At 39.8% G+C, this 542,593-nt stretch overlaps 2 protein-coding genes, 1 long non-coding RNA gene and 1 pseudogene across 10 annotated transcripts; 1 reads left to right on the top strand and 3 right to left on the bottom strand.

Moving 5' to 3' along the window:
* Positions 1–8,493: 8,493 nt before the first annotated feature.
* Positions 8,494–10,072, bottom strand: LOC311581229. The gene is made up of 2 exons (XR_014773704.1): positions 9,916–10,072; positions 8,494–9,846 (listed from the first exon to the last, which is right to left on the bottom strand). It is a non-coding gene; the product is annotated as an uncharacterized lncRNA (long non-coding RNA).
* A 67,197-nt stretch (positions 10,073–77,269) lies between these two features.
* On the top strand, positions 77,270–401,793 carry COL19A1 (collagen type XIX alpha 1 chain). Of its 6 annotated transcripts, none has more exons than XM_084755181.1 (51): positions 77,270–77,405; positions 89,827–89,953; positions 103,808–103,873; positions 108,939–109,038; positions 134,762–134,885; positions 135,998–136,273; positions 139,076–139,156; positions 143,408–143,533; positions 144,450–144,512; positions 160,088–160,132; positions 162,841–162,885; positions 203,229–203,282; positions 216,138–216,191; positions 218,015–218,050; positions 257,123–257,176; positions 295,581–295,634; positions 317,978–318,031; positions 325,730–325,771; positions 332,069–332,131; positions 336,256–336,291; positions 336,992–337,027; positions 337,120–337,173; positions 337,841–337,894; positions 339,099–339,152; positions 339,850–339,939; positions 340,721–340,765; positions 340,873–340,950; positions 344,194–344,229; positions 344,338–344,391; positions 344,479–344,532; positions 345,894–345,935; positions 349,865–349,969; positions 350,057–350,110; positions 350,365–350,418; positions 355,780–355,833; positions 357,147–357,200; positions 359,985–360,029; positions 362,213–362,263; positions 362,349–362,393; positions 362,971–362,997; positions 366,801–366,854; positions 371,639–371,683; positions 375,319–375,363; positions 375,470–375,532; positions 378,903–378,938; positions 379,081–379,125; positions 381,872–382,042; positions 383,084–383,150; positions 393,627–393,755; positions 399,252–399,329; positions 399,497–401,793. In XM_084755181.1, the coding sequence occupies exons 2-51, from the start codon at positions 89,863–89,865 to the stop codon at positions 399,619–399,621; spliced, it is 3,408 nt and encodes a 1,135-aa protein (XP_084611307.1). In that variant the 5' UTR covers positions 77,270–77,405; positions 89,827–89,862; the 3' UTR covers positions 399,622–401,793. The 6 variants fall into 6 exon arrangements, with proteins under 6 accessions (XP_084611307.1, XP_084611309.1, XP_084611308.1 ...); XM_084755179.1 differs by having other exon boundaries at positions 77,271–77,405; positions 399,494–401,793; XM_084755180.1 differs by lacking the exon at positions 77,270–77,405 and adding an exon at positions 80,084–80,130 and having other exon boundaries at positions 399,494–401,793.
* On the bottom strand, positions 313,069–316,559 carry LOC311580727 (ADP-ribosylation factor-like protein 3; annotated as a pseudogene). The gene is made up of 3 exons: positions 316,555–316,559; positions 314,159–314,199; positions 313,069–313,616 (listed from the first exon to the last, which is right to left on the bottom strand). The product of its transcript is annotated as an ADP-ribosylation factor-like protein 3 (transcript).
* Positions 401,794–410,321: 8,528 nt separating the features above from the next.
* COL9A1 (collagen type IX alpha 1 chain) lies at positions 410,322–494,436 on the bottom strand. 2 transcript variants are annotated; one of them, XM_084752285.1, is made up of 37 exons: positions 494,209–494,436; positions 493,324–493,397; positions 492,252–492,329; positions 492,005–492,137; positions 485,228–485,624; positions 475,275–475,358; positions 472,994–473,068; positions 472,450–472,485; positions 472,256–472,318; positions 466,091–466,144; positions 465,890–465,925; positions 463,697–463,720; positions 463,270–463,323; positions 462,051–462,104; positions 461,381–461,413; positions 460,504–460,560; positions 459,078–459,131; positions 454,272–454,325; positions 452,638–452,691; positions 449,156–449,209; positions 446,627–446,680; positions 446,425–446,478; positions 446,247–446,300; positions 445,743–445,796; positions 444,701–444,745; positions 443,699–443,752; positions 443,552–443,605; positions 435,575–435,628; positions 434,840–434,911; positions 434,253–434,288; positions 433,613–433,657; positions 432,239–432,271; positions 427,858–428,004; positions 427,623–427,677; positions 425,629–425,817; positions 419,749–419,826; positions 410,322–411,253 (listed from the first exon to the last, which is right to left on the bottom strand). In XM_084752285.1, exons 1-37 carry the CDS (start codon positions 494,220–494,222, stop codon positions 411,069–411,071), a joined length of 2,745 nt encoding a protein of 914 aa, XP_084608411.1. In that variant the 5' UTR covers positions 494,223–494,436; the 3' UTR covers positions 410,322–411,068. The 2 variants fall into 2 exon arrangements, with proteins under 2 accessions (XP_084608411.1, XP_084608412.1); XM_084752286.1 differs by lacking the exons at positions 475,275–475,358; positions 485,228–485,624; positions 492,005–492,137; ... (1 more) ...; positions 493,324–493,397; positions 494,209–494,436 and adding an exon at positions 474,583–475,208.
* Between the last annotated feature and the right edge of the window lie 48,157 nt (positions 494,437–542,593).

The raw sequence follows: 542,593 nt of genomic DNA, 5'->3' as shown, positions 1-542,593 counted from the left end.
TACTAAGAAAAAACACTTGAGGTAATCAACTTATAAGGGGAAAGTCTTACTATGGTGCATTGTTTCAGAAGTTTCAATCCATGGTTCCCTGATCCTATTGCTTTCTATCACAGTGTCTTATATGCTATGTCTTATAAGAGTGCATGGTAGAGGAAAACTTTACTTCATGGTAACTGAGAAGAAAAAGAAGAAGGAGAAGGAGGAAAGAAGGAAGGAAGGAAGGAAGAAAAAGAAAGAAACAAAGAGAGGAAAAGAGGAGAAGACTGAATTCTCTTTTGGGGGATTGAGTAGGAATGGCCCCCATAGACTCATGTGTTTGAATGCTTGGCCCATAGGGAGTGGCATTATTTGGAGGTGTGGCCTTCTTGGAGTAGGTGTGGCCTCGTTGAAGGAAGTGTATCACTGTTGAGGTGGGCATTGACGTCTCCTATGCTCAAGCTACATCCAGTGTGGCACCCTGCCGCCTTCTGCCGCCTTTGGCTCCCCTATTACAATGTCTGCCTGCAGGATGCCATGCTTCTCACCTTGATGATAATGGACTGAACCTCTGAAACTGTAAGCTCGCCCAATTAAACGTTTTCTTTTATAGATTGGTGTGATCATGGTGTCTCTTCAGAGCAATGAAACCCTAACTAAGACACCTCCCAAAAAACATGCCCTCTGTGGCTTATTTTCATTAGGCCCCACATTCTAGGTCACCTCACTCAAGATGATCATTTCTAGTTCCATCCATTTGCCTACAAACTTCAAGATTTCCTTGTTTTTAATAGCTGAGTTGTATTCCATTGTGTAAATGTACCACAGTTGCTTTGTCCATTCTTTTGTTGAGGGACATCTAGGTTGTTTCCAGATTCTGGCTATTACGAATAAAGCTGCTATGAACATAGTTGAGCAAATGTCCTTGTTGTATGTTGGAGCATCTTTTGGGTATATGACCAGGAGTAGCTTGGTATATACTCGCTTATAAGTAGATGTTAGCTCAAATAGATGTCCTTTGAGAGACTCTACCCAGTAGGGGATCTGGACAGATGCTAAGAATCACTGCTGGACTCCAGGTGGAGCATTGAAAGTGGTATGGAAGAATTAGGGATGGACCAGAGGGTTCAGGATTCCCACAAGGAGACCATCAAGGCTGGCGGATCTGGACCCAGGGGGGCTGCATAAACTCTTGCACCAACCAGGTGCAATAAACCTAGCCCCCCTTTAGATCTAGCCAATGGACAGCTCATTCCGTAAGGTTGTGGGGAGAGTAAGGGCTGCATCTGACATGAACTCTGGTGCCTGTGATATGATCACTTCCCCTCGGTGGGGAGGTCCACTGGGCACACAGAGGAAGGGGAAGCAGGCTATCCAGATGAAGGGGACCTGATAAACTGTGATCATATGGTTGGGGGAGGTGGTCCCCTTCTGTCAGAGGTCTAGGGAAGGGGAATAGGGCTGAAGAGGGAGGGAGGGGATAACAATTGGGATATAATCTGAATAAAATATAATTAAAACATTTATTTATTTATTTATTTATTTTTAATTTTTTATTAATTTATTCTTGTTACATCTCAATGGTTATCCCATCCCTTGTATCCTCCCACTCTTCCCTCCCTCCAATTTTCCCCTTATTCTCCTCCCCTATGACTGTTCCTGAGGGGGATTACCTCCCCCTGTATATGTTCATAGGGTATCAAGTCTCTTCTTGGTAACCTGCTATCCTTCCTCTGAGTGCCACCAGGTTCCCCCCCCCCCAGGGGACATGGTCAAATATGAGGCACTAGAATACATGTGAAAGACATACCCCACTCTCCACTCAACTATGGAGAATGTTCTGCCCATTGGCTAGATCTGGGTAGAGGTTTAAAGTTTACTGCCTCTATTGTCCTTGGCTGGTGCCTTAGTTTGAGCAGGACCCCTGGGCAGAAAGACTCAAATGGTATATACTCATATCTGCATACTAGCCCAAGGGGCATGTCCCACGAAAGCCTTCACTTACCAGGAAACTGGGACAGAGGGGAGGACATCCTATTGGGACTCTAGATGAGAGAAGCATGGGAGAATGGCAAAGTAGAAGGATCCAGAGGGTCCTAGAAACCTACAAGTAGAACATTATGATGGGCAGATTTGGGCCCAGGGGTCCCACTCAAAATTAAAACATTTTTAAAGAAAAGAAAACCAAGAAGAAGAAAAAAAAGAACCCACATTCTATATGTTCGTCCACCTTTCAAAAGCACTGCAGGCCGGGGATTGTATTCCCCTTTAGCACTCATGCATTTAACTAATGTTCCAGATCCAAATCATGGGTATTTGTTGTATGAGTTGCTTTGAACCTGTTGGTTGTTTTCAGCAAATGATTACTACAGCACTCAAATACACATACATTGTTCTCGGTCAGCAGCATGGAAGAGTACAAAATTTAAAATTAAAGCCTTAGATTGTAAAGCTAACAGCATGGGAAATTCAAGACAAGTAAGGTTGGTTTGTACCTGTTCTCTTAAAGGCAGGTTAAGCTTAAATAGATTGGTTATACTAGAGGATATAGCAGGCTAGATCTTAAGGGATCTCAAGGTGGATAACTCGGTTGGCAGGGAGGTGGGTTCTCCAAAGTTCACTTTCTTAGAATGTAGGAGATGCTTTCATAGAAGTGTTATTGCCAAGGCTAGCCCAAATGGGAAGATCTTAACAGTGCAACCCAAGTGGGAGAGGGTGGCTAGAGAGAGGGAAAATGATGTAATTCTGTTTAAATTGTGTGTGTGTGTGTGTGTGTGTGTGTGTGTGTGTGTGTGTGTGTGTGTGTGTAGATGGTAGGTGGAGAAGTGCCTGTCGCCCACGTGACTGAAAATTTTTTTAGATTGACAAGCAAGGTTACCTAACACATGGTGTCACAGGAATGAAGCTTCTACAAAAGCAGGTCTTACTGAAAATTCTTGTGGCCTAAATAGGAAGACCTGAACAAAAGGCAATTATTTTTCACCCCAAAATACTCAAATTATGCTTTCTTCTTGAGCTGAGCATCTGAGGGGCCCAAGAGTTTTAAGTATGTGGCCACAATCCTTTTATAAAGAACTTTTGGAAAAACCAAAGTAAGGTTCTGATGAAATGACATAAACTAAAAGACAAAAATCTTAAAAAAAAAAAAAAAAAAAAGAACTACTATAAGAATTAGTAGAAAGAACAAAAGGCATTTAAATGTATTAATAAAGAGGAAAGGTGAACAGGTTAGGAGAAAAGGTGAACAGGTTAGCGTTATTAGGATACAAAGTAGAAAAAAGAAAAAAGCCCCGACTTGGTCTCTTCAAAAGCCAAGAAATGGGATCAACAGGTGCCTCTGGCTATTGCACCTGGCAAGCAGAAGGAGGCTACCTGAGCCTGCTGGGGAGGGGTCTGCAACCTAACGGCTCTCATAGAATTGAGCAGGAACTTAGCTGTGCACTGAGGCAAGCTAACTGAATGAAGGGAACTGAAATCTGGATATAGTTTGTAGCTGAAATTATATTTAAGCCAAAGTGAAGTTCGCTTATGTATCCAAATGAACTGTATATAGTTATATGCCCAAATTAACTATTAGCAATATATCTGGATGCTGGCAGTTTCATATTTTTAAATAACTGAGTATTGTTAAGTCAAAATTTTGAGAAACATTACTTTCTTGGAAACCAAAACAACTGGACTAAGTCGAAATAAGCTTTAAATTTTGCCTTTCTGGCTGTCACTTCGCCCCAGAGATAATCCTCCCTTTGAATGACAAATTCTTTCTTTAGCTGTTTTAATTCCTCCAGTCTGGTTACACTGAAGGTGGCTGTCTAGTGACTTTGCACATGTCTGTCTTGATTCATAATGTGTTTATATAGTATTTAGTTCTCTGTACTCCAGGTTTCCCTTATTCTTAATCTCCTGTCAAAGGGATTTAGGAGTGACCTGGGGTGAGGATTGGTGTGGGACTGAGGGAGTATAACTATGCCAGCTTTTCCCTCCAATACTATATTAGCTCTTTCCCCTCACAGCTATGCCACTATCATCCCATAAATTGCTCACACTGCCCTAGGAAGTATCCCTTTTTCCTGGAGAAAGGGGCTCAATGTGTTTATAGGGTCCTTAGCACATATGGTTGTGAGTCCCATTTGGTTCTAAGAGCACATTTGCTCATTTATATATAAACCAGTGGGGAGCCAGAGGATTTTTCACGAAAGCTGATTTATGAAAAATTGTACTTATGTCTACCTTTTCTTTTCAAAATTAAGATTTTTTTCCACACCAAATGTATTATGGTACATTTCAAACATAATACATCTGTTTCACTGAAGAGAAAGAAAAAAAGCATGCCAAGAAGAAAAATGCCACTAAAATGTTAATACCTGAGTGTTTTTTTACTTTTAAAATTCATAGGCAGCCCTCTGCCCTTCCCTCTGCTTCTCTTCCCTCTCTCTCTCTCTCTCTCTCTCTCTCTCTCTCTCTCTCTCTCTAACAATCTATCCATCTATCTACTTCTCCATCTCTCCTCCCGTTCTTCCCCCCTGTCTCTACATGTGCCTCTCTCTCACTCTCTCCATATCTCTTCAATATAGTACTTGAAGTCCTAGCTAGAGCAATAAGACAACTAAAGGAGATCAAGGGGATACAAATCAGAAAGGAAGAAGTCAAAGTATCAGTATCGGCAGATAATATGATAGTATACATAATTGACCCCAAAATTTCTATTAAAGAACTCCTACAGCTGATAAACACCTTCACAAAGTGCCTGGATACAAAATCAACTCAAAACTACAGCCTTCACAGTAGCCACAAATAACAAAAATTATCAGGGTGTAACTCTAACCAAACAAGGGAAAGACATATCAAAAAAGTCAAGTCTCTGAAGGAGGAAATTGAAGAAGATATAGAAGATGGAAAGATCTCCCATGCTCTTTGATGAGGAGAATCAGCATAGTAAAAATGGCCATTTTGCCAGAAGCAATCTACCAATTCAATGCAATCCCTATCAAAATACCTACCTAATTTTTTTTACAGAACTTTAAAGATCACTTCTCAACATCATATTTAAAAATTTTAAAAACCCAGAATACCTAAAACAATTTTATACAATAAGAGACCTTCTGGAGGAATCTTCATCCCTGATCTCAAGCTGTACTATAGAAATAGATCCATATATATCACCCTGCACAAAACTCAAGTCCAAGTGGATTGAAGACCTCAACATAAGACCAGTCACAGTAAATTTGTTAGAAGAAAAAGTGGGGAAGAGACTTGAACTCATTGAAACAGGAGACAATTTCCTGAACAGAACACCAATAGCTCAAGTTCTAGGGTCAACAATTAATAAATGGAACCTCATGAAACCGAAAATCTTCTGTAAGGAAAAGGACACTGTCACCAGAACAAAACAAAAGCCTAGAGACTGGGAAAAGATCTTCACCAACCCTACATCTCACAAAGGGCTAATATGCAAAATATATGAAGAACAAGAAATTAAGCACCCCCAAACCAAATAATCCAATTTTAAAAAGGAGTATAGAGCCAAACAAATATTTTAACAAAGGAATAATTAATGGCTGACAAGGACTTAACTTCCTTTGTCATCAGGGAAATGTAAATCAAAACAACTCCATCCTATACCTGGGGGAGACCTGGTGGCACTCAGAGGAAGGACAGCAGGTTACTAAGAAGAGACTTGATACCCTATGAGCACATACAGGGGGAGGTAATCCCCCTCAGGAACAGTCATAGGGGAGGGGAATAGGGGAAAATGGGAGGGAGGGAAGAATGGGAGGATACAAGGGATGGGATAACCATTGAGATGTAACAAGAATAAATTAATAAAAAAAAAGAAAAAAGAAAAAAAGCTCAACAGCACACGCTGGCAAGGATGTGGAGAAAGGGGAACACTCCTCCATTGCTGGTGAGAGTGCAAACTTATACAACCATTTTGAAAAACAATCTGTCACTTTCTCGGAAAATTGGGAATAGTTTTACCTCAAGGCCCAGCTATACCACTCCTGGACATATACCCAAAAGATGCTCCAATGTACAACAAGGACATTTGCTTAACTAGGTTCATAGCAGCTTTATTCATAATAGTCAGAATCTGGAAAACACCTAGTGGACCGTCAACAGAAGAATGGATAAAGAAACTGTGGTACATTTACACAATGGAATACTATTTGGCATTTAAAAACAAGGAAATCTTGAAATTTGCAAGCAAATGGAGGGAATTAGAAAAGATCATCCTGAGTGAGGAAATCCAGACCCAGAAAGACACACATAATATATACTCACTTATAAGTGGATATTAACCTAATATAGATATCCTCTGAAAGACTCCATCCAGTGGAACATTGGGATGCATACTAGGACTCAAAGCCAGACTCTGGGCGGAACACTGAGAGTTGTCTGGAAGATTGGTGGGATGGAAGGACCTGGAGGGGTCAGGAGCTCCACAGAGAAAGCATCAAGGCTGGAGCATCTGAACCCAAGGGTCCCTGCACAAACTGATGCACCAACCAAGTACAATGCATGAAGAGAACCTAGACACCTTGTTCAGATGTAGCTGATGGACAGCTAATTCTCCACGTGGTGTGTGTGTGTGGGGAGGTGCATGTACTGCCTCAGACATGAACTCTGGTGCCATCAATTTGATCACTTCCCCTTGTGGGTACACAGAAGTAGGAGATGCAGCTATCCTGATGAGACCTGATAGACTGTGGCCAGACAGTGGGGGAGGAGGGCCCCCATGTCACAGGTCTAGGGGAGAGGAATAGAGCAGAAGAGGGAGGGAGGGAAGGTGGGAAAGGGAAAATAAGAGGGAGGGGATGACAATCGGGATGTATATTAGCTTTAAAAATGCACAGGCGACTTCCCAATTTATCATGATAAAATCAGATTGTACACAGTGTGGTGATGTGAATTGTGCCATTCACATTTTCATATTTCTACAGTGATGAGCTCTTAATCGACACTGTTCATATACTTCTAATGGGACACATGTTTCCACATGGACTGGCAATGTGTGGTAGTCTCCCTAAGACTCTTCTTCTAGCTAAAAGTGAAGTGATTTATTCATAGTTTAGATATGTTAAAATCATTTAATGCCTCCAAGTGTTTTTCATTATCACATCTCAAACTTGGTGCCTGGGTGAATAAGATTATATATGTGTGTGTAATACACACACACACACACACACACACACACACACACACACACATATAACCTTATATGTACAGTTCAAAACATAATGTCAAATCACTTTATATCTATAAATCATGATTTTTAAGAGTCTGATTTAAACTCATGATATTTAAAATTATCCATGCATACTCAGTGATTTAACGAAAGATGCTTTTGATTTATTTATATATTTGGTGGCATATGTTACTTTTTTCCCTAACAATTGGATTCCACTCCTGATACAAACATCTGGTTTTTTTCATAATGTACTTTTGTTTGCTTCATTTTTGCAGAATTTGTTACATTAAATTTGAATTCAAAGTGTTACCATCTGTATTTAATTTCTGTATGTTAGTGATTTATAGATCTTACAGCTTTATAAAACTTTACCAAAAATTTATAGAGCTAAAGCAATGGCTCTCAACCTGTGGTTCTTGACCCCTTTGAGGGTAAAATGTCCCTTTCACAGGGCTCACCTAAGACCATGAGAAAACACAGATATTTACATTATGATTCATTAGAGTAACAAAATTACAGTGATGAAGTAGCAACAAAGATTATTTTATGGTTGAGGGTCACCACAACATGAGGAACTGTATTAAAGTGTCATACCACTAGGAGGGTTGAGAACCTCATATCTAATTGTATCTGCAGCTTATAAACTAATTTAAAAATTGATAGACATTGTCATTTTTATGTTTTTGACTAACAGGTTTTAAATTTTTTTCTAATTTCTAGTTATAGAATAAATTGTGGATTTCAACTTTTATTTTGAGTCTTGGCTTAAAATGTTTAAATTAAAAATATGAAGCATATGTGGAAGGGCTTTTAGGTGTGCATATCATTGAGAAATGTTTTAAAAGCTGAAAAACAGTTTAGTAGATAGATATACCAGAGAGTAAATAAACATTCCATCAAGGCAACCATATGTACAAGAACACAAACTCCTGAAATACCATATTTGGTATTGGGCAAAATCAGTATGACTCTAGTCAATTAGAATTTGCCAGTGCAAGACTAGATTGTAAGTGAATTTACATATACAGCTGAGAAACTCAACCTTCACATTGTAGGTAATGAGAAACACATGTTTTAACCAGGCAACCAATGTAATTAGCCTTGCATTTTAGAGATTTCTCTTTAGAGTAATGTGACTGCTTGGTTGCTAGTGGGAAGACTTGAATCACTGGTTAGTTTTGACTGCTGCTGCTGTGATAGTCAAAGCATAGGATGATGAAACTCATTGAGGTTATCGATATAGAAGGAGAAGATAAAGTTATGATGTAAGACCCCCAGCACGGTGGTCTTAACGTGGAGACCCCCACCAAGAACCAGCAAGACCAAGGTTTCGGTTGCAACACGCAAGAGGCTTTATTAATAAGGGGACGGGTACCCGGGCGTTTCAGTCTCTGGAGAGGCTGGCGCGCCGAGCGAGTCTTTAGGGGGTCCTTTATAGGGAGTTTGGCGGGAAGCGCGGTTACAGAAGCGAGAAGCATAGTTACAGGGCTCTGATTGGTAAATTTAAATGAGGCGAGGTTATAGCCCGGTCATTAGATGGGCTCTGGGAACAGGGGAGTTTATCTGTTCTCTGGGCCAGATGGCCGACCATAAATATCTTGTTTGACAAGGACAAGCACGCTTTTATCTTTCTCCTCTGAGCCCCAGGCCTTATCTTATCCCGGGAACCTATTATTCTACTCTTGCCTTGCAAGATAGCGTTACTGCTGCTATGCTTGCTATGTCGGGTGCACAGGGGAGGGGGTCTTACATTCCCCCCTCTTGTTGTAAACTGAATGAAATCTTTCATTCAATGACCTCTGGTTGTACCTGTTGGAGCTGTTGGTATTGTTGGGTTAGAACCAAGGCCTGTACAACCGATAGGTGGTCTCGGTTTCGGATGAATTGCATCAGTCTGTTAAGAACGCAGGGCCCAAAAAGTAGGAGCAGGACAATAATTAACAAAGGGCCCGTTATGGTAGATATTAAAGTGGTAAACCAAGGAGCCTTATTAAACCAGTTTTTATACCAAGTTCGTCCTGATTCAAATTGCAACTGTCGCTGTTTTAGTCTTTCTCGCAGCTTAGACATACTATCTCTGACTATTCCTGTATGGTCTGCATAAAAACAACATTCTTCCTTGAGGGCTGCACAGAGCCCACCCTCTTTCAGGAATAAAATATCTAACCCTCTACGATTTTGGAGCACTACCTCGGAAAGGGAGGTCAGGGACTGTTCTAATGCACTAATAGATTTTTTTTAATGTTTGAAGATCTGCGTTCATGGCCTGCTGTAACTGCTGAAAATGAGCAACCTGAGTGAGAGCAGTAGTCCCAGTTCCGATCCCTGCCACAAGCCCCCCCCCCCCGACTGTTAATCTTCTCAGTAGCAGTGCCAGAGTGATGGATATTGGCTCTCGGGGGTAGCGATTGATCCCCTTAAAGTGGTGGTATAGGTCGGAGGGGTCATGGGGCGAATTAGGTTCGGGAAAGTCTTATCTTTAAAGGGTTGTCGGTCTGATGTGCTCTCTGTGTGTTTCCGTCTGTGTCCTTGGCCGCCTTGACGTGAGCAGCGTGGATCTAGGTGGCAATTCCGTCAACCTTGAGAGCCGTTGGGGTGGTCAGGAGTACTGTGTAGGGTCCCTTTCAGCGGGGTTCAAGGTTCTTGGTCCGGTGACGTCGGACCCAGACGTAGTCTCTAACCTGGAATGGGTGAGGGGCCAGGGGCTTGTCAAGCTGGTCTTTATAAGCGTGGGCTAGGGGCTTCCATACCTCATTTTGCACCTCTTGGAGGGCTCTTAGGTGTGCCTGGAGGGAAGGCCTGGTGGCGTAGGAGCCGATATCTGGGTCAAGGAAGTGAACAATAGGAACATGTGAACCATAGACAATCTTAAAAGGAGTAAGCCCATGTGGGCCAGGGGTGTTTCTGACCCTGTATAGGGCCAGGGGTAGCAGGGCCACCCAGTCCTTAGTGTCAGCTGCAAGCGTCAATTTGGTCAAAGTCTCCTTAATAGACCTATTTATGCGCTCTACCTGTCCTGAACTCTGGGGTCTGTATGAACAATGCAATTTCCAATCAATCCCCAATAGTTTGGCCACCTGCTGACTTACCTGGGAGACGAAGGCTGGTCCGTTGTCGGACCCGATTACCTGTGGCATCCCGTAGCGAGGGAAAATATCATCTAAAAGCTTCTTGGAAACCACCTTGGCCGTCTCATGTTTGGTGGGGAAGGCTTCAGTCCATCCTGAAAAAGTATCTACGAAGACCAGCAGGTACCGGTATCCGTATATACCTGGTTTGATCTCCGTGAAGTCAATTTCTCAATGGGTCCCTGGCCGGTGCCCTCGGACCCTAGTTCCTGACAAATTTAAGGACTTGTTGGTATTGACCAGCGTGCAGGGCCGGCAATTGTCAATGGCTCTCTGGAGGGCCTCCTTTTTTTTTCAATAGGTAAAAGTCCGTTTCTTCTCTTTCGAGGAGGGTCTTTATTTTCTGGGTGCTTAAATGAGTGAGCTTGTGGAAGTAGTCAATCAAATAGTTAGTTTCTTTTGAGGGGACGACTACCTTGTCCTGGTATCGCCAATGGTTGGGGCCTTCAGGGAGAGCGCCCAACTTGTGAAGTCTTTGTATGTCGTCGTTGGTGAATTTTTAATTCCGATCCTGCTGCCCTGGCGCTCCGATGTCTTCTTGTAAGGGGAGCGCCTCGAGAGTGTCAAGGGGTCTTGTAGCGGCTTGGCGGGCTGTCTCGTCAGCCAGCCGATTACCTCGAGCCTCAGGGGAGTCCCCTTTCTGGTGGCCCGGGCAATGGATGATGCTGAGCTGCTGGGGTAAAAAGAGGGCCTTCAGGAGGGCCAGGATTTTAGTCTTATTTTTAATTTCTTTACCTTCTGAGGTGAGGAGTCCTCGGCGCCGATAAATTTTTCCATATACGTGGGCTGTGGCGAAGGCATACCGGCTGTCTGTATATACTGTTAGCCTCTTTTCTTTTGCCAGTTCCAGGGCCTTAGTCCAGGAGTCTCCGAATATGAGGCCGTATCCCCAGGTAGGCTTCCTGTGACATAGGGTACTGCCGAATAGAGACTGGGGTGGCAGAAGCCTTAAGGTGTACTAATATGGGGGGCTATTGGTGAGCTAGGCCCATTCTCCCAGTTTCGGCCCATGAAGATGGATACAGGGCGTGTCAGTCTGGGCTAAGGGTATCATTTCCAGGGGGGTCAGTCTCATATAATCTGTATTTATCTTTTAAATTTAATACTAAAGTCTGAATAGGCCGCCCTTGTGGTCCTGTCACACGAGTGTGCCCTTCTTCGAAGTGAATTTGGGCCTTGAGTTTGGTTAACAAGTCTCTTTTCAGGAGGGGATATGGGCAGTCCGGGACACGAAGGAAAGAATGTGAGACCTTACCGGTGGCAAGATGTACTTTTTTCTCGGTGGTCCAGCGGTAAGGCTTCCCGCCAGTCGCTCCTTGCACCCAGGCAGTCTTTGTGTCAGGGGCCCCGGTGCGGTGGTGAGGACGGAGTGCTGAGCTCCCGTATCCACCAAGAAGGTGACGGGTTGCCCCCCCCCACATTCAGAGTTAGCCGGGGTTCAGGGGGAGGCTCCTGACCCTGACTTTTTCAGTCTTCTAGGTTGAGGAGAGCCACGGAGGGGGGGGGTTCTACGGGGCCCTTTGGGACGCCTGGGACAGTCCCATACCCAGTGGCCTCTTTCCTTACAATAGGCACATTGGTCCTTATCCACAGGGGTTTTTCTCCGTTCTCCCTGGCCCTGACTATCCTGGCGCCCTGAAACTACGGTGGCCAACAGTCTACTCATTTTTCTATGTCTCTTTTTATCTCTAGCATTTTCCCTTTTTTTTCCCGCTTTCTTTCTCAATCTCTCTTATTATACACTTTTTCTGCCTCCTTTAAAAGATCCTGAACTGTACTTTCTTTGAGTTTTTTTTTTTTTTAATCTCTCTAATTTGCGTCTGATATCTGGGGCAGATTGTCAGACAGAGGACATGGCCAGGGTGGTGGCCTGGAGAGGGTCTTTAGGGTCATATGGAGTGTAAACCCTGTAAGCCTCTTTTAGACGCTCAAGAAAAGCTGACGGCGTCTTATCTGTTTTCTGAGTAACCATCTTAACCTGGGCCAAATTGGTGGGCCGCCTGGCGGCTTTTTGGAGACCCGCTATGAGCAGCTGGCGGTAAAGACATAGGTGGGCCCTACCTTTTTCAGTGTTGAAGTCCCAGTCCGGTCGTTTCAAGGGGAAAGCACAGTTAATTTTATTTGGCAGCTGGGTAGGCCGCCCATTAGCTCCGGGGACGCTCTTGCGTGCTTCCAGAAGGATGCGCTGCTTTTTTTCGGAGGTGAGGAGCGTCTGTAGGAGCTGAGAGGTCTGGGGTGGAACTTCGCGCCGGCTGCAGAGTCGGCCGGCCATTGGTGAGGCCTCGGTCGCTGCGGCGGGAGGGTCAGGGCGGGGCATGGGCCCGGAGCGCTCAGGTAGCGACGGCGCAATATCCTCAGGTGGCCCCGGCAAGGGAGGAGCCGAGGGAGCCTGGAGTCCGGCCGGTGAGGCTGGGCCTGGGGCCCGATAAGGGGGTGGTTCCTCGATTAGGAGGTCAAGGAGGGGCCCCTCGTCCGGCGGCAAGACCTTGGGGGGGGGGCGGACAACGGCGGGATAGAGACCGGCCCCAGGGGAAGCCGCTGCAGTCGGGGCCGGCGGCTGTTCTAAGGCGGGCATGGTAAGAGAGGTGGGGATAGGAGGGGGCTGAATGAGGAAAGGTCTGACCCATAGAGGGGGGTCACGAACGAGAGATTCCCAAGTCATTATGTAGGGGACCTGGTCCGGATGACCGTGTGGTCCAGGGTCCATAATTTGGACTTGACCTGTGGAATGAGAGAAAGGTTAAAGGCGCCATCTCATGGCCAACCGGTGTAAAACGTGGGCCATTCGGCGGAACAGAAAGTCTCCCATCTGCCCTTGCGGACTTCCGCTGACAGATTGCGTGTAATGACACGGACCTCCTTGAAATGCTGTAAAGTAAGGGTTAACGGGGTGACAAGAGTCTGACCCATGGAACCAAAAACACAAAACGAAAGACAACAGAGGAGAACTAGACACAAAAGACCAAAAACAGCTTGCGCGGGACGCTTGCGCCAAAACGGAGGTTGGAGACGCAGGGGGTCTGGACTTTCCCTGTCTCCCAGATGAGGCGAATAGCCTCTCAGATGGGCCGGGGGCCCCAGATTCGGATGGGACGGAGAGTCCCTATGGAATCCTGCCGGGACGTCTCCCGGGGGCACAAGGGAGAAGCCTGAGCCCGTCAGCTCCTCCTCTCCTTGCCAGATTCAGAGAGTCTGCGCAGATACCGAGACACGTAACGATTAACAAAGAGATGAAATGACAACAAGACAACAACGACAAAGCCGGCCGGCACAAAGACAAAGGCTTACCTCCCGAATTTAGGTCGATGGTCCCCGGGCGGGGGTCTCGATCTCGGTAGGACCTCCAAATGTAAGACCCCCAGCACGGTGGTCTTAACGTGGAGACCCCCACCAAGAACCAGCAAGACCAAGGTTTCGGTTGCAACACGCAAGAGGCTTTATTAATAAGGGGACGGGTACCCGGGCGTTTCAGTCTCTGGAGAGGCTGGCGCGCCGAGCGAGTCTTTAGGGGGTCCTTTATAGGGAGTTTGGCGGGAAGCGCGGTTACAGAAGCGAGAAGCATAGTTACAGGGCTCTGATTGGTAAATTTAAATGAGGCGAGGTTATAGCCCGGTCATTAGATGGGCTCTGGGAACAGGGGAGTTTATCTGTTCTCTGGGCCAGATGGCCGACCATAAATATCTTGTTTGACAAGGACAAGCACGCTTTTATCTTTCTCCTCTGAGCCCCAGGCCTTATCTTATCCCGGGAACCTATTATTCTACTCTTGCCTTGCAAGATAGCGTTACTGCTGCTATGCTTGCTATGTCGGGTGCACAGGGGAGGGGGTCTTACAATGAGATGGTACTAATAAACATTAAATTTCAAGGGTATGGTATCCACGTGTGAATGGTGAGTGAAGGAGAATAAAAAAGGATGCGGTGTTAGGATTCTAGCAAAGAAACTGTGCTAGTAGCATAAAGATTCAGAGGTAAGTGGGAAAGGATGAGAAGAGTATGAAGCAGATAGGCAACTGGATAAGGTAGATGGGTGGTAGGTACTGGAGGTGAAGGGGGGAAGCAGAATTACCTTAGCTTACGCATTTGCCAACAGCTGGGCTGGGTAAATCTGAAATCCATGGAGCAGGCTGTCAGCACACAGTGGAAGAATGGAGTCATGGGAGGAGAATTCTGAGTGCTTCTAAGAAAATAAAGACAGTTCTTGTGACCTGTTTCTTCATAACACAGAATTGCTCTCGGGATGTGTTTTCCTGCTCCTTCTAGGTGTAGCACTTAGAAATTAGTTTATTTAAGATTATTGCTTGCTGCTGTTATTCAATTAAATCTCTAAACTATCCTTTATATCCCTCTATGGAAAAACTTTTGCCATGTGTGGCCTGTCCTGGTGATTGTACACTTTACTTAGGTCTTTACTTAGGTAACTTGTCTTAACCCTCAGAGTATAGGCTTTGATCTTTTAAAAACCTACGTTATTTGAAGTTCCTTAATTACTCTATCTCCCTCCCAACTGACCATGGGTAGGAGAGAAAGAGGGTTATTAGGGTCAGGGGATGTAGACCTTTTTAGACTCAGTTCCTTGAGGGTGATTCCACTGTTGGTCACCAGGATTCCAGCAGTCCAGCCTCCTCAAAACGTTCTCCAGAGCATTTCTCTAGGCAGGAGTGTCTCAACACTCTCTGTCTCTGTCTGTCTGTCTGTCTGTCTGTCTGTCTGTCTGTCTGTCTGTCTCTATCTGTCTCTGTCTCTGTCTCTGTCTCTGTCTCTGTCTCTGTCTCTCTCTCTCTCTCTCTCTCTCTCTCTCTCTCTCTCTCTCTCTCCTCTCTTGGCTCCTATTTATACCCTATCAGAGTCCACACAAGGGTATTTTCCATCTGGCAAAGACCACACACCCTCTCATGAGGCTGTTATCAGCTGTGGATAAACTCAAGGAAGTTTCAGATCCCATATTTGGGATCAAAGCAAAAAACATATTTACATAATCAAAACTTCCACTACACCGAATATAAAAGTTGTCTGATGTTTTTAATAAAGCTGGCTATTGCATAAGGCCTTAGGCTGCCTCATTCTTCAACTCTGTTCTAGCAGATCTAACTGCCTCAAGAGTAGTAAACAAGCAGCATTGGAGCAGGGACCTGAAATTAGTAACAACATCACAGAGAAGGCACCCTCACAGAGGAGATGAGTGAGAAACATGGGTTAGAAACCAGAGAAGGCTTTGCCTTATGTCCTGTTTGCATCATTTTTTTTTTAAAAGAAAGGAGCAGCACGAGTAGCAAAATCACAACAATTAGATTGCTTGCAAATTGTTTACCATGATAATCCCTAGTACCAGAAGAAGGAACTTTAGCTGGAGAAGTGTGGGAACCCACGCCAAATTCTGCCATGTCAGAAATCCTGTGCTTAGGGTGCATGCTGTGACCTTCGGGTTGCTGACCTTTACCTCACCACGAGGTCTTGTGTTCTAGGCTATCCTTGGATTATTTACCTTTGAAAGAAATAGGGAAGTCCCAACTTGGAACCACCCAGAGGATCAAGGAAGTTATTACAGGGAACTACTCAGAGAACTAGGAAGTTCTTACAGGGAGCGATTTGGGCTATTGCATTCTTGCCTAGAGGCTAGGGTGAGTGAGATTAGAATAGACCCTATTGACCTTGCCCTATATATATTCTTACTAGTAGGACATTAAAGTGAATCTTGATCAGAAATTTCCTGACTTGATTTATTATTCCTCACGTCTCTGTATCCTACTTTCAATCCCCACTCCCTCTTTCAGGTGAACCCTGATTCGATTTTTCCAGCGGGCTGGGACCCAATAGAGAAAGAAGTATGAGGCAGAACTCAAAGAAATACTGAAAAGACAAACAAGGGAAAAAAGATCCCTATTCAGTTTGGGTCACTTGATTTGCACTGTGGTTAAAATACTTAAGGAAGACAAGGAGGCAAGGAGGATATTTTTTTTAGAAGGAAGGAAGGAAAGGAGGTCAAAGGTGGTGGCTTCTTAGAAGTGATTGGGGTTTGCACTTCTTTCTAAGATACATAGAAAGGTGTCTAAGCTTGGTTTTTATATCTTATCCACTTGAACTATGAAGGTTTGGTTAGTCAGGTAGGAGAGAGGAGACAAGTCCAACAGTTAGTATTCCAGCAGGCTCTAGAGGACATTGGAAAGGGTGATTTAAGAATTTAAAGACTCTTCACAAAGGTCTGAGCGGGACAGAGGAAAACTAACCTAAGTGGTAGTGGGGTAGGCAGGAATATACCACCATTCCTAAGATAATGTTCCCTCTTCCTAAATGGAAAATAGCTTTCATGTACAAAGTGCATAAGCTTGAAAAAAGAGCTACCTAGCAGCCACAGAGGGCGTCAATAAACACTCATTGTTGACTCTTATCTTGGGCCACTGCCTCCCTTTAAATGAACTTACCAGGAAGACAGAGGGCATGGGTGCAAAGCCTGATGTCCTGCCTCCTGGGATTCCAACAAAGCAATGTCTGGAAAGCATACCTGGGGGGAAAAGTAGAGGGTACTCAGAAAAAAGTAAAGACTTTTCCACGGAGGACGTGCAGAGTCCTATTGAAGACAAAGAGTGGATTTCTGACAGATTCTATGATGTGCAGTAGTGAGGGAAAAGTCATTGTATTTTTGGCATAGTTAATAAGAAACTGGTATTTCTAAACAAGAAAAGACCAAATAACCCTCTTTAATAAAAATCTATTGGTTTTTCTTTATTGGGTATAATGAGAACAGGCTATGATAACTACGGTTTAGGTATGGGTCTAATTTTCTTCAGCATAACTAATTTCTTATATAATGTCTCATCTTTATGTTAAAAACCAGATACATTAACTGCAGTACTCTTTATTTCAAAAAATACAAACAAGTTAATGTTGTTCAGGTTTTTAATAAAAAACAAAACAGAAAGAAACAATGTTAAAACTTTATTTTTATAGATTGACAGTTTTGTAATTTTATTAATATTTATTTTAATTTTAAAATGTGTGTGTGTGTGTGTGTGTGTGTGTGTGTGTGTGTGTGTGTGTCTTTGCCTGGGTCTGTGCACATGTGAGTGAAGGTGTCTAAGGGTCTCCAGAGAGTGTGTTGGATATCTTGGAATTAGAATTACAGGAGACAATAAGCAACAAGCAGACGCTGGGAACCAAACTCTGGCCCTGGACAAGAAGAGTATACATCGTCGAGTACTGAGCAATCGTCACCACCCCCATACCTTAATTTTGATGTTAAAGTTTTATTTAAATTATTACACTTTTTACTCTCTGATATAACTAACCAAGTCTCAATGGGTCAAATGACTTCAGCGAAGTTTTTCCATATTAATTTAATTTTAAGCTCAATTAATAACCTTTAGCTACAGAGAACTTATGGATTGTACCAAATAAAAAGTTAATATTATTTGTGTGAATGAGATCTTAATGGGGAAATGTCTATAACAAGCTGACTATCAAATATTAATTTTTAAAAATAATTTGATTAATATATAAATGTGTGTACCTGAGAGTGTCATTTTAGAGGCACATGTCCCCAATTGAAGTGCAAAGTAGCTTTGATTGTTAGATATAATAGAAAACTCTGAAGGAATTCCATTTTATACCTTTAAGTTCATTTTCTTTTGCTTTATTAAACCATTACACCAATTAATATTTTCCCAGTATAAGCATATACCAACTACTGAAAGAAAGATAGAACTTCACACAAGTTAGGAAATTATTCAACGTATGATCACAAGTCATTTTCCCCTTGGGATATATTTATTTTATGACAACTGTATGCGATTGAAGATTTTCAATGGATTTTGTGGGTTCTAGAATACCACTCAGTCTTTACCATCTACCCAGAACAGGCACATATTTACTAGGCTCTAATTGCCTTGTAACCTGTGTGACTCTGGGACTCCTCACTCAATCTAGTCTTGTGGACTGACATTTAAAGAAACACCAACTGGCCATAAACCTATAATTAGAAAGTGAAAACATCAGCCTCTTGAGAAGATGTGCTAGGGTAATTAGGTAATTAAGCTTATTAAGATCCCCTTTGGAGCCCACTTTCATTTGCTCTCACGTCTGCAGGAGTAAATTCACCATAATGTTAACGAAGCTTCCACTTATGGACCCCACATTTTTCCTGGTCTTGAAAGAGTCCCTACCATATTCTCCCAAGATCTTATTAAGGTCTTCCACTTGATATATATTTGTTTTAGTCTGTTGAGACCCCTGGCCCTTCCCAGAGAGCTATCCTTTCATCATACATCTTTTAGGCATGTCATTGAGTGGGCACAGACACTATGCATCAGACAGTATTATTTAGCATTAGGAAATGCTTTCTAGTTAGCACTAGTGGGATATATTCACATGGCTTACATATGCCCCATTATAGTGAAGCCATTGGTGGGCATCCAGGTATTTGATTGGCTTACAGGAATATTTTCTTCTCTATTCCTATCTAATTGGCACTATGACAAAAGGCGAGACCAGGGATGTATTGAGATGGAACTATGTTTCTATTGTCTGATACTAGAAGCTTATGAATATTGGGAAAGATCCAAGTTTTGAAAATATAAAACCAGAATCCAGACCATGCTATTTTTATGGATTTTATGATGTGTGCAGTATTTGTCAACTGTTAAAGTTGTCTACTTCCCCAGCTTGTTTTAAATGAAAATTTATGTTTGAGTCTCTCTCTCTCTCTCTCTCTCTCTCTCTCTCTCTCTCTCTCTCTCTCTCTCTCTCTCTCTCTCTCCCTCTCTCTCTCTCTCTCTCTCTCTGTGTGTGTGTGTGTGTGTGTGTGTGTGTGTGTGTGTGTGTTTACCTGAAGAGACCAGATGAGGTCATTGTATCCTTTCAAACTGGAGTTACAGGCTGTTGTGATCCATCTGATGATGTAGGTGCTGAGAACTGAAGTTGGAACCTCTGCCAGAAGAGTAATCACTCCTTACCACTGAGCCATCTCTTAATCCTTTGAGCCAAATTATACAACCACAATATTAAATTGCTGTATTAAAAAAAGACTTGATCACATACCAAGTTAAGTTTGGTCTCTATACAAATAAATTAATAATAATAATAATAATAATAATAATAATAATAATAATAATAATAATACCACTTTCCTCTCTCTGACTTCTTTCTAGAAACTTCTGGTCAGGCAGGCTTTTCACTCCACACAAGGCTCATGTGCATTCCTTACACCTCCTCCGTCTCCCTACAGAACTTTTCTATACGCTGCTCCCACTCAAAATCCTGCTAAGCATCTGGGTTTTCCTTTTCTCTTCTTCACTGCATTTATCTTGAGCACCAGTGCTCCAGTTTCAAGTTAAATGTAAAAAAAATCCTCCATCTTTTATATGATTATACATGGTTTCTCGAGCTTTTAAAATATCCTCATGCCTTCATTTAAAGAAAAATAATCTTCCTAGGAATCCAGTGTCAAGTTATTTTTTATATCATTTAAACATCTACAACCATGAATCTGTGTGCAAACACCAGGAGCTTATAAGCCTTATATGACAGTATAAAACTAAAATGTTCCAGCAAAAGTTATAGAGAAGATTGGTGTTAATGACACTACTGTAATGTGATATATGGTAGTGCCTTGCTGAAACAAAGTCATCCAGTCCTGGGCTTAGTTTTCATGTCTGGTTTTAGAATTAATCTGTTTGGGGACTTTGGTTTCAATAATACAACTGTAGAAAATGTCACTTCCCCTAAGTGTGTGGTACAAATGGTAATTTCCAGTCTTCGTTTGCTAATTAAGGATATCAGACTCTACACTGAAGCAAATCTAGGGAGTAATCCTTGAGAGCCAGTATTAAAGTGTAGTCTTGATAATTGTGCGAACTCTCATCGAGATAGTGAATGTTGGTCCCAGTGAGGCATGCATTAAGTTGATCCAATTACAACTGCAATTGAAAGTAGAACTATTTCTTATTACATATTTTGGTCATAAAGCATTAGAACGTGGGATATAAGATAGGAATATTAAAACCATTTGTTTACAATGTAGCTGTAACCCTAAATACCCAACAAGATTCTTGGAAGTTAATGAGTCCTCATGACTAATCATGGGAGCTACCCATTCTGTTCTCATAATTTTCTTTCCAATCACGGACTCACTTTAATAATTCAGTTTTATTATCATCTGATCTTTTCTCAGTGCAAACAGGACAGAAAGTACAAAGTTTAGAAGAGTGTTAAACTGCTACCTCAAGTGATTAAATATGTGCTTGTAACCTTGTGAGATTGGATATTCACCTGCCTCTGCCTCTCAAGACCTGGAATTAAAGGCATATGCCACCATGCCTGGCCTTACTTACAGTTTTTTAATTATTTTGACTCACTAAATAAGTCATTTATGAAAATGCTTCAGACAAATGTACTGATAAGTGATGAAATAATGACTACCATGATAGCATATCATAACAGTTATGCCAAAATCTCTTATAGGGTCCCCAAACAACTATTTAAATATTACTTTATTTGTGTGTGTGTTAATTATACACATAAAGCTAGAGTATAATTGAAAAAAATAAACATGTATGGAGTCCATAGAGAAATCACATGAAATGATACATTGTTGGCTTTACAATAAGAGCTTAGACTCTGCACAATAGATGCCTCATTGCTACTAGCCTCACCACATAAAGCACCCTGACACCCTGTGTACAACTATTGTGTTACAAAAATAGTCTTGCAATGGACAGTTTGGGGAATGCCTAAGTCTGGTATAAACTTTTATAAACACTGACCTTCATATTTGCCTTTGCCAGACCTAGTCTCCAACATCCTATGACCACAAGCCTCTAGAACCCAACCATAACTCTTTATTGAGAGGACACTCAAACACATTAGTAGACATGACATTTTTGATGACTCTGGGTCTTTGGAAAGACAGCTGGCCTGGGTAAAAAGAGAGCAGCTAGTCTGTATATGGAATCGTAGACCATGAGGTAAACCCCAGAGCTTTGTCCCATGATGAAAGTGGGGATAAAGAGAACTCTAGAAGCTTTAAGGGAGGCATAATGGGAGTCAGTCAGTAGGCAGCGTAGAAGAAAGATGCACAGGAAGAAGGTAGTTGCCAACATCTGGCAGCAGAAAGACGGAATCCCTGAGTAATCAAACACCAGGGGACAGAAGCAAGAGATACAAGTGGTGAGTGAGAAGGAAGCAAATGACATTTTAGTCAGCAAGAACAGGCAGCAGAACGGAAAAGACATTATGGGGAACACTGATGATAGAAAGAATGAAAGAATAGCTTTTCTTTCTTTCTTTCTTTCTTTCTTTCTTTCTTTCTTTCTTTCTTTTTTTTTACATTCCTGGAGTCAATGAAATAGTCCTACCAAAGAGGAGTCTAGCTCTTCTTGTGGGGCCTGGTTTGATGCCTTTCTTGAGTTAGGCAGGAAGCTAGGATGAATGAGCTCAGTGTCTGTTTTACTTACTCCCACATGGAGCCTTTTAATAAACTCCACATGACTTAAGGCATTCTCAGGGATCCTCTGTCTTTATAACTAAGGAAAAGGAGCTAATTAAAACAACCTTTTTGTAATTGCCCAGAACTGTACTCATTAGCCAGCATATTCACTTACAGTGACATATTAAAATGATCTATTTACTTATCAGCTCCCTTCATTTTTTTTTTTTACCTCTAGTCCTGAGGCTCTGTCTGTTTCTTGCCTCCTCAAGGCTGTCATAGAAATTATCCATAAGTTCTTGCCAAATGAATGTGTCAAACAGCCACTCTAAGAGACACTACAAAGCCAGACAGGAGGGACTTGCCTATAACCCCAGCACTGGGGAAGCACAACCAGAAGAGCCATGCATTCTGCTGGTCGGCCAGGGTAGCCAATCAGGAAGCTCCAGGCTTTGTGAGAGATCCTGTCTCAAATAATAAAGGTGGAGAGTAGTGGAGGAAGACACTCAACATTGAACTCTGGCCTCCACAGACACAACACACATGTGCATGTGCACCCACTAGACCATGCACATATAACCGAACACACATACATAAACAAGTACAGAAATGAATTCTAAGATTACAATATACATAATAATAAATCTATGTATAGTGACCTCTACAAAATGGGGATCCCTGGCATAGCAGATACATCAGTCCTACACATAAGCATTTCAAAAAGAGAAGTTGCTGCTGCTTTAGATAGTTTCAAAGAGAGAAAGCTGAGTCCATCCCAAGATGCTATCATTTCTGTGAAGGCTTTTAGAGGGTCCTCCCTAATTATATCACAACAGAAAGTAAACTTCATTAGAGATGGACACGGGACAATGGGCCTTTATCTTTAACTAGTGATCCCAATGGAGAGGACATGGGACCCATCAAGTGGGTTCTGGAGAGGAGAAACCATCTCCTTCAGAATTAACTATGCCTTAGAGCTCCAGGAGGAGCAGAAAACTTCTGAAACAAAATCACTTTGGGAAAACTAGATCCTTTAAATAACATCCCGAAGTTCAGCTTGATGCTTTCAGTAAGGATTTAACTCAACTTGTGCTGGAAGGTGACCCCTGACACTTCTATAGATGTTAGTCTTGGGCTATATGGACCAAACAAGGAAATGAGTAGATAGCCTACCACATCTCCCGAGGTGGACACCAGTATGACCTTCCTTGCACGATCTTAAAGAGGAACATCACTGTGGCAATAGACAAAAGCATGGAACTCCACTACACCAGCATCTAAAAACCACAGAGTAATGGGACAAGAGACAGGGTTGTACACTTTTCATGGCTGTTCATGGTTAGAGTTGAGGGGCGGGATGAATGCCATGTCTTAGTTTCTTTTCACTTGCTGTAATAAAACATTCTCTCAAAGGTGCCTTTCAGGGAGAAGAGATGTGCATTGTCTTGCAGTTCAAGGTGCAGGCCGTCGTGCCACAGACGCCAAGGCAGAAGGAGCTGGAAGTAGATGCTCACATTGCATCCACAGTAAAGAAGCAGAGAGCAAGGGTTGGATGCATGCTGCTGCTGCGTTTCCCTTCTCCACTTGTACAGTGCAGGATCCAAGCCAGGGAATGGCACCACCCATAATGGACAGACTTCCCACCTCAATTAAGACAATCAAGATAATCTCCTACAGGCTTACCAAGAAGCTCATCTCCCAGAGGATCCTAGATTCTGTCAAACTGATGACTCACCAACAGAGTATGCCCTTGGGGGTTATTAGAGAACTGGTGGGCGAGGAATGTCTCAGTAATGTGGTACTAGTCTTCCCAATAAATATCACATAACAGTCTTTAGCGATTCCTTGTACCTTTAAGAGCCACATTTATATTATCCTGATTTTAGGAATCTACTGTTTAGATGTACCTTGTCCATAATTTTTGCGTTTTTACTGATGTATTTTATCTCATCTTTCCCCTTTACTCGTTTGCTTTACTCATTTATTTTGGGAACACTAGCTTTTTTGCTGTGATATGCTATCCAGCTTGTTACTCCCACATGCCCTGGGCCCGAGCCAGCCAGCAGCTTTGTGGCCGTTTCCCAATGCATCCTCCTACTCTTGTTTTGCCCATCTGCTCTGTATGCCTTTTCGGATGGCATCCAATCACCAGGAACAAGCATTCTGAGGCGAGTCCTGTCTTCCACTCACACTTGCCTGACCCCTGGCCTGACCCCAGGCCTGACCCAGAGGCCATGGAGGACAGGTGGGGAATCCATAAATTCAAAGTTGTCATCTCCAAAGATGGCTCAGTCATTGTTTTTGTATAGAGTTCTTTCCATCCATCCCGTGATTTTACCACAGAGACCGGTGCAAAAAATGGAGCTCGAATATGAATAGCAAGGATTGGTCCTTCATATTGGTTTTCTCAGGTTAGAAATGTCTTTATGATATATAGTCATTAGTTACCTAATAGAGTATCGTGTTTTTGCTACATGAAAAGCACTCCGAGGGCTAACATGGTGCCTCAGTGATGAAGGCCACTGAGCTGGGTTGCAGGAGTTCACTCCCCAGAACCCACATACTGGAAGGAGAAAATTAACGCCCCCAGGAGTTGTCCTCTGACCTCCACAAATGGACCATAGTATAGGAACATCGCACCACACCCCTCCACACACAAATGAAAAAAAAATTAAAACTTTTTAAAGCACCCATTAATTCATAACGGAGATTAATTTTACAACTGAGGTAGATTTAACATATACTGCAAATACAAAATGTATCCACTTTATAACACTGACACTGTATTCAGCGGACTAACTTGGTCAAATAGAGAAAATTATTTTTAAAAGTCTGGAATGTCTCCTATGTATCTCCTATGTTCAAGCATAAGCTACATTTTGGTCAGATTTCAGTTACAGAAGTCAAAATTAAAAACAAACAAAAAAATCCGAAACATAATTCTTAAGAATTCCAAGATTGTTTTGCCTGAAGTTCCTGCTAAGCATGGGCCCCTCCTGAAGGCGAGGCCTCGTGAAGAGGGTGCTGTTTAAATTGCCTTGAGGTTGATCTTGATTTGGCACTTTTTCTGTCTATTCATTTATCTTCCTGGCAATATACCACAGCAAAGTAAAAATCACAGAAAAAAACAAATGTCATTTCTGTGAAGACTCTAGTTAGCCAAACACTAAGGAGCCCGTAGGCCTGGCAGTGCCTTCTCCGTGTCACCACTTCCGGGGTGTCATCCACTGCAACCTTCACCCTCACTCCTCAGCAGTCACTCCAATGACCAAGAAGAAAGGGCGCCCAGCTCCCCTGCTGTCGGGGAAGCAGGTAGCTCCCCGCCTTCTCCAACATCAAAACTCATTTGTTTACTGCATGTTTGTCTACAGAAGTGAACACAAACATAGCAGACCACAAATCTAGCATGTCTATAGGCCGTGTTGCTCTACCATTTAGATGAGGGTCTGCTCTTCCTATTTGTTACTGTAGTAGCAGCTACAATACAGTTTAAAAATTGGCACTTTACATTTCAACACTTGTTACTGAATCCACCTGATAGCCATCACTCAGGTCCAGCTACAGGATGCATAAAGCTTCAAGAATGTAAGGCCTCTAATAATAAAAACCTACCCATCCCCCTTACTACATAGTAATTGTTATGAACACTATCACCATGGCTTAATGTTGCCTTTTTAAGAAATTTAATATTGCCACACAAATCCATATAACATACATGGCAAGTATGAAAATTGCATTCAAACTCAGTTAATCAGCAAAATTCATGAAATGAATAAGTAAATGATTTATATCTACCTTATATAAATAAAAATTTAAGTCTGGTAATATTTCTAGCATTGGAAAAAATAGGAAGCCAAGAAACTGTTGGAGAGGCATTGTGGGAAATATGACCATACAAGAATAGACATGGTTATTATATTCTTATGTGAAATTGAACCTGGGCAAATACCATATACAGTTTAAAATCCAGTTTTAACCTCTAGATTTTCATCTGCATATGTTCACACCAGGCAAGTGCCTTAATGTTTTAGCAAAACGTAAAATGGCTATGAATGTCTAGGCAATATTTCTCTCTTTACTTGGAGACTTTGCATCACCCCTGTACAGTGAAACAATACAGGCAGCGTTAAACTGTTGTAAATATCTATGCAGAGACTTCAGAAATTTAAATAGATTTTGTTTTATAGGCCTTTTGTTCTGCAAAATGTGCCTAGCTGAAGTATATTCTTAGCTGTACTTCAGACCTTGCAGCTATAAAATTACTTGTTGGGTGCATGGATGTGCATGCCACAGGCACATGTGAAGGTCAGAAGACAATTTTGGGGAGTCAGTTCATTTCAGGGATCAGACTCAGGTCACCTGGTTTGGATAGCAAGTGACTTTACCCACTGAGCACACCTGTCAGCCCTTCCTATAAAATCCTTTTTAAACTATTTAGTATGAGTCAAAGCAGTGCCAGTATTATAAAAACAAAGCATACAAATAGTATTATCAGAATGTTAGAGGAGGATCTTGGCATTATTTTCAAGTAATGAAAATATTTATTGTTACCCTTTGAAAAGCAATGTTTATTGAAATATCTAAAATAATCTCAAATGTAAAAACATTGTATATACTTTTCAAACTACTACTAGAAAAGAATAAGCTGCTAAAAATAATCTAAATGGGAAGAGGAAAGAAACTTGGCATGGGGTTATAAATAAAAAAGTAGAAAATATATTAAAATTGAATTATACTGCAAATTGCATTCTGTATAAAGGGGCCAAATGTTTCTGTAAAAGACAAAATAGCTAGAGAGATAGATGGCTCTGTGGTTAAGAGCAGTTGTCACCCTTCCAAAAGACTTGGGTTCAGTTTCCAGCATTCATGTCTGAAGGGTCACAACTGCCTGTAATGCCAAACAACTCCAGGTTTAGGAGACCCTTTTCTTACCTTATGGGCACCTGCATGTGTGTGGCACACATTCACACTGATGCACAAACACAAGTAAGAAATACATAAAATATTTTAAAAGATTTTCAGATTGGCTTAAAAATCTAATTACATATATTTTACAACTGACATAAATACTAACAATAAGGATAAGTATAAAATGCAAACTGAAGAATAACATACATTAAATTCTAGGAGTCAGATAGCTGGCTATGCTTTACGTTTAGCATGGATAATGTATAACATATACTTACATACTGTGCACAGAATTTCAACCTTTCAGTCACCAAGGAACTGTATGAATGAATGGTAGTGTTCTTATAAAATTATGGTTCCTAGTCATGTTGTACCACTCCGGTTTCCATAACTACGCTCTAGGATGTTCAGACAACAACAAAATTTATGACAAATTTTTCAGACTATATACCCATAATCGTGTACTTTACTCCATGTGTGTGCAGGTGCCCGTGTTAGATGCCCTGGAACTGGAATACAAGTGGTTGTGGACTGACTGATGTGAGTTCTGGGGACCAAATCCTGTTCTCTGAAGGAGCAGGAAGTGCTGTTAACTACTGAGTCATCTCTGCAGCATTTTCATTATTATTTTTTATGAAATCTTGGATTCTGTTTAGGTTTTCTGTCATGCATGCATGTGTGTGTGCCTGTGTGTGTGTGTGTGTGTATGTGTGTGTGTGTGTGTGTGTGTGTGTGTGTGTGTATTTCCACTAATTTCTGGTTTGTTCATCTTTTGTGTGTTATGTTGATTTAATGCCACCAAAGTTTTTGCTTTACTATTTTTGTCTCCTCTTCACTTGAACTATTCTGGTTGAACAATCACGTTTTCCAGAGTCTCTGTTATGATTCTTTGGCTATGTCCGGTATTTTCAGATCACCAGTAAGCCTGATTAATTGTATGTTTGGTTTTATTCTTTTTGTAATTTATTTTATATTCTCTGGCTTATAGAGAATTCTGGGTCCTCCAACCAAAGTGTCTGATTCCTTTTAAATTACTAGTATCCTTCTGCCATTGGGAAAATCATTATGGCTCAGGTGACATTGTGGAAAAGCCTCAAGAAATCAACACAGAAAACCAAAAGAAAATTTCTACCCCATATTTTGGGTAAAATGAGAGCTCTTTTTTTCTATCTTCCCTGTAATACTCAAGGGTCATTTGTATATAGCACCACCACATGCATGTAACAGGCATGAGTTATAGTTGCCTGTTATATAGGCAACTATATATAGGAAGAATTGAAGTAAGAGAGCTCAGGCCATGGTGGGCATTATCATCCTTAGGCAGTTTGGCCTGGGCCTCATTAAGGAAAGAGCTGCTTACCATGAGCCATAAATCAAGCCAATAAACACCATTCCTCTGTGGTCTCTGCTATATTTTTTGCATCCCATTTCCTGTCTTGAGCTCCGGATGTGGCTTCCTTGATGATGGACCATGACCTATACCCTAAAATTAACCTTTTTCTTCCTGGGAGAACATGGAAAAGTATAAGAACCTGGAGTATAACCTGGAAAGGTTATATACTCATGGTATTTGTCACAGCAACAGATAAACAAACTGGAATAGAAATAGGTGCTAGGATTTATTCAGTATTGTTGTGACAGACCTGATGACATTGTTTTGGAGATAGATCATTGAAGCCTTGGGAACTTTGGGCTGGGAAAGATATGACTTACTATGCTATGCTGTAGGAACTTGGAAGATAAGAATGCTGAACTAGATACAGACAATGGAAGAATGGTTTATAAGTTTGAGAGTCCCTCCAATACTCGGTTTTAAAAAGATTTATTTATTTATTATGTGTAGTGTTTTGCCTGCATATACAGCCGCATGCCAGAAGAGGGCACCAAATCTCTTTATAGATGGTTGTGAGGCACCATGCAGTTGCTTGGACTTGAACTCAGGACCTTTGGAAAAGCAGTTAGTGCTCTTAAGCTCTGAGCTATCTCTCCAGCACCCCCTCCCTCCAATACTCTAATCAAGACTGTTTTATGATAGTATTAATAAGACTCTGTAGTTTCTGGTAAGTTGGTTGCTGAAGAATCCACTGTCATTAATAAGAGACCAGCACCACTGAAGTGAAACCTTTGCTTTACTGGACAATTGGTGCTGATTAGGTGTTTCTGAGGATTCAGTGGTAATAAGAATTCAGGGTATCACTGGACAAAATCTTCCCAAGGTCAGCACACAGAAGCTGCAGCCCATTCGGTAGTGAGGGGCAAGGCTGCTCATCAACTTGGTAAATAAAGTTTAAGTCTCTAGTAGAGTACTGGTTTTCAAGTCATGAACAGGTTACAGAGAACAATTGAGATTTGTCATGGTAGAACAAGGTCAGAAGAAAGCCAGTAGAAGTCAAAAGTGAAGCTATAGACTCAGTTGTAGTGCAACGTCCAAGACGTTGGAGATGACAGGACTGTAGGGCATATGCAGAGGACAAGGCAGGTGTGGAACAGAGTCAACACGAGCTTCATGTACTCTTCACGAGCTCTCAGGTAGCAGACCTGGAAAAGTGCAACTGCCAAACCTTTCAGAGCCCAGAAGACCTGCTTAGCAATTGGATATAAGCTGCTTTATTGACACATCAGGGGACAGTTGGGGAGCAATGTTTACACAACATTGAGACAGGAGATTCTCAGAACAAGGATTGTAACCACATATTTATGGCTAAAGAAATCAGAATTTGAATTACAGAATAACCTTATGCCTACCCTATAAGCTCAGAATTTGAGTTGATCATGATTTCAAAGCTACCCTGGGATAAACATCATGTAAAGACCTCAAAAACACAAAACGAAAAGTGAAACAAAATCCTAAGAGAAAGAGAACTTGGGGTGTGGGAAAAGGAGAGGGAGAAAGGGGAGAAAGGAAAAGCAAAGAAGGAAACGAGTCAGGAAAGCAGAAAACTCTTCTTCACAGTAAGTCATTCACGTTTTTTGGTTCTTCTCTAATGTGCCTGCTATTATAATTCTGAGTCCTCGGACAATGTTTTCAAATACTTTGCCAAAGTATCTGATTGTAATCCATGCTATGATTTAAATATAAAGTGTCTCACACATGGTCATGTATTTGAACAGCTTGTAGCGCTTTTAGGGGAGTTAGAGAACCTTTTGGACATGAGGTGTGATGGTGAAAGTAGGTCACTGGGAGTTATGGCATGGCCATGCTTAAAGCTCCAGCACTGGCTTCCTAATGGTCTAAGATGTGGGAAGCCACAACCACACACTTCGCCTAACACAGCCAGAGCTGTTCCACCATGCTTCCCTACCAAGATGGAGTGTGTGCACCTAACCACGGCCCTCCTTTAAGTTGGTTTCTTTTCTTAGCAGTTTTGGTATAGGGATCAGAAAACTAATATACTCAGTGGGAGAAATAAGTGTGGTGGACCACTTCATCTAGGCTGGCTCTAGAAGTCTCACCTAGAGTGTGAAATGATGCTTTGCTCTGAGAAAGTGCAGCATAACTGCCTTCTCCCCAAGACAATATGGAAGACATGCCCCTCTAGAGTCATTCGGAGTGGGGGAATATTTATGTTTAGTGCATCCCTGGGAACGGAGGGGCCTGACTGACAAGTGACAAAATGAAATGGTGTAGAAGGCTTATTTTCTTTTCCATCCAGGGCTTCTCAGAAAGCTGACTCTGTACGTCCATGTAGTGCAACTGAAGAACTGGCTGTCACCAGATACTGGTTTCCAAATATTATCCCCTTTTAGCAAGGCCACTCACTCTGGCCTTGTTGGTTTCTCCTATTACACAATTATGCAGATGTCTCCTGACCTTCTTCCTTGTAAGTCTATGGAGAGCTGATGACAGTCTCACCTGGACTGCCAGGCAGGTGCAAGTAACCTATTTCTGCCTGACCTAAGCCAATGTGTTCAGCCTAACCACCGTTCTTTTTACATATTTTTCCAATAAGATCTATTTATATCTGTACATCTAATATAAATAGTATGTGCCTGTGACTCATTTGCATAATTCAGACTGACAAGATAACATATTTTTCATTATCTATGAATAACAAGTATTCTTCTATCTAATAGTATTTCTATGACTTTATAGGTTTTACAAGATCAACTTCATTCTGATGTTTAACTATCCTGCAACAGAAAATTTATGCTCATTACCAGAGAATACATCTGCATAAATCCAGCAATAGTCAACCTCCCCCACAGCTTGTTAATTTGAAGATTGAATTCCAAACACATTTCATGACATACTTAAATAGAAAGCATAGTTTTTGACATCTTTGCATTTCAGATTTCAATGTAATTAATTTATATGTTTGACTTCTTGGATTCCATTGCAACGCAGTTGATCTCTTAGTCACAGTGAAGAACTACTGAAACATCAAACACTGAACTATCAAAACACTTCCCAAGAGACCGAGAATATCACTTCTAATGGAATTATGATTACTGTGTCTCCCACTTCAAAATCTTTTATGTTAATTCCACAATAAGTTCTGTTAATGTTGCTTTATTTAATTAATAAACATTAAGCCATTTAAGCTTCAGAAGGAATTTCAGATTCATTCTTTTATCAAGTTAGTCAGGGCAGGAAACTCCTGGATGTGAAATCATAATACATCTTTAAATACCTATTTGCATCTTTGACTAAGTTCAAAGAAACAATCACTTGTATGATACCAAATATACTTCAAAAGTCTTACAGACATTGATAGAGCACAGAGGCTCTGTATACTGTTGAGGTCTTTATGATTATAGGGATAAAAGAACAAATATGCAAATGTGAGATGTTAAATGGTTATTGTTACATTGGTGTGCAAGCAATTTAACTGGCCTGCCCTCAGGGGTCTTTAGGGTCCTGATAACATCCGATGTCACCACCTGTGTGTGTCCTATGTCATCACCTGCACCAGGTGCATGGGGGATAAGAACCCACCTGCCATCTCATACCCTTGCGCTCTCTCTCTCTCTCTCTCTCTCTCTCTCTCTCTCTCTCTCTCTCTCTCTCTCTCTCTCTCTCCCCCTCCCCCCCTCTCTCCCCTAAGATCTCTCCCAGTTTCTCTCCATCTCTTTCTCTCTCTCTTCCCTCATGGCTCAATCAAGCCCTAACTCCACTCACCTTTCTTTCTGTCAAATAAACCTCTTTGTACCATATATGTTGCATGATGGCCTTTATATACTTTAACATTAAGCACCAAAAGAGATGTAAAAATGGCAATTACAATATAGAATATGACCATTTTAACTCTAGCCACTATTTAGTTCATAGCGATACTTTTCTATGCTGAGGAAACTGTAAGTTTAAGAAGCTGAACTCTTCAAATTAAAAAAAGGGGGGGGGCATTTATTACTGGGAACCATGGCAATGAGACTGGCATGATCTTAACCAATGGGAAAGTTTGTAATAGGTAAAAGGGAAAGAGCATTTCAGAAACAGGGAAAAACATGGGTAAATTGAGGGAGGCAAAGACTATATAGGACAAACAAGGGTCGGCAGAGTCAACGCTGAGTGACTCTTGAGTAGGGACTCCCCACTTTAAAGTGTGTAAGAGCGTTTGTTTGTGTGCTGGCTCTTTTGTTAGCGGAGTATTGTTTCTTAGTTTGTTTTAAACAGTCTAACTAGGTAGCCAAGGCTGTCTCAGACTCACTATATAATTTTGTCTGATCTCAAATTCATGGTCTCCCTCCTCAGCCTCCCAAGTGCTGGGTATGGCCCACTGTGCCTTGTGTACAAGAAAGTTTTAAAACTGAAAGTTCTAAGACTTCGTTATTAGAGGTATTATATTTCAATGGAAAAGAAGTTTGTTGGAGGTTGGTCTGGTATATTTTGATGCTAATTACTGCTTGCTGTCTCTATGACCCACCTTGCCTAAGAGGCTAACCTCTTTGACCAATAAAAGGCCATCACACCTGGGCAGGGCAAATGGGATAGGTGTGGCTAAGGTTCCAGGGCTTGGAGAGAGAGAGAGAGAGAATCTTGGGAGGAAGAGAGACTGGAGGAGAGGAAAGGAAGAAGAAAAGCCACCATGGGTTAGGTGGAGGAGAAGCACATGGCTGGGGTGGATGGAGGATTTGGCCCAGATGAAGAAGAATAGCAAGTATATGGGATTGTGGATGGGAGGTAGCTTGATAGAAGTCATTAGAACCAGATGGCATGGGATTGGGGCAGGGATCCCATACCTGACCCACCATGGGAAGTAGTTTAGAGGATGAATACCTGCCCTGCCCCAGGTTAACTAAGGCTATTTTAAAATATAACAACTGTCTTGATTGATTGCTAGCGGGTTAGAAAATACTGTCCTAATAATAAGTATAGGCCAAATTATAAACATCATTAGGCCGTATTGGTAATTTAACAGCAACAGGGGTAGAACTGCAGAGTATGTAGGTCAACGTGCTGCACAGGAGCTTGGGAAATGTAGTGGCTTCAGGATATCCATTATCAAGCCCGAGCTTAGGACCCAAACAGAAAATGAGCTAAGTCCCCATTGTAACATGATATCGGCTCCAACTTCATTCCAATGTAGACTTCCATCTCACATTCCCGATGCACGACAGGTGGGCACTCATCAGAAAGACACATGGGAAACTTTTTGGAGTAGCACTCAATCTTTATGACTTCCGTTTGTCTCCACGAACTATCACTAGACTGGTAAACGTATCAAAATCTTCCAGGCACCAAAGATTCTGCATTCCAAACTCTAGCACCCTGCATGACTATCACACAGAAAAGGAAAGGAGCCACAAGGTTACAAAGGTTATTTGCAGAAATAGAGGATTATCATGAAGTTCATTCTTATCAGCAGCCTTAAAAAGAGAAAGCAGAATCTCCTCCATGTGTCCCTGTCCTCAGAAGACAAATGTCAAGATGCCAGAAAAACCGTTATCTATCGTAACACATCTATATAGAGACCTCATGGGGCCATGAAATGCAGGCTCGCGCAAAACGGAACAATCTCGCAGATGATTGTCCTCCATGAAATCCCGTTTAATAGAAATAATCAGGGCAAGGATGGGAACTTACAATAGAAAATAAGTTACATGGAGATTAGGAATACTTTCAAACTAAGTTTCTTCTACTTTAGATCACCTTATTCTTAAAAAGCTTAAATAACTAATGTCTGTAATACTTAAGACCATTCGTAATCAGTGATGAAATGCCTGGCAGAAACAACCTAAAAGAAGAATTTATATTTTTATCTCCCAGTATTAGGGATTTCAGTCCACTGTGCTGGTAAGAACAAGAAAAGGAACCCAGTCAGGACACAGGAAGGACCTCCTGCAAGACAGCAAGCTACCATGCCTAAAGACATGCCTCAGTGATCTACTTCCTCCAACCCCCTGACCTGCATTTCACTATCTGCCTATAAAACCATCATGCCATCAATTCATTAAAGAGTTAATTCATGGATTAGGCCAAGGCATTCATACAGAATCGTCTCAAGAAGTTCCATCTCAGACACTCCCAGAGTTGGGCTTTTTTCACCTCCTGGGCATTCCTTAACCCAAGCCAGTTAACAATAACGGTATGAGACATGGGACCTCCAAAGGTGCCTTTGAATGTGTTTCCTGTTGGCTCTCTACTGCTGGGCATGCAGCCTATTCTTAAAAGTAGTTTGTTTCCCTAATGAGACTCCGGTGGAGGAAATTAAATTTCCTTTTGCAAGTGCTTAGCAATTAGAGATTGCTTCCGGGTTAGGCATGAGGACATGTGTCCACTTCGCCTCTCAGTTCTAGGGCCTCAACTGGTACAGCCCTGTGCATGCCGCCTCAGTCTCTGAGAGTTTACATGTGCCAAACATTTGATGTGGAGGTGTTTGTTTGTATGATGTCCTCCATCCCCTCTGAGTTTCTACTTTCTCTTCTGTGAGGTTCTCTGAGCCCTAGATGAGGGATTGAGGGAAACATGCCATTAAGCTGAGTGTTCCAAAGTCTCTAGCTCTCCTCGTAATGTCTAGCTGTGAGTCTCTGTATTTGTTCCCATCTGCTGATCACTTTTATATATGTATATGTTTGGGGAAGCTTTTACTGTCTTACGTTTCCATACTACCCCTGACATGCCCTTTAATTTTAGCTGTCTCTCCCCTTATTTCCTCTCTCATCTTTCTGTCTCCCTCTTCTCTTTTCCTCCCCACTTGATTCTCTTGTTCCAACCCTCTATTCTATTTCCCTTGGCTAAGAATATGTATCTGCCCCTACTAATCCCTTATCCTATACCTAACCTCTTTAGTTCTCCAGATTTGTAGCTTGACTATCATTGACTTAACAGCTAATATCCACATATAAGCAAATGTATACCATATTTATCTTTCTGGGTCTGAGTCACCTCACTCAGGATAATTTTTTTAGTTCCATTTATTTACCTGTGAATTTTATGATTAAATTTCTTTTAATGGCTGAGTACTACTCCGTTGTGTAAATATACCACATTTTCATCATCCATTCTTCTGTTGAGGGGCATCTAAGTTGATTTCAATTTTTGGGTATTATGAATACAGCATCAATGAACACAACTGAGGAAATGTCCTTGTGGTAGGATAGTGTCCTTTGGACATATATCCAAGAGGAGTATACCTGGATTTTGAGGTAAACCAAGTCCCATCTTCATGGGGGAACCTCCATATTGATTTCCACAGTGGCTGTATAAGCGTAAGGCAAGATTACATTCTCTTCACAAGTGACAAGTTTTCTTCCTTATCTCTTTTGATTAGTTCTGGTTTCACATCTATTTTGTCAGATACTAAAACGCCTACACCAGCTTGCTTCTTAGGTCCACTTGCTTGAAATGTTTTTTCCTGTCCGTCATATCCCTGAGGTGATATCTATCCTCCATGTTAAGGTTTGTTTCTTGGATGCAACCTAAGGATGTGGCTGGTCTGTGCTATGCATTCAATTGTGAATTACTGCTCCCTCCTCTCGCCCCGAGATCTGGTTACAGCCCAGATGAGCACATTCTCACATACACCAAGTGATGTGTAAATTTTGCTCACCAATATTCTCTGACTGGTTAAAATAAAGTTGCTGATAACCTGTCGTTTGGGTAAAAGAGAAGTATGCGGAGCAAAAGAGAAGTAGGTGGAGCTTAAGTTCCTAGATCTCAGAGGAACCACTAAGAAAGAGGGAGATGGGGGAGCAGAAAATGGAGCAGCAGGAGAAGAAAGAATTTGCAGGCAATTTGGGACATGAGAGCTGGCCTGATGGAGCAGAAGCAGCACAAGCAGGAACAATTATTTCAAGTAATACTGGAGTACAAGGCTGAAAAACAACAAAATAGCTTAGAGGGTTGATATCTGCCCAAACTCCAGTGATTTAAGGCTTATTATAAACCTGAAAGGTCTCAGTATCTTCTATCTGGGAACTAAGGGGTCAGAGGTGAGAGGTAGAAACACTAAATAGTTATTGACAGGGAAAGGAAGGTGTAATTCTCTTTAGCCATTGCATTTCTATTGATTCTCAGAAACATGCTGTTCAGAGCATTTAATGTATTGTACTGGGTGATATAGTACAGTTTATACATTTTTGATTACCTTTTTAGATCAAAACATTAAAAAATAATTTGGTGGCAGTTATATAGCCAAAAGAAGTCACTAGGTTCTCACAATCAAAAAAAGGAAAAATGTCTTTATTTTGGAGAAAAACGTATCTGAATTAATTACTTTTTCAAAATAATATATTTAATGAATCTTTGTTAAGGCCTACATACATATTTTAATTTGTATAGCAAATAATTGTAGTTATTGACATTTAAAATATTTGCTGGGGGCTGGAGAGATGGCTCAGTGGTTAAGAGCACTGTCTGCTCTTCCAAAGGTCCTGAGTTCAATTCCCAGCAACCACATGGTGGCTCACAGCCATCTGTAACGAGATCTGGTGCTCTCTCCTGGCTGGCTGGCCCACTCACAGGCAGGATGTTGTATACACAATAACTAAATAAATCTTAAAAAAAAAAAATTAAAAAAAATTAAAAAAAAATAAAATATTTGCTGGAGCACTAAAAGCCAATTTGAAAAGAGAGGTGTATTTATACCTGCCACTTGCACTAAAATATCCTAAATGTTCTGTTTTAATTTTTACAGAACTATGTGGTTGTCTTATATGGAAAACCAATGACTGGAATTTTCTCCTTAGCTGCCACCTGGATTTTCTTCTTGCTATCTGATAGGTGCACTGTTTTTGTTTGTCTGTTTTCTTTTTAAGTAAAACTCACTCAATAGAATCAGAACCCTAAGCAGTAATTTGGAGAATATTGGAAATAGAGTTTCTATGGACACAAACAATAAGACATGCTCTTAAAGGCCTAGCGTTGAAACAAATGTGATAAAGAATAAAGGACAAATTCATTTACTCCCTTTCAGAGTGATACCTCATGGTAAGGGGCATCAGATAGGGGACAAATTCTACCTATAAGTGACTGGACAGAGGGTGGCTTTCTTTTTACCCTCCTTTGAGTACTGTTTTATCTAGTTATAAGTTAGCCCCTGAGAAGAGGAGTCAAAAGCAGTATGGCCTCCATACTGGGATCTCTTTCATCCACAGAACACCAACACCACTGTTCTTCTTTTGAATTTTTTCTTTTTTTAAAAACATATACATTCATATTATTACTCATATATACAATAAACTACCTATAGCAAAAAGAACCATGAAACAATTGGGAATTATATAAATGTTAATTCATACTTATCTGGAAGAACAAATGTATTTCTAACTACAACTGTAAAGAAAAACTGTTTTCTAGAAGTGTAATTAATTATAGACAGGACAATTGAAGAATAGGAAAGGAAATGATTGAAGTGGTTAAATAAATTGTTACATCAAGTTTACTATCAGATAGATGATTTATTCTCTTGTAATAAGTGGTTTAAATGTTTTGAAATATCACAATGCTATATAAAGTCAAAGTATTATGTTGTTGGATTACCAATAACATTTATTTTAGGCAAAGTTTTAAAAGGATTTTTTTTGTCAGATTAAAGGTGATAATGCTCAGTGTAACTAATAAGAAATTTAAAAGTTTATGTGAAAATTTAATGCCAGTTGGCAGTGCATGCCTTTAATCCCAGCAATGAGGAAACAGAGGCAGGCAGACCTCTGTGAGTCTGAGGTAAGCCTGGTATTCAGAATGAGTTCCAGGACAGCCAAGGCAACACAAAGAAACTCTTTCTTGAAAAACAAACAAAAAGTTGTTTCCTGCGCCTATGTGTCCCAGGCTCTTCCCCACTTTTTCCTCTGAGTTAATGTCTCTGGTTTTAAGTTGAGGTCTTTAATCCACTTGGACTTGAGTTTTGTGCATGGTGACAAATAAGGGTCTAATTGCATTTTTCTACATGTAGACATCCAGTTAGACCAGCACCATTTGTTGAAGATGCTATCATTTTTCCATTGAATAGATTTGGCTTCTTTGTCAAAAATCAAGTGAGCAAATGTGTGTGGGTTCATCTCCGGGTCTTCAATTCGATTCCATTGATCCACCAGCCTATTACTTTGCCAGTACCATGCTGTTTTAATTACTGTTGCTCTGTAGTACAGCTTGAGATCAGGTATGGAGATTCCTCCGGAGGATCTTTTATTGTATAGGATTGTTTTTGCTATTCTGGGTTTTTTATTTCTCCATATGAATTTGAGAATTAATCTTTCAATATCTTCAAAATATTTTGTAGGTATTTTGATAGGGATTGCACAGGCGCAGGAAACAACTTCCTGAACAGTACACCCACAGCCCAGGCCTTAATGTCAACAATTAATAAATGGGACCTTATGAGGCTGAGAAGCTTCTGTAAGGCAGCAGACACTGTCAAGAGAACAAAGCGACAGCCTACTGACTGGGAAAAGATCTTCACCAACCCTTCATCTGACAAAGGTTTAATATCCAAAATATATAAAGAACTCAAGAAATTAAACACCACAAAACCAAACAACCCAATCGCAAAATGGGGCTTAGAACTAAACAGAGAATTCTCAACAGAGGAATATCAAATGGCTGAGAAACACTTAAAGAAATGCTCATCCTCGTTAGGCATCAGAGAAATGCAAATCAAAACGACACTGAGATTCCATCTTACACCCATCAGAATGGCTAAGATCAAAAACTCAAATGACACCACATGTTGGCGAGGATGTGGAGAGAGAGGAACACTCCTTCACTGCTGGTGGGAATGCAAACTAGTACAACCACTTTGGAAAGCTATCTGGCGTTTTATCAGAAAAATGGGAATAGGGCTTCCTCAAGACCCAGCTATCCCACTCCTTGGAATATACCCAGAAAATGCTCGAACACACAACAGGGACATATGCTCAACCATGTTCATAGCTGCTTTATACACAATAGCCAGAACATGGAAACAGCCTAAGTGTCCCTCAGTAGAAGAATGGACTAAGAAACTATGGTACATTTACACTATGGAGTATTACTCAGCTATTAGAAACGAGGAATTCCCGAAATTTGTGGACAAATGGATTGACCTAGAAATTATCATAATGAGTGAGTTCACCCAGAAGCAAAAAGAGACAAACGGTATATACTCACTTATATCAAAACACTAGTCCAAGGGATACGTCCCATGAAAAGCCTTACTTACCAAGAAAGTGGGTCAGAGGAGAGGACATCCTATTGAGACTTTAGGCGAGAGTAGCATGGAAGAATGGGGAAATAACAGGACCCACAGGGTCCTGGAAACCTACAAGAAGAACTTTATGACAGGCAGATCTGGGTCCTGGGGTCCTCCTCAAACTAAGGCACCAGCCAAGGAGAAATAGGCAGTAAACTTCGAACCCCTACCAAGACCTAGCCGACGAACACGATATTCTCCACTGTTGAGTGGAGAGTGAGATCTGATTCTCACGTGAACTCTGGTGCCCCTTTTCTGACCATGTCCCCTGGATGGGGAGGCCTGGTGGCACTCAGAAGAAGGATAGCAAGTTACCAAGAAGAGACTCAATAATCTTAGAGCATACATAGGGGGAAGAAGTCTCCCTCAATCACAGACATAGGGGAGGGGAGAAGGGGGGAAGTGGGAGGGAGGGAGGAATGGGAGGAAACAGGGGAAGGGCTAACAATCAAGATGTAATATGAATAAATTAATTAAAAAAAAAAGAAAAAAAAAAGAAAAAAAAAAAAAAAAAAGAAAAACAAACAAAAAACCCAATCCAACCCAACCCAACCCAACCCAACCCAAAATTTAAAAATTTAACATGAATATTATGAAGAGCATCTTTTTTTTTTTTTTTTTTTAAGAAGATTAAGTTGGCCAAGTTAATTTGTGGACTCATTCTTTTTTTTCCTTTGTTTTGTTTTTGTTTTTGTTTTCAAGACAGTGTTTCTCTGTGTAATCTTGGCTATCCTGGACTCACTTCATAGATCAGGTTGGTATCAAACTCACAGTAATCCTCCTGCCTTTGCCTCCCTGAGTGCTGGGATTACAGGCTTGCCCCACTGCACCCGGCTATAGACTCATTTTTTTAAAGGTCTTCCTTGGAAAAATATTTATCACATGTAGTACCACAGGCCTGTAGTCTCTGCACTAGGGAAGTTAAGGCAGAAAGATCCAAGTTCCAGGTTAGTCTGACTATAAAGTTAGGCCCTCATCTCTGAGACAAACTGAAAATCTACAACAGGGCAGGCTCTTGGGAAGACATGGGGTGACTCTGAGACTTCTAGTAGCGAGGGTCATGGAGCCTGAAGAGGATGCCCTCTAGCCAGACAGGGCTCCAAGTAGAGGAAGGAGAACACTAAACTGCCCACAAAAACTTCTACCCAAAACTTACCCTTCCTACAAGATGAGCAGGGATAAAGATAAAGCAGGTATTAAGGGAATGTCCAATTCCTGGCCCAACCTGAGATCCAACCATGGGAGAGAGCCAATCCCTGACACTATTAACAATACTTGGCTATGCTTGCAGATGGGAGTTCAGCATAGCAGTCCTCTGAGAGGCTCCACCCAACAGCATATCAAAACAGATGCTGAGACCCACAGCCAAACATTGGGCAGAGTGCAGGGAGCCTGGTGGAAGAGTCGGCGTAGGGATAGAAGGACCCAAAGGGGGCAGGAGCTCCAGAGGAAGACTTAACAGAACTAACTGGGGCCCACAGGGCCTTGTGAAGACTGAAGCACCAACCAAGGGCCATGCATAGACTGGACCTAGGCCCCCTATATCTGTATATATGTAGCCAATGGGCAGATTAGTCTTCATGTGGGTCCCCTAGTAAGGGGAGCAGGGGGCTGTCTCTGACATGGACTCTGTGGCCTTCCTTTGATCATTTCCCCCATTGACAGGCCACCATGGAGGAGGAGGATATTGGTCTTGATTTGATGTGCTGGGGTGGGTTGGTGGTAGTGGCTCCTCCTCTTTTATGAGGGGGGGGATATAGGAAGAGGAGGGAGGGAGGGGCTACAATTGGGATGTAGGGTGACTAAGTAAGTAAGTAAGTAAAAATAATAACAAAGTCAAGCTCTATCTCAAAAATCCAACCAACCAACCAAACAACCAAACAAACAAACAAACAAATAATAAACTATGTTCTCTTTTAATTATTTCTAAGTATTTACATAGGCTTAGTAAACTCAACTTGAGTCTCCAAATTAATGAAAAGTGTACTGTATTGGCTAGATTTGTTTTGTTTTGTTTTGTTTTCTCGGTTTGACATAAGCTAGTATTGCTTGGGGAGAGGGAAACTCAATTGAGAAGTTCCTGCATTAGATTGGCCTATGGGCTAGCCTGTGGGGGCATTTTCTTAATGATTGATTTGGGAGGGTCCAGCCCAGTGTTGGTGGTGCCACCCTGGGGCAGGGGGTCGTGGGTATTCTTTTCCAAGTGCAAGCTGGGTAAAAGCCATGAAGAGCAAGCCAGGAAATGATGTTCCTCCTTCGTCTCTGCTTCAGTTTCTGCCTCCAGGTCCCTGCCTTGACTTCTCTCAGTGATGAGCTGTTACCTGGAAATGAAAGATGAAATGAACCTTTTTTTCCTTCGGCTGCTTTTGGTCCTGATGCTTATCACAGCACTAGGCACATAATTAGGACAGGTGCTATCGTAGTTGCAGCAGTTGCTTTAATAAAATACCCTGACACATCCAATATAGAGAAAGACTCATTTTGAGCTCCCAGGTCCAGGTCATAGTAGCAAGATCTTGAGGGAGCTGGTGGCATGGAAAATCAGGAGCAGAGAGACATGAGCGCATGCGTGCTTGCTCGGCTACTTTCCTGTTTGTTATTCAGTCTAGGACCCAAGTGCAAGGATGCTGCATTCCACATGAATCAATAAAACTAATATATATAATCACCTACTGAATGACCATAAACTAACCTAATCTATGTAACCCCTCAGTGGAGGTCCAGACTGTGAGTCACGACGTCAGCAGTTGGAACTAGCCACTGTAGTTCTGCATACAATTACCTGAGAGATGCAATGCGATTCCTAAGCCAAGGGTAAATGAAGATGACAAGAATATTGTGCATTTTGGCTTCTTTCCAGAAAATTCAAATTAATTCTTAGAATCAAGCTCAAATGGTACTTTTAAAATTAAAAATGTTGCTAGATGAAACCTTGTTATTTTTATAAAACACCAACTTCATTAAAAATTCTATATTTCTTTTCTAAAATACACGAGTTTATGCAGCAAAAGTAAATTAACTATAAAATTACACAGCTCTGAAAACGGATCACAATGAACACATTGTCACTGTCTTACACACACACACAAATTTAGAATGTTGTGGTCTGTTTCATAGCTCACATTTACCTACGGATCATTTATTTTTCATGAGACACTCTAGTTTGTGAACTGAACAGCACCTGTTTCAGAGACGGCTGTTTCTGCCCTTGTGGGAATAGGAAGGCAACACCTGGAATTTAGAACCTTAATAATTAAAGAATTCAAAACACAAAAGTAAGTTTCCACACCAGCTGGAGATTTACTCCCTGCTCCTTAGGCAGAAAGGGAGCTGCAGTTCTAGTAACCAATACTAGATGGCGCTCTGCCGTTGTCAGTACTCGACTTCCCAGCCTTCCAGAGCTCCTGAACTCAAGGGCTGGGTGAAGGACGTATTTAGTGAATTTCAGATTTGTCCTATCTCCCTTTCTAATATTTACTTTGTATTGGGACTTGGGAGTATACAGTCAGAGGGTTATTCTATGGAGTCTGGTTCTCTCATTCCACCTTTACGTGGGTTCCAATGGTCAAACCCGCTACTTACACTTGCAGAGCAAGTCCGATTACCAGCCTAGCTCGCACGCCATTCCCCTTTCATCTCTATTTCTGGTAGACATAGAGCATGTTCTCTGTTAATCGTCTTCATTATCCCTTAACTATTTCTAAAACCTACCTGTGATGTCATGTGTCGGATAAAGACATTAAGTGCCAGAGCAATCATAAAGAAAATAGTATTAGACAGCCAGGAAAATTATTGGCTAGATTTAGCCCATGTGGTCTTTGGCCTGCGAAGCTCACTCAGATGAAGTTCATTATGGAGAAAAGAAGAGTCGGGTTTAGATTCTGAAGCGACTGTTAGTAGCGTGAATGAATGGCCTCTGTTTTAATCTGTGAAGAACGTGGCGCTTGAAGGAAGACCGCCTCAAAGTCAGTATGTAACTGGTACGTTTGGCCAGATGTCTGCTAACTACAGGACCAGTGTGGGTTTTTATGTTTAAGTTTGACACACCCAAGAAAGTAACTCACCATAGGTGTAGTGAGCAATATGCATGACTTAGTGCCAGGTTTACACTATGCAATGCCCTGAGCTGCTTATTAACTTTGTCTGGTAGCAGCTCTGTTACACCATGAATGAAAAGCGACATTTGCAGCTTCAAGTTGGCAGTTGCTGCAAATGCCAAGCCTGAATGAAGCCTATGCTCCTTAATAATAAATTTCTGCTTTAAGGATGCAAAAAAAAAAATGGTCCATTCATCAATCTGTCTTCTTTTTTTTTTGGTTTTTCGAGACAGGGTCTCTCTGTGTAGCCTTGGCTGTCCTGGACTCACTTTGTAGACCAGGCTGGCCTCGAACTCACAGCGATCCGCCTGCCTCTGCCTCCAGAGTGCTGGGATTAAAGGCGTGCGCCACCACGCCTGGCCTCAATCTGTCTTCTTAAAGTTTTGTTGTTAGGAATATAAACTATTTTGGTTTGTAACATTCCTAGTCACCAAGTTATCACAAGTATATGTTGTGATCATAAGTAATGTCTCTAAAATGCAAACAAGCAGCATTCAATTAGCTTTTAAAATTAGTGTATATTTATCGCTGACAATTTCACATATATATATGTTATGCTCTTTGCCCCACGGCCCTTCCTCACTCTCCATCATCCTTCTGCTGCCTTCCCACACATTGTGTCTTTCCTCAGCTTGATTATTTTGAAAAGTTCTATACTAGTGAGCATACAGGAAGCTCTGCTTACGTCAGTGAGGATTTCTTTGAGTAGATACCCAAGAGTGGTATGGCTGGGTCACATTGTAAGCAGCCGTCTACACTTAAGGTCACTAAACTTTTTACACGGTAAAGAACATAAGCAAAGAGAAGGCTCAGTTTCTTCCTTTAAGCTCTTGATAGCTTATTGCACAAGGTGTGTATAAAGATTTCTTCACTGAACTTTCACCTAAGACTATTTACAAAACTTTCTTGGGAACTCCTGGAGCTAGAAGCATGACTAGATAAGGCTCTAACTGGAAGGACTGAGGAATGAGCACCACCTAGGTACTACCAAGGACATCGATGTGGTGGTTTGAGTAAGAGTGGGCCCAGAGGCTCATATATGTGACTGCTTACTCACCCGCCAGTGGCACTACTGGAAAATGTTAGAAGGGCTTAGGAAGTGTAGCTTTGTTTGAGAAGGTACATCACTGGGTATAGGCTTTGAGATTTTAAAGCCTTATGCCAGGCCCAGGCCCAGGCTCAGTCTCTTTCACTCTCTCTGTCTCTCTCTGTCTCTGTCTCTCCCTCTCTCTGTCTCTCTCTGTCTCTGTCTCTCCCTCTCTCTGTCTCTCTCTGTCTCTGTCTCTCCCTCTCTCTGTCTCTCTGTCTCTGTCTCTCCCTCTCTCTGTCTCTCTGTCTTTCTGTCTCTCTCTGTCTCTGTCTCTCCCTCTCTCTGTCTCTCTGTCTCTGTCTCTCCCTCTCTCTGTCTCTCTGTCTCTGTCTCTCCCTCTCTCTGTCTCTCTGTCTCTGTCTCTCCCTCTCTCTGTCTCTCTCTGTCTCTCTGTCTCTCTGTCTCTCTCTGTCTCTGTCTCTCCCTCTCTCTGTCTCTCTCTGTCTCTCTGTCTCTCTGTCTCTGTCTCTCTCTCTGTGTGTCTCTGTCCCTGTCTGTCTGTCTCTCTCTCCCTTTCTCTCTGTCTCTCTGTTTCTGTCTCTGTCTCTCTGTCTGTCTGTCTGTCTCTCTCTCCCTTCCCCCCCCCCCCAGCCTTCAGATTAGGATATAGCTCCTTGCTCTAGCTCCATACCTGCCTGCTTCCATGCTTCCTGCCATCATGGTAATGGACTAAGTTCTTGAAACTGTAAACAAGCCTCCAATGAAATGATTTCCTTCACAGGAGCTCCCTTGGTTATGGTTCTCTTCACAGCAATAGAACAGTGACTAAAACAATGGACATGGGGAAAAAAATCACTTGTCACTTGGGAGGAACTGCCACTGCCACCCTGTCTGGCATATGAAAGTCCCACTCATGCAGATGGGCTCTTCTAACTGTCCCCTTGCCAGATGGAAACTGCGCTTCCTCCTCAGTCTTTCACCTGCTTCTGTCTAGCTTATAGTATAGAGATTTGGAAAAGAGCATTTATTTTTAATCTGAAATTCATTCTTGATCATATTCCATCGCTAAAGTCTTCAGCTCCTTTTTCTGATTCAGAAACTTAAAACCTTAGCAGCCACCCTCTGTATAACTATGGTCACTCAATGAGATACTCTCTGATAGCTAATTATCCGGACAGCATTACTCCTGACCCATTTTTCTTTACTTCTTTGTGAACTTTTTCCGTTCTGATGAATTTTTACAGTTGATAATCTGTAATAACTCATTAGCTCTTCTCAGTATTTGATTAGAGTATTATCACATAGCTAGGAATAGTACACTGAACTGGAGAGCCACTGACACTGCACAACTTTGTCACAGGTGTAATTTTTAATATTGTCATTTTCTATGGTGGGTGCAAGTTAGCCTGGAGGCTTAAAGATCAATTTTGCTTCCTATTATTGCAGGACAATCTGAAACACACCTCTAGAGTCAGAAGGTGCATGAATACTGGTGTCAAGGTCAATTAGCACAAAATATGTTTATTTGATGCTTGATTCTTAAAGTTCTTAGCCATCATGGTCAAAATTTAATCTACACTGATTATGAATGTGATATACCTGATCACATTAAACCATGACATCCCTATCATATTTAGGAAACACCTCAACATCCACAGCCAATGGCATCCTTCTTTATGTCCTGCTGTCACTCGTTCTGGGCAGAAGTCAACAAGTAGGCGGTAGAGTGATGGGATGGAAGTTGTTTGTGCCCTATGAAGTGAAGTGGAACGGAAGATGTGAAGGCAGCTGCTATTCTTGCTCCTTAGGAAATGGTGAATTAAATTTTCTATCAATAGGGGCAGTGACCAACCGATTACTGTGTGAATCGCTGTGTGAATCCCAGAGCTGCCTGCTAGCACAGGGAGAAGAGCAGGACCTGCACAGTGGAGACCCACAACTGAGTCAACATGTCCTGCTGTGTTTGCTAATCTCTCTAGTGGTGGCAGTTCAACCATGAGATGGGATGACTCTGTTAAATTACAGTTTTTCTGGCTGTATTTATCTTTGGCCATGGACTTATTTCCTTCAGCATCTTTGGATTTGACAAACATTTAATCTTCCTACCTCACAAAAGATGTCATTGCTGGTGCAGCATGGGTGAGTGCCACTGCAGTGAGCAAAGATGTAATGAAGAGATGGGAGAGAAAGAGAAGTAGAATGGGTTGTGCAATGTGAGGAGGCAGAGACATGACATGATGGTGGTGGTGAGGAATAGCTTGATGTAAGTAACCTGAGCTGCCAACTAAGGCCATGGTGATGTCCTGGCCCTTTGCTGCCACCAAAGGTCATGTCTAGGTTCATGACCCTGTACCGGTAGTGGTCTGTGTCTATGTCTGTAGCCCATGTTACCACCAAAGGCCATGAGAATGTCCATGATCTGGCTTGATGCCTTGGGCTATATTGATGTCAGAGGGCTGAGCAAAGCTGGCCCCACCCATCACCTGGGCTTTGGCAGCATGGGAGAGCTTGGCTCAGAGAGTGGGAGATCTGGCCCCACCTCGTACAGGTGTTGGGTTAGGGGGCATGGGAAAGATGACCCCCATCTCTCACTGCCTGCATCAGGAAGGAGATCTGGCCCCATCCCTCACCTGGGCATCGTGAGAGAACAGACCTTGAAGGAGTGACAGCAGGAGAATTGGCCTTGCCTGTGCAAAGCAGAAGAGATGGTTGTGGGTGCAAGAAAGCTGCCTGGCAGAGCAACTGAGCTGCCTCCTGGCCCAGGTCTAAGACTTTGAATTGGTTCACCCCAATGTCTACCCTATCTATGAACTGCTAGAGCGTGTGATGGGGCCCCTTCCCGCAGAATCAAATCTGCAGGATCTTCATCACACAGGACAACAACAGACTATCCAAGACACGTTCTCATGAGGATCCAGTATTGAAAGTGTAGCAGAAGCCAGAGGCCATGATTCATACCAATGAACATTTGCAAGTAAAGCTGTTTTGGCAAAAGGGTATATACTCTGTGACACACAATGACACACCACAGCTTCCGTGCTGATATGTTTTGTTTGTTTTATTATTTTTCTTTTGTTGCAGTGGCAGAGGGTGGTTATAAAGGAATAGGGAGATGAGTGGGATTGGGGTGCATGATGTGAAATTCATAAAATAATGAAATAAAAAAGTTTTTAAAAAGCCCTTTCCAACATCATGCCCCAACTTATTGTATGTGATTATTTTTTACACTATATTTATTTACCCTTCCATTCTTAATCTAGAAACTACATAATAAAGAATTATACATGCTCTCTCTTATTTGTGGATTCTAGATCCAAATATTTAGATGTGATTATATAAATGTGGGGTAACCACAGAAATGAAGAAATTCAAAAGGAACCATATGGGGCAGGTTGGGGGGCAAGTTCTAAAAAGGGGACCAGTGGAACACAGACGCTATGGAGCATGGAAGTGGGAAAAACATGAAGGGAGGCTTCCTGGACAGGGGAGAGGGAAGGCAGTATACATAGAGAAAGGAATAAAAGAGGCATAAAGAACACTAAGGATATTTGAAGAAGCATTAGAGAATCATATTATTTGCATTTTTACCTAAAATTATATGTAATATATGTTTATTCAGTACATATTAATTTTTAATATTAATTTTATTGGGGGCATAGTGCTCCACCCAAAAGCCAAAAATTATCTAATAAAAAATCCCTGTTCCAGGTACAGAAAACTTTTTCAGTTGTTGGTAAAAGGAGTAAAGAGGACTCCCCAAGCAACATAGGCTATTACTATCCTACTTCGTCATCTCCTAGAAATGGAAGGTAAGACCTGATTGCTTAAGATATCATGACCTTTGGACCCAGGACTTATAGAAAGAGGGCTGTGTCTGACATTGGAGACTTCTTTCTATTTACCAGCTCTTATAGCACTGGAAGATACTGCACAATCTACAGAAGAAGAAAAGCAATCACCACGCCTAGCCAGCTGCAACGCCTGCAAACCACAACAATGATCAGAATGACAAGACATGCCTAAAGATGCAAGAGAGGCACTTCTGTGCTGGGGGTAACCAACAGCTGTTTAACTGACTTACAGCCAGACAAATAGGAACAGATTTATGCCTGGTACTGAAAACAGCACATTATCTGTGGCAGGTGAGGCATGGACCTTAGGGGAGAACCTACTACCGCCACTTTCCTAAACCAGTTAGTTTGCTTCTTTGTTTGCTTTCTGTTTCAGACAGGGTCTCTCTATATAACCATAGCTAGCCTGGAACTCACAGATATACCTGCCTCTTTCTCCCAGGTGCTGAGATTAAAGGCGTGTGTCACCACAGTCAGCACTGAACCAGTATAATTTCTAAATGAACTTTAAATACTAACCCTTATACCCACAGACAATTGTAGCTCTCATACTTCATCAAAGAAGTTTTTGTTTTTCAGTAGACAGAGACGATTACAGAAAGCCATGACTTTTCAAACTGCAAAGAACAACCTACCACGGGGTGCTGAGCAGCTCCAATTAATAATTTAAAATGCAGCTTCTACACCTAAGGCTCGGAGAACACAGGTGGAAGAGGTAGAATAACAGAATGGTAAAAGCCGGAGGATCGAGGCATTTCAGTGAGACACTGCCTTTTATTTATGGTAGAGAAGCTATAGCAATGAAATCTCAGGAATATTGCTGCCTCGCTGCAACCTGGAGAATGACCACACCAGTTGACATAACAATGTGAGTAATGTAACTCTCACAAAGCCACACCCCTAGATGAAGAGTTATAGGAGATTAATGATTGCTGAAAGATGGAGAATAAATGTTCTCCAGGGACAAGACCCTGACATCTTATCCACGTGGTTAGCCCTAAACACAGGAACATCACTAAAGGGACTCAGCAGGTTGCATTTATAATTGTGTGTGTGTGTGTGTGTGTGTGTGTGTGTGTGTGTGTGTGTGAGATTAACCATTCTGTTAATATTAATTAAAGTTGGTTATGAATACAGTGGCAGTTATTGCTTATCCTGCTACTTTATAAAAAAAGACACAGAAACTTGTTAGATTTATTATAAGCCTTAAAACGCTAGAGCAGGGCAGATAATAGAATAACCCACTAAGCTATCTTGTTTATTTCCCTCCCAAAAACCCTATAAATACTTGCACATGTTCCACTTGGGCTGTTCCTGCTCTGGTAGGCCAGTTCTCAAAGCGAACTGCTTTGGACCACATCATGCTGGTTCATACTAACCCATGGTGACCTGTTCCCTTCTTCCTCCTTCCTCTCGCTTCCTCCTGGTCCTTCAGCTACCCCCAAGCCCTGGAACCTTGGCTCTGCCTATCTCTCTTCTGTCCAGGACATGTGTAGGCAACTTTATTTAGCCAATCTGGGATAATTTGGGGGGCAAGGTTTACATCACGTCATTTTGGATATGTGAGAATTTGCTCATAAGGATCTTGGGGGGGGGGCAAGCTACTAACACTTGAATACATGGTAGCTCCAGATCAACTCCAACAGCCCTGGCTTGAGAAACCAACAAACAAACAAACAAACAAAACAAAACAAACCAACAACAAAACCAACACAAAGCAAATGCTATAAAATAAGAGAGTATATCTAATAAAAGGTTATATTTTGGTAGTTTACATCGGTTATTTTTTACACGTTGTATTTTCAGTGTAGACTATAACCTACAAATGCTTTGGTGAGGCTAGGGTAATTTGAAGTAAGGACTAAATAAGAAGAAAAAGCCATTGGAAGTCTCAGAACTAAAGGCGCAAAAATCACAAGCAGATTTATTCCCTAATACTAGCAGTATATGGGAAGGAGAAAGATTTGTGGTCCTTGTAATTTTGCCTTAGGTCTTGTGACTGCCAGTTCTATTCTTGGCCAGATATAGACATGTTATCAGTTTTCTCTTTTACAAAACTGATACTTTGGTGCCTTGTAGTCAGTGAATTCCAGTTGCTTTTTTTTTTTTTTTTTTTTAAGATTCAGGATGCAGAGATGTTTTTAAAGTTCGTTTCTTTTGCTGAATTTTATCTTTTTAAATATGGCATTTTAATGTTGACTTTTGTTTTATGTCTATTATTTACATTTTATTGTATACATTTGAGTCCTGGGGAATGCTTTGATTAAATTAAACTCTCTTCTCAGCTGTTTTCAATACATAATATGCCAGTGGTAGTCTTTACACTGTGCACCAGATCCCTAGATTACTTCATCCAACCTGTGCCCCGTGAGATACTCCCCACTTCCTCTCCCTCCTGGCTTCTGGTATTCACTCTCCTATGTGAAATTTAGTTAATTTTTTTCTTTTCATTCTTCTCTTCCTTGTTACCTTTTTAGACTCTGTGTATATGAAACTTAAATCTTGTAGTAATTTCCTTTCTGTGTCTGCCTGTGCTAAGTTGTTCTATGTCAACTTGATACAGCAAAAGTCATCTGTAAGGAGGAAACCTGAATTAAGAAGGGACCTCCCTAAGACTGGGTTGTCTGCAAGCTCATACGGCACTTTATCAATTGCTGTGAGAGGGGCCAGCCAATGGTGGTATCCCTGAGCTGGTGATTCTGGGTTCTATATGAACAGGAAGATAAGAGCAAGGGGATTACAATCAAGATGTGATGTAAATAAATTATTTTTTTTTAAAAAAGAATGATGTGACAATAAATAAATATATAAAGCTTGCTTCAATTTTGGCTAAAAGAAAAAAGAAGAAAAGAAAGCAGGCTGAGAAAGTCATGAAGAGCAAGCTGGTGAGCAGCACCCCTTGTGGCCCTATTTGCTTCTGTCATCAAGTTTCTGCTCAGTTTTAGTTCCTTCCTTGGCTTCTTTCAGGGGCATGGAGCTCTAGATATGTAAGTCAAGTAAACCCTTTCCTCCTCAAGTTGTTTTTGGTCATGGTGTCTCATGACAGCAGTAGTAACCCTATCCAATGTCTTCCAGTTTCATCCATGCTCTATAAGTGGCACCATCTCCATTGAGAAGGCTGAGCACTACTCCACTGACACTCTATGCCACAATGTAGCCATTGGCCTGCTAATGTGGACCAAGATTGGCTCTGTGTCTTGGGGATTGAAAACTGTTCTCCAGGGAATATAAACCTGTGGACATCTCTGTGCTGTGCTCATGTGTATTCCCTTCTGTGTCATACCCAACAGCTTTTTTATTGATGTAAGCTTATTGTGTACATTTTTCTTTGTGTTAGAGTTTTTGATGTACTAACAAAAAGCAGTTATCAAGGCCAGTATCAACAGGCTTTTCCTGTGCCTCTCTATCTAGGAAGAATATGGCCTAGTTTTTTGGATTATTTTTTCTTACAAGTTTTCTTACACTGGGTACAAATGCCATATTCTCTATGATACTAAAACACACTTGAGTATCTCATTTTAAATGTACATATATTTTCACAGTAAAAAAAATCCCTTTCTCTCTGTAACGGTGATATGTAAATATGTTTGACATAAGTGTGTCTCCTCCATGGGACACAAGGGGAAATCTCAAGTGGTTCTTAAATTTTAAAAATCACAGTCCTGATCTCTACGGAGTTAAATGACTCTTTGAAATAAAAAGGAATGTTTCTAAGTGCTCAAGATCCACTCCCCACAAGCTGGGGTAAAATGTTGACACTGATGCATACTTTCCCCAACATTAGCATCAGAATCAGCAGCAAGATTTACTGAATAAGATGATACCAGACCAAAGTCCAGGAGTCTAAGTCTGTGGTGGAGGAATACTCCTGGTGCCCTTGCTGAAGCTCAGGGAACTCCATTGTCCAAGCAAAAAGTTTATTTACCTATTTACCCCTTCTTGATTCAAATGTATATGCATATCCATATATGTAATATAGATGTATGTTTCTTTTCCTCCCTTATTGAGAAAATGGATTTAAAAGAAAGTCAAGATGCTAAGTGCAATGAAAGGCAGCCAGGCACAGTAGTTTGTGTTTGTAATCTACCTTGGCACTCAGAATGCCTAGACAGGAAGACTTTGGAGCCAGCTTCAATGAAAGAAAGAAAGAAAGAAAGAAAGAAAGAAAGAAAGAAAGAAAGAAAGAAATGAAATTAAAGACGAAAGAGAGAGGAATGGAAAGAGGAAGGGAGGGGAGCAATGCATGACTCTTTTATTTACACTGAATTTCATACTTCATCAAAAAAAATGTTGTAGTCATTACTTGGTCATTGCCCTTCCTACGCTAGAGCCTGCTCCAACAAAGCCCTCTGAATCTGTGCATGTACAAGACACTGCGTGGCACAGTGAGACTAAACAGCACGCAATAGGATTCCGGTCGTTAATAACTGGCAGACATGGAGTTGGAAGCCAGCACGAGGTTGTCGTCAACAGTGTTCTTCATTACCCTTCACGTTTCAAATGGCACAAGGCTTATTTAGATGACCTTTGAATGGCCAGAAATGTGATTTTTTTTTTTTACCTGTTGGAATGGTCAGTTGATGAGATTAGTGGTTAGATCATAAGGCAGCTCTAGGAAAACATTTTGTAGTGTGGTGTGTTGATAATATACTGCATGGGTCTTGTAAGGCCGCTAGCATATTTCCAGACTCACCTGTACCCTCCCTGACTTCACTTGACACCAGTCTATTGGAAGCCTCTGGAATGATTGGGAAATTTGTTGCCTCTGCGTCTCTGCTTATGCTGTATTTTTAACCCAAATTTTTTTATTTTTCCTCTTCTCCCTGAAGCGAGAATGGTTTTTCTCTTCTACGCACAGTATGTTGTTTGTAACTCTTATTTTCCTGTCCTATCCAGAAAGATTCTGTCACATCTGCCTATTCTCTCAGAATCAAGGTTCCCTAAAGATAGAGCCCTGCCTCACTTGTTGCACACTGTGTAAAGTTGTGTCTCTGTCCTCTCTCACATACCTAAATCGTTCTCTGATTGGCTTTAATAAAAATCTGACAGGCAACACCTGGATAGGAAGTGGAAGGCAGAACGTCCTGGTAGGAAGAAAGGAACTCTGGGAAGAAAAAGAGGAGGCCTTTTAGCCCGGAGACAGACGTGATTACATGCCTGGAAAGTATAGCTAGCCACGTGGCTGGATGGCACTAGGTGTCTGGTTAACTTGGATGAAGTAGTTGAGAGACTGCCCCAGCTAAAGCCTAACCTTTGACATTGTAAAAGGTCTTGGTGTCTTTATGTTTATGGCTGAAGGTCCTCGCAGGTCTTAAGGCACTCACTCATCTCTGATGCCCTCCTGCTGCTCTTTCCTGGAGGTGTTGGCTTAAATATTCATGCTTACCAGCTGCAAGGTACATCGCCAAATGGTTCTAGGACATAAACCACTAGGACAAATAGCTGATTACAGCTATTTGGTTTGAAGCTGAAACTCCCCTCTGAATTCATCTCAGATCTGAAGTTTTTCCAGTATTATTTTGATTATTCCTTAGACATTGAGCCTTGCTTGTTCTTAAATCTACACGTATGAAAATATTTCTTTCTAATTATTTTGTGTAAATCTGTTTAAATCACAAAAGCAGCCATCCACATGGAATTGAATGTTAATGTGTGGAGTCTCTATCTATCTATCTATCTATCTATCTATCTATCTATCTATCTATCTATCTATCCCCTGTCTCTCATCTCATTTCTCTCTTTCTGTGTCTCAGTCTGCATCTCTCAACTTGTCTATCACCAGTCAGCAGGCTGAATTGTTTACATTTCAACAAGCTATTCATAGCACGATCTCTTCTCTCATCTCAGTTTTCAATCTTGCCTGAAGCATTCTTACTCTTTTATACGTACCCTTGACTTTGATGAGATTCTGCGTTTTAACTTCTCCACATGCCATGAAAGTTCAGATTCCTTTGCCTTCTGGATTCCTTTTTATTGCTTAGTGTTTCTGCAAAGGAACATTCTGATTTTTTTCTCCCACTCAGACTATGCAGTTTAATGTTGGCATTACAAAAAAAAGTTGTCAGCTAGTAGGTCACAAACCTTCCTTTTACTGCTCACTTTTGACACGTTAAAATAAATATAGTAAAGAGTTCTTCATATTGAGACACCATGTCCAATAAAAACAACTGCCTAAGGTTAATAAATTGTGCCTGCGAAATTTTATTTTTGTATTTTTTTTCTCAAGGTGAATTTTCTGTGTAGTAATTGTCTGTTTTTAACACAAACAAGGCTTTTTCATAACATATTTTGTTTATTTATATATTTTATTTATTTATTTATTTATTTATTTATTTATTTATTATTTGGTTTTTCGAGACAGGGTTTCTCCATGTAGGCTTGACTGTTCTGGACTCACTTTGTAGACCAGGCTGACCTCGAACTCATAGCAATCCACCTGCCTCTGCCTCCCGAGTGCTGGGATTAAAGGTGTGCGCCACCACTGCCCGGCCCATTACATATTTTTTAATCTTAAAATTCTATTGTATTTTCCCGATTGACTATGGTTTAGATTGATTTTTCTTTATTTTGTTATTCCTATTTTTAATTCTTTTTCTGATTTCAATCTGTTAGTAGCATGTGATTGTAAGTTCAGTTATACTGAGGTAAACATTACATACCAAAATATGGTTATTCACCTTTTTCTGTTTTTAACATTTAATTTCCATTATGAACTTGATTGGATTGAGAAACACCTAGGGCATTAACAAGGCACACTGTGTGTGTATGTGTGTGTGTGTGTGTGTGTGTGTGTGTGTGTGTGTGTGTGTGTGTATACACACTCCCAATGAGGGTAACTAAAGGGGGAATAAGTGGGAATGTGGACAGCACTGGCTTTCCCTGTTAGCACTGCAGACCAAGCTGGTCACACCACCATGCCTTCCCAGCTATGATGGACTGGTACTCTTCCACACTGTGCGCTAGAAGAAACCCTTCTTCCCTTAAGTTGCCTTTGCTTCCGTATTTGGTCATGGCTACAGGAAAAATAATATACTGGTCAAGTTGCTTAAGAAAAATGCATAGGTGAATATTTCCAAGGATCATGACTCAACAATTACCTGCTTTTACATGTTAATACATAAATTCATCGTGTACACCCTTGTCTCAGTTACTATTGTTGTGATGAAACACTGTGAGCAAAAGCAATTTGGGGAGAAAAGGGTTTATTTTCACTCACACATTCATATTGTAGCTTACCATTGAAAGTAGGTAGGACAGGAAGTCAACCATAGAAAGAAACTGGAGGCAGGAGCTGAAGCAATGGCTGTGGAAGAGTCTGCATCTCAGGGCTTGCTCAGCTTTCTTTCTTCTAGAACTCAAGGGTGTCCCCACCCAAAATGGAATGGGTCTTCCCCCACCAATCCCTAATTAAGAAAATGCCCCACAGGCCTGACTACAGCCCATTCTTATGGAGGCATTTTCTCCACTGAGGGTCCCTCCACTCCGATGGCACTAGCTTGTATCCAGTTGACACAAAACTATCCAACACAACCCTTTTACTTTAAGATTAGCAGTGTCAATTTTGAAGAAGGAAAGAAAGAAAGAAAGAAAGAAAGAAAGAAAGAAAGAAAGTAAAAAGTAAAAGAAGCTAAAATTTTTATAAAATCAATTTAAAAATGCTTAAAGGGCTAGATGTGTGGCTCACTGGCTTAAGAACACACATTACTTTTGCAGAAGACCCATATTGGGAGGCTCCCAACAATCTGTAATTCCAGTTCTAAGAGGACACTCTGGTATCTTGTGCACGTACCATCACACAGACACATGCACACACACATAAATATAAAGACACGCTTAAAGTCCACTTCCTTGATAAGCAGATACTGAAGCCACATCACGGAGATCACTAAGGAGATAGTAAAGATATATTAAATGCAGAATCTGCCTTCTTGGAGTTCACAGTTATGTTGACTGTGTTTGCTCCTGGAACCATGGGATGTTCCCATGGGGGAAATACTGATGAAGGCTATTGGAGGACAACAAAGAGATGCTAAGTTCATGGGGTTGTATTGCCACATGATTATGAAGCATTAGACTCAAGCATATGTTTTAGGGGTGTTTCCCAAAGGGCACGTGATTGACTCAGCTCACTTCCAGATTCTGGAAATGTTCCTGTGTCATCCAGTTCAACGCCATCATTTCATATGTTTGGAAACTGAAAGCCCCAGAAGGTTTGCGATGATGTGTCCTAGCACAAGTGACAGGACTAGGAGTGCACACCTGGATTTCTGTCTCTGCCACCTTTGCATATACCTAAAGGCTCCTTTTTTAATAAATATCTGAAGAGACAACAGAGTATAAAATAGTGTGGATAAAAGCAAATTTTCATTTATTCTAAAGTCGTTGATGTGCATTTTTAAGTGAAAGCTGAAAGTCTAACATAATTGAGAGATTAAACTCAATGCAGATGAGGACCTAGGAGAAGGACCGGTTGTGTCGGCACGGGAAAGACTCCCACATCAGTGGTCTCCTGTGTGGAGGGCTTGAGTCACATCACAAAACAGCATACTGAGAGAAGAAAAAAAAAATCAATAGCATTTTAACAAGCAGGTAAAAAAAAATGTACATTTTATGTTACTACACTTGAAGTTTTACTTGACATTTTTTCAGTATTTTGGCTAGGATAAAATCTAGTCTGGTAGATTTATTTGTGGTAAAAGTTTCAGAACAGCGTTTCATAAATAAATAAGCAAAATTCTGACTTTTGCTATGTTACTTATTTTTTTTTCTTTTAGATAAAGCTGAAAATTGAGGTAACAACAATGCTGATGCTTCACATTTGAGCTGTGTTGTGAAGGCTTAGAATGTCAATTATTCATAAAAAGAAAGTCCCAAGCAATAGTTGGTCTTCATAAAGGAAGGCTTTTACGGAGTTTATTGCTATCGTACATCGGCATTGGAAATACATGGAGTAAAAAGGACAATACGCAGCTGAGCTAATGAATTCAGATGCTTGGGATTGGGCCCGAGTCTCTTTAAAATTAGCCTGAGAAAAAAAGAAGCCTTGAAATAACAGAAGGCCCAGTTTCAACCTTGTTTATTTTTATAATGTTAGCTCTTTCTCATATTAAAATTTTGGTGACAGCATACTCAGTCTCTGTTTTATTAAGGCTTGCATTTCTTTTGTCATTAAAAAATATAAATAGCAATAGGGGACTGTAAGAACTTTCTATTTTGTTTCCAATGAGACTAAAGAGAATTGTTATGCACTGCATGAGACAGACTTAGAAACAGGTCTAGCATATCTAATTTTTAAAACGTTGTCTGCGGCTTGATATTTAATGTGTGTGCTACAATAACTTGGTGAGTATGTTTAGCCTGTCACAGAAATCTGGCAATGAGACATAATTAGACTAAGCCTCCTTCCCTCAGCACCTCAACATTGCAACATATGGTATATCTTTTAAGGTAAATTATATTGGGGGCTGGCGAGAAGGCTCAGTGGGCAGTGTGGCCCTTGTTGCACAAGCCTGGGAACTGACAGCTATCCCCAGAAGTCACGTAAAGATGAAAGCAGAGGAGTGACTCCATAATCTCCCATCTCTGCATGCATGCCTTCACATGTGTTAATATTTTTGTTAAGATAAGATTTATTTCTGAGATATTATAACATCATACAGTTTTGTTGGCTGTGTTATTAATAAGCGGGATGTCCCATGTTTGTTGGGCAAATGCTCTTCCACTAAGCTATATCCTGATACACCTATTAGTTTTATATTTTTGAGATTATAACTTGATTACAGTAGTTCTTGCTTCCCTTTCCCTCCTCCAAATTCTCCCATATAGCCCTCCACTCTGCTTGTCATTCATGGCTTTTGTTTCCTAATTGGGATTTCATGTCTATATGTATATGCATATACATCCATCTGTATCTATCTATCTATCTATCTATCTATCTATCTATCTCTATCTATCTATCTATCTATCTTCCTAAATATAATCTGTTCACTCATACAGTACTGCAGATATTGTCACAGCCTACAGGCTCTGGAAAACCAATTAGTGTGGTCTTCCCTAGGGAAGACTTCTCCCACTCTCATCTTTTCTTAGTTGACTATAACTCTTTGTGTTGAGGCCTTATGCGCTTCCAATTGGCCATGTCCATTGGTGTCATCCTGGTTCAGGTCACATTTGGGCCATAAGTTGATGAGACTTTATGGGAGTAACTTCTGATATTAGTAAGGGACACAATCTCACAACAGATCCCTGGTCCTCTGGTTCTTGCAATCTTTCAGGCCCTTCTGGCATGTTCCCTGAGGCTTGGGTGCAGGAAGGTTTTGTAGATGTGTCCACTGAGACGCAGGTCTACAGCTCTGCATTTTCATTGGTTGAGGCTTTCTGAAGTGGTCTGTCTGTTGCACAAAGAAATTTTCTTGATAAGGGGTGAGAATTACATTTATCTGTGGGTATAAGGACAAATTGGTTTTCCAGCGTCAGCCATAAAAATATAGGTAACATTATACAGGCTGACTGGAGGAAGCAATGCTGAAACCTCTTTGAACAGTGCATGATTTATTTGGAAAGGTGAGGAGACATAGTCAGGAGAGGTGCCTGGAGCATCAGTCTAAGGATGATAAACTGTGGTGAAAGAAGGAAGTGAATCCTGAGTGATAAAATAGGCCAAAGAGTTCATTAACGTCAGACATGAGCAACAGATGCTCACTAGGCAATCCACACAGTATGAGTATACTAGTATCAACAATCAGTGTTTGTATTCTTAGATACACATGTTGTATTGGGCTTTAACTATTTCTGTTGCCACGAATAAAGGACAAACTTCCACGGGCTGGTTAGTCAATGCATTCCCAAGGACTAGTAGTATGAAGCTGGTATCTTCCCCTTCTTCCCAGGTGATAACACGAGTTACACTCTCATCCTGAACATCTGAAAACCACACATACACACACACACAAAGAAATAGAGAAAACATAATGAGGCATTTTCACTGGATTATTTTAAGGTTGTCGTAAGTAGTCTGATCACTTACTAAGTGACTGCCATTTGAAGACTGAACTCAGCATTTGTGTTGCACTTTCTAATGTATAAGTTAAGTAATAAAGATTTGATCGGTTGTAGAACAACAAGAAAGTCACATTGTATGTTGATATAAATTGGGGTATATGTAAATTTGCAGTCCCAACACACATGAATCAACTTTAAATGGTAATTATATGATTATTTGCCCATATATATTTTCCCAGAATCTCTGTATTATGTTAATATGTTTGTGGCAAACATGAAGCCTACAACTTTTATATTACACAGAGAGCAATTGTTTTCATAATGAAATGGATGCTCACTATGTTAGTTTTACTATTGCTGTGACCAAACACTTGACAAGAAGCAACTTAATACAAGTTTGCTTTGTTTTTATAGTTTAATACAGTCCATCATGGTGGGAAGGCATCATGACAGGGGTGTGAGGGGGGCTGGTCACAGTGTGTCCCCAGTCAGGAAGACGAGTCCAACCAGAAAGGGCTGAACTAATAAGCCTGTGTCTGAGTACATGAGTGTAGGTGCCTGCAGAGGGCAGGAGAGGGCGCTGAGTTCTGTGGAGCTGGAGTTTTAGTTGGCTGTGAGCCACTCAAACTGGGTTGTGGGGAAATATATCAGGTGTTCTGGAAGAGCAGCAAGTGCTCTTAACCACTAAGCCATCTCTCCAGCCTGACATAGTGTGTTTTATGTTGCTGGTTTCATTGTAATTTTAAAAAACTAGTGTGTATTAACAGTCATATGAAAGTGGAAATTTTGAGTAAAAAGACTTAGGGAAATGTTCTTAAATATGGCAAATTGTAGATTTACAAGTACACTGGACATAGTTTTACATAATGAAAAATAGAAGCAAACTGTAGGAGACAGATTTCATGTAGTTGTTGAGCTTTTATGCAAGCATGTTAAAAAGAGGTTTTAGGGCTAAGAGAGAATTATTTAATGCTTAACAAGGTGAAAAGCCAACTTAATATTTTTCATATGCTATTACTATATCCAATAACAACTTATATGCACGTATGTATATATATTTAAGATGATTTTATATCAGAATAGAAGGATGATAGCCACTATTTTTCTGGTTTCTAAATACAGTGTAGGCAGTATGTCCTTAAATGACTAAAGTGTATAAAGGAAAGAAAAAAGCACCATCTGGCCATGAAGAGCTGTAGGTCTCTGCTGGCTGTGACGTCATCCATCTCAGTGACTATGGGGAGAAAACTGAACATCTCTGAATCCCATTGTCTTCATGCTACTCTTCTTTCAGTGGAGTCTCTCCACTCAATTCTTCTGACTAAAAGACTTTATGCTCTAACATGACACGAAGTTTCAGTTTGTGTTTCTTAGATTCTGTGAAAACAGAGCACTACCATGAGGTAAAAGATTTATAAGCATGAAGATATGTAACATATAAGTAGTGCCTTTTAAAGCAGGTTACCAAGAAGAGACTTGATACTCTATGAACATATACAGGGGGAGGTAATCCCCCTCAGGAACAGTCATAGGGGAGGGGAGTAAGGGGAAAATGGGAGGGAGGGAAGAATGGGAGGATACAAGGGATGGGATAACCATTGAGATGTAACAAGAATAAATTAATAAAAAAAAACTAGACAAAAAAAAAAAGCAGAGGCCTCTAAGCAGTCCAATGACTCATTGCAATGAACATTTGCAAGTAAAGCTTTGTGGACAAAGGGTACACTGTGGGCCACACTGTAACACATCGCAGCTTGCCCAGCAAGATTTTTGTTTGTTTGTTTGCTTGTTTTGGGGTGTTGTTGTTGTTGATTTCATTTGGGGGTAGGTTTCGAGGGTGGAAGACAGATATAGAAAGATGGGGTGATGAGTGGGATGGGGGTGTATGCTGTGAAATTGACAAAGACTCAATAATTTTTTAAAAAGTTTATAACGTGTATATGCTTCAGAAATGACTTTATTTTAAAGCAAAAGGTTAAGTACTCAATATTGCATAGGATTTTTAGCTTTGGTTCTTGTTTTTGCCTACTTATGAATTGAAATTTATCATGGGTATTTATACATAGGTAAAATGCTATATGGCCAAGGTTCAGCATTACCTGCGATTTCAGGATTTCTCTGGGATGATCTGTTCCTATGCGGATATAGGGAAATTGCTGCATCCAAGATGCTATGAACAGTCTAACATTCAGTTACGTTACCTATAGAACTCTTCATTCCTTGCTTTCTAATTCGCCTATACATAACTACTTCTGCTCCTTCTATAAGTTACTCAGGCCCTTCTACATTTACTCCACCCCATCAACTATGCATTCTTCTGCTAACCTGTAAAGCAGATATTCTAGCATTGTCTGTCAAACCTGCTGCCTTTAGGTCACGTATAGCGAGAGATAAATGTGCTGTAACACAAAACTAGTCCTTAAGCCATTACTTCTTAAATGTAGTTTTGTAACTTGAGTATGTCATCCTTGAGCATAAATGTTAAAGAGATGACAGTGTCAAAGGGTTGAACACACTCATGGGACATAAAACACAAATAGCTTATTAGAGCTCTTTGTGATATGTAGGTGTTGTGCTGTTGCAAAGCCACCAAGTAAACTTTGGTAATTTCACTTGCCTTCTTTTGTGCTAGTAAACACATATACATAGCTGTGTTATTCTCTACTTTATAGATGTGTACTTTACGTACATATAATGATACATGTGTTTTAAATTACATTCGGGACTAGAAAAAAAATGGCTTAGCGGTTAAAAGCACTTGTTGCTTTTACAGAGGACCTGAGTAGGGTTCTGAGAACCCACATCAGGTGACCCCACAAGCACCTGCAGTTCTAACTCCGATCCCTCTGGCTTCTGTGCACCTGAACCCATGCTATGCATACACTGTTAACAACAATAAAAGTAAATCTTTAAAATATCTCATTACATTCATTTGTTTATTTGTACGTGTGTCGGGGGGTGGGGGTCGCACTGTGGCACAGCGAATATGTGGAGGTGACAAGATAACCTGAAGGAGTCACTTCTCACCTTCCACCAGGTGAGTCCTAGAGATAGAACCCAGGTTATGGGGTTTGACAGCAAGTACCGTTCCTAGCTGAGTCATTTCACAAGCCACTCACAAGTCATTTCGCATACATATTAAACTTAAAAAAAATCCCTTGCATTTTGATTTAGTCAGTAAAGGCTATGTAATTTTATTTACTTATATTTCTTTTTTCTAAAAAACGTCCTCCTTCTATTTCTGAACTTTGTCTTATCAACTAGGATCATTTTCATCATGTCTGTGAAACTCTCCTTAGATAGATTCTGTTAGTATACCCTGGCCTAGGAACAGCTTGCTTTTGTTTAGAGATGTTTTTTTATTTTTGTTATTGGTTGATTGGTTGGTTTTTAAAAAAAGATTATATATTTGTTTATTTGTATGTCTGCTCTCTCTCTCTCTCTCTCTCTCTCTCTCTCTCTCTCTCTCTCTCTGTGTGTGTGTGTGTGTGTGTATGTGTAAATGTAGCTGCGAAGGCTAGAAGAGGTATTAGATCCCTTGGAGCTGGCATTGCATGCAGCTGACAATGAGGGGAGACCCACACTAGGTCCTCTGGAAGAGCACCAAGCACTCTTTGAAGCTTCGTCATCTCTCCAGCCCTTGAGATGTTATTCTTTCGTCTTTGGCTTTACGAGCAATCTTGGTGGGGGTGATCTGCAGTTCTAGGGTACTTATTTATTTCAAATATTTCAATGGTTTTATAGCATTGCCATCTGGCCCACGTTATTTATCTTAGGATACACTAACAACACTAGTTGACCATTTGGAGTTAAGTCCTTCCCCTCCTCCATATGCCTCTGATTCTCACAGCGTTACTTCTGACCGCCTGCTGACGTATATTCTTGAGTTTTTATTTTTATATCTTCCATCACACTTGGAAAAACATGAGTCATATTGTCTTCACGCACATTATTGATCTATTTTCTCTTTTCTCTTCTTTGGAAACTAATGAACAAACAAGTGAGTCATTTCAGTTTGTCTCAGATAACTCTGTTTTATCTTAATCAGTCTTCACCAGTTTGACCAGTGTTTCCTTCATTTGTAGGTAATTTGCTATTAATTTTCACTTATCCATTCTGTTCCTGTCACTCAGTGTATATATGTGTCTGTGCACACTTCTAGAGCTTCCACCTGATCGTTGCTTTCATCACTCAATTTCTGCTAAAAACTACTTTTCTATTTCTTGGTTTTATGTCCGTAGTTATTTTAATTTTATGATTTTCAACTCCAGTGCCTTCCAGGACTCCCTCTAACCATAACTTTCTAAGATGGGACAATATAATCTTCCTACGTCAGCATTTCTTATCTAGAAGATAGAGTTCTGCTACTTGAAACATCATCTTAAAATGCTCATCTGTCTTAGGTTCCCTGGCTGTGAAGAGACACCATGACCACTGCAACTCTCAAAAAGAAAAAGAAAAAAACATTTACTTGGGGCTGGTTTACAGTTTTAGAAGTTTAGTCCATTATCATCATGGTGGGAAGAATGGCAACGTGCAGGCAGACATGGTGCTGGAGAAGGAGCTGAGAGTTCTACATCAGGCAGCAGGAGGTGAACTAGCTGGAGCATTTGAGATCTCAAAGCCACCCCCCAGTGATACACCTACTCCAACAAAGCCACACCCACTCCAACAAAGCCACACCTACTCCAACAAAGCCACACCCACTCCAACAAAGCCACTCCTATTCTAACAAGGCCACACCTTCTAATAATGCCACTCTCTATGGCCAAGCATTCAAACAGACAAGCCTATGGGGGCCATTCTTAGTCAAACTACTACATCATCTATACTTAAATTTTAATTGAAAGCAAAAACTTCACACAAAATTTCCTCCTTTTGTAGTACGACTTTTAGGCTGTTTTTGTAATATCCTGATATGAGGTTTTATGCTGGATGCTGTGTGGACATTTTATCTAAATTTAGTATCCAAGGCAGTGCAATTTGAAATAAAAGCTTAATGACACCTCTGTGTCTCTTTTGTGGGTCTCTTTGTGTTCAGTAAGCACTGCTTGAATGAATAAATGAGTTCTTTGGTTAATTGGTTTGGAAATTCAGACAAAGAAACCAAACTCACATCCCTTCTGGTGAAGGGCTAACAAGAAATGGCAATAGACTGAATTTAGGGATTAAGAAGCTTGAAGGAGATAAGGAAAAGGCAGTTATTATGCTCTGTGGAGCAATTAATATACATTTTATAGTTTCCGAATGTTCCATGTTATTTGATGAAGTATTTACAGATTCTCTGTAAGCAAGCATTTGGAGGAAGATTAAGTTATTTACTTGAAAGTGTCAACAGTTGACCTCAAACCCAGCTCTCTCTGACCTCACAGCTTATGACCTGCACCTATGATGCCCAGCATTATAGACAGAAGACTAGAAAAAAGTGGGGCTTGGTTGATAATTACAGTGCTGTACCCCTACCTATATTTTTTTGTCACACACGTATATGACAGAAAAATTTGTTACTGGGGGTCTAATTGTCCTTCTTTGATGTTTTCTCTCCCCTGGAAGAAAAACATCTACTCTTTGACCTGAACCCTAACTGCCAATGAGTACACAATATAAAAAGTTGTATGCAATTAAGGTTGAGACTATTTTCTTCATTAGTTAGGAATAAAAATTAAAATGTAAATATGCACATTGCTTGTACCTAATTATATATGTACATATTCAAGAAAGATTCTTTTTCCCTCCCGATAGAAGATAAGCCAGGCACTGTTTCATGTGTCTAGCATCTAAATATATCATGATATCCAGGACTGGAATAAATGTTCTTGTTTCTCTTTCGAATGACAACTCGGTGAGTGAATATTATTCTATCCTTAGCCAAAAAGAAAATTCTAAAAAAAAAAAAATACCAAGGAAATCTTATTGTATATATACAACCCCAAAATCCTAAGGATTAGAGTGGAAAGAGCCAGGAGGAATTTAGCAAGATAAACAGACTAAAGTGAGCATTTCTTTCATCACCAACTGGGTGTCTACAGTAGACTACTCTTTGGCGACTGGCCATCACACAGTCCTCTCCATTTCTTGAACCTTCTCTTAAGTTTGCCTTTGCCTGTTTCAGCAGTTACTGCCATTTGTGATGCTTCCCAACTGAGGACTTTCACACCAGCTTTCCCCTTTTGCCTCCAACACTCCCCTCTCTCCTATCTCAGCTATCTCTACACTTCAGTCCCTTTCTTCTCTCAGATTTCCTCTCAAATGTTGCTCTTAGTGTGGGGTGTCTTGGAAATCTTTCATAAAAGAGAAACTAGCTATGCCCTGGTCCACCCTTGGAAGCTCTATCCCAATCCTGCTTGTTTTCTTCCATTGCACATATCACTTTTTATCATAATAAATATTACTCTCTTATTTCTGTAATACTCTCCACCTTGTTTCTTGCTATATGAGCACTATAAGGGAAGAGCATTCATTTGTTCAGTTCTGTATCTCGAAGACTGCAACAGAACTTGGCACGTGGTAGTGCTCCACAAATATGTGTTGAAAATGTCCACGTTGGATGCACATTTAAAAAGCATCTTTGGAGGATTTCAGATCTTCTGAGCCATTAGGAGGCAATTGATCACAAAACTTAAATTTAAGCTTCCAATTAGAGCAGAGCATTGGCTGTGTAGAAAATCATCATGCTGCTTTGTAATTGATTGGTCCAAAGTATTGATAAAAGACTTGGGATTATCTTTCTCTAAAAGAACTTTTCCATCACTGTTTATACTTGGTACATGTAATCTTATACGTCCTAGTAATAGCTGTTTCCAAATAGCTAATTGTAAAATTAACATTTTTTGAATTGGGGTGTACTTCACATAGAGCAAATATACATATATTTGTATATATATATAAACATATATGTCTTTGAACCTTTTCAGTGATTATTTGATAGACAGAAGTTCTATTTTCTATTTTCTCCTGTGCCTCCAATTAAAACAGAAAGCCAAGTGCTTCAACCTTGTAAATTACTAAGGTATTAACCAAAGCCAGCTGCGAATTGTAAATGCCCCCCCCCCTTTTATAAGAAGCCAGCTTGGGCATGTGTTATCCTTGGTACTGCATAGTATTTGATCTCTCTTGTCCATGACATTCAACTTTTTTTTATAGTACATAAATCTTTCTTTATGAGGATTTCTTAAGCCCAGCAATGCATTCAACATTCTCTGAGAAAAGCACACACCAACTTTCATTCTAAAAAGCCATTATTTTTACACAGAGTGTAGTAACACAGTCTAGGGTTGAGGCAACTGGCTTCATTATAAAAAGTACCTGTAATAATAATTAAATCATTTACATGGGTGGACAATGTAATACCATGAAGAAACTGGACAACAGTGTTAAAGACTACAGTATTACCTTAAATATGCACCAAGCAGATGCTAGAACAGGAGCTTCAACTTGGCTTAGAGGACAGTCATGCTCTCAAACATCCAGGGACTTATTTTAGAACTGTAAGACACACAACCCAGTAGCACAGACGTGAAGGAGTGATAATGCCTGGAGAGAAGTGGGCAGACTGACAATATTTTCACACACACTCACAGTCCCAGGACAACCCTCAGGGCTCTGGCTGACTCATAGTTACATCTATCACAAGTCTGGTTCTTGGAAATAAGTTCTCTATCTAAAGGTAAGTAAAGCAGGCCTTTTGACATTTTCTTGGTTGGTTGTAAGCTTTATCTCGGGCCGTTAGTTTGGCATCTTTGTCTATTGTCCTATTATAATGTTCATAAAACTTTCTTTCATTCTTGAAAGTGTTCCTGTTTGAGAAAAAATAATTATCTGGCTGCTCTCGTTAAACCCTTCTGTATGCAATCAAGTGAAAAGCCTCTTTGTCACAGAACCAGAATCATCTCAGAATGTTTTCCCTGAGGACCACACCCTTGGAAGGACACAATGAGAGGAGAGACACATAAAGCCCCGCAGTTGACTGACTTTTGATCATTTGAAGACCATATCCTGCTACTCACAAATAATCTCAAAATCATATTTCCATGACTACATATAAACTATCTAATTTTTTTTTTACTTTATCTTGTTTATATGACCCCTACTGGAATTTCGGTGTTAAGAAATACATACTGAATACTAATTTTTCATAACTGGCTCATTTTCATCTTTTCTTAAAATAAACTCAGCCTCTCAAACGTTGTGGGATTATTAAATAAATGAACACATTTTAGGAAAATGACCTATTCCCTCCCAATGATTACACAAGCAATGTAGGAGATCTGGGTTTTGCACAGGACAGGAACACTACAAGAACAGTAAAAGAGGTGCCAGACTGTATAGAAACTGAGGCCTTCAAGGATGCCTCCAAGTACTAAAAGGTACCTCAATAGCATTTTGCCAAGTCTTATACAATCAACTTAATTTTTAAAAAAACCTTAAATACTGGATTAGTGTGTTATTTTAAAGTTGATTTATTTCACTAAGCCCATAAAACAGTGCTGAAACACAAAGCTCAGCTTTCTCTTTCATTTCTGTATATCCGCAAGAGTCATTGGGCTGATAACTATGATTCATGAGCAGCAAAATGTTCACTGCTCAAGAGCTTTTTCTGGAATCCTCCTCACCTTCTCCCACTGTCTCCTTCTCCTTCTCTCATTTGTCCAGTGTGATTAGAAAAAGAATCATTTTGGGCTCTTGCTACTCCAGTTGAAGTTCAGGGACCAAGACGAGCTATTAATAGCATTCCTTCTGTGGGGAAAAAAAAAACCGGGTTCCTTTGCAGACGTCAATCCTTCAGCCTGGTTAACACTGGAGAAGTTCCTGTGACTCCTGCTCACCCTTTCTCCCCTGAAATCACTCCCTCCTCGTGTGATAGAGAAGGGCTCTGTATCTCCCACTCCAATGCGAATTATAACACGTGGCCCATCTAACATTTGTACTTTGATGCTGTCTCCTTTATTCATTTCCCTAAAATCTGAGAAATTAAAAAACTAATTATTATTTTTGTTGTTGATGATGAAAATGTTCATGGGTAAATGGGTAAAGAAAATGTGGTACACTGACACAATGGAATATTTCTCAGCTGTTAAAAACAAATCGAAATGAAACTTGAAGATAAATGGATGGGACCATAAAAAATAGTGCGGAATGAGGTATCCCAGAGCCAAAAAGCCAAATATGGTATGTATTCACTTATATGTGGTGTTAGCTGTGAACCCTTCAATAAGCAATCTGTATGACGACAGAGGTTAGGGTTAGAGTAAGAGACTAGGGAGGAGTCATGGATCTCTCTAGGAAGGAGAAGTAGAATAGACAGTGATGGATGGATTGGAGTGGGGCTGGAATGGGAGGATCAAATGGGAGTGGGGAGGGAAGAGGTTTAGGAGAAGAGATACAGAAAGGATTGGGTAGAGCAGGAACCTACGGGAAAACCAAACACTACTGTTCTGCTAAAGGACAGTAGCAATAAGATGACTCCACATTCTGTTATACTCTTAGATCAGCGTCTTGCTCAGCCATCATCGGAGTTTCTTTCTGTAGCAAGTGGGAACAAATACAGAGAAAACCATGTGAAAAATGTGCAGAGAGTGAGAGACCTTGGAACACCCAGTCTTAAACGGATGTCTCCATCAAATCCCTCCTCCCTCCTCTCAGGTCTCTGGGAACGCTGCAGAAGAGGAGGTGGAGAGATTTTTAAGAGGCAATGGGGATGGAAGACTCTAAGGATACAAGGCCTCTTAGATACAACAGGACTGATACACATATGAAGTCATTGAGACTGAGCCAACAGGCACAGAACCTTCATGGGTCTGGCAGACGGGGGTCCTAGTGCTGAGAGCAGAAGTGGAAACAAGTCTCCATCCCTAATTCAGAAACTATCTCCAATTGATAACTGATCTCAAAAGAAAAATTAGTTTTCTCCATAGGGTCTCAATGGATAGCCAGCTGACTCTTAAGACTGGGATCAATGCTCAACAGTTGATGTCCAATACAAATAAAATTCAATGGCATTTTCACATAATGTTGTCTTGGATTTTTTTTTTTTGGTACTTTATAGGATACATACATACATAGGATATATGTATGGATGTATTAGTTGTTTCCAATTTTGTGTTCTTATGTGATTTCCATGTATGGGAATATGGGTGTATCTGTGTCTGTATGTTTCTTTTGCTTTTTCTTTGGCTCTTTTTCTTCTGTTCCTAAGCTTAAGTTGCCTCTTAGCCTTCTCCTATGTCTTGAATCTCTGTGCTCTCTTGGACCAGGTTACCTTCCAGGAAGAGAGGCCATTTATCCACCAACTCTCTTCAGATCTGATAGGTCTAATGGCAGCAACATTAGTGAACCCAGCTGAAAACACCCAAGCTCAGCCTATATGAAAGAACCTCAATTATGAGGTCCATGGGATGTAAATCATGGTTCCATTTTCAACTACTGAGCCTTGGTTGGTTTATTAGCCCATCGTGGTTAATAATACACTGGTGGACAGACTGAACACTTCCTGAGATGTCACCTACTAACATTCTACTAACATTCTATCAGAAACCACTACTATTTGATTGATCTTGGTGGAGCAAGTAAATACTACCTCTGAAGCTTAAGATGCTTAGACTGAGGTAGCATAATTCAATAATGAGGTTCTACAGTTAGAATTTGAGATGCTTCTGAAGCGCCATGTGCTAAATGCTTAGTCACTGGCCTCTGTGCTACTGGGAATTGGTGGAAAATCCTAGAGGTAGTGCCTAGAAAGAGATCATAGGTCATGATTAGAGGGACCCTTTCAATGGGGCTTATGTTTGCAAGCCATAAAAAGGTGAGTGCCTGACTCTGACATGTATCCCCTCCTGTAAGGTACTGTTTCACCACCTACAACCAACACAGCCAACTGTCTAGGGCCTGAAAGCTCTACAGCTGTGAGACATAATAAACATCTCTCCCATTAAGCTTATTATCTTGGGTATGCATTACAGCAACAGAGAGATGACTGACACACCGCACAAACAGCAGAAACATATTTCTCACAATTCTGGAGGCTGAGACAGCCAAGATTAAGGCAAAAGTAGATTCAATGTGAAAGTCCAGCCATGTTTTAGATAGCTGTTTTCTTGATGTATCTTCACATAAGAGAAAGGCCAAGAGTCTCTATGGGTTTCTTTTTGTAAGGGTATGAATGTTGCTCATGAGGGTGCCACTATCAACACCTGATAACTGCTCAAAGGTCCATCTCCTTGTACCATCTCTGTAAGGGTTAGAATTCCAGCATGAGTGTGGGAGGGTCACACATATTAGACTGTGATTTTCGGCTTTGGCTGATAGCAGGCTCCTGACGTGGTCAGCATCCCCGGGACTGGGATAATGACACTGCAGCAGAAACAGTTCAACAGTGACCACACTTGAGATAGGATCTGCCAGACAGCAAGTGAAATGAAGCCTTTGAAAAAGGATGGGCTTAGGAAAATTCGCTGTGGTTATCTGAAACACTAAAATGTATGGCGGTATTTTAATTAAGAAGACGACAGATCTAGGCCAGGTGTGGTAGTGTGTGACTTTAATCCCAGCTCTGGCAGGTGAATTTCTGTGATTTTTTCAGGCCAGCTAATGGTTACATAGTGAAAGGACCCTGTCTTAAACAAGAGCAATGGCTACAAAAACAAAGGCAGGACCAGGGAACTGGATGTTAAAACAGACATATATAGAAAAAAGAAAAATCCTGTGTTTTTTTTGGCTAACCCTTGAAGTGACTTAAAACATGTACAGCGGTATAAAATCTCATCTTTCACTCATTGCATGACCTTGAGATTACTTGAGAGGGTTTTTTTAAAATAAACTTAAAAGTTTATATTTCAGACAGGCAAAGATAAGCTTATGGTAACATAACTTGATAGCAAGAATGTTCCTGAATATTGGAAAGATAGGTATTTGGTGGTGGAAACAGAGTCTAGTTAAATGTTCTGACAATGTACTGGTGCCTTAACTGAATACTCAGCTGAGAGAGGCACTTTGCCCAGTTTGTGGTCTTGTAATTCTCATTCCTTGTTAGCAGTTGTTAAAGCATGTTTGAGCATGACATCTGAATAAATAAAAGGACTTTATCTCCAACTAACCTCATCCATAGTGTTCATTTCCTTGAGATTGATTCCTGGCTCTGGATGTAACTCAGTTTGTAGAGTACTTTACCTAGAATGGATGGGCCCTTGGCACAATCCTCAGCGCCACAGAAAACAGATATTGGTGGTGCCTGACTGTGTTTCTGGCACTCAAGTGGTGACACTAGCAGCAGAAATTCAAGGTCATCTTCAGCTATATGCTAAAGCCAGCTTGTAAAATAAAACCAACCCATTCTTAGGCAGGAATGCACTGTGTGTGTGTGTGTGTGTGTGTGTGTGTGTGTGTGTGTGTGTGTGTGTATGTATGTATGTATGTATGTATATTATTATTATTATTATTATTATTATTATTATTATTATTATTATTATTATTTATTATATAATATTTAGCCAGGAATGTGGTGTAACTTCATCAGAGCTTGTGGACCTCAACTTCCTTTGAGTGCCTATCAGTTCAGCTCTCTGACAATTGTGGCACTGAGAGGCAAACAGGTGTTCGAAGGTCTGATGTAAGCTGCTGAAGACAAAATCCTAGATTCTACTGAGGAGGATGCTTGCCTGTGGAATGACATGGGCCTGCATACAAACCCTCACTCTGCCTCTGATTTGTTCACAGCCCTCGGCCTGCACTATAAGAGCGAAAGAATGGGTCCATAGGAAGTTTTATAGGACAAAGAAGGACAAAGTTTGTGAAGCAGTTAGCACCATGTACAATACTCGATGATCTCTCTAGAAACACAATTTTGATTTTATGAGGTTTGTTAGCAAGCTAAATAAGTTCTAAATAAAAAAAACCAGTGCCCTGCCCCCCAATGACTTTCAGTGAAAATAATCACAATGTTGTGCACATAAACCTAGAGTAATATGTGAAAAGACTAACCACATGATGTTACAACATTGAATTATTGTTGAAATTATTTTGTATTTAGGGTAAAAGAGAGAGGGAGGAGGAAATGGGAAGATACAAGTGAGGGGATAACAATCTAGATGTAATCAGAATAAATTATTTAAATTAAAAAAGTTTAAGAATAACAATCAAGGTCAATTAGAGATTATTTTATCCTTTAAGAATAATAAGAGATTAAGCAGTATTATTCTAACTGTCATAATGGAAATTAATTTGATTTAGGAAAAAAGTAAAGAGTACATATGATGACGTTTTAAACTAGTGACAGTCTTATCTTGATGTATTACCATCCTCACAATCCCCTCTCTGAATGTCTTTTTAAAAGTGAGAATAATTTGTCTTGTGATGTTATCAATGGAGTAATATAATTCCCTCAGCTAGAAGGAAAAAATGGACCCATCATTTTTTTCATGTACATTGAAACTCAGTCCATTTTTGTCATTAAAATTGTATGTCCACTGCGGGCAGTGACACACACCTGTATTCACTCAGGAGGCAGAGGCAGCTAATATCTGTGAGTTCAAGGCAGCCTGTCCTACAAAGTGAGTTCAGGACAGCCAAGGCTTCGCAGAGAAACCTTGTCTTAAAAAACAACAAGAACAACAAATTATATGTCCTTGGCTATTTGACCTCTACAGGACTTCTTTCAACAAATATTTGAGGACTATTTTATGGGGGGAAAAAACCCTACATCCTACTAAGCATTTTACTGTGAAATTACTGAAAATGAGAAGACACAATTCCAGCCTTTAAGGAGCTTGCACTCAACCAGATAGACAGGTGTGGAAATGTGTGAGAAGCCAGGCAGAGGCACACAGATCGCCACTGAAGCAGCATGCACTGTGAAGTGTTGTGCAGAGGCAGGGGCGGGTGCGCGCTGAGGTCGGAGAAGGCAGGAAGGGCATCACTTAAACCATGACACCTAAATAATCCTCGGCTGGTTGGCAGAATTTCCCATTTCAGCTGGAGGCGGCAGTGTGAGTGAGCATTAGGCAAGCTCCTCTTTGGCTACAAGTCACTGAATCCGATTGTGCTGAAAATGTACATTAAAGAGAGCAGAAAAGAATAGATTGGGGCGATACAGTGTAGCACTTTGAATTCCAGGGAAAGGGATTTAAATCGGCAGGAAACAAGAAACCTCACGTTTCATCAAGAGAGGCATGTGCCCTTGTCCTCTGTTGATGCTTTCAGCAAACATTTATTAATGAAATGATAAGCTTAAAACTTCATAAACAAAGAAGTGTGATGCCCTTCCTGGCACTAAGACCATGTAACAATTTGGAAATATAATTTATTTGTATTGACCAAAAAAAAAAAAAAAAAAAGATTTTATTTCATCTACCAAAATGTTAAGATCTTGTTGGTTCACAAGGAAAGTTGGTTCTTTAGAGTTATGCATGCTCTCTTCGTGTATAAATTCCATGTGTATACATGTGTGTGTTCTTACCAAAAGCCAAGCCAAACACAGAGAAGTAGGGTTACATCAAACTTATCTCTATTTCAAAAGTCACTTGAAATACATGCTAAATGATTAGATGAGGTGATGAATAGCTGCTTCCCAGTGAATTACTAGACAGTTTTAATGGATTACAGTGCATGTTAATTTATATCTGGAATATTATTCTTTAATTAAAAACGTACTAGCAAGGTCCATTTTTTTTGACACCCTTGAGACCATGGCTTTATTAACAGGTCCAAGATAGAACAACACAAAGTTATGTTTATTACACTTTTATTATAGCAGGGTTACATGTGCACTCAGGAAATGGTATATGTTCAAGATGAGTAAGAGAAAGAAAATTCCTATAATCCCAACCCAGAAATAAGCAGAGTTTCTGTTTTGGAGGAATTAACAATACAACTGACACCCACCCCACTCTGGCTTCTTTTTTCTTTCTTTCTTTCTCTTTTTTCCTTTTAGCAAAACTGAACTATTTTATACTTCTAGAGTTGCTGAGAAAGGTCTTTGCTTCTGCCAACACCACAGTCACCAATATTTAATCCTGGAAAAAAATAGGTATAGGAGAAAGTAATAAATGTATTTTTTCTAAAGCTGTCAAGTCTTACTCTGAGTTTATTGAATATTTATATTTCTGGATAATTTATATCTCAGTTTTTTTCCCTGGTAGCTAGTGTTTCTACCAGAGCATACCACTGTTTCCCTTAAATTGCTTTGGAGAACTTAACGCATGTTACTAAGCTGTCCCTGTGGCTAGGCCAGTGACTTGTCTTTTATCATATTTCCTTTCAGTGTCACTGATCCTAGGAAGAGGGACTAAGAAACCAAGAGAAAGGTGCAGCTGTGATCCCATCGTCCAGTCAGTTGTAAACTGAGTACACACCACGTCAGGAGCGGCAGTGCCCTCCCTTCCCGGAAAGGAAGCAAGTAGAAAGGCGAACCTTTGAAAATCAATTTCTGGGTGATGAGAAATGCTCAGAAACAGTGGCAAAAGCCGACTATGAACCGGGAGATTTCCCTAGCCCGCTTTGGATGATTAGTGAGAATCTAGAACTAACACGAACAAGAACCACAGACTGTAATACTGGCCTAGAAAAGAGTAGAGTGGGAAGTGCACTTGAGCCACAGCAAGTCAGATTTGGTAATTACGGTCAACAGTGCGATCTCTTCATCCACTGAGGGTGCATTGAAGCATTTCCACGGCACATGTATGAAAGTCATGTATGGCTTTGCCCTGAAAATTCAATAAAGAATGAAAACTTTTATGGTGTGGTAACTAAGAAATTAGCTGGGGGCAATGCTGAAATTCTTTCTTCTTGGAAAAAAATGGAAACTATGAAGGAGAAAAGTAAAAGAAATGGAGTGACATAGCTGGGAGTATGAAGGCAGAAAATAGAAGGAACTGAAGAGATTAAGAAGGGAAGATTAAAGGACGCATTGTAAATGTAATATATTCAAACTATGAAGATAGGGTGCAATGTCCACTGTACTCAGTTTATGTAAGTGAAGCATATGAATATGAAGCCTTTAAAATACTTCAAGTGGAACTTCTAACTTCTCTCTCATATGTCACAAATAGTGAACTGTGTCGACATGAGGCACACATATTTAAAGTAGTTTGTGCTTTTAAATTGAAAAAAAAATACAAAGAGAGATGGAGGAAAGGTGGAGGAGAGAAACACACACACACACACACACACACACACACACACACAGAGAGAGAGAGAGAGACAGAGACAGAGACAGAGACAGAGACAGAGAGACAGAGAGAGAACACACTTGAGAACTTCTAACATTCAGTTGAAGTGTGAGAATTTAGTCTCTTTAGATTCCTCAGCTACTCTCAGACACCCTCAGAAGTAGCTTTAAAAATCAAGGGGCTCATTATATGCATTTGATGTAAATAGAGCAAGTATTTTACCTAATGGTCTTTCTACCTGAAGACACTTTAAGATTCAATAAAAAGAATTTTATAAAACTTCAAAATCTAGGGATATAACAGGTTAGGATCATAAGAGCAGTCTACATTCAAGTCATTTCTGGAAAAAAAAAAGAAAGGAAGGAAGGAAAGAAAGAAGGAAGGAGGCAATATTTTCAGGTGTGTCTAGGAATAGAGGACATAGCTGATAAATTCTAAACTTTACTCATTCCTTTCTCAAGGTGTCCAAAATTTTGTTAGTTTGATATTATAAGTAACGAAAGAATTATGACATAGAAACAAAAATGTGTTTAACTATTTCACAAACACATTAAAGGTTATGAAATTATTGAAACAACGGGGTAAAACTTGTGCATTTGATACCCAATTTAAAAGTTTTCTTTTAATGAATATCAATACGAGGCAAATACCTGAATTTAGTAGTCTGGACAATAAAGCCTGGGCATAAATGAATATGTTAAGTATGATTGACAAATGAGAAAATAAAAGAAATAAGAATGCTTGAACCAATGGAAAGATTCACCAGGAGCTTAGTGAAGGCCTTTAAATGCCATTGAGCCACTTGACTCCTGTGGTAGCCTCCTTGTTTGGCCTTTTCCCACAGTCAACCAAAAATTAGTGACGGAAATCACATGAGGAAGAAAAACATCAGGTGGCTTGAAATCCCAACAGGAAGATAGTTGATGGCACTCACTTAGAAAACTATAAGTTTTTGTTAGTATGAAAGGTAGGCTTAAAGCCCACCGGTTTGATACTATAATGGTCTCCCTCCAACGAGGTGAAAGTGAGCTACTTAAAGATTCTTTCTGAACATTTTTATCTTTTCACCTTGATTTTATGTGTTCCTTGGTTTGTGAACCTCATCATGTGAAACAGGTTTATGGCCCTGAGGTACCAATTTCCTGATTTCCATCATTATAGGCCAATAACACATCTTTTATCTCCAACTGTGACAACACACAACTTAAAAACCAAAACCAAACAACAACAACAACACAACAAAAACAAAACAACAACAACAACAAAAAAGCACTGTCTAACCCTTGGTTTAATCTTCCAAATTCTAGAATTAAAAAAAATAATAATCACACACACACACACACACGTGTGTGTATCTACTATGAGTGACTATAGATCTGAAAATATACATATACGTATTGGTGATATGTATGTACTGCTGTGCCCACCCCCTCCACATATTGAAAGATATCTTAAAGAATTAAAAGACTCATATTGATAACAGTAGTCTACGGAAGCATGATATATTTAACAGTCACAACATACCTTTGTGGGTGCGGACACAAACCTACAAGCAGGACGATGATTTGAAGGCAAGCCGACTTGATTAACTTTAGATAAACTCCAGACATGGAAGTGAAAAATAAAACATACATGATATTCTTTTTATTTTTAGCTCAACTGTTAAAAAAGCAATTATCTACCTGCGAATGTATACCACACATTGCACTTTGAGGACACTTCTTCCTAGTCAGACGTGAGAAAGCGTCTGCCCCCAACTGTCTTTGCTTCAGTGAAATTGCTATTAAAACAGAAACCCGAAAGACATAATTCCCCCCTGCTCTGTGTGAACAAGAAAAACCTGGGCATGAGTTGGCTGAAAACTGCCTTGCGGAGTCCTCCGTGCTCACCGAGTGGGAGGGTCACACTGGAGGGACGAATAAGGGCAGAGATGCGTCCCGCTTCCACTCGCTGGGAGCTGGCGCGGGCCACTACGCGGTGGTGCGGCAGCCCTGTCCGGACTCCACCGCGCCTCCCAGGGACTCAGACACCAACTCAAGGTAAGCCTTGCAGCTGTGCCACCCGCAGTTTCTCTTTATGTCGCCTACACAAGCCTGGTCTATGTCATATGCTGTGTTTCTAGTCATTTGCCTGCATCTGTTTTTAAAGAAAACGTCAAAACGGTGCTGCACATGTGCACATATTTCGGGGTTAAATCTGCCCACCTGCGGTTACGCATTCCCACGCGGAACCAAGGGAACCGAGTGCATTTGGCCAGATCAGGCCACTTTGATAGGCTACCTATAATGTAGTTAATGTTTGAGCGTCCAGGTCACTCGGGCTTACGCGTTCCACTTTAGTTCTCAGTGGGTTTTCTGGGTGGGTTTGGGAAGCAGAAGTGTGTGCGATGCTGATCTGGGTAAAAAGGACACGAGCTACGGAGGAAGGGCTAAAAAACACAGAGCAAGCTACTAATTCTGCTGGGCTGCGGTCTGGGGCTGGGATGCTGTGCTGGGGACAGGCGGAAGGCAGGACGCGCAAGCTCGGACGCCCAGATCTCTCGTGGAGTTACCCACTTTGACCCGCGCAGGAGGTCCTAGAGCTCGGTTTAAGCTGAGGATCCGGCACTTGTCCCCTAGTGCCTGGCCCTAAGCCTTTCTCAGCCCGCAGAGTGCGCAGCGCGCCGGGTCGGAGCGCAGCCGCCATCCCCGCTGTCCTCGCTGCCGCGGGCGCCGCGGGGACGTCAGGGTCCCGGCGCAAAGGGACGCCGCCCCGCCTCCGCTCGCGGCCCTCAGCTCTGCGGGAATCTGGCCGGCGCCGCAGCCACCAAGGCCGGGAGGAGGGAGGCGACGCGCATGGTCCTGGAGAAGTTTGTTGGCCCGGAACCAAGCGCGCGGCCGCTCAAGCCAGGCTCTTTGAAGCAGGCGGGCTAAGAAGCTCTTAACCTTACCCCAGCTAGGTCGTGGAGGGCTCTGGAGCCAGTGGAGAGGGTGGGCAGGTTACCCACATAGGTCCCACTGCATAGGAGACAAGAGAAGCGCTCTGTGGGTCTCGGGGGAGAGTGTACTGGGCAGTAGAAAGAATGGGACCCAGATCTGAAAATGAATACTTTTAATAGAACCATCTAGGAATTGCGACAGTGGGTGATGTGAGACCTAGCTAGAGGCTGGGAAATGTTAGGGTAACAGAAATAAATTGTGCTGTCTCCTCCCACCTCACCACCAATTCAGAGACTACTCACTTCCAATATATCCTCTGAGAGGAGGTCCAAGGAGCAAAAAGATGTGAGGGAGGTAAAGGCTCTTTAGAGGAATTTGCATCTGCCCCCTCCCCACCCCCAAGAAAGAGCTACTAAAAGCCACACTCCTGCACAAATCAAGGACTACAGTTGGGCTTTAAGGGAGGAAAAGGAAGCCAGCCTGTGAAGGATGGCCCAGTGGGCTCTCCTGAATAGACCAGCAAAGCTGCTGGGTCCGTTCTAAGTAAGAGAGCTCTTCACCAGGTGCTTGCAAAGGAGGAACTGGGATGCCTATATTTTCTCATGGTGCACACTGTAATTCCCCAGGCCTGAGTCTAAAGGATGGAGCTTTCTGATAGGGATAATTCTTCAAGGCACAAAAGAGAAGGCAGCTTCCAGGGAAAGCGGTTCTCCCTTGAGGAGAAAATGCAGGAAGTAACTGCCAGGCGCTTCCTTGGGGTTTTAAACCAGAATGATTTCGCGAAGCGTGAAGAAATCTAAGTGAGGTGTCCCAAGAGAAGAACATTATGACAATGGAGCAGGAGAGCCACTCCATCTGAACAGGGAAGGGAAGGACCAGGAGGAAGGGGAGATTACCACGCGCAACAGATGGAAGCCCATGGTATTCGTCAGAAATGGAGACGCCCCATCTATTTTTTTTTCTGGCCCTGCATTTTAATCTCTTTTTGCTGAAATTTCTGTTCATTTTTCTGAAGCAGCAGAAATGAGAGTTAGGTCCTGAATGGGTGGCCCTAGAGACAGGAGAAAATATGCATGAAAACCATAGGAATGTGACTAATGGCGCCACAAGCGGAAACCAAATGAAGAATGAAAATCAAGCAGGCATGAACGGAAGGAGGCTATAGATATACTAATAATATACAGCCTGGAGATGCTAATGCCCGGTGGAAGGCAGAACAAGTAGGGAGAGCCCAGGTACTCCGGGCAGGCCCTGTTGGCAATACGGAGACTTAGCAGAGGAGAGCAAGCAGGGAAGACAGAGGAAGGGCACGTATGAAGGTTTGAGGGTGTCAAGGGGTGAGCGGCCATGTGCCTGGGAAATCAGAAAGCACAAGTTGAAGTGAAATCTAAGATGAAGAGAGCTGATCCGTACCTGCCATAAAAACACTGGAGAGCAGAGGCTGAGAAGCCGCGGGCGCTGTATGCTGTTGTGTAGACCAACAGCAAGAAAACCAAGTGAGGAGGTTGCATACTAAGTTTAACAGAAAGATGGTGGTAGTAGACGAACAGGCCTATCTTAGCCACATGTAGATTGTGAGTTGGGAACGCCCCTCCCATGTGTAAGAAACCAAAGGCAATTGTGCAATTTTAAGACAATCAGAGTGGCCCACAGAGCCATTCGCATAAGAGAGAAGCTGGAAACGGTGGATGAGTTGGGGGAAACTACACAAATATGTCAATATGGAATTCTAAGTGATACTCTGAAAACCAGAGCTTGTAGTCAGAAAACAGTGTAGGTCGCCGGCTGCAGCTGCTGACATTTGGAGTATCCGAAAGGCTAGTGCAGAGAGCTGTCATCCAGAGAGGTATGTCAATGAAGCAGACACGCTGTCGAGAGCAGAGAACACTGCTTAGAGATGCTCAGATAGAATTTGGGACCTGACATCTTTAAGGCCGTGAACACTGTTTTTGAAATGAAGGAGAAGTTCTATGGAACCTTGAAGTATTTGAGTAAATTGGTCAGTAGTACAAATGTTAGTAGTCAGGGAATATGTTTGTGTGTGTGTGTGTGTGTGCGTGTGTGTGTGCGTGTGCGTGTGTGTGTGCGTGTGTGTGTGTTGGGGGAGGCACAAATCAACTTCAGTACTGTTATTATCTTTGAAATTCACTAAATTACATTCACCAAGCTTTTGCTTAGTAAGTTTTTCTATACTTCCTTATAATCCCCTATTTATATGTATCCCTCTATGAATATTAAGTAGTCCGGTTCTCACTACATTGGCCAAAAGTTCTCAATATTTCTTTTGCGGTCATCTAAAAAAATTGCCTTAGACCATATTCCTTCTACAAATTGGTTGCATTGCTACCCACTGATACTAGGATCACAGGGGACTACTGAATAAAATGCCACTGTTTAGTTTCCTTTAATAGGACAGGTAGAGTGGGGATAGTGCAAGTCAGTTATTACTGTGTGGTACAGAGCGCTGAAGAGAGTAGGGGAGTTCACTCAGCTTACAAGGCAGTGGGTGGCCAACCTATCCTGGGATGGCACTCACAGAATACTTAGAGGATGGTGAAGCCTTGTCAGAAGGGAAAGAGAATCAATTTTCAACCGTTGGAAGATAGAAATTGCAGAAACAAAAGTGGAGGAAAGGAGTCTAGTTAGAAGTCTGTTTCAGGACTAGAAAGGGCCTCAAAGTGAACAAATGCTTTTTGTGGAGAAAGTCTGCATAGTTTCAAATGACATCATGCCTTACAAAGGGCTTTGACAGACTTTCCTCCAGGTCTGAGGTACATAGGAGGGAAGAAGAAATTGAAGATGATTTGTAATTAAAACATAATCAGAAGAGATTTCTGTGCAGCATATAAGGGGGTAGAAACCTTGGCTAAGTTGTGGGAGTTTTCTGCGAACTTACTCCAGTTTCAATAGTAAAATAAATGACGAAGTTATTAAAACAACTACACATCTATTCCAAAGCAGTTGCATTTAATTATTAGCTTTTAAAAATTCTTTATGGTTTTTTTTTTTGGCTTCCCTCCCTCTTTACGAAAGATAGATTCTCAAGACTGACAAAAGAGCAGATGTGTGACACCTGTTGTTTTGCTTGTTTACACCGTGCCTCACTTCATAACAACATAACAAGGCTTTCCTGCTGGAGTTGCGTATGGACACACTGGAGCACAGTCAAGATAGTTTGATTTAGAAATCAATCATCTGCCCTATTATTTAGCATTCCCTCTGTAAAGAATGCTATGAAAACGTGGTTTCTAGCAGACATTTGACAGGTCAAAAAAATTTTTTTTTTCTCTGTCCAACAAATCCTTTATTGGAACAAATGAAATTTCTAACAAGGATGATTGTTTTCAAGATCAGACTTGATGTACTCATTTGAAGAACTTCAGGGCTTTGGAGCTTTGTCTAAGTTATTTCATAATCTTTCCAGCCTACTTGTTTGGAAGTGGAGATGTGTTACTTAATGTAATAGCCTACATAAAATGAATCTGCATCCTTTTCCACTTTCTCTTTTATTTTTATGTGTGTCCTCTTCATATTTTTTGTTTGTTTTTCTTATTTTATTTTGGTGATAGCTCTCATGTAATATACAATTTCAAAGATGTCTGATGCATGTGTAAAATGTCAAGTGATATAACAGTAAAAACATTCACATCTGAAAGATAGATGTGCTTTAATTTTATTTACTTAGGTTTTCAGTATCAGGCTTCTGAACTAACAATCTCACTTGAAAATCACCATTATTCTATCCCCTGGTCCATCCACTGCTCCATCATTCCATCCACTGGTCCATCACTCCATCCACTGGTCCATCATTCCATCCACTGGTCCATCACTCCATCCACTGGTCCATCATTCCATCCACTGGTCCATCATTCCATCCACTGGTCCATCATTCCATCCACTGCTTCATCATTCCATCCACTGCTCCATCATCCACCCACTGGTCCATCTTTCCATCCACTGGTCCATCTTTCCATCCACTGCTTCATCATTCAATCCACTGCTCCATCATCCACCCACTGGTCCATCCTTCCATCCACTGGTCCATAGCTCTGTCTTCTTGGTCAGATTTCCTGTCCTCCTCATGTGTTTTTTAAAAAGCAGTGAGTGTGTTTATTTTGCTCTCCTGAACCACATTAATAGAAGGCACTTATTTATTTAGTTATTCAGGTATGTCCATTACATGAATTGATGTATACAACATGAAAAAAGGTGCCTATAGATACCAGATGGTGTTGCACTCCATGGAACTGGATTTATAGCCAGCAGTGAGTGTGGATGCTGGTCACCAAACCTGGGTCCTTTCCAAGAGCAGCAAGTGCTCTTAACTACTGAGCTATCTCTTAGCCCTGACACCATGAACTTTTATTTCACTCATTGCTGTGTCCCCACCCAGTTAATGGTACGTAATCGGCCTCTCATGCTATGAATGGAATGAAGGAGTAAATTTTCAGTTGTTCCTTCCTTTGATCTTCATGCTCTCTGCGCACAAATATATACTATACATTATTTTAAAAAAGCAAGGAATCCTTCAAAACCTATCTTCCTTAAAATCTTTTAGGTTTAATGATTGCTTTAAAGATTTTGAGATGGGCATTAAGGAAGTTGAAGAGACAGTATCCAAAAGTAATCTGGTTGGCAAAGGGTAGGTTGTAAGCAGAGGTGGGTTACAGGCAGAGCTATCTGAAGGACCTCAGAGGGTTTGTTTGAGAAACTCAACTGGTGTCTGTGAAGGCTAGTGAGTGCTGAGCACACTCACAAGTATGACTTTTCATTGTGTGGCACTGGAGAGGAACTATCAGGGTTCCGATTGGGACCTTGGCAGGGGATACATGGATATTTATGAGGAAGCAATGTGAGATGTAAGGATCTGAGAACTATGGCCTGGACCCTGCTATTAAACAACATGTGGTAATGATGGCAACAAAACAACACAAAACAAACAAGCAAACCCATGTTTTGATCAAGCAAACATGGGATAGTTCTTTCCATGGAAGTTTTATTTGGGAACAACACAGAAAACACCTGGTTCAGCATAATTTGCCTTTAAAAACCTAGGAAATATTGATGCCGACATAAAGAAGTGGAAGATAGAAATGAGGTATACAACTGGATAGGAGAGATGGGTAGATGAGTGGATGGATGGATGGATGGATAGATAGATAGATAGATAGATGGATGGATGGATAGATCAATCAATCAATAGATAGATAGAAGATATATACATATATATAAAGGTGGGTATTATAAAAATGATCATATTAGGTATCAGGCAGGCAAGCAGGCAGACAGACAGACAGACAGACACATGTCAAGTAGGAAACAATAGATCTGAAGGAAGATGACAAGGGATTCTGGGTAATGTGAAGTTAAGGAACCCAGTGAGTGTTTACAGAAGGAGGAGAGCTTGGCTATCAGAAATTCCAGAAGTTAGGACAGGGAATGAACAGATTCTTGTGTAAGTTTCTGCTGACCTCGCTGAAAGATAGTGGTAGGAGGTTCAAGCATTTGGTCAACTCATCTTATCCTTGAGACACTTTGCATAAGTCAGGTTACAGCTAGGTTCTTTCATTCTCTGAGAAGCATAAGCAAATTGTTGGGAGATGTCAAGACTGAATTCATACGCCTGTGACTTTATAGCTCTGTAGTTCTTTGTTGCTGTAACAGGAGGCAACTTTTTGATGAAAATGAATTTTAAAATCATTTAACACTTGGAAGAGACAAGCGTAATATCGAATAAGACTAATTATTCTATAGCTTATATATATAACAGCAGTCACCTTTAGAGTACATAGTTCAACATATACATGTATGCAACTTCCATACATTAAATAACATGTCAGTGCTCCTGACTTCCACGTGAATGGGTCAGACATAGGACGTTCCATAACCTGCATACAAGTGGCAGAACCCACACAAGAAGTGAATATTTTAACTATTCTGTTTCCATGTTAACTGATCAACTGAGAGAAATCACCACAATTACAAACCTCCCTGAAAATTTTATCAATGCATCAAACAGAATTCATTTAAACTAGAATTCACTTATTTAACACTTGCTAACAGACATGAAATAATAGCTGTGATTAAACTACAAGGTCATGTGAGGATCAAGACTATGCTTGTATCAAGAATTCAAAATAAATAAGACATAAGACCAGATGTTTCATATTTAGAACCACACATACAAATTTAACATTGCTATTGCTGCCTCTAGCTATTCATCCAGAAATATCTAAATCTTGAATTAATTTTAAAATGCTGAACTGAGCATTTGGTATGTGCATGTAGACTCAAAGACGGTGGACTTATTTTTCTTTAAAGAGAGTCTATTGACAGAAGTTAGATATTTGTGTGATGAGTGCTTTTCCAGTTGGTTCTTCACTAAACTGTGGATAGTGGCATATAAGTGATTTATGGCTCCTGTATAACATTTCTAATAAAACTGTAATTGTCAAATAATTCGAAGGATCCAATACATTTTCCATTACAAATTATTTCCATTTTAGCCAATTCATTATAGTAAAGTTAACTTAAATAATGTTAAGCATTTGTTATAGGGCTCTAAAATACTTTACTTTTTTTATATTATTTTTATGTGTATGGATGTTTTGCTTACACTTATGTCTGCATAGCAAGTTTGTGCCTGGTGCATAGGGCATTGGATCACCTGGGATTGGAGTTAAAGATAAATGTGAGCTACCTCGTGGGTGCTGAGACGCAAACCTGTGTCTTCTGGAAGAGTGGCCAGTGCTCTTATCTATTGAACCAGCTCTCTAGACCCGCTAGAGATTTTATCTGCTGAATCTTTCATTTTAACGTCTGTACAGTAGGAATATAAATTTATAAAGATGATGACGTTAGCTCAATATTATAAAATGTTCAATAATATTGCATATATCTGTTTCCTTTTTTAAAAGTTTGAATATGTCCAGTTGTAATTTTAGGAGTGGGACTCAATCCAATAACAAAATAGTTTATGTAAAATATGACCATGTCAATTAAGTCATAATATATAAATATGATAATGATAAAATTGTATTTAAAATTCAGAATCATGGTATTTAATACCAAATGTATAAGCAATATATGAAAAAATACAATAAGCTATATTTAAAAAGTCTGTGTATGAAAGGATGTCAGACTGAAATGGGAACCCAGGGTCTCCATGTCATAGGAGAGAGCTTCTGTAAATTATAAGCTGAAAAGGGGTTAAAATGCAGAATATATGAAAATACAACCTAACTACAGCTAACTGTATTAAAAAAAAAAACCAAACAGGGAAAGCAACTGAATATCACTTCTCTACAGAAATACAAATGTCCACAAGGTACATAAAATATGTTTAGTATCACTAATACTCAGGAAAATACAAATCAAAACCACAGTGAACCACCCTCTAACACCACTAGTATGGTAACTACCAAAAAGAGAGAAAATACTAAATGTAATAGAGGGCATGGGGAAATCAGCACACCTGTGACTTAGTAGTGGAAATGTGAATGGTTCGAGTGTTACAGAAAGACAGCACGGTGGGTCCTCAGGAAGGTAAAAATATGAGAGCCATATGGTCCACCCAGCATTTTCTTCTTTGAAAATATACCCAAGAGAATTTTAAGTAGGGACTCAGATTTATGCTTGTACATCTATGCCTATAACAAATATTCACGATAGCAGATGGATGAGAACAACGAAATATCCATTGATGGATGAGGAACAAAGCAGGTGTTTGCAAACAGTGAACTATCATTCAGCCCCAAAGCAAGGGAAAATTCTGACAAATGTCACAACACTAATGAACTTTTAGGACCTTATGCTACTGGCCCCTAAACAGTTTTGTCAGTAAAGTGCTTGATACACAAACGTAAAGACCAGAGTTCAGTGCCCAGAATCTACATAAAAAATTTGGGTGTGGTGGTGTGATCTTGTAAACCCAGCTTTAGGGAAGAGAGCTTGCTGGTCATCAGGCATACCCTAATCAGAGAAAGTAAGGCTAATGAGAGACCTTGTCTCAAAAAGCAGGGAGGGTGGCTCCTGAGGAGTGATACTTGGGACTGACCTCTGCCTTTCACACATACACATGTATATTTACACCCATAAACATATGATTGTAGGCACCTTTGGGTATACACACACACACACACACACACACACACACACCACAGATATTATACTAAGTAAAATAAAGTCACCAAATAAAGAAGACCAAAGTGGAACAATTCTGAATATTTAAGGTATATACCATAGTTAAATTTGTAGCAGGGAAAGTGGAATGATAATTGAGTATTTTCAGACAATGACCTGGAAAGTTTTGCCTAACAGGCTCAGATAGTCAGTTCTGTAAACTGACAAGAATTGTGGAGACAGATGAGGGTAGGGATTGCAAAGCAAAGGCAGTGAACTTCATTCCACTCCCATGCACATCTAAAACTGAAATTGTCAAAATATGAAATTTAAATTATAGTATATTTTAACTATAATTTTTAAAATGAAAAAAAAAATCACTTGTGTGGTATGGATTTAAAACTATTGAAAAAGTTGGAAGATTTAAGTGATAAGAATCTTTAAGAAGAAGAAATCTAGAAATATTTCCCCAGAACTAATAAAGATTAAAGTATGTATTAAAACACTCAGTTGAATGTTACATTATTATATACCCTAATATATAATTATGTGGTATTAGAACTCCATTGCTTTCTCTTTATTTTTTAATAGTTTATTCAGATTATATCCTGATTGTTATCCCTTCACTTATATCTCCCTGTTCCCTCTCTCCCTCCCTCTTTCACCCTATTCCCCTCATTATTTCTTGGTTTAACTTCTGTTTCATTGACCAATCCTTTGATGAAAGTGGGATGTTGAAGTCTCCCACTATTAATATGTGGTGATCGATGTGTGGTTTAAGCTTTATTAATGTTTCTTTTACAAATGTGGGTGCCCTGGTATTGGGAGCATAGATGTTCAGAATTGTGATGTCATCTTGGTTGAAATTTCCTTTCATGAGATTGAAGTGTCCTTCCCCATCTCTTTTGATTAAATTTGGTTGGAAGTCTATTTTATTATATATTAGAATGGCTATTGCTTCTTGTATCCATTTGCTTGGAAGACCTTTTTCCAGCCTTTTACCCTAAGGTAATTTCTATCATTGTGGCTGAGATGTGTTTCTTGAATGAAGAAGAATGTTGAGTCTTGATTATTCATGCATTCTGTTAGCCTGTGTCTTTTTATTGGAGAGTTGAGACCATTAATGTTGAGAGACATTAATGACCAGGAACTGTTAAATCCCTTGATTTTGATATTGGTTGTGGTAGAGTACTTGTGTGTTTGTCTGGTTATGTTACAGTGAAGTTATTTATTACTTGTGTTATTCTGGTTGTAGTTAGGCACTTTGGGTTGGAGTTTTCCTTCTAGTAACTTCTGTAGGGCTGGATTTGTGGATAGGTACTGTTTGGATTTGTTTCCGTCATGGAATATCTTGTTTTCTCCATGTATGATTATTGAAAGTTTCATTGAGTAGAGTAGTCTGGACTGGCATCTGTGATCTCTTAGGGTTTGCAAGACCTCTGCCCAGGCCCTTCCGGCTTTTATGGTCTCTGCTGAAAAGTTGCATGTGATTCTGATAAATTTGCCATTATGTTACTTGGCCTTTTCCCCTTGCCGCTTTTAATATTTTTTTCTTTGTTCTATATATTTTGTGGTTTGATTATTATGTGGAAGGAAGATTTTCTTTTCTGGTGTATTCTATTTGGTGTTCTGTAGGTCTCGGGGACATTTTCTTCTATGATTTTGTTGAAAATATTTTAGGGCCTTGGAGTTTGGGTGGTTTTTTTCCCCTCAATTCCTATTATCCTTAGGTTTCATCTTTTTATGGTGTCCTTGATTTCCATGTCCATGTGTTAGGAATTTTTCAGATTTAACATTTTCTTTGATGGTTGTATCAATTTCTTCTATGGCATTGTCTACATCCTAGATTCTTTCCTCCATCTCTTGAATTTTGTGAGCAAACTTACCTCTGCAGTCCCTGTTTTCTTCTCTAAGTTCTCTTGTTCCCTGCTTTCTTCTATTTGTTCTGTTATCAGTTTACATTTTCATCTTCAGAACTTGAACTCTTTTATTGATTTCCTTCACCTAATTATTTTCATTTTTCTGAAAATTTTGCAGTGATTTCTTCATTTCCTCTCTATAGACCTCTGTCGTGGCTTCTCTAAGATCCTTAGTCTGTTTGGCTGCATCTTCCTGTATTTGTTTATGGATTTTATTCATTTCCTCCACTATCATCTTCATTATGAAGGATTTGAGGTAATTTTCTTGTGCTTTAGTTGTGCTTGAGTTTCCAGGGTTGATTTCTTTGGAATACCTGGGTTCTGAAGATGTCATATTACTTTAGCTTTTGTTGTTTGTATTTTTACTCTGGCCTTTAGTCATCTTGCTGTTTCTGACACTGAGTGGTAGTTTCTGGTATTTTTCACTGGCCTTTGAGAGCACTTCACTGGTAAGTGTCCATAGGTCGAGACCCCTTACCTGTGGGGATCTGGGAACCCTTCCCTGGATCAAGCAAGTGACCTAGGTTTAACTCTGAGGGACTTTGCTCTACATCCTGGCATACCTACTGGGCCAGCAGAGGTTGATACTGGTGCTTTGCATCCCAAGGTTCAGTCTGAGAGAGTATAAGTACAGCCCATTATCCTGCATTTGGCTGGGCTTTGGAGACCCTACCTTAGGCCACTTGGGCCCTGGGGCCTTGGTTTAGCTACCAGAGAGTGTGAGTTCCATGCGCTAGCTTGTGGCTTTTAACTGGGCTCAGTGTGCATGTCCATGCCTGCTCAGGCCCTGGGGCCTTAGTTCGGTCAACCAGAGGGTGTAGGTGTAGGTACAGTGCCTTAGCCTGAATTGTTTGGCTGTGCTTTGGAGAATATGTCCACCCCCACGCCCATACTGAGCCTTGACTCTGCAGGGTGATCAGACGTCAGATCTATCACAGATCCACACTCAGGGCTCCCCCATGAGTCAGCAGATTCTGATGCTTGTGCTCTACAGCCCCCACTTCAGTGAGAGAGGGGGGGGCGGGTACCTCCTGATAGCTTGCATGTGGCTGGGGTTCTGTGGACAGGTGGAGTGGTCTGAGGTCAGATTCACCCATTCTCCTGGTTCTCTCCTAGGTCAGCAGATATAGATGCTGGCTCTTCACTGCACTCAGTTTAATGCAGACACTGAGTCTGAGATATAGGTCGCAGCTGCAGCCCATAGGCGGGTGATCATCCAGACTCTGGGGACTGGGCATCCATCCTCTGTGGACCAGTTGGATGGCCCGAGGCCAGACGCATCTGTGCTTTACACCATGTGGACCCTTCTCACCAAGGGTTCTCCAGGTCTTGTGGTCTGTAGCTCCTGGCCCTTTTTCTAGGCTCCATCCTGCCGCTCAGACACAGTGCATGGCCAGCGCCGCCATCTTGGATCTCCCCTGCTTTCTCATTGTTTGTGATGATTTTGTGACTATGATAGAGCAGAACACAAAAACTCAACTTGAATTCTTCTGCCATTGCAGGTCTGTGGCCCTTTGTTCCCATGGTTTCAAGGCACGATGAGGCACACTGGCTGTTGGAAACTGTGGACTTGGGTGGCAATGTTACTGCTTCCTGCTTTCACTTGTGTGACAGTCAGGGACAAGTCAGGTATGTGGGTCACCTCTCTACTTAATTGATAAATGTTATCTATAGTCCTTAAATAATTAAAAAAAATCCATTAAAGCAAATCTTGTAAAGGTTGGAAAGGCCACAGATTAGATCTGCTGATATACACTGGAGAAATCAGTGTTTTCTACCATTGACATTTGTATAGATCTTAATATTGCCCATGGCGAACTTTCACATTTTTCATGTGTATGTTATCTAACTTGTTCTATAATGGAAACTTGTAAATGTGATTATTTTCATGTATGTCTCTGTTCATATATCTGATATTATCTCACATTTTAGCCCTTAATATTTGTTCAAGTTGTAAGTCTGAAAGTTCAGCAGTAATTACAATTATCAAGGACATGTCTACCCTTAATTAAGAAAAAGTAAAAACAGTCTCTGAAGTGTAAAAAGAAATAAAGTTTAATTATATTTCAGCTCTGTGGTGTCTCAGATGAGGGAAACAAAAGATGAACAGATTTTTACAGGATTCAATAAAATAGATAATATTTATTTTCAATTATTAAATTTATGAATTGTCTTTTTAAATATTCCTAAAGGGCTTTCTGGCAAATTGGAGCATTTGTATTCATCTCTGACTTTTAAAATTAATTGTGCCTGGAAAGATTATTAACTTACACATTCTTCGTTTTGCAAAGTTGAAGGAAATACATTGGAGAGGCTGTTAGCTGAAATAAAATAGAAAGTTTCCATTTCTGCTGAGGATCAAATGAGATATATTCTGATTATAATCACACATGGTGATGTATCTTGAGACAGAATCTTAGTCTCTATAGTCTCTTAATAGTTTTGATGAATAGGCATAAACTGCCTCTCCATGACGCTTTTGAGTTTATGCACACACCAATTAAAATTGGCACTTATAAACATTTAACAAATATTTGTGCCTCTTGATTACTTATAAAAAATTTCACATGACACCCATTTCCTAAGACAACCTCCATGAAAGTTTAAATATTCTATTAATATACTACTATATTAATATACTTTGTGGTTGTCACAGTCTTGAGTAAAAGCACCTTTTCTTCAGCAAGAAATAAATGAGCAGCAATGTTTAAAAACTGTTGCCGTGTTAATGTAAAAAGTTACTTAGGGAAAAAGCAACTATGTTCTGATAATCTGCTCTCTGAAGCTTATGTTTCTTTAGGAAGAACAGGTGCTGTGCTTTATGACTTAACACAACTTTCTTGACTAGAAATGGAGTCGTGTGGTACAGGTTTTTGGCCATCTAAGGGCTTTGAATGGAACCATGGTTTGAAGGATCTATGCAGATGGTATCGGGTTTTGGTAAAAGAATCACCAGCAGGTACGGATTCCTGTCCAACAGAGGTTTCCATTTGCTGTGGAATCCCTGGTGACTTCAGTATTTTACATTTTTGACAAGTCAACCAGTTGAGTCTAATGCAAGATGACTGGGCAACAGCATACTTGGGCAAATTGTCACTTTTGAGATAATTAAATGCCATCTTATTTACCTTCTGAATTACTCCTTAGCTGGTTATCTTCTGTTATTTTGTCTTAATCTCTAGCTTTAGTAACTTGTTTATTATAAGACCTTTTGTTGTATTCTCTGCCTTTGATTAAAAACATAACTTTGCTGTATAAATTTAAAAAAAAAAGTTGTTAGCCATAAAGGCCATTGCCTATCAAATATCCTTAGAATCGAGTCATTTTACATAACCAAACTTCTATACTTTGGAATTCTTCTGAATATTTTTTCTCTACATTGAATATCATAGTTCTTTGATCAAGTTATATTGTACATATCACTACCTAAATGTATTCTAGCTCAAAATATCTTACTTAATTAGTTTCTTTGAATGATTTTCTATCTAAGAACCCAGATTGTAACTAGATTCACAAAGCACGTAGCACTGAAGGAAATTAATAAAGAAGACATTTAGTTTTCTCAAGCGATTCGGTGGAGGGTTGCCTGTAGAGTAAGAAGTGTATTCTGAGCATGCCATGGACATTGCTTCATCTCAAGTGTCATTTGCATTAATTGAAAACCAGCACAGCACCGTCAGAGGGACAGTTGGAGAAGATGACACATAGGGTCTGGCTTGGCAAGAGACTCTTCTTGTGTCCTGTCCTGTGTGTCTGATTCACAGTGCAAGGTTCCCTTTTTAGTTTCCTCATGTGCAGACCTGTGTGTGTGGTCACTAACCATTTACCGGAGGGAAGTGATTACATCTAAAAATAAAGTCTAGCAAATCTGAGGGAGAGGCTAAGGTTTCAGGTCTGGACTTGGTAAGGTTGTCAACAGTTTACAGTTAAAACTGAACGTGATACAGGATAACCCGAGTCTTCGTTGCTTTCCTTCATGCTCCATAGACCTTAATGTTTACTTGGAGTATCACTGCAGATAGGACAGAATTCAAGAATGCTATGAAATTTTCTATAAGAAAATAAATGGGAAAACCTTGAGTTCAGGCATTTCCAGTCTTTGATCAATCTTACATTGTACTCACATTATGGGACGAGATACATTTGTGAATTTTCATACGGACAGTAAATTTCCAGTTGACTGGTAGCTTCCGCTCAGCTGTCAGGGTGGAGAAGAAAAATGTAGTAACATATGTAAAATACTTGGCAAGCTTCAAGTTTGCTTTAATCAGTTGCTTCAAACTGGGTCCTCTATAATAGAAACTTCTATGGCTTATGGTTAGTTTCTTCGCATAATGTATGCTTAAGCATAAGTATTAAATTATTATGTAAGAAATCTTTGTAAAAACAGAAACACAGAGGGAAAAGCAAGGTGAAATAGATGGCAGGATAGCATCTGGGAGAATTTTTAAAAAACAATTTCAAACTTCACATAAACTGTCTTGCTGGTATCGAGAATGCTCACAGGCCCAAAGCCAAACACAGAAATGCCATTAAGTTGATTCTCTACCAACTGAGAGGAACAGGTTATCATTCTGAAGTATAGCTTATATTTATTAATAGACAAATCTCCTATTAACCTCTTATAGAATTTTTAAATACATATTAGTGTTCAGTATGGTACCACCTAGAAATCTTCATAGTGGCACATGTAGCATTTAACTCCTAACATTGGAAAGTGGAAGAAAGCATCCCAATGCCTAGAGAACATGCCTCTTAGCCAAGCAATTCCTCTCATTGAGTTTTGGATCAAAGCTAAGTCATGAATGGACTTGTGTGACCTTTAGTGACCTCTCCCTTAAAATAGCTGTGTGTCCCCTTATAATTTCTCATTTCCCCCCTCCCCCAATAGTATTTTTTGTTATGTTATAGTCCAGTATGCTTTGACTACTTTTGTTAGCCACTGGTTTACTCATAGCACAGAACAAGGCATATTCTCTTCTCATTTGGCAGTGTATATAGTAGCTTCACAAGGGCTCCAGAGCACAGCCAGTAACAATGAGAAGAGAAGCCACCTCACAACCTCTACCCAATAAAAATTCTGTTCTAGCCTTCAGAAAGAAATGTGACATACATAGCAGTTGTGCAGCTGGTCTTCATGTGGGACTTCCAACAGCAGGAGCAGAGGCTGTCTGTGACTCTATTGCTTGCCTTTGGATCCCTTTGTGCTAACTGGGCTGCCTTGTCTAGCCACAATAGGAGAAGATGTGCCTAGTCCTTGATATGCCAAGGAGGAACGGGGGGGGGGGCATGGAAGGGACTGGAAGGAGAGGAGGAAGGGGAAGCTGTGATATAAAGTAAATATGTTAATTAATTATTTAAAAAAAAGAAATGTGAGAGATGGCTCAGTCAGTAAAGGGTTTGCCTTTCAAGTAAAAGGACCTGACTTCAGTCCCCCAAAGTCACTTTTATTTTTTTAAAAGCTAAGCATGGTGGTACACCTTTGTAATTCAGCAATGAGGAGGCAGGGATGGTTAGAGTCCTGAGGTTTGCAAGTCAGCCAGCCTAGATTACATAGCGAGTTCCAGGCCAGAGAGAGAAGCTGTCTCAAATGGCTCCTCTGGCCTCCCTATGTACACATGCACACATCCACCCATGTACACACATGCACTTACACACACACACACACACACACACACACACACACACACACACACTACAGAATAGCTAAGGGGCCTTTACTGCCCATCTGTGACAAATTAAGCAGTTCCACGTCTGTGAACAACTAGTGTCTTTACTTCTCTGACTCTTATCTTAAGGAAAAGTCCTAAGTGGTATCATAGGTAAGGAAAGTAATTTTCCTCACTTAATGTTTGAGATTGATAAAAAGAACTATCAAATGAGCTAGATTTTAGCTAATGGTTTTATAAGTAAAATCGATTGCATACATTATGTACATGTCTGTGGTTATGAAGAAAAAGGAAAATCAAGGCAGGAAATAAGCAAGGGAAAAAGGTATGTGAGTATGTGAGAAAGTCATATCCCACTCTCCACTCTACTGTGGGGAGTGTTCTGTCCATTGGCTAGATCTGGGTAGGGGTTTAAGGTTTACCGCCTGTATTGTCCTTGGCTGGTGCCTTAGTTTGAGCGGGACCCCTGGGCCCAAATCTGCCTATCATAATGTTCTACTTGTAGGCTTCTAGGACCCTCTGGATCCTTCTACTTTGCCATTCTCCCATGCTTCTCTCATCTAGAGTCCCACTAGAATGTCCTCCCCTCTGTCTCAGTTTCCTGGTAAGTGAAGGCTTTGACCATGTCCCCTGGGGGGGGAGGCCTGGTGGCACTCAGAGGAAGGACAGCAGGTTACCAAGAAGAGACTTGATACCCTATGAACATATATACGGGGAGGTAATCCCCCTCAGGAACAGTCATAGGGGAGGGGAATAAGGGGAAAATGGGAGGGAGGGAAGAATGGGAGGATACAAGGGATGGGATAACCATTGAGATGTAACAAGAATAAACTAATAAAGGAGAAAAAGATAAGCAAGGAGTGTAGTGTAATTACTAAGGTGCCCTGGTACTCATCTCTTCTTGTCATACTTTCTGTCCTCCATGCTTCAAAGTGAATTATGTCATTCATTCATTTGTGTGAGCTTCTCAGCCTTGATCTGTTTCACTTTTGTGGGCAGCTGTTTTCCTCCCTCCCTCCTTCCTTCCTTCCTCTCATCCTTTCTTCTTTCTTTCCTTCCTTCCTCTCTCACTTCCTTCCTTCCTTTTCTCCCTTCCTTCCTTCTTCTCTCCCTTCCTTCCTTCCTCTCTTCCTTCCTTCCTTCCTTCCTTCCTTCCTCTGTTGATAAAGATTTTACTTGGCATATAATATTTGTACATGTTTCTGGGAGGCAGTGTGATAATTTAATAGGCTTATACATGTGTGATGATCAAATGTGGTTAAGAGAATTTATATGTTCTTAAACATTTCTTCCTATTGCAAGGCCTTAAATGTCTATTTCCTTATTGTTTATACAATTTATAATAAATTACTGTTAACTTTAATTGTTCCTTCTGTAGAACAGAACATTGAAATCCATTTTCCAAGATCCCTCTCTTTCCCTCCCTCTTCCCTCCTCGTCTATTCTTCAGTATTAGCTGCTTTTCTAGTTTTTGAGACAAAACACCTAGCATAAGACAGAAGGGTTTACTTGGCCCACACTTTAAGGGTTCAGGCATGGTAAGGTTTCTAGCATGGTAAGAAAGTCATGCTACAAGTAGCCTGAGGGAACTGCTCATGTTGCAGCTCAGTCAGGATGCAGAGAGATGAATGCTGATGTTTAGCTTGCTTTTTCCTTATTAGTCAGTCCAGAGCCCCATCCTATGGAATGATGCTGCCTGTAATTAGGCTTGGTCTTTTCTCCTAACACAAGTTAAGCCTAACAGAAGTTCCCTCATAGAAATACCAAGAAGTTTCCTGTCTAGTAGTCCCAGATACTTTCAGTTTGATCTTGAGCATCACTCGCTCTTGGATTCTCGTGACTGCTATTCTATCCTCTACTTCAATAAAGTTGAGTTTTCTTTCTGAATATAAACATGTAAACAAGAATAGTCAGCATTTTTCTTCCTATGGCAAGCTTATTTCACTCCATATAAGGTCCTCTAGGTAATATTCATGCTTCTGCCAGTGGCAAGACTCCCTTCAGCTTTATGGCTAAAATCCATGTGTGTATATGTACTGTATTTTCTTTGCTTGGTTATTTGTCAATAGACATTTTGGTTGATTCTATAGCTTAGCTGTTATGAATAGTATTTTAATAAACACAGAAATGGACATTTTTGATATAAGAATTTCATTCCATTTGGGAATATATATCTAGTGGTGAGGTAGTTAGGTCATATGGTGGTTCCATTTCAGGTTTTCTGAGGAGTTTCACACTATTGCCCACAAAAACCATAACATGTTTGTATCAACAGTTCTCTTCATCATCCTTATCTATTTCTTGTCCTTTTGGTAATAAGAATTTGAGTGAGGTGTTATTGAGTTTGGATCTGCATTTCTCTGAGCATTGGTAATGGTCAATATTTTTCTTTTTTGACTGTTGTACATTGTCCTTCAAGAAATTTAGATCATTTGTCTGTTTTTAATCAGATTCATCATATTTTCTGCTGTCAATATGTTAGTGTTCCTTTCATGGTCTGATTATTAACCATTAACCTTTACTCAGTTAAATAATTTGCAGATGCTTTCTTTCATTCTGTGTTGTCACTTTATATATTGTTTCTTTTGTTGTACATAGCTTCCCAGTTTTATACAACACCACACTGCTAATCCATAAACTTCTACTCAGCCATTTGAATTATATAATGTCTCCTCAATTTTAACAGTTCCAGGCTCTCTTAACTTCCACTGATTAATGCATGTGCTGTCAAACAAACTGTTGTTTCTATGAGGAGATTTCAGTGAGTCAGAATTTTATCTAGTTAAGCAAATTACTTGTCCTTTCTCCCTCTATTCATCTGCCTGCCAAGTCTTGTTGAGTCTTGTATCTCATTCTTCCTGCTTTTTCCCATCCCCACTGCTATCTTTGTAGTCCAGGCTAACATATCTCTTGATTCACAGTGTGGGAAAGCAAATAGAGTGGCCAGATAAAATCTCAAGCACCAAGCTAAATTTGAAGTTTAGAGAAATAGTGATGTTTTCAAGTATGCCTGGATGTTCTAGATAGTTTATCAGGCATGCTTATGTTTAAATGTTTTCATTATGTATCTGATGTTTGATTATGCATCTTCTATTTATTTGATATGTTGGGCAATCATATATGATGTCATGGGATGATTCAGATGGCCAGGGAAGGCAGAGCTCACATAGGGGCTTTGAAGTGGAGGTACAAACACCGTGAGAACAAGACTCATGGGCACCTGGAAAACAGCCAGCACAGAGGTTCTGAGGTAGAGGACTGCTCAGTATGAGGGAGAAATGCCACAAAGGCCATGAGACTGGAGCCAACAGAAAGGAGGGCAGTGGGGTAGAAGCACAAGCTACTGTGTTCTGTGTTTGTAAAGTCAAAAGCTAGACCATGGACTCAGGTACATTTACCAGAGCATGGCATACCATCCTATGAGTTCTTCTGGGAAATAGTGCTTCATTTTTCTATTCCCAGATAACATAAATAGACAGGCTTCTGCATCTAAAGCGTCCAAACTTTCTCAGAAAGACTTAACTCAAACTCATCTGAGAGCTCTGATAGAATCATCTCTTCTCATCCACAAGTGATACATTGCAAGGTTCCCAGTGAGCGTCTGAAATTATGGCTAGCAGTAAGCCCTACATACACTCCCTTTCTTATACATACATCACTTACCTACCATGAAGATCAGCTTATAAACTATGCTCCGTAAGAGATTAACAGTGGCAGCTGGCACGGAAATAGAAAAAAAAAAGGTTGATATTTGCATATTTGAGTTGATTTTGGGTTACTAAGATTTCATGATGTAAAACTCAGATCAGAGGGATGCTTGTTTGTTTGTTTGTTTGTGTGTGTGTGTGTGTGTGTGTGTGTGTGTGTGTGTGTGTGTGCTTAACAGGACAATCCAAATAAGACATATGTAATATTCAGCACACAGAGTAAAGTTAAAGAAGTTCAAAACCTGTATAAAACAAGAGAGAGAGAGAGAGAGAGAGAGAGAGAGAGAGAGAGAGAGAGAGACAGAGAGAGAGAGAGAGAGAGAGAGAGAGAGAGAGAGAGAGAGAGAGAGAGATCATACAGTGTAAGAGATACAGGGATACAGGTCCTCTCTATCTTTGAGCACACTTGTCTCTGTACCCAATATAACTTACTGAACTTACTAAGACACACAGACATTTTAGTATTGAGCATATTAAAAGAATTAAACACATTTTCTAAAAACTCTTTCAGTGACAAGTTGGTACCCTTTCACTAACTAGAGGGAGGAAAATGGGAAAAGAAAATTAAGCAGTATTTTGTAAGCATTTTAAATAATTTCTTTTTTCCAAACACTGATTTTTTTTTTAAATAACAGAAGTGTTTTATGCGTGCACAATATTAATTACTTTATTATACATGGAAGCCTGTGGTAGGCTGATTACACAACTGCAAACAACCAATGCTACTTTTCTGACATCACTGTATGCTATCACTGTAACAGGATATGCAATTTACAAATAGTATGGCTCTTGTGTTTTTTATTTATGACACACTATTATTAAAATGCAAATATGTAGAGATGCATATTTGCATATTTTTGAAATTTATGGATATTTTTATTTTATTATTTTGTTTTATTTTATTTTATATGTTTGAGTGTTTTGTCTGCATGTATGCATGTGTATCATATGAGTGTCTGGTGACTGCACATTTTAGAAGGTGTTCGATCTCCTGGAATAGGAGTATCAGATGGTTGTAAGCTGTCATGTGGGTGCTAGGAACCCAGCCTTGGCTCTATGCAAAACAAGTGCTCTTAACTGATGGGCTATCTCTCGGCCTCAGATACGTGCATTTTAGCAAAGTGAAAATGTGAATTATATCCTCATCATGAAAATGACTCATTTTCTTTTCCTATAGTCTATGAACTGTTATATAAACAACACTAAGACCTGGCCATAAGTTACAGAATCTTCACTACTCTGAAGCCTCTGTTTTTCCTTTTGCCTTTGTATACAAAAGAATTAATTCACCACTTGCTTCTCCCAAGCTAGAGTTGCAAAGGTGACTAGCTCATATTCTGTATGACTTTCAATAAGCAAATACAAATTGCTTAGGTAGTAAATCAATTGAAAAGACAAAATTGAAACAGATTTTAGCTGAGCTTAGATCTGAGAAGAAAGTAGAAACTTGAAGAAGAAGAAGAAGAAGAAGAAGAAGAAGAAGAAGAAGAAGAAGAAGAAGAACAAGAACAAGAAGAACAAGAAGAACAAGAAGAAGAAGAAGAAGAAGAAGAAGAAGAAGAAGAAGAAGAAGACGAAGAAGACGAAGAAGAAAGTAAAAAAAGATTGTTAACATTCTGTAAAATATTCTAGTGAATACTATTAAAACATCAACTATGTAACTTGGAATAGAAAATTCTAGATGAGAGGAAAGAGCAGACTTTTTTTTTGACAATAAAAATGTTGATTGTCTATGTTTGTTTTCATTTTATGTATTTTAGGAATCTTGTCTAAAATTCTTTGTCTATAACTAACTCTCTTAATATACATACTTTCTCCACATCATTAAAAATATATTTGATAGTGCTGGAGAGATGGCTCATAGTTAAGAACACTAGCTGATCTTGCAGAGGACCTGGGTTCATTTCCCAGAACCTACATGACAGGCTCACAACAGCCTGCAACTCCAGTGACAACATCCAATGCCCTTTTCTGGGCCCTGCAAGTGCACACGCATAGTTGCAGGCAAAGCACACATACACACTTAAAAAATGTTTTAAAAAGAAAGAAGTGAACTAGTCTCAAGATCTAGTAGGCCATGGCTACTGGTAAAATCAGAACAGGGACCGACAGGTGTGTAGATGTGTGTGTGTGTGTGTGTGTGTGTGTGTGTGTGTGTGTGTGTGAAAACAAGCCTTATTTTTTAGAGCACACATTTAAAACAGATGCTGGGAAAGCATTTCATTAAAGAATAAAGAGGATTTTTTAGGTATGTTATTATTTTGTATAAAATGCATTTTTGAGAGGAGATGTTCAGTAAAGAAGAAGGGAAAGTTGTTTTGTAAGAAATCTGTTCTTCTCTACTCTGCCACTGAGTAGATGTTTGATCTACTTCTCTGGGGTGACTCATTTTCAGGTGACCAGGGATCAGAGAAGTAAGAGATGTTTACTTAAAGGCAAGTGAGATAAAGTATGCAAAGTTGAGCTAGCTGATTTCCCTTTTGTTACCACTGGCTCCTCTCAAGATCACACCAGCCTCATACATGGGCCAGATCTTTTGAGCCATGTGTAGAGGAAATTAAGTCTGATAGTCATTTACATTAACACGTTAGCATGCATTTGCTAAATCGACTGTATTTGCTTATGAAAAACTAGCAGTGTATTCTTCTTAGAGAGAGGGCATTCATTACTCTGAAATACTCCAGAGACTCTCTAAGGGATAGAGTTGCTGTGCTTGGTCCTTTCTACCTGCGACAACATTTGAGTTGTATGCATAAGTCAAAAGGAGCATTGATATTTAAATGCACATGTATGCTTATATGTTTATATCTGAATATACTAACATAGCCAACTTGTGCTAGTTCTTCTACTCTTACATTAAAATGTATACATCAATATTTAAATATATTAGCACATGTAACTTATGATAGGCATTGGCACTGCTTTGTCATTTTTGTGCAATGAATTCATAATTCTTCATGAATTTATCTTATTGCACCTTAAATCTTAAAACAGTTGTAATTTGTTTTCCTCAGCTGTTTACAACAAAGCATGTGTTCTAAAGGTAGGAAATGGCATCAATGTTTTATAAACTAGTTTTAGTGGAGAAATATGTAAATATTGCTGCAAATGTTGAATTCAATTTATGTCAAAGCAGTGTGTTTATTCTATTGACACCAACATATATTTGCTAGGAAGAATTTAAATGACATTTGCAGTTTCCTACTGAAAACAGGCCACACACCTCCCCTCCAAGGTCTCTCAGCAGGGGTGCCCTTCTGCTGCCCAGGGATTGTTCTGCCAAGCACAGGCACTGATGCTGTCTTATATGTGCATATGGTGTGACTGCTGCGAAGTTCCTCTTTATTGCCATATAGAAATTCACAGCCAATATGCATTTTTATTGGGACTGTGTTTTTATTTAACTTTAATTTAAAAATTGTTCACAGATTAAAGTATTTCTCATGAGAACTGCTGTTTTTCTCCTTGTGCTGACATTTTGCTTGTATAGTCTAAAGTCAGTAAGCATTAAAAGCGCAACACACTGAAGTTTTACATGTCTATATGTACACTCATGTCATTATTGCTTAAATAAAATCATAAAATATATCCAGGATTCTAGAAGATCCCTGTGTACCTCCTCTGAGGCGGTACCTCTCCATGGTTATCACTCCTCTGAAGCAGATTGGTTGTACAACCATCACATAAATGGGGTAGGTTGCATTTATTCAGGAGAAATGACACTTCCCCACTTATTTTATTTCCAAACAGTTTCATGTATCAAGTCAAATCTCCCCGCCCTCCTCCCCCCAATACCCCCAATACCCCCTACCCCTTCCCGGCTATCCAGGTCTTTCCTTGTTTATACTGCAGGATGTCCTCTTGTTTATGAACCTCTAAGTTTGTAACTCTATGAGCAATGATTGCATGGACATTCTTATCTGAAAAGGCCATTTGCATTCATGTTTTGCTTTCACGTCTTTTGGATCATTGAGTTTCTCTTACTTAAAGTTTATGCATCATTAGCTTCAGTAAATATTGTCAAAACACATCTTTGAAGTGGTTGCCCCATGCTCCACCACCACACAGCAATGCAGAAGAGCTGGAAATGGGACCATTTGTCAAGTCCTCATCAACACTTGGAAAGACAGTTCTTTTAATTTCAGTCCTGTAATGGCATCTTAGTAGCTTCCTCTACATTCCTTGATGACTAGTAAATGGAACACCTTTGACTATGTGGGCTGGTCATTTACATATTCTGTTTTGTGAAGTGCTTAAAGTGTTTTGAGCATATTTGAAGCAAACTTTTCCATGTTTTGCTCCTTGGTGGGGCCTCAGGGTTTCTTCTGGACACAGTACTTCATAGGATATTTTCTCCACTGGGTGGTTTGCCTCTTCTATTTAAGATATATTTGTTATAAGTACCTTCTCCTATTTATTGCTCATCTTTCTACAATCTGATCTTTTGATTAACAGGTGTTTCAATTTTAATGAAGCCCATTTGTCAATATTTTCTTTTGTCAGTAATGCTTGTCTCTTTCACAAAAAAATCTCTGCTTCTCCAAGTTCACAAAGGTTTATGTATTACTTAACCTGCCTTATGTTTTACTTTTCACATTTATAATTTATTTCAATATCTGCTTGTGGTGTGAAGAATCAAGGTTCAGTGTTTTTCTATATAAATATATAATACCAAAGTCCGGTGAATGAAGAGACACTCCATTTCCTGCTGAATTGCTGTGGTCTTTTTGCAGTAAATGAAGCTCTATGTGGAAGGGTCTGCCTTTGGACCTCCTACTCTGATTGACCTGTCTTTCTACATGGACACCAATGCCATGTTAAAAGAATTCCTGATATCTCATGGTTTATCTTTAAGTTGTTGTTCAACTTTGCTTTTAGCTATTTTTGTTTCTCTGTTTTTCCATTTAAGCTGGAGAATATGCTTGTCAGTTCTCTCTCTCTCTCTCTCTCTCTCTCTCTCTCTCTCTCTCTCACACACACACACACACACACACACGCACACACACACACACACCTATTGGAATTGGTATTTTAATTGTCACTCAGAAAGAATATGTTATTTGATTTTTACATGTAAAGTATGTGATAGCACTACTTAGGCTTTGAGGCCCTTTAACTAGAATATGCTGATTGCTTGTCTTCAACTCTAGGTCTGAGATATAGTTGTCAAATGAACTTCCCTGGGTCATTCATTGATTGACTGGAAAAGTAGAGATTTTCACTTTCAGGAAGCAGATGGTTGGTTTGGTTACAAGAAGTTTATTTCCTGTCTATACTATAAAATTTAAGACATGAAGCTCAAACATAAACTTTAGATGCGGAAAATTGAATTTGAGACTGAACTATGTAAAAAAGCTTAATGTACTTACTTAAAGACTGTAGGTGTACTGTTGTATATTTGCTGTGGCGTGATTTGAAAATTGGGTGGCAGTTCTGTCTGCACTTCATTTGTAGGTTATAGTCTGAATCATATTTAAAAGCATTAGTTGAAAGACTAATGTATGCATAGACATCACTACATTTCTATGATGTTGTTTTATTGGACACGTAAATTCAGCGAGTAGAGACTAACTTTATCTTTATCCCATTGAGTATTATTGACAAACTTACAAAGCATTAACTTTCTCAATATTTATAATATAAAAAGATCTTTGCTTTCTTATTAGAATTAGTTTCTTCTGTTCATGTTACCTTCTTCTATAAAGGTTTAGAATCACTTGATAATAAAGCCTGAATAAAGTTATGATAAAATATAGCAGTACTTCACCTGCTTGACTGTCAGAGTATACATTGGTGAGGGTAATGAAGCTGTGACTGTTAGCTCATTTTTATTGTCAAGTATATAGAAACATATGGATGCTTGAATAATAGTGATAAATATTAGCCAACCAATGGACAAGCAATATTCTAGATATTTTATATGAACAAACATTAAATCCTCACAGGATGGGGATCATCATCTCCACTTTATAGAAATTTAATAGAATGGTTCAACTTATTTTTATTTTCACTTTTATCTTGTTTGTGATTGCATGGTAGTATTTCACTTTATTTGGAAAAAGTTTGGCATGAGATTTAGTTCAAATAATTTGTGCTTTTCAAAATAGAAACAACCTGCCCTATATTGAGAATGGAGGAATATCAAGATGACAGAAACAAGCTTGAAATTTCAGGTAAGTGCTATGACTCTTTGCTAAGTAGCACTTTGGGCAAAATTATCACCAGATAGCCATGTTTTTTTACATCATTATCAGAACTTTTCTGGGATTCTTTCATAGTGGCCAGATGGTGTGTGGATGAGGCCTTATAAGAGACTGTACTAGGGAGTGGGGTTTCAGAGAGGGTAAAATATATTATCCCATTGAAGGGATAATTATTCTACCTATCTCTTTAGTATGTCTAATGGTAAACACACTGTCCTAGAGCAGCCCCTCAGCCAGCACACTGATCCTGCCCAGATGGAGTGTTATGTATCCACCAAGCCAGAGATTTTTAAAAAATATATTGTATTAATTTATTCATATTACATGTCAATTGTTATCCCATCCCTTGTATCCTCCCATTCCTCACTCACTCCCATTTTCCCCTTACTCCTCTCCCCTATATCTGTGACTGAGGGGAACCTCCTCCCCCTGTATATGCTCATAGGGTATCAAGTCTCTTCTTGGTAGCCTGCTATCCTGCCTCTGAGTGCCACCAGGCCTCCCCTTCCAGGGGACATGGTCAGATATGGGGTACTAGAGTTAGTGTGAAAGTCAGTCCCCACTCTCTACTCAACTGTGAAGAATGTCCTGTCCATTGGGTAGATCTGGGTAGGGGTTTGAAGTTTACTGCACGTATTGTCTTGGCTGGTGCCATAGTTTGAGAAGGACTCCTGGGCCCAGATCTGCCCATCATAATGTTCTTCTTGTAGGTTTCTAGGACCCTCTGGATCCTTCTATGTCCCTACTCTCCCATGCTTCTCTCACCTAGAGTCCCAGTAGGATGTCCTCCCCTCTGTCCCACTTTCCTAAGACCATGGTGATCTGATATGATACAAGGTATTATTTCAATCCGCTTGTATCTGTTGAGGCTTGCTTTGTGACCTACTATGTGATCAATTTTGGAGAAGGTTCCATGAGGTGCAGAGGTATATTCTTTTTTGTTTGGATGAAAGGTTCTATTAGACCCATTTGATTCATGGCATTGGTTAATGATGCTATTTCTTGGCTTAGTTTCTGTTTTAATGACCTATCTTTCTGTGAGAGTGGGGTGTTGAAGTTTCCCACTATTACTGTATGGGGATTGATGTGTGGTTTAAGCTTTTTTAAGCTCTTTTACAAATGTGGGTGCCCTTGTTTTGGGAGCATAGATGTTCAGAATTGTAATGTCATCTTGGTTGACTTTACCTTTGATGAGTATGAAGTATCCTTCCTCATCCTTTTTCATTAATTTTGGTTGAAAGTCTATTTTGTTCGATATTAAAATGGCTATGTCTGCTTGCTTCTTGTGACCATTTGCTTGGAATATTTTTCCAGCCTTTTACCCTGAGGTAATGCTTATCGTTATGGGTGAGATGTGTTTCTTGAATGCAGAAGAATGTTGGACCATGTTTATGCACCCATTCAGTTAGTCTGTGTCTTTTTATTGGAGAATTGAGACCATTGATGTTGAGAGATATTAATGACCAGTGACTGATAAGAGTCTTAATTTTGGTGTTGGTTCCAGTAGAACGTTTGTGTGGTTTTGTTTTTGTAGTGGTGTCATTATCTATTTCCTGTGTAGTTCTGGTTGTAGGTTGTCCCTTTGGGAAGGAGTTTTCCTTCTAGTACCTTCTGTAAGGCTGGATTTGTGGATAGGTACTGTTTGAATTTGGTTTTGTCATGGAATATTTTGTTTTCTCCATCAATCGTTGTTGATGGGTAAAGTAATCTGGCCTGCCATCTGTGGTCTCTTAGGGTTTGCAGGCTCTCTGTCCAGGCTCTTCTGGCTTTTATGGTCTCTGCTGAGAAGTCGGGTGTAATTCTGATAGGTTTGCCATTAAATGTTATTTGGCCCTTTTCCCTTTCAGCTTTTAATATTTTTTCTTTACTCTGTATATTTTGTGTTTTGATTATTATGTGACTGGAAGTTTTTCTTTTCTGGTCTATTCTATTTGGTGTTCTGTAGGCCTCCTGTATGTTTATAGGCATCTCTTTCTTTAGATTGGGGAAGTTTTCTTCTATGATTTTGTTGAGAATATTTTCTGGACCTTTCTGCCATCTTCTCTTTCCTCAATGCCTATTATCCTCAGATTTCTTCTTTTCATGGTGTCCTTGGTTTCTTGCATGTTTTGTGTTGGGATTTTTCCAGATTTAGCATTTTCTTTAATGGTTGCTTCAAGATCTACAATTGTATCTTCTAGACCTCAGTTCGTTCCTCCATCTCTTGGATTCTCTTAGAAAGGCTCGCCTCTGTGTTGCCTGCCTTCCTCTCTGCATTCTCGTTCCTGTTTTTCTTCTGTCTGTGTGTTTATCATTGAATCCATTTTCATCTTCAGATCTTGAACTGTTTTATTGATTTCCTTCATCTGGTTGTTTGTATTTTTCTGAAAAATTTCCAGTGTCTCTTCTATGTCTTTCACTTGTTTGGCTGCATCTTCCTGCATTTGATTATGAATTTTGTTTCCTACATGATCATCCTCATTACTAAGGATTTGAGGTCATTTTCTTGTATTTCCGTTATGTTTGAGCTCTCTGGGTTGTTTTCTTTGGAATAGCTGGGATCTGGAGACGCCATATTGTTTTGTTTTGTTTTGTTTTGTTTTTTTGCATATGATTTTATGCTGTCCTTTAGTCATCTTGCCATCTCTGTTTTCGGCAGGTAGCTTCCAGAGTTGGGTGGAGGGAGTCTGGGGATAGATTCACCCTTTTTCTCATGATTTCCCTAGGCCGGAAGCTCTGATGCTTCACTGGTCTGGATGGCAGGAGGCTAGCCCTGTAGTTTGGGTCTCTCACAGCTAGTGATCCCCAGCTCTCCTGTACTTTGAGTCCTGTGATCGTCCTGGGTCTCTGAATGTGCCTTGCATCAGGCCAAAGTGTCCACAGCCTTCTGGGTCCCCTTGTAGCACTGGAGCTCTCCAGAGACTGAAGCAGGTAGGGCTGAGGGTTCTAACGGCCACTCTACTCCCTGTCTCCCCGAGATTTCCTTAGTCCTGGAGCTTTAATGCTCCATTGGTCTGTGGTTCCCGGTAGCATTTCAGAACCTAGATGGCTCACAGAGTCCAGGTTAGTGTCATGGGGCCCAAACTGCAAACACACTGAATCCAGTTTGCATCTCTGGACCCAAATGGGTCTCTGGACATAATCCATACACTTAGTCCAGTTAGCGTTGAGTCTAACCAGTGTCTCGGGCCCAAACTGCACACTGAGCTCACCGAGTTCAGCTAGAGTGTGCCGAGCTCAGCTAGAGTCTCAGGAGCCTAACTGCTCGCCAAGCTCAGCTAAGGACTCTGAACCCAAACCGTGCACCAAATTCAGCTAGGAACTCTGGGCCCAATCTGCGTGCTGAGTCCAGCCAAAGTCTCAGGGTCGGGACTGTGTGCCAAGCTCAGCTAGAGTCTCTGGGCCCAAACTGCCCTCCAAGTCCAGCTAGGTTCTCTAGGCCCAAACCATGCCCTGAGCTCAGATAGAGACTCTGGGCCCAAACTGCACACCGAGCTCAGCTAGAGTCTCAGGGCTGAACCATGCGCCAACTCCAGTTTGGGTCTCAGGGCACAAGCCACGTGCCAAGTTCAGCTAGGGTCACGGGGCCCAAATCTTGCATTGAGTCCCCTCTCCCACAGCAATTCCCACCAGTCACCACACCACTCACCTCTGCTGGAGGGTTCCCAGCTGCAATCCTCAGCCGCCGCCGCTGCCGCTCTGGTCCAGGAAAATCCGCACTCCTCCTGTGTGCAGGGATAGGCGGGTTTCCTGTAGTTTGGTCCTTTTGAACTGTGGAGTACTCCTGCTGTAGTGGGATGGGGAGCTTGGTGTTCCTGGTTAAGAATTCTGTGCAATTCCATGAATCGTTTACTGGAGTTTCTAAACACGGTCCTCGCAGCTCGTTGCCATCTTGGATCTCTCTCCAAGCCAGAGATTTTATCCTCCTGGCCAGAAGGAAAGTGTTTCCCCTATATGAGCCTTAGAACCACCTGCCAACATTACAGGTTAAGATAATAACATTCACATAGAAATGGAAGGTAAATGCTGCAGGAAAAATACTGACAGCAGAGTTCTACATTGTTTAATCTCAGGATAGCAACAACTTTCCTTGGTGCAGAACAAAAGTTGTGTAAAATCACAAGTGCCGTGGTGACTCTGTTGCAGTTTTGAAAAGAGAAAAGAATGTTGATGAGATATTTTAGCATCCAGATATTGTTATGGTTTCCATACAACTTGGGTGTAAAATTTTTATGTATTTTTCCTCTTTTCTTCTGTTATTCATGTTGTCTTTGGTGGTTTTATTGCTATTGTCATTTAGTTTGTTTGTGTTTTGACAGCATCATCCCAGGCTGGCCTCAACTCAGGATCTTCCTGCTTCGGCCTCCAAAGTGTATTCTAGGATGGAGCAACCAAACAGCCAGCTTCTGATTTTCCCTCTTCTCCTCACTTCCCCTTTCTTTTTATATTCTTTTTATGTTTTTCTCTACTTCTCTCTCATATGCAGGATGATAACACATACATTGCATTTCAATTCTAAGCATTTTCCCACATTCATATAATTCTCCTGAAGTATGGTTTTTGTAAGAGGCTGTTTAGATTTTAAGCCAGTGACTACTATTTTTATTCTGCCCAGTTTCCTATTTATACTTTAGAGATGGTACAATGAACTACTGTAATAATTCACTTAAGTCAATTCCTATTAAAGCAAAGTGATATTTCATTTCTTAGGGAACATCTGTGAGGAGCAAACTTGATGGTGAACACTTGCGGTCTTAGCACTGGGGAGCCTGGTGTGGGAGGCTTGCTTTGCATTCAGACTAAGCAAAGCCAACAAGAACTACATTTGTGAACTGTTCTTTAGAAAGATGAGTATACCTTCTGCAGAGAATTGTAGTCTCCCATATCCTAAAAGGAAAATAAGAAAAAAGAAATGGAGCATCTTTTCTGATTTCAGACAGGAGGATTTTATTTTTAAATCAGCCAACCTGTGGATATGGATAAGAAAAAATCCTGTTTAAAAATCAATGTGTCTGTGAGTTTATTGCTGGGTTTAATAATGTGTCACATTTTACAGGCTTTGATCTGGGAGAGAGCTTTGCTCTGAGGCATGCATTTTGCGAAGGTGATAAAACCTGTTTCAAATTGGGAAGCACACTTCTTATCAGAGACACTGTGTGAGTAAACTAATTTGTTTTCTTCTCATTTTAATAATACTACAAAGTTATCTTTTAAGGGTATTCCAAATTATTGCTTAAAAATATAAACACTCAGTAGTGTAACAAAATACTGTAACGAATATACTACTTAGGTATTTGTCATTTGTAAAACTATGCAATTTGATCCTTTACATGCACAAGAAAATAGTTTTTTAAAAAGTAAGTACATTTTGAGAGAAATATTATTAGCATTTAAGGTAGACCTAACTGATATCATATTTTAAAATGTGAACTTGGAAACATAAGGCTCAATGTAGATTCAGAGACAAAGACTGGTGCTGTATTTATTCCTGTATATGCCATGTCTCATGATGAGTCAAAATAATAGTTTAGCCTTGGTTGCTTCCTTGGTACATGAAATAGAACTTGTATTTTGCAGGGCTTTTTTTTTTTATATGTCTTTGGGTCAGACATGAACATTCCCGTGTGTAAACACACCATTGTGCAGAGCACCACAGTGCCCCTGAGTTTAGCGTGCAGCATAGATGTCTTTGTGTGAGAACAAATATGACATGCGCGAATGTTCTCACTTTCATCACACATCTTGTCTATCCTGCATTCTTTATATAGACTAAGTTCATAACTCATTTTCCCATCTAGAAAGGTTTCTTTCAAGCTTCCTGTTTTGTGATGCCGTAGATAGCTTTAATTTAGTCACATTCTTCTGTTCACTCATTGGTGAGAAACATGTTAAGAAAGAGCATAATTTGGTGTTGGGGGAATATAGGGAGTTAATGTCATGGAGGGGACTTTCATCAGGTGCCGTAAGGGATGGCTGTTCAGGTGACCTCATGAGCAGGCACTGAGGGCAGCCCAGCAGATCCATGCTTGGTTATGCACATGCTGTAAGGAAAAGCAAGATACATGGTATTTCGTGCCTGTGTACGTGTTTGTACAGGTCTCTCTCTCTCTCTCTCTCTCTCTCTCTCTCTCTCTCTCTCTCTCTGTGTGTGTGTGTGTGTGTGTATGTGTGTCTGTGTCTGCGTGTGTGGTGTGGGTGCATGGGTTTGGAGGGAGGGAAAGAGATTAAATAGTAGTAATAACATTTATTAATAAAATTAGGAAAGGCAATATATTCTGCTCAAAAGTTAGCTGCATTATTTTTCTAACTTCTTCCCCCCCCCGCCCCCGCCATTGATTTAAATCCCAGTAAGTCTGGCAATGTGAGGAAACAATTGATTGGAGTGGTTCATTTTAAATTCACTGGATTTTTATGAAAGCAGATTAAGCTGATTTTAAAAGTATTACCACTATTAGGGTGATGCTATTCCTTCTCTGAATCCACAGGATTATAAATATTAGGCATGAATCTAAATTTGTTTTCCAACCGTTGGCTCTAAATAATGCCCCAGTCTCTGGACAATCAATGAAAGTGACTTTTCAGGCTCTGCAGAGCATAACCCTGGTTCCTCTGCGACAGGAAACTAGAGGGTGTCTGGTTAAGCTGACTACCGAGTGTCAAGTCACTTGGCTCATCTCCACTTACATTTCACGCACTGAGCCAAGTATGCTAAGATGCTTCTCTCGCATGATGCCATTTTGATTTTTCAATGGGCCTGGAGTAAAGTTGCAGCTATTTATATATTTGTAAATAAGCTGCCTTGCAGATTCAGCATGGGAAAAGACAGATGGTATTTTATATGGAAAATTAAAATGTTTTCTGTGCCTGAATTTGCTTTTATTGTTCTGACCTGTTCCACTTAACGTTTGTAAGGGAAGAAGCCTCATGAGTGTGGGCATCAGAAACCTACCTGAGTACACTCAATAGCTTCAGCCTGCCTTCGAGTGAAACACCACCAGTGTGCTCAGCCAAGGTTTCTCAAGATATCTATACTTATATCCAACCGTTGATATCTATATTACTGTACACTTGGAGGCATATTGACCCAAAGGTGTCTAGAGAATTTAGTGTGTTTTTCTTGATTTGAAACTCCTGTCCATTTCTTCAGTATTTTTTCCACTAACTGAGCGTGTGTATTGGAGATTGACACTTTAAAAGATTCTGGGTGACATACTATCTAGTTGTCTGAATTATCTTTTAAGAGTAAGTTTTTTTTTTCCCTACTCTACTTAGGGCTCTTAGCCTCTTTAATAAAAGAAGTTAAGGATGAACTCAAATGGAATCTTGAGGACAATTTTATTAGTGCTTAAAAGAAAAACTCTCAGATAGGGCAAGCAGATCAACAATTTCTATGTACTGTTGATCATCAGCTGCCCAGAGAAGAAGAATGGGAAAGAGAAATAGAAGAAAGCCATGTTTTCTTGAGCCAGCCTGGACACAAGTGTGTCAGCTGAGGCAGACACGTGGACACATGGCAAGGATTAAGGAAGCCCAAGGTGTCGGGAGAAGCTTGCTTAGTTGATAGTATAAAGATCCCATATAGATATTAAAAAGAAAAGAAAAGGTTACACTTTGCCGTGTGTAATTCAGAAAAGCGAATGGATGAACTCTGTTGCATGGGCGCACTCTGTAAGACACTGTGCTGTGAGGAGCAGTCTGGGGAAGGAAAGGTCAAGTATTTCATTAAAGGAAAACTAACCCATCTATCTTTTTAGCTTAGCTTAAGTGGGGGAGGGCCTACCTTCCTAGGAGTTGGACCTTGAACAGGTGACTGATTTGGCCCAACTGGAATGCTATGTCACCACCTAGATCAGAGATTATGTTCTTCTAGAAGGAGTTGTTTCTTAAATGAGCTTTTATTGCTATTCTCACAATACAAAGGTGATGGCTCATAAAATTTGAATTTCTATGTATTGTTGATCCTAAAGTCATGACACTCAGAGCTGGATTGGAAAAAGGAGAATAAATTTCAAGCAGTGAATTTTCTGATTTATTATTGATTCTAATACGGTAAATCTCCCTATATCTCAGGTTGCTTATTTATTTATTTATTTATCTATTTAGTTAGTGTCTGTTAGAATACTGCAAAAGTGGATTTTGGGGCCACATTGATTCTGTAGATTTTTAGAAGCACCATGACTCATTAGGGGGAAAAATGTGGAGTGCTCAAATGAGTTTCAAATCTGCAACCTCTCTGATTTATGATAAAAATCTAGAAGTTGGTAGGCTTTGCATTTGAAGTAACACCTATCAATGGGAGTGAAGTGATGCTACGTATGAAAAATATCTAACTAGTAAGACTTTGTGAGGTAGGATAATATCCTTTACTTGGTATGTGTTTATGGGTATGCTAAATACCTTAGTCTTTTACAATACTAAAAATATTACCTAGAACGGAATAAATATGTTCTGATTTTTGTTACCAAAATGATCTCTAGTGAGAGCAGTCATCTTTCTTGTTTATTTCTTTAATTTATTTATTTGTTCATTTTGCATGCCAGTCAAAACCCCACTCTCTGCTCTCCTCCAAGTCCTATCCTCCCACCCACTTCCCTCATATACCCCCCACCCCATCCCCGGGGAACAAACCCACCCTGACACAGCAAGTTGCATCAGCACCAGATGCCTTCTCCTTCACTGAGGCTTGGGTGACAAGGCAGCCCTGCTAGGGAAATGGGGCCCAGAGGGAGGCAACAGAGCCCAAGTCATACACAGCCCCTCCTGCTCCAATTGTTAGGTGACCCACTTGAGGACCAAGCAGCCCATCACCTTCATATGTGTGGGGGGCCTAGGACCAGTGCATTCATGTTCTTTGGTTGGTGGTTAAGTCTCTATGAGCCCCTAAGTTTGTTGGTTATGTAGGTCTCTTTGTGCTGTCCTCGACCCCTCCAACCCCCTCGGTCCTTCCCCTAACTTCCAGGAGACTCCCTGAGTTCCACCTAATATTTAGCGGTGGGTCTCTTCTTCTGTTTCCACTATCTGCTGTATGAAGCCTGTCTGGTGACAGTTAGGCTCCTATCTGTGAGCATAGCAGAGTATCATTAATGGTGTCCAGGGTGGGGTCTCTTGCATGGTCTGGGTCTCAGGTTGGGTCAGCCATTGGTTGGCCACTCTCTCAATCTCTGTTCCATCTTTTATCCCAGCACATCTTATAGGCAGGACCAATTTTGGGTCCAGGGTTTTCTGGGTGAGATGGTGGGTCCCTCTCTCTCTCTCTCCTGGAAGTCCCTTCTGAGTTGCTTTATGAAGGCAGGGTTATAGAATTCCACATTTTTAAATGGAAGTCAGGAGTAGCTGACGAGAGTAGAATGGTGGATCTGAGTGGCCAGGAAAGGAGGTGAACTAGTTACTTTTCATAGCTGTGAAGAAAAACACACACACACACACACACGCCATGACCAAAAACACAGAGTCTATTTTGATTTACAGTTCCAGAGGGAGAGACAATAACGTCATGGGGGTATGGGAAGGTGGGGCAGTTGGGTGGAACAGAATAAACTGGAAGTAGGCAAGGCTACGAACTTTCAAAACAGGCCCTCGGGGATGTATTTCCTTCAGCAAAGTTGAACCACCTCAACAAACAGCATTGCTATCTTGGGACCAAGTGCGCATACACTTGAGCCTATGGGGGTTGATTTTCTCATTTAAACTACCACAGTTTGGTGGCAAAAAGGGATCGGGGGTGGGGGGGGGGGCGGAGTGGCCAGAGAATACTAAGTCACAGTGAGATAGTAATGACTCTTCGATTTGTATCATACAGAGAGATAGCAACCAATAACTACAGGAATTGATGACCATTTGAGGTGATAAATATGTTTAATTTCATTTCCATATTATACAATAAATACACACATCAAAAACACACATTACTACGTGTAATTTTTATATATCAGTTTTTAGTGTAAATTTAAAATGTCAAAAGAAAAGTAAAATTTTATAGGGAAAATGCTTGCAGTCCTTTGAGAGGATAGAAGCATCAATGAATTATTACAAAAAGTTTAGAAAATGTCATCAAATAAATAAATACTGAACATGCCTCAGAGGAAGAGAAGTATCAGTAGAAACTATTGCAATTTGAAATTTTGTGTTTTAGACTTTTTCAGGGTATTTGGACTTCAGCATCTCCCTTGGAAATCACCCTGACCCTGAGTAGTGCACTGGACAGCTTTTTGTCAAACATTTGTGTCCTGTCTTTGGTACTGTTGAATGATTGTTCCCATGAGCATGGCCTCTTTGCATGGGCTTTTATACAAACTCAGTTTTTAGTATTATAGACATCATTGCAAAGTATGGGAAAGTTGTTTTTAAACTTAAAACTCATGTAATTACAAATAGGAGCTAGAGTGTTTTGTAACTAGCATAGATGTTCCTAAATGGTTTTGTTCAGCTAAAGGATGAATAAGAAGCAGCATTCATAAGTCCCTGAAATTCCTGTCATCAAAGCTTATTTCAGTCAACAAATACTAAGCATCCATATGACTCAGCTCTGAATGATGCTCCAGGCTTCCACGGCTAAGGGATTTGAGTCTGTCTTCCTGGAACCTTTAGTCATCTTCCTGGAACCTGAAAGAGATATAGAATACAAGGAAAAGTTACACTTACCTAAAAATTTCACAGCTTTGTTCATTTTCCTCCAATGTCATGATTTCATTTTTTTTTAACAAATAAAAAAAAAACCTCATTGTATCACATTTTCTTCATCTATTTGACTACTGACATACAAGCAGGCTGATTTCTCTTCTTAGTTATTATAAACAGTACAACAATAAATTTGTAGCTATTACAATAATTGAAGCATCCTGGATTGATAAAGACAAGCACATGTTTCTTCTCATATGTACATATAATATACTCATATATTATTATGAAGTTAAAAGGGGGACCATGAAAAGCAGGAAAATAAAGGAGAAAAAAACCAAGAAGGCCATACAGTACATGTACATGAAAAAGAAGAGTCAACAGAGGAGAGAGACTTGCAGGAGGGGCACAGGAGAATGGAGGAGAGAAGAGGAAAACGAGGATCAGTAGGAATAAAATATATATGAAAAGGCCACAATGAAGCCCATAACTTTATACACAAGAGAGGACGAAACAGCTACTAGAGACAGAAGAGATGATGGTTCAGCTGTTAAGGATACTTGCCACTCATAGGAACATCTGGTGGCTCACAACCCCTGCAACTCCAGTTCCAGGAAGACCCAAAACTTTTGGCCTCTTAAGGCATCCGCCCTCACATGTACTTATCCACTCACATATATTAATAATTAAAAATAAATATTTTTAAAACCAGATGATGATGATGATGATGATGATGATGATAGTAATAATGTAAACAAACAAACAAATAAATAAAGACTTTTCTTTCCCTTTGTTCTGGACCAAGAAGAATTTGAAAACTCTGATGTTTCACGATACAGCATGATTAAGCTATAAGGCCCACCTCCACTGTCACTGGGGCTAAACTTTAAGCATCGAGCACGTAAAGGCCAATTTTCAGTATTTTTCATTCCTTCCCTCATATGGGCTAGTTTCCTAAGCAGTGTTTCATTTTTTGTGCTCTTAGTTGGGTGCTCTCCAAGTACTTAGAAACAGCTAAAATCCGAGGCATGAAGCTATGCTCAGAACTCTGACACAAGCTTCTAATTCCTGGGTCGTTTTGAAGGATCACTTTGCAGTTCCATTAAGCTATGGAGAGTGACTACGCGTCCCCTGGGCTTTCTTTTGGACATTCTTTCGTTTTGAGATAGAAAGCTTCCTATACAAGGACCATGTGACTTAGCTAAACCCTGGTCCAGCTGTTTTATGAGACTGACTGGCTGTTACACATGATTCTTCATGTCCTCATGGCACTTCCTTAATTATCATCTGGCACGCCAAGAATGTGTGGTGAGTCACTGCTCATACATTCTAAAACCAAAAGGAAAGCTCACTGGGCTCACGACTACAGAATTATTTAAGCCAAACAAGCTATTTAGTAAAATTATTTAGTATCAGAGCTGAAAAAAATAATGTATGGAGGTTTAAAATAATGTATGGAAATATTTAATTACCAATAGTAATAAGAAATTATCTCAAATTTCTTTAAGACATTCAGGGATTTTTTTCATCAACAAGTTACTTAATATAAAAATGACTACTGAAAGTTTTATAGTATTTTTCTCCAAATTTATTTTTTAATTGGGTGGATATAAATTAATGAAAAGATATTAAGCATGATACATGTAACATTGTAACAGAACCTGATGATCTAATTTTAATATTTGACGAGCTCATTCTTAAGCCTTCCCATCGTGAGCTCACATGGAAATGGAGCAACATGGGAATTCTTTAGCTGAATGTCTTAGTAACTATTGGTGACATTATTTCTTCTCTAATGCAAATTTGAAGAACCTTCAAGAAATTTTTGTATGTAAAAAAAAAAGTGTTGGTCAAATACTTAGCCCAATATCAAAGAACATTTCTGATTTTTAGGTTGGGGAATTCTTTTGCTCATCATTTTAAAGCACAGTATCCCCGAGTGAAGGACTGAATCACCTTGAGCACACAAGGAACCATAAACACAGGCTAAGTGGATAGAACATTACATCTTTGCTAGACTGTGGTGAGCTCTAATACCTCAGAAGTGTAGACACTTAAGAGCATTCTTACATTGATTGCAAGAAAAAGTAAATGAGGTGTTCCTTTGAGATTACAACTGTGAAATCATGTGGTTATACAAGTCCTGTTTTGTGGATGTGCAAAACATGAATCACGTTCAATTTCTTGTCAGTCACCTAGCAGGAACTAGGAAAGCTTTAGGCTTCATCATCAAACTCAGGTTAGCTGGATAGTCTTCCTTCAGATTTCATACATCAATATTATTTTGGAAGGGTGAACTGCAGGAGTATTTGATCTTACACGTGCAGATATACATTGATATCATCTTAACTAACGGTTCTCTTGAACTCAGAGATGAATAATCTTACCTATTCATAAACTTCTAAAAGATTGTATCTATTTGGGAGTACTAGTAGACAAAACACTTAGACACTTTTAAGTACTTTATTTCACATGAGTTGTAAATGAAGACACCATGAAGAGTTTCATTTACATAATATTAATATATATTTAATATATTGGTAAAATGTAAAGCCTTCATTACCTCCTTCAAAGAGTACATTCTTAAAAATTAAACCCTCCATCAAATAAAATGAAAATAAACGCAGGTGAGATTCTGCGGTTCATTTACAAGCTTACCTCTTTCTGGAGTCAAGTGCAAATCAGCCTTTGAAAGGAAAAAGATCGTGCTTCTGTTTGTGAGGAAACTCTGGTTTCTCCTTCTCTTGCTGAGGTGCAGATGAGAATGTTAGCATGGAAAGCTCAGCTCGTCCTGTACAGCAGCCAGAGTCTTCTCTTAGCAGAAGGGAATGGTAGCAATTGAAAACCAGCTTTGTATCTCCAAGCAGACAGCAAATGCTTTAACTGTTCAGAGGAAAACAGAAAGCCTAGCTATGTAGGATACAACTTTGGGGTGGGAGAAAAGGAAAAGAAAGAAAAAAAGAAAGACCAGGAAAGGAAAGGATGGGAGTGAGAAGAAGAAATGAGGAGCTGGTATCATGATTTCTGTCAACTCAACATTAAAGCCTGGGATGAGTGAATCACAATTGAGAAAAAGCCTCAGTCAGAAGACCAGTGGATTTGTCTGTGGTGTGTCTGCAAACTACACAAAAGAGAAGATGTGCACGAGCACATTTTCATTCATTCATTAGTTCATTCACTCATTCACCTTAGTAATTAATAATCAATTGACCTAATGTATTGGTGAATGTATTGCTTTTATAATGCTTACAAATTTTAATCTTGAAGTAAACCTAGACCCCCTGTTCAGATCTAGCCAATGGACAGCACATTCTCCACAGTTGTGGGGAGAGCAGAGACTGCCTCTGACACAAGCTCTGGTTCCCTCCTATTTGATCACTTCTCCTTGGTGGGGAAGCCAAGCAGCATACAGAAGAAAGAGAAGCAGGCTCTCTGGATGAGACCTGACAGGCTGTGGTCACACAGTGGGGGAGAAGGTCCCCATCTGTCACACATCTAGGGGAGGGGAATAGGGTGAAAGCAGGAGGGAGAGTGGGAACAGGAAGATAGCAGTGAGGGATAATAGTCGGGATGTAACCTGAATAATTAAAAAAAAGCCACCAAACAAGAAGAATAACCTTGAATTTATGAATCAATTTCTTGACATGGTGTGTGTGTGTGTGTGTGTGTGCACGCCACTGCATAGAAGGTGGAGTCATAGGATAACTCGTGGAATTTGCCTCTCTCATTCCACCATGTGCCTTCTAGAACTGAATCAGGCTGTCTAGCTTGGCTACAAGCACCTTTACCCTCTGATCTACTTCTCTGGCCCTAAATTTATGAATTAGTAGAAGAATTAATAATAGCCACATATGATCTTTTATTATATATGTAAGAATACATTTATAGCAAATATACAGACTTTTGTGTATGGCGGTAGAAACCTAGCTTTATAAAACAACACTACAATTATAAAATAGTTTTATAATTATTCTTGCATGCTATCAAATAGTAAGATATAAGCACAACTTCTTGGTAAAATCTGAAAATTGTGTCAATTGAGATTTCTGTTTAGACCTGTTCGTCTTCAGTCTTCAGGTACCAGAGTTACCATGTGGCTTAAGACTGACTGTTGTGTCTATGTGCATGGGCACACACACACACACACACACACACACACACACACACACACACACACACGTTGGAGGAGTGTGGCAGGAGTCCAGTGCTTTGACTCTCCTGGGCACTGAGACAGCATTGTGTAGCTATATATCCTCACTGAGTTCTTAGGAAATATATTTCTTTAGCTTTCCTAAGCACAGATAATCCTATACACTTTGATGTGTGTGTCAAAAAGAGCAAGGCAACATGAGGGCAATTGAGAGAACTGCTCATATTTGTATCTGACTTTTGAGTCCTATAGAGGGGGAAGCAGGCCATAGAGAAAAGTGCTCTATAATATTGTGTGTCACTATTAAATTCAGCTTTGATGCCAGGGAAGAAAAAGAAATTCTAGCAAAGTATTGCTTTCGATTCTCAAATGATTATAAATACTCACTGTGGATTGAAAGATGAATAAAGGCACAGTCTATGCTTTCAAGTTATTTCTGTCTCAAAAGACAGAGAGGCCAACAATTAGCTATCATGGAACGTAATGTCATATATATATATATATGTGACATACACTCCGGGAGATCAGATGAGGCTAGCTGGAAACAGTTTCACACGGGATTCAAAAGGTTGAGGCTTGCAGTATCAATGTGCCAGGTGAGTTGGGGCACAGTACGCGCTGTGGGTGTTAAAGGAGTATCACAGTGATTTAAAAGGCCAAGGCAATTGGAGGGATAGGAAGAGAACCCTGTGTAAACACAGGTGCGAAAGTGTCTATCTGGATAGGCAGGACTATTCTGAAAGGTCATATGTGCTGGTCTGAAGAGTTTGAACGTCATTCATCTAAAAAGCCAAAGGTGTAGGAACAGTAGCAACAGTCTTGAAAAAAAAAATAGGAACAGTGTTAATGCCACAGAGAAACCACAGCTTTTAGTTAGGTGTGAGACTGCCTAAATGGACCCGGAAGCAGGAGCCGAGCACGCAGATGGAGAAGGCCGTTTCAGATTTCCCGCAACCTCTTGGGAGGACTGGGCTTTGCTCAGGATGTTTTGTTCTTCCTCAGGTGAGGAACACCTGGTAAAACTCACTTTCAGTGGGTCTCTATTTCTGAAGAGCAACTTGTTTAATTGCCCTGGTGGTTTTTTTGTTTGTTTGTTTTGTTTTTTGGTTTTTTTTTTGGTTTGAGTTTTGTTCCGAAGCTGGGTGGCATTTGTAGGCGGGCTTGTGTTCAACAGGAAGTCATTTGCAACACAACAGTGCACACGTGCCTACCAGAACAGGCGAGAAATTATTAGAGTGTCACCCAAGCTTTGTTTTCCCATTAACAAGCTATGTGTCTGAGTCCTCTTAGCAAACACGAAAAGTCTAAGATTTCAGACTCTTGTGGCTCTGAAATCAAACATTATCCCCAAGACTGAGGGAAGGCATTTAGACAAGCGCTCCAGCCCAGCTAGCCAAATTGCCTGTGAGTGGACAGGTGATGTTGAATGTCAGCTGGGAAAGAAATGACTTACTATAAACTCCAGGCATCTCTCACTTCACTCTCAGGAAATGTAACTTGTATCATATTTCTCTTCCTGGAAGATGCTCAGCAGAGGCCTCAGTGATACTGGTAAATACGGAAGTTCTTTATAAACCCTACCTCACACTTATTCAGAATGGAAGAATTAATTTGGAAGCCTGTTCTTAATATTTAAAAATAGAATTTTTTCCATGTGGCCGTTCATTTTAAAAGGAAAAATAAATAAACAAATGTCAGTCTTGTTAAATGTGATATGGAAACTTGCTTTAGCTCTACTGAAATAGCACTTTTTAAAGGGCAACGTTACTTTGGGCTCTGGGCTATGAAACTGGTTGAAGAATTAGTGTTGGGACCACCTGCAATCCACAATTAAACCTTTTGAACATGTTGTGGTTTGAACATAAATTACACTTAATTTGGGGAACATTTTTTTACAGAGTGAAGGTTTTCGACAAAAGCTATGGCCCCCTTCTTATGGTTTATGAGCAGAAATTTTGAAAATGTGCAAATCTTTGTTCTTTTTCATCTTTTTCTTCTTGCCTCTTATTCTTCTTATTACATAGTGAAGAAATAGGCAAAAGGGAAAAAGCAGTTAGAAGGTTTTTTTTTTTCTAACTAACCTCTTGCTTTGTGGCTTGGTTTTACTCTTTCCTTTGTGTGTTAGACAGAGATGCTATTTGTCACATTGTACTCTGTTATTCCTTTAGGAACATAGAAAACTACATCAACTTGACCTTTCTATACAACACAATTTCTTAATGTACCAAGAAATATAAATTTATGACTTTTCACTGTGCTCTTTATTTTTCTCATCAGAAACACATCAAAGTTTGTGATGGAGAATAAATCACTCTGTCTTACACTTCCTTCTCTCCATAAAACAACGATGTCAATAAATATCTGTGCATATTTTAGAAAAGTGAGTGTTTTTCAATGTTATTCTTCCTGAATTTGCTTAACGTCCAGTGCTTATCCCCTAGAAAGGAAGTGGAAAGTAAAGTCTGTCCCCTTGAGATATGCCTACTAGTTCTCATGAGTTGGTCATCCAGAGATGCCTTCCAGTTTGTTCAAGTGAAAGCTTTCATCCTTGAGAGACAATGTTCCTTCTCTTTCTTAAGTTAACTTTTTGGGAGGTGGCAATGTTAGACCCTGGTTTGGGAATTCAGTGGATGAATGGGGCGGAAAAGACACTGGTCTGCAAGTAGGACACTGACTCAGGATCTGTGTTCTCCTCTCAATCAATCATTATTGAAGACAGTCAGATTTATGGTTGTTGCTTTCAAGTCTTAAAGAGCTCCTCTCCACCTCCCTCTGCTCTGGAAATCACACAGATCCAGTGTGTGCTTGGTGGATTTTCAAGGAAGAGACCATCCTAATGCATGGCAACCCGCCTCAAAGTGGCTTCTCTGCTGTTCCTAGGAGCGCAACAGCTCCTAGGTGGGAAGGACTTCTTTTTTTAGAAACTTAAGCCACCAATATTTGGATTGTTATCTGGCCAAGTCCACCTTGGATGCTATGGCCAAGACCCACCATTACTTGACCTTTGACCTCTTGACTGTGTTCACTGAGTCCCCTTATCAGAAACTCATTAAACCAAGTCTCTGTTTAGAAGACTCTGCTCCAGCAATTGCTACAATATAAGGAAGTGCTTTTATATGAGAAAAAATTAAAGCGAATTAAGTCTATTTTTAAAAGAAAAGAATTATTCATATTTTACGTTAGCTTACTATTCTATTTGTTTTCTTCCTAGGGTGTTATATATCAACATATTACTTTTCTTCTATAAGGTACACAGGCACTTCTCTTCAAAACTCTTCAATGATATATATATATATATATATATATATATATATATATATATATATGAAAGTAAAAGCATATATACTGCCCTTGAGATTTTTCATTCCTCTCTGAAGGCTGAGTTACTATTAAAGAAGTACTTGTACAAAATAAGTTAGTAATCTCTAAAGTGTATAAGGGAAAATATTTGTGATTTTAACTTCTTTGCCACATATTTTTCCTAGAACCCAACAGACTGCAGCTGACCCATTTTTAAAGACGTTACTGTGTGTTTTGTGATACTTGCTGGTCTGTGCTCAGAGAACAGTAGTGGAAGGAAGTGTAACCATCAACATCTCAGCGATACCAGGCAACTAGGATGTACAAATGTCACAGTGAATATTTTCCTTGGAGACCAAATATGATTTGCTGTTGTTGCTAATATCATTGGGTGATTGTAAACACTGAAAGGAATCTTTTCTTAAATTCTGTAAAACTAAAATTTTATATTAATTTACACACACACAGACACACACACACACACACACACACACACACACACACACACACACAGAGCTCACGAAAAGAGATAGTGCCTTCTTTTCTCCATCAGAGTTTGGAAAGATTACTTTTAAGTCAGGTCAGTAACAACCAGGAGAATCTTATTCGTAACCAAGAGGATGCAAGCAACTTGATATCCTGGAAAAAACTGACGTTGGAACAAAAAGCCATGAATTCAAGTCCCACCATGATTTATGTATGGCAGAAGGATGGGAGGCTAATCATTTAAGTTCTGTGGCTTTGATTCCTCACTTAGGAACTGGGGAGGTTGACTTAACTTACTTTAAGCATGTAGAGTACAGTATATGTTTCATGTGTTTTCATAGTTCATAGATTTCACAATTCATAAGACTGAAGCATTAAGGGGAAAATGGGAGGGAGGGAAGAATGGGAGAATAAAAGGGATGGGTTAACCATTGAGATGTAACAAGAATAAATTAATAAAAAAAAAAGACTGAAGCATTTATAAGAATGGAAGACTAGACGGAATAACATTTTTGTTGAAATCTCCTTGGAACGGTTGTTAATGTTTTCTCTACAGTGGTCTTAAATCACTGGGGGCATTTTACCTTTCCCTTTGGACTGTCTGATGGGTTTGTCTTAGATTTTGTTTGTTTTTTAGTTTTTTATGAAACTTCAGCATCACCTGGTATTTATTTGTTTCTTCTGCTACTTTCCTGCTGAATAGAATGTGGTGCAGTTTCCAAAGGTTAAAGAAGTGAACATAGATATTATGTTCACTCAGCCCCTGAGTCAGGATCACAAGCATCGTCGGCTTCTGTGAATGGCCAGGTCACCATCCCAATGGCTGTTTAACAGAAACAAGTTGGCCACCACCCTGCTTTTATGGAAATCATTTTACAGCAGTTGGGAATAGGCAATACACATGTAAGACAGTGAATTATTCAAAACCCAGAAGACTGAAGAAAGTAGAGCAAGGTGATGGGAGAGGTAGTGACTGGAGCCGGGATGACTTCTTAGAGGACATGACATTTGAGCTGAGACATGGATGACGAAAAGAGTTCACGTAAACGAAAAGTCTGGAAAGACGGCCCCATGAGAGGGCACACAGAAGATACAAAGGTCAAAGGCCTCAGTGACCACAGTGTATTCAAAGAATCAAAATCCACGTCCCGTGGCTGATCACAGCTGCCACACAGAATCTGGTATAGGCGATGATGTGTCAGAGGCAGGCCCCTGTCAGCTTCAGGGCCAGCATCAGGAATGTGGCCTTTACTCTACAGACTTGAAGACATGTCAGTTCTAAAAGTTTTCAGTAACAGAGGTACTTGTTCTGATTTTTAAAGTTTATTATTCTATTTACCATGTGCAATCCAGGCTGAAAAAGCAAGAAAGGAGAGTGTGTAATCACCGTAGTGTAATGGGAGTCCCATGGAGAGATGGTGACCACTTGCACTCATGCAGATGGAGAAGAGTGGATAGAACTGGCATCTGTTTTGGTAGTCAAAGGAATAGGGTTTATAATGGATAATAGGTTCATTATTAATGGATAGGGTTTATAATGAAGGAAAGGCAAGAATTAAGCTGACGTCCAGCAAACAGACTGGAGCACGTGAAATGGCTGCGTCTCTGTTGAGCTGTGGAATGTTGATAGAGGGAAGTGTTTGGCTAGGAAAGCAAGAAGTTGAATAAAAGGAGTGGCAAAGTTGAAGGATCCAGAGGGTCCTAGAAGCCTACAAGAAGAACATTATGGTGGGCAGATTTGGGCCCAGGGGTCCCGGTCAAACTATGGCACCAGCCAAGGACAATACAGGTCGTAAACTTCAAACCCCTACCCAGATCTAGCCAATGGACAGGACATTCTCCACAGTTGAGTGGAGAGTGGGGTATGACTTTCATACGTACTCTAGTGCCTCATATTTGACCATGTCCCCTACATGGGGAGACCTGGTGGCACTCAGAGGAAGGATAGCAGGTTACCAAGAAGAGACTTGATACCCTATGAGCATATACAGGGGGAGGTAATCCCCTCAGACACAGTCATAGCGAAGGGGAATAGGGGAAAATGGGAGGGAGGGAGGAATGGGAGGATGCAAGGGAGGGGATAACCATTGAGATATGATATGAATAAATTAATAAAATAAACAAAAATTTTTTAAAAAGGATGATTTTTGGCCTCCAAGTAGAGATGCTAAGTAGGAACACTGGAATGTGGACCCAGACAAGGTTGACAAGAGTTCTCACTGTCTCTGTCTCTGTCTTTCTCTCTCTGTTTCTCTGACTCTCTGTCTCTGTCTGTCTGTCTGTCTGTCTGTCTGTCTGTCTGTCTGTCTGTCTCTCTCTCTCTCTCTCTCTCTCTCTCTCTCTGTATCTCTGTTTCTCTTTCTCTCTCTCTCTCTCTCTCTCTCTCTCTCTCTCTCTCTGTCTGTCTTTCTGTCTCTCTCTATCTGTCTTTCTGTCTCTCTCTCTCTGTCTCTGTCTCTGTCTCTCTCTCTGTCTCTCTGTCTCTCTCTCCCTTCCATACCTCAAGGTGACATTTTGAGTGTTCAGATCTTATAACAGCAGTGTGTCATTTTGGCCTGGCTAACTCTTGGACTCCAAATTTGTTCTTCCTTCTGTGTTCTCTACAAATATTTCCTTCCTTTATAACAATCCCTGCAGACCTTGGCTCTGGATTTTCCAAAGAGAGAACTGATTATTAGATAATTTGGTAGGCATATGTGACTAGTTTTCAAGGATTAGTGTTGTGTAAGGTCTAGTGTTAACAGACCTTGTGTTTTATAAACACAAGAATTATCCAGAGAGGAAGAGCAGCCGAACAGTTGATATTAGGTGCTTGGGTTTTCAGTGAAAGCCCTGCATGGAGAGAGTGCTGGCATCCTCCAACGCTTTTTGACCTCTTACCATTGATTGGAATGACTTTGGAAATACAAATTCTATTTCACAGTAATCAAAGGTACACAGAGTGATTAAAACCATCCTGTATGTGTTGCCAAGAACTCTCCTACAATACATAAACTATTTAAACTTTATTATCTTATTTGTGTTTCCTAATGGCTTCAAATAAATTTTGCCTAGCAAGAAATCTTATTAATCAGGAAAAAAAAAAGGAAATCACTTAGAGAACTTATTAAACTATGTAACTAATGTAAAATTTAGTTAAATATAGTCCTAGTCAAAAGTTCTGAATAATGAATTCTCTGATAGATACTTAAAATGCTGTTTTTAAATGTAGTTTCATATGTCTTTGTAGTTTGTCATTATTGTTGAATTTTAAGAATATGGAAAAAACATGCACTCAGGTACATTTTCATTTGAAGATTTTTTCCACCTTTTCTGATGCAGTGTTTTCCTCCATGTAAAGTGGATCTTCAGTGATTCATTTTTGCCTACTATAACAGAAAAATGAATTTATCAGTCTACTTATCAGTGTCCAAATAAATTGTCTCTCAACTTACAAATTAATCCATATGGCCTTTCAGAGGGTTAGGAAGAGGAGAGTGTAGGCTGTCTCAGCATTCAATAATCGTCTATGGAGACTAATATCTATAGTCTATTCATCATTCTATATGATCTTCTAGATCCCTGAAGAAACAAGTTAACTTACAGGTCATCTTAAGGCTTAATGTAATTTTTTTTCAAAATGCAAACAGTTGTGGGTTTTTTGTTTTGTTTTGTTTGTTTGATTGCTTGGTTTTTGTATTTTTGTTTGACTGTTTATTTTTGGTTTTTTTTTGTTTTGTTTTGATTTTTGATTTTCAAAACAAGATTTCTCTGTGTATGCCCGGCTGTTGTCAGCCCTCAACTCACTCTGGAGGCTGTCCTCGAACTCAGAGATCCAGCATGCACCACTACCCTCAACTCAGTGGTGGTTTTTAAATGATCATTAATAGGATTCACGCCATTAGGGAAAACTGATCAAATATAGAAAATACAAAGAGAAAAATTAAATAGGGAAACATTGTACTACTCAGATTTTTAGAAACTATCTTTTGTTGGGGTCAAAACCCTAGGTATACAAATTCTCAGGTTTGATGCCATTTTTTTTTCTCTCTCACTGGTCACTCCAAGGAGGCGGGTGCTTAGTGCTTAGTCCTCTAACTCCTCCCCTACAGCTTCATAACATTTCCTTTCTCAGTATGATTATTGTACAGAGAACATCAGATAACAGAAGAAAACTAAGGATTTTTTTTTACAACATTCAGGGTGTGTGAATCCTGAGACTTCAGGGACACTCTATGTTCCGCCTACATTAACCCTGCTCTCAGCAGCCAACACAAAGTGGACACCATGGAAATTCTTTTCCTTCGCACCACTGGATAATTCAGAATAATTTTAAGTTCATTTTCTATGACTGTTAGTCATTTAAATGACTGATTTTATATTAATCGTTAATTGAGTATGCTTGCACCCTCAACTGTCCATAAATATTTAGGATTTTTATTAGAATAGTATTAGATTCATTCATAATATTAGAAATAAATGTGAAGAAACCAAAAATAGGTAATATATCATGGATTAAATTCAAAATTCCATTGAGCCCTCAAGGATAGGTTAATATTAATGCATGTGAGTCAACTGTATATTGACAATATTGAACTGGAAGCAATGAATATAAAAAAGGGGGAAGGAAGAAAACATTCTATTGATAATTTATAGTGTAGGCTGTATATATTCACTTGGGTAAAGTGTAGCAATATTTTTCTTAATGGAATATCACTGAATAAGCAAGGGATAGGATTTCTTATAGGAAATTACACTCCATTCACAAACATTCAGGCTGATATCTTAGACATAGCAAGCTGTCATTATATCTCTCTGGTAGCACACAAGTAATCCAATACGGCCTCTTTATAATAGAAACTTTGGCAAGGCCCAGAGAAATTATTCTGTGTCACATGAAGTGTTTGTATGTGTGTCCTTTATGCAAGAAGCCAAATTGGTAGAAGCAGATATGGTTTTTAACATCATATTTTTAAATGCGGAAATTTTTCTTTGAAACTTACATTCTTTGCAAGCAAAAACAAACAAACAGTTGTTTCTGCTCTTGAAGGTTGAATATAAAATTATGAGAGGGTAATGTGATAATTATAAATATCTTCACGCACTGGGAATACACACCAGTGACATTTCTTCATATTTTGAGAGTGTAATTACTACATATTAATTATACTAGGTAGTCATTTTTGTCACAAGAAAAACTTTAAGATACAAAAATATTTTGTACTTTAAAATTAGATTGTAAATTACTGAAAATAATCATGGTGAACTTCCACATCTGAAGCATTAAACTTTCACCATAAAATTAATCATGCCTTTCCCTACTTGTGGCTCAACCACTTATTCTTTAGCACACGGTCATCAGGTAGCTTGTCTAACTACTGGTTGACTTTGTGGTAAATCTAATCAATTCCATGCCTGATAGTAAATTGTGATGAATATGATAAATTCTATGTATTAATCCAATAACCTCTGAGCATACCCCTTGAGCAGAGTGGGGATGGGTTAGCTGAATCCTAGGGTCCCTCCCTTCTCTGCCTCCCCAGTACTGGGAGTACAAATTCAAGAAATCTCACTTGGCTTTAATGCAGGCATTGAGATTGGGATTGAATTCATGCCCAATTGCTTGTGTGCCAACCAAATAACTTATTGAGCTATCTGTCTCACCCTTGTTTATGTGCAATCTCCTTTATTTTCTTATTATGTCTAAACTATATAGGTATAAACACATATGTATATATATTTATTTACCAATAAATATAAATCAATGTTGATAGGTATGTAAAGTATAAAAAAGCATTCTGTATTAAAAATAATACAAGAAAGAAGAATGGTTATATATATACACACCTATATATACTTCACATATATACATTTATATATATGTATATATATATATGTGTGTATGTGAGATTAGGTTGCCCTTAATCTAAATCACAGTGTTGTAAATCTATAATGTTAGGTGTAATACTTAGAGCAGTCAGTAAAAAAGCAACACAAGCAATATTTTTCTTGTTTGTTTGTTTGTTTGTTTGTTTGTTTCTTTTCTTTTCTTTTTATCCTTGTTTATCTGAGACAGGGTTTCTCTGTGTATCCCTGGCTGTCCTGGACTCACTTTGTAGACCAGGCTGGACTCAAACTCACAGGTTTACATGCTTCTACCTCCCAGAGTGCTAGAATTACAGGTGTGTGCCACCACACCTGGCTAATTTAAAAGAAGTGGAATGACACTATAGTATAAACACTTAACACAAATAAGTAATGGAAGAGTAAAAGAAAACCAAATAAGTGGAAACAAACAGCACCTGATAAGATCGGATTGATATTCTATCTTAGTGATAATTACATTAATTGTAAATATTTACAAAGACAAATGATTATCAAATAGATAATAAAGCATGGTACATCTATATATCATTTAAAAGAGACATACTTCATATTTCAAACTTTGGTAAAAAGGAATCATTAAAAGTAAAAGAAGTATGCCACTCAATCTAAATTAAAATATTCCTATAATGTTAGAAAGGCTATTTTTAAAAATAATCTACCATTTTATAATCTTAACCCATCAAAAGGAGACAGCAATAGTCATTACATACACACCCAACAATAAAACTCTAAAATCCATAAACACTAACAAAGTTGAAGACAGAAATAGATAATTCAAAAAAACGAGGAAAACTTCAATATCAAATATAAATATTAAAGGACCATTAGATAGAAATTTCCCAAGGATATAGAAAAGTTAACACTTATGAGATAACTGAGTCTAATAGTTTCTGGGAGACAGTCATTCCTGAAGTAGCAGAATACGTGTGTTTCTCAAGCGTGCATGGAACACTGTTCAGAACAGGACATAAAATATGTTTTAAAAATTCACGTTTTATATACATATTAAGTACATTTCCAAACCACAATGAACTCAAGTTAGAAAGGAGCAAAAGATACTTCAAATGTCAAAACATGTCCATGTAAAATATTATATACTTAAATAACCCATGGGTCAAATACACTAAGATTCATGAGGAGAGAACATAATTTCCCAAACCTTATCTGCTACAGATAAATCAATGCTTGTGAGATCGTCTTTAGCATATTCTATGAGTTGCAGACCATCCCTCCCTCCTTAGCCTGGGGTCACTTGAGTGAAAAAAATGAGTTGAAAGATTATCTTTGTTGAAAATAGTAGGGAAAGGCATAGAAAGTATAGCCTGACTGGAAAGAGCTCTAATAACTGTCAAGAAAAGAAAACTACATGAAGGAAGAAAAAGAGACAAACAGGCTCTCAGTGGACAGAAGCAATAAAGACAAAAGCCTCCTACCCTCTCAAGCTCCTCCCACCCTGCCAAGCTCCTCCCACCTCCCCCTATTCTCAGTATTGGTCATGGAAACAAAGCTGGGGAAAGACTATGAGATCTGGACTGCATTCTTCATGAATTGTAACCATGACCAAATATAAGATTGGGATACAAATGAGAAAACAATATAGCAAAACCTTGTTAATCCTAGGCAACTTCATTCAAAATAACATTCAAACAGGAGGAGAGCCTGCATCTGGTTCGTAGAGTCCACAGTGGTTTTAAACATGGCTTTAGTAAATGGAAATAAAAATGTAAGAGTCACCCAGAAAGAGGTAACAACTGAGGACTATTAGTGAAGTGCGCTATGAAATAATTTTAGTAAGCCCCTGTGTCTTGACGAAAATAGGAAGTTCCAGAAGTTTAAAGTATCGCTGAAGCCTAGAGATATAGTTGGCAGCAATCTAGGGTCTACAACTCTGAAGCAAGGTACTTTAAGACATCGCTCACTATACCCTCATGGCTAGGTTATTTTCAACAGATCATGTGATAATCTCCAACAGCTACCATCTTGCTTTGGTTACTAATAAGAGCCTTTTTAAAAAATGAATTTGGATGCTCCTGCATTTGGGTCATAGATGTTCAAGATTGAGATGTCCTTTTGAGGTATTTTTCCTACAAGACTATGAAGTGTCTTTCCCTGTCTCATTTGATTAGTTTTGGTTGAAAGTCTATTTTATTGGACACTAGAATGGTTACTACAGCTTGCTTCTTGGGTCTGTTTGCTTGGAAGACCTTGCTCCAGCCCTTTATTCTGAGGTAATGTCTATCTTTATTGCTGAGGTGTGTTTCTTGTATGCAGCAGAATGATGGGTCCTGTTTTCACATCCATTCTGTTAGCCTGTGTCTTTTTATTAGGGAGTTGAGGCCATTGATGTTGAGAGATATCAATGTATTAATGACCAGTGGTTGTCAGTTCCTAGTTTTTGCTTTGTTTTATTTTGGTTTGGTTTTCTTTTCTTTTCTTTTTTTTTTTGTAGTGGTTGTTGTTATTGTTGTTGTTGCTGTTTTATATTGGTGGCAGGGCAGCCTTGCCAGGCTACAGAGGAAGAGGATACAGGCAATCTAGATGAGACTTGATAGGCTGAGGTCGTATGTTAGGGGAAGAGGGCATCCATTTCTGAGGACTAGGGGAGAGAGAGAGAGGGTATGAGGGAGGGAGGATGGGTGGGATCAGGAGGCAACAAGAGAGGGGTGTAAAGTGAACAAATTAAAAATAATAAAAAAGCAAAATAAAATGAAAAACTGACTTTTTAAATCTAATTTTATTTTCCATATTATGTTTTCTATTCATATCATGTTTGATTTTAGCCACCTTAACATTTTGCTATTCTGAACCAATTTATATTGCTTATTTACATTCCCAGAACAATTCTCCACTCTCAAAGGGCTGGAAGAAGCAACAATAGCAGGCTATCAGTTAGATGATCTGGCAACACCGGGTCTATGATCCCATATGGCAGCAGCTGGCTGGTACTAAATAACAGCTGTCCCTGTAGATGGGCTGGGCTCTGTTGCCTACAGTCCTCACATGTGTCCTCTACATAGGACCACTTTTATTTACTATTATTATCTCTCCACTCTGTTTTTCATATAGAAGTGTAAGGGGGATGTGAGGAAGTGAAAATATATATATATATTAGTTTGCACAGCTATATCAAAATGGGAAGGGAGAGAAGACTGGGGGCCATGTTTTTAATCTGAAAAGCTGCCAAACTCAGTACATTTTCATTTATTAATTTGCTTACATTTATTATGTGCCCTGAGCAGGCACTGCTGTAGTTGCTAAGGATATAGATGTGGGGGTTAGACATAAACACCCTGAGTTCACACTTTAGCCCTCGTGCCACGAACCTGTACCCAGAGTGACGTAAATTTTGGTTCCTATGAACAACAAAAACAACAACAAAAGATGCCAGTAGTCTTAAAACCTGAACAAGGGCTGGAGAGGTGGCTCAGCGGTTAAGAACAGCAGCTGCTCTTCCAGAGGTCCTGAGTTCAATTCCTGGCAACCCATGGTGGCTCACAGCCATCTATACTGGGATCTGATGGCCTTTTCTGGCATCCAGGTGTACATGCAGATACAATGCTCATACACATAAAATAAATAAATCTTTTAAAAAACCTGAACAAAGAGATGGGTGATTGAGAAGAGGGCAGTGGACTATCTGTTTGTAATCATGTTAAGATTCAAGGGTGGATAGCTAAGGAGCAAATGGATGGCAAAGATGTAGATATTTGGAGTGTGCTCATTCAAATAGTTTGATGGGCTAGTGGGAGGCTACCAGTTGTCTGGCCAGGTCATGGGCAGTCTAGTTTATAGGAGAGAAGACATATATCTGCAAAGCAAGATTACAAGACCATTTGAAAGGGACACATTAAAGATTTAAAAGAAGATTTATTCTTGAATAGAAAATTATAATGTGTTCTAGAAAATAAAAAAACAATTGGGGAACATGTGCTTTACTGAGCAACAGCAAAGGCCAGAAACTTCAGTGTTGTAGGTGGAGAACACTAGTGAGACGTGGATCAACAAATCACTGAACCATGCATGGTTAAGAAGAATCAGACTGCAGAAGCCAATGGAGGAGTATGTGTAGGTGTAGATGTGTGGGGATGCGAACACTTCCGTGTGTGCATGTAGATGTGTGTCTGATGGGTCTGAGAGTATGAAGCCACAAGTTATCAATTTACCCCCCCTTTTAGGTCAAACTACACAAGAGATGGGGAGGGGTCTTATTAGCTAAAGAATTTCAACTAGAAATCTCGCAGACTGAGCTTAATAAGAGTGTAAACAAAAGGATGAGTCAGAACACCAAAAAAGAAAAAAAAAATGGGGCAAAAGTAACGTTTTATAGTGAACGTGAGACTCTCACATTACCTCTTCATCTCTACCCTTGCAGAATGTTTGTAGTCAGGTGAATTATCATTCACCACCTGCAAAACAAAGTACTCCACTTGGAAAAAAAAAAAGACAATACATCTAGAAAAATAGTCACCATTTATATTCTCATTTGGAGATCCCTTGGTGAGAACGCCCAGCTAAGAGCTGAGAAGTGAGCCATGCCCTTTGACTCAACATGCCAACATAGTAGCTTAGCAGGACAGTGCAGGGCAGCTCCGGCTTCATTCTCTCCTGATGCTGAGACTGACGGAGCCCTGCAGCCTCCTGCAGCTCCCCAGTATCACAAACAAATATGTGTCATATATCTGCAGCAATAAAAGATCACACTTGAAAATTCAACCATGCTCTGGTTTGCTTTCTGTTGCTGTGATAAACATCATGACCAAAAGCAACTTGGCGAGGAAAGGGTTTTTTCCCCCCAGCTTTTAAGTTCCAGTTTAACATCAGAGAAGTCAAGGCCGGACCTCAAGGCAAGAGGTTACAGCAGTAACCGTGAAGAAATGCTGCATACAGGCTGCCTCTGCTTCATTCAGCTGCCTTTCTTCTTGTAAAACTTCTTTAGCCAATATGCTAGGAGTTCCAGTGTCAAATGCATCTCTGATGACAAGATGTCTTCACAGCTTTATGGTCCATTTTGAACTGAATAAAAAAAAAAAAACACTTGTATTTTCTTTTCGTCTAATATCATTTCCACACTATAAAATAAATAAGAAATAAAAGATCATTAGCAAAAAGTAAATAATAAAATAGGAAAGGCAAATTAAATGGTGTAGAACACAATTATATTTATTAAGAATGTATTCAAATATCAAATAGTATTTCAGCAATGTAAAAGCTTCAATTAGTTTCTCATCAACCTATAGTACTGTTTCTCCTTATGTATATCACTTTCCCACTGCCATATAGTAAAAAAAAAAATCTGTTAGACAAGTAGCTTATTCTCTCTGTCTCTAGATGCACATATGCATACATATATGTATGCGTATAAATAGATCTACAGGTACATATATGAATGTTCTTTTTAACAAAGTAAGTAAATTAAAATGTTAATTAAGCATATATTTTTCACACTTCCTTTGTGAATTCTCTACCAAATGTGACTCTAACACAGTAGAAAACAAACAAACAAACAAACAAAAAAACAAACTTCAGTGTTAATAGACTTGCATTCAGTCTCTCGGTTACTGCTTTTACTAGAGCTAAGAATACTATTCAATGTTAGTAGTTCAGAATCAAGTACATGGTGCTTTATTTATAAAAGACAACTTCTAGTTTTGTTTGTCCTTAAGCGATATGGTTTCTTGTTGAAAAAAGGAAAAGAAAATCAGTATCTCAATATTGCAGGATTCGCACACCCAATGAAAAGAAATAAACATGTAACTCATTATCTAATGAAAATTAAATAAAGGATATGTGGCTATGCATATTGTGAATATTTTATTTCCTTGTGTCTTTATCAACACCAGTATTTTGAAATTGAGATTGAGGTAGAAGGAAATTGGAGCCATGTTTTAGCTTCTACTAGCTAGAAAAATTATTTTTTTCCTAGAGGATCAAAAATAAAGCTAAATCTCATTTAGTTTGGTATCATAACTTACCAGGAAATCAATACTAGAAATTCATCTGTAAGACTCAAATATGGTAAATTTTCTTCAGAAGATATTTATTGATTTATAATCAATAGATTTTTTTATAAGTTCTCTCTATTTTCCCTATCAACACCACCCAAGGAAGTCCTGTTGGTCTGAAGGCAGTGAATTCTGAGACTCTTCCGTGTTAGGACTCTTCTGTCTTCTAAATAAGAGAACAACATATTACGAGAGTCTACTCACTTGTTTACACACCCTAAGCCTTAACACCACATCAGGTGATTACAAAAAGGGAGAGAATGGCAATAAAAACCGCACAGTAACTACATACATGTCTACTTTCATATTTCAAACAACTGAAAAAAAATGAACAATGAATTAGAAACTCACCGAGAGTCGCTATGACTTAGAGATTACATTTCACAGAGCTTCATACTTGAGTTTCTTTCCTGACCACCTTCAGTCTCCCCACAACAGTTATTTGTTTTCTTCCCGTAGTAAGATATTTCCCAAAGGCCTTCCTGAGGAGTACTCTCTAGCGGTCATGTTTCGGGTACGAAGAAGCACCAAAAAGGAGCGGTGGTATTTATGGCAGATTTTAAACCAGGAGAATAAGCCACAGGTAAGATACCGATTCATTTGATTAGGTTGGGTGGTTCTCTGTTCTGTGTATCCAAATTTGGGGACAGACGTAGTACACAGGTGTTATGCTGTTTATAGGAATCATCAATAGAGAAATATTAGCATTGTAAGTAGCAAGATGGCCTTGATAATGTCAGTGATGTGAGAATCTGCTGGGCGAGAGGTTTGTGTGTTGTTTTTATTTTGTCTTAAAGGTTTATTTATTTTTATTTCATGTGCATAAATGTTTGCCGGTATGTGTGAGAACATACACAGCACAGTTATGTTGCTGAAGGAAGCATGGCACTCCCACGTATGAGCATATAAAGAAGAGCAAACCAATATATATAGAGGGAGTGGAGGACCCAGGGGACCTCGTGGAAATGACAGTGACGATGAAGCGGCAATGCGGGAATTCACAATTACTTCTTAGCTTCACACATTTTTGTTTGTGTCTACACATGACCACGGAATGCCTTCAGCTTCGGCTGGTCTTTTTACTGTTAATATAGGTCACAATTTTATGATAGGATTGACATTTGAAAAGCATGCCATCTATAAAACATCTTCTCTTTCTCATCAAAATTTTTAAGAGTTTAAAAGATCCAGGTCATTTTCATATGCAAAAAAATGCATATATCATTTTTCTTCTGAAAGTAGTAACCTCGATGCCTATATACCCATATAGGACAATAAGACATGTAAGTGATAATATTATCCATAACCATAATTTAAAACTATAACTTTCACACTTGACTAAAATTACACTTACTTTATGAATACATAACATAATTATACAGTTATAATACAATCACACTTACAAATGTAATTAATCACTTATATCTATGTACACGTGCACTCCCTTATATGTCCTTTTGTAAAGGAGCTGACTACCCAGGATGCTTCATGCTGAATCACTTTCAGAAAGACACTTGTTCTTTCTTATCCACCAATGTTAGCAAGTGTGCAGGTCCTGCCTCACATGGTCAGCCAGTTCTTCAGTTCTTTCATTGTGTGCATGGAGCTTTTACTTGAGTACTTTATTAATTTTGAACTTGAGTTTTCGAGCCATACAAAGATATTCTGCTTATCAGACTTTTTGTTTTCCTTCAGATTTCTGTAGTGATCGATGGCACAAAGAAGGTGGTAGAATTTATGTTCCGAGGTGCTGAGGGAGATCTGTTGAACTACGTTTTTAAGAACCGAGAGCTCCGTCCTCTCTTTGATCGTCAGTGGCATAAACTTGGCATTGGTGTGCAATCCAGAGTCCTTTCAATTTATATGGATTGTAATTTAATTGCAAGCCGACACACAGAAGAAAAGGACTCTGTGGATTTTCATGGAAGGATGGTTATTGCGGCACGAGCTTCAGATGGCAAACCCGTGGATGTAAGTTATATCACGAATGCTAACAGGGGAACGTCCAACATTCTTACGTTAAAGCAAAATATGTTATTAAGAGTGAGTCCCTGGGATTTGGGGGTTTCAATCTATAGGTAGAGTGCTTGCATAGCCCTATGACTCATGGGGTGTGGTCTCCTGCACCATATAAACCGGGCATGGCAGTTCATAGTGATGTGTACCCCCAAGCCCAGAACTAGAAAGGTATAGGCACGAGTATCAGAAGTTCACTTCAGGATTACTCTCACCCACATTGTGAGTTTAAGGCCAGGTGGGCTACATAGGACAGACAGACAGAGAGAGAGGGGAGCAGGAGAAGGAGAGGGAGGGAGAGAAGAAAAAAGGGGGAAAGAAAGGGAAGGAAAGAAGCAAGCAAGCAAGGAAGAAAGCCATTTCTTCATTTAATGGTTACACACACAGAAGACCTCCCTCTCATTGATGTTCATATTGCCATTCGATATATGAGGAATATATATTCCCAACTCTATTCTCACATATAAGTATATCCTATTTTCACCTGCATTTTCTAGCCAGCAAATTCAAAATAATTGAATCATGCTTCAAAAAAAAATCATGTCTTAAAAACGATTATTAAGGGTAACTTTTAGTGAAAAAAAAATGAAAATACAACATAAAAAAGTATAAGCCTGGCCAAACCTTTATGTTTTGAATAAAAGGATTTGAAAAGGATGAACTCTAAATGGTTCCAGACTCTCTAGTGTTTTCACTCAAGAACAATGAGTAATTCACTCCCGCTCCATATAGGAGGTCGACTGCCTCTCCCACAGCTTAGAACATCCTTTTAGAGTTCCTCTGGATAGAAACACAGTCATTAAATCTATCAGTTGGTCCTTTAGATGAGACGACTTGGCCAGGAAAAAGAAAAGTCTTTCAGATGAAAAAGCCCTTTAAAATTACAGTTTGGGGCTGGAGAGATGGCTCAGCCCTTAAAGGCTAGGCTCACAACCATAAATATAAAATTATAGTTTGAAGTGAAAATGATATAAGTTTATGGTTGCAAGCCTAATGCTTGCAAATTAGGCTTATAATCTTTTAAGAGTGAGGTCTAGCTAAATTCAATAGCAAAATATTTTCAAATGGGTAAAATGATAAGAGAGTCTCCCAAAATCTGTGTGCTGATTACCAATAATAAATGCCAAAGCTGTAAATACAAAGTGATGACGGCAAAACTGCATTTCAGAAATAAAACCTTGTGCAAATATGCATTGAAGAAGGGGTGGTCATTCCTAAGAATGTGTTTGGAAGAAAAATATGATTACATACAGCTACATATTCAAAGACATACTATTTTAAAGCATTTTTTTCTCTTAGAGAGAGTGTGTGCGCAGATTAGAAAGGCTGTCAAGACTTGGGGTCCTGGATGACCGGGAGTATAGGTGGAACAGAGGAGCCTGAGCTGGGGCCACAGGGAGGGCTCACTGGCTTGAGTCAAAATCCCAGCTTGAGTCCATTAATTAGTTAGTATCTTTGGTTACAAAATATATTTGGTGGAGTTGCTTATTATAATAGTATAGGGTTTGTACCACAGCCCCTTTCTGGTTTTGTCCCCTATGTCCATCTGGTGCCACCAGTATGTACATGGTGTACATACATGGCTGTAAGACCACCTACTAAAGTAACAGGTGTCCTTTCAGGAACCAGATCCCTGAAGGAAACTGCTGTCCTTCCTGTAGTCCCATCAGCTGCCAATAGCTCCTCTCCTAAGGGTGGGACCTCATGAGTCCCTCCTCTATCCAGGCTGGACTTATGCCTGGCTTGATCTTTTGCAGACTTTGTGCAGCCAGTTAGAGTGCCTGTATTCGGTTCATATGCACAGCAGCCACATCATGGCCAGAAATCATGTCACAGCACTTCTTCCTCGACCTCTGGCTTTACAAACCTTCTGCTCCTTCTTTCATGATCATTCCTGAGTCCTGGGAGACATTTTGTTTAGATGCCACATGTAGAGACGAGTAGACATATGGTTATCTTTTCCATAAAGTTCGTTCCATCTACTGTCTAAATGCAAAAAAAAAAAGAATAATTTTCAGCAAATAGAAGAAATAGAAGAAAAGATTGTGAGTCTTTTTATTTTGTGCTACTGAGACAGGATTACTCTGAGTAGTCCAGACTAGAATGAAACACCATATATAGTCTCAAGTTCACATTCCTCTTGGGTCAAAGTCACCAATACTAGTATTGTAGTCAGGTGCTACTGGGTTCAGCTTTTGAGTCTTGTTCAGGACTGTACTAACATAAAATCCATAGGCTTTATGCAGACCTCATCAAATACAGGTAAGAACTCATCTTCTTTTCTCTGTACTGAGAAGGCAATCTTACTTCACAGCTCAAATAGGACCTTGGGACCTAAAGAGAAAGCCTTTTCCTTCCCATGTTTATACCTTCGACCACCTTCCTGCAAAGTTTTACTTTTAAATGCCAATTTTGTGCAGAATTACACTGTAGCACATAGCACTATATCTCTAATTAAATATTTGTTTTTATTGCCTCTTTAATTCAATGTTTCATTTTCATTGCTGGAGACAATTAATTGAGCTCTGCAATTGTTTTCATTAACTCATTTCCTCTGTCTAATGACCCTCCTCTGTGGCTGACTGTTTCTCAAGTGAGCCTTAAAGTAATGAATCCTAAATTAAAGCTAAATATTATAAATATGTATCAGTCACTTATATTAACTTGCTTTTTCTTTCTATTTAAATTACTATAGTTAACAATGCCCAAATTTGATTCTCCAAACTAATGATGTGTACTGCTACTCACTTTTAACAGATTGAACTTCATCAACTTATAATCTACTGCAATGTAAACTTCTTGGCAGAAGAGTCCTGTTGTGATGTATCACCTACCAAGGTAGGTTAATTTCCTTACCTTGCAAACACACACAAGATGTGATCGGTTTACTAGTGTTTGTTACCTGTGGATTCTATATCTAGGACACTAGGAAGTATCTCAGCTGAATCTACCTGAATAGTTTATTCTCAGTATAAATAATGGAGTCCTTATAAGGCCCTGCACAAACTTCAACCAAAGGGTTGCACACTGAAATTTGATGAAGATTTTTTCCTCACTTCAGACTCAATATAACTAGAAGATGACTTAATGTGCACCCTTGGTGCTCTTGTTTCATCTGAGGCCCCAGCTGACTGGAGGTGCTGTCCACACTCAAATCAGATCTTTCCCTATTACTTGTCTCACATCTTAAGATCAGTCGACCATATGTCTCATCTAGTTTTGCTTTGTGATATATTTCATTCCATTCTGCTTCCCCCCACCATGACCAGTGCACTTTGACCTCATGCCTAGCCTTCAACCCATCATGCCAACTGCCTTTCCAATACACATTTTTATCTCAACAGTATCACCAGAAAGAGTTTCTAAATCACTGAATTATATAATCATTTGTTGTCTTCCAGCAAGTATTTGTTATTAACTATTGATCTAGTAGACACTGACCTAAGGAAAAAAGACTGACTGCCCCTGTCTGGTCATCTTTTTCTCAAAGTCCTAAATGATTCCCTATTGGCAACAAAGTATTAATCAAGTGGATCAGTCTCCCATGTTAAAATATTCTGTACAACCATTACTCCTGTATGCATGCACTTGATTCTAAAGAAAAAAAATTCAATGCTTTCCGTGTCTCACTGTAATAGTCATCTATGCCATTCCATAACATGAATATAATTATATTTGTACTTGATCAAAGTACAAATTAGACAGTGAGGGAGGATTTACTTTCAAACTCTTTTATATCCAGTGTTTTGTTAGCAAAAGGTTGTCAAAATATGCGTTAGTTTGTTTTCTACTGTTGTGATAAAATATCAAGACCAAAGGTAAGTTATGGGAGAAAGAGTGATTTTGACTTATGATTCCTGAGGAAGAGTCCATAATGGTGGTGGGGGAGGGGATGCCTGGCAGCAAGCAGCTGTGGCTGGAAGGTGAGAGATCACATCTTCAGTCTCAAACACAAAATAGAGAGAATGAGCAGGAAGGTAAGGCTATGATCTCTCAAGGACCCCCTTCCTCCAGTGACGTATTTCCTCCAGCAAGGCACCACCACTTCCTCAAGCTGCACTAAATACTGGGGACCAACTGTTGAAGTATCTGAGCCCTCAGGCGTCATTTTTCCTTTCTCCTTCAAACCACCACACAGCAGAATCCCTTCATTTCTTAGTTGGCCAACTACAAAATAAAAAGCTTTCAGAAAAGAATAATTCTTTGTAAGTACAAACAAAAAACAAAATCAAATTCCTCAAAAGACCATATGAAAAGCAAAAGTCCAAGACTTAAAGTTCTGTTTCTTTGGATCTTAAATTTCCTCCAAATGTCTACACCTACTAGGAAATCTATACAAAAAATTTTAATTGGTAATTTTTTTTATTCAAAAACTCTTGTAACTTCTCTCATGAAGATTGAATAATAGAGTGAAAATCTTGCCAAATAATGCAAAGTCTTTCAAATATTATGCCTTGCTTATATAACTTGGCCATACAAAGCACATCTCAAACCCAGTTTATGGATCTCATTCCAAGCAGAGAGAAAGTCTGCCAAATATCTTTCTATAAATACCTAAAAAGATAGCTTGAATGCCAGTCTACAGACTCGAAATACCAAGGCTTCCTGAACCTATACTTTAGTCATGAAGGTTTTCTTATTCCAAAAGTTTGTTTTAAGTAGTTATGATTATGTTATAATGGGAGGGTCCTTAAAATAACTACTTTCTTTCCTATAATAGTAATATAATGCTGCCTGCATATTTTTAGACGTTATGTTCTTAATGGTATTCATTGCCTTATGTTACTCTGCTACTATGAAAACTGGGTTAGGTATGTATAGGCGAAGCATTGGATGAAGGAACTTAGTAATTAAAGTCTGACAAGACAATGTTTATAAGCAGTATTGGAAATTAGTTTTATAGTTGAAAATAACCTATAGATTTATACCAAGTATTTAAAAATAACCAAACATAGTACTTTTCATGTTGATAATTATTTGTTGTGATGAATTAAAAGTAATTAAAAGTAAATAGAAATCTGACACATTTCACAAACAGCAATAACATGAATAAGATACTCATACAAATCCATTTAAATACAGTTGGTTAATGTTTGAGGCCAATGCTATCCTCTTTGCTTTTTCCGGGGCTAGAGAGATAGCTCAGTGGTTAGGAATGCCTGCTTGTATGACCATGGTGACCTGAGTTCAGAAGTCAGTGCTTGAATAACAAGTTGAATAACCTCTCACTCCTTGTATCCCTGGTACTATAGTGGGTGGGCAGAGGCAGGAGCATCACCCACACTTGCTGGCTGCCACCCTTTGCTACTACAGCAATCTTCATGTTTCACAGAGAGACCCTGCCTCAAAGAATAAGAAAAATCATGATAAAGGAGGGGAGCCTTTTGTGGCGGCACAAAGGAGCACACACCTACAGGTCTACACACACACCACATACATGTATACCACACACACTGACACCCATAATAAATACATACATAAGTAAACATATAAATGTTCTAAAGTCAGAAAATGACGTTATGTCTGTAAATTATAAGTTTTATAATGAAATTTTGAATCACACGTGACTTTGTGGTAATATTTTATGGGGAATTTTAATGACAAAATTTATTCAAGACTATCTGTAGGCATGCTCCGCCATCTCTAATAAGTCAGTTTCGGTCTCTGAAACAATCACATTTCACATGGCTGAGAATATAATGCAAAATACAAAGAAAATAATAAACCATCTGAGAGCAATGAACTGGCTATGTAGTGATCTTGTTTCAAATTAATGTAATTTTTAGGTTTTTGATTGAAAAATTTATTAAGATACCTAATGAGGACCAAATCTAGAGGCAATGCACATAAAATTCCTAGTGCTAAATACAAGAATCTGGTCAGAGTATAGTTGTTGCTAAGTTTCTTATGGTTTTACTGTTATCACAAGTACTAGAGTGATACCTATTATTCAAAAACAACTAATGAATTCTTATTCTAGAAAATGCAAGAAGCTAATAGTGAAAATAGTCTCTTCTGTGGACTCATACCACATTAGCGAACCATTGAGACTCTTCCCTTTGTTCAGCCTGAGTGTGTTTTTCCACTCATGTATAATTTGTAGTAAACAAAGCTCCTAGTGAGTGAGTTCTTCTACCTGTTACTTCCTCTTCACTAAGGCTGTAAACAAAGAGTTAATCATGAGGAGCAGTGTGGCACCAGGTGTCAGGAGGAGAAAGTGCATCCACATTCTCTTTAGCATCACCATGTGAATTATTTTCTTTCTCTGTATTTTAAAGTGTTTATTTTAGTTAGGTGTGGGGTGCATGCGTGTGTGTGTGTGTGTGTGTGTGTGTGTGTGTGTGTGTGTGTGTGTGTGTGTGTGTACATGCTCATGAATTAATTACAGCTGCAGAAAAGCAGAACAGAGAGCATCAGATGCTTGAGCAAGAGCTGGGCGTAAGTCCCCTGATATAGGTGCTGAAAACTGAACTTGAGTTCTTTGCAAAAAGCAGCTCAGGGTCTTAACTGCTGCCTCTCCAGCCTCCTGCACTAAATTAGAGGGGGAAATCCTGTCTCTTTATCATCAGGTTCAGCATGTTCAAAACTCACCAGACTCAGAATCCTACACTTTCATATCTTTAAAGAACATTGGGATGGCAAAGGCTATACTTTGATTAAATAATTTTCACCTTAGAGTTTAAAAGGAAACCATTTCTAGCTTTACTTATGATTATAACAGCTTGTTGTAGTGCCTATATTTACCAGTTAAATCTACATGCTTTTAAACTTTTGTTTGCTAGATAATACTTACATTTTGCTTGTGTGGAAGTATTTTATTGCATGTATGTACTTTTATCATTGTACAATATTAAAATACTTCAAAATTTCTCACTAAACCTGTGTTTTCACATTTTCCTCCTGTGTTGTCAGTGTGGTCAAATACACTGGAGGCTTAGTGACAGAATAAAAATGTAATAAATGTTTACATAGGGTGACAGTGCTTGGTTATTAGGAAGGAGGTATGGCTGGTAACCAGACATCTCTGGTTTGAAGGGAGCTGGCAGCAAGAACTGACACCATTCTCTAAATTCTCTTTGGGGATTTTAGTGTCCGGATCAAGATGACTTTGGAAGTACCACATCATCCTGGGTGACTTCTTACGCTGGTAAAATATCTTCGTATCTGCCGGGGAAGCAGGAACTTAAAGATGCTTGCCAGTGTATTCCAAACAAGGTATGCTGGCTTTCATATGTGCCCATTGAAAGGTCACACCACACAGCGGTCTGGGCTCCTTGGCTGTGGACTGTGGTACACAAAGGGTGCCTTGGACATAATGAAATACCAAATACCATAGAGCTACCAAAGTGGGCCAGAAAAAGGAAATTAAAGATTGACTTCTAGGAAATTTATTTTCCTTTCAATGTATGAGAGTTACAATTATTAGAAAGTTGAAGAGAAAAATCAAAGTATGACAGGGAAGCACTGCATACAGAACACTTGCTAGGAATAGGCTGTAGTTCAGAAAGTACTGTAGTTTGCAAATTTGATGCTGAAGGTAAAGTGTCTTATCTTCAACAAAGGCACATGAAAATACACTGCAAATATTTCTCCTCTGCTGCCTGATGACTATATTTGTGCAGTATCTGCAAATCCCCAACCAGCTGCCTCTCTCCTGTTAGTCTTCATGGGGTATATTCAGTTAGAGAGCTTCATCTGAATGTGTACAGCTCTTTCATCAGTGATGCTGGGCCCAAGGACCTCCATAAATATCCTTTTTATGTTTATAGAAGTCACGAGGTCTGTCCTAAAAACAGGCAATTATGGAAATAAATGATGTTAGGCAACTAAGATAGGTGGTAGATAGGTAGAAAATAGATCGATGGTGAAAGATGATAGATAGATAGATAGATAGATAGATAGATAGATAGATGATTGGTAACTAGATGATAGATGATAGAAAGATAGATACTTTTCAGATACATTGATAGATACATAGGTGATAAATGATGGATCATAAATAAAGAGGTTATAGCAGATAGATAGACAGACAGACAGATAGATAGATAGATAGGCAGGCAGGCAGGCAGAGATTGTGTATTAGAGCAATGGAACGGAAGGATGTTGACACAGGCATCCATTTTTATTTCAGGAGGAAGCAGGATCATCAGGAACTCTGGGTTCCTTCGGACACAAAGGCGACAAAGGAGAGCCGGTAATGTGGACACAACTTAGGATGAAGGTTGGGATGAAGGGGTTTGTTCAAAAGTGACTTTAAAAAATCCGTCCACCTCATATTTCCCATAAACACCTTTAAAAAACTATGTTGAGATGAAGAGCTCGGTAAGCTTGTGTCACATCAGCATTTGAGTCTGTTACTGAGGTGGTGTTTTAGGAAAGTCTGAGAAATCTAGAACAGGGAGTCTTTGTAGCTGTAAGTTCAAAAGAACACTGTGAAGGAGGCATGTGTCCCAGCTGCTTCCCAGCTTTCCTCATCACTCTCTTCTCCAGACACCTAGGAAACTTATTTCCTTTGTCTGCTGGCGTTGTCCATACAGAGGACATTTCAACGACCAACCTTTGTTAAGCATCTGTGGGAGCATCTTGATGCATGTCTGGGGGGAGATAAAGGATGGGATAAATTGTTTGTTTCCTGGGATGTCCTTCCAAAAAAAGGGATAAAAGCTATAAATATTAGATGCTATGTGAGAGATGCGAAAGTCCTGAGAAAACATTGTGGAGAGACTGGGAAAAACTGAACAGGGGAGATGTTTCCTTGCCCTTGACCTGTAAGTCTGCGATATAAACAATAACCCATTTGTCCCTTTGACAAAGCTCTAATTTAGCCGTAATGATTTCCAGTCTTCTCAATGTGTCTTTTATCTAATGAAAGTAGGGAGCTAATATAACCAAAGCTGGTGAACAATTGGAGCCACAGCAATAAAGAGCACAAGGCCTGGTCTTGGTATATGTATCATCTTTTGACGACTTAAGTTACCTTCAGATCTTACATAGAAATAACAACAGTAGGAAGGAGCTAAGAATTAGTAAAGATGATGAGGACAATTATTAGAAAATTAATGCTATATAAGATCTTTAAAATATTTTATACAATGATTTGTCTTATAATTGCAGCGTGTTATAAGACTCCAATCAATATTCTGTTTTTAACTATTTAATTTTGTTAGAAATTCCCATATATAAAATATATAGTGACAAGAGATTTAGAGTCAGGTCAAAACCAGTTGTGCACAATCCATTAGTAATCTACCAAACAAAATAAATACGTACACTTCCTTAATTGATTTTTTTCTCTTTGTGCACCTGGGTTTGATTAAACCACCACAACTATTGCTGTGCAAAAATGGTTCCAGGTAACCATAACCATCAAAACAATCAACTCTTCTGGAAGTGGTAAGCAACATGTCATTGAGCTTAGGTAGTTGATGAGTTTATTCCTGTCCCAATTGCACTCTATGACCTTAACACTTTAATATTCAAAAAAAAGTGGGCTTTCCTCAGTGTTTTACTCTGGTACATAATTTTCATAGTTATCACAAGTGCCCAGACCACCTGCATTTTGTGAGCATTAAATGATACTTTGTGACTGTGCAGATAAAATAGGTAACTTTATGAAAGGAGTGGTTCAGAGTCACTCAGAGAAACATGTTGTTCTAGAAGTTTGCCTTTAGATCTTTAAATCCAAGAAAGAACATCCATGGAATTAGCATAGCATGCTGGAATGAATGCCAGAAATCTTAGGAGAGAATACCTCTTAAGGCTTCGCTTCCTCAATAATAGCTAATCAATGGTTGACTGTGATGGAGGACAACACTACAATACATACGAATCACTTACGTTATAGACACTCAACAAATATTTGTTTTCCTCTGCTTTCATTCAGTGTGGTTGAAGATGAAGTGCGAGCAACCCTTTTAGGGTGTTAGGTTCTTTCATGAGCCTTGAGTTTTAAAAACTAATCTTCAGTTATGAGGCAATGTCTAAAAATTTTCAATGAACTGGGTGACTCAGTGCATAGAGCCTTGGGTTATTTTATATCATTTGTTAAATAGTAATAGTGGGTTATGTTTATATCCTCAAATATATAAATATTAATTGTTTCCAACATTAGCTGGTCTTTTCTGGATAGGGAGCGCTGACATATGGAAGTTTCCTTGCATTTTCCTTAGATCATAACGGACTAGGATTTGTGGATATTAGATAAGGAGGTTAGAGGCCATGTGGACATTTTTATAATTTACATTTCATCATCAACAATTAGATATAGTTTACTAGCTTTTGTTGAATTTTATTTTTGACACAATGAGCACCAATTGGAGAGCATGACTTCTGACCACCCTTTCTGATTGTCTGTCAGGGGATATTTCTACAGGTGATATGTGATGAACCCTTACTGTAATACAGCAATTTAATTAAGCCAACGTTTTACTTTTGTTCATGGAAAGCTGTTAATAATTAAGTAACAAATTTGAATTAAATTGTTAGTAAATTCTGTCTTACCTGGTCCAAAGTCATCTAATGACTCTGTGACTGAAGACATGCCCCACCCTTTAGGATATACTACAAGGCATCGCACATTTTTGTAGCATTGCAGGTGAAATCTTGCTGATGCTCTTATGAAGCATGCAAAATAATGAATTACTGTGACATTTTTATATAGGGAATGCATTATATTTTGCCTGCCTTTTGCCTCTCATTACCAGCTTTGTCTTCCTTTTCCCTTCCCACGGTTCCCATCCTTCTCCTAAAGAGCCCTCTTTAAAAAGTTCCTAAAAGGTAATGTTCTTGAACCTATAGGTGATCTGAGCGATTTAGCAATTAGTTTTTCACTTTATCTTTGGACTGTTCCACATCTCCACTTAATTTCCTCAAATTTGCTAAGTTTGTGAAAATATTATTTAGCAAATTATGTTAGCTTAAAATAGTACTGTATATCCACAAAAATATCATTTCTGTCTACGAGGCTCTAGTGACATGGCTACCTATTAGAAAAGTGACATTATCTTCCACTCTAAAGGATGAGCTTTTTGGACTACCTATTTAATGATGTGGGTAGTATCAGGAAGAGTCCTGAAGCACAAGCTTTGGTGCCCACATAACAACTCATTTGAAGAAATGCTAACTGTCTTTGATATTAACAATTAATGTACTATTTACAAATGCTTAATGAATAATTAAGGTATTTTAGAGTATAAATGATGGTAAAGGATTTGGCACCCCTAGAACTTCTGGAGAAAAGATATTCTGGCTGGCTATTTAATTAACCTTAGAGCCTGTTTTATATAAAGCTGTGTCAGGCAGCATGGGGAAAAATCCAGTGTTTTATTGCTCAGGGATCAGTGAACTGTGGCCCAAACATGGGGCTGCCAAAGACACCAGCTGTAAGGTTTTGTAAATGAGCTTCCAGAGGAACACAAACTCACTTGTTTTTATTGTTGTCCAAGGCTACTTTTGAGCTACACAAACAGGCTAAGTAACTATGGCAAAGACTATGTGGCTAGCAACGTCAACACAACGCAAATCCAAACCGTGTGGCTCCTTGTAGGAAATATTTTTATTAATTTACATGTTCAGTTTTAGGACTGATAAGTTATTTTACTTTAAAAATTTTTTAAAATAATTTCATAATTTGTATTAATTACATAAATTAATAAATTAAACCAAGTATTTAATTTTTTCTAATAATTTTGTTTCAGACAAAATCAAGTAATAAATGCTACATTTTATAATTTATAATACTGTGGAAGACACATAATTTATAATACAAAAGTTCAGTCTATCAATAAAATGATTCAGTGTAGAGTATCTAGCTAATAAAATGGCTAGCTTTCAGGATTTTCTTCTAATGCCAAAAGGGTGATTGTAAATAATTACTTAATGGATGGGAGGTTACTGCTGAAATTTAATGCATTACCTGGAGCCACCATGGTGGTGCTCACCAGCAAACACTAGCACTCAAGAGGCTGAAGGAAGGAGTAAATTCAGAGCCAGCTTGGGCTATATTGCAAGACTGTCTCTAAATACTAAGAAAAATGCTCATGTTTTCATGGAATCTTTACAAAATTTCACATTTTCATGTTAAAGTAATTAGTTTATTTTTCAATCTGTATATTATGCCGAAATTTATTAGTTGTCACATGTTAAGGAAACTCATTCTTTAGGAAACTAAGTTTAGGATATTTATTGTTGTTCTTGCTGCACTGGTGATCAGTTGGGTCCATCCCACCGTGTATCCTTGAAGGCTACAGCCCTGTGGTATCATCCACCTGACGCTGCCACAAGAATAACTGAGGCTGCGTTGGTAGCTCAGGTGCCAGGCTGAGTTTTTTGAATGTTTGCTGCTGTTGTTTTGTTATTTTGTTGATACTGGCAGTCAAAACCAAGGCCTTTGCACGATAGATAGCGCTGAACCACTGAGCTCCACACACAGCACTGATCAGCACTTCTTAAATGGATTTCTCATGCCTGACCATTTCTTGCTGCCTTTAAAAAATATTTAGCCCCATTTCACTACCCATCCAGGAATGTTAGACCATAATATCCAACAAACCTCGCTACAGGACAATTCCTGGGTAAAGTTAATGTTTATTGGAGGAGTTTTTTGTTTATATTGTTGCTGGCATTAAGGGTAGATTCATCATAAGAAAGGCTTCAAATACCTATTCAAAGATCTATTCCTTCAAAATACATTTCCCTAGAGAATCATACGTTCATTTACTTCCTAAAGTAATGCCACAATTACAGTTTGCCTGGAATACAGTTGTAACTATCTTCACAAAATTCATCATACTGATTGTATGGTTTTCTGATCAATGGTATTTTTCTGAATATGATATTTTTTTCTCTCATTTTCCCAACCAAATACAGAATCATTTAACTGTAAAATGTTGGATTTCTTAACTGTGTGACATAAATAAGGACTTTTACATGGTACAATTACTAAAGAAATGTGTTGTGAATGTCATAAGATACCATGAATCTTAATATTCCAAGGGGACATCTCTTTGATCCTTATGCATTGAAAACCTGCTTTAAAAGTTATTTATCAGCTGTGGTTCTGGCTTTCAGTTGCTGAAAAAAAAAGTTGTCAAGGTTGAATTTGATATCCTGAAGCAATGACTAGATAATCGTTAGATTCATTCGGATGCAAGCAAAGGTGTTGTTAATAAGAAAGTTGTAGCCTAGAAAGTAAATGTGTAAGCCAGGAAATGTCTTACAAGAACAATAGCAAATTCTTCAGGAAGGAACATATGGGGCAAGGTGGTTGGCGCATTACAGCGAGGCAGCATGCATGGAGACTAGCTCTACTGAGGCTTGCTTCTTTCCCCAGAGCTTGCTGTTGGGGGCAGGCTCTTACCTGCTGCTTCATCTTGCACTCCACTTAAAGTACATCTTCAATAAATGACAGAGGGATATGGCAGCTGCCGATAATCTATTTGAACCAAGTCTTTCTTAAAATTGGGAGTCTCAATCCTTGGGACCTAATTGGCTAAAGCAGTGAGTGGGGGAGTCTTGCAAAATCAGTTAATGAGGATCAGTGTCTGCCTGAGGCAAATGCTCTGAGAATTTGAAAATCTAATGTAATCAATGTGTTCAAAAGCACGGCAGAGTTTTCTGTCAAATGCTCCCCACCCCACCACCCCCAGATACCTCAAGGAGTTTAATTTTGCATTCAGGTTACTTCAGCTGCTGCTAAGAGTCTCACAGGGTATATAGATTCATTCAGCTTGCAGCGGAGCTAAATATGGTATCGGCTTACATTTCCCTGTAGTCAGTTTCATGCAGCTTCAGAGACCCTACTTAGTGGCCAGCATCGCCCTGGTATTTATGGAAACACTCGTCTTTGGCCACATTCTCTTCCCAGGGTCTGTGTCACTGGTGGTGCCAGCTCTGTCTGCTTCTAACTTCACTTTATTTAACTGTGAAAAGGATTTAACACTCACGCGTGGAAAAAAACTTACCACCCTCAGGGTGTTGTTCTCACTTCTATAATCCAAGGTTTATCATTTATTTAAAATCATGCTAATGAGCATGCGCAAAATAAAAATAACAAGAAAGTCACTGTTGCTTTATTTGATGGAATAGTTGGCATACTACAAAATATTTCACCCTAAGGAAGAAATGTAAATCTTTTAAATTTAAAGAATTTAAAATCACACTATAGTTTATATTTCATATGGAATATTCCTGCGGCTTTATAATAAAAATGCCTTATTCGATTTTTGGTGTTTTGGTTGTGAGCTTAACCTTTCATGAGTGGTCTGTCCAGTCTTGATTTTTATAAACAAATTTCCAAAGAAAACGATTAGTTCACATTCTTATGTGATTAAGTGATTAGAGTCACATATCTTCACAGGTCAATTTCCCACTTTCCTCAGGTATCTTATGGGTACCATATCTTATGAACATATGGTATGTTACATGTCACCTAAGAGCATCACTGAGATTAACCAATGTAATATATAACTAACATAATAATATATATCTTGTTGAAACATCTTGAAGCAAGTATGCAGCAACATGGCACAGAACATACACCACTTGCACATTACTCTCAAAGGGAAATATTTTTATATTTAAGCAAGAAACTGATTTATAATTATGGAATAAGACATACTGTGAACAGTATTAAGTAGAATTTGCACACTTGTTTCAATTTATTCTTCCAACATTATGATACTGTAATAAATTAAATTATTTATATGCAAAGTTTGTTGTTCTAAAATAGGCCTGCATTTGAAGTTTGGTGAAATGATAGCAATAATTATTTTTAAGTGAAGACTTTAAACAAAGTAGTAGTTCACCAAGATTGCATTTTTATTCTCTCTCTCTCTCTCTCTCTCTCTCTCTCTCTCTCTCTCTCTCTCTCTCTTTTGAGACAGGATTCTCCGTGTAGCCTTGTCTGTCCTGGACTCACTTTGTAGACAAGAGATCTGCCTGTCTCTGCCTCCCAAGTGCTGGGATTAAAGGCATGCGCCACCACACCCCGGGCATATTTCTTTGGAGAGAGATGCAAAATAATACACTGTGTAGTGTATTTTTGGAGAATAGAACACTCTGGATTTTAAGGTTGAGGAATTATAGCATTTAATTATATTCTTATTACAGATTACCCTTGTCAGCTAGGGCAAACTTAAAGTAGACATTCATCACCTACACTCACAGCCTTGCTGTCAAACATCACAAAGAAGTAACACATTTAACAGTAAATCTGCTTTACATCGATCCAGCACACCTACAATTACGCCTAAGTTTGGTAAAATTCCCACTGTTGGCTCATAGGGGAAAATTCCATTCTATAAACAAATGACCTGTTTACTTCTGGTAAGTTTCGATGAGTAGTTAGGAGCTACTGCTAATAAAAGTGATTAAAGGGAATAGATTGATTTCCAGAAGAAATGAATGTTTTATTGCATAGAATCACACACATACACATGCCCCCTCACACACACATACATATACCCACATACACTTGAACATACCGAGGCTGGGCACAGCTTTGTCCTTCTGTCCAAAGTGAGAAAAAGAGGGGAGGATTTGAATAGTGGTTAGTTGTCCTGCACCATCACCCCTGGAGCCACATTTGCTTTAACTGCATGCATATTTCATACAAAAGCTTTACTCCCAGCTCAAGTAATGTGCCAGGGTAATGTTCATTGTTTGGGGGAGATGGAGATATTAAAAAAATAAGATTGTTTTCCAATAATGTCTATTTTAATTATGTGATAGTAAAAATATAACAAAAAATAGAGCCTAAAGTATGCTAATGTAATATTTATGTGCCTCTTGCCTCTGTCTGCTGAGTGCTGGGGTGAAAGGTATGCACTTCTATGCCAAACAAGAGGAAACAGTTGTTAAATTATTATTTTTGTTCCTTATGGTGGATGTAGAAAGCAAATGCTAGTCACCAATAATGAACCTGACAATGGCAAGCCGAGTTACACTACCTGCATCAAGTTCTAGTACAAAAATCTTTCTCCTTTACCAAATGGGAATTAGACCGGATCCACTTCAGCTTTATCTTAATGAGGAACTAAGAGGTTCGTGAAAGAGTTAGCTTAAAGACTGGCATAAATGTTTGATGACTAGAAGATACAGCTTAAACACACGGCTTGATGATGCTCTTGCTTCAAGCTCTGACTAACTATGAGACCAATTTAGAACTCACGTAAGGGAGTTTATTTTATTCAAAATTTATTTAGCAGGGAACATTAAAATAAAACTCAAATATCTTCTGTGTCTTTGGTATCTTTACAAACAAACAAACAACTTGATGTTCCCAAACCAGTGGACTCATTTGAAGGAATTACACATAAAGTTCCAAACTTGTACCAGGTTGATAAAAAAAAATACCAGCCACTTATGCAATAAATATTATATGCTAAACACTGCCACGGGTCTCCTCCTTTATATTAACTAATTCAATACTTACATGCCCTTTAGCTGAGGTTTATTATTGGTTTTTTGGATTAAGAGCCTAGTATATGAAGAGAATTAGAACTTCCTTAAGTTTCATAACTTGCAAGGAGTGGGGATAGGAGTAAAGCTCTGTCCACATGAACTCACTGTGCATGAGCCTTCCGCTATGTCATCAGGATGGTGCCAAATACCCTGATTTCCTTTCACACTCAGTTTGAATTGGATCGCAAATCCATTTGCCTTGCAGCTTAGGGTGTGGATTGTGACTTTCGCTCTCTGAACTCCGCTCCAGGGAGTGCTGTGTCCCCTCATCTGTCAGCCTATGAACCTCTTTAACATTCAATCTTCTAACTCCAACACCTGCAGGAGATTGCACCCATCTCCAAAGAATCACTGCAAACTAGTTCACTCACCAAATGTATGAAAATATGATGGCTTAGTTTTGCCCATTTCCGAAATTCAACATCAGATTTGAAATATTTTCAGTGTCCATACGTGACTCTAAAGATCTGTAGTCTGCCCTCCATGGGCAGTAGCCCACTCAAGGATGCTCTCTGGCTTGACCTGAACACCAAACAGAAAATTCTACCTTTCCACCCTCTAGCAAATATGTTTCTGATGCAAGTGCATGCATCTGTATACATAAACAGTACTATCAAAGGCAAAAATATTACGCTTAGTACTGTGGCTTTAAAAAAAAATAACCTGTCACAACAATAACACAGTGGACCAGTCACTAATTTGCCTGTCATAATCAACAGCTAGACTAACTTCATTAAAAGGAGCTTTGGAGGATGTGCCTTTTTTCTCCATAAGCCCCCTAGTCATTGCACTGAGATGAGCAGAAACAAGGCTGATCCATTGTTCATTGTCTTTGCTTCTGGGGAATGAAATGATGGTGTTTGAATCTTGATTTTTCACTAAAAAGGCATTTGTGAGAATACTGCAGCTCCAGGAAATAAAGGCAGATGCTGTTTCAGTTTATGTACGTGCAGACGAGTCCTGTAGCTCTTGTGAATCCTAATGAGTTCTGCTCAAGCCTTGGTCCAGATGTGGCATTAATGCCTCAGAGACTAAGAAACTTATAGGCGTTTAGCGAAAATAATTCTTGTTTAAGTCATTTGGCTTCCTCTCTGCATTTCTAGTTTCACCTAATTTTTCCATGGACAATCAGAATTAAGCTTATTTCCACAGTTTCTCCCTAAGTTAAGAAAAAAAAATTAATAAGTACTTGCACATGACATTTCATTATTGAAACTGAAATCACTAAATAAGAACACACAACTCTATCCAGCAATGGAATTTTAAAAATATTTAATAATATAATTTCATTTTCCCTTCTTTTTCCTCCCTCCAGTATACCTTCCTCTCATGTACCCCTCCTTGCTTTCTTTAAATTCATGACTTTTTTTTAGTGTGTGTGTGTATGTGTGTTTGTGTGTGTATGTGTGTGTGTATACAACTGATCAATGTTTGTAATGTTATTTGTATTCATGTTTCCAGGACTCATCTTTGGTACTAAACAACCAATGTGTGTGTTCTTCCTGGGGGAAGACTATTTCTCCTGCTGTCAGCATTCCTAGCTGCTTGCAGTTCTTTGTGTAAGGTGGAGGCCTCATGGCCTTTCCCATTCCACTTTGGCATGTCTATTGGTGTCATCCTTGCTCAGTTCATGGTGAACAATCCAATATTTCATCAAGCCTGAAAAAAATGAATGTGAGCTTTATGTTAACAAAAAATATCATTTTTGTACTTATATCAATATCACCAATAAACTGTGTTATCTGTTAATAGCAAAATAATTAAATCTCAACAGCTTGTAGGGTGACCAATTAGTTATATAATCAAATTGTATTTTACAAAAAAAACCCACCGATACACCTGTGTATTAAAAAAAAAATCCTTTCACAACAAAGTCTCATCAAATCCAGACATTGGATTGGAATTCTTACAATAACCAATATTAACTGAAAAAAAATTAACACAAGAATTTATAGTTTCATCGTTATGATTTCTAGTCTTACTGACTAAAGCTCCTGGGCAAAAACAAATTCTTGGTGAAGAACCCTGGCTCGATGTGGAATGTCTTGTCGTTGTCTTATCAGTAAGCGTATATGACATAGCCTTGAAATCAGCAGAAACTTAAGAAGAACAGAGGTGCTAGAGGGACAGGAAAAAGAAGCCTAGTGTCTCCGCAGCTGCCTTATTTCTTAGTGGTTTCTTATTCCCTTCTAATGCCTTCCACTCACATCCCAAGTAGAGCAGTTGGCCGAGACCGCAACAGATGGATGACAGGCTCAACACATGCAGCGTTTCTGGCACCCAGGCACTTGACTTTTATTTACTAAACAGTTAGCCAGATTTCAGGACTCCAGTCTGCTAATGCCCCTATTTGGCTTTAGTGTGCAACCACTATCTGGCACACAAATATTAAAATATTACCTGGAGAAAGATCACACACCAATTCTTTACATAGCTTAGTGGCTAAGTCTCTTGCTCTTGGTGTAGGTTATAAAATACTGAACAGTGGATTTAAAGAAATAACTGCTTTCATGTAAGACACCTGTGGCTTTAGACAGTACAGTCTCCTTGAAGTGGCCCCATCAGAAGCTTCTTTCAGTCAGCCAAACCAGAGTCAACTGTACCAGTGTATGGTCCTGGGTAAAGCTGTCAGGTAAAAGTGTGAAGTTAATGTTGACTTTAGACAATTGATCTCATGATTCAATCCCATCATCATGGCAGATTAAGACATTCAATGTTCATGCAAGATTTTAATGGCGCCTTCTGGTGCACTAAACAGAATTGGAAGCCCTTCCATTCTCCTCACTTAGTATCTTGGTTACCTCACCAACACTGGTGTGTCTATATCCCCGAGACCTCCTAGAAGAGAAGGGAGAGTTGTTTCTCTCGGCTCTGTGATGTCTGCACGGGGACCAACAGAGGACACTCATGTTGATAGAATGTTCTTAAGTCCTAGCCGAATAGTGCAGAACTCAAGGAAACGTAGCCCCAAAGTACAGGAGGGGAGTAAAAGAGAAACGTTAGAGGACTACATTGAGGTAAGAATTCCCAATGCTTTATGCAAAAGCAAACTTGAAGGAAGCAGCGGGAAGGGGACTCTACTCCACCTAGCGAAGCCTAGACGCAAGGCTTCCTAGAGTGAAATGTAATAGGGGCAGTGTGTACAGGTCCAGAACGTGCTTCCTGTTTCCTCACTGCCCCCCCACCCCACCTTTCTGCTCTCTTAGGCATAGTGAGTCTTCATTATCTTGCTTTCTTTTCACCCAGTCTCAGATTGAAAATCTCCTTGGTTTCCTACACTTATACTATTGCTAGGACTTTTTTAATCCTCCAAGACTCTAAAACCATTAATTAAGTAAACTGATGGGTTTAGCACAGCCGGGCTCTAGTAGAGGTAACGGATATGGAGTCACACTATAAATGACTCGTCACGAGGAGTACTCTGGACAGGAAATGGTTTGCGGTGACTGGTATCTCACTGTCCTCAATTAGGAGCTGAATGATGGTACCGTGCGCCCTATCTTAAATCATCTTTCATTTGGTGGCATGCTTGATCCTGGTGTCAGTTACTACACATCAGATCTCTCAGCAGATGGTTCATATTTAACGTCTTGATTTCCCTACTATAGCGTTGCAGTTCCAACTATATTTAAATTGCCTTTAATCTACTCTGACAGTATAATAACCCCAAACTATTGTTTCCAACATATTCACTTTAAGAAGATCATGTCAATTTCATAGAATCCCAGATTTTTATTAGATCCTTCAAAAGTGGCTAAGTCTCTATAACTTAACTATGCATGGAAAGAAAATTTTACCACCTCTCCAAATAATTTCTAAACTGCCTAGTTTTTTTTCAAAGCTCTAATTTCATTTGTCTAATTTGAAATATGTTTGGATCTAGAATTTATTTCTTTGATAGGAAATCTTAGTAGGGCTCATGCTTGATTTCATTATCAGTATATGGAAACATATCTTTATAAGTAAATTACATTAATAGAACACATTAGCATCCAAAGCATCATGGTGTGTGTGTGTGTGTGTGTGTGTGTGTGTGTGTGTGTGTGTGTCAGTTTTCTGTTCTGTGTGGGAACATTTCAGTCATAATATGCTCAATTATGAAAGCCACATTTTAAGAGACAAACTGGATGGTAAGTGTATATCCAGAGATCAGGATCATATATTAACAAACTCCAAAGCATTGCTAATGGTTTGCTGAATGAAAGTCTTGATAGTGACCCAAGTGGAGGTCATGTGTAAGATTTGGAAGACCTTTTTTTCTCCTTTAATTTAAGATATCAGAAATAAGACTAGTGGGCTGAAATTTAGGTTCAGGGAGCTTTAATTTAGTAAGCATACCTGTGTGATTTTTTAAAATTTGTGTTCCACAATGTGAATCAGACTCCAAAAGTTAGTTAGAATCTTATAATTGTATTTTGTGTTAGTGGTGACTATAAATATAGTTTCTGTATTATTGAATTTTGAGAGTGTGTGTGTTCATGCATGCTCATGAGGAGGTCACAGGAGAACTTCTGGGAGTCACTTCTCCTCCCACCAGATATGCTCCAGGAATTAAAAGTTCCACAATAGAAGAGTATCATTGCACATAAGTCTTGAAAGGTATGATTTTTTAAAACCATTGATTGTATTTTTCTCCAATAATGAACTAAAAGATTGATCCAAAGATGAAAAAAAAAGCATCTTATGCTTTCTTTAGGGTGAGACTTGGAGAAAAAGGAAGCAAGAACTTAAACACACACACACACACACACACACACACACACACACACACACACACACACCATAAAACAGACAAGCGTCCTTCCAGGAGTCACAGGCAAGCACTGATTTCATAGGTAAAATGACATTTACCCTGAGAGGCAGCAGCTGTTCAGGCTTTGCTCCTATGTTTCAGAATAAGGACTAAATGATAAATCTTTTTATGGAGCCAACATTTGTCATTAGCATGTTTGCACGATGACCTTTTTATGTTTTCCTGGTAATCCATATATTTTTCTCCACTTTTGAAGACAGAGATGGGAACCAGTGTGCACACACTGCTCTGATGGACTAAATCCAACTGGAAGTGATTTTAAGCCTCCAAGTAGGGAAAGACGAGAGATCAGTTAACACTCGCCACAGGAAAACACCATATTGTCACTACAGTCCTCACACAGCATCAACTAAAGACACACTCATGCCAGTAGTCCGGGCACATTATATGTAAAAGTTGGCTGCTAGCAAAGGGAGAGAGGAAGAGCTGTCACCACCCCTTTTCTCCGAAATGGGCTGTTGGCAGTGCAAACTCCATATCATTGCACTCTAGTGGATTATATGCTGTATCTGCTTATCCTGGGTAACTTGCAATATGATACAAAATATTATATTGGATCAACTGAGGAAAAGAATCTGTTTCTTAGGGACAAGTGGGCATACTTCAGCGATGATTAATAGCAGCTCTATTTCCATAGAATGCTCCTTGGCGTCAGATACTTATCGCGATTTTGTTATCTCTTTATCAGATGTTCCTGCGGCTTAGCCTTGCCTGGTGCCCCAGGTGGAGAACCATACATCAGCGTGCCTAGTACACTGATAATTTTGCTATTTTAATGCTTCCACATGCAATTACATATCACAACCAAGTTTTGCCTCTACTGTGGCTATAGAGCACTTTGATAATCAAATCTAAACAAATAAAACCTTAACTCTTAAAATAATGTGTGTAATGTATATGCAGTACACTTCTGGTTAAAAGGAGAGAAAAAAAAGAAAGAAAAGAAACAGTGAAACTTTTCAAAAAAAATTGTATTAGCAATATAAGTAGGAGAGCAATATTTAGGCAGAACATCATGTTGTTTTAAAATGTGAAGATTTGGTGTATTTCTTTATATACTTAAACTTCCTTCAAACAATATTTAGAAATGATATCTGTGTTGTAGGTAATGCTTAAAAACTTTTATTTTCTAAGTGAACTTTACAAATATTTTATACAAATAGAGCAGATCGTAGCATTGTTAGCTTATTTTGTGTTGCCTGAATCTGGACACTCTGGAGCCATAGTAAATTCCTAGAACCAAGTAACTGCCTGAGGGTCCTGAGAATGCACACACCCTCCCTGGAGTATCTCTTTCTGGCTGGTGTGCTGTTCAGAAAGCAGACTCGTCAAAGCGATGACCAAGAATTCCAGTCGTGGAACCTGATAGGCATCTGCTGAAAATGCTTATGCCTGTGACAGGAGCCAGACAAGTGGAAAGGGAACTGTTTCATGTAGTGTTTGGTCTGACTTTAGAACTGGCCTTGCAGCAATCAACAGATATGGACAAGGAAATAAGCATGTCCATAATATGACAAGAATATGCACATGTGCATATATGGCATCTCACTTTAGGCAAGAAGACACTTATAAACCATGATTAAAATCGTTGCCAGAGACCAGACCGTATAGGGAAGCAGGACATTGGTCACAGCTGAAGGGCAAGAGTTTGAAGCCCAGTCACTGTGTAACTGCCCACAGAAGATGATTATGGAAACAGTAACTCTTGGATAAGCTTGTTCAGTAAACAAACCCTTCCCCCATACACAGCACTTACTAATGTGCCCAAAGGCTTCAAAGCAAAGAAAAGGGAAGGAAGGAAGGAAGAGAAAGAGGGAGGGAGGAAAAGAAGGAGGAAGGGAGAGATGGAGGGAGGAAAAGAAGGAGGAAGGGAGAGAAGGAGGGAGGAAGGGAGGGGGAGGGAGGGAGGGAATGAGGAAGGAAGAAAGAAAGGGAGAGAGAGTAAAGGAGGAAGAAAAGAGGAAGGAAAGAAGGAAGGAAGGAATGAAGGAAGGAAGAAAATAAGAAAAAAAGAAGAAAGAAATGATTATTAACTAGCACATGGAATACACAAGCTCTGAAATCATGAGCAGTCACTTGATATCTCGGGTGATGCTACACGTTAGACAACCCTGAGACTAGTACTTAACATCTCAGAGCCCCCATACCTTCACCTTAAAATTTGAGGTGATCATCCTGGAGTTGTGACATGACAGAAAGTTGGAAGAGCCTACACTTGACCGGTTCCAGAAAATGGCTATCTTTCCACATAACTATAGCCTTTTTGTTTGTTTGCTTTTGAGAAAGGATTTCTCTGTGTAGGCTTGGCTTTCCTGGACTAGCTGTGTAGACCAGGCTGGCCTCAAACTCACAGATATCCACCTGCCTCTGCCACCCTGAGTACTAGGATTAAAGGTATATACCACCAAGCCCGACAACCTATTTTTCTTTTTAAAGGTTTTTTTTTTTCAGTATCATTTGTGACTGATGAGATTTATTTTGGTTACTCCTTTTAGGGTGAAAATGGCTTACATGGTACTCCAGGCTTACCTGGTCAAAAGGTAATGGGTTTTTATAAATGTTTCCTACAAACCAAGCTAATAAGCTAGTCTTTTCTAGGAAGACTCTCGGAAGTATTTCCTTCCTGGAGACCTCTCAAGGAAACATTTGTTAGAGGGTATTAGCAACATGCCTCCCTGGAGACCCAGAGATGCTTTTCTTAGGACCATGGAAAAGTCACAGCCGTGCAAGAAACATTCTGACTATTATGAACCCGAGAGGACAATGGGACAGTATTTTCTGTTGTCATTTTGTATTTGTATACATTACATTGCTCGTATTGTGTTAATGACACAGAGTATCCATCAGTACAAGGATGCTAGACACAACCAAGTTCCTGGAGACACACCTTTCTGCTGTGGCCTAGCAGAGCAGCCCAATCATCATAGCTACGTAGGAGGCATTACATGTCCAGAGCCCGCAGGCCTATAGAGTGAGTCTAAGCCTAGCTTGGACACCCCGATGAGATCATGTCTCAAAATAAAAAGTAAAAAGAGAGCTGGAAATACCATCCAGTACAGAGTGCTTGCTTAGCCTGTGTGCAGCCATAGATTCAATGCCCTATACAGGAATAAAAATCTGCAGAACGCTACATTCATATTCCTGATGAATGAGAAGTTTTGGACCATCCAGAGTGAGTCTTTCTGTGCCTGACATCTTTCTCTCCACCATAATGAACGTCCCCTGTATCCTTTAGTATCTATCCAAGGACTGTTTTTTCCATGAACAAACTTGACTGTTTGTGCCAAGCATGACTGAATGCACAGAAGCTAATATGCTCCAGATTCCCAGAGGGAGCAGGAGTCACTTCAGGTGGGGCCAGGTGTTGTGATACAATCCAAACAATCCCATCATGAGTGAGAGTATCATCGATGCAATTTTAGATGTCCCTACAAGGCCACACATGTCATTTCTATGTTCTGATGTAGTGTTACTGGTTTTAATAATAAGATGTCTGAAGGTGCTAGGCATCTAGGTTTATATATATTTAATTTTATATAGCTGGAAATGTCACTTGGAAAGATATACTTTTATTTCTAGTTACAGCTTTTAAGAATGTTTCTTGACATAGCCCCTTAGAGATAATAAGATTGGATGGGGAGCCGTGAAACAGCATGATTCCGAGTCTCTTCACAGCAGCTCTAGACAAAACCCACTGGTACCACATGTGCTGCATCTGTGAGCTGAATTGCAAGCCAAGGGATGTGAGGATTTATCTGCTGGGAAATAGTTTTGGACTTTCCAGCAGCTGTTTGTGGCGGCTGCATCATGCTGACATCGTGGCCAAGGCACTAGGGGTGCTTAGCAGCGTCAGTGTCAGCTTGAATTACCAGAGGGAGTTAAATTCTATATTTTACAGAGAACACTATTAAAAGAAAGATAGGCCCATGTACCTGTAAACTAATTTCTTGTTTGCTGATGATGTGTTAGGGATAAATGAAGCAGAAAATACTTATTTAATTGCGTTTCTACACACACATATTTTTATTTGACTATATAGGTATGCGAATATACTCATAAATGATTTATATACAGATAATAAGGTCGCATATTCTAATCTATATAATTAGTGTGGATTTCAGATATATCATGTGCCACTTTGTGGAAGCATTACAGAAATGCTGAGATCAGAAACATTTCATCTTTAGCTAGGTATGATGGCAGGTGTTTATTTGTTATTCCAACAAATAATGGTAAAGGAGGCAGGAGGATCCAGAATTCAAGGACATTGTGAGCTTTTAGATGTCACTTTCAGAAAGCTTCAGTGATACTTCACCGAAACATAGAAATGACATGTTTGTCTTTTGGGGAACATCTAAAATGGCATTGTGAACTCAAGGACATTCTGGTCAGCATAGTATCCTCTTTTTTAAAAAGACTAAAAAAAATAGAAGAAACAAACAAAAATATTAGTCTCTTATGCCTGTACACTCAGAAGATCCTGGCTGGATCCCTTAGGCCAAGACCTCCTGTTAGTGCATGGCAGATGTGACCATCTCTAACACTCACCTCCCAGCTAAGCAACCATAGGTCCCTGGCATGTAGCTAGCTCTCAGTTTGATGTTACTAAATGTTTGGTGTGAATGTCATCAATCTATTTAAGCCAGATTAAATACAAAAAAAAATCTGTGGGATTGGAAAAGATTCCGTCGAGGAGTAGACACTTGCACCTTTTACACTTATAGGACAGCATAGAGAACAACCCTCCTTTGGTGGCTGTGAGTCACATGAGCAGAAAAGGGAGGAACCTGGAGCTGCAGGCAGGCGTCCTCAGGACTCCAAGGTTCATGGCGAAATCCACTCATAATGAAGCTCTTATTAGATGCTCATGTGAAAGGTAGCTATCAAAGAAGTCTGTGTCTTCTGCATCTAATAAGATGCTATTGAGGATAAGAATGGCAAACTCGGTCCGTGCGCTGCTTAATTCCATTCTCAAAGCAAATCACAGCAAATCAGATGCTCTTTCTGTATGTGGGATTCTTGGCTTTATGAGACGAGATTCTCTAGAAGGCTGGGAAGTAGCCAGAAATCTGTTTCTTTGGAGTTTTATTCTATTTAGACTCTGTGTTGTTTAATATTGGTTTAGAGCTTCATATTACAAGGAATTTATTTAAATCAGTGAGATTTTTTTACTGTTAGAAATGTCACTATTATTATGAAATAGTGACACCATGCTCTTTTTACTATACACCATGCTCTTCTTTTACAGGGAGAACAAGGACTGGAAGGCAGCAAAGGAGAAAATGGTGAAAAGGTAATCCTTTCTATGTGCATTTGTATGGATGAATTATGCTTCCGAGATAGTTTAATGTGGCATTTAGCTTCTTTTGCATGTTCTATACAATATATGTAGTGACTTTATAGTGATCCTAAAAATATTTGCATCAATTATAGTAGTCAATACATTGATGATTGACAGAAATTGTTCTAAATTTGCTTAGTGGTCAGTGATTTTTAGTTAAGTTAATTCCATTTATACACAAAAGATGCAATGATTTACTGATCACTGTATTTTTATGTTATGGTGCCATTGGTCCACTATGGATGATGTCTATGAGTAAAAGTTTGCCAGCATGGACACTGGCTTGTCATTGTTTTTTTTTCCTGAGGGGAAATCAAAGGAGGAAAAGAGCTAACTGAAACAGAAAAAACGTCACACATTAAGATCAGAATTTTTCCAAAAGTTTAGTGGATGGGTGCTTAAAAGGTATAGGGGTATATAAAAATTCACCATGTTTTACAGTGCCTTGGGTCACATTACAGAACACTTATGTATGCTACAGGTTACAGATAAAAAGTAAAAGAAAAGTGTGGGGAAGGCTTCGGACAGAGGCCGAGGGAAGCACTTTTCCCCAAGGCAGTCAGTCCCAAGTGTGAACCTTGGCAAGGAGTACCCAATTCAGACCTGAGCTCCTGCTGGGTAAGCAAGTAGAGCCAGTCAGGTGGCTATAGGCCATGAACATGGGTACCCTCGGGCACACAGGATGGAAACTGGTAGACTGTGATCCTTGAGGGGGAAAAAGACAGATGTCATCACTGTAACCCAAATGTCATCACATCACTTTCTCACAAAATTGAGTTCTGCATTTTATGTCTCTAAGCAGTATTTTGTTCTAGAAAAGTAACTACAAAAGTCAACTGATATCCCTCAAAAAAAAAAAACATTTAAACAAGCATTCTTTTACAAATGCATGGTTTTAGCAGGTGGAATAGATGATGTCAAATTATCCAGCACTGCTTGTGTTTAGCTTTCTTGGCAGTGATCACTCATTTGCCTCTTCTATATGTATTTATAGAGACAATGAGCGTCTTCTGTAATTACAGGACAAATTACATATGTTATAAGCTACATGATAATTACTTTTCCTCACTGAAATGAGAGAGAGAGAGAGAGAAGAGAGCTATATAATAACGATGCAACTGAGAAAAATTCCATTAAAATTATAACCATTTAAAGGATCTTTTAGAAATCTCTTGAATATTCTTTCCTTAGAATTATAATCTGGACATGTCTTTAGGTCTGACTTACATGTATTTTGGGTTTATTAGTGGTATTTTATTTGTAGAAGTAAGTGAAACTAAGCAAGGCATAATATGATTTCTCTAATTTAGTCGCCAATACCCTTTAAATCTGGTTATTTTGTTATTCTCTGACCACAACTGGTATTTTGTGGTATTAAACTGATTCCCACAGACTTAATATGAATAGAATAAATTATGTACACGTATTACAATGCCATAATAAACTCCATTATTTTGTATAAAGGTGTGTTAATCAAATACTTAAAAAGAACACACATTCAGTGCATTTTGCTCCTAAGATTTTTCTTCTGCTTTCTCGTGTTTATTGGCTGTTGCATTCAAGCAACCTCTTCTACCATATGTAGAAAGAAATAAACATCAAAGAGAAAAGACAGTGACTTTAGGAATCATAATCCTGATAGCTTACAGTCATATATAATATTCATGTAATCATCTTTATTATTTGAAGGTCCTACTTTAATTATTATTTACTATACAGTAAATGTTTGATTCTTTTCAGATTGCAAGCTGAAATAAGCACATGAATTACGCCTCTGTCTGTTGCACAAAACATGTATTTTTTATAGGATAAATAGGTCATGTGCTTGACTTTGGTTTTGAGAGGAAAAAAAACTCTGTAACAGCCTTCAGTTCGGTGTGACAAGAACACAGGATTCTTGGGTTGCTCACAATGTATTGTTTCCAAAAAAAAAAAAAAAAAAAAAAATCAACCAGCTACACCTAAGTAACAATTCTTGTGGAAGAACAAGTACATGATTACTTTAAAAACACCTTTCTTCTTAAAACATTGTATTTTATCCTTTCCTATATTTAAAATTGGATGATTTTGAATGACACAATAGTGTAGACTAAATAATTCAGGTATGAGTAATTTCATATCTACCAAGAGCACATGGCTATGGCCAAAATTCAACTTTGAAATATAGCATCTTGTGTGTTGGTTTCCAGATGTTATTTCTACAGGCAATGGAAATCAGGTTCAGAAATCTGCTACTCATCATAGCCAGAAATTAAGTTCAGCCTAATTTACCCAACTAGAATGACCAAGAGGTTATTCCAAAATCAAATTTACAGATGCACTTTTCATAGTCCAAAGAATCTTTCAGACTGATCAAGTACATGTCCAATTATCCCTTGGTATTTACGGGGGATTGGCTTCAAGCCTCCCCTGAACATGTTAAAAATCTGCAGACACTCTATTCCCTTATAGGAAATGCTCTGTGTCCTATGCACACCCTCCTAAATATTTTAATTGACTTTAAATTATTTATAATACCTAATACAATACAAATTCTATATATGTAGCTGTTATACCCTAGAGAATAATGATAAGAAAAAAAACTGTGTGTTCAGCCCAGACACATTTTGACACTATATTGTCTAGTCTTTGAGAATTTTATGTGTACAACATAGTCTTTCAAATCCACACAGCTACCCTCATTAAACTTTCCCGTCCCAACTTCATCTCCTCTCCTCTTCTTCATTCCTTCCTTCCACCCTCCCTCCATTTCTCCCTCCCTTCCTCTTTCCTTCCTTCCTTTCCTCCTTCCTATAACTCTACCAAGTCTAATCAGTGTTGCTTGTATGCACACGAAGTGGGGCCACACCCTGGATCATGGGAATCTGCTAATGGCCACATTGCCCCTTGGCCTCCAAAATAATTCTCTCCCTCAGCAGCCATCAACTGCCAGCTGTTCCTTAGTTAGGCATCAGGACTCATGAAGCTTTTCCTCATTCCTGCTCAAATTTTGTGGGGGAGGCAACCACAGCTGCTGTATCCAGGCCATGTCTAGAAGACAGTAGTTATAGCTTTGATGATATAGAGGTGATGCTAGCAGCTGTCCAGAAGGCAGCTTTTCACACAACTCTTTCCCCTCTCCCTCACCCTCCAGCTCTTACCTTCTTTCTACCTCCACTTGAACATCTACTTCCTCATGATGCTCCTTGACCCCTGCAGGGAGGTGACATAGATATCTTCTCATTTAGGGATGAGCACTCAAAATCACTAACTCTTCTGAGCACTTAACTCCTGCCCACTGGAAAAAAAGAAGTTTCTTTGACTGGGGTAGAGAATAGCACAGATCTATGGGTATAAACAAAAACTTCTAGGAAGCATTTTAACAATATGATTATTTAGCAAAATAACAGTAGTAGGTTCCCCTCTTCAGCCATGAGATTTTGACTGGATTTAAAGACCCTTAATTAATTCACCCCTGTTGAACAGACCTGAAATCCACTCAGAACATGGCTGGTGACATCCATGTGCCACTATTGCACCAGTGGAGTATCTTGCCTGATATATCCATATATCAGGCAAGATCCAGTGCTGGGTAAGAACACTGACATCTTTTCTCCCGCTATAATTTACACAACCTCCAGGGACTATGACATCTAGCCAGAAGAAAAGAAGTTTTCCACTAAGTTCAGAATTGATTTCTCTATGTTTCCCAGCCAAAGTATGTGATGTCTTCATCAGTAGGATTTTATCATAGAGTATTGGACAACTAAAAGCAGTGGCAATAGCCTAAATTTTTTTTTGTGTGAGTATCTGGAGGCTTCCGACCAATAACTCAGGAAGATACCCCAGGCCTAGTAATGATAATTTCTCATAATAGCCTATGTCTTCTGGTAGCAGCATCGTTTACCCATAGAGGGTGCCTCAATTTGAACTGTGCTTTTTTAAAAATTTTATTTTTAATTAGCTTATTTCATTCAGTATACTTTTCCAGTTTGATCCATTTTTCTGAAATTTTTATGTTTTTTTAAATTTTTTAACATATGAATCTGCTGTGTCTATGTCCCACAATTTTCTTTATCCATTCATTAGTGGCTAGACATATAGATTGATTCTATTTCCTAGGTGTTGTCAATAGAGCATCAGTGAGCATGAGTGCACAAGTATCTCTACAGTAGTGTATAAAATGCTTAGGATGTGAGTCCTGGAGTCATAGCTGAGTCAATTTCTAAATTTTTTTTTTAGAATCCTCAAGATTAATATAGAAAGTGGATGCACTAGGTTACACTAATACCAATAGTGTATAACAGTTCCCTACCCAACTCCCAGACCATCTCTTTTCTGGAAGGATTTGATTATTGTTGAAGCCAGGGATGTAAATCATAGATACGTAGGTCTGACTGTCTATTCGTGTGAACAGATACTTCTAATGACAGATAGAGCCTTTCATATTATTGAGCCAAGTCATTTATAACATGAAACTTACCTAAAGGGGTTGTTAGTCCTCTCGAAAATAGTTATTCATCAGGCAGGATTCTCCAAGAAGACAGCCTTCTTTTTAAATGTCTGCCATGCCACATGGTGGCTCGTAACTGTTACTTCGGTTGTAATGCAGCTGGTGCTCTCTAGCACATGCAGGCCCTAAACACGTGTGTGTTGTACGTACATACATGTAAGCAAAACACACATAGTGGGGATGCTACCAAAATGAAACTGAAAATGTAGCCCTGCTAAACCCTTTGCCATTTCAGACAAAGAAGCACATTGCAACCAGTTACTGAGGGGGAAAGGCCGTATTTTTCCTGATTTATTACCTACAATGCAGTTGGTTTTGATTTACTCAAGAGTTGATACTGATCATGGGCATATACAGTAAGGACCTAAGGAGTTTCAGATACTTTCAGCATTTTCATTTAGGAAACTAAAATGAACAAGATTTTCAAATCTCTTAATTGTAGTGGCGAGGAAGGAGTTTTTTCTCTGAGGACTGAGCCGGGGAGGTGCTGACAGCATGCAGCTCCAGAAGCATCCTCTAGCCTTGAGTGTCCACAATAAGGAGGTTATCATGACCCATGCTAAGGCTGTGTAATGACTTATTCCACCATGCTGTTAGCTACAAAACTAACAAATGCATATGGCTAACACGCTCTTAAATCCACCACTGGAAAACTAGACCTTGTAAATGGCTAGCAATGTGATTTTTATTGTCCTGCTGTTACCAGAGTCCTCTTTACATGATAAAATTCCACAAGATGTATGTTTGCAAGTCAGAACACTATGTTTGGCCAACTATTCCTCTGGTTTCATAAATGTTGTATACATTTTTCACTGGAGAGTATCTGCTGGAAAAGTATTCCATTGGCTCTATTTTTAGTGGATACTGTTAAATACACACTATTTAATTATATGAAATGAATTAAATTCAAATGAGTAAAATTACAAAAATGTGTCTTATAATCTAGAATTATATGCCTACATATATGTGTACATAGATGTATATATTCACTTTAATACTAGGAAACTGTATGATGTCATTTAAAATTAAACCATTTATCCAAACATCTGTATTTTTTAATCAGCAATCCACATCAGGCAATTTTCAGGTGATATAATTCAAGTATTCAGATGCCATCTTTTGTGTGTGTGTGTGTGTGTGTGTGTGTGTGTGTGTGTGTGTGTGTGTGTGTGTTTTACTCTTGTTGATTTTATTAATGTTGAGCTGACTTCAATTGCATTACTTACACATGGAGCAGGGTTTTTCTCTGGTGGTTGCTTTTGTTGTTTCAATAGGAGAGATGGCCAATGCTTATTAGAAAATGTCTCTACCTGTGTATTTGAATCAGTCTTCCAGGTTGGGTTTTAGTCAAGTGAAAATGCAGTATTGAATCCATTCTTTCTGTTTTATTGATTTGTATTTGTAGAATTAAAATGTAGCAGTGTCTGCGGATATCATGTTCCACAAATAATAAGGATGTGTTAACACAGAGCTAATAAATGGGGTAGGTGATGTACTTGGAAGAACTTTGTTCATTTATTTCTAACAGATTATGACATAAATATATGTCATATTTATTTATAAACATTACTGAACGTAAAAGATGAGACAATATTTTTGTACCAGTACCACAAATAGATGTCACTCGTGAATAAATAACTGAAACACTGGCCTTCTAATGGTATATATCATGACTATACCTAATCAGACAACCAATGGTAATTATTTGCTTCAAGAAACAGTGATTATAATTTTAAATAATCCAGGATCTATTACTCAGAAAGTGTGGTCACTTTAGTCAATTGTTTATTTAATTATTGACCTGTTAGAGGCACAACCAACTTGGGGAATTAAAAGGGAGCCATGATATTTGGTCACTTAAAAATAAATGAGAAAATGGTAAAGAAGAAGCTTAAGCAGTGTTAATAAACTTTTCTTTAGAACATTCTAGGGCAGCATTTTAGGTCAGCCAACATGTCCCTTTACCCAGATGCAGAAGTCCATCTTAGCTGAGACATCTTACATCTGTGTCAGAGTTGGTTGATGTATATGCCCATGTTTGAGGTATCTAATAATTAAAGAAGCAAAATCAGCCAGGCACAGTGTCGCCTTCCTGTGATCCTAGCACTCAGGATGCAGAGGCAGGCAGATCTATGTGAGTTCAAGACCAGCCTGGTCAACAAAGCAAGTCCAGGCCAACCAAGGCTATACAGAGAAACCCTGTCTCAAAACAAACAAACAAACAAAACAAACAAACAAAACACAAAAACAAAACAAACCACCAAAAATGAAAGGAACCAAAAGCAACCACATTTTATGTAACAGAACAGGAACATATGCTTCTAACATGTCCAGTAGCGCTCTAAGGAGAAACCTGACTGACAACTTCTTGCCGTGCTCATGGGGTAAATGAATCACATATTCCTGAATGCTGTGTTACAGCTCATCTCTGCCGGCTGTATGAACATCTGTGTGATCTTTACTATGAGCCTTTCCTTCATAAGATAGTCAATTCCTACTTAGCAGGATAACTGTAGCAATTTAAAAATATGCCCAATGAACAAAAGACATTCCATCAAAAAGTAATTAATCAATAGCCAAACTATGAAATATATACAAAATATTGGTATTTTGAGAGATTAGGCTTGACACAATTAGAATGGTTAGTTTTAAAATTTGCATAATGTTCATTCCTAACTTCCTTCATAAACAAGTTAATAAACACTCAAGAATATTAGCTACTTGTATAAAACAAGTTAGCTCAAACCAGCACCAATGTAAGACAGAACTGATTTGTTTAGAATGTTTTTATATGTCTTGAGCCTTTAGTCACATGGATTCTGTCTAGTTTGCTCAGATATCACTTCTTTGATGGGGTGTTGGCTGAGGGTAGCTAATCTATGTTGGATTTTAAAGGACAGTGTGTCTTTAATCTAGATGGCCACTCTCTTTCCAAAAGTTATCACTCAAGTCAAGAGTCCAAGAAAAAGCACGACCATGTAAGACCTTTGGAGGCTCCTGCCTCAGGACTAGCTGGCTGCGTCTTCACAGTGTTCTGCTAGGAAGCAAGTCCTAAACCCAGGCGGGGTTCAAGAACTGTAATACTAGACCCCAATCCACCCCTTAAGTGCAGAAAGGACATTCAAGTGAAGGGATGGGAAATAGCTGGATTGCATTAAAATGTAACGCAAATGAGATAAAACTGCCTTACCTCTCAATCACTAATTTAGAGAGGAACCGTAGATTGATTTCACACTTTTGTTGTTCTCACTCTCTCAAAGCCCAACGTACCGCAGTTGTTCTTAGTACAGTTTAGAGACTATGAAAAATATATTTCCAAACTGGGTTGACAGCGCCACTTTATATGTAAAACCATTGTGGAAAAATAAAGCTCATTATAATGGTGACAGTAAAGAAGTATTCATTAACTACATCAATGAATTGCGTTCTGCTTTTATCTAATATCACGTGCTTTTTCATTTTAGTTCCAAAAAAGCTGTTAGAATAAATTTAAAAAATGCAAGTCAGAAGTGAAATGTATTTTCAGAATTCTACTACTAAAGTTTTCTTAGAAATTATGCTTAATATTTAATATTCAGAACTTAGGCAAGTTGCTAAATTCTGTTATTACAATGAGGCACTTTGCCATCATCACTACAATGCGACTGTCAACCTGTCACTTTACTTCCTGTGAATTCTCCTGTGGTTCACCTTGTGGCATTTCCCTGAACATTAGCCTGATATAGAATTATTTCATTTACACCGATAACATGTGCAAAACACCTCAAACTTTTAGCCAGGACTCACGTGTTTCATTTGACAGCTGACTTGAAAAATGAAGAGAACAGATGGATAGAATAACTATAATTTCAAAAATCAGAGCAATTTATGTGTGGCCCTGAAAATTGGTATGGGAGTAACGATGCCAACTTTCAATTATCCACGGTGACAGGCCACTGGAACTCAGGAATGGCAGTGCCAAATCAGAGGCTTAGCATTAGTCACTACAGATTGTATGCTATTTCCCCAACTGTTGTGGTGTTGTTGAATAAATACTAACATTAAATATAGCTAACCTTCTATCACTCATAACTACAGAAAATAGAATATTAAAGAGAGATGTATATACACAGATAAGAGAATAATTTTCACTCACGACTTTTCAAGTCATTTTTCCAGTGACCATATATCATTTCACTATGTGACTATGTATTATTTTATTAATTATTCCTTTATTAGAAATGTGTCTTTTCTATATATTCTTGGTGACTGCATCTAAGTAATTTTTGTGTGAGGATTGTTTTGTTGAAGACTGAATAACTATATAAGTGACAGTGTACAGAGACCACTCAAAGTCCTTTCAAGGCCTGGATGCGAAGGGCACAGTAACGGTGCAGGAGCTGGGGCAGAGGGCAGTGAGCTACTGTGGAGGAAAATGTTTATGCATCAAAATCAAAGCGTGAGCCTGGAAATAAAACATTCTGAACAAGGTATGGGCCAGAAGAAAAGAATAGGTGCACTTTCAGGAAACTGGAAATATCATATAGGTCCTAAGGACTGTCAATCTAAAGCCAGTAACACTTCACATTTAAGGAATTCCCACTAAAACCTGTAACATGACAAAAATATCACCATTATTATTGAACAGTACCCTGGGACTTCTTGAGCAATGTCAACTTTACTTCTAAACTATGTATAACCGAAATCTATGTGTTTTCTTCATCTGCCAGGACAATACCAAACCCTAACCATGCATGGGTCACATCTTGATCTTACATCCACTCTCCAAAACTATGGCCAGGTAGATCTTTAAAATCTAATTACTGGCTTCTATTTTTAAAATATTCTCATGCTTTCTCATTCGGTTGAGGTCCAACCCCTAACACATACCATAAAGCCTTGCAAGGCCTAACCTGCACTTTACCCCTGGAACTCTTTTCCCCTCACACCCTACTTTGTTGCTTTTTCCCAGCTCTTTGACCTCCCCAGACTATTCTATCCACTGTTGTCTCTGTTTTGTTTCCTGCTGTCGTAGTAAAATTCTCTGACAAAACCAACTTAGCAGAGAAGGATATATTTGGCTCAAATTTCCAGGGTACAGTGCATCACTGTATGGGAAGTCTAGATTGTAAGAAGCAGCCAGCCATATTATACCCACAGCCAAGAGCAGAGAACCGGGATTTAATGCAACATGCCTGTGCTCCTACAATTCTCACCTTTTCTTTAAGTTCAGGGTCTCCTAATAGGGAGTGAGTCACTCATGATGGGCAGGTCTTCCCACCTCAATAAATGTCATTGAATAAACCCTGTATAGGCAGGCCCACAAGTCAACTTGATCTAGCCACTCTCACTGAGACTTCTTTCCCAGGTTAATCCATGTTGTGTGAAATTAGCAGTTAAAACTAACCATTGCAACTACCTTGCTTCTATTCTGTCTTTGCACTTCAAGTGCAAGTAACTTCAAGACTTACTTTTCCTGCTGTCATAATTTCTAATTAAACTTCTTTTTCTAATTAAGCTTTTAACACTATAATTCACCTGTAGTCACTTATCACAATTTACAATTACAAATTTCCTGGCATGTCATTATTTTTTTCTACTAATTTCCACTAAGTCTCATAGAAATTCCCTGACAGAAGATATCAGCCTACAGTTTCGTTTTTATCTCCCTCACTTAACATAGAAGAATTTAATTGATTAATTCATTACCACCAGGAAATTGTGTAGTCAAGGATCAGTGTTTCCTTTTCTTCTTCTCAAATTATTTGATAAATATTTTGAAGCATTCAATATCCTGTTTCTCAAATGCCTGCTATTTAGCTTGGGAGGCAGAGCTACATGCACACAGTGTTTAATGAGTGCATGCGCACTTACCCTAAGACATTAATTCTATATGATAACTACTGTAATTGCATCTTACTATAGATATATACCATTAATATATTCAACACTATGCTAAAATATGCATGGAACAAATTGATGAAAATACTTCAACTTTTATTATTTATAAATTACATTTTGGTAGGTAGTATCTAGCTTTACATATCGGTCAAAACTATATAATGCATTTAATACTAGATATGACATGGTCTTTTAAATTTAGTGGATCTGCTAACTCTCATGCTGTCACTTCTAGTTATAACTATGGTGGAACTGTTGGCTATTAGCTGTAATGACCTTTAGTTGTTTTTGTTAAAGAAATTTATTCATTTGTTATTTTATACAATTTAAGGACAAAGAAATATGAAAATCCGGGGGCACATAATAAGGAACGAGTAGAAGAACCTGGTCTTCACATGTGGGTTTAACGGGTTTTGTAAATCTGGTGGTTTTCCTCACAATTTGACTTTCTCTCTAGTCTGCTCAGTTCTTTTTCTTTTTTCATGTTAAATTCTGTTTATTAAGTTTATAAAACAACTCCAGCACCCTCAACTACTAATAGATTATTTTATTTTTTTTCCTTTTTTTATTAATTTATTCTTGTTACATCTCAATGGTTATCCCATCCCTTGTATCCTCCCATTCTTCCCTCCCTCCCATTTTCCCCTTATTCCCCTCCCCTATGACTGTTCCTGAGGGGGATTACCTCCCCCTGTATATGCTCATAGGGTATCAATTCTCTTCTTGGTAACCTGCTGTCCTTCCTCTGAGTGCCACCAGGTCTCCCCCTCCAGGGGACATGGTCAAAGTTGAGGCACCAGAGTATGTGAGAAAGTAATATCCCACTCTCCACTCTACTGTGGAGAATGTTCTGACCATTGGCTAGATCTGGGTAGGGGTTTAACATTTTACGGCCTGTATTGTCCTTGGCTGGTGCCTTAGTTTGAGCGGGACCCCTGTGCCCAAATCTGCCTATCATAATGTTCTACTTGTAGGTTTCTGCTCAGTTCTTTACTGAGGTTCCGACTGCCTGCATTTCGCTGCTCCTGCTGTGGCCTCTGCTTCTCCTGTGCTGGCAACCCCGTGCTGCAATGCCTTTCTCTGCTCTCTACAGCCTCCCCACCATCCCTGGCTGAGTTCCTCCTCAGACATTTTCATGTTTCATTTTTAGCAACTCTAAGATGAGATATAAAAAATAAAAAATAAATGCATGAGTTCCTTAGCAGGTAACTTGAGAGTATTTTTGCATCAAGGAAAAACACAGTCCTGCTCCTATTACCACCACCGAGCATTTTTGGCATTTCTGAATATTGAATCTAGGGCTCTGCACATCCTGGGAAAATGCTCTTGTACCAAATTGTTACCCAAGTGTCTATCCTTGAACATTTCTGAATAAGACCATGTCATATATTATGAGTAAAGTCAAGTCAGTCTGTCTTCATGTTCGATGACAGAGTTTTAGTATGTAAAACAGAAATCTGTGATTTTAAACGTTTTAAGTAGAACGGGTTAAAGTTCACTTAACCAACCTGTGTCACAAAATATTAGTTGGCAGTTGCAGCATTTTTTTTCTTTAAAAGCCACCGCCATGTAAACTTCTTTAATAATTATTGTCTGAACAACTCACAATATAGCAATTGCTGAATGAGTGTGTGTCACTAAAATAACAGAATTCCCACAGAATAAGCAGAAGCAATGATGCCGCCGCTGCACCACATGAGGCTCGTGCAGTGACTGGCTGTGTAAGGCTCAGGATCAGCCTCCGCTTCTTATTCTAATATCTGCAAGAAATCATCTTCAGATTCTCCTTTTGCTTGATCATCCTGACCGTCCCCTTTGAGCCGTATAGGCTGCTATCAGCGATCTTCTTTAATAGCAGAGGAGGGTCAAAGAAACAAGACACAAATCCTTTGTCATTCTCCTCCATTTCCTATACTTTTCTTCATTGCTCTCGCTGTCTGCTGATGAGCACACTGTATGCTGAGACACAAGGACAAACTCATACAATGAGGATGCTTGGGGCAAGAACTTTATAGAACGTTATCTTATACAGCTGCAACTGTCCAGCCCAGGGATTGTAGTGACGCAGATGGCGTCAGCTAGCTACATCCCAAGAGCTCAATAACAGGCATACTGCCCCCCACCTATGGCTTACTTATATGTCCTGGCGATTCATGGGGATCATATCTTAGTAACAGTCGTGGTAAGGGCACACAACAGCTCCCAGTAAGCACAGCTTGAATCAAAGATTCTTTCTTAGTTGACGGGAAATTTGATGGTCACCTACGCTGGCTCTCACCATTCGCTCAGATTTTGTTAGATGGCCCTGGAATATATTCTCATTAATGCTGACAGAAGACAATTATAAATTATTTGCTTTAAGTCAAAATCTGGTGTTTCAATTAATGTACCTGAGTTCCGAACCTTCTAGAGAGTTCAAGGCAGCTGATGTACTCTCAAGCACATTGTTAATGTCCCAAGCGAGAGTGAGTACAGCACTGTGCTTCATTGATAAATTTACAGGCTCTTAATATTTCTCATGGCTGCCTTCTGATGCTGCTATACGTCATCAGATTACTGATGCATTATAGAAATGGCTCTAATTATTCCTTTTGTGGGTGAATACTAAATCACCTAGGCAGTGTAATAAATGAACGTGGTCCCAATCCACTTGCAACTCCAGCTAACTTTACGGCTATTTGTAAGTCCTCACCTAGGAAAATAGAGAATGAGGCGGTGTTGCTTCCTCTAGAGTCACGTATCCTGAAACAAACTCTTAAAATACAGAAGGATTATACTACTGTTGGGTAACTATCTTGAATCAGAATATAAGCATTTATATTTATATGTGGTCACTTCTCTTTTGGAACTGTGGCCTTCTAGTCTTGTTGTTTGACTATAACGCCATCTATTCAATTATCTCCTTTTAAGTTTTGTAATGGTTGTGAATGTTATACACATGAATTCTGCTGATATTAGTCACCAATATAAATATTGAATAAGAAAAGATATTCCATAGTTACCAATTCCTCTCTCTGGGCAACAACCAAAATATCTGAAAATAAAGCATTATTGCTATTTAACCACTTTCTTACCTCACTGATATTTAACCCATACCTATCAAATGATCCTTTGTTAAATGTTTAACTCAATTAAATAAACTGAAATAATAACATGAAATTTTCAAATTAAAGATCATCTTACTCCTAATGAATTCCTTAAAACTGCTTTGAAAAATAATTCCATCCAGATATCTGCCAAGAATCATTATTAAGATATCTTTAATGAGTGTATATTTTTAAAATGAATATATACTATTGTATCACAGACAAGCCTTTCCTTCAGGATTCTCAGAGATACATGCCAGTGGGTGATTGCCATGATGTCTTAGCTATCTGTCCTTCATCTGTGCTCCCTGCCCTAATGTCTGTCTTGTCTTAGAGGTCTCTTGCTATGATTAGTTAATTAAAAGGCCCTCAATTTTTCCAACCTTTTTGATATCAATGAAACTGAATAAGATATAGGATATCTTCAAAACACATGCTGGGTTTTAAAACAGATTTGTTTGTTCAATCACCCATTTCTTTGATCATCACTAAGATAACATGAAAGAGACTAAACCTCCTCTCAAAGAACACGTGAAGTATTCAACGGTAGGATGTGATGTGAAGGAAGAGAAAGGAGTACACACAGCCCAGGAGATGGAGGTACATTTAGGTCAAATTTTACTCATTAGTGAATCCTGAGGGGGTAAGTAAGAGTTCTCAGAGCAGGAAGAGGTAGATGAAAGTTCAAAAGTTCAGTGTAGTACATTATGGGGAGCATAGGGGACCTGATGGAGTGTATCGTGCGTCAAAATGGAAAATGGTGACTACTGGAGGAGAAATAACAGCTCTTTAGGAAATGATTGAAGCACAGTTTCAGTCAGTGTCCAAAGATGGTGGAAGGGGAAACATCAAAGAAATACATCAGAGATCCACTTGGAGCACTCCGTTATTGACATTGTTAGTTTAATTTCCTCAGTGGAGGTACAATCAGACACCCAAGCAACTGACCACCTTGGGAAGGAAGCTGGATGCTTCTTGAAGAACTCTCTCATGAGAACACACACCTGAAAACTTTTAGACAGAAGAGAAGAGGCTAAAATCCCTTTGGAAAGTCTCAAGGCAGCATATGTAATACTTTTGTTAGACTCTCCATTTATAGCTAAAATTTATAAAAACTGAACAGTTTAGTTTAGTGGGGAGGACAAATTTGATCTCTAGTATAAGTCAATCTGCTAGCTAAAATCTTGAAGCAATGATATAAATCCAATTATTTAATCTTTCTGAGTAAAAAAAAAGTTATAGAAATAAGATGAACCATAGCAACTTCTTTTATAAATTAAACATGATTTGATTTTGCTTGTCAAGCATTGTGGTAAGTTATTGATTTTACCTGCTAACAAGCAGATACAGTCGCTAACAACAACAAGAAGAAGACTGACCTAAATTTCAACAATTTTCTGGCTAGGTGTCTAATCTTTACCTGATCTTGCTCTTCTGTCAGAGAAACCACAGGGATTCTGTGTTGCCTCTACAAATAGATTGGCATGTTATTCAATAGTTTCTTTGCTAGGATTTCATCTTGGCTTTTGAGAAGTAAAAAATTTTAGGTATAACTGGATTTAGTAAGCTAAGATATACAGAGACATAGATAGAGACAGAGGGAGAGAGGGAAGAAGAAGAAGAAGAAAAAGAAGAAGAAGAAGAAGAAGAAGAAGAAGAAGAAGAAGAAGAAGAAGAAGAAGAAGAAGAAGAAGAAGGAATAGAAGTAGGGATTTCAAGTAAGGAGGAATAGAGAAAAAAAACAAAAGACTGATTTACCGTTGATCATTTTTTTAAGTGTGTGTGTGTGTGTGTGTGTGTGTGTGTGTGTGTGTGTGTTTCTGTCTGTCTGTGTCTATATATCTACATATTCACTCACATGTATTGATGAAGGTATGCCACTACTTGTATCTATCTATCTGTGTGTTTGTGTCCACACATGCACTCACATGTGTTGATGAATGTATGCCACTGTGTGTGTGTGTGTGTGTCTGTCTGTCTGTCTGTCTCTGTGTGTGTGTGTCTGCACATGCACTCACATGTGTTGATGAAGGTATACCACAGAATACATGTGTGTAGATCAGAAGGCATCCCTGCATGCCAGGCTTTGCCTTCTACCTTATTCGAGACAAGGTCTGTTGTTCACTGCTGTGTATGAGGGTCTCAGTCCCTTCAGTGTTTGCCTCTGCATCCCATCTCTCCATAAAAAGTGTTTAGATTTCAGATATTCTGTGTCACCCTGCCTCAAGTAAGGTGGAAGGCAAAGGCTGTCCCATATTTAAATTGTTCAAATATTTAACATGTTCTAAGAATTTTAAAAAGATAATTTGGCATAATTTAATGATACAGCTAATGAAATACAAACTGCAGCTAGATTTCATTCACAAGCACATATAGAAATGTATTACATAAGAGATCAGCAGAGGGAATTGAGCCTGGTCAGCAGAAAGCCAAATAGGGTAAGATTACAACATCCATGGAGATTCCCGTTATGGAATTACATTAACCAATTAAAGAGTCTAAATGGAGTTGTCCTATTAACATAGGAATAACATGAATAACATGAAGTAGTCACACTTAATAAAATCCCCAGGTAATAGACACTGACAAAATAGCATTACTGAAATCCAACAGTAAACATTACTTATAAAAGGAAAAAAAAGGTATTAGAAACTAAATAAGCAAAATTAACTCCTAAAGTTATGTAAAAAGTATAAATAAGTTATTAAATGTTAAAATAAATAATAATAAATAAATAATTTGGAGAAATTGTAAGAAAAGACAGAACACCTGTTAAAAAAGAGTATAGAATAAACTCTAAAGGGCCATACATTGATACTATGTGAAAATAAAATCTTTCAATGATTCAAAATTAATGCTTAACTTTCACTCAATAAAAATAGCAATTCTAAAATGCTTTAAATTACGTTTTAAAGTTGGAGATTTTTGCCTGAAGTTTATATGGGTACAGGCATTTTTTGGCAAGGAGAAAAAATGGTTATTAGACATTATTATCATTTTTCTTTTTAAAAATTTCAAGGCATATATTATTATTATTATTATTATTATTATTATTATTATTAGAGATGGATGGTGCCCTGTGAGTTTATTGTGTCTAAAGGATGGGTGGCATCCTGTGGAGGTCAGAAGAAACTTTCAAGCTTACTTCTCTCCTTCTGAGCTCAGGTCCAGTCAGGTTTGCACACAAGGGTCTCTGCCCACAGGATAATTTGCCAGTCCAAGATATCACAGCATTCCTTATTTCATCTTTATGCAAGGCCGAGAAGGACATCACACTAACTTCTCATAAGATTTCTGCATTGCTGTAAATATTATACCACATACAGGAGCAAGAATCAGAGCCCAGAGCCCGACCTCTCTATTCTGTGATCAGAATAACTCTTATGTTTCAATCAAGTAGGAAAGGATGGGTTTTTCTACAGAGACTCTAAAACTATTGAATTTATCCACATGAAAGATACCTTATCCCTAATAAAAATAAATTCCAGATGGATGAAGGAGTTAAGTAAAAAGTGAAGTAAAGTGTATGTATTATATTTGTGAAAACTAAGAACAGGATATGTACACCAAAATATAAAAAGAGAGGACAGTAAAAAGATTGTGTGGGTTTTTTGGTACTTTGTTCACTTTAAGAATATTTTTAAATTTTATTTTATTAATTTATTCAGATTACATCTAAATTGTTATCCCATCACTTGTATCCTCCTATTCCTCCCTCCCTCCCGCTTTTACGCTATTCCCCTCCGCTAGGTCTATGACCGAGAGGGACCTCCTCCCCCATTATATGGTCATAGGCTATCAAGTCTCATCTTGGTAGCCTGCTTATTCTATTATACACAGAAAAGTTGAGCATTGCAATGGTACAGGGCCATCTTAGTAAAATCAACTAAGAATGAGAGTTCTATTAACGTAGTAATAACCAACACTTGCTACTTCCAAAGGATTTTAAATTTCTAATGAGAGGAAAACCAAGTAACTCAGTTATGAAATGTGTAAGATATGTGAATAAGCAGTCCCCAAATATCAGCCTCACAATGTTAACACAGTAAAGCTGGAGCTTAATGGTAGTCTGTGATGTGTAATTTAAAGCAATTATGAGACGTGACTTAACACCCATTTGGCACCTGTTGCTGGATGGAATTCAAGGGCACAGGCATGCCCCTGCATAGCTGGTGGTACGCACAGAGCTATATTCTCTTTGGGAAAGCAATTTGGCAACATCTGTTCAGAAATGAAAAATTCATAATCCTTTTACCTAGCAATCACCATCTCGAGAATCCTACTACCGTTAAGTATGTCACAGGCAAATGATGGTGTTTATGGCTTTAAGGAGTAAAAAGCTTTAATGCAATTCCTAGTGGAGTCAGCTGAATTCAGTCGTTGACTCGGATCTGCGCAGTTGGCCCACAAATGTTATAAGCATCACTTATGTACACAGTACAAACCGCATAGATAGCTTAGTTGTGAGGAATACAATGGTGTTTATTGCAGTTTTACTTGTAATGATACAAAACTGGAAACAGTCAATGTCCTTAACAGGAACTAATTGAATAAGTCATGTACAGCTCTATCATAGAATAATAAGGAAATAGTGAAGAAAATAGGACCGTATGAGTAATCCAAATTAATTTATAGAAAGTAATGTTGAAAGAGAATATAAAATTGTAAAACTACATGTATGTGATGGCCAATTATTTCAAAAGATAAGATTCTACATATGTATCCACTTATGTGAGTTTTCATAAATAAACTGGAACTGCATACACCACATTGATAATAATTTGATGTCCAAATGAGTAGATACCCATTTGAAAATCGAATGTGCTAGAGATATAGCTCAACAGTAGAGAGCTCAGGGACCAGGGCCTGATATACAGCACATCAAAAAGTAAATAAAATAAAATAATAAGAGCATTAGAAATGGCTGACTGTTTAACTTGAAAACATAAATGTATATTGTATATACCTTTATATTTTGAAATACTGCAGCAGCGTGAGTTTCATAAAGTTTGTATTAACAAATGCTAAATTCATAACAATTTCTAAATCTACCTGCATTATATATTCATGGATTCTAGGTATTATCATTCATGTATAAATATTACATAACATTTAAGCATGTTTTTGCATATTTATTAACATATTATTAACATATTAAAATATCTATTTTATGTATGTAATATATGTGTGTGTGTTCATGTGTGTGTGTGTGTGTGTGTGTGTGTGTGTGTGTTTGTGTTTTAGGTGACTTTTTCCTCCTTTTTAAAAAATGGTTCATGTGATCAAACATAAGGCTTTGTACACAGTAACCAAACAGCCTACTTCTGAGCTAAATTTCAAGTCCTAGGAAATTTTTAAATTAAAAGTATAGCGCATGAGAAATGTATTGATGGATGGAAAAGCAGCTTAGATAATTGCTATAATAATCAATAATGAAATTGAAACAGAGTTGAGAAGACAGTAGTGGTAATGCCACTACCAGTGGGACAAGGAGGTGGCAAATACTAAAGCAATTAAAAATGGAAATGATGGCACACGCCTTTAATCCCAGCACTCGGGAGGCAGAGGCAGGTGGCTCATTGTGAGTTCGAAGCCAGCCTGGTCTACAAAGTGAGTCCAGGACAGCCAATACTACACAGAGAAACCTGTCTCAAAAAAAAAAAAAAAAAAAAAGAAAAGAAAAAAAGAAAGAAAGAAAGAAAAAGAAAAAAGAAAAGACGGTAACTCACCTACAGTGAGCATTCGGCAACACACAGACATCTCTAACTCTTTAAGGTTATCTTGGACAAACCAGTATCTTAGAATTTGCATATCAATTTCAAAATTAACTCATCAATTTAGCTCTCACATGCAACACGCTGAGACTTTTGAATGAGCTGGTATTTTAGTATGTAAGTTGATTGGAATTTATCTTACAATATAGAACCATCTAATTCATAATATAGCTACTTAGATTTTTCTTTTTTTTTTTTTTTTTAGAGTTTATTTTTCAACTACCTGTATGTATGTGTATTTGTGTGTATTAGTGTGTGAGTGTTCATGTCAATGGGGGCCAGAGGCCTTGGGTTCCCTGGAGCAGGAGCTGGCTATAGTGGGTGCTGGGAGTCAAATTCTGGTTCTCTGCAAGAGCATTGCTTGTTGTGTTATAAGGCTCTGAACTCTTTGTGGCCCAGGTTTTCTTCATTCTTAGTAATGTCCTGTAATTGCCATTGTAGAGGCAACCTGTGTTACAATTATTAATGGGTATCTAGGGTGTATGTAAGTGTGTGTTTGTGTTTGTGTGTGTGCGTGTGCATGCGTGGCCATGGTGTATGTGTAATATACATGTGGGTCCGTGGGTACATAAATGGTGGCCAAAGGTTAGTGAAGTGATAAAAGATGTCTTCCTAGATTTCTCGCCACTTTATTCTTGAGACAAGGTCTAAGACTTTTAGGTCACCATATGTCATAATTAGAATTGTCTACCTTGCATCTGGGAAGACAGACCCTCATCTGAAAAATTGCTTTGAGTAGACTGGCCTGTGGGCCTTCTAAGCATGTCAGTGAAGTAATTTGTAATTGCTAATTTACATAGGAGTGCCCAGCCTAGGTTGAATAAGAGCACTGGCTGAACACGAAGCGAGAGGAGCGAGCCAGTTAGCAAAGTTCCTTCATGGTCTCCGCCTCAGTTCCTGCCATCAGGTTCCTGGCGTGAGTCCCTACTTTGGCTTTCCTCCTTGATAGACTGTAACCTGAAAGCGAAATAAATGTTTTACATGCCCAGGGTGCATATTTTTTTCCAGAATGCCTGCTCACAGCCACAGGAAGACTAATTAGAGTACCATGCCATATGAACAACACTTCTATACTTTCTTTCAACTTCCTTTTAGTTCTTAGATTTCCATCCTGCCAGTATTCAACATAGTGTATGTGCTGCATGCAGTATTTGGGGGAAGGGGGTATTGTGCAGATCTCTGACAGTAGTTATCTGCAGTAAAGGGGGAATAATTTAATATTTAATATCATCATTCATAGCATTAAAAACATAAAGTGCGCCCCAACACAAGCCTTTAGGGAGGAGTTATTTCCATCCACATTGCAAAACTTGAATTCTTCAGTGCTGAAATTTTAGTAATGCAAGGGTCAATGTCCTAGTGAGCCCAAGAAGTGCAGTAGGGGAGCATTCTAACCTCCACATAGGTGATCCCCCACTCTGAAAGAGCAAGTGAAGGCTTGCAAAGGAGCTTACCTCACAAGAATTGGCAAGAAATGACTGATGCCAAGCATAAGGCAATATAATCATTCCTGTGGTCCTGAGCTATGTGGCCCAAGGGTGACTCCTGGACTGTTAGAATAGTAAAAAAAAGGATGAAGGGAGATTCTGACATCTCATTTAGATCCATTTGTGGGTGACCTAGTCAGAAAAATTAGGACAAGTATGATAAGAGTGGGTACAAACACACTTGTGAAAAAAAGATGTGAGCAGAAGATCTAATAACCCAGATCCTGGAACTAAGTTTCATTTATTATTTATGAAAATTTGCAAAAATACATTAAGCTTATATTGCTTTGTTCACAAAACTGTAGGAATTCCTTTATTTCAACAGTTCACTAAAAAATAAATCTCCCCTGAGTGTCTTTGAAAGTTTGGATCATTTAAAAGGCATATTATTAATTTTACTGAGTTAATAACCATTATGGTCTAGTAGTGCAGATATTTATCATGGGACATCTTAAAATGCATATTATCATAAAATGCATAATAAGGACTTTACACTTATATAAATTGAATTTAATAGATTGTAACAGTTCCAGTGGACCCAGTAGGGTCTTTTGAAAACCAGGTTTAAGACCTTGTTAAAACACGCATTCCTTTTTTCTCATATTTTAGTTAGAGATTTTGCTTCACCTATTTAAGCTTGAATATGTTTGTTTTGCTTAGTTATGAAAACAGAAAAATAGAAAAATATTTTCCAGTACATTATTCTATTAGAAAAATAAAGGTGTTTTATGGTTAATTTTATTGTTTTTAGTTTTAAATAACATACATAGAAAAATCTATTAAAACGAATAGTTGCTGTGCCAAGCATTTTATGACATATTGCTGTGCACTGAAAAAAAATCCTATTTGCATGTCAGAATGTGAGTGTATGTGTTTCTGTTTAAGCTGAGTTTATTGTTAATTACCAATGAATATACTTTAATGAGAAGCACCAGATATAAATTATTCTCAGTGTCTTTCTTAACATGGCTTGCAGACTGCCTACATTAAAACCTCCTGGTCCACTAGATCAGAAGCAGCCATTTGCCTTAGAAGTTTGCATTGTAAGAAGTGTCCTTAGAGATCCTTGCACAACAAGAAAAGATTGAACAATAGTGGTTATTTTCATCTATAAATACATATATGCACATTGTACAGTAAATAACTGTAGTCCCCCTCTATAAGGAACATTGCCCTCTCCCCCAGCTGTATGCTTCTGCCACACAGTGTGATAACTCTGTAAACATTCCCGTGGGAAATTATCACACCGGACCTAGTATCTGTTTTCTGCAGCCAAAAATCCATGTCCACTTTGGCACACATGAGACGTCACCCAGCTTTGTGACTCAATATAAATTTGAATGCAGTTATCTACCACAGATTCTTTTTATTTCTAAGACTCAGGGTCTTTTGCAAAATCCATTTTGATGGATCAAATTAAAACTTACCATCTCTGTCCACTCCAGAGTGATGGTATCTGACTCATCAAGTTACATCAACATACAAATAAACAAACAAACAAACAAACACAAAGGAAGTCTAAGCACTGTTGGATTCTCTCTTTCTGCAATATTCTTCAAAAAATTGGAATTATCAAATGTGGGATTATGTGATATAATAGCCATAAGGGTTTTTTTTTGTCATAGTAGAAATTCACACAATACCTCTCCCCATTTCAGTAAAAATTTGTACTTCTATCTGGCCGAGATACAAGACACCACTGAAGCTCTCCATTTGCCCCTGAAAAGCTTAAACTCTGAATCTTGACATAAATTTTAAATGAATTCTTCAAAATAACTGGCCATTGTTTTCACACGCCGCACCATGCTTGTAACATGTGGACTCATCCAGAGGCCCTGACATACTTACACCCATCCTCCAGGAGTTAAAGGCAGGCACGCCACACTTACATAGTTCATCTCTTCTTTTTGTTCGCTTTTGAGGACTTGACTCAAACAATGCGTCCTCCCAGCTGTTCAGATCCGCTATTTGGAGCAGTTAGGTTGCTGCGCAGGATTCCTGATTGTGCTGGCTCAGGAGCCGCCGGCATCCTCCATCTGCTCTAGAGGGCCCTGACTGGAAGTGGGTTGTTAATACCACAAAAGTGCTCTATAAAACGTACCTAAGGAGTGGCTTTTAAAACGTGACAAGTTTGAAATCAAATGTTGAACATCTTGTTCTGAGGAGGAAAAATTGAGGAGATTTAAATGAAGCTTTGAACTCAATATTCTAAGCTTGGGAATCTGTGTACACCTCACCGATGCACATAAAATAAAAATAAGCAAATTCTTAAAAAAAAAAAAGAAAGCAAATCTTTACATTTTGAGGGTGTTTTTAAAGTCAAATAAGAAATGATTCCAACATGGAAGTGCAGCATTACTCCGATGTTCCCTCTCCATTAGTATATGGTCACTGACTGCAGTGTTAATGGTGGTTTATTACATAAAAGGAGTGGGAAACTCACAGGTTATTTCTTTCATTTGCTTCTCATGTGGGCTACCCGTGACTAAAAATGCAACAGTGTATAATGGCATCTCCACTATTTGAGTAGTATAGACCAGAACATAAAGTAGAATTTTACATATGAATTACCAAGGATAAGATCTGTCCCCATTGTAGAGTTGCTGTTGACCTCTCCCCAGTAGATATCAGATGATAAAGTATTAGAATAAACTATCTTTTCATAGACAGAAGGACAGTTAATCTGGATCATTTCGAAGTGCCCTTCTTTTGCAAACACTCCTGCTATCTCTCAGACACCTTCACAAACACAACAAGAAGGTCTACTGAATTTTGTGCTATATGATCTAAGGAAATAAAAGAGAGATAGATAACAAGATGCCTGTGTGAATAACCACATACCACTGCTAGGAGGGAAAGCAAACCACCATCCTGTTCTCCCATGGATGTTGTGCTGGCTGGTTTTGTGTGCCAACCTAACACAAGCTAGAGCCATCAGAGAGGAAGGAGCCTCACTTGAGGAAGTGCCTCCGTGAGATCCAGTTGTAAGGCATTTTCTCAATCAGTGATCAATGGGCAGGGGCCCAGCCTATTTCCGTTGGTGCCATCACTGGGCTGATGGCTTCTATAAGAAGGTAGGCTGAGCAAGCCATGAGAAGCAAGCCAGTGAGCAGCACCCCTCCATGGCCTCTGCATCAGCTCCTGCCTCCCGATTTCAGCCCTGATTGAGTTCCTGTCCTGACATCCTCAAATGATAAGTTGTGATCTGGAGGTAGAAGCCAAATAAGCCCTTACGCAATTTGCTTTTTGGTCGTGGCGTTTCCTTGCAGCGATAAAACCCTGACTAAGAAAGATGTCTTACTACTGCATGCATCTATCTCTCAGGAGAAAAGTTTCCAATTTTGTATCCCAAACCTGAGTGCTTTCCTGGCACGAGGTCCATTCACTCAATTACGCACTAGCCTTGTCTTCCCGGGCCCTGTGTATCCCTTCAGTGGAGAACTGTGGATCTGCTTCTCCTCCTATGCTGCTGCCTTTAACTTGCACTGATAACATTACCATCCTCAAGGCTTTGCACAGGCTTGAAACCTGTCGTTTTTTGCTAATGCCACTTTCTCTCTACTCTTTATTATAGTCATTTCTCATAACTGTCTTAATTATCATCCTTATGCCACATCCCCAGATTCTGTTGAATTTCCTAGATGATTGGAGTTGTCCCTTAACTCAATTACCTATATTTACTCTTTTTCTCTGGGGACTTTCCCAACAGTTCTACCTCAATTAATACCCAAAAGGTAGGATGCGAGGATTTTGCTCAATGGGAGCGAATATTTACACTAGTGACTACAAAGTGTCCAGATAATCCTAACTTTGACTTCACAACCAGGTCTGGCTTGCCCTTCCAGCTTCATTTCATAAAATGTCTCTTGTTCAAAATCCCATGCTCTAACCCAAACTCAGTAACATGCTGTCCTTATATGTCTTTGATATTTTCTCTATTCAGGGACAGCCTTCTTCGTTTCTTTCTGTATATACTAGATCTCGCCTAACAAGAAGAATTTGCCAGAAATCATCTACAAACTACATGTCAACCAAAGATCAAAAGCCAGGTTAAGACTCTGGCTCTGCCTTTCATTAACAGTGAGACAGGAGTTCACCTTTTTCTTATTTTGTCATACATCCAGAAGATAAAATAGGAGCATGTAACCACGGTGTTGTGATGAGACCAGTGAGTTGAATCTCTTAGATTAGGGGCATGCATACAAGGTCACATGTAATCTTAGACATAGTTTTCAAAAGAGTAATTTTTGCCTTTGTTTCTGGGTTTCTGACCTATTAAAGAAATTCTTAGATATCAGCAAGTTTATCAATGAGTATGTGTAACTAGAACATCTCTACATGTGACACATACTGCGTTTATCTTTATGTATCTAAAATTATGTTATGTAAGGTGCTGCCTAAGTATTCTTCTAGCAGTTTCAGTGTTTTCAGTTTTATGTTTAGGTCTCTGATCCACTTGGAATTTTAAAAAATTGCAAAGTGGTAGATATGAGTCTAATTTCATTCTTATTTTTCTTTTTAATTCTTCACTCATATATTGCATCCCTAATTTCATTCTTCTGAGTATGGCTATCCAGTTCTCCCAGAACATATGTTGAAGATACTTTCCTTTCTTCCAGTGTACATTTTGGTGTATTTGTCAAATATTAGGTGGCAGAAGTTAAGTGCACTCATTTTGAATTATCAGTTTTATTCCATTGGTCTATATGTCTAGTTTTGTGTATGTGGCATATTATTTTTATTACTGTGGTCCTATGGCATTGGTTTTCAACCTGTGGAACACAACCTCTTTTGTGGTCAAATAACCCTTTCACAGAAGTTGTCTAAGACCATTGGAAACACAAATATTTACATTATGATTCACAATAGCAAAATTATAGTTATGAAGCAGTGATGAAAGTAAAAGTAAATTTATGGTTGGAAGATCACCCCAACCCAACAAACTATATTAAAGGCTCTCAGCATTAGGAAGCTTAGGAACCACTGATCTATAATGTATCTTATATGTTATAAGATCTTATATATTATACCTTATATATATTATATAAGAATTGGAAATCCCTCCAGCATGGTTGCTTTTGCTTAGGATGGTTTTGGCTATCTGGGGGATTTTGTAGTTTTATGTTGGTTTTAGGATAGTTTTCCTATTTGTGTAAAGAATGGCAAGGGGATTATTATTGGGTTTGCATTGATTCTATAAATAGCTATTGTAAAATAGTAATTTTCACAGTTAATTCTACCAATTCATGAACATGGGATGTCTTTTCATTTTCTCATCTCTTTTTCTTCAGAAATTTAAATTTTTCTCTTTCTTTCTTTTGGAATAGTTTAAGAAGGATTGGTTGTAGACATTCTTTGAAAATCTGGTATAATTCTACTCTGAATCCATCTAGCCCTGGGCTTTGTTTTTTAACTGGAAGGCTTTTTATTACCATTTCAATCTCCTTTGCTATGAGTGTGTTTAGGTTGTCACTTCTTAGTTTAATCTTCGGGTTTGGCTGAATCTCCATTTCTGTTAGATTTTCTAATTTAATCGAATAGAGGTTTTAAAGCATCCCTTTATAATGTCTGAAATTTTTTAGAATCTGTTGTGATGTTTCCCTGTTCATTTCTGATTCTGTCCATTTAGGTAAATTTCTTTTTTTTGGGTTAGTTCAACCAAGGATCTGTCAGTCTCATTTGCCTTCTCAAAGAGCCAAGAATTGATGATTCCTTGTATTTTTTCCTTTGTGTCTATTTCCATTGATTTTTGTTCTGATTTTTATTATTTCTTGACATTGACTGGAATTAGATTTGTTTGTTTTCTTTTCCAAATTTTTGAGTTGCATCATTAAGATTTGTACTCTGAGTTATTAATGTAGGCACTTTAAATTCCCCCTCATAACAATGTATCCAACGTGTCACAGTGGTTTCATTGTGTCATATTTTCATTTTGATTTAGGTCCAGAAAATTTTTTCTTTCTGTGTTTCTTCTTTGACAGTTTATCACTTAGTGACAAATTGTTTAATCTCTGCCTTTGTGTATTTCCCAGAGATTTGTTTGTTGCCAGTTTAAAGTTTGTTACTTTGTGGTCAGATGGGATATATGGACTTATTTCATTCTTTTTGAATTTGTGAAGATTTGAACTTGTAAAGAACGGCTTTCATGTGCTGCTGAGTAGAATCTGTATCCTTTGGTGTTTGGGTGAAGTATTCTGTAGATACCTGTTAAGTCCATTAGAGGTATGATGCCATTTAGTTCTAACATTTATCTGCTAATTGTTTGTCTGAATGATCTAAGTTTTGGAAAAGGTGAGGTATTGGCATCACTGCGTTGGTTGGCTGATGTTCTGTGTCTTTAGTTCCATCAGTAAAATTTTTCTTTTTATTGAATTGGACACCCCTGAGTTTGGTACATATAAATTTAGGATAGCTATATCTTCCTGGTTAACTGCTCTCACGGTTTGAATGATCTGTCCCTCTTTATCTCTTCTGATTAGTTTTAGTTTGAAATCTATTTTGTTGGATGCCAGGATGATGATGCCTGCCTCCTTCCTGGTTCCATCTAATTGCAGTGCTTTCATCGATCCTCTTACTATAAGGCACTGCCTATCTTTAGAGTTAAGATGTGTTTCTACACACACACACACACACACACACACACACACGGATTGTGTTTCTTATCCAGTCTGTGTCTTTTGGTTGGAGAACAGAGGCCAGTGTTGTTCAAAGTAATTTTGAAATGTGTGTGTTAATTGCAGTCGTCATGTTGTTAAACTTTGGTGCTCATATGTTTTCAGTTGAATTTTGTATTTTAATAATTACAGTTTCATATTTTTCCCACAATTTTCCAGCTATTCTCATTCCTCTTTTCATTCTGATATCTTTCTTCCTTTATTTTATTTAGGTTTGGTTTGGTAGACATAAACTTTGTAAGGCTGTTTATATCATGGAAATTTTCTCTTTCTCCTTCAATTATAGCATGTAGTTTTGCTTGGTATATTAGTCCAGGCTTGCTGTCATGCTTTTTTAGGACTTGGAATGAATTTCTTCAGGCTCTTTCAGCTTTCAAAGAAAACCTAGTATTATTCTGATCAGGTCTTTTTATATGTGCTTGTGTTTTTTTTTTCCTCTTGTATCTTTCACTACATACTCTTTCTTATGTATACTTAGTGTTTTAACTATGTTATGGCATGGGGATCTTTCTTTTGTGATCTTGTCTATTTGACGTTCTGTGAGTTTTTTGTACCTGTGTAGGTGTTTCTTCCTTTTCTTTTGGTGAGCTTTTCTTTCATGATCGTGGTGAAAATTTGGTCTATGCCATTGACTTGGAATTCTTCTCCCCCATCTAAGCTTATAATTCAAAGGTTTGTTGTGGTTTGTTGTTATTGTTGTTTAGTTTTTGTTCTGTTTTGTTTTTTTCTGGTTTTCTACACTTCCTTTATTTTCCTTTTCTATGGAGTTTTTTTTATTTTTTTTTTCTTGCCTATTTTGTCTAGATCCTCTGCTGTAGGTTAGAGTTCTGATATGCTGTCTTTTGCTTAATTCACTCCACTTGTTAAACTTCTCTTTAAGTTTTCCAGTTGAGTTGTTGAGCTTTTTTCCCTTCCATCTTAATTCATGCATGTATTGTGTGGACCTAGTGTGCAGATGTGATCACATGTGGAGCACAGTGGACACATTTAGGTGCCTTCCTTAAGTACTCCCCACATCATATTTTGAGACAAGCTCACTCACTGAAGCTGGAGGTGACTGGCTTAGCTAGGCTGGCTGATCGGAAGGCCCTGGAATTTGCCAAATTATGCCTCACCAACTCTTGGGCCATGAGCATTCACCTCACATAGGGCTTTGATATTATTTTTTTAATATAGGTGATAGGGATCTGAACTTGGATCCTCATGCTTGTACACCTGAGGTATCTCAAGCTATCTTGAGATACCTTTCTCTGTGTATAACAGCCATTTATCACCAATACATACCCTATTTTCAGGATAGAAGATGACTTTTTAATTCCAAAAAAAATCTGTGCCAAAGTTGGGAGTCGTCTTATACACTGGGTACTTACCAGCAGCTTGCTTCCCCTTGCTTCATATGTCCAGTGCATATAGTGGGGCAGGGCTGCCATGGCTGATTCCCTGCTCTGTGTAGGGGAGTGGGGGTGGGGAGTATGAAGCAGGGAGGAGCAAGCTGCACAAATCTTTCTGTACCTCCAGGAGGAGAACCTGAGCACGCATTGGCTCTTCACTAGAACCAGCCCATTCTACTTGGAGGGCTGAGTGTAGAGCACTCCTTGAAGGGACAGTGTAGGCTTGCACTGGCTGTCTGCTGGCATTTAATAAAGTGCCTGGATGTCTGTGCCCTGCCTGGAAACAGACACATGCCCGAGTCTGCTACAAAAGGTGTGTATTGGAAGAGGGCTAGTCTTATACAGTGAGTATGTTCTGACTCTATATTTTAACTGGAAAAGTTGAGGGTCGTCTTATGTGCCCAGTTATCTTATACACTGGAAAATATGGTAGATCCATTCATTCTTTCAGGGCAGAAAAAAAAAAAGATGACACTTTAACTTTATTATTTCCTCTATTTTATTAGCTATGACATTTCTGCAAGAAGAAACTTTCTTGAATCAATTCCCTAGTTACTCCATTATTCATCAATAAGAACGTTTTGTTAACTATTATTTCCACTTATATACAACTTTCAAAAAAGTAAGTTAGCATCTGCAAATGGCTACCAATTATATTTTATTGTTTCATTTTTCATACAATGGATCTGTTTTAATTTACTAACCTTGTCCTCATTGATACTAAAATTGTCCCCTGTTTGGTCAGTAAAAAATTTGCCTAGCCCCCGAGTCTTGTCATTATTAGCCGTACATATTTGTAAGCGTCTGCTGTTAGCATGACAGTTTACTTAACTTTTAATGTACTGCAGGGGCTAACTTAGCTTTTGTCTGCAACACAAATACTCCCTGAGCATGACTTCTTTTAGTACTTTCTTTACCCTTGACCCCATGAAGCTTTCAATATTGTGGCTTCCCTTTCAAATTACCACAGATTGCTCTTCCCCAAACAGCAATGATAAGTTTTTATATCCGCAATGCTTAGCATAAGGCTTTACATAAAACTGTGATGCTATCAATTTCTTTTATCATTTAATTCTTCACAATTTAAGTGAGCTTATAATTATATAAATGTTTCCAAAGTTCAGTAGAGGTACCCATGCTTGTTTATTATAGCAATTTTAATCTAATTTAGTTGAAAATGTTTTCCGATCTCAAATGTATAGCTGTGTACATTTCTTCAGTCAAGGTCCAGTGAAGAGAGTTAAGCCATGCAATTTATAATAGTAATAGCAATAAAACAAACTCTTTAAAACTATATATTTAAAAACAAATTAAAATGTATAAATGTTGGAAAAGCGCAGATAAAATCATCGTGGGAAGCATAGGAAAAGCACTCACATTTTTCTATGTGACTTAGTAACAATGTACTTAGAATCTCACGTTACTCTTTGCACCCCAAGAGAACATTTTTCTGTGGTTATGGACACTATCTCATTTTACCTTATGGGGTGTGACTATTCTGGGGGACTTGAGCAAGTGTTTGATCTCCTCAGGGATGGAACTGGTCAGAGAACAAGGAAATGATTGTGTTCAAGTCTAGCTTGGTGAACCGATGGACTTATTGGGGTTCTTTACAGGAATGTGGATGATTCAAAGGCAGAAAGCCTACCCCAGCCTGAGAGAAGACTTGAGAAAGCTTTCCAGTGAAGAATCTTTGGTCCTCAGTACTTGTTCAGGGTTTTCTAAGCTTGGGAAGTAGGCTTGGGAACTCCTGTAACTTTCCAGGCTTCCTGAGCCTTGCAGTTTTGTTAGCTTTTTGAGTCTGCGTCAAGTTTCTTCCACCTTCCATAAGGAAAGTCTAGAGGAAAGAATTGCACAGTTCACAGTACTGAATTTCAGCATCATGAATTTACAGTCATTGATGTTTCTACTTTGGCAAAAACCATCTGTGGGCAGCTCATAAACACCGTCCACAAGAGGTTAGGTCAAAGGAAGCCAGGACCTAGGTGATACTCTTAGCACAAGATAAGGAAACTACAGCTTAGAAAAAAGTTGTGATTGATTTTTTTTCTTATCATAAAATTCTTTATGCTCAGCATCTTGTTAATTGTAAGTGAGTGGAAATTCATTTTTTAAAATGTACTTTAGAAACTTCTTGTTCTGAAACCAGCAAATAAAAAAAGTTCTCTAATCCATTCACTCTAGTTATACAAGAAATGAGTTAGAGATAGCAAAGAGAGCAATGGTTCCTAGACCAAGCTGCAATTGGCCCACGATGATTACGGAGAATTCCCTGGATCTGTCATTCTGCCTGGATACCAGGCGGCAGCTGCAAGAGACTGAATTGCTTCTCCCAAATGTGTATCGTGTTTCATTTCATTTCCGCATCAGCAAAATAAAATGAAATGGGGAACTTTGGAAATGGCCTGAAATACTATTGCTGACACTGCTATAATTTGGAAGTGGTCAGACCATTACACAGATGATTTGGCAGTTTAGGGAATTTACTCTACATGTGGCACCAGGCTTAAGTCAGCCTGACACTGCTACTTCAAATCCCATCTCATTTTGTTCAGGATTCTTCATGAATCTCATCAGAAAGTTATTTGTGGAAGACCTACTGTGTGCCTTCCTAGCTGTGCACATCTGAGCTGAGTCAGCCCCGATTCTTAACTTTGAGGAATGGACTTTAATGTTTCATTTGGTGTGCTCGCTTCGGCAGCACATATACTAAAAATGGAATGTTTCATTTGGTGTCTTGCTTTTGCCCATCATCTATCTCCTACCTTAGACTTCTCTTCGGACCTGGCTTTCCCCCAAAGCACCACTCTCTTCTTCTATTACACTAACTAGGATTTATCACTGTGCTGCCTCCTCCTACATAAAACAGTTGCCCCTCCCCTACTTTCCTTCTGCTTTCCTCTTTATCCACTCCTATTGTCTTGTTCCCTCATGGCTCAGCTAATCTGAAAAGGACTTGCTTTTAAATGTTTGCCATTTATAATATAGAAACTGCAGCTGTGCATGATTGGAAGGGGTAGGCTATAATGTTCAGTTTGCTAATGCCCTGCACTGTTGTATTTCCCATGGTGCATTGGTAAACTATGGCTTGTCATCATCAGAAATTATGGGAACAATTTGGAAAATGATTCTTTTGTCTCTATTCCAAAAATTCAGGCTTAAGGGAGCCTGGAAATTCTGAGACTATATTAGTGGACATGAATGGCCCTTGTCTACTTGTATATTTTTCAAAGGCTGATTCTAAGAATCTTGAACTCTGCACTACCCATATAAACATCAGCTGGGTAGTTTTCCTCCTGCAGCAATTAGCTGAGTTAACAGATAGCCACAACTATAGAAACAATAATAGGCTTTAGGTTAAACTGTTTCTTAACCAGAACTGTTTCATGTTTAGACCATCAAATCATCACAAAGACTGCATCTTTCTGAATACGTTGTTGGTTTTGCTTGTTTGTTTTTCTATAGTCTTGTCTGGCTGACCTGGAACTCAGGTTTGTAGACCAGGATAGGCTTGAGTACACAGAGATATATACTCTGCCTCCCAAGCGCTGGGATGAAAGGCATGGGCCACCACACCCATTCTGTTTGAATGCCAATGACTAGAGAAAAAGTTTAGCTATACAAGCATTTAGTGTTTCAGCTTCTTTCAAGTAATAGACCTTATATTTAATCCTTAGAGAGATTTTTGCAGAACCCCAGTGAACGTGTCTCATGAAAGATTTATTCTTCAAGTATTGAATAGGAAACAGATCTCAAGGAACAGGACTGAAGGAAGGAGGAGAATGTGATAATTGTCCACAGAGGAGTATGGGTTGTATTTGTGAACTGCTTCTCATTGAGGGCACCTGGGGCTGGATGCTGCAGAGATCCCCTCAGGACACCAGAAGATAGTGGCTTAGAGTTGTCTCTCTCTAGGAGCTGACGTGCTAACGGACTAAATCAGGTCAACCTCTGATAATCCAGGAGCATCAATCCCTCTCACCATTCTAGGCTCTTCTTTCCAGGGTTGCATTAATTTATTGGCTTCAGAACAATCTCAGAAACAGAAAACCAAAGCAAGTGGGGAGGGTGGAGTTTGAAGGGAACGTTGACAGTCTATACCACTTTATAGAGCTGTCCATCAGCTGCAGCTGCAAATCAAAGAAAGCCCTAGGCCTGTGGACAAAGGGAACTTAAACCGAATGAATGGAAGTTTTTAATGAGTTTGTATTTTTATTGAATAAGCAACTTGAAATAATGGAAGTTCGTTGACCATGGAAGTTTCTTATAGTCTATGAGATATACCAGTAAAAAAAAGGAGCCAGATGCAGTGGCTCACGCCTGTAATCCCAAAATTCAAGGAGGCAGAGGCAGGTGGATCTCTGAGTTCGAGGCCAGCCTGATCTACAAAGTGGAGTCCAGGACACCCAAGGCTACATAGAGAAACCCTGTCTCAAAAAACAAACAAACAAACAAACAACAACATCAACAAAGCAAATAGGGATTAAAACACTAACCACGTTTGGTTTCTGATAGAATTGAATGCAGCACTTACGGGTCTGGAGAGATGGATCAATGGTTAAAGACATGTCTTAGTTGACTTTTATATTGTGACAAAACACATGACCAAGACAATTTACAAAAGAAAGCATTTAAATGGGTTTATATTTTTTGATAGTTATAGTCCATAATGGCACATCAAAGGCATGGTGGCAGGAATAGTGGAGAGTTCACTTCTCTATCCACACAGGCAGGAGTGAGTGATGGGCATACTGGGAATAGTATTTTGAAATCTCAAATCCTTCTCCTAACTCATGGTGATGCACCACCTCCAACAAGGCAATTCTCCTCATCCTTCTCAAACAATTCCACCAAGTGTTGTCAAAGTATTCCAATATATGGGCCTATGGGGGCGATTCTTATTCAAACTGCTACAGAGCATATTTTTGCAGAGGACCTAGATTTGATTCTCAGTGTCTGTGTTGGGTGGCTTCCAACTGCCTATATGAGGATCCAATGAGGATCCAATATCTCATACCTCTTAGCAGGCACATGCTCTCATACACACAGACACAATAAAAAGAGAGTCTGTCCTTCATAAAGCACAGCTCCTGGGATGTGAAGTCCATGCTGTGGTGTTATTTAGTATATCTATATAAACATATAACACTAATATTAATAACTACTTGTTTTATAAACATTTTTGGGTTAATTAATTGCCTGTAAAAGGGTTTTGCTACTTGACTGCATATCACATTTTGTACACCAGAGCATTGAAGTTTTGTTTGGAAGGGAATTGTGTTTTGATATAGTTTTAATATTAGTTTCAAGAAAGAATGGGCAACAGGAAAACCATCAGTGGAACTTAGTTCCCACTGCCCTCCATACTTGGTTAGAATTGCTTTTAGGTTCCCATCAGTCAATCTTTGCAGGGTTTGTTATGTTTTCAAAGGAATCTTCAGACTTTTTTTCCTAGTATTTCATCCTTTAAAACTGAGTCAAATACCAAGAAACAATTTATGCTCATCCCACTTCTTAATTTTTTCTAATGTCAAAGCAAGTATTTCTTTTAAATTGTAGATTAAACTTTTAATGCTACAGTTTTGTCCTTACTCATTTTCCTTCAGTGGAAAGAAAGAAACAGCTGGTTACTATTTTCAACTTTCTTTTGTTTGAGATTTATTAAATATGCAACACATGAATGTATGTTTTTCTTGTCTGGATTTAGAACCCACCACTTCTTTTTTTTCAAACAATGATAGAATTTAAAACAGAGAATCTGTAGAGATCATCTGGTTTCAGTATAGGACTTGACCAGTTGATTCCATTTAAAACAAACTTGTCATCTAGTATTTCCTTTGTGTTTCTTTGGTGTTTTGCATCTACACACTTAGCTTGACAACCGACTGGAATATACTTCTTTTTCTTATGAATACTGAAAAAAAATTGCCTATTCATTATTTGAATCAATCTGCTCCCAAATCATAATTTTCTAATGTATTGCTGATTTATTTATGGCAAACTTATTAGTGTGTTAATAACTTATCAAAACATGTTACCTTTTCTCTATTATAAATATTTTGTTTCATGCTTGAAGTTGCATTGTCTCCTATGAGCCCTTGCTACATTCAACAATACTTTCTTTTCATCTTTTAATACTTACAAGGTGGTTGTTTGATACATTAATAATTAAGTAGAAGACTACACATTACATTTATTATTTTAATTTTTATTACAACATATTGTTTTGATCACTGAGATGTTTCGTATCATGAATATACTACCTATACACACCACACATGCAATAAGTTTATTAATGTTTTTTCTTCACTGGAAGTAGTGCTACCCTCTAGGGAATATTTACAAATGTCTATAGACATTCTTATTTGCTGTTATGAAGGACATGTGGAGTAGAGGACAGGCTGGCTTCTGACTTATAGTGAGAAGAGGCCTGGGATGGTGCTAAATACTCTGTAGAGTAGAGGACATCCAAAATTGGAGAGCTGCCAAGAATTATGAAGTTAGAAGAGACAGGTGACAGACAGAAAGGTATGTAGGTATACAGTAAACAGACTTACTATCCACCATTCCTCTGCCAGTTGCATGCCCTTCAACAAAAACACTGCCCAGCCTCCTGATCCTCCTCTTCTTCCTCCTTCCACTCTTTGTTGTTATTGTTGTTGTTGTTGTTATTGTTGTTGTGTGTGTGTGTGAGAGAGAGGGTTTCTGTGTGTAGCCCCAGCTATCCTGGAACTCATTCTGTACACCAGGCTGGCTTTGGACTCACAGAAGTCCTCTCGCCTTCTGAATCCTTGGATTAAAGGTGTGTGCCACTACCACCCAGTTCTACTCTTTCTTTTTAAAAACATTAAAAAATTTATTTATTCTTTTCGTGTGTGTGTGTGTGTGTGTGTGTGTGTGTGTGTGTGCATGTGCGTGCGTGTGAGCAAAGGTGTCCATGAAAACCAAAGCAATCACATCCCTAAGAGCTGGAGTTACAGGCAGATGGAGGCACCTGGTGTCAGTGCTGGGCGCAGAACTTGGTAATCTGGAAGAGCAGTGAGCTCTCTAGACCAGTGAGCCATCTCCCCAGCCCCTGAGGGCCTCTGTTTCTAGGACCCACACACACCATGAACATTTTGGCCAACTTTGCCTCTTTCTTTGAAGTGATCCAGCTGTGCTGTATTTCAGCTTCTTAACTGAAAATGTTTTAAAACAAGTGAATTTAATAGGTTTAGAATGCTGGCTTTAAATTGGGGTGCCTGAGTTGAATTAGGAACCTTGGACATATTACTTAAATTCTCTTGTCTTTAGTTTTCCCACATATAGAATGTTGGTGCTTATTGTACATTTTTTTCCCAGTTAACTGGAGAACAGTTTGAAGCAGTATGCTGCTTCTTTAGCTTTCTCTCATATTGCCTTCTCTTAGCCTACAGAATTAACTTCATCAGATTATCAACTCTGTTCACTGCATCATCACTGTCACCACATCAGCATCACTAACGAGACTACCACCATCCTCACCATCATCATCATCACTACCACCATCCTCACCATCATCATCATCACTACCACCATCCTCACCATCAACTCCATCACCACCACCACTCATCTCACTTTGCCCTTTTTTTCAGCCAGTGCAAAGTTTTCAAACGACCTTGTAAGAACATGTACCTTTTAAAGGTATATTGTTTATTTTGTTATTCTTTAGGAACACTCATTTTATTTTATTCTATTTTTGGGTGCTAGAAGTTGAACTCCAGATTTCACATTATTTATGTTAGGCATATGATTTACCAAAGACCTAAATCACTAGCCCCAGAATTATAATTCAAACTCAGAATTGTGTTTGTTGTCAATTAAGTTTTAAATGCTGCTGATGGCACCCATGAAGTTCTATTCTTCTTCCTACGCCACGAATCTCACCATATTTTTTATTAACAACTGTAATATGTCTTATAGGCAACATTCTTTTATTTTGTAAGTATATAAATATTTTTTCTCTGTCAATTAAACTTTTTAAAATTTATTTTTATGTGTATGGGTGTTTTGCCTATATGTATGCCTATGCAACACATGCATGCTTGGTACTTTTGGAAACCAGAAGAGAATGTCAGATCCCCGGGAGCTAGAAATACAGACAGTTTTGAGTTACCATGTGACTACTAGGAACTGAACTGGAGTCCTCTGGAAGAGCAGGCAGTGTCCTTAACTTTCCAATCATCTCTCTAGTCCTGTTAATAGGACTCTTGTCATTTTCAATATGCAGTTATTTTTTGAGTCCTTTTGTACACTCCATTAGCACCACCCCATCGTGCTATACTGGCAACTCCTAAACTTTCTGCCATAACGGAATATTCTCTGTCTACACCATCACCGTTCAATTGAATTTTCTGTCATGATATAAAAATGTGTGGACCTCAAACGCTTGAAAATGAGGGAGGTCACTCATTGCCTTGGACAATTGAGAAATGATTCTTAAAATCAAGTTTATTCATGTTTTGTGGATGGTGGGTTGGGAGGACAACAGACATGTGTGCCATTGCACACCTGTGGGAATCAAAGGACAACTCAGGAGTCAGTTCTCTCTATCCACTATGTGGGATCAAGAGACTGAGCTCAGGTTCCTGGATTTAGTTGCAAGTGTCCTTACCCATTGGATAGAGAATCAGTTTTCAGCTTTTTAAGATAATAATCCAAACACATGTGGATGTGGCCAGTGGGCATTGAGGCTCTGAAGTAACTCCTTGCCCAATATGTTAGGCTTAAAATCCTCATTGCATTTCACTCACTGTGAAAATTAGAGTTGTGCACTGTATTGTTGCTGTGTGTGTGTTATTATACTCCAATGATTATTTATAATTCATTTCATTAGATACTAATAATCTTAGATTATTGGACCTACACATACGTATTTCTGTTTGTAAAGTATTTCACTCTTTAATGTACTGTTTCTTAAAAGTGAATGCTTAATTTAATAATTTGCAAATAAAAATAATAATAGTCATATAAAAAAATCTAGAAAGAAGTGAAAAATTACCTTAGTGGTGGAAACAGATGTAGCACTACCATGGTCATGCCTTCACACACACTCAAACACACACATGTACATACATAATATACACTACATACACAATACACTATACATGCACATTATAAATACATACAACACACATTCTATATATAAGATACACAATACACACAACAAACACTATACACATACACACACACATATATATACACATATGCTATAAAATGTACTAACAACTTTCACTATACCACACTACAAAGACACACGGGGGGGGGCAGTAAACTTCTTTCATATGTATTTTAAGTCACTGTTACTAATACAATTAATACATATTTATTAATGCTAGAAAAAAGTGGAAAACCCTAAAGTATGAAGTGAAGAGAAACATTCATAGTTAGAAGAATCTACCAACTATCCACCTTGATTGTTTTGCTTTGTTTTTCCCAACTATTATTGCCAAGACCTGTAGAAAGCTGATGTGCAGGTAATTAAGTAGATGCATGATCAAGCTAGCATTTTTAAAAATTTGAATTATTCTATAGGTTTACATAATATGCTAATAAATATATCCATCCTTCAAACAGAAAGCAAATAAAAATATATCACTATTGTTATCATTCACATACCATGTTATTTATGGCCATTTTGTTTTTGCTTTTTAAAATATTTTTTATTAATTTATTCATATTACACACACTGAGTCCAGTTGGGTCTATGGACCCAATGTGAGCTTTGAGTCCAGTTCCCATCTCTGGACCCAAACCGATCTCCCATGCACTTAGTCCAGTTAGTGCTGAGTCCAACCAGGGTCTTCGGCCCAAACCGCACACTGAGCTCGCCGAGTTCAGCTAGAGTCTCAGGACCGTGCACCAAGCTCAGCTGGAGTCTCTGGGTGCAAAATGCACGCTGAGCCCAGCTAGGTTCTCTGGGCCCAAACCGTGCCCTGGAGTTCAGCTAGAGTCTCAGGGCCGGGACCGAGCGCCAAGCTCAGCTAGAATCTCTGAGCCCAAACTGCCCACCCTGATCAGCCAGGGACTCTGGGCCCAAACCGTGTGGCCAAGCTCAGCTAGAGTCTCAGAGGCCAAACCGCGCTTTGAGCTCTACTAGGCTCTCAGGAGCTGAACTGTGCACCAAGTCCAGTTTGGGTCTCAGGGCACGAGCCGCACGCCGAGTTGAGCTTGGGTCATGGGGCCCAAACTGTGCGTCGAGTTGAGTTTGGGTCACAGGGCCAAATCTTGCACTGAGTCCCCTTTCCTGGAGCAATTCCCACCGGGCACCACGCCAATCGCCTCTGCTAGAGGGTTCCCAGCTGCAAACCTCAGCTGCCGCCGCTGCCACTATGGTCCAAGAACATCCGCACTCCTCCTCCCATGTGCAGGTTTTCTGTATTTTGATCTTTTCGAACTGTGGAGTACTCCTGCTATAGTGGGGTGGGGAGCTTGGTGTTCTTGGTTAAGAATTCCGTGCAGTTGTCTGAATCGTTTACTGGAGCTTCTAAACATGGTCCACACTGCTCGCCGCCTTCTTGGAGTCTTAATGGCCATTTTGAAGATTTGTGACTTAATAAGAATACATGCCACCTGCCAGTAGCCCTTATTAAGGTGTGGGGCCTACAAATTATCTCCACCGACCATGCAGGAATTTTGACTGGCTTGGTCATGTACAGGTAACTACAGCCACTGCGTGTTAGTGAGTATGGAAACTACGTCTTATGCAACAGACTTTTCACAGGACTGTTCCCCATCCTCCCACAATTTCTGTTCCCTTTTCCAGGAAGTTTCTTAACCTTTGCAGGGAGTGGGTGTCCCAATTAGGAATGAGCCCTCAATCTCTTAAAGAGAGAGGGAGAGGAAGAGAGAGAGAGAGAGAGAGAGAGAGAGAGAGAGAGAGAGAGAGAGGAGAAAAGAATACATATTTATTGACTTGTACTCACTGGATTTTTCTATTGGTTCATTCTACTGTTTAGATATTAATAATTTTATAGCATAAAATAAGCACAATCAAATCATGACATGACTTCCATAGCTGTACCATAGTTCATTCATCTATGTGCAGTAATTTATTGGATTGGGTCCTTATTCCTGGGTGTGCGGAATGTGTCTCGTAAATGCTCTGCATTTGTTGTAAGGTGCCTTAAGCTTTTCATCTGGTTATGTCCTTAGGATACATTCTTAAAGTACAATCACAGGGCCAGGTGGAACTGATTTAAGATCCTTGACATATATTGTCGAGTTGCCTTCTGTAAAGTTCTATCTTGCTTATAAAAGAAAAGAAACAATGCTTCTTCGAGTTCTACTCTAATCATTTTTTATGCTGTGTTCTTTTGACCTTTTTTGGTTTTAGGGCTCAGAATTGCTTATTTTTAAATATGTGTTTCTTTCAGGGGATTAACAAATTATTCACTTTGTTACATATATATCCAAACAACAGAACTCTCTTGATTTTTCTTAGTAAAGGTTTTGAAGTGCGTTTTTTTTATTGTTTAAATTATTTCTTTCTAGGGTGAACCAGGAGCCAAAGGAGACACTGGTCTGGCTGGCCTTAATGGACAAGATGTAAGCCTAATTCTCTTTTTTACTAAAGTTCTGTTTATATTTTACTGTTGATAACATTCTATCTAACGCAATTAGATTTGTCTGCCCTTGGCAAAACCAGCCACAGTTAAACAAAATGAAGGATGAAGGTGGCTTTTACACAGATCATTTTGCAGCCGTGTTTTTAGCTTCATTACAGGACTCTCTTAGGCTTATCTTATGTCTTTAGCCAAATAACCTTTTCTTCATCTTTATTTCTTGCTTTATTTCTTTGTTAAGCCTTGCTTTCACTGTCCATTTCTTCCTGCATATGTTCAGCAGTGACCCGTGCTCTCAGTCGGAGTTCACAGTCCACATCACCAACGTCCTCCTGTAGGGAAAGCATGTGGCTGTGTTATTGTATTTATGTGAAAGGGGGAAGAGTAGGGAGGCTGCGAACTAGGCTGTGTATGCTTCCAGAAAACTATGACCTTTCACCACCCCATACATAAGTGCTTCAAGCTAAAATATACTACAGCCTTTGACATCTTTTAGTCCAGTTCATATCCCCCCTTTCCTTGAATAGTTATTCCCCATCCCCACTTTCAGAATGCTACAACAGACCTTAGAATGAAATTTGAACAATAGACTAATTTTTGTTTCTTTTGAAATGTACCTCATTCAGATCAACACAGTCGCCGTTTTCTGCTGAGGTGCAGATTGTATGGGGATCTTACAAAGCGACAGCCCTTTCCTTCACTTAATATTCTCCTCTACAATGCTCTGTTTAAGTGATTTAAAGGGCCACATTGCCCACTTTATGAATCGAGAATAATGAAACTCTACCCAAAACTCTCTCTGCTGTGCTTAGAGATATTGCAAAATGCATCTTGTATGCAGTAGACTTTCACAGAAGAAAGGAAGGAAGAAGACCAGCCTTTGGGGACTGTGGAGAAAGTAAGAGACTTGCTTCCAAAAGAGAAACACCCCAGGAATCACCCCTGGCACATGTTTCTGACATCAGCTTTAGTTCCTTGCTTATTTCTCAGGAATCTCCATTCGCATCTTTACTGTGACCCTCATGCTGGGTGCTCTTCACCTCGCAGTGATTTTCCTACACTGTGTTAGGGACTACAACCAGTGGCTTCCAGCCGAGGAGTCTGTATATACCCCTATAGCCTTCCCATGCCATATCAGGGTGCTGATTCATGTGTTTAAATACAGCATCTGGCCTACCTTGGTATCACTGCACTATGGTATCTGATGCAGTGGTAAGAGATCTAGAGTATAAGCCAAAGTCCATATTTTATCCTATCTGTTCCATTAGCTCAGCAAGTCACTTCTCAGTCTACTAAGTGATACACACTTAGCATAGCTACCAAAGTTCCCTCTGCTAAAGTACCCTGTAGGTTTATACAAAGTTACCTAAGAATTCAGGAATGGAAAACATCATGAGATATAAAGCATTCATTTTTTTTTTAACCCCTGGCATATGAAAGGCATCACGGAGAAGGCAATCCAGAACACACTGAGGGTCAGGGTCAGGGTTAGAGTGGAGAAAGCAGTGGCTTAGCAGGGTTAGCTTCTTTTCTCACTGCTATGACAAAATGCCTGGCAAAAAAGCAACTTAAGGAAGGAAGGAATGAAGGAAGGAAGAAAGGAAGGAAGGAAGAAAGGAAGGAAGGAACTGGCTCACAGTTTAAGGGTTTAGTCAGATCATTAAAGGGGAGTCACAGCAGGAGTAACGCATTGCATCCGAAAGAGTCAGAAAACAGCAAGAACAGAAAGCCGATGGTCAGCTCTGTTTCTCCATTTCCCTCAATCCAGGAAACTCAAGCGTGGATGGGGCCACCATCCATGCTTAGGATGAGTCTCCCACCTCCATTAACCAAAGCTAGCAACTTCCTCACAGGCATCCCCAGAGATGGCTCCTGGGCAGTCTAGAACCTGCCAGGTTGACAAGACTCATCTTCCTGTAAGTTCCACCTTATGTTTAAGAAAGAGTCATTTCTAATAGGGTCTCAAAAGGATACAATTTGGTTCTTTGCCAAGTTGTATGTCCTTTCCACTATACTATCAAGGAAGCACAGATGTGTTGCACTACCAAGTACTTACTGAAAGCTTGCAGTAAGTTTTCACTTGTTGTTTGTTGAGTTTTACTTTGTTGAAACCATCACCACTATGTTATATTGTCTAATGTATGAATAACCAAAGCCTCACCTATAACAATGATAAAAGAAGGCTCTAGGGGTACTTTGTAGGTGTCACAGATGTGTGTAACTTGGTACCTGAATAGAGAGAAAACTCAAACATAACTCCTTTATCATTATTTATGAAGACAGTCACTGGTGAGAAATAAAAGAGTCTCAAAAAAGGAAATACTACGGTATTGCAGACAATAGGAAGGCGATATAGGCTATCCAGATGAGACCTGAAGGGCTGTGGTTAGACGGTAGGTGAGGAACTCTCCCCCCCCCAACCCCTGCATCAGAGGTCTAGGGGAGGAGAATAGAGTGGAAAAGGGAGGAAGGGTAGGAACAGGAAGATACAAGCTAGGGGATAACAATTGGGATGTTAGATGAATAAATTATAATTAATTAATTTTAAAAAATAGCCAAACTCCCTTTGTAAGTGACTTCTGAGATAATGGAGTAAGCCAAAGCTATTGAGAAGTTCCCAAAGACAGCATTGGAGCTGAAATAAATAAGAAATATTTTCACAAAGTTTAATAAAACTGAAACTTGATGATTTGGAAATGTTCCTCATGTTGTCAAAAGGCAAAGAGACTGGTTTTAGATTTGATCAATTTGATCAGTATACCTAGGCATTTGAACAGCTGTATAAATGTTCTGGCAACTAGGGAATGAGTCCCAAAGTTGAATAAGGCCAGACCTGTGGAGAGTGTACTTCTGGGTGGATCCTGCAGGAATCAAGCAAAGCTCCACTAAGAATGGCTCTATTCCTTTCACACCTTAATTCCTTAAGATTAAGGAGCATGCCTCCACGCATGAAAAAGCACATTAATTTGTTTTCTTGGCTACTTAGGTGATACGTAGATGACATTATTTTTTCCTCATTGATTTTCCCAAAGATATTCAGGAGTTGTGACCAGAAAATATGAGCAAGTAATGAAAGCTTGCTTTCTTCTCTAGTCTCGTTAGCTGTGAAGAATCAAATGCTTTGGCCATTGAAATGTTGTTTTCAGAAACAAATTTTATTAGAAATATGGAATTTAGTCTTCTGCTAGCTTTTTAGGTTAGCTTGATCAGGGCACTATTGCAAGTTATTTTCAGAAGCCAAAAAAAAAAAAAAAGTAATTTGAGGAAGTTAATCAATTTTATTCTAAAAATAGTAAAATCATATTTAATCCTGAATGCATGCATGACAGCAAGGTCTCATTTTGCCACTAACTCATGCCGGCCACCATTGCCTGTTCTTCAGTGCTGAACACCTGATTGTAACCCAAAGCAAGTCAGTGCTTATGACTGTTCATGCTGACCTCGTAGTATCAGGCACAACTTTGGGGGAATGTAGGGTATTTTTAATGATTTTACTCCCCAGAATATTCAGTTAGAATGCAAGTGAATACAAATTCAGTATGCCAGCCTACCATCTAAGCTACTTTTTTTTTTAATTTAAGTAATTTATTCAGATTACATCTCAGTTGTTATCCCCTCACTTGTATTTTACCATTTTCCTCTCCCTCCCTCTTTCACCCTATTCCCCTCCATTAGGTCTGTGACAGAAGGGGACCTCCTCCTCCACCATATGATCACAGCCTATCAGGTCTCATCCTGGTAGCCTGATTACCCTTCCTCTGAGTGCCAGCAGGCCTCCCCACCAAGGGGAAGTGGCCAAATAGGGGGCATCAGAGTTCATGTCAGAGTCATAATAAAGGCTCTATACAGCAAGTCAGTAGCCAACATCAAATTAAATGGAGAGAAACTCAAGGAAATTCCTCTAAGCTACTCTCTACATTACAGTGAATTGTAATGATTTAATATGTCCGCTAAATGAATTCAAACAGCTCTGTGTTGAAGGTTTTCACTGATGCATATTGGATTTAGCTTGATGTGATATATTGTGTAATACTTTTTTCTGTGCCAATTTTTTCACAAAATAGCTAGCCTACTTAGTTCAGGAGTGAGTGCACCATAGTCTATTCTTTCTCAGCCAGATTTGTGGGATTTAGGACAAAACCATTCTCTGCCATGTAGGATTGTCTTTATGTATATGTATTTGCATATAAGTGTGCAATAACAATTAATTAAAAAAACATCCATGACTTTGAAGGAGAGCAAGGAAAGGTGTGTGGGAAGGTTTAGAGGAAGGAAAATACAGGAATAAATATTCTAATTATATCATAATCTCTAAAAAAGGAAAAGAAAAGCAGAACATGTAGTTTCCTTGAGGTTCTCAAATATTATTAAATAGCCTCTATTCATTGGGACTACAAAAAGTCTGCTTATGTATACACACACAGTGTGTGTGTATGTGTGTGTGTGAACATGTGTGAACATGAGTGAACTTTGTGTAACTAATAAACATATTTCCATGGCAGTTCAAGTAATATAACCTAAGCAACAGAGAAATTACAAAATGTTTCAATGTCTACCGTTTACCCTTCAAAACATAAGATCTTGTTCTAATACATAGTTAAGTGATTCTGGTTGCTATCTAGTGTGAAATATACTCGACAACAGCACTATAGAGCAGACGAGAATGAGTTCTGTAAATGTGCTATGGTGGCCATTGAGGCCAGGCTGTCTGGGTTCGAATCTCAGCTCTTGCGGCAAGTAACTCCATGTCTCACTATGCTATTTACCCTCTAGGTTTCTTTATTTGCACAAAGAGATACGATTATTAGTATTTACAGGTGTCCTGAGAGGAGCGAAGGAGTTATCATGCACCCCGCATTAGACTAGTGCTTAGCATGCATAAAAACTATGTAATCATTGTCTGTTATTAAAAAACTTTTAAAAGTGACATGTTTAACTTTAATAGGTACGTCTTTTGTTAATTTGTTTTTATATGGTTATTCAGTCTCAGAAAAGTAGGCTTTAGTCACTGAGCTTGGTCCCCTCTACACGTTTATTTTGATCTTTGACATCCTCTATCAAAACTACTATAGCCGACATTTCTAAAACAACCACGCAAATCTCCATACACCAGTATGATCTGTACTTCTAATTATAAAAATCCGGAAATCACAAAACCAGAGGTATCATCTGGTGACAGCTGTTGCCAATGTGAGAACACAAGATTAGATCAGCAGATAGGACAAGGAATTATTTAGTAGCCTAATTTTTAAAATAAATGATATTTTGTGCCATCTGATTTTTAAAGATGCTATATCACATGCGCAGTAGATTTTCTGCATTCTATTTGATTTTTGTCGCAATGTGCCTCAGCTCTTACTCTGCCTTTATAGAAAACTCTCCATCAACTCTCCAAACAACTGCCATGCTTCAGGGAATTCTAATCTTGATATTACTGAACGTGGGCCTCTTCTGGACAGGTCTAAGTCTGGTGCTTCTGTATAGCCTCTGAGCTACGTATACAGGACTGCCTCCCTTTCTCAGCAAGGGTCCCCTCTCTACCTGAACCCTGGAAACTCTAAGGAGCCATGCATGTAGCCAGCAAGGAGACTACAAGCCCAGCCCTTTCCTGGATAAGAGACCTGTTCAGCATGCACCTGGGGATTCCTGGAGATACCCACCCTATGCTAACAAGATATCCAGGTGTTTTGGCTTTCAATGACCTTTGACTTTTTCTGGAGTTCTTCCCCCACCCATAGGATAATTAAGTACTGTGTTCCCCTTCTTGTGATAGGGACCCCCACCCCTGCTACTACATGTAAATGAGGTACTGTTTCACTGCATGTAAATTAAGTATCTTAGCATCTCTAGCCCTAGTGAATCAGATACATTCACCCTCGAAATCCCTCTCACTGCCCAAGGTCTATAAATGGCTCTGATGCATGAAGCAAACTCTTTCTCCCCCTTGCACCATTCCTCCACCATGACCCTCTGAGCCCCACCATTTATTCTGGGGGAGAATTGTCACTGGATGCCCAAGACTTGACTGTCAGTCAGGCGGCTATGGAGGAGCTTCCTTGGCAGCAGCTGAAGCCAGCTCCCTTGCAGCAAGCTTGGTACTGACTGCCAGTGGTAAAGTACCACAGGGCCTGTGTCTCACCAGACCTGCCTTCTGCCCACTTCCTCTGCTGTGCTTAGCAGGGCAGCTCCACAAAGGGCTATAATACTTTTGTTATCATCACAGGCTTATGGGACTCTTGAGTTTCCACTGCTGCCTGATACCAGCAGTGCATTCTAAAAGAGCTAATTGTAACACCCAGTGGAAAAATCAATTTCCAACACCCCAGGGGAGACAGGGAACCTTGCCTAGTACATGGGCCTCACTCTGAACCCTCTAAGCCAACCCTGAGTGGGAAATGGGACCTTTGATCTTGAGGTCCATCTGTTTTCATCTGGAAGCAAGCAGTGCCTGGACTGGAAGCCAGTCCTCCACAGGCCAATGAATAGCAACGAAATCCTTAATAATAGATGCCCATCTATGTCTTAAGTTTAGAATTTGTTTCATTGGGTGTTCTATGCGTTTTAACTTAAAGTTTCAATATATTTAAAATAAATTTTTTTCTGGGTGAATACTGTATTTGCATAATTTCTGCTCCTTCCTTTCCTGCCTCTAACTTCTCCCATAATATCTTCCCCCACCACTCCCTCTGAAGTTTATGGCCATGTCCATATTCTTTCTTTACACATACATACACAAACACTAAACACAGACACATGGCCTACTGAGCCCATTTTACAATGTTCTTATGTACGTGTGTTTAGAGCTGGCCACCTTTTTTTCCGGATGGGATAACTTATCAGTGGTCACATCCCTAGGGGGAGAAGATGGATTATTCCTCTCTTCCAGCCATCGATTGCCCATAGCTCTTCAGAGATGGGGGCCTTGCGGAAATTTCCCTTATCTGCACTGGCACGTCAACAGCTATTGCCATTATGCTGACATTGTTTAGGTGACCATATTGTTGAGGTCTCGTGGTTGGGGCACTCTCTTCTACTTAGAAGGCACCGCGCAGCTGTTTCAGGCTAACAGTCGCATTTCTAAATTTATCTTATGCCTTTGTAGTGTGTCTTTTTCCTCCGCTGGCATTCAATAACATCGATAACAGCAACAGCATGGCAGGAGGAGAAAATCTGTACTTGCAAAAAGCATTACCAGGCTGCTTTTCAGAGCCTATTACAAAGCCACAGCCCTAACATCAGGGTACTTTGTCACAGGGGACATAAGTTTCATGGGTCTACTTTCATGGCTGCAGCCGCAGAAGCTTGATGAATACAGTACTTCTCAATTGCATTTTATTCTCTATGACTTAAAGCACGGTCGTTACATATCTGTCAACCTGAGTGGGAAACAGAACAAAAAGCACTATTAGTTATCCCGTACTTGCCCTAAAAATAATAACCTTTGTTAAGTGCCAGCCATCTACTAACTGCTTTTACCACTATGATTTTAAGCATCTCTTCAAAATCACTACTGCTTATACCTTTTTTTTTTATGCAGGTGCTCTAAACTACCTAAGATTATGCAATAAACATGACTTTTCTCCTGGCTCCCAAATGCCATATTGGAAAGTCTTGAGCATATCCAATAGATTTAGACCTCCCTGGGAAATATGCTCTTCAGCCAGCTGTCCACTTCTGACAAAGGCCTCAGTATCCACAATGAGTTGTCATTGCTGTATTTTCTTCTTCTTGGCCACAGGCAAATGAACCCCTAAAAGTTAGTGACTCGGCTACCATTACATCTTTATTTTAGTAGTTACAACCAGGGATGATATTAGATTAGAATATATATATATATTTTTTTCATGTATTTAAAACAATATCTGGGTATAATAAAAATGAATTATAGTTATAATTTCAGTGAACCCAGAAGTAAGCATCACAACTGAGAATCACCTTTCCCTGGGATCTGCCTGGTTTGTTCTCCTATCCTATCTCCTTGTGCTAGATTTCATCATTTGCCTAAACATATGTTTACTTGTTTTATTAGTCAGAGGTCTCTAGAGCAGTGTTTCTCAACCTGTGGGTCATGACCCCTTTGACAAACCTCTGTCTCCAAGAATATTTACATTATGATTCATAACCATAGCAAAATAACAGTTATGAGGTAGCAATGAAAATAATTTTATGACGGGGGGTCATCACAATGTGAGAAACGGCACTGAAGGATTACAGCATTGGGAAGTTTGAGAAACACTTCTCTAGAGTAACAAAACATAGAATATATATATATATATATATATATATATATGTATATATGTATATATATATACACACACATACATATATATATATATATATATATATATATATATATATGACATTTATTAGAATGACTTAACTGGCTGTAGTCCAGCTAATCCAACAGTGGCTGCCTATGAAAAGAAGGTCCAAAATCCAGTAATCAGTCCATGAGGCTGGATGTCTTAGCTGGTCTTGAATATATGCTGGACTCTCAAAGAAGTGGGCTCCGACACCAGTGAAGGAATTCACGTGCTAGTGAGGAAAAGATCAAGCAGGCAATGAGCCAGGCTTCCTTTCTCCACGTCTTTTTTATAGACTTCCAGCAAAAGGCAGGACCCAGATTAGAGCTGAGCCTTCCTACCTCAAATGATCTGGATTAAAATCAAAGTCCCTCACAGATGTGCCCAGCCATTTTGGGGGTTTGGTTACTTCCAGATGTAGTCAGGTTGACAACAAAAGAGTCATCACACACTTCTCTTCAGTGTTAAAACATTATATTTTAATTCATGTATTTATAAGGATTATGTAGTCTGACATGCTTGTCAGTGTTAACAATTCTCTTGAATATGTCTCAGGTGTTTCTGTTTTATTTCATCTCTTGTTTTCTATTTGCCTTCGCATATTTGTCTGTACAGTTTTGTGTGGATAAGAAGAGGCCACTTCTTTCTAGTAAATTTCTCAGTTTAGCAATTGGTACAACCTTCTAGCCAATAACTTAATCGAAGAATGAATTAAACTTGACACCTCCACTCCTAGTCCTTCAGCCTCCCAGTGTGTGCTGACTTCGATTTCATCTCTTAATGGCCACAGATAACACCCTTTCCCAGCCATTCTGCTGTCTAGCTTTAAACATTTTCATTATCTTTTATCTGCTTTTACCTTTGCTGCCTAAAATCTATGTTCCATGATATAGAGAAAGTCATATCATGCCATTTGCCTGCTAATAAAGTGGCCTCCAATTAACGAAAAAAAATTTTTTTTCACATATCACATGCTGTGACCTTTCACTGACCTTGACTTAAGATCCTATTTCTTCTCTAGATGCTAGAATATGATGCTACTTTAGAGACTTTTGTACTTGCTGTTTACATCATCCTTACACTTTCCTGTTGTGGTTAATTTAGACTCAAGGCCTAATAAATGTTTTTTATTATCTCTCTAATTTATTATTATGGCAATATTTTCTAACCCCTCTAACAATCAGTTAAATCACAGACACTTGTTACGTTTTAAAATAGCCTTGGTTCACATGGGATAGGGCAGCTATTAATCCTCTAAACTGCCTCCCATATTGGGGCAGGTATTCCATACCTTGCCCCAATCCCAAGCCATCTGCTTCTAATAATTTCTATTGAGCTACCTTCCATCCATAATACCAAATACTTGCTAATGTTCTTCGTCTGGGCCGAATCATCTACCCACGTCATCCATGTGCTTCCCCTCCGCCTAGCCCATAGTGAGGCCTTCCTTCTCCTCTTTTCGCATCTCATCTCCCTTTTCCTGCTCTTCTGGTCTCTCTTCTAAAAGCCCGGGAACCTTAGCCATGCCTATCCCATTTTCCCTGGCCAAGTGTGTTGGCTTCTTTTTGATCAAAAAGGAATAAGTTCTTAGTCAAGGTTACAAACATTTTGGGGTATGTGAGACTGCTCATTTGGACAGCAACCTGACCAACCTCCAACACTTTCCGCTAGAACCTTCTAAAACAGCAGTCACCTGTACACAGAGTTTGTTTCTAACCATCCGTCCTGAGGTAGCTCTCTCCATCACTCGTCTCATTGCAGTTACATCTATTGACATCCTTATTGTCCATCTTATGAATTGCAAAAATCTTAACTTTAGGGAAAATATTTTCTGTATTTATTATTATTACTATTTTTTATTATTATTATTATTATTATTATTATTATTATTATTATTATCACTATCATTACTATCATTACTGTTATTATTGGCAAGGAAGAATTTTTATTCAAAACAACTGTACCAGGGAATTGCAATAAGGGAGAGAGAGGGCCAGGCTCATCTCCAGATAAAGAAAAACATGATTTGAGTTGTAGACAACCGCATAAAGGAGGCAGTGTGGAAAAATTACTAAAAGGAAACATCAAGAATGGCACAGTTCTGATCTAAAAGAATTCTTATTAAAGACAGCCAAAAAAATAGATGTCAAAGGGAGGAAATGAAGAACAGATTCTGTAAATCCAGAGATTTGCTAGAGAAAAACCACTTCCATCATTATGGGCCAAATTTAAAGTAAGCCTTATTAAATACTGATCAAGAGATGGACTTTGGTCAGGATCCCTCCCCGGGATTTTCTAGCTGAAAATGGCCATAAGCCACATGTTGCAGGGGTTTATATGGACAAATCTATAGGCCACCGTACATTCCCATGAGGCTTTGTTATTTTCCAAGAACTACAATTCCCAGCATTCCTGGAAGTTACCTGGTCCTTGGACAGGTGGAGCATATAGGCTAATTTTGGCCATTGCAATTCCAAAGATGGAAGAGTTTTATAAGCTGATATATAATAACCAGTTGAGCAAGGCAAGGGCAGGATAGTGGCATGATGCAGACTTAGAAAGAGCACCTGATTAATGCTAGGTAACAGAGGTTACTCTTGTGTCTGATCTCAAAAGTGGCATAGAAATGTAAAGAAAACTACAAACTGAAGACAGAAGTATGATACAGTGTCTATTAGCTACATGGAGAAAGGAAAAAGAAACAGGCAAAATTACTTTTACTAATATATTTTACTTGATCCATTATTGCCAACTTTGTCATTTCAATGAATAGTATAAACAATATTAATGAAATACCTAGCATTATTTTCTTTCTTTCTTTCTTTCTTTCTTTCTTTCTTTCTTTCTTTTGGTTTTTTCAAGACAGGGTTTCTCTGTATAGGCTTGGCTGTCCTGGACTCACTTTGTAGACCAGGCTGGCCTCGAACTCACAGTGATCCACCTACCTCTGCCTTCTGAGTGATAGGATTAAAGGCATGCACCACCATAAACCAAACTGTAAATACATCTCAGTAGTAAAGAACTTGATGACATGAGCTGGGCTCTGGGCTCTGGGCTCAGTCCTTCTCACTGAGAAGAGTGGGGTTGAAGGAGAACACCAACCAGTGTGCAACTACTATATCAGACAGTGCGGGCGCTGAGGCTAGGGTAGTGAGTGACCACAGGGAACCTGGTAAATGTTTAGTAGATAAGTGGATGGATGAAAGATAAAAATCCATTCACAGAAATGGCAGTCGGCACCCCCGAAGTGGTCGGGATATTCTGTGCCAGGTTTTGCTCTCAAGCGTCTACTGTTTTGGGAAAAAATAGACATTCAGTAGACATAACAGTAGAGTGCTGCACTTCAAATATTATTAAGTAAATACTAAAATAATGATGAAAATATATTAAGGTATTTATTCATTTCAAAGTTGGCTGGTTTGGTTTGGTTTGCAAAGTGAATGATGGGTTTTGTTGTTGTTGTTGTTGTTGTTGTTGTTGTTGTTGTTGTTGTTGTTGTCATCTGACATTCTCTGTACAACAAAATTGTTTTATGTAAGTATTTTTTATTACTTCAGTTTGCTCTTGGATTCTATATTGAACACCTGTAGGTGCTGGAATGTGACTTGTTTATTCACCACAAAACTCTGTGGCAGTGATAGCTAGATCCCTCAGCTAGGAGCTGTAATATGTTTGATTTACTGTGTGTTACCAATACTCCCAAATGCTTCCTTTTTCTGATATTCTTTCGCCCTTATCCAGATGTGTTAAAAATGAAGGAAGATGCCTTCCCTATCTACCACACAATCAGGATGTACCTATCTGTCTTGCTGTCTGTTTCCACTGTGAGCACATTCCGCTGTAGAACTGCTGTGTCCATCGCGAACTAAATACCCCTAAGACACCTAAGAATCCAGAGGATTTGTGAAAATATTTAGCTGACAAATTTTCTGTCTCATGCAGTTCCATTTGATATCTTTATAAATCCAGGAAGGATTTAGAAAGGAATTAGAAAACTAAAACATACTTTCAAATGGGCAAGATGCTACATTTTCACTCCAGCCTGGTGAATGACAGGGAAAGAATGCCACTTCTGGGGCCCTCCTCCCAATAATTACATTTCTTGATAGAGACATGAACATGTTTTTTGATGTAACTCGTGAATTTTTTTGGCAAGCTTTATAAAGGCTAAATCAATGCTAAATCAGAGGTATTTACAACATTCACAAATTTAATCCAAAGAGGATACTTAAACGCTCATATAGATCTAAGTGATGCTCCCCCAGATGGTGAATTAATGTAATTTTAGCAGGAAGCAAAGTTGCACAAATATGCAATATTGAGGCCTCGCACTGGTTTAATGTATCCGAAGCCACCGCAGCGCAGATGTTGCTTATCACACTGGTGCCAGTTGCCTGTTTCCACACTACAAAGGAAAGAATGGGATTTGGGAGTTCAGGAAAGCATGATTCATTTTTTGTTACTAATAATTTGTCAGAAATTGAAGCTTTTGGTGACTCCTGCATAGTGAATTATTTTCATTTTGTTCTTTTCAGGGTTTGAAAGGTGACTCGGGTCCTCAAGGTCCACCTGGCCCCAAAGGAGAAAAGGTACTGTTTCTACCTAAAAGTGTCCTGATCTTATTTTAAGACCACCACCACCACCCCCTGAAAATTGAGATCCTGTCTGGCTGCGCAAACATCCTGAATATGATGGAAGGCTGTCTGTCGTGTGACAAGCTTCTAAGTGAGAAAAGCCTTTCAGTTGCTTTAGTGTGAGAGACGGTGCACACCATCACTAGCTGACATCAACAGAGTAAAACCTCCTGTTTGGCACCTTTGCTTGACAGCATGAAGTGTTCCATCGCCACATTAGCAGAGGTGTCCTATGTCAGGAAACTCAGCCAACAAGGACAAGCTGTCACCTTAATGATTAGGAAGGTGGCTTGATAGGGAAAGGAAGCTAACTTTGTACCTCAGCCTTAGATTAAATCTTCCACCCCTTGTGTTTTCCCCATATACCATTTTAAAATGGCATTTTGTGTTGAATAAGGAAATTAGGCAATCTTGATTTCATGAGTGCTGTACATGTCTGCATTTTATTCTTCATGCTCAGCACATGCAGAATTCTTTATCTACCTTAAATATTTATCTCTGCACTACAGTTGATCTCACAGATAAGTCCTTGGTAATCGGGGATTTAAGTTCCTTCATAACTGTTTTTTTATTGTGACGGTCCCCCGAATAATGAATATACAAGGCCATGTCTTAAAACTTAAGATAGCTAAGTTAATGAGAAAAAGAGAAAATCCTAGATATACTTAGCATGACAGTCCCATGGCACACTCCACAGGCTCATGGGCTCCATAATGTTCAAAGCAACAAAAAGAGCAGCAAGGGCGCTCAGTCTTGGTGACAGAGGTCTCATTAAATGAGTAGAGCTCCTGCAGGAGTAAAACACAGGTGACAGACACATCGTGAACTTGTAGATACTTTTTTCAGGCTCCTCTACTTAAAAAAACAAAAACAAAAGCAAACAAACAAACAAGCAAAAAAACCAGAGTCTCACCAGGTAATCCTGTAATCCTGGCTGGCCTGGAACTTATTATGTCAATGAAACTGGCCTTGAAATCATAGAGATCCTCTTGCCTCTCCCTTCCAAGTGCTGAGATTTAACATGTACACTGTTGTGCCCAGATTTCCAAAGACTTTTTCATAGTCAACACACACACACACACACACACACCTGGGAACCTGTATTCACACAATTCAGCAAAGCAATTGTAGCCCTGGAAAATACACCGATGAAGGGAAAGCCTCTGAAAGCTGGAGGCATGCGTGGTGTGCATTTAGCAGAGCCTAGGAGAGGCAGTGGGAATCGTTCCTTGCAGCTGGAAGGCACGGGGGTGGGGGTCCACTTATTATTTCTGCTGATCTCCATACTAACTTTGTCAGAAAAATTATCTGTCACTATGACGCTTTCCAGCTGCTCCTTTGGCAACTAACCATATTTGGAAAGATAATTTTTTCTAATTTTGGATTCGTAGTCAAAAGAATAAAAAAAATAGATTATTTTCATTTTTCCAAACACATTTTGCTACGGCAGAAAGCACGAGGGCACACGAGGCAGTTTTTAGACCATCAGCCCTAAAGGGAACATGATACAGCTCTCAATGTGTAGAAAATTTTATCAAGAAAAGTTCTATTTTTATGTTCTTTCAGATTATGGATTTGGCAGTAGGGAAATAAGGGAGGGCCTGGAAGGAATTGAGGAAGGGAGGAGAAATATGATCAAAACATATCATATGCAATTCTCAAAGAATAAATGAAAATGTCAGAAAAGGTTATGTTTATATTGCTTCTTTCCATAACCTCTTAAATAATGTGCAGAAAGGTGCTGCTGATAATCGCAACTTTTCTTTCCCCTCTTTTAGGGTGACATGGGACCTCCAGGGCCACCAGCCTTAACTGTAAGTATTCCTAAAGAAAAACAATCAACATTGAAATGTTCTTTTGGCTATTCATAGTACATCATGACTGAAATATGATTTAAGCCACACGGTATTACAGGAATTGATATTGGACTTGTAATACGCATAGCAAACCTTCATGTTTTAAAGATGGATTCCTACCCTGAGCAGTGAAGTACTTGACCCGAAGACTTAAGGGTCGTTTTCACAGACGTCAGTAATCAGTATCTACCTCAAGTAATTTTCAACATCCCTACCACGGTTCATAATCACGTCCCTGTGGTTGACTGGGCATTATTTTGTAATAAAATATATATTATGAATAAATGGAAGTAGACAGTTCTACTTGGCCTAAAAACTACAAAAGTGACAGCAGATATAAACATCCAGTATGAAGAACAGCTCCTTTTTCTCCTTTTCTTCTTCTTCTTTTCTTTTTCAAGGATATGAAAATGAGTGTTGCTCTCATATCTTTAAAGATACCATTAGTGAGCACCACTGGCACAGCCAGAGCTCAGCACTCTCTATGTTGGCCAGGTTGGCTTTGCACTCATAGAGACCCACCTGTCTCTGCCCAAGTGCTGCGATTAATGGTGTATGCCATCACACACAGCCAAGAGCTACACTTTCACACTGATTGCTACCTGTCCCTAAACCTGCCAGGCTCCAGTTATTCCCCCATGATCTACTTCTAAGATTTGCAAATGATAAAATGGCAACAGATTCATAAGAAAAGTTATAATGGACGCATGATAGGCTAGTTCTCAGTTAAATATTCCATCATTTCTGAAGTATTCGATCATAAATATATGGAGCATTCCCATATATATAAAACTTACTAATACAAATTTTCTTCATAGAGCATTAAATATTCTTGTTTAACTTAAAAGATTCTAAGATTAATGAAAAAAGAAAGTTTTTTTTTAAAGGATTGAGTCTTTCACATTTCATGCTGATACTATCAATGACATAAGTTAGGCATGAAGTCATTAAAATCCAAAGACCGATGATGATGCAGAAGGTCAGGGTTAAGGATGTTCCCCAGAATACTGGCTGGAGCATTGTTATGCATAGAACACAGGAATTTGAAGGATTGTGATTTTTATACCATGTATTTTTCCTAGAATTTGAACAGCCCAAATGGAATGAAAGTATTGTCTTGCTCACGTCATTTTCCAACTGGCATTTAAGGAAAAAAAAAAAAAAAGACATTTCTTGTTATATAGAAAACCCAAGAGACCAAACAGCGGACTTACTTTTAAAAGCCAAATTCTTTTTCTGTAGAATTAGTTTATTTTTACATCCCGACTGCAGTTTTCCCTTCTGCCTCTTCTCCCAGCCATTGTCCACTCCTGCTCTGTTTCTACTAGGAAAGGAGCAGGCCTCCCATGAATATCAATTAGCCATAGCCTATCAAGTCTCAGTTAAGACTAGGCACCTCCTCTTCAATTAAAGCTGAATGAGGCAGTCCAGTAGGATTCTAATGTCACTTTACACTCCCATTTTAAGGCTGGTATGTGATGTTTGCTTGTATTTCACTTAAAATGGAGTTTTGGACCCTCAGCCTGGAAATTGCATTGGACTTTATCTATATTCTTCATGTTTATGGCAGTTTATTCCTTTCGCCTAAGAAACACATCCAGGTGGTCTCTCTGTGCAGCTCATCTCGGATGCACTTACAGACACAAAGCTAAGATATTTTGCTTTGTGGTGTCTTAAGATATGGCAAGCCCAAACCCTAGTTTTAAAAATAATATTGCATTTTATAAAATGAAATAATAATATATGTGGCTATTACTATTTGACATGCTTGCCATCGATTCGTTTCCTCATGTAGACAATCAACCATCATCTATAAATAGGGGTGAACTGAGATTAATATCAGCCTGCACGAACTAAATATTTAATTCATCTTAGAATGCAGTTTAATATTTTACTAATTGAAGCAACTATTATGAGTCTTCCGGAAAGTCAAAACGACTAACTGCTCTATAATATATTGAACAAGACAAGGCTAAGTCAGAGAGCTCATCTTTAGCAGTTCTCAAAGCCAGCTGCCCACTAAAACCCACTGGAAGGCTCTGGAAAATACCAACACTGGACCGCCATCCCTCCAAATTCTAATTTAATAAGTCTAATGTTGTAACGGTGCATTTTTTAAGTCCCAAAGTAGAGCTAAAAATGAAGCTGGTGTGGAAAACCATTGTTTATGGAAACTAGTGAGAGAAGCTGTCTTCCTGCTCAGAAACTTTTTAGAACGTTGGAGTCCTCTGGCTTCCATTTGAAATCCAACTGAATGCACAGCAATAAAGAAAGGTATCTTTGGAGAGACACACTAGTAAAAATCAAGAGAGAAGCCTACTTGGTCAAGTAGAGGGGATTAGGGCTAGAATATCTTTCAATTACAACCTTAACTTACCCATTTGAGAACTCCTGCTCAGCTAGATGCCTTAATGCTTCTCAAAATTTTAAGTGCATAGGAGCCACCCAGGGAATCTTATTCAAGTGCATAGTTTTATTCTGTAAGTGCGGAGCTGAGAATAGAAATTATACATCCTCAGCAGGTAGCCACTTGGGAGCTGATGGCACTCCTGGTCCATGGATCAAACAAGGCTTAATCCTTTTTCTAGCTCATCGCCTTATTTCATAGATCATTGCTTCCCTCTCTTTACCTAATATCCAAATCAGCACAGGCACTTTTTAAAAATACATAACTTTTAGCCTGTAGTATATAGGACTGATGTCAGAATCTCTTGGGAAAAGTCATGCAGAAGTCAGTTTAAGTTTTTCTGAGGCTAGCCCTGCATAGTTTGAGACCCACTGTCTTGAAAGCACACCTAATGGTTCTCTCTACAGCTCCCTCTTGAAATTCTTGAACAAGCATTTTGGAGTCACTCGCTACTTGGTATTTATATCGGAAATACCCAACATGATTGCTTTCAGGACTTTCAGTAATACCTAGTATTTGATTCCTGATTACTCCATTGTGAGGGATGAATTTCAACTCTGCATATTTGTAATCCACCAGCAAGTCTAACAGCGAGGCTTCATTTTCTTAAGCAAGCCCACAGCACTGACAACTCTGATATACAGGGTACTGAGGAGCATCCAAGTTTACACAGCTGAGCCAAGTAAAGACAAGGAATAGGCTGGATACTTTTTCTCATCTAAATCATAGTACTTATTTATTAAGATTTATTTATTTAATGTGTATAAGTACTCTATCTAAATGGACACCTGCATGCCAGAAGAGGGCATCAGATCAAATTATAGATGGGTGTGAGCTGCCATGTGGTTTCCAGGAATTGAACTCAGGACCTCTGGAAGGGCAGTCAGTGCTCTTAACCACTGAGCCATCTCTCCAACCCCATACTTATTTATTTTAATTTAATATACAGCTTTGTTTAACAATGAATGAAGAGAAATAGTAATTGAGGATAGCGTTTTTGCACGGAGGAAGGTTGTGAAGGGCTAAGATTTTTGCAGCTATTTCTCTACACCCCTGTGCATCACCCTGCGTTGGCTATTAGTTTACATTTTAAAACTCAAGTAAGGCCACACTGTAAGTAATCTAATACAGCGTACAAAAGCATCTATTTTCATTAAATGTTAATTTTGCTTTTATTTGTACTCTCTACCTTCGCATCTATAGTTGGGTCTCAGTGAGGAAAGTAGATAAAGGAGTAAGTGAAGCCAAATTTGCAAGGAATAAAGAAATGTAAAGTTGATGACATGATATGAAGAATAGAAGAAGGGAAGCAGGCTAACTAGAAAGATCCAGTCATAGTAGCTGTTACCTTCCCTGCCACATCACAACCACTGGCTGTTTTTCCTTGTACCTGACGTCTTAGGAAACCAACATAGAGAACTGGGCTAGCAAGAAGATTGGCCAAAATGGCACTGTAGTTTCCAAGCGCACTCTTCAATAAATGCCTTTTTTACTTGATGAAGGCAGTTCTTGGTCAGATTCCAAAGTTGAATTGCTTTGATAATGTTTAGATCCTTCTGTAGATTCACCTTCACAGGCCATAGAGACATAACACCAAAGTGACCACATGAGGGAGGAGGAAATATTTACTTAAAAAAAAAAAGAAGTAGAAAAAAGGAAGTAGAGAAGGAGAAAGAAGATACAGCAAGGAAGGAAGTTTCGAAAGGGGAGAGAGAGGGAAAGAGGGAGGGAGGAAGGAAGGACAGAGGGAAGAAAGAGGGATAATTTGGGAATTGAAAATATACAGCTGAGTGGTAGTTACCTCTGTCTCTTCTATCTTTAATCTTTAATTATTCTGTCAACCTACTTGGCTTTTGTCATCATGTGAATAAAGTTGCAATTGTCCCAGTCGCCTTCTTTAATCCTTTTCCAGATTATTCTAATAACAAAACCTCAAGGAATAACCTAAAGAACAATTCGGTGAATCTAGGGGTGGAGCACAGTCGACAAAACCTTGTCCAAGTATCTTCCCTAAATATGAAAGCCCCCCAAAAAAGTGACTCTTCCTCCTTAGACAGTCGTCAACCATCAGCTAGGCCTAGAGTCATTCTTCCTCCATGCTAGAAAAAAACTTTATATTATAATAAAATTACATCAAACCCTCTCATATACACATTCTTGTTTCAAATTCATGGCCTCTTTTTTCATTAATTGTTGTTACACACACGATATATACATATATATACATATATGTATACGAAATACATGAATATAACCTGCTCAAAGAAACCAATAGGCATGCTAACATGGATAGGGGAAAGCTCAAAAGGCCTCAACCCTACACAAAGTACTACAGGAAACTAAGGGATACTGAGAGTAGGAGAAATGCCGTCTTCACCAGAAAAGAGCACAGCAATCAGTTGTCCAATGTCAAATGGTCAGCCTTGAGAACATGCTAGAGTTTTTAACTGCCTGGATCTTGTGAAGGTAAACACGGTCACTGTGATTTCCTATATTCAATAGCCATGCCATGTCCAGAACACCCTACTTCACAGCACCCATCTGTATGCTGATTCTCCAGTTTTTAGAATCTTTCTTAACACTCTTTTAAAACATTCCCTGAGTCTGTGCAGAGGGTTATTGGTATAGATGTCTCACCTACAGCCAAGTACTCGGTCTCTTGCTGTCAGCACTCTGAACAACAATGCTCCTCTGTGTTAGCCACTACCCACTGCAGTAACAAATTTCTCTGATGGAGGTTGAAGAATGTCGATATAAGTATTTAGAAGGCAGTTTGACAGCATGACCATGTAGAAAATCCTTGTCAATAGGCCTATGAATTCCCTATTCTTGGAGCTTTACTATGTTTAAAGAGCCAGTCGTGAATTCTTTCTTATACAGAAGGCTTAAAATCCAATCAGGGCAGTGACGCGTCACCTCCACAAACACTTTCATCACTATGGCACCAGTAGGAACTTCTTGGCTGGCAGGTCAATATTACAGCACTCAGTATCCAGTACTGGGCAAGGCTGTTGCTGTCTTTTCTCACCCAGGAGCCTGCATAGTACATTCTAATGCTATGAAAGACACTCAGCAGAGAGAGGTTCCTGGTAGGTTCTGCAACCCAAATGTGCTGTGTCTCAAGCAGTAGGGCCTTACCATCTAGTTAATGTGGATAAGAAAAAGCAATGACAATGATCTCCATTGCTTTCAGTGGCTCTGGGGTCTCTCTGGCCAATAACTTGTAGGGAAATTGCTGCTACACACTGTTTCTATGGCCAAGTATAAGAGTAGCACAACACTATTGAAACAAATCAATAGTTAAGAAGCAATTTGACAACATGACCAGTTAGAAAACAACAATAATAAGGTCTTATCTATGGCCTGTGATCTCTCCAGATACAGGCTTTTGTCCAGGTTACAGTAGCAGGCATGGATTCTTTCCTGTTTAGATGAAGAATGTGGAACATAATCAACACTGTATTATTTAATGTAAAAAAGTATTAATAACCTATAATTTTAAACAAGGAAAAATATTACTTGATGTCTACCTTTCTCTTTTCACTCTAAGGAAACCACCATGTTAATAATGACTCCTGATTACCACATGTCTATGTTTAGGGGTGTGTATTTAAAATCATGTTGGACTATACTGTCTCCAACCATGCTATTCTCTTGGGAACAAGTATTTCCTATATCTTATTCCATATCAGGGTTTAAGATTTATCCATGTAAGTGTTGTAGGTTGTATTTATTCTTCCTTTAATCTTCTAAATTATAATCTTCCAATAGGCAAAAAATTTCCCACCAATAAAGATATATGAGACTTTTCCTGCTGATGCTTTTTTTTTTTTACTAACAATGTGCAATGTGTCATTTTGTGCTCATATCTCATGAACATCAGTGCTGTCATGGTTATATACCATAAGTAAAGCCATAGCATGACAAAAGTGACTTGTCTAATATAACAATATGCTGTCTAAATTTCCTCTCCAAAGTAGCTATATGAATTATTGGCCTCTTTGTCAATTTATGAGAACTCTAAAAGCAACTACATCTCAACAATATTTAACATTGTTAAATATTTGAGTTTTAAGGCTTTCAAAGGCCCGAAACACATTCAAGTACTTATGAGGCTTTGGGACATAGTATGGGAAATATTACAAAACAATGAGAAAAAGAACAGACCACTCCAGCATTATGCTGAGACAGCAGCTTTTCCAAGAGGCAGAAAATGTTATTCTCTCAGAATACTCCTTTTTCATGCTGTCACGTACTTACAACTTGGTAAGGTACCAAATTTGTTTGTATAGTCTCATATATTTACTTATAGCTCACCATACTAGCCTCAGATTATGGCAATTTTCTCTTCTTTCTAAACATCCTCATATGACACAGGAGTGGAAGTGTATGAGTTTCATATTAAATATGACCTGCTTCTTGTATTTTGTTTGTGGTTTTTGGGGGGGGGTAGCTTAAATAATCATGGATAAAGAAGATAGTGGAACTGGCCTTTTTGCATCTAAATGTGCCAGAGATTTACATTAAGCCAGAAACTTTTGTGATTGGTTTATTCTATTTTTGGATTTGGCTAAAGAAATTTCTTTCTGCTTTTATTTGGGCAGACTTTTCAAGAAGTCTAGATGTTGAACTTATGCTATTTTCTGCAGATATTAAAATAGACATATACTCTTTTTTTCTTCAACACTTTAAAATGGTAAAGTAGCTCTTATATTTTTCTGAGTGTGTGCTGCCTCGCTGCCCAAGGGTAAGCCCTACTTGGCCATGTTGAATATTTTTATCATATTAGTGAAGGATGGGGCTTTGGTCTTACTACTAATTTAAAGGCTCTCCCTTTTCTTCTTCTCCCTTCTTCTTAAAGGCTCTGTTATTTCTGTTAAGAACCCATCAATCAGAATGTCTAATTTTTTCATAGGTTGTTTTCATTTTATTTATCACTTTTTAGGTCTTTGATAATGAAGCAGCTAGGTGTGTGTATGTTTAGCTCTGTCTTAATAAGTTTCATGAAATTTTCAATTTATGTCTTTCACATAATTGGAGAAAACTTGATCATTTCAAGTATGTTTCCTGCCCTATTATCGCTTTTTCTCTTTTGAGATATCAATTTTATATTGTTGGATTTTAAAATAATATTCTATTAACCTCTGTTATTGTTTTCTTTCTTATTTCTCCCCTTTAGAGGGGATCATTTCTAGTACACGGCTATCAGCATCAGTAATGTTTTAGCTGTCTTTGGTTTGATCTTAAACTCATTGTGTGAACTTTTTAATAGCGACAATATTTTTAGCTAGTTTCTTTTTAGTGGCTATTTCTTTGTTAATATTTTCTACATTATTATTCAGTATATTTCCCTTTACTTCCTGATAATTTGGTTTTGTTCTTAAGTGTTAATAGATGCTATAAAAGTTCTCTGATAAATCTATCATGAGTAACATCAAGCTGGTTGTCTGGTTTTGCACTTGTAGAATGGGCTATGTTTATATACTTCCTAGTATGTCAAGTAATTTTCTCTCATGTTTCGCAGTGAATGGTGGCTTAGAGAAACTCCATTATAAATTTCTTTCTGTTGCTGCAAGAAACAACAAAGCAACTTGAGGAGGAAAGTGTTTATTTCACCTTACAGTCTAGGAAGTCAGGGCAGACTCAAAGGCAGGAACTAAAGCAGAGGATATGGAGGAATGCATCTTTCTAGTTTGTGCCCCGTGGCTTGTTTGGCCTTCTTTCCTACACAGCACAGCATAGGCTCATTTGCTAATCTCCCACAGTGTGCTGGACCCTCCCATATCAATAATCAATCAAGATACAACTTTTGGGTGATCAGATGGTGGCTGTTCCTCAGCTGAGATTCCTTTTCTCAGATAGGACTGGATTTGTGTCAGGTTGACACAAACTAACCAGCACAGGCGTCCTATATTCTATTATATTTCTTTTAATATCAATAATGTAATTTTAATGAGTTATATTAGCTGAATTTGTATTACAAAACTGTTTCCCTTCTAGTTGGCAGTAGTTCAAACCCCACTTTTAAAATTATTTTCCCTCAACTGGACAAGATCAGCCAGCGATTTAAACAGTATTTAGATTCAGAATTTGGGGCAAACTTTTCTGCAGGGCTTTGTAACCACTACCCATTTACTTTCCAGTGAAGGCCTTTGTCCTGAACGAGTGGTTCTCAATCTGTGGGTTGCAACCCCTTTGGGGTCGAATGATCCTTTCACAGAGGTTGCATCTCAGATCTCCTACATATCAGATATTATGTTATGACTCATAGCATTAACAAAATTACAGTTATAGAGTAGCAACAAAAATAATTTTAGGGTTGGAGGTCCACACAGCACGAGGAAAAGAGGAACTGTATTAAATGGCCGCAGTGCCAGGAAGGATTCAAACCACTTCTCAAAACTCTAAACCTAGATCTCTCAATCTAGTTGTCTGCGGGCTTTTCCTTTAGCTACTGTGTGATGCAGATAAGACCCTGTGCTCAGACTAAACATCTTTAAAACAATAAAACCATCTCATGCTGTTTAATTTTTTTCCAAATATTAACTCCAGTTCACTATCTGCCTACTATTATTGCATTTCCATGACTTTTATTGTATTCCAGTATCTTCCAATAGTTGTTAGTACACACACACACACACACACACACACACACATATTATGCCTAGTAATATGATTTACATATTAGACAAAACTACAGTAGAATGATTTGATATTGTTTTTAACAGGAGAAAACTGGTTAAATTGTCAGATTATAGAAACCCCATCCCACACTAGAAAAAAATTTAAATCTTTAAAAATTTTTATTTATTCACTTTACATTTGATTGTAGCCCGCTCCATCCTCTCCTCTTAGTCTCATCCTCCCTCCCTCTTCAAAACCTAAAGTGACAGCACATGCTGTCGAGGCTGTGGAGAATGGAGAACACTCTTCCATTGCTAGTGGGAATGCGAACTTTTACAACCACCTTGGATATTAATCTGGCACTTTCTCAGAAAGTTGGGAATAACTTTACCTCAAGACCCAGCTATACCATTCCTGGGCATATACCCAAAAGATGCTCCACATTACAACAAGGATATTTTCTTAACTATGATCATAACAGCTTTATTCATAATAGCCAGAAGCTGGAAAGAACCCAGATGTCCCTCAACTGAAGAATGAATAAGGACACTGTGGTGCATTTATACAATGGAATACGACTCAGCTATTAAAAACAAGGAAATCATGAAATTTGTAGGCAAATGGGTGGAGCTAGAAAATACCATTCTGAGTGAGGTAACCCAGACCCAGAAAGACATATATGATATGTACTCACTCATAAGTAGATATTAGCCATATAGTACAGGATAACCCACTACAATTCACAGACCCAAAGAAGATAAGTGACAAGGAGGGTCCAAGGGAGGATGTTTCTTTTTCAGAAAGGGGAAAGAGAATGAGAGCAGAAATGGATGAAGAGAGGGAACAGGGTAGGAGAGGGAGGAGGAAGGAAATGAGGGTGGGGAGCAATGTGAGAAGAGCAAGAGGGCAGAAGAACAGAGAGCTTGCAGAGAGAAGAAAAACCATGGGCAGGGGCAACTCTGGGACAAGCTGGAGACCTAGGACAGGGTAAGCTCCTGGGAGGCTATTGGGGTGACTCTAGTTAAGACTCCCAATAACAGGGGGCATAGACACAGAAAAGGCCACCCGCTAACCAGACAGGACTTCTAGCAGAGGGAGGGGGACACCAACCTACTCCCAAAAACTTCAACCTGAAATTTACCCTATCTACAAGATGTGTAGGGATAAAGATAGAGCAGAAATTGAAGAATTATCCATTCAATGTCAGGCCCAACATGAGACCCACCCCATGGGAGAGAGCCAACTCCTGACACTATTAACAATACTCCGCTATGCTCGCAGACAGGAGACTAGCATAGCTGTCCTCTGAGAAACTCCCCCCACCAACGGAATGAAACAGGTGCTGAGACTTACAGCCAAACATTAGGTGGAGTGCCAGTAGCCTTGTAGAAGAGTTCAGGGTTGGTGGGGGGGGGGGAGGATAGAAAGACCCAGAGGAGACAGAAGCCCCATAAATCACTTTTTATAAGAGGGCAAATATAACAGCTGCCTTCAGTGACTCACCATTTCTAACTCTTATTGCACTAATGGTCAATGGTATTAAAGCAGAAAGGTCACCTCTCACAAGCGTTCTCAAACGAATATATATGATTGATTCCTCCAGAATCCCAAAATGGGAAGTTGAGTTCACAGTCACCGTGAAAAGACAAACAAAAACCAGAAAAAAGAAATACCTTTTTATACTGCTTCCTGACTCATGATGTGTCCTTTTGCCTTGCTATATGTGTTTATATTTAGCCCATAACTGATAATTATCTGTGTTTTGTTCAAATAGAAGCTGATAGATCATTCTGGAAATTCATGATGCATTTGGTTTTAACTGAATTACATATAATTTTTGTAGTTGTATTGACTTTGTAAACATAATCATATAAACTCATTTCTTCCCTTAGCCTTACTTTTGATTAGTATCTAGGTTCTGATTTCTTCTCACATACTTTTCTACTCTCACCCACTCACTTGGAGTTATCACTATGTGTTTCTTGATTATTTCAGTAACCAATCTGTCACCTCCCTACTCCCTTTGTCTGCCTTGATGCTTCATTTTCTCCTAAGAATTGAAACCATGGCCATGAAGGTACTAGAAGAAGCTCTACCACTGAACCCTTATCCCTGTGCCTTTTCTAAATATAGAAAGCAGAGCATTCCTGGCTACGCTTCTACTCTAAATCTCCAGTGTCTTATCCTGATTTGAGAATGGCCTACAAAGTCTTATAGAATTAAGTTCTTACTGGCTTTCTGAAGTTGTCTGATATTATTTTCTTTCTGACAACATCATAATCTCTCTCTCTACCTGCTCCCCTACCTCCAAGCACAACTCCCACTATAGGAGCTCCACATCTCTTCTTTGTCCTTCCTGAAGCATACACAGCTAAATTTTCTTACCTGGAGACATTTTCTGCTTTCTCATCCCCCTCTCAATGACATACAGGCTCTCCTCCTGTTCTAAAGGCACCCGAGAATTTTTAATATCTATCATATGATCCGTGTTTTCTTATTCCATGTCTCCTCTTATGCTCTAACATATTTAGAAAATCTGCTTATTGTGTTTGTTTCATTTTCATTTTTCCTTCTGCATTTGAGTATTAACCACAGGAAAGCAAGAGTCACTGAGAGTTCTCTTCATTGCCTATTAGTACAATATGGGTTAAATATGGTGAGACACTGAATGCAGGTGTCACACTAGCTCACTTTAAAAAGTAATTTTCTTTAAATTCCAAACATGTCTAACAGTGCTTGACATATTGTTTGCCCTCAAGAAACAACTGGTGCTTAGTGAATAGTTTCTTTCTTAATTTTGGAATGTTGTATTAGCCTCACTAATTTAGCTTACCAGATTTCTCTACTCTAACAGAGTTGGTATAAATATTAGCTGTTACCAAAAAAATTGGATGAAACTGATAAAAGGGCATATTTTGAAAGAATTCTCTTTCACTGACTCTGTTTTTAACTCCTCAAGGCCATTTGTTTCTTGAAGCTTTCTGTTTCTTCTTAAGTCACTTTCTCTGAAAGTTTCCCACTGTTCAGCTTTTTAAAGGCAGAATAATCACCAGCTGTAACGTATTGCTTGCCTCTGCACGTTGAATCTGCTTAATGTTCTCAGACTTACAGGGAAGTGAGGGTGGGTGGATGTTGAATTGCAATCCCTGTGATATGTCTAGTGATCATTAAAGTATACACTAGGTGAGTCTTTGACCTACAGTTTATAGAAACTTTCCTATGGTTATAATAAATCCTAGCTGTATCCATTCATCCACTTCTTAGCACTTTGTTGAACTCTTAGAAAGTAGATTTAGTACATAATCTATCAAAATATCAAACAAATTGCTGCCTTTGGTTGTCTTTGCTTTTATTAACCCAAATTTGGATAGCACCATGATTTTAGCTGAAGTTCTCCCGTTGAACAGATTACTAAAAACAAAGTGTAGTGATATCTGTATGTATTTTGCATATTGATCAAACAGTTTAAACTATGAGCTCAAGAACTGTGACTAAATTATAATTTTCCTCAACTTGTCTGATAACAACTATTACAGAAACGGTAATATGTCTACTATCATTGCCAAATGTTGAGACACAATAGATATCATTTAGGGAAAACAGTCCTGAGTAATCTAATAAATAATGATAATTTATTTTATGAATTATAAAATGGTCTGCTGAGAAATCACTTTTAAGAATCAGTTTGTTTCTAAAATATCATATCCAGATTTTAGGCAGCCTACAACTTAATGTCAACATGTTTCAAAGACTAAATTACTATTGAGTGTAAAGAATCTCTTCTGTTGAGATTCATAATATGCCAAAAAAGTAACATCAAGTCTAAATAGGAAGACCACTTTTTATTATATGATTAACATTTCCTTGATTGTGATGTAATTTATATAAGATTATAGTACAAGGGAATTTTTTGATAAGTTATTAGGAAACCATGAAGATTTTGACCTTTAAGGTTAGTGATTTCCTTCTTCATTCATATTGTTTGAATTGACACAAATAACATTAGCTTTTCCTTACACTGAATGTTTGCTATAAACCCTTATATTTAGTCACAGTTATCACTTGTCATTTATTTTATATAAATGTAGGCTTTTGTGTGTAGGCTCTTGAACTGTGGGTATTCTGTGTTCTTCCCACACTTTACGACTAAGTAAATTCCCTTTAAATGAAAAATAAATCATTTTTGTTTTGAACTAAGGGTTTACTGATGTACCCAGCAGTGGCTTCAGAAGCCAGATAGGGCTATGACTGAAGGGAAACAGTTGGCTGGACCTCCCTTCCCCCACTCCCATCTCTTCTGGCCTTTGTGTGTCATGTCAGAAGAGAGACAGGTGAGGGAGGCACAAGAGTGATATTTCATGTGATATATGTCCTAATTTTAGTTCCCAGGAACAAGGCTGTGTTGTTCTGGCCCTCTCTTACTGGGAAGTTATTAAATACCCATCCACATGGCACCAAATGATTACACGGAGGTCAAAGGTTAAGTCACTCAGCAGCAAAAGTGCCGTATCCATCCTCACTAAATGATACTTCAATGTGAGCTCCTTGGGGCCCAGATTAACCTTGCTAAAGTGAAAATGAGGCATCAAGAGAGGGGAGCATGCCTCCCACCCTAAATACAGTAGGCAATGGAGGGAAATTTTCAGCTGGCCATTTATAAATCAAATGGCACACAATTAGCAGACGGCCCTGATGTACAAGACTTGAAATAATTCTTTCTCTAAGTTGGTATGTACAAAGAGAGTTCTTTAGCAAATGACATGATATATTCCCACCTTCCTCCCTCACTTGAATGCTTAGCACATGTGGACACTGTGGCAAGCATAGGAAATACAGAAGGAAACAGTGCTGGCTCTGCCTTCAACTAGTTTAATCACCCGGTTAGGTAAAGTTAGTCTCTTTTAAACTGATCATAATATATAAATAGTCTACAAGCATTTGCTTAACTATAATTACTTAGTACTATACTCAAACATTTAGTTATTTCCAAGGAAACCGTTCGTTATATTTTTTAATTTTGTAATATAAGAAGTGATTTGCATTAGAGTCACAAACTCACTAGCTAAATAATATTTTTTTTAAACCTCAAAGGAGCTATAGGCAGGTCTTTTTTGGTAAATAAAAATAGAAAATGTTATGTTATGTACATCTCAGTCATGATAATTTTGTTCTGACGAGAATCAACATCTGCTCTGTAGAATATATGTGACATAAATATTACTTGTACACATAAATCTTTATATCATTATGAATGAGGGACAATTCAATCTAAGATTACCTTGAATCCTTGATTGATATATATACATACATATATATATATATATATATACACATATATATTTTTTTAATTTATTATAATTAATTCAAATTACATTCCAGTTGCTATCCCCTCACTTCTATCTTCTCATTCCCATCCTTTCTCCCTCTTATCCTCTATTCCCCTCCCCTAGACCTCTGACAGAAGGGGACCTCCTCTCCCACCAAATGACCACAGCCTATCAGGTCTCATCCGGCTCACCTGCTTCCCCTTCCTCTGTGTGCCTGCACCAAGGGGAAGTGATCAAATGGGGACACTAGAGTTCATGTCAGAGGCCGTCCCTCCCCACCACACAACTGTGAAGAAAGAGTTGCCCATTGACTGTATCTGAACAGGGGTCTAGGTTCACTGCACGCATTGTCCTTGATTTGTGTAGACCCACCCCCCCCCGCCCCCACCCCCCCAGGACAGCTTACAACCACTTTTATCTCTAGTCCCAGGGGATCTGATACTGCCTTCTAGCCTTCAAAGTCTGTATATACATGAGATTAGGCAGGAAAAACACCCATAAATGTAAAATAAGAGTAAAAAAACTTTTTAAGTCTTACATTAAAAAAAAAAACAGTAATTTAAAATTTTTGAGTCAAAGACTTTTCTAAGTGAATTAATTGATTAGAGTGAAAGCTGCTTATATGGGTGGAAAGAAGGTCTGGCAATGATGCAAATAAAGTATGTGTATGTAAAGACTCTCATGAATGTAAGTAAAAATAGAAACTGCCTATATAACGTAAAACTATTTTTTATATATTTTTCAGAAATATAGGTAAGTCAATGCTTAAAGTCTTTGAAAGATTTATGTGTTAGCCTCAGAAAAGATTTATGTTTTAGGAAAACTTACAGTCAGCTCGTTTGACACAGGCATGATTTATATCTCTCCCATTAGATGAATGACTTAAGAACAGCCCATTCTGCCCTTCAGTTTATACTTTGCTTCTTTTTTCAGAAGGCATTTCGAATTGTTTTCACCAAACATCTAAATTACACATTTTAAACCTCAATGATAAACTTTGCTGAAAGTGAAATAAATCGACAATTTGGGACTTTTACTATAGACTTATTTCATTTCATGTTAAAGAAATGCTAAGCTATCTAGAAAAACAGAGAAAAATAATGCATCTCAAATGCATTAGAGAATTATAAAGCGGAGAAGTCTTTTTAAGTTTTATGTGCATATAATTCAAGCCATAAATATATATATATATCAAAATTAGTCTAATCCTACTTAAGCATTTTTTAAAAGTATGTCTGGTCAAACCTCATATTGACTGATAAAATGGAACTTTGTCAATGCTCACTCTCTCGCAAGGAAGAGAATCCGTGCATTTTATAACACAGCAGGGGCATGTGCAGTGTGGTGTCGGCAGTATGCTGACATGTGTTTCAAACTGGCCATGTGTCTTGATAATCTATGTCTTAGTTTCATTATCTGAAAATGTACCCACAAAGTCTATAAAATCACTCCAAGAGGACACAATCCTTGTCTAATTTATAACTGCATAGTCCAGGATTAACAGGACTTAATGTGGTCTCGGTACTCGGTACTGTACCTTCTTAGGTAAAGGGAACAAATACATTTCGCTGCACTGACAGCCAGGTTGTTATATCATCTGCACTGAAAAAAAAATAACCTGGAAAATGGAAAATGCTGTCGTGAGCATAGCATGAGCATGTTCCTCCTTTCTAGCTATCACTTTAGGACAGGTGATCGACTTCCCTGTCCTGAAACTTTTCAGCAATAACAATGTTAATACCAACTATTGTCAAGACTGTGACTGGTTGATTTGACTGCTTTAGGGTAAGTAGCATTATCTCCTTGATTGGAAAATCCTATCCAATATTCTGATTCTGCAATCAGGGCTTTATTACTTAAATTATTAATAAAGTCATATTTTGAGGAAAAACTTAAAGAGACATTGTGCATAAGGTCAAGAAACAGACTCTATCATGAAGCATTCTTTTATTCATTTTTACCTCCAGTATGTCACTTATTAACATTTAGGGGTTGAAAAAAGACTATAAGTCTCACTTCTAACATTAAAAGTTTATCATAATCTATTTTACCATTTCCTTTGAGATTTGTCATTTCCTTAGCTCCAGGGCCAGGGATAGTTCAGCACTAGACACTTGCCTAACGTGAATATGACCCATCCCCAACACCACAAAGCTCAATTCTCAATATCACAAAAACACAAACATAAAAAATAGCTTGAGCATTATTTGACTATGTACCCCTAATATTATCCTTTTAATATTATGAATTTTATATCTCTTTTTTGTAACTCTTCCCTTGTGGCCTGGAGAGGCAGTCCCACCATCAGAAGTTATCAAACAGGAGGCAACAGAGTCCATGTCAGAGACAGCCCCCACTCCCCTTACTAAAGAATCCACATAAAGCCTGATCTGCCCATTGGCTACATCTGTGTACGGGGCCTAGGTCCTGTCCATGCATGGTCCTTGGCTGGTGCTTCTGCCTCAGCAAGCCCCTCTGTGCCCTGGTTAGTTGTTTATTAGTCTTCTTATGGAGCTCCTGTCACCTCTACATCCTTTTAACCTTTCTCACAAGACTCCCTACACTTTTCCCAGTGCTTGGCTGTGATGCTCAGCACCTATCTCAAATTGGTGCTGGGTGGAGTCTCTCAGAGGACAACTTTGCTAGGCTCATGTCTGCAAACATAGCAGACTATCATTAACAGTGTCAAGGGTTGGCTATCTTTCACGGGTTGGGTCATGGGTTGGGCCAGGCATTAGTTGGACATTCCCTCAGTCTCTGCTCTATCTGCTCTATCTTTATCTCTGCACATCTTCACGTAGGCAGGAAACAAAGTAGGAGAGAGAACACAGAGAGAAATAAGGGTGGAGATCAAACAGGGATGGGGTGCAGAAGGCCTGCGGAGAAAAGAGAAACTGTGGGTGGGGGCATCTCATTGACAAGCTGCAGACCTAAGTCAAGATAAGCTTCTGGGAGGATATTAGGGGTATCCTAGCTGAGACTCCTAGTCATGGACACTGAAGAGAACACCCTCTAGTGTAGACAAGACTCCTGGTGGACAAGATTCCACCCACAAAAACTTCAATCCTAAATGATTTCATTTTTTAAAAATCTGAGTAATATTACATTCTGTAAGTGTCCCACACTGTTAATTCACTCATCTGTTGAGAGACATCTAAGTTCTTCCAGTTTCTGGCTATTATGAATAGAGGAGCAGTGACCATGGTTGGGTCACAGTGCTCTTGTGGTAGGATGACGCCTTCCCATCTTCCTGAGGAACTGCCCCACCAATATCCATATTGGCTCTACAGGTTTCCACTCCCACCAGCAACGGATGAGTATTCCTCTATTCCACACCCTTCCCAGCTTGAACTGTCATTTGTTTTATTGATCTTGGTTATTCTGATTGGTGTCAGATGGAATCTCAAAGTTGTTTTGATTTGCATCTCCCTTATGTCTAGTGACATTAAGTAATTCCAGCCAATTGTTTTTATCTCTTTTGAGAATTTTGTCAAGATCTGTACCTCATTTTCAGTGGGTTATTTATTTTCTTGATATCCATTTTTTGGGTTCTTTATATATTTTGGATATTAGCCCTTTATCAGATGTCTAGTTAGTACGTTGCCAATGTTCAATGATGTTCAATGATGGTGTCCTTTGCTGTGCAGAAGCTTTTCAGTTTCAGACAGTCTTTTTCAGTTTCAAACAGTCTTTTTCTATGTCAATGAGTTCAAGGTTATTACTCATTTCCTCTTCAGTCAAGTTCATGCTTTATGTTGAGGTCTTTTATCCATTTGATGTTGAATTTTGTGCAGGGTAGTAAGTATAGATCTATTTGGATTTTTTTCTATATGTAGCCACAAGTTTGACCTGCACCATTTGTTGAAGGTGTAATTTTTCCATGAATATTTCTGGCCTATTTATAAAAAATCATGTATCCATAGCCATGTGAATGTATGTCTAGGCCTTTCATTCAGTTTCATTGATCAACATATCTGTTTTGTGCCAATACCATTCTAGTTTTATTACTATAGTTCTGTAGTACAATTTGAGGTCAGGGATGATGATACCACCAGCAATTATTCTTTTTATGCAGGTTGGTTTCAGCTGTCCTGGTGTGTGTGTGTGTGTGTGTGTGTGTGTGTGTGTGTGTGTGTGCGTGTGCGTGCGCGTGCGTGTGTATGTTTCAGTATGAAACTGGAAATTGTTCTTTCAATCTCTGTGAAGAATTTTGTTGTAATTTTGATGGATATTTCATTGGATCTGTAGATTGCTTTTTTTTAAGATGGCCATTTTTGATGTATTAATCCTACTGATCTATGAGTATAGGAAATCTTTTATCTAATATCTTTCTTCTTCAATGACTTGAAGTTTTTAATCAAACAAATCTTTCGCTTGCTTAGTTAAATTTACCCCAAGAAACCTTTTGTCAATTGAGGCTATTGTTAAAGGTGTTGTTCCTGATTTCTTTCTTAGTCTACTTTTCCATTTTGTCCAGAAGAACTACTTATTTTTATGAGTTAATATTATATTCAGCTATGTTGCTGAAAGTTTTTTAACAGGGGTAGAAGGTCTCTGGAGGAATTTTTAGGGTCATTTATTTATACACTTATTTCATCTGCAAAGAAAGATGCTTTGACTTCTGTATTTATAACTTGTATCATCTTGATCGCTTTCAGAACCCTTATTGCTCTAAGACTTAAAGTACTGTTTTGAATAGGAATAGAGAGAGAGTAGCCAACCTTGTCTTGTGCTCAATTTTAGTGGAATTGCTTTGAAGGCTTCCATTTAAGTTGCTATTGACTATGGACTTGCTGTGAACTGCCTTTATGATGTTGAAGTGAGTCCCTTGGATCTTTAATCTCTCTAGGACTTTTATCATAGAGAAGATTGGATTTTATCGTAGACATTCTCTGCTTTAAATGAGGTGATCATGTCATCTTTGTCTCTTGATTTACTTATCCGTATGGTGATATTTATTCATATTTTTCAGTTTACACACGTTGGACCATCCCTGAATGTCTAGAATGAACCCAGTTTGATCATGGGGTTTTGTTTTGTTCCTGAGTTCTGTTTGAAAGTATTATACTCACAATTTTTGCATCTATACGCAACAGGGAATTGGTCTGTAAATCTCTTTCTTTGTTACATCATTATGCAGTTTGGGTGTCAGGATAACTATGGCCTTGTAAAATGAATTGAGCAATGTTCCTTTTGTTTCTATTCTGTGGAATAATTTGAGGAGTATTAGCATTAACTTTTCTCTGAAAGCCTGGTAGAATTCTATGTTTAAACCCATCTGGCCCTGGGCTCTTTCGATGGAAGAATTTTAATGAATGCTTCTGTTTCTCTGAGGGTCACCATTCTTGTTTAAATTTCTTTTCTGATTGTGATTTAACTTTGGTAAATTATGCTTGTCAAGAAAATTCCTTTCTTTCAGATTTTCCAGTTTCTGGAGTACAGGGTTTTTAAGTATGTCTTTCTTTATGATCCTCTGGATTTCCTCAGTGCTTGTTGTTATGTCTCCTCTTTATCTCTAATTTTTACTAATTTGCATATTTTTCTCTTCCTTTTAGTTAACTTAGTTAATTTGGATAAGAGTTTGTCAATCTTATTAATTTTCTCAAAGAATCAACATTTTTGTTTCATTGATTCTTTTTATTGTTGTTGTTGTTTCTATTTTATTTCTTTTGAGTCTTCAGTTTAAATATTTTTAACATATATTCCTTTGGGGTGTGATTTCTTTCATTTATTCTAGAGTTTTCAAGTGTGCTGTTAAGTTATTTGTATGAGACTGTTCTAAGTATTTTAATATATACATTAGTGCTATAACTTGCCTTTTAGAACTGCCTCCAGTTGTGTCCCACAAATTTAAATATGTTGTGTATTCATTTTTATTCAATTCTAAAAAAAACCCATTGCTTTCTGTCATAATTTCGGTCTTGGCCCATTTTATTTTCAGTCAGCAGTGAGTTTTTCAGTTTGTAAATTTCTGTTCTTTCTGTTGTTGATGATGATATCTAGCTTTAATCCATGGTGGTCAGATGAGATGCAAGGTTTTATGTCAATTTTCTTATGCCTGTTGAGACTTGCTTTGTCTCTAAGTATATGGTCAGTTTTGGAGAACATTTCATAAGGTGCTAAAAAGAAGGTATACTCTTTAGTGTTTGGGTGAAATGTTTAATAAACATCTGGTAGTTCTATGTGGTTCATGATGTCAGCCCTAGCATTCCTCTGGCTTAGTTATTGTCTGGGTGATATGTCTGTTGGTGAGAGTAGGATACTGAAGTCTCCCACTATCAGTGTGTGAGGGCCAATATGTGATTTAAGCTATAATCATATTTCTTTATGAATTTGAATGACCTTGTGTTTGCTGCACGGATGTTAAGAATTGCAATGTATTCTTAGTGGATTTTGATGAGTGTGTATGCCTTTTTCCATCTATTTTGATTGGTTTTGAAGTCTGTTTTTGTGAGATATTAAAATGGCTAGGCCAGGCATGGTGGCAACCACCTTTAATACCAGCCCTTGGAAAGCAGAGGCAGGCAGATCACTGTGAGTTTGAGGCCAGCCTTGTCTACAAAGTGAGTCCAGGACAGCCATGGTTACATAGAGAAACTCTGTCTCGAAAAACAAAACAAAACAGACATAAAAATGTCTATACTTTTTGCTTCTCAAGTCCTTTTGTTTGAATAACATTTCCATTTTTTTTTACCCTGGGGTGACATCTGTCTTTGATATTAAAGTTTATGACTTGGATGTAGCAGAAGGATGGAACCTGTTTATATATCTACACTGTTAATCTGCATCTCTTTATTGGGGAATCACTGATGTTGAGTGATATCAATGAAAAATGTTTGTCGATTCCTGTTATATTGCTGTTCTGGGGGGTGTGTGTGTGTGTTGCTGCTGTTGCGGCTGTTTTCCCCTCTTTTGATTTGCTGGTCTGGGATTATTTAATCTTTGTGTTTTTTTGGGTGTGGTTAATCTTTTAGGCTAGAGATTTCCTTCTTTCCCCTTCTTTAGGGCTGGATTTGCAGATAGATATTGCTTAAATTTAGTTTTATCATGGAATGTATTATTTTTGCCACCCATTGTGACTGAAAATTTGGCTGGGTTTAGTAGTCTAGGCTGTCATCTCTGGTCTGTAGAAAATACATGTAGACCCTTCTGGTTTTCAGAGTCCCCACTGAGAAATGAATTGTTATGCTAAAAGGTCTGCCTTTATGTGTTGGTACTTTTTCCTTGCAGCTTACATTTATTCTTTGTTCCACACATTTGGTGTTTCGATTATTATGTGCTGAGGGGACTTTTTTCTGGTCTAGTCTATTGGATGGTCTATATGTTTCCTGTATCTTGATAGGTATCTCCTTCTTCAAAGTAGAAAAATGTCTTCTGTGACTTTTTTGAAAATATTTTGTATGATTTTGACCTGGGATTTTTCCTCTTCCTCTATTTCAATTATTCTTAAATTTTTGTCTCTTCATAGATTCCCAGGATATTTTGTACCAGGAATTCATTCGATGTAACATTTTCTTTTACCTATGTATTCATTTCTCCTATTTATGCCTTTAGTATCAGAGATTATCTCTTCCATCTCTTAGATTTTTTAGGTGGGCTTGACTCTGAGGTTCCTGTTTGAATTCATTTCCATCTTTACCTCAACTTGAGTTTTCTTTGATTCTATTTTTATTCTCAGCTCTTGAACCTTCTAATTCATTTCCCTCTGCTGTTTGTGTTTTCATTAATTTCTTTAAGAGATATATCCATTTTCTCTTAAAGGACCTCTATCATATTCATGAAGGGTCTTTTTAGGTCCTTGTCTTGGGCTTCAACTATGGTGCAATTCTCAAGGCACACTGTGGTAAATTTTGGGAGCTCTAGTGGAGGCATTTGTTTTCCTGACTGTCATAAATTGTGTTTTTAGACTGGCATCTAGGCTTCTGGGTTTTAGAAGGCTGTAATTCTGGGTTCTGATGTATGTCTTGTCATTATTGGGTGGTTGTTTTTTTTGGGTTTTTGTTTGTTTGTTTGTTTGTTTTGTATTGTTTTTCTTGCCCTCTGTTACCTTCTCTGGACTTAGAATGTGGGGGCCCTGGATTGCCTGGTAGTAAATTCTTCTGGGATCCTGATAGGTGTGGCTACTGGGGTTTTCTGGTAAAATGTGTTTCTAGGTATTGGGCACTGACACTTAGGAATGGGAATGGGCTGAGTGAGTCACTGAGGGGCCCAAAAGAGTTGGAGGAAGAAAGTTTGAGTATAAGACCTATGTGATCCATTAGAGATGGGAGAGTGGGAGGGGAGAGTGCACCAGGTAGTCCGCTACAGAGCTGGGGATGCTAGGGGGGGGGGAGGGATTTGGAGGAGAAGAGCAAGATGTGAGGAACTACAGCTAGCCTTCCTGCTTCCCTGGCTAGTATGGCTGGTTCCCAGGGAGTGCCTACTGGTGTTGCAGGCTGTAATAATGGGATGAGTTGGGGAAAGGAGAGTTTGGAAGGAAAGGTCTATATGATGCAAGGAGAATCTCTACAAACTGTGGTTATTTTCCTCTTCCTCACTATTAAGTATTTGCTTGTGATGCTCTGTAGTCTCCTGACTTCAGAGTGCACTGGCTTCCCAATTCTCTTGATTTATACACCAGACACACTATTTACTTTTCAAAAGCATGACCATAATTTTCTGATTGCTTTGCTTCATTGAGATATTATGAAAACACTAATTATAATTTACTTTCATGCCAGCTTCCTAGGGTTTTGCAAATTAAAATGTAGGTGACATTGATAGCCTCTCCGTCTAGTTATTTGGAGAGCACACCCGACCCATGTAATTAACCTAATAAACCGAAAAGTGGCTCCAGATATCCTGGCAGTCTGTATGACACACCATGATCAATCTCATTGGTGCTACTGACCCTGTAATTAGAGTGGCATAGCCTTCACCCATCAGCCTGCAGAACAGATGCAGTTGTATAGCCGGATAGCTTGACTCTTGTTTCTGAAAGGCAAAGTTCTAAGACATGTTTGTCCATAAATATTTGCCTGTTGATCTGAAATATAATTTCCACCAAAATGAAGGTTGTTTCTTGGCTGGCTCTTGGATTCATTTGTCACAGTAACATCATCAAGGGACAGAGTTTTTTTTTTTTCCTCAGTACAAAACCTGCTACTTATACATTCCCCTAATTAGCACCACAAAAAAGCCAAAACATAAGCAATGCAACCACTTTTCTTACTAGTACACAATTTATCAAAATTCGCTATCTAGTGTAAATTTCCAGACTTCTGGGGGATCGTGTGAATGAAGAAGTGATTCTTAGAAAGCCACTGTGGCATTTTTATCAGTGCTGTGCTTCATTGTGTGGGGTTGACTCAACCAGTAAAGCACATCTTTCTGGTTCTGGCACCATTAAGTACAAACTGAGTCTAATGACAAGGCAATAATTAAACACATATTTTACACTATAATAATAGCCATTGTATTATCCACATTAGTCAATTATTGCAGTGTAGGTATCATTTTTGCCAATGAGAACAACTTGCTTTCTCTTTAGGGTAAATTGCTAGATAGGGAAATCAAGGTACGTCTTTACTATTCTAAGTGCTGAGTTTGATTCTGCACATGATACCTGTCTTAATTTGGGCTTTATTGCTGTGAGGAGATATCATGACCACAGCAACTTTTATAAAGGAAAATATTTCATTGGGGCTGGATGACAACCTATTGTTGTCATCGTAGGAAGCATGGTAGCATGCAGGCAGACATGGTGCTGGGGAAGAAGATGAGAGTTCTAGATCTTGATCTGCAGGCATCAGAAAGAAACAGTGTGCCACAAGGGGCGTAGCTTGAGCATGTGAGACTTCAAAAACTGTCCCTAGTGACACACCTCCTCCAACAAGGCCACAGCTACTTCAATAAGGCCACACCTCCGATAATGCCACTCCCTATGAGCCTATGGGCCATTTTTATTCAAACCACCACAATACCTTTGAGAATTAGCTTTATTAACCTTACTGCATTCAGCGTTTTAGAAAAAAATTAAGTTCTTCACAAATCAATACATTTATAGAGTCAAAAGTCAAGTAGCACCTGGATTGACTTAACATGAAAATAGTATTTTAATAAATGGCTTAAGACTAACTCTGTAGGATTTAGAAAAACAAAGTTAGAGCCTTTATGACTACCATGTCAATAAGTGTACTATGTGGATCAAGACTTTAAAGATAGAAAATTGAACTAGAAAGGCTTATAGAAATATTGGATGTTTAACAGTAAAAGATAGATTTATTCTTGCTTTTTTTCCTTACATATCATCAGAGGCTGTGTTAGAAAGCTGGAGCAAGCTTGTGGGTATCAGAGGACAAGGTACATGGAGTTGCTTCTCTCCTTTTAGCACAAACATTCTAGAGTTGGAACTAAGGTTGTCAAACTTGACAGGTGCCTTTAACCACTGAGCCATCTTGCTTGCCCAAGAAATGCACTTTATTATCAAAGAACAGATGTTTAAATGGGTGTGGGGGGAGCACATTTAATTATATGAACAAACAACTATATATATGTTGAATATATGGCTGAATAGGAAATATTTATCATTTATAGTAAGGGACTAAATTTTCTAAGATACAGAAAGTCTCCTGTAAGCCATTAAAAAAATCAAACTCAATTAAATAAAGTAGTTAATGATGTGTACTCAGTTCTTAGAAGATAAAGACTAAGTTGGTTCTTTAATTCTGAGGTGGCTCTTAGACATATAAAGGTACCTTGGTACAGTCATAAGAGGAAGAAACTAAAATCCCTCAAAGATGACTTAAAAGACTGAAAATTCACTATGGTAGCAAAAGTAGAGACACATTCACACCTTCTGGGGGAAGTGTGTGTGAATACAGACTCTGTAGGGGGTTGGCAATCTCACACTATCATCAAAATTTCACATTTGCTTTGAAGCAGAAGATATACCAGAAGATGGGCAGTCTTCCTCACCTATAGCATCATGCAGACATTAAAAGTGACACGCAAGAAGAGTGAACAGTGGCAGTGCTGTTTTCATTTTTAAGATGTTTGAAGTTTTAGGAATGTACGTGTTATTTACAGAATTAAGTAGTATAAACTACCTTTCTTGTTTTACATTTTTGCTCTGTTTTCTGGCAGTTGTAATCTTCTTGTTTTCCTGTGCCTTCTTTTTCACACTGATCGCCCAACTTCTGTTTTCTAGAATTTAGACCCTTTCTCTCTCCATGTTTTGCTTTTCCAGAATATCTTGGAAATTCATCTGTTTTTGTTTGTTTCTTTTGTTGTTTCCTTGCTTTTGTTGCTTGCAGCATGTCTGAATTATTATTTCTGACTACAATCTTCATGGAGACAGTAATGTATGGAAATGCAAACCCCAAACCCCAGACAATTATCCTAATTAAATTAATGAAAATGGACCCTGCCACTAGGCATAGGGGTACACACCCATAATTATAGCACACAGGAGTGGAAAGCAGAAGAATTGGGAGTTCAATGGCAGCTTTGAACATAGAAAGACCGTGTGTAAAGGAAATACATGCACAAGAAAAGGAGAAAATGCTGAGGCTGCCGTATGCCCCTCACATAAGTCTTTGAAACAGATGACACAAGTGAATTTGAAAGACTATGGCCTACTAGCTTTGTCAACAGAGCATTGAGTTAACTGCAGTCAGATGATTTCATTCATTAGATTACAGTCAAAATAAATAAATCTAAGAAGAATTCATGTTAGCCAGGGACCAGAGACTGCATTTGGTGGTTAAGAGCACTTGAGGCTCTTCTACAGGACCCAAGTGCAGTTTCCAGCACCCTCACCACCCATGCCTGGTGACTCACAACCACCTGTAACTCCAGGTAGATTTGACACCCTTTTGGCCTTCTAGGCACCTCTGTACATGTGTACATATGCATGTATATATATCCATACATATAAATAAATAATAAAATAGGTCTTTAAAAGTCATATAGTCAACAATAATTCAAAGATGAAATTACCACCATATGAACATGTCTATAATAAATAAATGAAGGTGAGTTAAAAAGTCATTATCAATGCAAAACCATGTTTGGGATTTAAAATGACAGAATCATTTATTTATCTACTTATTTATTTGTGTGCATGTAGCTGTGTTGGCCTGCAGCAGGAGTACATACGTGCAGATAGGTACATGAACATATGGGTGTATATGGAGTCCAGGAATCAACTTTAGATGTCATTCCTCAGGATTCATCCAAATGTGTTTTGGGCCAGGGTCTCCTACAGGGCTATGATAACCAGCCTGGGAGCTCCAGGGAATCCTGCTATCGCTATCTTCTCAGTGCTGAGCATCCTATATTCTAAAGAGGGTAACTAGGATAATTAGGATGAATAGGAGCATTGTTTGCTTGAGGCAGTCTTGCTGTGTTCAAGGCTGGCCTTGAACTCACAATCCTTCTGCCTCCAACTCCTGTGTGCCATATTATGGGCGTGTACCACCATGCTTAGTGACAGGTTCCATTTTAATTAATCTAATTAGAATAATTCTGAGTACAGGTAACACTTTACTTTCTTTGTGTTATCTTATTTTTCAAAAGTAAATACTTGAAAAGAAAATCCTCATCAGTTGTGAGGCAAATTAAAGAATATGGGTTATATTTCTTCCTGTAACGAAAGGCATGCTTCTTCAAGTGGGAGGCTGGTTTCCAGTTCCAACCTTACCCCATGGGATTTGTGGGTGAATAATGTAATTATCTAGGTTGGGTTTTCTGCATCTAAGGCAATTGGTGTTCTCATGGCTAGCTATTATAGAAAAGAATCTTAATAGTCATTCATCTACGCATACCTAACTACCCAGGGGGCAATGCTGTGTATTTGCACACAGAAAAGGAACTGCAGACATACACACAACATCCAACCAGAGAGCACTGCTGTAAGAGCAAACATCAGTGTCAGAGGGATGTTTGCAGGCAATATAGAGGTCTTACCTTCCAAATTCAAAGACGTGTTTTATTTTTTAAACTATCGTATTCTTAGTTTCATCAAAGTCATCAATGGAAACTAAGAATAGCTATTTCAGAATCTATAACATAAAAGAATGTGTTTTCTGAATCCACCCCACATAGGATAAGCTTACTTCCGAAATCTCTCTGAAACCACAGGAGTGGTTTTCATTCACGTGGCTCATGTCTGAAACTTTTAGGACGTACTTGAATTGCTAAGTTTTGAATTGGGTACATGACTACTGTCTTTTACATAGACAAAGGCAGGAAACAAATTGGTCACTTAAATAGGAAACTTAAAGAGGCTGATGGTAAAACCATTATTGCACGTACTAATGTTTAAGAAGTCACAGATAAAAAAAAAACCTGATCTCATGTTCATGTTACTGGGAAAGCTTATGTGGCTGTTTTAATTTGTGGAAGGGGCTATACTTGTCTTCATTTTAAAGACACCCATTTACTGGTACGCACTTAAACTGCTTATAATAAAACTACAGACTTTTTATACAAACATGGAATTAATTTTCTGAGCACAAATCCTAAGGAAATTGTGTCATTCTAATTCTTGAGCATAACATAAACTAATCATTCCTTTAAGTCTTTAACGTATTTTTAATTTCACTTCTCATAAGTAATAAGAAACCATATGTCATTTATACTTCAAGGTAGTCAGACCGTCTTGAACAGAACAGATTTCTTACCAAAAATATTACTAATATTTAAAAGAAAAAAACTGATTTCGATGCACACAGTTTAGGAAAATTTGCTCTTGTTTTCTTACTAATGATAAAGAGTTTTTATATTGACAGAAAAACTGTTCGCAATTTTAATAGTGCGCACTCTATTTGAAAACAAGAACCTGAGTAGCACTTTTAAGTGTGGCAGATGTCGCTTAATCTGACATTTCAAGCCTATGACACATATTATAATGCAACAACGATAATACTTAAGGCATACTTAGCCACGTCATGCTTTAGGCCATGTTGTTATTAGGTATCATGTGTGATTTGGCATTCCTGGCAGGACTGTGCAGAGAATACTTTTTAAAAAACTCTTTGATTTATTTCAGCTTCTTTCTTTGATTGAGAAGTTATGAATATACATCTTGCCTCTTTTTGCAAGTGGAAATGTGTTCAGATGCAATTAATCTATCCTATTAACTTTACTAAACATCGGCTGTATTTGTTAAGCGTTTCAAAACTCTCTTCGGAACTACTTAATGCTAAGTAATTTCTCAGCTAAATATTTACGCCAGCTTCCATAATGATAAGCCCTACAGTGTCTTAAATAATCAGCCAATTCTCCAGAGGGATGTAACACATTGTATTAGCTACTCACTGGACTCTGAAATGCCTGAGCTGCTTAAGACCACATTGGGCATATTTTCGATTTTACCCAAAAAATGCAGCAGTCTTATGAATGCCATGCTTTGTCAACATTTTTACTATCCAGAGCTCACTGACAATGAATGCTTATATTGATGCTTAGATCATGAAAATGCTGAATGCAATCTCATTCACAAAAGTAAATCTGTGCATCTGTAACATTGCAGAAAAAACTTCATCTCTAGTATTTTTTATAAGAGATTAAATAAATGTAAAAAGTAGTTAAGGGGATAGTCACTAACTACCAAAGTAAATAAAAAAGAATACATAGAGCATATAAATGCATCATGTGTCCAAACATTTAATAATACAAATCTCTAGAAAATACACATAATGCCATGAGGAAACGGTCAAAGATTTTACTGTTTGATAATAGTGATGAAATTCAATTGTGCGACTCATTAGTAAGTGGGCTATAAGGCAAACGTGGACATCAAGTCAAGGATCTCCTCAGAATGAGGAAGAAGTAATAGTTAAATTTCTCAGTCTATTAAGAAAGTACGACTGTAAATCCATATGAACTGAACACTAATGTATCCAGGCTGCCTAAAACAAATGCTATTGGACATAAAAGAGCAGACGGTTCCAGAACAATAATATTGAGTGATTTCAATACCCAACTTTCATCAGCAGTTATCCAAATAAAATGTCAGCAAAGATGAATGGGTGTTGGATTTTATCAAATGCTTTCTCTGCATCCAAAGAGATGATCATGTGGTTTTTTATTTTCATTTTGTTTATGTGGTGGATTACATTGATGGATTTCCGTATATTAAACCATCCCTGCATGCCTGGAATGAAGCCTACTTGGTCATGATGAATGATATCTCTGATGTGCTCTTGTATTCGTTTTGCAAGTATTTTATTTAGTATTTTTGCATCGATGTTCATCAGAGAAATTGGTCTGAAATTCTCTTTCTTTGTTGAGTCTTTGTTAGGTTTAGGTATCAATGAGACTATGGCCTCATAGAATGAGTTTGGTAATGTTTCATCCCTTTCTATCTTTTGGAGTAGCTTGAAGAGTATCGGTATTAGCTCGCCCTTGAAGGTCTGGTAGAATTCTGCACTGAAGCCATCTGGCCCTGGGCTTTTTTTGGTTGGGAGACTATCAATGATTACTTCAATTTCTGTAGGGGAAATGGGACTATTTAGCTTGTTTATCTGCTCTTCACTCAACTTTGGCAAGTGAAATTGATCAAGAAAATCGTCCATTTCCCTTAGATTTTCAAATTTTGTGGCATATATGCCTTCAAAGTAGGATCTTATGAAAGCAATAGTAATTAAAACAGCATGGTACTGGCACAGCAACAGGCCGGTTGATCAGTGGAATCGAATCGAAGACCCAGATATGAATCCACACACATATGGGCATTTGATTTTTGACAAAGAAGCCAAATCCATTCGATGGAAAAGGGATAGCATCTTCAACAAATGGTGCTGGTCTAACTGGATGTCTATGTGTAAAAAAATGCAACTGGACCCATATTTGTCACCTTGTACAAAACTCAAATCCAAGTGGATTAAAGACCTCAACATAAAACCAGAGACACTAAATCACTTAGAAGAAAAAGTGGGGAAGAGCCTGGAACATATTGGCACAGGAGACAACTTCCTGAACAGAACACCAACAGCCCAGGCATTAATGTCAACAATTAATAAATGGGACCTCATGAGGCTGAGAAGCTTCTGTAAGGCAGGTGACACAGTAAAGAGAACAAAGCGACAGCCTACAGACTGGGAAAAGATCTTCACCAACCCCACATCTGACAAAGGTCTAATATCCAAAATATATAAAGAACTCAAGAAATTAAATACCACCAAACCAAATAACCCAATCGAGAAATGGGGCATGGAACTAAACAGAGAATTCTCAACAGAGGAATATCAAATGGCGGAGAAACACTTAAAGAAATGCTCAACCTCCTTAATCATCAGGGAAATGCAAATCAAAACAACGCTGAGATTCCATCTTACACCCATCAGGATGGCTAAGATCAAAAATTCAAGTGACACCACATGCTGGCGAGGATGTGGGGAGAGAGGAACACTCCTTCATTGCTGGTGGGAATGCAAACTAGTACAACCACTTTGGAAATCTATCTGGTGCTATCTCAGAAAAATGGGAATAGGGCTTCCTCAAGACCCAGCTATTCCACTCCTTGGAATATACCCAGAAGATGCTCCAGCACACAGCAAGAAAATTTGCTCAACCATGTTCATAGCAGCCTTATTCATAATAGCCAGAACATGGAAACAGCGTAAGTGTCCCTCAATAGAAGAATGGATAAAGAAACTGTGGTACATATACACTATGGAATACTATTCAGCTATTAAAAACAAGGAATTCCCAAAATTTGTCGATAAATGGATTGAGCTAGAAATGATCATAATGAGTGAGTTAACCCAGAAGCAGAAAGACTCAAATGGTATATACTCACTTATATCTGCATATTAGCCCAAGGGGCATGTCCCACGAAAGCCTTCACTTACCAGGAAACTGAGACAGAGGAGAGGACATTCTAGTGGGACTCTAGATGAGAGAATCATGGGAGAAAGGCAAAGTAGAAGGACCCAGAGGGTCCTAGAAGCCTACAAGTAGAACATTATGATAGGCAGATTTGGGCCCAGGGGTCCCGCTCAAACTAAGGCACCAGCCAAGGACAATACAGGCGGTAAACCTTAAACCCCTACCCAGATCTAGACAATGGACAGAACACTCCCCACAGTAGAGTGGAGAGTGGGATATGACTTTCTCACATACTCTGGTGCCTCACCTTTGACCATGTCCCCTGGAAGGGGAGACCTGGTGGCACTCAGAGGAAGGACAGCAAGTTACCAAGAAGAGACTTGATACCCTATGATCATATAGAGGGGGAGGTAATCCCCCTCAGGAACAGTCATAGGGGAGGGGAATAAGGGGAAATTGGGAGGGAGGGAAGAATGGGAGGATACAAGGGATGGGATAACCATTGAGATGTAACAAGAATAAATTAATAAAGGAGGAAAAAAAAAAGAAAAAAAATGTCAGCAAAGGATCTTCTGAGTTAAACCATACTATAGATCAAATGAACTTTACAAACCTTAATGGAATGTTCTGTCCAGTACTTGATGAATATACATTCATCTAAACAGCCCAGGAAACTTTCTCCAAAATGGACTATATTTTAGACCATAAATCAAGCTGTAACAAATATAAAAATATATAAAAATAATTTTTACTTGTCAGATGTAATAGATTAAAATAAGAAATCATTAGAAAAATAAAAGTATAGAAACTGTATAAACACGTGGAGATTACACAGTGTACTATTAAATTATTCCTAGAATAAAAGAAAAAGATGGACAATATGTAATTTATAGAATGTTTGGGAGGCAACAAAGGCAATTCTAAAAACTTATAGCCATTAATATTTCCATTAAAAATTAATATACTTCACATAAATAAATTAATTCTAAGATTAATGTAGAAATATGAAAGACTCAAAAGAGCTGAAGCAGAAAGAGCCTGAGCAAAAAAGATCAATTCTGGAGGAATCACAGTGCCTGGTTTCAAATTATTAATACACTATACGCCACAGTAACAATGCCAACATGGTACTGGCACAGAAACAGATACATAAATCAGCTGTTTATCATAGAGGACACAGAAATAAACCCACACCGCTACAGCTAGAAGAATCTTAAGAAAGTGCCGAGGATGTGTGCTAGATAGAAGGCAGTGTCTTCAATACATGCCCCTGGGGAAATTAGATTTGCACATGTAGAGATTGAAACCGGATCTCTATTTCACACCGTGTACAAAGTCAACTCAAAGTGATCAAAGACTCCTAAGGGAGACATAAGAGTAACATGCACAGATATAGGCAGGAACTCTCCGAACAGGGCTCTTCCAGTTAACAAATGAAATTGTATCAAATTGCAAAGCATCAGCACAACAAAGAAAAAAATTACCAGAGTGAAGAAATAAGCAAAAGGAAATAAATCTTGCTGTCTAGTCATCTGACAGAGGATTGACAACCAGAATAAGAACTCAAATCCAATACTAAAGGAGTAAATAATCCAATCAATAAATTATATAAAGACGTTTTTAGAAACCATTAGTCACAAGAAAAATGCAAATCAAAACTACATTGACATTTCATCTCACCCCAGTTACAGTTTAATCTGAGCACTTGGGAGGCAAGTGAAGCTCTGTGATCTGGAGGTCATCCTGGTCTACATAACAAATCTCAGGACATCCAGGGCTACATAAAAAGACCCTGCCCCCCCCCAAACCCAAAGTAAAAGAAACAAAACAAACATTGATTACGATAGGAAGGAATGGCAAATCTTTATTATGTTACTGACTTTAATGTAAATGATCCAGGCCACTACAGAAATTATAATGGGGATTTCTAAAAGATAAACTTTCCATATGATATCCAAAGATGCCTGTGTCAGTACACAATATAGAAATCTGCATAATCATATTATTGATATATAATTATGTCCACTGATTTATATAAAATCAGTCCAATGTTCATCAAGAGGTACAATAGATTAAGGAAATGTAGTACCCAGTGGAGTTGTATTAAGCCAGAGAAGAGAAAAATTAAATAGATGGCACATCATTACCATCATGATAACTGAAATAACCCAATCTCAAAAAGACAAGTATTATTGGGTGTGTGAGAAGATGCAGCTGATAAAGGTACTTGCTTATTTTTATGTAGTAGGAAGCCACGTAATTCTGGAAGGAAAAAAAAATCAATCCACAGAGCTGTCATGTAACCTCCATCCATCTGCCAGGCCACACACCTCCTGCACATGCAAAAATAATTATTTTTATTATTTTGGAATTTTATTTTATGAGTGCATACATGTATTTTGATCAAATCAACACCTTATTCCCATCCATCTAAGTTTTACCTGTTTACTCCACCTCTCAATCCATGTGTTGTTTTGTTTTTTTTTTTTAAACCACTGAGTCCACTTAATGTTACTAGTATGTGAAGGGATTTAGGGCTGTTTACTGGAGCATAAATACTCTATCAGAGGCTGCATTCCTGAAAAAAAAATAATAAAGTGGAGGAGGTGGGAGAAGAGGAAAGAAGGAAAGGAGAGAGAGAGAGATAGAGTGAGAGAGAGAGGGAGGGGAGGGGAGGGAGTGAAGGAGGGGGGGCAGAGGGAGAGGGAGAGAGGGAGGGACAGGCAGAAAGCTGACCTTTCCAGTCTCAGCAGTCAGGAATGGCCAATAGCTCCTCAGGTTGAGGTGGAGTTCCTCATCCCCAGCCCCTCCGTGCTGGGATTTTGTAAGGCTTGATCTACCTCCTCTGACTCTTAAATTCTTTTCAACCCTTCTTCTGTGATGATCCTTGAGTATGGGGAGGAGAAGGTGTGGTACTAATACTCCATTTAGGGCTGGGCATTTCACATTTGTTATTTTCTGCATTGACTTGTTTTGAGTCTCTGTGGTAATCACCATAATTACTAAAACAAGCTTCTCTGGTGAAAGGTACACTAATCTGTAGGGCAATGAGAAGTCTTTAGGTCTTAACATTAATACTGTGAATCATTTTCAGAGTCCCTCTTGTGGGGCAGACCTCAAATTCATCTTTAAATGAGGTTGGTTAACTCCCAAAACATTCATGGAACTTTGGTACCAGATGGCTTATCCTTTCTGCCTGGCTATTAGTGTAGCCCACAGAGTTCATTTATGGTTATGAGTGGTGAATGTTCTTCTCCCCATGTGAGGCACATAATATTCCCAGCACTATGGAAGCTGGCCAGTAGTCAGGACGCTTCTAGGTCAGGACACTGATTTCTCCAGGTTCTAAGTCTCAAACATATGGACCCCTCAGCAATGGTCTCTTGCCACCAAGATCTGGAGAATAACCTAAATTAAAGCATCACATGTTTTCTCTCACTTGTAGAATCCAGGGGTGAAAAGAGAGCTAAAAGTAAAAGGGTAATATTTAAGACTATGGAAAGGGATGAAAGGGGGGAAATTAGTTCCCTAATGTACTATTAAAACTAAGTTATGAAAGCAATAATGAGATGTAGTGAGTTCTCTTCCGAACATCTGCTCTACACCCGTTTTCTTCTTTCTGACTTGACATACCATGTGTTTTTTTGTTTGTTTGTTTGTTTTGTTTTGTTTTTTTAGTAGCTTCTGTACAGGAGGTGGAAATAGAATATATAATAAGCATCTATCCTCCAGAACTGATCAAGAGAAAGGTTAAGTACAGTAAATTCAGAATGGCACTTTCAAAGCTGAGTAAGGCATGAAGGATAGCAGAGTAGTTCTGTACCAAGTGCTGAGTTTGCAGTTAATCTAGGCATCCCATAGTTTAAGCAGATCTCTAGTTTTCATGTTAAGTGATGAATAAGTTCATTGCTTGATCTTACTAAGTGGAAGGAATATAGGCTTGAATAACTGCAAATAGTAAAATATCCCCAAATTATAACTCCCCCATTTGGAAATATGGTATGTGAGTATAATTGATGGATCTGTTTTACAACTGTCAATATCAAAAATAGTTTCCTCTGTAAATGTCAACTAATGTTCACTGATGCAGTGTAAGCTGTTCTGGAGCTGAGAAGGTGGCTAAGTGGCAGGGAACCACACATTGCAGTCCTAAATTTGATAGCCAGCCAGCAAATCAGAAGCAAAATGTCTGAACATTTGGGCATATGGCAAAGATGAAATATACAATGCCATGGGTGATTTTAATAAGAAGTTATTTCTTAAAGGTTACATAGAATTTGCTAAGACTTCATCAATCTGCTATCTGGCTTCTTCACTTACCATAAGAGAAGTGGGAGCAAAGCTTCTGGCTGTGAGACACACTTCAGAGTTTATGTATGTACCTAGGGATTATTGTCATCCCAGGAAGACGTTGATACAACGGATTCTCATTATTTCTTAATGTATTGAACTCAATCCAAACAAAATGTACTATTTTGCATTATACAGACTTTACAATATAATTTTTCGTACTTGTAAAGGGAATAGAATTTTAGTTATATTTCCAAGAATGACACTCTGTGTGTGTATGTGTGTGTGTGTGTGTTAGAAACTCATGTTTAAAAACATTTATGGAGTTGTTAGTATTTGGATGAATATCAAAAATGGTGTGTATTGGATTGACTATTCATGAAATATAGTAATTTTCCTAAGGGCAAAAGAGAAAAGTTTAATCTAGAGCCAAGATTCTGTCAGCCTTGTACAAAAAAGCATGTCTCTGTAATTATGTTGTAATTAATATTTCTATATTTTAATTTCAACATTTGGTTTACTTACAAACATTATGAATTTGCCATTTTCAAGTTAGCCTAATTATCCAACTTCTCTTGCTTATATATTATTTTGTAAGTGGTTTTTAAAATTAAACAAAAACTGATCAGTTTCTCAGTCCTAAAGAGCTATTTCTGCCAAAGTCAGTAAAATACAGACTTACCACACTTTGTAACATTTTTTCCAAAATCAGATAAAATAATGAACATGATAAATGTAAACTATGGTAAAGAAGCCAAGTATCTGTTAATTAATAACATATGCAGAAATTTTGTACTAATGTTCAAAACCTTGTTACAATGATTTATAGGATATGTTTAATCAAGCTGTGTGAATGAAACTTTAAAATATATTGATCAAATTTTTATTTAAAATAAACATTCAGATGTTAAAATTATGTATGCATGAACATGTTATACTGGTTGGGATTTGGGTCAGTTATTTTCAAATATGAACTAATAGCCCTCTTATCCACAGGGGAAAAAAATGGCTCACTCACTTGTAGAGTAGCAAGAGGATATTGTTCAAAGCAAAATTATAGTACAGATCATTTTTTTAAAAATGTGCCATCAAGCACGGCAGCAGGCCACATGAGTAAAGCTACTCAGAGGCCCTGATGATTGGTTGGATTGGGATTCGAGGAGGACTTTGTTCACAAATGGGAATAACACAGGCAGTTCTCTGCTTTGATTGACAGGCTTAGATTCTGTAAATATATGCATGCCTAGTTATTCATAGACATAGATGGTAAGTAGAGGATTCTCACTAAAAGTGCACTCAGAGGACACAGTTTACCTGACTGCACATGCACCCTATGTAGTCAAGACTGTATCACCTCCCACCCTTGTAATTATACTTAAGTAGAATATGAATAAAAAGAATCCTTCTGTATTTCATGGTAATTAAAGGGAAGAAAAATGTGGTCATTATTTAGAGTAGGATGTGCTTGTAGCCCAGTTCAGATGATATGTTTGTTCCATTGCCAGCTGGCTGCTATGTGCATCATTCAGAGAGGGTTGATAGCATAGGTAGTACCTGTGGGTAAGAACCTCAGGCCGTTGGATGCATTATCACAAGAGGAGTACGTGCGTTGTCCAAAACAAGTGGAACCCTAATTGCTGGGCTATTACCTGTGTTCGCCTGACTTACATCTGTTTTTAAAGTTTTAGTTTCTGTGAAAAAAATAGAAATAATTATATGTGTAAAATGTAGTTATGGGTCACCACAAAAATACCCAGTGTATAGTTAAAGGTAGTCATGACTTTTACAGAAGAAGATCATATTATAAAAATGAATCCATAGGCTAGGAGTGTAGTTCAGGGGAAGAGTGTATTGCTTAGTATGCAAGAGGCTTGGAGTTCAATTCAGAAACAGCCACAAAGAATCCTAAGCTCTTGTTCTTCTAGGTAGCAAGATTTTAGATTAACTTACATTGTTTATTTATCTCAAGTCATTGTGTGAATTTAATATATAATAAGTTAATCATAAGTATTTGAAATCTAATGTCTTCATCCATTTTTTTTTTAACTATAGTGGATTGATCCCCAATGACAATTGTTTTTCTTTAGCCATGAACACTCACATACCTGTTGAATGAGAGAGATCCCGCCTATTGCAGCTTACATCCAGGCATAATAAACTAAATTAACCAGGCCAGTCAGGAGAGAGGCAGAGAGGCAAAGCTGGGTTTTCTGAGGATTGGCTTGGTGGTGACAGAATCATGAGGAAGCTTTGCAGACAGGCAGGAAATGATCATCTTAAAGCAGTGGCAATGGAGAGAAATGAATCCAGATATTTTAAAAAAAAACTAAGCTGGCTTAGTCATTGTATGTGAGGAGTGAGTTTGAGAGAGGAGTGTGTAGGGTGTGGGCTTGATTTCTAGATTGAGCAACAAGACGGTGCTATTTGGGTTTTCTGTGGTGGGGAATGCAGAAGAGGAATTAGGGAGGGGTCTACATTCGGTGTTTGATGTCCCAAATTTCAGATGCCTGTGGGATATCCTGGTGGGTGTGTCACACAGGCTGTTAGCTGTTAGATCCGCATAGAGATAAGCTAAGACTTGGGGTCCAGAAACCATCAGTGGAAAGAGCCTTAAGCACACAAGTAGAGGAGATCACAAAGAGAATGCAAGCTGAAGATGAATGCAAACTCTACAGAAAGCCCATTTGAAGGTTCAAAGGGGAAGGAGGAAGCAATAGGAAAGACCTAGAGTGGGCAGGAATAAGTGCTGAAGATGAAGAAGAGCAGTATTGGCTGAGTTTGAGAAGGAAATCATGTAATAACAAGTACTTGTAAGATCCAAGGCTTTTAATTTAACAACACATGGGATTTCCTGAACATTTTTATTATCTGAAAAATAATGACTTTCTCTCATAACAATAATAATAAGAGAAATCATTCAAAAATATGTAATATACTAGAAGTTGCATCTTATAAACACACATATCTGAAGCCAATGATATAATAATGTGATTTCCAAAAAGTTACAAATCTGCCAGGTGGTGGCGGGCATGCTTATAATACCAGCACTTGGGATGCAGATGCTGGCAGAACTCTGTGAGTTCAAGGCCAACTTGGTCTACAAAGTGAATTTCAGAACAACCATATGGCTACACAGAGAAACCCTGTCTTGAAAAAACCTCAAGAAAGAAAAAAGAAAAAAATGTAAAGGTACAAAGCTACCCTCAACAAAATAGTAGTTTAATTTATAGAATTTAAATATGTAAAAGGTACTTTTTACTGATTGCTATCCATGTGTGATAGTTTAGCAATTATGGGTTTGGTTTTGGATTTGGTTTGGTTTTGTTTTGTTTCTTTACCTAACTCAAAACTTCCTTTAGCTCTTCTCTGGATTCAGGTCCAAGGACAGACCAGAGGATGAAGAGCCATTTTTCATCATTAATATATTGATAGACTTACATTCAAAGGACTCAAACAACTTTAACATGTTTTGTTAAATCCCTGAAATGAGTGACAGTCATCGCTACCTTTGTTCATAGCAGATACACTTGAGCTAGAGTATTAACATGTGTCCCTTTTTCCTCACAGGGTTCCATAGGGATACCAGGCCCCCAAGGACCACCTGGAAAAGAAGGTCAAAGGGTAAGTAAACTAGGAGCAGCTTGTAGAGTTTTCCAACTCACAGGATAATTATTATTGAGCACTAATAAAATATAAACACAGCAAGCAAGTGGGCTTAGGGTATTAACAGCCAAAGACAGAAATAGAAGATTAGAGATTTCGACAAAGGTTTAACATCACAAAAGTCTACCTGTTTTCAAAACTGGCAGCACAAATGCCCAGACTAGTATTTGTATAAAGTCAATTAGCTCTCATTTGGTCTAGAAAACTTTGGCCATAGCTTCCGTTCTTGAGTTAAGTTAATGAGTGTTTTGGTGGAAGTCCAGACTAGACACACATTCTCTAAAAACTCCACTCAAATTAACTAATTGACATTAGGGACTTTTTGTAACGTGTATTTCACAACTATTTACTGATTTTCATCAAGATGAAACAGGCGATAAATAAATATCAGCTTTAATTGGAAATACCACAATAACTGTCTCTGGCCTTAGCTGAGTCTGTGTCTCCAGCAAAAGGAAACCCTGAGGGGTTCTAGCCACTGGGCTGCTTCCCTGGGACTCTGGACACACCACACTTGGGTTATTTTGTTGCTATTTTCAGCTGACCCTACAGTCTCACATGTTGTTATATGCTTTCTCATATGATTGCTTATGGAGTCTTTGTGCTACATAGAGCAGGCATTACATCATCAGCTCTAGAACACTGGGGACGAGCTTTCCGTAATATGGTTGGCACTGGCTGCTGAAGTAGTGGTCATGCTTTCTTTCATTGTGCAGGTGTATTTTAAAGCATTCTCGTTTGCTCATATTAATCTCATGTCTGCCCTCTGTGAAGTAAATCTAATCCCTCAAAGACATCAGTGTACTTCAAATATTTGAAGACCATTTTACAAAGGTTTGCCTTCTGGGGGTTAATAAAGAACCAATTTTCTTTGATTTTTTTTTCCCCTTCATTTTATGCGTCCCTGGGCCCACTGTAGTTTGTCCCAGGAAATGCTGATTGACCTTCTGCTGACATCAAGATTGGGACTAGAAATGTGCGGTTGTGTTAGGGTTCAGTGCAGCAGGGCAGGTAAGCCCTACACCACGGACGGTAGACTCCCACTGCAGCCTCGGCTGCTGCTTGTCTAGGATGCTTCGGGTTTTCACTGGTGTTGTCCTCAGGTAAACACTGCCCTCTTTTGTTTTAATGAAAACATCTGCCCAGTCATGTATTTCCTGCTTGTCTTCTTATATCGCAGCGTTGACACAATCCTTCTCGTAGTTCATTTTCTCGATATTAGTGTCTATACTGCTTTATTACTTGGAAATTATTGTCTTGGGACTTTTGTTGTTGTTTTAAAGTATATGAATCCTGTTCTCTAGCCAAAGAACCCTCATCTTTATATCATTGAAATCATTAATAAATTCTAAACAGAAACGGACTTGACAACCCAAGTAACACCAGCATAGACTACCGTTCTCTTAGACTTGCTAATCAAAGCACGTGCAAATGTGTGTGAACGCTACTTCCTTCTCACCGACATTTTTTAATTTGGTTTGTAAGATAATTATATGAGACTTGTCAGATACTAGCTGAAATGAGAAAGTATTCAAATTAGGTTTTTTTTTTTTTTAAATATGCCTCAAATTGAAATTGTACCTTATCAAAGCTTGCATTTCAGAAGATAGGTCAAAGGATAATTGAAGCTGATAGATTTTTCATAACTGCAGAGGCAACTGTTTGAACTATAGAGCTCACTCACTATTTTAATGCAAATATACTCCACTTATAAATGTGTGTAGCCCAAAATATTTTATATTGCTATTTATTTTTCTGTGAAGAGCAACAGCATCAGATAGTAGATAATGTAAGTGACTTTATAGTCACTGTTGAGTATAGTTGCTCCTTGTTGCTACTGTTCTCTCAAAAATGTCATGTAGTTCCAAGAAAATGATTATAAGAGATATTACTGGCATTATCTATATTTAAAAATAATTTCTGAATATGTTCAATGATGTTTCTTTACCATATAAGCTTCTTAAACAGGAAGTGAATTAATGTAAGACATGCACTCTTGTAGATTTATGTTTATGTCCCGAAGTGCCATTACTCCTCTTCATGAGGACCAGATGTCAATCAGCCTCAAAACACAATAAACTATATGGATGGATAAGATGTGGACATGTCTGGATGCATGCACGCGCGCGCACACACACACACACACACACACACACACGCACACACACACACACACACAGAGAGAGAGAGAGAGAGGGAGGGAGAGAGAGACATAAACATGCATACAAACACACACACTCCTTCAGAAATTAAGAATAATAATTATTCCATTTCATTGAATTTTAAAATAGACTCCTACAGAAAAATCCATGGCTATAAAAAATATATTGATCCACTGTCAACAAACATGTAAATTTTGACTTTCGGTGTTTGACTCTTGTTATGAATTGCTAAAATGAAATATAAACCACATGGAAAGTCCCCAGACTTAACTTCTAGGCACAATGTCTTTAGTGGAAAGCATTTAATGGTAGACTAATCTTTAACTTTTTTAGTCTTCCTTCATCATTACACTCATAAAAATATCTCACAATTAAGATGAATACCAAATATTACGGAAGCACGTAAGTATTACTGCAGTTATAGTTATTGACACACAAAATTCTGATTGAGGAAATATGTACATATATATGGAATATACGCATTGAGGAAATACACATGTATATACATACATATGATAAAAATTGCTATATTTTCAGTAAGAATAATGCTTCCATAGGTACTTAAACAGAACTTTGTTTGAATTGTTAGTTGATTTAATTTATCTTTTAAAGCTGTTTATTACTCATTAGCTCATATCCTATTCATTTAATAATAAGCTATAAAATTAATGTTCTTATGTTTAAAGACTGATCCTACCTTCAACAGTAGTCTATGGCAATGTGTATCTGAAGTTTATAGGGATGTTTTCTTAACCCGATTTTTATCTTTGTTTTATGTCATTAACTTTTTAACCTTAACTTTCTGAAATCTTGTAAGTAAACTATTTGACTGGCCCTTTTAATCTTTCTTTGCGGGGAGGAGGGTCAAGACAGGGTTTCTCTGTGTAGCTCTGCCTCTCCCAGAACTCATTCCATAGAGCAGCCTAGTCTCAAACTCACAGAGATCTGCCTGTCTCTGCCTCCAGAGGGCTGAGATTAAAGTCATACACCAACAATGCCCAGCAGTAGTTTTAATTTTATACACTTCATTAATCGATGTAGGTTTGATAATTTAGCTAATGATAAATACTGATCTTATACTATGGATACAGTGTGTTTGAAAGTGGTGAGGGAAGGCAGCCTATGTGGTGGCCTGGAGAGTAGTGTCCTACCCATGAGGAGAACAGAAAGAGAGAGCAGGGAGGTACCCAGGACACAGCAAGACCAAAAATTCAAGAAGACAGCACCTTAACATTTACAGAGAACTCCTCAGTAGGAGTAAAACTCACATCAGGGGCTAGAAAGGTGTGGCGGTAGTTAGTAGTGTGTTCTGCACTTAGGCGGTCCCTTGTTCAGTTCCCAGTACCTACATGGTATATTTTTTTTTTAATAGAAGAAACCATTCTAAATCTCTCTCTCTTTTTTTTTTTAAGTGAACGTTTTTTTAGGGAGTGAGCTATTTACTGCACTAAAATGCACTTTGTGTAGTTAGACAAAGAAGACACATCTCACTCTTTTCCTCTGTTGCTAGAACCTAATTTTAATACTAGACAGAAAAAAATACTCTTTCACATTTTATATATGTTCTTCCTATCCTCCTTAGCCATACACTCAGGTTATCTCGTGCCTGCCCTCAGGGTTGGAAACCTTTGTCTTGATGGCTTGCTTTGATACTGTGGTGCACGCGGATCTTACTTTCCCTCACAGCGCTATCCCAGCCATATCTGGTCTCAGGATTCCTAGCATTCTGCAGCATCCTGTCAGGTAGGGGTCTGTTGCACTCACCCAGATTTGACAGCAAAGAAACAAGATTGTATTTTTCTTCCATGATGCTGGAACTGGCAAAATTACGAGAAGACAGGGCGAGTAGCATGTCTGTCTGCTTCTCACGGCACAGGCAAGGAGGGGCTTAGTATGGAGGTTGTCACGTGAGCTCTGAGTCCATTCTGATGATATTTAAATCCTAGCTTTGCCATTAACGAGCAATGTTTTTATGAGTGAGTTCTCTGCACCTGCTTCCTCGTTTAGAAAACAGAGATTATAAATTACCTACCAAGGGCCGCTCATAAAGAGTATAAGGTGAGTGCCAGAAGCCATGACCATTGTCACCCCCGGCCTGCACCTAGCAGAGCTTGATTACAGACACAGCATAATTGATGAGGAGACGCTATTTAAGAAAACCGCTTTTCTCTGCTACTTCACCGAACCCGTTTTAGTTCACTTTCACTTGAATTCTTACTGTTTCCGGATGTTTGTAGTCATGTGTGAAAGCCCTGTGATAAAGAGCAGCATTGATGTAGCTTGATAATAAAACGGGGTGTCTCGGAAACCTTTACAAATATGTAACAGATGACTTCCTTCCGCCTGAAGGAAACGGCGTGAAGATTAATGTCCTCATTGTAGGGAGGTCGAGGCCTCAGCCTTTCTTTTATGATTAAATGGTGCTTATGTATAAACTTAGCAGGATTTTCATGGCAGACACTTTGTTCTCCTTGCTTGCCTGTGTCTGATCTGGCTTATACGCTTTACCACAGATAGCATAAATAACACAGACGATGTTCTGATAATCACTGGGTTTATTGATCCCACTGGAACAAATGCTATCAAAATCACTGCTCCCATGAAACCAACAGATACTGTAACACTCATCCAAGCAAGGCTTTCCTCAAGATCATTTGTTTCTATAGGGCTTAGCACGATTTTCACGTGCAATTGTGCCTCTATACCAATAGTTCTCAACCTGTGGGGCTCGACCCCTTTGGGAGCCTGATGACCCCTTTGCAGGGCTCCCAAAGCAGACATTGACATTACAGTTCTAACAGCAGTAACGTTAAAGCTGTGACGTAGCAACAGAAATAATTTTATGATTGGGGGATACCATAGAATGAGGAGCTGTACTAATGGGTCGCAGCATGCGGAAGGCTGAGAACCACTGTTCTAGACAGATCCTAACCTTGTACTTTTCAGGGCACAGTACTCTGGTCAGACCTGCCAAACTATATAGGGTTTTTTTGTTTGTTTGCTCTTTGTTGTTTTTGTTTGCTTGTTTGTTTTGTTTTTAAAGCATCCTATCTCTTATTTTGGAATAGTTTATTTAGATGCAGTAACCCATGCAAATCACCTCATAGTGATTTGCCAAGTCAGCTGGAAAAAAAAAAAAACCACACTAGTTAAATTACCAGCAGCTTTACAGATTTACATGGGCTTAAATTGGAGGGAGTGGGCTTTATGGCAAAAGTGACAAATCATAATGAACTTGCAACTTTAGGGAGTCATTTGATTAATTTCACAGACAATAAAAAGGATGCTGACAGACATTTTTGCACATTCCTGTAATTCCAGCATTCAGAAAGCTGGGGCAGGTGGCTCTCTGTGGTTATAAAGGCAGCCTGGCCTGTAAAGCAAGTTCCAGAAGCCCCTAGGGCTATAGGGTGAGAGTTTGTCAAGAAAAAAAGTAAGGGGGGAAGGAAGGAAGAAAGGAGGGAAGGTGGGATGGAGGAAGGAAGGAAAGAGGGAGGGAGGGAGGGAGGAAGGAAGGAAGGAAGGAAGGAAGGAAGGAAGGAAAGAAGGAAGGGAGGAGGGAGGGAGGAAGAAGCCTGCCATCTTTATTTATTATGACTAATGCTGACCTTGAAAATGCACCAAGGCAAGTTTCTTCCTTCTTTCCTTCCTTCTTTCCTTCCTTCCTTCCTTCCTTCCTTCCTTCCTTCCTGCTTGCCTGCCAAGAAAAGACATTACCTCCTGAGTCTGTATGCAAATATGTTATAAACAAGATTGTGGATTCTACCAGCCAAAGTTTGTGCCCCTGCAAATAAATGTCACATACTTGCAAGCACACAGATGATATCCTCGTTCTACTTTTTCTATTTTCTCATAATATTTTCCCATGAGGGATTATCTTGAGATTTCATAAGAGGTAGCATCTTTAATGCTGTCTAGAACATCTAGATGAATGAATGAGAAGTTAAGCAAGCCATGCAGGATCCAGGTCAAGCGGTGTGTGATTTTAGCAACACCTTGCTTGAGTTTACAGGACTAAACAGTGTATAAACGACTAAGTCTGCATTCATCTCCATATTCCACTTTTCAGAATTCCATAGCATTTTTGTCTCCAAATCTGTATCAAATACAGCTGCAGAAGCAGTGGTTTAAGACAGCGAGGCACAGAAGATGCCCGTGTCTGTTAATTCCAAGAAACGCCTGCAAGGGTGAAGTTGAGTATCAGCAGTAAACAGCCTCTAGTTTCGTTTCTCACTCTATGCCTGATGGGAACTATAAATCCAACAAGCAAGACGTGTGGAGATAACTTCTAGCTTGGTCTAATTGAAGTTAGGTGAGAGGAGAGAGCACAAGGCATGAACTGGACTTTGTGAGAAAAGGGCCATCCTTCAGATCAAGTTAAATGTCACAGCTAGCTAATGACAATGTGTCTGTGCTCCATTGTGGTCAAATTCACTCTAATTAGTGGTTCTTGCCATGAATTTAAAGCAAGAAAGACAAAATGCTCTGGAAGGACTGTCAGTGAGGAGGAAAAACTGACTGTAGCCTATGGTTACAATCCAATATGTAGATAGCCAGGCCACAATGAGCTAAGTTTCTTACATCCATTTAAACAAAGGGCCGAGTGGCAGGATTTGTAGTAGAATAAAATGACTTTGTAAATTATCTCCATCTGGTGATTAGCAAAGAAGAACCATTTCCAAGTGTCCGCATAGGATGCCGGCTTAGACAGTTTGTGTGAATCCACCTAAGAGCTGTTCCCTGTCATAGGGTGCTGGCTATGGGCTTGTTTATGTGAATCCATGTAAGAGACATTCCGTGTCATAGGATGCTGGATATGGGCTTGTTATGTGAACCCATGTAAGAGCTGTTCTGTGTCATGGAAGAAGCACATCCTGAAGCCTCCTTCAAATGGAAGATGTTCCTGTCTCCAGTGTCCTGAGATTCTGAAAGCTTCAGTGGGACTGGCCTGGAAGATGGGTTGCAATTCCAGAACACCACATTAGCACAGTTCAGAGGGAAAAAGAAAGAATAGTGGGGTCATTCCAGCCCATCAAGTAAAACTGAAGACATAAAAATTCAACAGTGCTCTAAGGGAGGCCACAAGACAATACACACACACACACACACACACACACACACACACATATATATGTATATGTGTGTATATATATATATGTGTGTGTGTGTGTGTGTGTGTGTGTGTGTGTGTGTGTGTATGAAGAAATACCACCAATTTTGTAGTCCCATATTTTAAAAAAAAGATTTGCATATCATAAAATGGAGACTATTGAGAATTTAACCAAAGCACTGACCTGAGATCCATTTTTATTTTCATGATTTAAGACCACATGTTAAAAGGGACAATGGTGCAGTTGATCCTTTCTGGTCACCACACAGAGAAAAGTGCAGGCCCCCTCCCCATGCCCTGCTTGTCTTGTCAGCAGTTAATAACCAGAATTGCCTGGTCACTAGGAATGAAGCTGGGTAGGTGACTGTCAGAGTCGACCTGTTCCAGCTGTGGCTTTAGTTTAATTCATAACTCCAGGCAAACTGCTTCAAATTCCAATGTAAATTTGTTTTATCACAACTTAGCTCTCAGGTATATTACAGAATTAAGCCAGAGGCACTTTGAAAGTTCTCTGGTGACAGGTGTGTACTGAAGGATCCTATAAATTCGCCTACTTAGCCACAGAAGCACTTAAGGGGGCGGGATGAGAAGGAGCTCTTTCTTTGAAGTAGGCTGTGCTAACCTCCGTGCATCATTGCCTTCACTGAGTCTACATCACCCTGAACACCTTCTAATGATTTGTTAGCTTTGCCAGGGGAAATGCCAAGCAGAAAGTTTATCCATTTGAAAGACACCGGATATGGGTATGTATGGATGGCTGCCAATACCAAGAACAAGTGCAGGAACAACAAACAATTTTTTAATGCAAAATATGAGGAACATGGGACTCTTTTTGTGGCCTAATGATGTAAAAGCCAGAAAGTTACCTTTCAAACCTCTACTTTACAAAGCTCTAGTATCTTGGGTAACCTTTAGAAACAAGGGAATTGTGAGATTTAATTCAAGTTTAACGCGTTCATTTTTTTCAAGCTATCATGCTAAAATTCTCAAGAGACCACAGGAGTTGCAAAATAAATGTGATAGTGCAACAGTTGAAAATATGGACATTTCTGACATGGGATGCCCATTACTTACTACTCAGTCATTTTTTTAATTCTACAGATTAAGGTCATAGCCTACCTCCTCTTGTTTTCCTTAAAAGACAATGAAGTTTTGTATTTTTCTCATTAGAAACTATGAGAACCCACTGTATATTTTTAAGAGGTTCAATACAAACACACTCAAAAATGTTTACACGCATGTGACTCTGTTCACTGTGGTAGTCCTTATAGTCACTACAGTAGGAGAGATACGTTGCAGAGCAATCATTTGTGGTTCCAGAATCGAAGCTATGAGCAGGAAACCGTGTGCCCTGAGCACTTGCAAAGGCTGCTGTTTGTATTGCTTATGTCAGTGATGCCAGTGATATGTCTGTGAGATCATGAAAATGTAACTAATGAATATCTACAGGAATACCTAATACTTGAGTAGACATAAAATCAATAATATATTCCCATAAATAATAAGTAAATGCTGTATATGTCCAATTATAATGACACTTTAAGAAAAGCAATGCTTGGAGTGGAGAGAGGGCTCAGCCAGAACATCAAGACAAGTAACCCAAAAGGTGCAAACAATGTAAGACACCATTAAGGAAAGTGACTGTATTCTCTGATCATGTCTTCATTGTTTTTCATTGATGTGAATGAAGTGTTCCATGTACAATATTTTCATGCTTTTATACATGCATTTAACAGTGTTAATAAGTTTTATCTTTAACATATTTGAAAGTATTCTTATAAGATAAACGAAACTAAAGCCAGTACACCAGGGGAAAAAAAAAAGAGCTAGTTAACAAAGAGAGAAAAGAGAAAAGAAGATGGGGATGAAACACTCAAATTCCTGTTTTGTGTGACATGCCATGGAAGTTAGCTACCCTGGAGTTCCTTAAAAGCAGATATATAAGTTATCTTTATTTAACTGATTGACAAAAAAAAAAAAAAAAAAAAAAAAAAACCACCTGTGTACAACTAAAGCACACAGAGAAATCAGGAAATATAGGAAGCTGTGATTTCATGAGGAGTCTAGAATCAGGCTGAGTCCACAGGCTCCCTGGGGCACATAGACCTTATCCCGCATTGAGGCAAAGGGCTCTGCTTCCTCTCTCTGGGTTGGAATATGAGCAATACTTTCCCAGTAATCCCTCAAACTAAGGAGACCTCTGGGGAAAGGTCCAGATAGAAGCAAATAGTGGCCAACTCCCATCGCTCTAGCCTAGCTCTGTAGGAGAGATTGAATAAGACAGATGTCAGTGTCAGCTGTGTGGAATTTGATGGCTTCTGTGTAGAAGGAAAGACGTGATAGTAAATTTGATAATCATAGCTTCACAGGAAAGACAAGGGGAGAGGGGACATATATGTCTTTGTAGGTACAGTAGATGATAGAACATAATTATATAAGCAAGTGAAATAGCCAGTTGCTGTGAACATTGAGGAGAGCAAATGAACAGAGACACAAAGCAGTAGACATAATACCTAATAAAGTTGTGTGAAACAGACATAGGACAAAAAAATTTTAAGCAATATTGGAACAAATACATTGAGATTAACAATAATGTCTGACTAAAGTAGGAAACAGTAATGAAAATGCTTCTTTTGGAGATGAATCTGTTTAAAGTCTACAGTTAAAGGGACCCAGGCAGGAAGAGCACAGGCCTTGAAAACCTACATTGAGCAGGGGTAGTGCAATGACTCAGTGGTTAAGACCAACTGGCTGCTCTTCCAGAAAACCCAGGTTCGCTTCCCAATGCCACCATATAGTTAACAGCAACCCATAACTCCAGTGTCAAGATGCAATACTCTCCTTTGCCCATTCAGGCATCAGATATACACGAGTTGCACATGAATACAGTCAAGCAAAATGCTCATACACATAAAATTTAAAAATAAATAAAGCTAGAAGAGATATGTTTTTAAAATTAAAATAAGTCCATCTGATCTCTCAAGAAGGAAGGACAAATTTTGCTATCAGGAAGTTGCCAGAGAGGGCAGAATACTAAGGACAGGCTTCAGTAAGAAAAGCATTGGGGACAGGACCTTGAACTTGCAGTCATATTGTTTCAGTTGAAAATTCCACATCATTCTATTTTTACCAATAAACACTCAGGAGCCAGATGTTGTGGTGAAAAACCTGCTAGCTCAGAAAGGCAGAGAAAACACCCAGCTGAAATTCCTACCCAGCTCACATCCCAATGAAGAAGGCCTAAAAGGGTGGGCACTGTCTCAGCCGACAATATCAGGAGGACAATATCAGAAACCCTTGCTAGCTCAAGGCCCAAAAAGTCAAAGGCCAAGGAGCTGAGGATCTCAAGAGCTAGAGAGCTAAGAGCCAAAGGACTAAAAGCTAAAGAGCTAAAACTAAAACCCCAAGAGTAAAGCCCAAGAGATAAAAGCACCAAAGACCATTCTACTTCTGAATGCTGTCTTAAATACCCTTCAGCTCAAAGTCCCTCCTACTCTTTAATCCCTGTCAGCTAGTTTCTGGCTATGCCTTTTTGCACTAGGGTTAATTTTTTAAATCCTGTATACAGTGAGCTCTTGGATTAAAAGTGTATGTAAGGCAGGCTGAACCATACCTTAATCACCTGTTTACAATAAACAGAGACTTCTTGGATTAAAGGTATGTTAGGGCTCCACCACAAGAAACAGGGATTTACAGTTCAATCTCAGGGATCACAATGGGCTCAAAGAGAGGTTTTTACAGTTCACAACCTCAGGGGTCACACTGAGAACAAATACCCTGCAGCAGGGTAACCCCTACATCTAGGAGTAGATGAAAAGGATGTGGTCTGAGTGAATGCTTCCAATCTTGAGAAAGTCAGAGTGTGTGGACTATCTCTTTCAGAAGCTGAGCTTTATCTTTTCAGTTTGCATAGGTGTGGCATGTGTGTGTGTGCGCATGTTTACATGAGTAGGCACACATGTGTACAGGCATGCATACATGTGCACACTGGAGGAGGCTGGAGGTTGATGTCAGACCATCTGTGTTTATTGAGGCTGGGTCTCTCATCAGACCAAACTTGCAGATAAGGCTAATATTGCTAGCAGCTGACTTTAGAGATCTCATCCCCACCTTCAGAGGCTAGGATTCCTAACCTACTAAGCACTTCTAGGCATCTGATGATTAAAATTTTAGCCCTGGTATTATAAGGCACGTGGATTAACCAGTGTGTCATAGTTCCTGCCCATGATCTGGAATTTAAAGAGAAACTGGTTATGGCCTTATTTGGGAGGCAAGGTGAAGATGTTCTTTTTTTGCATTTGAATGGCATTCATAAACTAGAGAAGACAGCCAACGAACAGGGAGAAACTAAAGATGCAAGCCCCTGAAAACAACAGTATAAATTGTATAGGTGTCAAGAGGAAGGAAGGAAAGTAAGTATTGCATAAGAACTAGTCAGTATTAGGGCTGGAGAGATGGCTCAGTGGTTAAGAGTTCTGCCTGCTCTTCCAGAGGTCCTGAGTTCAAGTCCCAGCAACCACATGGTGCCTCACAACCATCTATAATGTGATCTGATGCCCTCTTCTGTAGATAAAGCACTTACTTACAATAAATAAATTAAAAAAAAAAAAGAACTAGTCAGTACCTGCAGTTGGAAGACACACAGGAATGTGGAGACCAGTGGTTCTCACCCTTCACAATGCTGCAGCCATTTAATACAGTTCCTCATCTTGCAGTGACCCCCAACCATAAAATTATTTTCATTGCTATCTCAAACTATAATTTTACTACTGTTATAAATGGTAATGTAAATATCTCATATGTAGCATGTCTGATATGCGAGCCCTGGGAAAAGGTTGCTCGACCTCAAAAAGGGTCACAACCCACAGGTTTGAAACCATCACATATATGGCCACCACACAGTGGCCGTCATACAGTGACCAGCACACAGTTGCCACTATACAGTGACCGTCACACAGTGGCCACTATACAGTGACCGTCACACAGTGGCCACTATACAGTGACCAGCACACAGTGGCCACTATACAGTGACCGTCACACATTTGACCAGCAAACAATGATCATCGCTCAGTCATATAGAGGGATGTGCGCATTCACTCTGGGGACAAGTGGAAACCAAAGCCAATTTCATTTTCATATCGCATACCTATGTTTGTCTCATATAGAAAAAAATGAGAGGAGATAGGGCATACAAAATTCTTTGCTATTTAGAAGAGGCATTTTCTGTCATGATTGCTAGGATAGCTGCTGCCTAGTTCGTTCATGGACAGCCCAAGTCAGTGAAGAAAAAGCAGAGAAAAATATAGACTTCAGAAGGCCAAGGTAATAGAGCAGAGAGAGTTCGGTCACTGAAGGGGAAAAGGTCTGTGACAGCAATTCAGAGCATTGCTAGCTTCTCCAAGCTTCCAGAGAAGCCCAGGCACTTCATCTTCACCATTCTGTGTATTCCTCCCTACATAAACTACCAAGGCTATCTTTTTTTTTAAATCTCTTTTTATAAGCTATTATAAAACAAAGCATTAATTTTGTTTTATAAATCTCGTTGGCTAGAAGAAAATTCTAATTTTTTTAGAAAAAAAATTTGGTAAAATATAAGTGAGGTCGGGGTAAAACATTGTCAGAATTAAATTATTATTATTATTATTATTATTATTATTATTATTATTATTATTATTATATTTATTGCTTCTATAAATTTTCACATCTTATATCTCTGAGTGCATTCTTTAAACTTTTTCTTGAGTTCTCTAAAATGCTTGGAGCATACAGACCAAGTGTCTTTGCCATGCTAGGAGAACTCAAGAGAGTGGTTTAGCAAGCTTGGATGCAGGCAGAGTCGACAGCCAAACTCTGCCAAAACAGGGTAAGCAATTTCTCAGTAGTTCCTGCCTCACAAACATGTCTGTCAGATATATTGGGCCAGAAGGCTGAAGAAGATGCTCCAGTGTTATAGAGAGTTTGGAGTGACTGCTGAGGCAGCAAACTGACTCTGTCATCTTCTCATTTGAGAAGCTGCTAACCTGCACTGCCTGTATACTCAGGTAATTGATTTTATTCCTTCTCAAGTCTCTGATGGAGTTGAAGACCAGGTAGCTTAGTTTTACAATCAAGCTTAGTTGTTTAGGGGGTAAGACGTTTTAGGTCTAGATAGATGTTTTAAGTTGATAATGATGAGATATGATAGATATTGATTTACATTCAGAATTTTAGATGCACCAAGATAGGAAAGATGTTTTATTCAAGGTTGCCAAATACAAATAGACAAAAGACTATGAACGTAACATTTATATAATTCCTGATTGTTTCATGGTTCTTCTTGCTGTAGGTAGTTTATTATATATGTGTGTAATAATATAAATGTACATGTTTTAAAAATCAACAACTGACCAAAACCTACAGCTAAGAGAAGAATTCATCAAACTAAGATCTCCTATACAAATTGGTAATCAAGTATGGTATAGAAAGCCCTGGAAACAAATACACACAAGTAGCACTGTACAGACTGATCAAATTATATTTATGGATATATATGTATACACACATACATATATTTATGCAGCAACAATTAATGAAAAATATTGCCATGGACTTGAAAGAGCTCAAAGAGGGAGTATATGGGAGGGTTTGGAGGACTGAAATGGAAGGGGGAAATAATGTAATTATAATCTTAAAGATAGTGTGACTTTTTAAAAATCAGCAGTATACACTGTGATAATGAAAAAAAAAAGAAAGGAAGGAAGAAAGAAAGAAAGAAAGGGGGAAAATACATGTGATTAACTACAGCAACAGAAATTTGAAGTGTTTAGAGTTAATCTATCAAAGAATGAGGATATTTATGGAAAAATATTATTCTCTCAACATCTGTAAAAGAACGTGGATAAGTATACAGGTCAGTGTAGAGTAGTGTGTTCTGCGTTCAAGGCCTTAGGTTCAATCTAGTATGAGGGATGGGACTAAATGTCTGGAAATAAACATTATTTTTATGCACTTACAGGCAAAAATGTAAAGATCTTAATTCTTCCAAAACTCATTCTAAATTTTCAATAATATCACAATAAAATATAATTAAAATGTAAAAAAGAGAGAATGATTTATAATTCATTGACTATTTCTGGTGTCTCAGAGCAATGCATTTTTGGAGTTATGGCTACAAATTCAGGTACACTACAGTGTTCATTTACTACGAGCTAAAATCATTTTCCATGAGAACTGATTGGGATGAATACTATGTACTCATTTGTAGTTATTGCCTTAGAGCTAAATTATTTTCAGAGTAAAATAGGGATGAAATAAAAAATCCTAATTGAAAAATTGTTTCTAGCATAAGATTTAAAAGGTGTTCTAGTCACTTTTATTTCTTATTTTGTCAAAATTGCATGACGAGTGTGTCTACTTTTATTAAATAATTTCTTATATAAAGAAAATAGAAGCAACAAAATAAAATAGGTGAACTCTATGTCATTTAGTAGAAACATTTATTTTAATCTTTTATTCTTAAGACAACAGTCCTAATTATTTCCACCACATCTCCACAACTCTTTTACAATTTCAAATTTAATTATCTATAATGAGTTTTCTTTAAAATGATTTTCTGCCACATCATTTTCAAAAGTCAAGTACATTTTCTAGCATGGGCACAATTAGAAAGAAGGATGAACAAGTCTTTGAAACTTTCCAGATCTTGCTTCTCATGATCAGATATAGAGAGTTTTGTAGACTTCCTGTTAGAATTCAAATCATAACAGTCACAGGAAGTATATGAGTTAAGACTGTTTTGTTCAGTATCTTCAGTAAAATTCTATTAGAAAAATGTCTGCACCATCACCTTCCAGAGATACTGGAATGAGCTCCCTCACCACTAAGACTGATGATTAGTTAAACAGGAAGAAAACATCCAATGGTTTAAAAAAAAAAAAAAGATGGTCATAGAAGTTGTGCCTACAAAATGGGACCAATGGGAAAATTAATCAGTCAGGTTTTTATTGCCGTTAGCAGAACACTTGACATAAACAATTTAAAGGGGAAAGGGCTTATCTTGGCTCATAGTTTCAGAGATCAATAGCCTTTGATTCTACAGAGTCTGGGTCCATAAGAGGTTATATGTGACATGATTCCTAGGAAGGTATTTTTTATGGGACGACACTGTTCCTGGAAAGACATAAACAAATGTGTGCTCACCCCAGGATATGAAAATGAGGACAAGACCAAAGTGCAGATAGAACCAAAGTCCAACTTGGTAAACCAATGTTTTATTGGGGTTACTTACAGGAGCAGAAGTGACTCAAGGACAGTCGAACCACCAACGCCCACTCACACATTCAAAAAAGCTAAAATCTGGAGCACACTGTACAACTTACAGGCAGCTCAAAATGATGGAGACTGTCATTACCCGGAGGCTCAGTTGGTCCCAGCCTTTTTCAGCCAGGTTGGCTTCTCTGAGAAACTTCTAGGCTCAACTGGTTTCTGCTATACTTGCCTGAGGGTAAATCTCAACAGTCTTTAAAAGACAGTACATGCAGTAAACTTCGAACCATTACCCAGATCTAGCCAACAGACAGGACATTCTCCACAGTTGAGTGGAGAGTGGGGTCTGACTTTCTCACGAACTTTGGTGCCCCATATTTGACTATGTCCCCTGGATGGGGAGACCTGGTGGCACTCAGAAGAAGGATAGCAGGCTACCAAGAAGAGACTTGATACCCTATGAGCATATACAGGGGGAAGAGGTCCCCCTCAGTCAATCATAGGGGAGGGGAGTAAGGGGAAAATGGGACGGAGGGAGGAATAGGAGGATACAAGGGGAGGATAACAATTGAGATATAATAAGAATAAATTAATAAAATATAGTAAAAAAAAAAAGAAGCTTATACATTCTTCAGAGCTATCCTCAAGTTATTTTGAGTTGTTTATATACTGTCTTAATGAGCTTCTGTGTGGGATGGAGTGTTTTACCTCTAATTAGAGTATACCTTGTTTTACTTCCTTGTGAGCTAACTGTCCTAAAAATTCCTGTTGTCCCATTTTCTCTTTACATCCTTCAACTTAAGAAGTTGCCCTCCAAGATGGATGGTTTAATCTTGGGAAACCTGCTACACCACAGGGTGGCAGAACACCCTCGCAGTAGGAACTAGTGGAAGAGTCACCTGTCCCATCACAAACAGGAAGCAGAGAAAAAGAGAGAAGTGATATTGGTGTGGCCTTCACAGCTGCATCCTCTGGACCGTGTGTCCTTTGGCTTCCTAAAATAGCACCACCAGGGAACAATCGATGTGTTCGGCCTTGGAGGAGACTTGGGTGCAGCCATAACAGACAACGTAAGAGTCAGGAGAACCAGAACAGACCTTAGTTACCAGCATTCCCATAAAGTTAGCCTTATGTGTGTTTTCTCTCAAAGCCTGCACTGTTGTACGCCTAGTTAAAAGGAACTGAGAGGGGGATCCTCCAGGAGCTGAAAAACCATCCTTGTGGTGTAAACGAAGCTGCTGAAGTGTGGTACTTAGGAAACCATAAACATGCTGTGATGTGACAAGAAATTGAAGATGCTTGTCTGGAAACTTTAATAACACTTGACTATAGCTGTATAGTTTCAGTCCATGATCACTGGACTCTTTAGGTAGAACAGCCCATCGCGGAGTAGCGTTGAACTCATGGAGAGTGGCAGCTTCTGTTGACTTCCTCTGAGTCAGAAACACCAGGTCCACACACTTGTGACCTTTATTAAAGTGAAACAATAAGATAGCATGCAAAACCCTGAAAAAGGTGTCATCATTTGTTTCTATGGATTTTTTAAAATCATTTATATCTTCCTTAGTTTATTTACATATTTAAATTGCTAATCTCTATTTCATTATATTATATGTATTCACGTTAGAGATAGAAAGCATTTAATCCTAGGTTATGACAAAACAATTTTCACTAAATTTCTTTACATCTCATTATAGCAGAAATAAGCTAAATGAGAATCTTGCAAAAATAAAGTCTAAAGAAACACAGACCAAAACAGTTAAGTTTGGTTTTACTGGGCAGTGTGATTAAGCATACACTGAGTTTGTTAATTGATGGAGAAGCTTTAGGTCACAGCATGCTGTCTGCAGTTGTGCACTGGGTAATGAGGCAGTGGGTTCATAAAAATATTAGCAGCATGTAAGCATAAAACTTAAAAACTTAAAAAGCATAAAAAGTTCAAAGCCTAAAAGATTTCTGGAAAAACAAATACTGATTTGAAAAAGCCAATTAAAACAAATGTATACCATTTCAAATACAAACATTAGTATTTTCTTTGTAATTTTTTATATTGCTGCAACAACAAAGGAAGCATACAATTTGCTGAGGCAATAGTGAACAAAGGCACCCAAAATATTTGCTTGGAACTATAACATGAGTACGTAGAAAAATGCTGTTGTTTGACTCACACAAACAAAACTCATTAAACATGTCCAGTGGATCTGGACTAACAGACAAGCAGCCTCCGTGTGGCATCCGTGTGTCACTTCTTGGTGGTTGCAGCAGATGGTAGTGTTGAACTTTTCTCTTCAGTCTCTCCGCCAGTAACCATGACTGCACTGCAGGGAACTATGGCAGATTAAATTATTGAAAAATGTAATTTGGAGCATAGTTCTTGTACAAGATATTGTTTTGATGGTGCCACCGAAAAAGTGGGCAAACTTCTGGAGTTGTCCCCAAGTTCAGTTCCCAGCAACAGTACTGGGTAGTTACAACTACATGCAAGTCCATCTTTGGGTGACACACATGGTCTCTGGCCTACACACACACACACACACACACACACACACACACACACACACTAAAACATCTTTAAAACCTTAAAAAGCTTATTCTGAACATTTTCAAAAATTAAGTTTAAGCATCTGGAAATACAAACTTGCCTTCTTGTTTCATATTTTCCATCTTAATATCACTATTTCTACATATGGAAATAGTGTAATATGACTCCCAGCGGCAGAAAAACAATTATCAAATAAGTGTGTTAATCTTGGTGTCTTATGTCAGTCAAAAGTTATTACCAAGCATACTTAAAATGTGGTCCATTGCCTTGAATTTTACATTTTTCACCAAAAGACGAGTCATATATAAATATTCAAGGTAGCCAAATTCATTTATTTTGGGGGGATAAAATTTAATGAAATACATTGTCATTCCTAGAACTGGCTACTAACGAAAACCTGAAGTTGAATTTTAAAAATGCATCCTCACTTCTCCAGTTTTACGAAAGTTTAAGTTATAAAAAGCAGTCTGAGCATGTGAAAATTAGCTTGGAGTTTCTTTTTCCATCTCCTTCCACTAATGCTACTCATCTCATTTACACAACCTATTAATGATGTATAAACACAGCAATGAAGCTTTTCAGATAAGGATTATTCCCTATAATGTTTATTCAACTTGGCCTGGAAATGATAGAAAATTTAAAAGCTCATTTTTAATGTTAAAGTGTTATTTACAGTTATAACTGCTTTTGTTTGTTCAAAGAGTATACATAGACATTGATATTGGAAATAACTCATAATTTTAAATAAAATTATTGGCTTATATTCATTGCACATATTGACGAGGTTTATGTAGACATTTTGATTCAAGTATATTGTGTTCTTTGGCCATATTCACCTTACATCACCTCCTTCCCCATCTCTTCTCTTGTTATTTCACCGGAGCCTGACAGGCACCATACCCCCCCACCTCCGCCAAGAGACCCCTTCTTCTAAGATGCATGTGCATGCATGATCCCATGTGTCTGTAATCTTACAAACATATAAAATCTAAGAGCCACGAATTTACAATGTTCTTGCCTTTCCGGTTCTTACGTGTCCTTTAATATGACAACCTATGCTTCTGTCCACCTGTCAGCAATGATATCATTCCACTCGGCTTTATAGCTACATAAAACATCACTGTGCACATGTACTGCCTTTCCTGTAGCCACTCATCTGCCTAAAGACCCCTACGCTGATTCCACCAGCCTTTGTAAACAGTGCTGCAAGCAACAGGAGTTTACAAGTCTCACTGTCCTGATTATGTTCCCAGAAACAAGTCATATACTAAAGTGCACTTTTAGCTTGTAGAGGATTGCCCAAACCGATTTCCATAGTGGCTGCACCATTCACAATTCCTCCCAGCCACGTATATGGGTTTCCCTTCTAGGCAGGCAGCATTGGTTGCTATTTGTTCTCTTTACAACAACCATTCTGAATGAGAGGACGTGGTCTCTCTGTGTAGATTTAACTTGCACTTTCCTAATCGCTAAGAATGTTGAACTTTTTTTTCTCTGTTTCTTGGCTAATTATACACCATCTTTTGACCACTAGTCATTTCATTTGCTTGTTTTTATTTATGTATTTATTCATTCATATTTAGCTGTTTGTTTATTTATTTACTTATTTATTTTTTTATTTGGTTTTTTGAGACAGGATTTCTCAGTGTAACAGCCCTGGCTGTCCTGGACTCACTTTGTAGACCAGGCTGGCCTCAAACTCACAGAGACCTGCCTGCCTCTGCCTCCTGAGTGCTGGGATTAAAGGCGTGCGCCACCATGCCCAGCTTTAAATGGAATATCTGAAAACATATTTTAAGAAGAAACAACCATTAGCTCCTTCCCTCTTTTGGGTGTCTCCCCCTGTCAGGCAGAACATAAAATGATCCGGAACAGGTGAAGTATAAATAGTCTGACTTCTTTTTATAAGATCTGAAGATACGTCTAACACAAAGAGCTTCAAGGAATGACTTATTGTGTGACCTCCTAGAACTGAAATACCTTAAAGCTCAGAAGAAAGGCTGGATGTGTGATGGGCAAATGCAACCAGGCAGGAACTTATAGTCTAAAGGGCATCCCAGGAGGGTTTTGTGGAAGTAATTAACACAAAGGCAGAGTTTAGATTTATGCTGATGGGTTGTTTTTAAGGTAGAACAGACATACTTGAATGTGGACTAGGTAAATCTGACTAAATCACAAAATTTCAGACCACTTCATTGATAATACATGCAACATTACGGCAATAAAGGTAGCATGTTAATTCTGCATTTTCCTATGTTATCCCCACAGGGCTGTTATCCCTTAGCAGAAAAGTCCTCTGTGTTGAGGGTTATTGTTTCCATTTTTCAGATGAGAACACTGAAACCTAAGGGAAGTTACAGTGCTGTGTTTGGGATCACTGAGCAAGACAGGAGTCAGCTTATAACCAATTGTGTTCTCACAACAGTGTTTAGTACCTGAATAAATTGCAAAGTAACTCATTGCCCTGACACCATTAAAGATATGGAATACAGCGGGATATTTAAAAGTGTAACAATATGGAGAAAAGTGAGTTATAAAATGCAACACATGATATTAATATAAAAGTCTCCACTCACTTGCCTGGGTTTAGACCACTTCGGAGAGAGTTTTGATTCTTTCTGCTACTGAACCTTTAGAACCACCTCCCTTCCCTCCCTCCCTGCCTCCCTCCCTCCCTCCCTCTCTCCCTCCCTCCCTCCCTTCCTCTGGCCCTTCTTCCCCCTCCCTCTTCTCTCCCTTCTCCTCCCTCCCCCTTCCTTCCTCCTTCTTTCCCTTCCTCTGTTTCCTCCCCTTCTTCTTTCCCTTCCTTCTTCCTTCCTTCATTTTGGTATTGTAGGTAGGATAAACACAGGGCTTCATGCATACTAAATATATGTGCATTAGAAACACATGACACTTTTCCTTTCCCTTACCTAAAGCATAGGTGCTGTACAGTGACATACCTATAGTCACTGTATGGAAAGTGGCTTTGTTGGAGCCCGTCTTCAACTCAAACTTTGCCAATAGAAACCATTCACTTTGTTATTTAATTAGTCAGTGCTCTCTGTAGTAATCTGGTTCCTTAGATTTTTTATTATTATTAATAAACCATTAACTTATGTACGTTTCCCCAATGTAAATCCCAAAGGGCATGGATTCTTGAGGCATGCAGACCTGGGGTACGTGCAGCCTCCAGGCACAGGTAACATTTCCTATCCCAGCTGGGTCTCAGTTTTACAGTTATTACAAAACCAAAACTTCACTAATAATACTAAGCCTGGAGCTGTGATTGAACAAAGTATATATATGCTAATATTGGTGCTTATAATTGCTAGCTATTACACCGGAATTACTGCATTAACTAGTAATTTGCGCACAGTGAAATCCTGTAGCACTAAAGTCCAGGGAAAGTTGAGTGGCCCATATAGAATCTCAGAGACACTTCTGGATCTGTTGCCTAGCACACTTGCCCAGGTTATTCTCTGAAAAACAGTCACTAACCTAACTGCCAGGTAGTTGGGAGGTGAAACCCAGCTATCTGTGGTCTTCAGGGTAGGACCACAGCGGAGCCATTTTCCCCTAAGCTCTGTCTCTGGTACCTGGTGCCCCTAGCTCCTGGCTCATTAAAGCCAGTTAGCACTACACCATGCAACCTCACAAATGCTGTTGGGTGGATTTTTCCACTTATTGGGCTGCTAAATAAACAAGCATTCACCACCATCGGCTCAACCAGAAAACTATTTGTACTTGTAAAGCTGTTACAGGATAGTTTTGAGTCTTCATTTTGTCATTAGAAAGACACTTGTGAGCCTTGCAGCATACCAAGACAAGGCTATTTATAACACCGGATGACATGGAACTGTCAGGAATGTTTTACGGGCTACAAATGCTTCATAGAGCCTCTCCATTCTTCTTCCCGTGCCTTGCTGTTATGAAATATGTCTTGAAGAATTAGTAAGGTCACCATATCTCAAACCTTTTACGACTATATACTCTGTCTCAAAGCTCCAAGGCACAGGCTTTGCATCAGTTGACCTAGATTTAATTTCAGCTTATTCTGTTTGTATTTAGATGTAATTTTTAAACGTTTGCCATTGCTTTTGCTAGAGTAGTGCCATGTGATTCCCACGTTTGTGTTTTCAAAAGGAGCTGGATAAATTAAAATGTTGGAACTGGGGTATTCTGCTGGAGTGCTTAACATAAAATTGACATTACAGGATAAGGGAATGATGGAATATTGTTAAATTACCCTATCTCTTAGCTTGTTTAGTTCTTTTATTGGACAAAAGGCTTGAGCTTAATGTGTCTCAATATGGATGACTTCAAAAGCTACTTTAAACTTTAGATTATAACACAATAAGGGCATAATAACTTATTTATTCTTTTACTTAGGGATAATTCCTTTTGGAAATATTACCTACTAACAATGTAATTGAGCATTGACAGTATTTTAAAATATTTAAACACAAGGATAAATATTAAGACATAATACATACTTGTATTATATATGATATATTTACATAATCTATAAGATACCATGGACCAGGAGAATAACATAAGACTTGTGAGAGTGTTGACCCATAGGAGGAGGTGAGGGAAACAACTACTGGTGATTTGAAAAGGATTTCCAGCCAGGCCTGATGGGCGGGATTGCAATCCCAGCTGAGCCAGGGAGATCATGCATTTGAGGCCATCACTGGCTTCATAGTGAAACTTTGTTGCAAATAAACAACAACGAAAAAGAATTTTTCTTTAATCTGTAGTGGTTTGTTTATTTTTAAAGATATTTAAAGAAAATATTCTGAAATTACCACAGCTTATTAATTGTGTGCTGTGGAAATTTTATCATTTCTTACATTACTCATTTTGAGTAAGCTGTTTTTAAATTCTTCTTGGCAAAATAACTTCAAGAATTTCAAAAAGGTTTGTATTTACTACAGCATTAACAAAAATAACATAAACATCACCGTATCCTAAAGAACTTTCAAGATATAATTAATCTCACAGCTTTGATGTTGATGCTTGTCTAACATATAATAATGAATGCAATCACAGCTTTCCTTGTTAGTATAAGCTCATCATTTCAGAAAGTTATATTTAATTCCATTTTCCTTATTAGCTCAGTCCCAAAGCAACAACAAATATATAATGAGTACCAATTATGTTCCCAGACATTGCAGCTAGAGCAACAAACAGAAGAAGGGTCTGCAACCCTGTTGCCACTGACTTTTGTATATAAAGTTTTATTGGAACACACCAATGCCCTTTTGTTCATGTAGCCTCTTTGGTTGTTCTATAGTAGAGATGAATAATTATGTAAAATCATATGGCTCACTAAGGCAGTGGTTCTCAACCTTCCTAATGCTGTGAGCCTTAATTACATTTCCTCATGTTGTGGTGACCCTCAACCATAAAAATTATTCTATTAGTACTTTATAACTATAATTTGGCTACTGTTATGAATTGTAATGTAAACATCTGATATTTAGGATATCTGATATGTGACCCACAAAGGGGTTGTGACCCACAAGCTAAGAACCACTGCTCTAAGACTAAAATACTTGCTCTTTTTTCATCTACATTAAATGTTTCCAACCACTGCAGTATTCAAAAGCCTTTGTCCTTCTTAGCACCCATTCTATAGATAGCCACAAACTAAGTTTTGTATGTATGACTATATGAAACAAAGTGTAATTAAGCAGCAGGAGGAGAGAGTGAGTATTGGGAAAGAGGCAACAAAGCACATGCCCTGGCAAAGATGACTGTTGGCCAAAGATCTCACAGAGGCAAGGGAAATCTCTGCAGGCAGAAGGAGAAGATGTAAAGTTTTGAGGTATGAATGCCAAGAAGCCTCAGAAGGCCAGTGTGGCCATGATGGGATGAGAAGAAAGCAGAGTTCAGGAACACCATGGAGCCATGCTGAACTCAGCGTTGCAGTCATTGAAGAGTCCAGCTGTTACCAATTCAAGGCCAATGTCTGTCACTTATACCATCTAGAGTGCCCATTTCATTTAAAGACTAAGGCTAAAACTAAGGAGGCCACCTCTGCCTGTAAAACAGAATTCACTCCTAATCTGATAGCCAAACTTTTTAACTACAGAGAGGAAACTAGAACAAGGCAAGCCTTTTCTAGCTAAAAACATTTCTGTTATTTGTCTTACTTGTGAGTTGTCCATGTCAACGCTAGTGTCAGACAGTGCATTCGATGGGCTTTCCATGCTCGTGGGCTAATAGGTCAGCCTCAATCACATTGCAGTTTAAGGGCTAAAGGTGTAATGTAATGAGAGAGTTGGAGCTTAGTACATAGAGATGCTGCGCTCAATCCTCATCATCAAAAACATGCAGTAATAACAAAATGCTAAGTCACAAGTGGAGTATTTAAGGTTCATTTGTTTTAGGTGTATTCTAGGGAAGTGGCTGACTCACCATTTCTACACGTAGAGGGAGTGACTAACTTCAATGACCCCATGCATATTAAATTCCCTGGAAACTGGTTGGCATTTATAGAGAGAGTGTTGCTTGACTGGACACCATTCCTGCCATAACAAATAAAAATAGAAATAAAAGTAAAAAGATTACAGTCTTATAACATGAAAAAGACTGAGGAAATGTGTGTTCACAGAGTTAGAAATTTCTGATAAAGAAACCATCTCTAGCGTATTCATGTATGCCAGCCCACTGTCTCTCCATGGGTACGTTAACTTCTACAGTAGAAACAGCAGAGTGAGAGATCGTGCGGCTTGGTTAGATTTGCTTACTTAATAAATGAGTGAGAGAGTGTGCCAATGGCCAGAGCTCTGACTTCTCAATATGATGTGTGCTTTTTTCTATTTGGCTTCTGTTAAATTGATGACAATCCTTACTAAAATATAAAATATAACCACAACCAATAAGTACACCATATATCTAAAGTATGCTAAAGTACGGCCATTACTACTCTAGCCTTCATGTTGCTGCAAATAACTATGGACAACTGAGCTGTGTGTGTGTGTGTGTGTGTGTGTGTGTGTGTGTGTGTGTGTGTGTGTGTGTGCGTGCTTATGGAGGGAAAAAGCATATAGCAAGAAGAAAAGTACACTTCCAGATTATACTTACAGATTATAAATGTGTTAAGGACTGGATCTGTGTATAAATTTCTATTTAATCTCAGTAACTGACACAGAGTCTACTTTTAGTGAATATACACGTCATCATTTGTGCAATATTTTCTTTCTTACTCCCCTACTTATTTGTGCTCCTCGTTGCCAGATTGTTTCTCAATGAAGTAGTAAAAAAATTCTGTAATTTTGATTGTTTCGCACATTAGCATTTGTGGTTTCGGTTACTAATGATTCCAAAAGAATTAGATTTCTGCTTCCAAAACCTGAACTTCTGCGTGAACACGGGAATATAACCATGTAATTCTGGAGTTTTTCACACACAACACACTGAATTTCCCTTTTTTGTCTTTGAGATTTTTGGCATCAAATGCATTTCACTTACATGTGTTTTCAGTGCATTTACGTCAGATTTCATTTTTTAAAAAATATTAATCAGTTGTTTGTAATTGCGAGTCGTGGTTCACCTTCTGAATGAAACCACGGTTTGTTTAACCATACACTCACTGCAGACCATCTGTGTGATTTCCAGTTTGGGGGTTGCTATGCACAAATCTGCTTTGAATATTTTTTTAAGTTTTGTTCAAATATTGAACATTATTTATCTATTATTTGAGTCATTCCTACATGTAGACAATGCATTTTGATCATATAAACACCCCCTTTCCCCCAACTTATCTACTGGCAGACTGTGCAAGACCTACACAAGATCATGTCAGCCAACGGGTCTAGCATGGATGGGGGAGGGGTCAGGAAGGTGCCATCTAGCAGCTGAGAGCTACTGGCAGTGAGTGGCTGCTGGGAAGGGCAAGTCACTTGTCTTCAGGAGTATGGTCCCTGGCAGGTCTCCCATGTTCCAGTGGATGCTCATACAACTGTGTACATGTCAACAACTCTCCCTCATGGGACTCAATGGGTCATAAAATAAGATAGGAAGAGAATAAATCGGGTTTCACCAAAGTGGCTTTTCAAAACAGCGGTATAATGTATGTAAGGGAAAATGGTGGCGGCATACACTTCTTTAAATCCTCTTTTTTTCCGGTGATTGGTTTCCCCAACCATGATACAATATGGAGAGATTTTTCTATCACTAACTTCTTAGAATTCTCATTTGCGACCTCATTCAGACCTCTAGTCGCCACAGAGCATCTATCTTCTGAAGGACTGTGTCGCTTCCCTTGAGTTCCTAAATTATAGACTAGTCATAATGCAAATGAGGTTGTAAACGTCACTTAGGTATTCTCTGTTCCTGAGTGTAAGCGTCCTTTTCCTCCATAAGGTCTTTCATTTTTGTTAGGCCAGCCAACTGACATATTGCTCATTAATCATACATATTAACTGGAGTAGTTAACGTTTTGAAATTCAACTTCCTGCTCTGTCCACAGGGACTAGGTCGTGTTTTCTCACTGTGATGACACATGCTTCAGACCCTGCTAATTAGGCCTTTCCCTTGGAAATTCAGCCTGACATGTTTCAAGAACATTCTTCCCCCTAGAGTTCAAGTTCATTAAATTATTAATATCCTTGTTTAAGTCTTGTAGGATTACTACCATAGTAGAACTTTCTCTGTTTTAAAGCCATAGCTCACGGTGAAGAAAGAAATCTGTCTGTCTTCCTCATATACCTTTTCAGAGTAAATAGCAAATAGTATAAATCATAATTAAAACATATTGTTAAATATAACGTAATAGTTTACTACAATTAAGTCCTAAGTGGCTACACAAATGCAAGGAGGTATTCTTCTAAACAATCTGACACAGATAACCTAAAATGAGTTCTACTGAACTCTTATGTTAGGTGGTTAGAAAATAGCAGGTTTACTGTGTAAGCTATTGTCTACCTACACAGGTGCCTGTACCATCCCTACTATATAGCCTTTTAAAGGCAAACCCCTAGCTTCCCATGACAATCACCAGTGCAGCTCAAAGGCCTAAGTAGAAGCCCTTGATGTAATTTGCAAAGCCCAGCATAATCCCTACACTCTACTACTCACTCTTCACCAGCCAGCTGTTTCTCACTGTTTCTTGAGCAAGCCTAACTCTATGCCTGTCCCCTCCACTGACATTTTATCAGACTGTCAATGGCTCCTTGACCTGCCTGTTCAAGATCGCTTCTGAAGCTTTCCAGAGGATTCTACAACAGCTCAGCTTTCTATGTAAATGTTGCCTCCTTGTCTTGTTTTATTTCTTGTAAGTTTTGTTCCCATCTAATATTTACATATTAATGTGTTTGTTTATTACGTATTCAATATATATAGTGTAGCAGTAAAGATCTGTGGTGGTACAGACAGGTGGCCTGGATTCAAGCCCTAAAGCTGTTGCTTATCAGTCGATCTTTGATAAATTGCTTTGTCGTACATTTATCTCACTTACAAACCAGAATCACATTGAAGTATATTTTTAAATGAATATGTACAAATTGCTTTTAATGGTATATGGCCTTTGCTAAGGTCTTGTGTTATCTCTTGACACCGCTGTCCACAGTGGAATATAAGCTTCATGAGGACAGGATTCAAGATATTCCCAAAGCTTAAGTGTTTCTTGGATGGTTCATAAATGAGTGGTTATATATGAGCTCAAGGTGAGGAAAATGTCTACAAAACGGTGAAGCAGTGGCAGGCCAACAAAGGAGAGGCTTAAAGGCCAGAATGGACATTCCACGTCATTGAGAAAGCCAGTTTTGTTACATTCATTTTAGGATATGTATTGCAGCATTGCCAGATGTTGGGAACAAGAGACTTCCCTAGAGGGGACAGGCCAAGAGGCAACAGAGAACACAAGAGCTACCTGAGAAGTGGTCCAGGGAATTCACAGAAGCATCTGCCGTTCCAGGGAGGCTCACTTTGATTCTGGAAACTAGAACTGAAGAAAGCCTAAGGGAGGTAGATTGATAAGGACAGAGTCTAAATTACTTTTACCCACTTGTAGTTTCAACTGACATTGTATATTAAGTTTAAGGGAATGAAAAATAACATTCAAAAAAAAAAGGCACCCACAGTATCTAAAACACAGTGTGATCCAAGTATTCGGGTTTTGAACTCCATAGATAGATTTCTCTGGATATTTAATCAAGTATGCAAGAAAAATGGGAGGGCGAACTGAGGGATGGCTGCAGAACACACTTGATCCAAAGATTTTGGTAAGAGTCAGAAAAGAGAACTAGTGGTACATGCAGATGTGCTGGTCAAAGCTGCTCCTGTAAGACTTTTCACATCCCATCTTGTCAGAAAGGGTATGTAATCAATGTGACCCCAGGCACTGTCGTGCTCTTGGGCCATTTCACTGGCCCTTAAATTCCAATTCTTAAGGATAGGTCTTCTAACATATGCAACTCAAATACTTTGAAGAGGTTGCCTACAAGTGCTCTGATGGAAATCATAGAGTATTATTGATTGGTAGTTTTATGATTATGATTATTATTTTTATTGCTGATGCTGGGCAGTAATTTAAGGCTTGTTCTTGTTCCTCAAGCTTGGACTCTGGATTTTGTGGGTAAATGTCACCATATTGTGTTCACTTCAGCATTTCTAGTAAGTAAGACATTACTATTTAGCTGCGTCATCTGTCTGTCTCTCTACATGTAGATTTTATCTGCTCTAAATATGAAGCTATAGGCTCACCTGGCTAAAAATGAAAGATAAAAACTCCATATTCATGAGGCATTATGAGGGTGACTGGTATTGGAGATGAGAAGAGATGATAGTGTCATTCTCAGTCCCCGAGACAGCTTGAAAAGTTGAATCTCCCTTCTCCAGTCTGGCACCACTCAAAGCAGGGAGGCAGGCACGTTTTCTCCACTTCCCCATGCCATGCCCTTGCAATGGCCACCTTCCCCTGTGGCACAGGGGTATCAACACGCATCCTAGCATGCTCAAGATGTCATCCAGCCGCACTCTTCTGCTGCTCTGCTAGCGATAAACCGAGATGAACCAAGTGCATGAGAAACAGCCAGAAATTAGCGATGAGAGAGCAGTGGTTTAACAAGGTAGCTGGATACCCTAACAAAACAGAGTCTGGGGAGAGAGTGAGGGAAGGGCAGCGGAAAGCTAGAAAAAAAAACAAAACAGTGGGCAAAGCAATCCCTAAGTAAATGTGACTCGAGGAAAACAAAAAGGCTGCCTGTCCTTGCTCATTGCAGGAGCTGTGGTCACTAGAGGACAGGAAGGGACAGAAGGAGGGTCAGTGAAGCATGGATAATGTGAACACTAAAACACTAGATGAGGAGGATTCATTCCAGTATTCTGTCATACAGTAAGTAGCTACAGTCTACAAGTTATATTTCTAAATACAAAGAGAAGTATCTGAAGTTTCCCAACACATAGAAGAGGCAAATGCTTGAGAAGTGAAAACGCTAAAATATCTGAATTGTGCGTGATCAGAATCTCCACACTGAGGCAACATTAATCCCATGTTAATAAAGTATTATTGTTTATTCAGATCATCATTTGTTCAGTGTCAGGACAACTTGTAGTTTGTTTTGAAAAGCACCACTAGTTACTAGTGAAGTCCATTTAGAGAAAAGAAAGGAGAGCTAACAGGATGACTTGACAGATAACAGCACTTACTGCCAGGCCTGAAGATCCAAGTTCAATGCCCGGGACCTACATGATGGAAGGGGAACACTGACTTCTCTAGAAGCTGCCCTTTGATTTTTATACACATACCTTGGCATAAGCACACACTCACACATATGCACACATACACACATGCACGTGGACACCCAGGTGCACACACAGGAGGACTGGGGAGAGAGAGAGAGAGAGAGAGAGAGAGAGAGAGAGAGAGAGAGAGAGAGAGAGAGAGAGAGAGAGAGAGAGAGAGAAATGGAGAGAAAGAAAAGGAAAGGGGGAAGGGGAGGAAAGACAGATTAGAAAATTGTGGAATGATTTGAAAAAAATTAACATCCTGCCTGAAGTGGAAGAGGTAGTAGTATGGAGCCATCTTTCCACAGTTGTAAAATGATTTGAGACCTCATGTTCATACTGAATTACATCCTCTTGCCAGTCCTTACAAGAGCCACTTGTCTGATCCCTGAAGTAACAAGACCTTTATGACTAGTGCCATTGCTGTCATAGATGTATTTTTAAATATCTGCTAAGATATAAAATGCACTTGGGCTAGTACACATTCCTTACCCAAGAAATTGTTTCTCACTTTTGCATATAGCATTGATCTTGAAACTTGGTAACCCTTTTACAACATCAGTCATAAATCTTATTTCCGTTCACAACGTAAAAAAAGAAATTCAAACTTCCCAGCTAGACAGTTATGTTTTCCTGTGTAATTAACACCTCATTCACAGTTGTGTGTGCCAGTCAAGGCCACATCTGCTCTTCCTTGACATTCCCCTGGTACCTGTTCAGGCTGAGCCAATGCCTAAGAGTGTGTAAAATACAGTTAAGGGCACAGGGGAATATTTAGAAAGATCCACCTTCCTTTCCAGTGAGAAGCTGACACAGTTTGACATATATTTCAGCTTGTGGGTCTGGTGCGTCTCTATCACCCTGGATTCCAATCTAATGACCACTGTGACGCCTTCTTTGTCCTCATAACTCTTATCAACAACCCCAAACATCTCCGGTTCCATAAGGACCAATTATCCATGGTGTGCATTCTTCTCTACATAATGCTGGTGGAGGGCAAAGTGTTTATAAATCAAGTGTCTAATTTAAGATGCACGTGCGCTATGACTGCAAGTCATCCTGGAAGGATCCGGTTATGTTTTACTGTTGCCAGTTTGCAGAAGCCATTATTTAAATAGCCCTGCCTGCTTGCTTGCTGAAAATCGTGAACCTCTGCCACTACTTTTCTCTTTCTTTTTCTCTTTTTGCCTTGGATACAGCAAATACTGATGAGTTGGCTGTATATATATATATATATATATATATATATATATATATATATATATATATCATAAACTTATATATATAAGTTTATTACACCATGAGAATATGTTTGTTTCATTCTTAAGGGTCATTAAAATGTACATTTAAAAGATACAGACCTTTTCCACCAAATGAACATGCTCATGTACCCAGCACCCTGTTCAAGAAGTGGAACGTGAGGAAATCCCCTGTGCTTCCTCCAGTGAATGCCTTCATTCACATGGATAACTCATTATCATCTCTCACTACATAGACTAGTTTTCCCTGTTTGATCCTCCATATAAACTGATCACCATTAAGCTTATCCATTTTTGTATTTATTTTACTTTGTAACTGTGAGGGCGGGCAGCCGTGACCATAGGTAACTGCATATGAGGGCAGGTGCCCATGGAGACCTGAAAGGGGCGTTGGATTTTCTGGGGTTACAGATGCTTGAGAGCCTCCTGACACAGGTGCTAGGAACCAAACTCGGGTCTTCTGTAAGAACAGTATGTATTTCTAACCAGTAGCCATTTCTCCATCCCCAATATTACATTTCTAAGGAAGACGTATATTGCTCTACATAGTTGCATTTCTTTCATTTTAAAATACTATATAGTATTCCATAACTTATTTTACTTAGATTTTTATGGGCATTGGAGTGTTATGTTAGCTTTTATAAATCTAATATGCATAGCTCAGAGGTGATTGCACATTTGAAAAAATATATTACTTATTTTTGTGGTGCATATGTATGATTCAGCAGGGATGGGGCACTCTGGTATGTACATGCCACAGCACACATGTGAGGACAGGGGACAACTGTCTGAAGTTCGTTCTTTCCTTCCACCTTTACATGGATCCCTATCATCAAAGTTGTCAGGCTTGCCTTCGAGTGCTTTACTTACTGAGCCATCCTGCCAGCTCCAGATTGCACATTTATCACGGGTTTCTCTTGTAGTCTTCAGAAACTTTCTTTGAGACATTACAAATATTTTCATATGACTAACTGGAAATATGAATGCAGCAGTAAAAGGATAGGAGATGAAAGGAACTGGCATTTATTGCTGCTAAGACATCCCAGAGATTATAGTCCTTAACATAAAATCTGCCACCCTTCCCTTTAAGTATATGGTACGTTCACATTGTTGTAAAACAGATTTCCACAACTTTTTCTCCTTCTAGAACTGAGATTCCCCTTTAAGCAGCCCTTCTCTTCTTGCCCTCTCGGCTTCTGCTTTCTGCCTCTATGAATCCGAATATTTAACTACCAATATAAAAGAAGTTACACAGTGTTTACCAGGGTTTGGCTAGTTTATGTCACTGCGTCATGTGGTCAAGTCCCCCTGCCCAACCCCACCCCATGCTGTACCATATGCCAAAATGTCCTTCCAGTGAAACTGAGTAACAGCCTGCTGCATGTGCGCTTCACACTTGGTGTAGCCATCTCTCCATGGAGGGACATCTGCATTGTGTCCATCTCCTGGCCTTTGAAAATACGATTGCAATGAATTTTGTGTTACCAGGGTCATAGCACACACAGAAAAAAAAAACCTGATTCTGGGGGATCTGAGAGGCTAAGGTTAGTTACCCAACAACATGAAGCTCTAATCAAAGAAATAAGTCATTCTAGAGACAGGGAAATAATTTGTCAGTGTGGTGCACTGGGAAGAGGGCAAATGTGGTGCACTTCCTCACACTGTCTTCACGGTACTGACAATACAAGGGGAAAAGCTGGGACTAGGAAGGATGCACAATTAAGCAGCCTTGCACAAACTACAGTTTGACTGTTTGTCACCTTGACTCTGGCTCTGCTATATCTCCTGGCACCTGGGGAGATGATTGCCTGCCCACAAGGCTAATTGTTCCTGGAACTTGAGGTAAGTTGGGAAAAAGAAAAAGCTAAGAAAGAATATGCGCCAGAATAAAATAAAGTTATCCGGGCCATGACTACTGGGTCTTCCTGCAGGTTTAGGGCAATGACTGGAGACTTCGGTCCTGTTGCAGTCAGCCATCTAGAGGAGGATATTGTTAAATTGGATGGCCAGTGGTCCATCTAAGACAAGAAAACCTCTGACTCTTACCTTAGTGTCTTTAGCCTCAGAACAGGAGAAAAGTGATTAGGTTACTTTGAGACACTTGTATTAGGAGTTGTAAACAAACCTCCTCCTTAAACAATTAACTGTGTGAACAGTTGAACAGAAAGACAAGAGTTGACAGAGAAGATAGGTCAAATATAGAGGCAGAGATACCAACCTATCCGCCTGCTTTAAGTTACCGGTGGGACGCCTGTGGGTTCAAGTGAAGGGCGGATGCTTCCATCCAGAGCAGCCTGTGAGCCCCTGCAACTCTCTCTGCTCCAAGAAGTATGTACGGGGCATAGTCCCAGAAGATCTTATGGCAGTTCTATTTTCAATTGATTGGGGAGCTCCAAAATATTTTACACAGTGATGGTGCCATTTAGCAGTCCTGTCAGCTGTCTCTAAATGCTCATTTCCCCACATCCTTGTCAATACTTCATTTGTTATTTCCTGTTTGGGATTTTTGTGTTTTGTGGGGTTTTTGTTTGTTTTGTTGAAACATTGTACATGGTGGAAATTGCTGTGGCCACATATAAATAAGAGAGAGAGAGAGAGAGAGAGAGAGAGAGAGAGAGAGAGAGAGAGAGAGAGAGAGAGAGAGAGAGAAATGTTTCCATGAGAAAAGAGACAGCTAGCCCAGCCTAGCTGCTTCTGAACTTGACAATGATCATTTTCAGTTTCACATAATAAGGCAACCAATTGAACTAATTTATTTGGGCCACATTTACGAGACTTGTCAACTCTATAGGGTTTATTGGAGATGCTGATTCCCAGATCTGAGACCCTCACTTTGGAAACTTTGGTGTAGGGCGAAGACCATCCATGTTAACTGGCCTTCCAGGTTTGAGCAAACATTGGGCTTAGATCATTAGTCAAAAGTCTAAATTATCGTTCAAAATCCTTTTACTATTTATTGCCAAAGAAAAGACCTCTCTGAGGTTTCCAGGGTAACCATTTGGAGTAATTCTGTGATTTTTATGCTTTCTCCTTTGATTTTCAGGAATGTATTCAATTACTTGATCATAATAAGAAAGGAATGGCAGATCTCACTGTGCTGGGAAGTTTGTAAAATGAGATTTATCAAAGTTACTTCTGCTCAGATAAGCCCCTGAGAGCACCCCGCTAACTCAGGTAGTCCTCCCTAGCCCAGCAGTTGTCTGAGAGAGCTTCAGGGTACCCGAGCTCCCACTTTTTCCATTGCTTTACAGTGGGCCTGCACTGAGCCTTGAAGTGAAAGGACAGAAACAGGAGGGGCTGGCGTGGAGGCAAACACGTACTATCCATTCCTTCACCAACATCACAGATTTCTCCCCAACCCTCCACCTACAGCCCCCACCCCCAAGACCCAGCCAAGGCTGCAGAGCCTTGTGAACGAAAGCGCAATGTGGAGACTATACTTTGCTCTACCTCAGTGGTTCCCAACCTTCCCCATGCTATGGCCCTTTAATACACTTCTTCATGTTGTGGTGACCTCCCAACCATAAAATTATTTTCATTGCTCCTTCATAACTACAATTTTGCTGCTGTTATGCATCATCATATAATTATCTGTGTATTCTGAGGGTCTTAGGCGACCCCTGTAAAAGGATTGTTCCACCCCCAAAGAGCTTGGGACCCACAGGTTAAGAACCACTGCTCTAGAGAAAATGGAGGAATCTGATTTTTGTCTTGATATATATATAAAAAAAGAGAGAGTTGTGTCTGTTGTGTTGGTGAAATTGTTAGCAAACAAATCATACAAATTTCAACACCCCCCCCCAAAAAAAAACACAAATAAACAGACACAAAACCTCTTCGCTCTGAGGTAGATTCTTTTCTGTCCTTAATGATTTTAAATGCAAGGAGAGACCTTGTGGAAGAACAGGAAATGGTGCTTGCAGCCATAGTGAGTACAGCCATAGCCTTACAGGCAGGAAATAAGAGGGAGAGTCCCCAGAGCTCCCTGAGGGAAGACAGACACTGTCTGGGAGTGAAAGTGACTATTAATGTCCTTAGAAATTATGGCCCCAATATCTCTCTCTCTCTCTTGCTCCAAAGCTTCTCCCATGGTTCTGTCCACCTTGTGCCAGAGTGCCCCCTGCAGGGCACTGAGATCGGAAATCCTAAAGTCTTGCCTGTTTGCTGTGCTTTGCGTAATACAACTCAAAGAAAAAGAAGGGGAAAAAAAAGCGTTGCTGTGTAAAGCACCCACTTAAAATCGTTCAAATATGCTTCTGGGAGTTACTAGACACTCAGGCCCTAAGCTGGAAATATGTGCTGGCTGTAGTCACCCCCACAAATATGTTCCTTTACGTTTACAACCCTCACAAATATCTTCCTTGCTTGTCCACTCTTAGGAAGGATGTACGAGCAGTCAGCCCTCTCTGCGCTCTAGCAGCACGTGCAGCGGGGCTCTGACAAGGCTAATGTAACTGACCATGTAAATCAGGGGAAAAATGAGGGAGTCTGGATCCTTGCCCTCGCTGTGCAGCGCCGTGAACACTCTTTGCTCCTCATCGGTGTTGTGTTATGCTATCTGACATTTGGTTTGTCTTAACATAAACTTGGTGATAAATATTGATCAATAGCCTCATTTTCTCTACTTCCGGAGACTCGTTTCTCTTTTGAAGAATGAGGAATGTAAGCAAGCCTGAGCCTACAATTTTAACTCAACCTGACGCACACTTCCAGAAGGGATGCATTGCCTGTTTACATGTCCTTGTTTCATTTCTAGTACTGTTCAAAATTAGTAAATTTAATGCTTCTACTTCTAAGTGAACTCTATTCTTGCTTAGTCCTCCAAGGTAATTGACTTGCACTTAGTAAAAATCAAATACATTAATTTTCAGAAAACATAGACTGCAAGACTAGAAGATGTATGCATGTGTGTATAATCTGTATTAAATACACAGAATATAACAATATATATTCATTCAAATCTTCAGTCCATTAAAGGAAGACAAAGTTTACATTGCTTAAATGGGAAGCATATGAAAATGACACTAACTGTATGGCACTTGCAATTTATTTTGTTGTTGTTGTTGTTGTTCTGTGGATGTTAGTTTAGGAGTATTTATGGAAAGGGCAGGTTTTATTTATTCTTTGACAATTTCATCCATGTCTATAATATATTTTGACCATGTTTTCCATTGTTGTGTTTTATCCTCACCTCCCTCAGAATTCATTCTTCCCAATGAATCCTCCGTTTACTTTCATCTCTTTAAAAAAAAAGGGGGGGTGTAGGGGGTGCGGGGAGAGAGAGAGAGAGAGAGAGAGAGAGAGAGAGAGAGAGAGAGAGAGAGAGAGAGAGAGACACCACTGGTTTAACTAGGGTTGGGATAAGCTTGGGTGTGGGAACATGGGCAACTTACCTGTGGCCACATCACTGAAGAAAACTTAACACCCTCAGCTTCCTTTAAGCTTCTTCCTTAGGGCTGGGACCTCCTGAGGTCTTCCCCTATTCACAATGGAATGTTGACAGCTAAATCCTGTGCACGGCTTTCATCTTTCACAGCGGCCCACAGCTGCTGTGAGCGCCTGAGTGGAGTAGCAATTATATGAAGTCCTTAACAGTTGGTGCTTTACTTATCTCCCATAGCAATGGGCACGTTTACCTCCCAACCACAGCTTAATATTTGGTTGCTTGCCTTGCAAAGCTTAACTTACGGATCTCCCTGGAATTTAGAATTCCTACACAACGTCAAGCCTAAATAAATTCAGTGAACGACGTGGTCCTTTCCGTCTGTGCGCTGGCCGCTCTCAAGCCAATCTAAAGCGTGAAAAGGCTGGCCTAACGCTTTGACTTCTTCAGTATCAAGGTCATCATCGAACCATAATATGTGTAACTATGGTATCAGTGCAGTTGTCACACCCTCAGTGGGAACAATGAGATGGAATTGTGCTGTTTAGGAAACAGAAGCTCAGAAACGTTCCTTATGCAGAGCATATAACTTCAAAACTTAAACTTATTTTCCTTATTTTGGGGAAAAGATTTTAAAAAATGGTTATTTAACAAGTAACTAGAACGGGGCGGTGGTGGCACGCACCCCTAATCCCAGCACTTGGGAGGCAGAGGCAGGTATAGATCTCTGTGAGACAGAAGGCAGCGAGTTCTAGGATAGCCAGGACTGTTTACAGAGAAACCCTGTCTAGGAAAACAAATAAACAAAATAAAAACAAAAAATCAAACAACTAGGGCCAGTGAGAGGATTCCGTGCGTACCCAGGAAACCATATGTAGAGGTGAAAGGGGAGACCTGTATGCAGACGCCGTGGCATATGCACCCCACCATGAACACCTATACTACAATAGCAAATAAAATGAAAAATAATACTAGCAACTAATTATTTTTACATAAATATTAGACAGGTAGTTACTTAAGCATATTAGCATAAGCCTGTGTTTCTGGCCCCTGCAATTTTAATCCAGATGGTTATAAATTTGGGAGTGTGTCAACACTGAGCTACAATAATGATAAACATGTAAAAATCATGCACTTGGTTTACTTGTCTGGACTGAAGAAAAGAGCTAGTTCATATTTTTAGGTAGAATATATAATCTTACCGATGCAATGCTTTTCAAATTTTAGTAAATGTAAGAATAACTGGAAATGATTCTGAAATCCAAACTCATGGCTGTGAGCCCTGGGATTCTTAACCAGGTTTTTAGCTGATCAATGTAGTCCTAGAATACCTCCGGTAAAATTAGAATTCAGACCCTCTTTGAAACGTCTTTCTTGAGATTTTGTTTGTATTTTATGTGCCTGAGTGTTTGCTTGCATGGATGTGCACCATGTATCTGCAGTGTGCTTTGGGGCCAGCAGAGGGTGATAGATCCTCCTCTGGTTGTAAACTGACAGGTGGGTGCTGGAAACCGGACCTGGGTCTTCTCTAAGAGCAGCCAGGGTTCTTAACCATGGCAGCATCTCTCCAGCCCCTGAAAAAGTTCGTATTTCACCTAAATGACACTTTTTATTTGAAATGAAAGTGTGGAGTCATCAGATAAAACACTGACCTTAAGTCATCTTTCACATACTGTCTTGACTTTGCCGGAGTGTCAAGGTGGCCTGAGTGGGTCAACAGCAGATAGAGTCTGTTCATCTCTGGCAGCGCATGCATTTCCCACGGTGACCGTGGAGAACTAGGGCACAAATTCAAAATTCACTGATGGTCAAGGGCCATGTGGACTTGAAGTTGTTTTGGTTTAGGTTTTTTTTTTTTTTACTGTCTTCCATATTGCTGCTAAATATCGTTGTGTTAAAATGGAATTAAGTCCTAACACTTAATCTATTTTCTTTGGTTTCAAGGGAAGACGAGGGAAAACAGGACCCCCAGGAAACCCTGGACCCCCAGGACCGCCGGTAAGTAAATAGTCTGTGGTCACATGACAAAAATAAACACACCTGCTTCCACTTCGTTCATTTTATATCCCTTTATCCATTCAAGTGGGTTGGGCTATCAGCAACGCCTTGGAGTTGATTAATATTGATTAGAAAAAAACCAAGAGGGCATGAATTGAATTGGGCAGGAATCAACTTTGTTGGTTTTTACTGTACTTTTTTTTGGGGGGGGGGTACAAAATAGAGAGCACTTTATAACATTTTAAGTAATTACTTTGTGTTCTGAAGAAGAAAGTGGGGATGCCCTAACAGGCAAGGGGAAACCTTTCTGTCATCTCTAAACATTTGTCAGGGCTTCTTCAAGACAAGCATCTCTGAGCAGGAATTTAGATCATGAAGGCATACTAAACTGGCAAATGCCTGGAACAAAAAATGCATATGCTGGAACTTGGAATGACTGATGGATATTATTTACTGAAGAGCTAGGAGATTAAGAAACACGTGACCACAAGAAAGGATTTAGAATTCTCTGCTGCAAGGGTTTCAGTCTATTGTGACAGTGTTTGTGGGAGGTACGTGCATATTTTAAGTATTAGCATTTACACTCGGCTATGGTTCTGATTCAGAATGCTCATTAAATCTCATTTTGGGAATAAAAATGGTTTATGAACTTCTTAATATAATAAAATAGCCAATTTGTTGGTCTAGGGGAAAAGGAAAAAGTTATTGTAGACTATAAAAGGGTTTTATACATAGGTCAGCATTTGCTTAAGAAGAAAACACTGGCCTGAGCCAGTTCAGTTCTGCTTAGTAATTGTGATTTATGGAGATTCTGATTCATTTGAATGACTAAAATCGTTCTTTTCATACAAACATCATCAAAACTTCATCTTGGGATACATCCGGTTTTCAACAGTTTGAGATTGTTCCCACCGTAAGATAACCTGGTGGCCTATGCCTTCCCCACTCTCGGTGTAGTTGTGGACAATATTGAAGAGAAAAGAACAGTACTTGGTTCCCTGTGCTTTTTTGTCAGTGGACACTTTCTTTTTTAAAATGTAAGGTCCTCCCCAAAGAGAACTGCTGTTTCCCAAATGACTAGAATGAAGAGAGTATTCACAGTGAATCCTTTGAGGGTCATAATAATTAAACTTAAATAAATAGCTCATCCAAAAAAAAAAAACCTGACCAAACAAACACAACAACAACAACAACAACAAAACCTAATTGACCTAACTCACATTGTTCAAGTCTCTCACCAGCATTTATTTAGGGTCCTACTAGATATTTAACTGGACCTGGACTTAAGAAACTGAATAAGTCGCTGTCCTTGCTTTTTAGAAGATTTGAGTTCAGGTCAGAGAAATCTGGGGTGAGGAGGAGAATTCAGTGAAGATAATATAGTTGGCTTCCTGGAGGAATTTACAGCAAAGAAAGCAGATTGAGTAAAAGACAGGGGGAAGAACAAGCTAGCCCCTCTGCCTCCACTCCCCAGGAAGGAAGACAATGTGGACAGACATGCACAGTGTACAACCTCTGCCGGCTAGAGGTAGGCGACCCGCCACAAACAGCCAAGGCACAGCCAGAAGCATACAGTGATGAATTCCTGGAAAACTGTGAAAGTAAACAAAGGGCCTAAACTGGAGAGGGCCAGGGCCAGATTTCACTGATGGTCACTCTAGCAACATACTGAAAGCAGACTGCTGACAGCAAGCAAGATTGACTGTAGCTATTTATTGCTTCTGCGGTCTCTGCAGGGTGGCTGTTATCACTGCCTGGCTGTCCTGTGGAGCTATTAGATATTATTTCCATATAGAGTGAGAGGTAGGCTAAGAACAATCTAGACTGTTTTTAAATTATTTTTTGTCTTTTCTAGCACTGTATCCTATGTTACAGGAGTCTTCCTTCATAACAGGGAATAAGGCAGCTAAAAGAAAGGGTGGTAGGAAGCTAAACCCAATTTTTATTTTTTTGAGATGGTATGTGACTCACTGCTGTGGCCCAGCTTGTGGGGTTCCTAAAGCAAGTATGAGAATGGCTTATGACAACTTCAAATGTAAAAACAAAACAAAGAAAAAAATTAACTTTACCTCCTATCAAATAGTCATTAAGCAATATATCCCTTGGGTGAATACCTGGAACATCCATAACATTATATTTGAGCAGTTATTTTTAATAGCATTAGTCAGTTTGGTTATCAGAAAGGAATCTGGGAATGGAAGTCTCCCAGAAGTACTAGGCAAGCCTTTGATAATGGAGTACTTGCCTCAGTGTCCTCAGGAGAACATTCTTCCCTTTGGGGGTTTAGAGGTGTGCTCTAAATCAAAGGTAGTGTTGTTGTTTAGTGGAATGTCAATGAAGATGAAAGGAAAGGAACAGAGGGAAAGTCTCTGATGGCCCGGGGCAGCTCAAAATAATTAAACTGCTTTAGCCTATCCTTTACCTGCAGTTCTTTGTTCCGAGGCCAAACTTGTTATTTTCTCACCTCTTTAAGAAATTTTTATACCAAAAGACATGTCATTTACAAATAAGAATTTTCTACAACTTTAGGGTTAGCTAATGAGCGTGTGTGTGTGTGTGTGTGTGTGTGTGTGTGTGTGTGTGTGTGTGTGTGTGTGTTGTGGTGTGTATGTAGGTGTGTGTACATGGAAAGGAATGTACCCCACAAAGTCATAGTAACTAATATTTTAAGAAAATTAAATATTCTAGGGGAAGACTTCTAGAAGGAGATATTGACTATCTTTATTTGCTTGTTAGTGTTATAAATCACTCTGACAAAAGGCAATTTCGGAAGGAAAGGATTTATTTGGCTTACCCATCCTGGTCACAGTCAAAGGAAGTCAGGGCAGGAACTCAAGCAGAAACAACAGAGGCACACCCCCTTGCTGAGTCACCCACCGGCATGCTCAGATAGCTTTCTTAGACAGCTCAGACTTGTCTGCCTAGGGATGGTGCCACCCACAGTGGGCTTGGGTCGTCCCATATCAATCCTTAATAGAGAGAGCCTCTCAGAGACATGAGCATGGCCAATATAAGTGAGGCAGCTCTTCCGCTAGAGTTGCCTGATCCCAGATGGCTCTGAGATAATGTCTGGTTGACAAAAATAACCAACCAGGACATTTGCTGGATCTGCTGAAGTAATGTTACTAAGTTGTGAGTCACTATACATGAAGGTCACATCTATTACTACAGACTAGCTTGCACACGTTTCCATTTTATCACCAGGGGAAAAAAATAATTAATTTCAGGGAAGATATACTTGCCGTTCATACATGTAATCTGCAGTCGATTGCCAATGGTAGCTTCACTCCCTTTTGTTGGACATGTTTCTTTAAATGATTTTGCACAGTTTTCCTCTCAACAACAGACCTAACTATACAGAGGTGAACGCTTCCACATTTCCTAAGTGAGTTTGACCAACTTGCCCTTTTATTTTTGAGATTATAATATATCATTTTCCCCTTTCCTTTCCTTCCTTCAAACCCTCCCATTTGCTGCTCCCTGCTCTCTTCCAAATGCCTGGCCTTTCTTTTCATTAATTGTTGTTATAAACACATATGCATACATATATACATATGTAGTCCTAAACATAACCTGCTCCGTCTGTATAATGATATGTGTATGTAGATTTAGTATTACTGATCCTTTGGTATTGCATGTGTTCTTCCCTGAGGAAGGCTGTTGGCCTAAACTACGATGGGACTAATGTGTTTTTTTCTCTTTGAGTTTCTCAAGATCCAGCCAACAAAAATTTAATCTATCTACATAAATCCACCCTTGAAGAGACAGAGAAATTATTTCCAAGTCACCACTACAGCTGAGACAGGACATTCAATGCTATTTTCTCCTGCAGCTTCACAGTCTCCTTCAGGCTTATGGAGCTGGCTTACCCACATCAGAGGCACTATATTTTATTACTCGTGACCTCCTCTGAGTCTCTCCCACTGCTCTTAAACGCTAATGAAAACATCTTTCTAAAACAGCTTTCTGGTGATCTTAGTTGTGTGTGCAATGGAAAATAGTGACCTTACATTACTATCACGAGACTTGGGATGCCTTAGTTTGTAAGTATCCTTTGAAATGGGTTGGGGTAGGAGGGAAAGCCAGGGAGGTTAATGAGCCATGAAGGGAAGCATGTAACAGCCTACCCCCGTGACGTCAGCTGCACTTCTCATTTATCATCTCTGTAAGGAGCATTGATTAAAAGCCACGTTAACTCTAAAATGTGGTATTATTCTTTCTATCACCGGAATGGTTTTAAAACCATCTTTATTTTCTTTCTGGCATTGTTTCTGTGCACTGTTTCATTATTGTGGTGTGAGAATTCAGCAGTAGGCTCAAATATGTCACATTTGAATGCCGAGCAATTTAGGCTGAAAAAACAAAAATTGAAGAAATATGTAACATGGGTCAGCAGCGCCCTCTACTGTTTTCACTGGAAAATTTCTAGGCAAAGAAGCTTCCTAAAGAGGTGGAGAATGTGCACATATGGATGTAGTTTTTACATATTTGGGGTTTAATTACCAGCAAATAAATTATGTTTTCATGATTTGTGACACTTCTGCTTCTCTTTTACTTTGAGTATAAATGGCATCCCATCAACAGTAGCTTTTAACATCTGCTTGATACTTTCTTAAGTTGAAAATTCAGCCCTAGCTCTTGGATCTCTAGATGCCCATGTATGGTAAAACGCGATGTAACTATTAACTTTGTGGAGCTCATGCCAAAGAAATGCCTATTTTCTAGGCCAACAATCTGGGTTTCAAATATGTACATCCATCTTGTTTAAGCTTTAATGTGAATATCACTATAAAATAATTTCATTTACCTTTAAAGCAAGAATCATTACATGATCCTAAAGGGTGTGACTGATTAGACATCATGTTATGCCATTACAAAAGTAAATTTAAGGGGCAAATTTTCATTCATTTTCCACAGTACTCCCTTAGCTGTGGTTTCTTTTTCCGTGGTTTCAATTACCTATGTTCAACATGGAGGAAAAATATTAAGCAAATTCTAAAAATAAGGAATTTACAAGTTTTTGGTTATTCCCCCATTTTGAGTCAAGTCTCACACTGTCTCATTCTACTTTCCTTAGGGTTAAAAATCAGCTCCTTAACCACTGTATCCAATTTCCATATGGCACCTACCCAGGAGCGCCTACCCATATGGCGCTATCAGATTGACCGCCATAGTATCACAAAGGGTTATTCAAACAGCACTTACTTTACTTAACTACGGCCTCTAATCTCAATGGTAGTGCAGCTGCTGCTGAGATGCCAAAAAGAAGCAGCAAGTGTTTCTTCTAAGTGAGAAAGATGAAAGTTGTCAACTTAAGGGCAAATTATAAAGCGAGATTTCTGGGCTCTAATCTTCTAACCACTACCATAAACTGTGTACATATAGTGCTTTTTGAAGCACTTTCAAAAAGCAAAGCAGCAAACCAGATACATCTGTGCTTTAATAGTTACTCTCTATTGTTAGGAGGGGAGCAGATAGCAGTGGGTAATAAGCAATTAAATAAAAGAGAAAGCAATTCTGGTATGATGTGAGACTCTCCATGGGGATAAAGTGATGTTCTTCTGGTCATGGTGGCCTGAGGAGGCATCTCTGGCCAATGACATGATTCAAGAAGGGACTGGCCACAGGAGGTCAGTGGACAAGAGCCTCCCAACCTGAACGCTGAATGTGTTCAATAAATAGATCAGATCTGAAAACATGGTTTAGGAAAAGGATTGGGGGTAGGAGCCTTTATCACACAAGGCCTTGTAAGAGTGGGAGCCAGTGAGAGGTACAAGTGGAAATGGAAGAAGCTGAGGAGGTCACTGATCCCTTTTGTTAAATCTCACGCTTGTGTATTTCTATAATCAGTAGTTAGTTTTCTGGTTGGGTTGTTGTTTTCATGTGATGAAATGATCCTTTTCCTGATTCAATTGATTGCTGTGAAGATGACTTGATCTTTAGCCCATCACTTTTTGTTTTTAAGCAGACAGACAATAGACCTGTTTGCCAAGAAGAAAAAAAAAAAAAAAAGGACACAACTTTGATTATAGCCCATCTAATTTCAACCTTGGTGTGAATACTGGACACACTTTTTTAAATTGAAGATGGAAATTCCATCGCATATAACTCGGTCATTTTTTCCATCCCTCTAACCCTGGTGTTTTCTTTCTAATAGGCTACGGGTTAGGTCAGATGATCAGTCATAGCTGGCAAATGAGCACCCTCAAAACATCACAGAACTGTAGAACCTTTCATCCACCACTGTCCTTCACTTGTATGTCCTTCATCTCTAACCCTGTAAAAACGCATCAAGAGTGCAAAGGTAGGATGCCAATGTGTCCAGCACTGGGGTCTAGTTAGCACTCTAAAACACTTGGACTATTGAATAGGGCAGGTTACACAAAATATCCGCTTCCATGTTAGGTTTTTTTTGTTTTTTTGTTTTTTTAGTTTGTTGAGACAGGATCTCTCTGTATAGCCTTGGCTGTCCTGAACTCGATTTGTAGACCAGGCTGGCCTCAAAGTCACAGCTATCTGCCTTCCTCTGCCTCCCAAGTGCTGAGATTAAAGGCATGGGCCACAACGCCTGGCTCAATGTTAGTTCTTATTAACACATCCTATGTTAATAACTGTGCGCATCTTGAGGCTCATGATGACTCTGGCAATCTGGCTCATTTACAAGCTTCCAACTCATCAAAACTTTTCTAACTGTTCATTTCAGCAGTGAACCCCGGCCTCCTCCATCTATCAAGTGACTAGAGGCCATGCACTTTAATGACAAAATCTACAGAGAAAACAAACCTAACCATTTATTTGAGCCAAAGGGATAGCAATTTCATTACTTAACTGAAAAATAAGATGACATGCATAGATTTAAAAATACAGACACACAGTATGTAACAAAAAAGGGGAGGGGGAGAACTTGACCCATTAATTATTTTTACTACCACTTGTCCCTTATTGAGGTCATGGTTCCAGACAAAACAGCTGTTGTCAACATTGCTAAAATTCCAGTGTCACCTTGTGACCACAGAATAAGTAGGCATGCTTGTGAGGCAGCTGGGTGTCAGGTTGAGATTTCAAGCACCAGCTCTAGGATCTGCTTTCCCATTTCTTTTTCTCCCTATGACCAGCAGTCTTAGTGGACCTTGTTAACCCTTTCCTTGATGCTAAGCCTTTTCTGGTTAAAGCTAAACAGTGGCAAAAGAGTTCTCATCCTCATGTGCGGTCGCCTTCATCCCCATGTAGGCTCATATTGACTATTTGGACTGAGCTGTGTTCTTTCCGTTAACAGCAACACAGACATTTGAAATCCTTGGTCTGCGGGGACTAAACTTGTAGTTAGTTGGACCAGTGCATAAATTAATCATGCACTTTTTGTTAAGTAAATATTAAGGCTTAAGGAAGCCAAGTCCAGTCAGATTTATTAGAACCTTTTATGGTCAGAAATGGGACTTGTTTCTGAAATAATTGTATAGTTCCCATCTGGCTTGAGAGCTCCACCAAAAGATGCCAAATGGGCACTGAGCTTTACTGTTGGGTTTGTGTGTGTGTGTGTGTGTGTGTGTGTGTGTGTGTGTGTGTGTGTGTGCGCGTGTGTGTAGGAAAAGACCATCTCTATTTTAGCAAGACTCTAGCAAACAGAGACTCAGCTCCACCCGTGACATCAATACATCAGTTTTTTTCCTGCACAGCTACAGTTTGGCTTAGCAGGATGAAAGACCAAGAGGTGCTATGTGAATGGATATAGTGTTGTCATGGGGAGTTTGGACTGAAGGAAATCTGTAGAAAATAATATGTGAAGCAACATCTGATGTATCTACTAGTTTTGTTAAATAGGACAAAGATCTAGCAAGTGTAGCAGATGGTTAATATCTGATAACAATATTATATTGTGGATTTGTGAGACATTTTACTATTATATTTTATTAGTTCTTTGAGAACTTATGTATCTTGATCCTATTCAACTCTGAATCCTGCTCCTAACTCTTTCCTATCCCCAACCACCTCGCAGATAAGTGTATCTTTTTCTTAAAAATTCAAGAATAATTTGTAGCATCCATAGTGGGTGTTGGGCCATCCATTGGCATATGAACCCCCATAAAAGAGGCTACCCCCATAAAAAAAACCTGACTCTTTCCTAGCATCTATCAATTGTCCATTGCTACTAAGTTAGGGGTTGGGGCCCATAAGCACCTTACCTCCAAGTTCTTAAGACTTTATCAAAGGCTAGAGAGGTGGCTCAGTGGATAAGAGCACTGTCTGCTCCTCCAGAGGTCCTGAGCTTAATCCCAACAACCACATGGTGGCTCACAACCATCTATACTGGAAACTCATGCCCTCTTCTGGCAGGCATGTGCACATGCAGATAAAACACTCATAAATAAAATATTTTAAAAGACTTTATCATTATTTTCTGTACCCTTTAGCATTCTTAAAGTATTTCAAACTCATTTTAAAAACCCACTCTGAAGAATTAATAAAGGTCACTGTCACTAAGCATGGCTTTATTCCCAGGATCATCATTGTTCACTCTTCCAGAAATCCTCTGTGAAATGAGGCTAAATATTTTTTAAGCTAAAATCATCAGGTACTTTCCCCCTAGAAAGTACTCTGAGTATATTTAATGTCACAAAGAGGATCAGTTGAGCCACAGTTGTCATTTGCAGGTTTATTGGTAATACAATATGGGAATGAAGGAGAAAACAAGTAAAAATTTATCTCCATATAAAATAAAACCTGCAGCTTTTCTCTGGTCTACCACAGTCCACAACATCCCCAACTATTCTAATTTTCCACGTGCATGTAGCCTGTCTGTTACTTGGCTGCGTGAGAACAACCAACACCAGGCTGGCTATCTTGAGTCTCAGCAGTGTACCTTAGAAATTGCATTTTCTCTGCACAGCAAGCCTTGTCATTCTCCCAACGCTTTTAAACAGAATGAATGTTATCACTTAATTGCAGTAAATGGTAACGCCAAGGCTGATAGACGGAAGCTGCCTCTGTGGGCTTTGGAAGTCAACTTTATTCCTGATTTGGGTGGTGTGTGGAGAGGTCCTCGGAGGTCAGGCAAGAAGGTGGAGGCACAGCTGTTCCCAAGGTGTGGCTTTTGTTGATGGTGATATTTTGGGAACACCGCCGGATACAAACAATTATTCTCACACATCCCCATGCTTGGCGGCTTTCACGTCCCCTGGTTTTTATCACCTTGCACTGGACCACTGATGCTGCTTCTGTGGGTGGCAAGGACTTGAAAGATTCCTGCTGCTCCTTATATTGCAGGAAGATGACAAATATTTATTTTCTTCTTTCGGGTCTTACTGCAGTGAGATGAGTGTGGAACATTTCATGGATGGGTCAGCAGAATGACAGTATTAGGGGGAGGGATCATTTACATTTTCTAAGTTTCCTGCCATGGGCATCAGTCAAGAAGTACTCCTCTATCAAGGCTGCAATGAGGCTTAGATGAATTAGATTGCTCTCTGGGAAAACATGCACCTTCCAAAGTGATGCTTTCCTGCCTTGGACTGCAAAGGGTTAAAAATGTTTGCAATTCATAGCCTAATTTAGACAATCTGTTTTCATTAAATGGATTAATTGTATCCATGGAAAGTGCTCACTGTCCCAGCCTTATCCTCCCACTCCTGCTCTAAAATGACAAGTGAAACCAGGGACTGCGCAATTTTGGAAAACAATCAGGTCACATATTGAGTAGTTTGCTTATTCATACAACCGTGAACTGCCTATGCTTGAGTTCCCTCAATTACACAGCTCAGTATTCAGGCCAGAAGCAGACAAGCCTGGCGCCAGTGAGCACTTCCCTGGAATACACGGAGGAACAAGTCTGAAAAATGTCCAAAGTGGCTGATGAGAAAAATTCTCATTCAAGATCCAGAAGCTGCCTCTATGACAGTCTCTCACCTGTTAACCACAAAGCTCTTCTCACTCTCAGAACCGGGGGAGCTGGGAAGATCTCAAATCAAGGCCCTCAAGAGCCATAGCTCTTTAAAGGTTATGGTGCAGGTGTGTGCCTCCATGGGGCAAAGCGGCTGAGACAAGAGAACATGAGGGGTCATAGTACTGAAGGTAGTACTTAGTACATAGTACTTAATACTGAGCATCGTCAGCCATAGCAGTGATCATCATGAATAACAGTACTGAGGCATCATGGTCCTGAGCACTGAACATCATTTGCCACAGGACAAGTTCCAGAGATTTGCCTAGAATGAGCATGTGGCTGCTGCAAACTTTGTTTAACTTTTATAGGGGAAATCTCCCCCCAAAAAATGTTAAAACCAGAACACTGTGATACATCAGGAAGCCTTCAGTTTCCCTCAGTGTGGATGTGTGCCAATCTCTCCTCCGGGACAGACCACAGTGGCTCTGCTGTGGTCTTATTAGAAGGATATTTCTTTTTCTCTGTGTGACCACTTCACAACCAATCTTCTCTGCAGTTTCTTGCTCACAGGAGTCTGAGATCATCAAAATTCTCCCCAGGTGATGCTGCTCATTTGGTTACAGAGTCTGTCTTCTGCCTCCTTTGCAAAGGGTTATTTCTCTACTTCTCTTTCTTACCTTGGCATCAGCGTGGAGACCTCCTACCCCTCGCTGCTGTTATTAGCCTCACAAGCTCTGTCAGCTGCTGCTGCTGACTGAGGTCACAGTTTTGCTGTGCTTCCCTTCACGGCCACTTTTTCTTGCTCCCTTGTCTTGTCTTTCGTCTCTAAGTCCTCAATGGTTTCCTTGTCTCCCTGTTGTTTCTTTCCCTTCGCTCACTCTCTGAATCTGTTCTGGCGATTTCCCCTCGATCTCTTCCTCTCACTGAAGTCTTTGAAATGCTACAGCAGATTTCAGAGCTGGCCCTGTGTGGCCTTCACTGATCCTCTATCGTATCAAAGGATCTTGTCATATTTTACAGCAGAATGACCCCATTTGGATATTTTTAAATAGCTTTAAAAGATGGTTGGGATTTCATTCTTCTGCCAGCTTAAGAGAAAGAGTTAAAAGATTAAGTCTGTGGGCTCAAGCAAGGCCTGGATTGAAACCTAATTCTTCTCCCTGGCTGCATTAGAGTGAGTTATTTAATCCTATGCTACATATAAAACAAGGATAGCGCTCACTGGGTTATTGACACAACTACGGCAATAATAAATACTCCTATGTTGTGGTTTTAATGTATCCTTTCGATAACCTGTATTTCCAATATTAAAAGGTGGCCACTTGGAGAGATGATTAAACCAAGGCTTCACCATAGTTTTGCTTTCAAATTCTTAGGTTAATCTAAATCTGCTAGCCTTTGACCTTATTAACAGGATTAAGGCAATTTATAAATGAAGCTTTCCCAGCATGTGGCTAGCTAGCTAGCTTGGCCTTCTGCCTTCTTCCAAGTGAGGATACAATAAGATGATCCTTGTCAGACCAGAGGCCAGAACCTTAATGTTCCACTCCCAAGCCTCAAGAATTATGGGAAAATAAATCTATTATTTGTAAATTGCCCTGAGTGTATTAGAATAGAATACCGTTTATACTTGATTCTGTCGTTGTTTCAGTGTGTAGTGTGGAGGGGAAAAAACAGGTGATTTCCCCATCTGCCAAGTGGGTAATATAAAAAAATACCCACTTTACTGACCTGTCATGAGCTCTGATTAGATTATTGCCTTTGCAATCATACCACTTTGCAATCCTAGAAAATACAAGGATACAGATACTTGTCAAACTACTGTGAACTATGAAACATGAATCTTTAGAGTCACATCATCCAGGGCCGGTGAGATGGCTCAGTGGTTAAGAGCTCTGGCTCCTCTTCCAGAGGGTTCCAGAACACAAAGGTCCTGAGTTCAGTTCCCAGCAACCAGCTGGTGGTTCATGATCATCTATAAAGGTATCTTCTGGCATGCGGGTGCACATGAAGACAGAACACTAATACATTAAAAAAAAAAAAAAAGAATTGCACTATCCTAGAATATTTATATCTGAGGTGGTAGTAAGACTTAATATCAACTAAGGATTCTTTGTAGAGATATAGACATAACTCAGAGAATAGTTAGAACATATGAATAAAATGTCACTCCTGCAATCAGCCCTCAAATGTGGCTTAATATGAAGTGTCTGGCCACATTCCTAGGGTGTCCCACTAGGATTCCAAATATGAACACTCAGTGAGTCTTCTGGTTCCAGAAATCCTTTCTTGATAGTTGAGTTTCTGGGATTTATTTTTTAGTGCTGTTTTGTTCTGGCACTAAACATGAGCATGTGGTGTGTGTGTGTGTGTGCGCGCGCGCGTGCGCACGCGTGCACACTTGCATTTACATGCACACATTACATGCATAATTGTGGGAGAGAAATCCAGCATCACCATCTCTTCCTTCACTATAATTTGCAATAGATGTGTGCTCAATAAAATGGCCCATTGTAAAGTTACAACCATTTAATTTACAGAAGTAAATATCAAGAGACACTGAAAAAAATCTATTGAGAGCAAATATTAAGACAAAAGAAAAGATTGATGTTTCATTTTATATTTATTTAATTTTGTGTACATACATACATCTATGAGCACCATGTATATACCTGGTGCCTACAGATGTCAGAAGAGGGCATTTGGAGGGAGGGAGGAAAAGGAGGAATGGGAGGATACAAGGGATGGGATAACCATTGAGATGTAATAAGAATAAATTAATAAAATATATTTTAAAAAAAAGAAGAAGAGGGCATTGGATCCACTGGAAGTGGAGAGTTGTAAAAACCACCAAGTGTGTGTGCTGGGAATCAACCTGGGCCCTCTGGAGGAGCAGCAGGTGCTTTTAACCACCGAACATCTCTTTAGCCCCCAAGGATCTGTGTGTTTCCTTAAAACAAAACAATGCTTTCTCAAATCGTTTCTGTCTAAAGAGCCTTATTGATTTTTTTCTCAGAGTTATAGTACAATTTCATATGTTGTAATTCTAGTCACAGTCCCACCCATGATCTCTTTCCTACTTAGCCAGGGCTCCCTACAGCTTTGCTTCCAATTGACTTGCCAAGTTCTCAGATTAATCTAAATCAGTGGGACCTGTCTTCTGCAAATCCAGAAGCAGCAAGCTCTTTACTCCTTCTGTAGACATGTATAAGTGAAGCCAAAATGAACAAGCATGAACTTGGCTTTTCCCATAAACATTGTCTTATAAAAAGCAATGATTTATCAAATTCAGACAATATCTGGTACCGGGAGTGAGAGGCAGGAACCAGGAAGCTTCTCTCTACCATAATTGGTGTAATGATGTTGTAAGGATTAAAATTCTGTCCTCAAGCAGTTTTCATCCTAGCAGACTATAGATCAATACATGAGCCAATACACTGGGTGTAACTGTGCTGTTTTCAGACCTGGACAATGTGTCGTAAGTAGAGACATAAGAGGAAAATCCATTTCAACATTAACTTTTTTTTGTCACCATTCCCACATAGGAGATCTTCAACTATCTAGTGAAAGTTTTAAATATCAAGGGAAAAATAATTACCACTCTGCCTTTCCCACTAGCTATGTGAACAGTGGAAGTGATCCTCAGAATATGAACCCAAACAACTGACCAATAAAAACCTTTCTATTTGTTCTTAAAATTAAAGCTAATTTTACTATATCTCAAAGACTGTTTTGGTACAAACTTCTTCACAGAAGTTTCTGATATTTCAAAAGTCATTCAAAAAGATTGCAAAAGCTACCTGGAAACCCCCAAGGCTACAGATAGTTGTGTATTATTCAAACATGTAGTTATGCATCCTGGGAGGACCTCCTTATGCCAATAGGATTGAATTGAAGGGCTATGGTACATTAAAATACATGGCATCGAGCTAGCTCAAGGATGCTCAGTCAGAAAACTAGTAAGACAGCAAAGAATGGTTTTCAACATAGATGAGTATGATGTAGATGCAAGGATCAATGAATGAGCAGAAGTTGAAGAATCACTGGGATCTTGACTTGGTGCTTTAGAAGAAGCTAAATCTAAACCAAACACTAGGACACATGCAGATAAAGTTCATGACAAAAATAGTGCGGAAGAGGACACACAAAAGTATAGTCCTTGGAGCTTTGCATACTAGGTGAGTGAGAGCATATCTAAGCCACTAAAAAGTATTAATTCTAACGGTAGGTTCACTCTGTTAAACGTCAGGAACGTGCACCACAAACTGAAGTCTACCAAGAGGATGTTAGTAGATTTTCCTCTATGTAATCATTTAGCTATTAACACTGTTCCTCACTTCACACTATGCATCTGCTATGACTGGTTGGTAATAGGCATGTTGGTATTTCTACCTTTCATATCCAGCAAGAAGTTAACCTGAGACTATAGCCAAAGACTTGTTAAATGCTACTAAATCTATTGCTAGGATATGGACTTCTTGAATTGAATATAGCTTTAATGCCCTTTATCAACCGAGCATGGTTCTTTGCAACCTCAGCATCCCTAATTTTATGGACTGCTCAAATCAGTTCCCAGCAGTACAGTTGAGTACCAGGCAGGAATATCTCCCTGGAGTTCATTAGGCATTAAAAGCTACTGTATAATTGTGTGCTACTCACACCAACCCTAATGTCTTGTATCTTTTGATGCAATTCAAGTGAAGAATCAGAGCTCTATAAAACAAAGACTTAAACAACAAAAGCCCAGACATTTCTAGTCATGATTCAACTGCAGTCATGTTGTTGGTCACTGTTATAGGCAAAATACTCTGATATTCTTTCTATACGAAACTCTGTTCAGTTTAGCTAGAACTTCCAAGTAGATTAGCCAAATGTGACATGACCTCTGTGACTATTTCCCCCTCTTCACTGAGTGTGACTTGTCTCACTGTCTTCTCAATTGTTTCTTAGACAAAAGTCCTTAAGAGAAAAATGACTTCTCAAATGCCCTGGAGCTCCTGTTGCCAGGAGACCTGTCACCATATGTTTTTAACTTCTCCTTTCTCAGAATTGATTGATGCTCTACAGGACTAGGGACACTTGCTAAACTTGAAACTGGAATTCCTTCAAATTCATAGGCCTCTACACTGTTTTTCTAACCATACAATGGGCTGGTCTTTGTATATGCATACATGGAATTTACCCGTGGTTACCATCCTCTGCTTCATGTGAAGGGCTTTTTTTTTCCTTAATGTTTCAAAATAATCAGGTGAGTCATTTCTACCACCACTGAAGTCAGTGTCCATGCACCCTTCCCATCTGTGCCAGGGTTTGCTTTCAGACTCGGGTTCTTCAGCTGTCTGAGAGAGCTTATTTAAAGTATTGCTGCACCAGTAGACTGTCATCTATAAATCTCCATTACATTAATCCTTGAATTTATGGCACCCAAAGTACTCCACTGACTAAGGAGTTAGAAGGAAAATGTCACCATAAATGCCCATCATCTGATTAAGTAGTAGAACTTAACACTTCAGCTCAAACCCACTTGGAACACTATTTTGTCGATCTGACATTTTATGACAAGAATATGTGAAAATATCGAAGTCACTTCTGTAGATGTGTTGATCTTTTGGGTATCTGAGCAATTGCTCACACTTCTCTATTGGCTTGTGGCTCTTTACAATGGGTTGTGTTCTTGATACTATTTTAGAGGGAGCAGCCACACTGAACCACCTATATTTTCCCACTCTACTCCTAAGGATAAGTTCAACAAGATCAGAATTTTAGATGCAGAATATACTCTGTGTCTATGAAATACAGCTATAGTCAGTGGGCAGATAGCCATCTACAAGGAAGCATACCCAATCCTAAACTTTCATATCACCATCCTGTTTACAGTGTTTGCTATTCTGTTGGCACCGCCCTGTTTGCTCTACTGTTTGTTTTTTCCCCCTGCTTTCCAGAGTTGCTTTGAAGACCCTCCCCTCACACACACACATGCATAACTTGTATTGTTTAGCCATTTTTTTTCACCCAGCATGCAGGAGGATGCATTTTGAATACAAATGTGCTCTGAAATGTTCAGGTGTGCTCTTTCAGATCAAGGATTGGAAGACTGCATGAAGGTAGATATGAGACGCGAGTAACAACTAGTTCTCAAAGAACTAGTAATAATAAAAATAAACAAATGAGAATTTCCCTTAAGTGAGCAACAGGGTATATCAAAAAGCAAAGCACTTATATCCTTCCATCCTGCCAGCACAAGGCTTGCTTATGAGAAGTGCTAACTATAAGTCTTATTGTACGGTGAGTAAACCAGGGAGAGTCATCATCATCTTGTGTTCTCTAGGGCAACACTTAATAAAAATTATGGTGGCAGTTAACACAAGTGTGATCTTAGGAAGAGAGCTGACCTCTGTATTTGCTGTAGCTATTGAAGTTTTGGGGCAATAAGAGAAGAGAAATAAAGGCTATGAATAAAAGAGGAAGAAGTCATAAAATCCTATTTGCTTATGATGTGGTCTATGTAGTGAAAGGCCCTAAAGACTTTGGAAAACTCTATGAAACTGGTAATCACATTTCATCAAAGTGTCAGGATACAACATACAAAAACCAGTCATTTGTTTATATACCAGTAACAAGCATGTTGAGAAAGAATCCAGAAAAACTGGCGCAATCACAGTAGCCTCAAGGGAAATGAAATACCTCAGGATAAATTTAATCAAGGAAATAAAAGGACCGCTACAACTAAGATTTCTAAATGCTTAAGAAAGAAATTGAAGAAAACAGTAGAAGATGCAGAGACCTGTTTTCTAGTTCCCAGACATCTTTGGATGCTGGGGTCTCCACCGCAACTTAGGACAGCCTCCTGGCCTCTCTCCTCATGCACTCTGACCCTGCCACAGGGTGCCACGCCTCAGCCTCCCTCCATTATCCCTCTGGTCCAGCAGCTTTCACATCGTCAAACGTCAAACGATGGAGTAACATGTGACTCTTCCGTATTGCCAAGTTAGGCTGCCAGGTAGGAAACGCATCTTTAGCCTCCCGCGGACCACGGCTAGTGTGGTGACCCTGAGAAATACTTCCTGGAGACTTTGACTTACTAATGCTGGTCTTTTTGTTTGTTTGTTTGTTTTTTGTTTTTTGAGACAGGGTTTCTCTGTGTAGCCTTGGCTGTCCTGGACTCGCGTCGTAATCAGGCTGGCCTCGAACTCACAAGGATCCACCTGCCTCTGCCTCCCGAGTGCTGGGATTAAAGGCGTGCACCACCACGCCCGGTTTATTAATCACTACTGATTTTCAGCTCCGGATACCAGCATTGATGGTCCCAGTGAAACAAGGGTTTCCTTTCCACAGATTCTCTTCCGCCAAGAGGAAATAACAATTCCTTTATTTGCAAAATGATATTGAATCTCAGAGATCAGTTAAAATCTACTGCTGGGATGGGGGGTCTTTTTTAAAATGCTGTCCCCTCTCTCCACACAGCTGTGAGATGGAAAAGCATTTTGTCAAGAAGCAGCAAGTCTGTCTTTCTCAGGGCTGAATTCAGCCCTTGCTTCTCCACACATCTAGATGTTATTTCTTGTTTGCGTTGACATTTTTGCCGACCCTGTGCATGCCGTCCTAGAGGCCCTTGCCTGTGAGCACTGAGCAGGACTGGACCTGTCAGACTCATCCCTGGAGGGTGTGGAGGTTCAGCCCTTCTGCAGTCTCAGAGGTCAGGGCTGCTGTAGGCTGATCTTGTTTCTCAGCAAAGATGAGCACAGGCACACAGCTTAGTTCTTCTTCCTCCGGGAAGTCTATTAACTCCTGATGTTAATTCAAATCTTTTTTTTTTCTGTCTGCACTGTCAATTGCAAATATAAGAATATCAACATTTTCAAAGAATTCCTCCAGTGTGGTCTGATTTTCCTGTCTGCCAATGTCTCATACATTCAGTTTATAACCTTGTGAGTGTATATTTTCCTGCTAAAACCCTGTGTAGGTGTGATGCAGCTGATGTCTTCAGATGCAAACTGCTTGGTCAGAGTAATTTCGCAAGCATCATCCAAGCCCAGGAGAAGGATTCGCACCTCCCGGTCTGGTTCACCTTTTCAATTTGTGCAAAATAGAAAGAGCCCATCCTTAAGCAAGACCTTCCTTGTCAACCTTACTCATTCTCCTCCTCCTCCACTTCCTCCCCGTTAGCAGGGGTAACTTCCACAAATTCTTAATCCAAAATATCAGTCTTTGAGGGATTCTCAGAGTTCACTCTGAAATGTACAAAGCCAGGCCTCCACTGCCCATACATCTCCCATGACAACAGCTTATTGAGCTCAGGTTAACACAGGGCCTTTTCTGGCCCAAAGTTTCAAACGTCACTGCAATGAGAGGCAAAAAGAAAAGAAAGAACAAACAAACAAACAAACAAACAAAAACTTGGTGAGGCCTGTCACACCAATGTCTCACATTCCTGATAGAGATTTCTGTTCTAGTTTAATTTCTGTTGCTCTGATAAATACCATGACCAAAAGCCACATGGGGGAAAGATGTATTCATCTTACAGGTTACAGCCCACCATCAAGGGAAGCCAAAATGGGAAAGAAGAGGCAGGAACCGAAGCAGAGAGTGGAGGAAAACTGCTTACTGACTGGCTTTCCTTGTCTCTCTCAGCTAGCTTGCTCACCTGCCCCCACAATGTCACTGCTCACAGGGCAGTGACTCCTCCTACATCAGTTAACAATCACAAAAGCGACCCACAGACATCTACACAGGTTAATTTGATAGTCAGGTCCTCAGTTGAGGCTCCCTCTTCTCAGATATATTAAGCTGACAACTGATATTAGCCACCCTAACCTCCCATGCTCATGGATCAACAGAAATACTATTGTGAAAATGGCTCTATTACCAGTAATAATCTATACATTGACTGGAATTCCCATTAAAATTCCAGTGACATTCTAGACAGAAATAGAAATAGAAAACACAATCTTGAAATTCATGTGGAGCCACAAAAGACTCTAGATCGCCAAAGTAATCTTAAGCAGAAAGAACAAAGCTGGAGGCATCACAATGTATGACTTCAGGTTACACTACAGAGTTGTAGCAAGAAAACCAACATGATTTGGTGCGGTGTTCACCTTTCTCCTCTGACAGTGTGCGGAGAGCCTTCCAACACTGTGAACACTAGTCGGTAGGAGTGAAAGCTCTAGGTGAGCAGCAGATCAATTTCTCCACATTCAGTGAGTTATATAAGTATTGTCTTCAGCAATAAAGCCTTAGCATCAGTTTATGGAGAGCAAGCTAAAGCCTTGGCAGTAGCTTCAGTTCTCCGGTGGAGTCTTGCGGGCTATACAAACCAACTGAAGGGCTGGCTGCACGCCCAACGGTATTGGCCAACACAAAATGAAGTCAGCAGTATTGTTTTGAAGATTTTTTTTCTCTCATGTTGCTTTGTTTGGGTCATTTTATTTCCCTTACTGGTCTTTTGTTGTATATTATGCTCTTTGACTAGGATTTTTTTTTTATGGGTCTTGTTTTTACGTTTGTATGTGTTTCTCCTGCTTTTGTTTTGTTTTGTTCTATTACTGTTGTCTGGTTGGTTTTAGTCTGTGGATTTTTTTTTCATGTTTGTTTTCTGAAGAAAGCAAGAAATCATGCATAAAATGATGGAGAGGTGGGAAGGAGTTGGGAGATGAAGGAGGGGAACCATTATAAGAATATATGGTATGAAAATAAAATTTATTTTCATTTAAAAAAGAAAGAAAATCAAAATGGCACTAGCAAAAGAAAACAAAAATCAGACATATAGGTCTATGGAATAGACAGATATAGTTATCTAATTTTTTGTCACATGTGCCAAACACACACACACACACACACACACACACACACACAAATCAAACAACCCAATCAATAAGTGGACTAATAAAATGAGCAATCAGTTCCCCACAAAAAAATGAAGCACAAGTTGCTAATAAGTTCAATATCCTTGTTCGTCAAAGCAATGAAAATCACAACTACACTGAAATTCTGCCTTATCTCAGTTAGAATGGCCACAATTAAGAAAATAAGTGACTGGGCTAGAAAGATGGCTCAGCTATTAAAGGCCAGGCTCCCAAACAAAAATGTAAGAAAGTAAGTAACAGAAAATTCTAGACATGAAGAAGGGAATTCCTATGTACTACCAGTTGGGATGTAAGTTAGTCCAGCCACCATGGACATTAGCATAGAGGTTCCTCAAAACATAAAATCTATCTGTCTTATAACCCAGCCGTATCATGTATGGAAATATACCCAAAGAACATTGGGTTAACATGCCACAGAAAGACATTTGCATGTAATGTTTATTATAGCACTGCTCATAATAGCCAAAGTTGTGAAATCGCCAGCATATAAACAAGAAACCATATATATATAATGGAGTTTTTATTTAACCATAAACAATTAAATTGAGTTACTTAGTGGAAAATGAATGCAAATTGAAATTGCCATTTCAAGCAAAATAAGTCAGAATCAGAAAAACAAACGTCAAATGATTTCCTTCATTTTGGGAGTCTAGATTTTACAGAGATACACATAAGCATGCACGTGCTGAAAAACCAAAGGCAGAGGATCAGACCAGCAGGGGGAGGTAGAATGAGGAGGAGAGGTATTGGACATCTACTTGAAAGGAGCTGTCCTTATGAAACAGCACCATGTACAATGAATATGCATCAATTGAAACCAGGGGAAAATATTTTTTAAAAATTGGTCAAAAGATGACTTTGAATTCAATCTTGTTAAATTTTAACCCTCCTAGATGACGGTGATTTGAGCTTGAGCTAATTAACAATCCTAACGTCTTTCTTTATCTTAGATTCATAAACATTTTTGTTGTGGGGATTTAATGGATTAATCCATGGAGAACTCTGCTATAATAAGTGCTACATGATTAGCACTATATAAATTTAGGGAACTATTACTGATTGAGTCTTAGGCTCTATTCAAGAGACAATATCTTTAATTGTCCTAATATACTTACAAGTCATAATAATTAATGGTCGTACTAGGAAGAAGGCATATGAAACTAAATTAACTCACCTCATGCCAGGTTTTGCATATAAATGGTTGTATGATAAATACATACACTGAATACTTGACATGTAGACTCCTTAATGCCTCATCTGATTGTCAATGCTTCTACCCATGGTGTCCATAATTTCTCCTGGCTTTGTATATGTTTTCAGAATTATCTCTTGGGTTTCAAGGATAAGTTATTAACTTACACGCTCTTGACTAGAAAGTGTACAATGACTCTCATTGCTTTCCTCATTATTTCATCTAATGAACCTATAATATTTTACACAAGGCTGGATGATAAGAAAATATATAACCCAATGAGAATTATTTTCTGACATTAGCTTTATTGTTATTGTTATTATTATTATTATTATTATTATTATTATTATTATTAATTTCAGCAAGGTAACAGCATCATCTGTCTTTCTGATCACAGCCTACTCCATTGCTTGCAGGTCCCATTATTTTCTCAACAATTGCACCAACTTGCTCCCAGGCATTTCTCACCCCAACCTCAAGTCTTTCATGTTTCATGACCCAGTGCCAAGATTTCATATTAAAATAATCTGCATTCATAAACCATTTATAGGAAACGCCTGGCATAAATGTTAGCTAGCATTAAGTATGTCCATACTCCTAAGATGTTACCTAACCTGGTATTAGCTAGCAATTGTTCCTTATTTTTTCTTTACATTTCAATAATATAGTTCTCTTTTTAAAAAATAATCTTTGTGCAATGGAGCTCTTTACTTTGTCCAATCATCAAATTATCTTCTTAGGTAAAACATTGGGAACTTTGCCTCTTTAGAATTTTCTATTCTCCTAGATTTTGAGGTCTGGATAAAGTATATACAATCTGTCTGAGATGGCTGAATCTAACTTGGTATAAGTTCCTTCATAAAATAATGCTAAATTTGGCGTTGCTTATGGTTCTATCCCAAAAATGTAACCCTGGAAAATCTTAGAGAGCTCTCTCTTCCTTCCTTCCCAGAAACTCTAGAGATGGGCATCTGTCTTACTTGTTATTTTCCTGGTCTAAAAAAATCCACGTGCATCCCATTTAAAACAATTAATTCATAAGAGTAAAACAATAGAAAAATGTACTTCTTCATATTTTGTTAACAGTATGTGGTAGCATGCACGTCTACAATATACTCATCGCATCCTGTGAAATGCACAGAAAATAAACGGATGTTCCAACATCCTCCCTGGAGGAGCCGCATGAGCGAAATCCTTTTCCATAAAAAGCTTCAAGGTGGTTGAGCTTGTATGTTTCCTGTTGCCACTTCAGTCTGTACTTTGGGTTCATGTAAAACATAACCTAGAGAAGCAAAGGCATTAAGAATCTGATTGCTTGTTAATATCCATAAAATTCTTTACTCATTAGAATATTTGACAAAATAGACCTTGAGTGCATGTATTTGTCTTTGTTTTTTTCATTCAGGGACCTCCTGGGTTACAAGGACTACAACAGACTTTTGATGGATATTTCAACAAGGTACGGCTTTATTCCCACAACTTATGTGCATAGAGATTTTATGTCGTGTTTTATATATATATATATATATATATATATATATATATATATATATATATATGGAAAAAGCATTATTAATTCCTAACGTCTCAGACCTTGAGACAGTATCACATATACTTAAAACACCTTCCCATACTGAACACTATGTTTTCAAATTTAAATTTTTAAAATTCCTAAACATACTATAAAAACAAGGGTTTAATTCCATAAATTTTAATGTGATAGTTCAAAGTTTGGTGGGAAAAGGAGAAAGAAATTTTTTGTTATCTGAAGCTCTGGATCAAACCACAACTGACAGGTTTCTCAGAAATAGTAGATGCTGCATTAAGGTCTCCAGCACACGTTCACATCCCACAGACCGAGAACCAGAGTTTCCCCAGGGATGGGTAAGAACAGCTTTGGAACTCCCTTCTCACCTTCTTCACCACAACAGGGATTTTATTTTTTAAAAAACTGCCATGGAAGTATCTAAGTGGCAAAACTAGCTCCCAATTATACCTTGAAGTAGTGTTGGTAACAAGCTACAGAGGACTCAAAGATAGGGTTGAACTCATTGATGGTTCACTGTGTGTTTGAACAACATTGGGTCTGATCACAGAGGGAAACCTATCCAGTGCCATTTTGTCCTTCATTGCCCAAAATGACAGCTGCTGAGGTCCCTTCAGTACCTATCGGCCCATCATTGATACCTTGTGCCACAGAAAAAGTAGACACACAACCCTTGTGGCTTTGCTTTCGTTTCTTGTATTTGTTTCCTTAAATTTCTGTACCCAATATTGCATCTTTGTTCACACATTCCAAGAATCTGAGTTCCAAACCAAGACTGTTTTCTAAGATTTATTTAGTTTTTGTGTGCGTGTATGCGTGTGTGTGGGGGGGGCATGTATCTGTGCATTTGTGTGTCTGTGTATTTTTATGTCTATGTGTGTCTGTGAGTTTGTGCGTCTATGTGTGTCTCTGTGTGTGTCTATGTGTGTTTGTGTGTGGGGGGTGTATTTGTGTGTCTGTGATGCGTGGCTGGTGCCTACAGAGGCCAGAAGAAGATGTCAGATGCCTCGCAACCAGTCTCAGTAACCAGTGGTTGTGAGCCATAAAGTGTGGTTTCTGGGAATTAAACTTGGGTCCTCTGCAAGAATTACAATGCTCTTAACCGCTGCAACATATCTCAAACCCCCAACCCAATTCTCAAAGCTAGCTTGTGCTCAAAAAAATAATGTTATTGCTCTTTCTAAGACAAAATGATCAACTTAAAATCTCAACTCCTTGTTCATCAAATTAAACTTAATGCAAAGGCCAAGAAAATCCATCACTGGTAAGTTTAAGATTAGGCATACAGGCTCTCAGCAAATATTAAGTCATGCTCCTGCCTTGAATCTTTTCATTTGTTTAGATTTTTCATGGAGTTCTGTATTCAGATGGATAGGATATGTTTCATGGTTCTTTTTATTAAATATCTTAAATGAGTTGCCACTAGCTTTTTACAAAACATGAAAGGTTGGCAAGTTTTTAAAAGGTAAGCTTGAAGTGTGCCTAAACTGAATCAGTGGAAGGACATTTGGAATGACATATACTGTTACAAAATAGGGCTTACAATAAAAACTTCAACGTAATGAGAATAAGTTGGGTCCGATGTCACAAGTCAGCTAGAAAAGTTTAAGTACTACACTATATTACTCTCCCCATCAGTACAAAAGATACCAAGTTGCTACTCAGCTACTTAAATATTTGCTAACCCTTGCAAAACGTTTAAGGTTTGTATCTTTTACAGGTCTCTCAACACTACTTCGATATATATATTTTTTCTTACCAGTGAGTCAGTTTTTCCTTAAATGAAAATATATAGAACCTTTGTATCTTAGAGTCAGAAGTTGAAAATGTTAATTTTGGGGCTTTAAGGTTATGCTTGCTGCAAGGGGGACTGAGCTCAGTAGCTGAGTAAGGAGTTTTGCAAGTTGTACCTGGAGCTTTTCTACTGTCTCTTTTAAAAGACTCTCCCTCACCATCATCAGTATTACAGGACTGAGCCTCAGTTGGTTCACGTGTGCTCTGAATGGGGCTTTGTAATTAGAATAGGGTACAGAGGGTGAACCACAGCTCATTTCTCCCCTAAATAATACAAAGGAAGCATTTTCACTCCGAAGTGTTTAAATCTATAAGTGACTGATAGAAGGCAGCAAACCAAACAATTCATTGTTTCCTGGTGAGAGTGGAAGGGGTTTCCACAATGAGACCCCATGAGGATCAATAAGGAAGCCCACCCCCAGGACACACACTGAACGACATTTTTTGTACTGTGACCATCTCTCCTTCACAAAGCAAAAGGCTGAATGTGTTGTGATGAGCAAGATGCATTTTTCACTTGGCACTGTCCCCACCACCCTTGTCTGGCTTTGGATAGTAAGGTTGTTGTTGCATTTTGCAGTTTGTTGCATGCCTGATGGTCTGGCTATAACAAATGAGCACAGTGCGGGGAGGAGCTGAGATTAAATAATGGACCATGTATTGAGACATATAAAGTGACACTCCAAGGTTAAAACAATCTTCCTTTTTAAATTGGCATTGATTTATGGGATGCCTGCTCGGAGCCCTGGACCTCTGCTCACCCTCTGGCAGCAGCTACAGACTTGCACAGCCCAGATTCTGCTGAGGCAGCTACCCGCAGAAGGAGGAGAAGCACGCTCCTCACACATGTCCCCTCCCTGCTCCAGACTAAGAGACCGGATGCTTCATCCCTCATCCCAGCAGTCTGCACTTGCAATTTGGTCCTCAAACAGAATTGATCTATTCCCATACACACTCCCTGTATCACCCCGAGGAGAAAAGCAGCCATAAGACACCTCTCCCTTCATAGCACAAATCAAAACCAGAAGATAAAAATAAAAAGAAGAAGAGAGGAAGAATGAGAGCAGCTCACTGGAGGAGGAAGTCAGTAAGATCACATGTGCTCTTACTTGAGTTGCAGAGATTTAAAAGAGAATACATTTCCCTCTCTATCCCAGACATAATTTTCAGGCAGCTGTGTGCATCCTGTTGGGTTGATTGCAGAGCATCATTCCGCTGTGAACACACTTCTCCCCGCAAGGAATTTCTGCTCTCTGCCCAGTCAAATTGTTCTGCATTGTCTTCAGCTCTGGGAATTTGATAGGCTCCATCAGTTTTTCAAGCCATGAGCTCCCTACATGGATGTAAAGTGTTATCTATGGAGACTGGGTACTGATGGAATATATGTTTGACATACTTTTAAAGATCTGCAATGAAAATGCATGGTTATAGCATCTTGCAATACCATAAGACTCAGTCTGAGCTGTTGGAGATTGATGCAGTGCCTCCCAGCTCCCAGTGTTCCCTTCTCCAAACAGTTGGTACAAAGCAAATGATAGCAAAGTAATCTACTTCCTTTCAATGTATCAATGTATAATTCCACACTGATGTGCACAGACTAGAAAGGACAGAAAACTCTTTTCCAAAACTAGAACTTCAAACACAGAATTAAGTCTAACAAACATGCATGATGCAAAGGCTTCTCAGTGGCAACCCTTCTGGGCCTCTAAAGACTTAAAAACGAAGCTTTAAATCCTAATTTCCTGAATTAGTTACTTGTCTTGTTGTGGCAAAATGCCCAAGAAGAGCAATTTAGAGGAAGACTGCGCTTCATGGTCTGAGGGTACACTCCAGCCTGAGAGTGAAGTCATAGCAATAACAGCTGGAGGCCGCAGGTCACATTGCAGCAGCCTTCAAGGAGCAACAGGAGAAGAATGCTGGTGCTCGGCTTCCTTTTTCATTTGCTTTCAGTCCAGAACCTGAGCCCAATGGAAGGCTGTCACCCATATTCAGAGTGGTTCCTCCACCCCCATTAACCTAATCTAGATTAGTTTTACACAGACATTCCCAGGGATGAGTTTCCAGGGCAATTCTAAATCTCATCAAGTTGACTGTCAAGATAAAATATTCAGTTTCCCCTTCTTTCCCTCTTCATGGCCGGGGTCCACTGGCTTCAGGGAGCATTGGGGGATATAGGCACTGACCTATGAACTTCTGTAAGATTTTAGAGAAAACTAAATTGACTGTAGAGAAAAGTAAAATATTACCTGTGTCCTCCCATCCCTTTCGTGGCCAACAAAATGTAGCAGGCTACCAAGAAGAGACTTGATACCCTATGAGCATATACAGGGGAGGAGGTCCCCCTCAGTCACAGGCATAGGGGAGGGGAGTAAGGGGAAAATGGGAGGGAGGGAGGAATGGGAGGATACAAGGAATGGGATAACAATTGGGATGTAATATGAATAAATTAATAACATATTTTTTAAAAAAGAAAGTAATTGAGAAGTAGGGCTTTGAGGCAACTTCAGTTATTCATTCACCCCTGAGAGCAGCCCCGTTGGGCATATATTGTGTCTGAACTTTCTGAGGGTTCACTCATGTGGCATCACAAATGGAGCAGCCCGAGCATCAGTTACCATCTCACAGTTCTATAGAGTAACAGTCTAAGATAAAGGTGATGGTGGAGCTCACCCCACTGACAGCTCTAGGGAGGAGGGTGGTCCATGCGCCTTTCCCAGCTTCTAACAAACCTCCATCCACACCCACATGACATCCGTCCTTCATGTATGTCTCTGTGTTCTCTTTTTATAATGACGTGGTCATACTGAGGTAATGATATCGTCATCATGTAACTTGCTATATCTGCCACCATGTTGTCAAACTATGTTTACATTCTGAAATCCTGGTTGTCAGTCTTCTACATATAAATGAGTGAATCAGACTTGAAAGTGCAGTCCTCAATGAATTCCTTCTGTTGTGCCCCTAGCCAGGATATTACAGCATACATCTAAAAGCACGGACCCGAGTGGGGTGATGACTCTGCGATCTCACAGAGAGTTCATGTCCCTGGTTTCTTTAGTTAGTCTAGCCATAGGAAATTGATAACTGTTTACTCTTTGAGAGCTACAAAAAAAGAACCAAGAAATAGAAAAGCTACCTCCCTTGACTTAACCTACAAATATCTGTTGCAGAGCGTTCTAATGGGAAATTCTCTCTTCAAAAGAATCAGAATAGCCTTGGGTCTTCTCACTGCCTGACGATGCTTCTAAAGTTCATATCATTCCTCCTGTGAGAACAAAGGACATGGCTCCCACCCATAATTCTTCAGCTGAGCAAATTAGCAGGCCATACACCATGACTGTTAACAGTGTATCTCAGGAACTTTTAATAAGCACAGACAAAAGGTATTTGACTGTTAAATCTATTTGGAATGCTTTCAAGAACACTCAAAATGCTCAAACAGGCACCAAGGCCCTAAATTCCCCCCCCCCCAAATCATACTAGCACCTAAAACAAAATAATACTTGTGTCTTATTATTCTTGTAAAGCTGGTTAATTGCCTGTTGCCATTAGCTTGGATATAGGAGGGAGAGAACATTATATGTCAATGAGTAAATGGTACTGAAGTTCACCTTTGAGACAGCTGCATTATTCACCCAAGCATGGAGACTATCACCAGGAGCCCCTAAGGCCAGGGGCTGAGTAAAATCAAGTGTATCATGTTTGGGTGGCCTTGTTGGTTCTCTGGACTAAAGCCATAAGAAAATCAAGATTGGGAAACACTGTTAAAACAATATGAGGAATTGTTATGTCAAAACTACATCGGCTATGGTGCCCTGGAGGTTGCTGGCATACAATAGAATATATCCTCGCCAGAGATACTCCATGCTCTATAGTCCAAGCTCCTGGAGTTTCAGAACACATCACATGTGTAAACACATGATGTCTTACAGAAAAGCACATTCCAGCACCCCTAAAAATACCCAAGCAAAGGCACAGCTGGGGAGACATTCTGATGTTTTAAGCACAGTGACTGACACCATGGAAAAATGACTAGTGTGTTCAGGAAGTCTCTAAAGTTTGTTTCTGTGTATATTAGGGAGGCTAGACTGGGTGGCCAACTGAAGGCCAGAGATAAAAATAAAAATGATGGTAAAGACAGGCATGGCGACCTGTCCTGGAATCCCAGCCCTGGTGAAGTAAACACAGGAGAATCGGGAGTTTGGGGCCACACAATAAGTGTAAAAGCATCCTAAACCACATGAGACCCTGCCTCAGGAGGGTGGGGTGGCGGGAGAATAAGGCAATACCAGGTTGAAAGGGATGGCTCCTGTAGACAAAAGGGATACACGCAGATTTCCTTTCCTAATTCCCTTTTCGATTATAAAATGCAATTGTTACTCACACAAAAAAAACCTTCAGAAATATATTGTGAAGATAGTCTTTGCCACAGAGGAAGGAGCCCAGAGAGAGGCAAGGGCAGCTCAGGTGCCACTTGTAGAGCACATTAAAGCCGGTAACAAGGTATTCTTCAAAACACAAAAGCATGAGATTCCTACAGTACGTGCACTAAGAACAGGGAAGCCACAGTCAGAAGGAAGCTCTTGTAACATTTATATGACAGCAATGAGCTGGTAGAAGCATTAAAGCCATTTTTATCTTTAAAAAGTTGTCCAAGAATGGAAAGCAGGTGCCCGGTTTAAGTTTTGTGTTGTGTTTGCAGAAGGTGGAACAGGGAGGTTGGCCAAGGCAAAAGGGTATGTTTAAAGAAACTGACCAACTTCAGCTACAGCTTACCAAAGTAGCCAGTTTCACCTAACAGCAATAATACAACTGCATAAGAAGGCAGAGCCATGGGACTCACAGGACTTATTGGTGATCAATAGACAAATGCTCTCTAAGTCAGATAAGAGGAAAAACAGGTTTATCCATTCAGCCATAATAAGGATGGCCAGCACGATGTATAAAGGAAGGGCCACCAGCAGCCAAGGCAGTGAAATGCAAGGACTCCATTTTGGAGAGCTGTGCATGTAGTTTTCCAGTGTGTAATTCCTTCCTCAGGAGTGAGGGCAGTCGGACATGGTCAGTGTTCAGGCCTGCAAGGTAAGCATGAGCCACAAGCACGTGCTATTTTCAGTTCTGCAATCGCCATCATGCGGATGAGGGGAGTCCTGACTGACAAATGTTTGGTTCTAGACAGAGCCTGGGGTCACCAGACTACGGTTTGGAGGTGTCAGGGTCTATGTTCCATACAGCTTAGGGAGTGAGGGTCTTCAGTAGGGGATTTCTGGACCAAACTTGTGGAAACTCACTGATGAGAGCCTGTTCTTTCCTTCTTTAATAATGTGTCTCTCTCAACACACAGAGGATTTGGTAGATGAAGTGCTTCCCAGGAATTTGTATTCGCTTTCTCTGTGTGATGACAGGCACAGTCATCTGCCCAAGGTGGGCAGAGTCAGATTAAGGCAATGAATAATTGAGAGTAGAAAAAGCAAGAGAAAGAATGCAGCTGGGGCTGGAGGGTGTGCGCGCGGAGAAGGAAGTCACCCGCTCTTGGAATCTGAAATCTCTCCTGGAGAGATTACCAAAAAAAAAAAAAAAAAAAAAAAAAAAGAGCAAACAAATGGAATCTCCAATGTTGGAGAGATTTAGCTGGTATCTAGCAGGATTAAATATTAATTACATTAACAGAAATAAAACGAGAAAGAAAAAAAAATGCCTTCCAAAGTGTCACAGAATCCATAAAACATTGTTAAATGACTAGCATTTTACTAGCGACTTTTCAAGTCTGTGTGCATTTAAAAATTTTTTGACTTTTTGGCTACTGTTTTTACCCAGGGAACTGGTGAGCACGGAGCTAGTGGCCCCAAAGGAGAAAAGGTAATGAATGTTGTGTTGCTGCTGCTGCTGCTGTTGTTATTGTTGTTGTTGTTGTTGTTGTTGTTAAACATGATTAAGCACTTTTGCCTATAGGGAGCAGAGGTCACTGTGAGCAGGAGCTTCACCTGCCTACTGGCCAGCAGCTGCGTGCTGCCCCTTGGGGGTGCTCCTGAGCAGGGGTGGGCTACAAGGGACGTGGCATGTCAAGAGAAACACCAGTAAGAGTGGTGCGGAATAGTCTAAAATTTATATGATCTAAAGAAAAATCAGAGAATAAAGGAAAGACGGAAGGAGCTCGAGGGGTCAAGGATACCACAAGAAAACCCATAGAGTCAACTAACTTCGGCTGATAGGGGCTCACAGAGACCGAGCGACCAACTAGGAAGCCAGCATGGGCCTGACCTAGGCCCCCTGCACATGTGTTACCATTGTGTAGCTTGGTCTTCCTGTGGGCCTCCTTACAGTGGGAGCAGGGGCTGTCTCTGACTCTGTTGCCTGCTTTTGGGACCCTTTTCCTCCTACTAGGTTGCCTCGTCCAGCCTTGGTAGGAGAGAAGGTGTCAATACTTACTGCAGCTTGATATGCCATGGTTGGCTGATATCCATGGGAGTTCTGCCCTTTTCTGAAGAGCAAGTGAAGAAGAGTAGGGTGGGGAGGAATTAGGGATTAGGGGGGGGACTGCAGTAGGATGGTAAAAAAAAAATTAATTAAAAACAAAACAAAAAAGAATGGTCAGAAATCCTTGCAGGCAGCCAAAACCCGTCCAAAGGAAGATTCAAATGGCAAAATGCTGGTGGATCAAATTTACTAGTTTTCTGTTCTTTTTTTTATTAATTTATTAGTATTACACCTCAGTTGTTAGCCCATCCCTTGTATCCTCCCATTCCTCCCTTCCTCCCACTTCCCCCCTACTCCCCTCCCCTATGACTGTGACTGAGGGGGACCTCCTCCCCCTGTATATGCTCATAGGGTATCAAGTCTCTCCTTGGTGACCTGTTATCCTTTCTCTGAGTACCTACCAGGAAAGTGGGTAAGAGAGGAGGACATCCTATTGAGACTTTAGGTGTGAGAAGCCTGGGAGAATGCGGAAATAGAAGGATCCAGCGGGTCCTGGAAAACTACAGGCGAGTCTGGGCCCTGGGGTCCTCCGCAAACTATGGCAACAGCCAAGGAAAATATAGGTAGTTTTCTGTTCTTAAAACAGGCTCTCTTGGGAGTATTTTGTTTTGGTGAGATTTTTATCATGCCCAGTAGTAGTCTAGCCATGCAACTATTTAAAAAACAGTTCTCAAGTTAAAAACATCAATGTGTTCCCATTACATCTCCAGTGTCCTCATTTGGAGTCTAGTTTTATTCATTGTGAAGATGGTAGATTAACTTTTCTACAGAAAATATCACTCTATTCCAATTTTATGGTAAAACTGTGATGACCTTGAACTGAGAATGTGATCATGGTGAATATGGAATGGTCAGAGAGAAAAGCTTTTGAAAACTAAACAATTCATATTAAATCTACAGACAGGAATACAGAGGTCTGAAAATACTCTGGAAGCAGATGGCCTATGAGAGCTACTTTCATTCATTCACCCAGTAAAAGTTCTCTTGATTGAGGGCACAGTACTGCGACACAAGTCCAAGAAATATGACTTCTGTGCTTTATAAATCAGCACAGCCAATCTATTCAAAAGATTGTGTATCTCTCACCAGAAAATATCACCAAAAGATCACCTCAGCAGGAACAGTGAGTTCCTTATAGTCTAGCCATTCAAAAAGAAAATTCCACAGAATACATAAATAAAACCTCGACGATCTAAAAAAAATGATATTAAAATGATTTTATAGCAATCCAAGTCCTTCCTGTGTGTTGGATTTTGAACAACACTATTTCCCGTGAACCGACAGCTTATAGAAACATAGGACATCCTCACAAATGCATTGCATTTTAAATAATTGCTATTGGACATGTGCAGGCTGTGGGGGTGGAGCACACATCCTGTCACCGAGGACAGCTGAGTGGAGAGGGGAGGTGTGATGCTATTAAAGCCTTTAAGTGACGACTCATTTCTTGGAACAAAACAGCTGGCTGCTGTGTTGCCCTCTTCGTTAGCAAACATATGTCATTTAGAAATTCCTAAGACCTTGCTGATGAGAAATTTGATTCTGTAAAACAGGTGTATCTCAAACTCCAGGGACCATTCCTACTGCTTAGAGTCTTTTCTAATTGCTTCAGAATCTTAAGTGGAGTTAGAAAAAGCTGGAGGCATATCTGTTCCATCTTTCTACGCAAATAAATGATTTGTCTGGAAGAGTCTACAGGGAACTTGATGCTGTGCCTGATATCAATGTATCCATGAAAGGTTTTTTTTTTTAATTATTATTATCATTAATAAAGAAACAGTTCTGACAGTCAACCATGCATCAAGTCAACACAGAAAGCCTTAATGTAGCAGCTGCTGGGAGAATGAAGTCAATCCTGCACACACACATACGCTTCCTGCCTACTCTGGATCAGTCTCTTGGCTTTTTTAAGCTTGAAAAACACTGTGGAACTGTAAACCCCCTCGGTGGGTCTCTGCTCACACTTGTGATGTGATCAGGGAGGTCCAAATCCTGCCTGCACCAGGAGAGGGTACAGAAACGTGTGTTCTGAAGCCCCATGCACATGGACTCCGAGTAGAGGGGACCAGTATCTCTTCTTACCTAAACGTGTGCAAGCTGATTCTGACATGCAGTTGAGGCTGGCAACCATTGAGGCACTGGGTGAGCATTAGCTTTGGGATAAAAAGTTAGCTATGGTGTTGACTGTTGTGTCACCTTGGGAAGCCACCTCCTTACCCTATACATCAGGTTCCTCATTTGTAAAGTGCGCATAATCATCTACAGGAAGAATTGATGGGAGGACTAACACTTAATGAGATGAACTTACCTAGAAGCACAATTCTCGGTGCAAATTAGGCTCTTAATAAACACTCATTTTTCTCTTGTTTGTTTTATACCTTCTGCTCAGGAGGTCTCATTTAGCTCATTTGTGCAGTGAGCTCCTTACTGCCTTGTCTTATTCTTTTTTGCATACCTCACCATAATGGTGAAGGGAGGAAACTCCAGTTGGATTGTAAAATACAGGGTTTAACTAATGGTATGCTTTAAACATGTGAATGATTCATCTTCACTGTATAATATGCCACTTCTCAATACACTCACCAGCAATCTAGAATTATGGGAAATAGGCTATCTTTTGGGAGCTAGCATCACCCAGAAGCAACAGTGTGAGCGCAAAGTGCCCTAGGATGTCAATTCTAGTGCAATAGGCACTTCCTTTGTTGCTAATACTAAGATAGGAGAACCACTGAGGGAATCCAACTTAGTGTTGATGTAGATGGCGGTGGGAGTCATTGCAACCGCAGGAGCAGATTTCCAGCATAGACGTAATGATTTCTGCTCCGTCCTTGTCCTGGGTCTGAAGGGATTTGGTTGATGGTCATGTATTTGCACACTGGTTGATGAGAATGGCAGCCGCAGAGACTGTGGGACAAAGTGGCAGAACAAGGACTTCTGGAAAGCATCAGATACCTTGTGGAGCAGAGTGTTTGGGGAAACGAGATGGAGGCTCAACAGCGCACGGTACTTCTAAAGAGCATCCAAATTATCAGGCTGAAAGATGGCCTGCTGAGACTGAGCAAGCTCATCACTGTCTTTCAACTCATACCTACCAGGATAAGCCATTCATTTTAAATATAAAAAGAACCCGTATGTGTCTAATATTAAATATAAACATGTGTATAATATCACGTGCAAGATGGGCTCCTATGATTTCAACCAAGGGCAAATTCACCCACAGGCTTTGTTCAGTTCCCCGCTCTGCTTCATAGGCACTGCTGACTTCGGTCCAAGCACTTACCATCGTAGCATCTTATTCCCCCATGGGCCTTCATTCTTCCACCCGGCCTCTATTATTTTGAACACATGTGTGTTTATAAGTAACTTCCGGCCCTTTAATTGCTTTTTATTTAGGTTAAATTATGAGTCTAATTATCAGGTGTTTTATTCCTTTAGGCCTATATATGGAGGGTGTTAGTATAAACCTGATGGGTGACATGAAGGTCACTTTAGAGTATTAGAAACCACCTATACACTGGTGCCTTAAGCATGCACTTCTCTATCTTCTTACATTGAACACAATTTACCATTTTTAGAAAAAAACTACGTCACCTCCAATGAGTCAAAGTATGGCTGGGGATATACAAGAGGTATTTTGCTAGGATCAAAACATATGCCAGGGCTTTCAGAAAGATGGTTCAGCAGTGAAGGACACTTACTGCCCTTACTAAGGATGGATGCAGGGTTGCTTTCTGCACACACAAGGGACAACTCTAACTCCAAGGCATCTCACATTCTTTTCTGACCTTCTTGGGTATCTACATACATGTGGTACACACACAGACAACCAAGTGCGTGTACCGCCTCCTCCATGCATGTGTGTACACACCCACAGAGTAAATATTTAAAGAAATATAGGTAGCATACTCTAAATCCATAACTATTAGATTAAAGAACTTATAACTTTTTAAACTTAAAAATCAAAGAAACCTAGAGAAAAGGCTAGGAATGTATAGGTCATATGGGGACATTACAAAAACAATGTGGCCAATCTGCAAAAGTGAAAACTGTACAATATACTGATACAAAATACAGGTACCCACCTCTCTGTGAATTGACCTTCTAGAAGTCCATTGAGCTATCTACTCCTCGTGCTAGGTATGAACTGACTTTTTAATTCATATGGTTTTCTCATACAGGGCTTTCACATGACTGCCTAAAGCTTCGAAGCATGAAAAATTAGTACCAAAGCTTAACATTTTTAATAAAAATCAAGATTACACGGATAAACCAAGAAAGACAGTTAATACAAACATGATCATATCTATCCATTACACAAAATCCCAAACTATGGATTTTGATAGAAATATATAAGTAAACCAAAGACTTTAGGGATGCAATCTTTTGATTGACTGTTGTTTGAAGATTTTGTTACAAGCGCAGTCACACCCTCCCACTAAAAATGTTCATGGATGTCTTGCTCATAATAGACAAAAGTTAGAGATCACTCCCATGCAGGTCAGTGCGGCTGTGGTAAGCCTCGCTGCCTCAGCGCATTAGAGTGCTGGCCAGCGGTTACAATGAATGGACGAGGTCACATGGATCAAATGACAGATATTAAAAATAATACTGAGTGGTGAAAGTGGAGTACATGATAGATTTCTATGAAATTCATCCTACATGTTCAAAATAATATATTATTTTTGATTCTATAGAGAGAGCTAAGGTAGAAAATATGGACTAAAAGTTAATTACTGAATTCAAGAGAGTCTTTCACTCTGGGATAAGAATACAAAGGGAAATGTGAATTTCTGCACATTTTCCTTAAGTTTATTTCACTTTAAGTATTTAATATTGAAAGGTTTGACATATTCTACTTTGTATTTTTTTTAATCTTTAAAAGTTAAAAAATTAAAAAAGATACACATTTATAAATGTAACAGTAAACATTGTTTTACAAAAATTCACTTGAGGTAGGAGGAAAGTTCATCAGAATATCATGTTGTCAGTCATCCAGTGCTATGTTTAACTTGAGAATCAAACGACTGTTCAGGGATCCTGATACTTGATGAAAACAAGTCTGGTTCTGCAGCTCTGATGTCTATCCAGTGATGTAATTCCTGTCTACAAGGATGCTCCCTTCAGAAAACTGTATTTTCTGAAAATACTGTTTCTATATCACATACAAATCCCTTGTCAACATTTTTGACTGGGCCATCTTAGACACCATATCAACAGGAATGCCTTCTTTGTCCAGAGCCAGTCATCTACCCAGCAAGAGAAATGCTGAGGACAGCTGGCAGACTCAGTTTTCTTTCTATGATCACTGACCCCACCCCCACCCCCACCTAAAATAAGAAATAAGTCCTCAAAAGAAAACAGGAGCAGACTGTTGTGTCATTTAAATGTAAAAGTAAATGAATAATGTTTTTGGTACACCAGAACAGAACTATAATTCTTTTCTCCTCTACATGTCCTGTCCTTGAGAAGTAATTAACATTGTCCCACATTAATTTTAAACGTTCTAATGAAATGTTATGGATTTCTGGGAGACCTAAGGCATGGAGGAGTACAAGGAGGAGTTATTAGGCAGACAGCCTGACCAGGTTCCGAGCTTCGGCCCTGAGCCCAGGCGGGATTCTGTGGGTGAAGGGGTGCTTCTCTTCACTCATGCATCTCTCTTCTGCTTTTTCTTGACAGGGTGACACTGGGATGCCAGGATTTCCAGGATCTGTTGGCCCTAAAGGACTCAAAGGAGAACCTGTAAGTATTTTAACTTTGAGAGCAGAGGAAGAAAGAAAGAAATATATATGAAGAATTAAAAATATTTTCCCAAACCAGCCCCAAATTCATGGTCCTTTAATTCGACATTCTGAATAGAACTGTAGGTCAGATTCTTAAGCCAAGCACATACCATGCCAGACACCAAGCCTTCTACATATTAGCTCACTTAACTCGTATGAAAAGTCCCACGAGGTGGCCCTTTCTACACACAGGTTAGGAAAGTCCTGTGAGGTAGCTTCTTCTGTACACAGGGTTTTAGGCTGGTTCCAGATCCCAGGCTTAAAATGGTTAAGTTGCCTGGATATGACTAAATGCTGTATCGAAAATGAAAAACGCAATCAATATATCAAGACTGGTCCAAATTTATCTTTAAAATTGAAGATGTTTCTCTTTCTGCTCAAATAATTACTCTCATACACCTCTGAAATTATTTTCCTTTCTGTTTTTTTGTGAGATCGAAGTGACTTCACAAGCCAGCTTTTCAATATTGCTGTGACTGGTTTCTTTGAAAACTTTTCTTTGGGTAGAGAAAAAAAAAAAGAAAGAAAAACTCTATCACATTATTTATATTCAAATAGGACCGCTGAAGAGATTGCAAAAACCTAGTTAAAAAAAAAAAGACCTTTAAAATTGTGTGTATGTGTGTGTGTTGTGTTTGTGTGTTATGTGTGTGTTCATATGTGTGCTCTTGAACCCAGAGCTCAACAATTTGCCAAGCAACAAGCCAGCAACAAGGTCTTCATTCTTGTACAAAAATCAGGATTAGCATGTATCTCATCATTTTTTATTAAGTGAGGCACACCTTTTAAAGTTGTGTCCACCAGTGTTCCAGAGTGAGTTAGGGATCCGGGTTTACTGGCGATGAGGAACGAAGAGGTGAGGAAAATGCCTGCTTGATAAGATAAACAAAAGCAATAGGAAAGCATTCCGTGGTACAAAGCTGAACGTCCCCTTCTGCTTCAGCTGCACTTAGACACCTTCAGTGGTACTAGTGATTGTCTCTGGCAGCTTTATAATTGCCACAGTGCTGATGGGGCCTGGTAATTGACCTCCTGGTCACTTGTCCTCAGTGTCCGGTCCAGGCCTTCCTAAACCTTTAACTGTGCCATCCAGCTAAGAATGTTGAAGGGTCTGGGAACTGTTATGTGACTTTTCTCCCTGCTCACCCACTCCTGGGGGCCACTCATACCATCTTCTAACTTCTCCTTGGCTCTCCACTGTCTCCCTGCCCAATGATACCCACCTCAGTTTTTAAGTTTCTGGGTGGACGAGGGAAGATGTGACAAGTGAGTCAAAACAAAAAACAAACAAACAAACAAACAAAAAAACACTAAACTTTCTGTCAACAACAGCTGTGCTTCTGAAACAGGAGTGTGGAATGGAAGCCTGAGAATTCTGTCTCAAGAGTTCTGGGTGGAGCCTGGAAGCCTGTGTTTCCCACACGTGACACTAGTGCCATTGCTCCGGCATCTTTGAGGGTTGCAGTAGTGCAATTTTCCTAGGGGTGATAGGCCTTTCTCTTCATAAGGGATTCCCTCTGGCTTTCTCTCCTGCCTTCAATGTTCATGGGGAGCCCAACTGCCCATTTAGGCCAACCTTAGCCCTGTCCTTTTTATTCAGTAGAAATAACTTCTTGGGATGAAGAGAAGGTTCAGTGGTCCAAAGCACTGGCTGCTCTTTCAAAGAACCTGACGTCAATTCCCAGAACCCACATTGTAGCTCACAACCATCTGTAACTCCTCCAGCTCCAGGGAATCTGATGTCATATGATAATCACTGTGGGCCCCAGGCAAACACATAGTGCACAGACACACAAGCAAGACAACAACACACATAAAATAAAAATAAATATTTAAAAAGTCAAATTCTTGCCCTCCTGACTTGTGTCCTTGCCAGTTCCCTTACTCCCTTTATTAACCTGATTTCCTCCATACAATTTTGCTTACCTTCCTCTCTTCCCACAAGTTTTATATGATCAGGCAGAACAATTAGTTCTTTGTTGTTGTTTCAACCCTTTGGTTCAAGAACAGGATCTAGACTGGGCTTCGTATAATATCCAGACAGTCCATAGAGATGAGCAGTCACCATCCAAAATATAGTTTTGAACCACTGTCTTGAACATCAAAATGGCCACCTGTGCTCCACTATAGGGCATTTAGAATGTGCGGCATGTGACAACATAACAGAGCTTTAAAATGTGCATACAAAAGGATGTAGTTGGAATCTACAATTTTATAGGTAAGGAAGAGGCTCTAAAGCTTCGATTGGGTACCCCAGGTAGTATTCAGGAGAGATGAGACTAAATAGGAAACCCCTGGCTAACCAGAGTCTTACAGCTACATCCATCAATGCAGATTTTGAGCCAGGCCTGACTTGGGGTATAGACCTGCTGTCCCAGCTATGCAGGGGATGATCACAAGTTCAATGCTATCTACAGATACAGAGTGAGTTCAAGAGCAAGCTGAGCAACTTAATTAAATTTTACCTCAATACTAAAAGTTAAACTAAGAGGCCTGAGGATACAGCTCCATGTTAACGCCCTGGCCTGGATTAATCCTCAGGAGTGGACAATTGAATGTGGATTTCAAGCATACAGTGACTCTGACAAGAGTGCTCTGACCTAAGTAGGAGCAATCAGAGGCAGAAGCAATGCCGCCCGCCGCACACGCCTCCAACCTTAAGAGTTGCATACATAATTTTAGAACGAAAATCTGAAAACAAAGAATTTAAACAAAGCTCTGATCTTACATATAAAAATTAACCCCTAATAAAGGATGAAGTCCCGTTAGGTAGATAATGATTTGTATCATCACTACAAGTGCCAGAAATGTGGCTCAGCTCAGGAAAAGTTAGCAACTGCTCAAGCTATAAGGGCAGCTTGGTTCATTTGAAAGAGGTGGGTGTTTGCATCCCTCCACACTCAGTCACCAAGCCTATTCAAATCCTGTCGCTTCATCCTTGGGCACCACTGAAGAAGAAGATGGAAGAATTGTGAGGGGCCTTCTCACTGCTTCTCACTTGAAGGCAGCTCATGTCGTCTCTGATTGCAGGTCATTGCCACAATGGGATACACATTCCAACAAAACTCCAAAGGAGGTAGAAAATGTAGGAGAAGATGGCCCAAAGCCCATCATGCCTACTGCATAGGATATGGGGAAACTAAAGACCACCATTCAATAATCACTTGTCCCTTAGAAGTGAGGTATTCAAGAGAATAGCAGTCCCAAAGGAAGATCCCATCATGATGGCTCTTATATTTTTCTTGATTTTCATGTGTGAAAGAGCTTTTTAAAGTTTTAAGTTTCCATCTTATTGTCTATTTACTCAGTTCAAACAATAAATAAATCTGATTTTAAAATCAAAAGCAGACAGATGGAAAAAGGAAAGGCTGACCTTAAAATCAGGCTTTTCAGGTTTTATAGTCTTCGAGAGATTATTTTACTTTTTTGTGCCTCTGTGTGTGTGTGTGTGTGTGTGTGTGTGTGTGTGTGTGAGAGAGAGAGAGAGAGAGAGAGAGAGAGAGAGAGAGAGAGAGAGAGAGAGAGAGAGACCGACAGACAGACAGACAGACAGACAGACAGACAGACAGACAGAGACAGAGACCTGAAGGTTGGTAAAATAGTGACATTCACCAGCTAGTGAATATTATCCCTCAAATCTATAGTCCCAGGGGACCTTTCTTCCTAGTTCCACCAGCCTGTGCTACTATTTACCCTGTAGTTAACCCCTTCATGTCATTTTGATTAGAATACAACTGACACTCTAAAGAGCGTCCTTGAAATAAGGCTTTTGCGTGTTTAAGTGCACAGTCGACCTAGGCAGGAAATTCAAGTGAATGCCTGCCATTTAACAGTTACCACAGCCATTTCCCTCCACTTGCAGGTGAATGTTGATGTATTCATCTTCATTTCACAATAGGAAGCTTTAGCCTTGGGCAGCATTTCAATTTGACTGCTGTTGGGAGCCTCCAAATAGTAGTAAAACGATTAGCTCCATGCTCATTGGGGAATATGAAGGAATCTGCAAATTAATTCTCACTTGCCCCTGTCAGAGTTGATTTCTAAGTATTTATAATTGATTTTGGTTTCTACCCATATTCCTAGGGGGAGCCTTTAGCAAAAGGTGAAAAGGGAGATAGAGTAAGTAGACGTTTATCGCTGTCTTGGGTTTTCTATTTCATTGATTTCACTCTGCAATTTGTTGTTTGGCAACTAATAGATTTGATAAAGTAAGTTCCCTGAAAATTGTACTTTCTTCTGTGGTTTTTGGCACTTGATTTTAAACCTTGGTAAGTGCTATCCCGCTATAACACTTTAACATTTGATTTGGGGTTTACAGGCCTTTTTTTTTCTTTTTTTTTTTTTCTTTTTACCTTTTTTAGGGGAGGTATGTGTGTGCCACATTGAGTGCATGCCTAGGTGCATGTATGACGGTCATAGAACAACTTGTGTGAGCCTGTTCTCTCCTTCCACCACATGGGTCCTGAGGCTTGAACTCTGGTCTTCGGGCTCAGAAGCAACTACCTTTACTCTCTGAGTCACCTCACCAGCCTATTCTATCAGCCTCTTACCCTGAGGATGGTGAGCATCTGGTGGTGTAAGAGTCATTGCAAATGTGCCATGACATCTCAAGTGAAGAAATGAAATGAGCAGTTTTGTTGCTTACTAACAATAAGGATTTTTAAATATTGATTTGGGGTGAGCATTGATTGATCGCATGGCTTCTATAATGCCTGATTTGTTGTGTGTGTTTTAACTGGTGAAAGTCAACTAAACTATCAAGATATCTAACCCCATCTGGATTCAGGAATGAACCATATGGTGTTTGTTTTATTGACAGGGAGAACCTGGCCTATTAGGACCACAGGGAATAAAGGTAATCTGACATTTTTTAGTCACAGTCGCAACCTTAATGAGATGTTAAAAATAATAGTAACATTTAATTTTCCTTTCCACTTATGCATTTAGGGGGAACCTGGAGATCCTGGTCCCCCTGGTTTAATAGGAAGCCCAGGGCTAAAGGTATGTACTTCATATATAAAGGAGTGTCATAAGTCACTCTTTGGAAATAATTCGGGAATTACAACCATCCTGCATTCAGAAAGGCTTTGGTGTGCCTTCATTTTCATCGCAGATGTTCTCAGAGATTGCATCTTGTTTCCATGGCGATGCCCCCTCCCCACTGGCTATATTTATTACAGACATAGAAGCTAGGCCTTTTAAAAATTCTTTTTCAGAGCAAATTCACAATAGCATCCATAAGAGCATTAAGAGTAAACAATGCCAGTTAAATCTATGCCCTTGTGCCACATTCCTAACAGGAAGAGGACTCAGGATCTGATTCTTCACTAAAATTATACATCCCTGAGATGTTTGAGTTTCCCAGGGGGAAATTCTTCAGGAGTGTCTCAAGAAAAAGCAGCTGGCGGAGGCATGGGAGAAGCTCAGGTAGAATGTTCCCAGTCAGTGCATCAGGCCAGTTACCCCATTATCACCTGCTGATAGAAAAGACCCATTAACAAAACATCTCGGAACTATACTGCTAAGCTCCGAGCATATGTCAGTATTGCACACAGGTGGGATGTTGGGAAGTCCGTCTCTTCCTAATAAAGTTCACATGGTATTCACCACCATTCAGATACCATCTAGTTTTATGAAAAGTTAAAATAGATATCATCTTCTGTTTTAGGGTCAGCAAGGACCTGCAGGTCCCATGGGGCCCAGAGGACCACCAGGAGATGTTGTACGTATATAGCTTCAGTATTTTGAAATAAACTTAAAAGTAAGCTATGCCTTAAAGAAGGTCAGTTAATAGGCTAATTTATGCCACAGTTCCCAAAAGCATGGGTCACCCCTGCCATCCACTGATCACTTCTAAAGTCAGGAGTTACAGGGAAGTGCTTTGAAGTGGAGCTGAAGAAACCAATCTTTGAAATTCAAGCTAACTCAATTGTCCATAGTCATACTACTGCAGAATGGAGGAAAGCAGAAATATCCAAAGAAATAAGAAAAAAAAAACCAAACAAACAAGAAAGACAGCAAGAGTTTCTAAATTGCATAGATTTGAGTTCAAAAATTCATTTTCATGCTACATGATAAACTCTCACACACACACACACACACAGAGAGAGAGAGAGAGAGAGAGAGAGAGAGAGAGAGAGAGAGAGAAGCACATGCTCACTTTTCTTCTATTTCCCCATATTTCTGCTCCTTGCATCCCAATGGGAACTGAGAGCTAATTATCAAATACTAGATCTAAATGGAGAAAATTGCTGGCTATGACTCTGAGTGACTCTCTGCCCATGACTAGGACTCTAGTTGGGCAGTCTTGAGAATTCTCCCCTTTCTATCATCTTGGGAGCAGCCCTATGACCATTCCCCCTGCTGTGATGCTCAATGCCTGAACCTCCTGGAGACCACTGGGTAGCTCCCATAGTGTGCTTGCTCATGTGAACATCCAACCCATGGGAAACATTTTTTATTCCTCCTACAAGCCAATTATTGGACCACTTCAGGGTTACCTCATGGGAAAATACCATAAGAAAGAGAAACGTTGATAACCCAAGATGAAACATAAAATACTCTGGTTAGACTTAACTGTCAGTACCAAGGGAATAAAAAGAGAACAAAATCCAAAGGAAAAGAGCCACAGTGGCAGGACATAATAAAAATATCTTGACTTTTTTGTAGGTTGTAATGCCACCACCCCATCCCTTTCTTCCCAATTGTTTGGGTTGAACATGTCAATTCCCCTTCTCTGTTTCCCATGATAGCTGTTGACTTCACTTGAGATGACAAGCCACACATATCTTCAAGTACCATTTCCCCTAAGGCACAAATCAGCACTACCTTATAGAGAGATGTTAAAATTCAGTTCTCTTACAAAAGTAGAAGGCTATTACATTAGACATGTTCTGACTGCTCGTCTTTAATTTTGTATTCTCTAGGGATTGCCGGGAGAACACGGTATCCCAGGGAAAGAAGGCATTAAAGGAGAAAAGGTACAGCTTAGATTTTATTTTTGTGTATTAAGTAAGAAAAAGAAAGAAGAAACCAAGGATCCTAAGGTCATCGAAGAATCAAAAGATGATTGCAAGGCGTGAGCCTCCCACAGGCTGTCATTGCAGGGGACAGGCATTCGTATAAGCTGTGATATGGTGGCCCTGGTATCACTCATCTTTGCAACCATGGTTATGGCACAGAAACTTCGGATGTCAAAATGAGCTAAGTCAGAAGTGAAGATGTGAGGGCTGAGGTCAAGCTATGGATCCTCAGAATCCATAGAATCTGTTTCTTGATCCATCACATGCATGTCAATGTTACATCATTCACAGGAAATATTACATCATTCTCAGGAAATAGTCAGGCATTTAGATTATCTAAAGAACTTCATTGCATGAGTAGATATGGCCTTTGTGCCTGTGTTTATGCGTAAGTCTGTGTTTCCCGGTCCTGTTAAACTTTATGTAATAGAATTCATTTCGGAACCTGAATGCGTTTAAGATAACAACAGCAGCATCCAGAGTGAGCTGGGCACTTGCTAAATGTACTTGAGGGGCTGAGTACAGAGGTGAACATAAAGATGAAGTTTGACTGGCCATGACAACATAAAGCACAAAGTGGAAACTACTGTCTCCCAATTTCCTATCATGAACAAAAAAGCAAAACAAAGAAGGAATCTCATCTTGTTTTCCATAGGGAGATCCTGGTGGAAGGCTAGGACCTCCTGGACTTCCAGGTCCAAAGGGTGATACTGGGCCTCCAGGGAAAAGTCTGCCAGGGAAACAAGTAAGTACTGCCCTTTTACTAGGATTGCCCTTGAGAGTTCATTTGCTGCTAATTTGGGGCCCCCAGTTTCAAGACATAAGTGTGATTTTTAATCCCACTCCCCCCAAAAAGAAAAAAGCATAAAGAAAAAAGAAAGAAGAAAAAAAAAAGAAAAGCAATAATCATCATATACCATAGCTCATAAAGCTAAAACAACTTAACAATTTGAATGTTCAGTGCAAGTCAAGAGGTCTCTGGGGCAGGATTTATGCAAACACACAACATTTGACATATAATCTGAGATGTTTCAAAGGCATCTGGACTCTGTGTGATTCCTGAGAGAGCTATGGGTCCTCACATATCAGTTGTAGGCCATAGGCCTTCCTAGGACACTGTCTTAAAACAAATGCACCACATTTCCCTTCCAGAGTTTGAAGATATAACCACTAGCAGAAAGTGTGTGTGATCCACATTCTACCCAGGACACAGGAAACTGTATCACCAGAAAACCCAAAAGCCAACATGCTTATTTGATTTGCTTGTTTTCCTAACCCTCTTTCTACCTTTACATCAATTATTAACTATGACAATTCTGATGATGATATGTTTAACATCACAGAAAGAGTCTCTTATATTCAAGCTAATTATGCAAAATCTAGAGCCTTCTAAAGTTTCCCTCTATTCTTAATAAGAGGCTTATTCAAGTAAAAATGAAGGATAGTGAATCATGGTTTCGAGTTATGACTTCTTTTTTGATTATTTAGGAAAAAATGTGATAATCTTACTTTTTTATTCCTTTTAGGGTTTAGATGGAAATCCAGGAGCACCTGGTCCACGTGGGCCAAAGGTATATAGATTTCATAGCTAGTTTTAAAAGAATTAATGATTAAGAAAATGTAACTGAAAATGTATCTATGTTGAGCCTTATATTAACAAGAGCATTTGGTTTCATAGGGTGAAAGAGGGCTGCCAGGTATCCATGGATCCCCAGGGGACACGGGGCCACCAGGGGTAGGAATCCCTGGCAGAACAGTAAGTAATATTCAGTCAAGCTATTTAAATCCTATCGGTTGCATTATATCTCCACTTTTATTTAATTCAGTGCTCAAATTTTTATATAAAACAATAAAATGAAAGAAAGAACTAAAAGATATATAAATAGGACGGGAAGAGACCAAATCATTCCTATTTAGATTTGACTTAATCCTATATTTAGAAGACCCTGAACATACTTCCAGAAAACTCTCAGAGCTGAAAAACATTTTCAACAACATAGCAGATTACAAAAAAAGTATTTAAGAAAGTACTAGTGTCTATATATAGCATTAAAAAACTTGACAAGAAAGGTCAGGGGAAAAATCTCACTCAATTAGCTTTTGAGGGGGGACTACCTAAGGCTAAGCCTGACTAAAGAGATCAGAAACATTTTCAATAAAAACTTGAAGGTACTGAAGGAGACACTGGGAGATGAAGACATCACTTTTGCTCATAAACTGGCAGAATTAATGCAATGAGAATGTCTATATTACCAAAAGCCACTCATGGACTTAATGTAATCCCCACCAGAGTTACAATGATGTTCTTCACAGAACTGGGGAAAGCAATGCTAAGATGTATATGGAAGCACAAAATACCCCAAATAGTAAAAGCAATCCTAAGTAGAAAGAGAAATTCTAAAAACTTCCTAACACCTGATCTCAACTTACACTACAAAGCCATACTGACAAAATGGAATGGTTCTGGTACATGAACAATATGTAGACCAAGAGAATAAAATAGCAGACCAAAAAATAAATCCACACTGCCACAGCCACCTACTTTTTGACAAAAGTATTGCGAATATTGATTGGAATAAAAGATATCCTCTTCAATAAATAGTGCTGCAGAAAACAGATCATCACATATAGAAAAAAATGATACAAAATGATTTATATCAAAGACTTTAATATAAAACCAGAAACTACTAGAGGAAACATTAGAAAAATTCCTCAAAATAAAAGTATAGGCAAAAATTTTCTGAAGAGAAATGCAGTAGCATAGAAAATTAGAAATTGGCACTTGAGAAAACATGAAACTAAGAAGCTTCTGCACAGAAAACCACCAATAGACTGTATAGACGGGCTACAGGAACCTAAACAGTTCTTAAAAGAAGAAACATGATAGCTAATAAGTAGTTTTTAAAGGGTATAACATCCTTATCCATGAAGGAAATACAATTTAAAACTGGAGAAATGAATCATCAGTTAAGAGCTTGTACTGTGTGAGCTTCCAGAAGAAGTGAGTTCAGTTCTCAGCACCCACATCATGCAATTCACAACATCCTGTAACTCCAAATCCAGGGGACCCAACACCAAGACTCCCATATATGCACATGCATCATATGTACACACACACACACGAATAAAATATATGCTCTTTAACTGCTTTCAGACTCACTCCATCTCACCCCAATCCAAAAAGTGTCATCATGACAAATATTGCTGAGGGTGTAAACTGCTACTCTATCTACTGAAATCACTCGGAAGTCTCTCAAAAGCTGAAAATAGAACCACCACATGACCCAGCTGTACTAACCTTGGGTGCATCCCAAAAGCATCCTAGCTCAGCATACCATGCTTATCACTTCACTACTCACGATGGCTAAGAATTAGAACCTGTCCAAATGTTTCCTGATAGATGAAGAAAAGAGGGTATATATACTCAGGGAATTTTATTCATCCCATAAAGGAAAAGGAAATTCATGACATTTGGAGAAAAATGGGTTCACCTGGAAATCACTCTATTAAGTGAAATAAGCCAGACTCAGAAAGACAAATAATGCATTTTCTCTGCGTACGTGTGTGTGTGTGTGTGTGTGTGTGTGTGTGTATGTGTGTGTGTGTATGTGTGTGTGTGTGTGTGTGTGTGTGTGTGTGTGTTGTCATATAAGTAAACAAAACCATGGAGGGAAGGAAAAGATCACAAAGAAGAGGAAAGAGGGAAGAATAATGAGGAGGTAATGAAATACATCTGGCAGGAAACAGGGGGGAGGGATTCTTACGAAAATGCAACAGAAGAGAACAGTGGGAGAGGGGAGCATATAAGAGCAAAGTATCTATGAAACTGCCATAATGGAACCCATTACCTTATATACTGCCTTTAAAAGATAATAAAACACTGTATCAAGAACTCATTAAAGAGATAATAAGTTTATAGGGGGAATTACCACTTAGGAACACAACAGAAAGGCAACAAAAGGCTTTGATAATAAATGCTATGAACATCTTTAAATAAGATAGGAACCCCACCAAATGCTGATGCCAACTGCTTAAAAGAAAAAAAAAACACTTTTTTTTGTTTGTTTGTTTGTTTTTGAAGATACATTATACGTAACCCTGGCTGGTCTAAAACTCACTATGTAAATCAGAGTGATCTAGTACTCACAGAGATCTGCCTACCTCTGCTTCCCAAGTGCTCGAGTTATTCCAGACCCCAGTATTTGAGGAGTCAAAAATAACTCCTGGACTGTTAATTAGCCATCTTCTCCCGCCATTGACCAGTGGTGCGGGTAATTTCTTAAGAGGAAAATGAGGGCCTGCATAGGTCTGCACCAGGCCTTCTCTGTGTGTTATGGCTATTAGCTTGGTGTTGTGGGAGGACTCCAAACAGTGGGAGAAGGTGTGTCCGACTCTTTTGCCTGTTCTTGGGACTCTTTTCCTCCTGTTGGGTTGCCTTGGTTCTTTTGTATCTTGTTTTGTCGCATTTGGTCCTTGTCTCTTGAAGGCCTGCTCTTTTTTGAAGAAGAAATGGAGGAGGCATGGATCCAGGGAGCGGGGAGGTGGCCGGTAGCTCGGAGGAGTGGACGGAGGAGGAACTGTAGTCAGGATGTATTGTATGAGAGAAGAATCTATTTTCAAATAGTAGGGAGAGAGAGAGAGAGAGAGAGAGAGAGAGAGAGAGAGAGAGAGAGAGAGAGAGAGGTAGGTCCGGATCTCTCAGCCTCACGGGCAGTTAGTTTCTGATCTGATATGATTTGGACACATGGCTTGCACACTCCTGAGTGTGCAACAGCATAGTGGAGTGGACTAGAAAACAAAAAACATGGACTGTGTGGAGCAAAGCTTCATACTTCTAGCCTCAGATATGTGGTTAAACTACTGTTTGAAGTCATGAGTAGCCCTCTGGAAACCCTGGGCAAGGTTTTTGGAGCTTTCATATTATGCAAATGTCAAAGTCTGTTGCTCTGCTAGGGACAGTCCTGGTAGAATTTTGATAATTCTCTCTCATTTTACCCAGGGCTCCCAAGGGCCAGCTGGAGAGCCGGGTATTCAGGCAAGTGACTTCACTAAGTTATTCAGCAGAACAAGTTTAGTTTTCTTGATTTCTAGAAATTAAACAAAAGACAGTCCTAAGTAACTTTTTTTTTCTTCATTTTTCTAGGGTCCACGAGGTCTGCCTGGATTACCAGGAACTCCAGGGGCACCAGGAAATGACGTAAGACCATTTCCCCAACTCCTGTCCCATGTCCGTTTTAATCTTCTCTAACTCACAGAGCTCTGAATAAGATGCCTCTGTTTTTAGGGTGCTCCAGGGAGAGATGGAAAGCCAGGCCTTCCAGGGCCCCCAGGTGACCCGGTATGTAGACAGGCTTTGCTTGATTTATGTATCTTTAATGTAGCCAGAAGCCAAATGGCCTACCCAGCAAGTTTTGCTGTCCAAACTAATTACAATGCACACTGACTGCTTGGTGATTTTGTTTATCCCCATTATTTTGTAGAGGGGAAAAAATTCAAGCTGGGTCAGCATTATTGTGTGTGTGTGTGTATGTATGTGTAGTGAATATTTATTTCCTAAGGGTATAATTCAGCTGTACGATCTTGCCCCGGGCTGAGCCTTACCACTTAATGTCTTTGTTCCCTGGAAAATTGAGATAAAATAGATAGCCACAATTTCTATTCTTCCTAACGTGAGAAAGTGAATTCAATTTTGAAATGAAAGTTTGCAGGTAAGTTAGCTCCAATGTGGTGCATAGCCATTGATTGAATGCCTCTGAACAGATGAGATGATTAAATTATGAAAATTGGATTGAAAAAATCTCAGAAAATGCATTAAAATACTAACAGCGTGTTACATAGTTTTATTTCGGGTTAAACCTTGCTATGAGTGACAGTAAATCCCTTTAAATAGCCTCATCCCCAACACTTATTTTTTGAGATGCCATACGGCACATGGCATTGTATTAAGAGTCTTGTATAATAAAATCCAAATCTGGCCTCTCACTGGGTCTTCTTACCTCCCACACTGCTTGTGCCTTAGAGCCTTTAGAAGCCGCATACAGCAGCATTATCCCGCCCTTCTTTTTCAACTCCATCACTGAATTGTGTGTGCACCTCATCTCAAATCCTGTCGACTGTCACTCGTCACTCGGGCTTACACAGTCTTTCTCTCTGAAAGGATATTTTAAGACCTGGGGCTCAAACACAGCCCATGTTCCCCAGGTGCCTGCCGTGTCCCTCTGAAGTCTCTTCTGAACCTGCTGTAAGAGCTACGTGTAAGGCAGACTCACCCTGCCATCTTCATATTTTGAGCAGGCTGAGAGTGTACTTGGTAAAGGAGTGATTTCCTTTTATCAGATGATTTGTTTTCATATGTGACTAAACCAGCAGCACAGGGAAAGCATAAGGTTACCGCGTCGTGAAACTCCACAGTGCAGATGCATGACCAAGGCAAGGATACAGATGAGCTTGCATGCTCTTGGTGAAGGACCAGTGGGTGCTCTGACAGTCTGGTTCTATCAGTACTGTGGGTCGCTTTCATACCATGAAACAAAGCTAAGCCAGTGAGTCTGTAGCTGAGACCAAAATGTATGCCCCAAAGTTCAGTTGGCACATCACTTTAAGAAAATATACATCAACTCCTATGATCATATTGTACTATGTTCACGTATATGCACCTCTCCATAGATCTGGGTTTTTTCCCTCTCTTTTTAACTACAGATCGCACTTCCTCTCTTGGGAGACATCGGCGCCTTGCTGAAGGTACTCTTTCGCCATAAAATAAATTATGTTAGTGTGCCAAACGGGTTAAAAAAAGAACTTTCTGCTAAAGGTAGAAGTAACTTCTCAGCCCAAACAATTCAAATTCAAAGGTTAGAAAATATTTAAAACAGAAAAACGCACATATCTTACTATGACTTGTAGCGTTTGGGCCAGCCTTCCTACTCCCTCCCTTCTGGATTTCACATTGTGGACATGGGGATGGGGAAAGGCAGCACTGAGATGATGAGATGCAGGAAGAGGTGACATCATCGATACCGTGTAAGTAGACCCTGCCTCCTCTGAAGCAATGACTTTTCTTCCTCAATGCTCACCCGTCCCGGCTCACTTCTATGAAACATACCTGCCACCATGTCAGCTCTGGGCAGATTCAAAGGGAAGATCACTGAGGCTAGTTGACAGCTTGAGATTCTATATCATGGAATTTCATAAAATGAGCTATAAAATCCCAAAGCCAACAATCACCTCAACACCTGTTTACCCTGTAGAATCATCTTTACTTACTATCTATTCTATAAAGTGCCTCTAGCTAAACATGGTAGCTCACACCTGCAACTCCAACCTTTAGGAGGCTGAAACAGGAATGCAACAAAGTTTTCATCAAACTTTAGCTACTCAGAGACAAACACACACACACACACATACACACCACACACATTCACACACTCCCATACACACACACACACTACACACCACACACACTCACACACTCCCATACACACACACACACACACTACACACCACACACACTCACACACTCCCATACACACACACACACACACACACACACACATACACACCACACACATTCACACATTCCCATACACACACACACACTACACACCACACACATTCATACACTCCCATACATACATACATACATACACACACACACACACACACACACACACACACACACACACACTATGACTACCATTTTCTTTCTTAAATGTTTGACCATATTTTATCAGTAAGAATGAAGGCTATTGCAGTAGATAAGGCTATGTATTTGTAGTCTCTGTGTAGTCTAGTAACAGTTGGTAAACTCAAATGAAAACGTAGCTCTCAATTTCAGTCTTACATGTCCTGTCTATGAACTAACAGAATGTAAATATTTCTATATACCACTCATTATTACAGGTAATTTCACCCACTAACTGGTGTTTATCCTAATGATTTGCCTAATGACTTACACTTAAACATGAATAAATAGTTATAGCATTGAGTCCATAAAAAAGACATGGTCTGGTGGACTGATTAGTTGGAGAATTAAGGTTTTGGGGAAAGATATGTGAATATGAATATTAATATAAAAAACTTTTTATAAGCGTTATTAGGAATTCCCTTCCTCAAAAAGCAACATTTTTATAAGACAATGTTTGTGAGGTTTCAGAAAGCACTCATATTTTTTGATTTATAATTATATGCCAGGCGGTGCAATCTTACTTATTTTTTTCCCAATCTGTCTTTTCCAAAATGTGACATGCTCAGGATGTTGTTCCATTCTCATTCATTGAATATACTTGAAGTCCCAAGTCACTTTATAATTTGCCCAGACATATAGCTGATAGGTATGAGGTTGACACGGGAGTGCATTTCCTTAGGTATCGAGCACTACGGTCTTTGTGACAGCAACGATGCTAGAAACGATGAGACGGTAGGAATTAGACACTTGAATTCATGAAGGATGGGAAATTTTATGCATGACCAAAACTAAATGTTCTGAGAGACTATAGACTGGATCTCAGAGAAGATAACGTAGAGTAGACTCTGCCAAGGGGAGAGGCAGCCATCCAGGGGTCTTGGGGATGTGAGGAACTGACAGTCTTGCCAGTTCCCACTCTGAAAGACCCACTGCATTAAGGTCATCTCAGTAAGGTCCTAGGTCACAAAAGAGCAAGTGGTGGGATATAGGCAGGAAAGCTTGTCAGGTGGCTCCAACCAGCTTTATTCAACAGAAGAAGTAGCTCCCACCCAAAATCCAAAGTTAAGAAATTGGTTAGGCATCGACTTGTGAGTACATCTAACATAATATTAAATCCTGGCGCTGTATCCCACCTCGCTAACTTAAGCCCCATGTCTTGAGTTGTTAACAAGATGTTACCCGCTTTCTGTCTTCTAAGATGTCTTAAGTTATAGAATTAAGAAAAACTCGTATAATGCCAAGACCAAACCCTCCCTCTCAGCCACTCAATTTAATCGGTGAATCAGATTGTGTACTGGCTAATAATTCATGCATCTTAATCATTTCTATAAAGTAACATTGAGTCTTTTTTCCCAAGAACCTTTATTAAAACCAGTTTCCCACTGGGTGGTGGTGTGGTGGCACATGCCTGTAATCCCAGCACTCAGGGAGGTAGAGACAGGTGGATCTCTGTGAGCTCTAGACCAGCCTGGTCTACAAAGTGAGTCCAGGACAACCAAGGCTATACAGAGAAACTTTGTCTCAAAAAGCAAAACAAAACAAAACAAACAAACAAAAAATCTGTTTCCCATGACTTAATATTATGCTTTAGCTCACCAAAGAAAATGGGACCAATATCAAATAAATATAATAAATTTCTGTTGAGTTATAATAATTATCTTTTTTCAGTGGGATCATCTACCTGAGAATATTTCTGAAATCAATAGTCTAAGGTTTTGCTCTATTTTGATAAAACATGTGTATAGGTCTATAGGCACAATTCTTTTTTCTCATACATTTTGAAATATGGAAACTCTAACTCTCTTGAGCTCCATGTTCCTTGTCCCTGAACAGTGCTTCTACAAATATTTTTGTGTTTTTAAATTCTTCTATCAATTTGACAGACCCATGGAATGATGTAGGTGGGTTCAATCAACTATATATTTGATTCTGGTATTTATTTTTTTACATATTTGGACCCTAGAAAGGACCATTGCAGAGTTTAATCCAGCATTTCTGAGGCAAACTGTCTCAGAACCTTTTCAACATCATATATAATTATGTTCCAAGGAACATATAAGTATCTGGGAACCAAATATTGGTTGGTTATGAGTAGCCTTAGTCTTTGTTCCCAACTTTTCATCAGTGGCAAGTCTCCATTCCTTTTTCTGTTCAATGATTCCTCCCATTATTGAAAACAATGACACCAGATGCTTCTTTTGTCCTACCTTCTCAACTGTTCCCTCCTTAGTGGTTTTTAGCTTTTGTCTTTTCTGATCATATTTTTAGTGTAACATTTCTAAAAAATAAGCTTTTTATAGACATTCTCCCTAGCTGTGTGCTAAGACTTTGGTCTATGTTAGGAACATAGACACTTAGTCTCTCCAGCCTCTGTAGATCACCTGAAGATTATGACAAAGTCAGTGGAATGTTGATTCTACTGAGGTCTCCTGTGTCCTCTTGGATATGACCCTGGGCCAAGTCCAAGGCCTTCAAGTTCCTGTTCTTCCTAAGGATGCCTCCACTGGCAATGTTTGTCGACCCAGTTGTAGGTCTCCAAACTCATTCTGCTTTCAAATCAGAAATTTTTCTTCCTTGTCTTTTTTCTACTTGTATTTCCACAACTCATAGGATTAGTTTGATATGCTATACTGTACCAGATTAAGTATACTATTTAATCTTGCTGCTTAATACAAAATTTAATATGGCTTCCTTTCCTAAACATACTAAAAAAAAAAAGTTAAAATTCAGATAGTGTTCTCATCATTTATTTGAGATTTTGGGGTTTTTTAAAGTAAAAGTTCACCAATATTATAATCCAAGATTACTGATTAGGTTTATCAAAGTTTTTAAGCTCAGAAAGTCACTTTTCAAATTGAACAGATAAATCACTGAAAGTAGAGTGGCCTCACAATTGCTCATTTGACAAGGGTTCAAGTAGATCAGACCTCAGCTCCATAAACAGGTTTTATGAACCTCTCAGTAAAGTTGTCTTTATACTCGCTAGAACTTCTGTGGCAACTGTCAAGCCAATGTCCCCGGGCTGAAAAGCAACAAAGGGGATGAAGGAGGCCCTGGGGAGCCTGGAAAATACGATTCTGTGGCCAGGAAGGTGAGAGGCTTGTTGCATGCCTGTGGTCTGACTACAGCACACCCTACCAAGTGTTCTCTTGCAGCTCTTTACTCCTCTGTCTTCTAGAGTGATGTAGGGCCACGGGGTCCTCCAGGAATTCCAGGCAGAGAGGGGCCAAAGGTAAGAAAGTCCTCTGTGAGATTTTTCAACTACATGAAAAGTAGAGTATCTCATTCTTAAAGGGCACCAAGTCCTCCTATGAGGACTTACTTTGGCAAGGTGGGCAAAGGCCATGTGCAGATGCTGCCATGGGTTTATTCCCTGATCCTGTCCAATTGGCATATCCCAAGTGTTCTGATGGGAGGGATTTTTTTTCCATTGTTACAAATGACACTGAAATGGTCCAGTATTAGCTGAAGTCACTGTCTTTTTAGGGAAGCAAAGGAGAGCGGGGCTACCCTGGAATACGTGGAGAGAAAGGCGATGAGGTAAGCGAGTCTTCTCTGACGAAAGTCGGCTATTGCTTCTCTCTACTTGATGTGGCAGAGGAAAAGCACTGAGTTCTCCATAATGCATGCTTAATCCCAAGACCATTTAAAACCAAGAGTAGGCAGAGGTCTTAAAATAACACATTTTAGTAGTTGTAGATGCACATTTATCTCTGGTGGTCCAGATGTGGAGACACAAAATTAAGGCTAATAATGACTATGTACGTTATGGTGTTTCTGTTTTCCGTTGGTTATCATCCTAGCTCTCACGAGAAAAGAAAGAGGAAGTGCAGAGTAACAAAAAAGAAACCTCACGGTAGGGAAGAGATTGAAAGAGTGTATGTAGAAGCACAGGGATAAGAGCATCCCAGAGGCCAGCTGAGAGCGGGAAGGATAACTCTGTATCGTGATTCAAAGTTAACAACCTTGGCTTTTCTATGTCTCTGCTCACCTTCCACACACTTGGGAGAAATAAACTATGCTGAGGATGTGGGCAGACTGGTTTAGGTCACCCGCTCACCCCAGAACCAAGCACCCAGCTCAGACGTGCTTTTGAGATAATGGTGTAATGTTCTGACTGTAAGCCACAGAGGCGCTCAGGATATCATTCTTGCCCTGCATAATTCACATTAACTCTTAGAAAAACCAATTAGAATGATGAATTGCTGTTAGTTTAAACAGTTTTGGTGCTAATAGTTCTTAATGAAAGTAAGAAAGCCATCTGGCATATATTAACCTTGATGGTAGTATGGAAAATTATGACACTATAAAACAGATCTATTTTCCTGGTTAGAACTGTATTTCACATTAGATGCTATCATCATTTATTATTGTTTTTATTGATATTCATTGTGTTCTAGAAACCTTTAAGATTTGCTTGGGGTTGTTTTCCAAGTTAAAAATTAAAGAATAAGAAACACAGCATTTGTTTTCATTTATAAATAAAACACTAAAGGCATTTTGTTTTGAAAACAAGTAAGAATTGATGAGCTTTTGCTTCCACGAGTTCCACAGAAGGTTTCAGTAAAGTATAAGCACCATAGTGGGATTTAACAGGCAGGCAGGATTGAGCTGCCTAGATTCAAGAGGTGGATGTCAGAGGCAATTGAGAAGGTAATAAAAAAAAAGTGGGAGAGATTGAAAAATTTGGAATTGAAAATTGGAATTTGGGCTTTTTTATATGACTCTGTTAAATTCACTGAAAGTTAATTTTTGTTGATTCTGTGAGTTATTTTTGCCATCTTGGTGAGCTGAACCCATAGTTAGCATTCCTCCATAATTCAGTGTGTCCTTTCTTAGGGACACTTAGTGCACTCTTTGACATGAATCACACAAAATTCTGCAGAGAACTCATTAGAGTTCAGGAGGCTCTTCTCTCTTTTTTTTTTCCACATCACACGCATAACACAAATAAACATGGCCCAACACACTGACTCAGTCAAGCCATTAGAGAGGAACAAGGCAGCACACCTTTTGTCTCTCACACAGATCAATGACAGCAAGCAATTGCATCATCTACTTGGACTCAGAGAATACCTTAGTTACACACCTTGTTGGTTTGTTTAAGTGAGTAAAATATTAACCAACAATATATACACTTCCAACTAATGGCCAACAGACTACAGTGTGATAACAGACATGCATTGTCTCTAATGTTACCAAATAAAAAGATATCTATTCTTCATTCGGTGAGAAAGGTACAGAGGAAGCTCATGCCTTTTGGAGATCTAATTTTAGAAGCATCTATTTAATTTAATACATTCAAGGAATCACCCATTTGTCAACCACTGAAAGGTGGTGTCCTCAGGTTCTTCCCATATATTGCTGTACAATTCAACATCAATTTACACGGTTGCTAACAGCACGGATCCTATCTTTTCTAGCCAGAGAAAGTTCTTTCTTGATTGTATGTCGTCATATAATAATAAGCGGCAAGACATGAAAATATAATTGTCATAAAGTATATCAATGCTGACTAAATACCTATGCAATAAATTTTAATGTGTGTTTGAATCTAGCACTATGTGCTAAGCCTGACTGTTTTGGTCTTGAAGGTCTGCCTTTTAAAATAGCCATCTTGTCTTCTAAAACCATCCTATCGCTCCTTATGCCTCCATAGCAGCTTTCATTTTATTACAAAATTTCATGTGCCTGAGTGAAAGGCTGCTGAGGATGGTGGTTTGTGCTTGGGTGGTGTTTTTATTTCAAAGTCTAATGTGATCATCAAAGGTTAACGAGCCCCATGCTTAGAAATCAGACAATGTAAAAAGTCATTCAGCATCTCTGGGCTGACTCAAAGTTGAGACTCAATGCAGTAAAGAGAGGAAGATATATGCATATCTGAAACATGTACATGTAGGAAAATTATAGAAATGGAAATATTTTAAGATAAAGAAACTTATGATACATGTGCATAAGCTTCAGTCATTGAAAAGTACCATTCCCAATGGAAAATTTTCCTTTTACTTACAAAATTATAAAAAGATGCAACCTACCATACATATGTGAATGGTCCACACATGCACATGTGTGCACATGTGCACATAGCAAGCCAAGGGGGGTATTAAACCTTGAATAAATAGTGCCTACATTCTTTAATATAAATATACACAAGATTTTGCCTGTCTTATTACATGAGGCATTTCAGCACACTCAAGGAGATTTTTTTTCAGTATTTCTTCATAACATACCTGTCTTAGCTACTTTTCTGTTCTATGAAGAGACACCATGACCAAAGCAACTTATAAAAAAGAATATAATTGGGGGCTTGCTTACTGTTTCAAAGGGTTAGTCCATAACCATCATGGTGAGAAGCATGGCAGAAGGCAGGCAGGCCTGGTGCTGGACCAGTAGCTGAGAGCTCACATCCGATGCGCAAGGACAAGGCAGAGAGAGAAGGAGTCCGGGCCTGGCATGGGCTTTTGATACTTGAAAGTTCACTCTCAGTGACACACCTCCTTCAACAAGGCCACGCCTCCTAATCCTTCCAAATTAGTTCTACCACCCACCAATAGGGACCAAGCATTCAAATATAGGAGGCAACCGAAGCCATTCTCATTCAAGCTACCACAGTATCTCATGGATGAACTTGAAGTTAACATGTGATCTCATTTTGTATTAGATGAACTGAGCTTGTTCTTAAGCCTATTGGTACAAAGAACTCCGATCCAGATCAGTCCTGTTGACATCCCATAAGTAAAAATACAGTCGCTGTGTCATATTACTTTGCCTGTTATTTATAGTGGCTATAAAAATTCATCACTTAAGAATAGTAGAAGGAGGAGTTGTTCTATTATAAAAGATAATATTAAGGTAGCACAAAAAATACTTTATTCAATAAAGGAGATTAAATCTTGAAAGAATGATACCACTCAATCCAGAACTTGGGTATTGTTTGTTGTTGTTGTTGTTGTTGCTGTTTGGTGTTTTGGGGTTTTTTTTCTGCTTATTTGTTTGGTTGATATTTACACTCCTGGAGATCAAGGTCTGAGCTTTATGCCCTCTAGGCAAGTGCTGTACCACTGAGATCCAACCTCAAACCTTTGTCTAGAATTTGATACATTTATGTGAATCTGAAACAACAAGAGGGTGAATAATTTTTTTCCTCTAGTTAAGACATGATCTGAACCTCTTACATATAAATTAGTGAGCACACAAGACAACAAAAACCTAAAACTTATGTCTTTTCCCACAACACACTGAGGTGGTAATGGAGATATTATGTATGGTCCACAATCCAAGCCCAGAAAGACCCTGAAAATATTGGAAACTCACAGGGGTTGGCAATAAATTCACCACACTGCAAAATCTGACAACAAACTCAGACAGGTCTGGTCTGTTTTCCCCATCCTATCAGAACATTATGCTCTTCCCTGGAAGTATTTATGCATTGTTAGAAAAAGCTACTGCAGACACCAGTGGGTTTGTTTCACACCGCTCACAATGGATGCAGTTACCAGTACCAAAAAAAAAAAAAAAAATCTAAAAATCCAGAATTCTTAAACAAACCTGATCATAAATTTTCAACATTAAAAGTTGCTCTGATAAAAAATAAGAATTCTCACCTTTTAAAAATGAGTTTATAACTACTAATGGCTTAGTACTTATAACATTTCCATATTGTGGATTTTATGCAACTAATGTTCTGTAGTAGTTGTCTTAATTAGATTTTTATTGCTGAAAAGAGACAACATGACCAAAGCAACTCTTATAAAGGAAAATAACTGGGGCTGGCTTACAAATTCAGATGTAAAGTCCATTATCATCATGGAAGGAAGCATTGCAGCATTGAGGCAGACATAGTGCTGGAGAAGGAGCTGAGAGTTCTACATCTTGATGCACAGGCAACAGGAGGCTGTACGCCACACTGGGTAGAGCTTGAGCATATATGACCTCAAATCCCACCCCCACAGTAACACACACTGCCTCCAACAAGGCCTCGCCTCTTAATAGTGTCACTCCCTATGGCCAAGCATTCAAACTGATGAGTCTATGGAGGCCATATCTATTTAAGCCATCACAATGGTATACCTGGTAAAGAAATAAAATTACTTTATGAGTGTCTTCCCAAGAATAAATAAATGTGCCAGATTTTTGGTCCAACACATTTAGTTATTATTATCCTGCCAATCCAAGGAAGGGGCTTGAGGAAAGACCTTGACACTGATGATGCTTAAACCATAATTTTACAGTTAGATCCACAGGGGTTTTTCTAATAATGAACTGAACAGTTTTTCTTATAATGAATTGAGAAGATAAACTAAATACATCTTAAAAGCTTTTCTACTTTACCAGTAGCTAAATGAAGTTTTGGTGTAGTCCACTGTTTCTCTGCTGGCATCTTGCCAACCCAAAGCCTGTATTTCCCTGCTTTAGTAGTGGATAGTTCTCAGTGATACTCCTGCTGCTTGTTGGGTAGAAGATCAGAAATGCTCCCTGAGTCACCAAGCAGATTAAATTACCTTTGTCAGAGATGCCATGCCGTGGCATTTTAGCTTGCCACTCTTACTCTTTGAAGTGAATATTAAGGAACTGGAGTGGTTAACCGCACTTTCTATTCTCCAGAAGCCCTGGGTTCAATTACCAGCCCCGAGATGGGGCACACAATTATGTATAATTCCAGCTCCAATGTGCTCTTCTGGCCTTTGCGGGCACCAGGCACACACTTGGTACCCAGACATACATGCAGGCAACTACCCATACAGATGAAATCTTTGAAATTAAGTAGATATGGGTGGTATATATCGTTCCTTGTTTAGTTCAATTCTGTGATTAGTTTTTCAATAAAAAGTATTTTTGAATTGCAAAAATGATTTGTTCCCTAAAATAAATGTTATGATAGAAGCTGGGTTTTTTTTTCAGGGTCTTCAAGGAATTCCTGGCCTCTCAGGAGCTCCTGGCCCCACTGGACCCCCTGTAAGTATCTGCTAAGACTATTCTCCTCACAAGTTACAGTAGGAATGGTGCAAAGTACATCAATATCCCTGCTGCCTTTCGAGCTCTGTATTTCTAGGTAGATCAGTCACTGCCTAGAAAAGCAGCTTCCTCCAGCCTTCATCTAAGATTGGTTAGGCCTGCTCAGTGTCCTGGAGACTTCTTGTCAGTATTGTTGCCAACCCAAAGAGCAGCCTCTCACTCGGTTAGAAATAGAAGTTAGACACACAAGTGCATTCTCTCCTTGGCTATAAATTTTGGTACTAACCTTGGAAGAGATATTCACATGCAACACAGGCAGAGAATTTTCTAAAGAAAAATAACAGGCCAAAGATTATCAGCTACACTTTTTATTTCTATATGTGAATTTTAAAATCTGTTCCACTGCCCCTTGAATACAGCAATATGGGTTTTGGGGTTATCTTGTTTTCCTGGAACAGAATCTGTTTTCATTCCCAACCTGCCAAACCCAATCTCTTATTTAGAGTTTAATTCTAAGCAGTCCTTAAGTTCAGTTGCCAGATAAAAGACAGGACACACGATCACACTTGAGTTTCGACCAACCAATAATGTTTGTAAGTTTGTCCTGAATTTCCTTGCTAAATCAGCTCCACTCAGTCTCAAATTCTCTGTCTCTTCTTTTAAATTTCCCATGCCAGGAAGTTATTTTCACTCTCAAAGAAGAACGTGATCATTCCTTAATGTTTTGAGTCATGGGTTTGCCATAATTAAAAGTTTATTGTTTATGCTTGCACCTCAGTGTGTCAAACAAACCTATATAGTAAAACTTAAAGTTATGAAAGAGGACCATAAAAGAAAGCACAAGAACTACTGCTAACTCTGTTCTCAAAGAGGAATTAAAATTAACTTTTGTTTTCCTTTTTACAATGCAGATCACATAACTCAATGCACATTGTTCATTCTTCAGAGTCTTAGGGTATTTAAAATGTTGATCGCTACCAAAATTATACTTCATTTAGAAAGACATAATGTTATGTAAATTGCCATTTAAACAGCAAGGCTAAATTCTTAAGTGTATCAAAAGGTTCCAATTAAGGTCATTAAATGTGGTTAGCCAAGGTGGAAAAAAAACCCACAGATAGGAATGTTACTCTTCCAAGAGCTTATCAGGAGAACACAGCTGTCGTATCAGCCTGAAGAAACATAAGCTTATAGAACTGATTTAATTAGGATCAAATAACCTTCGAAATGGGTAAGTTTTAGTGACCACCTTCCAACGCCTTTTGACCGCTGACTTGTTGGTTCTATAACAAACCCATCTTTCCACTTCACAGGGCTTAACAGGAAGAACTGGACACCCTGGTCCCACTGGATCAAAAGGTGACAAGGTATAGCAGAAATCGGGGCTTGGGTTAGGGATAAGGTTGGACCGTTTACTGAGAGATCGACGGAGTCAAGCACAGCTTACAGAGCAAATGATGTCAGGAAGTGGCTATCCACGAGGTGGACTTGCAAAGATGTTGGCCTAAAAGTGGGTTTAAGCACAGAAGGTGTGTCCCTAGAAGAAAATAAGATGACAACAATGGGATTGGAGATAGATAGAAAACCCAAACTGGATCCTAATGGGATAAAGATAAGGTATGTTAGAGACTTCCAGCTATGGCTGTGTCTCGGTTTCCTTGGGCCTTTGTAACAAAATAGTATAAATTGGCCCTAAACAGTGTCTCTCACAGTCTCGGAAGCTGGAAAGTCCCCTGTTGTTTTCGGCAGCTGGCGGGGGCCCACTTTCTTGTTCACAGAGTGCATGTTCTAAATGAGTCCTTGTGTAGTCCGACTGTAACTAAGCTCTCTTGGGCTTCTTTCTAAGGGCACAGATCCCATTCATGAAAGTTCCACCCTGTGACCTAACTGTGTCGTCCTAAAGGGCCCGTCTAATTCATCACTCGATGAATTGGGTTCCCGCTGTAAGTTTGGGGGAGGGGCGCCCAACCATTCTGAACAGGCTCCCGGGCTTCAGGGCATGCCTTGCTGGCTATCAAGACAAGGGCTTGTGAGACTATCTGGAAATGCTGTCCCTAGAAGGCCTTAGTGGGAATTGACTAAAAATATGCTCCCTGGGAAGGAGATTTGTGTCAGTTACTTTAGATGCTATGTCAAAGTCTTCTGAGAAAACAGCCAAAGGTAGGAAGGGTTTGCTTGGGCTTACAGCTCAAGACTGCAGTTCGTCCTGGCCATGGTGGAAGGAGAATCTTGAGATCTTGACGTCACACTGCACGTGCAGACAAGAAGCAGAGGAAGACGAGTGCTGGTGTTCTGCTCTCTTATTCCGTTGGGACTCCAGCCTGTGTGGCTATGATATCCTTATTCAGAGTGGGTTTTTTCCCCACTCTACTGAAATTTTCTGAAAGTGTCCTCACAGACACACCCAGGGGTGTGTTTCCATGGTAACTCTAAATCTCATCCAATCGGCAGTGAATACTAACCACCACCGCTCACAGCTGGACATATGTGCTGTCACCGGGAAGGAAGACCAACAGAAGAAGAGTGTCAAACTGTCCTGGCTTAGGATCTAATGTGGTATTACAGCCACAGGCCAGGCCTAGCCAACAAATGGGTGAAATAAATTAAAACTATCCAGATTAAGGAAATAAGTCTCAGGGAGCCATATAAGCTACTTAAGTATCTCATGCACCCTGGCCAGGATGCCAGCTCCCTAAACAAAATAGAGCATGAGGGTGTCAGGGAGCAAAAAGATCGCCACAGCATTTAAATGAAGCAATGTGCTTGCTCTAGAGAGCCTCTGCGCACTCTTGTCCTGTTAATATCTTAAGACTCTTTCTCTGCTCTACCAGCCTTTTCTTTTTTTCTCCTCAGTCTTCTATAAAAGTTATTCAAGCCCCAGACTGGCCTTTGAAGCTAATGGGAATTCCACACTGAGATGAGCTTGAGGGCACAAATGAATGAGAATATGACTTCTAATTGTGGGGGGAGGGGTATCCTCAATAGGCACATATTGTTTGTTGGCTCATGAGAACTGTGATGTAATACGCTGAAGGACATTGGCAGCAGGCAGCAGAACAGAGGGTGTCTTAGGGAGACAGTGGCCAGCCAAGCAGTTTGGGGAAAGATACGACGTGCTTATTCAATGTGTACGTTCTCAGGCGGTGCATTGCGTGAGAAACGTTACAGCTTATTGACATTGATAAATATATGGTTGGTGGTGGTTTCCTTTGTTAGGAGAGAACGGATGATTGTTGAAGTAAAGTCATCAGTCAGATTCCGGAAGAGGACTAACGTCCCTCAAAGTTCTTGGACGTTGTATGCTCTGTCATGTGTTGTCATTGCCCCTGATAAACATGACTTAGAACATTTTATAAAGATACCATTCTAAAAAGCAATGCACAGTTACAGGGACAACTGACAAAACGCCAAAGGGACTGCAACAATTGCTTACTACAGGCTGGTAGGTGGTCTGTGCTTTGTAGTAGTCTTTTCTCAAGTTTTAGCTCAAAAATTACAGAATGGATATTGATCCGTATTAAGCAGTTTTTGTAGTCTCCTTTGGTCTTCAATTTGTCTCCTATAAGCAGAAGTCTAAGGCTATTTAAATTGTATAAACCATTTTCCTTAAACAGTGTCATACCAAAGCTGCTTCTGCTCAGTAAAACACATCCCACCTGGTTGTAGAGTTTGATATTAAGCAACAGATATGACACAGGGTGTGATTTCATACTTTGGTTAAATTTGCCATAATGGTCCCTCTAATTCTAAAAAGCTCACGGTGGTGGAGGTGAAGCCAAGAGTAAGGGCTTATCCAGAGAGCCGCAGCTTCAAACCCCACAATTTGTTCACATGAAGTCTACCCTATACCCCATGCACACATAGGAGGGGAAAAAATCCCAGACCTGTACTCAAAGCCCAGGACAGGTGACCTAGTTCGTCTATCCCCAAAGAAATTAACTGCCATTCTCTAGAGTTCACACAGAGAGTCCAGATGGACTTGAAAAGAGGTGTCCATTTTCCTGAGGTCGGAAAATGTATTTTCCTGGGTCAAGCTGAAGTAAAATGACAGGACATGGTCATTTCAGAAGATGGCTCTTTGAACAACCCGGGTCACCAACCTGAAGTGGAAATGCCCAAACCATTCATTCAGGCCTGTGTATCTCTTGCAGGGAAGCGAGGGGCCTCCTGGGAAACCTGGACCTCCTGGACCCCCTGTGAGTTGTTTGAGGTTTAAATTTTAATTCTGTGTACTTATAACTCATAGGGTGATTGCTTAGATGCTACAAAGCCTTCTTCTATTTTATGAGCATGTGCATGAATGTGTGCGTGCGTGAGTGCGTGCGTGAATGTGTGTGTAAATGGCGGACAAAGCAGCATCAGGTAGACCTACCTTGTCCAGATTTCAGCTCAGCTACAATCCGCAGTGTTTAGATTTGTTTGTATACTATAGACTTTCCTTCCATAAGTCGGGATTCCTGAGTGTATGCTAGCCTGACTCTCCACTTCCGACAAAGGATGGCGAATCATTTGACAACCATGTACCTTCACAGAAAATAAAAGGCCCTTTAAAAAGGCGTTCTTTCTGACCATGCAGTTTGGTTTTTCAAAGACGTTGTTGTGTTCGCCCTATAAGTGATGTCTAAGACATTAGGAAATTCTACTCCCGTGTCACACAGTGAGAAAAATGCACAAGAGCCCTGGCTGTTTGCCCTAGTGTTCTACTCGGACTTGGACTCCTTTCAGGGAGGCTGCAGAGAGTAGAGGGGCCTCTCTCTGTGGCAAGTCTGCCCTCGTGTGGGGCCATGTTTGAATCGCAGCAGAGCTGAGGTCTGTGTACATTATTTCACACACTGCCTCTTAGGAACTTAAAAAGCCAAGCGTAGCTGAGAAAGGGTAGGGTCTCTCAGTAGCTCGCTGAAAGCTAAAGGGCATGCTGTGAATCTGTGTACTGTTGCATGATTTACACACGTGGGTCTCTGTTTCCTGAAACGTGTTCTTCATCTGATTCTTTCTCCCTTCACCAAAGAAGCAAGACAGAAAGCTCCAAAATGTGTCCTCTCCTCAGTGGGAGGGGAGAAGCAAAATACATTATGAGATCATGGAAGATGCCTGTGTTTTTAATATAAACATCTGCCTCTTTCCCCTGGATTCTTCAAAATTATTACTTCTTATTTTGGTTTTAGTTTTGGTTTTGGCTTTTTGTTGTTTTTTGTTTGTTTGTTTATTTGTTTGAGATAGAGTTTCTCTGTGTATCCTTGGTTGTCCTGGACTCACTTTGTAGACCAAGCTGGCCTCGAACTCACAGTGATCTGCCTGCCTCTGCATCCCAAGTGCTGGGATTAAGTATGTGCACCAGCACATCCAGCCAAAACTATACATATATTGTTATTGTTGTTGTTGTTTAAAGACAGATTATACATCCTCTCTGGGAGGCTTTCTTAAGAGTCTCTTGCATGTGTATGGGGCTGAATATACTTAAATATAGCCCATGTTCAGTTATTGCCAAATAAACAAAGAAACAATAAAAGCATAAACAGACAGAGCATTTTCTTTCGTCACTGCTGTTTTGAAAATGCACATGACCTGTGCCCTCTGGGCCTGGCTGCTCCTGCCATTGTCCCCAGGCAGTAATGAAACAAGGGCTTCCTCACATTTTTGCAGCTGAGATATAAGAAAACTAATAATAACCAAAAAGTGAAAACACACACACTTGGATATTTATTCTAAGACTCTATCGGTCTTTCTAAGCATTTCCGAATTGAATGTTTCACTTGCATTTTTTCCCAAATGCTAACATGGACGGAAGTCTTCAAACTGCGCGATGAGTTCTCTTCATGCTCTGTATTTACGTATCAGGGTTTTGTTTCCTTCAAGCAAATTCTTGTTCCCCATTCATTAAAGATGTTTTTGTAGAAACATCCACACAGGGTGTTGCGGATGAAGTTGTCCTCCAATTCACCTTAATTTTCTGTTTGCTTTGAAGAGACCGTGGGCAAACATCACTTTGCAGTAGCCAAATTGTTCCCTATTCACATTTTCATCAGTCCTACTGCACGACTGCCTGCAGGTCAGCAGGCTGGAAACACAGTAAATTGGCAATTCAGAAACTAGATTTTAGTGAGCAAAGAATATTTTTCATCTGAATGCATTAGTGCCTCGTCTGCCAGACTTGAACACCACCCAAACTCCAACTGGATGCATCCACGTGCTCTAGGATGAGAGGGTTCCTTTTCCCTGGTTTCCCATGCTGTTATGAAATAGTTCGACATTATTGTATTAAGTTCACCTTAAATATAGAATTGTAAAAATTAAGTAAAAGCTAATATAGGAAGAATGCCATTTCATAAAATGACTAAAGTTCAGAATGCTAATTTTTGTGTCTCATTTCTTTCTTAAGGGTGTCCCACTCAATGAAGGAAATGGCATGAGCAGTTTATATAAAATCCAGGTACCTCCATGTCTAACTATCTACAAGCATTTTCCAGTTACAGATTTCGACCAATTCTTCTCATCTGTTTTTTCTTGTTTTGAAGGGAGGAGTGAGTGTTCCCAGTTACCCAGGACCACCAGGCCCCCCGGTAAGTACAGACGGATTATCTTTAAGTGCTTTAAGGTGGACCACAATAATGATTGGGGTTAGGGGTCTCTCTCAAGCTCCCTGAAAGCTGAATGTCACAAGTGTAACCAGATTTTACAGAGGGGTATATTAAAAGTGAACATGCACAAAGCTTTAATCATGGAAAATATTTAGCATAGCAGTGTCAATAATTCACTGCCAATCAAAATTCTGCATCTATGTCCAATCGTGATCATAGAAATAGCACCATGCTGTTTCTTTTGAGTGGTCTTATTTTAATGATGTGGGGGGGGGTGTATACATGGGTTATACAGGCAATGCCTGTAGGAGCCAGAAGAGAAGGCTGGGTTCCTTGGAGTTAGAGTTACAGGTGGCCCACCCATCAGGAGTGCCGGAACCTGAATTCGGGTTCCCTGGAAGAGCGTTATGTGGCCTTAACCACTGAGGCATCTCTCTAGACCCCAAAGTATGTGTTTCTTCATTTTATTCTTCAAATCCAAACATAAGCAAAAAATGCTTCAGAGTCTCTAATTGTGCTTTGATCATAATTAAAATATCTTTCAACACTTTTCTTCCAGGGCCCAAAGGGTGATCCTGGCCCAGTGGTATGTATGTTCTTACCTCTGTGTAGTCTTTGCTAATACTAGAAAGGGCACCAGGCAAAGATGGCCTGCCTTCTTAGGTGTGCACCAGTTAAGGTGTCAGAGACAAGGAAGCAAATAAAGAAATGCCAGCAGATGTGTTCTTTATTTCCTGGATGCATTAGTCCTGATTCTGTCCCTGCCCTTGAGGTTGGACCGTTTCCATCAGCATGTTTTTAAAATCATCCTCTGATGTAGGAAGGCACAAATAATGCCTTTGATAAATGGAACACTTCGCTCTAATGGCCTTCGTTTGATGATTGATTCAATTTTAAGTAGCTTGTGGAAGAGAAATACTTAAGGGAGAGAAATTCCTTAATATATCTGACACCTCACCAACAAAAAAAAGGGGAAAGGACTGCTTATTTACTTTGCATGTCTTGGGCAATTATTCTGTAGGGAGTGCAGGCTGTCGGAAGCCTGCTTATTGAGTGGAACATATCAGGAGGTTAACACTCAGCAGGGAAGGAGATCATGTCCTCCAGCTGCCCAAAGGATGATAATTGTTCTCAGCATCTTTCTCAAGCGTGGAGCATCACTACAAAAGTTCTGCCAAATTCAATTAGATTCCCTTTAACCTTTGGCATTTCTTTTCCTGCCATGTCCTTTTCAAGCATATAATCCATCCTTCATGTTCCATTTGTATATCCCTTTAACCTTTGAGGAAAGAATTGAAACTTAAATGTACCTAATACTGAAATAAGCTTCCAAACGGCTTTCTGTTGCTATGTGGGGGGGAAAAATGTGTTGTTATTATGGTAGAAGTTGGTAAAACTGTCCGAATAAATGTTAAACCAGGGAAGTGACAAGCCATGGAACGTAGCTTTTACAAAAGAGATTATCAAAGAAACTGTCTTTGTTACTGGGAAATATATATTAGAGGTCTATTTGATTTGTCCTAAAATAATTATTTCATGTTCTTAGTACTATATTCTGAATGCCAAATGCGTTATGTGGATGGTTCTTTTCTTTTTATAATTAGTTACCCTTTCTGTGTTTGCAACTTTAAAAAAACTATTATATGTGTACATCTAGGACGATATTGTCGATTTTTTCTTTCTAGTTTTTCATCATATTGATAAAAATTCCCACCAAGTTTACGTCTATAACAGACTTAGAGAACAGGACCCCTCTGAGTCATATAGATAAATTTAGATTTCTCAATGACTTTTCTGGAACATTCTTTAAGTTCCCATGCTAATAATTGCAGGTTAAGGTGAGAAATGTTTTAAATATTATACTAAAGAATAAATTATAATTTATTACCACCGGGAAGAAGCTGGTCAAAAATTGAAGACTATTTCGGTAAAATTTGAAGAAATTAGGCCCCATATTTCTTAGCTGCAACAGGACAAATAGCAAAAACTAATTGAAGTATAGGCTCTGTGTTTAGAATACAAGCTGTGTGCATGGAACACAAAAACAGAATATAAAGCCACGAAATCAAATAGTGTGTGAACATTCATGCTTAGCATACAAAAAACAAATTCTTGAAACTACTCCCTTGGGTCCCTGTACACGCCTATGCGCCACCCTCTTCATCCACCACCACTTGTGGTATAGAGAAACTATGCCCCATCACACAAGAATAAGCCAGGAGAGAGAAAGAGAGGGCTGTACCTTCCAGAGTACATATTTGAAAAGCCAATGTGAAGTGGGTGGGGGAAATTTCCTCTCTGGGTATCCTTCAACTTCCATGACATGTTAAGTCAGCTTTGTGTCACTGTGACTAAATACTTGAGAAAAAACAACTTAGAAGGAGGAAATGGTTGTTTTGACTGGCAGCTTCAAAGGTTTCTGTCCATTGTCAGCTGCTGTGCTGGGCCTTTGGTGAGTCAGAATATATACCAGGGAACACTTATGGGTACTGAGCTGTGGGTCTCCTGGTGGCAGGGAGCAAATGACAGCTTTACTTTATAACGAAGCCCTGTCCCTACAGCCCCATTAAACCATAAATCCACAGTGGGTTAACTGATGAGGTCAGAACCCGCCTGATCCCCACACTGCAGGAAGTTATCAGCTGTTAAACTCATACCCTTTGGGAAGATCTTTAAGATTCAAGAGACAACACAAGGCAATGATAACCATCTGATTAAAGCTCTATAGAGGAAAAAAAAACATGACCTTCAGTTGAATATACTCATAACTGAATGGTTTCCTCATGCAAAACACTTTTTTCTTTAGCTATTCAATATCTAAATGACTTCAATTAAGCATTTAATTACTATCTACTTTCAAATACTGATTAATTAATTGATTGCTTCTTCTATCGTAAGGAAAGACTACTGGCAGTGTAAACAAAGCAACAGCATGGTACCAGAATAGAGTCCATGCATCAGTAACTCAGGGCCTCTTCCACACAGACTTACACAGAGTAGAATCTAAACAACTTTTTTTTTATGATTGACAGGTTATACACTAGTGAGCATTTAAAAAAAAAGTAAAGCATACCAATGTGTACTCTCACTAATTAAGTAGTATGTAATAAGGGAAGAAGCAGTACTGGACATGACAGCTTTAGAAATCATTTTAATCAGATTTGTGTTTTGTATACAAAAATACATCTATAGAGGATAAAATTTGAAGCCTCACTTTTCTGTGTTGCTTTGTTTGTTTGTTTGTTTGTTTGTTTGTTTTGAGACAAAGTCTCACTATGAAGCCCTGGCTAGCTGGGGAACTCTATAGATCAGGCTACCGTGGAAGGCACAAGGATCTGAGATCCAACTGCCTCTGCCTCCCAGGTGCTAGGATTAAAGGCATGCACCACCACACCCAGCCAGTGTTGTTATGCTTAAAACACCTAGTGTCCTGCAAAAATATCTTCAGTTAACAGTCAACACTTTATTAGAACTTATCAAATAACTCTCTACCTATTTCTCTATTTTTTAAATGTTTCTTTATTTTTCTGTGCTTTGTGTGCCTACATATAAATGTGCAGCACATGCATGTAATACCAACAAAAGACCAGAAGACTGCATTGTGTCCTCTGGAACTGGAGTTAGAGGTGGTTGTGAGCTACCTTGTGGGTGCTGGAAACTGAACCCAGGTCTTCTGCAAGAACAGCCAGTGCTCCTAACTGATGAACATCTCTCTGAACTCACTCTACATCTTTCTTAATCAAAATGTTTATTTGTTCAAATCATCAGCATCTTTCAACATACATTTTTCCAAATATGTTACTTACAGGCCATGTCTAGGACCATGCAATAGAAACATATAAAGGATTTTTTGTTTAGTTTTATTTTCTTAATGCTAGTCTATCTCTTTTCAGTACCTGTCAACTTGAGCAATGTCTTAGAATTATTGAAGGTACCACTCCTAGGATTATCTTTCTAAGCATTTACAATCCCTGTTAAGGGTGCTACCTCCTGCTTTGAGAGCTCCAGCTTCATTCACTCTTAAAGATTTCAATATTATACCATAAGCTAGCAGCCCCAGGCATCTCACAAATTAGCGCACTTTATTAAAATATGCTTTTAATTCAAATCTTACTGAAATTAGTGTTATTAATATACTAGAGGGATTCGTCCTGATTAGATTCCTAATCAGAATAAGAACAATTAATCTGAAAATGGACTCATGCCTGGAGAATAGCTGTACTTCCCAAATGATTTCCTTACATCTACTGCTTGAAATAGAGGATACCATTGACCTGCCAAGTTTCATATTAGTGCTGAGGTGCTTTGGACATAAAGACCATGACTTTAAAGCATTGCTTATAAGCCTTTGGTCATTGTTTCTACATGTTTTGTTTCCCTATTTTACAGGGAGAGCCTGGTGAAATGGGCTTGCCAGGACTAGAAGGATTTCCTGGTATAAAGGTAAGTAGAGTAGTTAAAAATATATTCACTCAATTTTTTTTAATTGTATTTACCTGCTACAATGCCAGTAACTGCTTCATGTTCATGAATGTACATAGAGGAATTTTTACCCAGCAATATGACTACTCTGGCAAGGTCCCCCTCCAAATCTCTAGGTCTGTGAGATCCATCTGTAATACAGATACCCATAGCATACACTTTTAATCACTCTGGCTGGAATATAGACATGATACACCTTTAATCCCACTGGGTGGAATTTAGCACACACCTTTAATCCCAAACAATGATGTCTAATTGAGGGACAGACAAAGTGGCAAATCAGAGAAAGATTAGACAGAATGAGTCAGAGATGGTATACTCCCAACTCTTGTGAGAAAGAGGCTACTTAAGAGCATCACAGAGAGTAAAACACACAGTACAGGATGAGGAGAGTACAGTATAGGCATACAGTGGCGTTCTTAAAGACAGAGTACAGTTCAGTGCAGTTCAGTTGAATTCAGTTGAGTTCATGCAATTCAGTCTGTGGAGTTCAGAGTCAGTGTTTACAAGCAGAGTAATTCAGTGAGAAGAGAAGGCAGTTTGAACCAGTCAGCCTGGAGAGGAGTTTTGAGCCAGAACTGCTGATTGAACCAGGAAGCCAGAGTTCAGAAAGAACTAGAAAGGGTAAGCTTATTCGGCAATAAGTCTCAGAGGCTGAAAACATTTCAGGCAGACTGAGGCTGGAAGATGAAGCCTTCAAGGTCCAGGTCACAGATAATTAGATTGTAGAGCGGCTAGAAGCTTCCAGGCCTAGACCTAGGGATACTTAGACAGACATGCTCTGGGCTCAGCCCAATCCATGTGTTTGTAAAGCTCTGGAATGGCTCCTATCTCATCCTCTCTTCTAAGAAAATAAGAACATTTGCAATGTATAAGGGAACAAAACAAATGAAACTTGTATACTTATGGGATCTGTTTTCTAGGAACTAATGGGAAAAATTAAAGTAGAACAGGTTGGGGCTGGAGAGATGGCTCAGAGGTTAAGAGCACTGACTGCTCTTCCAGAGGACCCGGGTTCGATTCCCAGGACCCACATGACAGCTCATAGCTGTGTATAACTCTAGCTCCATGGATCTGACAGTCTCACACAGATGTACATGCAGTCCAAACACTGACTCACATTAAATAAGTAAATAAACATATTTTTAAAGGAAAAAGTAGAATAGATTAAAGGGTATTACACCTGCTTGATAGGGGCCCTCCCATATCAGCCATATGACATCCAAACAAAGCAAGAGCTGGGCAGTGACTTAAAGGAGGTGAGTTAGCCACCTCCTCATAAGACTGAAGAAAGACTAATTCATGGAGCAACAGCAGCAACAGATGTAAAGGCCCTGAGACAGGCCACTCACTCCAGGGGATAACAGGAAGGCAAGTGTGTGAATACAGAAGTCTTGGATAAAGAGGTCTGAAAAGTGGGAACAGGGTAGTAGGTGGCCCCCAGCACATCAAGCAGTGCTGCTCAGTGTGACCACTGGAGGAACAGTACTGTCTTGTACCCGTAGCTACGAGGGAAAGAAGAGATTGAAATAAGCTCCAGCATTAGCCAATATTCTAGTTTGCTTTTTGTTGCTGTGATAAAATATTCTCAACAAAAGCAACTTGGGCAGAACAAAAGGGTTTGTTTGGCTTACACTTCCATGTAACATCTCCCCGACAAGAGAAGTCAGGGCAGGCACTCAAGCAGAAACCTGGAGGCAGAAGCTGAAGAAGCCATGGAAGAGTACTGCTTACTGACTTGCTCTCCTTGTCTTGCTCAGCTGGCATTTTTATACAGCCCAGGACCACCTGCCCAGTGGTGGCATCACCCACAGTGCTCTGGGCCCTCTCACATTCATCATGAACTAAGAAAATGTTCTGCAGACATGTCCATTTGGGCCAGTCTGATGGATTCGATTCCCCTGTTGGGATTCCCTCTTACCAGGTGTCTCTAGTTTGTTTTAAGTTGTCATAAATGAATCAGAACATCTAGTGATTTTGATGATAATTGTCTTGCAGATGTGGGATTAGTAAATTTATCTTGACTCATGAAGTATTAGAAAATAAGTAAACTCAGGCTCCAAGGCAGGAAGTTGAATAAGCACCAACAAAGGGGCTTATTTGCCATTGTAAAGACTTTATCTTTCACTCTGAGCAAAATACACCAGAGCCACTGGTAACAGTGACAATGCAGCCAAAATGTTTGGAGGGAAACAAAACCAGCTAGAAGATGGTGTTTCCCAGTTGTGAAATAAATGCCTACAAAGAGGAAAATGTTATTTCACCTCATAGCTTGAGAGGTTTCCTTCAGGATCAGTTGGCCCCATTGCTTTTCAGTGTATGGTGAGGGCGTACAATATGAACGAGCATACGGTAGCCAGAGAGAAACAGGAAGGGGCTAGAATCCCTTCAAGGTCATGCCTCCAGTGATCTGAATTTGTTCTAAGAGGCTTCATTAATTAAAAAAAATTTTCCATCTCCCAGTGGCACCATAGGCCAGTGAGCAAGTCTTCAACACACGGGCCCTTGAGGAATTAGAGCACACACCATTCCAGTATCCAGACGAGAGCCAATGTTGGTTGTTTAGAGTAGAAATAGTAGGCAGAGCAAGAAATGACTGGAATGTAGACACAGTGTGAAGAAAGGATTTTCTGATTAATTAGATGAGGGCAAGGAATAAGGAGTTGTTTAGGAAGACTCCAAGTTTCATGACTAAGCAACTAGCATGATGTGTAGGCATGAACTGAAACAAGGAAGAAAAAAAAAACATAGCCAGATCAGTGCTTACAATTATGTGTGCTTCTCCATACGAGTACAGACTTTCAAATAAAGGTACAGAAAAACAGAGGAATGGGTTTCAACTATGTTCTGGTTTTGATAAGTGAGTACTTAAACACAAATGTATAAAGAGGAGATTAACAGTAAATAATAGGGAAGATGGAAGCCAGTAACCATGGAATTTTAAGGAGGCCTCAAAGTATCAGACCATGAAAGGGAGTCTGAACCATAAATGAGTCAAGGGTCTTGGGATTTTAGTGGTCAAAAGCCAGCGTGTATGAGAATGAAATGCTGGAAGGTCCATAAATATTGACCGTATTTCAGATGTCACTATAAAAACACGAGGCAAGATGATTAGGAGAAAAAGATTTGAGGCGATGAGGACCCTCAAAACAGGAAGCCTTCTGAACACTAATATTTATCATATATGTAAATATTCCCACTGGTTGAAAGTTACGGTATATTCAAGATGAAAAATGAGAATTATATGTTTATGTCCTTTTCCTGATTTTTTTTCTTAAATTTTAGTTGACACATAGTAACTTAGAGGTAAAATATAACCTTTCTATAGGCGCGTACAGTGTATAATACTAAAATCGGTATTATTGTCATGTCACTAGTTCCATCACTGATTACATCTTTGTGACAAGAATATTGAAAATCCACTCCTCTAAATACTGTGAAATAACAGCACGTTAGCACCATTGGCATCTACTGTGCAGTGCAACACCAGGATTTACTTCCATCCAATTGCAACTTGGCATTACCTGAGGAGTCTCTCCACAGTCTTTCCTCACTTCCACACTCTCTCATCTCTGCCAACCACTATTCTACTATGTCTATAACTTAGATCAGGCACTGTTTATTTTTCTTTTAACAGGGGCTTAATATTCTGAAGATATTACTTCCATATATTTATTACAGTTTATATACTAATTGGTTTTTGCCTTTTGTTTCTAACATTAATCTTATTGTAAAAACTTTATTATAGTCAAATCTAAACTATGTTTTTATTTCTTCTTTGGATTTTTTTTAAATAAAAAAAAAATGTTTACTTTCTTTTCTCAACCAAAATCAAATAGTCACTACTAGATTCTTCTAGCTCCTCTATAAGATTCATGCTGTTTTATTTTTACATATCTCTTTGTGTAATTTATATGAAATACAATATAAAGCATTATTTGATCATTAGCTTTACGTATAGCACTTCTCCCTCTTTCCTAGAATTCCTATTATATAGGCTGGTCTATTTCTGAGAATTATATTCTTTTGCATTGACATACTGCTTAACCACATGCCAGCTTTCCATTATGTCAATCATGGCTTTAGTATATACTTAAATATTGGTGTTGCTATTATCTATTATTTTACTAATATGTTCTATTATTCTACTAACATTTTTGTTTCATTCTCTCGTCTATTATCTCAAGTGAACTTTAATATTTTTGCTCAAATGGCTACTGTGTGACAATTGCCTTAAGTTTATAAATTACGCCATTTTCTTAGCCTCCAGATCTCTTTATTTCATGACCTCTTCTGTCCCTAAAGCAAAATTGTGAGGCATGGCTGAGGTGGGACAGCAGAGGTGGTGAGAAAGGCGTCTCAAGGGCTTTAGCTCCAGGCTTTCTGGACTAGGAGCTGGTTGCTTCTAGGGTTTCTCTCTAGACTTTAACTCTTAAACTCTCAGCCTGTTTGGGGCCTCTGGTCATGGCAAGAAACTCCCTCATTTCTGTACTTTAACTCTTAAACTCTTAGGCTGGTAGCCTTGCTATTTAGAAATGATAGTGTGTGTGTGTGTGTGTGTGTGTGTGTGTGTGTGTGTGTGTGTTTAGGGCTAGCCCTAACTCTTGATTTTGTAACAAGGCAGGGCCTGGTGAGATTTCCTTCATACACAATGGCATTTCAAATTACTATTTGAGTAATAATTTTAAAAGTAAGCAGTCTACAGACATCATTATAAGTAGCCATTTCTATTTTCATTTCAACAGGGAGATCGAGGCCCAGCAGGTCCCCCAGGAACAGCCGGCTTATCGGTGAGTTTGGTTCATCTCATCTTAGCTCCTCAGAGCCTGTTCCTCTCCGGACTCTAGTGGGTCTGTTCTTTATTTTTATCTTTCCCTCCTTTTTGTCTCTTGTTCTTCCTTCCGAAGTTTCTTAAGAAATCCAGCTACTCACGGCTCTGCATTAGTGTGGTATTTCAACAACTCTCTATCTTCCGTAGGCCGGGTTCCCATCCTGAGGCCTGTACATCAGTCACCCACATCCCGCTGTAGTCTGCCCGGGTGCTGGCTTCACCCAGGGTTATTAGCACAGCTTTATTGCTGCTAATGCTTCCTCGTAAACCAGGCCTCGATCCTCTCAGTCATTTTTGTTGCTCTCTGCTGTCAAACGCTTTTATCTCATCAAGGTCTTCGCAAATGAATAGGAAGTGCTCCCAGAAAGGTTGAAATCATTTCCCTGAGCCCTTGGGATAATTCTGATCTTCATTCATGATGCCCTCGTTAAAATTTTGTGGTCATGGTTTATGAATAAGAGGCCCATTTATCCTCTTGCCAGGTGACCCTGCAGGGCAAGTCCAGTATTATACCACAAGAAAGTCAGTGGAAACCATATGCGTGGGTGTCAGGAGCACTGTGGAAGATGGGAAAGGGTCCTCTCTCACCCCCACCCCACTGCTGCCATGCTAACACCACTCTGTACCACCCTATGCCCCCTGAAACCTCCAACTACCACCCGTTGCCATTTACCACCCTCCTAAAAAGGCCCACAATCCCTCTGCATTATCACACTTAACTCACGCAAACAAATAATAAAATGCTGCCCATCGTGTATATGCTTTCAAGAGAATGACATTCTTTATAAAATGTGTCCAGATTGAGACGAAATATGTGTATAATTGTAAAGGCAAAAACTGAAAAGTATTTTCTCTAGGAGGCACTCTTGAATTTTCATGGAATCAAGATTCTTTATGAAACGGGGCTCCATGTTTAATCTCATGCCCCCATCACACGCCTGACTCTCCTCCTCACTAGCGTTTGGGGCTCTCTTTCTTGAACTGTACTCAGAGTGCAATTTCAACTTGTTCCCTTACACTCACATTCTCAGACTCACAAAGCAACTCATTTTCCCCGATGCGTTCATCTACATGCACTCATCCACGTCATCAAAATACTTCCTGCCACTATCATAAATTAAGTCTGGCTTCAAGGAATGATTACTGGATACCACTAAAGTAATTAAAACATGTATAATAGTTTCCAAAGATGGTTTACATGAACAATTCTAGAAGTATTTTTGGCGGCAGATATTTGGATGCCTAACATCTGGTCAGTTTACTTTAAAAGGAGATTTCATAACTCTTAAGAGCACTTAGAAAATCCAGGATGAGGGAAGAATGAGAACTCGGTCTTCTGCACATGTGCGGTTGTGTGACTTAAAATACATCTTTATCTTTCAACTCGGCCTCAGAAAATACAACAGTTAAGGGGGCCTACAAATAGTGATAATGAATAAAAGACAGTGGCAATGTCCTCAGTGCCAGTGTGTCACACACTTTCAAATGAGTACATGTTAAATTTTATAATATATAGAGATATAGAGATATATTCAAGTACTATCTAAAATAATAGAGATGATTATTGTAGTCAAAGCAAAGATAAATATCAGCTAGGCATGACATGACCACTCAGAGAAGGTCTACAGGACCCAATCCTGCCATTTCTATCACATTCTGTCTCTTTCCAGTGCAGCCAGGGCTACCCAGGGCGTTCTCTAGAATGTCTTTCTTTCTCCCTTTTCTGAGGGGTATCTCCTACCAGAATTCTAAAGCAGGTTGAAAGGGGGCCCTACCCTTTTAAAGTCTCAGCTGCTCACTCTTACCCTTACAGCATCTTTCCCAGCCACAGTAGCTCAGTCTGGCACTTTGCACTGTAGCATCCAGGCTCTGCTGGACCACTGTGTTAGTCAGCTTCTTCATTGCTGTGGCAGGATACTTGACAGAAGCCACTTCAGGCTCAAAATCCATAGACAACAGCCCAACTGGGCAGGGAAAGCATGGCATCTGGGGTGCCAGGGGAGGGAAGACATTGAGACACTGATTGTCTGCATGTTGGTAGATAAAACAGTGGAGAGCTGGAGAAAAAACCAGAAGGTGCACATAATGTCCAACTCCCCCCCCCCCCCCCGAACACCTGCTAGCCACAGTTGTACAGGGTTACAATCTGCCCAAACTGCCACCGGTTGAGAACCAAGTGCTCAAATGCGTGACGCTGTAGGACACACTTCACATTCAAACCATTAAACACCACCTTCCTGTCTCTGCTACAGGGTCTCCGAGCTTTTGGTTCTTTGGGCATGGCATATGGAGAGTTTTTTTTTGTTGTTTTGTTGTGTTTTTTTTTAAAGGGGAATATTTTCCTCAACCCTTTACCTGAACACAGCCTTTCAAATAAAAAGTCCTTTTTTTTTTCAGATTGTCTTACTGCCAACAGAGAAGCTCCCTTGTGAAACTCAAAACCTGACATAAATTTCCTCACTCCCTGCCTTTTGTTCTAGTTTGCTTTCTATTGCTGTAATTAAAACAAACAAACAAACAAACAAACAAACATTTATAAGAACAACTTGGGAAAGAGAGTTTGCTCAGTTTATATGTCTTAACCACAGTCCATCCCTCAGGGAAATCAGGGTGGGAACCTGGAGGGAAGAACCAAACTAGAGACCAAGCTAACTAGCTTGCAGCTTATGGCTTGTTCAGCCTGCCTTCTTATACAAGCCAGGACCACCTTCCCAGGGGTAGCACCACCTACAGTGGGCGGGGTGGGGGTAGGGGTGTGGAGTGGGGCCAGGGCCCTCCCCCATCAATCATTAATCAAGAAAATGTTCCACAGCCTTGCCCACAGGCCAATTGTGGCACCTGCACCACCGCAGTACCAAGTCGAGGGCGAGGGGCTGCGGATTTAACTCATGCACACACACTCGCACACACAATAACACGGGTCCTTCATGCTAAGAAAGCAGCAGCCGTGGCAGTGGTTTATTATTAATCCCAGAGTTCCAAAGAGCCTTCTTATAGGCAGCCAAACAGGAATCCTCCTCTCAGGTGAAATCCCTCAAGAAGTAATCGCACACAGGAGGAAAAGTCTCCAGGAAGGGAGGGGTGCATTCTCAGAGCAGTAAACATGACTAGCTAACCAAGATAAACACAGACTTGGAAGCTGCTAGAAACAGGACATGAAACAGCAAGACAGACAGGCAGCACAGTCGGGCCTGGTTCCTACACCAATCTTAGAGAGTAATCTTTTCAGTCAAGGTTTTCTCTTCCTAAATGAGTCTAGTTTGCGTCAACTTGACAAAAACTCACCAGCATACCCTCCCCAACTCCCACCCCTCCACCCCACCCCCACTACTCACCTAATCCCATCCCCAGAGTAAGGAAGAGCTACCAGGGAAAAAGACATAACGGATTTCCAATAGTGAAGATACATCGACTTCACGTGTTCAGAAGCATGCCCAGTCTCACCCTCAGCACATTCTAGAGTGGACCTTGCAGTCCCTGGAGTCTTATGTGCACTTGGATTATGTCCTAGTCCAAATACCAGGGTAACCCTTTAAACTCTTAGAAGCTCATGGCATAGTAGCATGGCTCTTAACATATTTTATTTTCTTACAGGGGAAACCTGGTGCCCCAGGCCCTCCGGGAGCTCCAGGGGAGCCGGTGAGCTAACAACTTTAACAGCAGATACACTGTTGTAGTATCTAGGTGCTGTTTAAATTTAAAGAAATGTTTACCAATATTTTTCCCCCTTGGGATATGTTTATAGGGTGAGAGAGGACCTGTTGGAGAAATAGGCTTTCCTGGACCAGAGGGGCCCTCGGGGAAGCCAGTAAGTACTTTTCACCAGCTAGAAACTGCTATTCTAAGAAATGTTCTAAGCACTGTCTCATCACCTTTCTCCTCAGAAGTTTAAGATTTGAGCCAGCAGCTGCAGAAGGAAATACAACCAGGTTCTAAAGATTGAATTTGGGGGTACAAATATGGAATTCCTTCTGCAGTTTTTTCTAGATCTCTATTTTGTGTCATTATATCTTAAGCAATGGTGAAGAGAGGTGAGATTTTCTTTTCTTTTAAGCACTAAAGTTGACTCATTAATTTTTAGGTCTAGTAACTTCAGTAGAGTTAAAAGTAAATGTCCTGTTCCACCCTAAAACATGAAGAAGCTAACAACTTGATGACATATGTTATGTTATGTTATGTCATGTCATGTCATGTCATGTTATGTTATGTTATGTTATGTTATGTTATGTTATGTTAAAGCAGAAAATATTTTCTCAGACTCCTCCTTCATACACGGGCCTGTCCTGACACTGTCATTAATGATCACTGTGACTGTGCCATGCCCAGTGTCCTAAGAGCTTATGGCTCCTGATACAGAGTATGGATATGACATCATGACAGTCATCCCCACCCAGTGTTTAGACATTTAGGCCATACTCTGAGCTGAGGATGTGCTGAGCCTGGAGCCAGAAATGCAAAGTCGCAGGGATTTCTTTTAAAGAATTTTTTTTCATTTAATTCACTTTTTGTGTATGAGTGACTGCATGTGTACATGTGCACCATATGGATGTTGTGTGCGTGTGGAGACCAGAAGAGGGCATCAGATAGCCTGGAACTGGAGTTATAAAGGATTGTGAGCCACCAAGTGGGTGCTAAGACCCAAAGCCAGTCCCCAAAGAGAGCATCACCTGAACCTCTGCGCCCTCTCTCCAGCCCATCAGATTTCCCTTCTGTAGAAGGTCTTAATCATTTGCTGTGGTGTACATGAAAGAGAAGGACTAAAGCTAAGCGGCCCTTAGGACCTCTGACAGCTCAGAGCTGACGCGTTCTGGCGCCATCATCTCCTCAGGAAGGCAATGCAAAAGACAGAGAGCGTATGCTGTTTAGAGTCCGACGGTATGGGTCTAATCCAGAACCCTGCGTGTTCTGTGGGTCAGTTAGGAAGCATGAGATACGGAAAGGCCTGCGTCACTGCCTGCAGGAGGTACTAAGTGAGCACTTGAACATCCCATGCTTCCAATCACCTCCCCTCAGCAAACTTCTCCTCCATCTTGTTAAAGGCTTGAGTTCCCAAGATACAATACCATATGCAACTCTTTTTCAGCAAACAAACATTTTTTTGAGCAATTGTTCCATGCTAGGCAGTGGCTGGTGCTGAAAAGTTCTTCAAGAGGGAGAATCATTCCTGTTTGGGTTAGGTCGCCACCCTACACCCATAAATATACACATATACGCACAGGACTACGTGGGTTTGGTCTGTAATAAAGAGCAGAGATCATCAGGTAGAGAGGGGTCATGTTAAGAGAGGTTCAGGGAGAGCTGGTGGGGAAAATGGGCACGGATATGAACATGTTTCATTGTACATATGCAAGTATGTATGATTTTTTTAAATTATGTACATTTTAAATGTTCAAAGCATGAATTCCAGTTTTACATTTGATGTATCTTTTATTCAGGTGACAACGATTATTTCTCATTCTCCCCTTAATCAGTTTAATCTTCATTGCTAGTGTTCTTGGGGCTAATAAAAATCTTTCAACTATACACTTCAGGTAACACATCCTTAGCTAAAGTACTCTGGGTAATTCCCAGGGTGCTTCAGAGAACTCCTGAGCCTATGCTTGGGTTACCAACTGCGACAGATGTCGGTGTGATTTACAGCAGTGAAAACAGGTGGCTGTCTGCAGCTGTGTCCTTGTGGAATCTGCTCCCGCACAATAAAAGTCTCTCAGGCTTTCAGAGAGCATGTCCGTGCAATGCCTGCTGCCTAGGAAATCACATCCCTCACCTTGATCTCTCTCTTCAAGCCACATCTCAAAGCCACATCTGCGCTTGGGCTCTAGGTATTTGATTTGACCTCACGCCCTTTCCCTCCTTCTATCTTTGATGGGCAATTCTGTCAGTTTTATAGATCTCCAGGCAGGGCTGGCTTTATAGCCACTTCCAGAATACCTTTTGAAAGTCTCCAAATTTCCAATTTCCTAATAAAAAAAAATATTAAAGCGACTGCTTAGTGGTCTCAAAAACTACAATTACAGATTCCCAGCTCTCATTTCCTATCTTTTTTTCAAACTGAAATGTAATGATTTTTCTCCAGCTGTCGGCTTATTTCATGGAATCAGCCCAGAAACAAGAGACAGTGTTTACTAAGAAGGATCCTTCTGCTTAAAATTTGTTAGAAGGTTCTTGTGTTGCTATATTCCTGGAAAGACTTGAGTGCCCCCTTCCTCACGCAGATAGCCAAAGACAGACCAAAGTAAGCTGATACCAGCCAAGCGCAACTTGGTGAACCAGTGTTCACCATTAATTGGCATTACTCACAGGAGTATACGTGGGGAGCTACTGGCAGGAGCACAAATGAGGCCACATTGCCAAGAGCCCACTCCAACATGGAGAATGCTTACAATGCTGGAACCCTGAAGCGTACTACACAACCTTCAGGCAGCTCAACAGGACAGAGTGTCTTTTCTAGACAATTTCATTGTTTCTGGGCCTCTTCCGGGTAGCTCTGCTGCTCTGAGGACGTCTATTACTGCCAATATAACCTTGGGGAAGGAAGAGCATAGTAAATACAATCAGTTTCGGGAACTTCCTAAAGATTTTGAGTTGTATATCCTGAGGTTAACTAGCTTCCCTGCAGGATGGAGTGTTTTACCTCCCTTTAAAATATCCTGTGTCTTAAGAAACTGCCTTCTAAGATGGAAGGCTTTATCTCAGAGAAGTTGCTGCACAACAAATATACATAAAAATAAATTAATAATAATAATAATTGTTATTATTATTATTATTATTATTATTATTATTATTATTATTATTATTATTATCCATATCTCAGCCGCCCAGTGCTTTGGGGCATCTTCATTTGTCCTAGGAGATGGAGGAAGCCATCTTGGATGACTACTTGAGTGAATGCCACTTTCCATGTAGTTGTACCTACTCTTTAGTTGTAAACTCATTCTTACACTCTCCTACGTGTGCTTGAAAGTGCTGGTGCTACTCAGATGAAGCGAATCCCCAAGTCTAGAACCAGGAAAAGGCAGCCAGAATTTGTATTCAAGGCCACAAGGCTATACTGACTTTATAGTCTATTTGCCCTACAGACTCGCCAAGATATGAGAAGAAATATGTAATGTAATTTTTGTGTGTTTAACTATGACTGTGTGCAGATATGGGATAGAAATGTTGTTTTGTCTTTTTAGGGCATAAATGGAAAAGATGGATTACCAGGTGCTCAGGTATGGGGAAAAAACACTTTAAATAGTATGAATTCTTAAATTTTCTAACCTATAAGTATACCTCAAATGCTCTACCATTTAGATCAGTCAGACTAATGATCTTGGCAAGCAGTGGGTTTTAGTGTTGATATCTGTTTTCCAGGGCATCATGGGTAAACCTGGTGACAGAGGCCCCAAAGGAGAACGCGTATGTATATCACCACTGTGGTTGCTGCTCATGTCTGTCTGATACAGCTGTTCTGTCACTTTGGCCACACAACAAAGCACGTAGACAATGTTGATGCTGCCAACATGAAATGGCTAGGGTGTATATAATACACGATCTCTACCAGGCATAGAATATGACTCTTAAGCAGGTCATGCGGCAGACGTGCCTGTTATTTGTACACATCTGAGTCTACTTTTCTATTCCAGTTTGGAAAGTCTTCTACCACCCTCCCGAGACACAAATATCCATGGTAACCACCACCCAAATTCTTTTGCCAACTAAGGGATTCCTCACCCACAGTGCTATTGATACTTAGAGGCTGGTGTGTTTTGTGATGTTTGGCTGTCTTGTACATTGCAGAATATTAGTAGCATTGCTGGGCCCATCGTCTCTCCAACTGTCACTAACTAAAACATCTTTAGACATCACTAATGCCTTCTAGGAAGCAAAACTACCCAGGCTGAAAACCACTGACCCATGGGAATCCTGAGTGGATTAAGGAGCTGTGAGGGTGAAGAGAAGTTGAAAGGAACTGAGTTTGAGGTTACACACGCAGCTCTGGGCTGCTGACACTGTCACTGACTCTTATTTGTGTTTTCTGTAATGAATCTTAATTTCCTACCAGGACTCGTGTCCCTGAAGCAAGTTCCTCAGACCTTGTTACTTTGCATGAGTCTACTTAGGGCTGCTCTTATGTATGTGGCCACATATGTGTTTGTGTATTAGTATCTAATGTATTATGTTTTTTTTAGTGTTACACAAGTAATTCATAGTAATGGAATGAGGTATGAAAAACAAGATAACATAAATTTAAGAAGAAAAAGTCTTCTAGGCATCCTTACACTTGATAATTTGAACATATTTCAATCTTTCACTCTTATCTATATTCAACATAAAACATGTATTCCTTTGAAATTGGATTGATGATGTTTTGTAAACATATTTCCTACTGGCAATATTCAATGATGGCATATGGCTAGGCCCCATATTCTAAGCAACTGTTTTCTCTCCAGTTTTTTTAAACATCTATTTTTTAAGAAAATGTGTGTGTGTGTGTGTGTGTGTGTGTGTGTGTGTGTGTGTGTGTATCACAGCATGCTTGTGGAGATGAGAGGGCAGCCTACGTGAGTCAGTTCTCTCCCTCTACCATGTGGCCTTTGTGGATTAAATCCAGGACATCAAGTATCAAGTGACAGGTGCCATGTGCAGTTTCAGGGCTGAAATGACAATCGGTGGTGGGTACCAGCTCAGCTATCTCACCAGGCCCCACACACATAATTTTGAGGTTTTACCTAATCATAAAAAATAGATCATAGATCCAAATGTGCTAGTATTTTTTAATCTTGAAAATGTATCCAGACATGAGTGGAGAACCACTCTAGAAACCAATCTAGCACTTTCCCAGAAAATTGGGAATAGGTCTACCTCAAGACCCAGCTATACCACTCCTGGGTAGATACCAAAAAGGAGCTCCACCATACCACAAGGACACTTGCTCAACTATGTTCAGAGCAGCTTTATTCGTAAGATAATGTCATTGATTTTATGGCATCTGTTTTCTTTCAACATGGCTTCTATATCCCCTTTTGTACTCTATGATCACATTAATACCTATCATTGTTCACTTTTCATTTTTTTAAATCAAAACAAATACAGATGAGCTTTTTGCAGACCATTACAGATAAGGGCATAGTATGGTAAATGCTGGGTAGCCTCCAGCATCCGTCCATCATATTTGGCTCAGACCTCACTTCCTCGAGACAGACTATTAAACATTGAGAATGTGTAACTGAAGGTTACACTCCTTCCCTCAGGCATACACAGCACACACCTGGAGCAAAGGTAATGTTACAAACCCTGTTCTTGCATTCAGATACATCTAGAGTCATGTTACTGCTAATTCCCACATCTTATTCAACAAAGTCTTAAGGTTTATGTATGCTCCTCAGCAAGCCAGCTCAGAGGCAACTGCCCTTCCACCCGCCCCAGTCACTGAGAGACTTTGTTACAGTTCTCCCTGGGTTTCCTGAGTGATGTATGTTTTTATCACTGATTACATATGCAAACCCATTTAAAAGTGGACTATAGAAGAAACTACAAAGGATCTAACAAAGGCCAAATAAAAATGCAAAATGGGAGATAACCATGCGATTTAGAACAGGTTTTGGGATTTTCTAGGTGAAAAAATCTCAGAGATGTGCTCCCGAGACAGGGTTCCTCTGTTTAGCCTTGGATGTCCTGGACTCTCTTTGAAGACCAGGCTGGTCTGGAACTCGCAGAGATCTTTCTGCCTCTGCCTCCCTGTGTGCTGGGATTACAGGCGTGCACCACTGTGCCTGGCTGACAACCTCCTTTTATAAGTATAGAAGAGACCCAGCCCTGAAGCGACAGTAGGTGCTGACTTTCAAAAGGGACATAATTCTAGACCACATGAGAACAATTATCATGGTCACTAGGACCTGTATGCTGAGCAATTCCACGGAGTCAGACATTGTTTTAAGCATCTTACTTGGAAGCATCAATTTTCAACATTGCCCAAGCTAAGAGATATTATTAATATTACGATTCTCACGTGCTAATGGTACAAGCTGGGGTACGGAGTGGAAGTATATAATCCAAGGGTCCACAGTAAATGAAGGCCAGGATGAGCCCAGGACTTTTGATCTTAACCACAGCTGACACATTACTAGAAAGAATGATTCCTTATCTTCTTTTCCCCAAACAGGGTGATCAGGGAATTCCAGGAGACAGAGGTCCACAAGGTGAACGTGGAAAACCAGGTCTTATGGGCATGAAGGGGGCTATAGGTCCTGTGGGGCCCCCAGGAAGCAAGGGCTCCATAGGATCACCTGGCCACCAAGGCCCTCCAGGCTCTCCAGGAGTCCCTGGCACTCCGGTAAGTAGAGCCCTTGGCTTAACTGACTATGTCTCTTTTTTATATAATGAAATAAATGATGATGCTTTTTAAATATATAAAATGAGCTGGTTCACACCATTATTTAATGTTATATGCCAGGTCCTCTGTTGGCACCTACATTGCATCCTGGATCTTCACAGACAAACTGGAAAAATGGGTTCCTTTCCCTCATCTGTTTATAAATGCAGAAGCAGAGTTGTCTTGATGGAGATCAAAGCATTATTAAGAGGGCCAAACCCAGATCTGGCTGACTCCAAAATCATTGTTTGGTTTGGGTTGGTGTATGGTTTGGGGTTGTTTAGTGTGATGGGGGGGGGGTGGTACTTGAGACAGCATCTTGTGGTATATCCCAGAGTGGGATGGAACTCAGGACCCTCTGGCCACTACACATGCACCAGACCACACTTAGTTGCCCCTCACACAGACATACACATCTGCTTCACACCGGGACTCTGCTCTGGCCACCAGAGCAAACCTGCCCTGAGGTGGGAACTACCTAGGCCAAGCGCATGAACACCTAAAGCAGCCTTTATCTTACTAATATTTCAGGAAGAAAGGTGGGAGGCCATTCGGCTGAGTTTAGTCTGTAAACCTCTGTGACAGGAACCAAGGAGGATTCTGGGATGAAGGAAAAGAGTTTAGGACACACTTTCCTCAGACTAGTGAAAAGCAGAGCATTCCCTAAATCCTCCTACCTTGTTATTTTTACCTCATTGCTAAACTGTGCCTGCAGAAAATCTGTTATCTCCCAATTGTCTGTAGCCATGCATGTTTCTCTATTTATAGAAGAAATATTAGCACCATTGGTTATAATCCTGCCCCACAGCTTGTAAAGCAACTATGAACTTCAGCTTATCCAAGCATTTGATCAAATGGTATTTATGGCCCAAAATTGTGCCCTGCCAGAAACATCGTGCTTGACAAATGTGTATCGACAAAAGTATTCCAAACCCAGCATTTCTGTTCCTTAGCCACTTGTGTTCTGCCTTATTTTGATAGACATTCTTTTTCCTCCTTTAGGCGAATGCTGTTTCATTTGAAGAAATAAAAAAGTACATTAATCAAGAGGTCCTAAGGATTTTTGAAGGTTAGGCTTGCTTCATAATACCCCCAAATTTTTTCACCAGGTCTCATTTCCCATCTCAGTGTGGGGAATCCCCTCAGTGACATTCTTGAATTGTGACAGCAGTCTTAGCAGAGCCATTTCATGGAGAGACAGATCCTTTTGACAGAAATGTATACTCTATATTGTTAAGTTTTCTCTTTAAACTTCCTTTCCTCACTGTTTGTCTATACAGCAACACAGGTAAAGTACCTTCTATTCATGTAATTGTCTTTCAAGTGTTTCTTTTTTGTTGTTGTTGTTGTTGTTTTTGTTTTGTTTTTTGTTTTTGTTTTGTTTTGTTTTGAGACAGGGTTTCTCTGTGTAGCCTTGGCTGTCCTGGACTCCCTCTGTAGTACAGGCTGGCATCGAACTCACAGCGATCCGCCTGCCTCTGCCTCCCGAGTGCTGGGACAACACAGGTAAAGTACCTTCTATTCATGTAACTGTCTTTCAAGTGCTTAAGTGTTTCAATACCCATCACACTCCATGTGTATTTTTTCTGTGAGGTAAGTATATCCACCCCGGGGAGGTGCTTACTTGACCAATGAGTGTTTTAACAAGTGGGTTACAATGTCTTTTGATCTAGACCAGGGTCAGCAAACCAAAGACTACCAGCCACTTCCATCTGCGACAGATGGACTTGTGTGTGGCCCACAAGCTGAGAATGGCTCTTGCATATTTGATAGATGGCTTCCAATCCTTATTTTTTAAAAGATCAAAATGACATTTTAAAATGTCCTGAAATGCAGATCTGTCTTCTAATAACATGTTTTGGGGTACAGTCATGCTCACCCCTTTTCATACTTCTCCAGTGCTCCAGGCTATCCAATTCTTCAATTGAACAGATGTGACAGACTTCATGTAGCTAGCAAAGAATTAAATATTCATTATCTGACCCTTTTCAGAGTAAGTTTGTCTACCCCAGCTCTAGATGTTTAAGCCAAAGATAGCACTGTTTTAAAAACAAAACAAAATGGTGTCTTATATATCCCATACTGGCCTTGAATTCTCTGTGTAGTCTGAGGATGGCCTTGAACTCCTGATGTTCCTGCCTCTACCTCACAAGTGCTGAGATTGTAAGCATGCACCACCATACCTGGGTTATTAATGCTTTTCTGGGGGCTGGAACCAGGGCTTCCAAGCATACTGGTGAGCACTCTGCTGATTGAGCAATATACCCAGGCCATCGTTGCTTTTTCCACGCAAGTTAGGTCTTGCTAACTTTTTGAGTCATCAGTTAACAGCATAATTCTTCCCTCTGAAAAGTTTTTAAAACCTAAGAGTTTCTCCTTGTGTATTATTTTTTAAAACCTCAAATAGGTGAATTATATTCACTATTGTTAAACTTCAAGTGGCTTTAGTGGGAGAGCATTTTCCCCACATGTCTAAGGCCCTGGGTTTGACTTCTAGTACACACACACACACACACACACACACACACACACACACACACAAATTAATTAAATAGGATGTCCTCCCAATAAACCAAACCAAAATAAAATGAAATTCAAGTGTTTATGCTCTGACATCGGTCCAACCTGAATATATCGTTTATATTTGTGGAAGGTAAGATGGCTGACTCTCACAACTTTGTGTTGTCTAAGTGCATACGCATGTTATTGTTCTACTTGCTGATGGAAATGTTGAACTTATACATCAAGAGCTGGAACAACAGGGTGGCTTAAGGGTAGAGGTGCTTGCTGCCAAGCCTGACAGCCTGAATTCCATCTCTAGGATCCACACGGTGGAAGGAGAGGACTGGTTCCTGCAAGTTGTCCTCTGACCCTCTGACCCCTACACACACACCTTGGCATACTTGCCGTGTATATACACACACTATAAGAATAATAATAAATAATAGAGTAGTTGTAGCAAAGTGTGACTGTTTTAAGTTTTTAAGTTAAACTGAGGCTTAGGCCTTTCAAAATGTCCTCAGATTCCTTCTGCTCGCTTGTAAGTCATCTACCAATCTATCGTTTAGTGAACTTTAAATCCATATATTTGCTCTACATCTCTGCATAAGAATTACATGATTTTGTCAGGTGACTCACTAAAGCCACAACCATTCCCCTCAACTGTAAGATCCACAAAGTGGGAATTACCTGTTTTGAGCAAAGAAACCTGCACTGGGTCTCATGACTCCTGCCTCTTTTGCTAATAAGCACCATAAGGCAAAAGCTGGTTACTAACTCTGTAAGGAATAGGGACACAAAGTGCCCTAATTCTATACTGAGCCCTTCAGCTGCAGGTGGAGCCCTGATTATTTCAAGCAATAATTTATACTGGAGACCCGAATCTCACTGCTTGGAAGAAAGCTGTCTTGTTTCACTTGACCAACTGAGAAAGCGCAGAGTCACGCTGGGGCTCTTAGCTGCTTTGGTAACAGACAAGAATATTTTAGTGAGAATTCGTGTTGCTCCTTCATGGTTTTCTTTATCTCTACTGCCTGTCCTTACCTTGCCCTAAGGGATAACTTATGAAAACAATTTCTTACTTATTTTTTAACTGCCAGGATTTTTTGTAACTTTAACACTTAAATTTGCAGATTTCCTTTGTTGTTGTTGTTTGGTTGTTGGTTTTTGCGTGTGAGAGAGGGGGGGGGAGGGAGGGGGGGCGCTCTCAAGCACCATGAAAGAGATGCTAAATTTTCCCACCATAACACACACTGGCCTTCACAAGCACTCTTCAACATCCAACCTCAGGAGAGAAAAAGACTTCTCCTACTCCTCGGGAGAACACAGAATATGGACAGCTACGAAGCAGTCAGGTCTCAAGGCAAAATGAAAATGCTCAAAAAGTATTTAAGATTTTAAAGAAAACATCCTAAGAAGCATTAAGCTGAGCATGGGGCCATTCTGATGATGGAGGTCTATGTGACTATCTAGGTATCATGACCTTGAAGCCAACGCTGGACACAGGACCTCCAGGGCCCCACACAGCATTTCCCCCTTCAGTTGACTGTAACCATGCAAAGGGAAACATGAGATACATATCTTTTTTGTGTTGCAACCTAAAGCTCTCATCTCAGTTTTAATTTCTACAGGTGCTGCTGTCACTGATAATCCTTTATCTTAGAAATAAGATCTGAATTGCAGTTTCTTAAAGGTTCCTGTCAGCACCATATTTAATAAACAGTTCAGCAGTTGGGCTGCCTTCTGAAGGCTAAATGGCAGTCACAGAAACTAGGCTGGAGTGATAACCCAGAGGTTACGAGTATGTACTGCTCTTGCAGAGAACCCAAGTTTGGTCCCCAGCCCCTACTCCCAGAGGCTCACATTTAATTCCATCTAGAGGATCAGATTCTCTTTTCCTGCCTCTAAGGGCACCTGCTCTTATACGGCCACCACACACACATACACATAATTTCAAAATGAAAATAAATCTTTTTTTTTAAAGGGACATCAGAAATTATAACCAAATATTATCAGAAAGAGAAAAATGCCACGCTGAGGTACATCAGATGCTGGTTTTGTAGGTTCACTGCACACTGTATATGCGCGGCCCATGACATCCTTTCCCATGTACTCAGCCAGTCAAACACCCAGTTACTACCCTCTGAAGAGGGCTCCAGGCTGACCGCACATACCACCTCTGCAGCTATGCCCATAAACAGGTGTGGGTCTCCTCAAGAGAACTGGGGCATTGGTTTTGGCAAATTTACCTAACTTGTACTTCTAGGTAGCACAGCCTCTAAGTCTGTATCCTTCCCCACTGGGTTTCTGCCCCACCAGGAAGCTGACAGGTATGGAATCTTCCCTATGTCTCCCCTGGCTTAACGCTCCATCTCTCCAGCTGCCTCTCATCTAAGGTCCTAATTAGTGGCAGGACACTCTACCCTCAAGAGAGCGTGATTACCTTAAAGACACATATACCTTAGCCTCAATATGCTTTCTTTTTCATTTATTCATTTATTTAATGACTTTTCTGCCTGATCCCAGCCCCCTCCCTTCTTGGCTCCCAGTCCCACCCTCATGCTCTCCTCAACTGTCCCCCCGCCTTCTTCTCAGGGAAGGAGAAGCTCCCAAGGGATACCAACCCACCCTAGCACCTCAAGTCTCAGCAGGACAAAATGCATCCTCTCCCACTGAGGCCAGACAAGGCAGCCCAACTAGGAGAAAGGGACCTAAAGGCAGGCAACAGCCCCTACTCAAGATACCCAATGGAAATCTTTCTCTTGAAACTCCTAAACTTCCATTCCAAGTGTGCTGCCCCCTCTCCCTGTACCTCTCCTGACACCAGCCTGGCAAATCTGCCTTTTCCCACATATAATGCACCTGAAACCTACAGTGTGGTTATTTAGTACTTAAGCTAATTTGCCCTCCAATCATTTCCATTCAGTCTGCTTGATTTTTTTTTCCACTCAGAAGTCACCTTTTCCATGGCACCATTTTTGTGAACACCATTTTTCAAGAATAAAAAAAAAATTCAAAGCTCCATTTTCACAAATCATAGTGTTATAAGGTCAGTTTCCTTTTCGGCAGAGCGTTCTCTGTAGATGGAGAGATTAATTGTAGCATTTTAAAGCTGTTTCAGAGAGAGTATCACGGCACAGTTAAGTGCTGGGGTTCTGTCACATCCATCCACAGCCTGTTTTTCCAGCAGTTTCACTAGAGAAGGTATCAGTGAGAGCTCCTGCTGTCTCTCCACACACTTCTGCATGTCCACAGCCACGGGACAGGTCTTCCCTCTTCAGCAGGAGCCCACGGTGGTCCTCAAGAGATTCTGCTGGGTGCTTTAGTCACTGCTCTGGGGGTCCAGATGAACCCTCTTGAGAAACCCTACACCAGGACCCAAGTTTTGAGCTCTCCTCCAGGGTTATCAATCCCCTTTGACTTTCTAGGGTGACCATAGCAGGCAGCTCACCTTGGCCTATCCTCCAGGCCACCCCCCTGTCCTTCAGCACACTAAATGCACCTTCCCAAACCTGACAGATGGAGGGAGGCAATTCTCCATGATCTCAGAGCTGGGTTCTAGCTGGAGCACAAGACACAAGTATGCATTCACTCTGAAGCTAGATTAAATTTCTCCTTTGAATGGCCAATGTGTCAAGGACTCTTTTTGCAAGCAAGGTGACCACACACGGCAGAGATGCTGCCATCCACAAGACTTAGCTTAGCATCTTCTGTCCTTAAGAGGACACAGCAGTTGCCAACGATCCACATAAATCAGGGCCTTAGCATATCAGAGAAGCATAGATTCGGCTGTGATCTCACCCTATAATACTTTATTTATTGCATCTGTATGGAAGAAAACGTATGCAGTAGGGTATACACACTGTCAGGATCCGTACCTGAGAGAGAACAGGAAGGTTGCTGGGGTTCTTCGGCCTTGGGATTTTCAGTGCTCAAGGCACCTGTGTTTTCTCCATTTTCCCATATATTTAATATGCATGTATATGAATGAGTATACTATAGTATTCCACTCTCATTTTTCACGGTAATATCTCTTTCCTGTCTATAAGTAACATATTTATAAATGTGAGTACATTTGTGCATATACACATCATCCAGCAGATACATGTCATGGGAGATACAGTAAATATTTTTTTTTTTTTTGCTGCTTTTGTCTGTCTGGAACTCAGACAGAATCAGTCACATGACATGCAGCATTCCCTCCATCTCCAGTAACCTGTGGTTGTCTCGTCATACAGAAGACTGGGTTCTCAAACACCTAGTGGGCAGTTATGAGTGAAAGGGAGGATTTGCCAACCATGGTTTTCACATAAGGTAGCTAGGTGGGCGTTCTAAGTAAAGTTCTTTCAATTCCAGTGCCTTTAAGCCTCTCTTTGGAGGCGTTTCAATGTTCTGCCTTGGCTCTCAGCTCAGCACTAAGTATGTTAAAGGTTCTTTTTTTTTTTTTCAGTATTAAAGCTAGGGTCTCACTGAAGTCTGGGTTGTCAATGCAGAGGTGATCTATCTACCCTTTATGTACTTATTTTACATTTTAATTAAAATATGATTGCCTCACTTTCCCCCACTCCTTTTCTCTTCCAGACCCTTCACTTTTTAGAAAGAGAACCTTTAGTCACTGGGGCTGCCTAGCTGCTTAGAGAGGGATTTCTAAGCCTACTTAATACCTAAGATTTCAATGTATTTGCTCTATTTCAACTCCTTTCCTTCACTCCTACTTCCAGAGGTAACTTGTATTCCCCATTCTGAGTCCCTCGAATTTGCATCTTGACTTTGGCTGGGTTTCTGTTCTTAGTGTAAAGCCTCAGTTTTCCTGATTTTACTAAGACAAACATCCCACAGCTCTCTGATCCTCAGCTTCCAAAAATTTGTTGCTATTTTTCCTTTCAGAGTCACCTCATTCTCGAGTTTTGTGACTTTACAGTGTCTTAGTTGTTTTTCAAGTATCCACCACTGAGTTAAAGCATGTGTTCAATCTGCTGTCTTTACCTATACCAACATTTCAAAACAGCATGCTTACAAAGCCTGTGAGTTAACATAGCACTGGGAACTACAAAATGAGTGAGTCCACAATATGTTATTAAAAATTAAAATGAAACTGGGAAATAACTCAGATACCACAAGACATTACTGTTACATTGCCCCACAGGAGAAAAAGTACATGTAGTTTAGTTTTCGTGTTTAAAAGACATGTGGGAAAGCCCTGGAAAATGACCCAAATAGTGAATTCCAAAACAGATTAGTTATTCTGTGGATGAAACTTTTTAACCTTAAGGCTAAGAGATAACAATATTATCAAGTAATGAGTACTTGTCTTGAGAAATAATCATATAACTAATGCCTCCATAATAAAGTATCAAAGGAAAATAAGATGAAGTTATACTAACAAAGTAGGCAATTAAACCTGCGAATGGGTAATAGGAGAAAAGATTAATTTTTCTTTTGAAAAATTAAGATACAAATTCTATTCATGAAGCAGAAGGCAGAGGACTGGATGGCACCCAAATGTCCTTTACTTCTTCAATTAATATTAATGTCTGCATTGTCGCTGTGAGGCCAATCTTCACGGGACCGAGATATCAGTCTCCTCTCTGAGACTGCTGCCGCTTCTTGTTTTGCCCAGGCAGGTGGAATGTGAATGGTTTAGGTACACCTCTTTTAAAGTCTTTAATTTTCTGCCTCATTAGAAAGCAGAGCCAAAAGACAGTTTAGATGACTAAGGAGCCCTGAAAACACGGGGAAGGCAATTAAGAATACAGGCCCTCACAATTTATTCAGATGCTCAGAAACTATTATTTTCAATTATAGAGCATTAGGGTAGGGTTCAGAAGAGGTAATTAGCTTATGCTAAATGACTGTTTCTTGGAGTAGCTTAAAGCCAGTTCATTTACAGCTAGAAGTAATTGTTTAAAATAATTGTGTTTTCCTAAAATTATTAAAAAATGCTCCCATAGCAAAGTACTTGTAAATTTACTTCATATGTTAAGGAGAAAATATTAAAATGGTGAATATTTCTCTTTAGGCATTTAAAGTAGTAAACATGTTTCAAAACATTTATGTATGTATGTATGTATGTATTGGTGTGTATGTGTGTGTGTGTGTGTGTGTGTGTGTGTGTGTGTGTGTTTATGTGCACATCTATGTGTGTTGGCACCTGTGCCACAGCATATGTGGGGGCCAGAGGAGAATTTGGAGGACTCAGTTCTGTCTTCCCACTATGTGGATCCCAGGGGTTGAACTCAAGCAGTCATGGTGAGTGGTCATCACCTTTCCCAGCTGATCCATCTCAGCTGCAGGTTAGTCTTACAGATGAAATCACTTGAGTTACTAAGACAATTTGTTTTCTGAAGAAATTGGGTGGTGGAGAGAAATAGTAACCACTGTGTTTCTTCTTATCACGGCAAAACTGTACCTCTTCTAGTTTTCTGTTTTAAAATTAATCGTCTTTGTATTAGAGTTTTCACAGCGCCACTATGTAAAATATAAACAAAGCAAGTTTAAGGAGCCCAGGGGCAGATTTTATGTATAAGTGAATTGACATTGTTGTCAAAATGAATTCCAGATTAAAATACTGAGTAGTTTCTTGAAATAACATTTGACGGAGCAAGGCTCTATGTGAAATTAATAGCAAACAATTTAATCGTGGCAGGAAATGCCTTGCATCAGATGATAGATTTCTGATCTCAGACAATTTCAGACCAGCTGAAGGTGCTCTGCAGATGAACCTTTTAATATATGTGCCTATGAAAACATGATAAGGTTCATAACTTAAATGATAAGTTTAAATGATTAAATTCTGTGATTCCAAAATAAGAGTAGTTGGTGACAAAGTCCACAATGCTGAATGCAAGGTCCTGCTACAAAGAATATTTACCCAGGTGTGGCGGAGTCACAACTAAAATGACAGGAGTTCAAGGCCAGCCTGGATTGCATGAGACCCTGAATTTAAAAAACAAAAGTAATTAAAAATAAAACCAAGACTGCTTGGTTAAGCTAGTTACTAATATACCTTGCTCAGAAGTTAATTTTAAATTGAAAATCCTTATTCATATTTTCATACCTATTGTCTTCAAACTTCTCTGTTTTATGGTTCTTTTACGTTTCATTAATACACTGATTTTTCTCATTTCTTTGTTTCTGTGTAGAAGGGTGTTGTGTGCAGGGTAGGTGTTGGCTGGCATATACCCCGTGTGGTCAAGGACATGCATAGAGGCTGCCAAATGTCCTCCTCTACCACTCTCCATCTTATTCCCCTGTGACATGGTCTCTTTCACTGAACTTAGACTTTGCTTTTCCTGCTAAGCTGATCATTAGAAGTCCCAGTGATCCTCCTGTCTCTGACCTCCTCAGCACTGGGCTTACAGATGCACACAAGCCCTCACAGCTTGTAGAGGAGTGCTGAGGATTTGAACTTGAGTCCCCATGCTTGAGCAGCAATCACCCTTACCCATAGAGCCATCCCTCCAGCCCCAACATGCCAACTGTCAGCATGGCATAATCCCTTTTATCTCAAAGTATCATGGCATGAATAACTGTCTGAGACTTTGTACCTGCACCCCACTGTACCAACTATAATGGCGTTTTCATGAGCTGATGCTGAGCTCCTGAGAAGGTCTGCTCAGCTAATAATGTTCTCTGTCATCACTAGGGCCCAGATCCACAGTGTTGTGGTCCAGGCAGTCTGTTAAATGAATAAATGGCAATGCCTATAATGTGCCCTTGGGAAAGCATCCTGTGTTAGTGAGTACTTAATTCATAAAGATGTAGCCATAGGTGCTTAACAAAAACATGAATATATTTGCCTGCTTTTCTTAATGGCATGGATAATGTGTACATTTCCTGTAATTTTTTCCACTCCGATGTTTTCTTAGGCTCACAGAGTCACACAAAAACACTTTGTCATTTTTGCTGCTGCCACTGAACTTCAGAGAGAGGATTCTTGTCTGGAGTAATGCTGCATATGTTTTCCTTTTTACAAAATTAGACCTGATTGAATAAATGACACATTGACTGTAAACACAACCAGAAAAGCGTAATAATGAGGGCATATAGGCTTCCTTCCTTAAAAAGTAAAAATTACTTGTGATATTATTTGCCTACTATAGCGCTGAAATGGCGAGATAAGCCAATGAGAGTTTTTCAGTAACTAAACATCACTGCTGAAAATGCAGTGTTTATCAAGTCACCTGCAGCGTACATCATCTGTAGTAAAATATAACTCCTACACATGTTAGTGGATCAGAAGAATACATTAGCTCACAGGCTCTGCGGGTCAGAAACCTGGAGGCTTTCTTAGTCATATTGTTCTGCCTCTGATTCTGGAGTAAGGTATACAGCTAGCCCCTCAGTCAGCTGCAGCCATTTTAAATACTTGCCCTCGGAAGGGTAGGCATGTCCAAGATCACTAGCATAGCTGTCACAGGACACTTGAGTGGTCCCACTACGTAGTCCTTATTGATGGACTGCCTCCAGGGCCAGCATCCAAGCAGCAGCTAGGAAGCGCCTTTATAACCAGCGCTTTCTGGTTGCACATCGTCCTTTGTAGTTTTTTGTTTGTTTGTTTGGTTGGTTTGGTTTGTTTGTTTGTTTGTTTTCATAAGAAAAGTAAATCCAGTGATCACTCAAGACAAAGGGATTGGGTTCTCACCATGGAAGGGGATGTTAAAGAATCTGTGAATGTGTTTCAAGTTGCTGCATATTCAACACATGACTAGAAAGCACCTTGCTTGTATTCTTAAAACAATGAACCAACATTTTCTCTACAAGTCACAACTGGAAGTTAATTCAGCACATGTTCTTGCTATTCCACTGCTGGGTTCCAGAAACACTGTTAATTCATAGACCCTCTGTTCTGCTTCTGTTTTTAAACAACTATATGCAATTGATTCTACATATTGTATCCAAAATACATAGGTCAAGCCAGTTGTTATACAATACATGCTTAAGTTAGAAATTTAACTTTTTTCAACTTCATATAAAAATGTTTGAAAATGCATCGACATAAAGACACTTCCATTATGTGGTGTGTTTTTTTTTTTCATACATGAAGAGCGGATGGCTGTATTCCTATCCCAGCTTAAGCTGCCAGCAGCAATGCTGTCTGCTCCAGCTCATGGGAGGCCTGGCCCACCAGGGAAGGATGGGTTACCTGGACCCCCAGGAGACCCAGGGCCCCAAGGTAAGGCTGCAGAAGCCCCATGTGCCTGCCAGGGTTTAAATGCTCAATATTTATAACATGCTAATTGCATGTTATGTGTGGTATGTGTAAAATGGTTTGTTGTGTACTATTTTAATAATATTGTATTTACTATTGATGTTAATTATTACTACTTCAAATTTAAAACTGACACACCTGCTGCTTTAAGTTCATTTTAATGATATCTAGTGTAACAATAACTGCAGTTCTTTATGTGTCTCTATCATTGTCATGTAGCAATCCTAGAGTTGTTTCTGTCTCCATCTGAGGCAAGATGTTAGGCAAGAGTTCTCAGCTGAGAGTCTTAAAGAAACTGAAAAAAGAGACTTAGGAGATTCTGCTACAAATAGTCATTTGGGGCTAACACCCAATGGGGGAATGTTTATAGAGTTTTATACATGGTAACTTTTAAATAATTTTCTCTTAATTTGTCTTTATTTCAGATAATTTCATACATACATACAGTAAAAAGCAATTATATCTACTTCCCATTTTCCCATCCAAGTAGCCTGATGCTCCCTCAACTTGGGCCCTCCCAAATTCCTCTCTTAAAAAAAAAAGTCACTGAGTCCAGTTAGTGCTACCAATACATGCACAGGTGCAGAGCCATCCATTGGACCATGAAAGGCCTACCAATGGCCACACACAGTATGCAAAATAAGCCCACTTCCCCAGCAACTAGCCACTGGCACTAGTTCCCAGGGAAGGAGTAAGGCCAGATTTTTGAATCGCTTAATCTTGGGTAGATTTGGAGCAGGCAACTACAATAAGTTCTGAACATTAAAGGATACTTTGCATGTCTTCCAAAGTATTTCAAATCAAACTTATGTTGGGGAAAAAAAACTGTTCACTGATGACAACTTGAGAAGACAAATTCTCTTAAATTTTCCTTGATTCAGTTATTCTGACAGATTCAGCTCTTCTGTAAAAATATGGTTAGCAATCTGCAAACTGCCTAGATAGGTCTGTGTTTAGATGATTCATGAATTCTGAAAGAGAAACACCAAATTTAGCAAGTATGAACCACGAAAAGCAAGGTTAGAGAAACAGCAGCCATAGGCACCCATTGGCACCTCTGCTACAACCAAAGTTATTCCTAAGCATTCCAAGAAGTTCATCTTGTGGGAGTTGAATCCAATTCTACCCCAGAATCCAATTTTAATTGTCGTCTGTGCATGGGCTACACTTGAGGACAGACAATACATCCCCCATTCCGACGTTCCTAATTCCTACACATGATGAGGACAAAACAGCAGACACCAGAATTAGCTACAAGGCCCCATGTTAAGAAGAAATGGACCCCAGACACCAGTTAGTGGGTTTCCAGACTATGGCTGAAGTCTATAATAGCTACCACTAAGCTCTGGTCCTTTGTTGGCCCATGGAGGGCATAGGATGTCTTGGTAACTTACCCATAGGCACTTCAAGTTGAGTCCTTCAGATTACCAGAGGCAACAAGATTTTGGAGGCAGTCAGTATGATGATGGGCAAGCAGTAGAAACTGCTCCCAAGGTAATAGGCACTGTCAGCTACTGAAGCCTTAGCAAGGAAGAAGATTGCTAATTGGAGTACTAAGCCCACCATGGTTGGAGCTTCAAGAGAGAAGCCAGTTCATCCAAAGGCATGTCAGTAGAGAAACTATGCTGAACTAAGTGATCAGAAGATGAGAACCACTTTGTCTCAATGGGCCATGCTATCAGGAGGCTGTGGATGGGAATTACGTAGACTGGTGATTAAAGACTGATGGGAGCGTCTGCACAGGTGTAGATTTGTGGTCAGGAGTTGAACGTCTAGTCCTAGCTCCCTGAGCATGGTGCTTTACTCTTCCGCAAGGATCGTTACTTCCTCAGGTTGTTCTTGTCACTGAGGAGTTGTCCCAGGTACAGTACCCATTCCACAGTAGACAGGCTGGATGGAATGGCTACCATAAAGCCCTCTGCTGACCTCCAAACTCGCTGTAGAAGAAAACATACTGCACCTGACATTAAATGGGCTCTATGCTCAGCTTCAAGATCACTGTAGTTTTCTTAAATACTCATTTTCCATTGACCTTAGGTCAGGAGGTTGACATAGTTAAAGGAAAGGGCCACGTCTAGACTCAGAGGCAGCCTTCTGTGTATATACACCTATATAGAACATGCTTATTACCTTTTATTTGTTGGCTCTCTTCTGAAGTCAGGGTATATGAGAACTGGAAAGATGTTTAAAGCCATGTGAAGATGGGATGCTCAAACCACGTGAAGAGTAAGTCCTGTTGATACCACTAGGAAACTTTGGATGGCTCCTTCAAACCTTGGTAGTCCAAGAGATCACAAAATGGGAAATTGCGGTGATCTAGTAAAACAGAGGTCAGACTGGAGGCGCCTTCCCCCCACAAGCTCCAGGCAGCATCCCAAGCATTGGAAAGGTCAGCTGGAAGGTTCTCAGTCACAGACAATTCTCAGTTAATGGTACTAGTGAGGTTTTTGAAGACACAGCTCCTATTTGCTACTGAGCCAACTGATCCAAAGATGACCTTCCCCATGCAAGGGATTTCGGGGGTTAAGCCTACTGCTATGTGTACATCACAGACCACTATTTCCCACGGAGAGCTGAGGTGTGACTCCTGAGTCTGAAGGAATTCCCCATGCGGTTTCCAGTTTTCTTTCAGACAAGTTCTACTAAAACTGGAGAAAGCCTCGCTCCCACCAGAGTTTCTGATGACAAGTACACAAGGTGTTGCCTTGGCCTTTGGGGCTTCTGACAGAGAATAAATATATCTTGACTATAAGCTGTTGGTTGACATTTCAACTCTTTGTAATACTAAATTTTTCCAGAAATACGGCAGAAAAAAAATAAGTTTGCAAAAAGCAAAGAAGTGAGATCCGTTTTAAAGGCATTTTGCCTCCAGTTGTTCTGTACTGACAACCCGAAAAGCCACAAAGAAATCTCATGAAAGAAGAGAAGGAAGAAGGGAAGGGAAATGGGGGAAAGGAGGAAGAGGGGTAAGAGAAGGGGAAGAGGGAGGAGGAGAAAGCAAGGGCAGATGGGAAGGTAACAGCTGCTGTTTGATTTGTGCTGCTTCTCTGGGTAGGCATTGGAAATTGAAGGGTTTTCTGGTCCTAAGTGAATATGAAGTTCTCAGAGGACGAAGCCACATATGATTCCAATGCTCTCCTCTCTTTGATTGAAAAAGAAGGAAGGAAGCAGCCATGTCAGCCTCAAGTGCTGTTGGCTGGGTTATCCCTCTTCTTTGTGGCTCAGCACAATAGAGTTTTAACAAAAGGATGAAGCTCAAAACACAGCAAAGAAAGGCTCAGGAAATGTGTCTGCTGAGCTATGTCCCAGGCCACACTGGCCACTGGGGAATCCTGTCTGAAGGCAGCTCACGCTCTTAGGAATCGTCTAAAAAGATGCATGGGTTTTTAACAGTGCCTGTCAGGAAAGAAATCCATTTCAACTTAAATTAAGTGGCAATTTGAAATATGCACCACGAAAGGGGTCCTTTTATCACCTTCATTATCTTCCTATGTTGAAAGAAGGATGGGGAAAAAAAAGAATCAAAGACCTTGTGAAGTGTCCTATGCAAAGCAGGAGACGGTAGAAGCACGGGGGGGGGGGGGGGGAATTGATATGAGGCCATCAGAAATATGCCCAAGGGAGGCCATTTTCCTATGAGGGCTTACTAATGAAAACTAGTGGATGTTCCTCCAATAACCCGGTCTTCTTAAAGGACAGTGAATGCTTATTAGGGAAGATTCTGAGCGGTCATTTTGTTTCCATCCTCCTAGACTCCCAAGAGGATGATGACTGATGTCTTCTTAAAGTCAAAAGCGTTTCTATAGAATTTTTATTTTAGCCCTCAGCAAGGCTGTGACTGCTGCCTTCCCACTGGGCAGAGAGAAACCTTGCTCAGTGTTCTGTCACTCCCAGAAGGGGTCTGCCTCACAGGGCCCGATTGCCACAGGTCAAGAGCAATGGACCTGAAAAACACAACTCAGTTGAGTTCTCCTACATAAGTGATGACAAACATTCCTAATGAACTTCACCTTTCTGCGTAAGGTTTCACGGAAGAAATCTTAACAAAATATGGTTGATGTTTTCAAAAAAAAAAAAAAAAAGAATTGATAAAAAACTCAAGAAATGGATGCTTCACTTAAAGGCCTCATTCATTTTGGAAGGAAGCCACATGTAGAGCTAACAGAAGGAAGAGAGCAAGAAAGAGGAAGAGTCACAAGAAGAGGCGGAAGAGGAGGATCTAGTCTACACACATTTCATCAATTTTAATAGGACAGTACTGGGAGCCGTTGCTCTTCTTTCTGAGCTAAAAGTTCAAACTTTAAAAATGTTTAGATATCGTTAGCTTTTAACTCAAGAAAATCCTTTTTCCTTTCTTTCTTTTTTTTTTTTTCCTAATCCAGTGACCCATAGGATAGTTGATAGTTTTTGGGTAGTTCTGGCCTATTCAAAAGGGAAAAGGGGGTGGGGCTTAGCAGTGGAGGCCTTTGGAAATAGTACATATAAGTCAAAATGGCTGACGGTCTCAGCAGCCAGTTAGTGGAGCAGATCAAAGGAAGCTGAACACATCGGGGGGGGGGGCGGTGGGGGGGGGGAGAGAGGTGGGGGAAGGGGTTTATGGCCCTGTGAATGCAATGCCCTCAGAGGCTAGAACTATTTTCTGAGCTCGTGCTGTTCATGCAGCTTTGTCTACTTCACATTTATCAGACATTAATAATAAATACCAGATTAGGTACGATGAACCATGACAAACCTTACAAACACACAGCTGATACATAAATGTCCAATAAGCCAAGCTTGTGATGGGGAGATATTGGCACCACAGATAATACTTAAATACGTTGTTCATATCTTCTCATATGTTTATGATAAGCACATGAGCCCGCTTCAACAGAAATTCTGGTGGGGGTCTAGATACAGGAAATGGGAAAGAAATATATAGCAAGAATTTTGTCTTGAATGATAAGACAGCATAATAATACAAACTTTAGTAATTAAATTGTTAATAAATAAATAATAAGTAAATGAAAAAAAGGAACAAACAACTCATATTTTCAATATCACCAGAATAGAAATTTCAGTCAAGTCAGTTAAGATAACAACACGAAATGCTTTACTGTGACAGTTTACAGATGTAAAGGACCAGAAATTTTAACTATGCTAGGAGATAAGAGATTGTGAAATTCCCAGAGTACTTAAGATGTATTTTAAAGATGTATTCTTGTGGTTTTTTTTAAACCTCACTATCAAACACTTGGTTTGTTTTTTAACTTTATAAATTAGCTGCATAGTTATCAGCTTCTCCATGCCTCACTGTACTCAGCCTTCATTTATGTTTTTGCATGGCAAATGTGAAATAAATACTACTGCATGCTGAGTGAAGAAACGGCATAAACAGCACGGCCCAGAAAACTGTCCTTTCATACGCTTGTTAGTGTTGAGCATTCTTTCGTGTTTCTCCTTCTATTATCACTCCCTCAGGCTACCGAGGACAGAAGGGAGAAAGAGGTGAACCTGGGATTGGGCTGCCAGGAAGTCCTGGTCTTCCTGGATCTTCAGGTAATAGACATACACTATCTCTAGGCATGCAGGCCTCTCAAAATAGTCATTTTCTTCCCTGTGGACCGACCTTGTTCAACTGAATGGCTCATGGTGGGTGGAGAAAGGGAGGCCGGTAGGATTGCATGAGACCGGCATGCTCATGGTGTGTTTGATTTCATTAGCAGTGGGTTTGCCAGGCTCACCAGGTGCCCCAGGGCCTCAAGGACCCCCAGGACCCAGTGGAAGATGTAACCCAGAAGATTGCCTCTATCCTGTATCTCCTGCCCATCAGCAGACAGGTAGAAAGTGAAAAATATGGAGGAAGACGTTGTTTCTGGAGATATCTCTGTGCCATTGGAGCTGTCAGGACGTGCTTCACAGCCACATGCGCTCATGGCTTATGAGTTTTGGACTTCTTCCTTTTATTTATTTATTTTTTTTCAGATGTAGGGCAGACATCGAAAGCAATCATCTGAGTCCTATCCTGACCGTAATTGCAAATCAGTATTTTCAGATGTTTCCCTACTTTGCTCCTTGTGTTCTGCTTTACTTTGGCTGAGTCACCCTCAGTTTTGTATGGAAAACGTAAGCGAGCCGGTTCGCGCTTCCTCAGAAGGAATCACGTGAGATGATTTTGGTGCGCAGACGACACACACTTTATAAACTCGTCAACATGAGTAGCCGTTGATCTCTGAATTTTAATTTTTCAAATTTACCTTGATATTTTCTTCATGTTTAAATGTACCTTCATTGCTTAGAACTTTCTTTCTGCTTGTTTCAGTTGGAACAGTGCATTGCTGCTGTTGACTGATTTTTACAAGGAGTCTTATACCAACCTACACTTATGCTACTTATACAGAAGGATATGCAATAAGAGATTTGCTTTTAACTTATTTTTTAAAAACTATGGGAGCCTCTTTATCAGGGAGCCCCAAAGTTCATCATAGTCAACTACTGAAATGATTTTGTGACTTCCTAGCAATGAGCTCAGTTTGAAGCACTCCTCACTGGCAGGAACGTAGCACCATGAAAAAGGAAGAACCCGCTTGACTCTATGCTCGCTTCAATGAGTCTCTACTGGTTAAAAAAGAAAGTGGTTTTCCCAAAGAGGTTCTTGGTGATGACGGCACCGGCAGTCTTTGGTACTGGGCAAGCTTTAGTGGCCTGGCAAGACCTTTGTGGTCAGTTATGCATTGTTTTTGCTGACTTTGCGGTCCCCAGGCCCGCCGTGAGAGCAAAGCAGGAGACTGGAAAAGAAGAGTCCTCACCTGGGAAAGTGAGAGTGAAGTGTCAGCAAATGCGTGTTGAGTACGTGAAGCCCTCGTGCTTCCAAGGAGATGAACGGTCTCCCCGAAACTATGGAAAGGTCCAGCTCAGCAGAGGAAAGCCAGAGACTCCATCTGAAAGTCTCAATGTGCCTCAGGTGTTGGGGATTTAGGCTCAGGGGTAGAGTGCTTGCCTGGCAAGGATCAAGGTCCCACGTTCAATCCTCAGCTCTGGGAGAGAGAAATACATGCTCTGAAAGGAAGCAAATTAGCCAATGATCTTTTTTACTCCCTACCTATTCATTGCTTGGAGAAACTTTTGGTGAAAAAACAACTGATTTCCTAGAATATTGAGCACAAGGGCGTGGCTGAGACCTAGCTGTTGAGTCCCGCAGAAGCTGAGCATGTGCCGCCAGAGCGCTCCAGTCACAGAAATTAGGAGTCCACACGTCAAGGAGCAGCACAGGATAGGATGATGCTTTCTGTCTGTTCATTGAAAAAGACAACAAGTTTAGAAACGCAACCCACTGAAAGTGGAAACGCTGTGATTGGCGTTTTCCTGGGCAGCGTGCGGGACATAAGGCAGAGTTTGTTTCAGCTGCACCCATGACTGGAGCTGGTTTTCATTACATGCAAGCAGATGAGCTGCTGGCCAGGTGCCGTCAGCATGGCAGTGCAGAAAAGTGACTTTTTAGGTATTTCATATTGAGTTCTGCTGTATATTTTGATTCAAGTTTATTTATTTTTCCAAGTCTACTTTATTTATTGTCAAATGTTTTAAACTTTAAGTGGCTTCTTCCTTTGTTTTCTTTGTATGCAATACCTGCTATGGTGCTCTGTTCTACACTTACACAATTGAAATATGCAAACTTTTGCATAGGTATCTCCACAGTCAAATGATAGTCTACTCCCTCCCCCGAAATGTACATAGGCGAAAAGTTGGTGCTATGTGTATATTTTGAGCTTTTAATTTGTTGAATTTTCTGAAAACTAACAATTTACCTGACACATATTAAGTTACTTGAATTTGCTGTATAGCTAAGACTTTTATATGTTTTTAAATATTATTTTTTCATATTAATTGACAGGTTCTTTATCCTTTTGGCTTATTCAAAACTATTTAATTTTTAATTTTAATATTTTCATGAACAGTTGGCTGGTGCCTATCAGTGTATTCGGACTGTTCTTTAGTTGATTGGTTTATATATATATATATATATATATATATATATATATATATATATATATATATATATAATGATGCACTTCCTTTTCTTGTTTTGTAAATTATATTCACTCATATTCACTTCAGTTCCACAGAACAGAATCCTTTCTTACAATGTGTATAGTTATGATTCTTCCTTTCTCTAATTTCTGTGAATGTATGGCTGGCTTATTCCTGTTTCCAGGACTTAGATTGTTCACACAACTTGAGGAGTGCGGGAGATAGAGTAAATTACATGATGCATATTGGAGAGTGGCCTGTCACCGTGATTCAAGCTCATTTTTTTAAAACTGGGACATGTGACTGAATCTGACATAACTAGAGAGATGAGACTGTGATTACATGGTACAAACCCTCAATCTACTATTATTTATCTTCAAAGTTTTTCCTGCTCTGTTCATAACAAAGCAAAGGGCTCCAAGGAACACTTGGTTTAGCTAACACTACAAAGAGATTGGCAGGTGCTCAACCCTTTTGTAAAAATAAACAGGATAATTTGTTCCCCGAAGTAGTTTTTTTTTTTAATGTCCCTCTCAGTAATCATTTGCTTCATTAAAAAAAAAAAAACCTGTTTACTTCAGCTGTTGATTATAGCAAGGGAGGAGAATTATAAATTTTCTCTCATTTGTACTTCAGATATGTTTTAAATACAAAATAATTACAGGCCACTGTGACAATACTACAACTGTTTTTTCTATAAGCAAAGCTGTTTAAGTTCAAGTCCTAAATTTTATGCCAGTTCACTAAGCAGTTCTAGGTAGAAATCTTCCTATACAGAGAAGATCTATTGTTAGTTAATTTTTCTGGCTTTTAAAGTCGAGAGAAAAAAAAATGGCTTATGCATGTGTCCACTGTTCTTTCCTACTGAAAACACTGATCATTACTTCCAAATCGATGGAAACACAGTCAGTATTGAGTTTTTCAACTTTGTAACTTGATTTAATGACTTTAACCTTCTCCTGTGCTTTTTTTCCCCTGTATTTCATGATATAGTTGAAAATTAAAATTTTGCCTACTTTTAGAGTTTAAGGGACTTTTTCATGATGTACTGCCTATATGAATTGTCACTTTATGTTCATCTTATAAATTTCTATGGTTTAGACATTATATATGGCTTAGCTCTTCCATTTCTGCAGCTTCTCCCATTTCTGAGAAACTTCTTGTATACCTCCTTTTGTCCACAAGATGGTGTTTGAGGCAATTTGCTCAGAACTGAACAAACTGAAACCTAAACAAAATCTAAAACCTAGAAAAATCTGGTGGACACATGAGTAAAACATGGCCTTTGCACTTTTTGTTTTGTTTTGTAAATAATCCTTTTAAATTATATTTCATTTAATTAATGTGTGCCTTTCCCAAATTTTCAGTATCTTTGTGAGATGGGCACAATAGCTTTCAGTTTGTTCATTGTTTCACTTTTCTTTATTTATTATGTATATATTCTTATGTTACATGCAAATTTGCTATGAGGTTGTCTTATGCTATTCTTATATGTTAGTGACTAGTGTGCAAACAATTGGGTGCCATCTTCCCATGGAGACAGGGTAGAAATTCACAGATACTATTTTGACAAATGAAAAACATTTATCTTAACACAAGAAGTAGACAATTTATATGTCACAAAATATCTAGACTCCTTATTGCAGAAGATACATTTTGCAATTACGCTTGTACAATGTCTATTTCTAGAGACATGGAAATAGTTACCAAAAAAAAAAAAAGGACAAATTCTGTGTTTTCAATTTTTCATCTTTTTTAATGGCCTAGTGTTGGTAATACTGTCTGAGACCAAGAATTAGGTCCGGTGATGTTGAGGTTATTTGAATGACCCCCGGAAAAGCTGAGCAGATTTGACCTTTGCCTTTGTTCTTAAATTATTTTCCACACTTGTCTATACACATCTGCCATGTGAAGACACGGTATTCTCTCTTCTGGCTTCAGAGCAGGGAATACAACCCCTCCCCTTTATTCCTCTTCTCTCAGTGATTAACCAGACCCCTATTTGGAGATTCCCAGCAGAGTTTAATTATTAACCCTTTAAGTCATGTGCATCAATGTCGAGTTGTCGGCCAGTGACATTAATTCATCAATCAGCTGGTGGATAAAGTATCATTTGTTTTATTAAACATGTCCAATGAGTGAGAGTTATAGGAAACAGGAAAAGAAGTTATTTCTTGAACAAGATCATGTAGAAAACCTCATCATTTTTGTTGAAGCGAATGCAGCTCCAAGGGGACACAGAGAACACTACTTCAGACAAGTAGACCCAGAATGAAAATAATTATCCAAAAGACAAGGCAAAGCTAGGAACTTCTAAATGGAAGAAAATTCAAGTTCAATTGCGGTAGTCATATATGAATTTGTACAAAGTAAATGCTAATGATGTGGGCATCACTAAACTTAGGACTATTTAAAATTTAACACAAGGCTGGTTGTTAGCTTGACCATAACAAGCTTTCAAGCATAAAGTTCCAATTTTTATAACCTTTTTATTTTGCTGTGGTACTTAAAGTGCTGTTGGAGGATAAATATTTTTGGTGAATTTAAATTCAGATTGTGTTGTGGAATATAGCTATTTATATTATGGCTTTACTTTTCAAATAATGTTTGGGATGTATTTTCATCCATTTTGTTTGCTCCCTACCTTACCTCATCAGCTGTTTAAGGTTTAATTTTATTACACTCACATTAAGTGGAATGCCACTCACTTTATTATTATAAAGCCCAATTAATGCACACTTGCAGGCCTGGATTCCTCTAGCTTTATCATGCGCTGTAAACATGTTGCCTCTCTTAGCAATAAAGAAGTGAATTCTAAATCGGGGAACTCCAAGGCGCAATTCTTAGCACTGGGTCTACACTTTAGCCCTTCTCAGCAGCTGAAACTCCAGGCAGTTCTATTCTGCCAGGTCTTAGCCACACTGCCTCTTCACCATCACACTCACACTAAGAGCAAACCCCACAGCAACCAGGGGGCCTGGGGTTGGTCTATTGCAAGTACGCAGTTTTGAGTTTATAACCTTCCTCCATGGCAGCTCATGAAAAGCCCAGTCTATTGATTTCAGATGAGAATTATAAACAGAAATAAAGGTCAGAGTGAGCCCAAAATGATGCCTTCTTCTAACAGAGGTTAAAATCAATTTAGACTCTACTGGAGGGAACTCTGAGAAAGCTAAGAAGCATCACAATTAACTTTCCTCATATAATAAGTTCGTTGGTGTGGCAATAAGTATTTAAATATACAGTGTGCTTTCTAACAGGAATTAACTATGTCAAAATATGCCAGTGGCTTTATATGTCCATATGGGCTAGCTAATGACCTAAACAGTTCTTAACTATTCTTACCTTTGTATTCCTTTATGCTTAATTAAGTAGGTGCTCTCTAAGGAATATTGTCTTCTTTTATGAAACTATAAACTTGGAGACCAAATAGAAACACATCAAAATGGACTTAAATAAGACAAAAAATCCCCAAAAGTTTCTTGGAGTCAATTTATCCCCTATGTGTTCTTTTCAGTTATTAATGTGGGATGAAAGGCTATACACAAAAGCCTGGGAAACAGAGAGCTAGTGTAAATTGCCATTTATTAAGACTACAGATATTTACCAGACAGTGTCCTCTTTCCAGTAACCAGGTCTATCAAGCATGGCACAGCTCTCGAGATAAGATCCTAAATACCAGTTGAGCAGATATATTACATGTATGGTATTGCAACTGGCCAATTCATGTTTAATATTTACTGCACCATATGTATTTACTGTTCAGCATCACAGATTCACTAAAAACAACCTAAGTGCACAACTGGAAAGTATTTTACTACTAAAATGATAACCTACAAGACTTAAGCACAAACAATATTATAGTTTTAAGATTGTTTGTGGCCATTTTTTTTTATTTGTACCAAAATAAAGGACTTAGTAGCATTTCTATTTCAGTGCCGTTTTTATACTCCCTTCCCCAGGGTCATCAACATGTTTAAAGGTAATTCTCTTGACTTTTGAAATCATTTTCACCACGAGTAATTTTCCACCTCTATTGGTTAATTTTTAAACCTGGAGATTTTAAACCTCAGAGGCACTCGGATATCTCCAAAATCAAGTAATAAATCTCAGGTGATCTTCCAAAGCAAGAATATATTAAGTACTCTTTGGGTCAGATCTAATAATGTCTAAGGATTGCAATATTGACTTACCAGCATGAAGTGTAAAGTATTTCAATTCTGTCACCTAACAATATGACTCCTTCATACTGTTCTGTCAGACAGGAGACAATCACCCCCAAATCATCACTGTATCTGTATGCTCAGACTAAGAGACAATTTCCATACTGCTTACCCAGCCTGTTGGCTGCTTGGAGTGAGCATCAAACCAGACCACCAAGGGAGCAGAGTAGAATAAACCAGAAATCATTTGCTCTTGGTTAATACGTCAGTTTCTAAGCAACTTCAATTGCCTACACATTCCCCTCTTGGCAAGTCCAATGTTTAAGGCCACATCAAAGATGGAGAACTTTCCTTTGCTAGGGATGCACACCAGGCCTGCCTGTGTTCAGCAGCTGTTTTTTATGGGTGAGGCTTTGCTAGACAGTCTTTGAGTTTTTCATCAAGAATTAGTGCATCTGTAAACTTTTCATTTAACTGAAATATACTGTGGGTTGTTCCTACCTTTTAGAAAGTGCATAAGGTTTTGCATAAGCTTCTGTAAGTGGCTGCTGCCAGCGTGACTTACTGTTTCTGTGGAGCTTGTTGTACGGCCTCAATATGCATCAGGTTTGCATAACAGTTGGATGAACAGATATTTGAATTTTTTTATTATGAATACAATACTATAGAACTGAGAAAGATGTTTAATTACTTGATTTTTCTTTTCCTTTATTTGATTATGTCACTCTAAGTAAAAATAAAAGCACTTTGTGGAAAGATCGCTTCTTTGCATGTTTTATTATGTGTCATAGCTCTTTTCTAGAAAGTATATACCATTTTTTACAAAATATGCCATAGAGAACCTTAACAGATACCTCCATTTCTAAACAGGGAGAAGGGCATCTTTCTAGTCTGGATAAGTGGCACTAATTTATGTAGCCAAGTTGGAACTTTTCTCTTTAAGAACAAGAAATGATCATCCTGAGTGAGTTAACCCAGACCCAGAAATATACCCATGGTATATACTCACTTACAATTGGACACTAGACCAACAAGGATGTCCCCTGAAAGTCTTCATTTAGCAGGAGATTGAGACAGATGCTGGTACTTCCTATTGGGACTCCAGGTAAGAGAGGTATAGGAGAATGGGGATATAGAAGGACCCAGAGGGTTCTAGAAATCTACAAGAAGACCATCAAGGCTGGCGGATCTGGACCCAGACGGATCTGCTCAAATTACTGTGCCAATCAAGGACAATGTATGCAGTAAATCTAAAACCCCTATCCAGATCTAGCCAATGGACAGTACATTCTCCACAGTTGTGTGGAGAGCAAGGACTGACTGACATGAACTCTGCTACCCCCTATTTGACCACTTCCCCTTGTTGGGGAAGCCTGGTAGCACTCAGAGGAAGGGTAAACAGGCTACCAGGAAGAGACTTGAGAGCCTGTGATCATATGGTGGGGGAGGAGGTCCCCTTCTGTCACAGACCTAGGGGAGGGGAATAAAGTGAAAAGGGGAGGGAAGGGAGAACAGGAAGATAAAAGTGAGGGGACAACAATTGAGATGTAAACTGAATAAATTATTTAAAATTTTAAAAGCAAAACTAAAAAAGAACAATTCATGATCCGGGTGTGGTGGCACACACCTTTAATCTCAGCACTCAGGAGGCAGAGGCAGATGGATCTCTGTGAGTTTGAGGCCAGCCTGGCCTACAAAGAGAGTTCCAGGACAGCCAGGGCTATTACATAGAGAAATCCTATCTTGAAACAAAGAACAATTTATGATAGAAGCACACAACTACATGCTAAAAGCAGTGTGAAGAAATCCCATGAGTATTTCCTATTTGCAAGGACTGCCTCTGACATGAACTCTGGTGTCCCCTATTTGACCACTTCCCCTTGGTGGGGAGGCCTGGTGGCACTCAGAGGAAGGGGAAGCAGGCCATCTGGATGAGACCTGATAGGCCATGGTCATATGGTGGGGGAGGAGGTGCCCTTTTGTCAGGACTCTAGCTGAGGGGAATAGGGCAAAAAGGGGGGAAGGGGAACGGGAAGATACAAGTGAGAGGATAACAATTGGGATGTAATCTGAATAAATTACTTTTTTAAATTCACATGAGAAACACTTGATATAAAAATGCCATTATAATTTAACTCTTCTCTGATCTGAGTTTCTTAAACTAACTGAGGACCTATTGGTCTCGATGTGAGACATCTAGCAGATAAATTGTGACATTGTGAGTATGATTAGGTCTGGTTGATAATTCAAGCTCATGTTGATGGAATAGCAAGCCAGTGTGTCTATGCAAACAATGATAGAGTACTCAGGATATACCTCATTGTTAAGAATACAGTCTTTTTAAAAAGGGAAAGGTGGGCTCTAATACACTAATATTGGGGTTAACCTCATTTTCCTCAATGGACAAACAATTCAGACAGAAAGTTTGCAAAACAAAACCATCTGAACCAAATAATATTGGACTCAACATTTACAGAACACTCCATCCAGTAAAAGTACAAAAGACTTGCTCAGGTTTTTAACTGGAGTATATGCATTGTGCTTTGTGTTTGGTTCTATATAGGCAATCTTTGTCAAGTATATGATGACATGGCCACCCCTTACTATTTCCTCTTTTTAGTCCTTTTCTTCATTTCTCCACCTGCTCATATACTGTCTCCCTCTTGCTTTCATTTCATATGGATACATCCATATATATATATATGACTTTATATGCCTATAAAGAGTTCTAGGACCCACAAGAAAGAAAAACATGATATTTTTATTTCTGCATTTCATTTATATTACTTAATATGATGATCTCCTATTCTATCCATTTTCCAGGAAATTACATCACTAAGTTCTTCTTCATGCATCAGTAAAACTCTGGTGTGTGTGTGTGTGTGTGTGTGTGTGTGTGTGTGTGTGTGGTGTGTGTGTGTGCGCACGCATGCACACACGCACACACGCATGTATCATATTTACATATTATATTACATTTCACATTTTCTTTATCTGTTGATCTGTTGGCAGACATCTAGACAGAAGCCATAATTTGGTTATTGTGAATATCGCTGCTTGACAAACAGGGACAAGGTGTCTATGCAGTGTGTTGAACTAGAGTCCTGTGAGTATACACCAGAAGTATGACAGCATGTCATACAGTTGTTGTATGTTTAGGTTTTAGCTAGCAAGTATGTAGAGAAAAGACAAGTCCTAAATACTGGTAGTGAGATTGTGATAAAGTCATTATGAAAAACATTGTAGATATTAAAAAAATTTAAATCTGAAAGTACAATTACCATAAAATCTAAAGAAGATTAAGTCATTTCAATATCGAACCTGTCTATTGTTAATAAAGGCTCCATGTCTATGCAGCACTATACAATGGCCAAACTGTGGGGTCAGCATACACGCCCTTCAGTGGATAGACCAACAACAACAAAAAACCATGTACCTTTGCGTGTTCTGCCATGAAAACAATGGTGTTTCATTGACAGGAATATAGGTGGGAGTGGAGACCATTGTGTGACATGGAAAGACACATGTCACCTATTCTTGCTCTTTTGTGGAAGCCAGAATGCAATTGTGGTCACTAGAGAGTGTGTGTGACAGGAAACAGAACAGGAAGGAGTTTAATTCAGAGCACAAAGCCCAGACTAGAGGAGTTACCTACAGCTCACCTTTAACATAGTGAGCTAACTACGGAAGCCATCTGTGATGAATTTCAAAGAGACTCAACTACACAGTTCCAAACACTTAGAGGAATGACTGAAGAAATGGAAATGAGTAGAGATCTGATTTAATTATATTATACATTAGACACATATACTTAAGTACCACAATGTAACCCAAAACTATCTAATATTTTTTAAAAAGAATACAGTACCTTTTGTAAGATGCTTTGTAAAATGTATAAAAAGTGGTGGGAGGTAAGTTATTTTTGCATCAAGGAGGCTCCAAGAAGGACCTAACATCCTCTGATAGGAAAGTGTGGTTCTTAACATAGAGGCCAAGCTAGATTCACAGTACTCTGAGAACACTCTGAAATAGTGTGCAAAGTGCACATGCATATGAACCTGTCCTAGGGAAAATGAGTTCGTAGATTTCGTTAGAATTTCAAAGAAAGCCATTAAGTCTCTCAACACACACACACACACACACACACACACACAGTCACAGAGTAACCCTGTGGACCAGCAGGAACTTTTCAGATTTCTCTGGATGGGATAAACCAGTAAAAAACAAAACAAAACAAAACAAAACAAAACAAAAAAACCATTTTTAGAAGTAGCAGTAAGTAAAAATTTTAATGTATCTAAATAAGTTCAATTAGCAATGTAACCACATTTCAGCATGTTTAAACTCATACAAAAGATTATGAAACCATGTTTATTTTTTCTTTGGTACAGCCAGACATGTTACCTCAAACTTTTAGAATAAATAATGTCATCAATAAAACATATGCATGTCAGAGTGTTAAAATTACTTCTTTGCTTTTACATCGAAGAGCTTAGAATATGAATGGGTTTGGGGTGCATGTTATTCACAAATTCAGACTGAAGGGGAAAACCACCAAACAACGGATAGAGATCACTTCTGTGACACAACCCGGATGAAGATTTTAAGCACCAATTTTATTGAATGTAGTGGGGTTTTTTCCTTACTATCCTAACAGTGCTCAATATAACTGAATTAATAATCTGAAAACAATATCTAAACAGAAATGAAGATAATGACAACAATTGAGGTAAACTGAACAGGGTTTTGTTGTTGTTGTTGTTGTTGTTGTTGTTGCTGTTGACACAGTGGCCAACAATTCATCACATATTTATTCTTAGCACACTGAAGTTCAAGATCCTGGGAAAAGGATAGTAAATTTGGCTAAAGAGAAATGAAATTTAACTTTTGTCTGATGACTCTCCTGTCTTCCTTCTTTCCATGGACAGGGAACGAGACTCACTGAATAGCACCATAGTTCTAAATCTGATAGTCAAGTAGGACTTGAGTAATCATGTTAGAGGTGAAACCTTTTCGTCTTTGCCCCAGCGTGGGGAATTGCTTTTCCCCCATGCTCCTATACCAGGCATGGTTTGTGCACAGGGCCTACAACGCTAAGGCCTTCTCATTTGTCAGGGCCTTTGCTGAATGCTCTTTGACCAGACTGCAGGGTGCAAGAGGCTGGCTCACAGAAACCAGGAGGACCTGGAGGACCTGGGGGTCCAGGCACACCAGGAATCCCCGCTACTCCTGGGGGACCTTGCTCTCCATCTCTGCCATTTTTTCCATAGCTGGCAGGGCCTGGATCACCTGAAACAGACAAAAAAAAAAAACCCCACACATGTGAACAAGCTGTTGATTAGCAGAAAATGCCAGTCCCTCACAACCTAGCAGTGTGCAATAAGATGCTTAGCAAATGCCTTTGGAGACGGCCCGTGATGATGAGATGGGGGAACCCCGTCGGTGGATGTGGGTTTCATAGAACTCGAAGGCAGAAAGTGATTTGAGTGTATGTGTCCCACATTTCCATCGTGGCAGCCTTTAGCCATGTATGTTGACCAAACACTGAAATGTGGCTGGCCCAAACTGAGGTGCTATAGGTATAAAATAAGGCAGGAATTTGAAGGTTTAGCCTGGAAAAGTGTAAAATGTTTTATTAACAAATTTTAGACATTTTACCTGGTGTGATAATATTTTGAACCTAGTGAGTTGAATAAACTGTGTAGGCATCCCTCAGTTTACAGTATGGTTACGTTGAGAACACAGTCAAGTCAAAAAATGATGCCAAACATCAGGGCTTAGCTACCCAGCACAGTGAGTGGTCTTTCTGCTTGTGGTTGCATGGGCAACTCTATGTTGCCTGGGCTCCGGGCAGAGCATCGTATCCTTCATCACTAACCCCATAAAAAGACCAAAATTCAGAATTTTTCAGTGAAGTTTCTACCAACTTTGTCTCACTTCATGTTATTACCATGCGGAAAAACTCTGAGGCTGGCCATCTTACGTCAGTGCCTGGCTGTGTTATTAAAGCTGATGTCACCTGACTCTGCATCTTGCCTAGTGAAGATTGAAAATTACACGTGCTGCACTGGCTTGTGCCTCACACAGTCTTTCTCATGAGCAGTGCAGCCTAGCAACCGTCATAATTTCTAACAGTAATCTGCATCCAGACAGATATAAGCATAGCTAAGAAGGTGAAACCATGGACTTTCGAGACAAATGGTTTTAAGTCCTAACTCTGCCATTTATGACCAATTAAAATCAGAAGAAGAAAAAAAGAAAGCCCCTAGCTTGCTTCATCTACAGAATGGGATATTTGTGTTCATTATCCTTAAATCCTGCCCATTAAATGGGAGGGGGACTATTTAAATTATTAAATATTACTTATTACTGTCTTTTGGAAGACCACACCATGCTTCCTACAAAATGCTACACTCTTACCCCAACATGAGTGTCACCTCAGTGACTTCCTTGTGACAGTTCTACTTTTGCCATGTTTGCCCAACAGGGCACATCACCCATAACAACAACAACAAAAAGAGTTTCTATTGAGTGTGCCCCCCTTTGCATCAATAGTGCTTAATTCTATTACCACAAAAGTACTGCTAAGAAAAAAAAAGCAGTGTAAAAGCACCTGCCTTTGCTGTGACAATCTTGTTACAGGGGCCCTTACTCTGCCTCAGCTTTCTCACCTTAGTCACTCGTGGAGAAACAAAAGCCAAATCTTCATATCCAATTACATATGTTCGTAGGTAGTGGTACACCCCCATTTTTCCAGGGTTTTCATTCTTCTTCCTAATTTAGTGGTCTAATTACATCCATCTTATTGTAATGACCTGGTCCTATTAAGTGGTATTATTATTACCCATCTCATTTTAAAGTAAAGGTAGGCAGGGGACCCTATTTTACATAACGTCTCATTCTTCTGTGTGTCTTACATCAAGCCCTCCACAAAGCAGTGTCAAAGGGCAAACCATTAGCGAGGTTTAAGGGAGAATAATTATCTTTGAATGTATGCATCTCAAGTCTGTGGCTGAGCAGAAATGTGTTATTTCCAATAAATTATCTCATAGGCTTTTATCCAAGTATAAGTTGAGAGGAAGCAGTGGCTGTCCATTTCCCCTAGTGGGAGAAAGACTTTATCCACAGCATCGATAGGTAGGACTGTCACAGCTGCTCCTGCAGCAGAGGCCTCTGCATCCCCTGACACCAGAGGCTTTTAAAGGTGAAGGGTTTTTTCTTCTTCTTCTTCTTCTTCTTCTTCTTCTTTAGTTTTAAAAAAAATGAGGCCACCTCTAACTACATATAAAAGGTGATGTTCATTCACTTTATCAATAGGGATGTCACACTGAGATATGTCAACTCTGTCTTGAAAATCAAACCAAAACCAGGAGAAAATGACCAGGCTCACAGAAGAAGGCAAAGTCCAAAGACCGTGGTGGCTAGGCAGGTAGCATAGACTAGGCCAACCTCAACCCATTGGGACAAATCGTATTTGTGGAAAAAAAAAAAAAAAGCTGCGTTAGAACACAGCTGTGCGCGTTTGTTTACAAACTATATGTAGCTGCTTTGGAAAGGCAAAGCCATGGCCATTGGCTGTCACAGAGACACCTCACACCCAAAGGCAAGAACTATACCCTGTACAGAGAAGGATTCTTGGCAACAAAGAGCAGGCCTGGATTGGGAAATACCCCCACTGTCTTTGCTAAAAAGAAAACAGATAATGTGTGTCTGTTTGGGGGGCACAAGAGTAGAGTGAATGGGTGGTAGCTGGAAGACGGATGACCCCGGCCCTGTTCCTGACAGCAGCTACCACAGGGAACACCAGGTGCTTCAAATAAGACCCTGCCATTTTTTCGTGTAGGCAACTGTTGCAACTTCTTATTTCACATTAGTAAAATAGTACTCTCCTTGAAGTGGTAAGTTAAAGGGAATTTGTTCCTTTGCTTGTTTGTTTTGGTGTGTTTGTTTGTTTGTTTGTTTGTTTGTTTCAAGACATGGTTTCTCTGTGTAGCCTTGACTTTCCTGGACTCTCTTTGTAGACCAGGCTGGCCTCAAACTCACAGAGATACACCTGCCTCTGCCTCCCTGGGGGAATTTGCTCTTTAAAACACAAACATTAAAAAGAAACAACAACAGGGCTGGAGAGATGGCCCCGCGGTTAGGAGCACTGACTGCGCTTCCAGAGGTCCTGAGTTCAATTCCCAGCAACTACATGGTGGCTCACATCCATCTATAATGTGATCTGATGCATACTCTATACATAATAAATAAATCTTTAAAAAACGAAAAGAAAAGAAACAACAACAAAAGGAGATAGATGTGGTGGCCCATGCCTTTCATTCCAGCACTTGGGAGGCAGAGGCAGGTGATATTAGTTTGATTCCAGCATGTTCAACATAGAGAGTTCAAGGCCAGTCTGGAATATATAGTAAGACCAGAAATATTCTTCAATGCTCACACAGAGTTTCCCAGATGACACACTAGCTGTGAAGGCCTCAGCTCTGTGGAGAAGGCTAGCCTCAAGTCCTTGCCTCCACCTCCCATGTGCTACGATTACAGGCAGGACCTACCCAGCCTGCCTCTGATCCAGCATATTTGAAGGGACATGAGAGTTTTGTTTTAGTTTGGTTTAACTTGCTGAGTTTATTCAAATTGTTTTCTTGACCTTTGAGGGTAGAGTCTGTCTTTGACTCACCTTAGAAGAGGTACAGTTACCCCCGGCCAACCTTTGTGCACCACCAACGTATATCACTACCATCATCGCCAGCACTATGTAAGGTGCCCTGCCCACACATGCCATATGCTTTGTCCACTGTTGACCTCATTTCCCTTATATGGAGACAGAGTTAATAAGGCTCATCACCCAGCCTCAGACCTAGAAAACATCATGTTAGCAATAAGGGCCCTTACCCACTACTTTAGATGAACTGACCTTCCATAAACAACAACTTACTAACTCACCGGAGGGTATATGTGTGTGGTGGTGGTTGTGGTGGTAACGATGTGGTTGTTGAATTTGTTGAGTCTAAACTAACTTGGAAACAAAAAGAGACACAGTAATAAGAATTTAGGATTAGTTCTTCTTTTAGGTCTCTATCATGGGAAATTAAATTATTTTAGTGGGTGCTGCCCTGTGTCCATGAAGTGTTTGTCAGTTTCCTGTGAGCCCTGGCCCCACAGCTATGCTCTTTAAGGTTGCTCTGAACATTCAGCTGATTCATTGTAACTGTTCACTGCCTGGGCTCAGGGTTAAAGTGTTAAAGCATCCATCTGTAGTTCTACGTGTGCCAAAGAAGAGAAGACCATGGTCTGAAGAGATTTTGCTACGCCTTGCTCACCCTGTGGATCTGTCTAGTGACTACACAGCTTTCTGAACCTTCAGTGACCATACTGCCGAAAAGTTTTCATGGTTTTTAAAGAAAGGATGTTATCATTCTCTGTGCTGACACTAGAGGGCAGGCATGTTACACTGATGTAGGCATGTTACACTGATGTAGGCAGCACCTTTCCCCGAACAGAAAGAAATTACTGTGCATACACACAAAGGAAGGAACAGACGTGCAAATCATTGTCAGTGTTAAATAGGTAATATGATGATGAATGCAATGGCTATTTAATCTTTGGGAATGTACTCAATATATATATTGAGTTTACATCTGTGGTATTCCATATGATTCTTCATTTAATTTCTTCCTTTCCCTAGTGAGTTTGAATGCACAGAGAAGTCAGGATTTATTATTAAATATTTTTCCTTGAAATGCTCTGAGTGCTAAGTTTATGGTCACACATGGGCAGTTCAGCGACAGCAGGCATGCAGGGACATCCCTTAATGAGACGACCTAACCGAGCATCAGCACCAGCTAGCTCTGGTGAGAAAATGAAGAGGGAGGGAATTGAAGGCCCAGCGGTTGTTTATAAGATCTGCACAGCTCTGGGAGAGAGGCGGAAAAATAAGAGGTTGCAGATATGCCTGCATTACGTAACTATGGTGACAGAGACAAACTAGTCACACTAGACAACCAGTCGTTTTGTCTATTTCCTGATCCTAGACTCGGAAAGCATACATATTTCCCACTTGGAACCCAAGATACCTTTGTCAGGGTGTGTGACCTGGGCCAGTCTGCATACGCTCAAATATAAAGGAAGGATTAAATACACAGTACAGTCAGCTGAATTCTCGGTGTGGGGCTTAGGCGGGCCCTGCTCTCTGGCCTTACATGTTTCAGCATGTGCATATGCCCTCCTAGAACAGCCCTGAGGGTGTGTGGTTCTGATCCCTATTCCACGAGAAGGCACTGAGAGCAGAAGACGCTGGACACAAGACAGGGAACGGTTCACAAGTCCTAGGAGCCTTGGCCCTTACATGTTTGCTGCTCCTACGTCACATGCGTCTGGTTTTAAGTCACAGTGCACTATAGCCAAAATGATGATAACACTACAATAATGATCTGTGGTGTATAATAAGCCATGTCACCCTAAAATCCAAGAACGCGTAATTCATAACACTGAACAAACTGAGCGATGCTGCTGTGAAGGGAGACAGGGAGCAAAAACTACACAGAAACAAAACAAGGATTCTAACCTGATAGAAAATGAAGGTACTTGTTACTGTTTTTAAGTATTAGGCATGTTTCAGCAAATAACGATCTTTATTCCACTCAGAAGGATTTAAATCCAAAACTCACTAAACAGTGACGACCAAGAAGGGTTCTTTTAATGGGGACCATCACAGAAAACCACAAGTGGACACAATGCAGACATCAGCTTGATCGTGGGAACCCCAACCCCAATGGATCCACCTGCATCACAGCTCAGGGAACATGGAGGAAAGAGAGCACGGAAAGATTGTAAGAGCCGCAACACTAGGAAATCTACTGTGCAACAATAGCTCCTGGAAGTGGTTACGTAAACAAGACAGGAGCAACGGCAACACTGATGAACATGTTAAAGGGGAAAGGAGAAAGCTCTCAGGGTCTGATCCCTAGGCAAAGACCCACAGGCAACCAGTGACTGCTGGGAATTACCCTCTCCCCAGGATGAGCCCCTTGTAGGCTGTCCAAGGTAGACCAGTCAGTCCTTAAACCATATACACCACCAACATGGACTCAGCAGACTCCATTAACACGTGCATACACATGCATGCATATGTGAACATGTATAATTGTACTCAAAGAAAAATAGGCTATCAGTGAAAGAGAGGGCAGGGGAGACATTGGATTAGAGCACCTGGGGAAGTTGGGGGGGAGAAAAGAAAGGGAGGAAATTATGTAATTCTAACTCAATTACAAATATACCTTTAAAATGAAATTTAAAGAGTAAAGCTTAAAGGGAAGGGGAAGTGATATATATGTATTTTAAATAAAATATATTAAAGTCTTAAGAAATTAAAAAGTAAAGCAGGGAGGAAAGCATTTCTTTCAGGTAAGATGTTCATTTGCCTAGAAGATTCCAAACAGCTTCCTGTATGGAATTCTGTTGAGGTTTCCCCCAGGTCATTAGCATTTTTTTTGTAAGTACCACAAAACTACGATCTAGGTTCTACTGGAAAACTTGGTTTTAGAGTCTCATCCTCTTGGTGGACAATTAACCGGTCATTCCGGCGAAATGACCGTGGTGACCGGTTCTCTACAGCAGTAGCACAGAGCCAAAGCAGAATGCCGCGGGAGAAAGGCCAGCATCTTGGGAGTAGGGCTAATTGAGAGCAAGCTTGCCTGCTACTGCCTATTAGGAACAGCAGGAGAAAAGGCTGCAAGGGTCAGGCCGGGCTTTGCCCTCAGCTCTCCTCATCAATGTCAAAAGCAAAACTGAACTAATAGACCGCATTCCTTGGCAACAGTTATGGTCGCCAACGGCCCTAAGCACTTTACAGGGTGGCTTCTTTTTAATTTCCAGAATTACACAATTAGAAGCATGGCCCTGGTATGAGTAAACTGAGGCACAGAGAGAAACTAATTGGCCAACGTCAGAAGGTTATAGGCAATGGCCATGGCCTGATTTGAACCCAGTGTTTCTGCATTACAGGGCCTGTGCTTTAAGGGAGGCTTTTGGACAGAGATCTCTGTCTGACTCAACCAGCCGAATGTCTTCACAGAGCAGAGAGGGGAACACAGACCACACATAGAGAGCCATCCAGCTGCAGGACTTCCCTGTCCTGTGACTGCTAGCCTATATTTCTAAAAAATGATATAAAGCTCAAAATTCACCAAATGATGTCATTATCCCATCAACTTAACAACCGCCCCCCTCACCCCGCCAAAAAAGTTGAAAAGCAGGTAGATAGACATGTAGAATGGTGAGATTGACCGTGAGAAAGACGGTGGCAGAGGAGAAACGGCTTGCGTTAAAAAAAAAAAAAAAAAAAAAAAAAAAAAAAAAAAAGTGGTGCTGAGGAGAACGTCAATCAAAAGAAGGAAAGAGGGCGTGTCTTAAGAGTCCAGCTTCACACCCCGCCCCCATGACACCCACTGAGAACTTCTCTCCTCTCCTCTCGCGTAAACATCCATCAAAGGTACCCAGAGTTTTACTAACTAGCTTTTCTTTTCTCCAATCGTACACACACACAAAAAAATAATTTATAAAAATATCTCAACTGGCCCATGGATGCTAGGTTTAGAAAGGCAGTGTTTGAGCTCTCTCCAGATGTAGTCTCCCTCCCAATTTTTAATAAGAAAACAATCCCCAAGAGCAGTAAAATAGATGATTAGAAAGCAAAGATCTTTTTTTCAATTTTGAGTTATAATTATATAATCGTAGCCATGATTAAATATGTGACCTCTGGCAGAATTATAAAATGGTAATTTCTTCTCCTAGATTTCCCTAAACCAAATTTTCAAAATCCATAATTGAAATAAGAAACACCTTACTTTCTTTTCATTCTCTACTGTCTCTTTCTTAACTCTGCCCTGTTACCCTCAACTTTGAGTCCCCAACCACCACCACCCCAGCTGTGTCTTAGCTACCATGAGGGGGCAGCTTGCACATCCCACCCACTGAGCTGAGGGAGCCAGCCTTGAGCCCCACAGTGCTACTTCAGACATTGGATTTACAAGTCATTTCCCTAGCGGATGAGTACATTTCAGGCCAGACCCTAGCAACAGAGCAGTCAGTGTGGAAAGAACACAGAGTGCCCAGTGAGAGGATCTGACTCCTTACAGAGCCGCTCTGTCCCTTAGCCTACCGGCTGTGATCTGCGCCTATGTGAAGCTCTGTGCGGCTGTTAGACGAATTCCCTCAGTGTTTGTTTTGGGCCAAGTGGATTATGGGAAGGTCTGAGTATCTGAAAGGAGAGCTTTTAAAATGAAATTTCAGTTACCCCTTGTACCACACTGAGTAACGGAAAACGTGGATTCCTTTTACAACCGCTCTGGAGTCTGTAAAAGGTCTGAGCTAGGGTTGCAGTTGGATAATAGAACACTTGCCTGGTGTGTGCCAGTCCCTGGGCTTAATCCCCGACCCCACATCTAATAATAATGATTGATCATTGCCACAAAATAACAGCAAGAAATGATCACCTGGACGTGGGTACAATTTCATTCATTGCAATTTATGTAACAGATAGAAAGTAACTGAGCCTGGATACTAGTTTCCTTAAAGCATATCTTTAAGAAGTTAGTAGTTCAAGCCTCGGCACCTAGCTACTCACAAGGAATACAAACTTGATTTACAAATCATTTAACATGTAATTAAAGCCAGCTGTGAAACCTCTATGCCCATGATAAGCTTAGGTATCTGAGCAGTGCTTCCTTCAAAACACCTCTCAGCTTGTTTTCTGCATTTGCCCCACCCCAAACCCCTTCACTTACCTGGGAGACCTATCGCTCCAGGCAAACCCTTAGGACCTCTTCCTGGAGGGCCGCGCTCTCCTTTTTCTCCCAAGTCACCTGCAGTACATTAAAGACATGTTATGCATCCGTGTGTCTATAAAGGTCTGTGTTTCAAACTTTAAGGAAAGCACAAGCTCATGAAGTTACGAAAACACTGGAAGCCAGGTTGCAAGAGACATGCAGCAAGGTAAGCAAATCTTATCAACTGATCCAAGAGGTGGAAAAAATTGAAAGATTGACGTGTAGCCCCTGAAGTGACATTTCACAAAACCAGATGTGCGTTTTCAGTGAAACACTCAATAAGGTAAGAGTCGATGTATCCTTCTTCAACCTGATCAAATCTATTGAGCCCTTGAGAACGGTGTTCTCTTACCACTATTGCACATCATTTGCTTCAAGGCATTACAAACATTTCTATTTTTAGGTAATAGGGGCATATACCTTAAAGATAAGAATCAGCTTTAAAATGACTACAAGCAATAAGTGAATTCATTAATCTGGCTGGATACAAAGTTAATATACAGAAATCAATTGTTTTCACATACACAATCAGGCACCAGTTGTGAGACATGGCAAAGAAGTACTGTGTATAGTAGCAGTTAAAATACTAAACAACTGGGCATAGGCTTAATGGAAGTGTGCAACCAAAACATGAAAGAAATTGTGTACTTCTAATGGATAAGACTTGAAAAAAAAATCTTCTGGTGTAGAATAGGACATCCCAACAAATAGTTGTCATTTCTCCCTTAGATGAATATTGATTACAATCCCATTTTTTAAGCACAGAGAATCTGGGTTTTTTAGACAGAGAAAATGATTCTGAAGTTTGTATTTTAGAAACCACATAAGCTAGAAAAGCCACAAACCTCACCCAAGGAAAGTGACATGATATAATTAATCCTACCTATTAATTAAACCTACTATGAAGGTATCTTACTTATCCATAAAGCGGAAAAGTTCATATAGGTCCTAATATGCATGAGGAACTGGTTTATAACAAAAGTGGCATCTTTTGTTTTAATATTTACTTTGCCACATTTTATGTGTGTTTCTGTATGTGTGCATGCACACAAGTGTTCAGGTTGTCTGCAAATACCATAAGAAGGCATTGAACACCCCCCCCCACCCCATTTGAACTGGAGTTAGAGATGTACATCCTGATGTGGATGCTGGGAACTGAGCTTTGGTCCTCTGCAAGAACAGCCATGGCTCTTAACTTCTGAGCCATCTCTCCAACCCCAAAGGTGGCAGTGTTAAAGTAAAAAATGATTAGCAAGTCACCAAATCTTTAGAAAATGGTGAGTAGCCCTCTAGGAAAAGAGTCATAACTAGACCTCTATTACATGATAGGATACACTATAAATAGACCAAATGTCTAAGAAGCACAGGAAAACAGGGGCTGGAGAGATGGTTCAGTGGTTAAGAGCATTCTGTGTTCTTGCAGAGGATTCAGGTTCTGTTCTCAGAACCACAGCAGGTGCCTCACCTGTACCTCCATGTGGCCCCCATAGACACCTGCACACACAGGGTACACATATACATAAACAGGTATACATATACACACAAAAAACAAAAAATAAATTTTAAAAGAATGAACAAAGTGCATGATTAGGCAGTCGTGACAAAGAATAAAAAATGGCTGTTTCATTGATGAGAGAGGCCCTGGATTTGTTTTCATAAATAAATGCAAAATTAAAAAGTAAAAAAGATGCTTATCCTATAAAAGTAGCACAAGTTCCATGGTTCTAGGAGACACATCCAGTCTATAGAAAAATACAGACCTGTATATTGCTGAGGAAAAGAGCAAGTTGGTTCAACCTCATTGGAGGAGGAATGACAACAATGCTCAAATTACAAGTGAAGTTAGTTCCATTTTGCCCAGGAATTATATGTCCATAAATTTACCCTCAACACAATAAAATAATCCAGGATGGAGATGGAATTGGAAGTAGAAATAAAATCTGTGTATTTTTGTATTGAGATGAAACATGCACCCTGCTGTGCTTGCTGCCTGTTGCCTTTGCAGCAACAGCAGACAGGAAGCAGCCTTGAAAAGGCTCATCAGAGGTACGCAGACACTGAAGTCCTGCCGCAGAATAGACAGACCGCTAGACAGCTGGGGAAATCATGGGGAGCTCTTTGGAAAGGTGTCCTGGACCTATTGTTAAATGAAAAACAAACAAGGCCCAAATTGCTTACTAGAGAACAATATGGCTCTGCTCACAGGCGGGCAGAGAGAGCGCATGCCCCCTGGCTTGTATAGCATTGCTTGGAGTGATCCTTCGAAGCCAGTGGGTTCCCTTATCATAAGAAGACAAAGGAAACTAAATATATAGGAAAGTTTTGAGAGAGATTCTTTACTAAACGACTTTCGTACATTTAATTTGGGAACGACATGAATGTAGTATTATAAAAAATAAATAAATAAACTCATTTTAAAAGTTAAAGTGTGCTATCACAGGTGTCTCTTACTTCTGATCCAGCGGTCATTGAGAATATTCTGTGGTTGCAACCAAATGTTACAAAGCATTTATGAGACAGTTGATTGAACTCAGGACATCAGCAATGGCAGAACAAATTGCAAAAACATTTCCACATATAAAGTGTGTGTGTGTATCTGTGTGTCTGTGTGTCTCTGTGTGTTGTTAGTTCTCATAGATCTCTGGATGTTATTTATTTCATTTTTATTATTTACAAGCTGTTACTGTTGCTCTGCCCCAGTAGGAGCAGATTAATACAGAACAAGTGTGAGTCACAGTTATAACATGTATTTTCTCACAACCTTCATTTCCATACTGTGTCACATCTGCTTGACTCACACTAAAATGTCTAAAAATGTTCAGCCTTACTCAAAGGAAGTTAAAATTAACCCTAACTGTGAGCATTTAAAAATAAGGTATACAGGCTGAAACACTAAGTAAAGTGAGCATATGGCCACTCTGTTGACTCTCTCATGAGTTTGCCCCACCATGCATGCGAGGAGTGCATGTCACATAGACTTTAGTCCTGCCTTATGCAATTGCACATATGATGTCAGAGAGAACTACACATGGGGCCTAAACTGTCACTCTGCATTGGCACACAACTTGGGGGGGGTACACAACACACAAGTTCTTACCCAGAAGTTCCACTGTTTTCGAGAGCTGTCAGGAGGAAAACAATGACTAAGACATAGCCTGAGCTATCAAAAGCCTTAAGAACAAGTGTAGCTTCTTACATCTCTGAAAAGGGCCCAAAAGCCCATATCATAGAGTGGACCCCATGTCTTCTCTTTTATTAGGTAATAGTGGGGAAAGAGAGAAGCCATACTGAACTGCATCTCTCCTTTAAGGGCTCAAAATTTAAACTTCAAGAAAGTAAAATGTGTTTCCTTAAGGAAAATTTGAGCTTCAAACTTCCAAAGAGAGAAAAACAAGGGTTTTTAAAAAATTGAATATTACTGTCCTGCATATGGTAGAGTAAGGCCAACATCAATTCCCTAGAACTGTGTGTTTCTAAATTGGATGCAGTGTTAATTGATAAAGAAAATCCAATTGCTCTGCCTGCCTCCACCCAGGTTTCAGAAGTAAAATCTTATGGAAATGCTTATTTAAACGAGTCAGATGAGAAAGGTGTGGGGACCTGAGGGAGGAGAAGGCTTGTGTTGGGATGGATGGTAGACTGGGTTGTGGATACTGAAGAAGGAAGAACCAGTGGGGAGGGAGAATGGTCTGTGATCCACCTGGAACTAATGAATGAGCCTCGTGCGAGAGGTCTCTCCTGGATTCCAAATACAGAAATAGACTTTTCTTAGGTGAGGTTCTCCCACTAGAACTAAGCCTGTACAACGTACCTACCCACAGTCCCGTGCAGCCAAAAGTTCCTCCAGCTAGCACTCCAACAACAGCTACATGTTAGAGCTTCCTGGGGAGTATGGTAACCCCCCCCAAAGCCCAGACTGATTGATTCTGAAATTCTGGAAGTGGAGCCCAAACCTGGATTGCTTTGTAAGCCCCTCAGGGTGGTTTCTTGTGCAACCAGGGCTGAAGGAGGTATCCCCAGTAGACTCTCAGGTCAACAGGTAAGAAACACTCAGCCTGCCTGGAGGGGAGTTTGCTTACGAGCACAAAGTCAAGATCTGAACCAAATACTGACTTGCCAAAGAAAACAGGGATGTGATCTACGCAGACCTTCTAAGAAATTTGAGTGAGACACCAGTGTTTGGCCATATCAAGATGTCCTGGGAACCTCTTGAACCCAAGTACTAGGCCCCATCCTGAGTTTCTTATTCAATATGTCTGGAATGGGACAGAAAACTGGAGACTTTAAAAGGGTTTTGGGAGGGCTGGAGAGATGGCTCAGAGGTTAAGAGCACTGATTGCTCCTCCAGAGGTCCTGAGTTCAATTCCCAGCAACCACCCGGTGGCTCCCAACCATCTGTAGTGAGATCTGAAGCACTCTTCTGGCCTGCAGGTGTACATGCAGATGGAACACTGTATACATAATAATAAATAAATACTTTTTTAAAAAAGGGGGGTTTCGGGAGCCTGTCACACTGCCATTCTTGACACCCAGGAAAGGCTGTCCCAATATCTGGGGCAGGGGCAGAATATGCCCAACCAACTCAATAGCCCACCCAAACCAGTGCATTTTCTTAGACATGGGCTTCCGAGTAGATGGATAACCCATAAGGTCATCTAGTGCAGAGTCCCGAAGTAGTAGCTAAGGAGGACAGAGATGAATAAGCACAGGACAGTTTCTGAGGAAAGCTCGGGGCTCTGTAAGATGGGTGCCCCTTCCATCTCTCCAGCCTTACAAGAGTCCCAATTAGAGCCCATCTTTAACACGCAACTCTGCACATGCCAGAAAAAGTAATTAAGTAAATTGTTCCAACTGAGGGTGTAGTTAGCCAAGCACATCAGTGACTCATGTATAGATTCAAAGGGGCAGCTGCCTTGCCCTATGACCATTCAGGCCATAATAGTTATCCCTAATTGGAGTACCACAATGTTTAACATAGTGGAGAGAAGTGTCTTGTTTTTTTTTGTTTTGTTTTGTTTTGTTTTTTTTGTTTTGTTTTATGTCACATCCTTCTGAAGTCCCCCAGAGAGTTGTCAGTAACTCATCAGGACACAGAAACGCCTCACTTTACTTATTTCTCCATAAATTATCCAGGGCACACATGAACCTTGGCTGACACACCTCAAATGGCAAATGGCATCTGGGGAACCCAGACTTTCCGTCAGTTCTGCAGAATGTCTTACACGCTCACTCACAAGCCTCTGTTTTGTTCTGTTTTCGCAAAATTTCCTGCCTATGAGCACTTGCTTTGCTTTAGATGAAAGTGGACAGACTCCCATATGAAAAAAGGAATTTAGATTGCATTCCAGAGCTGAAAAATAAACATCCATCAAAAGGAAAGATATGATGCTAACTTTTGAAGGAGGAAGGCAGTGCTAATCCCTGGTACGTCACGTGTCCTGTACCTGTGCTAGTTTGACAGACACCAACATCTTTAGACTACTACTATTTTAAGAAAAGCCCTACAATGACTTTAGAGTCTTGGTATTTTTCCATGACTGTGAGCCTGCCTGCAGATCACACATCTGAAGAACATATGCAGCTTGTGTGTCTTGCACCTGGGCAAAATAGCATACCTTTGGCTGGAGAGATAGAGATGGTTCTTTGCTTAAAAGAGTCAAATGCTCTTAGAAAAGACCTGAACTTAGTTCTCATCACCCATGTCGGGCAGCTCACAAATGTACATGCAACTCCAGCTCCAAGAGATGGCCTCTTCTGGCCTCCCTGGGAACCAACCCCCACATGCATACACACATACAGATAATTAAAAAATAAATAAAACTTTTTGAAAAATCTTACCTTTAGGTCCCCTTAAGCCAAGAGCACCAGGGGGTCCCTTAATGCCAGGGAGGCCACGGATTCCCATCTGACCAGGGAAGCCATTCTCGCCAGGGGGTCCGGGAGGCCCAGGGGGACCAGGCCTCCCAGGAAGACCCGAGGCTCCTGTGTCTGGTCTCTTGAGGCTAGCAGCCATTTCAGCAAAATGCTCTGAAAGCCAGTAAACAAAACACCCCAAGTCAGAAATACAACCATGGCTAAGTGAAGAGAGCGGTGTCACCAGTGGCCTTTATCTAAATGTGGCACCAAATGAGTTGGGTGTTTTCCATAGCCTTCCAGTAAGGGAGCTTCATTGGTGCCTCTTTCCTGAGCTTGCTCCGGATCTATCTGGCCCTGCTGTTTTGAGACAATGTAGAGGTAAATCTTAAAGGACAGGGCTTTGAGACGAGTGGTGGTCCAGACACCAGAGGGTGCTACCTGAACTCTATCTGGTACAGGCGAGACCCCGGGATTTGAAGAAAATGAGCTTCTTACCATAGGGGGAAGTGGTGTTGTTTTGGAGCTTTTAAAAGGCATGGTTCAGGCACTCTCTGAGACCAAGCATCCAAACTAAAAGTCAGTTCAAAACAATTCTATAACCTGAAATATCATGAGAATTCATGGCTTCTAATAAATCCTTCCTCTCTGGTTTATTTTCATGCTTTGGACAGATACCAATCATTAAAAATAGCCATCCTTGGGAATAGTCACAGTTTGTCTTAAAAATTAATAACTCTGTGGGCTTTTTACATGCATTCAGAGTCAGCTGCTAAAGCCGTGGAAGGCAAGAAAATCTATGCCATTAAAATGCTCTGGGGCAGGTATTCTAGAGCAATGTTGTCTTTAAAGCTTTAGGGTATGAGAGAGGACATGCACTGGAAACAAATTTCCACCCCACAGTTTAAAAATGATTTAAACACGACAATTTTGAATTTCTTAATTTAGTAAACATAAAATTATAATTTTCCAGATATGTTAGTAATGCTTAAAACTCAAATAGAGAGCCAAAATAAAATGTGTGCAGTGAAGAGATTTATATTGGTTTCCAAATATAGAAGCATTCATTTCATTCTCATTTGGGTCTAGAAAATTCCACAAGTCTACTACATAAATTGGACTTTTTGTTGGCATGTGAAAGATGAGCAGTTCTTCAAGACACAGTTATACTATAATCAGAGGGGTTTCTGTAGAAGATGCTGATGTTGCAGTGTCTCCTCAGTTTGGGAGGGGGCTTGAACATTCATTATCTCTGTGGTTTTTTTAACTAGGCAGACTGAAATGGATAATTTTGGATAAAGATTAACAAGTGAGGAAGAACTTAATCATTTTTGGAAAACTTTCAGTTGTTGCCTTTTTTAACATACGTACTACATGGGTATAAATAGTATCTTACTTGAACTGGTGGGCATGTCGCTTAGTTCTCACATAATTTGGAGAGATCCGAGGACAATGCCACCCTCCCTAAATGGAAGCAACTTAAAGGGGGGACACCTGAGAATTTGTATTGCAAAGGAAAAAAATATGATGTGTGTATATATACGGTTTATTTTATGTTACCCTAATAGGGTGGGCGAAGCATAGAAACAGAGCTTGGACAGAGCTTGGAGAAAAGGCTAAGAAAGAAAGGTAGTGTTTTACTATAACACTATAGGAGTCAACAGTCGGGTAAGACAGACCTCAACATCTTCCACCTTTAAAACGAATGTAGAGCCGGGCATGGTGGCACACGCCTTTAATGCTAGCCCTCGGGAGGCAAAAGCAGGAGGATCGCTGTGAGTTCGAGGCCAGCCTGGTCTACAAAGCGAGTCTAGGACAGCCAAGGCTGCACACAGAAACCCTGTCTCAAAAAATAAATAAATAGATAGATAGATAAATAAATATAGTGAATGTAATCTACCCCTGCACATCTATAAAAACACAAGCTTAAGAGGCGAGAGCGTGTGATGGAAATGTTTAAACGCCCGTGATTTATTTACCTTGCATGACTCTCATGCAAACCTGCTTGATGTGCTGGTCTGTCGGTGCTCTGCCCTAGGATGACCAAGAGAAAGGCAGGTTACACCAGCAAGAACGGAGAGAACCTTGCTGAGCTGCAAGGACCGACGTTAGAAGGAACCATGTGGCTCAGTGCGTTAGGCTATGCTGCTGAAGAGCGCGGCCGAGACTGATGGAGCTACCGATAGGAAACCATGGGATGTGGCCACCACTCACCGGAGGGCCCTGGATACCAGGCAGCCCAGTGGCACCCTGCTCCCCCTGCACGCCCCGGGGTCCAGGGGGTCCTCGTGGTCCTTCCACTCCGGGAAGCCCTCTGATTCCTTCAGGCCCCCTCAGGCCAGGCTCGCCGGGGTTACCCACCTAGAACAGACAGTGCACCATGAGACATCAGCAATGCTTTTCTTAGCATCAATATAAATATTTAGGTGGAATTTGGGGTTCCCTGTAATTTTTGTCCCTTGGTGGTGCCTATTCAGAACTTACCACAAAGGTAGACCCAGATAGCCATTCAACCAGTCACCAGCCACTTAGAATTCTAATTTAAGTAAACTCAACCAATTTTTTTTTATTATTGTCTCAAAATCTCCATTGAGGTAAAATATATTTAAGGTCTCCTTTGCCATACCTTAAGGCATTTTATAAGAGCAAGTCAGTGTTTTTAACGTTTCCTTGTTCTGGTTTTGGCACTGAAGTTGTTGGAGTCCAGGGCTTTGCACACGCCGAGCACGTGCTCTGTCAGCAAGCTAAGCCCAGTCCAAGCAAGCTGATTGTGTGTGTGTGTGTGTGTGTGTGTGTGTGTGTGTGTGTGTGTGTGTGTGTGTGTGTGTGTGTGTCCGCGCGCGTGCGCGCGTGCGCATGCGTGTGAGTGTTTGGGGGGCACACAGAGAAGTTCTCAACCTTCTTAATACTGTGACCCTTTAATATAGTTCATCTTGTGGTAACCTCCAGTTGCTACTTCACAACGGTAACTTTCCTACTGCTATGAATCATAACGTAAATATCTGGTATGCAACCCTGCAGAGGGGTCGGGACTCACAGGTTGAGAACCCCTGCCTTAGGGTTTAGCCCTCACTTTTTTTTCTAGTTTGAGATGGGATCTTGTTGCTGCTTCATAAACTAAGTTATCTGGCCTATGAGTTTCTGGAGAGTGCCCTGGTTCTGCCTCCCAATTCCCATTGGCATGCTGGGACTCCTGATGTTTGCACTACTGTGACGTTTGGGGATCTAAACTGAGATAATATTGTTTGCATAGCAAGTCCATTCACCCACTGAGCTGTCTCCTCAGCCTGGCCTTAGGTTTTTTTTTTTTTTTTTAATAAGAATTGGAAACGTTTTCTGGCAATAAAAAGATTTCTTCCAAGAAAAAAATTTCCTCCAAGATATGCTATTTGGGTATAAAAATGCAACAGTCCAGGAATATGAGTTATTTAGCTTTTTTAAAAAAAGATTTATTTATTTAAGTATACGGTATTTCACCTCATGTATGCCTGCCCACCAGAAGACAGGGCCAGATCTCACTGTAGATGGTTGTGAGCCACCATGTTGTTGCTGGGAATTGAACTCAGGACCTTTGGAAGAGCGGTCAGTGCTCTTAACCACTGAGCCATCTCTCCAGCCCCCTTATTCAGCTTTTATAAGATGTTTTTGGTGAACTTGAAGACACTAGAAATAACCAGGAATTACAAAATGCTAACAGACTAAGCAAGTATACTCAAAATACTACCTTGAAAGTGAAGCAATAAAAAAGGGCAACTTTACAGTTTTAAGTAATAAAGGAAATTAAAACCTAACTTAGAGAAGTTAACCAACAAACTACTTGTTTCCTCAGCACAAAAGCATGCATACAAGGTAAATTAGGTGGTTTCTTTTCCTGAAAGCAGGCCACTAAAAGCACTTTTTCAAGTCGTTGTATATAATAACTGCTTTTCAAAGGAGGCTGCATTAATTCACTCTTTTGTGTGACCAGAATTTGTGGCAAAGCAGCTGCAACATGCTGTGGTTCAGAATAAAAATGAGAAGGTACCAGGACACAAGAGGTGAGGGAATGTTAGTCTTTCTGAAAGGTAGGAACTGTTCACGAGGCAGCTTTGTCCTGGCTCATTTTTCTGCGTACAGCTAACTCTTTCAAATATTCAAATGTTTTCAGCTCGAGGGAAGAAGTATAGCACCGATTTCCCACACACTGCCAAACAAGGTTGCACAAGCTTCCTCAATCTTACTTTATGATGAAAAAAAGAAAATGACTTTCATCCAAGTCAGCTTGACAAGATTGCTTCTATAAGGAAATTACAACTGAACGACTTCCTGGAAAGCAGCGTCAACACAGACAGCTTAAGATACACTGCACAAGGTGGCAAAGTCGTCAGGTGCCCAGAGTGAAAACCTCTAACCACTTCTCAAACAACCCAAAGACGTGGCAAACCGAGCTGAGAAATGAACTCAGGAACTGGCCACACTGAATTATGCTTTCTTCATGGCAACAGCTAAAACTGCTATTGAATAAAAGGACAGGAACTCTTGGATAAGAAGTTATAAGGATGCCTTAGGGACCCTGGATCTCTCAGAAAGAGTTCTTAATTGAGAGCTTCTGTGCACTGGAGCAGACATCCATTTCCACCTTTGTTGACATAGAGTGGGCAACAAAAGCTCCTATGTTAGTAAATAATTGTCTTACTCTGGGATAGTACAGTTTTATTTTTCCAGCATCACTTGACATTGTCACATAAGAAGAGAAAAGAATCGATGAACTAACAACCAATTTCTAATATATCCAAATTAGAATGCAATGTTTGTCACTACACTGTGATCAATTTTCCTTCTATAATTTGAATTCTTTCCCTTGAGCACTGCCAAGTTCTTCTAGATAGTGATGGAAGATTTCTCTCACCAAACACATCAGGTTTACTTTTTATTAGGTGCAACTTTAATCCCACCCTTTCAAGTATTCTTGGGCACAAACATTGCTTGAAACTTGATGCATAACGGCAGAGAAGCTGACACAATGTGATCACATCTGTGTGCTGGAATGCTCACAGGCTGTATGTGGGCACTGAAAGCAGGCTTGGGTGGGTGCCCCCTGGAGAAGATATGACAGAAGATGAAGTGGATGCTTAGGTGGGAATAGTAACTCTCAGGAAGAAGATAGCCTGCTTGAAAGTGTTAAGTGACTCAGCATGTCAAAGCTCTGAAAATGGATGAAGTTCCAGATAGCTGGGACACGAAATAGGTAAACCAGGAACTCTTCCAGATGTCTTTATTCGGTCGATTTTGTTGAAAGTCTGATTTTATTCTACAATAGTTATTCTTTTTAAGTTATCCTTTATGGACTCAGAGGAAGAGAGGAACATATAGTGGGTTCCTTTTTATTCTCACTTAGGTTACATTACTGCTGTGGAGACAATTTGTTGGATAAAGACAGAAATAGGGAATATCCTAGAAATAGAATTTAAGAATTAAGGAGACCATCCAGGCTGGAGGATCTGGACCCAGGGGTGGTCTGCTCAGACTATTGCACCAACCAGAGACAATGCATGCAGAGAACCTAGGCCCCTATTCTGATCTAGTCAATGGACAGCTCGCTCTCCATGGTTGTGTGGAGCAGGAACTACCTCTGACATGAACTCTGGCGCCCCCTATCCAAGGGGACTACTTCCCCTTGGTGGGGAGGCCCAGTGGGCACACAGAAGAAGGGGAAGCAGGGTATCTGGATAAGACCTGATAGGCTGTGGTCATATGGTGGGGGAGGAGGTCCCCTTCTGTCAGAGGTCTAGGAGAGGGAATAGGACAGAAGAGGGAGGGAGGGGGGAAATGGGAAGATACGAGTAGGGGATAACAATATGGATGAAATGTGGATAAATTATAATAAAATTTTTAAAAAATAATTCACTGGAAGGTAGGTAGTGGTACTGGCTTTTGAGAATCTGATCTAAGCTTCGCCTTCTCTCTCTAAATTCTAAGTTCCTGGCTGTGTTGCTGTGCACATGAGCATGATGCCTCAGGGTGCCTATGGGTTAGATCGATAACCCTGACTTCATCAACTCCAAAGACTTATGTTTAGTCTCTATAAAATAACAAATTGAAGAAACTCATTGTTTTATGGTTCTGATGATTCTGTTATTTTCTTATGTGCACTACTTCTATCTATCTCTCTATCTATCTATCTTTCTGTTCCCTCATATAAAACACCTGGGAGACTAAGAAAGTTATTGAAATATTTTGCAGTATCATAACAGCCACTGAAATTCAGTTATTCTCCTCGCTGCAGAGCACATGTCAGCTCTTTGAAATGACCCATTTGGGAAGGATATCAGATCATAATAAGGTAACATTCATTGGGCCGTTTATATTATCAAAACAAAAGCCTTTTTGTAAAGTGTTTGGTGCAAAAGCTAGATCCATTTACACAGTTGAGAGTTTTTTTTCCTACTGGATGAATCCATTATTTGCACATCTATTTAGATATTTATTTCCTTGAAGTCCTTCAAGAATTTAATTTTATACAATCATTTCCTGAAGCAGATCATTACATTTTCTGCAGTTTTATTGATGTTTTTTATTTATTTATTTTTGGGCTGTTCTTGTTCATCATACTTACAGATCCCTTTGAGCCAGGTGGTCCCATATCTCCCTAAATCAATAGGACAAAATTATATTAGTACAATATGTTCACTTTACATAGTTTGGTGAAACATTCTCCCAACGATATTGCACAGCTAAAACATAGAAACCCATGTGCAAATGGAGCCCAGAACTGCAGAAAACATGTCTGATTCAAAATGCGGGTTGTCATTCCAACTCAGCTACCCAGCTCCGTGCTCCTGTGTGCGCGAGGCAACCTCCCAGGCCTTGGCTAACTGGTCCATTAGCTAATAGGCTGCAATCGGGGCTCTGTGGACTTCATCCAGATCTACAGTGCTCAGCACCAAAAATGAACGTGTGTAGGATAAAATAAAATAAAATAGCCTTGTCTTACCAAACACAATAGACATTTAAAGCTACCTATTGAATTTTCATTTCTATATTTCTATGTTTTTTAACTAATTCCCTAAAATCTATCAAATAAAATATGAATGCCTTTAGGCTTAAAAAAAAAACAGCAACTAGATTTTCCCATCATTAATTTTAGATGAGTTCAGTTCAGGTGTTTGCATACCAGTCAGTAGAGCTCCACTACAAGACAGAATGATTTAAAATTTTAAAACATTTCCTTAGCCTATAAGATGAACAACCTCTACAGAAACTAAAATTGAATAATCTCAGAAATGTTTTAAAAATCAGGGAACTCTCCCCAATTCAGACATTCCATTTATGCTTATTTTAAAGCCAGCAAGTATGCGTAAATATTAGCAGATTGTTTCTCTGCCCCTAAAGCACTCTATGCGCACTTCACAGGGAAGGCCTTGCTGACTGCATAGAACTCAAACGTACATTCCTACGTTAGGTCTGGTCATGCCTGCCAAAGCCATCACGAGGAGGCAGCAGGCCCAGCAGCTCTGCAGACAGAGTGCTCTGCTCTCCTCCCATTCCCGCAGGCTCTCAGCAGTTCCACCCTCTGAACATGGAGGTCACTCCCTCAGATGCTTTCAGGGTAAAAAGAATGCCCTGGATCATACTTGCAAGCCAAGGGGTCCCAGACTGTAAAAAGACTTCAACATTGGTCCCCTGCTAAGCTCTATTCCTGTGCGTTCTGTGCTGCTGCATGACTAACTTGAATGTCCCAGTGTAAGACCTCAGAAGGATTCTTCTTCTTTAAGGGAACTCTCCAGAAGTTTAAAGCTGGCTCTACCAATCTGCTTTAGAAGGCCTTGCCTTCATTAGTTAAAACTAGAGAAAAGCCCACTTAGCCTTTAGGATAATAAGAACAGTGTTAGAAAGAAAAATCACATTTTTTCAATGTTTAAATGCTTTATATTAACCAACAATTAATAATAATAATAATAATAATAATAATAATAATAAATAATCTTACTAGATCACCCCTTTCTCCTGCTTCACCTTCTTCACCAGAGGTACCCTAAAAATGTGTGATAAAATGTCAACATTGATAAGCATTTATAAGTGCCCAAATGCTCCCAAGGATCATACAAGGGATCTCAATTCCACAACAACAAATTCAGCAGACCAGAGAAGGTAGAGTGCAACCAGGCTTCAGCTGCTAATTGAGTTTGATTCATTTAATTAGATTAACAATTAGATCTAGCAATTTTCAAATTCAGTAGCCCTTGAAAGAAGCATCCTATGGTAGAAAGGGGAATCCACACACAGGCTGGCTCTAGTTACACATTTTATTTGCTGGGGTCTCCACTAAAAACAAATACTTAAAAATGCTATTTTGTAGCATTGAAAGTTTGGGTGATCTGAATAAAATTTAAAAGGTGGAGAGACAGAGCCACCCGCTCCAAAGGAAGGTACAGTACAGTAAGCAGCCGTTAGCTCCTGCATTTAGCAACAGTTTGGTCACGCACCAGACTCCATTATGGTTTTCACTCACTATGTACGTAATACACCGAGAAAAGCTGGGAGCCGCCATCACTTCATCACACCCACAGACCAGCCCTGGCCTTGTAAAGTGGCGCATATCCAAAACCACTGACCACATGCGTACTTACCTGTTTACCCTTGGGGCCTGGCTCACCAGATACACCCTGGAAGGAAGAAGATTTACCATCTTTCAGTATTTTGAGTTATGCATATCACTTCAGATGCACATCACAACATCCTCGAATGAGCCGATGGATGGTATGATAGGAGAGAGCCCACCCCATCCTCCCCCTCCACCACCACCCCCTCCACCCCCGCCATTCCGGCCACTTAATAAGGACCAGAGGGCACCTGTTCTCACCAACAACTGGTCCCCAAATCTCTGCTAACATGGCAACATTCTCTGACCATATCTGTATGAATGAACTTTCACTAATAGGAAAATAATTTTAGAACTAAATAAAAACAATAACTACAACTGATACTTTATTACACTCAGCTTTTATTTCGCTTCCTCTGGTAAGTTACTCTTGTTTTGCTTTCTCTTTAAGGTGGACTTCAGTAATTCAACACAACCTCCACTGTGTTTCTTCATGACAGTCAATAGATAAAGTCTTCACTGTGCTTTATCCTTGATTTCCAGATATTCATCATTCCGGATTAAAACCCAAAAACAAACAAAGACAAAAACTGTGTAGAGTGCTGGACATCTCACCCTGTCGCCTTTCATTCCAGGAAGTCCAGCGGGCCCAGGCAGGCCAGGGAGGCCAGGGCTACCAACAGATCCCTGGAAAACAAACAGGAAATCTCCAGAGTCGCTGTGGCCTCAATGCTCAAAGTTGCCAAGCCAGACAGAGCCCTGGGGGTATATATCAACTCCTGTCTAAAATTAGTGTGTGGCTGGTTTACTTCTGCCTCTTCAGTCTGCCTCCTTCCTGCATCCCAGGAGAAGAGGGCCCAGGGGCCTCCCACCTTCCACCCGACCCTGAATTCCCTCTGTACAACTCTGCAACAGTGGGCTCTCTCAGCCGAGGCCCGGCAGCACACTGTTGCTTCTCCCGCTGTGTAAACAGGAGCTGCACAAGAAGCAAAAGCCAGCTTTCATCCTCAGCTGGCTTCCATGCCAAGAAGAAGCAGATGCCAAATGGAGCGCTTCATGCCTCTCAGGCTTTCCAAACGCATTTTACAAACCACATTCATTGAAATACTCCTAGAGGGTATCACAAATACAATCTGAAACTCTATATTTACAGTTTCACATATGACAAATGTGTGTATATATATATATATATATATATATATATATATATATATATATATATATGTATATACATATATATTTAGATGACCTTTTGCAAATTTTTTTCTCTCCTTTCCTGTTTAAAGAAAAAAAAAACCCTGTATTTGCTTTGGAGAAAGCAAACACGTAGAGCTTGGAAGCATCACTTACCAGTTTACCTGGTATGCCCGGGGACCCTTCTGGTCCGACTGGCCCTCTACTGCCCTGTGAAAACATATGTGTTGTCATCAGCTGGATGTTTAGGCCAGAGTCAAATGCTTAATTATTACATGGGGGTGAAAAACATTTCATCCAGGTGTTTGTCAAAACATAGGAGCTGCCAAAATCTTCTCCCTTCTGTTCAACTGAAGGCTCAGGCCACCTGATCAAGGGTCTAATTGTCCTCCGCGCACATGGATCATGGAACCGGCCCACGCTGTTCGCTGGATGGCAGGCCCTTGGAGATACCCACTGCCTGTCCACATCCTCAGCATGAAAGCCACACCCTATTTTACCTGGTGGCCACTCATATGCACATGTTTTATGTTCTCGTTTCCATGTGTTCGTGGGGTACTCCATACCTACTCAAGGGGCATGCTGTCTCTGTAACCCTCTTGGGTCTACGGATGGTTAAAGGAGCAGCTAGCGAATTCTCGCTTACCTCAGAAGAGCGTACAAAGGAAACGCAGGACAGAGACGCTCGCCTTTAAGTCACTACTGCAACCTCAAGATGGCACAGATGGTAGACATTTATAAACTTTCTGAGACAAAATTTCTTGTTTCACTCATTCCAGGACTAAATATGTCTCCAAGGATTGCAGACTTCAGAAAGTATGACTCACTCACTATAAAGGCCTGCTAACAGCAATGCTAATTTTATTTTGTGGGCCAATTTCATTTTTTTAAAATTTGAAATCTAAGTCTTTACATTTCTATTCTGCTTGAAGCCCTAAACGTTAAAGAAAAGAAACTTTTGAGAAAAGGAGATGCATGACCTTTCCTTCTTTCCTTGAGAACTCAACACATTTTCATGCGATTTGACTAAAGCCAGTGGTACACCGAATGTTGTGTTCAGCTGAGTGGAACACAATGAAATGCTAGGAGATAACCAGTCATATTTCCAGCCAGACATGGTGGCACACGCTTTTAATTCCAGCACTCGGGGAGGCAGAGGCAGGCAATCACTGTGAGTTCACAACCAGTCTGGTCTAAAAAACAAGTCCAGGACAGCCAAGGCCACACACAGAGAGAAATCCTATCTTGAGACAAACAAACAAACCAACAAAAAAAAATCACATTACCTTCAAGATGTACCATAAAACATCAAGGAATAATCTGACTTAGTTTCCTTTTAAGATGATATAACAGGGCCATTTTAATAATTAATACTTCTAAGAATTTCTAGTAAGATGATACTGCTCTGGACTATATGTTATTCATTCATCTTTAGGTTGAACAAGGTGTCAAGATGCATAAACCTTCTGACTGTTCGATTTCCCTAAAGGTTACCACATTACAACAGTCTTTGGCTGTGGGCTATAATTTCATTGTAGTCATTTCACATGATTTATGAGTGGCTGAAGCTCAATGCTCTTAAGTACTTTTCAATAATTTTTATATTAACAACCTGTCAGGTCTAAGCATTCGGAATAATACATTGGTCCTTAATCCCATGAGCAACTTGGAAGCCTGAGGCCGTCCCCTGTAAGGATGTACATTTAGATGAAACAGTGGCCACTGTGACAGTTCTTCTTCTTCTTTGCCCACTTCTGTCCATCTATAAAGATTTTCTTCTGCCCTCTCTCCAGACACCCACCACAGGGGAGGCTCTTGGGCCCCAACTGACTAAGGGTGAATACTGGAGGAAATAGACTCCAAGTGCTCCAAGTGACTGCATTACACCTGTGCTCATACAGATGACCTGGGTTAAACTTCTCAAGTCACTAAACAAAGACAAAACAAGAAGGTAATGAAAGGTGGCTGGGTGGGGGTCTTGTATGGAAGAGTGGGGAGAGGAGGATAAGATATATATGGAGTATGTATGGTCATAATAGATTAAACACACCTATGATGAATATGTTTAATTTCTAAAATTTGCAACAAAAGGAAAGATTGTCTTTTGCTTCAACTAATTTGGCCTAGGCCTGCCAAGATCACTTCTCTTTGGTGCACATGTACCACTGGCATTTTTCACATAGTTCTCAGCCTCACTGTGATGCAGATCCTCAGTGAAATTGGTCTAACATGACTTTAATTTTAAAAATTAATTGTCACTGATGAGCGAAAACAGATATCTGAAGAAAGCTTAGTTCCTAACTCAAGTATTCATTTCTAAATGAAAAGTCATGCTACTGTATCAGTATTAAGGATGAATGGTATAGCTCTTTCCCAAAAACCAAATGAATAAATTCAAATATTAGGACTGTATGACCTTTGGTTTATACTTGGGAAGATTAACTATCTCATAAGGAAAAACAAGGAATTTTTTTTTCAGGCAAATTCTTATTTTCTCCTGTCTATCATAGCATCTTTCTGTTTGTTTCACAAGTCCTTACAAACCTCTGGCGAGGCTGTGGTAAGTACCCATGTTTGACTCAGAGCACAGCTGTCAAAAGTCTGCACTGGTGGATGGATGGATAGATGGACCGGGGGGAGCTTAGTGCGTATGTAGGACCAGGAGAAGGACCCACGGCATGTGGATATATACTCCTCTGCTGATACACAAACAGGTAGGTTCTTTGTTCTTCTTCACTGCAATGTTACAAGCTCTGGACTATTCTAAATGTATCCATTTCTATAGAAATCACCTCATTTTGAAAGTCTACCATGTTCATTTTCATTAGAGTAGTCAAACAGCTTCTTATAACACAAGTGCTAAGGACACGTTTTCTGATAGCCATTTTTGTAGTTTCTATACAACACACACACACACACACACACACACACACACACACACTACATATACTCATGTAAGTTCCGGATTTTTATGTTAGAAGAAAAAGATGAGTAGTCCAGATACAAAAAGCCACCCTAAAAATGTAGCTTAAACACATTCTAACAATCACTAGGCAAGGCACTGTCAACTGAAATTGTGCTAAATATGCTTCAACAGCAGGTGGCCATCACACTCTCAGGTGTGGGTGATGGACGCTGGTCTACAAGTGCTCCTCCCAGTGGCTGATATTCACACACCCCGTGAGCATAAGGGCTTCCGTTTATAACAAGAGAATCAAAAGGAGCCAGAATAAAGACGGAATGCTGCTAGTTCACGCGTGAGAGTGGGCTAAGAGGCTCTTTGTTTCTCTCAGGCGCCCTGTGTTTCCACCCACGTCTTTGAAAACTTCAGAGCCATCTGCTGATGCATCCCTAAGAACCATCCAAGGCTTTGGAAAAGATGCTGAGCCTCTGTCCCAGCTCTGGCTACAGATAACACCTCTGAGCCCATTGGGTCTGTGCTGCACCGGTGTCTCCCAGCACTTTGCTCCAGTCCCCTTCACCTCTGATTCTGTGTGTCTAGTATAACAAAGACCAACGAATCAGTTTGGGTTTGTGTATTTGTCTTTACCTACTTTACTTAAACTTCTGATAAGTCTCATACATCCTAAATGTTAAAATGGCTGAATTCTCTTCTACTACTTGGCAAACAAGCACCGGCTGAAAGGCATGCCGTGGCAGTGACGTCATGAGAGTACAGACAGAAGCATAGACACCAAATCATTCAAGTTGATGCTTCTTCTCTTATAAAGGATCTATTAGACAAGTATAAAGATCACCAAAAAAAATCTGAAAACTTAGTAAGACCTACAGTTCCCAGAATTGTTTTCCAAAAGAATTGAGTCTATTCCGTCACTGTAATTTGACATGGCTTTCATATTTCACATGTTTCCAAAGTTACCCCAGATGCTAACTAGCTGAAAAACAGATACTATCTTTGGTGCATGATAGCTACATTTTAGAAGTGAGAAATTATACATCGTCATAGTCAGCGTGTTCTGTTTGCTAAGTGTCTCTCTCTGGCAACAACAAAAAGAGAGGATGCTGATTTAAAGCAAAAGATCAATTCTGATTTCTCTAGACTGTTTTTTTTTAAAAATCAATTCATTTTCCTATTAAATTGGGAAATCACATGAGGTCTAACCTCAGGGAATAATTTCCAGTTTGTTACAAGAATGTTTTAAAGGATCCAATTTTGTGATAGGACATAGTCCTGTTTATCTTGTGTGGATTTAAATATTCTCTTATAGCTAGGCAGAGAAAAATCTGTCTGGATGCTTACCATCACACATATCAGCTTCACACACCATTGCCAGCGCCGGGCAGGATGGGGTGCAGCTTAGAATATTCAACAACACACCATATGCTCCCCATATGGAGACCTCTCTGCTTGAGGCTGTTGGGCTGGGATGGAGCACGGGTCCCCAGGAAAAGTACAATGGGAGCATATTGTGTTCAGAAGGAGGTGAGTCAGCGGGGTGCTCTTCCAGTCAGAACCAAAGGCAGAGCAAATATAAACCACTCACCCAGAAACTGGGCAAGTTCAGAGACGCCTGGAGGGTGGCTGGCTAAGAGCCAGTAAAATGTAGTACCGTGTCAGGGGCCAGGCTCTGTGCGTGCTCTGAATCGAGAGCCACTCAGACCAATAATAAGCCAAGCAGAGGAAGTATACAGAGAAAGCCTATGCATGAAATCACTAGTGACTTAAAAAACAACAACAACTAATCCTTCTTGGGATCAAACCAGCAAAAACACATTGCCAAGACATGCATCTAGGGTACACTCAACACGCATTCTCACCCCTTCTACTCAGTTCAATTTGAGATAAATTTACAGGGGAATCTGATCAAACGCATAGATGGAAATGGTGAGTCTGTCTACAAAATGGAACTCAAAGATGTAAACAGAAGAGAAACTGTACCCTCCAGGAGAGTGATTTGGTGTTGAAACTTTGCTCCAGAGCTATAGTTACAACATCATGAGGTGCTTTTTTTTTTTCCTTCTTTCTAAAAAGCCAGTAGCATGGCAGGATTTATTATACTCCAATCCAACTCATTGTAAGAAACATTTGTTGAGTACTAACTTATGGCAGGTCCCAAGTAAAGACATATAGAAGACACAGAGATCACCCAGGCATCACAGCGGGGGACATGGTGGGGTCAACTCCATGTGAAATGATGGCTCTTGGAAATGGAGACAAGCTCCCTGCTAAATAAGCGCCAAATCTGACATAGGAAAAACAGGCAGGCTAAGAAGTGCACAGAGCAGTTAATGAGCTTCACCGAGCCAAGCCTGGTTTCAGGGGTGGATCTCAGTAGAAATGAAAAGTAGATGCCCAGGGTGATTGCTCTGTGGTTAAAGTGGTTGTCATGGGTGTAAAGAGCAGAGCTCAGATCTCCAGAACCCATATAAATAGCATACTGGTACTGCAGCGTGCCTGTAATTCCAGCACTAGAAAGATGCAGAGAGAGGTTCCCTGGAACAAGCCACCTAACCAGACTAACCTACCGGCAAGCTCTATTTAACTGACAAACTCTTACTCAGTGGATAAGCTGCAGCACAGTGAAGTGTTTCTGTCACCTTAGGTTTCCACACACGCCATGTGTGCCTGCTCCACTCTCTCGCTTCCTCTTTCCCCTCTCCCAACATAGCTTAGCGTCCTAATGACTCTGGACTCTCCTAGATGTGTCAGTCCCTGGTTATGCTCTCTCTCTTATCTATAATAAACTTCCTTCTCCACCATACCTAGGAGAAGTCATGTACTTTTTTTTTTTCTTTGTTCTGTTTTTCATTCAGATGGAAACTGTACTTTGGGAAGATCAGTATTTTGGTGTTTGCAGACTGGAGGTACAGCCATTTCTCAGGGCCTTTGGAACTGTGTTTGGCGCTTCCTTTGGTCCCAGTGATTGTGGACACGGGCGGTTATGGATAGGGTACACCATGCAACATGCAAGAGTCCTAGAAAACAGCGGATATCAAAATACCATTGCTGTCCTATTGAGACGCCTTGGTAGAGGCAGGAAAAATGGAGCCGATGAAGCAAATCAGAAGGTATCGCAGCTACCCAAGTGGGTGCTGAGTCAAGCCTGAGCAAGAGAAACAGAAGCCAAAAAAGAAAGTCAACAGAAAGAAGCAGGAAGAAGCCAGAACCAATGTGCCTGTTAGAGACAGGAAATATGATGGCGGAAGGGCGGCCCTTTAAAGCACAGTGACTGGGATAAATGGGAAGAATCTGGATTCCTAGAAATGTGAGAAACCTGAAATTCAGATCCCAGAGTCTCCACCAGTTAACTTCCTCTAATCCAGCCCAGGACACCTAGAGAATCTACTATCCCTGTGTCCTTCTGGTGTTCCGCCACCAGAGAGTTCCCGTGTGTGTGTGTGTGTGTGTGTGTTCAGTGCATTTCCAGGTAAACAATAGGCTCGTAGTCATTGTTCATTCAACCATGCACAGCTTTCTGCTTTTTAAAAAAATTGTATTTAACAGTAAACAGTCTCAAAACACTAATTGCCCAACACGCCTACATCTCCCTGGGTCAGTCATGCAGCATTCTTACTGCTCAAGCAGTTAATGTGATCTGGCTTTAGTCTCAGTGCTTGACAGTAATCCATGGCAAATATTTTAGTTAGAAACTCACAGGCTTCAAGCCTAAAGGAAAAAATAAGGAATGAGCAAAGAGCATGGCTAGAAGCAAGCTCTAGCTTCTTTGACTGCCAAGAGGGCCTGGAAACCAGCTGATACAGGTCACTTAGAGATACACGGAAGAAGCAGAAAACGCTACTCTGCTGCCCAATGACAGCTGACAACTTTCACTTTCTCAAGGATTAAAAACCACCATTCCGCACACACAAGAAAGGCTTTTCAAAGAAGCATATTTGGAACTGCTTATATGTTCTCCCTTGGAGTGTTTGTTTATTTCCTTGGTTTTCTGTTTTGTTTTGTTTTGTTTGTTTGGTTTTTGTTTTTTGTTTTTATCCAGAAGACTGAAACTAAGAACTGAAAGTGAAGGCCAGAGATATTTTTTTTTACGCACTAGGATTTAAGTGCTCAATGTTAATAATTTAAATTGCTTCATTATTTTATGTGTATGGGTGTTTTGTGTTGTGTTGTGCAGCACCTAAGCGGGCAGAGAGGGAAGACGCATCTCCTGGGATGGGAATTACAGGCAGTAATGAGCTGTCACCCAGGCACTGGGAATCGAACCCAGGTCCTCTAGGGAAACAGCCAGTGTTCTTAACTTCTGAGCCACCTCTAGTGCCAATGTGAAATATTTTGATCAGTTTCTCTCTAAGGATTAAAATGTACCTTCTAGTAGCAAAGTAGACATTTCTTTGTTCTCTGTAGATACATAAGCTATAGGTGAGTTCACATATTTACACTTAGGGACTAGGCAAGTGTCTCCGAGTTTAAACGCAGTCACTCTTAAGTATGTACCCAAAGGCATCCACAGAAAAGGCTGAACACAAACTCTCATAGCCGCATATTCAAAAGTGGAGACAGTCCAAATGCCAACCTGACGAATGGAGAAAAACAACGTGGTCTTCCTGTGCAATTCATCCATACAACTAACTGTTATGTAGCAATAAATAGAAATGCAAAGCCAGTACGTGCTACAGAGTAGATGGATGTGGAGACATTACATCCAGTGACAGGAGGCATATTGTATGGATCTGTTCATATAAAATTTTCAGAATTGCCAAAGCCATGAGTTGCACAGAGATGAAAGGCTGGGAGCTGAGAGACTGAAAGAGAGAACAGGTTTCTCTGGTGAGTGATGGAAATAGGCTGAAACTGATTGTGGTGCTGACCACATAATATTGTGAATATACTAAAAATTACTAAGTCATGCATATTAAGTGGATAATTCACACAGTGTGCGAATTACATCTCAGAAAAAGTGTTTAGCCATGCCAAAATACTTCCAATGTGAAATGAAAATAAAAAGTTATTTATGATTCTGTTAATCACACCATTTTTGGTACTGGTTTTTGAAAAGAAGATATAGTATATATACAAACTGGCATCCCCAGTTTGCTGTCTATGTGACCCAGATAGACACGCGCATGCTCACACATTCACTAGCATCCATGCAGTCATAAGTAAGGAGCTCTCAGTGAAACCCTCGGAGGGAAGGCATAGGAGAGAGTACTCACAGGAAGGCCCCTGGGTCCTCGAGGTCCGACCTCTCCCGGAGGCCCTTGCTGGCCCTGCGGAAAGGAGAGCAGATAGAGAAACCGTTAACCAACCTCACCTGGTAGCTAGTGAACTTCATTGATAGAAAAGCTTAAAAGCCACCTTACTGGTTTTCCTGAACTTCCCAACTGGCCAGGTTTCCCTGGAGCACCTGTGTTACCCTAAAAACAAAACGCAAGGTTTAGAGTAATTCAGACTGTGAATATAGTCTTCCCCCAGCTCCGCCCACTTCAAATATTGCTTGTAGTTAAATAGCATTAATCACATTGAGAATCTGGGAGAATACCAAATCTCTTTCTTATGCCTGTGTTTGCATGCACACATGATCACATGTTCATATGCATGTGCATGTATGTGTGTGCATGTGAATGCCCTGTGTGTCTGCACGTGCATGCGTGCATGTGTGTGTGTGTGCGCGCGGGTGTGTGTGTGTGTGTGTGTGTGTGTGTGTGTGTGTGTGTGTGTGAAGGCCAGAGTCTATCCTTCTGTGTCATTTCCCAGGTGCCACCTGTTTTTGTTGCGACCGAGTCTCACATTGGCCTGAAACCCACCATGTAGGCTAAGCTGACTGTTTACCGAGCTGAAGGCATCCTTCCAGGATTGTGGCCACATGCTACTACACCTGGCCTTTTACAGGGGCTCTAGGAACAAATGCAGGCATGTACTTCACAGACTGCACTGCCTTCCGGCCTCAAGTTCTACTTCATCATGTTAAGCCTATTTTGTTCTAAAGAAAAGCTGTGTTTTATCATTTTGTTTACTTTCTTTGCCTATTGTTTTAAATGTCCTTTAATTCTCACAGAACACAAGATGACATAAATCTTATAGTTTAATAATATATTTCTTATTTTAAGTAGTTAGAAGCCATGAAGCTATCTCTCTTATGCAAGCAAAGAATGGCATTTTTTTTTTACGAAGAAAGTCTCATCAGGAGTTTTCTGCAGCTGGGAAAGAGATTAGAATGTGGCCACTTTCTTTTGCTTTCTGGTTTCTCTCTGGAGTTAAATATAAAATAAAACCCAGGCTGGGTGTATTAAAAAATTACAACAGAAATAAACTCATAAAGGCATAACGCAAAAATATTAGCTGAAAGTTGAATTTGTTTTTACCTTTTCACCAGCAACACCTTTTGCACCAGGAATCCCAGGTACACCCTAAAACAATACACAGAGATTCTGGGTTTAACTGCCTCATCTGAGAATCCATCAAATACCAAACCCACCATCCAAGAAGAGGCAAAGGGATCATGGCAACCTCAAAGGCAGTGTGGGAAGATGCTTCACTCCCAGTTGAGTCAGTAATGGGCTACACATGACATCTACCATACTGCTTTACTGTGCCTGACTTGCTAAGGCTGAACCTTAAAGAAAGTCTGCAAGCTAACATTATTTTTTTGGAATAACCTTTCAAGTGAGAAGTCAGCCCCATCCTCACATCAACAATCTTTCGGGCAGGACAGATGCTATAGGAACATAACATTGCTTCTTGTACAGAATAATAAAATCCTCACTTTGCTCATTTGGGTATTGGGAGTCCTTACTGACAGCCTGCAAAGTACCAGATGCCGTAACAGATTGGGAGCCAGTGCTTGATACTGCCAAGTATTCTTTGTTAACCAGGAAGATTTGACTTCAAAGACTCAAGAACACAAACAATGTATTTCATATGAATTTTCAGCTGTGCTAGTGTAGGGAATTATCAACTTCAGTGTTTCAAACTAAGGCATAACCCAAGGCTGGTAACCTTTCACATACTGTCCCTGAGAATTCTTTCAATCTCCTGTCTCAACCCTGCTAATAAAAACTCCAAGACTAGCCAAAGGTAAGACAAGAGACCGAGCAGCAGCCATTGCTCTGGAGTATTTAAGGATGGTAATAGAAAAGGTAGACCCAAACCATAAAATGAAATAGTGCATAAGCACAACGTACTATTTTTTTTATGCTTCTTGGCTAAATGATTAGCTAATCCCAGAGGGGAAAATTTTTTAAAAAGGTAAACCTTAAAATTAAAAAGAAATTTGAAAAAACCCATTTTTCTCAGAACTTAACAAATTGCATAATGTAATTAATTACCCTTCAATTTATCTTTTTAAAAAATCATGTACATAGAAAAATGAACATGTAAAAAAAAAAAACAAAGATTAGCACGTACCGGTAAACCCTGCAATCCCACATCACCAGGAGGTCCAGGTTTTCCTGCTTCACCCTGAAAGCAAGTTCTTAATCACACAATTATACCTTTATGAACTGATGTGTTCTTCTAAGAAAGAGGAGTGCAGGCACTTCAGGTAAAATATTTTTCCTACAGCTAACCTCAGGTGCACGCCTTAAACTACTTAGCTCAGCATGGGGGTGGGTAGGACAGAGAACACACATCCAAACATACAATCCCCTTCAGTCTACTTCCATCAATGGGGCTATGTTTCTGAGTTCCTAAAGCAAGCAAATAAGTATACTATTTTAATAAGAGCCTCGCAGTTGACACTTCATTTCAACATTGAGAGAGAGAGAGAGAGAGAGAGAGAGAGAGGGGGGGGGGAGGGAATGGCAGAGCTGTTTTGGCAAACATCGTGGTAACGTTGTAATGGAAGTGCCGGGCATAGCTGCGCAGGGCAGAGAGAACCCCATTCATGCCAAAACTCAACCACACAGCTACCTTTGTTCCGGGCATTCCAGGTATCCCGTCCCGGCCATCTACACCTGGCAAGCCCTAGGGACACACAAAGAGCACACTGTGTCTTAGAAACAGTCACACTCTTCTGTTTCCTGAAGCTCCCTGGCAAGTCGGTCATCACCCTGGGAACTATATTTGACACTTACAGCTGGGGACTTACCGTGTCTCCTTTTGGCCCAGGGGATCCAGGAATTCCCCGGGAACCTTGAGAGCCCTGGAGGGCAGAGAGAAAGAAGAAACACCGCATCTTCAATGATTGCAGTGCATAAGCCATGCCAAATACACAAAGCCAACAGATATCTCAGAAAAGCAGGCCTCTTTGCGCTTTTCTGTACAAAGTACAAAGACCGGTTTGTACTCACTCTGTCTCCCTTAGGACCTGTTTCTCCTGGAGGTCCTCGCTGTCCTTGATCACCCTGTACAAACACACAAGTTCTCAGTGTTTTAAGGTCAGAAGACATAATCCACATTGAGGATGACTGAGTAATTTTTTTTTAATGTGTATGGATGTTTTGCCTGCCTGTACGCCCATGTGCCACTTGTGTGCCTGGTGTCTGAGGGGGCCAGAAGCTGGTATTAGACCCCCTAGAACTGCTGTTATAGATGGTTGTTAGCTGCCATTGGGGTGCTGAGAGGGAACTAGTGTTCCAAACCATGAAGCCATCTCTCCAGCTGCTATTAGCAACCGTTGCTCTTTGCCCACAGTAACTTTGATCTATCACAAATGCTCCTATCAAAAAAATCTTCTTGTAAAAATTATAGTCTTCATCATTGATAATGCCATAGGGAATACATGAAGTCCTATGTCTTTTGTTTTCCTTTTAGATGCATAAGGGTTCTGTGCTATCTGGATGTGCATGTGAAATAGACTGAATTCTACCTTAAAAGCTACAACAACTGTTACCTAGATCTACATATATGCTAATCTCGTTGGCTCTTAAGGTAGGCTGAGGTATGGATTAGACACCTGTATTTCCTCTTCGCTATTTAGTTTCTGCTTCAGTAACAACGGTTTCTGTAAAAAATTATCCACCTAATGATACAAGCTATACGTGGCAAGAGATGAGATGTCTTTCTTAAAATAGGGTCGTTGGAATTGTTAACTCCAAGCTTAAGCTGGCTCTCTGCCCCTACTTCTCAGTTCAGACTGCTCGGCGTGCTGGTAGACATCACCTATAACCCATGTCTACTTGACCCATTCAGTCTCATCTTGTCAAAACACACATTCCATAGAGGCAGTGACAGCCTTTGCGATCACCCGAATAACCATCGCCACAGCAGCACCCCAGCACTTTGCTTCCTTTCCCAGCATGGCTTTCCAGGGCAACCTTCCTCTACCACAGTCCAAGCCTTTGACCCTCTAGCTCATCGTTGGGTTATGGCTTGTCTTTCCCTTTGGGCCTTGATAGTGAGAAATTCTGTCTTACTTCCTTTAATTTTTGTGGCATAATGGATTTTGTTTAAATATGTACATCTTCAAAACAGTGTGGGGCAGCTGTCTAAATAATGGTGCATGCACACATGGTAGTCAAAGTGTGGACCAATGAGATCAGAAACCGTCAAGAAGGAAACACCAGAACTGGCCACTGACAATCAAAGCACTCGAACAACCAAAGCAAACAGAGAATACAGTCGGCATAAACAGGTGGCCGTGGGGCACATCCCCTAAGAAATTCAGTAAAATAGTTTTCTGCACCCAAGAGAAAGACTAAAATTTTTAGATCATATGAAAACCTTTGATCATTTTTATGTTAATTTATTGACAATAGGAATTGAGCCAGGGCCTTTTACATGTTAGCAAAGCACTTTGATGGTGAAATTGTCCCCAGCCCCCTTTTCGTATTTTAATGGCAGGGTCTCACCGTGTCGGTCAGGTTAGCCTTGAACCCACTCTGTAGTCCAAGCATACCTTAAAATTGGGGATCTTCTGCCTCTACCTCTTGAGTAGTTATAATTACAGACCTGTACTACCAGACCTGAATTTTATTTTAATTATTTATATGTATATGCTACATATATATGTATATAGATACATATGCATAGATTTGTATAGATAACAATTTTTTTTAATTCTGGGGGAAAGTCTTAGAAATGTGTGTTTTGATTGAATATAATAGTGTTCATCTGTAATCTCAGGATTTGGGGGCTGCTGAGACAGGAAGATCACTGAACGTCTAAGCTACCCAGGGCTACATAGCAAGACATCAGAATAAAGGAGAGGGAAAGAGGGGCAAAAAGGAGAGCAGAGTAGATGGGAGGAGAGGGAAAGGAACATATTATTGCTTAAAATTTAAAAGAATCTGTCACTGTAGTGGAAGTTTTGGTGTCATTAAAAACTCAATTATGTTATATAAACATGTTTTTGTTTTAATCCCAGGTGTGGGATATGGGACTGATTCAGATTGTCCACAGCAGCTGACTATTTGCCTCACGCAGGCTCTGAGAGGGTCTCTTTGCCAGCTGCAGATAGTTTAATTCTGAGGACTCTGGAGGGGGAATAGGTCAGAGCCCAGAGAGAGACTGGAGACTCCGAGAAAGAAGAAGGCTGCTCTTCCCCTGCTGCTCCTGTTTGCTGTTGGTGCAGTTTGATGAGAAAAAATTGGAGGTGTCCTGAAATGAAGATTGCTATTACCCCAAAGAACCAGAGGACCCTGAAGAGCAGGAAGTAGCAAAAAAAGAGCTGCCTGTGCTCCCTCTTCCCACTAACATTCTTACTCTCCTACCTAGGATGGGGCTTGGGAGGGAGGTAGAAGCATTAAGATACACCAATTAAAATAGCCTTTAAAACTAGCACCTACACTGTCACTGTGTATGTGTGTGTGTGTGTGTGTGTGTGTGTGTGTGTGTGTGTGTGTGCGTGTGTGTGTGTGTGTAAAACAAAAACTACTTACAGCTGCACCTGGAATGCCCTGAGGTCCAGGCTCTCCATCAAATCCCCGAGCACCCTAAAAACAAGACAAGGAAACACGATTCAGATTAGCCATTTGTGTTACAGGACATCTTCATCTTTCTAACGTATACCAGCAGGAATTAAAGGAGGCCTTATGCCTCCATGCATGCTGCATTTGTGAATGAGCACGGGGGAGTGAGTCATTAGACACCCCCACCATGGAACCACTAATGTGTGTCGCTCACCATGCTGGCAGCACGTAGGACGATCTGTGATCCCACTCTGAGTATTTTAAGTTAACAATGGATCTAGTCTCAACTGCTGTCATAAACTGGGACTCATTCAGAGCATTTCGCTGAACAAGACATAGGAGTCAACCTCCAAAAGGCTCAGCATATCTATAGGGATTCATTCATGCTGGAGGCCTGAGAGCCTCGAGGTGACTGTGAATGTAGGGGTAGCTCCTTTGGACACCGCAGTGCCACAGATGTGAGAAGGACATCTATGTCTCTGGAAACCACCACCCCACCCTTGATATAGAATAAAAGTATCAGATGACTATGTGCATCAGAAGACCGAACTGTTAGAGGGAGATAAATGTTCCTACTCCTAGATTTATATTCCCTTTATATATAGTGATGGACCAATCTTCTCTAGACAGATCTGCCCTACAATGTGATGACATAAAAACTGTCTAGATCAGTGGTTCTCAACCTTCCTAATGCTGCGACCCTTTAATACAGTTGGTCATGGAGTGGTGACCCCAACCATAAAATTATTTTGTTGCTACTTCATAACTGTAATTTTGCTACTGTTATGATTCATAAGGTAGACAGCTGATGTACAGGGTTTGTTTTCATTGTTTCAAACTGACCTGAAGGGGTTTTGACCCACAGGTTAAGAATCACTGGTCCATTTTTTTTTCAAGTCTGATCATCTGGAAATGATGTCTGACTTGGTTATAGAATAGATGCTATCTCCTTATTTTCCTCATCAGAATCAAGAAGATGGTTTTTGTTTTAAAAACAAAACTAGAGTGGATTTTGTGCTCCCTACATATTCTCCTCAACAGAATACAAATTCCATCTTGGAGTGCTCTTCTCCTCTACAAAGTGATGACGAGAGCACAAGGACAGCTCAGATGGACGGGCGGTCTCCTAATGAAGTAGATGAAACGAGGAGGTGAAAAAACCAAGTGGAAAGCAGTCAACGGGCATTGGATACATGTCAGTCTGACAAAACCAGGTGGACTTCATCTATGGTAAGAATGAAAAACTAGAAAACCTTTGATAGAAAGTTCAGACCCAGGTGGACTCAAAGGCAGGGGAACCATTATGGAAGCAGAGCCCTGAGATTTTTTTTTTGATCCCTAAAAACTAGAACAGAGCAGAGGGATTATCCATTCACCAAAGAGAAAGGATTTAGAAGATCTGAAAAAGACCTTGAACTCATTGCTCACCTTGCATTAAGAGAGCACACCTCAGCCTTTGCATTATAGGAATGGCATTGATATATTCTCTCTCTCTCTCTCTCTCTCTCTCTCTCTCTCTCTCTCTCTCTCTCTCTCTCTCTCTCTCTCTGTCTCTGTCTCTCTCTGTCTCTCTCTCTGTCTCTCTCTCTCTCTCTCTCTCTCTCTCTCTCTCTCTCTCTCTCTCTCTCTCTCTCTCTCTCTCTGTCTCTCTCTCTCCCCCCTACTGCAGTTCAGCATGAGCTCAGACCCAAAGTGCTGTTACTAGGTAACCACTCTGCATCTGTGTTCACAAGAGGTGCTGTCTTTTCTCTTTTTAAAAAAAAACAATTTGACAGAAATGCAGAGAAATGAAATTTTTTTTAAAATATCAAATAAAGAAATACCTCAAATAAAGAACACATCAGGAACAGTAATTGGTTTCAAGGAGAGGTCACCTATCCTATGTGGTGAGTTAAATCCAGGGGGAATATAGACTGGGTGTTGGCTGCTTCGAAATAAATGGACTTTATTACTTAATAACCGAGAGGAGCGCAAAGAATGTTACTTAAAATGGCGTGGATATAAAAATATATGGGACCTCAGTGTTTTGTTTTTGTTTTAAAGAAATACCTTATAGATGTGCTCAGTCCTGAGGCGACTTGATGAGCTGGGGTGGCTTGGTGGGGGGGGTCCCTTTTTCTGATAGGAAGGGGAGCAGGGATAAAGGAGAAAGGGGGGATCAGGAGAGGAGGGAGGGGGCTATGATTGGGATGTAAAACGAATAAATAAATAGCATATTTTTAAAAAGAAAGACCTTAGAGGAGATGGGAAAGAAATCAGGTAGAGAAATACCTAGAAGAGATCAAGAGGGAAGAGAGAGATTGAAGAAAATGTGGTAGACAAGCCAGGCCTGCAGTCCACAGGGTGTGCAGCTCTTCTGAAAGGGGTTTAGTTTGATACACTGAGTGTCCACAATGAAATCTTACTGTTATTTAATTGGAACTAAAAATCACTGTGCTGTATGGAACTGATACAAAGTAGCAAAGACGAGGAGAGCAAAGCCAGGGGTATAAAAATCTGTAAGCCTTCTTAGTCCACAAATTGGCTTTCAAAATAAACTTCCTAAGAAATAGTGACCATTTTCATCCAAAACACTAGATAGACACACACGCACACGCACGCACGCACACACACACACACACACACACACACACACACACACACACACACACACACACGTCTCAAAAGCAATATGGCTGAAGATACTATGACCATTGTCTTTCCTCGGGACAGTCGTTCCACCATGGTGTGTCTCCATCCTTCATATTAACTGCCCTTCATCCTTACGACCTTGTGCGGTCAGCTTTGTCATAGGCCCTCCCAGATTCATGTCAAGATTGAGCCGCTGCTTTTCCTGCAGCATCCTTGGCCTGCCTGACTTCAGATGTTGTATTATAGTTGCTTATCTATTTACCTTGTGCCTTCCAAAGAAGTAATGTGTTCAATATAAGCCCATTCTTCAAACTGTCCTTCAAACACCTTGCACAGGAAAGTCTGGCTTCTGAAACTGGCTGAGGACAGGCTAGTGACTGTGGCCACAAATGTATGATCCCTGTTTGGGGCAGGGCAGCTAATATGGTCTCGGGACCCTGGGAGGCGTTGTGTTTGCCTTACCCTTTCCATCTTCCCTTGTCTTTGCCTAGCTGGACCAGAAGCTCTGCCAGCTTTGTGGCAGTGTTATGAGTTCTAGTAACAAATAAGGACAAAGCTAGGATATTAATAACACTTACTCAAGTTTACCAAAGACAATACGTCCCTATGCCAATGCGTTCTATGACGTGAGTCCCACCAAAACTATTTGGGGCAAAATGCTTCTGTAGTTAATAATTACACATATTTTTCTTGTCATTGTAGATGTTTACAAAATATACTTTAGGATGTATTACAAAATACAACATATGAGACATGAGCTAAAGAGATGGTGCTGGAGGTAAGACCACTTTTATACTATGACTTTTTTATAGATTTCTCACTTTTACTCCTTTGTCTCCAACTATGCCAGTGATGCCTCTCAGACCTTGAGCTCCCTGGAAAGGTAAAAGGAGAGGGGGAGGTGTAAGCAATTTCAATCAAAGCACTCATTTCTTTAAAATATTTAGGCAGGTGCTGATCCAGAAGAAGTGTGTCATCATAATTAAAGGAGACTCTAAGATGGTCATAGCACATGGACAAACATTTCTGGTTTAGAAAGAAAAGTCCAAATAACATCCTAATCCTTAAACCCTTTGATAAAATTCTACAGACTTATACAACTCTATGCAACTTGAGTTGACACAATGACGGATGGCCAAAAAAAGGTAAATAAAAGCAGCAGACATAATGTATTTGGCATCTTTTAATTCATGGGCAAAACCCACACTAGCATTTCCAACCCTTCAAGATCTGTTAGGAGTAACACAATTTTAACCCTTAAAATAATAGCTACCTACAAATGTATACTGTCAAAGGAAGGCAGTTGCAGTCAAACCCATAAAGGTTTATGTACCAGAAATACAGGCTGACTGTCCATCAACCACCTGTCACCAGTATTTATTATGCTATTCCTGTGATAAAGAGTGTGTTGAACTCCAGTGTGACATAGTAAGGACTTGTCCCAGGCACAGGAATGGATAGGTCTAAACATGAGGGGGTGGAGTGGTTTTCAGGATCTTTTTCAGTACTGAAATGGTGCTAGGCAGAGGATTCTTCTATTAAATGACCTGGTAAAGGGTGCACCTGGGTGCTTCCTGGAGCACAGCTGGGTGCTCGAATGGAGGGTAGCTACTTTTAGGCATATGCCAACTTTCCACACTGACTCAGAGTAAAGGCTAAGCTTTACAGTGGTTGGTCTTCATCTTCACACTTGGAAAGGATGGAACAGTTCTGGGACCAGTCTCCATTTATCTAGTTATGTCACAAGTTCTGTGTAATCAGTCAGAAATGGTCTGAAATTTCCATGTACAGTATGAATCAGCCTGAATTAACAACTTAGGTTTTCAAGTGAAATGTGGCCATATCAGACTAAACCATTCTAACTAATGTGGCTTATTTACTGACTCTGTGGGTAATTCTTGTACACACAATAAAATAAAATAATAACATGAATTACAAAGTAGTTGTGATGCAGGAACCCCATGAATAAGCTCTTAAAATAACTAGTCCTTGTACAAATACACAATAGAAAGTTTCTTTTTGTAAAGCTGTCCACTGTTTTATAAATGTGTTTGTAAAAATCTGAATTCTCCAGAAAGATTTGGACATACCTCCTCCCAAACACCAGGAGGTCAGCAGACATGATAGCAATTGGCAGTTGACTTTTTGAACTATACAAGATAAATCCATAATCTTTAAGAATGGATAGTTGTGAAAATATATAAACCCACATCTAATTTTCATCAGATCCAAAAAGGCAAAAACATACAAACTACGCTATTGGGCATTATCCCCCCCCCCCATGAAATAAGCTCCTTAACACTTCCTAGAAAATCTTGAGGAAGGCAAGCTTCTGGAGAAAATACTTGGACTCTTCCACAAAGTCCTCTTGAAGGTCTTATACAATACCAAGATAATACCAAGTCATTTAAAAGATTTCCCTATCCTGAGTAAACATTGAATAAAAATACTTTACTGGAGGTCCTTGAGCTCCAACTTCTCCCATTTCTCCCTGGTCACCTTCTTCACCCTAAAAAGTGACAGAGATAAATCACAGTAAATTTTATGTTAGCAAATGAATATAGGAATAGGCTAGGTCTTGTTCAGCACACTTTGAGTGCAATTGTCATCCCCTAGACTGTTCTATGGTATCATATTCAATTATACAAGTACTCCATGTCAACTGCATAATAGTTAGGAAATGCAGGTAAGTGCACAAAAGTACACCCAAAACATACAAGTTAGGAGCTGCTCTTTCAAAGTTTTCTAAAGAGAAAGAAGAGTACAAGGCGGGGAAGAGACAAGGGTGTGTATTTAGGACGGAAGTATGTGTTTCATGTTGTTACTAGGAAAACATAGCTACATTATGAAAACTTTTCTGAAAATATTGTTATAATTTACATTTTTATTTTCTTATCATAATTTTATACCATATACAATCTTGATGCAATCAAATCAATTTTTTTCATAGGTTACATATATGATATCACTCATAGAAAGAACAGTTTTTACCATTAAAATATGAATATTCATTTACATTTCTTTTGAATCATCCCATAGCTTAATTTTTATGGAAAATATTTATCGGTTATTTACTTTTGGTTAACATATCTTTGCTTTGGCAATTAGGCACTTATTTCAATACCATGTGTTGCATAGGAGACACTTTCTACGAAGGCTAGAAGATGTGCCTCAGCTAGAGAGCTCCGTTTCTACTCTGCTCATCTGCTCTGTGATGCCACTAGTTCCAAAACCTCTACTCAATTTTTTATTATTGTTATAAAAATGTATTTTCAGAATGCATTTTCATCTCAGGTAGGAAGAATTTTTCTGTGTATTTTATTTGTAAGTACTCTTTTTTCCAATTTGCTAAAATGTTTACTCTTCCAGATAAACTTGAATTGTCGGTCAGAAATGGGGAGATAGAGAAGTGGGTAAGAATTCTTGCCCCGCTAACATGAAAATCTCAGTTTGGGTCCCCAGAAGCTACATAACAAAGCTGCTAGTGGCTTGCACTTGTTCCTATAGCCCTAGTGCTGTGGGGGTGGGGTAGGGACAGAAGAGTCTTTGATGCTTGCTGGCTGCTAACTTAGCTCCAGGTTCACTGAGAGACCTTGTCTCAAGAGCATAAAAAGAGAGCCATGAAGCAGGCCACCCAATATGCACAGGTGTGTGTGACTGTGTACATGCACACCACACACACTCTTGCATGCACACACACACAAATGCACAAAATTTAAAAACAGAATCCTTGGGAGCATCTTCACAAAACACCATTTGTTTTGTATTAAACTACATTAGACTGCTTTATCCTAGACGTCCGTGTATGCCTCTGTTTAGTAAAATCTTTTTCTTTTTTTATGAATAAAGCTTTGTTATTCCCTTTGTAGTAGGCTCGAATACTGCTGAAGTTTGTTCAAAGTAGTTTGCCTGTTGTTTTTTTAATGTCTTTGGCATCTTCTCTCATATTATCTAACTGCTGTTTGGACTTTTTGCTGTTTTATAAATTCTTATATACTTTAAAATGTTAAAGTGTTTTCTAAAGAAACCTGCTTCCTAGGCTACAGGTATAGCCCCATGGCACAGAGTTTGTTGGGCAAGCCAAAGCTCTGAGTTCTAATGTTTAGCATCACACACACAAAACAGAGAGAGAGGGGGAGAGAGAGAGAGAGAGAGGTCTGACCTCTGCTATTACAAAAAGACAACAGTACATATTGAGAAAATACTAAATAAAATACTTTACATTTCTGTGGTAATAGTATCTTTAATTGTAAGATTATTCATGAGAAAACTACCTCACTTAAATTACACATTAAAATGAATTCTATCATTTAATTATTAAGATAAAATCTTTATTGGCTCATTTTTCTTGCTTATAATTTATATTACATTTATATTTAATATATTAATTTTATACATGTAGTACGCTTATAATTTCCATAAATTATATCTTATGTTTACAAGGGTTTGTTCTTACACACAATAAAAATGAAGCACACTCAGAAAATTTAACAGCAGTATTAATAGGTAACAATCAGCCATTTAGTGCAAAAAACTAGATTGTGTTTCAATGAGCTGCACTGAAGTTTTTGCACTTATTTACTCAGAGGGAGGATGCAATGCACAAACCACGTGCATCTGTGGAGGCCAAAGAACGACTTACAAAACTTGGTTCTCTCCTGCCAGCACATGGATGCTGGGGCTCAAACTAGAATAGGCTCGATAGCAAGCATCTTTACCCACTGGGCCATCTCACAGGCCCTGGGACTTAATTTTTAAGTGAACTATGAATATCTTACTGGTTTTAATATCATAAATATATTCAGATTGTATTTTACTAGAACTTATGATAGGCAGTGAAAAGAGGCAGTCCTAAGCTAAAAGCTAGTGCAATTAGCTAGTTCAAGGAGTGGATAATTATTGTGTGGGTGTTATCAAAGACTGACTTATTCTTACTTTATGTGTATGAGTGTTTTTCCTGTAGGCCAGAAGAGGGCATCAAATTCCCAGGAACTAGATTGAACTACCATGTGGATGCTAGGAACTGAACCAGGGTCCTCTCTGCAAGAGCAGCGAGTGGTTCTAACTGCTAAGCCATCTCTCCAGCACCACATGAGTATCATTGAACGTTACTTGTTTTTCTTGCAGAGCTATCAAGTCACTGCACGAACAGCAATGATGGATAGTCCCCTGCAAATGTCCTTATCAGGGTATGGCATAGTTCTCATAGATTTTCCATAAAACTTGGAGTAATATGTTTGAAATAAACATTTCTCCTGCAGATGAAAAGCACACACCTAATCAATAATCACAAATTTTAAATGACACATTTTGGAGATGCTATTGATTATCATTTTACTAGAAGAATTTTGAACGGCTACTGAGCTGCGGTATGATCGGGCCAAGGCCATAGTTTTGGTATTAGGATTTCACTAGTCATTCTTGTCTTCCTAGACATGTTTTTTTTTAAATCTCCATTAGTTAATTAATAGGATACATTCAAAGCCAGACTATGGGTCTGAATGGGAACTGGTGACCAGGCCTTTCTTCATCACTCTACTGTCAGTTGAGGCTCAGTCCTTGCACGGCTTTTAATCATCACTCATGTACTGTCATCCTACCTCCTTGTGCCTCTTTGAAAAACCCCACTTAAAGTTTAGGTTGGTACAAAAATGTCACACAAACTAAATGAATCCTCAACATCAACTGGACATTTGTCCAACTGCATAACGTAAAAAAAAAAAAAAAACCAGCAAGTTTCCCACTAAAGACAAAAGCCAAATTATTTTAGGTTTCATATAGCTAACCTGTGGGCACCAAAAATAATAGTTTGATGGGCACAGGAGAGGAATGCTCTGATTAACAGCCCTAACCCTAACCCTAAGTCCTGTGGGATAAAGTAGAGACAGCTCTCCAAAGGAAAGCGTTGTCAGCACGAGGCGGGATGTGTCAAACACTGGGGCGAACAGAAGTCCACTGTCTGCTTTATGACATGTATCTCACAAGCAGCTCTGGGTCTAATTTAATGTCCTTGCTTGCCTGTTTTTGTGGTTAGCTAGTGTGCTCATATATTAACATGTCATGATTAATTTAGTCAATCCCCTGCAGTTGAGCATTAATTTTGCTCACTTCTGAGCTTTCAGAACCTTGAGTAAACCATGGCACATAGCGGGCCCTTGATGAATGTTAGTTGACTTTTCAAAATTATACATTTTTAAATTCAGTGGAGGAATAGGCATGCAGAGAAACAGGGCATTCGCTCTTTCTATTTCATTCTAGTTTGGCATCAGAACCACAGCTATTTCGTTCCAGATAAATAAAATATCTTTCCTGTTCACGGCCTTTATAATAAAAAGACTGAAAATAATTTGCAAACTGTAATAGGGCACAGAAAATTGGCCTATTTGTACTGATTATACAAGTGAGGTTATTCAACAGACTGATTTGGGCTGAGGAGTTCAAGGATATTAATACTCAAAGATATTTTACCCAAAAAATAAACTGCCTCTCCAAATCATTACAGTGGAACAAAAAGGCTAATATTTTACTACAACGTAGTAATGATATGAACAGACACAATCAACAAGTTGGCAGGCCTGCCTGCACTAATAAGAGTGGTATGAACTTGTAAAATATTATAAAATTTACTGAGAGAATGAGTCTACTATGCAGGAAGCAAACTTATTAGATATTTATGGGATGAGATGGTAACCAAGTCACCTTGCTTTAAGTAAGTTTTTTGACAGGGTATTTCAAACCCAGTACAATACAGATTCCATATCTCTACAGATAATAACATGCTAGCACTACCTTTCAGCTACTTCAAGCCTAAATTATAGTCAGATGAGATCACAAATAAACAGACGAATTAGTTCAGATCTTGAGAAGAGGACTTCAAGGCCAATTGTCTAGAAATCTTGTGTTTCCTACTTTCAGATTGCTTGTAAAAACTTTACAATTATCGTAAACTTTCGGGAAATAAAAAAAAACTAGTGACATAATGTTTGATTGTCATCCATCTCGATTAAAAGTCTAAACATGATATATTTGAAACTGAAAGAAAATGTAGTTGATATGGGAGCAAATAAGGAAAAAAAAAATCTGGCGTTTTATTGTCGTTTCTGTAACTAAACATCTTAGAATTCTATACTTAGAATACACCAAGCATTTAGTTTGCCAATGAAATAAAATATCACACTTTCCCAATCCTTATGATTTCTTATAGTGAAAATAATCTCTACTTCATAATCACAATTGACCATTAAACGCTCATTTTCCTTACCTTGTGTCCTTGTCTTCCTGGCTCACCAATTTCTCCTTTCGCCCCTTTATGGCCCTAATAAATGTAAAAAAGAGATACAAATAAACGAAGCTGTTCTGGGCTTGACACCAAAAGTGGCCAGAAGGCTCATAAAATTGTTCTGCCTCCCTAAATCTGTGTAAAAATACTACTACGAGAAAGATTATGCCACAAAGTTCAACACTGCCTTGGTAGCTTTAATAGCACCATGTACACTACGTGGCTGATTTTTGTGATAAGCATCGGCATTAGCTAAGAGGAAAATATCCTTTAGACCTGCAACTGCTCTGTCACCCAGGGCAACAGCACAATGCACTGGTATGGACTTTCCCTCCCACCCTCCCCCACCCTCCCCCACCCTCCCCCACCCTCCCCCACCCTCCCTTCTCCCAAGCTTCCTCCCCAGGCTTAGGTTAAAAGCCTTCAGTTTTCTTCAGTAGTTTAACCCTTTTAGAAGCTGACCCAGCTGTCACTTGCTCTCTTGCTATCTCTTCCACCTCCCCTATGGCCAACTCCCTCTGAAAGTAGGAGAAGGGCTGGCACAAGCGTAGACTCCTCAGGTGTATAGCGTGTTCCTTCAGCAGTGGGAAGTGCAGAAATACAAAGCAAAGGGTGTAAACGAAACCCCCACCCCTGCCTGAGGTGCTCAGCTGTTCCTCCGCACCTGGGCTGGGGTGAAGCCTAGCAGCCGTACCAAGCAAACTGTGAGGCAAGTTTCCTTAGTCAGACTGCTAAGACTTTCACCTCTCTCTGGTCTTTTGGAAGAACAAGACTCCAAGGCAGGTCTAACTACAGTCAGAGAACCCACCAAACTACAATTAGAGAAAACCCTTTGGAAAACCCATACCTTTTAACTCCAGGCCCTCTAGATCAGAACAGAGCAGGAAGGGTCTGGAATTTCTCAGAATCACTTTAGACTCAGAGAATGGTCAGGAAAGCAATTTATCCCCAGCACTTTTTTTCTAAGTAGACTACTTTGAAATACCATAAATACAATACCTTTAGGAAAATCTACGCTACACAGTTTTCCTAATTCTTTTTTTTTTTAACCAGAACATTTTCAAATTCACATATGCACAGTGTATATACACAGTCTTCCTCCACATCCCTACCACTGTCTTCCTCCCCACAGAAGATAAATATATGGCCCTGGATTTCATATTCAAGTTTCCTGGCCTACTGTACACTTTGGGCATTTCCTTCCTGAACTACAGACATCCTATAACTAAGAGTGTGCACCTCAGTCAGCCCATCAGGGACACTGGTTAGGATTTCTAGGCTGAATTTGTACCACAGACAGAAAGAGCAGAGGTAGACTTGATTAGTCCATCCAAGGCCAGTGATGAAACGCTCCCCTCTTGCTCTGCATGTAATACTTCTGGAGGTAGAATAACAGGATTACTCTTACCCTCATGCCTGGTAGGCCTGGATAGCCAGAGCGACCTGGTGGGCAGGAATTGGGGCACTGAGAGAGAAGGAAAGAGACAGAGATGTAAACTAGAGCACCCATTTTGTGACAAGATGAAGTTCTTTTCAAGTGAGACAAGATGGAACTTTTTTTCAAGGAGTCCAGCTATAAAACCCCAAAGCAATAACAATCATTAAATAATTCTGAATATATCTTTCCTTGGTTTTTCCTTTTAAATATAGAAAAGTGCAGAAAGTTCAATAGATATCTTGCCATAAGCTCATCTTCTGCATGTTACATATTAGTATTTTATCATACTTATTTCAGATTTAATAAAGGAAATAAAATTCTTAAGACAGCAGATTATACCAGGACCTTGTCTTGTTTCTTCTTTCTCCACTGAAACAGCCCCAGCCTGAGGTCACAGCCTTTCACTGTATGGCCAAAGTTACATTAGTGCAGTTTACCACATCGTTTGATTACTGGCCTAAACATAAAGCATCTCCCAGAAGTGGAGTACTGAAAAGTCACACCTGAGGCATAAAGCCAATGGCCAAAAAAGAAATAAAGACCCTTCTCTAGTGAAAACACTAGAATAGCCCAAGGTTACATAAACACCAGCCCACAAGCCCCAAGTGGCTCTGAGTTAAAGAAAAACATGGAAGTCTAGTCTATTCTAGTCAGATCCTTTTAAAGTCAGCTCATCTGAAGACTACACACCCTTTAAATTAGAACTATTATGTTGCACACACATATAAAACAGCATGATTAAACTGTTTGTTTATATTAAACTCAATATAAAACTCATTGTTTTATATTGAGACATGCTAATAAGAAAGAATTATAAACTACATTGTATTAAAAGGAAAAATCTTACCAAAGGGTCTCCATCATGAAATCCAATGGTTCCCTAAGTAAGTGAAACACTGAAGTTAAGAATAAAACTAGATGATTAACTCCAACTTATGAGTAATAGAAATTTCAGTGCTCAAAACTGTAATTAGGATATTATTTTTATAAGATACAATGAAAATACAGAAACATATATGTTAATGCTTGAAGACTTGATTCATGGATGATACCTTCAAAGATCCTAAACTATAGCTGGCATCTCATTGCAGAGATTAAATGACTGGCAATGTAGACAAAGTAAGAAACCCTGAGACATAAATAAAAACATAGAGTCTCATATTCTTAAAGTATTTTTTATTTCTACCATTAAAAAAACTCATCAAGAACTAATTTGTCTGAAAATACATGTCAAGGTTCTAAGCACTTAAGAAATCACAACCACTAAAAGGCTGCAATCAAATAAGATGTCTTCTGGGAAAATCAACTTTTAGATTATTGTGGTTCCTTGACTTCTGTTTCCTGATTCTAAAATAAACCAGGCTTTGGGTGGATTGAAAGAGAGGGGGGCGGGAATAGTAGCTATTTTGGAATCATGAAACAATGATTTAATTAATAGACACTTCCATGTTTGTGTCTGTGGTTTCTTCAGTTCCCACTCTCAGATGCAATAGAAATTGAAGCTGAAAATTACTTACACTAGGTCCTGGGGGTCCAGGAGGGCCAGGTGGTCCTCTTTTCCCAGGGTCACCCTAGGTCATTTCAAAATAAAGACACAGTAGTTACACAAGGTTAAGAATACAGTACATAAAACCAAGGAGTCATGAGAGAACGGCATGACTAGAAAGTCTAGCCGACTGAGGCAGGCATAGACCTACCACCAAAACCCAATTAGTTGCATGGCACCACACAAATAAAAAACTCTGGTCTGCCCAAGATAGAAAACAAACCAAAAAAAAGACACAAGGGAAAACACAAAACCTATTATCCATAGGATGATCACTGTACCCACTTGAAACACAAACCAGTAACCCCATGTGTTGTTCAGGTTGGTCTACGGATGAACCAGTGTAGCCAGTATTAAGTAAGACATACAGACAATGAGAGGAAAAAAATTTGCGCCTAGCCTGAAGCTGAGAGTGGAGGATCCATCTCTGCAAACGCATGTCTTGTTTCTGCTGTCCACCTAGCCTGATCTGTCACTGAGCTCTTGCAGTGGGCAGTAAAGCAAATATAAATACATTCAGATAAGCCATTCAGATGAAAAATTTTAAATTACTCTGGATTTCCAATTTTTACTGCTGGTCCATTTTTCTTCTTAAGAGTATATATAAAAAGTCAGGAGCATCATAATTATTTTAAATATACAATCATTTGTATTCATTTCTTTATAACATATATGTAAGTAACTTTGCAAAGAGGAAACATATGTACACGGCAAGAAAGATACCTGCTATCTGACCCTTTTCCTCAAGGCACTCATAATTCCCTACCTTATCACAACATCAGTGCTTCAAGATTTTTAAATATTTACAGGTTATCACATGAAACACTTTTTAACAACAATTCTCTCATTCAAGTTCAGTTTCTTCCTGTTTAATTAGAATTAAATTCTGATTATAATTTAATGCCTCTACTATAAATATACATGGTGATATCTTAGTGTTACTGCTTAATTTCATATGAATATTTTAACATATACAAAAAAAAGCCACTGGATCCAATCTAGATGAGAGTGTAATAACGGATTGCACTGTCCAAGTTGAAACTCAATCCTGAAGTTAGAAGGAAATGCTTAGAGGGAAAATAAAATCCAGCTACACTTTTTGGATTTTGGGAGAAGGTGTACAGTACCTTCATCACCAGCATCTTCTTTCAAATTAGCAAATGTCAATCAAAATATACCATGGTACTCACAATAGGTCCTACACGGCCCAGTTCTCCAGGAAGTCCTGTGGTCCCAGGAGGACCCTAAAGTCAACAAACCAAAGGGACAAACTGACTTATCGATATGCTTACAGCCTATCATAAAAGCTATCAAAGATGATAGATAGCAGACTTAGAATTATCCATCTTTGCTAGTGTTGGCTGGCAGTGAGACAATAATTGACTTAACCAAACTTTAACCATTTAATAGGAAACAGGAATTTCTTAAATTGGTAATGTTCCTAGTCAGTATTTTTGTTTAGCAGAGTAGGCACACTGTCATTGGGGATGATGTGACATCATATAGACGAGTCAACAAGCCCCACTGGTTAGATAGGTAGGTTCAGGGTCAGCTCAAGCTGTTAGAAATAATATATTTTCTAGAATATGTAAAAATTAAGAACGAAATGATACGTACAGGGGGTCCTGGAATACCACGGCCCTAAAAGATCAAAATAAAAATGTTTATGGCTTGGGCTTTAAACATATGTCATACGTCCTATAAACACAGTCACAGACAGGGCTCATTTCTCAAGAAGCTGACAGCCTCTCACTGCCTAGGAGACAAGTGATGCTCACTGGAAAGAAAACCAGGATCGTGGCAGCATGCGGACCAATGCTGGTTTGCTAAGGACTTTAAAAAGAAAGTCAAAGAGGCCATTTGTGCTCGCCCTCACTCATATTAGTACAGAAGTCATTTGTGCTCACCCTTACTCACAGAGAGGTATATCACAACCAGATAGTTTAAAGACTTTATTCGCCTGTATAAAAATCTACATTAAAGATAACATAGCTTTATGGGTTGATATAAATGATATTTAGACATTCCCCAAACAAGCTATAGACACAGAGAGGCAAAGGGGTAGATTTTTCCCCAGAAATATAACTGAGACTGGAAAAATGACTCTGTGCTTGCGGTTCTTCCAGAGGACCTGAGTCCTGTTCCCAGCACAGACATCAAATGGCTCACAACACCTGCACTTCCAAATCTAGGAAATCCAGGGCCTGCTGGCTTCCAAAGCACTTGCATTTACATAGTACACATAAACTCATGCAGGCTCACACACATACATACATACATTTAGAAAACATATTGTTAGAATACATTCATCCTTCCTTTTAACAGGTATGGCTATATTTTCACACTAAGTATAATAGTATAATATACATTTAAATTAAATTTATATCACTCCTGAAATTATTTATAATGAGACTTTGGGGGAGTGCTTTTGGCTTTTGGTTTTTGGCTTTTCAAAACAGGATTTCTCTGTGTAAACTTGGCTGTCCTGGACACACTTTCTAGACCAGACTGGCCTCAAACTGACAGAGTTCTGCCTGCCTCTGCCTCCCGTCTGCTGGAATTACAGGTGTGTGCCGCCACTCCTGGCGCTTATTATGGGATCTTTATGGAATATGCTATTTGGTTTTAAAGCTCGTCATGTCGCCTCCCTTTCCTGTGTCCCTCATAGCTCTTTATTCACAGTAGACTATAACAATCACAGGTTGAGGCCGCATATCATTTATCCACCTGACCCTGAGCCCCAAAACAGAGCTTCCAACAAGCAAGAAATGGTGCAAATGGAGATAATTGTGCAAAGCAAATTAAGTCAGTCTTGCAAAGGCAAACATTACTTTTTTTGTTTTGTTTTTACGTTGTGAATCCTAGATTTTATATAGATCCATAAAATTGTGTTCATATTCATGACGTAAAAGTAGAAATGAAGCTGGGCAGTGGTGGTGCACCACTTTAATTGCAGAACTAGGGAGGCAGAGGCAGGCAGATTTCCTTGAGTCTGAGGCCAGCCTGGTCTATAAAGTGAGTTCCAGGACAGTCAGAGCTGTTACCCAGAGAAGCACCGTCTTAAAAAAACAAAATCCAGCAATGAAACTGACTGAGGGGCCAAGGTAATCAATAGAAAGGAAATGGTTGATTTTTAAAAAGTAAAGAAAACAGGTCAAATAGAGAGAGAACACAAACTAATAATGACCAGCACAGCACAGAGGGAAAAAAGCAAGAAAGACAGGAAAATGGAGTCTAGTCTTTCTATACCCAAAAATTAACACTGTGCTCCCCTGTTTAAGCAGTGCTGGGATGAGGCGGTGATAGTTCATCCATTGAGATTTTATCAGATACACAACTGTGCCTGATGCACAGATCGTGAGTGGCATGGTGCATGGCTGAAATTTAAAGTATTAGACCATACTTGGATCCTTGCTATTATTGCTCTGTCATCAAGGCAAGAAACACCAGTTGCAGCTAGGCATTGGGGCTCACACCTGTAATCCCAACACACAGGAGGCTGAGGCAGAAGGACCATTGTGAGATTGAAGCCATCCTGGACTAAGCAGTGAGCTCCAGGCTAGCCTAAGCTATATACAAGGTACAACTCTTACTGTCTCAAAATTAAATCACATTCAGAAATCTCACCTGATATGCACCTGTATTTTATCCTATACATTCAAACTTTTCTACTCACAATAGGTACACTTACCACACCAGATGAGCCATATACCCTTTGTCATGTGTGTTATGTAGAAAACTGTATTAAATTTTTCATCACAATGGCAGTTTCACCTAACAGGAGATTTTCAGTTTGGATGATTTACTTACTGGAAATCCACGAGACCCAGGCACACCAGGTTCTCCCTAAAAAGAATAAAAACAGTTTCACCATACTTATCCCTTTGAATATGAATATGCTCAAGTTGAACAGATACCAAAATCACTAATACAGTTCAGGTTTCAGTTGATTTGCAAATTTTCTTTTGAGGTGTTTTGTGGGCATTTGAGGACACTACAGGGCTAACTTACCTTTTGTCCCCTTGGTCCAACGGAGCCAGGGGATCCATCAGGTCCTGTCAATCCCTAACAAAGTGAAAAATGTGTTATCACTATCATAACACCCCTAGAAAGACCACTGCGCAGAAAGTTTTTACTAGTTATCTGTAGGTTGGTTACACATGGATAACGCAAGTATTTATAAAATAATACTTTCCAGTATATCCTCATTTTGAAACATTTACTATGAGATCTGCTTTTGACTTCTCATCTGTTGAAAATTTTACAATTTAGTAATTGTACTGTCACAGGTTCAATGATCTTGTGGGATTTTTAAAATCTCTGCTTTGAGAAAATACAATGTAAAAACTTCAGTTGATTCTTCCCTTTTCCATATTATTTATCTATTTTACTTCACCTACAAAATACAAATACTGCACTTTCTAGATGTGGGACAATAGTGTCTTGAAAGCTAATGCAGTGTTTTCTTAATATGAACTAAAGACAAATAATTTTAAACCATCTAGCCATCTTCTAGCTACTCAATAACTTAGTGAAGAATATTAATTTTTACATTAAAAAAGAAACTTGAAAGCATGCATTTTCCTCAGTAAAACAATGTATGCTACCTGCTAGGTAGAGCTTAAACCTAGTATATATTTCTAGCCATCATAACACATGCTAAAATGTATTAAAATATTTTCTAGGCATTTTATTGTTACTATTAACACTCATTTCATCATCTTCTACAATAAAAAGTAGATACGGAACCATTATAATGCTACCTGCATGTCACAGGTTCCACATTTGACAGATGAATTTCAGTTTTTATAACTTTTTTCTTTGTAATTCATCATTTTTACATGTTGTCTTTGTGACATAATCTTTAAATTCTGTTTTCTTAAAGATAAATATGTGTGCACATAGGTGTACATATTTCTGTGCACATACATATAAAAATCTCATAAATATCTGTATTATCAAGATTTTAAAATTACTTAGACAATACTTAGAAAAGTCTCTTAAAACTATGGAAACCCTGTGTAAACCAGATTGCTGAAATCCATGATATAAATATCAAATGGATGGTTTTAAGCAATCATATAGATCTTGTAGTCTATCATTTTTTACATTTTTTAATTTGATTTTTAATTATGGGGGTATGTACATGTGAGTGCAGGTCCCCAAGGATGATAACAGAGGCCAACAGATCCTTTGGAGCTAGAGTCATAAATAGCTGTGAGCTGTCCAACTTGAATGCTGAGAACCAAACTCTGGTCCTTGGCAGAAACAGTGAGATTTTAACTGCTGAGCCATCTCTCCGGCCCTGACATTTTTAATTTTTTTTTCTTACCAAGTCCTCTAGCAATACCATAAGGCGACCCAAAGAAATTAGAAGGGAAAAAAATAGAAAGATGTTAATTATTGGAAATTTACCACCAACAAAAAATATTAAACATACACAATTTTTAAGATTTCAGTTTTCATTTCCCTAGCCAAATTATAAGACTATTGTATATGAGCAAAAGCTATGACATAATTCATTGTTGAATGCCAATAGTAATAAACTGTTTGCTTTCCCGGATTTAGCGAAGAAACCACACATCCAGGAGTACTCTCTTGATGTATATTTTGTCCATACATTTAAAAAATCTTGGGGTTTGGATCCTGTAAGCCCCGCTTCATATATACACCTTCAAAGACAAGTCATGCTCACATTTCATACACATAGTCAACTGGCCTTCTTCACTTTGTGCCTGGAATAATTGAAACAGCAAATGGTGATAACTGCTGTATGTAACATGCAGAAGCATAATCAAGTCTTGCATAACCAGCTCTCTCACATCTACAGTGTCTTTCGTAAGATCTTAGCAATTGTGTCTACTGTTGCAAAGTTCTTTGAGTTAAGTGGAAAGAGAATTTGGCGTTGGGTGTTGCAGTGAAGCCTGGGGCAGTGGCTCGTGACCGTATTGTTGGCACCCAGGAGGCTGAGGCAAGAGAGCTGCTAGCTCAACACCAGTCTGGGCTACCTCCAAGTTGTTTCATTGCCATAAACCATGTCTCAGGTGGTAGAAATGAAAGGGAGAAGAAGATGAGGAACAGGAAGAGGGGAAAGGGACAGAAGGAGGGAGGAAGAGAGGGAAGGAGAGGACATAAAAATGCATCCATACTCAATAGAGTCCTAGCACATGCCCCTGGCATCTATCACACTCAATACATGATGAATGAGCAAGTTAAATTTAGGCTCAGCTTTTGGGTAAATGAGTATTACATGCGTCCTTCTACATCCTCTTCGATGTAGGCTTAGGCCCTGACCCTACTTACTATTGCATGTTTGTGTATGTTGCTTAACTGTACAGGGTTCTAATGTCATTCTTCATTCAGGAAGGTCCACATAAACAATCCAAATCTGGGTACTAACCACAGCATGACACTTCTTTGCCTCCTCAGCCTTATTCAATGCCGGAGCATTTCTATGAACGTTGACCTTTCAGAGTAATGTCTTAACCAACTACACCTGTTGTAAACACCTCTCGTGGCTGTAGGTTATTTCCATTCAAAGAGAGAAAAGCATTTAACATCATGCCTGTATGACATCACAAAATTTAACTACAATCCCTATGCATAATTACACTCTCTCCCTGTCTTATTTGGATCCTGTAAGAATAAAATATTGTTTACGGAGCTTTCTGAGCATTCTGCAACAAACAGCACCTGCAGTAATCTCTCTATTGATTGTTATCCATAATAGTAACACAGTTGTCCTTTGGGTGTAAGCAGGCTCTGGCATCTCTATTCCATAGGACCACAAAAGAAAAGAAGACTCAACTTCGACGGGGGAGGAGAGGGATTGGCAATAAATGAACACACACAGCAAGCACAATTCTCAAAATCCAATTTGCAATAAAACTCTCTAAATCTAATTTCCAAGAAATTATGGAGGAAAATCTCTCCAATGGCAGGGAGAATTGCCTTCAGTGTGGGTGATGCTGCAGACGGAGCTCCATACCGAATAATATTGGAGCTCTGCTCTGAGCCTTCACGAAGGCTCAGGGAACACCTGTCCTCACCAGCATCCCGTCTCTCTTCCAGCATCTCAGCATCTCAGCTCATGACAACAAGGCATACTGCTAGAAGCATAGGTGTAATGACAAATCTACCTACAATCCTTTGCGCATAGGAAACTCAGTCCCTCTCTTAGATTCCGACAAAGGTCATCCAACAGTCGTTTTTTTTAAAAATGTCACCAAAAAATAAGTTTCACGGTGAAACAAAGAGCAGAAGACAAAGGGAGTGAGACCAAGGTCCTCAAGTTCACTGTCAAAACAGTTCTTCCAAATGTTTCCTATGTGTTTCCTTCCCCAGGGGCTAGGCAGAGTCAGTGGTACACTCTCAGGCACACAGTACTCTCTGTCCTCAAAATGTCCTTTCTCGATTACAGTGAAAGGCTTTGGCATCAGCTCAGTGAGAGTGGGGAATGAAAACTTCCATTCAAAAGTTGATAGCTATGAAACAGTAAAGTACTTACAAGCAATCACTGAATGACAATTGTAAGTGATTTTCAACACTTATATGCATTCTTATTAGTTGGTAACTTGGGGGCGGGAAAAAAAATCCACTCTCACTCTTCGCCTCTATTGTGCCAGGCACTGATCTACTAATAGGATGAGACCGGCACATGAGGGGCGGCCTGACTGGAGGTGTATGAAGAACCTCACGTGCATCTCCTGAATTGCTTAAAATGAATTCAATAAATATAAAAATCTTTGTTGTCTTAGCAGCTATATAACTCGGGTCTCTGAGGAAATTATTTGCTCTTATAATTTTTCATTTTCCATTTTATAGGAAAACAACATTAAAACAATCAACTTTCTAGGTTATCATATAAAGCCAAAGGGAGTCATATCTGTGACAGTGCTTGAGGAAAATATTCCAAGCATATGAAAATGCCACCGCTTAATTCTCTCAGGTCTAAGGAAAGCCTAAAACACTGGTTTTCTACCTCTTCTCACTTCTCTTTCCCTCTGTTTTTTGCTTTCTTCTTCCATCCTGGATTTCTTCTGATGGACCATTTCAGGGTCAAAAGTGATTATCTAAGAGACTCGTGAAGCTTCTGATATTGCAAATGTCTTTTTTTTTTTTCTTTTTTCTTTTTTTTTTTTTTTTTTTGCACTGTGGGACTATCAATATAGGCAGAGGGGGGAAAGTGCAATTGTTTTCCTGTGTTTCTACTACAAAATTCTGAGCATATTCATTTGTTTATCCAAATGGGACCCTAACATTAAAAAAAGAAAAATGAGATTGCTTATAATTTGATATTTTTAAAAAAAGAAACTGTTAAGCAAGTTCAAAAGCTTCATTAAGCTGAGGGACTAGCTGGGTACAGTGGTGCACGGCAATAATTCTATCATTTGAGGGGGGATTTTGAGTTCCAGCCTAGGCTGTGCTACCCAGCAAGATCTTATATACATAAACAAACAGACAGACTGAGGGTCAGTTAAGTCCAGCATTCTGTCTGAACTTAAATTAAAATTCAACAGGAAGACAAGATTTTAGATGAATGGCTTTGTTTCAACTATAAACTTTCAAATGTAATCAGAAATTTTCTCTTCCTCCAAAACCAAAGGCTGGTTGAAGTTTCAAAGCGAAGTACAGAGAAAGTCAACGTATATTAGCTTACGTCGTGGCCTCATATTAGCAGACATTTTTCCTGTGATCTGACAGCTTCAAATAATTCAATGTTAGAGGCTTTGAAAGCCAATAAATTACGTAATCTCATTTGTAGTATCAAACATGAGTTGATATTATTTACAAATTAATCCACAGGTGCTCAGGTATTACCATTTGAAATACAAAAAAGAAAGAAAGAAAGAAAGAAAGAAAGAAAGAAAGAAAGAAAGAAAGAAAGAAAGAAAGAAAGAAAAAGAAAAGAAAAAGAGGTCGAATAGAAGCTTTGAATTGTAAAACAAAGTCTGTCTCCTGAACACTAAATAATTCAGAAATATACATCCTCACCAAGTTAATTTGGACAGACGAGGCATGTCTGAAATAACAGCTAAAATGCAGCTGGTTTGTTCTCTGAGAATGGTGGAACTTTCTTAAACATTACCAAAAAAAAAAAATCTTGGAAATAACAGGTGTAGGTTTGGGGGGTGCTTTCTTTCTTTCTTTAGAAAAGCCTGTAGGTTTTGCAAAGCAAGGAAGTGATAGTTGATTGGAGGACTGACTTGAGGAACTCCAGCAAACAAATGCCATCTCTTTGCAACCCAGAGACAAAAATCAAGTTCTGATGATGAGCCAAACCAACTGTTCATGGAGAGCGGAGATGCTGAGAAAGCAGAATTTACTTCACTCAGCAGAAATATTACTTACCATACAGCTGGGCATCTGAATATCTTCCCAACCTGATTTTTAACATCTTGTTTACTATCTGTGCTGAGCATTTCCTGCCCCTACTGTAGCCCTATACACTCCTCCACTCACCATGAGCAAACTTTTATTTTTTATATTACTGGGAATGGAAATACTTCCTGTTCTTCCCTACACACCTACTTTTTTTTTTTTAGGTGTTTTTTCTAAATTTTTTATTGTTTTCTTATTTTATGTGTATTGAGTATTTTGCTTGCATGTGTACCTCTGCACCAAATTATTGGAGTGTTCCCAGAGACAAGAAGAGAGCCTCAGAACCCTCTGGGTTGGTTGTGAGCTAGTCCTTTGGAAGAGAAGCTCTGGGTGTTCTTCCATCACTCCAACTCCATCTTTTCTAACTAACCCAGGGAGTGAGTGCCAGGCAAAGTAAAGCTTACACATTGCCATGCTTAACCATCCACCCACCAACACCCACATGCCACCCCCTTCTTTGCCATAGAAGGCGTGGAGGTGAAAGTTTAGAGGGTTTATTGAGAGTGGCTGTTAGAAACGGGGAACCCCTGAGGTCAACCTCCACAGGATGTTGCAGTGTACCACAAACGTGTTCTATCTCTCTCTCTTTATCTCTGTCTCATGCTCTCTCTGTCTGTCTGTCTGTCTCTGTCTTTCTCTCCTTCCCTTCCTTTTTGTCTCCCTCTCTTTCTCTCTCTCCTTCCCTCCCTCTCTCTCCTCCCCTCTCACTCTCTCCTTCTCTCCCTGTCTCTCCTTCCCTCCCTCCTCTGCCCACCCCCCCCTTGCTCTCACTCTCACAAGCATTGCTCTACTCACATCAGCGCCTGGTGTGCCTGGCTTGCCTGGTGCTCCCGGCTTGCCAGGATCTCCCGGAGGACCCTGAGCAGGGAGAAGGAGAGGAGAGAGGTGGGGAGAGAAAAATGAAGCAAAGTTGAGACTCTTGAAACACACATGTCTTCAAAACACATCTTAAAGAAGGAAGTGAGGTGCCAAGATGACAATCAACTTACCGGAGGGCCCAGGGGACCCTTTGGACCTCGGTCACCCTGGAGACAGAGAAAAGGATGAAAGCAATATATGAGTGAGAGTGGCTTGTGTCCCATGGGAGAGTCTCAGGTATGCACACCACAAAGATGTAGGCAGAAGCCAGGGTGAGGGCCTAACTGTGGAAGTCCAATGACCCAAGAATCAGCAGGTACAGGGCCAGTCTCGTTTCCAGCAATCCCCAGGCTACAGTATCAAACCCAGACTACCAATTAGTCTTATCTCTATGGGAGCAACAGGGAGGGACCATGCAGCCCTTCCTTTTTTAAAATATATTTTATTAATTTATTCCTATTACATCTCAATTGTTATCCCATCCCTTGTATCCTCCCATTCCTCCCTCCCTCCCATTTTCCCCTTATTCCCCTCCCCTATGACTGTTCCTGAAGGGGACTTCTTCCCCCTATATATGCTCATAGGGTATCAAGTCTCTTCTTGGTAGCCTGCTAACCTTCCTTTCATCCAGCCCTTTCTACCAATTCATCCAAAGCTGAATAAATACAAACTTACATCAATGCCGTCTATGCCAGGAACTCCAGGAGGCCCGGGAGGCCCCGGGGGCCCCTGCTCACCCGGAGGACCTCTCTGCCAAAACAATACACAGGGGTTAGTGGAGAAAAATGTGTACCACCACCACCACACACTCACACTGGCAAGGATGCTTCTGCGGTGGATAGTTTTTGAACCAAAGCATAGCGTGTTTCCACTTTCTATGAGGTAAGCAAGCTGTGCAGGGTGGAGTAAAATAGATGCCTTCTAATGGAAGCAGAGTTCACTGGGCCTCACCTTCCCAGAATGCATTAGAAAGAAGGGAGCTGCGAAGAAGAAAGGGGCTATCTAATGTCCACTTTCCATCAGAAGGAATTAAGAAATGAATGTTGGGGTCATTTGACACCTCCCCCTGCAGATCAAATCGAGCAGGTAAGACTGGAGCAGACCCAGGACAAACAGTTACTTTACCACTGCAAACCTTTCTTTGTCTGGTAGACTGGGGAAGGGGGGAAAGGGAGATTTTTTTTTTTTTTTTTTTTTAGGTTTGGGAGGTATGGGGCGGAAGAGCCTTGAATTCAGGAGGCTGACCTCATTTCACTCCTACCAGCAGTGACACTCCCTGTGAAGCGGTCTTTGCACCTCCCTTCAAAAGCTACACATATTTCATAGGGACCCTTAGCTTGTGAGCCCTTGTGTCTGCTTGCAGACTGCTGCTTTGACAGGTCAGCAGGGAACACTGGCGCCTGAAACAGTATAACCTTATTGCTTTAGAGAACTTTTCCCCCCCTCTGCTACTAGAGGGAGGGGGGAGACAGGGAAGGGAGAGAGAAGAAAGCTGCTTTCAAGACTTTGTTTTCCTGAACTCCAAGGACCAGACAGGTTACAATGGGGTCTCTGTAAGTGAAACCTCAAACCTCCAGTGGCCTCCCTGCCTGGTGCCCTCCCTTGCCAGGAGTCTGAGGAGGGGGTGGGCAGTCTAGGGAGAAGTTACTGAGGTTCTGATGGGATCCAAGGCTGCCAGGCTTCAATCCTGAACCGCTAGCAGTATCTTTGAGGTTTAGTGGGTTTTCTACAGCGGCGGAAGCAGGAGAAAGCTTGCCTGAATTTCTGCCTTAACCATCAAGACCTGCCCTTGGGTGTGACCCAGGCTGAGGGGAGGGGTAAGTAACAAAAAGAGGAAGGTGCAGGCTAAAACTTAAGTCCTAGGCTTGAATCATAGGCTACCTCCACTACTGTCCCTTCAGTCCTAGTATCCGTATGGGGGCAATAGCCCATTTTCCCACAGCAGTGGGTCCTCCAAGGCTCCAACTCAGACTCTACTTGCTGGAGGTGCTCCAGGCTGCAGGGCAGCTGGCCTGAGAGCCCTGAGGATTCCTTCTCACAGCCTACAGCTTCAATACCACCTACCTTTCCTGTCACACGCTTGGAAATAGAGCATTTTGATTTATTTTATTTTTTTCTATTTTTTTTATTTTTTTTATTTTTATTATTTTTTTTTTAATTTTTTTTTTGTCCCCCGCTTACCTCATCGGTGGTCTGGCTGGGCTGTAGACAAAAATGATGGAGAGAAAGTGACAAGGTGCCTGGCAAATGGGCACACAACTTACTTGAGCAGCGCATATGCAGAGCCCTGACAGCAGCAGTGGCAGCCCAAGTGCTCTTGTGCCCCAGGCAGTCCAGGTCATCCCTGTTGCTCTCTGCTAATCCTCTAGCTTGGTTCTGCAGCCTGATGCCCTGTAGACTTCTAGACCCCACCGCTCAGTGCATAAAGTGGTACTTGGACCTCCAAATCCACCCAGAGTAATGGTGGCAAAGGGACCTGGCCAAGGGGACCCAGGTTCCTTCTCTTTATGAATGGCCCTGGAGAGGGTCCTGGGGATTGGAGGAGAGCTAACAGGCCTGGGAGGAGGGATAAAGTGACAACAATCCCGGTTAACCCTTTCCTGGCAGCTGCATCAAGACCTGAAGGCACAGCCCTCTTCTCCTCAGTGTGGCCTCTGCCTGTCCCTGAAGCCTGCCAAGGGACTGTGCCCTCCAGGAGAGGAGACCCCCCCCCCCAGTGCTTCTGAAGAGACACTTCAGAGTGGGGATGGTAAGGCACCGAAGGGAGTATCAGACACACGGGTCTGCCTGGGTTCTACAGCCAGGTGGCAAGAAGAGCCTGTGTTTCTTTAATTCCCAGCACAGTACAACTCTAGGGAAAGAGTAAGTGGAAGGAGGAGGGAGCACAGAGACACTGGGAATGAGGGGGAGAGTGAGGTGGGAAGAAGCAGCTTTTGCAGGCAGCTCAAGAACTCACTGTGATTCTGACTGGCAGCTCATGACAGGTTTCTCTTCTGGGTCTCAGTGGGTCACAATGGATCAGCATCCACTGGAGTTCAAACTGATGGAAAACAACAGAGAGCAGGTCACGAACAAAGGAGTGTTTTGTTGTTTGCTTTTGTTGTTGTTGTTGCTGTTGTTGTTGTTTAATGTAGTCTATAATCCTTAGCAGAACAGAAGCCATTTGAGTTTACTGAGCTCAGTGAAGCACAGCCCTTGCTTTTTCCTGAGCACAATTCCTCAGGGAGACGGCTGGAAGCCTTCCCAAATTCCTCTGATCACTGGCAGGAGATGGCCTTCATTTTGAGTCACTCCAGAGTAGCCTTAGCCTGGAAACAGACCACTGGCATTGACTTTCTATTTCTGCTTTCACCACAACCTCCAGTAGGAGATGCTACGAAAATGTGGTTCACACAGAACAAGAAGTGTTCAAAGCACAAGCCAGCAAGTGTCAGACATGCCTCAGAAACCAGACCTACTCCTTCCCCAGGAAATACACATGCTAAAACTTCACCTGGGAGATTAGAGTCAGTGCTAACAAGAGGTGACTGCAGAGAGAACAAATGAAAGAAAGAAAATTTCGTCCTGAAAAAAAAAAAAAACATCTTCCATGGAGTGGTCGAGAAATTTAGGACTTGGTGGTGGTGGAGGGGTGTTAAAAATAGTTCTATTTTCTATGCTGTTGTCTCTTGTTTGAAAAGTGATAAACATATAAAGACTTGAAATCCAGTCCAGATAACTTCTAATGCTCTCAGTAGGCTGTTAGGGGAGGAAAATTAAAACAATAAACAGGAAGTCAAAAGTTGCCATGTTTAAATCCGAAGAAAACCTTAAATGGCAAGGAGAGAAACCTGCAAACCCCACCAGAGGCTGAAAGCTGTGCTGGCTCTTCTTCTAAGGAGGCAGTTTTCCTGCTGCATGACTGAAGTCAGGGCCCTGTTTCTTGGCTAGTACACTGTAATGACCCTAGCAGGTAGCTAGGTGACGAGGTCTCAAATCTAAACCAGGCTGCTTTCTTTCAGCCCATAGTGATCGCCAGTCCTTCCCACCTACCAAATGGGTCCTACGTCTGCCATCTGGAGAATGACATGAGAGACAGACGTGTTTCCCCACAGTGCTGCAGACATAGCCAGGGTTCCGCTCACTGGGCAGAACATGGACTCTGAGACAAAGCAAAGCGAAGTTCTTCGTTTCCAATAAATGTAGGGGGAGTCAGGTGAAATAAGAGCCCTGAGCAGCTCTCGGGACACGCTTTAAGATGAGAACTCGTCAGGGGCTGGAGAGATGGCTCAGAGGTTAAGAGCACTGACTACTCTTCTAGAGGTCCTGAGTTTAATTCCCAGCACCACGTGGTGGCTCACGACCATCTATAATGAGATCTGGTGCCCTCTTCTGGCCACAGATGTACATGCAGGCAGAATACTGTCTAAGCAATAAATAAACGGGGGGGGGGGGGGGGGAGAAGAAGAAAGAAAGCAAAAAAAGAAAAAGAAAAGAAAACTTTTCCATAAGATGTCTGAGCACTGTGGCATGCCGTGTTGACCTAACAACAGATGCAAAAGATTTGCCCAGAAACACAACCTCTCAGAGTTAAATCACTTCAGCCAAATGCTACTTTTATCAGCAAGTCTTGTTTACTGGAACAAAAGAATTATCTGAGTTTTATTTTAAATTGCAGTTGGAGTTTGGTTTTTTTTTTTTACGAGGAAGATGGAAAGTGGAATTGGAATACATTTTTACTTCATGATAGTGGAATACGTGTCATTGAAGGCTGGTCACAGATAAAGTGGGACAAAGGAGTCAGCTCATTTACAGCAAGCCATATAGCTAGGAAAGGGCAGAGGGTTTCTACATTTTCCTAACATTCAAAATAATTATTTTTCTACTACACCTCCCAACATTTTTTAATAATGTACACTGTGTCATATTTTTGAAACAAGTAACCAATATATTTGTCAACTGAGCATCTGTATTATAGAGGGATAGAAGAAAAAACTAGAAATTAAAACTGTGCATGCTTGTTTCTACTATCTTTCTGAACTTCCAGAACTGAACTAAGAAGTTTTCATTAATATTCAAAACTTTCCCCATCTTGTGTGTTCATTATAAAAACACACCCAGAAACATGATCTAAAAAAACAACAACAACAACAACAAAAACAGCTGTGTCTATACACAATCACATATCCACATGTGTGACAAAAAAGCACAGAGAAAAGATAATCACCATTCTTTTCCCCCAATATCTACATAAAGAATTTAACCAGAATGGGAAAAGATACATTCCTCATTCCCAGTTTTCAAAATAAAAGGCTATTCCACACAATTTTACTCACTAAGTCTTGTGGGAATTGGTTATTCAAACTAGGTATATACTAGAGGTATATAAAATTTTAGTTTACCCCGATAAACACTAATTACATGGCTATCCAGGAAACCTAAATCTTTTGTTTAGATAGTTCATCAAAGTTACTTATTACAAATGTGAAGAAATTCATTAAGCTGTCATCTCAAAAAATGTAATACTCTCTGAATAAGTTAATGCACCTGATTAAATATGCAGAAAATGCAATTGTGGCACAAAAAAATTGGGGAGATGAAATGCATTTCATCTGTGAATACAAGCTGGGCTGTTCAAAGTGCCACGTTAGAGCAAGGGTTTCTGAACACATCTGCGTGTTCCCATAAACACCACCTACGCACTAATAATCATCTATACAACAACCATTTTTTGGCATGCAATATGAATTTCAATTTGCATGCTAATTATTTTGAAGGAAGATTGGCAGAGTGCTTTTGTAAAAGTCACTTTCGTTATACAGCTAAAATGCTGATTTCTACATTTCTCATTTTCATACCTGGGATCCTTTTCACTCTGAATATTCACTGACAAAATATACGTGACAAATATTTTAATTTGGTCTTTCAGTCAATAGTTTAGGTTTTTTTTCCCCCCAGGATCAACTAAGCACTGAGAAAATGCTCTGTGAAAGATAGATATTTCCTTCTCCACAAACAGTTCATAGCCTGTAAGATGAAAAAGTTGTGAAAAGAGAAACAAAACCTTCTAAAAATCTATTGAGCAGAACATAATACCCCTTGAGAAATGTCATCTTTTCCAACAGGAAACGTTTGTCCTTCTCTGAAGGAAAACGGGAGTCCTCACATTGGTCCATCTCTAAAAACCCCTTAAGACCTAGCCTCTCTGTCGCTAGGGTTAGCTCAGTGATCGGTGGCATTAGTGCTGATTCCACCCGCTCTGGTCTTTATTTTGCTAGGCTGTTGAGAGGACCAAGTATTTAAGCTCAGGGCTGGAGAGATGGCTCAGTGGTTAAGAGCGCTGTTTGTTCTTCCAAAGGACCCGGGTTGGATTCCCAGCACCCACATGGCAGTTCACAACTGTGTGTAACTCCAGTTCCAAGAGATTTGACACCCTCACACTAATGCACATAAAATATAAATTAAATAAATTATATTTTTTAAAGTATTTAAACTCAGATTCAGATAACTGAGAAGGGCACAAGTCTTGATTTTTATAAACTGGATTGTTATTTACATTTTTCTAGTAGTAAGCACATAAGCTAATTTTTGCTAACAAGATAGACTCTTCATTAAGCTGTCTAGGCAAAGACAAAAAGTATTTATGGCCAGTAAAAAGTAAAAGTACTAAAAAAAAAAAAAAAGCAAAATTACTTATTTTTGTCCAGTCAATGACAAAAAAATAAAAATACTGAGGTCTCAGGTCTTTTATCCTGATTTGCCACTTTGGGTGAGTTGTTGGCTTCTCCTGTCATCGAGATTACCCTTCCCCAGAGCTGAGCAGGCAGCTCTGAACTGCCTCAGTCAGAATCAAGAGTTTCAAGAGGCTAACATGGAGTTGACACACCTGAGAACACATTCATTTATTGAATTGTGTGCTGGGAGATAAATATGAAGGACACAAAAACTATTTAAGACCATATCTATGCTTTTTAAAAAATGCTTTTAGCAATAAATAGTAAAGCACTAAAAATGGTAATGCGTTCTTCTGGTTAGAGCCATCATGTACCACATGATATGTGAATGGGTCCAAACGATTTTCACACAGAGAGATGGGAAGATAGATCTGGGGTCTTGAAGAGAGGGAACAGGACAAAGCTGCCAGGTAAGGAGTATACAGAGGAGGATGATATTGGCTGGGGCAGAGTACACAGCAGGACTTTGCTCGCTGTGAAGTCTAAGCTAAGGAATTTCAATATTTTGAAGTTATCATTTATCAATTATCATCAAAGAGTTTACTTCGGTGGGTAAATATGGTGGGCAGATTTAGAACGGACTATCGTGAGAACTCAGTTGACCGTACATGCCTGATGCTTCAGACTGGAAGCTGTTACTACACATTTCAAGACATTCTATGTGCTGAGCTGCGACAACGCATCCCGAGAAATTCCTCTCCGCATTCCACAAGCCCTCCGCCTGCTGTTCTGTTTTTCCACTCTTCTCTATACAAAGCTCAAGACAGTCATCTGTACTCAGTCTCCAGTTCTTCTCCTCATTTTCTCTTGAATCCTTTCCAACCAAATCTCCATCCCTACAGGCAGGGGAACCTTTGGTTCAATCACACTCTTAGTTCTCCCAAACCGACAGCCAACTGTCAGTCTCCATCTTAGGTGGCCTATCCAGCGTTTGAAACAGTTCTTGTCTCACCCGCCTTGAATTAATCTTTTCCCTCAACTTTCAGGGCATAATAATCTCCGGTTTCACTCCTCTATCACAGACTCTTTCTTTTTTTGAAATAAATCTTCCTTGTTGTGTCAATAATCCTGGCTCCCTCTGAAGAAAGTATAACCCTTACGACTTGACTTCATGGTTTTCATAACGCATATATGTTCACAATTCCCAGAGTTCAGTTCCCTTATGACTGCTGCCTCTTAAGCTTCAAAAGTTCATGCCTAACTGTCTGCTCAGCATCTTAGATGCCTAAGGATGTGGCCTCTGCAACATCATCAACTATTTCACGTTCCCTCTTCTAGTCATCCTGATTTGCAAGTGACCCTCAAATATCAGGCAACACCAACGCCTGCCCCTTGTCATGTATGTCCTCTCTTCCCGGAACCTTCCGCACTAAGATCTACAGGGTATTAACCACAAATCCTTCAAGCTATTTCAAAAGTGTTTTCTTGGAATGTGTCCCACATCAATTTCCCACTGTTTTCCATGGTAACATCTATGACTCCCTGGAATAGTACTACTCACTATTCCTTTACTCCTTGTGGGTTCCCTAGAATGTATAAGCTCCATTTGGGTGGTAACTTCTGTGTCTCTTAGTCACCTAAAGTATGCATGTAGCTTAGTAGATTTAAAAAAAAATAGTTGTTGAATGTTAGTGACAGAACACATTGCTTAAATCACTAAAACCGTGACTTCTTGCGTTGCTCAAATACCCCTAAATGTTGACCACAACATCAAAACTTATCTTCCCCAGGTTACCATGCATGAAACTTGCATTGTTTTCACATTTGTAGGTTAACGTGATTCAATGTTACAAACTAAGGAAAAAGACAGCTCTTCCATCAACGGTTCTGCCAGCTCTGGCAATTTTCTCTGAATCTGATGAAAAAAAAATCACAGCAAGGCATCAGAGATACATTTCTCAAAGCATCAAATCTGTCATGTTCTGCATTGATTTATTGGGGATATGTGCGAGTAAAGAGAAGAATGATTTGAGTTTTCTATGAGGAAAGCCACATAAACTTTTATCCTCCCTCAGACAAAACCAAACTCCCAATGTACATCCCTGAAGAGGGGGAAAGGCCAACTTTGCTTTCTAATAGCGCTGTACCAAATAATTCTTCTAGGCAATCATGTTGACAACAAACAATAAAGAACCTGTCATAAAACAACACGCTTTCTTGGAGAGCTGCCAGGAAACCAAGCTTTGCAGTGGGATAAATGGCACCGCCCTAAAATGCAGGCACAAAGGGGAATAGGAGATTGGCAACTTATTGCTTTAAAATAAAAAATAACAGACTTACAGATGTGCATAGGGAAAAAAATATAAAATGCTCTGAGCCCACTATAAATGATGAGACTGTGTTTGAGTTGTGGACCACAGGAGTGCTCCTGAAAGCTTCTTGGAATTGGTTTCTTTTTTCCAATTTAGAAAGAGAGAAGGGACAGAAGATAGGATGGATGGAGAGAGTCTCAAACAGCTACCATACAAGTGAGTGTTTTAGCACCAGTGATCCATCGAACGCCTAGGTTCCATGTTTATTGTGCACTTTTTATACCTCCCTCTCTCTGGCAGCCGATGACGCCCATGGGAAGAACATTTTGCCTTTCATTTACTTACTAAATAAAAGCATGTGTTGACCCTGAAACAAATAGTCAATCAAAGAAAGTGTTCACGGATTAGAATTAATCCAGTCGTATTCAGGGGAGAAAAATGTGCATGCCTTTCTGGTTTCAAGCTATTTCATGACTTTTTTTTTTTTTTCATTTAAAATTTCTTAGGATTTGCTGAGAAGTTGCTGCCTCCAGACTGACGTATTGTTTAAAATTAAAGCAGTCAGCACAACTCTTCAACACATCCATCTTGAGAGGCAGAAACCCCATACTAATATGCACATCAGTAGCCGTTCTCCCTCAAGACCCTAAGGAAAAAAATCTGGGTGGTAATGGGGTTCAATAATCCCGGCAACTTCAGACTTTAGGCAAATTGATAAAAAAAAAAAAAAAACTCAAGAAGATAGGATATGAAGTAAAAATAGGGGTCTAGGGCAATTCATGGGCACTCGGATGTTGACATCTTATGCTGACTGCTTTAATTTCAAACAATGCGAGGTGGTATATGAAGTCTTGGAAAGGAATGGATTGAATTGGTGCATATATGTGTGTATATGATGTATGTGTATGTGTATGTATGTGTATGTATGTGTATGTGTATGTATGTGTATGTATGTGTATGTGTATGTATGTGTATGTATGAACGTCCACATAAGAGTCCATCCATCCCAAATACCACTCCTTCTCCTCTCCAGGATCAGACACCGTGTCCTTTAGTGAGGATCCTTGATCTTCCCTCCTAAGCCTTCTGCCCGGCCCTGACTGAGGAGCTTTGCGTGGTGCATTTCAACACCATGGCACCACGCACGTTTCACCTCGTCGTTTGCTTATGTGGATCTTCATCTGTGATTTCCTTGGCTTTGTATTCCTAGCAGATAAGCATGCAACGAAAAAGGGCCTCGCTGTGTACCCATGGCTGGCCTGGAACTCCCTACGTAGATCCGGCTGTTCTCAAACTCACAGAAATCTGCCTGCCTCTGCTTCTCAAGTGAACCATCACACCCATAAAGTGCACATTTTCACCCCAAAAGAAAGCCGGTTGGACTTAAGGAAAATAAAGTAAATTACGAATGTAATATCTAACGCTGTTTCGTACAAGCCGGTAACCTTGTTGAGATAGTTTATCTAACTGAGTGAGTGGAAATGGCCCTATCTGTATGGGTTCTCTTACAAAATGGTTACAAAGATCAGAACATTAGAAGACAAGGATTTCAAAAACTTAAAGTTGTTATATAAAAGGTGCTGAGAATTTTTTTAATGGGCTTCTCCTTTATATTTTTCTTCTAAGGAGGAAGAGGAGGAAGAGGATTTGGGTAAGAAGGAAGCAGAAGAGAAGCTTGAGAAAGAGGCAGGGAAAAGACTACATTAGCAGAGCGTCTGAGTTTGACATTGTCACTCTGATGTCTTGAGTGGAGGTAAGATGTTTCAGCCTTTACTTTCTATCTAATGCCACAATGCTACCACACCACCGCCACCCAATACTGAACTTCAAGGGGGATTTGGGTTTAGATCTCGTTTGTGTCCAGGAAAAGGTCAAAGGTCTAGAATTGATTCTAGAAGGGAAAAAAATGTACATGCCTATATCAAATCCTTTTAACACTGGTGATAACATAATAACTTAGAAAAGCTCCTTACTATGCCAGAAGCACAGTGTAAAACCAGGTGCTAGATTCTTTGCTGCCTTTCTACACATGAAGAATAAAGCAGAAGAAAATGGCATAAGCTTGTCTGTGCTGTGATGTGAGACTTATCAGAAAATCTACAACTGGCTATGGCATATATAGTAAAGAAATGTTGGGAGTTTTTTCTCTGGGAATAAAACAATTTAAAGGCATCTTTACTAGCACCCAGAAATCAGAATGAGAAGATCTTCAAGTGTTTTAAGGTCAGAAAATCCATTTTTTAAACAAGTGGCACTCAACAGCTTTTCGAGGCACTAAGAACTCCTCTCCCTCACCTGTGTTCAGAAATGGCACTGGCATCGCAGAGGTTGTGCTCTGCAAAACCTCTCCAGGGCCATTGCAAAGTTCCTGCTGCACGGAATTGGAGCATTTCACAACAGTGACCACATCAGCTTTCTAACCCGGCCACTTGAGGTGTGATGACTCATTAGACGAAGAAATGCTTTCTCAAGAGTCTACAAGCCAGAACAGCAATGTGGCAGTTACAAATTGCTCCCTGTCTATCACAGAATATAGAAATTTCACACCAACTTTCACACTAATCATAACTCTTCCTGTAAAAACTAGGGATTTGAACAATTCTATCACTGAGATCCCTGATAACCTTTTTTCCCTCCAGAGAAGTGCACAGAAAACAACTCAAAACCACTGTATCACCCTTGTCACTGTCCATGACATAGGCTTTGTGACTAGAATGTAATAGCGCCATATAGTAGACGAGAGAAATTAATATCAGCAGTTTATTTATGCTGAATTTTATCCTCTTCTATTTCCCTAGAAGAAGTCTTGCCCTCTAGGGTTGTGTTTTTAAATTACTGTCAAAATGCTATAAAATACTTTTAAAGAATTGCTACTCAGTGTTCAAAATTACAGAGCTAGAAGGTGCTATCTGATACAAATATAATGTCATTACAAACTGCTTTTCTTTCATACTAATGGACTTCTACAGTCATCTTACTGTAGAGCTTCAAAATTCTTTGCTTCAAGTAGGAGAGATGCTTCAGTGGTTTAAATGCTTGTACTTTTGCTGAGGACCAGAATTTGGTTCCCAGCACTCACATTGAGTGAATGACAATCCTCTGTCACTGTAGCACCAGGGACCCCAGGGACCTCTTCTGGACTCCAGGGACACTACCCTGATATGCCCAGACACAAATACACAAAACTAAAACTAGAAACCATTTGTAAAATTCTTTCCTCCTACACTATCACACAAAGCCTACTTCTAATTAAATACATACCATGCACCATCTTCATAATTTCATTCTTTCTTATCAAGCACCATATGACTTCTCAATACTGTTTCTTACCAGCCGCAGTTATTAGCTTTCACCCACTTCCTACAAACACTCCGTTTACATGCAGACATATTACTCAGATCACCTAGTCTCCGTACTTTTGAATACATCCTAATTAATTCTTACGTCCTTTTCCCTCGGTTGTCTTTTACACTATCTTCTCTTCTTTCCCAAATTCAAATCCTTCCCTTTCAAAATGTATTGCTTCCAAAAATCACAGACTCTTTAACGAGCTGTATTTATGGCTTGTCTCTAATGTTACGGTGAAAATTTTAATTTGTTGCACACACATGCATGGGGGTGTGCTGCACAAGTGTGGGTTTCTCTGTACGTTGTCTCAAAGGCAAAGGGAGGTTCCAGGTGGGTGTGTAACACCTTCCAAGTGGACCTTAACTTTAACGGTATCGGCTTAACTAAAACCCTGTATTCCACAAGGCACTCACCCTGGCAAGGAAGGCTTTTTGAATGAGTGACATATTTAATAAACTTTACAAAGGGAGTAACTATTCATTATATTGCACTATAGCTAATGAGTTTTTTTTTAAAAGGTCTGGGGTGCTGAGCGTTAGCCTTCTGGCTTTGTTTTCAGCTACAGTTGCGGTGGTATCTTGTAATCTTATACTTACGGGAACAGAAACCCGAGGATTGTCCACAAGTTTTCCCAGCACGGCAAAGCCGTCGACATCAATCTGGCCTCTTGGCTTTATGGGCAAGGACTCGACCCTGACGCAGTCGATGAAAAGAGTGGCACTCGTTCTCTCCACGCCAATCATGAGCTTATGCCACTGGGAGTCAAACAACGATGGCGAATTGGAAAAGGCTGCCGTCTGGAGACTTCCGTCCAGCCCCTTGTATGAGAATGCAACAGACTTTGTTTGGCCATTTATCTTCACGCCAGCTTGCTCCCTCCCTGAGGAATCCTGGATCTGCCAAATGTTCCAGTGCTTTTCGAGTGTGCTTCCAGTCATCCGAAAAGTAGTTAAAAAGGAATATTCTTCAGGCAATCCACTGGGATACAAATGCCTAAGAAAATTTTGAAAGTAACAAATATAAAGCTTGTTTTCTGTGCTTGTACATATTTACCATTTTTTGTGTGTTTATGTTATTTTGAAAGGCTACGGTGTGAGAAAACAATGCAGCATCTGTTCTTTGGTGACATCTTATATAGACCTTCACAGCTCAATCATTCCTGTACTTTAATGCACCACCTTAAAATACACATTTTTTTAAAACCCTCCCTTATAGCTAATGGAGGTTCTCAACAATATTACTATTTATTCTACCCAAAGAGCCACCAATCATTCAGCAATGCCATCTCAGCCATAAAAACACATTCCTGAAATGTTCATGGCAACGTTTCCTTCAAAAGTGAGAGAGGGGCTTATTTAAAGTCTAAATGGACTCCATTAGCTTGTTAAAAAAAAAACATTTAGTTAAAGTGGGTTTTAATTTTTACATAATTAAAATTATTTGTTATTTTCCTTATTTCTGCGCTACTCTCAAATATTCCATTCTAGATCCACATAAACATTTTGAGACTTAGTAACCAACGACACCAAATTCATTCTTTACAGGAGTGACTTCTTTGTCAGGGATTTCAAAGTACGACGATGACATAGTAGCTGGTCACTCGTTACTGACGTGTAGGGAGCAGTGTGCATGCCCAGTTCGTCCTTCCCTACCCCAATCCCATCTTCTTCAGTCTACCAACTGAGGTTCACAGCACTGCCACTTTCTTCACTGCATTAAAGGGAACCAGCAGTGTCCCTAAGACAATCCTGGTCTATAGACCACTACCTCATCTCTCCCTCCTTATCTGTTGAAGCAAGCTTTGGGGGGGGTGGGGTTTACACGCAAATGCCAGCTTTCAAAGCCTCCAAAGTTATTTCTTCATATCTTCTTCTAAATATAAGAAAATTCACTGAAATGTGTTTACGAAATAAGAAAATTGAAAAACAGGCAACTAAGACCCAGAGATCCAAACAAGCTTCCCTCAGGTCACACTTTTGTATTTAGTTCCCTTCTTACAAAGAATGAAGACTAGGAAAGGAAAAATATCTCAATGGGTATTGATTTCATATATCTGACACTTAGTGAATTGAAACATCGTATGTACATGCACTTTCGTAAAAGTATACAGACGTTTTTACCATGTGCTTTTTTTAAAAATGAAAAAAATACTTTAGAATACAGAAAAGAAACACAAAAGAACTACCTAAAATAATCTTTTTCCAGAATAGAACTAACCACATCACTCCAGACACTTGTTTTAATTACACTTTTTGTTTCTAAATTGGTTTGTCACACTTCCTTTGATTTTATCTTTTTTTTTTTTTTTTGGAACTATACTAATTCCAAAGTAATCTCTAAAACGAACCCTAAAATTCTTTACTTATAGATATACTCATTTGGAATACTTGTAGAATACCTCATTCTTAGATGGGCTGTCACACCAGGATAACTCTGTCTTTTTCCACACATATGAAGGCCGTATGTGTATAAATTTAACCATGGCTACCATGTTGATAATCTTTTAGAGTAGACTAGTATGCTAACAGAATAAGAAAGGAAATTTACCTTATTATTCATGTGAATAAAATATACATCATTTTGTGTACTGAAGGCTGTTAAATGTCTCAGAAACCTACTCCACAAACCTGTCAGCCTAGTGTATTATTAAACACCTGACATTCCATTCTTGAAAATATGCTATGCCCATCAATAAGCAAACCTGACAGCATACATAATTTAAAAGAAGTTGTGCCTATAAATGATTTATTGTATTCCAATCTTCATGAAGTACCTTCAATGGAGAACCACACCGGTTTGAATAAATGAGTCGGAAGTCTTTGAGCCTTGAAATGTTTGCTTATGGCCTTAATACCAAGAAAGCTAAGGTCAGGGTTGCAAAAGAAAAACGTGCTTGTAAATGGTAGTTATTGATGGAAAGCTATTATGCCTCAAGTAAAGAATAAAAGGAAGCAGAATCATGTCTCTTAACTCTTCAGTAATTATGAAGATAAATATGTTAAAATTATGATGATTTACCATGAGTTTTTGCAGTGTATTTTTCTTCCATAAAGAGCCTCTGAATGTTTTTTCACTATCTCAGAACTTAAATTCTCCAGTACAAAAATCTCATTCTGTTTCCTAAGAATGATTCCAATCCTTTCCTTCTTTATCATTCAGGTTTTGCATGAGTAATTTTTAAAAAGGAATCAAATTCCAAGTATATAGCTACCACATTTTCATTACCCATTCATCAGTCGAAGGACATATCCAAACAAATGATTGTTTCTGTTTCCTGGCTATTGTGTGAACAGAGTGGCAGTGAACACTGTTAAGCAAATATCTGCCCTTTGGACATATACTGAGAAAGAGTACAGCTGTGTCATATGACAGATCTATTTTTAGTTTGGGTTTTTTTTTTAGGAAAAAAATTAAATAATAAAATCTGCAGGTAAATTATGAAACTAAAAAATATTGTGAGTGAGGTAACCTAGATCCAGAAAACCTAATGTTTCATGCTTTCTTATTTGTGGCTACTTGCTTTGCATCTCTCAGGTGTGAGATTATAATTTCAAATAACTGTAGGAACCAGAAAGGTAAGAAGGAACCATGGTACTGGAGGGTGAGAAGAGTCTCTTGAGAAAAGGAAATAGCATAATACCAGTGATATAAAGGGGGGACTGGGAAAAGCATGGGGCGATCTGGGGAGAAGGATAGGAAGCAAATACAGTGGAGAGAGATAAATAACACTAGATGTTTTAAAAAGACATAGAGACTCACATTACATTAATTTTTCTCTTAAAATTATATGTAACATATAACATACTTACACAAATATATATATATATATATATATATATATATATATATGCAGTCTAAATGAAATTATGCCATGTGCACAATAATGATTTCCCTAAGAGCCACAAACTATTTAGTGAAAAGCCTAGTACCAGGCATGGGAAACCCTCCATTGCCTAGGGGAGTCAAGAGACTCTCTCACAATATAGGTGTTGCCATTGCTCTTGGTTTTCATTCAGAATTTGAAGACAAGTCTCTATGGCTGAAGACACCACACACCTTAGACACGGACCTCGAAGGACTTGAACGGGGCCTGACCTGGGAGCCTACTCCCTAACGAATAGCCCTTGAGTTTTCCAACATCCTATGCAAACTAACTGCCTAGGGAGAAAAGCAATCAATAGTCCTCACAGCTGCGGTGCCTATGGACCACAACAATGACCAGAATAACAAAATAGTTCAAGAAGACAACAATGGCACTATATATCGGTGGCAACCAATTGCCATCTAATTGGATTTAAGGCCTGCTTAATGTGAGGGAGTTTACGCCTGGTACTGTAAACCTAGCCAGCCACTTATGAGTATTTCTCCTCTAGGAGACAACTGTAGCTCTCACTCCTCATCAAAGAAGCCTCTTTTTGAAGCAGAGACCATTATAGACATTCACACCTAGTCAAAATGCAAAGAACTGGCTGCGGAGTGCACAAGATGGATGCAGCTGCTACACAACCCCTACATGTAAGGTTCAGCTATCATCACAGGAGAGAGCCTGGGATGATTCTAACAGCCAGAGGGCCAGGATAACTACTGAGAGGCTGTGTCTTCTAAATATGACAAGAAAGCTGCACCCACGAAGTCGCAGCAATACCGTTGCCTAAATAAGACCTGAATAATGACAACACCAGTTGGCATGCCAATGTGAATAGGGGACATCTCACTCACAAGGCCACACCCCTAGAGGAAGAGCTACAATTAATGACTACTGAGAGAGGGAGAGAACCAATCTTTCCTGTGGATGAGTCTCCTAACTGGCTAACAAGTGACAAACCCTAAAAACATGTGTATATATATATGCAACATTAAATGGACTCAGCTGGTTATATCTATACATTCTGTGAGTGTGTTTGTGTGTGTGTGTGTGTGTGTGTGTGTGTGTGTGTGTGTGTGTGTGTGTAATAATTAAAAACTAAGAGACCAGGAAGTTGAGAGGGAGCGAGGGAGAAACAGGAGGAATTGGTGGGAGGAGAAAGAACGAGAAATGATGTCAATACAATATTCATATAAAGTTCTTCAAAGATAAATAAAAATTTTTAAATAAATGAAAAAGAAAGAATCCACTAACGTGAGGGCTCCCCTACGTGCCCTCTCCTCTTCTCTATGCTCCAGCTCACTGCTAAGAGTGAAGTCTGATGCAGCCCTCAGCGCTCTGGCTCATCGTCCCTCCTGCCTCCTTCTCCCTTTCCTCTGTCATCTCCTAGTAAGTCTGGTGACTGTGGGGCTCCAGTCATGACTTGTGTACATTACTCCCTGAAGCCTCTCGGCACTTAGAGGAAAACAAGAGGAAGGCTGAGCAGGATGCCTAGACCTGTATAGCCCCCAGTCAGGCAGCCAGTCTCTGAACTATAAGGTTAATGGCAACCCAGATTGTGCTTCAAACACAGAAGGGAAAATTAGGTCAGGACTCTGTGTCATGTCTTTATCTTATTAAAAGAGAAACAACTTTGACGTTTATTTTAGAAGTCAGCTAGTACTTCTTTAGATAAAAACACCATCTACACAGTGAGCGAAATGAACAAACAAATAAACCCAGTTTCTGCTCTCATACCTATCCTAGATAGCTTTAACTGACAACTTGATTCAGCCTAAAGTCCCCTCAGAAAGGAGTCTCAGCTGAGGCATTAGTCTGTGGGCAGTGTCTGTGGAGAATCGTCCTCATTGTTAACTGATGCAGGAGAGCCTGCCCACATCAGGCAGAACTATTCAGAAGGCAGGTGGCTCCGAAGAGAGGCCACTAAGCATGCGCCTGTGCGCCAGGAAGTAACATTCCTCTATGGTTTCAGCTTGTCGTTGCTGTCCTTGTTTTTCCCAAGGATGGGCTGTTGGTTACCCAGAAGTACAAGACAAATAAACCTGCTCCTCCCACAAGCTACTTCCGGTTGGAGTATTTTATCACAGCAACAGAAATGAAGACGAGAAGAGGGGCTATAATCTTTCCAAATGCGGGTGAGTGTCCGGGCTCAATGGAGAATAGCAGTCAGAAGCACTGCCGCCTCCAAAACCATGCTGCTGTCCAGCTCTCAACCTGCCCAGCAAGCATCAAGCCTTTAACTTCCTTACTTGAGCAAACTAAACTTCAAGGATTCCGTTTCCTCCTACACCAAACAAGATAATGTCCTTCTGTAACAATGGCATGAGGAAGTTGGGAGTAACATTAGGAAATACATTTTTAAAACTACAGTGCTTCAGTCTTATACCACACATACTGCATAAAATGTGAATTTTACCTTCTGTTGTCATATTATATAAGGTTCTTCTAACTTGAAAACCATTCACACTTTATACACCAATTGTGTAGGATATTCTTTCATTATTGTAGCTAAATTTTTTATCCTTACACAACTTAAAGTCCATTGAAGTCCTAGCTTTTTAGTCTTCCAAAGGAATCTTAGTTCTATTTTTTACAATATTAAAGCACTTTATATGTAACACTCATAAATATACATATATGATTTGAATGCATATGAGAACCATTTCAGGAGGAGAAATGAGACAGACACCAGTAGAGGCCATGGTATACACATATGAAAATATGATAAACTCCATTGGTTTGTACAATGATCATACATTAATAATAAAAACTCCAAAAACATGTAATAACCACATTGATCACAAGGTATGCTGGTGATACAAAACCTGGCTCAGTGAAGGGCATTCATTACAACTCATAGGTACCACAGAACTCCAGCTATAAAAACTTTACAGCCTAATTCCAAGAAAAAAAAAGAGAGAAATCAAACAAAAGTTGTGTGTGTGTCCCTGCCAGTGTTTCCGTGGTCTGCTGTACTCTAGGACCTAAGACTGAATGCGTGCGTCTATTTCAGCACCAGGCACTTGAACAGCTCCACTGTGCGCCTTCAGACCACACTGCGGCTCCTGGTTAAATTTATGCTTCACTTCTGCTGCTTTTCACAGAGGATCCTTTCAGTCAAAACCAGACAAATTACAGAAAAAAAAAAAGGAGAGCGAAATTCTAAGGACATGTCCTGAATTGATGTATAATAGTCTCACTGTTGTTTCTTTTTCCCTGGGATGGAAGTTAAATTACAAACCTAACATGAAGAGAGGTATTCAGGTGCTGATGATTGATAGGTGAACACATTCCTTGGGCTTTTTTTTTTTCAGCAGTTCTGGAGATTTACCCATTGGCTAACGCTTGTGAGGGAAGCTCTCTACCACTGAGCTGTACTCCAAGCCCTTCTTCTTAAAGTAATCCAAGAGATACCAAACAAACAGTTAAAAAAAAATTCTCTAGCAGCAAATAGCTGTAAACATTTCTAACTGCATTTAAGGACAACAGAGTGCTTTTGATGGGTTACCTCGTGGGAATCCTGAAGTCGACGTTACTTCCCAACTTGTAAGCCACTTGTAATGCGGTGGATCCCACCACCCTCTGGATAGTCCTTCGGGATGCAGCTTTCTCAATTTGGAACTGAGAAATCAGGTCAAACCCTACGGTAAGGGAATATTAAAGGAAAAGTTGAAGGTGAGACTGGTGCTATCCCCTTCCCACGTAAACTACACTTGGAGAGGTTTGCATTTCCAGTATGATACAGTGCTACTTGCCTGGCAAGTCATCTTGGCCAATCCTGACCTTGGGACACAACTCACTTCCACCATTAGAAATGGAATTGGCAGGAAATCCTGCAAAAGCAACACCGTGTCATCCAATCCATCCACTGCAGGATGATAATTAATTTAACACTAAGTTATATTAAAAATAACATTATTAATAACCAAGTAACTGCTTAAAATACGTTATACAGGTTTGCATATAAGCCATGTGTTTGGTTTTATTGCAATGCCTCAGTGATCAGGATTCATTCATCTTCAGCTTTTCCCGGGAAGGGATGTGAGGCATGGAATTAGAGTAATAATTTATGATGGAAAATTGTTCCTGCCTGGAGGAGTTAGAGATTTGCTCCGTTTAGAACCAGAGCTGCTCAGGCATGGAGTCAGAAGCCTGTTTGGAAAACTTCTGGTGGTTTGGGCTAGAAATAGTCCTCAAATATTACCAATTCTAAATTTATAATAACATTACAGACTTAGCCTTGAGCAAGTTCAATGGGGGAATCATCACACCACCAGAGATGGGTTCTTATAACTGCCATTTCCCCTCCTACCTTGATAAGACTCATCTAAAAACAGATTTCTTACACGTGCGCGCGCACACGCACACGCACACGCACGCACACACACACACACACACACACACACACTTTCGGTACAGAGCTGAGTATTAGCCTACTCATCAAAGTACATTAAGTATTTTCTTCTTATCCTCCTGACCCCAGTACTTTGGGGAAATCCACCCATATACCTATCCATATCTATACATCCATGTAACCACTCACTATTTACCATTCAGCATCTGAAAGAGGCGCTACTCTGCGCCATAGAGAAATTAAAGCTGTCCTTCCTGCCCACCGGCTCACAGTTGGGACTCCCTTTCCAGGCTCAGTATTGAACACAGAACCAACCATCCAAAAATCTCCCCAATGCAGATCAGAGAGAGAAAGCGTGAAAGACTATTGGAAGCACAATCAGTCTTCACGTAACCACAGCCCTGCTTTGTCACAGTCCTGCCCGCTTCTGATGGCAAAGAGAAACTCCAAACTCCATAAACCATGGCTCTTACTTGGGCGACGCTTAGGAGTTGCAGCTACCCGGGGTCCCAGAAAACTGCATACAAGGAAGAAAACTGGGATTTTCCTGAAGAAGAGAGAACAGGGAAAAAAATGACCCAAACAGGAATCCCTTTAGATGGAAATACTTTCTTATTTTAAACCTGACACACCCGACTGGTGGAGGCAACCAAGTTCTGAGGCATACTACTCACTGCCTTTGTTTCCATTTTGAAAGCTCGCTTAGAAATTCTATGGATCTAGTCAATGGATAGGACATTCTCCACAGTTGAGTGGAGAGGGGGGTCTGACTTTCACACAAACTCTGGTGCCCCATATTTGATCACATCCCCTGGATGGGGAGACCTGGGGGCACTCAGAGGAAGGATAGCAGGCTACCAAGAAGAGACTTGATACCCTATGAGCATATACAGGAGGAGGAGGTCCCCCTCAGTCACAGTCATAGGGGAGGGGAGTAAGGGGAAAATGGGAGGGAGAGAGGAATGGGAGGATATAAGGGATGGGATAACCGTTGAGATGTAATATGAATAAATTATAAAAAAGAAAGAAATTGTATGGATAAACGCATTTCTGACCCGGTATTGCACTATCTCACTTTCTATACTACTGCTGTCTCTGCTCTGTTTTATCTTTGTTTTCTGCCTCCCTCTCTCTCTCTCTCTCTCTCTCTCTCTCTCTCTCTCTCTCTCTCTCCCCCTCTCTCTCTCTCCTCTCTCTCTGTAGCTGCCTCCTTTTCTATCTTCAATGCTTACTTGCTCTGCATTCTCATCTGTCTCTGCCTCCAACTCTCCCTTGGTTCTCACCGTCTCTCACCTCCTGCTTATGCTACCACTACTGCAAAAATCCTCACCCACCTCCCTCCGGAGTCTTGGGCTTACCAGCAGTTATTCATTTTTCCAGTAGGCTCTCTCTGGCTTATAACAGTCACTGTGAAGAAGGGGTTGACAGGGAGTCACTACTCCCGCAAAGACCCCTTCTCTATCCTTCTAGGACTGTGAGTTTTGGCCCCAGTCTTGGTCCTTCTCGCCCCTCTCAGGGCTAAAAGCAAAAAAAGGGAATCCGAGGCATCTCAGAACTCTTTAAACTGAAGCAAAGCAAAGGGGTGGGGAGAGGCAGCCTGCAAGCTCAGGCCCAGCCAGGGGTGTGCCCTCATAGCTCACAAGGTTACTCTGAGGGAGGGGTTGAATGGGAAAGGCCTCACTGAAAAAAAAAATCAGGATGTGGGGAACTTGACCAGAAACACTCATCAAGCTGCTATAGGGACACAGTAGCAGCTTTTAGAACCACTATAGGACACAGTGGAAGCTTTTAAGGCTGTTGTAAGGGCACAATGCAGCCTTTTAGTGGCCACAAGATCCAGCAAAAAAGCTGCCTATTATGAGGCGGAGGTGTGGGAACTCACCGGAGCCCCGCTGCCTGGTCAAGCTAGGTTTAAACCCCTTCTTCTGGCTACCAGTTATACGAACTTGAGCAAGGTAATTAGCCTCTCTGTGTTTAACTACCTTATCTATAAAACAGGATGAAAACACTTCCTTAACAGTTACTGGGGGAACCAAATGAGCTTGGTAAGGATAAAAGTGCTTACACCAAACTCATCCCTTAGCATCCTTCTTGTCCTGCCAACAGTTCGTTGTGTTTCCCTCTCTGGTCCACACCCACAGGATAAATAGCATACAATTCTCACAACACCCATGAAGATAGACTATACACATTGTTATCCACTATATGAGAGAACTAAGACGCAGACCCAGGGGACACTCCAAGAGCATCACTGCTGCTGGTCACTGTACGTCGTCAACTCTCTAACCCTCCACAGGAAATCTTGATGAGATATGACCTCAAGCTTTTTACTTGTTTGTTTTCAACCCATGAGATTAATAGCATGGGATTGAATATCCTGGGAGTGCACATTATTTTTCATAAACAACCAGAGAGCAAACTACTAGGAAAACAGGACCTCGAGAGATGGTGTGCCCACACCACTGTCATAGGGGCACAGGCCTCCTCCTGAACCTGAGCACCCATGGAAAAGGAGCAGCAGGATCCATGGCCCTGTCCCCCAAGCACAGGATGCCCTACTTCAGGCTCCATCTCAGAGATGCAATTGTCAGATGCGCACTGGCACTCAGAGCCAGCTGGACCAGTTATCTCTGTAAATCATTTGCATCACTGAATGATTTTCATGTTTTGAACTCATTAAATTTTTATTTAATTATATAACAAGTAGCATTGCTGATATGATTTTGTTTTATTTTTGGTCCCTGTATATGTACACATGGTTTTGCATGTGACAGAGGATGGGGTGCATATATGTATATTATATATATATATATATATATATATATATATATATATATATATATATATATATATGACCCTGAAGAGGCTCAAAACTGACATTGGGTGTCTTCTTCCATAATTCACCACTTTATTTAAGGAGGCATGGCTTCTTACTGAACGTGGAGTTCACTGGGGACCTGCTCCTAGTGCTGAGATTACAGGTAGCTATCAGACAGGTGTGTCTCTCTATTACACAAGCCCCCAAATCCAAGCTCCAGTCCTCAAACTTGTGAGATAAAAGAGCTACCCACTGAGCCATGTCCCCAGCCCTTAGATTTTTGTTGTTTCAATTTCTTCTCCTCTTTGGCCTCTCTCAACTTGCTGGAGCATCTCTACTTTGGACCTTGGCCAAGCAAATGCTACTGTCCATGTTCTTTCTGTGGCTTTTTCCCCCTCTGGCCTACTCATTGAGGGGGTCCCCTCTCCGTCCCAGAGAGGAACATCCATTTCTTCTTGTTGTGGGATGCTGGCCACAAGGCCTGCTCTCTATCAAAATTCCCAGTCCCTGAGGCAGCTGCCCTGGCTCAGAACACAACGATGAATGGCCCGAGGCCTGCTTATTTGTTTAAACTAGTTGAAATTTATGTAAAAAGAGGAGCAGCGTTCCTCCTGGGAGCTTCCTAATGGCCTGAAATCATGGGAAACAAGCCAGCCTCAGATCTGCAGAGAGAAAGGCATTTTCCAAAAGGGATTTCTATCCAAGCTCTGTATTTGTGATCTGTAGGAAAGAAGAGAGGCAATTTTCCTACACGCATAGGGGCTTCAGAAATCCTTCAAAAGGTTTCAGAGAACTCACCTTTATGCTTGCAACTTCCCAGCACACCTTTGAAGAAATCTTTACAACTAAAATAAGAAAGCAGGTGAATAGGCCTTTAAAGAAAAGATGAAAGAAGCGAGAGGAAACTAAGCCTGCTCATAAGTGGCACATCTTCTTCCCAGGCTGGCTGTTTATTTTAAAGCAAATAACAAGCTAACTGTTCAACTAAGACGAAAAATATATATCCTGAGAAACAAAACCAATACTGATATACAACCTTTAAAGATACTTTCACCTGCTCCATCCATCTTATCTTTCATTAATTAATTATATTTTCTAATGTGACATTAAGATCCTCACAGAAAGCAGGATCAAACTCCACGCTATGCTGGCCTGGGTCAAGCTGTATCCTGAAGTCAAAGGCCCTTAAGTTTTTTCATCTTTTTTTTTTTTTTAAAGCATGTGTGTGTAGGATTTTCCACAATACTGCAGTTGCCTGCAGAGGCCAGAAGAGGTCATCAGACCCCCTGGAGCTGGAGTTTCAGGCAATTGTGATCCATCAAACACAGGTGCTGGGAACTGAGCTCAGGTCCTCTGCAAGAGTGGTAATTGTTCTTAACCATCTCTCCAGGGCAGTGTTTATTTGTTTGTTTGTGTCTTTAATGCTGTTTCCCCTACTTTACTTAATTATTCTTTGCTGAAAAGCCACATGGATAGGAAAACTTAGTTATTCACAACAGGTCATAAATTCATTAAGAAGACATGACAAAAGTAATCAATTTTATATAGAATAATTCTTTTTTTTAATTTTTTTATTAATTTATTCTTGTTACATCTCAATGGTTATCCCATCCCTTGTATCCTCCTAGAATAATTCTTTTTGCACCATCCTTAACTCTTTTCCCTGTACACAAATATCCTATGGGGTATGTATGTATGTATATATATATGTTTTTCTTTCCTTTTCTATAAATCAAAATTATTTTCTATAAATAAGACTGATTCATTGTAACTTAAAGTAGGGAATCTCTGTTGCAGACAATCATCTTTCTGGAGCATATGTTTTCTTTCATTTGTTCATTTAATCAATAAATATTTATTGACTAACTGTATTACCAAATACATACTAGGAGTTGGAGAGACAAAAAGCGTGGCTAAGCAACACGCTTGCCCTGAGGAAGCTTACAGTCTAGCAGGGATTGAAAAACGACCACACTACAGAGCATAAAAAGGACTGTCAACAAGTATGGACTCAGTCCAAAGACACAGGGAAATCTTTCATCTGGGAGATGAAATCTGAAAAGATGAGTAGAAGCCAACCAAGAGAATAAGGAAGGCCGGTAGATCTTAGGCAGAGAAAACCAAATATATCATAGGAAAGAAGGGGGGGAGGGGTTAAACCAATTTGAACAACTTACACCCATATGCAAAACTAAAAGTTTCAGAAAATAGCACTTATGCATGTAAATATGCTACACTCTATTTTCTGATTTATTTTCTATTTCCTTTGTTAGTAAAGATGGCCAGTAAAGGGTTGCAAGTCATGGTTAGAAAACACGCTGGATTAGAACACAGTGGACACTCACAGTGCTGCTTACTTCCTGAAACAGGACTTGGGGCATCACACAAAACTCACTGAATTCCAGGGTGAGTTCCTTGGTTTCCACAGAGTACCTGCTTTTCTTTTCAATGTGACTTTGAATGAAATAATGCTAAGCCGATGACAATAATTAAAGATGTTGTGATTGCCACATTTAATTACTTTATAGGTTTCAAATAAAGAGGGGTGTTTTAGCTAGCGTCTTAATGGAATCGAGCTTTAAGCCTTATTCATCTGTCATTGCTTTCCAAGTAAAAGATGCGGAGTGCCTGGCAGCCCCTGTGAGTTGTGTGAGGGTTGCTGTAAATTAGCCACAGCCAGAGCCTGAAGTGTGTGGTAGAAATCTCTGGCTGAGCTGCTGATTAACCATCAGAGGGCTGCAAAAACTAAGACTCCCACTGTCCTGCACTGGGTTCAGTTTTACCGTAAAGAAATTCCACTGTGATGAAAGATCTGTTTTAAATCTGCTTGTTTTGGTTCTGTTCCTGTAATTGCAGCCTAATCATCTAGACTCGGAGCAAGCAAACAGAGCCCCGAGGTATAGTCACTTCTCTGTGCAATCACTCACAAATAAATGTGCTCTCACTGTAGGACAATAATGCCCCAAACACGGCAACGTTAACCTTGCCAACCCCAAAGCATTTCAGGGTATTATTTTTGCTTCCTCTAAAATATGATTGCTTCCAGTTCCCCATGGAAGAGAAAAAAATCAATCTCCCACCCACCCACTTCCCAGAGCACACGTGCTTCGGGGAGCTGTTGCTCTATTTGCTGCCTGTGGGTCTCCAAGCTTACAGCAGCTGGTTCGTGTCCCAAGCCTCATTTGCTTCGTCCAAACCACGCACGCTGGCCCATCAGCATGGTTCTCCCGGTACCAGCAAGCCTTCTTTTCTGACAGTGGAGCCAAAAGCCACATTAAAATCAGACACCAGGGTGCTTAAAACAGATTAATGGGCTCCAGCCCCAGACCTCCTGATTCAGAAGAGCTAAGGCAGGTCCAAGAATTTGCATTCAAACAGGCTCCAAAATGATGATGATGATGATGAGGATGATGATGATGATGATGATGATGGGATGGTAATGGTGGTGGTGGTGGTCCACTGAGACCTTCTGCTTGTTTCACTTCCTTTACATTCCTCCCTTTCATTGTCACAGGTATTGACTTGCAGGCTGCAAACGTATAATAATTATTTGCTAATAAAATTTTTAAATAATTATCAGTTTAACCCATAAGAATTTCTGAGACATCTAGAGCTCATGAAAAGACACACGCAATACATTTCTTGCTAGCCATCTATTTCAAAAACATACCTGGCAGAATAAGTAGAGACACCTAGGTCTCCTCTTTTGCACTATCGTCATTCATCAGCTCAATAATATTAATAATAAAATTGAGCTCCTGAATTGAGCTCATGCTAATTCTCATTAATGAAACATAGATCACCAATCCTGAAGTTTCTTCCTCTTTTAGGAAAAAGCTTAACCACGTATTTTCTTATGTTGCATCCCATGGCACCTTATATTTCTCTACTTTCTGCTGGGTGAGAATATGTTCCCTCGACACTAGGTGGCAGTGTGCTCCTGAAATTTGACACTTGAGTTAAGGAATCAAAACTTGATTTCCCATTACTGAGTAGAAAACTGATTTTATGCAAATATTCCATTCTTTGCTGTTCTCCATGTGTAGAAAGCGAAGTGTTATAATTGATTCCATTTTAGGACTGCTCTCAAGATAAATGCACAAATACAATGCACTCTGATTGTTCACAAAAGCCTGTTAAAGAGAGACAAAATGAACAACTAAAATCAACTCTGCCCTAGTAGATCAGCCACGTACATTCTCTTCAGTAACCACTACCAAGTCAGGAACCTTCTAAGCAACAAAGCCAACCCTTAGGAGTGAGCTTGGAAGGGAGGCACAGAGCTTAAGTTTAAACTTTAGTTTTCTAGACATTTTAATGTGTAGCTGCAAGAGAAACTATCCTCTCTGGCTTAGTTTACTTGTTTATAAACACTAATAATAAAAGCACTCTCTTTGTGGGCATACTTTAAGAACTGAATTAGAATTTAATACAGAGTCTGGATTCTGTATTATAGAAACACACACAGACACACACACACACACACACACACACACACACACACACACACACACCCAGCCTGATTTATTTTGTGTTGTAACTCATTTTCCTCTGCTTTTACTCCTCACTCAACTGGACTCTGCTTCAGTAAGTCAAGGTTCATTTAGATCTCCTGAGAGATAGAGTGTGCCTAGATGCTAAAAATATACCTTGACAATACACAGCTACTCAAAAGCTCCACCCAGAGACACCAAGGCAAAGCAGCCGAGAGCCCTCCTCCCTTCCGTCTCATACGGTCAGCCACTCACCACACTGTTTATTCTTCTTCCCAAGAAACAGAGGCAAACTCATCCTTCAAGCTCACCTTACCATCGGTACCTTCCCAAACACAATGCTCTGATTTTTCCAGAACGTTTCTCATCATAATCTCTTTTGTACTTTATAACAATCCAACAAAATAGATGCAGCCGTCCTGCTTTCTTGGCAAAGAAACTGGGTTGAAGACAACTGCGTGAGTTAACATCTAGTTATTGATGGAGAAAATACTTTATTCTACTGACGGAGTTGTGGATAGGTACAAAAAAAAAGATCACTCTAACAACCACTGCAAATTCAGCCATAGGTGCCTATAAGACACTGTGTTTATGATGACCAATTCCCCAATGAGTCCCTTTAATAAGTAACTTTGTTTTACACATATACATATGTAAGTATGTGTGGGTCCATTCTCATGCATACACACATAGCTTCTTTGCTTTGAGAGTAATATGCAAATATTTTAGAAAATATAGCAATAAGAAATAAAAGCAATCACTCACAGTTTCACTACCTAGGGATCACTCACTCTTACACCTGAGCATGTTTTCTTGAGTTCTTTTTCTGCACATATAAGGTGTGGGCATAGCAGACGTAAAAAAAAAAAAAATTCACTACCTTTTTAAATGAACACCACTTAAAGAACTCACACATTTGCTTTCACAAAATGTAAATGTAACCATAGGTCACATACAAGATCCCGAGGTTTAACTGGGGACCTAACTCAGACAGAGAGCACATACTTCACAAAGTAGCAAATTCCAAGAGTAAAACCCTCTTAGAAGTCAAAATTACAGCTTTTAATTTAAACTGCTACAACCTTGCAAGAGAGAAAACACCTATACAGAAAGAGGCATTTGAGTAACTGAGAGAGGCTCTGGCAGCAGCCTGTGGTTTTTAAAAGATACCTTTTCTCACCCAGAGCTGTGTGGGTTGTAAGCTCACAGGTAAACAGCTAACCAGAAAGCCACAAAGGCATGCACAGACATTCCAGTGGCTCCTAAGGACACCCACAGGAATCCTTCCTTCTCCCTCCTTTCATTTCAAATCTCTCTGAAACCATGACTTATGCCAGGAATAGCAGTGGCGCCTGGCACCTGGACAGGTGATAAAGAGCTTTTGTTCTTAAATGACCGAGCTTATAGCTATTAGGAGCTGACTGGGCCCCAACAACAACATAGTGATTCCAGGACTTGGCCAGCTCAGAGGGTATCTGCAGGGAAGTGAGAGCATACAGGACTTAGGAGACAGAGGACGGGAGAGGATCAAACTGGTGTAATCTCAGCCTATGCTGGCTAAGGGCTTCCCCTGGGATTCCTTCTAGAACGGCAGAAGAAGGCACACTTCCTCACTACCAGAAACTATGCCCATACTTTGACATTTTTTTTTCTCTTTTAAGATACACAATCCATCAGCATTACCATATTATGAGTAGGGAAAGATCTGAAATAGAAGTTGCCCTGTCTGGGGAAATGAGCTCTCCAGTGGAGGTCAAAAGAGAGACAAGGAAAAACACAGGGTGGAGATGCAGGCCCTCAAAAGCAAGCCCACATCTGCAACCAAGAAGAACACAGCAAAGAAGCAACAAAAGAATAGGTGACCAGTCATAAAGTTCTTCTTGTAGGTTTCCAGGACCCTGTGGGTCCTACTATTTCCCCATTCTTCCATGCTACTCTCACCTAAAGTCTCAATAGGATGTCCTCTCCTCTGACCCACTTTCCTGGTAAGTAAAGTTTTTCATGGTATGTATCCCTTGGACTAGTGTTTTGATATAAGTGAGTATATACCGTTTGTCTCTTTTTGCTTCTGGGTGAACTCACTTATTACGATAATTTCTAGATCAATCCATTTGTCCACAAATTTCGGGAATTCCTTGTTTTTAATAGCTGAGTAGTATTCCATAGTGTAAGTGTACCACAGTTTCTTAGTCCATTCTTCTACTGAGGGACACGTAGGCTGTTTCAGATCTGGGTCCTGGGGTCCTCCTCAAACTAAGGCACCAGCCAAAGAGAATATAGGCAGTAAACTTCGAACCCCTACCAAGACCTAGCCAACTAACAGGATATTCTCCACAGTTGAGTGGAGAGTGAGATCTGACTCTCACACGAACTCTGGTGCCCCTTTTTCTGACCACGTCCCCTAAATGGGGAGGCCTGGCGGCACTCAGAGGAAGGATAGCAAGTTACCAAGAAGAGACTCGATATTCTAAGAGCATATATAGGGGGAGGAGGTCTCCCTCAATCACAGACATAGGGGAGGGGAGAAGGGGGGAAGTGGGAGGGAGGGAAGAATGGGAGGAAACAGGGGAAGGGCTAACAATCGAGATGTAATATGAATAAATTAATAAAAGATTTCAAAAAAAAAAAGAATAGGTGACCCAGAAGGATTGTCTTTGCTAAGCATAGCCTGCTACATAGGACTGGTTCAGAAGCAGATGGAGAGAAATCTCAGCCACACAAGGTTTTCCTCACTGTAAATGTTCCCATTAGCTTTGTTATCTGGTGGAATATTGTTTCACATGTAAAATGTCATTGCGAGAATTGCTAGAGGAACAAGGAAATATCTGTCTCTTGGTGCAGTATTAGGGAACAGCATTTGGCTACAGATTTGCACCACAATAAATCTGTCCATAAATATGTCCAGTAAACAGAAGATGAGAAAAATAGCTTTCATATTATACCCAGACGCTAAATGATAGGTTTTAGGCTTGTTATTAGGAGTTATTTTTAAAGAAATAAAAATTAGCTGGCCCTTGTTACACTGTAAATCATCATAAAAAGGGGGTTTTAAAAGAAATTGAAACATTTTTTAAAGCCTCAGGGTTTTTGCAGTGTTGCCTATAGCACATACCATATTAATTTCTGTTATTCTGTGCCCAGAGTTAGACTAACTACAGAACCAAATCGAAATGGTGCCATAGCAATGTTTTTGCCTTAAAATTAAGCACCTTTCTTACAAATCTAAGGTTTTCTCAAATGAAAAGTAGTAAAAAAAAAAAACAAAAAACTAAGCTTAATGCAAGATTTGTCTCTTTATGTGCTATCTCCTAAAACTTGCTCTCTTCCTAACAGATTACAAGCCCAGTACTTCCCATCTGAAGGCCTGCTGCCTCCCACGAGAAGGCTTAGAAAATTCCAAGAGAATTATGGTGCATAATGGTGACCTGGCACCTGCAGTCACATGTTCTTCATTCCGTGTGCTCACTCAGATGAAGTGAAGCTACATTTTCTCTCAGAGACAGGAGAGTATAAAAGAGAATCCAGGGGCATCTACACTCAGAGGGTTCAGAGTGAGTTCTTAGTCTGTGTGCTTCCCCTCATGGATGTTAAAGCACAACCCTGCCTCTATTTCTGGAAAACGGGGACCTCCCATAAAGGCTCATTATAAGGTTCAATGAATTATCTTTCATAGATGAGCTCTATAAGGTATAAAGCAGTCTTCTATGCAAAGGCTAATATTATTTCAGCCATGTTTAGTAAAGACCTATTACTTTTATATAGCAACCAAATATAAAGAAAGTAATTTCCCAAGTGTCAAGACCCACTATATTAGAGAAGAATAAAGGCCTATGTTTTAATAGTTGAAATGCAAAACAGCAAATAGTAACTAACATAAAAATATCCCCCAGGAGTCTGGGTCAGTTTGAAAAAATTCTCTATGAAACTGGATCTTGGAGGCTAGATATAGACATGATGGTCACTGTTATCTGTTCAGGGAGGACAGACACACAGCAATGACAACAAATACAGATAAGTATAAACTCTAGAGAGAAAGTGCACACGTGGAATTACCTAAGTCTGACAGAAAGATATATGGGGAAGACTTGGTCTAGATCAATGCTTGTGACACTCTGGGAATTGAACAACCCTTTAACTGGGGTCACCAAAGACCATCGGAAAACACAGATATTTGCAGTACAACTCATAACAATAGCAAAACTACAATTATGAATTAGCAATAAAAACAATTTTATGGTTGGGTGTCACCACAGCATGAGGAACTGTATTAAAGGGTCTCAGCATTAGAAAGGATGAAAACCACTGGTCAAGGTGATCCAGAACAGTCTGCTAGGAAGAGTTAGAATTTGCAATTAGTTTCCAAAGACTGGATTTTTCACTGGCAGGTGAGGTGGAAAGAACTAAGTCCAATATTGAATGGGCCAGCTCTATAAAACAGGTAGATGCTTGGGACAACATGGAAAGGACCACAGAGATTCAGCTGAGCTGACAAAATAGCCTACTAATAATAACAACAGTAAAATTAGCAATTTGTCCCAGGCCACAGCTGACACCAAATCATGGTGCCACATGGGTTCCCTTTTCTTATCTCTACATCAAAACATTTGACAGAATAAAACTAAAGCAGGAAGATGTATTTCAGCACTCAGTTCAGGGGAAGTCTCCCATGGTAGGGAAGGTATTGTGGCAAGAGAGGCCCTGAACAGGGATAGGAGCTCGCAGTGTGGCTTGCCCACAACTTGGCAGATCAGGAGACAGAAAGAGCTTGGATTGGAAATCGGCTTGTCCTATCACCCTGAAAGTCCACCCTACACCCCAGCTAAAACTTTTATACCAAAGTTTCACCACAAACCGAAACAGTGCCACCAGCTGGAGGGTTGTCACAGTTCCAAGACTGTGGGGGAACATTTCAAATCTAAATTATGAAACAGAAAGAATCCTGTCATCAGAGGTCTGGGAGCTAAAGTGTTGGGAAAGCAAGGCATGTCAAGGGTTTTCTAGTGAATGTTGCTTGTTCATTTGTTTAGTGATAAATAAAATAACTACATACCAGGCTTTCCCAAGCATTCTGTCTATATTAATGGCTTTTTGCATAAGAACTCTACTTAATGAGTATAGTTATCTCCCACTGTAATGATGATGGAGCTGAGAAGAAAGAAAGCTGATACCAAGTATGATCAGTATGATCTGTGGAAAGGAATCTAGTGCAGAGAGATAGACAGAGCCAAAGGAAGAGTGATACTGAATATCAAAACAGGAAATTGTAAATTTTTCTCTATATTCTCCCTTAGACTCCTAACTTCTCTAGAGTAGGTGTTTTATAATCCAAACACTAATAATGTAAAATAAAGAGTGTGGGTGTGCTTATTTTTAGCTATTTTATTAGCATTCTTATATCTACCACCCATTTCCACCCAATCCCTTCTAACTCCCCCCCCCCAACACTAGGTAGGTGAGAAAGAAAGTTAGAAAAGGGGACATAGACCTCTTTAAGCTACTTCCTGTTGATCAGAGACTTCAAGTTCCTTGGGGCAAAGATTGATCTTTGTCATGACAAGATATCCAATTTCTCCTACTTTGTCTCTTTGAACACAAATCACCACATGACAAACTGCAACAAACCACAGCAGAAGGGAAATCAGCAGCTGCCTCTTCAGAGTGCCCTGGCCCTTCTCAGGGCTCTGATATTTATCCCTTCTGAAAAGTTCCCGGAATTCCAACTGTCAACTATCCACAGCGGGAAAAATCATGCCCCTGTCAGAGCACAAGACATAGTATAGTCTGTTGCTGTGGTCAATCAGAAGTAGCCCCATATCCCACACCTGGGATTAAAACAAAAACAAAAACACATTCATGTAACATAACTGCGTTTTTTTTAAGGAATTGAAACTCTCACTACTGAAGAGAACAAGGCCACCATAATAGCACAGGCTGTAACATCAGATTGATGGGATTCTTGATGATAGCTTTCAAGTATCCAAGTAAAATAGCACTTTAAGGGCTATCTTCTATTTATATGTCTATTTCTATACAGAATGAATATTAATGCAATATATATATAAATATTTTGTTTTTTATTTATCTTACATGCATTTTTTTAAAAATGAGATCATATAGCTGCTGTGTAAGAACTTACTGAAAAGTGTGAATAAACTATTGGTTTATGATTTAAATCTCCCGCTGTGCATATTTTCCTCTCCCATACACTTAAATCAGTGTGTATTTCTGGAATAACATAATTTCAAAGATGTTCTCATATGTTACCAGTGTCTTACTACACACCAGCCCTGTCAAGCACTACTTTTTATGAATTCTTGGAAAGGCATGAGCCAAAGCACATTGGCCTCAAGCACACTGTGAAAAGGGGACCGACTCCAGGAGTGTAAACGAGGTGTGAATCTTGACAACACATGGCGGCTAAGGGCAGGCTCTCCGGGCATGTCTCAGCTGCACAGCGGAGTACCAGATGCTGTGGACAGACCTTGGATCACATTTTTTTTAACATGTGGTCTTTACTCCATCTTGAGCTTGCTCGAAGGCTTTTTGTGAATGCTAAACATTCTCAGAAGTGGTTATCTACCAGACTTACAAGTGACAGACTCAGCCACCAGATCTGCCATGACTAGTTCCTCATTATACCCAAGGCCTAATATTGTGGTTCTATCCAACACTATTAAACTCTGGAAATTTTCTGTGAAGAAATATCCTTAGGAAATCATTTTTAGCTGGGCAGTGGTAGCACATGTCTTTAGTCCCAGCACTAAAGGAGGCAGAGCCAGGCAGATCTCTGTGAGTTCAAGGCCAGCCTGGTCTACAGAGCAAGTTTCAGAATAGACAGGGCTATACAAAGAAACCCTGTTTTGAAAAGAAATCATTTTTAATCTGTAAAACAGTATTCTCTGAAAGAAGATCTGGACACAGTACATTTTAGAGATTTGTGTAAAGGTCTTTTTCTAAGGGAATCCTATATGCATTTTATTTTAGTACAAAAATGAGAGACCATTGAAATATTATATCAAGAATGAACCAAAACCAGGTGTGTATTCCTCAGCAGATTTATCACCCAGCCACGATAGATTTGGTGGATAGAACTTAACCACCTTGTCACTTACCAGGAAACTGAGACAGAGGGGAGGACATTCTAGTGGGACTCTAGATGAGAGAATCATGGTAGAATGGCAAAGTAGAAGGATCCAGAGGGTCCTAGAAGCCTACAAGTAGAACATTATGATAGGCAGATTTGGGCACAGGGGTCCCACTCAAACTAAGGCACCAACCAAGGACAATACAGGCGGTAAACCTTAAACCCCTACCCAGATCTAGACAATGGACAGAACATTCTCCACAGTAGAGTGGAGAGTGGGATATGACTTTCTCACATACTCTGGTGCTTCACCTTTGACCATGTCCCCTGGAGGGGGAGGCTGGTAGCACTCAGAGGAAGGACAGCAGGTTACCAAGAAGAGACTTGATACCCTATGAACATATACAGGGGGATGTAATCCCCCTTAGGAACAGTCATAGGAGAGGGGAATAAGGGGAAAATGGGAGGGAGGGAAGAATGGGAGGATACAAGGGATGGGATAACCATTGAGATGTAACAAGAATAAATTAATAAAGGAGAAAAAAGTTAAAAAAAAAAAAAAAAGAACTTAACCACCTTGGAGCAAAGAGTCTTAAAAATGTATAATCTTTCATAGTGGCAAAAATGAGTTCCCATGAGCTGTGTATGTCCCTTAGATGAACTCTCATAACATGTTTGTGGGTCAGAACAGCTGTAAGACTCTTGTCAGGAAAGTCCATTCCTGGAAGCCCTCAAGTGAGAAACGGAGACCAGATCAATGCAAAAGCAAGATGTTTTTTGTTCCAGTGCACTGGAATCTACCCACAACATCAGAGTGAGGTGACCTTGAACAGCAAATTCATAGGGTTTTTACAGGTTTTAGACAAAGAAATTAGTTTTACAGTATGTGATTGGTTGGCATTTGGACAGATAAACTGCAAGCAGGGAGTTATGAGCCTTGGCGTTTTGTAGTTGGGTGACTTAGGAAAAGATTGGTTGAAACAGTCACAGGGGGCATTAGGAACTTTGGCCTGGCTTTTTAAAATTTGTTGTTGTTGTTGTTGTTGTTGTTGTTGTTGTTGTTGTTGTTATGTGCTAGATTATTTGCTGGTCAGCTTGACTAGGAGAGAGTATGTTTGGACTTTTTCAAGGCAAGTTGGCTGTGCTGTTAGTGTTAACAGTGTTTTGTTTTGTTTTTTGTTTTTTGTTTTTTGTTTTTAACTTTTGGGACACTATGCTCTGGCAGGTGGCTAGGGTCAGTTATCAGTTGTGGCTCCTCTCAGAATTGTTTTACTGTCAGAGAAGGGAAGTGTTAAAGTAGTCTGCAGCAGTGGAGATTTACAGACTTTGGCCTTAATGGGGGTCTTTACGAAGGGGGGACTGGTTCCTTCACAGCCAAAGCTGGGAACACTTCACTTAGTCAGCTGATGGCAAACATAATACAATCAAAGATAAAGAAAGAAAAGATTTAGTTCCTTTTATTTTAAATTGGGTACTTTTTGGAATTGACACAATCTGAGAGTCTTCAGACATGTTTTAATACCCATATGACTGCCTCGTCTATACTATCAGAGAAAAAAATCAGAAGAAAAATAACCTGAAAGAAAAGCAAACCAATTTTTGTAATTGTGATACCTGTAAACTCCTGAAATTTTTAATGGTTGTGTTGTTTTTATTTGGCTCGTAAATATGCAGATGTGTTTCTCTTTTAACTGTATTCTGCTTTATCTTCTATGAAAACAATAATGTACAATCTGCACTTTATTCCCAGAACTCATAAAGAACAGATGGGCATCCTAACTAGTGATACAAATTAAGCCATATAAACAGGGGGAAAGCTGCAAAGTGAAATAACAAAATAAACTACAGCTTTTACTCAAAAACCTAGTTCAAAGGGTTAAAAGCTAGACAGTATTTCAAAATATAATTTCAATGCAAGCCAATGCACATGTATAATTATAAATTATAGGTCATATTTCCTATTTACCTAGGCTCTTTTCTTTTTCACACCAATCATTGCACATTAGCAAGACAAGATTGAGCACAAATTGACAAGTTAATTGCCCATGAATTAGAATTCCCATATTTCTGGAGTGTGAATAAAATTGCAAATTAAAAGCCTAATTTGTGTGGTTTTCTCCAAAGGTCACATTGTTCCCTGGGAACTTATAAGTGAAGAGAATGGAAGTAACTCTCAAACAGTTTAGTGGAGAAATTGACTTTTACGGTTCGCACTTCGCAGAAATTTCTATGAGCATTTGGTTTTTGTTGTTGCTGTTGGTGGTTGTTGTTGTCGGTGGCCATGCTGCTGCTGTTGCTACTGACTATGATGGTGGTGGTGGTGGTGGTGGTGATGTTTTTAGGAACTTACAATCTGTCATGGATTGGAATTGGGTAGGGGGAGTAGGCTGGAGGAATCTTAGATCAAATGCTATGAAGTTTTCATCAATGGAGAACAAGTTTAAATTTTACCCACTAGCAGGAATCAGATGTATTTTGTTTCTCTGTGAGGGGACATAACAGGAATAATATTAGAATCCAATAAAGTTTCTTTGCTCCTATATCGTTAGGCAGTTTTGTCTTCATAATTAAAATTTTTAGTCTTTCTTCATTGATATATAAATTTCATCTCTGTGTCCTGAGTATTAGCATCTCATCAAATTCTCCTAGGATGGTCTTATTAAGACATTGTCACATATCCAGACAAGCCACAAAATGCATACTGAATAACCATTTACAGCAACAAAGACTAAGGAAAAAAATAGGGAACTTTAACCTTGCTGAGCTGGTATCAATGCTCATTCAGAGAAATGTAATCTACTGATTATAAAAAAAAATAAGCCAATTAAACAAATTTACTATATAATAATTTTTACACAATTGCATCACAAAAGATTAAAACTAGGCAGTATTACTAAATATAAAATTCCAGTATAAGTCAGCAAACGTATAATACGTTACAGATACTGGGAACCAGGTAAGAGAAACTGCTAGAAACCTAATGAAAATAACCAACTCCTCCATCCACCACCAGCAACCTCCTGGCAGTGCCCGGGGCTCAGAGAAACAGAAACCCTATCATCGTATTATTTTTTAAAGACTACAGTAGGTGGAGAGAAAAATCAATCCCAAGCCAGAATAACTGTTGAGAATTGTAGAGGAGCCAGTTCCATAGAGGGCTGCCACACAATCGCAGGTGCTGGCAAGTAACACAAGATTCATGGGTCAGAGATAAAGGACAGTTTCTGATTAGTGTTAGTTTCTAGATAGTGTTAGCTTCAACTTAAGTATGAGCATCAGTATTTTGGGCCTGCCTTGCCACAGTGTGATGGGAGGAGAGTGAAATGCTACCTGCACAGGTAATGGGACGTGCTGAAGGGCAGCTCCAGAAACCCAAAGGCTTCTCAGTGGGCAGGGACCCATCAGGCGTTCCTTCAGAGCGGTTACATTTATCATATTGTAGAATAATGGAATTTTACTTTATCCCATTTAAAGGCCTATCTGTAGTTCCAACGCTGTTAACCACAGAGGCATCCTTGAAAAGATAATCTGTAACAAAGACTATTTCTACCTTTGCTCATAAGATAGACACAAAATTATTAATACTCGTGGGGAGTCCCCTCCCAGTACCGGCCAGGCAGTGAAACTCCACTCTATGATATAGTCTATAGCTCATGAGAGTTTCTTTACATTTTTCCAAGAAGCGTAAGACAGCACAGCTCTCTCTGAATCTCTACATTTTCCATTCGCTGTCTCACGCTGCTCCGTTTTCTCCTCTTGCTCCACTGTGGGTTTCCACCTTCTGTCTAATCCTTCTCTTCACTCTTACTTTTGCTCCAATGTCGGAAGCGTTCATTCCCAAGCCTCAAGCTCACCCCTGCTTCGTGTGACTTACACCCTCTGGAGAAAAGCTCCCCCAGATAGCCTGTCACCCAGCGTCTTCTTACCTACTGTGCTGGAGAGTTGTGTGTCAACTTGACACCACCTAGAGTCATTCGAGGAGAAGGAACCTCAATTAAGAAAACGCCCCACCTGATTGGCCCGTGGGCAAGCTTATGAGGAAATTTCTCAATTGACTGTGCATGTGTGAAGGCCCACGTCATCGTTAGCACCCCTGGGCTGGTCCTGGGTGCTATCAAAAGGTCATGAGCAGCAAGCTAGTAAGCAGTACTTCCTTCCCCATGCTTCCTCTTCAGTTCCTGCCTCCAGCTTCCTACCTTGAAGTCCTGCCCTGGCTTCCCTAAGCGATGGAAGACAAGCCAGCCTTAAGCTGAAATAAACCCTTTCCTAACCGAGGTGCTTGTGGCCATGGTGTTTAGGTCCTCTGTCACTAGCCTAATAAAGTGACCCTTAAAGAGGACATATTGGTTATGAAACTGGCTGTTTCTGTGGATATTTAGCACAGCCCACACAGATAATCATTATGGGAAACTGGAATTGAGTTTGGCCTCTTTTCATTTTTTTTTTAAATGAGTTTTCTGGAGAAGGGGAATCATCTTGTTCATGTGCAATTTTAGTTAACACTGTATCCGATGTTACCATAGAAACAGGTTTTCATCTGGAATACATCCCATCAGTTCTGAAATTATCATTCTGCACACCTTCACAAATTAGAATAAATTCAGTGGGTACCCATAATGTCAGCACATAGATGATAAGCTGTGTTTTCTCCTTTTATTCAATAATTTTAATGTCAAGCAGTGGAGAATTATGATTCCTACTTATACATATATAAGAGTAAAAAGATGCTCAAGGAAAGTCCACCCCCTTGTTTATTTTTTTCATGAAACATCACTAAAACAGAGCAATGTGCACCATCTCCAAAAGACAAGGTCATTTTTCAAATGACTAGACAATAATGGAAATTCAATGTGGAGGAAACAGATCATTTAAACAGCATTATTCTTCTTAGCAGAGAAACCTGAAAATCTATTTATTGGAAGAGTTCCAAATTTTGGAGAGCATTTAAATGCTCCCCTGCCTCTTGCCTCTGAAAGAATTTTAAGCACCTAATGTTCCTCCATGCGAAGACATAAACAGTTACAGAATCCATGCAAAGTAACTCACCCAAGTAAGAAGGACCCCATAATTTGAGGACAATATTGGAAATGCTTCTCTTCTCAGAATTTATAATAAAAAGAATTTTAAAGATGAATGAAGTGAGCCACCAGCAAAAATTATATCCATCTCAAATGATGCTTTGCCAATTAAAAAAAAAAGTGTTTCCCAAGTATCTCCCTGGAGTTCTTTTAATTCACTGAAATTTTATCAGAAGAAAAGATAGGAATGAAACAGAGAGAAGCTTGGCTCAATATAGTGTTCTGTGGTAAAGGAAGTGCCCTGTAATCTGTGCTGTCCAATATGGCACCTACCAGCCACAGATGGCTTTTGAGCCTTTGAATGTAGCTCGTGAAAGAACAACTGTACTTTTTTTTAATGTTGGTTAGCATACTATATGTAGCTAGTGGTTTCCATATTCAACAGGGAATGTTTTCTATGCTAATTAATAGTCATGCAACGGGAATCCAACTGAGATGTTCTAGACAATGGGAAGACACAGCATATTATGTTATTTGTCATATAAATCTTAAAGAGTTATTGGCATATCCCAGCTATACAGATTATCAGCTATGTGGACAAGTCACCTGCACCTACCTTGCAGACAAATTTCATCTCCTAGTGATATCACTCCATTGGATGGTAGTGTCAAGTGATACATACAATGTGTTGATTGCTTAAGCATGTACCTGTCATAGGGAAGTACTCAATGCACGTTAGATATTATTGTTAGTTATTACTACAGCAATATCTCAATAAATGAATTTCTGTTGCCTGTAGAAAATATAGCCAACTTGTAAAATTTTATACTCAATGAGGCAACAATATCAAGTCAAGTCCAAATTGTTCACCAGGATAATGTAAGTGTTTGGGGACTAAGGAGAAGGCACATTGGGCAAGACCACTTTATTTGCAAACATAAAAAGCTGATTTCAAATCTCCAACACCCATGTAAAAAGCCATGGCTGTACACACCTGTAACACCAGCGCTACAGGGCAAAGACAGGTGGATCCCAGAGCTTGCTAGTCAGGCAGCCTAGCCAAACTGAGCTTCCACGTCAGTGAGAGACCCTGTCTTGTGCTGATAAGGTAAAAAAGTAACAGAGAAAGACACAAAATACCCTCATACACACAACTACCACCACCATGCACACATACACACATGAACAAGTGTAAGACTGTAAACTCAGAATGTTCTCGCCAATACTCATAAGACACAGGATATTTGTCATAGCATAATTGATCAACGTATTTCTCCCTTGCAACCTCATTAGCAAAAAGCAATCTTTATGAATATGCATTGGCCTTGCTTGGGTACCTAGTAGGGCAGAAAGGTTAGGCAGAACAAATATTTCTCTGCAGGAAGTCCTATTTCCAACTACCTCAAGATGTGCAGAGTTCATCATTAAAATGCCCCTCTCTAAAAACAATGCAGGTATAGCCACAGTTTTATATAGCTCAAAAGATTAATGTGATAGTCAAAGAAACCAGTAGCTCCCACATACTTAATTAATTCTTAAATTCAATACCAAGCAGTAAACCTTTAGACTCCAAGAGTCAGGAAAAAACTTTTTAACAAGGAGAAAAATGTTTCTGCATATTTACAGAAATCCATAAAATCTGAAGCATCTGAGGTGAAATTCTCTCAGTTCAGGCTTAAAACATTTTTATTTTATAAATGGACCTGGTGTGTTCCCCTCATCATTTTTCCGACATCTTAACAGCAGACAAGGACAGCTTTTATTTTTCCAGCAGTGTCTGCTTGGTAAGGTCCAAACAGGTCAGGGCAAGAAGCAAAAGCTCTTCTTTCAATGAACATTTTAAAAGTCAGAACCTCCTTTAGACTTGAAAGTAGTTCCTCTGTGCCGTGGCCCAACAGCAAACAAGCTAGCAAGCTCCTTGCCCTGTGTTCAGTGATCACAGATCCCAAGAAACAACAAAGCTGCAGTGTCCGCCGAGGAAGTTTGTTTTATAAAAAAGTAAGCAATATTTTTATTAATCCCTTGAGGATTTCATACCATGTACCTTTAATATATTCACATACTCCCCGCCTTCTCCTGTATCCTCCCCTCCACCCTCAGCATTCATAACTCGTCCCATACAACACTGAGGTTTCTTATTTCACTTTTTTTTCTTTCCCCGTCTGGTCCAGTGCAAATTCTTTGAAATGTTTTATATTAAATTCCCAGTGTATTTCAGAGGCCTCCTTTAATGATCAGCTAGTTGTACTTAATAATTCACCTCTGGCAGAGAACATGATTTTTCAAGTACACACTCAGTAAGAGTTTGGCTTTTTTGAAAGAAAGGAAAGCAAGAAACGGTCTAAGGTTAGAATTCGATTGAAAGACAACAGGAAGAGGACCCAGAGAGGGTGCTCCAGGGCTCTCTCAGGTAGGTTGTGTAGAGAGCTGTCTGTCAAGAGTGGCGGTTTGCGTCTGTGCTTTGTCCTTTTGCAAGAAAAGATGCTGCTATTGATCTGAACTTTCAGTGAGTGCCAGTGTCTGGTGGTAAATGTTCTCAGTGTGTCTCTACAGCACCTCACTGCATATTACCCTGATGGTAGCAGGAAGGGCCCCACTCCTTGAGGGCCAAGATGAAGCTGCCCTGATCCAATGCCTATTCCTAGGGTTTTGCTGATTTTCAGTTAGTCATCTCAGCATCCTCACTGCCTTGCATCCTGCATCTATGAATGTCTCTTCCCTTCACTATGGAAACACAAAGCCACTCCCAGGAAATAAGCAGAAACGACCAGTTTCCTTGGTAGGGATGACTAGAGGAAGGGCCATCTCTCACATCGCTCCACAACTTCAAAAGTCTACGGCGAACCAAATAAATGTCTCTGCCTCCTAATGCAAGGTGAGGTAGCCCTATGGGACTGAGGAAACTAGATGGCACCAGCACGGATAAACCTGACACAGGCTGAGGCCGACGATGAATGTTGTAGCCAGGTGAGAACATTTGACATCCACTGAGTTCTAAACAGTAGTCATGAATCTTAAAACCTGTGGAGCTGTGCCTTAAACTCTTCATCTTGGAACAGAGTGCCAGATTTTTTTTTTTTTTTGGCATAAAGCAGGATTGTTAAAAATAAAATAAAATAATAAAATAAATGGCTTGGCAGCTAAGAACATTTTCTGCTCTTGCAAAAAACAAAAGAAAACAAAACAGAGTTTGGTTTCTAGTATCCACATCGGGCATTCACAGTATCTGTACAACTCTGGCTCCAGAGACTCCAGTCTTCCGGCCTCCCTAAGCACTGCATGCATGTGGTGCACACACAGACAGGCAGGCGCACGCTCAAACGTATAAATTTAAAATGTTAATGTAAAAATACCAATATAAGTTACACAACCCATTAGAAATGACAACAAATAAAAATAAATGACCGTGAACTTAGGTAAGACTAGAGACAAACCCCTGCAGTGTTCCACACTCCCTCAGATCATCCCAGGAGAAAAGCCAGCTCCAGGGAAGACAGAATGCAGTTCTAGGGCAAAGGTCAAATAAAATGTCCCAAGAGGTACCACCACATCCAATTAAGTATTGTAAAGGTAGAGAAGATGTAGTAAGAAAAAAGATAGCCAACATAGATACACATATGTGTTTTTACAGAGAAATATGCCTGGGTGCAACTTAGATTTCACCTCCAAAAAAGAAAGAAAGAAAAGAATGAGGGGAGGAAGGGAAGGGAGGGGAAAGAAAGGAGCCTTACTGTGGCCTAAATCCAGTTTCTTGATAATTGAAATATAATTTTTAAATGTAAGATGTAGCTTCCTCATTAAATCCTAAACACTGGTTTGTTTTTAAAAAATCTCAAAATACTTCCAATTTCTCTTGTGAAGGAGAAGTAGCAATGATCCCATTTAGGAAGCAGGCCACAAGGGCAAAGAAAAAGGCATTAACACAAGGAAGTTAGTGTATCTCCTGAAAAGAGTCTTGTAACCTTGAAATAAGTGCAAAGCTAAATACAGTGCCTCATCACATTTCTCTGCTCCTGAGCCAACACCACAGAAAAGCAAACTGAAGTGAATGAGGTTCTTTGATTAATTTTCTAGTACAAGCAGTTTAAATATCTCACTGGTAGTGTGATTAAAATTACGACAGATGGAAATGATAGAATCTTCATATAGATTCCAACATACTCTTCCAGGATCCAGAATGTTCTTATTTAAATACGGATTTTAATATGATTTGCGTTTCTACATCTGCCACTGTAATCAAGTTGCCTGGTTAGTGAGGGTGAATCATAAAATCCAGATCTAAGGTTCTGTTCTAAGAAAACTTTTTTTTAAACTACTACATATTACTGTGATAAGCAACAGATGCCTTTATGGCTCTACTCTAATCAGGTTAAGTTTGCCTATTTCTCTAAAAGAAATTCTTTAGGTAAATAGATTCACAGGAGTTGATGTTGAGCCAAGTTAAGTAGTACAGGCTACTAATCCTAGCTACTTGGGAGATTAAGGCTCCAGGAGAATCACAAGTTTATGGGGCTGCCTGGACTATTAATCAAGTTCGAAGAAAGCCTGGGCAACATAATGAGATGTATTGTCAAAATACAAAAGTTACAGGAGGACTGGGAATATAGCTCAGTGGCAGGGTGCTGTTATAGCATACACAAGACCCATATTCAATCTACAGCACAGCAAAATAAAAACAAAACAAAGCCTTGAATTGAAAATATTATATTGAAAATATTATATAATACATTGGCATCTACTTAATATATCTATCCAAATATGGTAACTCAGCAAGACAGTATGCTTGTGTGTCAGTCGCTTAGTCTCTGCCATCATGGAGGAATGACTGAGAGCTGCAGCCCCATGTCCACCTCACAGCAGGGTACCACAATGCGCATCACTGCTGCACTGCCAGCCCAAGGGAAGACCAGATTCAACGCACGCAAACACACACACACACACACACACACACACACACACACACACACACCACACCATTAACGTCAGAAGATGCAAAATACATTTTTTACCACCAAGAATCTGCCAGAGTCTTATCCCATTTCAGTCTTAATGAAAATTAAAACTACACCTAATTTCAGAAACGCCGAGGTCCCACAGCTGGTCACCGTGAAGATCTGAATCAGCTATAAATGGGGCTCTGAGTACAATCCTTTTGCGCACAACTTTTCTCCATGTTCCAACCTGGGAAACCCCAGCAAAGTGACATGTAACCTGCCCCAAGCACACGGTGGCATGATAGGCATAGGATAATACTTCCAGATTTCACAGCTCCAAACAGTGGAACTATAAAGAGAACCATTGATCACAAGAAATCCTGGAAGCCAGCCAGACAAAGGGCAGGTAGAAAAAAAAAATCTACAATGGCCCTTTCCACTGAGGTCCTTGAAGGCCTATGTAAGTTGTCATTTCCACATCGTTGAAAGAAGTCAGGACTGGAACTCAAACAGGTCAGGAACCTGGAGGCAGGACCTGATGCAAAGGTCATGGAGAGGTGCTGCTGACTGGCTTGCTCTCCAGAGCTTGCTCAACCTGCTTTTTTATAAAGCCTAGACTACCAGCCCAGGGATGGCCCCACCCACAATGGGCTGGGCCCTCCCCCATCAACCACTAATTAAGAACATGCCCTACAATCTTGCCTGCAGCAGGATCTTATGGAAACGTTTTCTCGGTTGAGGCTCCCTCCTCTTTGATGACACTTGCTTGTGTCAAGTTGGCATAAGACTAGCCAGTGCATATAATTTCGCCAGTCGTCCTGTGTCTTAGTCTAGTCGGGTTGCCCTAACAAATTGACCCATACAGGGTAGCTTATAAGTAAAGTGATGTTAAAGGAGACAAGATCTTCCATACATTGAAAACCTGAAAAATTCAAATTAGTTTGAAATGATGAATTAATTCAACAAACTTTCAGTATATAAAAATTGACCTTAAGATTTCAGTAGCATGGCTATATTTCTTTTTTTTATGTTCTTTTTAAAATTCATTTTATCTCTCTTTTTTACTTTTTAATTATAATTTATTCACATTACATCTGGACTGTTATGCCATTGCTCTTATCTTTCTGTTCCCACCCTCTTCCACTGTCTTCCCCTTCCCTAGACCTCTGACAGGCGCAATCCCTCCTACCCCACAATCTGATTTAGCCTAGGTCTCATCAGGATAGCATGGCTATATTTCAAGAGCAGATTATCCAAAATAAAAACCAAGAGTACAATCAAATTTGCAATAACTTCAAAAAATCAAAATGGTAATATTAAGAAATAAATTAAATCAAAGATGAAAAGTTTTCACAATGGAAATTACAAAAATTGTAATGAAAATTAAGATGGACTCAAAAAGTGGAAAACTTCTCCATGTTAATGAGTTAGAAGAGTAAGTCTTATTAAACTATCCTTACAACCAACAGTGACCTAAATATTTCTTGGAATATCAGTGGAAAATAATGATTTATACAGAACCACAAAAATACTTCCAGATAATCAAGGTCTAGAGCTAAAAAAACAAAACAAAAGGTTTGACTTCCAAGTGTACTAAAAAGCAATAGGGTCTGAGTGACTTTTGTCATCACCGTGTCTTTTGGTTGGTTTTCTATCTCTAAGATAAAAACAATGACCAAAACCAACTTAGGGAGGAAAAGAAAAGACTCCTTGGAGTCAGACCCTCACCATATGACTCTATATGGTCTGGCACTCACTATGTAGACCAGGTTGGTCTTGAACTAACTGAGATCTGCCTGCTTCTGTCTCCTGAGTGTGGGGATTGAAGGCATGATTCACCACACATGGCTGAAAGGGCTGATTTGGTTTCCAGGTTATATTCTACCTTCAAGGGATGCCAGAGAAGGAACTCAGGGAGGAAGCTTAGAGACAGGAACAGAAATGGTGACCCAGAGATGTGCTGCTTACTGACGTGGTTCCCTCGCCTCGGCCTACCTGCCTAAGAATGGTACCACTCACTGTAGGCTAGATCCTCCTGAATCAATTAACAACAAAAAAGAGTCCCAATAGGATGTCCTCCCCTCTGACCCACTTTCCTGGTAAGTAAAGTCTTTCATGGGACATGCCCCTTGGGTTAGTGTCTCGATATAAGTGAGTATATACCATTTGTCTCTTTTTGCTTCTGGGTGAACTTACTTATTATGATAATTTCTAGTTCAATCCATTTGTTCACAAATTTCCAGAATTCCTTGTTTTTAATAGCTGAGTAGTATTCCATAGTGTAGATGTACTACAGTTTCTTTATCCATTCTTCTACTGAGGGACACTTAGGCTGTTTCCATGTTCTGGCTATTATGAATAAGGCAGATATGAACATGGTTGAGCACATATCCCTGTGGATCTGGGTCCTGAGGTCCCTCCTGCTCAAACTATGGCACCAGCCAAGGAAAATATAGGCAGTAAACTTCGAACCCCTACCCAGACCTAGCCGATGGACAGGACATTCTCCAACGTTGAGTGGTGAGTGAGGTCTGACTTTCATACAAACTCTGGGGCCCCATTTCTGACCACGTTCCCTTGATAGGGAGGTCTGGTGGCACTCAGAGGAAGGATAACAGGTCACCAAGGAGAGACTTGATACCCTATGAGCATATACAGGGGGAGGAGGTCCCCCTCAGTCACAGACATAGGGGAGGGGAGTAGGGGGGAAGCGGGAGGAAGGGAGGAATGGGAGGATACAAGGGATGGGCTAACAATTTAGATGTAATATGAATAAATTAATTTTAAAAAATTTTTAAAGCCCCCACAGACATGCTCACAGGCCAATCTGTTGAAAGCAGTTCCTCAGTGAAGACTCTCTCTTCCCAGGTAAGCCTAGTTTGTGTCTAGTTGACAAATACTAACTGCCACTCTGTGTCTGCCTCTATCACACAGGACTGGGCTGGAGTCGGGAAGCTTAACAGGGCGTGTGAGAGCAGTGTAGGCCCTTGGTTGGCAGGCACATGCCCAGGAACAGCTTAGGAGAACTGGTTCAGTTTATTGCAGGTAGCGGGCTATTTATGCCCCTGTGGAGGTGGCCAGGGTCTCCGGGGCAGGGTTTGTGTGTCCATGTATAACTGGTGAGGACAAAGATTTTGGAAGATACTTCATTTGCATCTTCAGGGGCCGTGGGGGGGGGGGGCGGGAGAGGCCAGGGAATGACCTTATAAGGTCAAACAAGGAGTGAAGCCTTGATAACTGTCAAGGTAATACATTTTTACCAAGGTTGATGGTGGGACATGGGACTTTCTGGTGCTAGTGTGGGAGAGCTAATGCCTGCCATCTTCAGATAAGGTATCTGGGGTTGAAACTCTCCTTGACCCTTCCCCCCCACCCCCACCCCCATTAATCCTGGCCTATTACGGTCCCACAACTAACCAGCACACTGGGACAAAATGAACGAACAACAGAAACAATGTAAAGGAGGGACGGTTTATTTTGGCACAGAGTTCACAGGACGTAGTAGTTCCTTACAGCAGGATGGTATGGAGGATAACTCCAAGGAGGCCATAATCTATTCCAGCTTCTTCCATGACGCCGACCAGGAAGCAAAGGAAGCAGGACACTAGTCTACACCCTTCAAGGCCCACCGCTAATGCTCTGTATCTGACAGCTGCATTCCATGCCCCAAAAGATTCATAACCAACCAACCACAACCTGAGGACACAGTGCTCAAATAAATGACTCCATGGAGACATTTCATATTAAAATCATAATATTCTAGCACCAACTGCCCAAAGTCCATGGCACTCTTGTAATATAAAATCCATTCGGCCCACTTTTTAAAACCCCTGAAGTTTGGGGATTTGTTGGTTTGGTTTGGTTTGGTTTTTGTTATTTTGTTTTTTGTTGTTTGTTGTTTGTTGTTTTTCAAGGCAGAGTTTCTCTGTGTTGCCTTGCCTGTCCTGGGACTTGCTCTGTATACTAGACTGGCCTTGAACTTGAAGAGATCTGTCTGCTGCCTCTACTTCTCAAGTGCTGGGACTAAAGGTGTGTTGCCACCATTCCATAGCCCAAATTTGTAACTACTTGAGCACTGTTCAAAACTTCAAAGACTCTTCTGAGACTCAAAGCAAACTCTTAGCTGCGAACCTCAGTAAAATCAAGAAACAAGCTGTAATGTAAAATGGTAGAATAAACAACCCCACTGTAAAAGTGAGGGACTGGGGGATGGCAAGGGAAGACTGAATTGAAAGTAGCTCAAAACCTGGCAGGACAAACACCAAACCTCACAGTTCCATGTCCAATACCCTGAGACTCATGCTGGTATTATCTAGGTGCCAGTGGGCTTGGGTAGCCCTTCCTTGGCACCTCAGCTGGCCGAAACACATGCAGGCTCCCTGCTGGGGCTGGCTCGACTTATTGCCTGACACTTTTCACAACAGACTTTTGCCATCTCTGTCATTTTCCATAGCCTGCTATCACCTTTGTAACCTAGATTTTTGTGTTCACAGTTTTACACATAAGATTCTCACAGCCTCTCGGTAGTAGGATTGTACCTGCTACACCTTTCCCTGGGCTTCAAGCCTTTCACCAGAACCTCAGTACACAAGCCACTATGGCTCCCTAATGCTCACTTATCTGTGTATACGCCAATCTATCACCACAGGGACAATGATCAATTCTGTCAGCTCAAGGGGTGACCTGTCCCTTTTGATAACAGCTGCAGCAGCCTCCAAGAGCTCACATGGCTGAACCATGGAAACCCTTCTTCAGGCAGCCGTCTGGGCAGGGTATCCTATGGGGCCAGTCTTTATTTAGACACTCTTTTCTCAGGAACTCTCCTACTCAATGAAAATTTCTTCAAATAGATTTGCATTTTCACACACTGAACACATTGATGAAAAGAATGTTTTCTTTAAGGTACCTATTTCTATCACAAAGTCCCCAGTTTCTCTTTAATGGTGCTATTCTGTTTAGCAATTTCAGCAACTTTATCTACACTTATCTTGTCCACAACATGTTCTTTTCCCCCACCACACTGCACTTTTTTTCACATCTTTGTGCTCTGCCTTTTACTCAGATTTCCCACTATTAGTGTGGCTACAATCAGTGAACAATAACCAAGTCACAGCGTAAATGCCGCTTTATTGTCTTGAAATGTCTTACACCAAACAAATCAGCGTATTCTAAAATTCAGACTCCCTTGAATGTTCAGGACATGGGTAGGACACAGACACATTCTTTCCCCAGCACAGGAAAAGAAACATGAACGTGCCCTAGCCACGCCCTCTGAACCCGTGCTTCTTACCTAGGACACGCCCCTGAACGCATTCTTCTTACCTAGGACACACCGCTGAACATGTGCTTCTTACCTCTGACACCTGGTGAGGCTGGCCTTAATTGATCGTATTGCTCTGGGACTTCTGAACATCCTCATTCTGACCACAGGGGCCTCTGAAAATCTTCTAGTAACGCCCAGCTTGCAGCCCAAACTCTTCCGCATCTCTTCCACAAACCAGTTGCTATAAACCACAAGGTGAGATTTCTCCCAAAAAGGACCCAATTCCTAGGCATCAATATTTTATATCAACCACCCACCTCTCCACTGTGACAGAATAGCCTGACAGCAACAGACTAGAGTTTATTTTGCTGCCAGAATCTTAGCGGTTGTGAAGGACTCGCTCTTAGATAAGCTTGGTCAACAATGGCAGACTTGTTAGATGCCTGTTTGTTATACGGTGCTCACCAGAAGGCAAAGGCCAGAGACAAGCCAGCCTGAAACTCTCAGGACCCACACCTTCAGCCCTGTGTCCATCCCTATGGCCCCATGTCCAAAAGGTTCCACAACCTCTCAAAACAGCGCCACCAGCTGGGGACAAAGCGTTCAAACACATGAAACCACCGGGAACATTTTATATTCAAACCGTAACACGTAATAATCAGTATAGCATGGCATTATCATTTAAAAATCAAACCCGGAACGGGCTTCAAATGTTTCATCATAAAGAAATTATGAGCAGTAAATATGTTTAACCTAGTTAAACACAATGCTATATCTACATGGGTTAAAGCATTACATGGGACCAAATTAACGTTTATAACATTTGATGTTTCTACGTATAAGAAGTGAAAGAGAGCAAGAAAGTAGAGAACGAGACAGTGAAGAGTGTTCAATAGCTTGATGCTGCCCAGGTTTACTTGTGGTCGGAAGGATGGTTTAAACTGTGAAATGTTGAAATCATTTTCTCCAGACGTTGTATTAAAACAAGGCAGATTCCCAAGAGCGGAAGATAACGAGGAAGATGGGGATGGAGGTGAAATCTCAGCCACGTTCCAGGCCTCTGCATTGTAGCTGAAACATTTTCCTTGTATGAAATGCATGTCTTCCATAAGGAGGAGCTCTTTTTAATTATCCATGGACATATATTATTCAGCAGACTCCATCTTTGAACCATAATTCATGCGCAAGTCCCTAGAAGTTGAAAATACAGAGGAGAACTTAGACGAAGTTGAAAACTCCGCTTGGGAGGTAGTTGAGAGCGCATTAAAGGTTGCCGTCTTTAGAGGCGATGTACTTTATTATGAGGGCTGATTTGTGCTTACTGCAATGCTCCGAAAGAACTAAACATCTTAACCTAAGTATGATCTGCTCAGCAGACATCTACCAAACCTCAATTATTTTGAGAAGTTCTGGCTTCAGATTGAATTTAAAGTGTGGCAAAATTCCCTTTCTGGCGTTTTTATTTGTATTTAATTTTTTTCATACAATGTATTTTGGGCATATTATCTCCCCAATGTCCTCCACTTTATTTCATTTTGGAATTCCTTTTAGCCTTGTTGATTTTCTTTTAATTTTTTCTTTTCTTTTCTTTTCTTTTTTTTTCTTTTTTGTCTCTCCTATTTTATAAAATTAAATAAGACATTTAACTTTATTTATTCTCATTTCCCTGTTTAGCTTAAATCTCAAAAAACTACCAAATGTTGCATACTTTCATTTATATCCAGGGATATAAAATAATGAGGGTTTTTTTTTGGGTACTTTTGAGCACAATACAAGAGAAAAAATGAAGTGGTTTTAGTTTTTCCCCAATATTTTTCAAACACTGCTTTATTTCCCTTTTCAACCATCCCAGGCAGTTACCATAGCTTTCTGGGTTACTTTGAATATTTTTTTAAATAAAATCCAGGCCAGTTTACTACTTCAGGTCCTATAATCAATTTAGTGTCCCCATCCTCATCTTACAAAGCACTAGCCAGCCACAGACTGAAGGACACGGAGTACGCCATGACCAACTGGCCGCTCTTTCATTCCTTCAAAGCTATGAGAACGTAATGTAGTGAAGATGTGAGGTGGTAGCTAACATAGAGAGCAAGACAGTACATAGTCATCAAATACCCATGCCTCTGAGTGCAGTCTCAAGGCATCAAGTACCCACCAAGGAGAGAAAAGATGAGTCCTCTGCAAATGAGTGTGAGCAGAATCCAGGTGTCTAAGTCTGGTCTGGTCCGGGCTGATGAAATGAAGTGTAGCTTCCATCTTACACACACTCCATGGCTATCAGGCTTTAAACAGGGTGCTTGCCTCCAGGGTGGTGTACTGAGCATGAAGTCCTGGAGACTGGTCCCCTAGACTGTCAATCAAATGGAACAGCATAAGAAAGCTGCCAGGCTAACTGCAGCAGCACTAACATGAGAGCATAAAGGCCTCAGCTAAGCCACTAGGACATCAGTATTGATTTGCCCTTATGGTTCAGTCTGTTCCCTCCCGGTGTGTACAATAAGCCTAGGAGATGACGCAGAGCAGACAAAAGTCAGGCTACACTGGAAACCTCTGGCCAGAGCATAGAAGGAGGCTAGACTGATGAAAGTATAACGAGCTTTCACATAGATGGGTGAGAGGAGCCAGGAAAAGGCCTTGGCAAGGGAAAGAACAGAAGATGGGTCTGTTTTCTCGTACAGATGGAAGGCTGAGATTAGTTACGGAAATGAAGAGACATGTGTTCGAAGGAATCCTTGCTCAGAGACAAGAGCAAATGAAATAGCCTGAGAGAACAATTAGAGAAATTATGAAAAGTTGCAGAAAGCCCATTCAATTAAGGACCATGGACCGTTTATGCCTGCTTCCTAACAGAGGTGCAATCAAAGGAATTTCCAAGTGGCTGGGTTTCTATTAATCTTCTCTTGCACACTTAAATTTATTCAGCTTTATCCTCCACAGACTACACATAATGCCTATTCTTAATTTATGGTAAGCCTGATATATTCTAAATCTTACATGCTTTTAATGCAATTCTGGGCAAAGTTATTCATGATTCTTCACGCACACTAGCAGTACAGCAAACTCAGATTGGGAACTGCGGAAGTTTGAGAGCGTTTCCTAACCTGAGCTGAATAGAAATGCAACAGCATTATTCATGGGTCTTACAGGAAGGCGACTTGTTTGCGATGAGCATCAAATGAAAGGGAAAAAAAACATAGAGAATTTGAAAAATAGTTGGAAAGATATAGCTTACACAAAAAGTGTGCTCTCTGCTTTGCGTTAAAGAAATGGAAGGACAGAATATACAGAAATGTACCAGCTCCAAAATTTTGGGAAATTGTAAGATCTCGTCTTTCCTGTCTCTTTCCCTTCTCACCAAAATTTTGAACTGCAATTACAATGTTAAAAGATGTGTAAACATGCAAGTTTACTGTTCTTGACATTTTAATCAATATTTAGGCTTATATGTACCAATTTACTTTACATATAACTGCATCAGTCTTTGCAAAGAGGTGGTGCTCTGGTGTCAGTTGAGGTATCAACAAGCTAGACTTTAGCATTTTCAAGTGTCACTTTATAACACTGAGTAAGAATCAGTTGGTTCTCCTTGCATTTGATAACTAAGTCACTCCATTCTTCCATTAAATGTGTTTATATCTGTCCACTTCTATTCATGTGTCACACTCTGTTCAAGATTCTCTTTGCCTAACTCTTAGATCTGGTAGTACTCTAGACTTGCCGTCACAGGCTATGGTAAAGCCTCTTTCAGGTATTATCTTCATTACATTAACCCCAAGTTTAAGTCCTTAAAAATCATCAGTGTCTCCCCATCATATACAGCATAGGTTGCATACGTACATTCATGAAAGACTGCAAGACCATTTTTAAAAACACTAAAATTCCATGCAGTCTTTCAAATATTGCACTTTCTCATGGTAACAATGTCCAGTTTTCCAAATCCTCCTTGAAGCTCTAAAAAGAACTGCAAGCATGTATCTATCAGGTACAATCAAAATTCAATGACCAGCATTTAATAGTTGAAGTGGTGGTGTACACCTTTAATCTCAATATTTAGAAGGCGGAGGCAGATGGATCTCTGGACTTAAGGCTATCATGGTCTACACAGTGAGTTCTAGGCCTACTAAAGTTACATGGCGAGACTCTGTCTTAAAAAAAAAAAGGTGGAGTGAACTCCAAGGGTTGGAGTTGGAGAAGCTGGAGAGACAACTCAGTGAATTAAATAAAATGCTTGAGGCAAGCAGGAGGGCCTGGCTTTAGATATCTAGAACCTAAGCAAGTGTGGAAGTGGTGGTGTGCACATGTAACCCCTGCACTGGCAGGGGACAGGCGGGTCCTGGGTCCTTGCAGACTGGCCAGCCTTTCTGCATTAGTGAGCTCCAGGTTCAATGAGAAACCATGCCTCAGTAACTCAGGAGGAGTGTAATAGAAGAAGACACCAGATAGTGACACCTAGTTCCCATATGCTTGTACATACATGTACACACACACACACACACACACACACACACACACACACACACACACACAAAGAGAAACCAAGGTAACATTTCACTCATGGCCTCTAAGCAAGGACTTGAGGTAGCTCTCCCAATTCTATTCCTCCATTCCTTCTTTCCACAAACATTTACTGAGTACATCTGTCTTCCATACACTCTCATAAGCACCAAGAACACATAAATAAAGTAACAGTCTCCTCACTAAGGAATTTCTAACCCAGTGGTTCTCAATCTTCCTGATGCTGTGACCTCTTACTACAGCCCCTCATGTTGTGATGACTTCTAACCATAAAATCATTTTTGTTCCTACCTCACAACTGTAACTTTGCTCCTGTTACAAATTGCAATGCAAATATTTGACATGTGACCCCGTGGCTGTTGCTGCTTGCTTAGGTTGAGAACCACTGCTCTAAGCTCCCACTGAAGCACCACTTCCGGCAGATGGGAAGTGAGGTCTGTGACCAGGCTTGATACTTCAGAAACAGAAGAAAAGATTGGGATAGAGTATGAGAAATGGACATTGGACACCAAAAACAAAAGAGATAAGTGACAACTATCAAAGAGGGCTTCTAATTCATCATATCCAAAGGGGGGTGACGGACAGAGAAGTGAAAACCAAGCCATAGACTTCAAAGTCCAACCAAGGTAGATGGAGCAAATAGACTTAAGAAAATGGCAAGAGATGGAGCCCGGAGAGTCTGTGGAATGCTCATAAATAGAACAAGATTCTTTTTCTGCATAGCCTCCAGCTACGCTAGGGGGACACAACTGCCAGGACCTTGAGCCGCAATAAAAGCACCTGGGACACTGCCTTGGTTAGGTTCCTAATGCTGTGATAAGCACCGTGACCAAGAGTGACTTGTGGAGAAAAGAATTTACTTCATCTTACAACTACATGGCACAATGCACCACTGAGAGGCATCAAGGGCAGGAACATGGAGGCAGGAACTGAAGTAGAGACGGTGGAAGGATGCTCGTTCTTCCTGGCTTGCTCCCTTTGGTTTGTTAGAGCCAGTCCTGACTGAGACCTCTGTGCCACACAGCCAGCTCTGAGAGAGCTCTGTGCCACACAGCCAGCTCTGACTGAGAGAGCTCTGCGCCACACAGCCAGCTCTGAGAACTCTGTACCACACAGCCACCTCGGACTGAGACCACTCAGCTCATCTGGGAACTCTACTTGCAGGGGAGGAAACACCCATAAAGTCAGAAAATAGTCAAGTGTTCCCTTTTAATAACTTATAATACTTAACATCCTTGGAGACTCTAATAAGGAAAACAATGAAAGAAGACATGGCAACGCTGAGAGAATCTTATTACCTAAGCACTCACATGAGCACTGGAGCCGAACATTGGGCTTGCTGAGTAGTCAATGGCGTGTCTGCAAATGCTTACCAGCCATCACTCAAGGAGAGAGAAAATGTACAGAGGTTATTTTTAGGACTAGTTCCTGTGGTGTAGCTCCTTCGTGTTCTGATTGAAGCCATACCCATGTAAAGTAATAAAGATGTTTACAATCAACTACGGAGTCAGTAGGAACTGATCCAAGAGCACCACTGTGAGTAGACTCCAATAATCAATAAGAGTGTTCAACAACCAACCAGCCATCGTCACCTACAAGGATTCACTCTCCTTTGGCTTCAGGCAGATTTCTGGCAGACAAAGTGAAATCATTGATCTACCTGGGTGACAAGCACTGAAGTCAATGACTTCAGCACCACTTGACTTCTTAGCCACTGCTGCTTGGACCTGTCTTTGGTCTATGAGGCTTTTGCCCATCACACTTCCGGAAACACGTGTGACGAAAGCACTGGAAAAAAAAAAAAACAATGGGAAACTTAACATTCACAGCATCTAAGGCATCCAGTGTTCTGAAACTGTATTGATATCAAGTGGAAGTCCAGACCCAAGCCGCACGTAAATCAATGCGAGGTGTGACAACCGACAGATCCACAACGCTGAAAGACTGTGTTCACATGCGGCCCGGTGGAAAGGCAATGGCTGGCTCATCACTGCGCTCAGAACTAAGAACAATGTAGCCTTAATGTGGTTGAATATGTATAAAAGTCTGGGGGGGGGGTTGCGGGAGACGGGGTGGTGTCTCTCTTAGGACCTGAGAGCCATTCGTTGACCGGCCACTCTAATACTTCTTTTAGGACCAGCATCCTAGGGCTAGAAGGTCTAGTCATGCCTCCCTAAAGCCACATCCACTTAATTAGCCTCTCTGCACCTTAAGAGCCCTCGCTGGGAGGCTTTCTCCCCTGCGGGGGTTGGGTGGGGGGCTCTCCTTGTTTTTTTTGTTTTTTTTTTTTTTTTTAATCTTCTTTTGACCTTTCTCAACCATCCGCACTAGCAGCTCTCTGCTGCCTCCTTCTGTTATCAGCCTGTAACTACCACAGCAGCCCAGTCTTTTTGGACAGGAATCCTGGGTTACCCGGAAAGAGTTGCTCAAGACCCTTGCTTGGTTCTTTCTCTTCCAGCCCGAGAGTTTCTTTGAAATGTGGGCACCTCTTCCTGCTAAGAACTCTCACTTGGCTCCAGATATAACGTGCTCTCTTGGATTTCTTCATAACTTCTTACTCAACAGTTAGGAATTTTTCTAAATCTCCTTTTCTTTATCTCATGAATAATGAACATATTCAAAGACACAACTCAAGAAATCTGCATTCTTTCTGTATAGATTCCTTCTTACTGAAAACCATACCCCTAAATTTTGTCAAGTCTCAATGGAAGCTGTAGATTGCTGTTATAAGACATTTCACTTTCTCTGCAGTCCTAGCTTGTTCTGCTTTTCTTTCCAAGATCCTTGTATATTCCTCTCTGGTCTGGCGTTAAAAGCCTGGGTTGCTTATATGACCATGGTATCTTACTGACTGGATTGTGAGACCCACACCTGCATGGGGTAAAACACGTAAGCTGTCCTAAGAATGGCAAACTATTATTTTTTCCATGTAGATATCCAGAAATATTTTGATAGAAATTCATCAAAACTGGAAAATGATATTTAATACATCTAAAGGACAGCTAATATGCACACAAGCAAATAATAGTGAAAGTAGACATAATGGCTGGTTATAGACATTGGCAAATCTATGACCGTGAGTTGAAATTTGCTAAGAAAACCAAAGTGATCTTTTCCTTTAGAATGCCATTGTCTCACAAATAAAGAGGACAAACTTGTTAACTTTCTTTGGTAAATATGGTGGAATTAGACCCTATTTTCATCCTCCATCATTACCAGCCCTAAAAAGAATAAACAATCTAATGGCTTATAAACACACATATCGGCATTGGTCTATTTTCTACAGTGAAGAAGAGATTCACAGCTGGCCGCCACCATGTTCCAACCAGATGATCTTTTCAGAATTAATTTTTAAGCTTATCCTTTATAAATTCATCCATAATAATTGCATTTTTAATTTAAATATGAATTCAGCAACTGAGTATCTGGAAATTGGTTTATGAAAATCTTCACCTGAGTTATTACTGAAGAGGTTGCCTATGTCTCAGACATTTTTCTAAGTGTAAATGAACTTTTACTGAGAAGTGAGCTGAATCCACAATAAGAAAGAAAAAAAAAATCCCTTCATCTCTCTCTCTTTTAAGCAATTGTAACTTATTTTGCCCTTTCAATTGACCTTGCACATCTTTAACCATTTTTAGAAGTGATAGTTCACTCTTGTTTTAAAGTTCATCCCTCAATATTAAATAGTGTTCATCACTTTTTCATATGTCTCTTAGCCTTTGGTTGGTTTTAATGTTAGAGTAAAAAGAGACTTGCATAATTTTCTTAATATCATTTCAGTCTATTGATATGCCAGCATAAAGTACATGGCAGGGTGTAGCGAGGGCCTGAAGCCATGGCCTAATGACCAGGGACTTTCCCATCATGCTTTCCTTACAGAGCACAGAGAAGAGCCTAGAGACAGGAGGCTGGATGGCCCAGGATCTGGTGAGTCTGAGGAACACAAACCCTGACCACACAGTGATTCGTTCCTCCCACTAGTATTTGTGTTGGTGCTACCTGAAGAAGAAAACAGGACAAGCTGTAAATTTTATATTTTCCACTTTCAAAAAATCAGAGTTTTTTCTTTAACTGAATTAAACTAGCTGATTGCATCAAATTTTATTTTGCCAATTTTGTCAAAGTAGATTATTCTGAAGTTATATTGTGAAATATAACATTCTTGCTTTCTTACTTTAACACGAATTTTAAATTGCATCATTAGATCATTGCCAGTAGATAAAGACATTAATAACTTTGGGGTTTCCATATCCAAAGGAAGGAGACAGGCTATTCTTGAATTTGAATGTGACAGACAGAATTTCATTAATCACATAAAGAAAAACATGGTACAGAGACCCATCACTATTGAAAACTGTCTTCAATTCACTAAAGCTTAATTTTTAAAAGTGACTGTAACCATCATTTTAGATGTGTATGTAGCAACTTACAATTGAATACTAGCCTATTACTGAAAAAAATTACCAGATTCTTGAGTTGTCACATGTCTGTATTAGAAACATGCTTTTTTTAAAAAAAAAAAAAATCTGTCTTGATTATAAGCAGTTTGGAAATAGTAATAAATCAATGTGTCTTGCATTTATTTCCCCGTTTTGTATTTCAGGCAGCCAACATTAAAAAAACTAATGACTGAGAAATTCACACAGTGCTTTGAATTAAAAAATAAATATAAAGTTTAATCATTAATTTTTTGATGGTTCTTAACATTTCTTGGACATCTAGCAGCATTTGTCTATCAACTCTCCTTAAGGAACAAGGAAGTCTGTACCACTGCCACTAGAGGGCTCACCCACCTAAAGGTGTGTGAAATGTTGAAGCCCAGGAGGCCTCAACCTCACACAAAGAACTACAAGCAACTAAAAAACCGGGAGAAATAGTTCTCCCCAGGGAAGAGCACACTGACTGCTTATCCAACGCCAAACAGCCAGCCCTGAAAAACTTATGTACAAGTAACACCATACAAATTGAGCAAGCTGTATTTATGTATGTAGGAATATATACGTATGTATGTAACAACAGTGAATAAAGAGAGCATGAATTTAAAGAGAGCAAGGAGGAGTACAAAGCAGGGCTAGAAGGGAGGACATGGAAGGGGAAATGATGCATTTTATTATAATTAAAACATTTAAAAAATTAAAAAGTACTTCTAAGCAAGATACAAAATCCTGTCGTTATGGTAGACTTCAAAAAATTATAATACCTTGAGTCAAAGAAAATAAGAATTAATAAGAAATTTTTCCTTATACCGGATTTAGCTTTACCACACGAAAATTTAAGATAGTAGAATTTATAATTTAAGATTATAATATAAGATAAAGATATAAGATTAAATATATAAGATTAAAATATAAGATAGTAGAGTTTATAATTTAACATATATGAGAATAAGGAAGAATATTAATGGTAATAAAATGTTTTCTCTTCCACTTACCTCCTTTTACTAACAAATATTACAACAGAATAGTAATAGGAAGGACTATAGAAACTAAAGCCTACGGTACCCTTTTTGAATTTTTATATATGTATGCATAAATTACATATGCGTGCAACTATTAGGAGAATACGCCTACAGGTTAGTTAGATTTAAATTGAAAACATGTGAACGAGGTGCTTGGGAAGCGCTCTGCTCTGCCTGGCCAACGGTAGTGGAGAAGGAGCCGACTATCAGTGAGATCGAAGACACTTTCAGGCAGTTTCTAAGGGAGGTGACTCTGATAACATTCTCATCAAGCAGCAGGTCGCAGAGAGGGTTCGCCATGCCCCTGACGCCCACCGGCACTCCATTCCAGCTGTCCTGTCGGATTCCGTCCACGGAGTATCCCGGTATCTCAGCAAAAAACTACATCCTTCGCAGTACCAACCGCATGCTCAACACTGAAGAACCACTCCATGGCTCTCAGCCCTCAGCGCTTTTTCCACTACCAGGCCTCTCCCGTTAGCCTTCTCTAAGTTTCAAGCCTTGGTTTCCAGCCCCTCCCCTTCCTCTGTGGGAGACTCCTACACCGCTGAGCTCTGCTGTCTTAGGTGGTTGGAGACAGGAAGCTCAGCCATCTTCCCCCTCCATTCAGGACCTCTTCTTGGGGCCGTTAAGCAGTGTCATTGTCGGTTTTAAAGAATGTTCTTCTCTCCATAAAAAAAAAAAAAAAAATGAAAGAAAGAAAACATGTGGACAACTACTAAACAATTAAAAAGGACTTAGATTTAGCTAATTAATTATAAATCACCATGCTAATTTTTACTGCAAACATATAATGGATTTATTGGAAGAGAGACCTCACATATCGTTCAACCAATGAACCTGCACAATTCACAGTTTTCTAACATAGAGCAGGTTGTAAAACTGTGACCACATTTTAATTTTAGAGTATTTCTAATCCCCTTAAAAGAAGTCTGTATTCTTTTGCTTTCAATACCTATCCTCGACCCTGCGCCCCCTCCACACACACAGGTTGAAACAACAATTTACCCACTTTGTATATCTATGTGGTTTTTTCCTATTATGGAGATCTCGCATAAATGAACTTGTACAGGGCATGATCTTTGTGACTGGCTCCATTCATTTAGCATGTTATCAATGTTTACCTATGTTGCATCATGTGACAACCTCACTCCTTTTAATAGCTAAAAAAAAAATTCCATTACACCTTTTTTTTTTTTTAAAAAGCTGCTCAACAGTTAATGGGCATTTAGGTTGTTTCTACCTTTTCGCTATTGTGAATAATGTTATCATGAACATTGGTGTTCAGTTGTCTATTGAGGTCTCTGTTTCCAGTTTTGGAACATATGCCTGCAATTGGAAGCCATGGATTCTTGGGAATTCTATGTTTAATTTTTTTAAAATCTTTTTTATTGATAATATTCATATTATATCTCAATTATTATCCCATCCCTTGCATCCTCCCATTCCTTCCTCCTTCCCACTTTCACCCTATTCCCCTCCCCTATGACTGTGACTGGGGGGGACCTCCTCCCCCTGTATATGATCCTAGGGTATCAAGTATGTTATCCTTCCTCTGAGTGCCACCGGGCCGTCCCATCAAGGGGGCATGGTCAAATATTGGGCACCAGAGTTCATGTGAAAGTCAGTCCCCACTTTCCACTTAACTGTGGAGAATGTCCTGTCCATTGGCCGGATCTGGGTTCTGATTTGATGCTTACTGCACATATTGTCCTTGGTTGGTGCCATAGCTTGAGCAGAACCCCTGGGCCCAGATCCTTCCATCATAGTGTTCTTCTTGTAGGTTTCTAGGACCCTCTGTGTCCTTCTATTTCCCCATTCTCCCATGCTTCTCTCACCTAGAGCCCCAATAGGATGTCCTCCCCTCTGTCCTCCTTTCCTGGTAAGTGAAGACTTTCATGGAACATGCCCTTGGGCTAGTATCCAGATATAAGTGAGTATATACCATTTGAGTCTTTCTGCTTCTGGGTTAACTCACCCATTATGAACATTTCTAGTTCAATCCATTTGTCCACAAATTTTGGAAATTCCTTGTTTTTAATAGCTGAGTAGTATACCATAGTGTAAATGTACCACAGTTTCTTTATCCATTCTTCTACTGAGGGACACTTAGGCTGTTTTCCTGTTCTGGCTATTATGAATAAGGCTGCTATGAACATGGTTGAGCATATGTCCTTGTTGTGTGCTGGAACATCTTCTGGGTATATTCCAAGGAATGGAATATCTGAGTCTTGAGGAAGCCCTATTCCCAGTTATCTGAGATATCTATGCTTAACTTTTAAGGGACTACCAAACTGGTGTTTGTGGGCACTCCACAATGCCGTGATGCCACCAGTGGTACACAAAAGCTTTCTGCTTGCCAAAGCAATTTTCTCTGCCGGAGTGTGGTTTGTTTGTTTCTGGTGTTGGAGGGAGGGGCAGTTGGTTGGCTGGTTGTTAATTTGTTTGTTTTGAGAAAGGATCTCACTGTGTAGTTTTAGCTGGCCTGGAACTCACTATTTAGACCAAGATGGCCTCGAACTCATAGGTCAACCTGCATCTACCTCCTGAGTAGTAGGATTAAAGTTGTATTCCACCACATTCAGTGTGTATTTGTCCTCATAACCAACCTACACGGTGTGAAATACAGCCACACACTGCAGGACGGCATTTAGGCTAACAATGAACACCACATGCATTGGTGGCCCCATAAAATTACAGTGAAGCTTAAAGCCCTCTATCATCAGGTGGTGCCTTAGCCATTTTACTAGCTCAGGGCAGTGCATTACACATATGCTTGCAGTATCACGTGATTGGACCTACCGCGCCGCCCATCTGTAAAACTGTAGCATATACAATCACACACAGTACATGAAACCTGATAATGATAACTAACAGTTTTGTTACAGGTTTGTGGGGTTCGTGTGCTCTGCTTCCTATATTAAATAAACTCCTATTTAAGTTCCTGGAAGACAAACAATATACTGCCTAATAACAGCAGCAGCCTGGTACCAGTCTGACTGAGTCTCTTGGTGGCATCAAGAAGCCATATGGGGTGGCTGGACCTTAATATCTGTGCTTATATAAACACACTGTGATGTTTGCACACCAAAATTAACTAATAACAAGTTTCTTCTAATAGACCACATAGACACTACATGATCACCGGTGTTTGACTGTATGACTCTAAGCCTTTAATCTGCATATCCCTAACACCTAATGATGCTAATCATCTTTCCATGTGGACTATTCGTCTATTTTCTCTGGTGAAACATCTATTTGAAGCCTTTGCTCACTTATTAATGCTTTGTCTTCTTATTATGGAGTCTCTGTACATTTTTATATGTTCTGACCAGTACATGATTTACCAATGTCTTTCTTGTTCCGTGGCATATCTTTTCATTTCTTTTTGTGTGTTTTGAGTTTTTTGTTTGTTTCTTTGATTTTCAAGACAGGGTTTCTCTGTGTAGCCCCAATTGTCCTGGAACTTGCTCTCAGACAAAGCTGGCCTGAATCTCAGAGATCACCTTGCCTCTGCCTCCCAGGTGCTGGGATTAAAGGCATGCACCACCATGCCTGGCTATCTGTTTATTTCTTAAAGGTATACTTTGTAGCTACACACCAAAAAAGTACTTTGTTTCTGTGTTTGGAAAAGGTGACTTGATGGGTAATGAAGAACATCTGCTGTATAATCCTGAGGACCAGATTCAGATTCCAGCATCTATATAACAAGCTGGGTTGTCCTGCAAATGCCTGCTACTCTGACTCTGAAGGATCTGTCAGCCTTTTCTGGTTTCTACAAGTGATCAGGTGCATACACCTGGGCACACATATGCACACACATTAATGCAAGTACACACTCAAAAATGCAGATATACATTAGCCTGTTATGGTGGTGCATGCTCTCAAGCCTAGCATTCAGGGTGCAGAAGCATGTAGATCTCTTGGAGGTCAAGGCCAGCCAGGTCCACACAGCAAGTTCAAAACCATCTAAGGCTATATAGTGAGACCCTATCTTAAAATGTGTGTATGTACATACATATCTGTGTGTGTGAATTAGTTAATTAAATTAAATGTTTTTAAAATATAGTTTTATATGCCATTCTTCATTTTGTCACTTTTACATTTAACCCAAAGTCTTCTGTTTCTTCTCGATTTTCCTGTCAGCCCTTTGTAACTTTAAGAAAGGAAAGAAGGGGCCTGGATAGATAGATCGGTAGTTAGGAAGGTAAGCATACTGTTTTTTCAGATGGCCAAGAATACACATAGACAAAAAATAATAATAATTACATCTTTTTAAAAATAGAGAACCAATAAATGGGAAAAAGGTTAAAATATTACAGCTTATGTTTTTTTTTTAAATCTAGATAGTATGCTTTGACGATTGAAACTCTAATGATGTTCACCAAACTAAGAATGGGAATCATAAGAAAAGACAATCTCCCTGGCCAAGTTTATTTGACTCGTTACTAACTTTCCAGCTGAGCCTAGAATATGTTCTACAACAGGAAGTAAATGAGGCTCTAAGTGTGTAAACACATTGTGTTTTACTGTGGGTCCAAAATACAGAGCAGGTGTGAAGGGAACACATTGCATTATACTGTGGGTCCAAAATACAGAGCAGGTGTGACGGGCTACCGCCAGAAATGAACCAGACTGGCTAAATAAAATGGAATATGGAGCCTTTAACTAAATGAAGCAAAATTCAACTAATAAACGTTCCGAGTGAGAAAATATCTACAACATAAATAAGGGTACTATAATACAGGTTAAGCTGCATATTCACAGGCTCTAGAGAAATATGTATATGCCTCATATCCATGTCCATATGAATGCACAGAAAGGGTTGTAAAAGGACACATAACCAAAAGCTGCTTGCTTCTAGAAAAGCCACTAGAGGATGTAAGTGGTCAGATATATATAGAGAGAGATGTGTGTGTTTATTAGCAAGAATGTATTCATGAATAATTTACACAATTGCTACAGTTTAAAAGTATTCCCCAATTCGTACGTCAAAAACTTAATTACCAAAGTCAATGGTGTTTGAGAGCTCAGACCTTTGGGAAGTAATTTCATCATTAGGGCAAAGCCCTCAGGAATAGACTAAGAAATTCATGAATTAATGAGTTGTCCTGGGAGTGGTTTTGTTATAAAATCCAGGGTTTTTTTTTTCCTGGCTTCCCTGCTCTGTAACATCATGCAATACCCTCTTCCATGTTATGATGCAAGAAAAAGGCCCTCACCCAGTGCCTGACTCTTGGGCTTCCCAGCCCCTAGAACCATGGGCTAGGTAAACTTCAGTTCCTTGCACTGTCGGCCATACTCAGTTATAGAAGCAGAAGCGGACAAAGACATAACTAAATACACTTCTTAATTACTGAGAAAAAGCATTAATAAGAACTTGAAAGTATAACGACGTGGGGGAAACAAAGACATGGTGTATACAGTTGGCCAGCTTGTGAAGCATGGAAAGAGAGCCTTAAGGCTGGCAAATGTATACTTGCAAGACCGGACACAATGCTTCTGCAAGTTCCTAATAGCAGTTCATTAAGATGAAAACCATAAGAGATAGCTAAATAATGGCAAGATTTCATTGGAATTCAATTCTAGGCAAAGATAAATAAAATAAAATAAAATAAGACAATGAACTATCCAAAGCTTTCCCTCCAATTTTGATAAGACCTGAGTAGATGTCTCTATCAGAAAGTTGTTGAGAGAATAAGCTGAAGCAAACACAATGATATAAAATTCTCACTTGAGGACTTACGATCTGGAGTGCCCCAAAATTAAATAAATTATCTGTAAACAAACATGAAACTACCAGTGGCAGTATGGCCTGTGAAACCATAGCCTAAAATTGAAATATCAAAACTTTTTCAGGGATAAAGAGATAGCCCCATAGTTAATAGACAGTGATGCTCTTCTAGAGGACCCAAGTTCAGTTCTCAGCACCTGGATCCCAAGACCCTCATCAGGTGGTGCATGACCACCTGTAATCCTGGCTCCAGGGATCACTCATGGACACACACACACACACACACACACATACACACAAATGCCCATAGGCATTCATGCATGCATGTGGGCACACATAGGGATATATGTATATACACACATAAGTTTAATTTTTAAAAAAACCAACCCTTCCAAATACTTTCCATCTTGTCATTTCTTAATTTCTCCATTCCAACTCTAACCCTAACCTTAACCCCAACCCTAACTCTAACCCTTGAGTTATTCCTCACTAACTGGAATTTCTAACTCCACACTAAAAATTTTCCCAACCATTTTTCTAAATACTAATCACACTTTGAAACATTTTTAAAGGTCAGATAAGGAGAATGGGGAGAATAATGAGAAAGCCACTTGTTTATGTGCCAAGTCTCTCAAAGCTTTCCAAATTGTGACCTAATCTAAAATGTTCCAAAGGCACAAGATAAGATTATATTTATTTCCATGCAACTTACAGAAACCTAATAGAAGGTACATTAGTGGGAAAAATTGGGGTATGGGCTGAGGGCAACAGAATTTACTCATGGTACATGATATATTAGAACTGAAGTTCTTCCTCCTCTCCAGAGAGTCTGAGGTGAGACTGGCATGACAGCCTCTCTTCTTGCTGTGTTCTTGCTGAGGCCACCAGCCCATGGTGGTCTTACTCTTGGGAGGCCATGTGAGCTATGAAGTAGCCAAGCACATTGTCATATCAGGAAATACAAGTTGACAAATTGGTCATAGGGGGCAATTCAAAGTCCAGCATGAGATGCGGAAGAATTGGATGTTACCACCAAAGGCACAGGAGGCAGCCTGGTTCCCAGTGAAACTGGAGATGGTCTTTAGGACCCCTCCAAAGCCTGCCTCACTTCCTCTTGATGCCATGCATGATGCTTAGCACTTTTCTCCCACATAAGCGAGTCAGATCAATCACTGATGGGTGCACAAAAGGCCAAGCCATGGAGTTTCTCGTTCAGCTCAGAGGTGGCTTGGCCCTGAGCCTTAGCAACACCAGTGAGTACGTGGATAATTTTTTGTTGTAACATATTAGCCACTGTGCTACATTTCCCAACAGAGGCCATCCACAGTCTTCTGGGTGAGAGTGATATCATGGATTGTGGTCATGAATCTCTCCAAGGTCCCTAATTTTTCACCATGAGTGACCTTGGCCAGCAGAGAGCTAGAAGAATTTTTTTTTTATTTCTTCCACACTTCAAAAGCATGGAGACATTAGCAGAAGGAGCAAAGGTGTCACTTGTAGTTTCAAGTGATCCCTAGCTTTCCCGCGAGGTGAGGAACACACCAGTGGAGCCCATAGGGTATTCAGCACCATCATCCTCCTATGTCAGTACTGATATATATCCGTATCGATGTTGATGGGACCTTTCTCCTGGAAGATGGAGTTGAGCTTTCCTTTGATGATGAAATGCCCATCATCACCCTATACTGTGCCACTGATATTTCCATGAGTTGCATCACACTGATCTCCATGTAGAACATGTGCCTGAAATCAACGGAAGTGTCATTCGTGGTGACAAGTCAACCTTGCCAGCGCTGAAAGCACCCCTGGGGACCAGGTGCCCAATACAGTCAAAGATGGCCTTTGTCATCATGTCTCAGACACAGCCAGCACCAAATGAGACAATGTGGTTATCTGTCAAATAGGACATATGGAGAACCAGAGGGAAAATTTGAGACACTGTTGTAGTGCTAAAATAGAAGGTCGTTCATTCTGAAAAATGTAAATTGTTAGAAAAATCTTCATATTATCTATGAAAAAAACATAAAGGGAAATTTCCCATGGAATTCTCATTTTTTTCTGTCTCTAAATGGAAAACACAAATAAATAATTAAGGATGTCAATCTAAAGAGCAAGCACTTTATTTTTCAATGTGCTTTTGTGTACATTCCTGAGTGACTGCTAATAGAGTGGGTGGACTGCTGATTGATTTTTCCATTAATATCTACAGATGTGCACACATCCATCCATTCTTGTAGACTGTGCCTCATGGGTCAAATAATATCCATTTGCACAATGGCTAGAGACAGTTAGAAGTGGTGCCGCAAGGCCCCTAGGCAAGTGGAGCCGATTGAACTATATGTGAACTGAACACATGCCCTTGACCTGCACTAAGCTACTACAACAACAGAGCTCAAGATAGTTGCTCAAATAAAAAATAATGTTGAAGAATAACAGTGAATTGAGAATTAAATGTATATTATTGGAAGCTTAGAAAATAATAGAATAGACAGTAAATGCCTTTTATTGAATTATGTTCAAAGTAACTGTACTGTTGGCTTAAATTTCTAATAGTCAATGTTGAAATACTTTTGAAAGTTCTTTCAGATACAAAATTTTCCCTAAGGATAATTTTAAGTCTTTTGGAAGTTATTATATAGCAAACTCATTACATAAAATCTTGCAAGTTAAAAATTAATTGCTATGGAAAGTATAATAACCTATTGGTGATAACGGATTAAGTTATGAAAAGGAAACACTCCTCTGTGATAAGGAGGTTAGTCCCTAGTTCCTGTGCGTGCTGCTTCTGGTCTTTCAGTGGACTTCAGGTGAATGGAAGAGCCACACTAACCATGAGGGAGGAACTTTGATGGCTACTTTATTAACTATACCACAATGCCCAGTATTCAATCAAACACCAATCTGTAGGTCTCCTAGAGAGTATTTTTAAGTTATGATGACTTAAGGCTTAGGCCTTATAATAGTCTTAGAGTCAAGTATGTTATCTTCCTCAGGGATAGTAAGTCTCAACGTATCAGTTGACAGTCTTCCGAGAACAGACTGAATGGTCCACCAGAGGAAGAGGAAATTTTGTTTCCAGTCTGTAATCAATCTCAAATCGAGCTTCTTGTCTGCTCCTCAGCTGGCTAGTCTTTCAGTGCTCATTGACAAGCTCATGTGATTGTGATAGTTGACAAGCACTAACATGCAAGAACTAATTTATGCCCTATTAATTCTTCTTATCTGGAATACTTTGACCAACGTAGACACAACAATGCTTTATACAGTAGATTTCCTCCTAATAAAAAGATAACTATATACCCTGCTATTACTTTTGGTTTTCAATTTTAATTTTATTCTTTACATACATCACATCCCACCACAGTTTCCCCTACCTCCCAGTACCTCCCACCTCCTGTCTCCCTTGAAAAAAAAGAGCAGGCTAAACATATCCATGTTTCTGAAAGGAGTAAAGGAAAAGTGGAATAGCTTAGTCAACAGTATAGACGTATGAACCAGGCTTCTATGTTGGTGGCAACAACCTTTGAGGCCAGCTAACTTAGGCTCCTCGCTCAATTAACTTTTTCCATATAATTAGCTTCCTATGGATATTTTACTATTAAAAATTTGTCACCACACTGACAATCACAACCTTTAAAATTTTGTTCAATGGTTAAAGTTTTCACTGTGTGTTAATACACTGGGTCAGTTTCATTACAGCAATGCCATGAGTCTAATTGATGAGAATCAATCCTCTTCAACCAGAATCCTCAGAAAATGGTCTGTGTCTTAAGGAAAAGATAGTAATTCATTAGCTAATGGATTTAGGGGAAAGGCAGAAGAAATGGGTGGTTATCTTAGTGACTCTTCTATTTCTGTGACAAAACATCATGATCAAAGTGACGTTTTGTTTGCTTGCTTGCTTGATTGATTGATTGATTGACTGATTGATTTTGATACAGGGTTTCTGTGTGTAGCCCAGACTGTCCTGGAACTCAATATATAGACCAGGATGGCTTTGAACTCAGAGATCTGCTCTCCTCTCCCTCAAGAGTACTAAGAATAAAGGCATGTGCCTGGTATCGAGGCAGTTTATAAAAGATAGCTTGCAGTTTCAAGTTTAGAGTCCGTGATGGTGAAACAAAGGCATAGTGACAGGATCAGGTGGACGCTCACATCTTGATTTAAAAATAAAAAGCAGAGAGAGGCATAGTGTGGATGACAGGAAACCTCAAAGACCACCCCCAACGACCCACACACCTCCTCCCAAAAGGCCACACCTCCTAATCCCTCCTAAATAGTTCCACCAACTGAGATCCAACCATGTACACCTATGAGCCTCTGGGAGCCATTCTCATCCAAACCACCACAGAAATACATAGCCAAGGTCAGACAGAAAAGCATGGGGTTCACATGGTCATCTCATGTGAATGAGGTGAAGCCA

The sequence above is a fragment of the Acomys minous genome (genome assembly GCF_964271855.1).
Source record: "Acomys minous genome assembly, chromosome: 13".
Classification (NCBI taxonomy): domain Eukaryota; kingdom Metazoa; phylum Chordata; class Mammalia; order Rodentia; family Muridae; genus Acomys; species Acomys minous.
The sequence above is the reverse complement of the archived record's forward strand: the minus strand, read 5'-3'. Positions and strand labels throughout refer to the sequence as shown.

Coding starts and splice junctions, on each gene's coding strand:
- COL19A1 (XM_084755179.1), top strand. CDS start 89,863: ATGAGGCACACTGGCTGTTGGAAACTGTGGACTTGGGTGGCAATGTTA. Junction 336,292..336,991: donor AAGGTGAAAAGGGAGATAGA/GTAAGTAGACGT, acceptor TTTTATTGACAG/GGAGAACCTGGCCTATTAGG. Junction 371,684..375,318: donor CAGGAACAGCCGGCTTATCG/GTGAGTTTGGTT, acceptor ATTTTCTTACAG/GGGAAACCTGGTGCCCCAGG.
- COL9A1 (XM_084752285.1), bottom strand. Junction 473,069..475,274: donor AGCTGCCAGTCAGAATCACA/GTGAGTTCTTGA, acceptor TTGTTTTGGCAG/AGAGGTCCTCCGGGTGAGCA. Junction 435,629..443,551: donor GAGGACCCAGGGGCCTTCCT/GTGAGTACTCTC, acceptor ATGTTTTCACAG/GGCAGTAGAGGGCCAGTCGG.